General features: G+C 50.7%; 9 protein-coding genes, 1 long non-coding RNA gene and 1 other non-coding gene across 40 annotated transcripts; 6 read left to right on the top strand and 5 right to left on the bottom strand.

Moving 5' to 3' along the window:
* Positions 1-12919: 12919 nt before the first annotated feature.
* CDC42 (cell division cycle 42) lies at positions 12920-65051 on the bottom strand. 3 transcript variants are annotated; one of them, XM_088843405.1, is made up of 6 exons: positions 64949-65051; positions 35395-35549; positions 32838-32910; positions 19549-19658; positions 19220-19417; positions 12920-14448 (listed from the first exon to the last, which is right to left on the bottom strand). In XM_088843405.1, the coding sequence occupies exons 2-6, from the start codon at positions 35497-35499 to the stop codon at positions 14359-14361; spliced, it is 576 nt and encodes a 191-aa protein (XP_088699531.1). In that variant the 5' UTR covers positions 35500-35549; positions 64949-65051; the 3' UTR covers positions 12920-14358. The 3 variants fall into 3 exon arrangements, with proteins under 3 accessions (XP_088699531.1, XP_088699534.1, XP_088699537.1); XM_088843408.1 differs by lacking the exon at positions 64949-65051 and adding an exon at positions 63985-64377; XM_088843411.1 differs by lacking the exon at positions 12920-14448 and adding an exon at positions 15750-15942.
* Positions 65052-78440: 13389 nt separating this feature from the next.
* Positions 78441-82526, bottom strand: LOC129538201 (SCAN domain-containing protein 1-like). 2 transcript variants are annotated; one of them, XM_088843398.1, is made up of 3 exons: positions 82379-82512; positions 79794-79896; positions 78441-79356 (listed from the first exon to the last, which is right to left on the bottom strand). In XM_088843398.1, exon 3 carries the CDS (start codon positions 79322-79324, stop codon positions 78893-78895), a length of 432 nt encoding a protein of 143 aa, XP_088699524.1. In that variant the 5' UTR covers positions 79325-79356; positions 79794-79896; positions 82379-82512; the 3' UTR covers positions 78441-78892. The 2 variants fall into 2 exon arrangements, with proteins under 2 accessions (XP_088699524.1, XP_055254231.2); XM_055398256.2 differs by lacking the exon at positions 79794-79896 and having other exon boundaries at positions 82379-82526.
* Positions 82527-91241: 8715 nt separating this feature from the next.
* LOC129538609 (proproteinase E) lies at positions 91242-98471 on the bottom strand. Its single transcript, XM_088843401.1, has 8 exons — positions 98295-98471; positions 97246-97331; positions 95034-95131; positions 94780-94914; positions 93549-93685; positions 93028-93170; positions 92007-92159; positions 91242-91326 (listed from the first exon to the last, which is right to left on the bottom strand). Exons 1-8 carry the CDS (start codon positions 98365-98367, stop codon positions 91309-91311), a joined length of 843 nt encoding a protein of 280 aa, XP_088699527.1. The 5' UTR covers positions 98368-98471; the 3' UTR covers positions 91242-91308.
* A 3514-nt stretch (positions 98472-101985) lies between these two features.
* Positions 101986-103756, top strand: LOC148778452 (uncharacterized). Its single transcript, XR_016038657.1, has 3 exons — positions 101986-102338; positions 103139-103188; positions 103625-103756. It is a non-coding gene; the product is annotated as an uncharacterized LOC148778452 (long non-coding RNA).
* A 22219-nt stretch (positions 103757-125975) lies between these two features.
* Positions 125976-126791, top strand: LOC129538085 (uncharacterized). The gene has a single exon (XM_055398054.2). It carries the CDS (start codon positions 125976-125978, stop codon positions 126789-126791), a length of 816 nt encoding a protein of 271 aa, XP_055254029.1.
* An 11635-nt stretch (positions 126792-138426) lies between these two features.
* Positions 138427-247237, top strand: HSPG2 (heparan sulfate proteoglycan 2). Of its 8 annotated transcripts, none has more exons than XM_088843383.1 (102): positions 138427-138590; positions 174305-174440; positions 176121-176165; positions 181128-181237; positions 181342-181400; positions 181698-181858; positions 182956-183003; positions 183428-183556; positions 183757-184011; positions 184111-184230; positions 186203-186334; positions 186478-186622; positions 186723-186874; positions 186973-187119; positions 188536-188699; positions 189174-189353; positions 189459-189655; positions 189763-189910; positions 190633-190760; positions 191263-191349; positions 191439-191497; positions 191674-191741; positions 192889-193029; positions 193147-193323; positions 193431-193610; positions 193717-193835; positions 194712-194823; positions 194983-195096; positions 195182-195309; positions 195720-195806; positions 196306-196355; positions 196676-196773; positions 197089-197229; positions 197585-197776; positions 199159-199197; positions 199757-199858; positions 200491-200694; positions 201233-201316; positions 203767-203859; positions 204164-204244; positions 204446-204676; positions 206960-207073; positions 211746-211873; positions 211998-212084; positions 213149-213207; positions 213402-213566; positions 213724-213834; positions 215801-215901; positions 215992-216172; positions 217026-217151; positions 217316-217468; positions 217548-217690; positions 217968-218103; positions 218198-218346; positions 218556-218706; positions 219428-219597; positions 219698-219839; positions 220271-220422; positions 220575-220710; positions 220809-220960; positions 221969-222104; positions 222248-222399; positions 223113-223251; positions 223346-223497; positions 224080-224215; positions 224334-224485; positions 224682-224820; positions 225421-225572; positions 225795-225942; positions 226950-227101; positions 227670-227811; positions 228131-228282; positions 228654-228795; positions 228883-229023; positions 229337-229471; positions 229725-229906; positions 230394-230589; positions 230829-231008; positions 231323-231583; positions 233266-233470; positions 233978-234075; positions 234825-235091; positions 236152-236261; positions 236462-236609; positions 236702-236818; positions 237407-237518; positions 238187-238331; positions 238416-238515; positions 238646-238755; positions 238892-239000; positions 239597-239695; positions 240033-240254; positions 240556-240800; positions 241454-241625; positions 241716-241838; positions 241927-241983; positions 244675-244750; positions 244824-244902; positions 245028-245098; positions 245231-245314; positions 245699-245802; positions 245961-247237. In XM_088843383.1, the coding sequence occupies exons 1-102, from the start codon at positions 138525-138527 to the stop codon at positions 246131-246133; spliced, it is 13680 nt and encodes a 4559-aa protein (XP_088699509.1). In that variant the 5' UTR covers positions 138427-138524; the 3' UTR covers positions 246134-247237. The 8 variants fall into 8 exon arrangements, with proteins under 8 accessions (XP_088699509.1, XP_088699510.1, XP_088699508.1 ...); XM_088843384.1 differs by having other exon boundaries at positions 213399-213566; positions 245031-245098; XM_088843382.1 differs by having other exon boundaries at positions 213399-213566.
* Positions 247238-247508: 271 nt separating this feature from the next.
* On the bottom strand, positions 247509-255868 carry LDLRAD2 (low density lipoprotein receptor class A domain containing 2). The gene is made up of 6 exons (XM_088831317.1): positions 255787-255868; positions 253228-253653; positions 249993-250124; positions 247974-248123; positions 247657-247848; positions 247509-247537 (listed from the first exon to the last, which is right to left on the bottom strand). Exons 1-6 carry the CDS (start codon positions 255866-255868, stop codon positions 247509-247511), a joined length of 1011 nt encoding a protein of 336 aa, XP_088687443.1.
* A 31015-nt stretch (positions 255869-286883) lies between these two features.
* Positions 286884-361830, top strand: USP48 (ubiquitin specific peptidase 48). 4 transcript variants are annotated; one of them, XM_088843377.1, is made up of 27 exons: positions 286884-287266; positions 308273-308393; positions 309539-309695; positions 312966-313093; positions 313434-313558; positions 314048-314156; positions 316300-316433; positions 317063-317145; positions 321641-321820; positions 324198-324323; positions 325017-325166; positions 328666-328863; positions 329643-329757; positions 330488-330618; positions 335341-335412; positions 341990-342114; positions 342285-342407; positions 342708-342769; positions 343041-343151; positions 344041-344171; positions 344521-344627; positions 348428-348532; positions 352611-352766; positions 356559-356684; positions 358120-358168; positions 360209-360235; positions 361278-361830. In XM_088843377.1, the coding sequence occupies exons 1-27, from the start codon at positions 287133-287135 to the stop codon at positions 361298-361300; spliced, it is 3108 nt and encodes a 1035-aa protein (XP_088699503.1). In that variant the 5' UTR covers positions 286884-287132; the 3' UTR covers positions 361301-361830. The 4 variants fall into 4 exon arrangements, with proteins under 4 accessions (XP_088699503.1, XP_088699502.1, XP_088699505.1 ...); XM_088843376.1 differs by having other exon boundaries at positions 324195-324323; positions 361278-361829; XM_088843379.1 differs by lacking the exon at positions 348428-348532 and having other exon boundaries at positions 324195-324323.
* On the top strand, positions 322008-322112 carry LOC129538776 (small nucleolar RNA U13). The gene has a single exon (XR_008682316.1). It is a non-coding gene; the product is annotated as a small nucleolar RNA U13 (small nucleolar RNA).
* A 9562-nt stretch (positions 361831-371392) lies between the features above and the next one.
* Positions 371393-442265, top strand: RAP1GAP (RAP1 GTPase activating protein). 14 transcript variants are annotated; one of them, XR_016039026.1, is made up of 26 exons: positions 371393-371502; positions 391844-391879; positions 410143-410236; positions 417561-417596; positions 418536-418583; positions 419836-419874; positions 420419-420604; positions 424600-424703; positions 424988-425066; positions 425440-425493; positions 427124-427207; positions 427404-427504; positions 427644-427773; positions 428800-428955; positions 429411-429482; positions 430075-430161; positions 430573-430710; positions 433141-433272; positions 435072-435149; positions 436108-436217; positions 437313-437426; positions 439501-439624; positions 440879-440981; positions 441307-441441; positions 441726-441767; positions 442159-442255. XR_016039026.1 is itself a non-coding variant. In XM_088843363.1 (26 exons), exons 4-25 carry the CDS (start codon positions 417579-417581, stop codon positions 441732-441734), a joined length of 2070 nt encoding a protein of 689 aa, XP_088699489.1. In that variant the 5' UTR covers positions 371394-371502; positions 391844-391879; positions 410143-410236; positions 417561-417578; the 3' UTR covers positions 441735-441767; positions 442159-442265. The 14 variants fall into 14 exon arrangements, 7 of the variants coding, with proteins under 7 accessions (XP_088699489.1, XP_088699494.1, XP_088699499.1 ...); XM_088843363.1 differs by having other exon boundaries at positions 371394-371502; positions 441338-441441; positions 442159-442265; XM_088843368.1 differs by lacking the exon at positions 435072-435149 and having other exon boundaries at positions 371394-371502; positions 441338-441441; positions 442159-442265.
* A 15611-nt stretch (positions 442266-457876) lies between these two features.
* On the bottom strand, positions 457877-547675 carry ALPL (alkaline phosphatase, biomineralization associated). Of its 4 annotated transcripts, none has more exons than XM_055397705.2 (12): positions 547050-547675; positions 479338-479501; positions 473462-473581; positions 473074-473189; positions 471483-471657; positions 470349-470524; positions 466797-466940; positions 465090-465159; positions 462938-463072; positions 460334-460525; positions 459740-459859; positions 457877-458877 (listed from the first exon to the last, which is right to left on the bottom strand). In XM_055397705.2, exons 2-12 carry the CDS (start codon positions 479396-479398, stop codon positions 458612-458614), a joined length of 1575 nt encoding a protein of 524 aa, XP_055253680.1. In that variant the 5' UTR covers positions 479399-479501; positions 547050-547675; the 3' UTR covers positions 457877-458611. The 4 variants fall into 4 exon arrangements, with proteins under 4 accessions (XP_055253680.1, XP_055253677.1, XP_055253679.1 ...); XM_055397702.2 differs by lacking the exon at positions 547050-547675 and adding an exon at positions 523546-523721; XM_055397704.2 differs by lacking the exon at positions 547050-547675 and adding an exon at positions 507143-507289.
* Positions 547676-553130: the final 5455 nt, after the last annotated feature.

Raw genomic sequence — 553130 nt, 5'->3', positions numbered from 1 at the left:
GGTCCCCAAAGACACACAAAGGCTCGGTTCATGATCCAATTTTAAGAAAGAAAAAAAAAGGGGCGGGGGGGACAGAAGCTTGGCTGAAGGTTAACTGAAAGATACTCAGTTATTCTGAGATGTGAGAAGCAAGATCACTGGCTCTGGAGGGCCATAAGGGGTCTGAGAATTGAAGCACAAGCTGCAGGTACAGGTGACAAGACACTGTGGGCAGCGGGCTCTGTTCTCAGCAGCTCGAGACTTTGTACTCTCTTCCCACTCAAGACACCTTGCTAAGTCTCAGCTGCGTCACCAACCAAACTTTTCTTGCTGTTTCTCTGCCATCTAGTGGATGCTCTGGAGCACTACAGGTCCACCTTGTGGCCATTTTCCTCAGCCCCTCCAGTATCTTCCTAAATAATGGTACCACTTAAGATACCCAGGAATTATGCTGATACTATATCTATACTGCTGTTCTTAACACAGCAAGGTGGGAATTTATTCTACTTTTCAAACAGGAAAACGCAGGCTTACAGAAGTCAAGTCACTTGTCCAGAGTTACACTGAGGGTCAGTGGAAGGAACAGAAGGCCCTAAAACTAAACATAATCTCAATTTCTCCATAAATCCCTATATGCTCCAAGTTCCTCACAATTAATTACCAACCTAGTCACGTGGATGGTACTGCAGCCCCCTCCAGCCACAGAACACATTGGGCAAAGCACTGGGAATTGAGCTAATCACCCCACTCAATCTCTGTCTGAAAACTGAGAGGCCACACAAAACACCTACACAAACACTCACAAAATCATTATATATAATAGCCAAAAGGTGGAAACAAGAGTCCATTAGGTGACGGATGAATTATACAAAATGTTGTCCATACAGCAGAATATTAGCCATAAAAAGGAATGAACTTCTGATATATGCTAAAATATGGATGAACCTTGAAAACACTACGTTAAATTGATGAAACCAATCAAATAAGAGCAGACAAAACTGTACAATTCCATTTATATGACATGTCCAGAATAGGCAAATCTACAGGAAGAGAAAGTAGTCTCAGTGGCTGCTTAGAAATGGAGGCACTGGGGGCAGAAGGAGGGCTCAGGTGGTGGTTCAGGGTTTCTTTCTGAGGCAAAGAAAACGTTCTAGGAGCCTCCCTGGTAGTCCAGTGGTCAAGACTCCACTCTTCCACTGAAGGGGATGTGGGTTCGATTCCTGATAAGGGAACTAAGATCCCACAAGCCGTGCAGCACAACCAAATAAAAAGGTCACAGTAGCACAACTGAACAAATATATAAAAATCACTGAAATTTTCAGTTATAAGTACTGGGGTTGTGATGTTCAGCATGACAAATAAAACTAACACCATATGTTATATATGAAAGTCAAGAGAGTACATCCTGAGTTCTCATCACAAAGGAGAAAATTTTTTCTATCTGTATGAGATGATGTTCACTAAACTTATTGCAATCATTTCATGTTTCATGTAAGTCAGTCAATACACTGCACACCTAAATTTATACAGTGCCATGTCAATTATATCTCAAAATAAGGGGGAAAAACCCCCACTGAATTTGTACACCTTAAATAAACTGTATAGTATGTGAATTATCTCTCAACTGTCGCATTTACACACACACAAAATGAGAGGGTTGGTCTAAATAATCTCTAAAGGTCCTTCCAGTTGTCATTTAGAGGACAGGGTCATCTATCACTATCAGCCTGGCACTGATCACCTGACCTGAACAGATGCAATCTGGTTTTAAGACAGGTCCCATCAAAAGCCACCTGAAGAACTTTGCTCCACCCTCTGGAGCAGCCTCTGCCTCCAAATGGTAGATGCACTCTCTTTCTACCTTGAGGAACCCACACGGTGGACATCTACACACCCACTCACTCTAGGGGGAAAAAACAGGGCAATACAGCCCGCCTCAGGCTCTAGAACTTTCTCTTTATACAGAGGTCCTCCAAAGGTATGGCTCCAACTGGAGCTCAACCCTTCTGAGAATGTTCATTCTCACCTGAAGGGTGCAAGCATGTCTTGTAGGAAATACATTGGCTTTTGGAATCAGACAGCTCTGGAGCTGAAACATGGTTTCATTATTTTGAAGCTGCAGAATCTTGGGCATCTGACCTTAGCTACGCTGAGCCTAAATTTCTGGTCAGATGAGTAAATTCCCACTTCTGGTAAGGGAGTAGCACGTGTATCATTTGAGGATACCATTCCATAAGCCACACACATTGCACATCAGAAACCCCCTCCCCTATGAGCCTGGCTCAAAATCTCTGCCCACTTGAGTCCTGTGTGACAGCTCCGCCTCACTGATGTGCTCTCTCACTTTCAGTCTTCTAAGCACCTAAGAGAATCTGATGGCCCACAACCTCGGGGAAAACCCCATGTCCTCAGACTTCCTGTTTCCCTGTAATTTATTAAATACCATGTTTTGTTACTTTTCATTAATAACTATTTATCTGATCTTTCTAAAAAGTGAGTTCTCTGCTGTGTAACAAAGTCCTGAACAATGGTTCTGCCACCACATACGCTGTGGCTTGTTAGTGAAGCTTATACCCTCCGCTGCTCCATATATAAAGTGACGGACTAAAGATAATTCCTATTTCTCCTAGGTATATGGGACTCTCCCCCAAACCTGTGCTTGCTAACATTTATTTGAAAAACACTGAACAAACGGCACGTCTGAATGAGGCAGAAAAGGTGTCTACAACCAGAGTGCAGAGATGCGCTACTGGGGCAGACAGGCCCCTGCTAGATTCCCAGTTGTCACTGGCTACACTACCAGGCTCCCCTCCAACCTGTGCTCTAACTTTTCTCTTTCCACAGAACTCGGCAGGAGTTTGTCACCCTAGTTTAAAAACAACACCAAACTCCTGAGGAGGAAGGCATTATTATCCCCACAAGAAAATATCAAATAACTTGCCCAAGATTATACAGCAGGTAAACAGTAAAGGCAAGCTTCAAACCCAGGCAGGCTGGCTCTAGAGTCTCTATAATGGCCTCCTGCAAAATGAACAATATATAAACAAGTGTTTCCTGAAGTGAATAAATGCCTAAGCTCAAGAATAAATCACACTAGGTGACTTACCATTTGAACCCACGAATAATATAAAATTGGATGCTCTTCTACGAGAGTAATTCTGCAACAGACCAATCTTTGTCCTTCGGACAGAACATTCATTGGCGGATGAAGATACATTATTCCTAATCTTTATGACAATTCTGCTAAATAGTCAGCAGGTGGCTCAACTTACAAATGTGCAAATCAATATTGAAAAACTGAAGTAATTAGTTTGCTCTAACACTGCTAGTTACTGACACAGTCGAACTCATACTTAGGTTCCCTCTACTCCAAAGTACATGTATTCTTCTTTTTATTCCATACTGTTTCTCTTTAAAATTACTTGCTTAAATCACAGCAGCTCTGTTCCCCATGATACATTTTTGGCCTCTATTAACAGGGCTCTATGCAAGATTTTACTTGGAATAAAAGAGGCCTACTGCTAAAAAGATACAAACCAAAAAGGAACTGAACACCATTTTATCTACACATGGAGAAACTGAGGCTCAAAAACGGTACAGCAACTTGTCCAAGGAAATTCTGATGCCCCAACTAGAACCTGCACCTCCAACTCCCAATCCAGAGCTTTTTCCAGTAGAGATATCACCTACCATGGGAGAAATGAAGAGCTAAGATCAAACACCATAATGCAAACTAGAAGCAAAACATTACATTTATCAGGATTCAAGAATCTTACAGGTTAAGGAAAGATTGGTCTTAAAAGAATTTGGCATTTAAGACAGAGGAATTTTACAGTAGCAGATGACAGAACTACCAATGGCACCCTAGGGTGAAGTCATTCTCACATGAGGCAAGTGAGCTCACAGGGGCCTGCCCACCCCTCACAAGCTGCCAAGGGATACAGCGAACTCCCTGACACCAATATAGCTGTGAAATACTAAAGCGATAGAGAAGAGATGGCAGTTCTTAAACGAGTAAGAGATTCAGAATCAAGCCAAACATCCCTCCCCAACCTGACCAGTGCAGATCTTACAAAGCTTTGACAAAGGAGGTCCAGGAAGCAGGCACTAAGGCTCCATTGCGGGTCTGGCACTGTGGACAAGTAGCCAGCCCTATCCCAGAGTAGGTTACATGTGAGATGGGTGGGATAATATGATATATGCTCAAGCTCCCTGCAAGTATTTCCTATTCCTGGCAATGGGGCTGCAGCCCCCTCATTCACAGCAGCCCGAGACCCAGAAGCCAAGAGGGTTCCCTGGCCCTGGTTCAAAGTGAGCCAATGGTGATGATAGCGTCAATTCACCCCATTTACTCCTGAGTATCTGCTGCCTGCCCAGGACCGTGCTAAGTGCTTCACATAGCACGGGTTTATTTAACCCTCGCATCTCAGGTAACAGAACACTTTTATTTCACAGAGGAGCACGCAAAGCTCAGAAGGCTTACGTTACTTGTCTTAAGGCCAAAGGTCAAGTCAGTGACAGAGCCGAAGCTGTGTAACCTCAGTCCTGCCATCTGGCAAGTGATGTCATCTATCTTCCCTCCCTTCGGGGGTCCTATTAAAGACCAAATGAAAGCACTAATACAAACATAAACCCAAGTTTATGAGTTTACTATGTAAACTCAAGACAGAGTGAAGAACCCTGACCTCTGGAGAGATGCAGCCCCAGAATTCCAATCACTTTTCCTTTATTTTGGTCAAGCTAATGAGAATTTTGTTATCTAGTAATGCAGTTCCTTTCTCCCGATCAGGCCCATGCTAGATATATGGAAAACAATGGTGTGATTCTAAAGGTCAATCTGTGAGATGGTTAAAAAAAAAAAGACCATGGGCTTCCCAGGTGGCACTAATGGTAAGAACCTGCCTGTCACTGCAGGAGATGTAAGAGATGTGGGTTTGATTCCTGAGTCAGGAAGAAGGGCTTGACAACCCACTCCAGTATTCTTGCCTGGAGAATCCCATGGACAGAGGAGCCTGGGAGGTTATAGCCCATATGGTTGCAAAGTTGAACACGACTGAAGTGACTTAGCACAGCATAGCACCAGGTTTACGGTACTCCCATCATCTCCCCGGCCTTGGTTACTCTCTAAGGTCCAGCATTCTCATCAACAAACCCTGCTCTGCCAACCCACAGGGCTGCTATGATGAAGAAAAAAAATCTCTACAGTTGAGCAGGCACTATAGGCAGACTATCCAAAATCAAAGGCACCTCGAGATCCTCTAAATCTATGCAAAGGAAAAGGGAATCATTCTCTTAGGCCAGAACTGTTCCTAAAGTCACCTTCCCCAGAAGGTCTTACCCAATAACCTGCCATTACAGATAAAGCCTTTTATACTGCCATGCTTGCCCTCCGTATTATACAATGCTTGAACTACAGTTCTTCAGCTTTGTAACTGGTCACATACATTTTATTTTCACAATATATGTATGGTTAAGCACACAGGTTCCAGAATCAGATAGACCCAAGTTCTAATTCTGGTTGGAGATGTTAAGCAATTATGTAGTCTCAGAGTCCTTATCTGAAAAACGCGGTTGTGTGTGTGCTCAGCCAGACTGTAGTCCATCAGGTTTTTCTGTCCATTAAGTCTTCCAGGCAAGAATACTAGAATGGGTTGCCATTTCTTACTCCAAGGGTTCTTCCTGACCCAGGGATTGAACCTACATGCCCTGTGTCTCCTGCTTGGCAGGTGGATTCTTTACCACTGAGCCACCTGGGAAGCCCCATAGAGCTTGCAGCATAAATCTCACTGGTCTGTTCTGAGTATTAAATATGATAATACTGTGGGTTCAACACGGGACAAGCACACAGTTTGTAGTCAGTAAACATCGCTATTCTTTTACCGAAGAGCATGTTCCATTTCTTTATGAACCTCAATAATTAGAGCAGAGCCCTCTTGGAGAGCTCCCTCTTTAACACTCAGATGTTTGTGGGGCCCCTAAGAGCTACCTCTCTTCATACTACACGCACCCCTAACCTGGGTTTCTGTCTACTCCAACATGCCAGGTGCCGCTCTTCTTTGTTTCCCTCCTTCCACCCAGAAATCTATACTCATCCACCTGACCCCTCCAGCCCTGTGTATTTCTGCATGTCCAAATCAGACCCATCTTTCACCTTTTCAAGAAGCCTTTCCTGATTTACTTGTACCTCCTCCCTTTCCTCTCCCCAGCAACACACCCACACAGCTCAACGTGATTCCTCTTCTTCTTGGTGTGTCCCGTTCCCCTCCCTCACTTTCATTCTTATTAGAACCATCTTCATCCACCCTTCTATCTAACAGAGCCTCTTAGGACTAAATGAACACGTAAAACTGACATTACACAAAACAAAAGCATGAGGAAGATTTGAGTTCTTCATAATGTTTTCTGAATAGTTCTTATCCCTTGATATTCACAAACTGGCTTGGACCAGGAAGTTCTTCACACTTAGCTTCAAGGATTTGGCCAACCTGGGACAACAGTCCTGGTAATTCTGGGGCACCGGGGAAACTGCATGGCTGACCTGATCTTCAGAGGGGTTTTTTTGTGTGTTCCTGCCTCCTGAGTGTCCTAGAAGGAAAGCAACTTCAGAGATGAAGCATCTCCAGCTCCTGGGATACATGCCCTATGAACGTGAAGTATTTCCATGAAATTGAGAAGCTTGGGTCCTAGATTCTTCTTAAAGAAAGCTCTGAACTACCTGGAACTCTACCACCTTAGCTCTATAAACAGTGAATCTGTACTCCTATAATTACTCAAACACAGACTCTCCAATATTCACCCAGTAGCAATATCAAAATGGTGTTAGTAAGTACTCCCTCACATAAACCTCACATAAATTTCTCCCCACTGCAAAGCCAATCTGGTAGCTGTTAATATTTGCATTGCACTTATGTGTTTACAGAACACAGTCACATATATGATATCATTTAGTTCTCACACTCACTACCTGAGACATAGAATTTATCATTATTCCTATTTACAGATGAAGCAAATGGAGCTTACGGACATTCACTGACAAAATCACACAGCTAATACAGTCTTATAACTCGGGGCAATTATTTCCCGACAGCACACACCACCTCAGATTTTTACATTCTGACTGGCTACAAATTCTGACTCCTAACTTCTCCTAGATAGTTCAGAAATTTCCCTAGTCCACCAGGGAACTGGCTCAGTCACTATTCTTTTCTGCCTCACCACCTTCTCCCTACCTTCTGCCATCAAGACCCTACACTGGGAGGTCCCTGGCAGTCCAGAGGAGCCTGGGAGGGTTACAGTCCCTGGGCCGCGAAGAACTGGACACAACTTAGCGACTAAACAACAACAAAACCAGTGGTGAGGGCCCCACACTTCCACTGCAGGGGACATGGGTACAATCCCTGGTTGAGAAACAAAGATCCCACACGCCCAGCAGCCAGGAAAAAAAACAAAACACCCACATACAAGGACGTTGTTAGGCAGAGTCCACCTGGAGTCACTGTCAGTTTTAACTTAAATTCACCACTAGGCGGAGTTAATCTCAACAATCCAAGAAATCCATGGGCTACAGAACAGAAAGACAGCTGGATACTGGCACAGGTTTTCCCACTTACATGAGGCTATACCCCAAATAGCCAATGGCCCATTATCAGGGAGTTAAGAAAAAATTTTCAGTTCAGACAAGGCTCAAAATCAATGAACATCTGCAAACCCACCCAGGTACTCTGCTCCAGTTGCTGCCTCTGACAGGACTGGTCACATGGGCTTTACATCAACCTACACCTAATACCTTGGCCACCTCATGAGAAGAGCTGACTCATCGGAAAAGACCCTGATGCTGGCAAGGATTGGGGGCAGGAGGAGAAGGGGACGACAGAGAATGAGATGACTGGATGGCATCACCGACTTGATGGACATGAGTTTGGGTGAACTCCGGGAGTTGGTGAAGGACAGGAAGGCCTTGCGTGCTGCGATTCATGGGGTCACAAAGAGTCGGACACAACTGAGCCACTGAACTGAACTGAACACCTAAACCACAAACCAAGAAACTAAGACCCTATACAATCAAACATTAATGTATCAAAATAAGGCTAATACAAAGGAAACCATTACCCACTTTAACCACTCAAAAAAAAAAAATCAATCCGATTACTCGTAACTATACTCACTGACAAAAGAGGAAATAAAGCCAAGTGACACTGTCCAAAGGTCTGACAAATAACCAGGGTGGGTGGGGGGTGGGGGGTGGAGGGTGGGTGGGGTTGCAGCAGAGGAAACAAGTGACCATGAGTTAACAAGAGATCTCATCTCCTAGAAGTCCAATGTACTCTGCTGGAATAACTGCAATTTATACTCATTTCTAGCACTACCTTATACTTTTGAGTCTAGACCTGTGCACTCTCTGCAGGTGAATTAGAATATTCCTGGAAGAGTGAAAAAGATCTCCATCTCCAGTGAAATCTGTACAGTACACTTGTCTTGAAGTTATCAGGGAAATACAGCTTTCCTCCACATTCTAGCTTTAACTTAGAAAACCTTAGCTGAACTCTACAACTCAGATACCTGCCCCCTTCTCAAACTGCTGCCTAAGTCGCCTAACCGTGGAGACGACTGCCTCAGTTATCTCAGTGCCGGCCCACCAGCAGACTATGTATGACTATGGACTCCGCAGCCCTTCTTTCCAACTGAGGCTCACGAGGAACTGAATGCTGGTTTGGGACCGCCAATATGGAGAACCTCTTCCTCAAAGGAGAAAAAAGCTGTAAAGACTGTAGTCCAAAATTACTCTAAGACTCACATCAGATATAAATGAAACCTTAGAGAGACCATCTACCTAGTGCCACAGTTCTGAAACCTGGGGCATATTAAAACAGCAAATGAGCTTTAAAGCCATGATATTCCTACAAAAAATAATTTGAAAAAAAATGTGATGCCCAGACCCTATTTCCAGGGATTGTCTAAAATTGCTGCAAGCATTATTTTCCTTTTTTTAAATTAGCTCCAAAGGTGCCATTCACACAGTCAGAGTTAAGAACCACTGAGGTGCACACTGGTCCCCAAACATATCAAAGTTCTATCCTGGGAATATCTGAAAACTAGATTGATTCCCAGGTCCCACCCCATACCTATGTAGACTTGCACTTGAAACCTCAATGAGAGTTAAGTACAGAGTTATTTTATATACAAAGGGGCCAGGAGAGTGAACCTGCCTGCACGCAGATTTAGGGCTGTCATTCTCCAATGGCTCCAGAACCTACTATAGAACAAGCACTCTGACGAATGTATGTCATGGGCATGCACATGCAGAGAAAAGTTTTACTCTCTCACATGGTTATTCAAAAAAAAGGCAGGTATCAAAACTGTAAAGGAGAGGAAATTCCAAGCAGAAGTCAGGAACTCACATCTGTTTTATTCTCTGCTAATTTCCTCAAGAGCCTTATTAAGAAGGAAAGAAAGAAAACTGTACTTTTTAATTACTAGATCTGAGGGAAATGAAAGTCTGAGTGGCAGGCTTTGGGCTTGGCTATGTGGAATCCTCTGGACAATGGAACATGAGGGATTTTCAATGTGCTTGCTCCTGCACCCACTCTGGCTCACCACCTGATGTCCTCTCCAGAAGGCTCCAGAACAAGAAACATGAAGCCAACCTGAGCCCAATCTGAAGCTTGGAGGCAAAATCCAACTGACCCACAATCTAGAAAAATAAACGCTGTTGGATAAAGCCAGCTGAGAGTTAGGGTGGTTTGTAATGCACCATTACTGTAGGAATAGATAATGAAATTTTTTTTTTTAAAGGAAGAAGGACTCTTCAGAAAAAAATAAAAGTAATATATAAACAAGGTATTGTAACAGCCCTGGAAAGAAGAAAATATTAAGGTGAGGTCTTCTGTTGAGTTTTGTAAGTTAAATCACCATGCTCTGAAGTTAGGGCAAACTGGGTAAGTCTTATAGAAAACAATGAGAGCTAAATCAGGAATGTGATTCAAAGACACTCCCCTCACATAGTATTCAGATATCCTAACCATGAAAAGCTCAGTCTTTCCTGAAAAATAACAGAGTTGCTACTTTGGTGAAAAACCATCCAAATTTTCAATGTATGTTAGCTGTACCCAGAGGAGACTAAGTTTCAAACTTCAAGAAGCAGGGTCCCTGTACACCAGTTCCTTAGCATTCAGCACCCTCCAATAACCACTAACATCAAAATGAGAGGAAGAAAACAAGAGAACAGTCCAAATCTAACAATGAAGAAAAAGTAGTATTTTATCCATTCTATGAAGATACTGTGAAGATAATTAGAAGACACCAATGAACTAATAATGACAGCTTTTCAGAGAAAAAGCACCACTACACGAAATGTATAACACAAAACTTTAAGAGGTATTCTGATTATATTCAATACTATGAAAATAAGCCCTGCCTCAAAAAAAGGAAAAATAACATTTTAGAATAAAGGAATTATTGTAATCATTCCTTTGATTCCACGATCAACTTTCTATTCCCTTAAAATATATTAATATAGTCCTTCTATTGGCATAAAATCCAACTCAAAGGGAATTCCCTGGGGGTCCAGTAGTCAAAACTAGGTGCTTTCACTGCTGGTGACCTGGGTTTGATCCCTGGTCAGGAACTAAGCGGAGAAGGCAATGGCACCCCATCCATTGCTTTCCTTGCCTGGAAAATCCCATGGACAGAGGAACCTGGAAGGCTGCAGTCCGTGGGGTCGCTGAGGGTCAGACATGACTGAGCAGCTTCACTTTCACTTTTCACTTTCACGCACTGGAGAAGGAAATGGCAACCGACTCCAGTATTCTTGCCTGGAGAATCCCAGGGATGGGGGAGCCTGGTGGGCTGCTGTCTATGGGGTCACACAGAGTCGGACACGACTGAAGTGACTTAGCAGCAGCAGTAGCAGCAGCAGCAGGAACTAAGATCCTGCAAGCTATGTGGTGCAGTCAAAAATAAAATCCAGCTCAAAAGATGCCAAGTTTAACAAACTATAGAACCTATTGCTAAGACCTTCAGTAAAACATTGGTATTTTAGAAATACAGTGATATATTTATTGGGTATTGTATTAGGCTAAATGTTGCAAATTTGCCATAAGCTAAGTCTGCTAAGGACTTTTTTAAATAGCCCTTTTCCAATCTCTATTATCACACACGCTGGGCAGTATCACTAAGCCAAAGATAACAGACAAGTCTGTTAAGTCAAATAGAAAAACAATATTTAAACAGAAAACTACGTCAGTTTCATCCATTTGCTTCCGATATGTGGAAATCAAATTGAAAATGCTTAACTAGAAAACAAGGTTAGCTTCAAGCACCACTGTTCTTATGTGTGGGAAATGCAACAATACCACCATGTAACCTGCTCTATTTCATTTATTCATTCTTGAAACCATGTACCCATCCAATGACTATTTTCAGAGCTATCTCTTGTGTGTCAAACACTGCTCTAGACCAGGGATCCAGTGAGAATCAGGATGGACCCGTATGCCACTATATCAAGAACAAGGGATACGGAGTTCTTGCTCTGCAGAGTCTCATAACATGATCCATGTGTCTCTCCCAGGTAAGGCCAACATGCAAGAAGTAAGACACATTGGTAAAAAGAGTAAAGCCTACATTTGCTTCTTCCTAACCTCTTCCCACGGAGAAGGCAATGGCAAGCCACTCCAGTACTCTTGCCTAGAAAATCCCATGGACGGAGGAGCCTGGTAGGCTGCACTCCATGGGGTCGCTACGAGTCAGACATGACTGAGCAACTTCACTTTCACTTTTCACTTTCACACACTGGAGAAGGAAATGGCAACCCACTCCACTGTTCTTGCCTGGAGAATCCCAGGGACGGGGGAGCCTGGTGGGCTTCCGTCTATGGGGACACACAGAGTCGGACACGACTGAAGTGACTTAGCAGCAGAAGCAACCTCTTCCCAACCAGCCAAGTTCTAATACAGAATAGAATCAAATCAAACATGACTCCACATAGAAAGCTATGAAAATGAGGCTACACACTGTATCAGCCTTATTAACGGAATTAACAGTCCCTAGTTTCTAAGATGGAGAAGGCAATGGCAAGCCACTCCAGTACTCTTGCCTGGAAAATCCCATGGATGGAGGAGCCTGGTAGGCTGCAGTCCGTGGGGTCACTAAGGGTCAGACACGACTGAGCGACTTCACTTTCACTTTTCACTTTCACACATTGGAGAAGGAAATGGCAACCCACTCCAGTGTTCTTGCCTGGAGAATCCCAGGGACGGGGGACCCTGGTGGGCTTCTGTCTATGGGGTCACACAGAGTCGGACACGACTGAAGTGACGCAGCAGCAGCAGCAGCAGTTTCTAAGATTCTCATACAGATCAGTATAATGCTCTTAAAAATAAATGAATCGTTCTTGGTACCTGCTGAAAATGTCTCCTATATTCAGATACAAGGCACAGAATCTGTAATTTGATAGAAGCAGTTTGTGGTTAACACCTTAGGAGCAGTGGTTCTCAAACTTGGCTGTGTAATGCAAGTACCTGGAAAGCTTCTAAATAATCCCCTGCTCAAGTTGCACTCTATAAAGCAGCAAAGTTTGAAAACCACTGATACAGAAAACTTGGGAGAAAAAATGGCTGCTTTCCCACTAATCCATGGATTGGAGGTATGCTGTCATTTCAACATGAGCAGCGAGCTGTCAGAGCTCCTCTCTATGGAACCCACTTGATATTAAAGAAAAGAAGTTTGTAAGCTACCTGTCAAACTTAAGGGAGAAGGCAGAAACCTTAATATGAGGAGAGGAAAAAATATCTCAAACTGAATTCCAGAAAACAAAGTACACTAAATCTTTATGCTCTAAATTTTTATCCTGAAATCTGTTAGAAATTGATGTCAATGAGAGTTAAGTTCCCACTCCTAAATGTCTAAAGATTAAGAGGCGGAGGGAAAATAACAACCCCCAGGCTGACTTGTGAAGGGTTTTTTTTGTTTGTTTGTTTAATACATCTGAAAAGAATGCATATACAAAGAATTGAGACATGAGAAAGCACTGGTTCAACACTAATGAAATCTACAAGAATTAGGATTTGGGGAAGGTGGGGAAGATATCCTAACATTTTTAAAACTTGAAAACTGCAACCAAAATAAGCTGATAAAATCCCTATTAACACTTATGAAGAGTCTTCAGAAGACTCTCCCTAGGATTTTTACTGAACTAGAGAGCCTCACCTGGCTGCTCTAGGGTTCCTCGTATGTGAAACAGAAATAAGGGGATTCCCCTGACTGGTCCCCATGTTGTTAAAAGGTTCTCCCCAACCCCACCCCACCCTCAGCTTCTTAATGAAGCAGGCCTCCATCCTCACGACTTGGAAGAGGATGTGAATCATCGCACAGGCATCTGTCTTCTAGCACCACCCCTTGGATTTCCTCTATATACCAGGTGTGCTGTGTTCTAGGAACACCATATAATACACTATTAAGCTGCATGTCTATCCTAAGCATATTAAGACAATGACTGACAGGGGAAAAAAAAAAATGTTTTTTAATTACGTACTCAATCCATTTGGTGTATTTCAAAAGGTGCAATACTTTTCTTCATTTATCAGTGAAAGAAGTTAGAAATTAACTTCAAAAAAAATAATCAGCAAATGGCAAACAAATTTCCTTAAGAGTCACAGTCACATATATAGTGCATCCTAGAAAAGAGGAGGGGCGAGATGGGCTCCACCCACTTTCATGAGTTTCATCAAATACTGGACCTACTCCAGGGTGGAGAGAAAAGGCAACTTTCAAAAAGGAGTATATTATTAAATGAGGCGTTTACTATACTCCTTCCTAAGAGCACCAGGTGGGGAACATGTTCTCTAAACTAGATCTAGGAAGTGGAACATGGAATCAATCCGTCCTCCTCCCCTAAGGGCTGTCCAATGGTTAATGGATTAAAAAAAAAAAAGACTAAATATAAACAAATCCCACACACACTCCCCCGCCCAAAAAAAAAAAGAAAGAAAGAAAAAAAAAACACTAGATATCCCAGATTACTCGCCAGACTGGAACCCGGGAACAGCTTCAACAGCCCAAATTAGTCTGTTACAGAGTCATCACAAGCATGCCTTGCTTTTAAACAAACAAAAAAAATAATAATAATTGTTTTGAAACGACAAAACAAAAACTAGTACTGATCACTTTTCTGACAATACACAATTACTCAAAATTAACTAGTATTGAGAGGGGGAAGGGGGCCATACCTATGGGCCTTGTCTCACACAAGTGCATGTGGGTAGGTGCAGGGCATTTGTCATTATTGCAAAAACGAATTTTAATTTTTAATCTTTAGTTTGATTTAAACATTGCTTTTAGTATGATGCCGACACCAGCTGTGCAGAAAGGGCTCTGGAGAGACGTTCATAGCAGCACACACCTGCGGCTCTTCTTCGGTTCTGGAGGCTCCAGGGCAGCCAATATTGCTTCATCAAATACATTCTTTAGGCCTTTCTGAAAAGGGGTAGAAAGAAAAAAATTTGCAGTCTGATATTCAGTATAATAAAGTTGAAGATCAAATTTAAAACATTCAAACCCCCAAGAGCTGGCAAAGAACGAGTCATTGAAAAACCCTGAATCTCAACACAATTATCTCACTTCACCAAGTTCTGTCCAGGCAGGGCACTGGAAGGATCCAGCAATTCAGGAGCAGAGGAGCAGATATTCATGAGTGAGACAGTGGTTCTTTGAGAAAGCTTTTTGCAGACCAATGTATGTCACAAGAAGCAAACAAGCACACGTGTCATTTGCTCATTCAATATGAGTTTTGTACAATGTGCTGCTGAAACATTTCCCATAAAAACAACTAAGCAGCTCTGCATTCAAATGAAACAGCTGAATATGGAACAGGAGTGAGAGGCTGGGCACTGGGCAGTGGCATCCTTAATTACATGGAAGGCGCAGGCAAAGATGGAGAGAGCGATTACAGTGGCTGCATCAAAGGTATTCACTCTGAACTCCCTCTTCCCACCAATTAAGAGCCAGGGGGATTCAAAGAAGCAGAAATGTGGGTACCTTATACACATGTGAAACTAGAGCCAGTCAGTGCAACAGGAATAAAAAGCTTCATCAGGCATTTATACAAACAATTGTATATTTTTAATTTCAAAATTTGAAGGTAACCACAATTGTATGTTTCCCCTCACAACAATAAAATCAGAAGCAGGAAAATATAAAGGTGGCAGCTTTACATCTCAACATTAACAAACCTTCAGTCAACTGTTAAAATGGATGCTATTCTTAAAAGAGTGTGTAACAAATGATCTCATAAAGCAGTAGCAGGTACATCAATTTATCTTTCCCACCCAGACTGACAAACACTCCACTACAGCACAGACAGCCAAAGCAATAGCAACACAAACTTTCACTGCACAAAAGAAAACCAGAAAAGAATCCTCCCTTCCCCATTATACTCTACTAGCAGGTCACCCTTTTCCCATAAATTTTGTCATGCAATTACAATTAACAATGGATCACAAGAGTAAAACGATGTTTGTGTTATTTTCTCCATCAAGAACTAAGATCTAGAAGTGTTAACAACTCTTAATTTTCTCCAAGAGGACATTCTTAATGCCAGACCAAGTTCCCTTTTGCAATAGTAATCCAAACCAAAAAGCTCTCAGCATCAGGCAACTCAAGCAGCAGAAAGTTAAACAAGTCCAACTTGACTACTGATCACAAAAAATATTCTATAAGATATTGCATTCTTGATCAAAAACTAATACAGAGGTTGCTCTAAGGTAGTGAGTAAAAAGACGCAGAGGCTTTCAAACAGGATGGTTTTATTCCTTTGTTTTAACGATCTTTCTACAGTAGTGGGACAGGAAGCAGCAGCAAAGAGGGGAAGGAGAAAACAGTTTAGAATATACAGCACTTCCTTTTGGGTTGAGTTTCCGGAGGCTCGAGGGCAGCTAGGATAGCCTCATCAAACACATTCTTCAGACCTCTCTACAAGACAGAGGGGAGGAGAGAGAATAGCAGCCAGGTTAGAGGATTAGAAAGACTAGCAGATACAACAGCAGTCCGGATTAAATGGGTTGAATTCACAGAAGCAATGCACCTTTAAAAAGGTAACTGCCAGAAAGCTAGATCTTTAGTCCATTATCAAGAGAGTAAATAACTGAACAAACGTCTTACCTCAAAAAAGGTTAACTGAGCAAGAAAACAATTTTTGTGACAATGTCATATGTTGATTTCTAGAACAATCACACTTTGAAATCTAACATTACAACACATTAATGAAAATGGTGCCAGAGGAATAAAATTGATATGTAAACACAAGATACATGCATTAAATAATTAGGATTAGTACCTGTAGAATCCCCAAGTACTTCTAAAGACAAGAATGGCACACACATTTTGGAACTAAACCTATTACAATTTCAGGCTTCTGTGAATTCATCCCCTGAATAACTGAAGGACACAAATAGCAGACTAACAAGCATGCTGCATGTTTCTAGATTCAATGACACATCAAGGTGGGATTAATTAGGATTTCAGATTAAACAAGTTTCCCAGAACAACAGGTTCAGGCATTTAGGAAAAGTGTTAATTGTTCATCAGTACCAACTGGGAGAAGTTTAAAGAAAAGACTCTAGAAACAGCATACATTTCAGTTATTCAGTAATGTGTCAGAGCAAATCACCACCACCCAACAGGAAAACAAAGAATGGGGTCCTAGAATGAGTTTTAGCAAGCAGATCAATGCTTTTAATGTCCGCGTGGGATATCAGAGCATAAAGCATGGAGTGAAAACAAAGAATATTCTCAGCTCTATAAGGAGTAAGATGCAGAAATACACTTACACCTCAGCCAGAACTCCAGCGTGATAGTATGACTCAGTAGTACTGGTACCAGGTCTATAGACTCAACCTAAACTCAACCTAAATCTGAAGCCACAGATTTACCACCCGAAGAAGTTTTACAGGTCCTTTAGGTCAGATGGATCCCAAACAAACATGCCCCCCAAAGGCCCAGAGCACAGCGCTGGCAGCAAGTGTGCGAGCCCCAGATGCCCCCACTGCGCTCACCGCCCCCACACAGTATCTTAGAGGATTAGCATCACATATTCCATTAGGTACGAAATAGATGAGAAATAACAATAAGTGCTTGAAAAGAAACAAAGGTTAAAAAGTTTTCTTCCTTCTGTGTCTTTCACACACTAGAAATGCTAAACAAGTCAAAGGTTCCTCTGAAATTCTTTCTACATATCTAGGAGCAAATTCTGGTTGTCAAACATAAAAGAAAGAAGGGAAGCTATGAAGGAAAAATAAATTTTATAAGGGAAAAAAAGAGGAGGACAATTAGAAACTAGGGCATTCCTTAGTAAGAAGCAAATATGTTCCTGCTTATTGACAAAGATCAACTAATCCCCTACAAGACAAACCTAATCTTTGCTTTAATCACACTATCTGATTATATAAAGAGTTCAGTTTTAGAGGAACCAACAAATTCTGGAGTCCTAAAAACTTCCAGCTTCCAAACTGTACCAGGGACCCCATTTTCTGTCTTCTCTTTTGATTTCTCCAAATTTCAAAATCTGGTAAGAAAAATATATTTGCTAAGACTTTTTCAAATTTCTGTTCTCTGAAAAGGGATTTCCTAAATGAATCTGTTCACAATGTAGAACACCTTCTATGGAAGGATCCAATTCTCTAAAATAAGCTTCTCTAGTGACCTAAAATTGGGTCCACAAGGCCTACTTGCCTCCATTTCCCCCAAAAGCAACCCATATTCAGAGAATGGGGATATGCAACAGTTATCTGACTCAAATGTTCCACACACATCCTTCTTCAGTACACACACACAACATTTCTCTGGGGATGCTAGCAAAACACAGAAGCATTAGGCATTTTTTAAAATCTCAGTCAGCTGTACAATTAAGCATTTTTTAAAATCTCAGCTGTACATGTAAGAAAATGTAAAATCATCTCAACTTTTAATATCTGCAATATCAATACAACAGAACTGAACTGCCGAGAAAAACTGGGCTTGGAAGAATAAAATTAGGCCTTGAAGCTATCCTGTGAAATATCCAGCTTCGAACAAAAATTTTGTCTTTACATATCCAGCCCAGGGCTAAATTGGAGATTACTAAATTATGTCTACACCCTACATACTAAATACCTAGTACATGTATCATATGTAACTATATATGCCATTTACTTTCATATACATATAATCAAGTATCTGTTTTTTTAACTTAATTAAAAAAAAAACCTATCTGAAGAAGCAATGTGAGAAATATAAGTGAATTTCACATAACTGTAAGAAATCTCTACCCTTCAGTCCTGCCTTATTTTAATTAGGCATGTCTGCTCACTGTTCAAACGTCAAAAAACAGAATAAAAAAGTTCTGGGCTAATTATTTCCATAATCCTTCCTTCCACGCCCCCCAAGAGAACAATTCTCAAATGGGAGAACAGGTTGGCAATACCATGAAGGTAGAGAAGGTGAAACCACACAAGTCAGTTCTAACTCTCACCCAAAATACCCTCAACACTGCTCGCTGTCCTCAGAATCTGAAGTTTCCCATCAAACTATGATGAGAGTTCCAATTAAATCATTCAGAAAGAAAAGTGAACAGTGTAAGGAAGGAATGCCTCCCAAAATCTAGGAACAGAGACACTACATAAAGGCAAACTTGAGAAATGGCCAAGGTAGCTTTCTCTGGAAGTCTCGATGATTACAACCAATTCCCGATTTCAGATGAATCATCCCAGAAGACTATAGCATCAATGTCAGTACTGATAAAAGATGAGATTTACTCAGATGAAATTTTAAGCTGGGGGCAGGGGGAACGTGTTCTTGCCTGGAGAATCCCAGGGACAGCGGAGCCTGGTCGGCTGCCGTCTATGGGGTCGCACAGAGTCAGACACGACTGAAGCGACTTAGCAGAAGCAGCAGCAGGGGGGAAAGGGGAATCATTCACATACTCATAAATTTGTGCTAATCTGGACCTTACCATTAATTAAAAAAAAAAAACATAAACACAATCCCTGACCACTACAAATGACACATAAAACAGGGAGCTCATCAACACAAGCACTTTATTTAGAAACGAATAATTTTCTTCATAAAAACGGAGACCTCTAACAAGACTTCTAACAGTATTCCTGGGCAGCTTTCTTGAGCGCTGCAGATCACTGTCAGAAATAACCCGTGTACTAAATGCTACTCAAACCGCTCCACTGTTAATAGACATGGGGCTCCCCACAGTCCTCACCTGTGTGAGTGCAGAGCACTCCACATACTTGACAGCCTTCAGGTCACGGGCCAATTTTTCAGCAGTCTCTGGAGTGATAGGTTTCTGCTTATTCTTGGCAAGTTTCTCAATAGTAGAGGGGTCATCTCTGAGATCAATTTGGGTCCCAACAAGCAAGAAAGGAGTCTTTGGACAGTGGTGAGTTATCTCAGGTACCCACTAGAGAAAAGATATTTTAAAAAAAGAAAAAATACACCTGCATTAATCCACAAGCCTCCAAAGCTATTTACAAGTCAACAGAAGTTCTATGATAACCTTTTTTTCAGGGACAGAGTGTCTGACTAACTCACCTTTTCTTTCACATTTTCGAATGAGGATGGAGAGACCACTGAAAAGCAGACTAGAAATACATCTGTTTGTGGATAACTCAGCGGTCGTAATCTGTCATAATCCTCTTGCCCTAAGGGGAAGAATATCAGAGAAATCAACAAGTGAATCTTGATGCCTAATAGCATTAAAATCAGAAGCAGTCAACAAATTAAGCATGTAGTTATCAGCACACTTACTAATGAGAACACAATTTAGCGAATAAAATGTACGGCTTTGTCTAACAATATTTGAGCAATACTCTCAACTCAGCTAATTCTAGTTAAGGACACGCTATCTGGTATAAAATAAGTAAGTCACACGAGTGTAATGATCAGTACAGGGAATATTGTCAGTAATAGTTTAGTAACTTTCAATGATGTGTATAAAAATATCAAATTACTATGCTGTACACCTAAAACTAATATAATATTGTGAATCAACTATACATCAATAAAGAAAAAAATTGGAGAAACTGTTTTCATTGCTTTGGAATAGCAATGAGTTCGTGATGTATTATTTGCCTTGTCATCAATTTACATTTTTCAACAAACTGCTGCCAGAAATGATTAAAAATCAAATCTACTCAGATCTAAGAAACAATGACAGTGAAACTGTGTAAGGCAGGGGTCCCCAACCTCCAAGCCATGAACCAGAACCTCCTGTCAGATCAGCGGCAGCATTAGATTAGAAATGAAGTGCACAATAAATGTAAGGCACTTGAATTATCCTGAAACCACCCCCCCCACCCCCAATCCAAGGAAAAATCTTCCCTGGTGCCAAAAAGGCTAGGGACCGCTGACCTAAGCAAACAAAAACCTCTAAAACCCAACTGACAAAATCCACTGCTCATGACTACCAAATCAGGTTCACATGTTTAGTTAATGGGTACGTGTAAGACACCAGTACTTGAAACTGAAAACACATAGAAAAAAAAAAACTCAACAAGAATCAATGCGATGCTGAATTAATATGGAGGAAACTCTGGTGAAAAGGAGAATATTTGTACAGTCTTAAAGATTATTTATAAATCACAGGGGGAAAAAAAACGTGACTACACTGTGAAGAAATGACATCACCTTGACTGAGTGATCAAGATTACCATCACCGATGAGGGGCAGATGAGTATCACATGCCTCTACATTTATATCCTGAGGAAGACATCACTACGGTAATATTCCAACCAAAGTAGCATCAGTTCAGTTCAGTTCAGTTGCTCAGTCGTGTCCGACTCTTTGCGACCCCATGAGTCACAGCACGCCAGGCCTCCCTGTCCATCACCAACTCCCGGAGTTCACTCACACTCATGTCCACAGAGTCGGTGATGCCATCCAGCCATCTCATTCTCTGACGTCCCCTTCTCCTCCCGCCCCCAACCTTTCCCAACATCAGTCTTTTCCAGTCAGTCAACTCGTCGCATGAGGTGGCCAAAGTATTGGAGTTTCAGCTTTAGCATCAGTCCTTCCAGTGAACACCCAGGATTGAGCTCCTTTACAATGGACTGGTTGGATCTCCTTGCAGTCCAAGGGACTCTAAAGAGTCTTCTCCAGCACACAGTTCAAAAGCATCAATTCTTCGGCGATCAGCTTTCTTCACAGTCCAACTCTCACATCCATACATGACCATGGGAAAAACCATAGCCTTGACTAGACGGACCTTTGTTGGCAAAGTAATGTCTCTGCTTTTTAATATACTATCAAGGTTGGTCATAACTTTCCTTCCAAGGAGTAAGCGTCTTTTAATTTCATGGCTGCAATCAGCATCTGCAGTGATTTTGGAGCCCAAAAAATAAAGTCTGACACTGTTTCCACTGTTTTTCCATCTATTTCCCATGAAGTGATGGGACCAGATGCCATGATCTTTGTTTTCTGAATGTTGAGCTTCAAGCCAACCATTTCACTCTCCTCTTTCACTTTCATCAAGAGGCTTTTGAGTTCCTCTTCACTTTCTGCCATAAGGGTGGTGTCATCTGCATATCTGAGGTTATTGATATTTCTCTCAGCAATCTTGATTCCAGCTTGTGCTTCTTCCAGCCCAGCATTCCTCATGATGTACTCTGCATAGAAGTTAAATAAGCAAGATGACAATATACAGCCTTGACGTACTCCTTTTCCTATTTGGAACCAGTCTGTTGTTCCATGTACAGTTCTGACTGTTGCTTCCTGACCTGCATACGGGTTTCTCAAGAGGCAGGTCAGGTGGTCTGGGATTCCCATCTCTTTCAGAATGTTCCACAGTTTATTGTGATCCACACAGTCAAAGGCCTTGGCATAGTCAATGAAGCAGAAATAGATGTTTTTCTGGAACTCTCTTGCTTTCTCCATGATCCAGCGGATGTTGGCAATTTGATCTCTGGTGCCTCTGCCTTTTCTAAAACCTGCTTGAACATCTGGGATTTCACGGTTCACACATTGCTGAAGCCTGGCTTGGAGAATTTTAAACATGACTTTACTAGCATGTGAGATGAGTGCAATTGTGCGGTAGTTTGAGCATTCTTTGGCATTGCCTTTCTTTGGGATTGGAATGAAGACTGACCTTTTTCAGTCCTGTGGCCACTGCTCAGTTTTCCAAATTTGCTGGCATATTGAGTGCAGCACTTTCACAGCATCATCTTTCAAGATTTGAAATAGCTCAACTGGAATTCCATCACCTCCACTAGGCTTTGTTCGTAGTGATGCTTTCTAAGGCCCACTTGACTTCACATTCCAAGATGTCTGGCTCTAGGTCAGTGATCACATTATCGTGACTATCTTGGTCGTGAAGATCTTTTTTGTACAGTTCTTCTGTGCATTCTTGCCACCTCTTAATATCTTCTGCTTCTGTTAGGTCCAGACCATTTCTGTCCTTTACCGAGCCCATCCTTGCATGAAATGTTCCCTTGGAATCTCTAATTTTCTTGAAGAGATCTCTTATTTTTCCTATTCTGTTGTTTTCCTCTATTTCTTTGCACTGATCGCTGAGAAAGGCTTTCTTATCTCTCCTTGCTACTCTTTTGGAACTCTGCATTCAGATGCTTATCTTTCCTTTTCTCCTTTGCTTTTCGCTTCTCTTCTTTTCACAGCTATTTGTAAGGCCTCCTCAGACAGCCATTTTGCTTTTTTGCATTTCTTTTCCATGGGGATGGTCTTGGTCCCTGTCTCCTGTACAATGTCACGAACCTCCGTCCAGAGTTCATCAGGCACTCTATCTATCAGATCTAGTCCCTTAAATCTATTTCTCACTTCCACCGTATAATCATAAGGGATTTGATTTAGGTCATATCTGAATGGTCTAGTGGTTTTCCCTACTTTCTTCAATTTAAGTCTGAATTTGGCAATGAGGAGTTCATGATCTGAGCCACAGTCAGCTCCTGGTCTTGTTTTTGCTAACTATATACAGCTTCTCCATCTTTGGCTGCAAAGAATATAATCAATCTGATTTCAGTGTTGACCATCAGGTGATGTCCATGTGTAGAGTCTTCTCTTGTGTTGTTGCAAGAGGGTGTTTGCAATGACCAGTGCGTTCTCTTGACAAAATTCTATTAGCCTTTGCCCTGCTTCATTCCGTGCTCCAAGGCCAAATCTGACTGTTACTTCAGGTGTTTCTTGACTTCCTACTTTTGCATTCCAGTCCCCTATAATGAAAAGGACATCTTTTTGGGGTGTTAGTTCTAAAAGGAAAGCCCTAATTCAAGGCTAATGACGACTTACTCTCAAACAGCTCAGGGGGGAAAAAAAAGTATGTACAAATATGCTGAAAGAGGAAAAAAGCAGATAAAACATTAACAACTGTTAAATTTTGTTAAGGATATATGTGGGTTCCTGGCACTATTTCTGCAACTGTTCTTTAAGCTTGAAATTATTTCCAGATAAAAAGTGTCTTAAAATATCCATACATATTTCCAAAACTGTGAAGGAAAAGGAAGAGTCACAGAGGAAGGATTTAATAATCCAATTTCAAAGCTGAACTACAACAATCCCATGTAGTAACAAGAACAGTTCACAAACAAAAAACAAAACGGAATCCCTGGCAGTCCAGGTTGGGTCTCTGCACTTTCATTGTGGAGGGCAAGGGTTCAATCCCAGGGGAGGGGAGACTAGGATCCCACATATCATGCAGCCACAAACAAAAGAAACAAACGAAACAAAAACCAAACAAACAAAGAATAGCAAAGTACTTAATGACCCTGAACTGGATGCTAAAAACGGTTAAAATGGTAAATTTTACGTTATATGCATTTTACCACAATAAAAAATATCTTAAGGGAAAAAAAGGAAAGTTAAATATTTTGCTGTTGTTGTTCGGCTGCTCAGTCATGTCCTACCACCTGGGAAACCCTAAATATTTTCTATGCCAGTGAATTTTTTTTTTTTTGGCCAACAATGAGAAAGAATATAAGAATTTAGGGTAGCTATCAAAACATGGTAATTAAAGATGTCAGGGAAGCCTGAGGTGCTGCAGTCCGTGGGGTCGCAAAGTTGGACACAACTGATCGACTGAACTGAACTGAAATAATACGTAAGTAGACAATAAAGGTATTGTCAGGAGAATACAGCAAGCAAGTGAATAAGGTTTAAAGAAGTCAAAATAAAGATTACAAAACAGCAATTACAAAACAATGACATCACTTTCAGTACCTCTAGCAATTACTGATGGTTAGAATCAAAGGAAGTCAAAGGTATGCACTAAAGTGTGTAACTTAATGCTTAAATACTATAGCAAGTTACTATGTAACTTAAATACTTACTACAGCAATCTGCTAGGATTAGAATCAAAACAATTCAAAGGTATGCACGAAGGTGTGTAACTATAATGTACAACTGTAGACACAGAGGAATTAAAAAGAAAGAAAGGGAGGGGTGGGAATCAGCCAAACTCTTTAATTCTCCCAATCTAAATTGCCTGAGCTCTAACACTAGCTGGAGCTCTGAGGCATCACAACCAAAGCTCCAAAAGAATAAAACACTAAATTTAGAAAATAAGAGGATGATACAGTTAACCAAACAGTATAAAAAGTACAGATGTTCACATACCTTTTCTTAGCCCTAAGTGAGTGAAGAAGCTCAGTCGTGTCCGACTCTTTACGACCCCATGGACCATAGCCCACCAGGATCCTCGGTCCATGGGATTTTCCAGGCACGAATACTGGAGTGGGTTGCCATTTCCTTCTCCAGGGGATCTTCCCGACCCAGGGATCGAACCCGGGTCTCCCGCACTACAGGCAGACGCTTTACCGTCTGAGCTACTAGGGAAGCCCTTTCTCAGCCCTGAAAGTGAAGTCGCTCAGTCGTGTCCGACTCTTTGTGACCCTGTGGACTGTAGCCCCCTAGGCTCCTCCATCCATGGGATTCTCCAGGCAAGAATACTGGAGTGGGTTGCCATTTCCTTCTCCAGGGGAACTTCCCGACCCAGGGATCAAACCCAGGTCTCCCACATTGCAGGCAGAAGCTTTAACCGCTGAGCCTCAAATGGAATATATTTCATGAAAATTAAGGCTGACGTAGACTAGAAAAGGCTACATTTTTAGTCACCCAGCCCCTGCATCAAAAACAGACTCCGAAGCACCACCAGGAACATCTAAATAAATGCCCAATGCTTCACACTCAACCAACCTTCAGTTCAGATGGACTGCAGGCAGAAAACAAGTAACAGTCATTTTTAACACAAAACCCAAAGAGGTATTGGTACGTCCATTTACTTGTAATAAACAAGCCCTCAAAGCTATCTTTCTTTTCCTTTGCTAAGGAGAAAAAAAATTTAAAAGTAAAACTGTTCAATAAACACAAAGTAGGCTACCTTACATCTACATTTGCTACAAGTGCTACATTTAAGGAAACAGAGTACATATGATCCCTCAGATGAGCAAGTCTCTTCAATATCCAAGCATAATTTATCCAGCTAAAATTAAAATCTATCTTCTGAGTTTGTCACAAGCAGCCATTATTTACTCAAGGTAGAATTAGCAGTATCATTTAACATCCTTTAAGGTACACAACATAATCAAAATTTCCCTCTACTGTGTAAGACAGGTTTTGACTACAAGTCTTAAATTATATTGAGCAGCACACTAGCTCACTACTTAATTTTTAACACTTGACAAAAGGCAAGGGTACATCTCATAGGTTGCTGGTTTTGTTCCTTGCTCACAATCTCATATTCAAAATTTGAATTCAAGAGGAATTAAGTCAGCTTGAACTGAGGACTCTGGCCCATATGCAAAATCTGAAATGTTCTCATGGTATGAAAAATAAGAATATGGCTAAAAAACAACAATTTTCAGAGAAATTCCAGGACATTACAAACAGGACAAATTAAACATTTCATAGAATAAGCAACTACAAATTAAAACTTAAACATTTTTTCTACACACAATTTCTCAAAATTCAACAGCATTTATTGATCCCTGCTCCATATATGCTGTGGAGCTTGTGTGTGTGTGTACGTGCAGTCACTCAATCATGTCCGACTCTCTGCAACCCTAAGGACTGGAGCCCACTAGGCTCCTCTGTTCATGGAATTGTCCAGGCAAGAATACTGAAGCAGGCTGCCATTTCCTCCTCGAGGGGATCTTCCCAACCCAGGGATCAAACCCACATCTCCTGCATTACAGGCAGATTCTTTACCACTGCGCCACCTGGGAAGCCTGTTACGGAGATTATTCCTAAATAACGTCGTAACTTTGACATCATGAGAAAAAAAAATCCAAAACTAAATGGGACACTGGAACCTGAGATTCCTACCAGTTCATATATAACATCTGTAAAAATCTATACCACTGCATGTTAATGCAGAACTTACTGAAGACTCAAAGAAAGATTCTACAGTAACACTAGAGACCAAAGTGGCTATAAATATCTCTGTGGACAGCACTGCCATTCCTGACAAAGTAATTGATCCATAACTACAGAAGACAGCCAGATACTAGAAAACCTCAATGAAAGTTTTTTAATTGGAATATAATTGCTTCATCATGTTGTGTTAGCCTTCTGCTGTACAACAACATGAATCAAAAACAGCAACAGCTAAACCAGGTCAAAGTACATCACTATGGCTTGTTCTGAATATTATTCTTTTGCTAAGGAAGAGAACAATATTAGCTGTGCACCAAATACATTCCAGTCACTGTGCTGGGTTTTAATAGTAAAGTGAGTCATGTAGGGATGTGACAGTTAAATCGTGAAGGAGGCCGAGTGCAGAAGAACTGATGCTTTTGAATTGTGGTGCTAGAGAAGACTCTATAAAGTCCCTTGGACTACAAGGAGATCAAATCAGTCAATCCTAACGGAAATCAACCCTGAATATTCACTGGAAGTACTAATGTTGAAGCTGAAGCTCCAATACTTTGGCCACCTGATGTGAAGAGCCAATTCACTGGAAAAGACCCTGATGCTGGGAAAGACTGAAGGCAGGAGGAGAAAGGGGCAACAGAGGCTGAGATGGCTGAACCACCAAATTTGAGCAAATTCCAGGAGACAGTGAAGTTACAGGAAAGCCTGGCAAGCTGCAGTACATAGGGTCACAAAGAGTCGTACAGGACTTAGTGATAAACAACAATGAACCATAAATACACAGCTCCTCAGTTTTTACATATGTATTCACTTCATTTAACTATCACTGAATCTTCACAACACCTCTGAAGAAAATATTTTAAACATTTTACACATCAAGGTTAATTAAGCTCCACACAGTTAAGTAACTTGCTAACGATCCAGTTAACTGGTCTATCTAGCATCAAAGTCCAACCTTTCTCTTATTTATTGCTATGGTAATGCCTGAAATGACTGATTACAATTATCAGAATTCAAAAATGCAGCTATCTTCTGAAAATTGAACCCAAGAGAATACATACATAAAATAAACGAGAATGGAGGGAAACAAATTTAAAGTGAACATAAACGAACTGAACTGTCTTCCAAATAACATAGCTACACGGGGATGGGGGGGACAAAATCCAAGGAACTTTGTATGCTATTAGACCAAAGGAAGGAAGGTTATGACCAACCTAGATATTATATTAAAAAGCAGAGACATTACTTTGCCAACAAAGGTCCGTCTAGTCAAGGCTACAGTTTTTCCAGTGGTCATGTATGGATGTGAGAGTTGGACTGTGAAGAAAGCTGATCACCGAAGAATTGATGCTTTTGAACTGTGGTGCTGGAGAAGACTCTTGAGAGTCCCTTGGACTGCAAGGAGATCCAACCAGTCCATTGTAAAGGAGCTCAATCCTGGGTGTTCACTGGAAGGACTGATGCTAAAGCTGAAACTCCAGTACTTTGGCCACCTCATGCAACGAGTTGACTCACTGGAAAAGACTCTGATGCTGGGAAGGATTGGGGGTGGGAGGAGAAGGGGACGACAGAGAATGAGATGGCTGGATGGCATCACCGACTCAATGGACATGAGTTTGAGTGAACTCTGGGAGTTGGTGATGGACAGGGAGGCCTGGCGTGCTGTGATTCATGGGGTCGCAAAGAGTCGGACACGACTGAGCGACTGAACTGAACTGAAACCAAAGGAAAAAGGTACTGCAAACCAATCTTGAACTCTTATTACATATTTGCTTTTCACAGTGGTATGGTATAAAATTCTGAAATTGTTTTATGTGTGTTGCAGAAGTGAAAATGAGAACATTTTACTCATCTTTTGGGGACTTAGCATCTACCTACACAAGACAAGGAGATGAAAATATGGAATTGGTGAAGGCAAAGATGACAGCTCGAATTGGACTGAATTTGGAGTTATCAACAAAAACTCGCTATCCAGATTAAACATGCTAATGTTATTTTCCTCCCTAGCTGGAAGAATGACATTCAAGACAAGTCTTTGTGGTTAAGGACAAGTCATTGTGGTGCAGAACAAGTTGCTACCATGTTACAGCTGTTCTGCTGTCTTATCTATGTCCAGAGCTCTGTAACAATAAGCACTTCTAGGACTTAAGATTCCCATTTTGAAACACAGTAGGAACAATTGATTTAGGCAAAAACTGTCAGTGATTATTAAATCAAGAGGGAGTGCTAAAGACAAGAGAATGTTTACACCATTTTAAAGTATCTCCTCACAAAGTGACTATTAACTATAAAAGGAAATATTCTAAATATATAGTAGGGAAACTGGACAACACCATAATCCAGTGATCAAAATTAATTTTACCAAAAGGTGATACCCTGAGATGGACATACTTACCAACCCGGTATACTAACCAAATACACATATCTTGAATCTACTCATGAGGAAATGGACAAACCCAAACTAAAAAACATTCCATAAAATAAATGGCCAGTTTTCTTTTAAAAAAAAAAAAAAGGCAATGGCATAAAAGGCTGAGACTCTATACTAAAAGATATTAACCAAAGAGAGTGACAACCACATGCAATGTGTGACCCTAGGTCAGAACTTGTAGAAGAAAAATTGCTATAAGGAACAATATTAAGACAACTGACAAAATAAGAAAATTGACAACAGGTCAAAGTTTAAAATATTATACACACACACACACACACACACTGCTAAATTTCCTAAATTTGGTAAGTGCATGTAACAGAATATCCTTGCTCTTCAGAATTGCATACTGAAACATTAAGAAACAAAAGGGCAAGAGGTATGCAACCAACTCTACTAATGGCTTAGAAATAAAAGCAATATGCATACAGAGCTGGAGAATGTCACAAAAGGTTAAGAACTGGTGAATCTGGTCAGGAGATCTTTGTACTAGTAACCTATCTATAAACCTGAAGTTAAATCAGGATTAAAAAACGATAAAAGACAATGTGCATCCAAATACTAAAGTGTTTCCATAAACTATAGACAGACCCCTCTGTTAACAAAAGAAGTTAAGCTGGGGTGTGATCTGCCATTCCACAGACTCCTGTGTAACCGTGAAGACTGTGACACACGAGTGCAACCCTGAGAGAGGTCCTCACACTTTCCTACAAAGAGACAAAGGCAGGCACAGAGAACGGGGGGTGGGGGAGAGGATCCTTTTCTTTTCCCTATGTATAAATACAGTGAATGCACAGGAAGAGCTCTGTTTTGGACATGCACTAAAAGTGATTGTTTCCGGATACAGATAGTTTTTCATCTTCTCCTTTTGCTTATCTATATTCTGTTTTTCCTGTAATAAGGAAAAACCTGTATCTCTATAATAAAGAATAACATTTTAAATTCTGACAGAGAAAGGAACTGGTGGTGGAATTGGAATTATTCAATATGGAAAACAGACTATGATAAAATATGTTAAGTGAAAAAAGCTAAATATAGAACTATAAACACAACAGTAAAAAGCATAAAAAAAAAAAGAACAAAATAACTGGAAACTCATTAAACAAGAATTTGGTGTTGTGACCACTGAAGCAGAAATAAAGCTATGAGACAGAGGAAAAGCCCTATCTCTGGTCTTAAACAGTATTATTTTGAAACAGCTGTAAGAGTTGTAGCCAAAGATAGGAACAGTATAAAAAGGATTCAAAACGACTATATTCAATACCTTGTCATAACTTAAAATGGTAAAGAATATGAAAAAGGAAATACATATATATATACACACACACATAAAACTGAATCACTTTGTAGTACACCTGACACTAACAAAACATTAAAAATTAATTACACTTCAATTCTAAAATGTTTTTTTTTTTAAAGAATAAATGAATTAAAGAATTCAAAACAAAATAACACAGTCAACAGGTTAAAAATAACCAAACAAATAAAGGAAATCAGAGGCTATCTGAGCATGGATGAAAGCTTTAGCAGAAACAATACTGAGTTAATGAATGACTCCAACCAGGATTCTGAGATTAAGGCCTCTGGAGAAGGATACAGAGTCTCCTCTTAAGTCTATCAAAGACAGGAGACTCAATCTGGATGCCTAATATCCCAGGTCTCCAGCACCTGTCAAACAGACCTTAGACTCACAGTGACCTTAACCAGCTGAGGTGAAAACTCTGCAACTTGCTCAGTACAGTAAAATAATTTCCTTAGTAAATGTCTTTCAACCCCTATAAAGATTCAGAATCTAATATAGAAATGAAATAAGTCAAACATTATTGTTGTTAATTTTCAATTACATTTGGGAATAACCTATTTTTACTTAACACTCAGTGTCTACAATATTTAAAATAATCACCATGTTAAAGAACATGATAGATTAGCTTTCTGATTCCAATTTAAAATGTGTTACGGGGTAAGTGATCTTGAGTTTTCGTTGCAAATGTTAAGAATTTTATGAAAGTTGTAAATAATACTGTTTAAAAGATAAATTGAAACAAATACAGAAAATCTTAAGTTATCAGGTTTATTCAAGTTATACACGTAAACACTTGGGAATGTTTCACTTGTCATGTCAAGCAAACTGAATCACTTAAAATAAAATCTGAGTATTTTAAGTTTATAAATACAATCTAAAGTGCTAGAAGAAATTTAACAGTTGTAAATGAGGCTGACTAGGATTAAAGTCTGACCAACCCAAGTTAAATAAACCAATATTAATCAAAGGACCCTGGGCAACTGTGAGAATGATTTGTTAAAATAGATGTTTTAATAAAAAGAAGTAATAAGTTGTGCAACTATTAATAAATGTAAAGGCTTACTCACTTCCAAACTGTGACCATACAAAGACATATATATATAAATGTTCACAGAATCATTACCCATCATAGCTTAAAAACGGAACCCAACCCATCAACTTGTTAATGGTGGATAAATGGATAAAACAAACTGAGCTATATTCATAAACTGAATACAAAAGAAACAAACTATTGATACACATAACAGACGAATCTCAAAAAAATTATGCTACGTGAAAGAAGTAAAACACAAAAGGCTACAGATCATATGGTTCCAATGATACGAAATTCTAGAAAAGCGAAACCATACTGACAGAAAGCAGATCCGCAGTTGCCTGGGGCCAGGTCAAGGGAAGGGACTGACTGTAAAGGGCACAGGAAACCCTCAGAATGACCTATCTTGATTACTGCGGCAGTTACACAGCTCTATGGGCTTCCCAGGTGGTAAAGGATCGGCCTGCCAATGCAGCAGTCGTGGGCAGGTTCAATCCTTGGGTCAGGAAAATCCTCTGGAGAAGGAAATGGCAACCCACTTCAGTATTCTTGCCTGGAAAAATCTCATGGGCAGAGGAACCTGGCGGGTTACAGTCCACAGGGTTGCAAAAGAGTCAGGCAAAACTGAACGAAAACAACATCACGACTATATAGTCAGCAAAAATAATCAAACTGAACACTTAAAATGAGTGAATTATATTGTACTATACTTCAAAAAAGATTTTAAAAAATGATTAAGACATAAAGGTTTATAAAAAAATAAGTTTTGAAAATAAAGTTTAAAATTAATTTTCAACCTCAGATAGCCATAAATTGTCTTTTCTCTGTATACAGATTGCCTCTGAAGGCACACAAAAACAAAAAAATCCTTCACCAACCATGAAATGTAGGTCAGTATCTTACTCTGTCCATCTTCCAAAGTTTCCTCTAATACACCATTATTCTTAGAATTTTTAATTCATAAAAAATTTTAAGGTCTAACACACCATTAGAAAGTCTCTAAACTGTTTACTACTGTCTCTCTATTTCACCCTCCCAATTAAGTCTAGACATTTCCTCAAATTGGGCAGTATGATATACTCCATAAGAGCAATGTGTCATCTGGCAGACAGTGAGAGGATAAACTATAAAAAGCAAAGAGGTTAGAATTCCTACATACCAAAACAAATTTCTGAATGTTTCCTTTGCCTAACTGAACTGATAACAGAAATAATAGAAGTCAGAGATTAAGATGTGCAGTTACTGTTAAAATAAGGAAAAAACACTGAGAAACTGTAAATAAAGAAGAAATTTATTCCTTAAATTTGAAAAGCTGACTGCAAATATCAATACTGTGAGCTAGACACTGGTTTGCCCTAAAAAGTTTTTCAAATGTAACATAAAATAACAAGCTGTAATATGATAATAGAGAAGCTACCTGCATATATAATATACAGACACATACACCAAACACTAAACGCGTCTTCAAATATGAGACTGACAGCAGAGCCTGTCTAATGCCCTCTGCTCTCATCCCGCTTGGTCTCCTTCCACACCACCCAGTCAGGGTTCTCCAGACACCTATTTGCCATTCCGGGTCTGGGACTGCTTCTTGGTCAAGCATCGACCATCACAATATTCAATCCTGCTATTAACAAAAGGAAATGGTTTGCTAATACTCTAGTTTCCCAAAATGTCCCAAAAAAGACAATCAGCAAGTGTTACAGACGAAAACATTATAAAAGACATCAAGTTTTCACCTGCAGTATCAAAAAGTCCAAGAGTATATGGCTCTCCACCAATCATAACTGTGACAGCATAGTTGTCAAAAACCTAAAACAGAAAAATATGATATTGTTAGTGTGCAAGGGGATAGTCAAAACAAGACAGGACAACTCTTAAGCTAAAACAAAGTTTCCTTCCCAAGACTCAATCCTCTCTCAGTCCATATTTCTTCTATGACCAATCGTGCCAACTAAGCCCTTGCATGACCTAACAGTTCTTCCCAAAAAAAAAAGTGACAGAAGATGCATTCTGGTATGTCTGCTCTACCCCAGTCGCCCAGATAAAAAGCCACAGAAGGGTTAGCGGTATCACGGGAGTGGAGTCCCCTAGCTATTTGAAACAATATGATTCAAGTTTGAAACTTTCCAGACAGTAATTTAAAGTTTACCTAAATTTTCAATCTAATTTCTAAGAAATTATTCTTCACAGGCCATTTCCTTTTAAAATAGAATTAAAATCTCCTAGATCCATGATAACTTTTTTCCTTTCAGGGTTCAAGACAAGAGCAGTCTTGTTGCAAATATGCCTCATTAGAGAAAAATATAGGTTCCCTCAAGTTACTCAAGGAAAGTATCCAAAAAGGCTGGCAAATTTTTTGTTGGGACTTCATGAATAAAACTCACGTTACTGGGTACAAACCACATAACCTGAGATACCTTCTTTGAACTGAGTATACTTAAGGATAGTATATAGGGGGGTGTGTGTGTGTGTACACTTAAGGATACTGAACAGGGTATACTACTTGTAAATAGACTGCAAAACCCGTAACAAACAAACTCAGTATATACTAATATATATATATAGGATGTACTAAGTAATTTGTAAAAATGGGAGGTAACTAAATGAAATGAAAGTTCCAACAAATGAAAAATGAAAAACATGAATGAAATGAAAAAAGACCCAACACTAATTCATGGACTCCTCTTAATTATTAATAATTTATAATTCAAAGGCAAGGCTTTCCAGCCAAGAGAAGGATGGTACATTTTACTATCAGCTTTGCTTAACACTAATTCTCTGATTCATGTTTCAATGGACTGGATTGTTGGGAGCTTGTTTAAATGTTTTTTAAAAAAAAAAAAAAGTAGACTGGAAAAAAGGGCTTGGGAGAGGTGGCAGTTAAAAGGAAACTCAGTTCTTGACAACAAGAAAAAGGAAGTAAAAAGAATATGGTTAAGCTCTCATTTAGGTTATTTTCTTAGGTCATACCTAACCCTTTTTCCAGAGAGTCACACACAAACACATACATAAAACACCCACAAGCTCTCCTTAAACACTTAAGACTCAGAAATCACATTTGTATGAAAATAACTTTAAATGTAAACTGAAACACAAACATTCTGATAGCCTTCACTCAAGATCCACAAAACTGATCTATCTCTAAAGGTCCCCTAAAAGTCCCTTTCAACCTCAGAACTTCTTTCACTTCCAAATATCTCCAAATGGGCCCACTCAAAAATATTCATGTTTATAAATATGATTTCTCCCCCTTCAAGAAACCCTAGTTTTTCTTCCTATAGCCTGGGCCTACCTCAATCACTATCTGCCCTGGAACATTACAGACTGCCAATTACAATCAAACATAATTACCAAACCTTTAACCTGTCACCACCCTCTTAAAAATACTCTCATCTCTGAAGATTAATCTGAAGTAATCATACATTTTCTTCCTTTTCACTTCCAAACAATACTAATCCCATATTAACCATACATAGGTGCTCGATAACCTCTAAAATAGCTCACTTAACAGAGGTGGTTGCTGCCAGGCCAAGCCAACACTAGCTCCTCTCACCACAAAATGGACATCTATCATTAACATAATTATACCACTGGATTGGTCAACCAACCTGGGACAAACACTGGATCCCCAAACACATTCGCAATGAGTGTTACTCTAAATAACTCTCTCTCTCCAACTTCAAGATCTTTGTTATCCTGATTTTCCTTCTACTCTTCTAAGGAGCTGATAAAAAGCATTATGTGCGCGAGAACCTCCACAGGCTACTGTTGATGTTCTCATAAGAAAAACAGGTCTTCTGTACCTCTAAAAGCCAGTCTGGAGCGCCATTACTGCGAGGACAACAGCTCCATAAGCTTTTCTTCTATTCCCTAAGGAGAATACGTAGACACATACTACTTTCCCTGAAGTTACAAGGCCCCCCCAAAATCATCCCAAAGAACTCTAAGCACTGATTAATCATTGGCCAAGATATCAAAAAAAAAAAAGTCACCTCATTCCAAGATGTAGTGCATACTTCTCCAAACTGAGACCACCACTCTTTAGAAGCTTGTCTATTGGAGTTTTGCCTCCCAGCACTTCTTGCAAACCCTTCTGTCACCCCTTCTGACTTTCCACTGATTTTTCAGCTGTTTAATTTTAAAGTGTACATAATTTACCCATGAGAAGTCAAGATCTTTAAAAACAGGAAACAAAGGCAGACAACAGAAAAATTTCAGTACACACAGAGAAAGTTTTCAAAAGGATATCAAATTATAATACATTTCACTAACAGATGGAAGCTTTATACTTACAGTCGGTACATACTCAGATGGAAATTTGTTTGTTGTGTAGGATATCAGGAGACACGTTTTACCAACGGCACCATCACCCACAACAACGCACTTAATTGTCTGCATCGCTGAAACAGTTTTGTATCCACTTTAAATATTTCAAATTTGATGATGACCTACAAAAAGATTAAAAATACTTCTCTCAATTATCTGTACTTACACATATATTGTTTTCTTCAATTAGCAACAGACTCACATTCAGAGCAATAAGAGAATCAGCACCTCAACTACCAGCGCTAGGAAAACCAAAAAAGAGTAACAGTGATTTACAAATAGGAGTCAATTTTAAGTTTCTGATCCTTGGTTGTTTTTGACTTCAGTGTTTTTCTTAAAAAACTCAAATGGAACATAAACAGCAGCACAGTTCTTTTTATAATGAAAGAAAAGAGGATATTTCAGAATGAACCCCACTTAACATGTCAAGTGTTATTTTGTGCAACTTTTCCTTCAGTTGTATGTGCCCCCAAATGCGTGTATACACATATATGTGTACTGGACTGCAAAAAAAGGCCACTGCTTCAAAGAATGGTCCCTTTACCCCATCTAAGATGGTTACTCAGGCCATAACCAATAAGCAGCAGAGCACCACCACCTCCCCCGCATAACAGATGGGCATGAAGGACTGGACAAAGATCAGGGTGATCCCTGGTCTCAGTGGCTGTTTCAGCACCAAGTTGTCAAGCTACTAATTCAATATTTATGGCATGAAGAGATCAAAATCCAGACTTTTAAAATGAAAATGATCACTCTAAATAAAGCATTCTAACTTATAAACAGATACAATTACTTTAGCTTCTTTTACTATTGTCCTCCATTCTAAGACACTATTGATTACAAATACACCAAAGATTTATTAATTTTATCAATTCTGAGATGCTTGTTTTTATACTTAAGCATTTCTAAAATCAGAACATATCTTTACCAAAGGTTCCTTACACTTGTTACCAGCCATTTTACCCCAACATGTTGACACCTATGAAACTGGGATATATGACATCTTAGTGTCAGTGAAAATCTTAAGTTTTTCTGAAAGAATAAAGAACACCACTACCTACATATCTATTTTTAAGATTAAATTCTTTTCCTTATAATTCTGAAGGGATTACAATTCCTTGTTAGCTAGAGATGCCACCTTATTAACATAAAAATGTCAAAAGAATTAGATGCCAGGCCTATATGCTCCTATAGTAACCTCCCCAACTCTTAAGCATGACGTAGGCCTGTTAATATCTCTGTATATATAAGGAATGGGCAACATACAGGAAATGTATCTTCTTCCATTCTTCATCAAAATCATCTTGACTGCATTTCTCTTTATTTAACCTCCTTTTATCTTTCTCTTTTCCCTGTAATGCACTAAAGAACAGTGCACTAGCATACTCATACTAGGTTAAGGATCTTGACCCCTAAAATAAAATTATTTATCAAAATAATCACACTACACCAAGTACTAAATTAATTCTGGAGAATTATTCTAGAAGAATGTCTTCTACTGATTAATAAAAGCAAGAAGAGAAAACAAGAATAGCTGTCTTCTCATGGTTCCTCAATCCACCTCTGAAAAACAGGATGTGCTGTGCTTAGTCGCTCAGTCGTGTCTGACTCTTTTGCAACTTCATGGACTGCAGCCCACCAGGCTCCTCTATCCATGGGGATTCTCCAGGCAAGAACACTGGCGTGAGTTGCCATGTTCTCCGCCAGGGGATCTTCCCAACCAAGGGATCAAACGGGGGTCTACCTGCATGGCAAGCAGATTTTTTACCAGCTGAGCTACCAGGGACTGCTAAAAAACAAGGTCTTCTGTAAAATTTATTTCCAATTCAGAATGAAGGAAAAAAAGGTAAGCAGAGACTTCTGATCATCCTACAATTATCTTCCTAAAAATAAATTATGCCTAAAAATAAATTTCAAGTTCAGTTCTTGCATCTTACATGTCTCATGACCATTATGGGTAATTTCATTTTACACAGAGTTTAATCATAAACACTGGCCAAAAAGTAAGGTTTGAGCAGGGTGGCAGAGACTGCTAGCAACTGCTCCTCTCTTTAGTAAAAGAATTTTACTGGCACATATGGCTCCTAGTAAAGACAATATTTCCTAAGTTCTTGTTAAGTTAGATGTGACCAAGTTCAAGCAAATGTGGATGGAAGCAAAGCTTGTAATTTTCAAGACTAACCTTAAAAACAAAGGAAATAGTTTCTCTGTCCCACCTGGACTGTAGGCTAGAATACATCATAACAGAGGCGAAAGCAGTCACAGTGAACCAGAAGACAGAAATTATAGCTAAGGATGAGTAACACAATAGGAGAGGCCTTCCAGGACTTTTACAGGAGAAAGAAACTTTGCCTTCAGTAAGTCCCTAGTATTTTGTACTTCTCAGTTACAGCAGCAGAACTGAAATCCTAATCTCCGTATTTCACAGACTCTAAGACAATGATTTTTAAAATACATCCTAAATTAGAGATGTTAAGTGTAGAAGATACAGTCTTACAATTAATAAAATTATTGTAATATTTGGATTTATCAAGTAACTTTATAGTAAACTTGACCACTTTTGAAGTTTGTCTTAAAAACACCTAAGATAAACACTATTGTTAATATAAATGCTATTGTTAAATTTTAACTGTGGTTAAAACTGTCATCCTTAAATATGATGATCCTTATCTTCAGTCTACCTATGGTATTCACTTTTAAGACGTAACTCATACAACCTAGCAAATACAAAATCATCAAGCCATTTCTAAACTTGAAACTCCTCGTAAAGGAAGAGCTAACATTTCTTAAAATTTTCACTAAAATTCTCGAGGAAATGAAGTTTAAAACAAAAAGTTCCATGACTAAAGACACAAATACCACTGCCACATGACTAAGTAACAAACTATCACAAGCTATAATGGAGAAGATTAAAGCTGGCCTACAACATTCCAAAGAAAAGAGAAGCTATCATTAATAAATGTATTAAAAGAAACATTTAAATCTAATTCAAGTTGAATTCCTCTTTTTTTATTATAGGTATATTAGGAAATTTATCAAAATGAAGTGTCTTCAGGACAGACATTTCACAAATGACAGAGTTAGGACACTGGTTCTTTATATGCCGCGTGCATGCTAAGTCACTTCAGTCGTGTCTGACTCTTTACAACCCTATGGACTGTAGCCCGCCAGGCTCCTCTGTCCATGGGATTCTCCAGACAAGGATACTGGAGAGGGTTGCCACTTCCTACTCCAGATGATCTTTCCAATCCAGGGATTGAACCGGTGTCTCTTATGTCTCCTGCACTGGCAGGCAGCTTCTTTACCACTAGCACCATCTGGGAAGCCCTCTTTGTATGGTGAAAACCTAAATTGTGGTACCTGTATCTCTGATACCATTAAGTTTAAGAAAATGCTAAAAATGCCCACCAGGAAACATAACTGTTGAGCAAAACATACAACACAAGTTGTATTAGAGTAAGTCTACAATGTAAGTTTAGAAACAAGGTAACAATATTTCAAATTGGCTAATTAGGTTTATCCTCTGAATATAATTTTTTAAAATATCTCTGCATTGTTAAGAACAAAATCATTATCTGAGGAAGATCTTTAAGTTTTTCCACTGAAAGATAATGCAGAGAGGAACTCATGTGAGAGAAATGGGATCATGAACAGTTTGGCCAGATCACTAAACATTACTGCTTTGAGAACTTATAGAAGTCTGGATCTTTTTTGAGCAGGAAAAACAGCCCCAAACCAATCAGGCCCTTCTTTCGTGTCCTGCTTAGTAAGCTGGAAAGAATTTCCAAGCTACATAAACTTAATACATAACATGACAATAATTTTCCTAACTATGAAATCAGGAAAACCTCCGGTTTTAATCTCTGCTCAGCACTTACTAGTGACCTGGGCAAGTTTAAATCTTCTTTTGCCTCAATTTTCTCATTTAAAAACAGAACTAATTATAATTTAAACCAACACCTTGCAAAGTTATAAAGATTAAGTAATATTAAAGAACCTGGCTCCTAGTACATACTCAATATATATGAATTCCTCCACCAAGTATGTCAGTTAAATCAATCCCATCACACCTGTTTTAATCCAAAGGCCCAAAACTAGCACTGCACCTTCTTCTCTTTAGTAGACTGTTACCTAATCAAAACTTTTCACACTTTACCCAAAACAGGCACATAAAAAACAGGCTAAAATAAACTGATTATATTTGCTGTTATTTATTAATAGCGAATGACACACACACAAAAAAAAAAATCCAGAAATCCACCCAAATATTTCTTCTTCTCCTGAAGACTCCCATATTATTTCTTTCTATATTTCCTGCACTTTTCTGTATTTACAGAGCAGTCCTCAAAACCAAGCTACTTAACAGGTGTTAACAATATATTTTAGGGAACTTCCCTGGTGATCCAGTGGCTAACATTCCATACTTGAAATGCAGGGGGCCTGAGTTTGATCCCTGGTTGAGAAACTAGATTCTGCATGCCACAACAAAAGATCAAACAATCCTACATGCCACAGGCAAGGCCTGGCACAGTCAAATAAATAGATATAATTTTTTTTAATGGAGCTTTAAAACAAAACAACATAATTTTGGTATGAGAACAGATCCAGTCAGGTTTCCCTGCAGACCTGGGTTCCACCCCTGGATCAGGAAGATCCCCTGGGATTACAAATCATCACTGCCCACATGCAAACTGATGAAAATCTGACAACTGTTCATCTAAAACAATAAAACAGCCAGTTATTTTACCTTCTCCCTGCTGGAGATACAAAAGTAACTTCCAGGTGGACAATTAAAATCTAGTGATAGGGTGTGAGAGCCCCACCTTCTGGTGACCTGTTGCTGTGCTCAGTTCAGTTGCTCAGTCGTGTCCGACTCTTTGCAACCCCATGGACTGCAGCACGCCAGGCCTCCCTATCCATCACCAACTCCTGGAGTTTATTCAAACTCACGTCGATTGAGTCGGAGATGCCATCCAACCATCTCATCCTCTGTCATCCCCTTCTCCTCCCGCCTTCAATCTTTCCCAGCATCAGTGTTTTTCAAATGAGCTAGTTCTTCCCATCAGTTGGCCAAAGTATTGGAGTTTTAGCTTCAGCATCGGTCCCTCCAATGAATATTCAGGACTGATTTCCTTTAGGATGGACTGGTTGGATCTCCTTGCAGTAAGTGCTGTCGTGTTCAATTCTTTGCAACCCCATGGACTGTAGCCTGAGACCCCATGGACTGTATCCCGCCAGGCTCCTCTGCCCATGGAATTGTCCAGGCAAGAATATTAGAGGAGATTGCCATTTCCTACTCCAGGGAATCTTCCTGACCCAGGGTTCGAACTTGTCTCTTGCATCTCCTGCACTGGAAGGTGGATTCTTTATCACTAGTGCCACCTGGGATTTCCCGGAGAGCTCAGTTGGTAAAGAATCACCCTGCAATATAGGAGAGCTGGGTTTGATCCCTGGGGTGGGAAGATCCCCTAGAGAAAGGAAAGGCTACCCACTCCAGTATTCTGGCCTGGAGAATTCCAGGGACTCTGTAGTCCATGGGGTCACAAAGAGGTGACTTTCACTTCAATTCAGCGCCACCTGGAAAGCCTGACTCCAGCTTAAAATGAGGTTTCTGTTTATCAATGTTCACACTGTTAATACCTTTTATAATCTCTTTTTCCTGTTATACTTGAATTCAGCCTCTAAATCAGCAATTCCAAAACTATTACCTCAAGCAATCACAGTCAGGATTACCCGAAATGAGTTTGTTATCAATTCGGATTCCTGGACCCTCACCCCAAATCTAATAAACCAGATCTCAATCCTCCCTGTGTAATTCTCATGTACAGAGAAGTCTGAGAACCACAACTACACATGATAACCAGACAAAAAATAACAGGAACAAAAGAATGCAAACTAGGATCAACACTACAGGATTTTAAATCTCCAAGAAGTGAGTTTCTTAAAAGTAGAATCCAAATTATCACTGTAAATTATCTATATCAAGCAGGTATTTAGTAACACAAAACTCATGTTGGATACTGAGAGATCATGAACCAAGATACTTCAGAGGTGCTTTAATACTGGTTCAACCTAAGTGTTCTCAAATAACAGTGCCAGTGCCAACATTTATAGAGCACTTACTCTGTGTCACATACTGTTCTAAACATATCTGTGCATGCCATCCTCTCAACAACTATGAGGTATGTACTATACATCCCTGTTTCACAGGTAAGAAAAGGAGGGTTCAGTGAAGTTAAGTAACCAGACCAAAATGACTGAGCCAGTAAATGGCAGAACTGGAATTTAAGCCCAAGCAGTCTGTCAAGGTTCTGCTCTAAAACTCTATACACCATACCACTTTCTCCTGAGAAGTGACATTAATAAAAACAAACATGGTCACTACAAATGAAGTGGCACATATATGACAGTTGCCAGCATTAGGCAGAGGAAGCTAGAGGAGGAGCGAGGAAGAGGGGTTAAGTCCAATTCCGAAACCCTGAAGACAATCACTCAATCTTTACTGGGGAGAAGGGAAGCGAGAATTTCTAAGACAGAGGTTCACTCTTCCCCTTTCTATCTCTATACTCACAAATCTTCCATTTCTTAGGCTTCCTAACCTGACAGTTCAGCAATCTATCAGAAATCGGTTGTGGGACCCCAGCTAAGAGCACTGGTTCAGAAGTCAGGCTGGCTCTACCACTCTAGCCTATGTGACCTTAGGCAAGCTATTTAACTGCTGTTTTCACTTATCTCAAAAATGAAAATAATAATACCATTCTCATAAAGTTGACTGAAGATAATATACGTAAAGAAGTAAAAGTGCCTGGCCTCCAATAAATGCTTAGTAAATGTTTACACCTACTCTTAAATGAGTATAAAGTCTTCACTACAAACGTAGTCAAATTTAGAGTTATCATTACAAAGGTGGTCATTTCAGAGTCAAGTTCCAATTTAATTAAGACTATTCTGCAAAGCATCTGATATGTAATATTAATATTAACAATTTCATGTATTAAAATGTCACCAGATGACCCACAGATGGGAAGGAAGTAGGGGACCAGGGGAGAGACTGTTTTTGCAACATACATAATGGCAGCTTCAACAACATGGAGCAAACTAGGCCAGACATGTTTGTAAATCCTAGGCTAACTCTCTATTTAAACCATGTCAAATCACTGTAACACCAAAGAGGCTATGTAGTACCAATTTACCATTCTGCTATCCAGAGTGACTAGAATAGTCAATTTGCACCAACAACTAAATACTATTTCTTTTTAATAACGAAGGTCATTTGTACCGTAACTTGCAACTGGTTGGTGTTGAGCAAACTTAGGCACAAAAAATGACTGTCAATCATAATGAAGAAAAATTGTGAAATAAGGTGATTTTCTACATTCCTTCACAGGATCTATCACTCTTCCTAACAGCCACAACAAAACCCTTCTCTTAGGTTCTTAAATGCTTTGGCGGTTCAAATTACCCTTCAAGAATCTCTAAAGTCCCTTTAGTTTTCTGGGATTCCTGAGCTCTATCAAGATTTAAAGAGACTATGGGGGACTTCCCTGGTGGTCCACTGGCTAAGACTCTGAGTTCCCAGTGCAGGGATCCTGGGTTTGATCCCTGGTCAGGGAACTAGATCCCACATGCTGCAACTAAGACCCAGCACAGCCAAATAAATAAATATTTAAATAAAGAGACTTTGGAACACTCTCTTTAGCATCATTATTAGCTAGATGCCAACTAAACTCCACCAGACAATGCAATCCCTGAGAAAAAGAATTCACACAGGGCAAGGGAACAAAGCTCCCAGCCACAGATGCCTTGTCTTCCCATGCACCATCGTTCATTCTAGGCATAGGTACAAAGAGCATATGAAAAGATTTGGGGGTTAAGCATTTGCTAATCAGCATGTTTTGCAAAAAAAAATATGTATTCTCAACCAGATTATTATATCCCTTATAAAACGATGTGAAATATTAACAGTAAACAGTGTGAATAAAACCCACGTCTAATTTTTGCTATTCACTGTAAAAATAACTAGTCTCTGTGCAGGATTCCTGTCATACAGAACTCCTAAACCCTTGCTGCTGCTGCTAAGTCACGTCAGTCGTGTCCGACTCTGTGACCCCATAGACGGAAGCCCACCAGGCTCCCCCGTCCCTGGGATTCTCCAGGCAAGAACACTGGAGTGGGTTGCCATTTCCTTCTCCAATGTGTGAAAGTGAAAAGTGAAAGTGAAGTCGCTCAGTCGTGTCCGACCCTTAGCGACCCCACGGACTGCAGCCTACCAGGCTCCTCCATCCATGGGATTTTCTAGGCAAGAGTACTGGAGTGGCTTGCCAGTGCCTTCTCCGCCTAAACCGTTGAAGTTCCCCTAAATGACAGCAGTATCTTTTGTCATTCGTAACAAGCCCCTTCCTAATAGTGACTAGGAAGGGGCCCTTGGATAGCCTTGGGATGGGACTGCTCATCAGAAAGGCCAAGCGATGGGAGGGTTAGAATTTTCAGCCCTACCTGTCAACCTCAGCAATAGGAGACGGGGAGGAGGGCACCGGAAACTGAGATCTGTGAAAACTGTTGAACAAGAAGATTTAAGAGAGCTTCCAAGTTAGTCACCACATTGTGCTGGAGAGTGCCTGCCTGGAGAGGACCTGTATCCCATAACCCAAATTTCCCATCAGCCAGGCAGCAGGGTGGATAGCCTTGGTACCCCATCTGCAGCTGCTGCCTGAAGCTGAGGCAGTCTTGTGGGGCTGAGCCCTTAAGCTGTGGGGCCTATGCTAATTCTGGGAGTTAGTGTTAGAATGAAATCAACAGAAGTGATATCAGAAAAAGATACTACAATCACACTAACACAAAATACACCCAAAGTAATACTCTTTTCATCTGAAATAGTTCCCCCTGAAGCAAACCATTTTCTACTTAAGATAAAGGAAAGAGACATCAAGAGAATAAGAACCCTGAATAACAAGCCTTCCTTACATATCTGATGAAACAGCTGCTCTGGTTACAGGATTAGACAGAATAAATAAAACTGGTACCACTTGTCTCTCCTATCAAATCCAGTCACTTTTAGAGAATATGGTGTATATAACCTTTTACAGATCTACCCAAAAATTCTATTACACCTCCGCCCTAGATGCCTTTTTCCCCCAAAACAAGCAATATACCGTAAAAACCTTGAAAGGAACATTTAGTTTCAAACTAAATTTAAGAGTTCATCCAATATTACTTAAAAGAACCCAAAATAAAGAATATGATTTTTCTTCAAAATTGGAATATTCCTTAATGAACCGAATCTCCCATCATTTTGCAGATATTCTGGCCTAAACGCAAAGGACTTGCCCCAGTGCCAGACAGTTAACACCCATGTATCCTGATAGTCTTTCCCAACTCTTCAGAATTCAGGCAATTACATAACAAGTCACACAAATACAGTTCTTTTTGAACTTGATAATCTGTTTTTAGAGTCCTAAGTAAACAAGGAATCATCTTAGAAAACTTTGGTGCTCATTCAAAAGGTCAAAACGATTCAACTACTGCTCAAACTTATCTGCTCTAATAAAATCCAAAAGAAGCTTAATATGATCACATGGTTTGCCTCAGTTTTCAATAATAAATGTGTGCATTCCAATTTGAACAATAAATTAAAACCAGAATTCTATAAAGTAATTTTCTGTTAGTAAAAAGCAGACAACCCTGTGTTGGGAGAGACAGTCCTCACGGGTCTCCTGTGGTCCTAAGCATCTTTTAGGTATGCTAAGTATGCAAGGCCCTGATCACTCTATCCAGACCATGTCACAGGGTTATGTTTGCAGCAAACAACCTTGAAGGGTACAGTAAAGTCTCCCTCTGGGACAAACAGCAAGGCGGCCTTCTGCATGCTACTAAATAGTAGGTTCCCCAAACTCAGTGTTCCTCAGCTATGACACAAACCCACTGCATTGCCCATCTGTAAGTCTCAGGGGTAAGTGAGATAGCACACAACACTCTCATCTCCTGCTGCTGGCTACGGCTTAATTAAATTCTTTGTCTCTGACCCATGTTTTCTGCCAATGTCCGTAAAACACAAGGCTAACATATTAGCTTTTAAGGGGAGTAAAATAAAATCCCCAACCCTGTTTACTTAATTGACTGAGCTCTATGAGAATGATTTTGTTGTGCACTTAAGTTGTGCAAGTAAATAACACAGCAATTAGATGATTTCTTAGAATAATTAAGAGTAGAGACTAGGTTACCAGGTCTCATATCTTATGCAGTATCCAAAGTTTTCTTTACAGAAAACCCTCCTGAAATAATCAACATGTGTTGACACCTTGATCTCCTCACTCAAGCCAGTACATGTTCCCTAAGAGCTGACTGGTTGTTTCAATTGTTTATGTTCCATCTTCCAGATGTCTGTTCTAACAGGAAGAAATAAGTGAGGGCCAGAATCCTCTATCAAGAAAGGTGGTAAAATAAGAACGTATTTGTTTCGCTTTAAATAAAGCTAATAAATCTGCTATTTTGTGCAAAAACCAAACCTTACTTTGTTCTTCTATCCTTAAATAAGCTGTGAAAGTCAAAGTATTAACCACTCAGTCATGTTGGACTCTGTGTAACCCTATGGACTGTAGTCCACCAGGCTCCTCTGTCTCTGGAATTCTCCAGGCAAGAATACTGGAGTGGGTTGCCATTTCCTTCTCCAGGGGATCTTCCCAACCCAGGGATTGAACCCAGGTATCCTGCATTGCAGGCAGATTCTTTACAGTCTGAACCACCAAGGAAGCCCTTAAATAGCTGTGAGTATGCTTATTTTCCCCACAAATTCTACTTATTCACTTCTAAAATTAAGTCATTATATAAAGTTAAAGGACGAAGTCTCCTGGTACATGTCTGAGAGCCCTGTTGTTGCTTTTTTCCTCTCATTTTTTTAACATGAGATTGGCAGATATATGTAAAATTCGCACCAAAATTAGTCAAAGAAATCAGGGAAATAGACTTAGGCAGAATCTGGTAACACTACAAAAGCCTTTGATTGCTGGAAAAGATAATGGGTTTTTCTCCCCTCTCCTAAATGTATTTTCCAGATGTTACATAAAACAAAAGTATCTTTGGGCAAAAACATCTCAAATTCTTCATGCATCTCTCCCCTACAAAATGGCTGCAAAATTTCTAATATCTCCAGCTGACAATTAGATGTATTAACATATGCAAAGTGTTGAAAGGCATTAGGCATTCATTAAAGCAATTACTCAATTCTTCCATTCTCTGCCACTTGTGAAAGAAATTTATATATATTGTGAAACCACAACTGACATGAGACAGTAGAGAAGCGGGTGCCAAATTAAGGTTTTCTGGTACCTTGAGACAACAAAAAAAATGAAGCAACTGTCAGGGAAAAAGTGCTGACAGTAGCACTCACAAAATGAAAGATTATGATCCTATGCGGTAAAAAGATGTTTTCAGCAAGGCTCCAAGTTTGCTGTGTCAGCTTCATTTCTGAAAGTGACTTCATTCAGAAATGTCTGATCCAGTAAGAACAGGAGTCCTTATTTTTAGAACCTCGCTGAGTTTTCCTTCCTCAAACTAGCAAAGATTAAGGGATGCTAGCCAAAGTAACAGAGAAGGAAATGGCAACCCACTCCAGTGTTCTTGCCTGGAGAATCCCAGGGATGGGGGAGCCTGGTGGGCTTCCGTCTATGGGGTCACACAGAGTCGGACACGACTGAAACGGTTTAGCAGCAGCAGCAGCAGCCAAAGTAATCATTTTTTATTGTTTTTGTGATTCAAAAAAAATTTTTTAGTCCAATTAGTAAGTATCTACTAAGCTATATAATTTCTGAGTGTAATATATTTCAAAACAATTAGGAAAAATTGAAGAGTATGCAAAAATGTATAAGAGTACTAAGAATCTGATTAGAAAAGAAGGGAAATTACAATAAGATTTTCCCTCAAAATATTCAAGACTTGTAGATTTATTCATTCATTCAACAAGCAGTAAGTGCCAAGCATTGTCCTATACACAGCCATTCCCTGCTATGCCTGGAACAAAGTTCATGTCCCCTTGGGGCAATAATCCTAAGTGGTATATACAGACAATAAGAAAATAAGTATCACCCCCACACAGTCTTCCTTCATAATATTACTAATAGGGACACCCTTATACGCAATTTTCCTATTCTGGTCTCTTAATTAAGGGCAACATAATTCTGTTCTCTTAACTAAGAAAGGGCAAGGAGATATTAAAACACACTCAAATCTCCCCTCAGTTTCCTGCAAAAGATCAGATAACAAAAGACAGCATTTCACAGATCCCAAATCTCAAGTCTAAATTTGCTACAGCTCTGAGGTCTGACAACCTAGGCAAAAACAGGACTAAAACTGCTCAACTAAGTTTGAATCTTACTAGGCCCATCTAATCAATTGCCAATTGCCTGATATTATTTAACTTATCTAATACAGTTTGGTGCTTATTTCAATGTCTATGCTTTTATCCATAATATCTCTCCAAATCTTGGATGTCTAGCCTTACAAATCATCCTGTTTCTATCCTAACTTCCCACCCCAAAATCCCACCTTATCTGAAACACATTCCCTGACTATTCCAGCTATCAGAAGCTGCCCAAATCCTCTGAACTTCCATGGCAAGGCCCTTCTTAGCTCTTCAGTTTCTTATTTCATACTCTAGCCCTCTCCCTCTTCATGCTCTAGCTACACATGTCTCACTATATTCCTCAAACGTGCCAAGTCCTGTCCTGCCTACAGGTTTTTATACTTGCCAAATGGCCCTTCCCCTGTTCACAACTCCGTTTGACTTCTCATCCTTCAGATCTCAGCTCAAATCATCTCTTCAGAAAATTCTCCCCTGAACACACTATGTAGAGTACTATCCAGTCCCTCCCTCCTTACTTCTATCGTATTATCCTACTTATCTCCATTATAGTATAGTCATAATCTATAATTATCTTATGTAATAGTGCAGTAAAGGAAGACAGATAAAAAATAAGGAATCTCTGTGAAGGCAGGGACTCTGCTGTATTCCCAGAACATAGATCAGTACTGGACACAGTAGGTACTCACTGAACAAATGTAAAACACAACTGAGCACTTAATTATGTTGTTTTTATTCACATAGGTTTGTGTTTATTCTAAAAGAGTTTAAGCTCTCTGAGAGGAAAAACTAGGCTTATACTTTTTTAATCTCCTTCCCAAGGCACTTAAAACAGTACTGAGCAAGAACTGAAAATTTTAATGTACGTAATCCCAGCACAGAGAAGGCAATGGCAAGCCACTCCAGTACTCTTGCCTAGAAAACCCCATGGATGGAGCAGCCTGGGTCGCTAGGGGTCGGACACGACTGAGCGACTTCACTTTCACTTTTCACTTTCACACATTGGAGAAGGAAATAGCAACCCACTCCGGTGTTCTTGCCTGGAGAATCCCAGGGACGGGGGAGCCTGGTGGGCTTCCGTCTATGGGCTCACACAGAGTCGGACACGACTGAAGTGACTTAGCAGCAGCAGCAGCAATCCCAGCAAGTTACTTCACTTCTAGATCTTTTCTCTACAATAACATCTAACTCACAAAACTGCCACAAAGAGAAACAAAGCAATGTATATAAAACTATTGATTATCCCCTGGTTGAGAGTAAACACCTAATCTGGCACCTCACTTTTATCCCCAATTATAATCTGCAAAAAACCAAAATGGCCCTATGAAAAAGATCGGAACCACTGTTGTGAAATGAAAGCATCTAAATACTGTATATAAGAAAAATCCTTGCTTCTAATTGACAGGCAGCAGCAGCAGCAGGGTTTCCTTTCTGAAATCCCCTCACTCTGATCTCAAAGAACAGCTTAAACTAAATGCCACATTTGTAGCTTAAATTCCAATGTCACATTTGTAGCAAGAGCTTTGGAATGTTACAGAAAGGGCTGCAATCCGCCTTTACCTAAAGAAGAGACAAAGTAACAATTAATCATGCAACAAATATTTAGCAAGACTCTAATATACCCAGGAAAACAATACAGAGGAGTCAGGCACAAAATCTTTCAAGTCAAGTAGCCCATTAGGGATTTGGGGGGCTTCCCTGGTGGTTCAGTTGGTAAAGAAACTGCCTGAGATGCAGGAGACCTGGGTGCCATACCTGGGTCAAGAAAATTCCCCCAGAGAAGAGAATGACAACCCACTTCAGTATTTTTACCTTGGAAACTCCATGGACAGACGAGTCTGATAGGCTACAGTCCACGGGGTCGTGAAGAGTGGACATGACTGAGTGACTAACACTTTCAGCCTGAATTTTACATTTCCATTCCTGCGTGACTTTGGGCAAGCTTAACCTCTTTTCAAGACCTTGTTTCTCCATTAAAAATAGAAATAGTACTAACATCACAGGTTGTAATAATTAACTGAGTTACTCCTCTGTACAGCACTTAACACTCAAATATGAATGCTTTCTATCATTGTGAAGTGACCCAGTGTGCTGTGTGCAAAAGTCGTTTCAGTGGTGTCTAGCTCTTCGTGACCCCATGGGCTGTAGCCCACCTGGCTCCTCTGTCTGTGGGGATTCTCCAGGCAAGAATACTGGAGTGGGTTGCCATGCCCTCCTCCAGGGGATCTTCCCAACCCAGGGATCGACTGCTTCTCTTGAGTCTCCTACATTGGCAGGTGGGTTCTTTACCATTGCACCACCTGGGAAGCCCCTAAATGATTCAGATACGCAGTTAATTAAGAATCTGATTAAGCAGTCTTCTATAGGGTGTTGTGTTTATACCCCATCAAAATGCAAAGTGAAAGTCAATGATATACCCTTGAAAATAAAATGTGGTTTTTACATTAGGACATGATACACAAAGCAAATTTTTGCTTTCAAAAAATATCAGAAACAATAAGGAACAAGGTTCCCATGTCTAGGCCAGTACCTACCAAAACTTAATATACACATTCTTTGATCTGGCAGTTCCATTTCTAAGACATTCTCCAAGTATGCAAGAGGAAGGCACAAACATATTTACCACAGCCCTGCTTACAGGAGCAAAATGCACACCAAGAGGGGAACGGTAAAACAGGTTATACTACGAAGGAATATCATGCAACTGTTTAAAAAGAAGGACCTATAGTGCCTGTTATGGACTAAATTGTGCCCACCGCACAAACTGATATGCTGAAGTCATAAACACCAGTAACTCAGAATATAACTGTCAACAAGATGAAAGACAACCCTCAGAATGGGAGAAAATATCTGCAAATGAAGCAACTGACAAAGGATTAATCTTCAAAATGTGCAAGCAGCTCACACAACTCAACATCAAAAAACAAATGATCCAATCAAAAAATTGGCGGAAGACCTAAACAGACGTTTTTACAAAGAATACCTACAGATGGTCAAAAGGCACATGAAAAGATGCTAAACATCACTCGTTATTAGAAAAATACAAGTCAAAACTACAACGAGGTTATCACCTCACACTGGTCAGAAAGGCCATCATCAAAAAACATACAGACAATAAATGCTGCACCGGACATGGAGACAATGGAACTCTCTTGCACCGTTGGTGGGAATGTAAATCGATACAATCACTCTGGAGAACAGTATGGAGGTTCCTTAAAAAAAATAAAAATAAATAAAAATATGACCCAGCAATCCTACTACTGGGCATACACCCTGAGAAAATCATAATGCAAAAAGACATATGCACACTCCAGTGTTCACTGCAGCACTATTTACAACAGCCAGGATATGGAAGCAACCTAAACATCCATTGACAGATGAATGAATAAAAGATGTGATACATATGTTGGATCATAGAAAAAGGAAGAGTTCCGGAAAAACATCTATTTCTGCTTTACTGACTATGCCAAAGCCTTTGACTGTGTGGGTCACAATAAACTGTGGAAAATTCTGAAAGAGATGGGAATACCAGACCACCTGACGTGCCTCTTGAGAAACCTGTATGAAAGTCAGGAAGCAACAGTTAGAACTGGACATGGAACAACAGACTGTTTCCAAATAAGAAAAGGAGTATGTCAAGGCTGTATACTGTCACCCTGCTTATTTAACTTCTATGCAGAGTACATCATGAGGAGCGCTGGGCTGGAGGAAGCACAAACTGGAAATCAAGATTGCTGGGAGAAATATCAATAACCTCAGATATGCAGATGACACCACCCTTACGGTAGAAAGTGAAGAGGAACTAAAAAGCCTCTTGATGAAAGTGAAAGAGAAGAGTGAAAAAGTTGGCTTAAAGCTTAACATTCAGAAAATTAAGATCATGGCATCCGGTCCCATCACTTTACGGCAAATAGATGGGGAAACAGTTGGTGACTTTATTTTTTTGAACTCCAAAATCACTGCAGATGCTGATTGCAGCCATGAAATTAAAAGACGCTTACTCCTTGGAAGGAAAGTTATGATCAACCTAGACAGCATATTAAAAAGCAGAGACATTACTTTGTCACCAAAGGTCAAGGCTACTAGTCAAGGTTATGTTTTTTCCAGTAGTCATGTATGGATGTGGGAGTTGGACTATAAAGAAAACTGAGCACCGAAGACTTGATTGTTTTGAACTGTGGTGTTGGAGAAGACTCCTGAGTCCCTTGGACTGCAAAGAGATCCAACCAGTTCATCCTAAAGGAGATCAGTCCTGGGTGTTCATTGGAAGGACTGATGTTGAAGTTGAGTACTTTGGCCATCTGACGGGAAGAGCTGACTCATTGGAAAAGACCCTGATGCTGGCAAAGATTGAAGGCAGGAGGAGAAGGGGACGACACAGGATAAGATGGTTGGATGGCATCACCGACTCAATGGGAATGAGTTTGGGTAAACTCTGGGAGTTGGTGATGGACAGGGAGGCCTGGCATGCTGCGGTTCATGGGGCTGCAAAGAGTTGGACACAACCGATTCACTGAACTGAACCAAACTGAACATATGTGGAGTATTACTCAGCCATAAAAAGGAATGCAATCAGGTCATTTGTTGATGTGGATGGACCTAGAGTCTGTCATACAGAGTGAAGTAAGTCAGGAAAAGAAATATTGTATACTAATGCATATGTATGGGATCTAGAAAAATGGTACTGATGAACCTATCCGTAGGGCAGGAATAGAGACAGATGTAGAGAATGGACTTCTGGACACAAGGGGAAGGGGGGGTGCACTGAGAGAGTAGCACTAGAATATATACACACCACCTGTGAAACAGACAGCTGGTGGGAAGTTGCTTCCAGCACAGGGAGCTCTACTCGGTGCTCTGTGATGACCTAGAAGGGTGGGATTGGGGGGTGATGGGAGGGAGGCTCCAGAGGGAGGGGACATATGTACATATATAGCAGGTTCACATGGCTGTACAGCAGAAACTAACGCAACATTGTAAAGCAATTATACCTCAATTAAACATTTAAATAAAAAGAAATTTTAATAATACAACTATATTTAGAGACAGAGCTTTTAAAGAAATAATTAAGGTAAAATGAGATCATATTGGTGGACACCTAATCTAACTTGGTGTCCTTATAACAAGACTGGGACACTCAGAGGGAAGACCAAGTGAAGACACTAGAAGTCGGCCATCTTATAAACTAAGAAGAGAGGTCCTCAGAAGAAACTAACCCTGCCCAAATCCTGATTTTAAACTCCCAGCCTTCAGGACTGTAAGGAAATAAACTTCTGCTGTTTAAATCACCCAGACTATGGTACTTTGTTACAGTAACCCTAGCAAACAGTACCAATACAGTGCAAGTGTGGAAGATCTCCAAAATATACTGTTTTTGAAAAGAAAAGTGCCAAGAGTGTGCGTAATATAGCAATTGATGCATGGGAACTTTTTAACGGAGAGGAGACACACATACACTGACAGGTCCAGAGACTCTACAAAAATACATCTGCTGGACAAGTGGCTGCTTCTGGGCAGAGGATATGGGTGTGTTTGCCATGGGGAGACGTATTTTTCACCATATTCTCTTTTGTACTGAAGCTCTCACCATGTGCACGCAGTATTGTAATTTTAGAAACAAAGCTATCTATTAAAATGAAAAGATCTCCAAAAGACATTCAACAAGGAAAACATTATGAGCAAACCTGGTCCACAAGATATCAAGTACCAATAAACCAAACCCATAAATATCTGTGATCTACTTCATGAGGATAGGCTTTTTTGGATAGGCTTTTTTTTTAACATATTGTATTGTATTCTAAGAGCCATAAAATATTCACTCATTTGCCTCAATAATCCCCTTCATCCTCTTAGTGCTAAAATGTACCAATGTATTTCCACAATTAAAATACTTTTATTCTTGTTTTAAAAAATAAGTCCACTTCAGATAATTTATCCAAAATAAAGAAAAAATATTAAGAAACAATGAAATACCTTAATGTTACAAAAGAAAAAAACAATTAGGTAACAATACACCAGAGAATGACATGCAAAACATATTAAAAATAGTTATGAAGAATACCAACAGAGCAAACAATGAAGAAAATAATAGCTATGCTAGAGTGAGTGTGTGTGTATATCAATTAATGAACAAGAACCAAGTGCCTAACAGATCTTTTTCAATCTTCACTGCATCGGAACACAAGTTAGAATCTAGAACATGTTACACTTCTGTTCTTCCAAGAAACAACTCTGCTGCTGCTGCTAAGTCACTTCAGTCGTGTCCAACTCTGTGTGACCCCGTAGACGGAAGCCCACCAGGCTCCCCCGTCCATGGGATTCTCCAGGCAAGAACACTGGAGTGGGTTGCCATTTCCTTTTCCAGTGTGTGAAAGTGAAAGTGAAGTCGCTCAGTCGTGTCCGACCCTTAACGACCCCACGGACTGCAGCCTACCAGGCTCCTCCATCCATGGGATTTTCTAGGCAAGACTACTGGAGTGGCTTGCCATTGCCTTCTCCAAGAAACAACTCTACATACTGTAAAAGTCAGCAAGATATTTAAGTGCTTATTATAGCACTACACTGGGTAAGGCAGAAACCCTGACTTCAAAACAAATGCAGTAATTTCCTCAATGCCTACTCTGTGTCAAATACTATGCTAGATAGCTTGACGTACATCACCTTGTATACTTTACTGGTTACAAGCAGAAGAGACTAACACAATTGCAATAGTCTGCAACAGCTTCCAAAGATTTTCAAAAGTAATAAAACATGGGAGTGGTCAAGAATGAGAATAGATCTCAGGAGAAAGGGCACAAGAAGTGCTAGCCTATCAAGTGAAAGAAACACACACACACACAGGATGAATTCATGTCACACAGACTCTGAAAGCTAAGGATGGGAACTTTCATTTAACGTGAGTGGGGAATAAGAAAAGGCTACCATTTCTTTCTGATCCATGAACCAGTTTTTTTTTTTTTTTAGGTATATCAATCTTGTATCTGTACGCCAAGGTGAACTGTCAAAGGTAACCAGATAAAATACAGGAACTCAGCTAAGAAACTACTTTAATAATCCAAGGGCCTGAACTAGGGAAGTGGCTGTATACCAGTAAAGAAACAGCTGACCAGTTTGGGGGTGGAGGATGGGTTTATTTAAGGAGGTGGTAAATTATGAGGAAGCTTTTTCAGTCTGGGAAATTACAGGAGAGATGGGTAACAGACAAATGAAGAAGTTGGAAAAGAAATCTTAAGGTCAAGCTACTATGTTCTTTTGTAAGAAAACACGCAAAAGAATAGCCTTTTCAGAATCAGAACACAATAATTTGGTCCTAAGTTCATCAAGGATGAAATCATGTGCCAGTCTGTATCAGAAGTCCCACATACAAGCATACATTTGCAGCAAAAAAAGTCTGAAAAAAAAAAAGTTAATATATAACCTAGAAAACACACACACCGTAAAATGAGCGACAAACTGAGAACCATTCTCTGAACAGGTTACCAGGTGAGAAGCCACCATGTTTACAAAGCTAACCGTGATCATTTAAATTTTGTTATATCTATTCAGGCAGAGGTACCTACATTCAGATACTCAACAATCTATTTTACAAACTACAAGCCTTTTTTTTTTTTAATAAGATTACCAAGGTTCTGAATCAAAGCAGTCTACCAATTTTGATGTAAAATTAACAGGGTGAACGTCTACAGAAGCACTCAGCTATGCACCTGAAATAATTCAACAAAGAATAAAGACGTTGTAACACTTGCACTAAATTCTACGTCAAGGCAGTACAGCTGGCATGACTGCAGATGTTTCAGCCTGGCTGCACAGCCTAACACTATAGTTCTATCCACTTAAAGAGATCAAGAGAAACAAAAACAACAAAGATAAGCGTTGCAAAGACTGAAAAACAACCAGTATGTGCTGGCAACAAATATGCCTTTTAGAGCACACTTTGCAACCAAAGATGACACCTTCAAAGCACAAACTTCTACTTTGATTATGAATTCCTTCTATGGAAATTATATACACATACCATTTTGAGAAGCTAAGCTCCTACAATGGTATTCCAGATGCATTAATAATATTCTTTTAAAGTAATTATCCTTCTACTAAAGAATAAACTTTTAAATAAAGATAAAGTTAATTTGCTTAATGTCTATATAAAATTAGGTGGAACAGCACTGGTCACTGATTTCAGGCTGACTGCAGTAGTTCCCTGTACTTAGAGTGCTCTGACCTGGGAGACTCATTCAGCCACATCCCCTGCAGGTCTTTGCTCAGATGTCATTCTGGAGTGAGGACGCTGATTACCTTATCTTAAACTGCACCCCCCGTTCCACAGACCCTGACACACTCCCCTGCACCCCAGCTCCCCTCCTCCCAGCCACACACTGGTGTGTCAGTGTCACGGGGCCAGAGGTCTGTGCTGGTCTACTGCATTCACTGCTATCACCAACACCTAGAACGCTCATTTCCAGAGAGCACACAAAAGGTTGCTGAAATCACTAATTAATAAAACAGTTAGACATGAAGCAAGTCAAAAAAAAAAAAAAACCAACTTGTTCTTTGAACTCAGAATATACCCATTAGTCGATCCTCTAAGCTCCTAAACCCTCATCTATTACTATCTGAAGAAAAGAAGGGAGGGAGGAAGAAAAAAAAAAAAAGTTTTTTTAACTCCCTCTGAAAGACAAGAATCCTACTCCTAAAGCTTAAGTCGAGGCCACAACCCAAACTAGCTACAACAGCTAACATCAAAGTGTTTAAAAGCCACCCAATATTATTTTGGGGAATAAATACCCTGAATCATCCTGAGCAACTGTAGTCTGGGAATGCACAATTCTACTTCTTTTCATTTTGTGGCATGTGGCATGGGGGATCTTAATTCCCTGGCCAGGGATCCCCCCACCTTGCATTGGAAGCCCAGAGTCTTAACCACTGGACCACCAGGGAAACTCTACTGAGTTTTAAACTAGCAAAAAAAGATACTTTTCTATAAAAAACAAGATCCCTATAAAGAATGTTTACCACATGATGTTTCCAACTGTATCACAGTGAAATAGTTCATGTAGCCAATCTTACACTCAATAGCTTTATAATTAAAATGTGCTTCTAATTTTGGAACAATTCACTCAGATTTAACATCAACTAAAATAGTATACTTAAGGAAACACAGAACTGCCAAAAAATTATTTCCAGAATCTAGGTTTTCACAAAAACCTTGGCTATTGACTAGCTCTATTTTAAAAGCTGTTTCTAAGTCTTACGATTCTTTTAGAGTATTAATATTTGCAAAGAATCACCTCATCTTTGCATTGTTAAAAAAGAGCATGAGAGATCTATGTTTTATCAGAGCAGAAATGACATCAACTTCTCTAACTGAAAGTAGCAGAGGTAAAAAAAAAATCTGATGTCAACAGAAAACAAATTTTTGTATCTTCAACATATATCACATCCAAGACATGAATTGTGATCCTAAAGAAAAATTACCCCACTATCAAAAAATAGTAATTTTTAAAAAAGAACTAAAATAGTCCAACCTAAGTCCTTAACGACTCTGTGGACATGAGTTTGAGTGTACTCCGGGAGTTGGTGAGGGACAGGGAGGCCTGGCGTGCTGTGATTCATGGGGTCGCGGAGAGTCGGACACGACTGAGCGACTGAACTGAACTGAACTGAAGTCCTTAACTCTAATCCTGACCCACAAAATCATTTTTCCCCATTCTCCCACCTCTCTTGGTCAACTATGCAACAGCAAGTAAGATGACTTCTTCTATTCCTGGTTCTGGACTAGAACCAAGGACAATTTTTTAGGAGAACATATCTTCATTTCCATGTAATATATGAAAATGAAACTAGGGGGGAAAAAAATCAACATAAAAGATGGTATCTGGGCCGGGTTTTTGTTTTTGTGAGGAGGGAGAAGTGGACTGGGCAGTACGTATGACAAGAAAAAGCAAAAGAAAGATGTCAAATTATAAAATACAAAGAACTTACAGATTACTGCCACAAACACCTAAAAAACTTGTGTAAGTTAACAATTATCTTTTAAACATAAAACTCCTTTGGATCTCAAATAAAGTAGTTTTAAATATTACATGACTTTCAGAGCTTTTAAAAAATGGCTTTGAAATTACTGCAAGCTTTTCAGAATACTGGAAAATAATAAATACTCAAACTAGGATCACTGATTCAAGAACAAAGAAAACTGGAAACAGAGACTCCATTTCAGAGATTTCCTTTGCAGCCACTAGACAATCACTTTCCCAGTCCCTAATAATGGACTGCAACCCTTCCAATACCTTGCCTGATTTTTAAATTGAGAAGGAACTACACCCTGATGTTGTTACTCTTAAGCTGCTAAGTTGTGTCCAACTTTTTGCAACCCCTGACTGCAACACACCAGGTTCCTCTGTCCTCCAATATCTCCCGGAGTTTGCTCAAACTCATGTCCATTGCGTGGGTGATGCCATCTATCTATCTCATCCTCTGCTGCCCCCTTCTCCTTTTGGCTTCAATCTTTCCCAGCATTAAGGTCTTTTCCAATGAGTCAGCTCTTCACATCAGATGGCTAAAGTATTGGAGCTTCAGTATCAGTCCTTCCAATGAATACTTAACTCCCGCATCGATACCCCAAAGATGTGTTTTATACATAACATGCTAAATTCCATCCTAAGGAAGAAAGAGCATATTAGCAATTTCTGTACAGAGATCTTGAGTGGGGTTTAGGCTACAGCAAGAATAGATAATCTATGGCTTCTGCTGAAGGCTGTACCTTTCACTTGCCTCAGGAACTTAAGAAAGTTTTTCCATTTTTCTACCCATAGCAAAGCCACACCAACAGCCCCTGAACCTAATGGAGATTAACAAGCCACCAAACACCACTATCTCCCAGTCCACTTTCTCAAATGTGGAACTGGGTGTTCCATGGGTTGGGGAGATGGGGCCATCGCCAAACAAGTTTAAAAAACACTGAATTAAACAGATTCTGACAATCTGTGATCAAATGTAAAAAACTTCTATGAATCCTTAACAAACTTACATATCATAAATTCCCAAAATGGGGATATATTAAGTACAGGTTCCAACCCACCCCATGGAAACATCTTCCAACTATTCTGAAACATACCAGAGAATTAACATAGGCGTTACCCTTTAAAAAAATTTTTTTTAATTTATTGGCTACACAGCATGCCATGGGGGATCTTAGCTCCCTAACAAAGGACTGAACCCATACCCTCAGTATTGGAAGGGCAGAGTTCTAACCACTGGACCACCAGAAAAATCCCCACTCTTAAAAATTTAAAGTATCCTTTATCCCATCTCCACTGATTTCTAAATGCTTAGGATGAACTAACATTTCCTTTGGCCCTTTAAACAAATAAATCATAAACCTAAAATAATTCAAACATGTTCACAGCTTATATTTTATACCATGTATACTATTTATACACTTTCTGAAACAAATTAGAGTATTAGATACTGATTTAAAGCCCCAGCACTCATTATTCACAGGAACTATCCATTCATTCCTAGTTATATGAAAAATGAAATTTTCTATTTAAAGTCTGAGTTTACTTTTAAGTCGTACTGTTATTCTTAAACCTCACAATAAAAATACGGTTTTCTGGCAAAGTAATAAACAATATAAATGGTTTAATTCCACTTCAAAAGATTCTAAAATTGAGCTCCTCTCAAATAGCTTTCAGCTGTTTTACAAACACTAGAAGCTACAGTGAAGCTGTATCAGGATGAAAATCCTTGAAACCACATACAACAAAGATACCTTTCTTAAGAAACTTGACTCTTTCACATCCTACTCCTCTTCATCTGCTTTTAGACAGATTTAAAGTAAACCCAAAGAAAACAAAAAAATTACAAATATCCTTAAACTGCTTACCACCAAAGTAAATGGACTGTAGCTGAAATCTCGCTTATGCTTCTTCTACAAAATTTATCATCTCAGTTTGTAACACTGACTACGATATTCTTTAATTCCACCTCCATTTCTCCCCCGGTTTCATCTGCTCCTCACTCGACCTGTCATCTTCAATCTCTTCTGTTTACACAAGGAGCAACAAAAAGTGAGAATCTTTTTAGCTGAAAATGATGGCTGTGGCTTAATATCCAACAGCAGATGGCTGCAAAGTGCCCCTTGGGACACACAGAATGGACACAGGTGTGCCTGAGACTTTGCTTCCCAGCTCTCCTGGGGCTGCAGCACCTCCAGCCAGCCAAGAGTTGTCTTAATCCTTTTACTCCAGGGTGGCATACCATACTTTTTTTATGTCTCCATTGATTTGAAAAAGGTCACGCAACAATGCTCTAGAGCACACACTGCACAGGGATATTACTGGTGAATCTCTTCTACATCAATCAGTATTAAGAAAAATCAGAGAAAATTTAATCAAGTCCTTTAACAATAATTTTTTCAGGATGGTAGCTAAATAAGACTAAATTTTAATTATTAACATTTTCCCTTGAAACTGGAGATACAGCTTATTTTAGTACCAAAAAAGCAGAAAACATTTTTTACATTTGATCAGCTAAATGCCAACTTTGTATTTAACCTGTTTTTATAACCAACAATTATGTGATCCCAATCATATGCTCTTCATAACAGCAATTAGTTTTCCATAAAAAGTCACTGAGTTCAAATGTGTAACTGAACTCTAGTTCAAGCAGTTCTAAAACTAGAATTTAAGATTAGTTATTACTAAGTGGGTAATGACTCTTTAGAAACTAAACACATTAGTTCCTGATGATGAGCACACACATGAGGCGATTCTACACAATAGGCAGGAAACTATAACTCAGAGAGTGCACCAAACTTCAATGTGCATGAAAATCACTTGGAGATCGCATTAAAATGCAGATTCTGATTCAGCAGGACTGGAATGGAGCCTGAGATACCTAAGGAGCTCCCAGGTGAGGCTTATGCTGCTAGTCCACAGGACCATATACTTCACACTTGAGAACTTACACCCTTAGCTCCATGACACTGCTTAAGATAATGAATATAAACTTAAAGCAGACACCAATTCCCACTTCATTTAATTTTTATGGTTTCATGAAATTAATCTGGGAGAGGGATGGTTATTAAACTGTTGATGTTTGAGAGAAATGCATGTAATTTCTCAAAAATGGGGACATTAAGCAAGGCTGTAATAATAGCAAGAGCAAACACCTACAAAGCACTTGCTGTGCCCCAGTTAATTGCTTCAAGTACTTCATTTAGAATACTCCTAACAACACTGTGGGGCTCAGCAGTGAAGAATTCACCAGCAATGCCCGGGACACCAGTTCAATTCCCGGGTCCTGAATAGGGAAGATTCCCTGGAGAAAGAAATGGCAACCCACTCCAGTATTTTTGCCTGGGAAATCCCATGGACAGAGGAGCCTACCATGGGGTCCCAAGAGTCGGACACGACTTGACGACCGACCAACCACCACCACCACCATGAGGTCGAGACTATTGCTAGTCCTTTTCTGTGGAAGGTTAATCCAGTCACAAAGACTGGTCTCTCTCCAAACGCACAGCAAGAGCAAATCAAAATGGCTCACTCTTACAGAAAATGATGCAAGTGTAAAGCGCTAAAGAACAGGATGTGCAACCGAGGTTCTCTTCAGGTGACTGGCCACTGACGCGTGGTGAACACCATAGCTTAATACGTACATTTTTGCTGTTAGAAACTGTTCTGATTTCAGCATAATAGCTAAATATTTTAACGAAAAAATGTTTCTTTTTTTTTTTAATATGACACCATTCTGGTAGCAAAAATGGGGTTTCACTTCATGGAATGAGCAATTTGAGACTAATGTCCCACGGGCAACTAGTAAAGAAGAGTTTTGACATCCAGGACTCATAACAGGAATGAAGGTCAAAACAACAAGTAATGAAAACTGATTTGCTTCAGCAAAAATATTTTGGAATGAAGGGATGAGTAACTAAAAGTAGAAACGTAAGGGACAAAACATAACATGACCAAGAATTTTATACCATTAAATTGAGGAAAATAAGTTGCATAATTAAGCTACTTCAAAAAAGAAACTGGGGAAGGAAACACATTAAAGTCTGAATAACTTTTAGGAGAATAAAAACCAGTCATCAGAAAAGGTTTTCTAAGCAACTGTTAATTGTCCAGATAGTACACCTGCAGAAAATATAGGAGTAAACAGATGGATATGGTCAAGCAAAAGAAGATTAGTAATCATCACTTCAGTGAGCCCAAATATGGATATGGCTGACCAAGCACAAAAGTCCTCTCAGGAAACCAAGTACATACGCCTGTAGAATATGCAGAAAGAGAAAATGTTAACCCTCAGACATCACATTCATTCCTTTGACAAACATTTCTTGAGATACATCATGGTTTGGTACTATTCTAGGTGCCAGGGATCAGGATGACCATACCAGGTCAAAAGTCCTGCCTCCATAGACTTACATTCTAGTGGGTGAAATTAATAGACTTGGAAGAGACTACCGAATATTGAAAACCTAGAATGCAACATTTAATAGAAAATATATAGGTCTATTTATGGGACAGAAGTTAACAAAATATTAACTCCCCCCTTCCACAGAGGAAGCTCTGTGACCTTGTGTTTGTCATTAACTATTCCTTGTCCTCTCAAAAAGACCCTAAAACGATAAATGCATTTAAAATAAAAAGTACAATTTGACTTTTACTTCCAAGAATGGCTATAAATACTACTCCCAGACAGGAACAGTAAACTGCACAAGTTTTCCAAATGGAACACATCTTGAATCAAAACATTTTATTAGTGAACCATTTTTAAAGTAGAAACGCTTCTCTAATAAACCATAAAGTGGAAAAAGTATCCGAATTAAAAAAATTTGGAAGTTACAAAAAAGTCAAGATGTGGGTTTGGTGGGCTTTAAAAGAATCTCACTGATGTTTCATTTCAGCCCCTGACTACCTTAGGAGACAGTGGAGGACAGGGGAGCCTGGCCATGGGGTTACAAACAGTCCGACACGACTTAACAACTGAACCACCACCATCCTAGGCTGTAATACTTGCCTCGGGTGCCCAAAAAATTAAGTTCAACTGAGTACAGATGTTGATTATTATATACAAACATTTTAAGAAGTTGTGATACCTTTTGGGTCTTGAAAAAATTACTGAGAAAGAGCTCATTTTTAATACTCAATCACCAATCTCCTTACCTCAGTATAAAAGCTGTAAATCCAAACAATTCTGCCATACTTTTAAAAGGGAAGAAGACAATTGATACGTGTGTATTTAAAGCTCTTAACTACAGAAGAGTTGAGAAATATGGCAGGTCAATTTTATATTCTTAAACAGATACATTATGGCAAACAAATATATTTCAGAAGATCCAAGCTCCACACCTATATAATCATCTACCAACACCTGCAAACTACCAAAAGCTGCTTTAAATCGACCACTTTTATTAAGTGTTTAACAAGCAATCTATTCTCTCTATAGAAACGAGAAACAATAAGAAAGTACTTGTTCCAACATGAACTATCCTTATAACAGTGCAGTACACAATTGGATCTCATTTGCTTTACAATGCTAATATTCATCTGTGCTACTGTACCCTTCACTGTACCCTGTACCCAGTGAAGGATATACAATTCAAGATGTGCCTAACATTCTGAAGAATGAATACTGTGATCTCCAAAGTCTGAAAATGTTATTCACTTAAGGTTTTTGTGTTTTTTTGGTTAAAAATCCAAAACTCATTTTAACAAAACTAAAGTGACCAGCAAGCAAAGGACAAATGTAAAATGAACTGATTCTCTTTTCACCACACCCTTGCCACAAAAGTGCAAGGGAGTCGACTTAGGTACGTACTCTGAATCAATAAGACACACTTATTAAAGTTAAATAACCTGAGAATGTTATTTTGGACCAAAGAAAGGCTTCCGCAAATAAATTAATTTCATTCCAGTACAGTCACAGAGATCTTTAAAGTTACTGCCCACGCCAAGTGGCTAAAGAAAAGTGTTGTCTTGTTTTATTCCCCTGGCATTAAGATCATCTTGAGATTTTAAACTTTAAACGTCCCTGGCTTTCAGACGCGTATGAGACGGCCAAGATTTCAAAAGATCATCTCTGAATACCAGTAGTTGGGAAACAGGCAGGATATGCCACTGGGTGGACCCAACAGAGGCTACAAAATGCTGTCTTAATTTAGCGAGCCCCTGACTTGCAGGAGTTAAAAAAACTCTCACCCCTTATATTGCAATGACGTAATCTTCCCCACTGCATTTCTCTAGGACTTAAAGGGAAAGGGGGGGGGAAGCAAACGAACAAAGAAAAATTTCCCCCTAAAGAGAGGACTCAGGCAAAAGGCAGAACGACAGTTTTGGGAGGTGGTTAGGTTAACTCCCAGCAAGGGAAGCTTCAGCTGAAGAGGCGGGGAGGGAGAAGAGTTGGGAAAAGCCAAACGGAAATGGTATTGGGAGGAACTCGACCTAAAGCAGGAATCAAGGAGACGGGAGAAGCGGCGACCGAGCCGCCCCCACCGACCCTCCCGGCGCGGGACGAGGCGGCGGGCGGCCGCGCCGCAGAAGGAGGGGGCGCGCCCAGGGCCGAGCCCCCCCGGGCCGCCCGCTTCCCCGACCGCGCTCGCGCTCGCTCCCCTCCCCCGCCGCCGGCCGCAAAATGTCCGCGGAGAAGCAGGAAGTCGAAGCCGGGGCGCGCGCTGGGGACCGGCCGGCCGGCCGGGGAACCCCGGCCCCGCCAGCCCGCTGGCGCGCGAGAGAGGGCCTGTGGCCCGCGCCGCCCCGGCGGGTGGAGGGTGGGCGCCCGCGGGGCCGCGCGGGAGCCGAGCGGGGCGGCCGGGATGGGTGTGACCCCTTCCTTCCGCCGCCGCCCGGTGACAGCCCGGCCGCGCCCTCGCCCCGGCACCTCACGCCCGGCCGCGCGCTCCGGGGCGGGCCCGCGCCCCCCGCCGCCGCCGCCGCCGCCGCCCCGGGCCCTCCGCGCCCCCTCCCCCGAGTCCCCCTGACAGAACCCGGACCCGCGCCGCGCGCGCCCGGGTCCCCCCGCCGCGGCGCCCCGCGCCCGCCCCCGGGGGTCCCAGAGCGGGAGGTCCCCGCGGACGGGGAGACGCCAGGGGCGCCGCGGCGCGGGGACCCGGACGGTGTGAGGGGGGAGCCGCTCCCGCGGGGCAGCCTCGGGCCCCACACTCACCTCAGCTCCTCCGCCGGGGCGTTGGCAGCACTGCGCGGGGTCTCCTCGGCTGCCGGACAGGGGCACGCGCCTGACGTCAGCACGCAGGCGACGCACGGTTGGGTTATCCGCGGAAATGGGAGGGGCCGGGAGGCGAAAAGAGGCCGAGCGGTTCCGGGCGGGGCCTGAACTCCGCCCCACGCCAGGCCCCTGGCTCGGGCCGCCTAATGCGCACGCGCCAGTCACTGCTGTCGCTAGTTGGTGGCTGCACTCTAGACTTCTTTCTGCAGTTCTTCTCCTGGATTTGTAATTTATGCTACAAACGATCGCTTGCTAAGCGCCGCCCCTAACATGTCTTTTGATCCTTGCATCCTTACAAAGTTAGTTAGCATCCCGATTTTGCAGAGAGAAGACAGTGGCTACTCAAATGGGCAGTGACTTGCCTGAGACCACACTACAAGTGGGTCGGCCTCCTGACTCCCCATGGCCTGTATTCTTGGCTTAAGCTGAGCGCCTAAGAATTGATGCTTTTGAACTGTGGTGTTAGAGAAGACTCTTGAGAGTCCCTTGGACTGCAAGGAGATCCAACCAGTCTATCCTAAAGGAAATCAGTCCTGAATATTCATTGGAAGGACTGATGCTGAAGCTGAGACTCCAATACTTTGGCCACCTGATGCGAAGAACTGACTCATTGGAAAAGACCATAGTGCTGGGAAAGATTGAAGGCGGGAGAAGAAGGGGACGACAGAGGATGAGATGGTTGGATGGCATCACTGACTCAATGGACATGAGTTTGAGTGAATTCTGGGAGTTGGTGATGGACAGGGAGGCCTAGCATGCTGCAGTCCACGGGGTCGCAAAGAGTCGGACACAACTGAGCAACTGAACTGAACTGGCTTAAGGGCTGAGGTCGTTTCTCATCTCTGTTTGGACCCTTCTATCCCTCACTCCAACCACATCTTTTAGCTTAGAGACTTCCTTCCCACCACAAGACACCCGTGCTCACTGCCTGCTCTACAGCCCTTCCGCTGGCTCTCAGCCTTTCAGTGTCACCGACTTCCTGATCTTGCTATCCTCACAGCATCTGTTTATCATCTGTCTTCCCAGCTAGTGTGCAAACTTCAGGAGAGTAGGAACCTTCTCTGTCTTGTTCAGATGTTTCCCAGTGTTACGGGAAAACAGCTTATCTTAGTAAAAGCTCCTTTGTTGATGACCACCACAGTTAGTTGGCCAAGAAAAACATTTGTTTCCAATATATTTAATAGTTAAGAGTTTCTTTCGGACTTTTTAATTACACAAGAAAAAAAATACAGTTTTGAATGTTTACTATAGGTGGCAGCAGGAGAAGGGGACGACAGAGGATGAGATGGTTGGATGGCATCACCGACTCAATGGACGTGGGTTTGGGTGGACTCCGGAAGTTGGTGATGGACAGGGAGGCCTGGCGTGCTGCAGTTCATGGGGTCGCAAAGAGTCAGACACGACTCAGCAACTGAACTGAACTGAATGAACAGGTTTGCCTGTAATAGTAGCTAATGTAAAATTCACAACCACCCTAGAAGTTAAGAACTACTACCCCAACTTTTTTTTTTTTTTCAGTCAGCCATAATCACATCTGGGATAAAATTCATAGGCTAGGATACTGCCACTGCACAAAGTTTACCCCCACTTATTGCTGCATGAACAGAGGCTCAGACGTGTTAAGGGACTTACCCAAGGTCACCAAGCCAGGCAGTGGCAGAGCTAGCACTTAAACCCAAGGCCAGTTGACCTACATACTAGTTGTAGGTAGTATGTAGGTAGTTGTAGGTAGTACTACATACTACCTAGCAGGTTTATTAAAATGAAATCAGAAGATAAGCTTTAGCTGTTAGTCCTACCCCTAGTGATACCAACTATTAACATTTTGGTGTACATCTTTCCAGATATTCATAGATATATGTATACACATTTATTCCACAAAAACAGATTATACTCCGCATTTCTCTCTCAAAACTACGATGCAAAAATCTTTCCATGTCAAGTAAAGCATCATATACTAAAAAATATAAAGTTGTGTTTTTTTTAATGTGGACCGTTTTTAAAGTCTTTATTGAGTTTGTTACCGTATTGCTTCTGTTTTATGTTTTGTTTTATTTATTTTTTTCTCCTCAAGGCATGTAGGATCTTAACTCCCCAACCAGGAATCAAATCCACACCCCCTGCACTGGACGGCCGAGGTGAAGTCTAGACAACCAGGGAAGTCCCCACGCATCATTTTTAAAGGCTGCATTTCATTATTCAGGCATTTCTATATTTATCTAATCAATCTCCTACTGTTGGAATTTAGGTTATTTTTGGTTACTGTAAATTTTTGACTGTTGGAAAAATGCATGAGCTTAGTTTCTTAAACTGGAAGGAAAACTGGTTATTTTCTCCCTCTGCAAGACCAGTTGGCAGTGACCTTTCCTCCATCCCGTCTCACAGTTCCCAACAATGTCCCCAGACAATGTCCCCTTTCCATCAGCAGCAAAATCCTGATGGGGTGTCACCCAATCCACTTGGTTTTTCCTGCCTTTATCCTGAGGACAAGGACTCACTTAGCACTTTGTTATGTTGTCGAGGCTTTGTCAGAAGAAACTTCCCCAACATTTACATCCCCCAAAGGCAACAGGGTTACTATTTGACCCAGTCGCATGGACAGAGGAGCCTGATAGGCTGCAGTCCATGGGGCTGAGAAGAGTCCGTCAGGACTGAGTGACTTCACTTTCACTTTTCACTTTCACACATCGGAGAAGGAAATGGCAACCCACTCCAGTGTTCTTGCCTGGAGAATCCCAGGGACGGCGGAGCCTGGTGGGCTGCCGTCTACGGGGTCACACAGAGTCGGACACAACTGAAGCAACTTAGCAGCAGCAGCAGCCCTTCCCTTGCTGTCAGCCCAGACCTCCACCTCCTGGGGGCCCCACCCCACTGCCCCACTGGCGGCAGCTGCTTCACGGTTGCAGGAGGGCCAGCCTGTGGGTTTCCAGTTCTCCTTCCCCTGTGATTACCAGCCCCGTGTCCATTCCTTCTTCCTCTGGTAACAGCTTTCCCATTTCCCCTGGACAGCTCTTCCCCCAGTTCTCAACCCCTGAGGCTCAAGAGGAGATGAGTCTCTCCCCAAGCTGCAGGACTAGACACGTGACCCATGCTTGGCCTATCAGAGCATTTTAGAGGACTCTCTGGCCACAGCATGCCAGCAGTGGGCACATGACACAACGAGAGCCATGAGATCTGATTCTGGGCCTCTGGTCAGAACTGTCCAGTTGAATGAAGCCATCTTCTGAGAGCAGCATGTAATCATGGCACTGCTGGCAGCCCTCTTCCCAAAGTCAGGCGAGTGGCGGCCTGAGAATGAGACCAAGACAGAGGGGAGAACAGAGCGGAGAGACAGGACAGTAAAACCAAGTCTCAGCAGCATGACTGAGCTCTTGGATCCAGTCTTGCTTCAATTTGCAATCACATTAGCCAGTAAATCCCCTCTACTGCCTGGGCCAGGTGGAGTAGGTTTCCGTTACTTGCAACTTCTTTTTTTTTTTTTTTTTCATTACTTGCAACTTCAAGGCTCTTGGTGCATCATCACTCCGCCACTCCTGCCCCCTTGCGATTCTTGCCACCACCCTCTACGTAGATGATTCCCAAATCTCTACCCTCTCTAACCCCTACTCACCCCCTTTTCCAAATTTGCAGCTACTCACAAATCTCATCAGCACCACAGAAATAACCTTCCAGTTCCCACGTGCTTCAGGTTCTGCGGTGCCTAGATCTGCTTCGGATCCCTGAACCTTCATACATCCAAGGATCCCAAACTTGTTTGCATTGTAGATCCTATGCCCACAAATTAATACCCAACTTCTAGAGGTTTCCTTTAAGAATCTCTCTTTTAGGACTTCCCTGATGGTTCAGTGGTTAAGATTCTGTGCTTCCACTGCAAAGGGTGCTGGATCGATCCTTGGTCAGGAAACTAAGATCCCACATGCCATGTGGTACAGCTAAAAAACTTAAAAAATCAAAAAGAAGCTCTGTTTGAATTCATTTTATACAGCACAGCTTTCATCTTCCTAGGTGTCAATTCTTATTAAGACACTGCCCAGTTCAGGAAATCCCAGTGCTTTCTCCTCTGTCTTCAAAATAAAATTCTAAGTCCTTTAGCCAGGTATTCTCTGTCCCCCATGATCAGGCACCAACTTGCCTTTCCAAAGTTATTTCCCCTTCCCTTCTGTATTAGTTCTCCAGAGGAACAGAACCAATAGGAGATTCAATAGATGGATAGATAGATCTATATCTATTTATTAATATATTTCTATTTATCTATATTTCCAATTAGATCTCTATCCACCTAAAGAGATAATTCACATGATTACAGAGGCTGGTAAGCCCTAAGATCTGCAAGGTGAATTGGCAAGCTAGAGACACAGGAACTGGTACAGTTCCCATCCAAGTCTGATGGCCTGAGAACCAGAAGAGCCAGTGTTTCCGTTGCAGTCCAATAGCCAGCCGCTCAAGACCCAAGAAAAGTCAACATTTCAGTTTGAGTCCAAAGCCAGGACTTACTTCTTCTTTACTCAAGGGAGGGTTAATCTTTTTGCTCAGACCTTCAACTGGTTGGACAAGGCCCACCACATCAGGGAGTACAATCTGCTTTATTCAAATGTTAATATCACCCAGAAACCCTCACAGACACATCCAAAATAATATTTGACCAAATATCTCAGCACCGCACGGCCCAGTCAAGTTGGCGTATAAAATTAACCATCACAGCTTCCACCCCACTCCCTCATGCTGCAGTTAGAGTAAGTTACTTAGTCTTGTGATTGCAGGTACCGTGATTTCTGGTCTCTATGTCCTGCTAATGCTGTTCCCCTTGCCAACAACACCCTTCCTGTTCATCTATCCTACCTCTCCAGTCCCACTCTCCTTCCCCTTATGAACTGCTCCTTTGCCAACATTGACCTTGTGTCCCTTCCCACTTCTGTAACTAGGCAGATTCAGTGGTTCCCTTCTTTGTCTGCCTAACTCTTGTTCTTTTCTTCAAGGACTAGCCTAGATCTCAGCTGTGAATGCTTCCCTGACAACTCCACGCAACCAATTATTCCTATTATGCTCTATTTAAAGCATGCCATATTTGTATCTGCTAAAATGCCATTCGGCCATGAGCAGGCAGGGACCTTAACTTCTTCATTTTTGTTTCCTTTTACCTAATTTCCTGGCAATCTGCTGACCTTCAAAAATGTTTGATAAACAATGCATGAGTGAGCATCATCCACCTCTTCCGTAAAGCTCACTCTGCTTCCTGCCACCAGAAGTGGTCCCTGACTCTTCTAAATTCCCACAGCACTTATCTGAGCATTTCCCCAGGCCTCACCCTGTTCTGTCATGTTCATCCACACTTTCCCTGCCTGACTATAAGCTCCCAGGGCCAGGCTCAGTTTGGTGTGCATCTTTATGCCCCTGAGAGTACTTTTCAGGAGCTTTAAACGTAGTGAGCACTCAAACACTGGTTGAATGAGAGAAGCCTCAACACCACTTTCTCTGACAAATACCAAAGCTTCAAATCCACTACCATCTCCCCGGAGCCTGCCAAGATTCACTGGAGAAGGATCTATAATAAAGAGGCTCTCCTTCGCGGCCCTCGGTCTTAGGATTTACGTGAGAAAATCCTAATTTAAGACTCTCGTGTGATTCATAGGTTATAAAACTATTAGGAAAATCAAAGAAGTGATTATTATAAACATCCAGCTACTGGCTGCCTCTAACTGAGATAGTGATCTGGAAAGGAGCAGGGTGTGCCGGGCCTGGGGGGTGATGTTGATGATGCTGTTTCATGGCCTGGGTGATGATTACTTGGCTGTTTGCTTTGTGAGTGTTCGTTGTACTGTATACTTGTTTTCTGTGCTTTTTCTTACGTGTAATAGTTCATAAAAATTAAAATTAGAAATAATTAAATAAAACAAACTCTCACTGTTGTTACTAGAAGGTTGATGTTGTTGTACAAATTCCTATTACTGAAGGATTTCCCCAGTGGTCCAGTGGCTAAGACTCCACACTTCCAATGCAGGAGGCAAAGGTTCGATCCCTGGGCGGGGGACTAGATCCCACATGGCGCAACTAGAGCCCGCACGCTGCAGGGAAGACCTGGTGCAGCCAAATAAATAAATAAATTCCTATCACTGAGACTCAGGCCTTTCCTTCCATTCTGATTTACTGACCGGTCTTGCCCTCCTCAGGCTGGTCACGGCCCCAGGCCCTGCCAGCAGCCCCATTTTCCTGCTAGGACCACCACACCTTAAGGGTCTAGAGCTGCTGCAGTGGCAGGCGCCTCCAAGGGCCGCCAGCCCACCTCCTACCCCCTCTATGCAGTCCCCCAGCTGCTCAGTCTCCCTCCTCCACTTTGGGCCACATCACTACACTCATCCAGGGACCTGGACCCTTCGTGGAGTCAGAGAAAGGAGAAAAACTGGCCGAACCTGTTTCCTGCCTGCCTTTTCTCTAACTGGCCCAGGCTTGCCACCTTCATCTCTGTTGCGCATCTCTGGTGGAGATAATCTGGGTCGCTGAAGAAAAGTGGATGAGATGGGGCAGGGACGAGAAGAGTCTATAAACACCTGAGCAACTCCTTCCCCTTCCCATCGGTTTGGTAAGAGCTCAGAAGCATACGGCACAAAGACGAAATTTTAACTTGAAAATGATCCAAGAATTGCTTGTGTGGCCTAACTGGTCATGGGCACATTGCCACCGGTATTCAGCAAGTCGCCGGTGTCCGCTATGTACTAGGTACCCTGGCGGCAAAGGTGAACAATATCCCGCACTTAGCTTCAGTAGCTTCTCCTGGCCCCCGCCCAGCCTCTGGCCCTCTCCGTGTGCTCACTCACGGGGCTCCAGCTATGTTGCCTTCTTTGTTGTCCCTCAGACACAGCTGAGCTGCCTGTGAATCTCCCTGAAGCTCGCACTTGCTATTCTCGCTGCTGCTCTGCAGGCACCTGCTCCATTCCAATATCACCTCTTCAAGAAGACCACCTCCCTCCCCCCACCCCTGCAGCTTCGGTAGCACCTCGCACGCACTCTCACACCACATGGTTTTACTTCCTTCCGAGAGCTCATCACTAACCAGAATGATCTCACCTCTTTGTTTTTCTTGTAATATGTCTCTTCCCATTAAAAAGTAAATGCAAAGATTTCCTTCACCACTGTACCCTCAGCGCTAGAATATAGGGCATACTCATAAATGACTGTTGCAGAAAATACCATGAATGAAGATACAATTCCCACTTAAAGAATTAAGGTCACATAGCGGAACAAACAATAATCAAGGTTAAGTGTTAAGATGGGCGATGTACAAGAATCTGCAGACATAAGAAGAGTATTCACAATAGTTATATGTAATATTTACTAAGTATTTCCTAAGTTCCAGCTATTGTTCTAAGTATTTAATATGTATTACCTCATTTGAAATTCATAAGAACTCTAGAAACCATGATCTTCAACAGAAGTGGGGAGTGAAGGGGTCGGTAACCCATGGCCAAAATCATACAGCTAGTAGATGGAAGCTCTGGGATTCAAATCCAGAGCTGACCACAGAAGACTTCCCAAAGGAGCGAGATTTGATCTGACTCTAGAGGACTTGCACAGACTGGTCAGGCCAGGATAGGGCGTGTCAACAGAACAGAAGCTTCCTGGTAGAAAGAACAGGCGTGTCCAGGTTCACAGACACATAAAAGCAGGATGCTCAGGGGACACACAAATTATGGAAATATGATGTTGAGTGTAAAACATCAGACACAAGAGAGTATACACTGTCTTTGTCCACTAGCTTCAGCAACACTGCTCTAGGGCGCTGGAAAGCATAACAGTTGCCTTTCAGGGGGTTGGTAACTAGGAAACAGCATGAGGGAGACTTCTGGGGGAGCTGGTTAAATCCTGTATCTTCATCTGGAAGGCGGTTAGAGGAGTATGCCCACTTTGGATAAATTCATTGAGTATGCAAGTAAGATCTGTGTACTTTACAGGATGCCTGTTATATCTAAATCTTAAAAATTAAAAGTCATGACACACTAGCATTGGCCTATAAACTAAAACACTTGTTTTTTTTTTAAGAAATGTAGGCTTTTTTCAATGCTGAGGTTTAATGCCTGGGGATAAGATAAGAAATGAGGAGAGGGATGGGGAGGAGAATATAAAAACAGGATTTTACGTAGAGAAATGAGGAATGAGAAGATGGAGCTATTTGAGAGACGGGCTCAGGAGGAAGGAAAAGATCAAAGAGACAGCTGAGAAGGAATCACTTGATGAACCTTCCCTTTACCAAGCAGATTCAGCTACGATATAGGCTATTTAGCACACAACATAGCATATACAGAATGTCTCTGTGCTGTGCAAGGGTGACCCTGGCCGGGAATATGAAGCAAGACAGGAGTGGGAACTGGAGCTCAGAGAGGTGACAATACTTGTCTGAGATCACACACCTTGAAAGGGCGGTAGTTACCTTTGCTAGAAACATCTCATTTATGCTAAGACAGGGCTCCAAACCAGTTCTGGCCCCAAGTGAAGGCGAAGCTTTGGCCCAGAGGAAGTGAAGGGGAGGCCCTGGCTGCTTTAGTGGTGTTGGTGGCTTCCTGCCCAGAAGACACACCCAGCTACAAAATCACTATTCTGGGCAGTCAGCTTGTTGCTAGGCACCCAGGGGGCCCTGGAGCTTTCAAACAGAGCCAGCCAAGGGCTGTTTTAACTTCACCTCACTGCAACATCAGGTGCAAAACGGAGAGGGAAGCCAGCCACCCCAGTGAAGACTGAATGAAACCTTCCTCCTTTCTTCGGGGGGTTTATTTTCACCATCATCTCCATTTTAAACAGGAACAATAATAATCTCCAATTAAACAATTTAATCTCCAATTAAACAGGAATTAAAGATCTCACTCCCTTGTTTCCCATGAATTCCAGTCATTTGTGTTCACTAAGAAGGAAGCACCTTAAATTGGGCAGCAACCATGTGCCTTCTACAAAATAAACTATTTCTAGAGGATGTCATGTGCAGGTCGTGTGTTGGAGGCCAAGAACAGATTCCCTCTACGTGGGGTTCACAATCTGCTGGGATACAAACTAGACACGGCATGTGATCCTTAGCACGGGCCTTGGCATACTGGGTGCACAATGCACATTTACTGAATGAGCAGGGACGCAGAACTGGAGGGAAGGTGTTACAGGAGCTCACAAGAAGGATTCAAATGCTGATTCAAGGCAGAAATCAAAGAAGGCTTCATGAAGGTGATCATGGCTATCTGTGTCACAAACAATGAATAGGAGTAGGCTGGCAAAGACGGGGGAGGCAGAGGGGTGGGACATTTCAGGCCAAGGGAGAATGGCCAACAAACACACGGTGGTGGGTGGAAAATGCTTAGCCAAATAGTCAACTCACTGTCAAGAGCATTGTAGTGAGCTGCCTTTGGAAACTGAACACAAGTAGTGCTCTTAGGAAGGCCAGATACACTTTAATTCTCACCACCGCCATGAGTGGGGGACTCTGCCCCCCCCCCAAGTCCCTGGAGTTGGCCTCCTTTCCAGCAACCAGGGCCTGGCACCCACTCACTGCTCAGGGTGTAGCTGCCCAACAGATGACACATTTTTCCATGGCTCCAGCCAGTTGCTAGGAATCTCATATTACCTTGTGGTCCGTACACTGATTTTCACCAGCAGCCATCTGGCAGGAGCGCTTTTCAGTGACTAGATGAAACTGTGGACCTGGAGTCAGAATAATCACAGAGCACGAGTCAGACACGAGGCACGTTAGAAATGCTCCCCCCAGCTCCTCTACATCGTCCCTCTCGCCCCATCGCTCGCAGGATTTAAAGCATTCATGGACATCCCTGGTGGCCCAGCGGTTAAGAACCCACCTACCAACATGGGGAACACTGGTTTGACCCCTGATGAAGGAAGATTACACATTCCCTTGGAGCAACTAAGCCGGTGAGCCGTAACTACTGAGCCTGCACACCTAGAGCCTGTGCCCTGCAAAGGGAAGCCATGGCAATGAGAAGCTCGAGCACCTCAACGAAAAGCAAGCCCCTTCTGCTGCAACTAGAGGAAGGCCACAGGCAGCAACGAAGACCCAGTGCAGCCAAAATACAAACATTAGAAGCAAGTAGGGTTCTTTAGAATTGGTATCTAGATTGACTCCAGAAACAACGATGACTGGCAGAGGTGAGAACTACTCAACAGGGTGGAGAAAGCACGGGAACCACCTCTGGAGGAGTGGCGCTAGAGCCAGGGAGGGACTGTCTTCCCAACTCTCCACCGGGCCCGCCCGTGAAACACTTGAAGTTGGTTTATTCTTCAGCACCCAGGCAGCGTGACCTCATGGCAAGGGCATGGGACTAGGGCCAGACGGAGTGGAGATGAACTCGAGCTTCTCCTCTTACTGGGTTTGTTTGGGGTAAGGATTTGCATCTACAAGTTCACTTCCATGAGAAAGTGATGGTACCAACAGGTTGCTGGGAGATAGTGCTGGGCATTTTACCAGTGCCAGTTTGAGCTCTGGCTCTCTAACTTACCTCTCTAATTGTGCTTTGGAGGTTCACCTCCTTACCTAAACCCCTTACCTTGCATTTTTTACTGAAAAGTATAAGGCTAGGTATTAGCCATACAGAATACTATGCAACTGCTAAAAAAAATTTTTTTTAATAAATCTTTGCATGTTGATAGCAAAAGACTGCTAAGGCTTACTGGGCAAGAAAAATATATATACTAAACATTCATAATGTATTTTGTGTAAATAAAAAGGGATCTCCCTGGCGATTCAGCAGTCCAGTGGCTAAGACTGTGTACTTCCACTGAAGGAGCCATGGGTTCAATCCCTGGTCGGGGAACTAAGATCCCATATGCCACATAGCATGGTCAAAAAAAAGGGGTGGGGTGATACATGCGTATGTGGGCACATACATGAGTATCTGCAAAACTGTCAATGTGAAGACAGCCTTTACATTTCCCTTTTATACCCTTGGACTTTTCTATACACATGCAAATCAATTTTTTTTTACATTAACTGTGTACTTAATCTCTATTATTACATCAACTCCACCTCAGATTGTCAGGCATTATATACTGAAGGCTGTGAACCCCTGGGGTAGAGGACAAGGCAGATGCCAACCCTGCTTTTACAGAGCTTACCATCTGCTGGGGAGACAGAAAGAGGAAAGGAGGCTGGCAGGCAGCACAGGACGCAACTGTATCTTATAACATTAAAAAACGTCAACAGGAGTTACCTAGGAAGTGAGATTATGGACCATGCTTGTTTTTTCATACTTTTTGTCAAATGAATCTAAGACATGTTATTTTAGATTGGGCTTCCTGTGTGGCTCAGCTGATAAAGAATCTGCCTGCAATGCAGAAGACCTGAGTTCAATCCCTGGGTTGGGAAGATCCCCTGGAGAAGGGGAAGGCTACCCACTCCAGTATTCTGGCCTGGAGAATTCCATGGACTGTATAGTCCATGGGGTCACACAGATTGGGACACAACTGAGCGACTTTCACTTTCAAGATAAAGATGAAAAAAGACAAAGAAATACCTCACACACAGGAGAGTGCTTTACAGTCATCCTCCGATAGAAAATTTGAAGGGGAAAAAAAAAGGAACCATAAAGCCCAGTTTACACCAGTCTTCCAACAGCTTCTCAATCCAACATTAAGCTTACGAGACCATGGACCAAAGTATAATCTGGGACATGTCTGGATGAAGTCTCCTACCAAAAGTCAGTGGTTCTCAAGCAGGGGCAAAGGAGACATTTTTGGTTGTCACACGTAGCGGGTGTTACTCGAATCTAGTGAGCAGAGGATAAAGATGCTGTTAAATATCCTAGAATTCACAGGACAAGCCCCCACAGAAAGGAATCACGTGGCCCCAAATTGCCAAGGTTGAAAAATCTGTGCCAAGGGAGTCAGGAAACCTCAGCTGTTTTTAAATCCCACTGGTGAAAACATTTAGGCCCACTTGGTAACTCTAGTCTTATTCTAGGCCATGGAAGCATCTGAGAAACTGGAGCAGGTCAGGAAATTCTTTACCACCAGGAGTTCCTAATCCCTGCAGATTAAAGGAAATACCTTCAGAATGGCTGCAACAAGCTGTGACACTATCCCTGTTACCCCACTGCCGATGTTACATTTTACTTGAGAGCGCTTAACCCAGTCAATGAGAGTTATTTCCCAAACACTGTACGCCCTCCCATTTCCATTGTAAGGGCCTTTACAAAAGGTGTGCCTTCTGTCCAGTGATCTCTGACTCCCAATAAAGTTCAATAAAAATGCCACTTCCCTGACTCGGCTATTTCAACTTCAAAAAAAAAAAAAAATCCCACAAAATGTGTTTTCTTAGTGCTGTCTCAAAATCAGATGCCAAAAAAGCCTAGTTTTACTCCAGCATTTCTGACAATGTATTTTGATGGCTTCTTCCTCTCCTTGGATATATATTTAAATCTTTTATTTACGGCTGCCCTGGGTCTCCGTTGCTTTGTGAGGGCCTGGCCTTCTCCAGTTGCAGCAAGTGAGGGCTACTCTGTTGCTGTGCAGATTTGTTTGCAGTGGCTTCTCGTGTTGCAGAGCACAGGCTCCAGAGCATGTTTCAGTAGTTTAAGCACATGGGCTCAGCAGTTATGGCACAGGGGCTTAGCTGCTCTCAGGTATGTGGGATCTTCCCCGATCAGGGATCGAACTCCCATCTCCTGCACTGGCAAGCAGATTCCTATTCACCATGCCACCAGGCAATTCCCTGAAATTGGGTTTTATATTTGTGTGTGCTCAGTCATTTCTGACTCTTTGCAACCCTATGGACTGTAGCCTGCCAGGCTCCTCGGTCCATGGGATTCTCCAGGGGATCTTCCCCACCCAGGGACTGAACCCCTGTCTCCTGCACTGGCAGGCAAATTCTTTACTGCTGTGCCACTTGGAATTCTAGCATCGACAAGAGTCCAAAAGGCACAGGAAGTACTCAGCAAACATCAGCAGAATTGAATTCAAGCTCCAGCATGGAGCTAACCAGCCCCTACCCCAAAAGCCAGGGTGCAAAGGCAGAAAGGTTCCTCAAGACTGGGTCATGCTGGGGAAGGAGCTGCTCAAACAGCAGCCTGTCAAAATCACAGCTACTGCTGTTTCAGCTGCAAACCAAAGTACAGGACTCTACACACAAAGCCAGGATGACCTCTGTTCCAGGAAGAACAGAACCTCAGATGGTTTAGGGCGAGTCCTCTTGCAGGAAGATGAGCTGCGGAAGATAAGGAAACGGACAAAGAGCAAATCAAACAGCCCCGCCAGAGAGTTACTTACCTCTTCTGACCCCCTTCCCCCTTCTCGGTGTTGCCTAATTTAGACCGTGACTTTGAAAACAAAGGCCAGGCCTGTTCCTATTCGCCAGCTCAGCAAATGCCACATAGTTCATATCTCCAGCTCACATCTACTCCTGGTAATTATCCCACCTTTCTCAAATGCTGACAACTAAGAGCCAGACTGGTAAATCACCACAGGACATTTTTATTAAGAATCAAACTTTAATATTTCAAGGACACCCCAACTGGTAGGGTTACAGAAGCTTCCATTCAAGCCACCACAGCGAGAATCAAGAATATTAAAGTTGAAGCAATCATCTCTTTGGATACATAAAAACTATATATTAAAGCGTGTCACAAAGTGCAAAAAGGGAGGCATTCAGCAGAGCAAAAACAAGCAGCAGACTGACTGTCCTTACAAGAGGGCAGGGAGACTCACTTTGGAGTTCACAGTGCCAGGAAACAAGAGTTGCTTCAGGCAAAAAAAAAAAAAATTTTCATTGATTCTTATTACAGCTAGCAAAGGCAAGCTCAAAGAAAATCAAGGTTCAGATTTCTCATGACTGTAGTTGGATTTGCAACAAAGAGAGCCTTTGGTCACTTCTCATATGTAGGCTGAAAAAGAAGCAGTGAGATTTTAGCCAGTGATTCTGACCCCAGGCTGACACCTCAGTGCCCAAGCTCTGAGCTCCTCAGGGAGAACGGCCTGGAATTGCTCCTGCACCAGCATTTCCACAATCTGCTCCTTCGTGTGAATATCAGGTCGCAGCCACTGTCCAGCAAGCTCTTGGAGATGTCTCAGGACATCCCTGGGCCCAGCTGCATCTTCATAGCGGAACTCCCGGAACCTCTGCCTGGAGGCTGCATGGTTGAGAGGACTCCTTCGGGGTACGGTCTCCAGGTCGTCTTCAGAGTCTTCATCCAGGCTCTCTGGTGGAACCTGGACCTGGGGTGGCGCTATCAGGATGCCTTCCGGCTCCTCAGCCATCCTCTCATTTGGCGGTGACCTTATTTCATCATTCTGGACTTCTCCATCTCTTTGCATCTCTGGATACCCTTCAGTCTCCATCCTAGATCTCTGCAAAAGGATTTTTCAGACTCCTAGGCACAAAGAGAAAAGTCAGGCTCAACAAAAACAAACCTTAAGGATGTTAAAACCTCCCTGATCTCAAGGATCTGGTCCATCAACTAGGAGAGACCTAGGTTCCAACAACTTTTCAATCTTAATAAAGTTATGAGAAATTCCGCTTTTGTTTCCTCTTGCTGGATCAATGGACACAGTTGAGAAAGTCTGTCAACAGTTTACCAAAATGTAAGATGTAGCAGATTCTCAAAGCAGAGTCAAGAATGCTGGCCTTGCTAGCTGGAGAATCTTTCATCCATTCCCCCCGCCAATACAAACATATATGCACATGACTTGTAGGGGGGAAAGTCTTTAAAATCATGGTTTGCTTCCTCCAACCACTTTTATGGAATATTTGCTATGCTTAAAAGCAAATTATGAAGAAATGCTAAAACAGAGGGTAAACTCTGCTCACTTTCATATACTCTGTCGTCTTTCCTATCTCCTCCGGTCTTCTATGATAATGAAGGAACAGCAAGTCTTAAAAAGTACTTTAGGAGTTACCATCAGGGTAGAGTCTATGGCAATTAAAAAAAGGGAAAAAAGCATTTATGTAAAGATCAAGATCCTAAGCTACCTCAAAGTATGAGGAATTGAACTTGTAAGAATACTTGCAGCACGGATTTCCAACCCATCAGATGTTTGAGAGCTCCAGGATTAGCAAACCAGTTGTAGTGGGAAGAAGGGAGATGGGGGGGTCTGGTAGGTAAACCAAACACCTGTGAAAGGCTGGGGGAAAAGGTTTTGCTTCATTTAGGTTAGGGCCCAGTCCAAAGAGGGATTATTTACAGGAAAACCACATTCTATGTTAATTTAAAAGAAAGAGATTTAAGATGACAGTATAGAAATGACTATATTGTCACAGCAGGGGTGTCCAATCAAAGATTATAATCCGTATGAAGTCACTTTACAAAGATCACCTTTTTTTCATTACCACCTCCCCCAAGATCAGTCCTTTCCTACTGTATCAACACTGCAGAAGTGTTGAGATTTAAAAACCTTCCTACATCAGAGCCTCAAATCTGTCCCCTGGGCAACAATTTACAGAAGCCGACAATCGTAACACTGACCAGCTGTCCTGAGTTAAATGGTTCTTGGCTCCTAACACCTCGTCTCTAAACGTTCACTGATTCACTTTCTAAGAACTTTTTATTTATTTGGCTGCACCAGGCCTTACTTGAGTCATGTAGGATCTTTAGTTGCAGCATGGGAACTCTTAGTTACGGGAAGTGGAACCCAGCTCCTGCACTGGGAGTGTCTTAGCCACAGGACCACCAGGAAAGTCCCTCTACAAGCTCTGAATTGATTCTAGACCGGGTAGCAGGTATTTTTGGAATATATCACTTCCCTTATTATCTGGGTTTCTGTTCAACCAACAGGGTGTTGCTCATGCCTCAAAATAAGTTAACTATCCCAGGGTGATGAGAAGGACAAAAGCAGAATATCCCCCAAACTCACGGGTGCCTTGAATAAAACGGAAATAGTCAAGGAAAGGGTGGACGAAACACTATGAAAGCAAAATCTTGGGAACAACCTAGGCCATCGACAGGAATGTGGTTAAGATATGTTGTTTAGTGGCGAAGTTGTGTCCGCCTCTTTCAAGACCCCATGGACTGAAGCCCACCAGGCTACTCTGTCCAAGCGATTTCCCAGGCAAGATACTGGAATGGGTTGCCATTTTCTTCTCCATGAGATTTTCCCCACCCAGAGACTGAACCTGTGTCTCTTGTGTCCCCTGCATTGCAGGCAGATTCTTTACCACTGAGCCACAGGGAAGTCCTTATCAACAGGGAAATGATTAAAGTACTGTCAGCCACTCACAGGAATACTATGCAGCCTTGGAAGCAATGAGAGGCCTACGAGAGCCGACTGGTAAAATTTCCCATAATATAGCAGCCCTCCCCCAGGTGCAGATCAATATGTACTGTGTAATCTCACCTGGGGCAATTAAAAACACATACGCATAAGCATATACGACCTGATGTATCTATAAACAGTACTGGGAAGGTTATCAAAGAAATTCTTTTCACCTCTGAGGAGCAGAACAGTAAAAGTGGCAAACATTTTTCTTATGCCTTTCTGTACTGTCTTCTTTTTTACTACATCTATGCTACTTTCATGACAACTCAAGAGGGAGAAAACAGTTCAGGTTTTCCCCTCTGGCTCCAAACTGTTCTGAGAGAAAAACCCCTAATCCACTTAGAAAAACACCCTTTTACTAATTCTTCTCATTCCCAAACCCGACTTCTAGGAACAGTCTCAACTGTCAACAGGCCAGTTTTCAAAGCTGGCTTTGGAAGATGGGGATCAGCTCCACGATTTACCCAGCTTCCGAATAGTTTGGGAAGGCCACCTGCCATACAGACTGCTTATCCTCACCAGTCAATAACTCCAGCTTAGGGAACCCTTATCTCTTATCTGATTCTGTGCGTTTCACATTCTCTACGTGATTCTCTTAGCGACTCAGGTTAAACTCTCGATAAGACTCTCTACCGCCCCAGTTGTCTCCATTTTAACAAGCAGCTTCCACCGCTCCATTTGTTGAATTTTACAGGCCACACGGTCCTCAGTAGCTTTCCGTCATCGAGTGCTGCCCGAGAACCCAGTAGGGCCGTTACTGTCATTTCCATTTCACAGATAAACAAACTGAGGCTCGGGGAAAGGGGACTGGCCCAAGGTCACAAGGCTAGGAAGTGGCGGGACCACCCAGCCCAGTACAAAAATCCCCGGCGTCTCGGCAGGGACCTGGGTCCGACTCCTCCCACTACCTGGGCGCGGTTCAGACAGCCGAGATCCGGCCGGAAAAGGCGCATCTGGGGAATCCAGAACTGCTCCTTTCCGGGACATTTAGCGGGGCCCCAAGGCCAAGCCAGGCCGACCAGCCGGCACACCCCACACGCAAGGGCCTCCCCACTCCCAGGGCCGCCGCCCCGGCCGCCCGCTCCCACCCAGCGGTGCGTGGCGGAGGAGGAGGTGCAGGGGGCGGGGAGGGGCGTTCACCTGCGCAGGTGCCCCTCGGAAGGCCGGGTGAACGGGGAAGGAGAGGAGCCAGACGCCAAGCCCCGCCACCGGCTCCGGGAAAGAGAAATCAGCTGCTCGGCGCCGAGCTTTGTAGCCCACCGCCGGAACCGGAAGTCGCGCCCCGCCCGGAAGCTGGAGGCGGAAGGGGAAGTCGGGCTCCAAGGCGGGGGGAGGCGGGGTCTCTCTAGGCCGCGGCGGTGCCCTGCAGCTCCATGGTCTTAACCCCTGCTGGCCTCTTGGCCTCCCTCGGTCCCCAGTGCTCGCGACTGGGCGAAGAGGTACGTCCGGCATAGGAGCTCTTCCAGTGCAGGAGAGGCCTTTGCCTTTCTGACCAGCAGTTTTTTGCCCAACAGAGTGGAAAGAGGATGCAGCAGGAATTGAGACAGTTCTCGAGCCTGCCCGCAGCTGAGTCAGCGCCCCACCCTGAGGTTACACCCTTGATCCTTTGACCCACCCAGAGCAAAGAAACCAAACTAGACGGCTGGCTGGGTGCTGCTGGGAGACAGTGGTCGGTATGGCTTCCCGTGGAGTCGCTGCAGATGGACAGAGGGCGCAGTCTATTAGGTGTCTCCGTGTACCCACTTAGACCCACCCAGAGAGTGGGGCATGTGCCCGTGGGGCTTTGGCAGTCCCTCCTGGGGGAGACCCCTTGTGCGTAGGAGGCTAAATCTTAGTCCTGTGTGTCTCTTCCTCAAGACCTTCCCAATTGCAGTGGTCCAGTTCAGTCGCTCAGTCGAGTCAGACTCTTTGCCACCCCATGGACTGCTGCACGCCAGACCTCCCTGTCCATCACTAACTCCTGGAGTTTACTCAAACTCATGTCCATTGAGTCGGTGATGCCGTAGGAAATGAAATTTCAAATTTTTACCGAGGCGGTTTTTGAGTCTGGGCACACAGGTTAAAAAGCACAGCCTGTAAGAGCAAGTGCGGAGATGTTAACCAAGGCAGCCTTCCCAGTTCGCTTTTAATCCTGACGGGAAGGAACTTGGCCTTTGCATTCTCCTATCTAGATGGGTTGGGCTAGGAAATTAAGAGGGGCACCTCAGTGCCTCCTGCTCGGTTATCACCCCAAACCCAATGTCCCTGGGGAAGGAAAGATACGCCTTTTCTCTCCCGTAAACTCCTAGATGGCTAGGTACTCAAGTAGGTGGTTGGAGAACCAGGGCTTCTTGCCATGGCCCTACCCCCACTCACTCCCATAGTGCAGTTTCCACATTTACCTCCTCTTTGCCTTGGTTTTCCCATCTGTAAAATGAGGGGGTTGAACTAGATTAGGAACTTCCAATTGTCATTCCCCCCTTCAATTCTTAGGTTCTTTGGGAATGCTTCAGAAAGCTGCTCAGATAAGAGGGACGGGGTGAAGGGGGACAGCCCTTTGGGTCCCAGAGCAGCTCCAGTTCTATAGGTTTATAAGGAAAGTGTGTACACTGTGGTTCTGCATACAGTGATTGTGTCATTGAGAGAAAAGTTTAAACTTTGTATTTTGCCCTATTCCCTCATCTCTCCCCAACTCCCATTCACTCCATCAGCTGACACACTGATGTTCAGTCGCCAAGTCGTGTCCAACTCTTCGTGACCCCACAGACTGCAGCATGCCAGGCTTCCCTGTTCCTCACCATCTCCCAGAGTTTGCCCAAGTTCATGTCCATTAAATCGGTGATGTCATCCAACCATCTCATCCTCTATTGCCCTCTTCTCCTTCTACCTTCAATCATTCCTAGCATCAGGATTGTTTCAAATGAGTCTGCTCTTCACATCAGGTGGCCAGACTATTCAAGCTTCAACTTCAGCATCAGTCTTTCCAATGAGTATTCAGGATTGATTTCCTTTAAGACTGACTGGTTTGATCTCCGTGCTGTCCAAGGGATGCTCAAGAGTTCTCCAGCGCTGCAATTCAAAAGCATCAGTTCTTTGGCACTCTGCCTTCTTTATGGTCCAGCTCTCACATCCATACATGACTACTGGAAAGACCATAGCCTTGACTATATGGACCTTTGTTGGCAAAAGGATGTCTTTGCTTTTTAACACACTGTCTAGGTCTGTCATAGCTTTCCTGCCAAGAAGCAGTCATCTTCTAACTTCATGGCTGCAGTCACCATCTGCAGTGATTTTAGAGCCCAAGAAGAGGAAATCTGTCACCACGTCCTCCTTTTCCCCTTCTGTTTGTCATGAAGTGATGGGACCAGTTGCCATGATCTTAGTTTTTTTTAATATTGAGTTTTAAACCAGCTTTTTTCACTCTTCTCCTTCACCCTCATCAAGAGGCTCTTTAGTTCGTCTTTGCTTTCTGCCATTAGAGTGGTATCGTCTGCATATCTGAGGTTGTTGATATTTCTCCTGGCAGTCTTGATTTCAGCTTGTAATTCGTACAGCCCGGCATTTTGCATGATATGTTCTGCATATAAGTTAAATAAGCAAGGTGCAGTGAACAGCCTTGTATTCCTTTCTCAATCTTGAACCAGTCAGTTGTTCCATACAAGGTTCTAGCTATTGCTTCTTGATCTGCATACAGGTTTCTCAGGAGACAGGTAAGATGGTCCGATATTCCCGTCTCTTTAAGAATTTTTCACAGTTTCTTATGATCCACACAGTCAAAGGCATTAGCCTAGTTAATGAAACAGCGGTAAATGTTTTTCTGGAATTCTCTTGCTTTATGATCCAGTGGATGTTGGCAATTTGATCTCTGGTTCTGCCTTTTCTAAACCCAGATTGAATATCCGGACGTTCTCAGTTTACATAATGCTGAAGCCTAGCATTATGTAGGATTTGGAGCGTAACCTTACTAGCATGGGAGATGAGTGCAATTGTCTGGTGGTTTGAACAATCTTTAGTACTGCCCTTCTTGGGAACTGGGATGAGGATTGACCTTTTCCAGTCTTGTGGCCACTGCTGGGTTTTCTAAATTTGCTGACATATTGAGTCCAGCACTTTAATAGCATCATCTTTTAGAATTTTAAATAGCTCTGCTGGAATTTCAGCACCTCCACTAGTTTTATTGTCAACAGTGCTTCCTGAAGCTCACTTGACTTCACACTCCAGAATGTCTGTCTCTGGTTAAGTGACCACAGCCTCATGGTTATCTGGATCATTAAGATCTTTTTTGTACAATTCTTCTGTATATTCTTGCTCTCTCTTCTTGATCTCCTCTGCTTCTGTTACCCCTTCATGGATCACTGCCTTGTCATGGCGAAGAGGCTTGCATAACTCAGTGAAGCTATGAGCCGTGCCATGCAGGGCCATCGAAGATGGACGGGTGATAGTGGAGGGTTCTAACAAAACGTGATCCACTGGAGGAGGGAATGATCCAGTATACTTGCCATGAGAACCTCCTGACCTGCATAAAAGGATACAGATGTAGGACACACTGACCTTGTTACTCTGTGTACCTGACAGCTCATCTTCACTCAGGCTCCTCTGCACCTCTTTTGCTTGTCTCTGCTTGTAGTGCTTTTTTTGAAGATTTGCTCATCCAGGTTCTAGCTCTAACGTAGCCTCTCTAAAGCAGCCTTCACTGCCCTGCCCTTCTTCTTCCTCTTATTTTTTTTTTTCTCGACATGTGGGGTCTTAGTTCCCCAACCAGAGATCAAACCCATGCCCCATGCCGTGGGAGGGTGGAGCCCTAACCACTGGAATCCCCTGCCCTTCCAAAGGTACCCATCCAGTTCCTTTATAGCCTCATACCCTGATTTTATTGTTGTTGTTGTTTTGGTTTTATTGTTTTTTATTGATTTATAGCTGTGCCAGGTCGTCACTGCTGTTCTCCGGTTACTCTTTAGTTGCCGTGAGCAGGCTTCTCACTGCAGTGCTCCTCTTGTGGAGTTCATGCTCTAGAGTGCAAGCTCAGTAGTTCTGGAACTCTGGCCTTGGTTGCCCTGATGCATATGGAATCTTCCCAGACCAGGGAGCAAACCTATGTCCCCTGCACTGGCGGGTGGATTCTTAACCACTGGGCCACCAGGGAAGTCCTGTTTTTATTACCTGCTCATTTTTCTACCTCCTCCACTAGAAGCAGAGTGCACAAGGCCAAGGGCCTTGACTGCACTCGCACCATGCCCCCAGCACGCACCACTGAACATAGCCTGGGTAAACACGGACTGAATCAGTGGGTAAGCGAATGTACAAAGAAGGCTTAGATTTTACGATCGAGCTAATCTGATAAAGACCAGTGGGAACACTGAACAAAATCAGGTTGGTTTATTAACCTGATGCAGCAGTGGAGACAACACCCAGGGGAGCCAAACAGAGGAAGAACCGGCGTATCATAGGATTAGGGAGAAGAGTGGAATTTCGGTGAAAATGAACTGAAGCCCTATTGACAGACTCAGAGCAAACCTCGTTGTGTGGAGAAGGGTTAACGTTTGACTTGGGCTGAGAAGCAAATCCCTGGTCTTGTTTCCTTGGACAGCACGAAGTTAAGATCAATAGAGACTATTGCATCCAGAAACCCCTTATCTGAAGCTCTTCACTGGGGTTGGTAATCCCAGCTGCTTCTCCATGAAAAATCTGGCTTTAACCCTCCAGACCAGAGAGGGATGCTCTGTTCTCAAAGTGCCTGACCGTCTCTGCTTTTAGAGAATAAGGTTTCTCAGCACCGTTTCTGGTGATAATTGGCAACAGAAGACTTGACAGCTTCGTGTTTGATAGGAATGCCTTGCTGCCTTATCACTTGGATCTGAGGGCCATCAAGCGCTCCAGGCTTCCCCCTTCAATGTGACCCCAGCTCCCCGGGCCCTGCACCCTTCTGGGCCTCCGTTAGAACACCAAGCCAAGTCTCCACCCTGGCTTTCCATCCAGACTGTGGGCTTGAGAGGGCCTGACCCAAGTTAGGTTCATTCTCCTCTGCCCGTGCCTGGCACAGAATACCAGTAGGTGCTCAGTCCATGTCCAAAATCTAACTGTTGGTAGGTTTTCTAAATGGGAAGAAAAAGAAGTGGATGAGGGGGGAAAAAAGTGGAGCATATCAAAATGATGGAAGCAGTTGTGGAAGAGAGATGGGAATGTAGGTGGTTTTTACAAGTCTTTCCCAAAGTGGAAGTTTCTAAACCTGAGCCAATATGAATATTCTGTAAAAGAAAAAGATAATGGAATTGTTGACTCTTAAGATTTAAAAAGTGAATTTTTTAAGCTGTTTTTTTTTTCTTTTCAAATTAACAAAAACATTTTAGTTCGGTGTGGTTGGTCACATACCTGAGAAGGCTTCACATACCCTTGAGGGCCCATTGCCCAGCCACAGGATGGAATTTTACATGTTTGACTGCTTTTTGTCCTAAAACTATTTTTGGAAAATTGTCTGAGGGCCTTCCCTGACCCACTGGGAAGAAGTAGATACTGCAGTGGCCTGGGAACATTTGACAGTTGCATATATCATCCGGCATTGTCTACAGTTGCATATGTTATCCGGCATTGTCTCAGTGTAAATGGTTACCATAGCCTGGTTCCAGAATCTCTCCCATCCTCCCCCCTCCCCGGGATTGCAAAGGTCTTTGAGTCCAAGGAAGGACTCACCTCATTCCCTGCCCTCACTCTGGCCTCGCCAGACCAGTTCCTGAGCTTTTGTAGGAGATGGAGTGGGGATAGCAACTGGAGGAGAGGGCTTCAGGGGGAATGGTTGAGATTCCAGGGGTGGTTTTAGGAGAAAAATGTGGGGCAGTTGTAATATGTGGAGCCAGTGGATGGGAAAAGAAAAGTGAGAATGTTAAGAGATACTGTTGATGCAGTCACTCTGGAGAGCAGTTTGATGGACAGGGAAGCTTGGCGTGCTGCAGTCCATGGGGTCGCAAAGAGTCGGACGCAACTGAGCGACTGCACTGAACTGAACTGAAAAGCTGAAAATGAGCACACTCTCCCACTTAACCATCCCACTTCTTGGAGTATGCCGTAGGACCACTCTCATGTGTGCACCCAGAGATATGTCCAAGGATGTTCACTGAAGCACTGTTTGGAATCAGGAGAAACTGGCCCTGTTCTAAATGTCCTTCAGGAGGGGGGAAGGATAAATACCTGCTGTTGTTGGGCAATAGCATACTCTACAAAACTTGCAGCAACGAACTGGAGAGAGATAAACTAGCATAGATTAGACTTCAAAACCACTGGGTGAAAATATTTGGTGAAGGAAGCAAGTTATGGAAAATCAATATGGCAAGATGCCATGCATCTATTTTTTTAAACTAAGTAAAGTAATATATGGTTTATGGATAGTTATACTTATGATCTAAATATAACAACAAGGAGTAGAAGGGTAAGCACCAAACTCCATTTATCAGTCAGGAGAGGGGGTAGGTTAGGTCCATGTCACTGTAACAAACACCCAAAATCTCAAGCAACTTGTGTACTTATAACAGAGTATATTTCTTTTTTCTTTTTCTTTTTTTTTTGTGAGGGGCCGCACAGCTTGACATGTTGGATCTTAGTTCCCCTACCAGAGATCTAACCCCATGCACCCTGCAGTAGAAACTGGGAGACTTGACCATTGGTCTACCAGGGAAGTCCCAAGACTAAATTTCTTGCATTGGACTTCTCTGGTGGCTTAGGTGGTAAAGAATCTGCCTGCAATGCAGAAGACCCAGGTTCGATCCCTGGGTCCGGAAGATCCCCTGGAGAAGGAAGTGGCAACCCACTCCAGTGTTCTTGCCTGGAGAATTCCATGGAGAGAGGAGCCTGGCGGTCTACAGTGCATGGGGTCGCAGGGGTCCGTCTAGTCAAGGCTATGATTTTTCCCATGGTCAGGTATGGATGTGAGAGTTGGACTGTGAAGAAAGCTGATCGCTGAAGAATTGATGCTTTTGAAGTGTGGTGTTGGAGAAGATTCTTGAGAGTCCCTTGTACTGCAAGAAGATCCCACTAGTCCATTCTAAAGGAGATCAATCCTGGGTGTTCATTGGAAGGACTGATGCTAAAGCTGAAACTCCAATACTTTGGCCACCTCATGCGACGAGTTGACTCACTGGAAAAGACTCTGATGCTGGGAAAGGTTGGGGGCGGGAGAAGGGGCCGACAGAGAAGGAGATGGCTGGATGGCATCACCGACTCTGTGGACATGAGTTTGAGTGAACTCCGGGAGTTGGTGATGGACAGGGAGGCCTGGCATGCTGTGATTCATGGGGTCGCGGAGAGTCGGACACGACTGAGCGACTGAACTGAACTGAACTGAGCGACTAACACTTACTACGTGTCCATCGGGGGCAGCAGAGAGGCTCTGCTCCATAAAGCTCTGCTGCTGCTGCTGCTGCTGCTAAGCCGCTTCAGTCGTGTCCGACTCTGTGTGTCCCCATAGACGGCAGCCCACCAGGCTCCCCTGTCCCTGGGATTCTCCAGGCAAGAACACTGGAGTGGGTCGCCATTTCCTTCTTCAGCGCATGAAAGTGAAAAGGGAAAGTGAAGTCGCTCAGTCGTGTCTGACTCTTCACGACCCCATGGACTGCAGCCCACCAGGCTCCTCCGTCCATGGGATTTTCCAGGCGAGAGTACTGGAGTGGAGTGCCATTGCCTTCTCCTAGCCCCAAGGGAAAAACAGTAATACTGGGTGGACAAGCCCGCAAGCATGAGGATGAAGACCCTTGGATAGAGTACACGAGGGCCTCCGCCTGAACTGTAGTCATTATCTTAGAAAATATGAAGCAAAAACGTGACATTTGTTTATTTTGGAGAGAAGCTATGTGGGTGTTTTATATATTATTCGTCGGGAAGATCCCCTGGAGAAGGAAATGGCAACCCACTCCAGTATTCTTGCGTGGAAAATTCCATGGACTGAGGAGCCTGGTAGGCTCCAGCCCATGGAGTCGCAAAGAGTCGGACACGACTGAGCAACTTCACCTTCGTCGTGTTGTGTCTTTTTAAACACTAGAAGTGTAATTTTTTTTTTGTTTAATTTTTTTATCTTTCGAAGAGTAATTTTTTAAGTGAAGGGGCAATGGCACAGTGTTAACATTGAAAGTTATGTTTGTGTGACCTTGTGGGAACAGTGTTTCAAGGTATTCAGGAGAAATAGGAGTGAAAGGATTCAGTTGTTTTTGTGTCCTTTGGATGTCAGCTGTGGCTCTCTGAGCCCTGACCTCAGCTTCCGCCTTGCACGTACATCTGTGTACATGCAGCCAGAGCTCTCCCTGAGCTTGTCCAGCTCACCTCTGTTCTCGCAAGCCCTGAACTTTCAACAGAGAAACTGCCCAGTCAATGTTTAATGAATGACTGATATGCTGTGCTCATTTCTTTCTAAATACTGAGCCATTCTGGGGCAGGAACCATGTTGTCTTCTCCCTGTGGGCATCCTCAGGTTGAAGGAATGAATGCTCGTTGAATGAATGAATGACTGTGGTCCTTCCCCAGCCCATCAGTGGACGCAGAAAATACACAGCCCATGCCCACTCCACCGTGAGCTTCCGCAGGGGCTGGTGAGGACAGTATTTCTGCAGACTCTACCATGCTTTTCGGCCTGCACTGAAAAGCCAGTCATTGCACGTGTGGCTATGCAAGGTGTCCAACTTCCCGGGACTCACTCCGTTTGTTTTTGCTGGTTTTTCTGCCACACCTCGTGGCATGCGAGATCTCAGTTCCCTGACCAGGGATTGAACCCGTGCTCCCTGCTGTGGAAGCACAAAGTCTTAACCACGGGACCACCGGGGAAGTCCTTCACCTAGTTTTAACCACGAAAAGTCCTGTCCCATCCCCTCACTCCCAGGCAAACTGGGATGCTTGGTCACTTGACAACAGCTCCCTTCCATCTGAGCCTCATTTTTCTCATTCTAATATGAGAGGGTTGAGTCTCATTTCTACATAAAACATCTAAGATTCTAGAAATGGGCTGGAAAGAGAGAGGTGAGTCAAAGAAGAAAGAAAGACTCAAGTTGGAATTTTCTGAGATATCTTTTATTTTTTACAGAGTGTGGATGGGCACTGCCACCTTGGCCTTGGTTCTAGTTGCTTGCAATGGTCTGACAAAAAAAAAGAGGAGGTAAAGCCAGAATAGTCTAGTCAGGAACACAGCTTCTACTGCTGTATGGAACTGAGTTCAACTCCCAGCCATGTCACTCATTAACTGCGTGACCCTGGGAGAGTGACTTGACCTCTCTAGCCTCAGTTTTCTCATCTGTGTAATGGGAGTGATCATAATACTTACTTCATGTGGGTTTTAAATTAAACACATAAGGTGTCATCATGGTGTCTGGCATATGTTTAAGAGTCCATAGATGGTGACTAATACTCTTGTCATGAACAACGTTAATCCTCCCTGATCACTCATTCCCAGGTAAACCTGGCACTGTCACTGGAGCCTGAGCTTCACCTGTCACAGTTTCCATACCATTTTATCAATTTGCTCATTTAGTCATCTGTTTCCCACAAGCCACGCATCACTCTATCCTCCGTGACAAGAAAAGACCTGGACCAGAGGAGGCATTTCCTAAACACTTGCTGAAATAAGGAAGTTCAGTAGTGTTCAGAACTCTACCCAGAAGCCCTTAAGGCTTCAGAAAACATCCTCAAGCTCCTCTGGAAGGTCCCCAACCCCCACCCCCAACTACTGATCTCCTGGGATCAGGATCTGCTGTTCTCACCCATCCCCCCAGCACCTCTCATTCCCCAGAGCCCTCTCTGCTCACCCTGCCCCGCTCACCTCATCAATCCAGTCAATGAAAGCCGAGACTCGCGTGAACACCGTGGGTTTCTTGACGGTGTTGCAGCCAAAGGCAGAAACAAAGCTGGTCACACCATGGACCTGCCAGGAGCCATCTGCTGCTGGGCAGTTGAGGGGTCCTCCAGAGTCACCCTGGAACAGTCAGAGAGCAGTGGGGGACTGAGCCTCGTCGGAGCTCCAAGGAATTGGTTCTGACCTTGGGGAGCTCGAAAAACCCTTATATGACCTGACTTCTCTGGGTCTCAGTTTGCTCCTTTGTGATGGGTGCATTCGTGCATGCTAAGTTGCTTTGTCATGGCCGATTCTTTGTGACGCTACGGACTGTAGCCCATCAGGGTCCTCTGTCCAAGGGATTCTCCAGGCAAGACTACTAGAGTGGGTTGCCATTTCCTTCTCCAGGGGATCTTCCCAACCCAGGGATCCAACTCTTTTTATGTCTCCTGCATTGGTAGGCGGGTTCTTTACCACTAGCGCCACCTGGGAAGACCTTTGTGATGGGGAATGATACCTATTATGCCTATCTTACAAGATATTGTGACAGTTAAATGAGACGATAAGCCTACAGTCTTAGCAAAGTCTCCTGCATTGCAGGCAGATTCTTTACCAGCTGAGCCACAAGGGAAGCCCAAGAATACTGGCGTGGGTAGCCTATCCCTTCTCCAGCAGATCTTCCCGACCCAGGAATTGAACCAGGGTTTCCTGCATTGCAGGTGGATTCTTTACCAACTGAGCTATCGGGGAAGCCCCTTTCCTTGGGGGTACTGAAGGGGACTCCCAAGGACCAGGAAGGCACAGTGATTTGCTCCAGATCAAGTCAGTGTGCCAGCCGGGACCCAAGTCAAGAGACCAGGGCTGTGTGTCTGGGCTGCGCTGACTTCCTCCAAGTCCTGCCTGGCCTGGAGGCTGAATGTGCACGATTCCTCCTCCGGCTCCCAGGCCCTGCACACCGAGCAGAGGGGCTCAGCCCTGCACCACCACGGGCGGGCGAGCGCTGACTCACGTTGCACCCGGAGCGGGTGTCCCCGCCGGCGCACACCATGGTTTTCTTCACGGTGATGCCCCACCAGTCCCACTGGGAGCAGTGCTCATAGTCCACCACGGGCAGCAGCGCCTCCTGCAGCTTGTCCGGCAGCGGCCCGCCAGCTGTGCAGACAGAGAGCAGTGAGCAGGGGCCGTGGGGTGCCGGGCCCGGGCCGGGGTCTGAGGCAGAGCTGGGAGCCCCAGCATGGTGTGGGGACTACGAGGAAAGCCTGCTCCTCCGGCGTGAGGGGAAGTCTCCTCCCACCAGGCCGCGTGGTCCTGCCTGCTTTGTCCATCAGAACATCCCGGCGCCGGGCACAAAGGCAACACTAAAAACTGTCCCCTGCACACATTTGTGTTTGGGAGGATGAGGGGAGAAGGCGGCCGCTGGAGGAGGAATATAAGAAAAGTGCGAGGGTGCTCCGGGCGTCGCCCTCAGCCCTCGCCCTCTGTCTCCCTGCCCCACCGTCCCTACGGCCAGCTGGAGGACTCAGCACGCACTGTAGAGACGGCCCCAGCCGCTGATGTAGCAGGGGGCTTCGTTGGGCAGGATGTCGCCGGCGGGAGGGAGGCTGGCGAGCTGGACCTTGTCTCCCAGCTGGGCGCTGCGTGAGAGCTTGACGAGGGCGATGTCGTTGCTGGGGAGGAGGGAAGAGTCACGGGGAGGAGCCTGGTCCTCCAGCCAGACTAAGCTCCAGCCCCAGCTTTGCTCAGAATATTTCACCTCTGGAATGTCCCCGACGCTCCCCTCTGGATCCCATGCATTCTTACTGCTCAGCAACTTCTGGAAGCCCCCCGGCCCCTTCAGCCCTCAATGACCCTTGGCCTCAGTAACTGTGCTTGGCTTTTACACCAGGGGTTCACACACGTCATCCGTGTCAGAATCAGAGCAGGGCTTGTTAATATAGAGGTTGCCAGAGCCTGTTCCAGAGTTTCAGATGCAGTGGGTCTGGGAGGCCCCGAGGATTTGCCTTCCTAATGAGTTCCCATGGGCTGCTGCTGGCCTGGGGACCACACTTGGAGAACCAGCGCTGTCTCTTCATCTGCCTGTTTGTCACTCAGGTCATTACATCTGGGGCTGACTTTCTCTCTGCTTACCCCCGGAGCCCCGTGGAGATGGGTCCAGGTCTTGATCATCACGTCCCTCCCTCCTGCACTCACAGGGGTTCTGCACCCTCCTTTGATCCTCTCCCCGGAAAAATGCTGAGTTAAGCCTCCCAGACATACAATCCTGCATATGCTTGAGAGGCTTAAGAAGCCTACTCTGTGTTCTCACCCAGTGATGGCCTTCTTGAACTTCATGACAGCCCAGGAAGCCCAGAAGGTCACCCTTGAGACGTGGTCAAACTCAGGCTCAGAGAAAGTCGATGACTTGCCCAAGCCACACAGAGACTCAGTGCTGGAGGCTGACTCAGTCCAGCGCTCCTCCCTTGGCCCACAATGCCGGGAACCCAGGAGGCTCTGGAGGAGCGTCCATTGAATCAAGGATTTGGGGTTCCTAAGGCACTCCTCTTCTGAAGCCAAGGAGCCAAGTGGCCTCGGGGAGTTCCTGCCCTGCCTGGCCCCTGCTGTCCCTTCTGTAGGGAAAGAGGTCTGGGGTGGGTGATCCCCAGAGGCTCTCTGGCTCTGACCTTCGGGCCCATTGCCCCTGGGAGTCTTCTCCGCGTCAGTGTCGGGTCCTAGAGGGGTCTGCAGAGGAGCCCCTGGGTGCCCAGCCTGAGAGGTCACTCACCCGCAGGCCACGCAGTTGGAGTTCCAGAGAGGGTGCACGAAGAGGTCCCCGGCGTTGATGGGGATCACCTGCTCTGAGCCCTCCAGCTCGGAGCGGTCATATTCGCCCAGCACCACCTGGTAGGTCCGGGAGGTCCTGCCGGTGGCAGTGACGTCAGCGCAGGCCTCAGCGGCTCCCCCGTCTCCTCCCACCAGCCTCCACGGCCCCAGCCCGCCCGGGTCTCATGCAGGGCCGGGGCAAGCGAGAGAACTCACGAGATGCAGTGGCCGGCAGTTACGACCCAGTCAGGGGCAATGAGGCTGCCGCCGCAGGTGTGGTGAAAGGCTCCGTCCTTTTCATACTGCAGGGAGACCTGGCGGCAAGGGAGGGGGCTCCTGAGGGGTTTGGGCCCCACAGGGGGGTTGCTACCCATGGCTGTATAGGTTGTGCCCTGCACAACTCTAGAGGGCAGTAGTCACAGAGAATGGCATCCTCTGGAAAGCGGCAGTGCCCATCCCACATGCAACTGTACCTTCCATGGCTGCTTTCGAGCTACAACGGTGCAATCAAGTCACCTTAATGGAAACCACCGGGCAGACAGAGGCTAAAACATTTCCTCTCTCATCCTTTGCAGAACCAGTCAGAGGACGCCTGATATAGGCCAATGACATCCCTCAGAACTTTCTGTGATATGGAAATGTTTGGTAGGATTCAGCGTGGTAGCCACTGGCCACGTGTGGTTATTGAGAATTTAAACTGTGGTTAGCGGGCTTCCCTGCTGGTGCAGTGAATAGGAATCCCCCTGCCAATGCAGGGACACAGGTTTGATCCCTGGTCCGGGAAGATTCCACATGCCTTGGAACAACTAAAGCCATACAACCACTCTGGGGCTCTTGAGTCACGAGTACTGAACCTACGTGCTGCAACAAACCTGGGCACCCTAGACTTTGTGCTCTGCCACAAAAGACGCCACCACGATGAGAAGCCCATGCAGAGCAGTGAAGATGAGCCGTTACTGGCCGCGACTCGAGAAGGCCTATGTGCAGCAACAAGGACCCGGCACAATCACTCAATAAAATGCGCTGAGCACTGAGCAACTGAATTTCTAATATGATTTAATTTTAATGACTTTAAAGTTAGGCCTATACAGGAGAAGATGCTATAAAAAAGAGTGGACATGCTTCTGTGTAACTGATTCACTCTCTGTATACCTGAAACTAGCACCAATTTGTAAATCAACTGCTGCTGCTGCTGCTCAGTCGCTGCAGTTGTGTCCGACTCTGTGCAACCCCATAGACAGCAGCCCACCAGGCTCCCCCATCCCTGGGATTCTCCAGGCAAGAACACTCGAGTGGGTTGCCATTTCCTTCTCCAATGAATGAACGTGAAAAGGGAAAGTGAAGTCGCTCAGTCGTGTCCGACTCTTAGCGACCCCATGGACCGCATACCATCAGGCTCCTCCGCCCATGGGATTTTCCAGGCAAGAGTACTGGAGTGGAGGTGCCATTGCCGTCTCCGTTGTAAATCCACTACACTCCAATAAAAATTAAAATAAATACATAAATTTAAATAGCCACGTGTGACAAGTGGCTACTGTGTTACTGTCATGAGTCTAGTCCTCTCTGCCTCCCTCCACTGACCTCCGTGAAAGCCCTTCACCCCTTTATTGCTCTCAAACTTTCTAGCCCTGTTGTATAATGTGTATCCAGAGAAGGCGATGGCACCCCACTCCAGTGCTCTTGCCTGGAAAATCCCATGGACGGAGGAGCCTGGTGGGCTGCAGTCCATGGGGTTGCAAAGAGTCAAACACGACTGAGCGACCTCACTTTCCCTTTTCACGTTCATGCATTGGAGAAGGAAATGGAAACCCACTCCAGTGTTCTTGCCTGGAGAATCCCAGGGACGGGGGAGCCTGCTGGGCTGCCGTCTATGGGGTCGGACAGAGTTGGACACGACTGAGCGACTCAGCAGCAGCACAGTGTGCATCGGGGGAAAAATGTATCATTAGCTCATCAAATCCGTGATTTCTTGACCAATATTGCTAAAATGAGGCTGACGCAGGCATTTCAGTTTTTAAAAGTGAATCAATTTAAAGAAAATGGTGGCAGGCCTTCCTTGGCAGTCCAGGGGTTAAGACTCTGTGCTTCCAATGCAGGGACTGAGGCTTCGGTCCCTGGCCTGGGAAAGAAGACCTCACATCCCTCCCTAAACACAGCGCTGAACTTCTACCATTAATGTACTGACCCTTGGGTTAAACATTTCTCTTTCCCCGGAGTCTACTGTTAACTTACAAACAGCCCAGTGAGAGTTACAGGTTAAATGGACAAAACTTCTGTGTGAAGGCGATCATCTAAGGGTTTCCTGGCCTTTGGGAAACTGAACTGGATACCAGAAGCAACGCAGTGGGATCCAGACTGGATGTCCTGCAATCAGAGCATGGGGTACAGAGCCCATGATGGGAAATAGTGCAGCTGGTATTACTCTTACCTGCCAGGGCCAGCTGTAGGGGACCGCGTCCTCGCCATTGACAACTCTGGAGGAGGGGTGGGAGAAAGGCTGGCTGAAGCCTGAGGCTAGAGGGGACAGGAGAAGTGTCAATCAGACCCAAGGTTCCCCAAAGCAAAGAGGAGGTCTGGGCCCCAGACAGGCTGTGATATCCCACACAACTCCTTCCCCTTTCTGACCCCAGTAGCCACGTATCAACAGTGAGCATTTGGACAAAAGCAGGGATTTCTGGAGTCCTGGGTATTCTGGGATGGAGATGAACACGTGGCTTCCTTTCATGGCAGAAGTAAACCTGATGCACTTAGAACAGCGCCTGGTACCCAAAGGGGGCTTGAGGAGTGATAATTTTTGTCACGAAGAGGGGCAGCTTTGGTGTAAGTCTGTCTGAATTCAAAGTGCAGCTCTGCCCCTGGTTCTAGGATGGGCCACTTTACTTCTCTGAGGGTCAGTTTCTCTATCTGCAAAATGGGAATAATAATAGTTCAGACCTCATGGGGCTGCTGTGAGGATTACAGAAGATAATATAAGAAAAAAATCCCGAGCATTCTGCCTGGCATATAGTAAGCATTCAGTAAACATGACCTGTTACCATTCATTACTGCTAGTTAGGGGAGGCTGCTTGGAGAAGGTGGCCCTGAGCTGTACTGTAATACGGCAGAGGTACCAGGAAAAGGCCAGATCATAGGATATGGTATGCAGTAAGGGCAGTGTGAGAGGAGAGTTGGAGGGTTAAGCCGAGGAACAGAAATTCCAAACCCAAGCAGTCTAACCACAGATCCCAGACTCTTTACCATTAGACTTTGTTTACCACCGGTTCTGTCAAGGACTCCCACCCAGGGGTTTGGGTCCCCCAGTCCTCCTCCTGAACTGGTCCAACTTCCCCTCGATCCTCCTGCTCCAGCACCGAGCTGAAAACCTCCACCGCCATCCTCAGCTACAAGCTGAGCCCTCTCCTATGGAACCAGGCATTGAGTTCGAGAGACTAGATTTCAACGGATCCTGGCCCAGGGCAGCACAGGCTGGAGTCTTACCGAGGGCCACAAATAGGAGAAAACTCAGCAGCTGGATCATCGTGAGTTTTGAGACGATAAGAAAGGGATCCATAGCCCAAGGCTTTAATATAGGGCAGAAGATGGGTGGGGGGCCCTACTGGGCCCCATTCCCGGAACAGGTGGTGGAACACCAGGTCTCCCATGGTCCAAGGCCGCATCCCCACCAACCACAGATGGGGCGGTGACAGCTGACGACAGGGCCCAGAGTGTGCGCTCCAAAGTGTGGCTGCACAGGTGGCCCCGAATGGCAAGCTGATAACAGCGGAGGGGGAAGGAAAGTTCACGTCAGAGTAAGGCAGCCTCTTCCAGGAGCAAACACGGGCTCTGGGACCGCTCACACCTGGGTTCAAATCCTGGCTCTGCCACTCCCACGCTCCGCATCCTTGGGCACGTGGCTTAGCCTCTCTGAGCTTCAGAATTCTCATTTCTAATATGGGATTAATATTACTCTCCACCTCAATTAAAAATATTTTTTTGTTGAGCACTCTCTCCATATCAGGATGTTCTTGGGGATGCAGCCATGAACAAGAACGGCCCCAGCTTTCTTGGGGCTGCTTTAGTCTACTAGGGGATGTGGAGGATGTTAGTTGCTCAGTCGTGTCCGACTCTGCGACATATAGTCTGCCAGCCTCCTCTATCCATGGAATTCTCCAGGCAAGTCTACTTACTAGGGAAGATAATGACAAATCAGCGAAAATAAAGAAAGGCTATTTCTGTTTGTGCTGGAAGATGCTCTGAAAAGAATAAGATGGGGATGGGAGTGACTCATTTAGTTGGGGGGCCAGAGAAAGTGACATTTGGGCTGAAGAGGTAGTGTTCGATTTGAGTCCTAAAGGGTGGGTAAGCCAGCCGTGGGAAGCCCTGAAGGAAAACCTCTTCAAGGTGGGAAGGACAAGTGCAGAGGTCTGGAGTCTTGTCCAAGGACAGGAGGTCAGTGAGGCTGAAGCATCAGAGCCTAAAGCTGATTTCACAACTGATCCAGCAATTCCACTCCTTTGGCCTCTCACAAAAATCACGCACATGTGCCCCAGGAGGCAAGCCAAGCCCCAAGAATGTTCCTGGCATCCCTGTCGTCTCTCCTCAGTAACGAAAGCCCAGGAACAACAGAAATGTCCCTGAAGGCGAGTGGATGGATATGTGTAGTCTGTGTACACAATGGAATATTGAGCAGCAGTCAAAAAGGACGAATCACCATGGCACGCCTCACTGGAGATAACCCCTAGGAATATAAAGCAAGACGGGAAAGAAGCCCCCAGAAGATGAACTACCATTTAATACTCTTTTTGGAGAGTTAGAAACTACTTCAATGTCAAAATATACCCTTTAAAAAATATAGATAAGTGAATAAAATTGCATAAAAAGGCAAGCAAAGGTGCAATGAACCTAGGGTTGGGGATTATGTTCATTTCAAGTCTGGGGTGAAAGGGAAGAGGATTGGTCAGATGTTTTGAGAGCTTCGAGCAGCAGCTTTGTTTTGGTAGTTTTTGTTTTAGTTTTAGATTTTTACTGAAGATTAATTTACATACAATAAAATTCACCGGTTTTAAATGTAAAATTTGATTTTTGACAAACACACACACAGGCAGGTAACCACCACCACCATCATGACATGGAACATTTTCATTACCCAACTAGAGAGCCCATGCACCCAACGAAAGATCTTGCGTGACACATCGAACGAAGATGGTTTGTTCTGCCACTAAGAAAAGAAAGTGAAGTCACTCAGTTGTGTCTGACTGTTTATGACCCCATGGACCGTAGCCTACCAGACTCCTCTGTCCATGGAATTTTCCAGGCAAGGATACTGGAGTGAGTTGCCATTTCCTTCTCCAGGAGATCTTCCCAACCCAGTGATCGAACCCGGGTCTCCTGCACTGTAGGCAGCCTCTTAACCGTCTAAGCCACCAGGGAAGCCCTAGGCAAAAAAATGAATACACACACACACACAGAAATTTTCCTCCCACCTAGTCACTTTCTATCCCCCGCCCCTACCCTCCCATCTCCACACCTGGCACCCTGGCAACCTGTGATCTGCTTTCTGTCTCTTTGCTAAGTCACTTCAGTCGTGTCCGACTCTGTGCGACCCCATGGACGGCAGCCCACCAGGCTCCGCCATCCCTGGGATTCTCCAGGCAAGAACACTGGAGTGGGTTGCCATTTCCTTTTCCAACGTGTGAAAGTGAAAAGTGAAAGTGAAGTTGCTCAGTCTTGTCCGAGTAGTAGCGACCCCATGGACTGTAGCCCACCAGGCTCCTCTGTCCATGGGATTTTCTAGGCAAGAGTACTGGAGTACTGGAGTGGCTTGCCATTGCCATCTCCGTTCTGCCTCTTTAGTCTGGCCTTTTCTAGAACCTTTACATATAAATGAAAGCCTATAGTATATACCTATGTATCTGGGCATCTTTCAGTTAGCATATGCTTCTGTGAGTCATATGCGTCATTACGTTAGATGTGGTTTTGCAAGCAGCAACTATCTTATTTAAAACTACTATGCGTCTAATAAGTAAAAGTGGCCCATGAGTGGACTAATGCTATTTGATTTACCTAATTCTGCTACCTGAAATCCAGATTTAGAGAGAGAGAAAAAGAGGTGGGTGAAGGCCGGGCCCCATGAGTCTCTTTGCAGGTCAGGCTGATAAGGAGTTGGGTCTTTAATTCCAAGCATAAGGAGAAAGCCATGGGGGCAGGAGTGGTGATTAAGTAGGAGAAGGACCTGGGATCTCACACTTTCAAAAAATCTCTTTCCTGGGTACTGTGTGCAGGGCTGTCAGGGGAGAGCGAAGGGAACCAGCTGGAGCTATTTCAGTTGCCTGGGCGACGTCGGGGTTTGGGAGGTGGGGGCCAGGTGGTAGAGGCAGAGATGGGAGATCTGGGTGGGGTCAGGCGGTGTTTGGGAGACGGAGCGACGTCTGAGGCCGTCTCAACGGAGTATGAGGCACAGAAGTTCAAAGTGTTGGCCGCTTGGTCGTGTCTGACCCTGTGCAACCCCGTGGACTGCAGCCCGCAAGGCTCCTCCGTCCATGGGACTCTCCGGGCAAGAACACTGCAGTGGATAGCCATTCCCTTCTCTAAGGGATCTTCCTGACCCAGGGCTTGAGCCTGGGTCTCCTGCACTGCAGGCAGATTCTTTACCATCCGAGCCACCAGGGAACCTGTGGAGCACAGGGACTGGCACTAAACCTGTGAACTCAATTCACATTATTCTAACTGTAGAGAAGACTTGGCACAGCCTTGTTGGCTGCTGGAAGCAGCCTCCCAGCCCAGGGCCGACATTTTGCAGGGTCTCAGTGAACCCTTGCAGAATAAGGCAGAGGAGCTCTGCAGGCTTGACTGAGCAACACTCGCCTCTCCTCCACACCCAGCGACTCCAAGCATGGCCAGACTCCTTCCTGCTGGTGTCATGGAGCATGTGGAGCCGTTCTTTGGGGGCTGCTACATTTCGGGAGCACGGGAGGAGGGCAACGCTTAGCTGCTTTAAACAGGCCCTTGGGATGGAACGCCAGGCATCACAGGCAGGGTTTCTTTCAAGGGTGCAGCCCCTCCAAGCACCCCCTACAGTGACGTCTGCGACGCCAACAGACTGAGCCTGTGGCGAGTGTGTGGACAACAGGAGCAGCTGTGAAAACCCTTCAAAGCGTGATAAAAATAGCCGTGCCCTCCCTCACCCCTGTTCCCTACGGGCCTGGACATGTTTGTTTGCTCAGCTTTGAAGCTCAGAGCCATTTCCCAGACCTTGAGCGGAGGAAGCGATGGGGAGAGACTGAAGACGCGGCCGGGAGGAGGAGGGGCAGGTTGGAGCTTCCCGGATCCCACTGTGGAGGGTCTGAAACAGACACAGCCTCAAAGACGACCTCAGCCATCTCTCCTGACAGATGCGGAATGAAGGCCCAGGGAACAGCGAGGGCTGGCTCAGGTCCCCCCCAGTTTATCACTGCCTGCTCCCCGCAGGGTCACACGATAAGCCACCCCAGCCTTTATCCGGGTGGCCTTGAGTGGGTCCCAGCCTCTGTGCTGGCTCTGCAGGTGGGTGTGTGGCCACCCTGGCCCTCTGCTTTGTCTCAAGGGAGATGGACCCTCCAGGACCGCCCCATCACTAACCGTCAGGTCACCTTAGCCTCAAGGCCTAGCGGACACACTGCCAGGGTGCTGCTGATTAATCCTCTGGGGTTTTCTGGCCTGGGAGCAGCTGGAGCTTTTCCCCTGGGAAGAGGGAGCTGGCAGGGAGGCTGCAGGGGCCAGGTCCACAGCAGGGCTCAGCCTAAAGCCGAGCAAGTGGCGTCCTGAATGGGAGGCGCAGAGCGAACCGAGAATTTGGAGGTGTGTCTGGAGAGGGTACGAGGGAGCTGGGGAGCCTCTTTTTGGCGGGGAGGGGGGCGTTTTCATTATTTCTAGTTTCCCACCAGCTGGGAAACTTCAGGAGGGCAAAACTTTCTGATTTATCTTTGAATTCCCCGTGCTGGGAGGAGCCTGGAACGTGTGCTCAATGAAATGCACAACACGTTAAAAGAGGGAGCGAAAGAGCGAATGAAGCCGAAGACGCTTCAACGCCTGCTGACTCTCCCTCCCCTGACTCAGGAGGGGCACCGCTGGGGGCTGGCCCCTCTGGGCGTGCTCCCCTGAATGGTGGTTCTGAAGGGCAGTGTTCAGAGGATGCTCATCCGTGTCCTGTGGCAAATAAGCCATAAGAATGGAGCCCCTGCTGTGTTCTCTGCTGGGAGCTCAGCTCCCACCCAGAACCCCGTGGGCATGCAATAAAGAATCAGAGGCTCAGTGGGACTGGGAAATGGGAGATTAAACAAAGTTCACATGGATCTCTCCTGTAGGACTTCTTGGAATCTGGAAGGTGCCAGTGTTCACGGAGAGTCAGACACAGGTGATTCTTAAACCCTGGACTCCGATGCCTCATTACCCAGCTACCAGTCCCTCTCCTCTCGGGTGGAACAGCTCAGCCTCTGAGATCAGGCAGGGGCCACATCAGCCCTGCGACGGCACCAAGAAGCTGCTGAGGGGACCCAGGGCTGGGCCGCCATGCAGACAGCTCTTGCCCCGAGGAAGTCGCTGTCTCAGCTGGGACCCGGGGAGGTTGCTGGACAGCGGCACTGGGGAGGGGTGCGGGCCCGGGCGGGGCCTGTCTTCCTGGGGCCAACCCGGTGGGTGGGAGCGGCACCCGTCCCGCCTGCAGTGCTCTGGGGGACGGTGCTGACCGAGGGGCTGGAGGTAGGCAGCCCCCTCCCTCCCCACTCTCATTCCACTGCCCTCCTGGCATGTACACACCCACAAACATTTGTCAAACACCTACTATATTCCAGGCACTGACCCGTCACCAGGGATGCTCCTGCAAAGAAGACACAGCCTCCTGAGCCCACAGCCAGCAGGCGGAGTGCGGGAGCAAGAACCTGGTGTCAGCCGTTCTTCTGGACTGCCTCTGCTTCTCACCCAGCTCCATCCTGCCCCGCTGGCCAGCCTGCTGGAAGCATCCGTGGGCTCCCTGGTCCTGTGGGTTTGGTTCAGTCAGTGGAAGGTGCCAGCAGGAAACTGGAGGACGGGAAGATGGAGCGGTCGGGGTGTCTATTCCAGGGCCTGCGTTCCTCCATCAAAGGCCTTGGCACCTGTCAGGGAACCGTCTCCTTTCCCCACAGCTCCTTCCTCAGGGCTCCATTAACTGCCTTCTCCCTCTGCCCCTTCAGGCCTGGGGGTGGTCTCGGCTCCCACTGATGCAAGCCTTGAAATGCCCCCACCATTCCTTGCTAGTTTCTCCAGCCGCACCTGCACTTTTATCAAATACCCCTCAGTTACTCCTGGGCTTGACACCTGTTCCCCTCCTGGACCCTGACCTGTGATACACTTTTGTTTGACTATAACAGAGACCCCAAATAATGGTGCATGAATAAGAGAGAAATGTATTTCCCTCTACCCTCAAAGTCTGCGCTTCCCAGGTGGCTCTGTGGTAAAGAGCCTGCCTGCCAAAGCAGAAGACGTGGGTTTGATCCCTGGGTCAAGAGGACCCCGTGGAGGTGGAAATGGCAACACACTCCAATATTCTTACCTGGGAAACGCCAGGGACAGAGGGGCCTGGTGGGCTACAGCCCACGGTGCTGCAAAGAAGCAGACACGACTTTGCAGCTGAGCAGGTGTGCGTGCAGCTTCAGAGTCCAGGCTGGCGGTGCAGTGTTGCTCTGGGAAGTCTTCTGCTCTTTCTCTTTCTCATTCTCAGTCCATCGCTGGGAATGTGTCTCACCCTCAAGGCATGGGTTCTATTGTGTACTCCCCCCTACCCCGCTCCGAATTCCCTGGTAACTCAGAAAGTAACCATATTTGGGCATAGGGTCATTGCAGATGCAATTAGTTAAGATGAGGTCATTTGGGTGGGCCCTAATCTAATATGACTTGGATCTTTATAAAAAGCTGAAATTTGGATACAGAGAGACACACACAGAAGAAAGACAGCCCTCTACAAGCCGGGTTTTTCCAAAACCCTCAGAAGGAACTTACCTTCCTGACCCCTTGATTTTAGACTTCTAGCCTCTAGACCCTTGAGAGAATACATTTCTGGTGTTTAAATGACCCAGTTTGTGGCCCCAGGAGACTAACACAGCCTGCAATGGCCTCTACCCCACACCACATTCCAGATGGTAGAAAAGAAAGGGGCAAGCTGACACGTTATCTTTAAGCACCCAACCTGGAATTTGTGTCCGTCTCCTCTGACCATGATCGGAAACCAGCCTGTGGTTCTCCCCGGCTGCCTGGGAGACTGGGAAACATCCTGGCACAGGGAAAATGCCTCTTACCGGGGAAGAAAGGGAGAAGAGATATGGGGGGGCGGCTGCAGGTTCCTGGCACCGAGTACCACGAATGTTTTCAGGCCACAGCAGCAGGAAACCCTACCAAAGATAAACAGGAACTCTACCATCTCTCAGGACTTGACTTCAAGTCTGCGAGGGGGAGCATGGGGGAGGTCCACCCAGGTTTGGGGTCCATCCTCTGCTGTTCCCAGGGCTCGGCCCCACACAGGCGCTGGTTTCCTCCTCTGGCTGGAAAGTCAGACGGCTGTGGGTGTCAGTTCAGTCCGGGTAAAACCAGAAAACAGGAATCTCAAGTATCTGGAGCAAAGGGAACTGGTTCTGCGGGTAAGGGGAGTGCTAAGAAGACAACAGGGCTTGGAGTGTGGTCACGACTACCTTCCAGGATGGGGGATGGAGGAGTGAGATGAGCTGGGCTTGCTCAGCAGAAGCGGGGCCCAGCCCAGGCCTGTCCAGTGGGAGCCATGGAGCACATGCCGTGGAGAAAGACCCTGGTTTCTCTCTTCTTCCCCGCCTCCCATCTTCACCAGCGCCTCCCACTGGCTGAACCCAGCTGGGTGCCTGGGAAGTCAAGCCTGCAGGAGTCAGTCCTCCCAGTCCCTGACCCAACCATGATACAGGGAGGAATCAACCTGAGTCTGGAGTTTTTGTGGGAGGGCAAGGGAAGGGAGAGATGGGACTGGAGACCTCTGCCAGGCAGGTGCCCCAGAGCCGTGGGGCCCTTTGAAGGGTCTGTAACAGGAGAACAACATGGGGGTCCCCTGCGTCCAGTGGTCAGCACTTGGCACTCTCACTGCAGGGGCCCAGGTTCGATCCCTGGTCGGGGGAATTAAGACCCTGCAAGTCACATGGAGCGACCAAAAAAATTCCCGAGGGAACAACACGATCCAACATGCTTTTAGACTCTATCTGACTGCTGAGTAAAGAGGGGCAAGAATGCCGCCAGGTGGCCTGGGTAACCAGGGCGAGGGCAGAGGGACGCAGGTGGGCAGAGGACAAAGGTGAGCACTCAAGAGAGACGAAGCCTGGAGCTGACAGGGGGCCGCAGGGATGGGCACAGACGTGCCAGGCCGACCCAGCTCCGAGTCCCAGGTACGCAGCCGCTCCACAGGGCCTGCACACAGCAGGCGCTCACTCTGCGCCCCTCATGGGCACACACACAGGCACACACACACACACACACTCAGCTGTGCTGGACCCACTGCGGCTCGTCCTCAACTGGCTGCCAACCTGCCCTCTCCATGGAAGAGTGCATCTTCCTGGAAGGCTTTCGGCTACCAGGAACAGACGATGCCATTAAAAGAGGCTGAAATGATGATGGTTTTCTTGCCTAACCAGGTGGAGAAGGCAATGGCACCCCACTCCAGTACTCTTGCCTGGAGAATCCCGTGGACGGAGGGGCCTGGTAGGCTGCAGTCCATGGGGTCGCGAAGAGTCGGACACGACTGAGCGACTTCACTTTCACTTTTCACTTTCACGCATTGGAGAAGGAAATGGCAACCCGCTCCAGTGTTCTTGCCTGGAGAATCCCAGGGACGGGGAGCCTGGTGGGCTGCCATCTATGGTGTCGCACAGAGTCGGACACGACTGCAGCAACTTAGCAGCAGCAGCAGCACCTAACCAGGAGGCAGGGGTAGGGGTGGAGAGGCAGGCCAGTTGCCAGTCGGTAAACTCAAAAGCGCTGTGAGGCCACTGGGGGACCCAGGCTCTTGCCATCTTCGTGCTCTGACCGCCTCTGCGAGGTGCTCTCTCCTCTGGGCTGCCTCCTTCATTGTCGCAGGAGCAAGACAAGGGTTTGAATACAGGCGGTTTATTCTGGAGGTGATCCCAAGAAGCCCGTGTAGGGGAGCAGAGACGCGAGCCCGAGAAGGTAAGGAAGTTAGCATGGCATGTGTTAGCGGGCAGCTGGGGCCCAAGCCACCAGGAACCCTGGTGGCTGAGGCCTCGGAGTCATTCCACCTACGTGTGAGGGGTCTGCGAGCGTGTCTTCCCACACCCGTTCCCTGAGGACCATGATGTGTGTGTGCACAGGGTGGGATCACTCACACGCACACCTCCATCATGCCCGGGGCATGGTGTGCAAGCACGTGCTTGGAACGGGCACCTGGGCTCCCCGATGTCCGCACCCCTGAGTAGACACACAGCAGGGCACACACGTGCTTGGTTCACATACACACTGGGAGCACACACTTCTCCTACTTGTCTTAGGCTGCTTGGGCTGTTGTGACATAATGCCATAGACTCAGTAGCTTAGACAACAGACATTTATATCTGACAGTTCTGGAGGCCGGGAAGTCCAAGATCGAGCTGCCGGCAGATCCCGTATCCTGGTTTGCCGATGGCCATCTGCTCACAAAGATTGGACACAACTTAGCGATTGAACAACAATAGTCTCTCATGTTAGAGGGCAGAGAGCAAGAAAGCCAGCTCTCATGTCTCTTCTTACAGGGGCATCGATACCTTTCATGAGAGCCCTATTCTCTCTTGGCCTGTTACCTCTCAAAGACCCCAGCTTCTCTATCATCACACTGGGGGTTAGACTTCAACATAAGAATTTAGGGAGATACAAACATTCAATCCGTAGCAACCTCTCTAACTGCTTCATCCTCTGGTCTTTGGCTTGGGCCTTTCAATGGCTGTGGAATTAAACATGTTGGAAAAGAACCCCACCCTGAGGAGCCCCTAAAGCGGGATCACTGGCAGAAGCTGCCGGCCAGGTGGAGTGACGTCGGAGAGACCAACCAGCCCTACCCCGAGTCATGAAGGAACTCTCTAGCCCGGGAGGTCATCTCTCAAGTTACCAGCAGGGGGTGCACGAGAGCCATGACAGTCTCTCCAGGTTTTTTTTCACCTAGTTGGTTGCCTGGTTTGTGTAACAATGTGTTTGTCTCTGGTTGTTTGAGGGAGAGGATGGGTCTCAGTATCTTCGTGGAAGTTTAGCTGAGGGACATGAATATGCTCATCGGCAGTTCTAGGGCCAGCATCACACAGGTTCCAAGGCCCAGACACAGCATCAGTACGCAGTTCATGTCAGATGAATGGATAGGTGGATGGATGGATGGATGGATAGATTATGAGGGGAATGAGAGATGACCCAAGAGGGAAAGATTTTTTAAAAGAGAAGAATAAAAGGTAAAAAGAGAAGAGTTGGACAGAAGATAGACTGGAAAAGAAAGGGAAGAACAAGAGAAACGCGAGGAGGCCGTGTGGCAGGGGAGGTGAGGGGAGACGGAGGAGCTGAATCCGCCAGTGTTGGTGCCTGAAGCGCCACTTTCCCACATGCTGCCCCTCGCTGCCAATGCCATGCTGCCCATTGTCCTAGGCCAGCTGGGACTGGCACCTTCCTTGGGAAGGGCTGCCTGAGCCGTGCTTGGGATCGGTCCCGCTTGCCTTTTGCTGCAGCATCTGGGACCCCTGGTCTGCTGGGCGACATACGGGCAGTGGAGTCAGACAGACACGGAGCTGGTTTGAATTCAAACCGTCCACTGAACCACTAACTAAAATACCTGCCCTCTCTGCGCCTCGGTTCCCTCAGCTGCGGTTATACCAGTAGCTCCCTCGTAGAGGTTTATTTTTGATCACCTGGGTAGGTAGGGCATTTAGCATAGGTGCATTTAGCATGAGTTTTTTTTGATCACCTGGGTAGGTAGGGCATTTAGCATAGGGGCATTTAGCATGAGTTTTTTTTTATCACATGGGTAGGTAGGGCATTTAGCATGGGGCATTTAGCATGAGTTTTTTTTTATCACATGGGTAGGTAGGGCATTTAGCATGAGGCATTTAGCATAGGAACATTTAGCATGAGTTTTTTTGATCACCTGGGTAGGTAGGGCATTTAGCATGGGGCATTTAGCATGGCATTTGGCCCTGAGGGAGGCGCACTGCAGAGAAGGTGACAGTCACTGCCCTTGCATTCCAGAAAGTCCCAACCTCAAACGGTCTATTTCATGGTTAAGTTGTTTGCCTCGATTTGAGGTTCAGGAGAGTGTGTCATTTAAATGACAGTCAAACACTCCTGGAATCCATGTAAGCGCCTCAAAAACATTTGTCTTTGCATAAATCATTTTAAAAATAATTTTACGTATTTGCTTTTGGCTGCGCTGGGTCTTCGCTGCTGCGTGAGGGCTTTCTCTAGTTGCAGCGGGTTGGGGCTACTCTGCGTTGCAGCACACGGACTTTTTGCAGGGCTTTCTCCTGTTGAGCCAGGCCCGAGGCGCACTTGCTTCAGGAGCTGCAGCTTGCAGCCTCGAGAGCATGGGCTCAGCGGTTGTGTGCATGGCCTAGTTGCTGTGCAGCATGTGGAATCTTCCTGGACCAGGGGTTGAACCTGTGTCCCCTGCATTGGAAGGAGGACTCTTATGCACTGTGTCACCAAGGAAGTCCCATAAACCATTTTTTACACATGAAAGAATACCTATTTCAGTGTTGCTTGAAAGAGCCAAACATAATTGGAAACAAATGTATATCAACAGGAGCATGGATCAGTCATGGTATATTTGTAGAAAGCAGCACCAGAGAATGAAAATTAACTCAATCTCCATGAATCAACATGGCTAGTTCTTAAAAGCATTGCATACAGTAAGAAGGCAAATTATGGAGTAATGTATTCAATATACCGTAATATATATAGCATCTGGATACAGGCAAATCAGTCATGTGTGGGATAGGATGTGTGTGGACAGAATAAACATGGCAGTGAAGACCAACAGCGATCAGACTGCCGACACCCTCCCAGCAGGGAGGGAGTAGGATTGACCAGGGCTTCAGGTGGCTTCGATGGTATTTATAAACTGGACTTGCTTTTTATTTTATTTATTTTTTGGTCACTCCATGCGGCATTGGGGATCTCAGTTCCCCAACCAGGGTCTCCGCGGTGGACGCGCAGAGTCTTAACCACTGGACCACCAGGGAAGTCCCGAGCTGGACTTGTTTTTGAGTTCCTTGAATATGATACAAGACTGAGATAATCTCTGCTTTGATCTCCACAACAAATACGATGAAGAAACTGAGGCTCAGGGAGGCAGGTAAATTGCCCACACTCACCCAGCCTGAGAAGCAGAGCTGGGAACTGAACCCAGGTCTGCTGACCCCAGCTGTCTTCCCTGCACACATAGGTCGCTTCGTGTTTACCGAGTGGCTGGCAGTGGTCTCAGGGACACAGGAGGTGCTGAGGAGCTCGCAATCAGAGCAGCTGAGCTCTGCGGGTTGGGCTAGGAGGTGGGCTCTGGCCCACTCGACTCAGGGCTCAGCCCCAGGCCAGGTAGCAGCTTGGGCCCAGACCAGGCCCAGGGGAAGTTTCCTGCCTTCCGGCCTGTTTCCTGGTGCTTTCCCGGTAGGGTCAGAGGTTCGGGCTGGAGCCAATCTTGGGCAGGGTCTGCTGGAGGAAGTGGAGGCCTCCAAGCCTCCAAGCTGGTTCATCTCCTGTTCCCGTGGCCACACTCAACTCCCACCCCAGGGCAGGCACCCAGGGGTACATGCATGTGGATGGACACCCAGTGAGCTCTGCCCCAACTACAGACTCCAAACACTTGAGGGGTGGAGGTGTTCTAGAACTTGGCCTGGGGGTCATTCAGTATGTTCTTCCTTCCCTCAAATAACTTACTAGGTACTGGGGGCCGTGCTGGGCCCTGAGGAGACAGGGGTGAGGAGACAGCCCCTACCCTCCTGGGGCTCAGCGTCTGCTCAGGAGGTCAGACATGTAAATAGACAAGCACCCAACAGACCTTCAGTACATGTTTGGACTAAGGTAGGAGACATGGGTTTGATCGCTAGTCTGGGAAGAAACCTTGGAGAAGGAAATGGCAACCCACTCTAGTATTCTTGCCTGGGAAATTCCATGGACAGAAGAGCCTGGCAGGCTACAGCCCATGGGGCTGCAAAGAGTCGGACACTACTTGGTGACTGAACAGCAACAACAAATTGAAAACATCTAATAAAATATCAGCACTGGCAGGGCTGCTGGAGACCGGCTCTTGTGGCCCAGAGGGGGGCCTTGACTTGCTCATGTCAGAGAGTGGTCCGAGGGCCTAACTGAAGCCAGCACCCAGGACCCCGCATTCCATCCTCTTTCTGTTGCATCCATCCCTGCTTTTTTTTTTTTAAACTTGATAGTTGTGAAATATTTCAAGCATACAAAAAAGTTTGAAGACGAGTACTTTTCCCCTTGGGGACACACCACCAAGCTTTGTCACCTCTTCCCAGTGGTCTCTGGTGCCTCCCTTCCCAGCCTGAATCAATCAGAGCCTCTCCTTGTCTCCTGGGACATGTCTCTTTTATGGGCTCCACGTAAGAGCTTTTTAAAAAAGGAGCTATGGGTTGTTTTCTGACACCCACCGACTCTGCAATTCTCTGACACCCACTGGGCACCCAACAGTTCATTTCTAGCACTATCTCCCGGGTATCTCCCATAAGTGATAGAGCTCAGTTTCATAAGACTGTCCCCACTTCAGACACCAGTGGCTGGGGCTACCCTTGTACAATTGTTTTGTTTGTTTTTTGGCTGCTAGGCTTTCAGGATCTTAATTCTCACCAGGGATCAAACTCAGGCCTCTGGCAGTGGGAGCACAGAGTCAGCCACTGAACAGAACCACCAGGGAATTTCCTACCCCTGTATCTCTGACCTGCTGCTGCTGCTGCTACTAAGTCGCTTCAGTCGTGGCCGACTCTGTGCGACCCCATAGACGGCAGCCTACCAGGCTCTGCTGTCCCTGGGATTCTCCAGGCAAGAACACTGGAGTGGGTTGCCATTTCCTTCTCCAATGAGTGAAAGGGAAAAGTGAAAGTGAAGTCGCTCAGTCGTGTCCGACTCTTCGTGACCCCATGGACTGCAGCCTACCAGGCTCCTCCATCCATGGGATTTTCCAGGCAAGAGTACTAGAGTGGGTTGCCATTACCTTCTCCTATTTCTGACCTAATTGGCCATAACTTAGGAGTTCCCACCACTCCCTTCTTAGGTTTGATAATTTGCTAGAATAGTTTGTAGAACTCAGGAAAACAGCTTACTTGTTAATGGAGTCCAAATAGAGTTTTAGACGTAGAGAACAAATTTATGGTCACGGGGCGTTAAGGGGATGTCAGGGGGCAATTGGGAGATTGACATATTCATACTACTACATAACAGATAACTAATAAGGACCTCCTGCACAGCACAGGGAATTCTACTCAGTGTTCTGTAATGGCCTATATGGGAAAAGGATATGTTTTAGAAAGAGTGGATATGAGTGTATATGTAACTGATTCACTGTGCTGTACGCCTGAAAGCAGCAGCAGCTGCTGCTGTTGCTGCTAAGTCACTTCAGTCGTGTCCGACTCTCTGTAACCCCATAGACAGAAGCCCACCAGGCACCCCCGTCCCTGGGATTCTCCAGGCAACCACACTGGAGTGGGTTGCCATTTCCTTCTCCAATGCATGAAAGTGAAAAGTGAAAGTGAAGTTGCTCAGTTGTGTCCGACCCTTAGCGACCCCACGGACTGCAGCCTACCAGGCTCCTCCATCCATGGGATTTTCTAGGCAAGAGTACTGGAGTGGCTTGCCATTGCCTTCTCCGCCAATAAAAGTTAATTTAAAACATTGGAAAGGAGCTCAATGAGCTTAGAGGTGAAGACACACACAGGGAGAGGTCCAGAAGGGTCTAAGTGCGCGGGGTAAGGACTCGTGGATGTCATTGTTCAGAAGGACAGGCCTGGGGCGGTCTTCAGAGACAATTCAGTCCCACTATCTCCTCTCCAGTTGGGCAAACTGAGGCCCAGGTCGTTCAGCACGTGAAGAACACAGCTGGGGGAATTTCCTGGCAATCTGGTAGTTAAGATTTGATGCTTTTACTGCCGTGGCCCCTGGTTCAATTCCTGGTTGGGGAACTAAGACCCCATAAGCTCTGCAGCCAAAAAAAATAAAAATAAAATGAAAGAACACAGCTGGGCCTAATTTCCTCATCTGTCAAATACTGAACAGCCAGGATTTATGGCTTCCCTGGTGGCTCTGTGGTAAAGAATCCAGCCGTCAATGCAGGAGACTCAAGTTTGATCCTTGGGTTAGGAAGACCCCCTGGAGAAGGAAACGGAAGCCCACTCCAGTATTCTTGCCTGGGAAATCCTGTGGACAGAGAGCCTGGCGGGTTACAGTCCCTGGGGTCGCAAAAGAGTCAGACACGACTTGGTGACTAAACAACACTGATAGTTTACAACACGCCAAGGGATCAAGCTTTTGGGGCAAGTATTCTTATTATCCCAGTTTCCAGATGAGGCAGTTGAGACTCAGATAAGGGAAGTAAACTTGCCCAAAGGTCTGATGTCTGGTAAAAAAAAAAAAAGCACAAAGCAGAATCTCAGGGCCAAGTTCCTCTCTGGGAAGACAAAGGACCTACCTCACAATGTTATTGAAAGGATCTGGTCACCTAAAGCATATTCACAGGAAGGGAAACGTTGTCAGAGGCTGCTCCACACCCTAGTGGGGGTGGCGGGAGGAAGTGAAGTGAGGCAAAGTCGCTCAGTCGTGTCTGACTCTTTGCGACCCCATGGACTGTAAGCTACCTCGCTCCTCAGTCCATGGGATTTTCCCGGCAAGAGTACTCGAGTGGGTTGCCATTTCCTTTCTCCAGAGGATCTTTCCCACCCAGGGATCAAACCCAGGTCTCCGGCATTGTAGGCAGACGCTTTACCTCCTGAGCCACCAGGGAAGTCAAAGCAGCGTCATGTGGAAGGTGACATCCCCCACCCTCCCCAGGGAAGAATCATGGGAGCCACTTTGAAGGGTCAACCAGGAACCAGAAACATCGACCTGGGCCTCAGCAGCCCCCAAGGGGGAGGCCTGGGTGGAGGTGGGGTGCCCCAGAGCAAGGCAGGGGGAGCTAAGATGGAAAAGGACCTCCTGAGAGCTTCTTGGCGGGAGTGGGCGGCCTGGGCCTGAGGAGGAAGGAGACCAGGAGATGTGAAAGACGGGCTGAGGGCCGTCTATGACACATCAGGCTTTTCTGTCCTGTGCTGGGAGTTGTCACCTGCTGTCACCCAGCGCCTCGGGCCAAGTCTGTCTCAGGCGACTTGGGGCACGGATGAGGAGGCAGCAGTGGTCACTGGGGTGGGAGACGGGCACAGATTTGCTGAGGGAAGATGACAGTCGTGGACGGACTTCCTTGGTGGCCCAGTGGTCACGACTCTGCGCTTCCACTGCAGGGGGAGTGGGTTTGAGCCCTGGTAGAGGAGCTGAGATCCCGCAAGCTGCACAGTGTGGCCAAAGACAAAGCAAGATGGCGGTCATGGAAGAGGGGCTGAGAACCGGCCCAGAATCAGAGAGTGAGTGGGGAGGGACAAGAGACCGCAACAGCCCCGGGGCTTCCTCAGGAATAGTGGGGGTGGGGCGCTCGGATGTCACATGGCAGGTCAATGGAGGGCTGAGCTTTTGATTTGATTATTAAAGGAAAAGCTAATCGCAGAAGACTGGAGGGCTTCAGGTCCACCTGTTTTGTGGAAAACCCTTCGCCAAGCGCCAAGCGGCTCCACTCAGGAAATGCTAAACCTGTGAGGATAGCCCTGGAGGCAGTAGGTCAGAGGGCAGCGGGCAGGCCTGAGCCCTGCTGCTCGGCTTCATATCTTGGCCACGCTTTTTTAGGTGAGTTCACTCACCTCTGCCTTTCAAGTTCTTATCTAAAAAAATGGAGATGCTATTAACATCTCCTTTGTAAGGTTGTTCAGTTCAGTTCAGTCGCTCAGTCGTGTCCGACTCTCCACGACCCCATGAACCACAGCACGCCAGGCCTCCCTGTCCATCACCAACTCCCAGAGTTCACTCAAACGCATGTCCACAGAGTCAGGTGGGGAGTAAATGAGTGAGTATATGTAAAGCACTCAGTACGGAGTAGAGTCAGGGCTCCCCAGAGAAACGGGATCAATAGGAAATTGTATATATATATTTCTGAGTCTTCTATACATCTTCATGTTGGAGCTACTATCACAAAAATACCATAGACTGATAGTCTGAGAGACTTAAAAATACACTTCTTTCTCACAGTTACGAAGGCCGGGAAGTCTGAGGTCACGGCATCTGCAGACTCAGATCTGTGAAGGCTCACGCCCTGGGTCAGAGATGGCTGTCTTTTCACTGCACTCCCGAAGAATGCAAGGGCCAAGGGTGCTCTCTGGGGTCTCCTTTATAAGGGCACTAATCCCGTTCATGTGGTCTTCACCCTCAGTGGCCTAACACTTCAGTTCAGTTCAGTTCAGTCACTCAGTCGTGTCCGACTCTTTCCACCCCATGGACTGCAGCACACCAGGCCTCCCTGTCCATCGCCAACTCCCGGAGTTCACTCAAACGCAAGTCCATCGCGTCAGTGATGCCATCCAGCCATCTCATCCTCTGTCGTCCCCTTCTCCTCCCGCCTTCAATCTTTCCCAGCATCAGGTGGCTGAAGTATTAAGTTTCAGCTTCAGCATCAGTCCTCCCAATGAACATTCAGGACTGATTTCCTTTAGGATGGACTGGTTGGATCTCCTTGCAGTCCAAGGGACTCTCAAGAGTCTTCTCCAACACCACACTTCAAAAGCATCAATTCTTTGGGGTTTAGCCTAATCACTTTCCACCTTTAAATCCCATCTGGGGATTAGGTTTCAATTTAAACATTTTTGGGGGGCACAAACTTCTATACACACACATACATACACACATATAGCAATATATATAATACTGTATGCTATAATATATAACATATATTGTGTACATATATGTATATATACTGTATTATTTTCATATTTATATATACACACATGTTTATTTACTATTGATTATTAGCTATTGTCTCATGCTGTGACAAAGGCTGAGAAGACACATGATCTCCTGTCTGCAAGTTGGAGCTCCAGACAAGCTGGCGGTTCAAAGGTCGAAGGACCAGGTGGCTGATGGCATAGATTCCAACCTAGGTCTGATGCTCTGAGGACCAGGAGCATCGAGGGCAGAAGATGAAGTCCCAGCTCAACTGGTCAGGCAGAGAGTGAATTCAACCTTCTTCTGCCTTTTTCATCTACTCAGGCCCTCAACAGCTTAGAGGATGCCCAGCCACAAGGGGAGGCCAGTGTGCATTACTCAGTCCACCAATTCACGTGCTCCTCTCATCCAGACGCAGCCACATAGACACACCCAGCGGGAATGTTTAACCAGATACCTGGGCATTTCATGGACCAGTCTAGCGGATGCACAAAATTACACACACAGTAGCTGGAACCCAGGAAAATTTCAATTTATCCAGATCATCATTATTATGGTTTTACAGACAAGGAAACAGAGGTTTGAAACAGAGGTTCAAAACAGACTCAACAGAGGCGAAGTTCGGATAAAGAACAAGGTAGTGTCACGGGGGTGGAGTAAAAGGACTTGTGCTCATCTTCTCCTGTGAGAACTCCAAAATTACGACTCGCTGCTGAACAATCATCAACAGGAGAATGTTGGATCCCACCAGAAACAGATACCCCATGTCCAAGGGCAAAGGAGAAATTCCAGAAATATGGTAAGAAGGGTGAAATTGCGTTTAGAATCAAACCCCATACTGACCAGAAATGCTTGCAGGGCTCAAACAAAACCTTGTGCACACCAGGAGACCCCACAGAGACTGAGCCAGACCTGCCTTTGAGTGTTTGAGTGTCTCCTGCAGAAGTACGGGTCGGCAGTGGCCTGCCTCAGGGGCAGGGGCTCTGGGTGCAGCAGACCTGGGTGTGGCATAAGCCCTCTTGGAGGTGGTCACCATTAACCCACCATAGAGCTGCCAGAACTTACACAGGCCTGGGGAAACAGACTCTTGGAGGGCACAAATAAAACCTCATGCATACCAGGACCCAGGAGAAAGGAGCAATGACCCCTTAAGAGACTGACCTAGGCTTTCCTGGGAGTGTCCAGGAGTCTCTGGCAGAGGTGTGGGTCGGCGGTGGTCTGCTGCAGGGTCAGGGGCACTAGGTAGGGCAGCGCGTGCATGGGACCTTTTGAAGGAGGTCACCATAATCTTCATCACCTCCACCATGGTTTGGTCTCAGGTCAAACAACAGGGAAGGAAAACAGTCCAGCCCATCAACAGAAAACTGGATTAAAGATTTACTGAGCACGACCCCGCCCATCAGAACAAGACCCAGTTTCCCCCTCAGTCAGTCTCTCCCATCAGGAAGCTTCCATGAGCCTGTTATCCTCATCCCTCAGAGGGCAGATGGAATGAAAACGACAATCACAGAAAACTAACCAAACTGATCATATGGACCACAGCCTTGTCTGACTCAATGAAACTATGAGCCATGTCATGAAGGGCCACCCAAGACAGACGGGTCATGGTGGAGAGTTCTGACAAAACGTGGTTCATTGGAGAAGGGAGTGGCAAACCACTTCAGTACTCTTGCCTTGAGAACCCCGTGAACAGTATGAAAAGGCAAAAAGACAGGACACTGAAAGATAAACTCCCCAGGTCGGTAGGTGGCCAATATGCTACTAGAGATCAGTGGAGAAATAACTCCAGAAAGAATGAAGGGACAGAGCCGAAGCAAAAACAATACCCTGTTCTTAAAGTGACTGGTGATGGAAGTAAAGTCCGATGCTGTAAAGAGCAATATTGCATAGGAATCTGGAATGTTAGGTCCATGAATCAAGGTAAACTGGAAGTGGTCAAACAAGAGATGGCAAGAGTGAACATCAACATTTTAGGAATCAGTGAACTCATATGGACTGGAATGGGTGAATTCAACTCAAATGACAATTATACCTACTACCATGGGCAAGAATCCCTTAGAAGAAATGGAGTAGCCTTCATAGTCAACAAAATGCAGTACTTAGGTGAAATCTCAAAAATGACAGAATGATCTCCGTTCGTTTCCAAGGCAAACCATTCAATATCATAGTAATTCAAGTCTATGCCCCAACCAGTAATGCTGAAGAAGCTGAAGTTGAATCATTCTATGAAGACTTACAAGACCTTCTAGAACTAACACCCAAAAAAGATGTCTTTTTCATCATAGGGGACTGGAATGCAGAGGTAGGAAGTCAAGAAATACAAGGAGTAACAGGCAAATTTGGCCTTGGGGTACAGAATGAAGCAGAGCAAAAGCTAACAGAGTTTTGCCAAGAGAACGCACTGGTCATAGCAAACACCCTCTTCCAACAACACAAGAGATGACTCTACACGTGGACATCACCAGATGGTCAATACTGAAATCAGATTGACTATATTCTTTGCAGACAAAGATGGAGAAGCTCTATACAGTCAGCAAAAACAAGACTGGGAGCTGACCATGTCTCAGATCAGGAACTCCTTATTGCAAAATTCAGACTTAAACTGAAGAAAGTAGGGAAAACCACTGGACCACTCAGGTATGACCTAAATCCAATCCCTTATGATTATACAGTAGAAGTGACAAATAAATTCAAGGGATTAGATCTGATAGAGTGCCTGATGAACTATGGATGGAGGTTGGTGACATTGTACAGGAGGCAGATATCAAGACCATCCGCAAGAAAAAGAAATGTGAAAAGGCAAAATGGCTGTCTGAGGAGGCCTTACAAATAGCTATGAAAAGAAGAGAAACTAAAGGCAAAGAAGAAAAGGAAAGATATACCACTTGAATGCAGAGTTCCAAAGACTAGCAAGGAGAGACAAGAAAGCCTTCCTCAGTGATCAGTGCAAAGAAATAGAGGAAAACAATAGAATGGGAAAGACTAGAGATCTTTTCAAGAAAATTAGAGATACCAAGGGAACATTTCATGCAAAGATGGGCACAATAAAGGACAGAAATGGTAGGGACCTAACAGAAGCAGAAGATATTAAGAAGAGGTGGCAAGAATACACAGAAGAACTGTATAAAAAAGATCTTCACAACCCAAATAATCATGATGGTGTGATCACTCACCTAGAGCCAGACATCCTGGAATGTGAAGTCAAGTGGGCCTTAGAAAGCATCACTACGAACAAAGCTAGTGGAGGTGATGGAATTCCAGCTGAGCTATTTCATATCCTAAAAAAATGATGCAGTGAAAGCGCTACACTCAACATGTCAGCAAATTTGGAAAACTCATCAGTGGCCACAAGACTGGAAAAGGTCAAATTTCATTCCAATCCCAAAGAACGGCAATGCCAAAGAATGTTCAAACTACTGCACAATTGCACTCATCTCACACACTAGTAAACTAATGCTCAAAATTATCCAAGCCAGCCTTCAACAGTACGTGAACCATGAACTTCCAGATGTTCAAGCTGGTTTTAGAAAAGGCAGAGGAACCAGAGATCAAATTGCCAACATCTGCTGGCTCATTGAAAAAGCAAGAGAGTTCTGGAAAAACATGTACTTCTGCTTTATTGACTACACCAAAGCCTTTGACTGTGTGGATCACAACAAGCTGTGGAAAATTCTTAGAGATGGGAATGCCAGACCACCTGACCTGCCTCCTGAGAAATGTGTATGCAGGTCAGGAAGCAACAGTTAGAACTGGACATGGAACAACAGACTGGTTCCAAATAGGAAAAGGAGTCTGTCAAGGCTATATATTGTCACCCTGCTTATTTAACTTATATGCAGAGTACATCATTAGACTGATGCTGTGAAAGTGTTGCACTCAATCCGCCAGCAAATTTGGAAAAAGTTCAGTTCAGTTCAGTTGCTCAGTCGTGTCTGACTCTTTGCGACCCCATGGACTGCAGCCCACCAGGCCTCCCTGTCCATCACCAACTCCCAGAGTTTACCCAAACTCATGTCCATTGAGTCGGTGATGGCATCCAACCATCTCATCCTCTGTCGTCCCCTTCTCCTCCTGCCTTCAATCTTTCCCAGCATCAGGGTCTTTTCCAATGAGTCAGCTCTTCTCATCGGGTGGCCAAAGTGTTGCAATTTCAGCTTCAGCATTAGTCCCTCCAATGAATATTTAGGACTGATTTCCTTTAGGATGGACTGGTTGGATCTCCTTGCAGTCCAAGGGACTCTCAAGAGTCCTCTCCAACACCACAGTTCAAAAGCATCAATTCTTTGCTGCTCAGCTTTCTTTATAGTCCAACTCTCACATCCATACATGACTACTGGAAAAACCATAGCCTTGACTAGACGGACCTTGGTTGGCAAAGGAATGTCTCTGCTTTTTAATATGCTGTCTAGGTTGGTCATAACTTTTCTTCCAAGGAGTAAGCATCTTTTAATTTCATGACTGCAGTCACCATCTGCTGTGATTTTGGAGCCCCCCAAAATAAAGTCTGTCACTGTTTCCACTGTTTCCCATCTATTTGCCATGAAGTGATGGGACCAGATGCCATGATCTTAGTTTTCTGAATGTTGAGTTTTAAGCCAACTTTTTCACTCTCCTCTTTTACTTTCATCAAGAGGCCTTTGAGTTCCTCTTCACTTTCTGCCATAAGGGTGGTGTCATCTGCATAGCTGAAGTTAATGATATTTCTCCTGGCAGTCTTGATTCCAGCTTGTGCTTCTTCCAGCCCAGTGTTCTTCATGATGTACTCTGCATATAAGTTAAATAAGCAGGGTGACAATATGCAGCCTTGACTGACTCCTTTTCCTATTTGGAACCAGTCTGTTGTTCCCTGTCCAGTTCTAACTGTTGCTTCTTGACCTGCATACAGATTTCTCAGGAGGCAGGTCAGGTGGTCTGGTATTCCCATCCCTTTAAGAATTTTCCACAGCTTGTTGTGATCCACACAGTCAAAGGCTTTGGCGTAGTCAATAAAGCAGAAGTACGTGTTTTCTGGAACTCTCTTGCTTTTTCTATGATCCAACAGATGTTGACAATTTGATCTCTGGTTCCTCTGCCTTTTCTAAATCCAGCTTGAACATCTGGAATTTCACAGTTCACATATTGTTGAAGCCTGGCTGGGAAAATTTTGAGCATTACTTTACTAGAGTGTGAGATGAGCACAATTGTGTGGTAGTTTGAACATTCTTTGGCATTGCCTTTCTTTGGGATTGGAATGAAATTTGACCTTTTCCAGTCTTGTGGCCACTGATGAGTTTTCCAAATTTGCTGGCATGTTGAGCGCAGCACTTTTGGAAAAAGACAACTTAGCAGCTGAACAACAACAACAGCACCAGTGTAAGCTTATACATGACCGTCACCCCCGTCCCCTCTTAGAGGGAATCTCCCAGGGCTCATAAAGATGAGATTCCTGTCCACTCCCAGGGTGGCTGCTTCACCTTGAAAACCCTGAGGTGGCTTGTCAAGAGGGCAGTTCTTGCAGTCTGGGGCTCCTGCCAAGCCACACCTGCCCCAGCGCTCCTGAGCTCAGATCTGTCCTGGCTTGCACCTGCCACACGTGGGCCTGGGGAAATGCTGTTCTGGCGGTTGGTGAGCAGAGCGCTGGTATCTTTGAGGGCGTTAGGGGATGAGGCAGGGTTGTGACTCATCATGCTTGGGTGGATGGAAGACTAAAGCTGGGAGAGGGCCAGCGCCCAGCCCAGGAGAGATTTTCAGCCCTGTGGGTGTGTTGGCTGGAAGCCAGATAAAGGCTCAGGTGAGTCACTGTGTTCAGGGTTGCCAGAAACTGGGAGATATGTCCTTCAGGCAGGGTGGGACAGTGGCAATAGAGCCCTGGCTCTTGCTTCTAGCTGCTCCCCTGGACTGAGGTGGACTCACACGTATGTATGGCCTCCTCCGGGTCTGTGGTGCCTCCTCCTTGCCAAGTGCCCGAAATAACAAGCAGACACTCCTCCCACCATCTGAGGGGAGGGGGCAGAGGGGGAACTCTCGGTGACAGGTGAGGGGTTAATAAGCCACCTATGCAGTGACGGGGCAGGGTCCTATGGTCTCTGTAGAAGGGGGCTGTTCCTTCCACTCTTGGGGAGTCCAGGGAAAGGGGATGCCTTTGAACTCTTTGAACGTGCGGTGGGAGAAGGACCTCCGATGGTCTTGGTGGGATCCAGAGGAGAGAGGGTCGGGATGCAGGGAGGGGCAGTCAGGTGAGAGAGGACGGAGTGGGAGGGGCAGGGGCTTGTGAAAAGTTCATGATTTGCGGTCATTTTGCCAATGCAGCTAAGGAGCCAAGGCTGGAGATGGCCCAGATGGGGCAAAGGAAGGGGCCACTGTGGCTAGAGACGGTGCAGGGAGGGGCAGGATATTCTGAGACCCTGGCATCCATCCTGTAGTGCTAGGGAGGGAGAGGCAGCTGGTCTTGGCTGGGGGGTGGACGTTGGAGGCTCACTGAGAGACAGGGCCAAGCTTCCCTCCAGCCTGGGTCTTCGGGCTGGACCCCTCCCAACACCTCTCAGTTCTCAGGGTCACTTACCGAGTCCTCACTGAGTGAGTGGGTAGCCCACCCTCTTCCTAGTTTAGTGCTCAAAACTGTCAGCTTTGGGATTCAAACATTGGGTCTTGATTCTGGCTGCTGGGTGAGCTTGGGTAAGTCTATTGCTCTCTCTGAGCCTCAAGGACATCATCTGGAAAGCAAAACACCTAACTCCCAGGGGTTCTACGAGGATTAAACAAGAGGGCAGATGCAATGACCGGGGATCCGACAATATCAGGTTCGTTGGAACACACTGAGTGCTCTACCACGTCAATTTCTCAGGGGTGGATCTGGGCAGGAGGTGGGGTGGGCAGCTCCCGTCCCCTCGCTTCTTGTGTCCCTGGGCTTGGAGTCAGCTGGACCCCTGCCGGCCAAGCCTGACTCCAGGCTGGACCCTGAGAGCCCAGGATCTGAGGACAGAACCACCCCTCCCCTCATGGGGAAGGGGGCTTTTCGTCTGCTCAGCCCCATCCTGGCCTACCAGCCTCCCCAGCTCTCCACTGTGGCCCCCAGGGGACCTCAGGATCCCCTGGAGTTCAGGGAGGCCAGAGGCGGACATTCCTGATCTTATGGGACCCAGCCTGGCTTTCTGAGAAGATGGGGGAATGGCACATTCCTCCTGAAATAATTGTCCTGGAGCTATTTCCAGAGGCTCTTAGTGCCCAGGCCAGAAATGGCCAGTGATCTCGGCGCCTGGGTACCTTCAGGACAAATACGCAGAGGCCCAGCCCGTTTGCTGGCCGTCTGCTCGCCTGCCCGGCCCCCGGCTCAGGACAGGACCAGATCTGGCTGAGGCCCCACAAGGAAACGGTTGCCATTGCTTCTCTGGCCCACTGAGTTTCCCTACACCCCTCTTCCTCCTACTTGGGGGCCCCTCTGAGCCCTGCTCCCAGCTCCCTGTTGCAGTGGCTATAACCACTCCACCCCAGAGCAAAAGGCCCTTCACTCTCAGAGGTTATGAGACAGTGCCTGTCCCAGGGAGTCTTCTGTGTGTATGTGCTTTGCGATCTTGCAGCTAAACACAAATGGGAGAACGTTCTCCAGAACAATTTGCCTGCGCTCTTCAAACCTATTCATGTCATAAAAGACCAAGACTGAGGGACTTCCAGGCTGAAGGAAACCAAAGAGATCTGAAAACTAAAGTCAATGTCTGATCACATACTGGCTTCTGGACTGGGGACATAGCTGCCCTAGAGACCATTGGAGAAAATAATTGGTAAATTGTGGACTGTGTATTAGCTAATAGCTCTGTATCAATGTTAATTATCCTGGATATGTTGTATAACTGGATACATTTTGATAACTGGATACATAAGAAGGTGTCCTTGTTCTCCCAGGAGATACAGGCTGAAGTCTTCAAGAGTAAAGGCTGCTGTTGTCTGCAACTGACTCTCAAAATAATAATAATCCGTGTGTGTGTGTGTGTGTGTGGTGCTAAATGTGACAAAAATTAATAATTAGTAGATTGGAATGAAGAGTCTATGGGACTTCGTTATCTTGTAAGTTTTCATTAAGTGAATATTTTGAATGTTTTTCAAAATAGAAAGTAAAAGCGAATTTTCATTACTTGCAGGAAGGAAACGATGGGGAAACACCAGGAGCTCTCAAAGGGGGATCTTGTTGATGCATCCAACAGATATGTATAAGATGCCCCTTATGGACCAGGGAGGGCAAGTCACAGGCGCTCTGAAAGGAGTCCTTAGGCTGTAGCCCACTGCATAGTAGGGACTCAACTCAGAATGGCTGACTGTGTGAAGACCAGGCTAGAAGGGAGAAAAGCAAGTGCTGCCACGCCCTGGGTCACTCAGAGGGACAGCTCTTTAGGGAGACTCAGCACATGTTTGCTGACCCAACGAGAAAGGAAAATTGATGCTGACCACAGCCAACCAGAGTTATATCAGGCCCGGCAAAGAACTCCCTGACTCTCAGCATAATTAAGCGCTAGAAAAACAACAGGGGACACTGGAAAATGTCCACCCCAGCCTCACTTTAAAAATAGGGCCCATCTGTCCTGGTGAGCTTGACACAGCGCTAGCTCTAGGGCAGGAGCCTGAGCAGGTTGACCCCGGAGGCCCTCCTTGTTCCAGGGTTCTGTGATTCTATGACATGGCCAGGAGTCCGGAATGGCGGCATCAGGGTATTCCCCGGTGAAGAGCAGGAGGAGGGCTAAGTCATCTACCTTCTGAAGGTAGAGGCAGCCGGGGAGAGGGCCCAGTCTGCCCAGGAGGGAGGGCCCATGGGGGCAGCCCGCTGGCATCTCCCCTATATATCTGGAGGACGAGCTGGGGTGGGGCTCGACCAGGGATGGAAGGAGCGAGAGTCTGGGCATTCCACACGATTCAGACCCAAAGGACAAGGGCAGCTGAGGGGCCATGGGCTGGGAGAGGAGCAGGCAGCTGTTTCCTGGGTGGGACAGGCTCAAATACTGCTCCGTTCTCACCAGGCAGAAGTGAAAAATTAGCATCAAGCTGGAAGTAGTGGGGGACAGAAATTAGAGCCTTCCTTCTGGTAAGGGGGGAGTACTGGGGGCCTGGGGGACAAAGGGAATGGGGTTGGGGCTCCCGCCACCTGGTCAGGCACTGGTCCCTGTGACGTGTCCACTTTCAGACCGGGAGGAACCCCAAGAACCCTTCTTTTGTGGGGTGGATGAGACCATCTCCCTTCATCAGAGGAGACCAGGACCAAATACTGTGCTCTGGAAACTTCCGTCTCACAAGCCCCACGGTAGACTTACAGCGTCTCCTTGCCCCTCCCCTTGGGGTTCGTGAAGTCAAGATCAACTTAGTCACAGGGTTAGCAAGCACCCCTCCCCATCCGGCTTTCCCCACCGGTGCCCCTACCCAACAGGCGAGATGAGAGCTCCTCCTCAACAGGCTGCTGGTGAGGATAGTCACCCCACAACACGGCACTGTCCTTCAGCCGTCATCAGATGCACTCACGATAGTACCTTGGCCCCACCACTCACAAGCTACGTGATCTGAGGCAAGTCACATCAGCCCTCTGAGCCTCAGTTTCCCCCATCTGTCAGATAAGAATAGAATAATAACTGCCTCCTGGATTTGTAGTTAAGACTTATAAGTAAGGTACGAGCAAAGGACTGGCAAAGAAAAAGCGCAAGTATCGCATCGCTTCTAAGACATACTGTTCAGTTTCAGGGTGTGTGGTGTAGTGGGTGATTAACTGTCTGTTGTTCCTCCAAAGAACGTGTGTCCCGGTGCCTCAAATTTCACCATCAGAGATTTAGTCCTTTGACTCTGTGGTCTTCTGGAGGCCCTGCTTAAAAGGTGACTGGGAATTTCAGAATGTGCGCTACAGGGAAAGGAAAAAGGAGGCTGCCCCACTTTTTCCAGGGGGTCCTCTGGCTTCCGTTGTTCTCAGGGTCTTGCCTTCCTCCGCATCTCTTGCCGTCTGTGCTTTCTGAAGAACACGGGGCCTGCTTTCCCATTTGAAAAATCCCTGGGCCTGGGAGGAAGATGGGGAGAGGAACACCTGGAAAGCCCAGGGGGAGGTGACCGGGAGCCGAGGAGAGCTGACCCAGCTCTCTCCCCACCAGGCCCAGGGAACCAGCCTCTAGGTGGGATTTCAGCAGTGCTGTACTACGAAGCTTCGTCCGCCTGACCAGGACAATGTCTGGACACCAAGTGAGCCGTCCCAGCACTGGCAGCCGCAATGTGTCCTTCATGACCCAGACTCCAGGCTGGCCCCACGGCCCCAGCACGACCGGGGCGAGCAACCTCAAGCACTCTCGGACCCCGAGCGGCTCCGAGGACAGCAGCAACCCTTCGGAGCCCACCAACAGCCCGGGCTCCCCCAAAGTGCCATTGAGGAGAATCTGCACGGGCCGGCCCTACAACTCCAAGTGCGTGGAGACAAGCCACCTGGTGAAGGGCCCCAAGGTGGCCAGAAAGCCCACGTGTCGCGACAACCCCCACTGCCTGCTCTGTACAGATCGTCCCTCCGGTCCCTCTAACCCCACCTTCCTGGATCAGCTCATCAAAGGCATCAGCTACCTCGACAGATCCACCAATGCCTTCTACAGCAACTACCCTAAGTCCCTGAGCCTGCCGAGGCTTGCAGCCAACTACCTGGAATGCATCCAGCGGGACCACCTGGACCACGCCTCCCCCCGCAGTAACTGCAACCACAGCAGCAGAGCAGCCGCCTTCGACTACCCCTGCGGCAGCACCTGCGTGGTGCCGTCCAGCAGGGCTGTCAACGCTGTGCAGTATGTGGGTAACTCTGCCAACACGAGCTGCTTTCGCGGGTTTCAGAGCCGGAACCTCACTCCCATCCTGCCCCAGAGGCCGGGGATAAAGCTGCCTGAGCTCCCTCTGTTTGGCAATGGGATATTTTCCTTAGGTCGCCTGCCCAAGTTCTGGGAAGCAATCCGCTCAGGCTGCAGAGCCCCCGAGCCCATCTCTAAGCCCTCCAGCTGGTGGTGACATCGACACCAACCACGAAGATGGCACATGTCTATCCGGTTGCGGTTGCGGAAAATAAATTATGGCACAATGCTCCTTCCAAGCCTCCATTGGGGTGGGGGAAGCCATTTAGATGGAGGGGGGATATACACTTGAGGACCTACAAGGTTGGGAAGGTCAAGGTGAATGGGTGAAGGTGGCAGGTGGTAGGGCAGTGGTGGAAACCACCTACGCTAGGTGGAGAGGGGGATACCTCATCTAAACCGAGCTCTCAAACAGGTGGTTGCCTTTTCAAGAGAACCCAGGAATCTGGTTTTCTATATGTTAGCAACAGATTTGAAAATATCATGGTGCTGGAATTTACCTGGTGGTCCAGTGGTTAAGGGGCTTCCCTGATAGCTCCGTTGGTAAAGAATTCATTCACCTGCAATGCACGAGACCCCAGTTCAATTCCTGGGTCGGGAAGATCCCCTGGAGAAGGGATAGGCTACCCACTCCAGTATTCTTGGGCTTCCCTGGTAGCTCAGCTGGTAAAGAATCTGCCTGCAATATAGGAGATCTGGGTTCAATCCCTGGGTTGGGAAGATCCCCTGGAGAAGGGAACACCTACACACTCCATTATTCTGACCTGGAGAATCCCATCGACTCTATAGTCCATGGGGTCATAAAGAGTTGGACACGACTGAGTGACTTTCACCAGTGGTTAAGATTCCGCGCTTCCATTGCAGAGGACACAGATTCGATCCCTAACTGGGGAACTAAGATCCTATATGCCGTGTGGCACGGCCGAAACAAAACAAAACAAAAACAAAAATATAGTGTTCTGAGGGCTGAACAAGAGCGTTCGCAGGCTGAATGTGTGAGGCCCACAGATCCGAGTTTGGGATCTCTAATTCATATCTTGAATAAATCACTTGAAGTGAGACTAGGAAGCTTCCTAGCCTTGGCTGAGGCTGTTCATTCCCAACCACTATTCACCTTTTTTTTTTTTCTTTAAAGGATTGTTGCTACTGCTGCTGCTGCTGCTGCTAAGTCACTTCAGTCGTGTCCGACTCTGTGTGACCCCATAGACGGCAGCCAACCAGGCTCCCCCGTCCCTGGGATTCTCCAGGCAAGAACACTGGAGTGGGTTGCCATTTCCTTCTCCAATGTGTGAAAGTGAAAAGCGAAAGTGAAGTCACTCAGTCGTGTCCGACTAGTAGCGACCCCATGGACTGCAGCCTACCAGACTCCTCTGTCCATGCGATTTTCTAGGCAAGAGTACTGGAGTGATTCCCTATTCATATTCTTTTTCTTTCAGGATTGTTATTGGTTTTAGCACAGCTCCATGTGAGCAGGAAGGTAGAAGTAGTGATGATAAGACAAGACGATGATAGCAAGCCCTCGTAGGATACTCACAATGTGGCAGGTGCTATTCTAAGTGCTTTTTGTATTTTTGTTCTTTTATGCCTTTTTTTTTAACTGAGGCATGTGGATGAGAAACCTTAGTTCCCTGACCCGAGCTAACATCTGTGCCCCTTGCCGTGGAAGCATGGAGTCTTGACCACTGGACAGCCAGAGAAGCCTCTATTTTTGTTCTTTTAAAGATGAGGTTTTAACGACCAGAGTCCAGAGTGAGTGTAGAGAAACCCTTGATGGTGAATGTGAGATGCACTGGAACAGGCAACCAGGGACGGTTGCAGGTGAATGGATGGACCTTCCTCGGATACTCTGCAGAGAGCGGTCTGTCCTGGCCAGTAAGGGCTGGAAGGGTCAGAATGAGGTAGTCCCAAATTTCTTGGTGGCACTGTCTGGGAAAACATTCTCTGGGCCACTGAGGGCTCCAAACCTTCAGAGACTCAACTGATTTGGGTGCTGAAGAATCAGGCACCACAAGGCACCCAGTTATTCACCATCTTCCTGTGTAAAGAACTCTAGAGACTGGATTCCACACTTTTTGCCACCCCCCTGCCCTGAGACCTTGGAGACATCACCAGGCTTCTGTTTCCCTTCTGTAACATGAGTGGGGTTGTTCTGATGGTCTCTAAGGGACATTAGACTTAGGTATTTCTGAGTCTTTCCTCCTAGTCCCAAGCCAGGCCTGGAGCTTCCCGAGCTGAGAATTGAGGGTGCCTCCACCCGAGAATTCAGGCTTCCTCAGTCTTGACCATCTTTCCAGGCTGCCCAGGGGCTGTTCAGGCCCCATTTCTTTGTGGTTTTGAATTTCAGGCCCAGTCCCTTCTTGCAGGAATTGAGGGCCAATAAAAGCAACTCAGAATATGGAGTGGGCTAACCTTGAAATAATGCAGAACCCAGAGATCGACCAGATTCCATGGCTCTTAGAGGAGGTGCTGGCTGTGGCCGAGGCCTGTGGCCAGGCAGAGAAGGCGGCAAGTGTGAATCTCCATGAGGTTGACACAGTGGTCCCAGGGCAGAGGAAGCAAGGAGGCACCGAACCCCTAGCCCATTGACTTCACCTCCACTTTTGCTCCATCTCTGGAGGACCGGGAAGATCCTCCTGGGCTCCAAAGCTCAGCAGGGCAGCCCCTTTCCTCTGCTCTTGTACCCCTTTTCTCCCCAGGAAAAAGACTTTGGCCTTTGTCTGGTGGGTTCACAGGCCTCCAGTGACCCACTCCCCAGGTTTACATTCACAGGAATACAGCTCATTGGGTTCCATTTTGTTCCAGCTCAAGAGATAGTTCTAATGTTCTCAAACCATTTCTCTGGCCACTCAAAGGCATCCCCTTCTTGCTCTAAGCCCATATTTGCCTAAGAGTCACTTCTGATTCTCCCAGAGATGCCCACCTTCAACACTGTCCAATTTCACCTTATCAGATTATAACGCCTTTGCCCAGGACACTGCTCTTGGGGTCTCCAGTATCTAGCCGAGTTCTGGCTTACAAGTGGGCCTCAGTTGTTTTATTGATGTGGATTACAAGGCCTCGTAATTGAAAAGGCATTGGAAAAGACCCTAATGCTGGGAAAGACTGAGGGCGGGAGGAGAAGGGGCGACAGAGGATGAGGTGGTTGGGCGGCATCACCGACTCACTGGACATGAGTTTGAGTAAGCTCCAGGAGTTGGTGATGGACAGGGAGACCTGGCGTGCTGCAGTCCATGGGGTCGCAAAGAGTCGGACACGACTGAGCGACTGACCTGAAACTGAAAACCTTAACTAGTATTACTTTCAGAATAACGACAGTGTCCCTCATATAATTAATGTTCAATGACTGATCATATTAATCGTGACCGCCAACATTTATTAAGCTCTTCATATATTCCAGGCATCCTTTTAAGTGCTCTGTGTGTATTAACTCAATCAGCTCATGGGTCCTTCAAGGAAGAGTTGTCCCTATTGTATAGATAAGGAAGCCGAGGCACAGGGTGGTCAGGTACAAATGGCTATGACGAAGGTGGTTACAGTCACAGAACACAGGGGCTCTTCAAAAGATGATCAACGCTTGCAGTATGGAGTACTGTGTGCCAAGCAGGCACTCAATAATAATGTTAGGTTGGCCACAAAATTCATTCAGGTTTTTTCCCGTTAACATCTGACAGAAAAAACCAGACTAACTTTGTGTCCAATCCAGTAATTATCTTCAGGATTACAACATCTTGCAAGAACGAGGTGCTCTGCAAATGTATACGGTGGGAGATCAATGAACGAGATGTCAGTGCAGAGCATGGCACACAGCAGGTGCTCAAGTTTGGAGGGTCAGGGTTGGATGGCACCCAAAAGGGACAGGGTCTCTGTGCTGGCCTTACTGTTACTCCGGGTAGAAACTCAGTACGCAGGATTCCATCCCAGCAGTCGCTCAGCCCAAGTCCGGAGAAAACAAGGCTGTTAGTTAGAGAAGGCCCTCTGCTCTGTGCGGTCAAGCAGAGGCCACAGAGAGTCCCCCAGGTCCACTGTTCAAGCCGTGCCTCTGTAGGAGCCATGTAAACAGGAAGCCGCATACCAGCTACAGAACAGCACAGGAGCCTGCTGTGCTGTCCGGTTTGTGTACAGAGCAGCGCAAGTGTCCCCGAGGCTGAGGGTGGCCCAGGGAAGCTCTTCACACCTACGGATGTATGTCGCTATCATTGAGCAGCCACACTGTGTGTCAGACACACTGCCAAGGCCTAAAACAGACTCACAGAACTCTTCCTTGAGAGCCTAGGTTAGTACCCATTTGACAGAGGGGGAAAGTAAGGCTCAGAGAAAGTGACATGCCCAAACCCCAGCAACTGGTAAGTGGTAGAGCTGGGATTCCACCCCAGGGCTCAGCCCCTCAACATAATGCCCTTTCCAACCAAAGTACAGTTTCTTTCTTAGTATTTATTGAACACATTCCAGGAGAAAGAGGGGGAAATCATAGCCTTCAGAGTATGTAGAAATTTAGACAAAGCAACGATGGTATTTAACCCCGGAGGTTTGGGCTGCTCCCAGCACCAGTGTTCTGAACAGGGGAGCATTCACCTGAAACTTGCTCTTCCCAGGAAATAGTAAAGGGAGAAATTTCCTGAAAGCCCACCTGTGGTCTCAATTGCCTAATCCACTGGTCCCTGCATCCTTTGGTAACACCGAGTATAGTTGCATGATATTAGAGTTCCTTTTGTTTATTTAAAACAATCCAATGTGGCCCTTTTCAAGCAGATCATTTGATAGAACGATGAGATGCTTCTAGAAAATAAATGCATTGTGTTACCACGATGCGTGTTGGAGAGACACACTCATCCTACTCCTAACCCTCACCCCACCCTTATCTTTCCTCATCTCTGAAGCTAACCCTCTAAGCCTTGGCCCACCCCACCCCTCATTCCTGAGGCCTGCTTTATCCCTCCCTATCTCTTCTGTCTGAGCACGACTGCCACTTGCTCTACAGAGGAAATAGGAGGGGGCCACACCTTCCCCACCAGTTGCATCCACATGGCCCTTTTTTAAGTTGAAATATGGGGAGAGGCAGAGACTCCGATGTATGTTCTGCCCGAGTTGGTACCACCATTTTTGGCAAACTCTTTTAACAGCCTCCTGGGCCCCTCCCAACAAGGCAGGAATTTCTCATGAACAATTGAACAAAGCCGGGAACTCAGGGAGAAGGCACAGGACATTCCAAAAGGATTTCTCTCAAGCTCCAAAAGACAACATGTGGGAACACTGCAGAAGGCGCAGAGCCCAGCAAAGAGAAGCATGAAAGGGACGGAAAATCTGCCCAGTAGGAAGGGCAGTGCGGGCTGGAGGAAGGAACAAGGGGCCGGGGGTCAGAGGCCTGAGTGGGAGGCCGGCCTCTGCCGCTCGTGACCCTGCGGAGGTTACCCCACCTCTCTGGCCTCAGATCTGGGGTCCGTAAGCTCCTGAAGGAACTGCAAAAAGTAAACCCACGAACGTGTACGTATCTGCTCACAGCAGCGCTCTATGAATCACAGAGACCTGGTGTTGCTGTGTGTGTCAGTCGCTCAGTCGTGTCCGACTCTTGGTGACCCCATGGACTGCAGCCCACCAGGCTCCTCTGGTCATAAAATTCTCCAGGCAAGAATACTGGAGTGGGTTGCCATTTCCTTCTCCAGGGGATCTTCCTGATCCAGGAATCAAACCCGGGTCTTCTGCTTTGCAGGCAGATTCTTTACCATCTGAGCTACCAGGGGAGCCCTACAGAGACCTAGAGACAGCCCAAATATCCCATGATAGGATAGGGTTAACGAATGATGGTGTGGTGAAGAGACAAGATGTCAAATAATTATTAGAAATATTATGTGCAAAGTCAGTTCAGAGTCGCTGGCCCACAAATTACTAACAATTACCATCTGCGATGAAGAGTTTGTACCAGATTGTAAATCTGTGTGCCGCTTCCAAAACGGACCAAGTATTCCAAGAAAAAAATAGCGTCAGCTGAGCTAAACAAAGTGCTTAACTGACAGAGTCTATTTACACTCTGATCAAGCTTCTTATCTTGTCTCAGACTGGTGATACTCAGTTTGGGGACTGGCACCGGTCCACAGAGCCATTTTTAAGTAGCCCTGGTCTTGACTGACACATTGAACTGTGTTTAATGAAAATGTTAAGTGAGAAAAGCAAGACCGGAAGTCTTCAGCATATGCCGATCACAGGGGGTGAAAATGCCCATATGTGAAGTGACAAAGGGAGAAAAATGAACATTTATGGAGTTCCAACTTCCAGCCCCCGCAGAGACATCTAGAGCCGAAGCAGGGGCGCGTGGGCAGGAATGTGAGGGGGTGTATGGAGGCCATAGGAATTCCAGCCTGGCTGGAGGGGTGTGGGGGCTCCAGGGACAAATTCAAATTAAAGAGACCATTTATGGTCATATCAGGAGCCAGACTCTGGGGCAGTATCTGCAAGACGTGTTCTGAGAAACACCCGTCTTGCAAGATGTTGAAAGGTTTTTCCAAAAAGCACGCGGGTTCCATTCTCAAATATGTTGAGGAATGCTGAGTTAAGCAGAGTTGGACCGGAGATTTTCTGGAGGCCTGCTCAGAAACTTTCCTGTGTTGGGGTCCCTGGGGTGGCCACGGTGCAGGAAAGAGAACAGCGTTCCCAAACTTCTTGACCAGGGAACCCCCTTTCCAAAGAGCATCTCAGAGGGCCAGTGATCCATGTGGTACAGCGTGGGAACCCTCCTCTGGGCCTGGGCCCCAGGGTGGAAGCTTAGCAAACAAAGCAACTGACAGTGATGAAGGGTGGTGGGGAAATACAAGGAGGGAGAAAGACAGGGTCAAACCCAAAGTCATTTTTCAGAAGCCTCACACTTCTGCCTGGGCAGAGCTGAGAACAACCCAGGGGGAAGCAGAAATGGGAACAGTTCAGAATGCAGGTTCTAGAGTCAGCTAGACACAGACGCGAATCCTGGCTCCATCCTGTACTGTGAGACTCAGGCAAGCTGCTCCATCCCTGGGGCCTCAGTTTCCTTGACTGAAAAGAGCGGTAATAAAATACACTCACTTGCCTACTGCCTGGGACTGTGATTCAGTCAGATTCAAGGCTGGTCAGACTGTGAAGGGAGTTGATCTTTGCCCTGAGCACAACCAGAAAGGGGACGTTTACTCCTTGTGCCGTGCTTGAACCAACTTGTTCTTTCATTCAGGTGAACGTTTTCAAGGGCCAACTCAGCCAGGCACTGTTCCCTTCACAGGGGACACAGTTGGGAACAAGGTGGAGACCAGATAGCCACGCTCTCTGCCTTCCTTATGTCTGTCTCTTCCCTCTTCAAATTAGACGGTCTTCCAAGTGATCGCAGTTGTCAAAAATGTTAAGAAGAAGAAGCGTAGGGGAGGGAGGTTGTGGGAAACCAGAGCGATCTAGTCTGGGAGGTTGGGGAGGCTTCTATGGTGGCATGAGGTGTGAGCTGAACCCTAAAAGAAAGTTAAAAGACAAGGAGAGAGCGAGCAGCAGGGTGAAAGGGGGCGGGCTTTGGGTGAGAGTCGCACTCAAGGAGGAGAAGGAAGGACACGTGCAAAGACCACAGTGGGGAGGCAAGTGGCTGGACGGCGGGCCTGGAATGCGTCTTCCCGCCTTGCAAGCGCCCCCCGTCTCCACGATCTCTCACCGCCTGCTCAGAACCGTGTCCTCCCCGTCGTCTTCTCCTCGCCACACCGCCTCCTTGTCCCCTCCTCCATCCTCACCCCCTTTCACACCCATTTCCAGTCCCACATTCGCACCCAAGTGCGCATCCTTACCCTGCCGGCCTCTGCTTTCTGACGCGGGCTTGGAACACTTGTGCGTAGTAGATGCTTACTTTCACTGCTGAATGAAAGGCGCCACCACTAGACCATACGGTGCCTTTGGTCATGCTCTCAAAAGGTACCCCCTCTGGGCAGATCTAGCACCGCAACAGGCCTCCCTTGGCTGCATACGCTTGGTCAGTGAACAACCCACCCCACGGTCCATGGCAGCCCTGAATGAATACAGGAATACAGGAGGAGTGAGAAGCTCTGAGGCAGAGAAAAGATTTGGAGTGGAAGAAGCCAGGGGAAGCTGAGTCCTATTGGTTTTGTAGTGGCAGTCGGATGACCCATGAAGTCTGTACTCCCCCATCAGACTCGAGATCCTAGATCAGACTCCTGTTTTTCAGAAGCTCAAATTGTTTGGCTGCTCTTGCCTCTCCAGATTCTGGTAGTCTATCCTTATCTAAGGAACTTTCTGTGAGACTTGAGTCGTTTCCGTCCCAGAGAGTGTGGCCAGTGCCCAGAGTTATGAGTACATACACAGGGCGATTATAGGTGCCTCCCTGGCTCAACTAGCGTCTGCAAGGCCTTGCCTTTGCTCTTCTTCTAAGCCATATGAGGAGATAGCCAGACTGTAGACAAAGCAACTTGAGAACATTTACTAAAGATACCAAGGACAGCAAAAATAAAACAGAGCCAGCCAAATCCTTTAGTGGGAAGGAGAGGATGCAGAATAAATAGGGGGATGACCAATCCTCCGGTAGGCGGAGTTAGCCTGGAACTTTCTCGACAGGCCATGTTTCCTGCCCTCCACGTCAGCCCCCTTCCTGCCAGTCTAGTCAGCTTTACCATCTCTTTCCCCGGACTCTTTTAGGAAGCAAGACTTATAGCTGAGATTTAGTCCTGACTGCACATCTACAAAGAGTTACTTGTTCTCCTTTTCCTTTGCTTATGAGCAAATCACCCAAGAAGCCAAGGCTCTGGGACTTAAAGGGCCCGAGGTAGGGAACGGAGACTGAGGCAGCTCACAAAACGGGATTTGTCACGGATGCTGACCCTCCACGGACCAGGGAAGGCCTTGGAAAAATCCTGACACTGAGACTGGCCACCTGCCAGCTCTGAAGTCATTGGAGTTTTGTAGCCTTCCTCATCAGACAGGGAGTTCCCAACTGCAAGGCTGGACTCCCCCATCAGACTTCAGAAGTCCTTGGGGGCAGAGGTACATCTGACCTTCAGACTGAGAGCAACGCTGGGTGCAGAGACTGCGCCTCCATCAGATTGGAGCACCCTGAGGGCAGAGTCATGTCTCCCTCTTCAGATTGGGAGTTCCCCCAGAAACAGCAGTACGAGAAATGGTTACTGCTTATTTAGGGCTTACCATGTGCCACAAACTGGTTTTTTAAAAATATTTAATTTTATTATTTATTTGGCTGCCCTGGGTCTTAGACGTGGCACGTGGGGTCTTACTGATGTCACGTGGAGCCATCTTTTCGTTGCAGTGCACTGACTCTCTAGTGGTGATGCACAGGTTTGGTTGCCCTGCAGCATGGGGGATCCTTGTTCCTCGACCAGGGATGGAACCCACATCCCCTGCACTGGAAGGCAAATTCTTAGCCACTGGACCACCAGGCAAGTCCCAGGAAACAGTTCTTTTTAAAAAACAAATATATTAATTCATTGGAATCCTCATAACGGCACTGTGACTGAGGTCTTAACATTATTCGCCTTGTCCAAATGATGGATTGGAGTCATGGAAAGGTTGAAAAATTTGTTCAAAGCAGCACAGCAAGGCGGTAAAGATAGGATTCTCCATCAGACTGAGAACAACCCGAGGACAGGAACGTATCTCCCCTTTTCCCTTCAGCAGATTAGCGGTTCACCAAGCGCCAAGATCTGGAGAAGGAAATGGCAACCCACTCCAGTAACCTTGCCTGGAGAATTCCATGGACAGAGGAGCCTGGCAGGCTACAGTCTATGGGGTGGCAAAGAGTCAGACACGACTGAGCGACTCACACACACACACGCACACAAGCAGCAAGATCAGGGATCCCTCCTCTACCTTCCTATCTGGAGCAGAAACACTTTTTTCAGAGCTGTGTCTGGCATCTGGGTTAGGGCCAGGGAGTTGGCCAGGCCACTGTGGATGTCCTGTCTGCTCCTTTCAGCTCCGAGCTGGTCTCCTGGATACACCCCGCAGGGTGGAGCAGAACTTCGTCTTTTGGAGATGGGCATTTATCTATGTTGGCAGGGAGAATGCCAATATTTTCTCAATTCCCCAGGTGCCAATCAGGATGTCAGTGTTTTTTCATCTCCTGGATGGAAGGCTGGAAGCCTGCAGGCCCCTATCACAGGGAACACGCCTTCCGGAGCCAGGCCTGGTGCCACCCAGTGAGCTGGACATTTCCTTCTGTCCACGACTCACCTCGATCCTGGCTGCAAACCCAGCCACGAGTCTCTGGAACCTAGCAACTCATAGGAAACAATGGAAACTTCAGGTTTATTCTCCTCCCTCTATCATTACTCAAAATGTTTTCCTCTGTGTGACACACACACACACACTCACACATCCCAGTTTTCTCTCCACCCATCAGCCTGGGCTGCCCTGGAAATTTTCAGGCAGAGGAGCCCACGGCCTTGGGAGGCCTGGTGTCAGGGCCATGTGTGCTGTCTGTGGGTCTGTGGCATCAGGGACTGCTGTCAGTCCCAAGCATCTGTGATTGGGGCTTAGGCAGTGTCTGTTTGTGTCTGGGCCTGGGTTGGTGTGTGTCTGGCACCAGGGCTATGATTTATGTGAATCAAAGTTGATCTGTGAGTGACAGGAAAATGGTGTGTCAGGGGAAACTCAGTTTCATATAGAGTCCTGTGTAAGGCACTGTGGCTAGTGTGTGAGAAAGTGTAAAAAATGCCGGTGCTGTGCACCTGATGCGCAGAACTGACTCACTGGAAAGACCCCGATGCTGGGCAAGACTGAAGGCGGGAGGAGACAGGGACGACAGAGGGTGAGATGGCTGGATGGCATCGCCGACTCGATGGACATGAGTTTGAGCAAGCTCCGGGAGTTGGTGATGAACAGGGAGGCCTGGCGTGCTGCAGTCCATGGGGTCGCAAAGAGTCGGACACGACTGAGTGACTGAACTGAACTGAGCATGTGAGAAATGTTGGTCTGTAGGTGAACTGTAAGACCTTGAGGGGACCCTGAGCGTGAAGACGGCATCTATCTTCCTATACTGGGATTCACGCGTGTGCGTGTGTGAAAATGTGACTGTGAACGCGAGCGACTGAGTGTGACTTGTGTCCAGTGCATCACCTGGAGAGGTGCGGCTTTCCAGGGGAGAAGAGGGTCTTTTGAGTCGGTGAGGACTGTTAGTGCCTGAAAGTTGGGTGACGCAGGTGAGCGTGAGCAAGCGTTCACGGACGAGCGCGTTAGTGTGTGAAGCTGTGAGTGTGCAGGTGACCTCGGGAGGCCACGTTAGCTCGAGCGTGTGTGACCCGTGTAGGAAGGGCACTGGGGTGAGCGCGTGCCTTTCTGGAAGGTCCTGGAGAGGTCCTGGAGAGTCACATCTGCGGAGTACGAAAGACCATGAGAGCAGATGGATGTGGGGGTCCCAGGGTCGGTGGGGGCGTGCGCGAGAGGTGTGCGCGTGGAGGGAGGGCGATCCCGCGCGCAGGGCGCCGGCCCCGGTCCGATCCCTGACTCCAGGCCGGGTTTGGCGGGGAGCCGGGCTAGGCTGCAGCCCGCGCCGAGTAGTGGGGGGGGCCTGGGGGCCCAGACAAAGGCCGGGTTTGGCTGCGCGGCGGGCAGGGGAGAGAGGAGCCCTGAACCCGGGGGCGGTCAGGGGCGGGGCCTCGTCCCGGGGCGGGGCCTCCGGGGCGGGGCCTCGTCTCGGGGGCGGGGCCTGGTCCGGGGCGAGGGCCCTGGCCCCGAGGGCGGAGCTTCGTTCAGGGGGCGTGGCCTAGCCCCGGGGGCGGGGCGGGGCGGCCGCAGGGGCGGGGCTGCCGCGGGAGGGGTCGGGGAGGCTGGAGCTGGCCGCGCTGTCCCGGAGTCTCGGCAGGCTGGCGAGCAGGCGGCTGCGGGCGGGCGCCGAACGAGTGATCGAGCTAGTGGAGCGGGCCGGGCCATGGGGCGGCGGGCGGCGGGCGCGCTGCTGCTGGCGCTGCTGCTGCTGCACGGGCTGCTGCTCGCGGTGAGTGTGCGGGGCGGAGAGGCGGGAGGCGCCCCGGGCCCGGCTTGCCGCGCCCGCCAACTTGGCGGGGGCGCCGAGGCTGCGCGGCTAGGGACTCTGGCCCAGGACGGCGGCGCCCGCCCGGGACCCCGGGCTGGCACAGACCACCGCCACCCTCCTCCGTGGCGCTCTCCCGAAGGGCCACCCTAGGCACCCGGCAAGGGTCCGGGGGCGGGACCGACCTTCGTGGGAGTCCAGTGGGTCGCCCGGCCACGTTGCCGAGTCTCGGAGTCGCTCTAGGCATGGCCCGGCCTTGCTATTCCTGGGCGGGGGGGTGGGGGGGGCTGCCGGGGAGGTGGGCAGGCTGAGGAACTTGGAGCAGGTTGGGAACTTGGCTGGGCGAGGACACACCTTTCTGTGCCAACTTGGAACAGGGGCACTCAGTGGTGATGGGGACTGTCCATCCTCACAGGAACTTTTTTTTTCTCTTACCACGACGTCTGTCCCCTTGGGGAGCTGGTCACCAGGCAGGCTCAAGTAAAGAACCAGTCTGGACAAAACTGAGTCTTCAGTGGAACACCCACAGGCCCAGGAGTACCACAGTTCAGGGATTTGAATCAATCTCTGCTCTTCACTGAGCAACAACTGTGAGACCTCCGGGCAAGCTGCTAACCTCTCTGAGATCAGCCCACATGCCTAAGGGGAACTCAATACAGGGCCCCAGAGTGCAGGACTGGGTGGAGTAGGTGCAGAAATGCTTGTTGCTGGGCCAGTTTGTGGTGGACAGTCAGTGGATCTGTCTCCCCAGCTTTCTTCCCAGATCTTTGAGGTGCAGGGGAGGCCTGCTCCTATAGCCCCTTCCCCTGTTCTGAACTCGGATGGGCCCAGGCCGAGGGAGAGAGGACACTTGGCCTGGAGCGGCTCTCAGGACCCAGTGACCCTGAGAAGGGCAGGGCGGGGTCATTGGGCGGGGAGCTGGTGGCCGAGGTGGTTGAGGACACATGTGGGGAGCTGGGCCTGAGTGGGGAACCCATAGAGCCCACCCAGCCTTTTTCAGGTGGTCCCTGAGCCAAGCCTGTTCCCTGTTCTCAGAGCCAAGAGAGGGACTTTTCTAAGCTGGCCCATGTTCATCCAGCGACTGACTCCCTGTCCCCACCTTGCTGGCTTCCTCTCACCTCTGCCCTCCTGAGTCACTCATTAACCCCCACCCCAAACCTGACCCCTCACCTCTCCAGTCCCACCCCACCCCCAGCACCTCTCCTCCCCTATCCCCATCCCGGCATCTTCCTTAATTTTCTGTCTCAGCCTCTCACCCCCAAACATCCATCAGGGCCCATCCAGTGGCTCCCCAGTCCTGACCTGAGGTTGCACCTCCCAACACTGACCTTTACTTTTCCAAAAAAGTAGGCACCAGCCTAGCACAAGGAATGTTCCTTTTCTGACCCTTGCCTAACTCTGCCCCCTGATCAGCGGTGTTCTGCTGTGACAGGAGTGGGGCTGGCGGGGGTGGGGGCGGGGAGGAGCTGTTTGCTGTGAGGGGCAGGGATTCCCACAGAAATTCACGGATTGCAGCCGGTCCTCATTCACTTGTTCATTCACCGTGTCTTCTTTAAGCATTTAAACATTGGAACATCTTCTTTAAACATTCCGTGACAGGGAGCGGGAGCTCAGGGTTCATTCATTCTGAGATTCTTGCTCAGCACCTCCTGTGCACCAGTGCCTCGTAAACTGGGAGTTTATGGGTGAGCAAAACAGGCGCTCTCTGCACGTCCCCAGAACTGAGACCGGTGAACAGGCAGCTCTCTGATCCTGTGAGATTACAGGCTCCTCCGCAGCCACACAGAAATCTTCACGGTCCCACCCAAGGTTGGGGGTCGAAGGACTTCAAAGAGCTTGGCCTCTGGAGTCTTATGATGGACTCAAGTTTGAATCTCACCTCTGCCACTTCCTAGTTGTGTGATCTGGGACAAGTTCTCTCTGAGCCTCAGTGTCCATATCTGTTAAATGGGGACAAGAAGTCTGTTGTAAGTTTAAAGCAACGGCAGGTTCCTAGCCCTGTTCTCTAGGCAGCCTTGGGCTTCTCCTTGTCTCCTGCCCTTTATCTCTCCCGGCGCCTTTCAGCTCTTGTCTGCAAGCCCATAGTGAGTGGGTGAGGGTAGGACACAGGGGGAGGGGGAGGTGGTCCTTAAGGAGCTCAGGACCTCACTGCGGGCAGGAGACAGAGGAAGCAGTGGTCTGTGATTAAGCATGGGAGTAATTTCAGTTCAGAGCAGTAGGGGAGTCTTGCTGGGGGAGGGGGCCAGGCCCCGGTGACTCAGGGCCTGCCTTGGCCTGCTGACCCCCTTCCTTCCTCCCGGGGCCTTAGCCTTTCCTTTCTTGGGGCCAGCCGTGCCAAGAGACTGGATTCTTGAGGGTGATTGTGGTGTTTTCCAGCGCTCAGGAGGGAAGTCTCTGAGATACCTGTTTCCTGCCTCTGCTGGGTTGGAGGAGCCTCCCCCGCCCTCAGGGCCCAAGTTACCTCAACCCTCCCCTTGACAAAACCGGCTGCCCTGTCCTCCCCCACTTGCTCCAGATCTGCCACCAGGAGGGGCTTGTGAGTGTGCCCTGGAGATTTCCAGAGCACGTCTGTCTGCAGAGGGAGACGGAGGCTGGTGTGGGAGGCAGAGATGGACGCCCCCCTACCTCACACGTCCCAGGCTGAGCTCCTGGTGTCTGGGGCATCCTGGCCCCCGACTGGCTCAGCCCGGGCCTGTTTGCACGCTGAGCGCAGGCAAGTTGGGATCTGCGGGCCTGAGGCCGGCCTGGGAGACAGATGGAAGGAAGGTGGCAGGAGGTGACTGGGTTTAGGGTTTGTGGCGGTGGGGAAGGTGGTCTGGGGGTTATTACCAGGCCAGACGAAATCACACGGATATTGCTCGTATCTGTCCACACCCGCTGCCATCCGCCAGGCACGAAGTTTCTCAACAGACCATCGCACGCTGTCCCCTCGGTCAGGACCTCCCTGCACTCCCCACATTGCTCACATCAGAACCCAGCTCCTGACTTAATCTGGCCCCCACAGCCCTACAGATCTGGCCCCCACCTGCACCCCTCGCCACTGCCGCTCGACTCTCTCCTCCTGCCCGCTTTGCCCTGGCTCGCTCCCTCCAACCGCACCAGTCTCTGTTTCTGGACCATGCCAGACACACTCCCACCTTAGGGCCTTTGCATCTGCTGTTCCTTCTGCCTAGAATGCTTGTCCTGCAGGTATCTCTGTGGCCCTGTGCCTCGCATCTCTCCAGTCCCTGATGACCCTGCCCTCTTCCTCTGCTCTGTTTCTGCTTGTCACCATCTGATGTGTATTTATTTACCTGTTTACCTTCCCCGCTCCTCCCGGGTTAATCTTCAAAGGAGCAGAGCCTTCTGTGCTTTTGTTCACTGCTGCTGTATCCTTAACGCCTGGCCGGTAGTAAATACACAGTAAATACATCTGTTGAATGAATTAAGCTGGAGCTACTAGTACAGCCTCCATTTTCTAAACAGAGAAGATTGAGGCAGAGAGAGAGATTGTGTAACTTGCTCCGCCACGGACACACTACTCTACTCGGTGGCCCCACAAGCCAGGCTTTGAAACCACATGCCCTGCCTGCGTCCTTGCTTGATAAAACTGTCATCGCTGATGTTGATAAAAGGACTCAGATCCCAGGTGGTGTGGGGGCTTCCTCGGGCAAGGAAGAACGGGGTCTGGCTTGGGGATAGAGGCACTCAGGATGGATGTGCCGGAGTGTCCCCGGGGCCTCCTGGGGACATCTGTCCTGGTGGGATTGAGAAAGACTTCACTCTAGGACAGTCATTTGTGAGCTTACCTGTGTATTCGTAGGTTTGTTAATTAATTTCCCCACCAGTAGTCCCTGAGACCCTACAGTTGAATTAAGCCCGAGGCCTTAAGGCCTCGAGTGGGTCAGGCTGGGCCCTTCCCTGTGTGGAAAGTGAGGGGGAGAATGGCTCAGCACCCTGCGTGGAGCTCTCACTGGATTCCCCTGGCTGTTCCCTGGGGGGCCTGCAGAGGCCTCAGGGCTGCCTGGCCTTGGGAGGGGAGGGAGGGTGAGGGGCCGCCCAAGATGTGGAAAGATCTGGAGCGATGATTCAGAAGCCACTTGGAGGCCAAGCATGTGGGTTCTGGACCCTCAGACCACTGTGGGGAGGGAAGAACTGATTGCCTGCGCTGGCCGGTTGCCCCCGACCCCAGCCCACTCGCAGCCATGAGGGCTCAGGCTGGAGGTGGAGGGGGCAAACGTGTCCCCGTCCCCAACAGCCTCCCAGGGATCTATGGAGCCCACTGCCTTTGCTCCCGGGGCCCGCCCTGGCCTTCCCTTCATCTCCCTCCCGCCAGGAAGCAGGAGGTTGGGATGAGGGTCCTGGCCCTGTGGGAATGTTGCCCAAAGCCTGGTCTTGGCCCCTGCAGCCCCCTCCTGCTCCTAGGGCCTGGCTGGGGCTAGCGCCCAGAGCTGGCTGACTGAAACCCAGAAGAATGTGTGGAACTCGCTTCGCGGGGAGCCGCCAGCTTCGCTGCCCAGCCTGGTGGCGTCAGGTCCATGTCAATAGCGGCCTTGAGCAGGGAGTGGCTCGTGGCTGCTAGGGGTGGCCGAGCCAGGGGCACCGTCATGAAAGTCCTGGGAACAAGGCGGCTCTTTGAGGCCAGGCCGTGTGGGCCTTCGAGTCGCAACCGCCCCTAGAACCCAGCCTCCCTCCTTTCCCTGATGCCCACCTGTGCCAGAGCTGCAGGGATCCCCAGATCACCCCGGGCTGGGGGGACCCGTGACATCATGAGAGGTCCTGAGGACCAGCTCCCGGCCACCTTCTGGAGCCCTGTCCCTGAGCCACGGGGGAGGGCACCCCGTTTCTCTGTGGCGCTGGATTTCCGGGGGTGTCTGGCAGTCTATGTTGATCAATGAATGGACACTGACGTATGCAATTCAGTATTCTGTAACCTGACACCCCTAAGTGTCAGACTCAAAATTCACTGAACAGATATCTATGGAGCATCTTCTAAGTACCTGACCCTGCACCTGCCGAGGTTGCGGCAAAGAGTGAGTCCAGGTCTCTCCCCTCGAGTAACTTGCGTTGTAGCGAGTGCAGGGAGACAGACAGTAACTATGCGGCAGGTGGCGAGGTGTTTGGCAGAGAAAATACAGCAGGGGAGAGGACAGACAGTGGTCTGCAGCTGAGGCTGTGATTCTGAAGGTATCTAGGGAAAGGGGGGTGGTGATCACAAAGGCCCGGAGGTGTGCTGGGCATGTCTGCACAAAACACTGAGGGGCTTCCCAGGTGGCGCCTGCCAGTTCAGGAGACAGGAAACACAGGTTCGATCCCTGGGTCAGGAAGATTCCTTGGAGGCAGGCATGGCAACCCACTGCAGTATTCTTGCCTGGAGAATCCCGTGGACAGAGGAGCCTGGAGGGCCACAGTCCATAGGGTTGCAAAGAGTCGGACAGGACTGATCGACTGTGCACACATGCACGTGGCTGAAGCAGCATGAGTGATGGTTGGTGGGCAGGTCGGCCACCGGGAGGGCTCTGGAGCTGCTTCTGGGAGAGATGAGGCGTCCCTCTGGCTGCTGTGTAAAGACAGCGTGGGCATCAAGGTCAAAAGCAGGGAGGCCATGACCCAGCCCTTCAATGATGCCTTTCGGCGATGGGAGCTTGTACCAGGGAGGTGGGAAGAAGGGGTTGAATCCTGAGTGTATTTTGACATAGGATCGACAGGATTTGCTGATGGACTGGGCTTGGGGCGGGGGGAACAGAAAGAGAGGCCTTGGATGTCTCCGTAAGTTTTGGCTTGAGCATCGGAAAGATGGAGCTGCCACTAACCGAGCTGAGAGGACTCCAGCAGGAGCAGGCTCGGGAGGAGGGCGGAGACCAGCAGGAGATGGAGGGGACCGTGGGGGTGGGGACAGTGTTGGACTCGCAGCTAGGGCATCTCCCTGCCCCCGCTCCCGGTTGGAGCCTTTGCATTGGCCTGTAGGGGCAGGAGTGGGGTTCTTGCTGAAGGAAGCTACAGACACTGATCCTTGGGAACCCCCCAGCCTAAGTTCAGAGCTTGTATATTTACGAGTTTAATTAGATTTCCCGGTCTTCCCCACCTGGAATGGAGGCGCCATGAGGGCAGGCACTGTTTTGCTCACTGCAGTTTGCTGGTGTTGGGCTGCGGGGCGATAGTCGGTGGACAGTTATCAAGTGAGTAAATGAACGGCCTTGAAGAAGCCAGCAGGCCAAGAAGACCTAAGCTCCTCGCTAGGCTTGGGAAGGGGCTGCTTCTGGTCCCTGGATGCAGGAGGGCTCTTCTTCCCAGCTGCTGCTCTCAGCTGAGACTTGAAAACATGTAGGACAAGCCAGAGTGCCCACCTGGCCATCCTCCCTCGTCTGTGCCCTTGCTGGACTCAGAGCCCCTTTCTCTGGGCGACGTGGTCAAGGGAAATGTGTGGGCTCAGGGCGTCCCGCCTTCGAGTCTTGGCTCACCCCCACCTGGCTGTGTGACCTTGGGCAGGTTCCTTCATCTCTCTGAGCCTCAGGTCAGAAATAAGGATCACAGTGTCTGTTTCCCAGGTGCACATGAGACCAAACGGATGCCTACCTGGAACGCGCGGGTGTTTGACAGTTGGTGGCTGTTTTATTAGCCCAGTTCCTGCTGAGAGCACAGCCGGAGTGCTATTTGACTCGGAGTTGCCAGTGCCCAGCCTGACACACCCCCTCCTGATCACAGCTACTGCCATCTCCTGACCCAGGGCCTGCTCTGGGCTTGTTGAATGAATGACCAGGCTAAGGGGTCAACCCTGCTCCCTCTGTCGTTCTCAGTCTGTGAGCCCCGGATGTAGCTGCATCTCATCGGTCACCAGCCCCCTCTTCCCCCACTGAGGCCCCAGCTGCAGGACAGAGTTCACCCTGATTGCTCCTTCCTGGAGGGGAGAAGGGTGGGGGCACGCCCCAGGGAGTGGCCTGGGAAAGGCTGGAGCCTGTGGACGCCTTGTCCCCTTCACAGATGTGTGCAGTTGGTGGGCTCTGAGCGTCAGGAGGTGGGGCCAAGTGGCTCCCATGGGTGCAGAAAGGATATTCCTGAATCTTAATGGGAATGGTGGAGGGGGGGCTCCATCTCCCACGCCCCACCCCCACCCCCACCCAGACCCACCGGAGGGGGTAGGACCTTGCCCAGGGAGCCCTGGGGAATCCTGTAGCAGATCCGTTGCCAGGGTGGTTGGGGTTGCACAACTTTAAATCTGGCTCCACTGGCCTCTCGGAAATGGTAGGACTAAAGGAAAGCTCTCCCCGCCTCCCTGAGCCTTTAGCCTTGGGCTGCTGGGTAGAGACCTGCCCCTTCTATGCTGGAGGGGGTCGGGGGGGCACGTCCAGGTGTTTCATTTTTTACCATTGGCATCTTTTCCCCATTCCAGGCTGTGGGGGTGGGGAGACAGGCTGGGGCTGGGCAGGGGCCGGGGGGCACTTGAGAGGCAGCCTAATATGACCCCGCAGATGCTCTCCTGGGGTGGGGCTGGGAATTCCCAGCTGCCTCTGGCCCCTTCCCAGCCCACCTCCGAGTGCCTGCCCCTACCTCTCTGTCCCCCGCCTCCCCAAACTCGCCCCCGAAGAGCCGGCCTTGTCTTCCCGCCCCCGCTCCACCACCCCAGTTGACTCATCCATCTCCTTGTTTGGCATTTCCAGTTTTCAAATAGTTGGGAACTGGGATCATATCTCTTCTTGGATCCCTCGCTGGGCTGGATGCTCTCAAATTCTGGCCCCATAAATCACAGCCCCAGTGGCCTCTGTCACTTAACAGCTCTTCTTCCCCTGCTGCCGTTTGCCATCCTATAACCCTTCGGTCAGAGGAACAGAGATCAGTGATTTCCTGAAGACAGACCAGTCTCTGTGCCCTGGGACTTCCAGGGTGCCCTCCCCAGGGACTTCAGTCACCCAGGTCATCAGCCAGCGCACCTTCTAATTAAAGTCACCACCCTCTCTTAGCCAAGCCCGGGCTGTCTCCGACATTATCCTATATAATCCAATCCTCACAGCAGTTTTTAATCTTTTTCTAAAGTTTATCTGGCTGTGCTGTGTCTTACTTGCAGCGTGCAGGATCTAGTTCCCCAACCAGGGATCAAACCGCGGCCTCCTAAATTGGGAGTATGGAGTCTTACCCACTGGACTGCCAGGGTAGTCCCCTCGCAGTGATGTTAGCATTATTATCTCCATTTTGCAGAAGGGAAGGTTGAGGCACCAAGAGGGGGCAGGGCTGGCCCAAGTCATTCCTTCAGTACATGGCCCAGCTGGGAACAGAGCCCATGTGGTGTGACTCCAGACTTGTTGCCCCTTCCCGAGTGGGTCTGGCCTGTTCTGGGGAGAGAGAGGACGATCTGGGAGGGCTGGCTGCCCTGGAGGAGGAGGACCAGACCGGCCTTGGCAGAGGGTACAGCAAGCAGCATATCTGCCATGTGGGCTTATCCAGCTCCTTCCCATTCTCAGACTTGGGTGCCTTTTGCCCCTGGGCCTCCAGCTCAGTTTAGTGACAACATTCCCCAAGGAGGTGGGTTTGACTTTCCTGGGGACTGAGAGCTTTTGGAACCTGGATCCTTCCCGATTGGGTCCCAAGCTCCTTTTGGGGTCTGTAGGTTTCCCTCTGTTTGGAGTTCGGTGGATTTTTGCTGAGTGGGGTCTGCTCTGAGCCAACCCTGTGCGCACGTCTCGGGATGCAGCTGGGAGCAGAATCTATAGACAAATCCCAAACTGTCGTCTGACCATCTTTGCGCAGCAGAGGAATCAAGAATTCATCCATGCTTCACTGATTCACCCGTTCATTGCCTGAAGACCGACTGTGCGCCAGACGTCGCGCTAGTGTTCTGTGTGCGTTATCAGCTTTCCTGCGTAGCTGGGATTATGCCTCCATTTCCCAGATGAGAAAAAGCTCAGAGGAGAGCAGTGACTTGCCCACGATCACACAGCCAGGCACAGAGAAAGATGGGCATTGAAGCCAGCTCGGTCGGTCCTCCTGGAAGAGGGTAGCATCGTCCCTACTCTCCAGCCGCTCCAGGTCCTGTTGGAGAGGTAGGGCTCACGAGTCATAATTACCCAGCACAACTCCAGTCTAGACAATAGCGGATTGTCAAGGAAGAAATCATTTTGGCGTGAGTTCTCTGGAAAGACTCTGGAGGAAGTGGGGCTTTAAGAGCAAGGAGGATTTGGCCAGTAGAGGAGGAAAGCATTCAGGGCAGGGGGCCAGAAGTTGTCCCCATCGTCCCTGGGTTCGCATTGTTGTCCAACGTGTGAGCAGGAAGACCCCGGCTTACTGTTGGAATCATTAACGCTGGGAAAGAATGCGAGGAAGTCACCAAGATAGCTGAGGTGACATGCCTTCCAGTCCACTGCCTGTGACTGGTTAGATCAGGAGGCAAGAGGTCAAGGCCTGGTCTTCTACTTGGTTACCAGCCAACTACTGACCCTCTTCCCTTGATCTCACTCTTCCTACCTATGAAATGGGCTCCTTTCTTGCTTTTGGCCACTTGCCAACTCAGAGGAAGGGGCAGTTGAGTTCTTGGAGAAAACGGTTAGCTCGTCCTCAAGACTTGGTGGTAAAGCTGCCATCTTACCAATCTCGTGTCTCCCTTCACTGACTCCCTGCCCACACGTGCCGGGCTCTGGGCTGGGAGATGGAGAAGCCTCCCTGCTCCCTTAGACTTTCCTGATGCCTCTCTTCTTCTCCCCTGTGGACCTGGGGTCCCTCCTGCAGGGGTGAGCCCACGTCAGCTCAGCTGCGGCGGAGCTGAGATCCGGGGACCCTGTCAATGACTGTTTAGCCAGTGAGCACTCCACTAGGAGTCACAGGATCCCTGTACTCCTGGCCCTGTCAGTGTGATCCAGGGTGAGTCGTGTAACTTCTCTGAGCCTGACTTCCCCAGATGCAACATGGGACTTTTCATTCATTCATTCAGCAAACATTTATCGTGTGCCAGCTCTATGCCCTGCCTTGTGTTAGGTGTGAACAGCAAGCGTGATTGGAAGGAGGTTCTAGTTTGATCAGGGAGATTAGTCAATAAAGGGAGGGTCAGCCAATAAAGAGGGCTGCTTTCGAGGCAGGGTCTTCTAAGAGCTCAGGAGCAGCTGTTTAGGGCCACACGACCTCTAGGCGACCTCGGGGGTCTTTGTGACTTTGTGTCTGTCCCCATTTGTTATTCTAGTTATTGTCTGTTTCCCTCCAGGTAGCTTGTGGGAAGAGGGGTCTTGGGGAGACACCCCCCACCCACCCCCACCTCCAGGCTAGGGCAGGGGAGAAAATGCAGGGAGGAGAGCAGGCCACTTTTGCTATGAGTCTCGGCTGAGCTCTTGGATGTGGGGAACAGCCAGGCTTGTTTATACTGAGTCTGGTTATATTGTTTCATTTATTTTTGTCTATTCATCTGGCTGTGCCAGATCTTGGTTACAGTGCACAGGATCTTTTCCTCGCAGTGTACAAACCGTTATTTGCAGCATGTGGGATCTAGTTTCCTGACCAGGGATCGAACCCAGGCCCCCTGCACCAGGAGCATGGCCCTGAACCACCGGGGAAGTGCCTGGTTATTTTGCTTTAGGAGAGATGGAAGCTGCCACTGGAGTTCAGCTTTGCGGTCCTGCGGGGGCTGAGTGAGAGGAGTAGGGTGAACCTCCTGCTTTCCACTTTCCGTCCTCTTTTCTCTCCCCCAACTCTTCTGGGGAACCAGAAGGAGGCAGAGATCAGCTCAAGCCTGGATTTGATTTGAAGCAGTGAGAGGAAAAGGGCTTTCCTGGTGGCTCAGACGGTAAAGAATCCGCCTGCAATGCAGGAGACCTGGGTTCGATCCCTGGGTCGGGAAGATCCCCTGGAGGAGGGCATGGCAATCCACTCCAGTATTCTTGCCTGGAGAATCCCCATGCACAGAGGAGCCTGGCGAACTACACAGTCCATGGGGTGGCAAAGAGTCGGACACGACTGGACGACTAAGCACAGCACTCAGTGGGAGGAAAGGGTTAAGCCGGCCTGGTTTCTCATCGGGTGGGTGGGAGGGGGTGGGGAGGGGACAAGGACTGGGATGGCTGGGGCAGGAATGTGTGATAAGATCAAAGCGTCCAGCCTGCCGGGCCTCACCCAGGGGCCTCACCTGGGTTTCACCTGAGTAGTCGAAGGGAATTCTCTGAGTGACCTCCTGGGGAAGGGGGAGTGCAGGTCCCACCCCCAACCCTGCAATACTGCAGGAGGCCCCCCACCTCACACAGGCCTCCGGTTGGTGCTGGAAGCCCCAGGGGCCACCTTTACTTGGCACCTCCAGATATGGAGGACACCCTGCCTACCACCCCCACCTGCTCTCTCACCCCTGGGGTTTCTGCGCAGGACTCAGAGTCTCCTTTATGTGGCCTGTTGTGCTGTGAGTGCTTAGTTGCTCAGTCGTGTCTGACTCTTTGCAACCCCATGGACTGTAGGCTCCTCTGTCCAGTCAAGAATACTACTGTGGGTTGCCATATCCTCCTCCAGGGGAATCTTCCCAACCCAGGGATTGAACCCAGATCTCCTGCATTGCGGGTGGATTCTTTACCGTCTGAGCCACCAAGGGAAGCCCATGAATACTGGAGTGGGTAGCCTATCCCTTCTCCAAGGGATCATCCCAACTCAGGAATAGAACCAGGAAGCCCTATATGGCCCCCAGAACTTCCCTGGAGGTCCAGTGGTTAAGACTTCTAGCCTCCGCTGCAGGGGGCCTGAGTTTGGTCTGGGAACTAAGATCCCACATGCCGTGCTAAGAGCACCCCCACCCCACCCCTGCCCCGTCCAAAAAAGTGACTCTGGAGGTTATGCTTTGAGGCGCTGTCGTGAGCAGGAGGCACAGCCCTGAGTCCTGTCCTGGTTCCTTTCTTGTTGCTCTGTGGCCCTGGGCTGCTGACTTAACCTCTCTAGCCTTCGGCTATCAGCTGGGCTTTGGTGAAGACTAGACGTCCCAGGGACGGGGAGCCTGGCGGGCTGCCGTCTCTGGGGTCGCACAGAGTCGGACACGACTGGAGCGACTTCGCAGCGGCGGCAGGCCTCATGTGAGTCGTCTCCAGCGAGGACAGGCAGCCGCTGCGCGGCAAGAACTAGGGCTCTGTGAGCTTTCTTCTTCTGCCTTCATGACTGCCCCTGGCGCTTTGTCCTGGGCACACCTTGGGGCTTGGTTTTGTTCAGCCTCTCCTGCCCTTTGAGGGGCCCCCAGCCCCAGGTCCATCCTCTTGTCCAATGCTTTCCACTGATGGATCTTTGTGACTTGGGGTGAGGAGCAGGACAAGAGGGGCTGGGAGTGAAGAGGCCCCAGATGCTCCTAAGTGCCCCCCAGGCACCTGCTGGGCCCCCTGCCCTAGTGCCATCAGATTAGGTCTTTCTCATCCCAGTCACCCCTGCCCTGTACCAGGAGCCTTAGTACCCCGGTACTGTGGCTGGGAAAGTGGCCCCGGAATTCCTCAGGTGGGAAGGGGCCTGGAGCTTCTGGCCGTGGCGGGCTGCGACGCTCTGCCCTGGTTAATGGTTACTCTGTGTGTTAAGAGTGCGGGGGGGCAGTGGGGGAAGGCCCGCCCTCCCAGCTCCTTAACCGCTGGCTGCACCTGAGGTATGTCAACCCTTGGGAGTCCCCTGCATGAAGGTGGCAGCCTTGCTCTGAGGCACGTGGGGTGAAGGGAGCAAGCAGTAGGGACTCGGAATCCCAGCTCGACAGGCAGCCTCTGCCCCTGGAGTTCTAGGGACAGACTTAGGGCTCACACAGGCTGGGTGGAACGTGAGCCAGTGTATAACCGGCCCCCGGGGTTTGGCATCAGCCATGTGAGTAGGCCCCGGCCAGCACCTAAAACCCCCTTCGCTCTTCTCCCGGGCACTGACCCTGCAGAGGTGTCCAGCTAGAGGGTGGCAGGTGGTTAGGGCTCTGGGGCAGCGAGGCTGGGTTCCAGTCCCTCCTCTGCCACCTCCGGGCTCTGTGACCAGGGGGCGTCTCTGCACCTTTCTGAGCACCCATTTCCTCATCTGAAATGAGAGAAGACGAAATCCCCACTTTGCAGGTGTCAGCGAGCCAAGGTGTGGGAAGTATTGAGCTCATGAGTACCTGGGGAATGATCGCAATCCTTCCGACTGTAGTTTCTATTATTAGGAAAAGTGAAAGTTGAATCCCCGTCTTGGTTAACCAGGACACCATTTGGAGGCTTTGGGCCAGGGAAAGGAAGGGGGAGCTCCCGTGAACACGCCTGAGAGAGTGTCCCAACAACACGTACGAGAGAGTGTCGGAGGAACATCTGTGAGCGGGCTGGAAGGATGCAGAGAAGGGGGCGTCCGTCTACCCCAGGCCCACCTTGGTCCTCCCAGCCCTCCCTCCTCCCTGGGCTGGGTCCCGAGGCTGGCGCCAGCCCAGAGTCGGAGAGGAGGGAGAATTGTTTATTTTGATAACATTAGGGCATTTTCCCCCACTGGCAGCTGCTATTTTGAGCCGTCCAGAGAGCAGGGACTATGGTTAAATTAGGTAATGTTGCTCCAGAAGGAATGTGTGAAGCAGTCAGGCCGCGGCTGCAGGGAGAATGCAGTTGGTTCACTCCATATAAAATGAAACTGCAGCTTGGAAAAGAGCAGCGCGGGGCCGCTTTATAAGGCGATGGAGGGGGAGGCTGCTGAGGCTTCCGCCAGGGAAGTAGAAGTGATGGCCCAAGGCCTCTCTGGGGGGAGCCTGGGCTTATGTCCAGAGGCCTGGCTGGCCCAGCAGGGGTCGGTCAAGGGGCGGAGGGGCAGGGCTGGTGTGTTGTCACCCTAGGTCTCTCGCGGGCCCCGAGGTGGGGGTTGGGGGGGCTTGGGGTGGTGTGATGCATGGGAAGGATGCATCTTGAATCCTGATTCTGCCTGGAGCCCAGGTCTTCTGTGCTTGGCCAAGTCTCTCAACCTTGTTGGACCTCAGCGTCCCCACGGTGAAAAAAACAGCCCCAATCCCCTAGGGAATACATCCTTAGAAGAAAAAGTACAGCTAGCTTTCATCGAGGACTCCTGTGTGCAAAGTGCTGTTCTAGTCCCTTTGTGGTCCACATAACCCAGAAGGTGGCCCACGTGCCGGTGGCTTGGGCCTCACCTGGGAGCTTGTTGGGAATGCAGAGTCTCTGGCCATGCCCACGTCTACTGAACCTGAGATCACTAACAAGATCCCCTGGTGAGTCCCCTGCATGTTAAAGATGGAAAAAGTTCCACTTGACATGCATTGTTTCATTTTATCTTGAAAACCACCCCCATGATATAGGAGTTATCATTTGAGAGCTGTGGAAACTGGGAGAGATGGCCAACGTAGAAACTCTGTCAGTGTGGATTCTCTTTCTATTCTCCTCCCCCTGCCCCTCTTTTGGTCTGGACTGGACCTGGGGAGAGGAATGGGGTGTCCAAGCTCTTAGAAGGACTGTAGAAGGTCAGGAGTATCCCTTGCCTTTGAGACTCAACCCATTCACCCATGGGGTCAGTTCTGCTGGCCCTGAGTCATCTCTCCAGAGTCACTCTACATTTCCCGTCCTTGGAGGAAGGTGAGAGTAGGAAGGGGTTCTCTGCTGTGTCTGTGGCCACCACCTGGCAGATTGGGGAGCCGGGGGTTAGAGTAGGAGCTTCCCTGGGCTCGGTTAGGGTCACCCCTTCTATTACCGGTACTTTTGAGACTGAGTCAATCTAGCAGCAAATATTTGGAGGAACATCTATGCACCCAGTTCAGTTCAGTTCCGTCGCTCCGTCGTATCCAACTCTTTGCGACCCCATTGACTGCAGCACGCCAGACCTCCCTGTCCATCACCAGCTCCTGGAGTTTGTCCATCACCAACTTCCCAGCCTTGGGAAAATATCTTAAATTTCTCCCAGTTCTTTGGAGTCTTCATTATACGGGGTGGGGGGGGGAGCATTGCTAAAGTTTCCTTTTCTTTTTAAATTAGTTAACTTATCATTGGCTGTGCTGGGTCTTCACTGCTGTGCAGTCATCCTCTAGTTGTGGCAAGTGCAGTCACTCTCTAGTTGTGTACACGGGCTTCTCATTGCCGTGGCTTCTCTTATTGTGGAGCATGGCTCGGTAGTTGTGGCACATGGGTTTAGTTGCTTCATGGCATGTGGGATCTTCCCGGACCAGGGATGGAACCCGCGGTTGGCAGGCAGATTCTTAACCACTGGACCACCAGGAAGTATGATTTAGCAGTTACCATGTACCACATGCTGTGCTGAGCATCTGACTTGCATCACTCTGTTATCTGTTTAATTTCGCTTTCAGTTTCCTCTATAAAATAGGGAGAGTGATATTGATAGTATTACCTATATCATGGATTGTTAAGAAGAAAATATTTGTCAAGTGTCTGGCGCATGGTATTTGTCAAATAAGTGTAATACTCTCCCAAAGGTGAGCACTATCGCTGCCCCCATTTTACAGTTGTACAAACTGAGATCCAGAGCAAGGAAGGGACTTGCCTGTCAGGATCACAGATTAGGGCAGAGCTGTAAGAAACTGAATCCCCAAACTTCTAAACCACTATATTGTTGTTGCTGTTTAGTTGCTAAGTCGTGTCCAACACTTTGTGGCCCCATGGACTGTAGCCCCCCAGGCTCCTCTGTCCGTGGGACTTCCCAGGCAAGAATACTGAAGTGGGTAGTCATTTCCATCTCCAGGGGATCTTCCTGACCCAGGGATCGAACCCGGGTCTTCTGCATTGGCAGGTAGATTCTTTACCGTCTGAGCCACTAGGGAAGCCTAAGCCACTTATTCAATTTAGTAAATATTGTTTATTATCCACTAGCTTCTGCTTGGTATTGGGAAGTGTCTAAGGGTTATATATATATATATATACATATACATATATAGTTTATCATATATAAATATGGTGGAAAAAACTCAACCTGGTGTTTATCCCCAAAGAACTTTGGTTCTAACAAGAGAGTAGAACCATTTACTGAAGTGGCTATAATTAAGCCCAAATCTCTAGCCCTCTAAGAGGTAGAAATTAAGTCCTACCGATGTGTGGGGGAGAAAGATGTCTTTGTGGGGGTCCAGGAAGACTTCAGAGTGGAGGTGGTAGTTAGGCCGGGCCTTGAAAGATGGATGAGCAGCTTAGATTGGGAGACAGAGTAACAGCATTCTGAGAGGAGGGAACAGCATACGTAGAGGCTCAGAGGCAGGAAGACGTGCTGTGTGAGAGTGTCGTCCAGGTCTCAGGAGCCTTGGGGACTGCGTGGGGTCTGGGGCGATGAAGTGGGAAGGCCAAGCCCAGCTGTATGTCACTGAAGATTCCCAGCATTCTCAAAGACTTGGCTCCTCAACAACCGAGATTATTCCATCGTCATTCTGCCTTTTCTTTATGTCGAGAAATCAAAGACTTTTATAAATGGCCCATCTGGTCAGCGTGTGATAACCGGTGTAGCTGACAGAATTCGGGCCAAAAGCAAGAGATTGATGTCTTGATTAACTGGACAGCCTTATCGCCCACGCACATATGATTTCCGTAAGTCTGTGCCAGGGTTGACAATGGACTCCGGGTGGGAGCACACTGGAGGGGCCAGGCCTGGGTTCTGATTTCTTCTGTGCAGCTTACTTGCTCTGTGGTTTTAGGCAAGCCTCAGCCTCCTCCTGTGTCAAATGAAAACCACCCTCCCTCTAGGCTTGGTTTAAGGATTGGTGATGTTGTAAATCTCTACTGCCCGATTTGGTGATCTCCAGCCACTTGTAACTGTTTACATTTAAGATTTTTAAAAATATGTTTATGTATTTGGCTGTGTCGAATCTTAGTTGCACTGCACGAGATCTCCATTGGGTCACGCGCGATCTCTCATTGCAGCACATGGTCTCTCTAGTTGTGGCGTGTGGGCCTAGCTGCTCCGCGGCAGGTGTGACCTTAGTTCCCTGACTAGGGATCGAACCTGCGTCCCCTGCATTGCAAGGCAGACTCTTAACCACTGGACCACCAGGGAAGTCCCTAAATTTCAGTTCAGTTCAGTCACTCAGTCGTGTCCGACTCTTTGTGACCCCATGGACTGCATCACACCAGGCTTCCTGATCGATCACCCACTCCCGGAGCTCACTCAAACTCAGGTCCATCGAGTCGGTGATGCCATCCAACCATCTCATCCTCTGTCATCCCCTTCTCCTCCCCCCTTCAATCTTTCCCAGCATCAGGGTCTTTTCCAATGAGTCAGTTCTTCTCATCAGGTGGCCAAATTTAGGTGGCCCTAAATTTAAGACTTAATTAGAGCAAATCAAAGTTTTTCAGTGACAGCAGTTTCTCGTACACCAGTACATTCCGGGTACTCAGTAGCCACCAGGTGGCTCGTGGCAGGAAGGAATCACTGTTGCCACTTGGGAAGGCCCAGACAGTGGAGGCCTGGGAGACCCCGGGGGCCCCTGATGGAGGCAGACAGGATTGCGCCTCCTGCCACGCTGCCATCTCCACCTTCTCCTCGGCGCCGGGGAGGTCTCACTCTCCCTTGCCCGACTTCGCATGTCATGCTGGAAAGTTCGTGACTTGGCTCCATCCAGCCCACCCTTCCCCACTCAATTTCCCACCCACTCCCCTCTGCTTAGCTCCCTGTTGAGCTGCTGGCCTCTGGCCCCGCCGCGTCCCACCTCGGAGATTCCCACTGCCCGTTGCCGGGGTCGGTCGGGGGAGGAGGCCTCCCCTGGCAGTCCCCAGCTCCCAGCGGAGGTGCCGGCTGCCTGGGCCCCTCGAGCAGGGCGGAGATGCTAGTTTGTTGTGACGGGGGCAGTGGGCAGCCTGCCTGCTCTAACGCGCCTGTATCTGGGCGCCAAGCATGCTGTTTGCACTTGGCCAGGCCTCAGGGTCTGGCCTGGTGCCCGCGAGGGCTGGCCTGCTTTGGCACCCCCGGTTACCAAGGCCCATCCTGGGCCTCCGCCTGGTCCGGGACACCGGGAGCTCTTCATGGGCTGGGTCCTGGGGCCTGAGTGGGGACAAGGCTGGGCGGGCTTAGGCAGGGGGCACACTCTGGAGGAGGGCCTCTCTGGGCGGTCCAGGTCTGTGCGCAGCATTCACACCTGTGGGGAGGAGATTTGGATCAGAGGTGCCCAGAAAAGCGCAGTCACCTCCCAGCATCGTCCTCTCCCCCTTGCCCTTCTTTTGCCCCTCCCTTATCAGCTGTGAGGTGGACAAACAGGCATCGCTGGCCCATGAGTGCTGCGGACAGGGGGGCCCCCGGCAGGAGATGAAACCTCTCTGAGATCCACGACCAGTCTGGAGGGATCTGGTCTTTGATTGAACAGCGTGCATTCTTTTCTCCTGCTCTGTCCCTCCCCATGGAGCTGTGAGGGCAGTAACCCCTGGTCCCTTTGCTGAGAAGGAGGCTTGGAATTCTAGTTCTGCCGCTTATTGCCCCTGTGATCTTGGCCTGCCTCTCTGAGCCTCCTGTTCCTCCTCTGGGGAATGGGGCCAATCATACCTCACTCTCAGGGCAATCATCAGGATTGGATAACTGGCCTCCTGAATGTTTCCAGAACATTCGAAGGGGACTTGGCAGCTGCTGTTCCCTGTGCTCAGAGAGCTCTTCTTCCATGCACGCAGGCACCAGCTCCCTTCACACATCCGTGCCGCCTTCCCCGATGACCTGTGCAAAACAGCAGCCTCCACCCAGCCACTCCCCGGCCCCCTCACCCTGCTATATTTTCCCTTCCAGTACTTTCACTGTTTAACGAGTGCTGGTTTATGATCCAGCTCCTCCGTAAGGGCAGAGAACATGCTTGGCTTATAGTACCTGCTCTCATGACAGTTTTTGGTTATCTTCCCTTCTCCTTCCTTCCTGACACCTGATGGCCCCTCTTTGTTGGGCCTTTGCTGTGTGCCAGGCCCTCCTTGTGCTGAGTGTCGCAGCTGAGCTCTGAGAAAGTCACAGGGTTCCCGCCACGGCCTTGTCACTTCCCCATCAGCAATGAGGGGCGAGAAGTGCTGCCGTCCGTTACCCAAAGCCTCCGAGCTGGCACGCGGCAGAGCCGGGCCTCTGACCAGGTTAACCCTAACCCAGAGCTCACGTTGTGCCACCTCCTACGTTGGGTTAACAAGATCGGCGCCTTCATCTAAGCTTGGGGCTCGGAATCCATGTTTGACAGGATTGAATGGATTAGGTTTAGAGATGGTTCTCAATGTTTTGGGGGTCCCCCGTCTAGCCCTCTCTTCTCCTGTGATTGGTCAGTTAAAACTATCCCAGAATGACAGGTGCCCTTTGTCTGGGGAGCCCCAGAGCCCAAGTGGAGGCCCCAGGGGTGGGGCTGGGAGCAGAGTGGGCCAGGTCCTGGCAGTCTCTGGCCGTCCGAGGGCTGGTGGACAGGATGTTCCTCCCGCCCCAGGCAGCCGACATTCCTGGTCGGAGGTGGCAGGCAGCGGGAGATTTATCATTTCCGGTAACCCAGTAACCCAAGTCCCTGGGAGGTGAATTCTCCCCGCCAAGGACATGTACCCCCTGGCTTGCCAGCCTGTCTTGCATTTCCTCTGCTGGGCCTGTCTGCCTGGGGCTTGGGATGGGCCAGAGGGGCCAGTTCTCAGTCCCAGGGATTGAGATGGGGGTCTCAGGCCTTGATCAGCCCACTACAAAGACCTCGCCTGTCACCACCTTCCCAGAATCCTCATCTGTGTGACCTGGACCCCAGCCTCTGGGAGGGGACATCATGGGTAATGAAGGACCCCCATGTTAGGAGCCAGGACACCTGGGTCCTGAGTCTGCCTCAGCCATCAACTTGCAGGGAGAGTTCTTCCTCTCTTGTTCAAGCTGCCACATCCTCTCTGAGTTACCCGGCACCGCTCTCAGAACTCTGCATACGTAGAGTCCAGCTACTCCTTGTAATGCCGCTGCTGAGGTGACGTCACCCAGTGGCGGTCCGGCACAGGTGGTGTGAGCTCCAGCCTCTCCAGAACCTCCTTGATGTTCTTACTTTCCCTCTCTGGGCCTCAGTTTCCGCTTCTGATCAGTAAGCCTGTTGGGCTCGGTGATCCCTGACAGCCCAGGACCCAGGGCTCCCCTGGAGCCTGTTGTAGGTAGGTTTCCTGGAGCCTTTCGCTGGTGGCTCAGATGGGAAAGAGTCTGCCTGCAGTGCGGTGGACCGGGTTCGATCCCCGGGTCGAGAAGATGCCCTGGAGAAGGAGATGGCAACCCACCCCAGTATTCTTGCCTAGAGAATCCCATAGACAGAGGAGCCTGGCGCACTACAGTCCATGGGGTTGCAGAGCGTCAGACGTGACTGAGCAACTTCTCTTTCTCCTTTCTTCTTCCTTGAGCCCTACTTGCCTGTGAGGGAGCAGAACAGAAGTTGTTCTCTCTGGGGTTCTCGGTGTGTAAGATCTCGGATGGGTGGGAGCACGGAGGGGCAGAAGGCAAGCAGTGACACTGAGTCCCTGGTCACATGCCTGACTCTGGGCCACGCTCTAGGCTTGTCCCGTGGATCTCACAGCAGGCTTGTGAGGCGGCCCCTTTTATTCCTGGTTTACAGATGAGGCATCAGGAGCTCAGAGAGGCCGAGTGACTCGCTCAGGGCGGCACAAGTCGGAAGTCGCCAGGCCGGGGGTCTCCAGTCATCTCCAAGTGGTGTGAGGTGGCCTGTGGCCAGCACACGTTTCCTAGGATAGCTTCGATTTATGAATCAAATGATACAAAGAAAGTCTTGCCAGGGACTTCCCTGGCAGTCTAGTGGTTGAGACTCCGAGCTTCCACCACAGGAGGAGTGGGTTCAATCCATGTCTGGGGAACTAAGATCCTACTTGACATGCAGTGGGGCCAAAAAAATTACTCTTTCTGAAACACTGAACATGTCCTGGAATTTGAAATCCAAACTACATCTCCCAGGCTGCCTCTGACTCCCAGAAGTGGCCAAAGAATCCTTTGCTAAAATGTGCTCCCTGTTTGCTTCGGAAAATATGGTCAGTGGTAATTATGGGTGTGCAGAAGTTCAGAGGAACAAGAGCCACGTGGGCTGCAGCGGACTGGAAGGGCTTGGCACTGAGCTGGGAGGGGAGCTGAGGGGGCCGAGAGGGGCCTGGGGTGCGGCCGGGCAAGGCTGAGCTCACAGGCTCCAAGAAGGCTCCCTGAAGGGCCTGCAACCCCGGCCAATCGCCAAGAAAACCACGAGACCTCTCCTTGGACCCCCCTTCCTAGCCAGCCCCTCCCATTCCCGTCCCATCAGGGTCTCTGGGGCAGCCCTGGCTCCAGGCAAGAATTGTTCAACCCACAGACCTTTGCTCCAGCCCCTCCACCCTCAGCCGAGAACTTCCCCTGGCATCTGGGGAAAGGGCTACGGGGTGGGGCGGCCAGGCCTGGGTCCTGGCCAGTGGGGCCAGTGGGAGCCAGGCACCCTGGGATTCGAGCCTTTGGCCACAGGAGAACTGAAATGACCCCAGCCAGCCGGCTCCCACCCCTCCTTGGCCTCGAGGCCCCAGCAGCTGTCAGCGGGGAAGGGTGACAGAGGAGGGCCAGAGGTGACCTCTCAGCCTGTCCATCTCTCCCTGCTGGGCCAGGCCCAGAGCTCCTACCAGCTGTTGTCGGCAGCTGCTGAGCTTTGTTCCAGAGCCAGTACTGGGCACCCCCACCCTCTCCAGGACATCTTCCCACCGTCCTCCATGGCTGATGATCCTGGGGAGGGGCTGACCTGGGGGATGCGGTCACTTCCCTGAATTTCTTTGATTTCACCAACGACACAAAGGAGTAAAAAAAAATGCTCCTATTTTCATGGAAAAGAAAACAATCCCAGAGAGGCCAAGAGACTTGCTCAAAGCCACACAGCTACTGAAGAGCTGCACTCAGCCTCCTGGCTCCCAGCTCAGTGCTCACTTCGCTGGAAGTGGGGGGGAGTGTTTTTGTTCAAGATGATCGAGACCTCGGGGTTCCTGGGCTTGATTCCCAGCTTGGCTGCTTCATAGTTTTAGGACCCCAGGCCAGCTCATGAACCACTCGGAGTGAAACTTGCATTTTCTTGCTTGTAAAACAATAATAGTACCTACTGCTTGGGAGTGTTTGGCAGATTAAATGAGCTAATCAATGTAAAGTACTTAGCATAAGGCCTGGCATGGGCCAAGTGCCCAAAATGAGATCTGGCAGTATTATCACCAGAGAGTATTAGCCACCTGTGTGCTCAGCACTGTGGGTGGTTCTCCAGGGGTTCCAGACACATTCCACAAATATTTATATCAGCCAATAAATATTTATTTGGCACCTACTGTGTGCCAGGTGCTAGGGAAAAAGGAGCAGTGACAAAGCAGAAAATAGTCCCACTCTGCTTACCTTCTCCCCGACATGGTAGCTGGGGAGACGCAACTTCCTTTTAACCACAGAAGCCTCCAGGTACTATTACACATACTGGTGGTATTATCCACATTTTGCAGATGAGAAAACTGCAAAAATGCAGGAAGGGCAGACTGAGAAGATCGGTAGCTGACCAGAGGCCAGGACCCAGCTCTTCCAAGGGGCTTAGGCAGTGACCTCCTGAAGGCTTCCTGGAGGAGGAGGCACTTGTAGGGCATCCCTCAGGGCCGTAAGGCCTGGCCGAAGAGGTTGGGACCCAGCCACCACAGTCTGAGCAGCAACAATTTCAGGAAGGTCTTGCGGAGGTCATGGCCTCTCGTTCCCCAGGAATGAGGCCCAGCCAGAGCTGTAAAAATACCCCCATGCAGCCTAGAATAGCCCCTATTGTCTTGGCTTGCACCTGGGGGAGCCCAGGAGACTCCTGAAGGGAGGCTGATCTTGGAGGTGGGGGAGCAAAAGGAGGTCTTCGAGCACTTCCCTATATGGTGCGGGTGGTGTTTCTGCAAAGACTTTTCCACTTGGCTCCTGCAGGAAGGCCTGCCTTGTGGAAAGGGTGGAGCAGCTGCCTGGACTCTTGCGTGAGCAACGTGCAGCCAAGGGGCGAGCCTGGCCGGTGGGGGACTCCCAGAGAGGGCCGGGTGCCCAAGTGAAGGTGCTCCTTTGTGCCCCAGGGATGTGTGTGCTTTGGCCCACGGGGGCCCTCCACCGTGGGCGGGCCTAGCCGGGTCCCCTGTCCCGGGCCTCCTGGCACCCTCCCCTGCTCTGGCTATTTTGGGCACTGGCTGTGTTCAGGGTTGGGGAGGGATGGGTAATCCTGTCCAGACCGAGGATGCTGGGGGCACTCCCTGGACCTCCGTTCCAGCCTCTCGCATCTTTGATCACTATAGCCTCTGCCCCTGGCTGTCTCAGCCTCAAAGGGTCGTGGTCAGTGGACTCGGGTGGGATGCCAGTCCCACCGTCAAGGGCAAAGCAGGGTGCCAGATAACAAATAAACCTTTACCCTCGGAACATTCATGGTCTCAGTATCTGGAATAGTCGTGCTTCTTCTAAGCAACAGGTTTGTTTTCACCTCCTGGGATGCAGAATCCAAGGACTGGTCAGATTTCCTTATCCCCACTGGCCGCTGGAAAGCTTAGAACCAAATCCGTTGTCACTTTCCCAGACGTCCAGAAATGAACACATGCTTTCTCCCTCTTCACCCACTCCCGTCCAGGCCCTGTCTGCTGCACCCAGGTTTTCTTATACACGTTGGGTTGATTTTTCTCTTGCTGTCTCGTTTACATCTTTGTAAACTGCGTTCGAGTCTTTCTGGAACAGGGTGATGGGGGAGGCATAAACAGATAAACAATGAAAATGAAGATGGTAACCCTTTGCTGGTCAGTTCCCTGAAGTCCGTGCCTTCTGACTGGTTCTGACTTTGTAATTCCCTGTGCGAGCCCCGCCCTCAGTGCTGTGGGGAGTCACAGTCCAGAATTTTAGAAATCCTAACATTTCAGGATCTTGATGTCATAAAATGACAAAGCCAGAAGGAACGTTTGGGATCATCTAAGCTGAAAACTTTTAAACTTATTATGAAGCAGTGAAACCCTTGTTTCAATCAAAATAATAGTGGTGTGCTGCAGGCCAAGTTGCTTCTGTCGTGTCCGACTCTTTGCAACACGATAGACAGTAGCCTGCCAGGCTCCTCTGTCTATGGGGAGTCTCCAGGCAAGAATACTAGAGTGGGTTGCCATGATATGGGTTAGATCCCTGGGTTGGGAAGGAAATGGCAACCCATTCCAGTATTCTTGCCTGGGAAATCCCATGGACAGAGGAGCCTGGCAGGCTACAGTCCACGGGGTCGCAAAGAGTTGGACACGACTGAGTGACTAAGCACCTAGCACCTCCTTGGCAAAATAATAGTATTTTGACTAAATACTATTCTATTTTTATAAATTTTATAAAATTTGTTGTTATTTTATAAATAACAGCAAACACAGAGCCTTTACCATGTGCTAGTACCATATGTAGCATTTTGCATTTTTATTTAATTTTTGCAACAACCCTATGGAGGTAGATACTCAATATAGATGATCATACCCATTTTACAGAGGAGGAAACAGAGGCCCAGAGAGGTGAAGTGACTTGTGTACAGCTAATCAGGGACTGCCCCAGACGTATTATGCAGGAGGTCAGAATATAAAAATGGGAAAAGGTGGATTTGTTATTTATTGAGGTGAGTATTGTCCCTGTCCCCCACCACAGCCGCACCCAGTCTCCAAAGCGGCCCCGAGTCTGCTGAGGACAGACCGGAAAACGAGATCTAGGCCTTGCTGCATCGTTTGAGAAGGGAGCCTGGAGCCCAGAGAGGGCAGGGGCTTGCCCGAGACAGTGGGGTGAGCTGGAAATCCATTCTGCATCCCTCTCGGCCTGCCTGCCGCCTGGAGGACCCCAACCCCTCCCAACTCCCCTTGCCCCCAGCGATCCCCCAGCCCCATCTCTGCACCCAGCGGCTGGGCCCTCCCTTGAACGCTCAGCTTCCTTTATCTCCAGGCGTAGGAACCTGGGACCTTCTCCTTGGTCCTAGGCCGCTGGCCATGATCAGGTGCTGGGACACCCTCCTTGTCCCCTCTGAGGGACTCGTCCCCTGAGAGGGCAGCTGATGGCCAGGGCGGGAAAGGGCAGCTCCTGTTTGGGTTTTCGTGTATCTTCCAGCCACCAGCCAGCGGTCACCTCTGTGTTTCCTTTGTCGGCACATCTCATGGGGCCTTGGGGCTTCTCTGTCTTCAGGAACCCCCTTCTTGAAACCCCTCTGGTGGCTTATAGCTTACATCTGAAGCCTCCCTTGGGCAGAGCTAGTTGGCAGCTAAGCTGAGGGAAAGGTGAATGTTTGGGGTGGGTATTCCCAAAGTGTGTTCTGTGGTAGACCCTTCACATCTGCATGAGAAAGGGTTCCAAATTAAGCAAGTCTGAGAAACACTCAATAGTTGTCTCCCACCCCGGCTTTTCTCACTGTGGTGTTTGGGAACAGTTCTGACTTTAAGAAGCAGCTGAGCTTTGTGTAGCCAGCCTTTCCCAGAGGTCTTTGCACGATCTTCCCCATATCTATTCCTGTCCAGAGTTACTGTGAGCTGGAATGGACTTTAGTCATAAGGAGAGGGGCTGGGGTCCTTCAGAAGAAAGGGTCCCTTCCTCTTATTTCCAGCTCTGTTGCCCACAGGCCTGTCTTCAACCCTGGGCTCAGCCCTGCCTGCCCGCCCCCCACCCTCCAACACGTTCCCCCTTCCAGGAAACAGATGAGGAAAACTCTAGGGGTGGGGGGAGCCGGCCTTTCTGGGCGCAGCTGTTGGGCTCCCGTTCCAGCCTGTTTTTTCCTGTTGCCGATGCCCACGGGAACAAGCAGGAATGGAGTCACCGAGGCCTGGCTCCCTGGCTGCCTTGCGCAAGGCCCTGGAGCCGGAGCTGTGGGCCTGCTTCCCTCTGAGACCCCCTGCCTATTCCCTGGGATGCTGGTCTGGGCAGCGGGCAGGTCTCTCCCCAGTGACCATGGGCAGCTTCTTGTCCCCCCAGAGATGGGCCTACTGGCTGGAAAGCTCCAGGCGTCAGAGAGGGCAGGAAGAGGGCTCAGGTAGAATGGAGCTCCCACTCTGGAACCAGAGGCCTGCCTTCAAAGTCTTGGCTCTTCCAACTCTATGGCCATGGGCAAGTCACCTTTCTGAGCCTGTCTCTTGATTTGTAAATCCCACTCATTCATTAATTTAACAGAATTATTGAGCATCTATTGTATGCCGGGCATTTTTAGGGTCTGGGGATTCAGCAGTGAGCAAAATGGACAGAATCCCTGCCTTCATGGAGCTGATTGATGTTCCGTTGGGGGAGGCAGATGGTAAACATGTAAATGTACATACAGTTGAGGTGGTGAGGTGCTCTGAAGCAGGGCAAAGGAAGTGACGGCCAACTGTGATGGATTCTGGACCTGGGGTATTGTCAGGGTGGGTCTCTCTCAAGGTGACATTTGAGCAAAACCAGAGGACGAGGAGAGTGCACACCTGAGGATGGTGTCCCAGGCAGGGGATGTAGCAGCTGCAAAGGCCCTGAGATAGGAGGGTGCTTGGTGTGTCTGAGATCTGTTGAGACAGATGTGGCAGAGAGTGGGGAAGGCCCAGTGAGAGGTGAGATCAGAGATGTGTGTAAGTATATGTGTGTGGATCACACAGGACCTGGTTGGCCCTTATCAGGGCTTCCCCCTACCCCTCCCCCGCCAATTCTTGGGTTTCCCTGGTGGCTTAGATGGTAAAGGATCTGCCTGGAGTGCAGGAGACCCAGGTTTGATCCTTGGGTCGAGAACATCCCTTGGAGAAGGAAATGGCAACCCTCTCCGGTATTCTTGCCTGGGAAATCCCAAGGACAGAGGAATCTGGTGGGCTACACAGTCTATGGAGTTGCAAAGAGTCAAACACAACTGAGTGGCTAACACTTTCACTTTCTTTCACTTTTGTTGAGTCGAGAGCAGTGGAAAGGCCCAACCTAGTCGGTTCAGGTTCATCGTTTATTAGTGGCATCTCATTTCATCAAAAATGCATGCAGCACTTCCCCCATGCTTCCATAGGTCTGGAACTGTGCTATGAACTTCATTCATGAAGTCTGTGGGTCGTGACCCCGGAAGGCATGGGTGCGCCCGCCCCGCTTGGTGTGGCTTTGGAGGCCCACAGAAGCCTCAGTGTTCCATGGCAGCAGGGCCACCCAGGAGCCAGGGAATCTGAGGACCGAGCCGGGCCGTGGGCAGCAGGCAGGCACGTGGACACCACAGTCGCTGTTGGCAGCAACAGAAGCTTGGTGGATGACCTTCTTGCTGGGCCACCCAGCCCGGAAACTGCTCCCGCTTGGCCACTCCCACTGCTCTGGCCCCACCTGGCTCTCAGTGAGGCAGGGACATTTCCCGGTAGCTTCCGGGGCCTCCTTGTAAGTGACAGGGAGTGCACTCAGCACCGGGGGGAACCTGGACTCAGGGTGCAGGAGCAGGAGGAGAGAGTGGGGACTCCGGGGGGCACCGGGAGAATTGGGCTCCGTGACCTGCCCCATGCCAGCAGCACACAGAGTGGCGTTGTTGTGTGAGTGGGAAGCCCGTTCTCAGGCTGGTCTCGGACCCTCTGCCACCTGGCCCAGCGCGTCCCGCTGCACCAGGCTTCTTGCAGGCCCTAAGCCTACCTTCCTTCCTCCTGGCGCTCGCTCTGTCCCGTCTCCATCCTGCTCAGGCGCGATCACCTTCAAACCCAGCTGAACTGTCGCTTCCCCTGGGAAACCCTCCCCAGTCTCCCCCGCCCTGCCCCAACTTCCGCCCCACCCCGCCAGCCTCGCTAAGTGGGGGGACCCACTCTGGGCTCTCCCCAGCCCCCTTCCTTCCTCTGCAGAGGTCTCCTCTCACTGTGTTGCCATCACTCGGTTTGATGGTCTGTGTTTCCCCAGGAACACAGAGCTCCGTGACCATCTGCTTCCTCCTGTTCTCCTCAGGGCCAGCACCTAGTCAGCGCTCAGCAGGTAGAGGTCAGAGTGACTTGAACTGAAACTTAGGAGGCAGGTCTGATGGATGATTCTTTTTTTTTTTTTTTTTAGTGGAGGAGGAAGCTGAGGCTACCCGGCTAGAAAGTGACCGAGGTGGCCTGGAGTCGGAGGTGCCCACCCTCCGCCCCACTGGTCCCTCTCTCTGAGACTCAGGGATAGAACGTCCTCGCTCAGCTATGGCAGTCTCAGGCCCTTTTGGGCACCCGCCCCAGCTACTCTACAGGTGCCTTCAAGGCAGAGCCCAGGTCAGGTCCACGTGGAAAAGGGCCAGACAGATACAGGGACTTCGGCCACACTTCCCAAAGCAGGTCACCCCTCCTTCTGCTTGTGCCCCCCACCCAGCAGTCCTGGAAGGAGAGAAGCAAAGCAGGTTCTTTGCTCCCGTTTTTATCACACAGAGAACTGAGACCTGGAGGGATCGTGTCACCTGGAGGCAAGGTGTCCTAGGATGGGTTCAGGGCGCAAAGCTCAGTCCCCTGCTTCCCTCAGGGTGAGGTGTTAGGGCCTCAGTTTTTCCAAGGGGGAAACATGAAGCCCAGGGATCATCCTGGTAGGTGCTAGCTGTGTCTTCTTGGGCAAGTCCTTGCTTTCCCTTTTTCACTTACTATTTGGATGTGGACCATTTTTAAAGTCTTTATTGAATTTTTACAATATTACTTCTGTTTTGTGTTTTGGTCTTTATGGCCACCAGGCTTTGGGATCTTAGCTTCCTGGCCAGGGATCAAACCCTCACCCCCAGCACTGGAAGGTGGATTCTTTACCGTTGGACCACCAGGGAAGTCCCCTCACGCTCTCTTTCTGAACTTTGCTTTCTGTTGTCAGATGGGCTAATTCCTACCTTAGGCTTGTTGGGCAAGGTTGCTTCATTCGTTCCCTCCCCCAGTAGATGTTAAGTGACCACCTCCTCTGTGTTGTCTGTTTTGAAGATGCACCAGTGATCGAGACATTTGTTCACATTGACTGAGATAGTTGTGGTTTACTAAATGGGAAGGGTGTCAAAGGGCTTGTGCAAGGCCACATGGCGAGTTCAGGGCAGGGCTGGAATGAGAAGCCCCAGGCACCAGCTTCCCCCTCCCCTGGCCTCTGTTGAAGGCCCTGACCGGGCCCCAGTGCTCCTTTGGGGCCCTGGCTGGAATGCTGCCTTTCTAGGTTCCAGGCCGCTGCGGTGCAGAGGGCAGGGGTCAGAGGGACGGGCCTGCTGGCAGCTGTGCCTCTGAGCTAGCACAGGGGCCCTACTTTCAAGCTGGATTTCTGTTGCCTGAGCTGTGTGACTTTGGGCAAGTGACTTCACCTCTCCGAGTCTCTTTCCTTATTGAAGTGGGGGAGCCGCCCACATCTTGCTTATGAGGCTGTGGGTTTGTGTGCAGTAAGCCTTGTGTAGACCGTCCCTCAGCTCCTGCACAGGAAAGCAGTTGATGAGCGGAGGCCACTCTCCTCACTTGGTGCCTCTGTGTTCTTCCTGGCCACCTGGCTGGCGAACGTCCTGCTGCCTTGGGAGTCCGAGTGTGGGAAGCTGGCAGGGCTCCCGCATGGCACGGGCAGTGCAGGCATGCCCGAGGAGCCCGCGGCCACCTCCTTTCCGGCCCGGCGCCCCTCTCAGCCTGCCAGGGGATTAAAGGCCTTTTGGCCTTTGTGTCGGGCCCTCCCGCCCCTGGCAGTTTGCACAACAAACTGCTGCCCTGACAGATTCCTTCCCTTTTGCCGTCTGCTGCTGGGGGACAGGGTACCCAGTGGCCTGGGGGTGGGGCATGGCACCTTGGCCCCTGTGTCCGGGGCCGGGGTTGTAGCAGTGTGTGTGGAGGGTGGGGGTTGCTTGTGTGGTGGGGTTCCCGGGGAGCCCGCATCATAGCAGAGTGGGAGGGGGAACGTGTCTGAGTTCGGGGCCCTCGCTGGAGATTCGGGGGTGCTTGGGAGACAGCATCTCCTGGTCCCTCCGCCGTAGATGGGGAGGGGGCAGAATCTGCGCTGGCAGAAGGCAGGTGGGCAGGCGGTGGCTCGTTTGTCCCCCACCCCTCCTCTGTCTCTGGATTTTGATGGAGTGAGCTCACTCCGGCCCAGATGCCTGGAGCCTTGCCCTGGGCGGCTGCAGGCTCCCTGGGGACTGCAGGGCTCAGACCTTCCTGCCCAGCTGGGGTTGGGGGGAGTGGAGTGGAGGGCTCAGCCTCAGGCCTGGACCACGGAGAGAGGGGGTGGGAGGTGGGCTGGCTGCCCAAGACCTGTGAAGAATGTCGCTGGAGAAGCCTGAAGTTCCCCCCACCAGTCCTCCCAGAATCAACCTCAGAACAGGCAGGCAATTTGAACCCTCAAAGCAAGCTTCGTGCTCAGCCAGGCTCTGCTCAGCCAGCCAGCCCAGGGCCTGGGCAGAGGAACCAGACTTCTCCCTTCATCCCAGACCGAAAGGTGACCCGACGCCTGAGCCCACGTCCCACACTCCCGTGCATCCCCGATCACCTCTCAGCTCTTCACCTCTACCCTATACCTGCTGCATGATGTGAATTCTACTGCTTATTGAGCACTTACTGTATACAAGGTACCAAGCAGATGGCCTTACCTGCTTGATCCCATTTACACAGATGACCCTCTCTGAGCCTCAGTTTCCTCATCTGCAAAATGGAAATAACAGTTGTAAGTCTCCTGATCAAGACCCGTGAGGTCAGCCATGTTATGGAATTCAGAAGTCTCTGAACTGGAGAAAGGTAACGGAGTGATTCAGCTGTGGTGTGGCGTCCTCAGGAGAGTTTGGAGCAATACCCCGTACTCAGGCACGCGACTGCGGTTGCAGCAAGACCTGTGCCTGTTCACCCTGCGCGGGGTGAATAAGCTATTCACAGCTTCATGTCGACTTAGGTCAGGACTCAACACCAAAAGAGCTTGCTACAAACTTATTAAAAAGAAAAATAACCCCTTGGGTTTCAGAGCTCCTTGGATTTCTCTTCTCGCAGATGAGAGATAGGAGCCCTGTAATGCCAGCCACAGCTCCCCACCCCCCCACCCACAACAGCCTAACCCTGGGTTGCTGTGAAGATTAACTGAGGTGGTACAGGCAGCGTTTAGGACAAGGCCTGACATCAAGAAAGCCCTCAGTGGACACTGACCATTCTCACTGTCATCTCTTCACCATCCCACCGGCTTCCTTCTGCTTTGATTGTAGCAGCACCAGAAACTCTTCTATACACGTGACCTCTGCGAGACCCCGTAATCCTCACTTAAAAACTCCTTTTTAAAACCCCACACCTTATATCCTCTGTCTGTATCAGGACCTCGCCTGGTGCCGCAAATCTCTGCCTTCGGTACCCCTTTGCATGGTTTGACCTTTCACTCCCACACTCTTCCCAGACGTCCTTGGCTCCCTCCCTTGGTTGGCATCCTCACCCAGGCCAGGAGAGGAAGGCCCAGCCTTTGTCCCCTGTCCCCCAGGGCCTTTGTGGGACTTGGACCTGAAGCTCCACATGTGACCGCATCCTCACGGGAGGGCCTGCCTTGGGGTGGTTGTCTCCCAGAAGTCCACTGCCTGTTTGATGCCCCACCTGTCTGGTCTCACCCTGCCTGTGTTCAAGGAGTGCCTGGCCACTGGGAGTGCAGCTTGCCCACACCTCCACCCCGTGAAATTGTTCCCAGCCCTCCAGAATAGTCCTTGGCCCTATGAGTCAGCTGCCCCCCTTCCCCTCGCCTGCAGAGTCTGGAAAATCCCCCTCTCTGCTTGACTCCTTCCTCTCGGTCCCAGGCCTGCCCTCTGGACCCCTCCTCTCGGGCCCCGCCATCCGGCTGCAATGCCCGCCTGAAGTGCTGGGTTCCTCTGGGAGGAAGCAGGGCTCCCTCCAGCCGGAGACAGGCTTGGGCGCAGGAAACCTGGGCTCTATTTCTGCCTGTGACCTTGCAGCCACTGGCGGTCCTCGCTGGGGCCTTACGCACTCACTGTATGCGTCCAGGCTGCTGCGGGCTCAGGCATCCCTGGGAGCTGGTCCTGTTGTGGATGGAGGCTAGCCAACCTCTTGGCTCTGCCCACTGCTTTTGCCCTCACAGCCGGCCTGGAGGCCTAGCTCCAGCCCCACCTCCTTTCTTGGGGAGCAAGGGCTGGGGGTAGGGTGTTCCGAGGTCCTGGGTCTAAGCCTGCCAGCCAGCAGGGGCCATTCACACCAGTTTATCCCTCTCAGGGGGTCACTGTCAGGGTCAAGTGACTCCGCGGCCAAGGAAATGCTCTGTGAACTGTGAATTGAAGTGTGGTTTTTGGCTTGTGGGAGTGACTCTCAGTGACTTTGGTGGGTTCGTTCCCTCCCCGGCCTTGGCTACAGAGGTGGTGTGGCACAGTGGTGAAGGCTTAGGTGTTGAAGCCAGACCACCAGGGTTCAAATCCCAGCTCTGCCCACATTCCTGACTCTGCTCACATGTCCGCGTCTTTACAGCAGGGTTACCTGACCCCTCACCTGGGTTCACACCTGCAGAATCCTTAGAGTGCCTGTTGAGTAGGAAGTGCTCATTGAATGTTGGTTCTTTTTATTCCTCACATAGACTCCCGACTTTCCAGGTCTGAATCCAAATTTCCTTCAACGATCAAGTCTCAGACTGGGTCTCGTTCTGGAAGCTTCTTTCCGGTCTGGCGGCATCTCCTTTTCCAGATGTGAAATACAGCTGCTAAAACCTTTTGATCTTCGGCTTTTCCCAAGTGAAGTCTCTGCTCTTGCTGGCTTGTCCCTCACTGCAGGCCCTTATCTGACCCCAAAACCTTAGACTGTGGGGTAGGGGCCGCAAGCTGGGGCAAGCTGGCATGCGATGAGCCCATTCCCCAGGTTCCCTGGGGTGGAGGGGGCTCCAGTCCAGGCCCTGACATGCTCTGGATTCTCCCCTCTCACTGCAGATGTGTGTTCCCTACATTTTTTCCAAGATGAATCTCGTGTTGCTATTTCCTGTCCAGTCCCAAGCCCCAGTGGCCTGTCCCTCCCTGCAAAAAAGCCCCGGACCTTGCTCACCACCAGGGTTTTCCTTTCCAGACAGTGGTCTGGTACCTACAAGGTGCCAGGGATCTCTGTGCCCCAGGGATGCCACCCACAACCTTGCTTCCATAGGGAGGGGAAGGGCTGGCAGTGACACAAAGAGAGCCCTCCCCAGCTGGGGAGGATCCTGCCCCATTAGCCTCCTCTGCCCAGAGTCAGTGCCCCTGCTCCAGCCCTAGCCTCACACTCCCCTTAGGCCAATCAGGGCCTGCATAGGACCCACCCAAGGGGTAGGGAACATTGCTCTTTACCCCTAGCCAGGAGAGGAGGGAGAACCCCTGATGTTGGGCCAGTCTTGTGGTTCTTAACCAGTGAGTGTCAGAATGCCTGAGCAGGCATGACATTAACCCTCCCACCTGGGGTGGGGAGGTGACTCAGTGTCTCTGAGGAAGAGCTCAGGAATCTTTTTCTCACCAGCTCCTGGAGGTTCTAAAGCTTATTCTTGGATGCAGATCTCATGGGCAAAGCCCAGAAGTCCACTGGCCACCCAGTGCAGGAATGGGCGTTTGACCAAAGGGAGAGGGAGGGAAGAGAAGGAACAGGAGGAGAAATTTGCCCATGGATTGTGAGGGGAAGGGGCTTAAGACTATAGCAGGGGATAGACGTGCGCAGTGCAGACCTTCCACAAGGCTTGGTAGCACTGCCAAAACAAAGATGACCCGAGGAGGGAGATACATACAGACTGCCTGGGGCTGAGTGGCACCTTCAGAGCAAAGTCATGCTCAGGAAGCAGCTGAAAGTGTCCATTCGTTTAAGCACTTATTGAACATGCAGTGCTGAGAAGGCAGAGATGAGCTCATCACAGTCCCTACTTTCAAGGCTCAGCCATTCCACGGTGAGCCCCAGATGGTCCAGAACCCAGCCTGGGGGCAGAGGTGACTGGAAAGGGTAAGGAGTCATAACTACTCTTCCCAGAGGAGAGTTTCTTTTGAGTCATCTTTATTGAGGTAAAAATTACATGCAATAAAACATAACCCATTTTAAGTGTACTGTTCAGTAATGGAAATGAGATGTACTGATTATATACCCAGGGGACCGTTACTCCAAAAGGTTTCCTGTGTCCCTTCCAGGCTGGTCCCACCCCAACCCATCCCACCCCTGGTCCCAGGCAACCACCCATCCTTCTGTCATCATAGGTTAGACTTATCCCCTGCCCCCGAAGTTTTGTAGAAGTGGAATCATATAGTATGGAGTTTTCTCTGTTTGCCTTCTTTGGCTCAGCAAAAAGTGTTTGAGATTCATCCCTGTTTCCAGGCCTATCGGAATGTGTTCGGTTTTGCGACTGAGTAGTTCGAGGAGGTGGTAGGGTTTAGTTGAGTTTTGGAGGATGGATGGGAGTTAGCCAGATAAACAAAAGAAGGAAGGGCATTCCAACAGAGGGACCAGTCTGAGAAAGGGCCAGAGGCTCTAGGGACATGGTCGGTGTGAAGGAGAGGGACTGACTGTCTGGTTTTTTCCTTCTCCTTGGGTGTCTCTCCTTGTCTAGCCATTAAGGGCTGGGTTTGGTTTTTACAAGGGAACCTATTTCCTTCTGGCTGGGCTGGGCTCCCCAGATAGGGCTGAGGCCAAGACACTCGTGCCAGGCCATCTGGAACTGGACGTCTGGACCCGTGCACTCTTGTGCTTGGAGACACTGCGATTCTCTTAGGCTCCACTCGGTTTGTTTTCCTCTCCGTTATCTTGTAAAACTCCTTTGGAAACACCTCAGTCTGGTCTAGGGGTTTCCCAGATGGCACAGTGGTAAAGAATCCACCTGCCAACGCAGGAAATGCGGGTTCGATCCCTGGGTCAGGAAAATCCGCTGGAGAAGGGAATGGCTCACCACTCCAGTATTCTTGCCTGGAAATTTCCATGCACAGAGGAGCCTGGCGGGCTATATAGTCCATGGGGTTGCAAAGGGTCGGACACAACTGAGAACTGAGCACGCGCACACACACACATATACACAATATTGTCTAAGGGGAAAGAGGCCTTCACTGCCCATACCCACCCCTGAGAAAGGCAGGGGTCACAACCCCTGGGGCCCTTCTGTGCTGGCCTGCAGGGTGCGGGGTCCGAGCTGCCCCTGTGTTGAACCGAGCTGCAGCTCGTGCTGGGCTCAGCGCCACCCGAGGTCCCATGGAGTTGACAGTGTGGTGACCTGCCCCCTTTCAGCCCAGCTGCTGGGCTCCACCCCCGCCCCGGGGCGCACAGATGAGCCGGTCAATGTGGCCTTAGTGCCAGAGCTGATCTCCAACGTGACTGGAATGTGTCCCCTGTGGCCTGGAGACTCGGAGGCCAGGCTGAGGCAGAAAAAAGTGGCCAAGATGGCTGGGTCGGGGGTGGGGGGTGAGGTGCTCTTGGAGACCGCAGCTGCGGTTGACTCCCCCTCCATTTCTGCTTCTGTCTCCCGTTCGTGCTGAACCCTGGCCGCCCTGTCACTTGCCCACACCCCTCATCTGCACTGGCCCCGGTCACCCTCTACCTGCCTGTGTCTCCCTGCCCACTAACTCGTGTCCTGGATAGCACTTGCCTTCTTCTGAGGGAAGAAGAGTCGTCACTCACCAAAGTGGTTTTAAGTGTACTGTCGGGACTTCCCTGGCGGTCCAGTGGTTAGGACTCTGTGCGTCCACTGCAGGGGCTCAGGCTTGATCCCTGGTTGAGGAACTAGGATCCCACAAGCCACGCAGTGTGGCCACAAAGAAAGAAAAAAAAAGTATAAGTTTACTATTTGTTTATTTGAGGATTTATTCAGTAGCTAATGAGACTTGGGGAAACGGAGTCAAAAACAGTGCTGTAGCCTCATCCTGACTGTCTTTACCAAACCACATCTGACTTGACCACTGGAGGACCTTGGGGTGGGACACTAGGTGCCCCTTTGAGAAGAGGGGCCCCGGGCTTGGCAGGAATTGGAGAGTTTGACACAGTTGTTTGCGTGGTGTCCCACAGGTGACCCATGGGCTGAGGGCATACGATGGCTTGTCCCTGCCGGAGGATGCAGAAACGGTTACGGCCGGCCGGGCTGGCTGGAGCTACTCAGACCTTTCTGATGACGAGGACTTCCTGGCTGATGAGGCCTCTGGAGGTGAGCAGGGTGTTCTGGTGGCCGGGAGTGGAGGGGGTCAGGGTGGAGTTTGGGCACTTCCCAGTGGTCCTGAAAGAGGTGCCAAGATACTTGCCCAAGGTGGCCCCTCTAGAGATGAAATAAGAAAGAGAGGAAACCAACCTAAGTGTCCATCAGCAGATGACTGGATGAAGAAGATATGGTACATATAGGCAACGGAATACTATTTAGCCATTAAAAAAGAATGAAATTTTGCCCTTTGTGGCAACATGGATGGAGTTGGAGGGCATTGTGCCAAGTGGAATAAGTCAGTTGGAGAAAGGCAGATACTGTATGATATCACCTGTATGTGGAGTCTAAAAAATACAACTAGTGAATATAGCAGAAAAGAAACAGACTCCCAGATCTGGAGAAGGAACTAGTGGCTGCCAGTGGGTGTGGGGACAGGGGAGGGGCAGTGTAAGGGCAGGAGAAGAAAAGCTGCGAACCATTAGATACAAAGTAAGCCACAGGGATATATTGCACCGTGTGAGATAGGAGATCTTACAAGAACTGTAAACGGAGTAAACCTTTCAAACTCGTGAATTACAGGATTCCCCAGCGGTTCAGTGGTTAGGCACTTTCACTGCCAGGGCCTGGGTTCAATCCCTGGTCAGGGAACTGAGATCTTGCAGCACACACGCACCACCCCCCCAAAAAAAATTGTGAATCACTATACTGTATACCTGTAAACTGTATAATATTGTACAGCAACTATACTTAAATTTTTTTAAACATTTAGGAAAAAAAGAAATGGGCTAAGAGCTGTGTGCATCCTGAGCCCTGGTCCCAGTGAGCCCAGGACCCTTCACAGACGCCTGTGCGACCCCAGGCTGGTGGCTGCTTCTCCTCACAGGATCCCAACCCAGGGATCAAAGCCAGGATAAGCTAGACTTAAGGGGAAGGTGGTGGGCAGTGCACAGTAGAGGGTGATTACGGCCCCTTAGACCCCCGTACTCCACTTCCTCCCATCCTCACCTAGAGGCAGGTCTGACTTGGCCCCGCCCACTCCATCCAGCCTGGACCACACCGTCCCTAACGGAGCTTCCTACAGGCAGCCCTCCCTAGGTGTGGAGAGACTACTGCTAAGTCGCTTCAGTCGCGTCCAACTCTGTGTGACCCCATAGATGGAAGCCCACCAGGCTCCCCCGTCCCCGGGATTCTCCAGGCAAGAACACTGGAGTGGGTTGCCATTTCCTTTTCCACGGAGAGACTACAGCTGTGTTTTATTTCATGTCGGGCTTCCCTGATGACTCAGCTGGTAAAGAATCCGCCTGCAATGCGAGAGACCTGGCTTTGATCCCTGGGTTGGGAAGACCCCTGGAGAAGGGAAACGCTCCCCACTCCACTATTCTGGCCTGGAGAATTCCATGGACTGTATAGTCCATGGGGTCACAAAGACTCGGACATGACTGAGCAACTTTCGCTTTTTATGCTGAGCCGCATGGCCTGTGGGATCTCAGTTCCCCGCCCAGGGATCGAACCTGAGTTCCCTGCATTAGAAGCACCCAGTCTTAACCCCTGGACCACCAGGGAAGTCCCAACAGCTGTGTTTTCATGATCTTCCCCACCGTGTGCTGGGCGCCCAGAGCCACGCCTGACACCCAATAGGTACTCAACGAAGATTAGTTGTTGCTGAAAAAGTCTTTCTTCTCCTTGTAGACGGTGTGGGCAGCGGCGACCTGGGCAGCGGGGACTTCCAGATGGGTAAGTATCTGGGGACAGCCCACAGGCCCCCAGCCTGTCCCCTGGGGAATCCCCACCCCAAAGGCTCCATCTCCTGGGCTGAGGGCCTTGAGGCCTCCGTGCACCTGGCATGGGGGTGGCCTCATCCCCACCGAGTGACAGCTGTGTGCCTTGATTGGCCGGTCCCTATGAGGTTGGGGGTGTCCGGGTTCTCTTCCTGCCTGTTGGGAAATGCCCAGTTCCGATGGGACTGAGTGTCAGCCACTCAGCATCCAAAGCCCAAATGTCACCTCCCAGGGCGGCTCAGCTGAGGAGTCCTTCCCCAGAGGGGACGGGACCCAGGCACACAAGGCACCCCTTGAGTGACCTGTGCTGACCTCGAGCTGCCTCCTGCCAAGCCTGCCTGCTGGGACCCTGGTCCTGTCCACCCTGTCCCTTCAGAAACATCCAGAACCTCCTCCCACCAGGCTGCTCTAAGTGGGCCTTGCTAGGCCTCCTGCTCCCCAGAGAAGCTCCGGGGGTGAGAGGAGGCAGCGGGGGCGGCCCAAGGGCAGGGCAGCAGCCTGTACTGGCGAGGGGGCTCATCTACGGGAAGGTGTGGGGACTTAGGCCCTCCAGGCCCCAACGTTGGCTCCAGCCTGCTGCCCTTGAGTCAGGTCCAGGCAGCTAGGCTGAATCAGCCCCAGAGGCCGCAGATAAGTCTCCCTGACTCCCAGGGTCCGTGGGCCTGCTTCGGCCTTGCCCAAGGGCAGTTCCCTCCTTCCTCTGGTAAGCGAGGGCTGTCCTGACCATCAGCTGACCCAGGCCCAGAGCATCTGAGATGCCTCATCCCTCTCCTCTTCCCTCGGGCAGGGTTGTGGCTCTCCTCAGCTCTGTCCCAGCCCCATACCCCCAACCCCTGAATGCCAGTGCCCGCCCCAGGCAGCCCCTGGCTCTGCCGCCCCGCCGTGGGAGCCTGGCCCGGCTCCCCTCACCCTGCCACTCTCCGCCCTCCGACGGCCTCTGTGTCTCCCCAGCGCTCACCCATCCTGCCACAGCCTGTCCGCGTGTCTCTCCCGCGCCCTGCCCGCCGTGCCTTGAGCTGTGTCCTTCCTGCTGTCTGTGTGTCCGTCTCATCCGCACCTGGTCCCCTCTCTCCGACCTTCCCTCCCTGTCTGTTGGACAGCCCACCTCCGCGCCCACGTCTCCATCTTTCCCTCCCTCCCTCCCGCCTCCTGCGCGCGCTGCGCATCGGTCGCGTCTCCGACTCCATCTCTCCATGTCTGTTTCATCCCTGCTTTCATCTCCGCCTCTGTCTCTCCCCATCCCTGTGTCTCTGCTCCCGCCTCACCTCCTTCTCTGCTGCTCCGCTCTGCAGGCCCCGGGGACCCACCCCACCCCCGCCCGGGGACGCCCTGCCACGGCCGGTGTGATGACCGGGAGTCTCCTCTGGCCTCAGAGACTCGCTTCCCTTCTCTGCCCGCCCGCCTCTCTCCCATCTCACCCGCGCCCTCCTTTCTCCTGGGTCCTCTTTTCCTCCCCAGCCTGCCCTTTGTCCCACTCGAGACCCCGCGCTCCCTGCAGAGTCTGGGGCCAGGCTCGCCTGCCGCCCCTGCCCCAGCGGGCCCCACCTGCTCCCCTGCCCCTTCCCTATCCGGGCTCACAATCTACGCTCACAGCTTAGCAGGCTGGGCCCCTGGTGTTCTCCCCTGGGGTGCTGGTTAGGCAGAGTGGGTACAGTGACCCCTCGGGGCAAAGGCCCTAGAGTCTGGAGATGACTTGGATCCACTTCAGGCCTGGCCGATTCCGGGCCCACCCAGGGGACCCCGAAGGACTAGCCTGGCAATCTGGAGCCCCAGTGTGCGGGGAGGAAATTCTGTTGAGCAGGGACTGGGTATTAAGAGTAAGTGGGGTGGGCGGCTCCAGGCCCTGGGGGTGGTCCCCACCCCCACCCGGGGTGCCAGGCCACTCTGGGCCTCCTGCCCCTCCAGGCTTGAGCTGAGCTGTCCAGATGGGGTCAGATGAGGGCCAGCAAGGAGAGAGCTGGCCAGGGCAGGCCACCCCCCCGCCCCAGAGAGCACTCCCACCCGGGCCACCTCCCAGCAGCCCCCTCGGCCCTGGTGGTCGGTTCCTGAAGCAGACATGGCCTCACCTTGTGCCCAGGCCCTACGCTACCTGCACCAGGGAGGGCGCTCACCCTGACCTTGCCTCTGGTCTGGGAGGAGGCAGGGGCGGGGGCAGGCTGGAGGGTCCGTGCCCTTCCCAGGCCCTGGGAGAAAGGGGCTTTTGTGGAACCTGGCCCCCTCCCAACCCACCCCCCCCCGACAGTGGGCACATTCCTGGGCAGAGGCCTGGCCTACTCAGCCCGCACTGGGCCGTGGGGCGGAGGCCAGAGGCCGGGGTGGGGACTCTCAATGGGCCTCTGTGCCAGCTCACAAGAGGCCTCTGTGGCCGAGCTCATGGCCCTCACACTCCAGCCCATGGGGCCCCGCCCGCCCGGCCCCCGGCAGCCCCGCCCGGCCCATCCCTGTGGTCCAGTGCGCCGTCACGGGCACCCTCCCTTGAGGGCACCCCGGCCGTGCTTGCTGTCGCGTGGCTGCCGTGCTCGTTCCCCGGGGGCTTGCTCAGGGAGCCGCTGGGGTGGGGGGTCCTGGTGCAGAGCTGGGGTGCGCACCCGGGGGCCTGAGAGACAGAGTGAGGGGCAGGAGGGCGGGCCCGGCTCTGCCGCCCGCGTGCGGGTCACCTGTCACTTCTCTGCACCCCCTTCTGCCCCAGCGGCTCCGCAGCTGCGGTTCCTCCCGCCTGGAATCCTCTTCTCCCAGCCGCCCCCTGGCACCTCGCTCTCTGCCTCTGAGCATGCCCCTGGGAGGGGAGGCCTTGCTGACCAGTCTCGGAGAGGAGCAGCCCTACCCTACCCCAGCACGCCCACTCCCCCTACCGTTTTTTTCTTCCTCCCATAGTCCAGATTTTCCCTGCCCATGTGCTTTATTTCCTTTCTTCTCCCCCTCCAACGTGATCTTCTTGGGGACAGAAATCATCTCTTATAAAGTTCACTGCTATATCCCCTACCCCTAGAACATGCCTAGCTTATTCAGTTCAATTTGCTCGCTTAGTCGTGTCCAGCTTTTTGTGATCCCATGGACTGCAGCACGCCAGGCCTCCTTGTCCATCACCAACTCCCGGAGTTCACTCAAACTCATGTCCATTGAGTCGGTGATGCCATCCAACCATCTCATCCTCTGTCGCCCCCTTCTCCTCACGCCTTCAATCTTTCCCAGCATCAGGGTCTTTTTAAAGGAGTCAGCTCTTCATATCAGGTGGCCAAAGTATTGGCCTAGCTTATTAAAGACCTTCAATATAGATCTGATAAAGCCATGAACGCCTCTCTCAGATGGGAAGAAATCAAACCAAGTCCATTCCTTTGGTTTGTTTTAAAGACCAGAGATAATCCAGCTAACCTTTGCTACCCCTAGTGTGTGCCAGATGCTGTTATAAGCATTTTCTATTCCTCATCTTATTTTATCCTCACAACAGCCCTCTGGCTGTTGGACACTACTCTTGTCCCTGTTTTACAGATGAGGAAACCGAGGCTCAGAGACATTAAATAACTTTCTTAAGGCCACAGGGCAATTTTCAGTTATTTCCATTAGAAGTGGCAATTTTACTCAGAGGCTGAGCTTTTAAGCACTAAGCTCTGCCGCCTCTCCGTTAGTAATAGTTCAGGTTATATTGCCCCTCCTGTGTGCACACATGTATGCTCCATTTGCAGCTCGTATTTGCAGCTCATAGCAGCTCAGGCTTCTGCTGTGAACTCGAACATGTTGAGACTCAGTGCGCATCAAATGTATATGCAGGTGCTCAGTGAGCCGTAGCTTGAAGTGTCTGTTCACACCGATCCGCTGTGACTTTATTCAGCCTTCACATGTTAGGCACCTACAGTGTGCCAGGCGCTGTGCAGGCCCGGGGGCACCGGGTCAATGAGATCTGAGGTCCCCCGCCCCCATCGCGTTTATCGTCTGGCAGTAGAGAGAAAGATGACAGCGTCTTCTGATTCCCTAGAACTTGCTCCTTGCCCGGGGCTGCGTCTTCCTACGCAGGGAGGCGGCCTTGCAGGCATGCTCTCATTTGTTCCCTGCTGCCACCCGGTGCAGTAAATGTAATTAATATCTACACGTGACCAAAAAGGAAACAGAAGCTCGGAGAGGCGAGGTCCGTGCCTGAGAGCCGGCTGACCTCAGAAGCCACAATCTGCATGACAGTGCTCTGTAGGCCCTTGTGACCGTGTAGGAGCTCCGCCACTTTGGGGGGCAGAAGGTTCGCTGATGGGAAAAACCAAGTGGCTGGAGGACCCCGGAGGAGGGGTCTCTACCAGCCAGGGTTGGGAAAGGAAGGCAGTTCAGGCAGTCTTCTTGGAGGTGGTGATGGCTGAACTAAGCCCTGAAGGATGAGTAGGCACTGGCGTGAGTTGGGGGTGGGAGGAGGAGAAACATGTCACGGTCACTTTCGAGTAGTTTCTGTACCAGTAAAAAGCAGGGGGTGGAGGTGGCGGGAATTCCCTGGCGGCCCAGTGGTTAGGACTCAGCACTTTCACTAATGAGGCCCTGGTTTGATCCCTAGTTTGGGAACTAATATCCCACAAGGAGTGTGGTGCAACCAAAGAAAAAAATATTTCTCTGCTAGGCCGCCTCCTCTGGAGCATCCCCCTTGTCACCCAGCCTACCTCTGAGCCAGGGGAGGCCTCCTCTTCTGCACCATCACTTGGGATCTGGATTGGGCCATTTTCCCTGTTAGTTAAGCCCTTCACTCAAGTGCGAGGCCTGGGTTTTGAGCCCTGGGCAGTGCTGGGCACAGCTGTGGGGACACAGGTCTTGGCCTCAGCTGGAGGCCTCCAGGGGCCATCTTCCCATCTCCACCCACTGGCCCAGCTGCCTGAGGCCCCCGTTCTGCCGGTCTGGGCCCCTCATAGTGATGCCCTCCACCCCCACCCCCAACTCCTTTTTGCAGTTTATTTCCGAGCACTGGTAAATTTCACTCGCTCCATCGACTATAGCCCTCAGCTGGAGGATGCAGGCTCTGAGGAGTTCCGAGAGGTGTCGGAGGCTGTGGTAGACACGGTGAGGTGAAGGGGCTTTGGGGGGGGGCTCCACAAGTGTGGTGGGGCAGGACTGAAGGTGGGGTGAAGGGATCCAGAGGCTGATGGTGCTGTGTCCCTCTCCAGCTGGAGTCAGAGTACCTGAAGATTCCTGGAGACCAGGTTGTCAGTGTGGTGTTCATCAAGTGAGAAGGGGCCCCTGGTGGCAGGGGGAGCTGGTGTGGGGCAGACCAGGATTGGGAGGAGCCCCGCTGGCAGGTGGGGAGCAGGAGGGGCCCAAGGGGCGGCCCCACTCTTGGTGGAAATTTGAAGACTGGTGGAGGGGCAGTTTGGACCTTCACTTGCCCCGTGTTGGGTGCAGGCTGTCCAGGAGCCAGGGGGAGAGTTGAGATCAGGCCTGAGCGTCGGGCTGGGGCCCCGGGGCAGGAGCTGAGACCACAGGCATCTTCCTCCCCCTTCCGCCCTGCCACACCCACCCCCAGAGAGCTGGACGGCTGGGTCTTCGTGGAGCTGGATGTGGGCTCAGAAGGGAATGCCGACGGGGCTCAGATTCAGGAGGTGCTGCACGGCGTCATCTCCAGCGGCTCCATCGCCTCCTACATCACTTCTCCCCAGGGATTCCAGTTCCGACGCCTGGGCACAGGTGAGCCCATCCTGGAGCCAGGGGCGACCCCCTCCGGTTTCTCAGACTCATATGCGCCCCCTCCCTCCCTCAATGTCCCCACTGACGGTCCTCCTAGTTTGGCCTTTCATACTGGTAGTGACGGGGAGCTCACCACCTCATGAGTCTTCCCCATCAGTCGTTGTACGATCTTATCTTGGGTTGAGCAGCATCCGTCTCCTCTAGCGGGCACCCATGAGACCTGGTTTCTGCTTTGCTCTCTATTAACCTCTCTACATTGACTATAGGTAGTAAATTCCTTTCTTCACACAGTGCTTTCGGGTCCAAAATACTTTTCTGTTTAATCACCAACAGTTACTCACTGAGCCCTGACTGTATGCACGCCACTCCCATTCAGACTTCAAAGTAATTCCTATGATGTAGATATTATTTCTCCTGTTTTAGAGACAAGGACCCTGAGGCCCAGTGCAGGGAAAATGGTTGCTCCAAACCCACACACACAGAGACTGCAAAAGCCAGGGTGCAAACCAGACTCCGTGTCTGTGCTGGTCTTGCCAGGACCTGAGAAGCGCAGCTCAGAGAAGACAGGAAAGTGGCCACAGGCACATGGCTGTTAGACGCACAGCTTTGTACCTTTGAACCTCTGTGGGGCCCAGCTTTCTTTTCATTGCACCCTCTGACTCACGTTCCAACTCCCAGAGTGTTTTCTTCTCTGAGCCAAACAGTCCCAGTTCATTCCTCACAGGCTGGGAGTTCCCATCCCAGTCTGCATCTCAGTCCCCTCTCTGGGACATGTCACCCTCCTCCCTGACTAAGTGGAACCCAAAACTGAACAAACTCCAGCCCTACCATGGTGTGACCCCATCAGAAAAAAACATGGTGAAATTTGAAACCGTCACCTCCCTTGTTCTGCACAGCACACCTCAATTAATGTGTCCAAAGATCAAGTCTGTTCCTTGGCATCCCCAGGCCCAGATCAAGATGCCTGGGGACCAGGCCCTCTTCCCCCCACTTTTTAATGAGTCCTTCTGGCTAGGGAGAGTAGGATGGGGCTGGCTCATCCCTGCAAGCCCCCAGCTCCCAGGTGGGATGGCTACTGATCACACCTTCCTTTCCAGCACAGACACCCCCGCCCCCCCCGGCCGCTGTGGCGGCAGTGACACCAGGTGAGCGTGTAAAGCCAGACCCAGGCCAAGCCGGGGCACTAAGGAGGCTAATGGATGGAGGGGAAGGCAGGATGAGGGCAGGGAGGCCGGACACAGTGCCGGCCCCCCCGCCTCCCCTCCTCTTCATCCTCGCTAGGCCTGCCTGCGGCCTGCCCACGTGTGCTCCCGTGGTTGCATGGTGTGGCATGCCAGCTGCGTGTGGGGTCCGCACGGGGGATGGGTGAGGCCGCTGCCACGAAGCCCATGCCCCATGTGTGCTGTGATGCGTCCACTGTGCGTGCTCGGGGCCCTTGCTGAGCCAGAAACCATCGGGCCCGACACGCAGCCCCAGAACCCCGTCCCGGCTCTGCAGTGCCTGTGTCCCCCCGATACCGTCCGCCAATGTCCCACCTGCCTCTCTGACGGCCCTCCCCACCCCCCTCAGTGCCCCAGGTCCCCAGAGCCTGCACCGAGGCGGAGTTTGCCTGCCACCGCTATAATGAGTGTGTGGCCCTGGAGTACCGCTGTGACCGGAGGCCTGACTGCAGGGACATGTCTGATGAGCTCGATTGTGGTGAGGGGCCATCTGGGCACTTGGTGGCCTCCATGTCAGCCTGGGAAGGGGGTGCCAGGAGGGTTTGCTGCAGGCAAGAGGGGAGGTGGGCAGGGAGCTGGGAGGGGTGGTAACAGGGTCAGGGGCCTGGGGACGGGGGGGGGGGACAAGGGGCGAGGAGCCGCCCCCACGTACCAATGCCGAGCGGGCTCTGTCCACAGAGGAGCCGGTGCCCACGCTCAGTTCCCAGCCGCCCCCTCTGGCAGCCACTCCACCTCCGCCAGCCCAGCCGGAGGCACTCCCCGCCCAGCAGCGCCCAGCCACCCCGGTCCCCCAGGCCGCGCTTCCCAGCCCAGGCAGGCCCGTGCCCTGCGGGCCGCATGAGGCCGCGTGTCACAGCGGGCACTGCATCCCCAAGGACTATGTGTGCGACGGGCAAGAGGACTGCGCGGATGGCAGCGACGAAGCGGACTGCGGTGCGGGCCGGGCGGGCGCGCGGGGCAGGGGTCCGGGTGCCGGGGCGGGGGAGAGGCCCCGCAGGCCTCTGGCTGAACCCTGGCCCGGTGGTCCCCCAGGCCCCACCCCACCCTGTGAGCCCAACGAGTTCCCCTGTGGAAACGGGCACTGTGCCCTCAAACTCTGGCGCTGCGACGGCGACTTTGACTGTGAGGACCACACCGACGAGGCCGACTGCCGTGAGTGTCCGCCCCGCAGGCCTAGCTGGCCGCGCTCCCCCAGCCCCGACCCTTCTCCGGCGGGTCTGTGCGCCGTCCCCTGGCTGGGTGGTGGAGGCCCTGGGGACAGACTTGCAAGGTCTCTCTCTCTCTCTGATGCTGAGCTGACCTTTGCAGCAAGCAGCGTGGCTAGACAGCGGGTGGTTAGTGTGTCTTCATTTATTTGTTACTGTTTGTCATGTATGCTTGTGTGGGGGTCAGATGAGTGGCTGAGCAGGCTTGATAAACCAGGGTGCCTTGATGATGGACTTGTGAGGCAGAGCCTTCCCTTTAAGGCCCTGGAGGTTTTTCATCTAGAGCTGGTTCCGCGTTATTTGTTCCTCCGTCTGCAGCTTTTCATCCGTGTAACCGTTCAGCCACCCACGATCTGTCCGTCGGTCCAATGTCCTTTCTTCCTCCCATCCATCTATCTACCCACCACCCACCTGTCTGTCCATCTGTTGTTGAGCTGCAAAGTCCCGCATCTACCTGTCCACGCAGCGTCCTTCCTCCTGTCCACCTCACCATAAGTTCCATCATAAATCCATCTGTGCATCTATCCTCCTGTCCACCTCACCATAAGTTCCATCATAAATCCATCTGTGCATCTACCCATCTGTCCAGCATCATTCTTCCCGCCCAGCTCTTCTCCACCCATCATCCATCCACGCATTGTCCATCTTGCCAGCACCCCATTCCGCTAGCCATTCATGGACCCAACATCTTTCCCGCCTCCCGTTCATCTGTCCAGCCACCCTTTTCTCCACTGCCCACCCACCCGTCTAGTCAGTGTGATAGACACCGTGACAGTTAAGTGGGTGAGCCTGGAGAGTCAGAGACCGCTTCAGGTAGCATCTTGCGTGTCCGATCCTATGAGGTGAACAGACTGAGGATAACGGAAGCCTTGCTCTGTGACCCCGGATCACGGCCTGAGCGTGCTGACGTTCCGAATGTCCGCGGGTCTAGCCTCCCCTCCTTGCCGCCTCTGCCATCCCTGCTCCGCAGCAAACCCTGGAGAGAGAGGGGCAGTGTCACGCTGCAGACTGGCAGAGTTTTATGCCACCCCTCTGCGACTCCAAGCTTGCCTGACAAGCCGGCCCCTTGAGGGGGAGAAGTAATTGAGGGTTTTAGTTGAAAAGCCCTTCTTGGAGCCTCTGCAGGGCAACAGTCCAGGGAGAGCCAAGTCCTTGCTGGCCGAGTGCAGGGCAGAGGGAGAAAGGGGAGGGCTCTGCGGGCTGGCGGGGGTTGGGAGCAGCAGCAGGTGGGCCCTCCCAGCCTCCTCTGCACTCCCTCTGTGGCCGGGTGGCCTTTGCTCCTGCACCCCTCTGCCCGTCTGTCCCCGCCTGTGTGTCTGTCTCGAGCTCTGTCTCCCTGAAGAAGAATGTCAGTTAGCATCTACTGGAGATGCCTAGATGGGGCCCAGCCCTGGGGCTGGGTCAGCTCCAGGCCTCTGACCAGTCCATGGACGGCTGTCTCGGGTCAGGTGCCACCCCTGGGCCCCTTAGAGGGGTACAGAGCAGCGAGATCTGGGCTGCAGCAGGCCCTTGCTAAAGGCCTTTCCAGTAGACAGAAGTGCCCAGGTAGCACCCAGCGTCCCAGGGTACTGGCTTCTGGGGCCGTGCCTTTGATCTAGTGCGTCTCTGGTGGCTGGGTGTGGGAGGAGCCGCGTGACTGCTGTGCCAGGTATGACTGTTTCAAGGGATACAGGTGGAGTGTGTTGGACGGATAACTGGGGACCACGACATTGTGGGCAGTATCGTGGTGGCAGAGTCTGGGCCTGGTCAGGGGGCCCTGTGTTGTCATGCAGGCAAGATGAGAACGTGATCCTAGGAACACCCAGGGAAGGTGGGCAGCCTGGGCTGCTGGCCATAAGTAGACAAGGGCTTGGTGGGGTGGGGGTGGGTCCTCCCTGAGGGCAGTGCCTGCTGCCCACACCACCTGGCTCTGTTCCCAGCTGTCAAGCGCCCCGAGGATGTCTGTGGGCCCACCAAGTTCCGCTGCGTGTCCACAAACACCTGCATCCCGGCCAGCTTCCACTGCGACGAGGAGAGCGACTGTCCGGACCGCAGCGACGAGTTCGGCTGCAGTGAGCGGGGAGCTGGGGGGCGAGCTCTGGGCCCCGCAGTCTCCTGCCCCGGCCCCGCCCCTCCCCGCAGTCTCCTGCCCCGGCCCCGCCCCCCTCCCCGCTCTGTGCCCCCCACCCCTCACTCCTGCTCGCTTCTTCCCCAGTGCCTCCCCAGGTGGTGACCCCTCCCCAGGAGTTGATCCAGGCTTCCCGGGGCCAGACGGTGACCTTCACCTGCGTGGCCATCGGCGTCCCCACCCCTATCATCAACTGGAGACTCAACTGGGGCCACATCCCCTCGCATCCCAGGTGCGGCTCTGGGTCCCCGCAGGGGGCTGGGGCTGGAGGGGCGGTGCGGCCAGCGGTCCCGGCCCGACCCCTGCCTCTTGTCTCGGGGGGGACCCACCAGGGTGACAGTGACCAGTGAGGGCGGCCGCGGCACACTGACCATCCACGACGTGAAGGAGGCAGACCAGGGTGCCTACACCTGTGAGGCCATGAACGCCCGCGGCATGGTGTTCGGCATTCCCGATGGCGTCCTGGAGCTCATCCCGCAGCGGGGTACAGCCCATGGGGGCGGGCGGGCACCAGGCGCGGGGCGGGAGCCGGGCTTGTCCGCCGGGGACAGGCTTGTAGCCCGCTCCCGTGCCGCCCCGCAGGTCCCTGCCCTGACGGGCACTTCTACCTGGAACACAGCGCCTCCTGCCTGCCCTGCTTCTGCTTCGGCGTCACCAACGTGTGCCAGAGCAGCCGCCGCTTCCGGGACCAGATCCGGCTGCGCTTTGACCAGCCCAACGACTTCAAGGGTGCGCTGGTGGGCGGGAGGAGGGCACCGGGCTCCCATGGGCTCAGAGGGCAGACGGTCGGGAAAGCAGCATATGCTCTGGACAGATGGAGCCAGTCCAGGGAGGCACACGGGGTTGCTGAAGAAATGCCGAGCCCTGTGGGAAAAGCATTTCAGGGTGAAAACAAGCTCTCTTAGGAGAAGTGAAATCTACAGTTGATACCCGCCTGCATTAGGTGACGAAGAGGGCAAGCCGTGGAGTCACAGTCCAGGTTCAGACTCTGACTCTGATCCTCACTGCCATGGGCCCTTGGCCAAGTTAACTACCTAGTTTTCTCATCTGCAAAATAAGGATAAAATATTACCCACCCAAGGTGTTTTAAGGACCCAGTAGATTAACATGCATAAGCCACTCAGAATAGTGCTTTGTCCGTGGGAAGTGCCCAGCTCCCTGTTGTTGCCCCCAGCATCCTCGTCCTGCAGAACTGAGAGGCAGCAGTGACCCAGAGCATAAGAGCCCAGGCTTTGGCATATTCTTAGCCCGGAGCTGACTTCTTGATGCACCACTTACTACTGCTTGTGTGACTTTGAGACTCTTGGCTTCTTTGAGCCTGTTTTCCCAAACGTGAAGTCAGGCAGCTGGACTCAGTTCTCTAGGACTCTGAGAGGCAGGATGGCATGAGCCTAGACATCAGACGGACCTGGGTTCAGGCACATTTCCATTATTGCAGAAAGTTCTTTTGGATGATTGGTGCTGCCCTGGAGATCTGGAAGGATGCTGTAGAGAGATTTCCCACGTGTGTGGGGGGTGGTGTGGAGGACACAGCTGGCCCCAAGGACCCATCACAGTAACAGCAACATAACAGCTCTCTCGCTTTGGAGCACATCCTTTGTGTTCCACTCTGGTTTAAGCATTTTATATGGATTTGCTCACTTTAGCTTCTTGATAACCCTGTGATGCAAGCCACTGTTGGCCCCATTTTACAGACAGAGAAACAGGCCTTTGCTCAGACTCACACACCTGGAGGGGGGTGGAACCAGGACTTGGGCACCCATTCTTTAGTCCTGTGTAGCTTTCTACTACCCACTGAGGGTTCTTCCAGCCTTGACAGTCCACGGATCTGTTGGCAGGCAAAGACTCTGAGAAGTCCTGCAGCAGAGATTCCCCTTGCCCTTTCCTTGACCCTGGGGTTCCCAAATGGTTCCCCACCATCGTTCGGCAGCATTGGCCTTGCCTGGAGAGTGCTTTGGGAAATACTGCTCCAGTAACACAGGAAGGGAGAAAAAAAACTTGGCTTTTATTTGACTTTGGGAGAGAGACTGACGTTCCCTCTAAATCACACTTCTCCCAGAATTTTCCGTCTCTCTGGACTGCCACCCAGGTGGCTGTCTTGGGCAGGCACGTGCGTGGTGCTCATCCCTCCCCTGTGCCCCCCAGGCGTGAACGTGACGATGCCCGCACAGCCCGGCATGCCACCCGTCTCCTCCACCCAGCTGCAGATTGACACAGCTCTGCAGGAGTTCCAGCTGGTCGACCTGTCCCGACGCTTCCTGGTCCATGACTCCTTCTGGGCTCTGCCTGAGCAGTTCCTGGGCAACAAGGTGACGGGACTGCCCTGGGTGGGGAGGGGCCCAGTACCCCGCGTCCGTGCTCAGAGCCTGCCTGGGCTCTGCTCCCTCTGAAGCTGGGAGGGGGCATCAAGGCAGCATCTCTCTGGGAGAGGTGTCCAAATGCCCTCGTTCTTTCAGGGCAGAGTCTCTGCCCGCTGTGGTCACGGTGGGAGAAAAGCTGATGCAGCCTTTGGAGAGCCCTCCTGGACCACTTTCCATGTCTAAGCTGGGCTCAGTGCCCCTCCTCTGGTCTCCTTGGGCACCTTTTACACAGTATCATCAGACTCTTCCCCCAAACTGGGCTAAACACCCCAAACACAGAGCCCAAGTCCCATCATTTTTGCTTCCCTGTGCCCACCTCCGTGCCTGCCACACAGCACGGGTGACAGAGTGACCGAGCGGGCACCCAGTGAACATCGCATGTGCCCACGGCTGCCCAGCCCTGATCCGCCCTGTCCCGGCCAGGTGGACTCCTACGGTGGCTCCCTGAGCTACAGGGTGCGCTATGAGCTGGCGCGTGGCACGCTGGAGCCAGTGCAGCGGCCGGACGTGGTCCTTGTGGGCGCCGGCCACCGCCTGCTCTCCCGGGGCCACACGCCCACCCAGCCGGGGGTTCCAAACCAGCGCCAGGTCCAGTTCTCTGAGGTACGTGGGGCCTGCTCCTCCGGGGCTGGCAGTGATGGGGGTACAGGCTGGGCAGGTGCTGACGCACGACCTCCTGCCACACCCCGACCTTTGTTTCCCACCCAGGAGCACTGGGTGCATGAGTCCGGCCGGCCGGTGCAGCGGGCAGAGATGCTGCAGGTGCTGCAGAGCCTGGAGGCGGTGCTCATCCAGACGGTGTACGACCACAAGATGGCCAGCGTGGGGCTGAGCGACGTCGCCATGGACACCACCGTCACCTACGCCACCCCCCACGGCCGCGCCCACAGCGTCGAGGAGTGCAGGTGCCTGACCCAGCCGGACCGGGGACCACAGAGGCCCTGGCAGAGGTCGGGGAGACACCGCCAGGCTTCACAGTGCCTGCAGCCACCGTCTTGGTTCTGTCCCGCAGATGCCCCATTGGCTATTCTGGCTTGTCTTGTGAGAGCTGTGACGCCCACTTCACCCGGGTGCCTGGGGGGCCCTACCTGGGCACCTGCTCTGGCTGCAACTGCAATGGCCATGCCAGCTCTTGTGACCCTGTGTATGGCCACTGCCTGGTGAGTCATGCCATCTGGCACTTGGATACTGGCTAGAGGCAAGAGCAGGGTGGGAGGTTCCAGCTGAGACTTCCTTGTGCCCGCATGCTTAGCACAAGCCTCCAGAATGACTGTTGTGGCTGCCACACAAGTTCTCGTGACCTCTGGATGCATTAACAAAGATATTATGTCCAGATAAGGGAGGTGAAAGTCCTACTCTTCACATAAGTCAGACCAATCACTCCTGGAGAATACGGCATAAAGCATGGCCCTCAACAGGCCGTTCCTAAGAGGAAGGAGCCTATAAATCTTACATAATTTCTTAGGAATGGTGGAGGGAGCTGGAATTGGGAGCTGAGAGAAGGTTTAAGCAGGGAAAACAATTATCTCCAAGTCCCTGAACAGCTATCAGGGGTAGAAGGAACCGCCTACAGAGGGCAGAACTGGCCAATAGGTACGGATTGGAAGGAGAATGTGGGTTTAGGTCAATACAGAGCAGGTATTTGGAACCGTCTGTGGGACAGGCTGCCATGTGGGGTGATGGACTCCCTGTCAGGATGGAGCTGGTGGTCCCCTGTCTGCAAAGCTGTGGGGTAATTCCTGCATGACCGGGGACAGTGATCCAGACAGTCTCAAATGCCCACCCTCACGGAGCCCCGTCTGGTCCAGTGTGGCCCCACGTTGCGGGGTGGGGCACAAGGCTGCTCCGCCCAACCTGAGCGCCTCCCTCCCCTTCCCTCCAGAACTGCCAGCACAACACAGAGGGACCGCAGTGCAACAAATGCAAGGCGGGCTTCTTCGGGGATGCCACCAAGGCCACAGCCACTGCCTGCCGGCCCTGCCCTTGCCCATACATCGATGCCTCCCGCAGGTCAGACCCGGCTCGGGAGGGGCAGGCAGGGTGGGGGGCACAGACGGGGGAGTGAGCCTGGGGCATTGTCTGGGCAGGGAGGTGGGAGACCTGGTTTCGGAGGTTCGCCTGGTCAATAAATTACCCTCGGCCCCTCGACCTCTCTGGGCCTGCCTCCTTTTCCATACAGTGGGCCCCTCTGTCTTTCTAGCGCTGTGGTGAGGCTGCAGATCTAAAGGAGGTGGGTCTGGGACTTCCCTGGCTGGTGGTCCAGCGGTCCAGATCATGTGCTTCCTCTGCAGGAGGCCTGAGTTCAAACCCTGATTGGGAAGCTGAGATCCCGCATGCCTCACAGAGCGGCCAAAATAAATAAAATATCTAAAGAATTTTTTAAAAAGGGCAGATGGGCCTCGTGGCCTGCTGCATCCCTGTGGACAGCATCAGTCCCAGAGCGGGTCTGTGAGCCCTGGCCCGACCCCTCACTGCAGCCCTGCCCCACGTGCTGTCTGCCCCATCCCCACAGGTTCTCGGACACCTGCTTCCTGGACACAGATGGCCAAGCCACATGTGACGCGTGTGCCCCAGGCTACACAGGCCGCCGCTGTGAGAGGTGAGCGAGAGCCGGTAGGGGCCAGGAGAAGCAGGCCATAGTGGGTGGGGCACCGGGGAGCGCCTCTGACCACCCTCTGTCTCCCCAAGCTGTGCCGCCGGCTACGAGGGCAACCCCATCCAGCCCAACGGGAAGTGCCGGCCCACCAGTGAGTATATCGCACATGCCATCCCCAGCGCCTTCCCAGGCCTCCCGCCCCCAGGCCCGAGGCCCTGGTCCAGCACAAACCTGGTCCTTGGGGAACGCCCCACCCCACCCCATTCTGTGCAGATTATGTCCATCTTATTCCCACCTTCCCTGACAACACCAACTTTGCATCTCCAGACCAGCAGATCGTGCGCTGTGATGAGCGAGGCAGCACGGGGTCCTCTGGGGAGGCCTGCCTCTGCAAGGTACATGTGAGCTCCCGCCCCCCACCTGGGGGCCCTGGGTTCTGGCCCGCAGCTGGGAGGAGGAGGAGGAGGAGGAGGAAGAGGCTGCATCCTCTCCCTGGCTCCTTGGCCAGTGGGTGGTGGCCTCCGCTGCAGGCCGATGGGTCTGGCTAGCTAGACTTCCCCTCGTGAGAAGTGGCCCAGCGTCAGGAAGGAGCAACTGGTTTGAGAGGCAGGTGACCTGGGTTCCAGGCTCAGGTCCATCCTTTGTGTGACCATTGGACCTTTGATTCTGACCACGCTTTCATTCCACATTGACACGATGGTGTAGCTGTTAGCATCACTGATTCAGAGATGAGGAGATGGGAGCTCAGAGGAGGGAAATGGTTTGCCTGAGAGCGGGAGCCTCAGGTGTCTGCAGAACAAAGAAGCGGACAGATTTGGAAATCAGGCACTTTACTCCCATCTTCCCTCCCAGAGTGGATCAGCAAGCTGGTCACCCCGTGTCAATCAGTTCCCATCCCTGAGCCTTGGTTTCCTCACGTGAAGCATGGAAATAGCCCATCCCTCTCAAGGGACTTCAAGAAATTAAATGAGGTGCTGGTTGAACAGAAACTAGCGCAGTGCAGTAAACAGTCCATTAATAGTAGCAGGAGTTATTTTAACCCGGACTTCCCAGGTGGCACAATTGGTAAGAATTCACCTGCCAGTCAGGAGACCCGGGTTCAATCCCTGGGTTGGGAAGATCCCCTGGGGAAGGAAATGGCAACCCGCTCTAGTGTTCTTGCCTGGGAAATCCCATGGACACAAGAGCCTGGTCGGCTACTTACTGTCCATAGGGGTCACAAAAATGTCAGACACGACTTTGGTGACTGAACAACAATTATTTTCACCACGTTGCTATATTTCATGTCTAAAATTTATTCGTGAGCTCCCTAGCAACTATAGAGAAAACAGGAAAACGATTGGTTATATAACTCCATCAGTCAGGAATTATTGTTCACATGGTGGCCAGCCCTCATAAGCGTGCTCTTTCCAGGGCTCCCCCTGGCCTTGGGTTCTGGTCTGGAATGTGGGTAGATTAGACCGGAAGCTGCAGGGAGCAATCCCCCTGCCCCGCCCCCGCCTCCCGTGGGCCACCCTGCAGCTCCCAGCTCTGTCCCTGCAGAACAACGTGGTGGGGCGCCTGTGCAACGAGTGTGTGGCCGGCTCTTTCCACCTGAGTGCCCGCAACCCTGACGGCTGCCTCAAGTGCTTCTGCATGGGCGTCAGTCGCCAGTGCACCAGCTCCTCCTGGCGCCGTGCCCAGGTACGGAGGAGGGGTGCTGGCCAGATGGGCGGGACTGCCAAGCCCAGGGATGGGTGGACCCAGGGCCAAGTGGCAGGCCACGGCCCCCATCCCGGCCTCTTCTCCCACCTCTACCAGGTGCTGGGGGCCTCCGAGGAGCCTACTCGGTTCAGCCTGACCAACCCCACGGGCACCCACAACGCCAGCGAGGGCATCTCGTCGCCCTCGCCCGGGGAACTGGTCTTCTCCTCCTTCCACAGCCTGCCGCCTGGGCCCTACTTCTGGAGCCTCCCTCCACGCTTCCTGGGGGACAAGGTGGGCAGGGGCTGCCTGGGGTCTTTGAGGAAGAGGCTGCGGCCCGAGCAGCAGCAAGACCCCGGGGTGGAGGCCCCAGCTGAGTGCCTGTTCCCCCTGGGTCCCAGGTGACCTCCTATGGCGGAGAGCTGCGCTTTACGGTGACCCAGCGGCCCCAGCCTGGCTCCACGCCCCTGCATGGGCAGCCGCTGGTGGTCCTGCAGGGCAATAACATCGTCTTGGAGCATCACACCTCCCAGGAGCCCAGCTCCGGCCAGCCCAGCACCTTCACCGTGCCCTTCTGGGAGGTGAGCAGCACTGGTCCCAGGAGACCTTCAGGGCGGCTCCCTGCGCCCCTCACTCAGGGGCGTCTGGACGTCAGGGACTGCAGCCCATAAGCTCTTTCTTTGGCAGCAAGCATGGCAGAGGCCTGACGGGCAGCCGGCCACGCGGGAGCACCTGCTGATGGCCCTGGCGGACATCGACACCTTCCTGATCCAGGCATCCTACACCCAGCGGCCAGCTGAGAGCAGGTGTCCGGGGCCAGGGCGGGAGGACAGGAAAGGACTGGGGGGTGAGTCCAGGCTCAGCAACGTGGGGCAGGCGGCTGCCAGCTCTGCCTCCTTCCGGCTCTGCAGGCTTTGTGTGCCTCATTTTCTCATCTGTGGAATGTAGATGGGAGGGCTTCCCAGGCGGCTCAGTGGTAAAGAGCCCGCCTGCCCATGCAGGAGACGCAGGTTCGATCCCTGCGTCGGGAAGATCCCCTGGAGAAGGGAATGACAACCTGCTCCAGTCCTCTGGCCTGGGAAATCCCGTGGACAGAGGAGCCCTGGCGGCTACAGTCCACGGGGTCGCAAAAGAGTGGGACACGACTGAGCGACTGAACAACAGCAACGCAACGGAGATTGCAGTAGTTCCTCTGCCACAGGGCTTGTCTTAGGCGGGGCTCCCGAGGAGCCAAGCTGGAGGTGGGGATTTGAGTCACTGGCAAGGAGAACCTAGGAGGGGAAGGAGACAGGAGGAGGCAGTGCCAGGCAAGGGAGCGGTTTCAGGTAGAGACCAGCCTGGGTCTCATCGCTGCAGAGCCCTCCAGAGTCATCCTGCCTGAGTCAGAGGGGCCTTTGTACCCTGGGCCGGTCTGTCATTGGGCCCCCTAAGGGAGTAGGTTGGTGGGACTGCTCCTGAGGAGGAAGGCTCATTCCCTGGAGAAAGTTGCGGGTATAAGCCCTTTGCCCCAGTCCTTGCAGCTGCTGAGGGATGGACGCCCAGGTAGAGAGTTGGGCGGGGCCCCGGTAGCATCACGGCAGGGCTGCTGGGAGGATTGACGAGGCGATCGCGTGTAGGACTCCAGGGATTGCGCATAGGTACAGCGCGAGTGCTCATTCACACCAGGGTCTTGTCGCCCCCAGGGTCTCTGGCATCAGCATGGACGTGGCCGTGCCTGAGGACACCGGCCAGGACCCTGCGCTGGAGGTGGAACAGTGTACCTGCCCGCCTGGGTACCGCGGTCCGTCCTGCCAGGTGAGCCTGGGCCCCACCCACCTATCCAGCCAGCCCCCTCCACCGTGGTGTTCCCTGGCTCCTCCTCCTTTAGCTCTCCCACCTCCCCAAGCGCACCCCAACCATCCGGTGGTCCCGACCCTGAGCGGGCCCTGAGGAAGTCCCTCTGGCTGCACCCAGGACTGTGACGCAGGCTACACGCGCATGCCCAGCGGCCTCTACCTGGGCACCTGCGAACGCTGCAGCTGCCACGGCCACACCGAGGTCTGCGAGCCCGAGACAGGCACCTGCCAGGTAAGCCATGCCCTCTCTGCCTCCTGCCCCAGGGGTCTGTGGCCTCCAGGGGCCCAGCCTCAGCCCCATGCTCTGCCCACCCCAGGAATGCCAGCACCACACAGAGGGCGCCCGGTGTGAGCAGTGCCAGCCCGGGTACTACGGGGACGCCCAGCGTGGGACACCACACGACTGCCAGCCGTGCCCCTGCCATGGAGCACCCGCTGCCGGCCAGTGCGTCCAGCCCCTGCCCGCGCCTGCCCTTTCCCGAAATGTCCAGGGCTCTGTCCCAGATTCCCTTCCTCCCAGGCCCTCCTGAGAGGCAGTGTTAAACCCTGGCCTTATCGCTTCCTCACTGTGTCACTTTGTATGAGATATACTTCCCTCTCTAGGCCTCAACTTCCTCATCTGTGAAATGGGGATAATGAAGTACCCCCCCCAACACCCCCCAACACACACACAAACACCTTGGCCCCTACTATGAGCCTGAGATGAAGCCATGGAACTCTTACCACAGACCCTGGCACGTAGCTGGCTCTCAGGACGTGTTAATTCACGTGGCCCCTCCTCCTCACCCTCCTGTGCTGAGCCTGAAGGAAGAGCCACTGACCTTCTAACTGGAAATTCTCCCCCTACCTCCACAGAGCCACCCACACTTGCTTTCTGGACACAGACGGCCAACCCACCTGCGATGCGTGTTCCCCAGGCCACAGCGGGCGTCACTGTGAGAGGTGAGGTGGGCATGGGCAAGGTGGGGAGTTTGCAGGAAGGGCTGCCCCGGGAAGTGGGCTGGGCCCAGCTCTCCTGAGCAAGAGGGAGCAGAAGCCCCCCACTCTGCCTAAGACCGGCCCCCAGGGGACAGTCAGTGCCCCCCCCACCCCTCAAGAGCCTGAATGTTTCACCTGGCATTTGAGACCCTCAGAGATCTAGACCTGCAGTTCACCCCTAACTCCCAACACTCCCATCCCCGGTGAGGCCAAAGTCTTCCCAGAAACCCCTCATTCTTGCTGAAAGTCCTGGGTTCGAGGCCTGACCCTACTGATCTCACTGGTTCCATGGCCTGGGGCCTGTCCCTTCCACTCTTCTCCCCCCTACTTCTCCATCTGTGCAATGGGTGAGTTAAGCTAATTGGTTCTTCTGGCACTCGGAGGTCACCGAGTCCAGTAACAGGGCCCCCGCACAGCCCAGGGGTTCTTCCCTCCATTCACCCAGCGCCTTCCCTCACCACAGGTGTGCACCAGGTTACTATGGCAACCCCAGCCAGGGCCAGCCATGTCAAAGTGAGTAGGCCTGGGGAGGCTTTGGGGATCTGGCCACCCTGGGGATGGAGCGAGGGCAGAGCCTTTGCTCTCCTTCAACATAGGGAATGTGACTTTACCTCTCTGAACCTCGGCTTCTTTCCCTGTAAAATGAGGGTGGTTTAAGGCCCACCCGCCCCAGAGGGCCTCTGTGAATGTGTCCGATGCCTGCACGTGGCGGATGTTCAGAAGCAAATACTCGTTCGCTTGGGTGGCTTGTCAGATGCCCAGAGGGTGGTGGAAATGGGGATGCTTCGTGGTGGGTTTGGGGTTCCAGCTGTGGCGGCTTCCCTCCACCTTAGGAGGCGATGGCCAGTTGCCGGAGCAGATCGGCTGTGGCTGTGACCCCCAGGGCAGCGTCAGCAGCCAGTGTGACGCTGCTGGACAGTGCCAGTGCAAGGTTAGTCCCGACCCCTGCCCTCCACAAGTCCCCGAACCATGGCCAAGACGGTCGCCGGGCCTTCCCTGCCACCCAGCCTTCAGGGCTGTCCCTGTGCCCCTGCCCCCTGTCCTCGCAGGGCCCGTCCCTGCCCCACTGCTCGGGGCCTCGAGGTAAGTCAGGCAGCATCCGATGGGAGCTGGGGCCTAGGCCTGAGGGCAGCAGGGGCCCCTCGGAACCCCCGGAAACGGCTGGGAAGACTGGCCTCAAAGGCTGCCAGCTGTGCAAGAGACGCATCCAGGCTCCCTGCCCCCCGCCTTTCCGTCTGTCCTGCAGGCCCAGGTAGAAGGCCTCACCTGCGGCCAGTGCCGGCCCCACCACTTCCACCTGAGCGCCAGCAACCCGGACGGCTGCCTGCCCTGCTTCTGCATGGGCGTCACCCAGCAGTGCACCAGCTCCTCCTACACTCGCCAGCTGGTGAGAGCCCCGTGCGCGCCCCTAGCCTGGGTCAGCCTCCTGCCTGCCTCTCTGGCTCATCACTGGTGCCAGTCGCTGTTCCCATGCCCCATCACTGCCCACGCAAGCACAGGGCCTAACCACACCCGCTGCTCCCCCTCAGGCCATGCCCACCGCCCCATTATTGCTCAGATCAGCCCCAATCCCAGCCTTCCCTCCTCCCCCAAGACATGGTCTCCGTTCCCCCGTGACTTCTGTCCCAGCCCCGATTTTACCAGCTCCCCCATTCCCCACTCCAGGGCCCTCCCGTGCCCCTCCCCCACCCAGGGGCCTCCCCGGGGCCCAGACTGACCCCCCATCCTTTTTCTGCCGTCAGATCTCCACCCGCTTTGCCCTCGGGGACTTCCAAGGCTTTGCCCTGGTGAACCCGCAGCGCAACAGCCGCCTGACTGGAGGCTTCACCGTAGAACCTGTGCCCCAGGGCACCCAGCTCTCTTTCGGCAACTTTGCCCACCTTGGCCACGAGTCCTTCTACTGGCAGCTCCCGGAGACGTACCAGGGAGACAAGGTGGGACGCGCCACAGGGCCTGGCAGACCACTCTCCCCGATCGCCAGCTCTGAACAGGGACGCAGACAGGAGCTGGCCTCAGAGCAGTGTGGGCTAGCGGGCAGGCAACGGCTGCTGCCTCTAGGGGTCAGACAGGCCTCCGTCTCAACCCAGCCCTGCCGCTTCCCAGCGGGCTGCCTGGTGATAAAGCTTGGCTCCAGGGCAGTTCGGAGGATGAGAGCTTGTGCCTGGCGCATAGGAAGTGCCCGCCTGTTAATGATGATTACCTTTCGCACCATTAGTCAGCCAGCAGGTCCTGGGCGAGGCCCTGGGAAACACAGGACAAACGAGACGCAGCTTCAGTTTCATTCATCCACTCCTGTGGAATTCGCTCTGTGCTCTCGGCCCTGTGCTTGGTGTTGGGTGTTCTTATCACCGGTCATGTTTTTTGAGCTCTTCTTCTGTGCTGGGTGCGATTGTGAGCCCTTGTATCGGGCTGGCCAGAAAACTCATTTGGTTTTTCTGTAAAATGTTATGGAAAAACATTTTGGCTGACCCAATACAGGTCGTAAGTCGCAGCTTATGAGCTAAGGACAACTGCTGCCCTTTTGCATTAATGAGGAAACTGCGGTGAGAGGTCAGGGAACTTGCCTGGGCTCCCACAGCCTGAAGATGGCGATGCTGGGATGCAGACCAGCTCAGAAAAAGTGAAAGGGAAAGTCGCTCAGTCGTTTCCGAGTCTTTTTGACCCCATGGACTGTGCAGTCCGTGGAATCCTCCAGGCCAGAAAACTGAAGTGGGTAGCCTTTCCCTTCTCCAGGGGATCTTCCCAACCCAGGGATCAAAGCCAGGTCTCCTCATTGCAGGCGGATTCTTTACCAGCTGAGCCACCAGGGAAGCCCAACCAGCTCAGAGGCCACCCTTAAATACCGCAGTAGTCACAGGTGCTCACAGGCTTTGCTCCTCCGGAGTCATGGTCTAGCGCAGGGGTGAGGGAGGTGCTGTGGGGCTCAGGGTCTTGGGGTGGACTCCAGGGTGGCCATCTAAATGGGTTCCGTGAGCAGTCAAGGCCACCTGGCCGCACCCAGGGAAAGCGGGTCTTGGTTCAGGCGTCACCTGCTGGCTGAAGCTGGTGTTCAAGCAGATGTGTCCCCAAGCCCAGGGTCCTAGGAGAGTCAGGGACACTTAGGACTGGGGGTTCTGAGGCTGCTCTGCCTCTCCTCCTTGGACAGACTCACGGATGCCAGGCTCCTCCCAGGACTGGCTTCCTTCTCGTCTCTTCACCCTTCTCTTCCTTTCCTGGCCCTGGTGTCTGCCTCCCTGCAGCTCCCAGGCCTTGCTCTCTCTCTCTCTCCCCCCGCCCTCTCTAACGCCTTCTCCTGGCATTTCCCTGTGCCCCACAGAGGGAGGCATATTTTGCTCGGATGCGACGGGCTCACCAGGTAGGCCTGTGATCTGAGTGGTGTGACCATGATGTGACGTGGGCATGGTGTGTTCTTGGATGCCCTCCGCCCCGCATGGGGAAACGCCTGGCACCCCAGGCAATGTGGGCACGCATGGGCCCAGGTGGTGCCTGGTGGCCCACGGCCAGGGCAGGGCTGCACCCAGCCCCGCGATGTCAGGAGTTAGAGCTGGGAGGGTGCTTCACCTACCACGTGCTCGGGTCCCAGTGCCAACCGTCTGTGGCCAGAGTGCTGGCTGGTAGGCAGGGGCACCAGCTGGAGGCTAAACCTCGTGACGGTCTCTGGCCCACCAGGTCACCCCAGCACTGCCTCCCAAGCAGCCTCCATGAGCCCTCTGTGTGTGTAGTCCTCCTGCGGCCTGGAGTGAACCTCTGTGTGCCAGCCTGCAGAGGGGCGCGGGCGTCTTGCTCCCCAGCCCTGGTGGGCCTTCCTGGCCGCTATGTCCATGGGGAGAAGACGCTCCCCAGGGCTCCAGCCCTGAGGCTCTGGGTTGGGGCGGGGGGTGGTCCTGAGCGGGCCTGTGCCCTCTGCCCATCAGAACCGCACGTCCCTCTCAGAGGAGCAGTTGCGGGCAGCCATGACCACTGGGAGGATCCCAGGGCCCCCACAGGGCAAGGGCCGGGCACAGCAGCTCTCACAGGTAACTCAAGGCCCACCTGCCTGGGGACAGGCTACGTCTAGGACCCCAGGGAGGAACCCAGAGAGCAGAGTCCCAAGTAGGAGCCTGGGGCCGAGCCCCTGGCCTTCCCAAGTCACTTTACCCCAGGCCAGGCCCCAGCCTGATGCCTGGACCACTGCAGTGTTCCTTGAGGGGCATTGCTGGGCTGCAAGTGGCTTGGGCAGGTACCGTGGGCCTGCTTGATCTGCAAGTGGCTTGGGTGGGTACCGTGGGCCTGCTTGATCTGCGAGTGGCTTGGGTGGGTACCGTGGGCCTGCCTGGAGCCTGAGACCTGGGGAGCCATCTCCCTGATGCGCGTGGCCCTGGGGCTGCCTCTGGCCCCTCTAACCTGGCCTTGGGCAGCCCTGCCTGCCCCCTCTCTTGCCGGGTCACCCACTGTCTGAGCTTCTTCCCACAGCCTGGGCCCCTCCCAGGTGGCCCCACCCTGCTCACGAGGAGCAAGAGGGCAGCAGAGACGGGAGGCGGAGCGTCAGGTGTCCACGTGTGGGAACAGAAGCCACTGCAGTGGGTGGCGGGTGGGTGTCGGCAGGGCCTCACGGGTCCTTTCTGCCCGCCCTGCTCCTCTCCTCTGTCCCCCTATCCTGGTCCCCCAGGTGGATGAGGCCCAAAGGCGGATGGATGCTGAAATCTGGCAGCTCCTCTCCAGCTTTGCTGCCCACCCCCCAGCCCCTCCCCAGAAACTCTCGCCCCATGCCCAGCCTGCAGCTGCTCTGCAAGCAGCTCCAGCCTCCTTCCCTTCCTCTTCCTCCTCCTCCTCCGCCTTCTCTGCTTCTCTGTCTTCTGCAGTGGGCGCTCAGGTACGTGCCAAGTCATCCCCAAGGGACCCCTCCCCCAAGCACCATGTTTTACTAGACTTCAGTTGTCGCTGAACCAGCGTCACAAATTCTGCCCGTTTCTGCACCTTACTTGGACAGATATTTATTCCAATTTTTCTTTTTCTTTACACCAATCCTGTCCCAGCTCATTTACGCTAGTTTTGCATTTTTAAATCGACACCAAGACAGCCACTAAATTTTAAAACACTTTCTGGGGTGCCCCGTCAATCATTCTGGGGTCCACAGGGGACGCAGTGCCAGATATGAGCAGATACTGACCCAAGCCGTGGCCAGCGAGGGCCGCAGGGTGTCCGGACCCAGACCGGGGGGAGCAAGTTGTCCAGAGAGCAGGGCCAGGGCCTGCACTGTGGGGGTGGGGGTGGGGTCTCCCCCCGGGTCTCCCCCCCGGGTCTCCCCCCCAGGTCTCCCCTGGGTCTGTGCCCGCCCCTGTTGGGCCTGCCTCTGCCCTCTTGGCCCCCAGCCGGCTGCATCCACTCTCACCACCTGCCCTCTGTCCTAGCTCTCGCTCTCCTACAAGGGCTTCCCTCTGCTTCCTGAAAGCCTCTACTACTGGCAGCTGCCCAGAACCTTCTTGGGGAACAAGGTAACAAGGATTTGCCGGGGGGTGGATAGGGGTGTCATCAGATCGTGAAGTATCAGAGAGCCTCTTGTCAAGACCTTTTGTGACACAGTTGGGTAGACCAAATCCCAGAGCAGAGATCCACGCTCAGGTCCAAGTAGTGCTGAGGTTGAACCCAGCGCAGCCCTTACCCTTCAACGAGCCACAGGCGCCTCTCTGAACTGGGAGGTAAGACACATCTTTCTTGGTCTGCCTTTACCCTATATCCAGATCACTGACCTAGCTCTTGGGGCTGTATTTATTCATTCAGGGAGCATTAAATACTTACCATGTGCTGCATTGTTGTTGTTTAGTCGCTAAGTCGTGTCCAACCCTTGCGACCTCATGGACCACAGCAAACCAGGCTTCCCTGTCCTTCGCCACCTCCCAGAGTTTACTCAAACTCACGTCCGTCGAGTCGATGATGCCATTCAACCATCCCATCCTCTGTCATCCCCTTCTCCTCCTGCCCTCAATCTTTCCCTGCATCAGGGTCTTTTCTAATGAGTCATCTCTTCGCATCAGGTGGCCAAAGTTTTGGAGCTTCAGTTTCAGCATCAGTCCTTCCAATGAACATTCAGGACTGATTTCCTTTAGGGCTGACTGGTTGGATCTCCTTGCTCTCCAAGGGTCTCTGTGTTGTATATGGGCGTCTCCTGTTGCAGAGGACGGGCTCTAGAGCACAGGCTCAGTAGGTGTGGTATGCTGGCTCAGTTGCCCCATGGCATGTGGAACCTTTCCAGACCAGGGATCAAACCCATGTCCCCTGCATTGTCAGGCAGATACTTAACCTCTGGACCACCAGGGAAGTTCTAGCATGACATCTGTATTTGTATTGTTCCAAAAATGATTTAGAGTGCCTTTTAAGAATACAGAAAGTAAGCAATAAAATAACATTCAGAGAAGAGGAGAAGACAGTTTGGTCCAGGGGGAAATAAAGATAGGAAAAATCTGTTGGAATCAGAGTAGAGCTAGTTCAGAGAGGAGTCAGTAAGCATTGAAGCTGTGGGCTCAGCAGGCTCTGTGCTGAGTGCAGGGTTTTACATGGCATTTATTACTTAATCCTCATTCTACCTTTTAACGTAGGTATTAATATTATTTTTATTCTCATTTCCACGGGAGGCAAGTTGTGCTCAGAGAAATTAAGTGATGTGTCCAAGGCTATTCAAACAGGACAGCTGGACTTGAACCCCCATATTAGACCACAGAGTCTACTCCCTTAACTACCCTGCTCTACAGCCTGTAGCTTGATCTTAGATGTGGCAGTGAACTTGCTGGCATCCAAAGAAAACGGGAAACCAGCTGTTTCATGGTTATCTGGTTATGCCCATAAATTCCTTCCCTCACCCTGAACTTGTGGAGAACGTCCTCGGGGCCTGTGTAGCCCAGGGCCTGGCATATCGTCAGTAGGTGTTTATTAAATGCTCGCCAACTGAATGAACACAAATGAACAAATGGACTAGGCCTGACGCAGTGTGGTATTGATCCGAACATCTGCCCTGGAGGCAGAGGGAGAAAGGGAAGTCATGTGGGGCAGAGCTGGGGTCTTGGCTGCTCACGTGGGAAGCCCCCAGCAGCAAACAGAAGGACTCTTCCAGTTGTGAGCAGTGGGAAGGCCAAGTCTAGTGGGCTTCTCTGCAACAAAGAATCTATCAGCTCATGCGACTACAGAACCCAAGTGTATCTGGTATCAGGCATGGCTGGATCCAGGACTCATTAGGACTTTATCTCACTTGGCACCATCCTCTAGCTTCCCATCTGACTAGTCGAGGGAGTTTTTCTGCTCCAGTAGAGCGGACATGCCAGGTTCACGTGTTCATTGGTGATGGAGCAGAGAAGGGAAGTGGTGGAATATGCAGACTGGCCAGGCCTGGCTCAGGTCGCCCCTGTGGAGGAGGGGGCAGGCCCCTCAAACCACACAGCCTCCCTGTAGGACGTAGCTTCCTCTGGAGGAAACCAGGACTGCAGTTTGCAAAAATGGGGGACATGGATTCTGAGCAAACAGAAGCCTCCTACCCAGATGGCAGGAGTTCTAAGGGGCTGTCAGCCTCCCCTGCCGCCTCTGCATGGCTGAGAACTTTGAGCCTTCTGCAACCTCCCCGTGGCGCTCACGGTCATTACCCCTGTCTGCTTTATGAGAAATTCCGTTATTAGAAGGGACTTAGAGCTTGCTTACTGGGATCAAGGGACTGTGGGAAAGGGGGAACCCTACAAAACAGAATAGAGGCTTCTCAGGGGCACGCTGCTCCCAGGTCTGAGACTGTGAGGGAACTGCTGGGTGCCCAGTCAGCTAGGGACCATGGGCCTCTGGTCGGCTGGGGGGACAGCACAGGTGCAGAAAGACCTTCTGAGGCTCTGCCCCCTCACCTGTCGGGTCACGCAGACCCCAGAGGAGGGCAGAGTCAGGGTGCGACTGCAGGGCTTGCCTCTTGCAGGTGGCGGCTTATGGCGGGAAGCTGCGATACACCCTGTCCTACACGGCGGGGACCCAGGGCAGCCCGCTCTCTGACCCCGACGTCCAGATCATGGTGAGCATGGGGCTTCCACGCCAGGTGGGAAGAAGGGGGACAGTGGAGGCCAGGGGGCATCCTTGATGTTTCTATCCTTTCAGTCCAGCGCTCAGATGGCCCGGCACGCACCCACTGGTTAGGGCCCCACCGCACCATGTGTCTGGACACTACAGAGGCCAAGGCCCGTCTCCAGGGCCTGTACCTGACTCCTTAGGGCACAGGAGCTTGGGAGATTGGGGAGATGGGAGGCTGGGACTGGGGGAGGTCCTACTGTCCCCAAGAGCCCCTCGGTTCCCCTCCAATCCTGCTGTTGTCTCCCCAGGGCAACAACATCATGCTGGTAGCCTCCCAGCCAGTGCTGCAGGGCCCGGAGAGGAAGAGCTACGAGGTTGTTTTCCGAGAGGTGAGAGGCGCTCAGCCACGCCGTGTCTGACCCTCCCCACCCTGCTTTGGAGCCGGCTTTGACGCCAGCGTCCCCTGCCTCTTACTGCAGCCCGGTCCTGAGCTCACTGCCCTCAGCCAGCGCCTGGGAAGGTGGGGGTGGGGGCAGGAGTGCTGCAGGGCCAACCTCTCACCTTCATCTGCGGTCGTCGCCCCAACCCAGGAATTCTGGCGCCGGCCTGATGGGCAGCCAGCCACCCGCGAGCACCTCCTGATGGCGCTGGCTGACCTGGATGAGCTCCTGGTCCGGGCCACGTTCTCCTCCATGCCACTGGCGGCCAGCATCAGTGGGGTCAGCCTGGAGGTCGCCCAGCCCGGCCCCTCCGAGGGACCCCCGGCCCTGGAGGTGGAGGAATGCCGCTGCCCCCCGGGCTACGTTGGCTCGTCCTGCCAGGTGAGCGTGGCCCACCCAGATGCCTCTGCACCAGCACAGCTGGGTCTGCAAGAGGTCAGCTGGGATTTCCACGGCCTGTGATCACCATGGGGCTTCCCAGGTGGCACTAGTGGTAAAGAACCCGCCTGCCAAAGCAGGAGAAACATGAGAGATCCAGGTTCGATCCCTGGGTCAGGAAGATCCCCTGGAGGAGGACGTGGCAACCCACTCCAGTATTCTTGCCTGGAAAACCCCACGGACAGAGGAGCCTGGCAGGCTATGGTCCATAGGGTCTCAAAGAGTCAACCACGACTGAAGTGACTCAGCACGCGTGCACATGATCACCACCGTAACTTTAATATGCTCGGCCACATGGCATATGTTCTTCCCAGCAGCGCTGAGAGAGGTGTAATTATCCCCTTTTAACAGAATATTTTAAAAAAATGAGGCTCTGAAAGGTGTGAGACTTACCCAAGGGCACGCAGCTACACCCTGTGGAGTTAAGACCCAGCTTGCCCTCTCAGGGTGCTCGCCAGAGACATGAAGACAAATGGAGACACCCAAAGTTAGCCCAAAGCAGAGCCTGGGGATGCCTCTGAGTGGTGAACAGCGTAGATGGGAGTAGGCTTCTAGGCAGGAGGACAGAATACACAGAAGTGACAGAAGGAGGAGTGTGTGGGGACAGAGCCTGAGATGCAGAAGGGTCACCCCTGGAAAGCTGGGTGGGGTGGGGTGGCGCTTCTTCAGACCTGAAAGTCTCCCCCAGCAGGGACTACTGCCAAGCCTCAGAGGGAACGCTGGGGTTGGAACTGGGCCCCAGGAAAATTCCTCTGCCCACAGTGAGTGAGATGACTGGGGCCAGGGGAGAGATGGGGAGCTCGACTGGGAGGGAAGGGCAGTAGGGAGTGGGAGAGAGGACAGGCGGTTGGAGGGACTCCAAGAACATCTACATGGCTCGGCTGGAGACTGAACACGAGGGCAGGGCCTGCGCTGACTGTTCACCCCTGAATCCCCAGGCACAGAGCAGGCAACCGCTTAACACTGGATGGGTGGGTGTGGAAGGGGGGAAGGGGGATCGCGGGAGGGGAGTGGGTAAGGCTACGATACCAGGTGGGCACCAGGGAGGTCAAACAGCCAGCTCCCCCTACCCAACTCAGGAAGTCCTGGTGAGAAGCCCCTGTCTCTACAGCTTTGTATCTGTGCACGTTTGCTGTGGCCACAAGAGCGTTCACATCCAAGGAGATTAACTTCACGTCCCTTGAAGTTATGAAACAACACTTTTGTGTGTGTGTGTGTGTGTGTGTGAAGCAACACATTTTGAAGGAGAACTCCCAGAGAAGGCAGAATCCTTGGTGCACATTTTCTGCAGTGAAACAAAACAGATTTATAAACATCCCTTTGAAATGGTCGGGGAGGGAGGGCCTGGAGAGATTTCAAAGAAGCGGCAGCGAATAGAAATTCATTGTTCTCAGAACCCCTGATTACTCACTTAGGATGTGTAAAAACCTCCTTGGTTACATGGGTGCTGCCTCCTTCACTTTATGGGGCAGATGTAAACATAGTCATAGAAATCTTCAAGGAATCACCCCAACTCTACGTCTCCTGAGCCCTCCTTTTTCCACGTAGGGGTTGTTTTTCAATAAAGACTCTGCTAGAAGAATTTTTAGGAACGAAGCCCTGGGGCTGGAGAAGGGTTCTGCAGTGTTGTTGTTCAGTCACTAAGTCGTGTCCGACTCTGCGACCCCATGGACTGCAGCACTCCAGGCTTCCCTGTCCTTCACCATCTCCCGGAGCTTGCTCAGACTCATGTGCATTGAGTTGATGATGCCATCCAACCGTCTCATCCTCTGTCATCCCCTTCTGCTCCTTTCTTCAGTCTTTCCCAGCATCAGGGTCTTTTCCAATGAGTCAGTTTTTCGCATCAGGTGGCCAAAGTATTGTAGCTTCAGCTTCAGTCCTTCCGATGAACAGTTAGGATTGATTTCCTTCAGGATTAACTGGTTTGATCTCTTGGCTGTCCAAGGGACTCTCAAGAGTCTTCTCCACTAAGGATGAACTATTATTTCAGTATACCCATGGCTGGAGATGCCAGACAGGATGGGGGCGGACACTCCCAGCTCTGCAGTGCTGGGAAAAGGAGAGGAGGGCTCCTGAGAGGGGGTGCTGGGATGGGGAGCTGGGCCTGGAGTCTGCCCTCCAAGAGTCAGTGGAAGCCATGATGGCGGAGGAGAGGAGTTCTGGGCCTACTGGCTCCAGGTGGGACCACCTTGGAGATGGAGACCAACGCTGCCCTCTGCCCCCTAGGACTGTGCTCCGGGCTACACGCGCACCGGGAGTGGACTCTACCTCGGCCACTGTGAGCTGTGTGAATGCAATGGCCACTCAGACCTGTGCCACCCAGAAACCGGGGCCTGCTCGGTAAGATGCATGCAGGGCCAGGGCAGGGGGCCACTTGGCTGGGGCTGGGTGGGGTATCAGGGCTGGCTGTGGGGTGGGAGGGCTTTAGTGTGTTTAGACGGAGGTCCAGGAGCAAAGTCACAGGGCGTATCCTATGGGGCAAAGTGCCTGGGCCAGCAGGTCTAAGGCATTGAGGGGTTGCAGACATGGTGGGGTGAACAGAGCTGTGGATTAGCATCCTTCTTTATAAAGAAAGCTTTAGAGGAATTCCCTGGTGGTCCAGTGGTTAGGACTCCGAACTTCCACTGCAGTGGGCATGGGCTCAGTCACTGACCGGGGAGCAGAGACCCTACAAGCCACGTGGTACAGCCCCCAAAATCAAGAAAACAGGAGAACACTGGTTCCTGTTATTTCCTATCACCAGTGTGACACATGTTTTCTGTAGAAGAATCAGACTGTAGAGATAACTTAAAAACCAAGTTAAAATTCCCTGAAATCTACCATCTGGAGGTAATCACTGTCAACATTAGACTGTGGAGTTCTTTTTTCTGGGCAAATATTTACATAGATTAATATACCTTTCATTTTACAAGTAAGCCCAGGATCACTGTGTTTCATGATCAACTTTTTTTCACTTCTTGACATCTTACAGTATTTCAATATTTTTTATACCTGAACTTTTCAGAGTGGTATATGTCTTTGGAACTCTGCATTCAGATGTTTATATCTTTCCTTTCCTCCTTTGCTTTTCACTTCTCTTCTTTTCACAGCTATTTGTAAGGCCTCCTCAGACAGCCATTTTGCTTTTTTGCATTTCTTTTCCATGGGGATGGTCTTGGTCCCTGTCTCCTGTACAATGTCACGAACCTCCGTCCAGAGTTCATCAGGCACTCTATCTATCAGATCTAGTCCCTTAAATCTATTTCTCACTTCCACTGTATAATCATAAGGGATTTGATTTAGGACATATCTGAAAGGTCTAGTGGTTTTCCCTACTTTCTTCAATTTAAGTCTGAATTTGGCAATGAGGAGTTCATGATCTGAGCCACAGTCAGCTCCTGGTCTTGTTTTTGCTAACTGTATACAGCTTCTCCATCTTTGGCTGCAAAGAATATAATCAATCTGATTTCGGTGTTGACCATCAGGTGATGTCCATGTGTAGAGTCTTCTCTTGTGTTGTTGGAAGAGGGTGTTTGCTATGACCAGTGCGTTCTCTTGACAAAACTCTATTAGCCTTTGCCCTGCTTCATTCCGTGCTCCAAGGCCAAATTTGCCTGTTACTCCAGGTGTTTCTTGACTTCCTACTTTTGCATTGCAGTCCCCTATAATGAAAAGGACATCTTTTTTGGGTGTTAGTTCTAGAAGGTCTTGTAGGTCTTCATAGAACCGTTCAACTTCGGCTTCTTCAGCGTTACTGGTTGGGGTATAGGCCTGGATTACTGTAATATTGAATGGTTTGCCTTGGAAACTAACAGAAATCATTCTGTCGTTTTTAAGATTGCATCCAAGTACTGCATTTCAGATTCTTTTGTTGACCATGATGGCTACTCCATTTCTTCTAAGGGATTCCTGCCCACAGTAGTAGATATAATGGTCATCTGAGTTAAATTCACCCATTCCAGTCCATTTTAATTCACTGATTCCTAGAATGTTGACGTTCATTCTTGCCATGTCCTGTTTGACCATTTCCAATTTGCCTTGATTCATGGACCTAACATTCCTGGTTCCTATGCAGTATTGCTCTTTACAGCACCGGACCTTGCTTCTATCACCGGTCACATCCACAGCTGGGTTTTGGTTTTGCTTTTGCTCCATCCCTTCATTCCTTCTAGAGTTACTTCTCCACTGATCTCCAGTAGCATACTGGGCACCTACTGACCTGGGGAATTCCTCATTCAGTATCCTGTCATTGTGCCCTTTGATACTGTTCATGGGGTTCTCAAGGCAAGTATACTGAAGTGGTTTGCCATTCCCTTCTCCAGTGGACCATATTCGGCTGTGGTCCATGTGATCAGATCGACTAGTTTCCTGTGATTATGATTTCAGTGTGTCTGCCCTCTGATGCCCCCTCGCAATACCTACCGTCTTATTTGGGTTTCTCTTACCTTGGGCGTGGGGTATCTCTTCACAGCTGCTCCAAGAAAGCGCAGCCGCTGCACCTTACTTTGGATGAGGGGTATCTCCTCAAGGCCACCCCTCCTGACCTTGAATGTGGAGTAGCTCCTCTCGGCCCTCCTGCACCCCTGCAGCCACCGTCTATTGGACGTGGGTCAGCTCCTCTCGGCCGCCGGCCCTGGCCTCAGGCGTGGGGTAGCTCCTCACGGCCGCGCCCCTTTGCGTGGTCGGTTGCGCCGGGGCTGGCATCTCTCGCGTCTGCGCCACCCCAAAGAATAGCAAGGAGAGATAAGAAAGCCTTCCTCAGTGATCAATGCAAAGAAATAGAGGAAAACAACAGAATAGGAAAAACAAGAGATCTCTTCAAGAAAATTAGAGATTCCAAGGAAACATTTCATGCAAAGATGGGCTCGATAAAGACAGAAATGGTATGGACCTAACAGAAGCAGAAGATATTAAGAAGGGGTGGCAAGAATACACAGAAGAACTGTACAAAAAAGATCTTCCCGACCAAGATAGTCACGATAACATGATCACTGACCCAGAGCCAGACATCTTGGAATGTGAACCCAAGTGGGCCTTAGAAAGCATCACTACGAACAAAGCTAGTGGAGGTGATGGAATTCCAGCTGAGCTATTTCAATCTTGAAAGATGATGCTGTGAAAGTGCTGCACTCAATATGCCAGCAAATTTGGAAAACTCAGCAGTGGCCACAGGACTGGAAAAGGTCAGTCTTCATTCCAATCCCAAAGAAAGGCAATGCCAAAGAATGCTCAAACTACCACACAATTGCACTCATCTCACGCGCTAGTAAAGTCATGCGCAAAATTCTCCAAGCCAAGCTTCAGCAATATGTGAACTGTGAACTCCCAGATGTTCAAGTAGGTTTTAGAAAAGGCAGAGGCACCAGAGATCAAATTGCCAGCATCCGCTGGATCATAGAGAAAGCAAGAGAGTTCCAGAAAAACATCTATTTCTGCTTCATTGACTATGCCAAAGCCTTTGACTGTGTGGATCACAATAAACTGTGGAAAATTCTGAAAGAGATGGGAATACCAGACCACCTGACCTGCCTCTTGAGAAACCTGTATGCAGGTCAGGAAGCAACAGTCAGAACTGTACGTGGAACAACAGACTGGTTCCAAACAGGGAAAGGAGTACGTAAAGGCTGTATATTGTCACCTTGCTTATTTAACTTCTATGCAGAGTACATCATGAGGAACGCTGGGCTGGAAGAAGCACAAGCTGGAATCAAGATTGCTGGGAGAAATATCAATAACCTCAGATATGCAGATGACACCACCCTTAAGGCAGAAAGTGAAGAGGAACTCAAAAGCCTCTTGATGAAAGTGAAAGAGGAGAGTGAAAAGGTTGGCTTGAAGCTCAACATTCAGAAAACGAAGATCATGGCATCTGGTCCCATCACTTCATGGGAAATAGATGGGAAAACAGTGGAAACAGTGTCAGACTTTATTTTTTGGGGCTCCAAAATCAGTGCAGATGCTGATTGCAGCCATGAAATTAAAAGACGTTTACTCCTTGGAAGGAAAGTTATGACCAACCTAGATAGCATATTAAAAAGCAGAGACATTACTTTGCCAACCAAGGTCTGTCTAGTCAAGGCTATGGTTTTTCCCGTGGTCATGTATGGATGTGAGAGTTGGACTGTGAAGAAAGCTGATCGCCGAAGAATTGATGCTTTTGAACTGTGGTGTTGGAGAAGACTCTTGAGAGTCCCTTGTACTACAAGGGATCCAACCAGTCCATTCTAAAGGAGATCAATCCTGGGTGTTCATTGGAAGGACTGATGCTGAAGCTGAAACTGCAATACTTTGGCCACCTTATGCGACGAGTTGACTCACTGGAAAAGACTCTGATGCTGGGAAAGGTTGGGGGCGGGAGGAGAAGGGGACGACGGAGAATGAGATGGCTGGATGGCATCACCGACTCTGTGGACATGAGTTTGAGTGAACTCCGGGAGTTGGTGATGGACAGGGAGGCCTGGCGCGTTGTGATTCATGGGGTCGCGGAGAGTCGGACACGACTGAGCGACTGAACTGATATGTCTAGCCCTCCAGGATAACGTGGTCAAGGACGAGGTGGTCGACAGAACCACCAACTAAATATCAAATGAAGATTATGCTACATTAATTTAAAAAAAAATAGATCTCTTTGGAGGAAAACACAAAACGCACACACATTTTTTACAATTAAGTGCTTATTTCCAAAACTCTGCTCCCATACACCCAAGTGGGTACTTTCCTGTGATATTGCAGGTATTTAGATAGGAAAATGTAAGGAATGCAATCAATACCTGTTTTGATAGCTTTTTGGATGGAATTTCCTTTTTCAATTTTCTCAGTTCTTCTTTTCTTGGTCTGTTTCCAGCATTGTGCTTTTAAAAACACCGCTGAGATGAATGGAACATCCTGTAGTGAATTCATTGAGCCCCTCCCTGACTATTTCTTTAAGATAAGCTCAGGAATGTGGAATTTCCAGATTAAGGGATTACCAAGTCATATGATTTGGGGTAAATTTTGCCAAATAGCAAGTGGCTGACATCCTTGCACCTTGCAGCAATGCCAACACAATGCCGCCGGGGAGTTCTGTGAGCAGTGTGCCCCTGGCTACTTCGGAGATGCCACGGCCGGAACACCCGAGGACTGCCAGCCCTGTGCCTGCCCGCTGACCAACCCGGAGAACATGTGGGTACCCTTGCTCAAGGCCCAAGGGAGTGGAGGGCATTGCACTGACTTTTGGGGGCAAAAATGGAGGGAACAGAGGACGGGGGTGGGTGTTCCAGAGCCTGAGCTTTGCCTCCTACCCCAGGTTCTCCCGCACCTGTGAAAGCCTGGGAGCTGGAGGGTACCGCTGCACAGCCTGTGAACCTGGCTACACTGGCCAGTACTGTGAGCAGTAAGTTTGCTATAGGAGGGATGCAGGGAGCGGGGCATGAGGTAACCTCCTAGGTGAGAGTCCTGGATGATGTTGCTCAGAAAGGTCCCTACCAGGGTCACGTCCCTCCCCTGCCCAAAACCCTGCCAAGATTCCCCAGTGCCCATGGAACCAGCCCAAGCTCCTTAGGTAGTAGCTTTATCATTCACCTGGCTCATCCCACTTCTGACACCTAACTCTATATTCCAGCTGGGCTTCCCTTCTTGACTTCTTCGTGTTCAGTTCTTTAGATGTGCTGTTTTTGCTCTTCATGGATCATTCTCCATCCACATACCAACCCCCCACCCCGCCCCCATCCTGGCTAACTCCTGTTTGGCCTTAAAGGTGCAGCTTTATTCCATTGTTCAGCACATTTTTATTGAGACTCTACTGTGTGCCATGCAGTGTAGAAACGTGTTGGAAACGAAGTGATGAGCAAAACAGATTCAGTCCCAACCCTTACAGAGTCTACTGCCTGTAATGGGAGACAAGACAGTGGGTAATCCTACAAATAAATAGTTACAAATGGGGATAAGTTCTCTGCTGAGTAGAGCCTGCTCCAAGGGAGTAGAACAGCTCAGGAGTCTCGTCCTCTGGGAAGCATCCTGATTCTTAGGGCTGGACGAGTGCCCCTGTCCCACCATGCCCCACCAGCTGCCACACATGCCCCTCACTCTCATTTCTGTGGTTCCTTAAGAGCAAGGATCCTACCATGTTTGCTGTTGTGCATCCATAACCTTGCTTAGTGTGTGTGTGTGTGTGTCAGTCGCTTAGTCGTGTCCGACTCTTTGTGACCCCGTGGACGGAAATGTTTGATGAATGAATATTTCCCTGAATCCAACCTGCTGACCTCCCCCGCCAACCGCCCCACTCCGCTTTCTCAGCTCACAGAGGCTCTGCGCTGGGGCCTTTTTGGTCTCTGAAAATCCTTCCTGAGGTCTGAGCCTCCTCACCCTGTAGTGGGCAGAGAGCTGGCTCCCCAAGTCCGCCAGGAGGAACTGGGTCCCCTGGGGCCTGACTCAGATTGTCCTTGTCCCTCCTTACAGGTGTGCCCCGGGATACGTGGGTAATCCCAATGTGCCAGGGGGGCGGTGCCTGCCGCAGGGTAAGTGGGACTGAGGTCTTAGGTCAAAGGTGATGGACAAGGCCGGGGACCCGGGGAGTCTGAGAGATACTAGGTCTGGGGAGCAGGGTGGAGGGCTGGACGTGCCAGTCTTTGGGAGGGCAGGGAGATTTGAGACAGTGGTGCCTGCCGGGGGCCTCCTGCCTGAGTGGCCTCCCCTGTCCCTCTCCCAGCAGACCAAGCCCCGCTGGTGGTGCAGGTCCATCCAACTCGGAGCATAGTGCCCCAAGGTGGCCCCCACTCCCTGCGGTGCCAGGTCAGTGGGAGCCCACCCCACTACTTCTACTGGTCTCGTGAAGATGGGCGGCCCTTGCCCAGCAGCACCCAGCAGCGACATCAAGGTACGCGTGGCCCCAGGCCCCTTGGCCACCCTGGTGGAAGGGGAGACACAGGCCTGCCCCTACCCTACTGAGAGCCTGTAGGGACCCGCACGCAAGACTGGGTCGGTAAAGGGTTGCAACTTCGCTGATGAGCCCCCGCCCCGCTCCTTGCCACCAGGCTCGGAGCTGCACTTCCCCAGCGTCCAGCCCTCGGATGCTGGAGTCTACATCTGCACCTGTCGGAATCACCATCATGCCAACACCAGCCGGGCAGAGCTGCTGGTCACTGGTGAGTTCCTCATCCCCTGTCCCCAGCACTACCTGTCCTGGGCCGGGCTGCACACTGCAGACCCAGGCCGCTGGTACATTCCTCTGCCAGAGGGGGACAGTGGTTTCCTGGATGAGTACACTGGCCAGAAAGATGGGAAGAGATGATGGCGTCAAGATGGTAGAACTGATATAGGCAGAACTGGCAGGACTTGATTCCCAGAGAGAGAAAGGTCCAGGAAGATGCCCAGAGGCCTGGATCCCAGCAGCTGGGCACACAGGGTTCCACTTACCAAGATGAGAGAGCCTCCAACGACAGAGTGTCTTCATTCGGGCTGCCCCAAAAGCAGAGACTGAGACAAAGATTTGTGCGCATGTAGTCTGTTTGGGAAATGAAACCGAGAAGAGAAGGCACCCAGTAGAGCGCGTGTCATCGCTGAGCACGTTACCCCTGAGAGCAGGTGTTGCTGAACACAGCTGGAGCAGCACCGGGGAACTCCAGAGCAAAGCAAGCTCCTTGGAGTCCCCCACCGTGCCCCAGCACCCACCCGCTGCCCCAGGGCCAAGGGAGCTGGGGTGTGTGTGCACCAGCTCCCATCAGGCACTGGCTGGGGCCTCTTCCAGGAGCAGAGGCTGCTGCATTCTGTCCCACCCTGCGGGCAGGCACAATGGCCTAAGAAAACCCTCCTGCAGAGAAACACAGCTGCTGCAGAATTCAGGCAGACGGGTGCAGAAGTGGCCGGGCCAGGGCGTGTGCATGGGACCCCGGCAACCCCTGCCACCAGCAGGATCCAGGGAACCACAAGTTTGGTTTTAGCCCTGCTAAAAGTTTGAGATGTTTGGGGAAACACTGAAGTGTCTACATGAGGTGGGCATTTTGAAGCTGTGAATCTGGAGCTCAGGAAAGAGACGCTGGCCAGAGAAATGAATTTGGGAACTGTGGGTACAGGAGTGGGGCAGGATGAAGTCACCCAGGACAGAGCCCCAGGGAGCCCCAAATTGAGCTTGTCAGATAGAGGAGACAGCAAGTGGGCACAGCCCACAGACAGGAGGCTGGGGGAGGGAGTGGCTGGAAGTCAGGGGGGAAAAGGCTTCCTAGAGAGAGTGGCCCCCTTGCCAGAAGCTCCCAGGAGGTCAGTGCCAGGCAGAGAAATAACCCTCAGAGTTGATGCTTTGACAGGAGCGGTTTACAGTGGAGAGAAGGGGGAGAAACCGGATTGGAGTCGGGTGAAGAATGGATGGGGGGACAGTCAGTGCAGACGACTGTCAAGTCTTGCTTTTGAACTGAGGGCAAGAAGTAGGGTGGGAGCTGGGGTGGGGGGTGCGTGCGGGGTCGGGGTCATTTTCAGATATGGGAAATTCTAGAACACATTTGTCTGTGGAGTGGGATGATCCCATGGGGAAGGAGCCAGAGAGGGCACGGCTGGGGGAGGGGGTCCTCAGGAGGGGCTCCAGCACTCAGGAAGGGGAGTGGAGGGTGGGCTGGAGGTGGGGAGAAGCCTCGCCCTTCAGGGACCAGGGAGGACAGAGGTGGGGAGATTGGAGATCGTGGGAAATTCCTGACTAGGCATTTCAGTTCTCTCCAGAAGTTTAGTTGAAGCCACAGAAGTGGAAGGAGGACTCTGGAGGGTGGCGAAGTCGGGAGGAGGTGTGAAATGGTTGTTTAGGAGGATAGAAACCCACACCAGACAGAGGAGCCACGCTGGGGTGAAGTGCGAATTGTTAAGAGCTCGTCTGTGGTCTGTGATGGTGAACCGGAGCCAAGGGGATCACGGTGTGATGTTCTCTGGCCACAGCCTGATGGGTGCTCGGTGCCCGCGGGGGAGAAAGAAGATGATGGGTTTGAGCCAGGAGGAGGGAGGGAGGTGTCAGGGAGTGGAATGGAAGCTAAGCCAGACTGGGGTGATGGAGAGAGAGAGAGGCAAAGTGGACCCAGGACAGGGGCCTGGCCAGCACCCAGCTCCCCGGGGAAACTCCCGCCCCCACAGAGGCTCCCGGCAAGCCCATCACGGTCACAGTGGAGGAGCAGCGCAGCCAGAGCGTGCGCCCCGGAGCCGACGTCACCTTCATCTGCACGGCCAAGAGCAAGGTGGGCAGGGCGGGGAGGGGCATTGGCGAGGGTCTGTCTCCTGGGGTCTCTGAGCCCCACGCCCATCTCCCCGGCCTCCCCCACCTGCAGTCTCCGGCTTATACCCTGGTGTGGACCCGCCTGCATAATGGGAAGCTGCCAGGCCGAGCCATGGATTTCAACGGTATCCTGACCATTCGCAACGTGCAGCCCAGTGATGCGGGCACCTACGTGTGCACCGGCTCCAACATGTTTGCCATGGACCAGGGCACAGCCACGCTGCACGTGCAAGGTACACTGCTCACGTCCATGCCTGACCCACCCGGCCCTGCCCCTTCCTCCACACTCTCCAGGGCCAGCGAGTGTTCTCTCCATTCAGCTGACAGCTTCTGACCTGGAATACGGCAGGTCCTAGACTCGGAAGAAATGGGGGTGGGGGGTTAGACAAGCAGTGTCTCTGCCCTCCCGCCCTCCGTGTTCTGTGGGGAGACGCTGAGCCTGGAAACAGAGGACAAACAGCAAACTCACACCGGTGCTGGGACGGGAGTGGAGTGAAAGGAGAGTGAGGCTTGAGGTGGGCTGAGGTGAGAGCTCTTCTACATGGGGTGGTCAGGGAGGGCCCCCTGGAGGAAGTGACATCTCAGCTGAGGCCTGAAGGGAAGAGAAGGTGTTCAGCCCTGCAAGAGCTGGCAGCGGAAGCAGCGTGTGCAAGGGCCCTGAGGTAGGAGCGTGCTGTCTGAGGGAAGATGAGGCCAGCGTGGGAGGGCGGGGGAGGAACTTGATGATGTGGGCACAGCAGGGAATTCAGATGTTTTTGTTCTGAAAGCCACGAACACACCATCAGTGGGCAAGTAACAAGATCCCATTGACATCTTTTATTTTTGGTGGCGTGTGCAGCTTGTGGGATCTTAGCTCCCTGACCGGGGATCAAACCCACAGCCTCAGCAGTGAAAGTGCAGAGTCCTAACCTCTGGACCGCCAGGGAAATCCCGCCCACTGACTGACAATTTAGAGACTCCCTCTGCCTGCTGTGTGGACAAATGGCCACGAAGGGCTGGAGTGGAAGCAAAGGGAGCAGCAAGGAGGCTGTTGGTGGGGGTCCCTCCCCTCCCTGGCCACACAGGCTGTTTCTCCTCGCTCCTCAGCCTCGGCCACCCCGTCCGCCCCCGTGGTCTCCATCCACCCACCGCAGCTCACAGTGCAGCCGGGCCAGATGGCTGAGTTCCGCTGCAGTGCCACTGGGCATCCTGTGCCCACTCTCGAGTGGACAGGTGAGGCTGTGGTGGGAACAGCTGTCAGAGCCTGGCTCTCCTGGATGTGGGGGGGTGCTGGGGGGCGGGACTCTAGGAGGTGGACCTCAAGCTCTCGGTGCATGGCAGGGGGGGCCCGGCAATGCCCATCCCAGTGGGTACTGACCCTGCCTCCCCGCCGTCAGGGGGCCCTGGTGGTCAGCTCCCTCAGAAAGCCCAGGTGCATCGTGGCACCCTGCGCCTGCCGGCCGTCGAGGCCTCAGATCAAGGCCAGTACCTGTGCCGTGCCCACAGCAGCACCGGGCAGCACGTGGCCAGGGCCGTGCTCCATGTGCATGGTGAGAGGACCGGGCTGAGTGGGGAGGGCGGGGGGCCTGGCAGCCCGGGGGAGGTGTTCTCACAGGGCTCCGTCTGCAGGGGGCAGCGGGCCCAGGGTCCAGGTGAGCCCAGAGAGGACCCAGGTACACGAGGGCCGCACTGTCAGGCTGTACTGCAGGGCCGCGGGGGTGCCCAGTGCCACCATCAGCTGGAGGAAGGAAGGCGGCAGCCTCCCGCCACAGGTGAGGGCACTTGCCCGGCCGGCTCGGCCGAGCCCCAGCACCTGCCCTTGGCCCCTCTCCTCTCCTCCTCCACTTCCCTCCACTTCCAAGAGGGCGCCCTGCTCAAACTTTCCACTCTGGGCGTCCTGGCAGAGGGCAGCTGTCAGCCTCCTGCTTTGCTGCCTGGATGACCACCCGGGGCGACGATCCCGGCTCTGAGCTGGCCTATACCCCTCTGCCTGCCCTCCCTGGCCAGCCCTTGCCAGGCTGCCTTTGACCCCTTCTCCCTGTGTGGCAGGCCCGCGCAGAGCGCACAGATATTGCCACGCTGCTCATCCCTGCCATCACGGCCGCCGACGCCGGCTTCTACCTCTGTGTGGCCACCAGCCCCGCGGGCACCGCCCAGGCCCGGATTCAAGTGGTCGTCCTTCCAGGTGCGGGGCCTGCACGGGCTTGGAGGAGTCGGAGGGCCAGCCGGGGCTCCCTCGAGGTCGCCTCACTCCCCCACCACCCCGCCTCCCATCTTAGGTGCCACCACCCCACCGGTCAGGATTGAGTCCTCCTCACCTTCTGTGACCGAAGGCCAGACCCTGGACCTCAACTGCGTGGTGGCAGGGCTGGCCCACAGCCAGATCACGTGGTACAAGCGAGGAGGCAGCCTGCCTCCCCACGCCCAGGTACGAGGGTCCCTGGGCCCCGTGGCAGGAGACCCCTGGGGGGTGGTCCTTCACGCCCCCGGAGGCACTCTGCACGAGCAGGGTCCACCCGTGTTTCCCTCTTTCTGCAGCCCCCTTTGTGGGGCAGTCCTGGGTGGAGCCAGGTGCAGCGGGCGTGGTGACCAGAGCCCCCTCCCATCCTCGCAAACCTCTGTCCTTACCTGGTTCAGGTGCTTGGCTCCCGGCTGCGTCTGCCCCAGGTATCACCAACCGATTCTGGAGAATACGTGTGCCGAGTGGAGAACGATTCGGGCCCCAAGGAGGCCTCCATCATCATCTCTGTCCTCCACAGCCGCCATCCGGGCCCCGGCTATACCCCAGGTGAGGGTTGCAGCCCTCCGACCTCCCCTGTGTTCCCGAGGATGGTGCCCCGGGGTCTCTTCAGTGCCATCCAGACAGGAAGAGGCACTCCCGGCAGGCTCCGATCCCCTCCTTCCCCGCAGGAGAGATGAGGGGTCTGAGGGTGGGCACAGGTTGACCTGACTTACAGAGACCCCCAAGGGGAGGGTACTGTTTCCGGAATTCGTCAGGAAGCAGCAGAGTCAGGGTTGAGCTCTGAGCTGGGAGTCAGGCTGACCTGGGTTCAAGCCCCAGCAGTCCTGGTTCAACCAGCCTCGGACTGGTTATTGTACCTCTGGGGGCCTCAGTGTCCTCACATGTGAAATGAGGACGTCATCCCCTAGCGTACTGCGAGTGTGCAGCACACATCTGAAGAAAAGGGCTGTGGAGTGACTGTCGGCATCCTTTGGCCCGCCCCACCCCAGGGTGCTAAAGGACTCTGGTTCCCTGCGAGCCAGAGCAGCTCTTCACGGGTCAAGGTCTAGGTGGGCAGGCAGATGGGCCTGGAACGGTAGGTTGAAGGTCAGAGAGGGGAAAGAAGGGTCTAGCTGCCCCTGCTGAGGCAGAAAAATGTGGTCCCAGCCCCCAGGCCTCCCATCCATCCTCCCGAGCTCAGGCCTGGTCAGACCCCAGGGCTGCAGGGTGGCGGGCGGGGGGGGTAGCTCAGGAGCCCTGGCTGCTGACCAGCTCCTCTGCGCCCCAGCTCCCGGTGGAGCCCCAGCTCCAGGCAGCACCCAGCCCATCCGCATCGAGCCCTCCTCCTCTCGCGTGGCTGAAGGACAGACGCTGGATCTGAACTGCGTGGTCCCCGGGCAGGCCCACGCCCAGGTCACGTGGTACAAGCGCGGGGGCAGCCTGCCGACCCGGCACCAGGTGAAGCAGCCCACCACCTCCCACTGCCCAGGGCCAGCCTGCAGGAGGGGCTGGGCAGAGTGGCTCCAGCCCCCTGCTGACCCTCCCTGGTTGCGTTCAGATCCACGGCTCGCTGCTACGGCTGCACCAGGTGTCCCCAGCCGACTCCGGAGAGTACGTGTGCCGCGTGGTCCTGGGCTCTGGGCCCCTCGAGACTTCCGTCCTGGTCTCCATCGAGGCCTCCGACGCCGGCACCATCCCCGGTGAGTGGACAGTCAGCGACAGGCTGGTGGGGGCCCGAGGGCCTTCCCGAGGGCTCGTGACTCCTGTTGCTGACGTGGAGATCGGGGCTGGGAGGCCCACGCCGGGACTGGCTACAGGGCCCAGCCCAGGCGGCCTCCGCGTTCCCGAGTAACCTGCCATCTTTGCATCACTGTCCCATCTGGCCCACTCACGCGCACTCCTGCCACTACCTCTCTTCCTCTCTCCCAGCCTCATCCCCCCCTCCCTCTTCCTCACGCCCCTCAGCAAGCCTGGGCTCCTGCCCCAGCCCCCTCCCCAAGGCTGCTCCGCTGAGGACCTCAAGCCCAGGAGGTCTCTAACTCGAAACCCACCAGGCCAAGCCGGCTCCAGCGTGGACGGTTCTGGCCGTCTCTCCTGGGAGGCATCTATGACCCGCCCCCTCTCCCCGCAGCCCCGGGACCCGTCCTGCCCGTCAGGATCGAGTCCTCGTCCCCCACGGTGGCCGAGGGGCAGACCCTGGACCTGAACTGCGTGGTGGCGGGCCAGCCCCATGCCCCGGTCACGTGGTACAAACGTGGGGGCACCCTCCCAGCCCGGCACCAGGTACCCGGGAGCAGAAAGGTGGGAGGGGGCCGGCCAGGGCTACGCGGCAGACCACAGGGCGCAGAGGGAGCTGAGCTCAGAAGAACAGGGTGCGGGGTGCCTGCTGGGCTCCGGGAAGCCCACTGCTCACACCCCTGCCCGTGCCTGTCCAGGTGCGTGGCTCCCGCTTGTACGTCTTCCAGGCCTCCCCAGCGGATGCAGGCGAGTATGTCTGCAGGGCCAACAACGGCGTGGAGGCCTCCATCACAGTCACGGTCACCAAGACCCAGGGTGCCAACTTCGCCTACCGTGAGTGGGGCCGGCTGGCCTGGGCTTGGAGGGAAAGGGGGAAAGGCCGGGGCCACCACAGAGGACTGGGCTGACCGAGTGACCGTCTCCTCCCCCAGCTCCTGGTGGCACCCAGCCTGTCCGCATTGAGCCCTCCTCCTCCCATGTGGCCGAGGGGCAGACCCTGGATCTGAACTGTGTGGTCCCCGGGCAGGCCCACGCCCAGGTCACGTGGCACAAGCGTGGGGGCAGCCTGCCCGCCCGGCACCAGGTACGGGACTGGAGGATGGACAGGCCGAGAAGGGGATGGGAGGGAGGCCCCTGGCGAGTGGAGGTCGGGGTGGGAGAGCGGGAGGCTCCTCTGAGATGGAGAGGCCCTGGAGCCCTCTGCACAGGTGTGTGATGCGATGGTCAGAACCCAGACGCTCTGACCGGTCAGCCCAGGTGTGAGTGTGACTGCCGCTTCCACTACCTACTCGTTTGGGAGAATCACTTAATCTCTCTGTAGCGTATTTTCAGCATCTGTAAAACGGTAACGATCGTACCAACCTGACAGAATTATCTTAATGATGAAGTGAAGTAATTTACATGCAAAGTGCTCAGAGTTCTGGCTCACTGAAAGTGCTATGAGCTGTTCCTAGTGTGATGTCATTAGCTATTAGTATTGACATATTTTATAGAATTTAGGATGCCACTGATTGCAAGATACACTGTTATTTTATGTATCTCTGAGGCAAAAAAAAAACAAACCCTGCCGTTTGTAATTATAATTCGCTATAAGATGCATATTGATTTCAGAGGCATTTAAAAGTGTGTCTAGGGAATTCCCTGGCTGTCCAGGTTAAGACTCTGTGTTTTCACTGCCAAGGGCCTGGTTTTGGTCCTTGGTCGGAGAGCTGGGATTCCATAGGCCACATGGTGCCCAAAATAATGATAAAGCAGAAGTAATATGCATGTTACCAGCTCCATCCTTTTTTTTTTTTAAATGTGTCCAAAAGTTGATAGAGTGTGGTGTTAGTGTTTGTTCAGTTCCCGTGGCTTCTCCTGACCATGGTCAGGGGTGAGACAGCCACTGCTCGGTCCTGGGATGAGACAGCCACTTCTCGGTCCTGGGATGAGACAGCCACTGCTCGGTCCTGGGATGAGACAGCCACTTCTCCACCTCTGAGCAGGGTGGAGTTAACAGTCAGTTCTCAGGCTCAGAGTGAGGCAGGGCTGCAGGTGATCAGTGCGAGGGTCCTGAGAGGGCCCCCTCTGACCCCACCTCCATTCTGGCCAGACCCACGGCTCCTTGCTGAGACTCTACCAGGTGTCTCCGGCCGATTCGGGCGAGTACGTGTGCCGAGTGGTGGGCGGTTCAGTGCCCCTGGAGTCCACTGTCCTGGTCAGCATTGAGCCTGCAGATTCTGTGCCTGGTGAGTGGTGTGGGGTTCGGCAGGGAGGCTTCCCACTCCAGCAAAGGCGGGACCCCAGAGACCAGCAGACCCTACCTCCACTCACACACTCCCCTACCCGCCTCCTCCCAGCTGGGGATTCACTCTCTGCCCTCTGTCCCCAGCGCTGGGGGTCACCCCCCCGGTCCGGATTGAGTCATCCTCCTCACATGTGGCTGAAGGACAGACCCTGGATCTGAACTGCCTGGTTTCTGGGCAGCCCCACGCCCAGGTCACATGGCACAAGCGTGGGGGCAGCCTTCCTGCCCGGCACCAGGTAGGAAGTGGGGAGCTAAGGGGGAAGGGAGGCCTGAAGAACCCTCGAGACTGCGGAGTGAGGAGCTTTGAGTTCAGATATTGCTCTGCCATCTTGCCTGGCCAGTCCTTTGACTTCCCCGAGCCTCAGTGTCCTCATCTGTTAAATGGGCTCACACTGCCTAGCTTACCTGCTCCATAGTGAAAGTGAAAGTGAAAGTTGCTCTGTCGTGTCCAACTCTTTGCAACCCTATGGACTTTACAGTCCATATAATTCTCCAGGCCAGAATACTGGAGTGGGTAGCCTTTCCCTTCTCCAGGGGATCTTCTCAACCCAGGGATCAAACCCAGGTCTCGTGCATTGCAGGCAGGTTCTTTACCAGCTGAGCCACAAGGGAAGCCCAAGAATACTGCAGTGGGTAGCCTATCCCTTCTCCAGCAGATCTTCCCGACCCAGGAATCGAACTGGAGTCTCCTGCATTGCAGGCAGATTCTTTACCAACTGAACTATTAGGGAATCCACCTGCTCCATCGGACATCCACAAATGCTGGTCCTCTACTTCCTCCCACTAGACCCAGTCCCAAAACCCCGTCAAAGGAGCTGAAGTGTCCTGAATGCTGGTTCTCCCCGGAAGAGCTTCCCTCAGGCTCTATCAGGCTGGGAGAGGGGTGGCCAGGGAAGGGAGCCTGAACGGTGAGCCCCAAGCGCAGCTCTGAACCCACCCGGCCTCCTAGGTGCACGGCTCCAGGCTGCGGCTGCCCCAGATGACACCAGCGGACTCCGGGGAGTACGTGTGCCGCGTGGTCAGTGGCTCAGGCACCCAGGAAGCCTCAGTCCTCGTCACCATCCAGCAGCGCCGCAGCCCCACCCGCTGTGAGTGTCTCAGGGTCACCGCAAACGGGCTGGGAGGGGCCGCTCCACCCTCGCTGGCTCCCACACCCTGACTCCCCTCTCTCCCTACTCCCAGACCAGAACGTGGTGTACCCTGTCCGCATCGAGTCCTCTTCTGACTCCCTGGCCAACGGGCGCACCCTGGACCTCAACTGCCTGGTGGCCAGCCAAGCCCCCCATACCATCACCTGGTACAAGCGCGGAGGCAGCCTCCCCAGCCGGCACCAGGTATGGAACCAGCGAGCTAGGGGGGCGTGGCCGCCCCCACGGGAATCAGGAGGAGCTCCACAGAGCCCCCTCTGTGCTCGTTCAGTCGTTCAGCACACACCGAGCGTTCTTGCCGGAGGGGCCCTGGGCCAGTGCTGGGGACACGGAGAGAAGTCCCACTGACCTCCGTGGGTCCAGCACAGAACATGTGATTCGCTCAGTCCAGGCCCTTCCCTGAGAACCTGCTCCAGGCCACGTCCCACTCCTGCCACCAAGAATCCTAAGGGAATGAGACCAGGCATGCCCCTGGTAGCTCAAAGACTAACAGACACGGCAGGTGTGCCGTGTGACAGCCCTGTAGTAGAAGTCCCCACGGAGGGCCTCGGCGGGCTTGTTGGAGGGGTGACGGCTGAGAAACAGTGCGAAGGCTGGAGGCACCGTGCTCCCAGCCCAGAAGCTCAGGAAGGCCGCTGACAGAGTTCGGAAGGAGACCAGGGTTGGGGCAGGCCCCCACCTCCCCACCCATCAAGGCAGCAAGGCTGCCGGAGTCTGGGAGAGATGGAGGGGCTGCCCCACAGCTCACTGACACCTGCTCCGCCTTAGATCGTGGGCTCCAGGCTTCGGATCCCCGAGGTGACACCCGCGGACTCGGGGGAGTACGTGTGTCACGTCAGTAACGGTGCCGGCTCCCAGGAGACCTCACTCATCGTCACCATCCAGGGCAGTGACTCCTCCCACGGTGAGCACTCCTGAGGGCAGGGGGTCAGGCGAGTGGGTGCTGGGGGAGGCAGTGAGGTCCTGGCACTGGTCACTGCCGTCTGACTCCGGCTGCGTGGTCCGTTCCCCTCGGTCCCCAGTGCCCAGCGTCTCCCCGCCGATCAGGATTGAGTCCTCGTCCCCCACGGTGGTCGAAGGGCAGACCCTGGACCTGACCTGCGTGGTTGCTGGGCAGCCCCAGGCCACCATCACGTGGTACAAGCGTGGGGGCAGCCTTCCCGCTCGACACCAGGTACGGAGCAGAGCCCGGCCGTGGGGTGGGCAGCTCGGGGGTCAGCCCCCAGGGCAAACGGCCCGAAGCATTAGCTGGTGGCCCTTCCTCCTGCCTGAGGCAAGACAGAGGGTGACCTCAGCCGGTCTGATGGAGGAGGCCTGAGCCAGCTGGTGACCCCGCAGCCCCTCAACCCCCTCTGTCTCTGCACCCCCAGGCCCACGGCTCCCACCTAAGGCTGCACCAGATGTCCGTGGCGGATTCAGGCGAGTATGTGTGCCGGGCCAACAACAACATTGATGCCCTGGAGGCCTCCATCGTGCTCTCGGTCTCCCCTGGGTCTGCTGGCCCCTCTGGTGAGTCCAGTGAATGACCCAGGAAGGGATTGGGAGATGCTGGGACCCGTGTTTCCTGGGGAGGAAGGGCTCTGTAGTCGGGGCACTCAGACGAGGTGGTGGGCCGGGACGAGGGCTCGCCAGATAGAGGCCTGGGTTCACGTCCTGCCAGTGCCACTGAGGACCTTGAGGGAGAGACTCCCTGCTCGGCTTCAGCACCCTCGTCAGTGAAGCGGGGATGTGGGTCATTCCAGCCTCAGAGAGCTGTCCCCTACAGTACCGTAGCCATGCTTGGTCATTTAAACTAGTTAAAATTCTGAATACACACCTTCATGTTTCAATAACCAAGTGCGCAAGAGCTGTGCTAGCTGGTAGCCGCTACCACCATCAGACAGTGTGGATGATAAACATTCCCATCACTGCAGGAAGTGGGTGGATTTTGTAAGGCTGACATGAGTTAATCACGCACAGAAAGCACTTAGAAGAGCGCCCGGCCTCCTGCAAGTGCGCAATAAGCGTTCGCTAGCATTCCTGTCTAGGGGGCAGTGGGAGTTTCTACAATCGAGGCTCCCAAACATGACTTAGGAACAAAGCCCCGGCTCTCTGTCTCTGTGACCCCAGGCCCTGGCGGGACCATGCCCATCAGGATCGAGTCATCGTCTTCGCACGTGGCCGAAGGGCAGACCCTGGATCTGAACTGCGTGGTCCCTGGCCAGACCCACGCACAGGTCACGTGGCATAGGCGTGGAGGCAGCCTCCCGGCTCAGCACCAGGTGGGGGAGCAAGAGGGGGGCAGGACCTAGCAGGAGGGCTGCTGGGTGTGGGGCCCCCGGCTTGGGGCCTGTCCCTCAGGCCCTGCCCGGGAAGGAGACCTGGGAGCCCCCGTGGGACTCAGGGCCTGCCTGGGTCAGAGGCTGAACCCCGGGCCCCAGCCTCCAAGGGCTGATTCTCTGCACCGCCTCACTTCTGCTTCTCTCCCGCGCCATCCCCCTCAGACCCACGGCTCACGGCTGCGGCTGCACCGGGTGTCCCCGGCCGACTCGGGCGAGTACGTGTGCCGTGTGGCTCTCGGCTCTGGGCCCCTGGAGGCCTCCGTCCTGGTCACCATTGAAGCTTCTGGCTCTGGCACCATTGTCATCCCTGGTGAGGATCCCTACAGAGGGGCTGGGAGCCTAGAGGAGGGACCGAGGTTGGGGGCCAGGCTGAATGGGTTTCGCCCCCAGGGGCCCGAGAACGCGGAGCCGAGAGTCTGGCTTGTGTCCCTTTCCGCATCTGTAAATGGGGCTGGGAGAGCCCTTGCAACAATGGCGCAAGTTCCTTAAAAGGCTGCAGCCTGAGCCTCCGGGGTCAGAAAGGGTGATTTTAAGCGGTGCCCTGATAAACATCTTTTATATCGATGGTGGCATACTAGGCAAAAACAGCAACACATCAGACCTTTCATAAGTGTGCGGAAATCATTGCCTCTAATGGGGCTGTGCATTTAAGGCTCATCTTCACTGACTCACTTAAAAAGGAAAATGGAAAGGAATTAACAGCACAGGCAGCACGTGGCTGTTAGAAGGTTCGTGATAACAGCACCCGAGCTGCTAAGTAGTGAACGAGGCACACGCTTACTTGGTGGTGGGCCCTGGTGTATTTACACAGAGGAACTCATCTCACCCTCACAGCAGACTTCTGAGGTTGGTATGATGGCTCTCTGTTTTACACATGGGGAAACTGACGCATGGAAAGGTTTTTTGTTTGTTTGTTCGTTTTGTTTAGTTTAGCTTTTCTTTTTAAATAGCTTTTCAAAGGTTCCACAACTGATAAATGGCAGGGCTGGGTTTTGAACTCAGGCAGTGTGGCCCCAGAGTCTGGGTTCTTAGCCACATACTGTGCAAGTCCGGGAAACATTAGTGATCCGTGTGGAGGGCCCCGGCCCTGAGCGCCGGCCGCCAGCGACACTGCGAGCTCAGGAGATGGTGGGCCGTCATCTAGAGAATGAGGCGCCTCTGTGCCTCTGGCTAACCCAGCTGCTCCAGGCCTCAGGGGAACGGGAGGGGAGGTCAGGACTGTCGTCCCATAGCCTCTGGTCTGAACACCTGGGCACCCAGGGGCAGGGGCTGAGGGTGTACGGAGCCGCAGCTCTCTGACTTCTTCCTGTGGGCCAGCCCCGGGCGGAGCCCCACCCATCCGCATCGAGACCTCCTCCTCCCACGTGGCCGAAGGGCAGACCCTGGATCTGAAATGCGTGGTGCCCGGCCAGGCCCACGCCCAGGTCACCTGGCACAGGCGTGGAGGCAGCCTTCCTGCTCGGCACCAGGTATGGAGTCTGGAGAAAGCAGGGTACGGGCACTCCCTCCCCACTCTGTCCCCTGCCCAGGAGGGAAAGTGGCCCCAGCACATTCAAGGCTTCAGGAAAAATGGCAGAAGATCACTGAGAGTCAGGGGGTCAAGGGCAAGCTGGACATGGTTGGGTTAAACCCGTCATACTGAGGGCTGCCCAGCACCTTGGAATGAATTAGGGAAGGACACCTCTTGGACTTCCCCAGTGGTTAAGACTCCAGTGCAGGGGGAATGGGTTCAATCCCTGGCTGGGGAACTAAGATCCAACATGCTGCAGAGTACAGCCAACAATTTAAAAAACAAACAAACAAAAACAGAAACAGCAAAGGCCATTCTTACTCACGACACTGCTTTCCCCTGCCAGGAAAAATGTAATAGTAAACATCCCCTGCAGTGTCTAATGTCAGAAGGGGGCGCCTTTGGCAGGAGACCGCCTCCAAAGTGGCCCGTGACGGTTCTGGGGTACGCGTGTCAGAGGGCTGGGGCAACTGAAAGCCTTGGCCACCAGCGCCCCCCAGTGAGTTCATTCTCCCCAACCTGGCCAGGTCCACGGCCCCCTGCTGAGACTGAACCACGTGTCCCCCGCCGACTCTGGTGAATACTCCTGCCAAGTGTCCAGCAGCTCAGGCACCCTGGAGGCTTCCATCCTGGTCACGATCGAGGCTTCCAGCCCAAGTCCCATTCCTGGTGAGCGACAGGGGCCGCGGGTGGTGCTGGGGCGCAGGCTTGGGGCCCCTTCCTGGCCTTGTTCCTCCTGCTCTCCCACAGGGCTCTGGCCCTTGGCTCCAGGAAGGTCCCCAACCACTGGGGACCAAGGTCTCATCTGGCATCCCGGCCCCCAGGGGACCGAGACTCTTCTTAAGTGAATGGCACTCAGCCATGTCGGCTGCTCTCAGGCCAGCGCACCTCCAAGGAGCACCAGCTGGCCCTCGGTGCCCTCGCCTTCGGTGTCTGTCTGCACCCCCGGAGCCTCGCCTTTCTCACCCACCGCCCATTGTGTCCACAGCCCCAGGACTCGCCCAGCCCATCCACATCGAGGCCTCCTCCTCCCACGTGACTGAAGGGCAGACCCTCGATCTGAACTGTGTGGTCCCTGGGCAGGCCCATGCCCAGGTCACGTGGTACAAGCGCGGGGACAGCCTGCCCGCCCGGCACCAGGTACGGGGGCCCTGGATGGGGAGGAATCCAGAGCGGGCCAGGTCTGACCTTCTCCGTACAAACCCCGGCCTGCCTGGGGACCCCAGGGGATCAAATACTTTGGTGCAAGAAGTTGTCACCAGCCGGAGAGTCAAGAGACCTGGGTTCTTCTCCTGGCTCTGCTGCTGAATCATCTCCTGAGCCAGTTTCTCCCTCTACAAAGAGGATATGTTGGGCTTGTAGGAGTCTCTGAACCACCCTCTCCGCCCAGCTGGAGCTCTGAGCTCCTGAGACCCAAGGGAGAACTCCTTACACGCTGGCATGGCTGGGCTTGGGGGTTTGCCCTGCCCCAAGTGCTTTGGCATGACGGCCACCCCTCCTTATTCCGACAGACCCACGGCTCCCGGCTACGGCTCCACCACGTCTCCCAGTCTGACTCCGGAGAATACGTGTGCCGCGTGGTTGGCGGCTCAGGGTCCGAGCAGGAAGCCTCCTTCACTGTCACTGTCCCACCCAGCGCGGGGTCCTCCTACCGTGAGTGAGGCAGACGCCACGGGCCAGGGGAGGCGGGGAGACCCTGGAACCCACACAGCCTGCCCAGCCCAGCCCTCTGCCCCCCAGGTCTTAGGAGCCCTGTGATCTCCATCGACCCGCCCAGCAGCACCGTGCAGCAGGGCCAAGATGCCAGCTTCAAGTGCCTCGTCCATGATGGGGCGGCCCCCATCAGCCTTGAGTGGAAGACTCGGAACCAGGAGCTGGAGGGTGAGCCGAACCGGGTGCAGGGCGACTGGAGATGGGTACGAATGCACAATCACCACTGGAGGCTGGGCGGAGGTGACCCTGGCACCAAACTCACCGTGTGACCCTGGGTAAAGCCCTTCTCCCTGGGGTCTGGGCGTCCCGATGTGGATGGGGACAGGGCCGGACCCAGAAGCGTCTCCATCTTCATTGGCCATCTGTGACCTCGTGAGCTGGATACACCCAGACCGGAAGGGTCGGGGCACGGGGCACTGGTGCACCTCCTGGCAGCTCCCAGGCAGGACACCCTCACTGACCGTACCCTCCCTGATGCCAGACAACGTCCGCATCAGTCCCAACGGCTCCATCATCACCATCGTGGGCGCCCGGCCCAGCAACCACGGTGCCTACCGCTGCGTGGCCTCCAATGCCTACGGCGTGGCCCAGAGTGTCGTGAACCTCAGCGTGCACGGTGAGGGCCTTCGACCCCACGGGCTCTGCCGTCCTGTTTCCAGCCCTGATTCCGAGCTCTGAACCTCCAGGCTTAACTCCCGCCTCTGCCCCTCGCCTCTCTCTCGGGCGTTCTCCCTCTCTGAGCCTTGCTCTGTGTGTGGGTTCAGTGGGGAGACCAGGACCCACTGGCAGTTGCTGACAAGGGGGCTGTGACAGCGCACGTGACCAGCAGGGCCCCGCGTGTGCATCGGCGGTGTCATTCCTTTGGACAGGGCCCCCTACGGTGTCCGTGCTCCCTGAGGGCCCTGTGCGGGTGAAGCTGGGGAAGGACGTCACCCTGGAGTGTGTCAGTGCCGGGGAGCCCCGCTCTTCTGCTCGCTGGACCCGGATCGGTGCCCCCACCCACTTGGAGCAGCGGGCGCATGGGCTCCTGGACAGCCACACGGTGCTGCAGGTGAGGCCAGGGAGGTCTTATCTCTGGATCTAAGGCCCAGTCGGAGCCCATCCTTGAGCAGACACTTGGAGGAGAGAGTGGTGGGTCACCAGACGGGTGATGAATTGATGGAGAAGGGGAGGGTTAGGTGGATGATGGGTAGACTGGAAGACGGTCAGGAAGAAAGAAGGAAAGTGGGGCAAAGGGAAGGAGGAAGGAAGAGATTGACGGATGGGTGGTGGGGTGAGTCGATGGATGGATGGGTGGGTGGGTAGATGGGTGGATGGTATATGGATGGATGAACAGAGGCGTGGGGTGACTGGACGGACAAGTAAATGCATGGACTGGTGGGATGCCTTGAGTGTGAGCTCTCAAGCAGCCAGTCAGATAGGAAAGCTAAAAACAGACGAACAAGTAGAGGCAAGAGTTTAAAACCAAGCCAACGCTAGGGGCTGCCACCAAGGTCCCCTCTCAGGGCCCCCCTAACCAAGACCCTTGCTTCTTCCAGATTTCATCAGCTAAACCATCGGATGCGGGCACCTACGTCTGCCTAGCTCAGAATGCACTGGGCACGGCACAGAAGCGAGTGGAAGTGATTGTAGACACAGGTGCCGTGGCCCCAGGGGCCCCCCAAGTCCAGGTGGAAGAAGTCGAACTGACTGTGGAAGCCGGACACACGGCCACCCTGCGCTGTTCAGCCACAGGTGTGGACGGGTGTGGGCCCATGAGGCGGGTGGAGCCACGGGCCCGGAATTTAGACATCTTTGGAGACCCGAAGACAGTGTCATGCCCAGGGAGGGGGCAGTCACCCGGTGATGGCTGAGGGGCCTGCTTAGTGGCCCCGATGAAGGAGCAAGCTCACCCAGGTCCTTTCCTGACCACGCCGCCCCCCAGCCAGTCCTGGGGGAGAGCCTATACCAACCTCTGCCACTCCACTCTGCAGGCAGCCCCAAGCCCACCATCCACTGGTCCAAGCTGCGCTCCCCGCTGCCCTGGCAGCACCGGCTGGAAGGCAACACGCTCATCATCCCGCGGGTGGCCCAGCAGGACTCGGGCCAGTACATCTGCAACGCCACCAGCCCGGCCGGGCACGCAGAGGCCACCGTCGTCCTGCACGTAGAGAGTAAGGCTCTGGCCCGCCCTCCCCAGGCAACCTTCTCTGCACCACATGGAGGTCTGAGCGCCCCCCACCGCCCCCCAGCCAGGCTCCACCCCGGATGGAACCCCGCAAGCCCCATCTGGAGGGTCGCAGGCCCCTCAGGGCCTGGGAGCCTGCCTTCCCCTGACACGCACATCCCCGCCTGGGACTTGGCCCTCCCTCACCCCCAGTCTTCGGGGCTCAGCATCCTTCGGCTTCGCCGGTCCCTTTGGCCAGTTGCCAGGGCCCAGCGCCAGCTGCCGCCCTGACCTCTGCGTCTCCCCCACCCCCGACCCCAGGCCCGCCCTACGCCACCACCGTCCCGGAGCACACCTCGGTGCGAGCCGGGGAGGCCGTGCAGCTGCAGTGCCTGGCTCACGGGACGCCCCCGCTGACCTTCCAGTGGAGCCGTGTGGGTGGCCACCTCCCGGCGGGGGCCACCACCAGGAATGAGCTGCTGCTGTTCGAGGCCGCGGCCCCCGAGGACTCGGGCCGCTACCGCTGCCAGGTCACCAACAAGGTGGGCTTGGCTGAGGCCTTTGCCCAGCTGCTCGTCCGAGGTGAGCTGCCATGGCTCAGGCTGGGCAAGACGGGGGTCCGTGTTTCCTCCAGGCACTCGTCTGAGCCCTTCACTTACCCCACAGCTGGCGCCTCACTTGGGGCACAAAGACCCCCCCTTGACTACTCTAGCGGGAACTCCTGCCTTTCCCCTGTTCCCCAAGGCCCAAGGCAGGCCTGCCTCCCCCAGAAAGACCCGCCTCACTGTTCCCAGCGCCAGTAGCTCTCACCGCTGTGTCCCCCGCCCCGCTCCTGGACATTGAGCTCACACTGCCGGAGGCTACGTTTACATAAGTACCCCAGCCTGCCTCACCTGCCAGACTGGACAATCAGGGCAGGGCCCAAATCCGGACCTAGCGGCTCTGGGCTTGTCCAACCACAGCACCCAGAACGGGCCGGGTAAATGCCAGACGGTGAGCACAAAGAGTGTGCGATGGGGCCGCACCCAGCCCCGGCTGCCTGGGGTCTCAGCAGGTTTCCAGGGAATCCAGCATCTCCGTGGTCTCCTCGGGAGCCCCGGGCCAGAGTGAGCCCGGGTCCTGGGTTCAATGCCGCAGCCCCTTCGCTTGATGGTTGTGCGACCATGGCCAAGTCAGTGGACCTCAAGCTTCATTGTTCTCATCCTGTCGAGTGGAGGGGACAAGGCTAGCACACAGGCTGACTTGGAAAGACACATGTGTAGAGCCCCAGCAGGCAGTGGGCGCTTGGTAAACGGTGGTAATGCGCATTCGACCCACTCACCTGCCCGAACAGGTCGGTGCCTTCACCTGGGATCTTCCTATTTTCTGTAAATTTTTATTCACTTATTGATTGATTGATTTTTGGCTGTGACGGGCCTTCACCGCTTTGCGAGGGCCTTCTCAAGTTGCAGCGAGTGGGGGCTTCTTTCTCGTGGTGCGGTGACTTCTCTGTTGTGGAACACGGGCTCTGGGGCACAGGGGCTTCCGTAGCTGTGGCCTGCGGGCTGAGCAGTCGCAGCTCCTGGGCTCCAGAGCACAGGCTTCGGCAGTGGTGGTGCACGGGCTTAGTTGCTTAGTGGCAAGTAGCGTCTTTTTAGATCAGGGATCAAACCTGTTTTCCCCTGCACTGGCAGTCAGATTCCAATCCCCTGTGCCACCAGGGAAGCCCCGTCCTGTTTCAGACTAGGGTCAGAATAGCCTTTGCTGTCCTTCCTTCAGATGTCTGAATCTTTCCAAGACCGACCCCTCCCGAAGGCCAGGAGCGTGTGACAGCGCAGGCCAGCGCCTCACAGACTCTTTTTCTTTCACGTGACTTTGTTTGGCTGCGTTGGGCCTTGACTGCAGCACCCAGGGCCTTCCGCTGCAGCTGCGGTCATCTCTGTAGTCATCACGCTTAGCTGTCCCACGGCCCGTGGAACCTTGGTTCCCTGACCAGGGGTTGAACCTGCATCCCTTGCCTTGGGCGGTGGATTCTTCATTACTGGACCATCAGGGAAGTCCCTACAGACCCTTATATGTGTTGATTAAATGACTAAACAAGTGAGCAGGTGAATGAATCTGCCAGTGAAAGGTCTTTTTACCCTGGTCAGAGAGGCAAATGGGAGAAGAAGGTCCTTTGAATGTTAGGTTGGGGGTTCCTGGGTCCTGGCGCAGCATCGGGGATATCACTCTCTCTCACACACACACACACACACACACTCACAACCTCGTACCTGTCTCCGCAGGCCCCTCCGGCTCTCTCCCCGCCACGCCCGCACCAGAGGGATCCACACCCACAGTCCGGGTCACACCTCAGCTGGAGACCAAGAGCATAGGGGCCAGCGTGGAGTTCCACTGTGTCGTGCCCAGCGACCCAGGCACTCAGCTGCGCTGGGTCAAGGAAGGGGGTCCGCTGCCCCCCGGCCACAGTGTGCATGATGGGGTGCTCCGGTGAGTGGGGTGAGCGCCCCAGGCCAAGGCACACGGTGGGGCTGTTAGAATCCCTGCCCAGGGAGGGCTGAGCGTGAAACGATGGCCTTGAGAAGTCACTTCACCTCCCTGAGCCTCAGGGCTGTCAGTCGTGCAGTGGGTTATGCGAGACCCCAGAGCACTTAACACAGCGCTCAGCACAGGGAAGGCCTGCAGTCCTCAGTGGCCCACGTTTGTATTGTTGTTCAAGGCGAGTTGAACAGGCTCTGGGGCCAGATATATACACGTGGCCCAGACTGCAGCTCTGCGGCCTGATAACTCTGTGACCTTGAGCTCTAGACCAGAAGGTCTCAGTGTGAAATGGGTGTGGTGACACTCACCCTGCCTGCCTGCCTACCTCCCAGGGTTCTAGAGAGACTAGAAATTTACATCGTGTGCTGATCTCTGACAGCTTTTAACTCCTACACAGTTGCCATATATTCTCAACAAGTGTTTTTATTCACTGATGTCTTATTTGTTTCTTCACAGAATCCAGAACTTGGACCAGAATTGCCAAGGAACCTATGTGTGCCAGGCCCAGGGACCATGGGGACAGGCCCAGGCCAGTGCCCAGTTGGTTGTCCAAGGTAGGAGGGTGGCTTCAGGCTTCCGCTAAGAGCAGGGGACAGAGATGAAAGGCGTAGGGGCTGTATTCCCCAAGAAACCCCTTGAGTGAGTGACAGTCACTCTTTGATGTCCGACTCTTTGCAATCGCATGGACTGTAGCCACCAGGCTCCTTTGTCCATGGAATGTTCCAAGCAAGATTACTGGAGTGGGTTGCCATTTCCTTCTCCAAAGAAACCCCTTGAATGTGTACAAATAAAGAGAATTATTTGATTGTATCTTGCTTGCATCTGGGCTCCCCTGGTGGCTCAGCTGGTAAAGAATCCGCCTGCAATGTGGGAGACCTGGGTTCAATCCCTGGGTTGGGAAGACCCCCTGGAGAAGGGAAAGGCAACCCACTCCAGTATTCTGGCCTGGAGAATCCCATGGACTGTATAGTCCAGGGGGTCGCAAAGAGTCGGACACAACAGAGCGACTTTCGCTAGCAGAGAGTAAGGGGGCTTATGAGTCTTGCAAAGGAGTGGGGGAGAAGGAAGATGCGCGGAGTGTGTGGGTGCTTAGACAAACCAGTGAAAGTGACGGCGGATGCGCCCTGAGGAAGTGAAGGAGCGAAAGGTCTACAGTGAGTGTGCCAATCCGCGGGCGCAGGAAAGGCAGACGAAGTGACGGTGGCCTCGGCTGCAGTGCCCACCTGTCCCGGGGGCGTCTGCGGCCTCCCCGAGCCCCGCCTCAGCCAGCCGGCCTCACCCCACCTGGCGCCATCCTCCCCAGCTCTGCCGTCCGTACTCATCAACATCCGGACCTCCGTGCAGTCCGTGGTGGTCGGCCACGCCGTGGAGTTCGAGTGCCTGGCCCTGGGGGACCCCAAGCCCCAGGTGACGTGGAGCAAAGTGGGCGGGCGCCTGCGGCCGGGCATCGTGCAGAGCGGAGGCGTTGTCAGGATCGCCCACGTGGAGCTGGCCGACGCAGGCCAGTACCGCTGCACCGCCACCAACGCCGCGGGCACCACCCAGTCCCACGTGCTGCTGCTCGTGCAAGGTGAGGGCCGGCGGGGGCTGGGGGCGCCCGGGGTGCTCGGCCGTCCCTGCCCGCCCTGCCCTCCTCCTTCCTCCCACTCTTGCGGGGAGTTTCTGCTCAGAGTGTTTAGGGAGTGGGTTTCCTAACAAGCAGGGCTTCCCTGATAGCTCAGTTGGTAAAGAATCCACCTGCAATGCAGGAGACCCCGGTTCGATTCCTGGGTCGGGAAGATCCCCTGGAGAAGGGGTAGGCTACCCGCTCCAGGATTCTGGCCTGGAGAATTCCAGGGACTATATAGTCCATGGGGTCGCAAAGAGTCAGACATGACTGAACGACTTTGACTTTCACTTTTCCTAACGAGCAGGTGCAGCAGGGGATAGACGTGAGTGGCCCTCTGGGGCAGCTGGAACTTGCAGGGAAACCTGTGCCGTGGGGCATCAGGAGAAAATCAGACGCGCAGTCCTCACCTGCAGGAGTGCCTGCTCTATGAGGGGGACCTGCAGCCCGGACTGATGGCAGAGACAACACACAGGCAAAGCAGACCTGTGAGACAGCAAACTTGAGACGTCCCCGGCGGCTCAGTGGTTAAGGCTTCATGCTTCTACCACCAGGCGTGAGGGTTCAGTCCACTGGTCAGGGAACTGAGATCTCACATGCCACGTGGCATGGCACAAAAGCTTAGAGAAGGGAAACATGGGCTTAGATGATGCCAGGCAGATATAATCTGTGTGTTCTTCAAAAGCTATTCCTTTTCACCACAGGCCCTCTGACTCACCCCCAAACTTACCCCCGCTGCCCTAGTACCCCCTTTTCAGGTCCCCCGAGGGCTGCGCAATGTTCCAGCCTGGTGGGTTTTTGAGGCTCAGTCTGTGGAATCAGCTGGACATGTCCCCGAGCCCTGGCTCTGCTGGGTTCCATCGTTGCAACCAGGAGGGAACGGCTGCTTTCCCTCCCAGCCACAGCTTCCCCATCTGTGAAACAGGGAGACAGCGCCTCCCTCTCAGGGAGGGTGTGAGGATTAAACGAGTCAGGCAGTGGCCGTCATCAGGCTGACGGCCTGCGTCTCCCTCCTTCCTCTCAGCCTTGCCCCAGGTCTCAACGCCCCCTGAGGTCCGCGTGCCCGCGGGTTCTACAGCGGTCTTCCCTTGCATGGTCTCTGGCTACCCTGCTCCTGAAATCACCTGGAGCAAGGTAACCGCTGGGCAGGGGCCGTCGGGTGTGTCTGAGTGGCCGGGACCAGGTCTTCCCTGTGTCACTGTCCCCAGGACCCCCAGGCTTGGCACGGAGTCCGCCCTCCGGGTCTTCGGGTGGGGGCCCCAGGCGCGGGGTGGGAGGCAGGCCCGCGGAGGTGCGGGCCGCGGCCAGGGGTCACTGTGCCGGTGTGTCTGCAGCTGGACGGGAACCTGCCGCCCGACAGCCGCCTGGAAAACCACGTGCTGCTGCTGCCCTCGGTCCAGCCCCAGGATGCGGGCACGTACATCTGCACCGCCACCAACCGCCAGGGCAGGGTCAAGGCTTTCGCCCAGCTGCAGGTGCCAGGTGAGCCCACACCTCCCCACCCCCGCCGGGGGGTGGCCGCACCCTGCCCACCGCCTGCGGGGAGTGTTGTGAACGGTGCTCTCTGCCCGCAGAGCGCGTGGTGCCCTACTTCACGCAGACCCCCCACTCCTTCCTGCCACTGCCCACCATCAAGGACGCCTACAGGAAGTTTGAGATCAAGATCACCTTCCGGCCGGACTCCGCGGATGGTGAGCCGCGGGGAGCGAAGCTGATGCTGGGGATCTCCGCAGTCCCTGCCAGCGTGGCACCAGCCCTGGCAGCCGCTGGTCCTCAGAGCCCCCTGTCCCAAGGCCCCCAGACCTGCCAGGCCCCCCGTCTCTGGCTGTCTCCTCCGCTTTGCTTCTCCATCCACTCCTCTGAGATGCCTGCACCCAAGCCTCCTGCCTCCAAGTCTGCCAGGGATGCAGCTGCCCCCGCCCTCCTGCCCCACCTCCCTCCTCCCTCCTGCCCCCTCACCCTTTCCTCCACCCTCTCTCTCTCTCGTCTCCTCCCTCCTCTTACGGGTCTCTGACTTGCACTGTCCAGGCCTTCTTCTCTACTCCGGTGAGTCTCTCTGCCTCCCTCTCCTTCTTCAGGTCGACCCTCCCTCGTAAGTGGAAAAGTTCAGCTTCTTTCTAGGGACTCTCAGCAAGGTCCTTCTATCTCAGGCCCCGTCCTGAGACTGAGACGCCCTAGCTGCGTGGGGTGTGCCCGAGGGAGGGGCGGGCTCCCCAGCTAGGGGTGGGGGCGGTGGGGGGGCGTGAACGGGGAGGCCCTCACATGGCCGTGCCTGCCAGGGATGCTGCTGTACAACGGGCAGAAGCGGATCCCAGGGAGCCCCACCAACCTGGCCAACAGGCAGCCTGACTTCATCTCCTTCGGCCTCGTGGGTGGGAGGCCCGAGTTCCGGTGAGAACCCTAACCCTCCCCGTTTACAGGGGAGGGGGCACTGGGGGACTAGCCTGCAGGACTTCCGATCAGGGGCATGCCACCCCCGGGTTCTGGAAGAAGGAGATGTGGCGTTATCCTCGATGACCTCCGTTCTGCTGGGGTCAGCACGGCCCACCGGCCAGTGGTGGAGGAAGCAGCCTCTGACTTGCACAAAACTGCAGCAGGAACACTCAGCGATGCTGAGCACGGCCTTCCGGGCACGGCCGCTCAGGCCAGAACTCCTTCACTCGTCCGTTCAGTCAGCAGCCATTTGCTGAGTGTGTGCCGGGCACCGACAGACAGATAAGCACAGCGGATCAAACTCTGGCTCTTGTGGGAATGTAATGTCTTAGTGCGGGGAGACCAGCCGCAAACTGAGAAGGAAAGAAACATGATCGCAGAGAGTGTCCTCGGACGAGCAGGGAGGCCACATGCTAGGCTGCAGGGGCCTGGGGCCAGGCACACTTGGAGCCCCAGGGGCGGCTCTGGACAGGCTCCCAGGGAAAGGGTGTAAGGGGGAGAAGGCTTGGGGCGGGGCGGGCGGGGAGGCGTGGACCCCTTTGCCGGCCTGGGGCCCTCCCTACAGACCCTACATCCTCTCTCTCCTGCCTGCTCTGCCCCGCCCCGACCCCTGCCCCGCGGAGCAGGTTTGACGCAGGCTCTGGCATGGCTACCATCCGCCACCCCACGCCGCTGGCCCTGGGCCAGTTCCACACCGTGACCCTGCTGCGGAGCCTCACCCAGGGCTCCCTGATCGTGGGCAGCCTGGCGCCGGTCAATGGCACCTCGCAGGTGAGACCCAGCCCCGGTCCCCAGGCCCGGCCCCTCCCCCTCCAGCCGAGCCCGGCTGCCACTCCTGATGTCCCCTCTGCCCAGGGCAAGTTCCAGGGCTTGGACCTGAATGAGGAGCTCTACCTGGGCGGCTACCCCGACTATGGCGCCATCCCCAAGGCGGGGCTGAGCAGCGGCTTCATCGGTGAGCCCTCTGCCCCACCACCTGCAGCCCTGGCCAGACCTCCCCCCGGGCTGGCCGCGCCCGTGATCACCCGGGAGGATGGGCCTCCAGGCACCCCCACCTCGGCTCATCCCGCCCGCCCCCCCCCCAGGCTGTGTCCGAGAGCTGCGCATCCAAGGCGAGGAGATCGTCTTCCACGACCTCAACCTCACGGCGCATGGCATCTCCCACTGCCCCACCTGTCGGGACCGGCCGTGCCAGGTGACCCTCCAGGCCGCACCCTCCTCCCGGCTGCCCCCAGCCACTGCCCTCGGCCGTGACGGAACCCCCCCTACCGCGCGGGAAGCAGGGGAGGGCCAGGGTGTCCTTGGCCTGACTTTTGGGGGTTGCCTCGCAGAACGGGGGCCAGTGCCAGGACTCGGAGAGCAGCAGCTATGTGTGCGTGTGCCCAGCTGGCTTCACTGGGAGCCGCTGTGAGCACTCGCAGGCCCTGCACTGCCACCCAGGTGGGTATCCACCCACCCCGTCCGTGGCTGCCACCCCAGCCTCTTCCCTCTGCCCATCGCTGCGTCTGCATACCCACCCCCAACCACCCGCTGCCCCCCAAGCAACCGAGTACTCACCACGCTTGTGGGTCCTCCCCGAGTACTTAGCACCTTCCTGGCTTCTGACTTCCATCACTGCTTACACCAATTCCCCTCTGCCTCGCATCGCTGCCACCCAAGGCCTCAGCCCACCCGCTGCACCTAGGCACGGCCCCTGGCTCCCATCACCCCTGGTACCCACCGCCTGTTACCAGGGCACTCACCCCACCCCCCGCCTCCCAGGGACTCCTCACCCCCACACCGTAGTGCGGCGGGAGCAGTCTTCCAGGAACAACACCCGGAGTCACGGGCTCACTCCCCCCCTTGCTGTCCCCCTGGCTTAAGTCCCTTCCCCCTCCCCCGTCTCCCCACGCAGCCCTCCCCAGGCTGGCTGGACCCTAACCAGCCGAGGCCCCGGCTGCAGTAGGTAGGACCCTGGCATCAGGACCCCTCTCTCTCTCCCGGGACACCTCCATGTCCCCTCTGCCTCACCGCCCCCTGTATCCGCTCCCCCCCAGAGGCCTGTGGCCCCGACGCCACGTGTGTGAACCGGCCCGATGGCCGCGGCTACACCTGTCGCTGCCACCTGGGCCGCTCAGGGATGAGGTGTGAGGAAGGTAAGCAAAGCAGGTGCCCGAGACCCCGGGAATCCCAGGAAGGACGGGGGGGAGCTGGGCAGGGCACCCTGAGGCCCTAACGGGTCCTGTGGATGAGACAATTATTCCGGAGCCTGAATTCCTTAAGCAAGGGCCCCAGAGAAGAATCCGATCTGATTGGAGCACCAGGGGGCAGGGAATCTCAAGGCCGCTGCTGCAGCCACTGCCCAGCAGGTCCCCAGCCTCTGGGACTGGACAGTGGGGGTGAGCAGGGGTCCCAGAGGAAGGCTGCCTGCTCGGAGCCCTCCCAGGGGTTCCCAGGGTTCCCACTGCCCCAGCTGAGCTGTGGCTGCCGCAGGTGTGACCGTGACTACCCCCTCCCTGGCGGGCACGGACTCCTACCTGGCACTGCCCGCTCTTACCAACACACACCACGAGCTGCGCCTGGATGTGGAGTTCAAGCCACTGGCGCCCGACGGGGTGCTGCTGTTCAGCGGAGGGAAGAGTGGACCGGTGGAGGACTTCGTGTCCCTGGCGATGGTCGGCGGCCACCTGGAGTTCCGCTACGAGCTGGGCTCGGGTGAGTGCCGACTGCAAACGCAGACAGGCCGTGGGCACCAGGCTCTGTGCCCCCCTCCCCGGGCACTCCGGGGCCCCAAGAGGCAGGAGGAATAAATTCTGAAGTCAGACCAACAGGAGGCCCCTGATCTTTGCATTCCTTCTCTCCATCTGACCCGATTCGAGTCCCTAGACCTCTTTGGGGGTTCCTCAGGAGGCACAGAGAGGCTGAAGGATTCTGTGTCTGCTCAAATTCCCATAGGGGTGTGGGCCAGGGCAGGGGGGCCCATCCATGTACCAACCCCACCCGGCATCTTCCCCAGGCCTGGCTGTCCTGCGGAGCGCCGAGCCGCTGGCCCTGGGCCGCTGGCACCACGTGTCCGCGGAGCGTCTCAACAAGGACGGCAGCCTGCGGGTGAACGGCGGGCGGCCCGTGCTGCGCTCCTCACCCGGCAAGAGCCAGGGCCTCAACCTGCACACCCTGCTCTACCTGGGCGGCGTGGAGCCGGCCGTGCAGCTGCCCCCGGCCACCAACGTGAGCGCCCACTTCCACGGCTGTGTGGGTGAGGTGAGCAGACTTCCTGACCACCAACAGGAGGGCAGGGCAGTCTCGCTTCGTCTGCCGTCAGCCCCGGGTGCTGGGGATTGGACGCTTCCCCCTCCGAGTCTGTTTCCTCCTCTGTGAAATGGGATGATTGCACCTGCCTTCAAAGCTCGTCCCGAGGCAGGACCGCTGTGATGGGTGTTTCCCCGGCACACAGCAGGCCCTGGACTCTGTTCCTCCTTCCCTGGTGGCTCGGCTGGTAAAGAATCCACCTGCAATGTAGGAGAGCAGGTTTGATCCCTGGGTTGGGAAGATCCCCTGGAGAAGGGAAAGGCTACCCACTCTAGTATTCTTGGGCTTCCTTTGTGGCTCAGCTGGTAGAGAATCCGCCTGCAATGCGGAGACCTGGATTCGATCCCTGCGTTGGATCGATCCCCTGGAGAAGGAAAAGGCGACCCATTCCAGTATTCTGGCCTGGAGAGTTCCACGGACTGTATAGTCCATGGGGTCGCAGAGAGTCGGACATGACTGAGCGCCTTTCACACTTTCCCTGGCCTAGTCTCCCACCTCATTGCTCAAGTCGGAGCCTGGGGGCCCCTGCTCCCCTCCGTCTGCTGGAACACCCATGCCTCTGCCCGCTGCGTTCTTCAGGTCCCTCCGTGCCCCTGTGCCCACAGGTGTCAGTGAACGGAAAGCGGCTGGACCTCACCTACAGCTTCCTGGGCAGCCGGGGCGTCGGGCAGTGCTACGACAGCTCGCCGTGCGAGCGCCAGCCCTGTCTCCACGGTGCCACGTGCATGCCCGCGGGCGAGTACGAGTTCCAGTGTCTGTGTCGAGACGGCTTCAAAGGTGGGGGAGCCCCCGGGCTGGGAGGGAGGGGCATGGGGCAGGCAGCGCCCCCTCCAGCCCCTGCCCACTCACCTCTGCCCCGACCCGCAGGAGATCTCTGTGAGCACGAGGAGAACCCCTGCCAGCTCCGTGAACCCTGTCTACACGGGGGCACCTGCCAGGGCACCCGCTGCCTCTGTCCCCCCGGCTTTTCAGGCTCACGCTGCCAACACAGTAAGCGCTCCAACTTCTCTCCGCCTTCCCCCTCAAGGCTCCAGGGGCTGGACACAGCCCGCCGACCGGAGCCTGCCTCTCCCCACAGGCTCTGGACACAGCATGGTGGAGTCCGACTGGCATCTTGAAGGCAGCGGGGGCAACGGTATGTACTGGGCGGGAACAGCCAGAGGAGCTGAGCAGAATTGTCCTTCCCAGAGTCTGGGTCTCTCAGCCCCTCTTCCAGTGACCCCCACCCCCTCACCGCTCCATCCTGGCCTCTAAATAAAAGCGGTCCAGGCGAGAGGCTCCCTGGGCAGAGCCAGGGTAAGGAGAGACAAGAGCGGGGTCCCGCCCTGTGCCTGCAGGCTGGGTGGCCGCGCACCACTCTCACGACCGTTCCCTGCTCCGTGTTCATGCATAAAGCAACAAAGGTGGATGTGTGGCATCCTCGCCCTGGGAGCAGTAAATGTACGATGAATAAGGCAGGACCCTCGTCCTCAAGGGTTCCACAATGTGTTTAAAGGCAATGATAGATTTCACTACCACATGTGACATAAATGGCTGGCAGGAGCCTGCTGCATAGCGCAGGGGGCTCAGCTCAGTGCCCTGTGAAGACCTAGATGGGATGGTGGGGGAGGGGCGGTCCAAAAGGGAAGGGGTGCCAGTATGCACATAGCTGATCCACTCCGTTGTACAGCAGAAACTAACGTAACACTGTAACGCAGTCACACTCCGATTCAAAAATGTATTTATTGAGCATCATTCACAGGGCTTGTGCTACCTGATTTCTGGATACACATCTTATTTATCGCTAATACATGAGGAGAGGTAGTGGTCTAGTGGGTAAGGGCCTGGATTCAAATCCTAGCCCTGCCACTTCCTGCCTGTGTGACGTGGATGAGTCCCTTAACCTCTCTGTACCTCAGTTTCCTCATGTATTAAACAGAAAGAAGTAACATCCTTCCACTAAACTTTGGGGGAAGTTTAGTGTGAGAATAAAATTATTTACTGTACTTAAAATGCTTCAAACAATGTCTGGTCCACAGCGGACACAGAATATTGTTATTGTTGTTCAGTCCCGAAGTCTGACTCCTTGTGACCCCATGAACTGCAGCATGCGGGGCTTCCCTGCCCTTTACCGTCTCCTGGAGCTTGCTCAAACTCATGTCCATTGAGTTGGTGATGCCATCCAACCATCTCATCCTCTGCTGCTCGCTTCTCCTACTACCCTCAATATTTCCCAGCATTAGGGTTATTTCCAATGAGTCAGCTCTTCGCATCAGGTGGCCCAAGTATTGGAGCTTCAGCTTCAGCATCAGTTCCTCCAATGAATATTCAGAGTTGATTTCCTTTAAGATTGATTAGTTTGATCTCCTTGCCATCCACGGGACTCTCAAGAGTATGAAAAAACGCAGAACATTAGCTTTTGTGAATTGTAGCAAAGACGTAGGGTTGTGACAAGGATCCAGTTAAAAATCATGTTTGTAGCTGGATGATATGAAACTTCCTGCCCCGTAACTGGCACATAGTAGGTGCTTGGTAACTGTTAGCTGCTCACTTCATCAGCTGGTGGAGGCTGCTGACGTGTCCCCCACACTGGTAGCTGCCAGGCCTCAGGGGCCAGCGCTGGTACAGAATGGCTTTGAGCAGGTAGGGTTGGGAATGTTATAGGCACACACACAGGGTGGGTGATGCAGATTTAAGGTCTGGGCTGCCATCCAGCTTCCCACTCCCTGGGCAAGTCCCTCACCCCTGGGCCTGTCTTCCCGTCTGTCAGATGGAGGGAACTGAAGGGTTCAGAACCGTTTATGTGCTACTGACCTGGGTGACCAGCTGTCCCAGTCTGCTCAGGACCGAGAGGCTTCTGGGAATAAGGGACTTGCAGAGCTTAAACAGGACAGGGGACTTCCCTGGCAGTCCAGCTGGTTAAGAATCCTCCTTGCAATTCAGGGAATGTGGGTTCGATCCCTAGACGGGGAACTATGATCCCACATGCCTTGGAGCAGCTAAGCCCACACGCTGCAACTACCGAGCCTGTGCACTCTAGAGCCTGAGGGCCACAGGGAAGACCCATCACAGTCAAAAAAAAGAACTAGAACAGGAACTGGCAAATAGGGATGGGTGATCACCCTACCTGTTGACTGCACAGAATGAATGAAGCACATAGGCTTTCAAGGAAACCAATTATCCTGAAACAAGGTTATCAAAGGGCTTCCTGGTGGCTCAAGTGGTAAAGAAGCCACCCACAGTGCAGAAGACCCGGGTTCAATCCCTGGGTCAGGAAGATCCCCTGGAGAAGGGCATGGCAACCCACTCCAGTATTTGCCTGGAGAATCCCATGGACAGAGGCACCTGGTGGGCTACAGTCTGTGAGATTGCAAAGAGTTGGATATGACTGAGTGACTCACCCTTTCACTTTCATCAAAACATTTAAGTTTTTTGCTTCTTTATTAACCATTAAATACAAGGTTTAGGGTTGTTAGTCCCAACAGCTACCACAGTTGCAATAAGCATAAACAATGTTTTTAAGTACTTGTAACTACCGCAAGGGGGAAAGGAAATCTTCTGCTCATGACCAAGTCACCTTCAGTGTGTCTCCTACCTGTGTAATTGAAGCAGTGGCTAACCTTCAGGGAGAAGTGAGCAAGGCCAGAACTGTAATGTTTTCCCAGCCAAGTTCGGAGCCCCCTGAATTCTGCCCACAGCCCCCCAGGTTTTCAGGGGCCGCAGGTTCAGCGCCCCTTAGGAGCAGTACAGGTCGGGGTGGAGACGGAGGTCAGGGGTACCCATGCGGGATGGATGCTCCATGGGGGTGTGCGGGGCTCCCAGCATCGCCCCCACTGCCCCTCCACAGATGCGCCCGGGCAGTACGGAGCCTACTTCTATGACAACGGCTTCCTCGTTCTCCCGGGCCACGTCTTCTCCAGGAGGTAAGGCCAGTGTTGGGAGGGTCTGTGGGCCCGGGGTGGGACTTCTGCCCCTCACCCTCTTTCCCCACTGCAGCCTCCCCGAGGTGCCTGAGACCATCGAGCTGGAGGTTCGGACCAGCACAGCCAGCGGCCTCCTGGTCTGGCAGGGCGAGGTGAGTGCGGGGCGTCCGGCCCAGGGTCTCAGGCTCCCCAGCCTCTTGGTGGCCGGGGAAGTAGGGGAGAGAAAGGGGACGGCCACAGCCGCTGAGGCCACAGAGACGCTGTGTTTCCCGGGCAGGAGACGGGACAGTCTGGCCGCGGCAAGGACTTCATCAGTCTTGGGCTTCAGGACGGGCACCTCGTCTTCAGGTGGGTCCTGGCCCCTCCTCTCCCTTCCCTCATCCCCCTTATCCTTCAGCTGCTTTCCCTCCGGTCCCCTCCCCAGCCGCACAGCCCCCCACCATCCCTTGCTCACGCCGTCTTGGGCCTGTGTCCCTGCAGCTACCAGCTGGGCAGCGGGGAGGCCCGCCTGGTCTCCGAAGACCCCATTAACGACGGCGAGTGGCATCGTGTGACGGCGCTGCGGTAGGGAGCCCCCCGGGCACCGGGGCCAGGGGCCAGAGCTCCCCCATTCCGCGGAGGGGGCAGGCATTGAGCTCGGGGAGACAGAATTTGAGGGTGGGGTCAGCGAGGAGATCACCACCCGGAGAACAGACTTCCAGGACGAGACAGGACTCCTGGGGGGCCGGGGATGGGCACACAAGCACCCCAAGGGATGGGGGAAACCCGGGTGGGGTGCTCGGAAGCTGTGTGTGTCGGGCCAGATCTCTCACCCAGCCGGGGTCGGGGCACAGAAAAGAACTTGGGGAGCAGGGGGGCGGACCTCTCTGTTGTAAAGGAAGGGGACCCTCGTGGGCCTGGGGAGGATGGGGAATCGGGGGTGAAGGCCTGACCCCCGTTCTGATGCAGAGAGGGCCAGAGAGGCTCCATCCAGGTGGACGGAGAGGAGCTGGTGAGCGGCCAGTCCCCAGGCCCGAACGTGGCGGTCAACACCAAGGGCAGCATCTACATTGGTGAGTCTTGAAGGCGGGCCTCAGGGCAGGCTGGGGCCCTACTCCTCCGGGCGGCGAGGGAGGGACTGGGGGCCTCCTCCTGCACCCCTGCCGAGCTGGAGCTCCCTCTCCTGGGCTTCCCGATCTGATGGGCCTGCCCTCTCCCCTTGTCCCCGCAGGTGGAGCCCCCGACGTGGCTGTGCTGACCGGGGGCAGGTTCTCCTCGGGCATCACGGGCTGCATCAAGAACCTGGTGCTGCACTCCGCCCGGCCCGGCAGCGCCCCCCCGCAGCCAGTGGACCTGCAGCACCGTGCCCAGGCGGGAGCCAACACACGCCCCTGCCCCTCGTAGGTGCTGCCCGCCCACACGGACTCCCGGGCCGCGCCCCAGCCCCGCAACAGCGACTATATTATTATTAATATTATTATGATGATGATGAATATTTTGTAAGAAACCGGGGCGATGCCACGCTTTGCTGCTACTGCCCTGGGCTGGACTGGAGGGTGGGCACGTCACCCCCCGCCCCCACCTACAAACATGCCTGGGCAGAGCCACAGGCTGCGGGCACAGCAGGTTGCACCAGAGCTGGTGCCTCGGGGGGCCACCAGGACTCGGGGTTAGGCGCGGTGGCTCAGTGGGGTCACAACTGCCCCCACCAACGGAGCCCCGCCCAAGGCAGTGCTGGGTCGCCCATTTGTTCAGCCCCCGGGTGGCGGCCCTCATTTCTACGGAGCCGACCTCGGCTTCCAGCCCGGCACCTTGCCAGCCACCTTGGAGCCTCACCAGCTACCCAGAGCGGAGGGCATCAACTGGCCTTGGCCACCCTCCTCTGGGCTGGGAAGGCTCTTAAGTGCCAACTGTGGAGCAAAAGGCAGCTCATCCCTGGGCAGACAGCCCCCACCTGCCCCCCACCAGCCCACGTCCCAGCCCCGTTCCACCCCCACCAGACCAGCCGGGCCCCCAGCCCCTGGCAGCCTCCCCCTCCCACCAAACCCTCCTGGCCTGCATTGCCCCCTCCCCACCAACCCCATACCTAGGCCAGGGCTCCCTGCCCTCAAGGGGCTGCAAGGGAAACTCCACCCAACTTGTATCAGGAGCTGCTACAGGCAGAGCCCCGCACTGAGAGGGGCTCCCTGCCCGCGCCAGGCCACGTCCCCCCCCGCGACGGATCTGGAAGTGAAGGCCCAGGGGACGTGGGGGAGGAGGCCTTGGTGGTCAGAAAGAGTAAGTGCCTTGGGTGGGGGAAGCTGGGACTCACGACTAGGAGGGACAGGGAGGGGACGTGACTGTCCTGCCCCATCTGTGGGCGCCCGAGGCCCCGCCTGGAGGCACGCGCCTGGCCCGCCAGCAGCCCCCAGACGTGGGGCTGGGACGCCCAGCCTCTGTGTCCCAGAAGGGACCCTCCTGTGGTCGTTGTCTTGATCTTTCTTAATAAACGGTGCTATCCCCGCCAGAGCTGTCGTCTCCTACGTCTTTGATTCAAGCGGGACTCGTGGTCCCTGAGGGTGGGCCAGGGTGGGGCCAAGCAGGATGAACCAGTGAGGTCCAAGGCTGAAGTGAGACAGCTTCAGGCGTGTGAGGTCCCTGCTCCCTGCCCTCCATGGACCCAGCAGAGTGCCAGCTGCCAAAACAAGCTGCAGGGTCAGCTGTCCCGGTGGCCTTCACCATGACTCTCTGAGGCAGGAATCATCCCATTTTCCAGAGGGGCAGACTGAGTCTCGGAGGGTTATGTGATGGGCCCAAAGGTAGACAGCCCTGTGTAGGGGGGCGGGGGCAAAACCCGGGGGTCGTCTGACCCCAGAGCCCACTCTCTTCCCTCCGATGCCTGAAGCCTCTCTAGGAATGCACCCCCTGATGCTGGAAGGCTGGCTCACTCAGCTGCAGCCCCCCAGGGGCCACTTGGCCAGGACACGTGTAACAGACAGTGCAGCAGAGGCAGAGGCCACGGGCCCTGGCCCGGCAGGCCAGTTGGCCGGAGAAGCAACAGCACCAGAGGAGGCCCAGGAGGAGGCCAGCAGAGGCTAGGGACAGCGAGGAGGCCAGCACTGCCCCCTGCAGCCAGGGCCCTGCAGAAAGAAAGCGTCCACTCAGGCCTCGTCCCGGGCCTGCTGCCCCCTGCCCATCCCTGGAGCGGGACAAGGATGATTTCAGTGGGTGCAGCGACGGTGGGTGGTAACCAAGAGCCACCTACCTTCCAGAGCTACAGCCTGTGGGGCAGGGTCCCAGTGGGCTGGTGGGCTCATCTCAGTGGCCGTCCCCAGGGGGCCTGACACCCGGAGAGCTGGGGAGGGAGTCAGGGTCTGGGAGGTACCGTCATCCATATTCACCGCCTGGCTGGGCTCTGGAGAGGGAACTGCAGGGGGAAATAACCACCAACACACTGAGATTTGATGATTAAATGATTATGTCTCATTTAATCCTCCTTAAACCTCTTAGCAAGTGTTAGTATTTTTATTTTACAGATAAGGAATGGATGGGGAAACAGTGGAAACAGTGACAGACTTTATTTTGGGGGGCTCCAAAATCACTGCAGGTGGTGACTGCAGCCATGAAATTAAAAGACACTTGCTCCTTGGAAGAAAAGTTATGACCAACCTAGACAGCATATTAAAAAGCAGAGACATTACTTTGCCACAAATGTCCATCTAGTCAAAGCTATGGCTTTTCCAGTAGTCATGTATGGATGTGAGAGTTGGACTATAAAGAAAGCTGAGCACCGAAGAATTGATGCTTTTGAACTGTGGTGTTGGAGAAGACTCTCTAGAGTCCCTTGGACTGCAAGGAAATCCAACCAGTCCATCCTAAAGGAGATCAGTCCGGGTGTTCATTGGAAGGACTGATGCTGAAGCTGAAACTCCAATACCTTGGCCACCTGATGGGAAGAGCGGACTCATTTGAAAAGACCCTGAAGCTGAGAAAGATTGAAGGTGGGAGGAGAAGGGGACGACAGAGAATGAGATGGCTGGATGGCATCACCGACTCAATGGACATGGGTTTGGGTAAACTCCAGGAGTTGGTGATGGACAGGGAGGCCTGGCGTGCTGCAGTTCATGGGGTCGCAAAGAGTTGGACACGACTGAGCGACTGAACTGAGGCACAGACGGAGGTTAAGTCACTTGCCCAGGTCACACAGCTGGAAGTGGCAGGGGTGGACTTGAACTCACAGTCTAGCCCCAGGGCTGCAGTGGATGAATGGAGCTACTTCTCAAGAAGGAAGTGCGCGCATTGAGCACTGTCAGTGCACTCAACACCGTGCTCTGCACCGGACTCTTCACCCACAGGAGTTCACTTAAAGTTCATGACAGATCTAAAAGGCTAGGCTGGTCATCGTCAGTTTACAGGTAAAGAAATGGAGGCACAGGGAGCTTCATTCTTCCACTTATTCAACGAGTATTTTTTGATCATCTACTATACCCCAGGGGGACTAAGGGAAATGACAGTGAGAAAAACAGAAATATCTTCAGGGAGGGCTTCCCTGGTGTCTTAGTGGTAAAGAATCTGCTGCCAATGCAAGAGACACAGGTTCCAACTCTGATCCAGGTAGTGCTAGTGGTAAAAAAAAAACAAAAACAAACCCATCTGCCAGTGCAGGAGACATAAGAGATGCAGGTTCAATCCCTGGGTCTGGAAGGTGCCCTGGAGGAGGGCATAGCAACCCACTCCAGTATTCTTGCCTGGAGAATCCCATGGACAGAGGAGCCTGGTAGACTATAGTCCATGGGGTCACAGAGAGTCGGACATGACGGAAATCAGTTCAGTTCAGTTCAGTTGCTCAGTCATGTCCGACTCTTTGCGATCCCAAGCACTGCAGCATGCAAGGCCTCCTTGTCCATCACCAACTCCCAGAACTTACTCAGAGTCATGTCCATTGTGTCAGGGATGCCATCCAACCATCTCATCCTCTGTCGTCCCCTTCTCCCGCCTTCAATCTTTCCCAGCATCAGAGTCTTTTCCAATGAGTCAGTTCTTCTTGGAAATGACTTAGCACGCACCCTCACCACCACCGAAATGCCATTTGGAAGCAGCTGGACCCAATCACCTCTGGCATCTTCGAGCTCTAATATCCTCTGATCCTCAAGCTAGAGGTCCTCACCTGGTCTGGACAGAGTCCCTGCTGCTTCCCCTTATCCTCTCCCACCACACCCCTGCCTCCAGCCTCCGGCTCCCATCCCATCTGCTCAGTGGGGCCGAGGCCACACCCCACACTGACCTCCGCAGTTGGCTGGTGCCCAGGAAGCCTGGTCACTGCCGTCGCCGCAGTTGTCCACGCCCCAGCGATCGCACACCAGGCTCGGGGGGATGCACCTGCCGTTCCGACATGGGAAGTAGGCACCACAGGATCCTGTGGCTGAGAGGGGAGGCACGCGATGAGGACCCTGGGCACGGGGGCAGGCGTGGCCCTGAGGGGAGGGAACGTGGGACGTGTGAGCGGGAGAGGCTGTTTCCAGGCAGATGAGAGTGTGGATGAGACAGGGGTGTGATCATAATATGATGAGGGTGGCGGTGGCTAAGATTTACGGAGTTCCTATGCCAGACCCGGTGCGGTTCGCATCCCAGCTCACTGAGTTCTCACAGCAACCCCGTGGGGTCAATACTCTTATCAACCCCATTTTAGAGATGAGAATACTGAGGCACAGGGAGGCTAGGTCGCTAGACCAAGGCCACATAGCTTGTATCTAAGCAGCAGGGTAGGAATTCTGCCCCATGCTCATGTGAGCACGTGTGTGCCCAGCGACCTGAACACTCCAAGCACCTCCCCACCCGCGGCACTGTACCTGCCGTCAGCCCCGCAGCTGTATGGCTCGTTCCTCTGAGGTCTCCACTCAGATGTCATCTTGTCCGAAGGCCTGCCCTCACCCCCACACAAGAACAGCACACCACCCCTCCCCCCCAACCCTTTATCCTGACTCTGGCTCGCCTGCAACACTTACCGCCTCTGCAGAACACAGATTTGCTTGATTCTTTGTGGTCTGTCTCACCCACTAGAATGTCAACTCAAATGAGGCAGGGACTTCTCTTTCACTCATGGCTGCGTGAATCCCTGGAGCCTAGAAGAGCACCTGGTACCTGGCAGCTACTCAATACTTGTTAAATGAATGAATACACGTACAGATGAGAAAAGGGGATGACTTGGTGCCCAAGTGCGGCAGACAGGTTGGCTTACGCAGCACCCCATTCTGCAGAAAAAAGCTGGGTCAGGTGGATCTGACCAATACCATGGCTCAGAGCTGAGCATGGGAATCAGAGCATTCCATTCCTGGTTCTGGGGATGGACACATGGCCCATGTGACTAATCAGATTTGACCCTGAGGACTTTTGCTAGAACCTTAAGATCCCCGCAGTTCCCTGGCAGTCCAGTGGGTAGGACTTGGCACTTTCACTGGTGGGGGGGGCTCGGGTTCAGTCCCTGGTCAGGAACTGAGATCCTGCCAGCCACATGATGGCGCGGCCAATAGAGAACAGATCCTCACTCTTTTTTTCATTGAGGTGAGAGTTATAAGAGAGATTGTGTTCTTGGAGCTGCAGGGTCACCTTGCTGCCAAGTAGAAAGAGGGAGCTAGAGTTGTCTGAGATGAAAGCTAAACAGATCCAAAGCAAAGGGAGAAAATAAAGAGAGAGAGCCTAGGAGGCATCACTTGAGCTCCTGGATCCATCTATACCTGAACCAACACCTTCAGTTCAGTTCAGTTCAGTTGCTCAGTCGTGTCTGACTCTTTCCAACCCCATGAATCACAGCATGCCAGGCCTCCTTGTCCATCACCAATTCCCAGAGTTCACTCAAACTCATGTCCATAGAGTCGGTGATGCCATCCAGCCATCTCATTCTCTGTCGTCCCCTTCTCCTCCTGCCCCTAATCCCTCCCAGCATCAGAGTCTTTTCCAGTGAGTCAGCTCATCTCATGAGGTGGCCAAAGTATTGGAGTTTCAGCTTTAGCATCAGTCCTGCCAGTGAACACCCAGGACTGATCTCCTTTAGGATGGACTGGTTGGATCTCCTTGCAGTCCAAGGGACTCTCAAGAGTCTTCTCCAGCACCACAGTTCAAAAGCATCAATCCCAGTTATAGGAGCCCCCCACATTCTCCTTTGGCTTAAGCCAAGTCAGACTGGGTTTCTTACATGTGCAAATGAAAATGAATGCTCTCACATGCACAAGATGTGTGGGTGTCAGGACGAATATCTACGAGCGGAAACACAAACAGTGATACGATAAAAAGAGATCCAAGGGAGCCAGAGTTGCAACAGAGCTTCACCACTGCCACCTGCTCTTCAGAGTCCAATCCTACTAAATACGGAGCAGCTGCGACATGCATGGCCTTCGCCTCACAGGAGGGCAAGCAAGGTCATGGGGGGAAAGGGAGAGAGAGCAAATAAAGGAGGGAGGGAGGGAAGGAGTTGGTTTCCCACTAGCCAGTAAGATCTTCTTGCAAAACATTGGGACCCTTGGCGCAGGAGCCAGAAAGGGGACCCCAGGCCCCATCAGTCCTGGCCCCAAAGAGACACATGAGACAGCAAGGCGTGCTCTCTGACCAGCTCAGGTTGAAGGGCTGTCTGTCGAGGGCCTGGCATGTTGAGGTCCAGCTCCTGGTGAACCTGGGTTGGCTCTCAGAGTCCCGCCTCCATGTTCTTGCCTCGAAGTTCTCACGACCCCATATTCAATGCGCCAGTCTGGATATTTTGGCAGAGAGGGCGATGGAGCTTCTCTGTGGTTTTGGAAACTGCTGGGCTTTGGCAGCTCGTCTGGGGTAGCATCAGTGAGTGTCTCCAGTCCTGGGGAACCTGCCGAGACTAAAGCCTTGACTCAGTGTGAGCAGAGGACCAGCTCTAGCAGTTACAGCCCCGCTGCTCCGCCTGTGATCTGGGGCCTGCAGCACTTTGATTAACCTCCCTGAGCCTGTTTCCCATCCATCAATAGGAGAGCATGACCCAGCAGAGCTGCTGTGAGAACAGAGATCTGGCTTGCCAAGGGCGGGAGACAGTGCTCAGTACGGGGTTACTGTTAATACCACAATCAGTTCCCTTTCCTTGCCTAAGTAGGTTCCCCCACTTAGAATCACCAAGAGTCCGACCTCTCCGCCCCTCTGCAATCGTCTGAGAGGCAGACGCAGGACAGAGAAGCCGGTGAGTGAACACGCGTGGACGTGAGCTTCCTGGAAGTGTGCAAAGTGGCACTGTGTGTGAGGTGTGTGTGATGCGAACTGTGTGTGCAAGTGAGGGTGCCGTATGTGAGCCAGGTGGGTCGTGCGTTGGCAGTCTGCGTGTGCCGGGTGTGTGGAGCCGTGTGTACGAGGTGTGTGCTTGCGCCGTGTGTATCAGGGAGTGGATGCTGGAGTCTGAGGTACGGGAGGTCAAGTCCCCGCGGTTGGCTCCGGGTCTGGACCGCCCCACCCGCTTCTCTCCCGCAGGCCCCGGCCCTTCCGGCTCCAGGCCGACCGCCCCAACCCACCCAGCCGGAAAGAGGTGACTTCGCCCACGAAGTCCACGCGGGGCTGGCGGCCTCTGGTGACCAGGCGCAGGCCCAGGAGGTCCCCGGAGGTCGCCACCGGCACCGGGATGGTCAGGCCGCAGAGCGGGGCTCCCAGCGGCCGGGGCGTCGCCGGCGGCCCGTCGTACAGCTGCAGGTAGGACCCGGGGGCGCAGGGGTCGGCCGGCGGCGGGGCGGAGGCGTTGGGCGCGGGGGCCGGCGGGCTCAGGCTGTAGACCAGGAAGAAGCGGAACTGGAGGCGGATCCTGTCGCCGGGGGCGGCCGCGCGCACCCAGAGCCCGCAGTCGGTGTCCGGCGCCACGAAGTAGAAGCGGCGCGACGCGGAGTGCGAGCGCAGCAGCAGCCCGGCCCCCTGCCAGGTCCGGCCGCACAGGTCCACCAGGTCAGCTGCAACGGAGAGCACGGCCCTGGAGCCGAGGTGCCCAGCCTGGCCCCTGCCATCTACCCGCTGGGTGGCCCGGAGCCAGTCGCACACCCTCTCTAAGCCTCAGTTTTCTTGTTTGGGAAATGGCAGATGATTGATCCATCTCAGAATATGTGTGAGGGCTACAAAATTTAATTCAGGTCCTCAATCTCTTATTCAGAAACCCGAGGAGAGGGACTTCCCTGGGGCCAAGTGGTAAAGACTTCCCCCTCCAATGGAGGGGTGGGGGCGGGTTCCAGGGTTCCACCCCAGGCAAGTGAGCTGAGATCCCACCTGCCAGGTGACCCAAAAAACAAAACATAAAACAGAAATAATATTGTAACAAACTCAATGAGGACAGTCTACATTAAAAAAAAAAAAAAAAAAAAAAAACCTTTGGATGTGGTTTCAGAATTTCCCAGATTTTAGAAGGATAATATGATACAGCCCCAAATGGAGTCTGCCGCAGATCTGTGATCAAACACATTTTCTAGAGCAGTTGTACAGAACATTACCCTAAGTAGGACAAATAAAGACAATACACAGATTCCTGTCAGTTCAGGTCAAGGTGTTGCCAGTTAGTTAAAAAAACAAATATTGGTTGTCAGACCTTTCCATATTTTGGAGTGGAAACTAAAGGATTGTGGACATGCATGGGTATGGGTGCAGTGCTTCTGAGAGCACCTAATGAACACCGCAGAAGTATTAGTTTTATCTTATGTAAGGAAGGATGGGAGAGACACAATTGGGCACCTGCCCAGACAGCAGCCATTCCCTGTTTCTCCTTGCTAAAGAAACTCAGTTTCCCTCAGCTGTCAGGGAGCAACATGCTAGCCCCCTGGTCATTAGCCTAATCCAAGTCTTGTAATCCTAATTCTATTTGCCAGGTTTAGGGGTTGGCATGTGACCTGATTCTGGCCAATGAGATTTAAGGAAAGGCTTGCTGAGGGTTCCTGAGAAAGATTTTCCTCCTTAATTTAACAAAAAAAAAAAAAAAGGAGGGAGAGCTGTGGGATGAGGAGCCCCCTTTTCTTCCTGCTTTTGAAAGTCATTGACTGAGGATGTGATGCCTGGAGCTGCAGCAGCCATCTTGCAAGGATGAGGTCATGAGAATTATGGAGGAGCCTTGGCACAGTTGAGCTGCTGAAAACCATTCTGGTCTCACCTAAGGCCTCTCTTCTTAAGTGAAATAATAAATGTCCTTATGTTAAACCTTCCCTTTAGTTTGGTATCTGTTCCAGCCCCAAAGTTCCTCATTGGTACAGAATTGTTATGAAGATTAATGAGATAATGTGTAAGTATTCAAACCATCTCTGATTTTTGTAAGGAGAGACAGAGAACAGGAGGTGGCTTTTCTGGTGCATGGTAAGGGCCCTAGTGGTGCTTGAGGACAAGCCAGGATCTGGGTCTTTGGGGGAGAAATTCTCCTTTAGGGCTAAGGATGTAGGAGCATCTTCTCATATCTGTGCAGCTCTACTAAAGCCAGAACCTGTCTTGGAGGCACATGGGACAGGGGGAGTTTCAGAGAGTGAGTGGACGAGCACCTCCTATGTGCAGGATGCTGTCTGTATGTCTTGCATGGTTGATCTCACATGGATGATATTAACAGTCCCTTAAGGAGCAAGGCTCTATCGTTTTTCCCATTTTACTGCTGAGGAGACGAAGACGTCGAAACAGTGAAGTCAGGACTCCACTGGCGACCCTGTGGCTAAGACTCTGCACCTCCAATGCAGGGGCCACAGGGTTGACCCGTGGTTGGGGAATTAAGATCCCACATGCCATGTGGCGAGGTCAAAAAAAAAAGTGATGTCAAGGGTAGAGTGCGTGTGTGAATGCAGGGTCATCTGACTCCAAAGTCCACAGCGTTTCCCAGTGCCAGACCTGAGAGCTGCCCTACCTGCCCCCAGGCCCTTGCTTCTGGGTGACTTGGAGCTCCAGCCACCCAGAGGGATTGGGGTGGATTTGAGGGTGCCAGGCAAGAGCAGACTCAGAGTTTCCCAGTGTCCCCCAACCCAAGGGAGCCCAGCCCACCAGGGTGAATGCTGATTGGGGAAACATACTCTAAGGGTGGTGGGCCTGAGTTTCCTGCCTGCCCAGCCAAGTGCCCTCGGACTCACCTGTGTGCAGAGCCGATGCAGTCAGCATGGCTGCCCCCAGCAGGAGCAGCCTCTGGGGCAGCTGCAGAGGACAGACTTCCATCCTGGCCGTCCTGTGCCCAGGAGTGGGGCAGACTGGCAGAATCTGTAGTTTGGGGTCTTTGGGGAGACTGCGGTGGAGGGGTTGGCAGGATGCAGGGAGAAAGAGGAGGCAAGTACACCAGCTCCTCTGGTCTCTCCAGAGATGTTTGCACTCCCGGTTCCAGACTCTTCTTCAGATCAGGGTTGTGTCTAGGGTTGCCATGGAGATTTGGGGCTGGGGCAGGAGCCTGGGGAGAGAAGACGGGGAGGATGCCTGCTCATCCCCTGCCAGACAGGAACCAGGAAATTCAGATCCGGTTCAGCCACAGGGCTTCTGGGAGGGGGGTCCCACAGCCTCAGAGAGCTGCCACCTTCCTGGAGAAGTTGGCATCTTAGGGCTGAGCTTAAGGGAGAGGCTCAGGATACCAAGCGGGCCTCTCGGAGGGACTCAGAGAGGCAGCAAGTGGTGACGGAGCACTGGCCCAGGGCTCGGCTCTGTGACAAAGGGCTCCTGCCTCAGGGCCTTTGCCCTCGTTGCTCCTGCCCTGGACTGCCCCTCCTCCGCATGGTGGTCCGTGGCGGACTTCTCTGGGTCATTCAGCTTTCAGGCTCACGTGTCACCTGCTCAGATGCCACTCCCCTGACCATTTCTCAGCCTAAATTAGCGCTTCCCCTCCTTGTCACTCAGTCACATGTCCCTGAATTTATCTCAGTGCTCACTGAGATTACTTTGGTGGTGGTTGAGTCGCTAAGTCATGTCCGACTCTGGCAACCCAATGGACTGTAGCCCACCAGGCTCCTCTGTCCGTGGGATTCTCCAAGCAGAATACCGGAGTGGGCTGCCATCTCCTTCTCCAGGGGATCTTCCTGACCCAGGAATCGAACCCAGGTCTCCTGCATTGCAGGCAGATTCTTTACCAACTGAGCTACAAAGGGAATTACTTTGCTTATTTATATCTATCTTGTTGTATGTATTGTCCATTGATCCCCCCCAACTAAAATTCCATGTCTTATTGTTCTCTGAAGCCCTAGGTCATAGCACAGTGCCTGGCACAGAGCAAAAATCCAGGAAAAAAGAACTAATACGTGGCATTGAGCAAATGACCTTCCTTTTTTCTGGATTTTACTTCTTCATGTATAAAAGGAAGGGCTTGGACCATTTCAGGCTTTTTCAAAAATTATAATTAGTGAAAAATTTTTTTCAAAAGGCATCGTACAAAGAACCTTAATATATAAAACTGAGACTTTTCAGGTCTAAGTTTCCTGATCTGCGAAATGGAATAATGGTAGATCTAACTTTGTAGATGTATTGTAAAGGATAAGTAACTTGATACAAGTTGGGGACTTAGAATAGTGTCTGTCTCTATAGTAAAGTGCCCAACGCTTGTCAGGCTGGATGATGACTCCCATCATTATTATTTAAACAGATCTTCTGTGTTTCAAGACGTCCCCACCTGAGACTGTCCCCACCTCAGACTTTGAGACACCACCTCAGAGTCTAAGGACTCTATGGGAAGGTTAAAACTGCTGGCCCTGCTGCTCTCTAAAGCTCTCCATTCGATGTCACCTTTATACCCTGCTGTGTGTGCTGTCCAAGGCTAGGCCGTGGGAACTCCTTTGGCAGGAGTGGATCTATCATTAAACACGTGAGGCTTGTTTGGGATTATTTTATAATTTCATAAAATTTGCAAACGTGAGCTATTTTAACCACAATCAGTTCAGATCACTGTCTCTTTCCACCCCAGTCTCCTCCATCACACCTCTCTTCAGATGGCCATGGGCATTTCTGAAATCTGGCTAAAGGAGGTGGCTTTAACTTGGGTTTGCAGAGGGTATACTTAGGGGTCCTGGCTCCTTCCAGGTGTCGTTTTATTATTTCTGAATGTCCCAGAATGCCTTGCAGGAATCTTCCTCATGCCCTGTATGCCGTCTGTCCCAGTGTAGTGATATGAAGGTGCAGAACCAGAGGTCATGATTGTGCCTGGCCTCGTGGTATGAGGGGATTGAAGGAGAAATAACGTTTGAACTGTATGAGGCCAATCTTAAAGCTCACATGTGTAAGAAATCTGATAGAGGTTATCTCAAGTTTGACAACAATCCTTAAGAGAATAAATAATCTTACTAATAATAATGAACTGCAAAGTTGAGGAGAAAACAGTCTAAATCATCCCTAATTAAAAATAAAAAAACTAATTTTAATCAGTCATGCTAAAGAAAAGACTAAATTATCTTTCTAATCCTGTCGTGGAAAATCTCATACAGTGTTGTCATAGAAGGGATAAAAGGATGTGCCACCAAAAAAGTAAGGGAAAGGGTATTATAGAAGGATGTTAGGCAGCTGATTGATAAAAAATGTACTATTCTGTTGACTTTACATTGTTCACAGTATTTGTCAGTTTTTAAACTTTGAAAGAAGTTGGACATGGAAGCAACCCAGATAGATGTCCATCAACAGAAGAATAGATAAAGAAGCTGTGGTGTATATATATACCATAGAAAACTGCTGCTGCTGCTGCTAGGTCACTTCAGTCGTGTCTGACTCTGTGTGACCCCACAGACGGCAGCCCACCAGGCTCCCCCGTCCCTGGAATTTACCAGGCAAGAACACTGGAGTGGGTTGCCATTTCCTTCTCCAAAGCATGAAAGTGAAAAGTGAAAGTGAAGTCACTTAGTCGTGTCCGACTCTTAGTGACCCCATGGACCACAGCCCACCAGGCTCCTCCATCCATGGGATTCTCCAGGCAAGAGTACTGGAGTGGGGTGCCATTGCCTTTTCCGTTTGAATTTATTACACACCAAAAATTCTGTCTTCTCTTTAGAAACTGGCTCATCTGCTTGCTACTCAGCCATAAAAAAAAAGAATGAAACTGAATCAGTTGTACTGATGTGGATGAACCTAGAGCCTATTATACAGCGTGAAGTAAGTCAGAAAGAGAAAGACAAATATCATATATTAATGCATCAATATGGAATCTAGAAAAATGGTACAGATGAAAGTATTTGCAGGACAGAAATAGAGGCACAGATGTAGAGAATGGACGTGCAGACAGAGTGCGGGGGAAGGAGAGGTGGGATGAACTGCGAGAATAGCACTGACATAAACACACGACCACGTGTAAAATGGACAACAGGAGGGAAGTGCTGCTTACAGCGCAGGGAGCTCAGCTGGGTGCCCTGTGACGACCTAGAAGGGTGGGATGGGACGGTGGGAGGGAGGCTCAGGAGGGAGGCGTATATGTATATTTACGGCTGACCCACACTGTTGCACAGCAGAGACTAACACAGCGTTGACTAGATGGGGAAACGGTGGACACAGTGTCAGACTTTATCTTTCTGGCTCCAGAATCACTGCAGATGGTGACTGCAGCCAGGAAATTAAAAGACGCTTGCTCCTTGGAAGGAAAGTTATGACCAACCTAGACAGCATATTAAAAAGCAGAGACATTACTTTGTCAACAAAAGTCCGTCTAGTCAAGGCTATGGTTTTTCCCGTGGTCATGTATGGATGTGAGAGTTGGACTGTGAAGAAAGCTGATTGCCGAAGAATTGATGCTTTTGAACTGTGGTGCTGGAGAAGACTCTTGAGAGTCCCTTGGACAGAAAGGAGATTCAACCAGTCCATTCTAAAGGAGATCAGTCCTGGATGTTCATTGGAGGGACTGATGTTGAAGCTGAAACTCCAATACTTTGGCCACCTGATGCGGAGAGCTGACTCATTTGAAAAGACCCTGATGCTGGGAAAGATTGAAGGCAGGAGGAGAAGGGGACGACAGAGAATGAGATGGCTGGATGGCATCACCGACTCGATGGACGTGAGTTTGAGTGAACTCCGGGAGTTGGTGATGGACAGGGAGGCCTGGTGTGCTGCGGTTCATGGGGTCGCAAAGAGTCGGACACGACTGAGTGATTGAACTGAACTGAAAAAAAGCTGTAAAGAAAAAAGAAAGATGTGATGTCTACACACAGACACACACACACACACACACACACGGACTATTATTCAGCCATAAAAAGAATGAAATAATATAATCTGCAACAACATGAATGGGCCTAGAGATTATCATACTAAGTGAAGTAAACCAGACAAAGAAAGACAAATATTAGTGACTTCCCTGGTGGTCCAGTGGCTAAGACTCTGCGCTCCCAATGCAAAGGGCCCAGGTTCAATCCCTGGTCAGGGAACTAGATCCCACATGCCACAGCTAAGACCTGGCCCAGGCAAATAAATAAATAATTCTTTTAAAAAAAAAGACAAATATTATATGATATCACTTATACATGGAAAGACGATACAAACGAACTTATTTACAAAGCAGAAATACTCTCACAGACATAGAAAGCAAACTTGTGGTTATTAAAGGAGAGGGAGAAAAGGGATAAACTAGGAGTTTGGGGTTGAAATATACACACTACCATATATACAAATTAAAGAACCAACAAGGACCTACTGTAGAGCACAGGGAACTATACTCAATATCTTTCAATAACCTGTAACAGAAGAGATTGTAAAAAAAAAAAAAGAATATATTTATATAGATATGTATAACTGAACTGAACCATTTTGCTGTACACCCCGAACTAACACAACATTGTAAGTCAACTACGTTTCAATAAACACATATGCTGGGTGGCATGCAGGACCTTAGTTCCTAGACCGGGGATCAAATCTGTGTCCCCTGGGTTGGAAGCATCAGTATTAACTGCTGGACCGATGGGGAAGTCCTTCAATAAAAGTTCCTTTTTACACGGTCAGATTTCGTTGGCTGTGAGTAGAGCGGCAAATAACATTTCATCTTCACTGACCGAGAGCCAGGTTCAAGGAAGCAAAGTATCCAGGTTTAGCCAAGCAGGACCCTGTGGGGCTTTCCAAGGACAGAACCCCCTCACGTCCTCCACCTGCCTCTTGTCTGCAGAAAACGTTAACCTCCTGAAACAGAACTGGACCCCGTGGTCCTTGCTCCCCATGTCCTCAGCCTGCCTTTTGTCGTGGAAAAACTTTAGCCAAAGAGTAAGTTTAGGAAAACAGTCTGACGAGACCAAATAATAGTAATAATGTAGTCATTAAAAAAATAATGATGTAGTCATTAAGCAAAGTCAAGGATCTTTAGTTCCTCCTCAAGGGCTGTAGATAACATTCTGACCATATCCTGTGAGCTGTTTTATAAATACTGAAATTAACTACATGATGAAGTTAACTGTATGATGACTAGACTATACATACGACATCAGTTCAGTTCAGTCGCTCAGTCGTGTCCGACTCTCCGCGACCCCATGAACCACAGCACGCCAGGCCTCCCTGTCCATCACCAACTCCCGGAGTTCACTCAAACTCATGTCCACAGAGTCGGTGATGCCATCTCATTCTCCGTCGTCCCCTTCTCCTCCCGCCCCCAACCTTTCCCAGCATCAGAGTCTTTTCCAGTGAGTCAACTCGTCACATGAGGAATCGCTGCCACAATTCCGAGAACTGGCCTCGTGGAAACAAACCAGCCCTGGAACTGAAGATTTGTTGTTTTTAAGTCGCTCAGTCGTGTCCAACTCTTTTGCAACCCTGTGCACTGCAGCACACCAGGCTTCCCTGTCCTTCACCATCTCCCGGAGTTTGCTCAAACTCGTGTCCATTGAATCAGTGATGCCATCCAACAATCTCTGTTACCCTATTCCCCTCCTGCCTTCAATCTTCCCCTGCATCAGGGTCTTTACCAAAGAATCGGCTCTTCACGTCATGTGGCAAAGTACTGGAGGTTCAGTTTCAGCATTAGACCTTCCAATGAATAGTGCTGATTTCCTTAGGACTGCCTGGTTTGATCTCCTTGCAGTCCAAGGGACTCTCAAGAGTCTTCTCCAACACCACAGTTCAAAAGCATCAATTCTTCGGTGCTCAGCCTTCTTCATGGTCCAACTTTCACATTTGTACATTACTACTGGGAACCAGAGATCAAATTGCCAATATCCACTGGATCATAGAAAAAGCAGCAGAATTCCAGAAAAACATCTACTTCTGCTTCATTGACTACTCTAAAGCCTTTGACTGTGTGGATCACAACTGAAGATTAACTGTACCTAAAACAATCAAGATGACCCTGGTCAGACCACCGATGACCAATTTCAAGATGACCGTCACAGCTGAGTGTACTAGCTCTGCATGTAGCCCTTTCTTTCTGGCTATAAAGGCTCTTACCCTCGACTGTCAGGGGTGGGGGCAGTCGCCTTTGGATAGATGTCCGCCGCATCCAAAATACAGTGAATTTTCCTTTTCACCACCCTGGCCTGTTTATTGGCTTTTGAGTGGCAAGCATCTGGACCCTGCTTTCAGCAACACTCCCAGGCCTTCCCTAAGTTCCAAAGAATAAGTTTAATCAGAGAACTGAGAAAATGCCAAAAGAAAGGAGAACAGTCATGCAAGACAAAACAAGTTTAGTCGTTAAACAAAGTCAAGAAACTTACTTTCCGCTCAGGGGGTATATATAATAGTCTGAGCCATGTCCTTTGAGCTGTTTTTCAGACACTGAACCCTCCACCAGGGGGAAGAAGTTAACTCTATGCTTCCCACAACCTCATAGACCCCAGACCGTGGAACCAGAAGGCTGATGAAGTTGACTCCTGATTACCTCACCACCAACCAATCAGAAGAATGCCCATGAGCTGATTACCTCACCACCAACCAATCAGAAGAATGTCCATGAGCTGATTACTCACCCCACAACACATCCCCTGCCCCCACATCTTTAAAAGTCGTTAGGGAATTCAGGCCTTTTGAGTACTGGCCACCTGGACTCCTTGCTTGGCACCCTACAATAAGCGATGTACTGAGACTTCCTCCAGTGGTTAAAATTCTGCTCTTCCACTGCAGGAGGCACAGGTTCAAGCCCTGGTTGGGGAACTAAAATCCTGCAGGCCATGTGGAGCAGCCAACAGTAAATAAACAAATCAGCAATACACTTTCCTTCACTACCACCTAGGGTCAGTAGATTAGCTTTACTGCTCGAGGGCAAGCAGATGGCAAGCTTGATTCAGCAATGCTGGGTTCAGTTCAGTTCAGTTCAGTTCAGTCGCTCAGTCGTGTCCGACTCTCCGCGACCCCATGAATCATAGCACGCCAGGCCTCCCTGTCCATCACCAACTCCCGGAGTACACTCAAACTCATGTCCACAGAGTCGGTGATGCCATCCAGCCATCTCATTCTCCGTCGTCCCCTTCTCCTCCCGCCCCCAACCTTTCCCAGCATCAGAGTCTTTTCCAGTGAGTCAACTCGTCGCATGAGGTGGCCAAAGTATTGGAGTTTCAGCTTTAGCATCAGTCCCTCCAATGAACATCCAGGATTGATCTCCTTTAGAATGGACTGGTTGGATCTCCTTGTAGTATAAGGGACTCTCAAGAGTCTTCTCCAACACCACAGTTCAAAAGCATCGATTCTTCGGCGATCAGCCTTCTTCACAGTCCAACTCTCACATCCATACATGACCACGGGAAAAACCATTGCCTTGACTAGACGGACCTTGGTTGGCAAAGTAATGTCTCTGCTTTTTAATATACTGTCAAGGTTGGTCATAACTTTCCTTCCAAGGAGCAAGCGTCTTTTAATTTCATGGCTGCAATCAGCATCTGCAGTGATTTTGGAGCCCAAAAAAACAAAGTCTGACACTGTTTCCACTGTTTTTCCATCTATTTCCCATGAAGTGATGGGACCAGATGCCATGATCTTCGTTTTCTGAATGTTGAGCTTCAAACCAACCTTTTCACTCTCCTCTTTCACTTTCATCAAGAGGCTTTTGAGTTCCTCTTCACTTTCTGCCATAAGGGTAGTGTCATCTGCATATCTGAGGTTATTGATATTTCTCCCAGCAATCTTGATTCCAGCTTGTGCTTCTTCCAGCCCAGCGTTCCTCATGATGTACTCTGCATATAAGTTAAATAAGCAAGGTGACAATATACAACCTTGACGTACACCTTTTCCTATTTGGAACCAGTCTGTTATTCCATGTCCAGTTCTAACTGTTGCTTCCTGACCTGCATACAGGTTTCTCAAGAGGCAGGTCAGGTGGTCTGGGATTCCCATCTCTTTCAGAATGTTCCACAGTTTATTGTGATCCACACAGTCAAAGGCTTTGGCATAGTCAATGAAGCAGAAATAGATGTTTTTCTGAAACTCTCTTGCTTTCTCCATGATCCAGCGGATGTTGGCAATTTGATCTCTGGTGCCTCTGCCTTTTCTAAAACCTGCTTGAACATCTGGGAGTTCACGGTTTACATATTGCTGAAGCCTGGCTTGGAGAATTTTGAGCATGACTTTGCTAGCGTGTGAGATGAGGGCAATTGTCCGGTAGTTTGAGCATTCTTTGGCATTGCCTTTCTTTGGGATTGGAATGAAGACTGACCTCTTCCAGGTCTGTGGCCACTGCTGAGTTTTCCAAATCTGCTGGCATATTGAGTGCAGGACTTTCACAGCATCATCTTTCAAGACTTGAAATAGCTCAACTGGAATTCCATCACCTCCACTAGCTTTGTTAGTAGTGATGCTTTCTAAGGCCCACTTGACTTCACATTCCAAGATGTCTGGCTCTAGGTCAGTGATCACGTTATCGTGACTATCTTGGTCGGGAAGATCTTTTTTGTACAGTTCTTCTGTGTATTCTTGCCACCTCTTCTTAATATCTTCTGCTTCTGTCAGGTCCATACCATTTCTGTCCTTTATCGAGCCCATCTTTGCATGAAATGTTCCCTTGGAATCTCTAATTTTCTTGAAGAGGTCTCTTGTTTTTCCTTTTCTGTTGTTTTCCTCTATTTCTTTGCATTGATCACTGAGGAAGTCTTTCTTATCTCTCCTTGCTATTCTTTGGAACTCTGCATTCAGATGCTTATATCTTTCCTTTTCTCCTTTGCTGAAGTTAATCGGTTCTATGAAGACCTACAAGACCTTTTAGAACTAACACCCAAAAAAGATGTCCTTTTCATTATCGGGGACTGGAATGCAAAAGTAGGAAGTCAAGAAACACCTGGAGTAACTGGCAAATTTGGCCTTGGAGCACAGAATGAAGCAGGGCAAAGGCTAATAGAGTTTTGTCAAGAGAATGCACTGGTCATAGCAAACACCCTCTTCCAACAACACAAGAGAAGACTCTACACATGGACATCACCAGATGGTCAACACCGAAATCACACTGATTATATTCTTTGCAGCCAAAGATGGAGAAGCTGTATACAGTTAGCAAAAACAAGACCAGGAGCTGACTGTGGCTCAGATCATGAACTCCTTATTGCGAAGTTCAGACTTAAATTGAAGAAAGTAGGGAAAACCACTAGACCATTCAGATATGACCTAAATCAAATCCCTTATGATTATACGGTGGAAGTGAGAAATAGATTTAAGGGACTAGATCTGATAGATAGAGTGCCTGATGAACTCTGGACGGAGGTTTGTGACATTGTACAGGAGACAGGGACCAAGACCATCCCCATGGAAAAGAAATGCAAAAGAGCGAAATGGCTGTCTGAGGAGGCCTTACAAATAGCTGTGAAAAGAAGAGAAGCGAAAAGCAAAGGAGAAAAGGAAAGATATAAGCAATGCTGGGACTTGCCCATAAATACTATTCAACAGGATAGCTGCAAACTTCCATGAAAACCTGGCTCTGTGGATGTTATCGTAACAGACATGCCATTTGGGAAAAGGATGGGCTTCAAGAAGAGAAACTGGCACCTTTTTGGAACTTGCCTATGGGCTGTGTCTACAGACTAGGGACAGGCTGAGCTGTATGCTTGCACAGGACAAGAGTTGCTTTGCCACTAGCGCCACCTGGGAAGCCCAAAGAGATGCTTCACCCAGACATCACCCAGAACGGGACATGTATGGCAGAAGGTGCCTAGTGTCTGGAGAACGTAGTGGGTCTTCTTGCTGTGGTTTAGCCTCTGAAAAATGCTCCTCAAACTTTCATCCTTCAGAACAAGATGGAGAAAGACCTCATTGGTAATGAGAAGAATGAACATGACTCAGAGTATTTATGCTTCTTCTACTCACAGCAGCCATGCCATGGAAACCACCTAAATGTCCATGAACAGATGGATGGATGAAGAAGATGTGGTGTGTGTGTACAACGGAATATTATTCGGCCATAAAAAAGAATGAAATCATGCCATTTGCAGCAACACAGGTGGACCTTGGGATTATCAGACGAAGTGAAGTCAGGAAGAAAAAGATAAATACCGTATGATATTCCTTAACATGTAGAATCCAAAATATGACACAAATGAACTCATCTTGGAAACAGAAGACTCACAGACACGGAGAACAAACTTGTGGTTGCCGACGGGGATGGGGAGAGGAGAAGGATGGACTGGGAGTTTGGCATTAGCAGATGCAAACTATTACATGTAGAATGGACAGACAAGATCCTCCTGTATAGTACAGGGAACTACATCCAATGTCCTGTGATAAGTCCCAGTGAAAAAGAATGGGTGTGTATATATATGTCTGAACCACTGTGCTGTATAGCAGAAACTAACGCAACACTGTAAATCAGCCACACTTCAACGAAGCAAAGTTGAGAAAAATCAAAGCCTATGAATATAGAGTATTTGTGCTTCCTGACACTGGAAATGTCAGCATGAAGAACTTCCTTTGGGAGAAATGGTATTAATAAAAGTGAGGTTTGGTCTAAAGCTCTTTCACCCTAGTTAGCAAAAGGTGTGAATGGAACAAGCCTTACGAAAAAGCAAAACTTTTCCTTGGAAGGGTTTTGAGTAGTTGGGGAGTTAGTACCTTTCTCAAAAATGCTAAGCCCACTAACATGCTCTGGGATTTGGGTTTAGAACATTTTATTTTCAGGCTTTAGGGCAGTTCCTATTTCCCACTGTAGTGGGTAGGAAGGCAGAAAGCATAATCAGAGCGTGAAGTCACATTTCACTGCGCACGCAGCTTTGCTATGTAGTTACTCAAGTTTGTAACCTCCGCTTTAAAAAATGAAGCAAGTAAAATAGCATTTGTAAAACAGTGTCTGTCCCACAACAAGATGAAACCTCACAAGACATACAGGAAGGTTTACCATCTGCCTTAAAAATTATAACACACATCCATTATTCAACACATTAATTTTTCTCATCCTAAATAAATACTTATCTTCAAAACTGGTTTTATAATTTTATATTTTTAAAGAGGGCCCTCAAACTGTCCATGCTTCAAGACTAAAAAAACCTGGCCCTTAGGCAGCTCATAGCCTTCCGGGGGCTTCAGATCAAGCAAACAAAGAAAAGTAAGGAAATTCCAACCTTCGCAGGAAAATGAAGCACCGTGGGCAGTCAGGAAAGGCTCCCCAGAGAAGGGTGTTTATTTTCTAACTCGGCTCTCTGACCAGGGATCGAACCCAGGGCCCCTGCATTGGCAGCATGGAGTATTAACCACTGGACCACCAGGGAAGTCCCTGAGAAGGGCATTTCTGAGTTGGGCCCTAAAGGATGCATAGGCGTTTCCATACAGAAACTGTATTAAATGTAATAATAGTACTTCCTGGTTCCTTGACTGGGCTCTGCGCCTGAAGCATCCCTACCTTTCATGAACTAATGTAGACGTTTTCATATTTCTAGCAATCACTTCTTAAGTGCTTGCCACATGCCAGTCACTGGCTGTAAGCTTGTTTCATGCTTTATCACACATAATTGTCACAGTGAACCTATACAGAGGGCAGTCTTATGAGCCTCATTAAATGATGAGAAATCTGGGTACAGATAACGTTTGCAGGTAAGGGGGGTGAAATATTCCCCGGGGCCCCGTTTCCTAGCTGTGTGACCCTTCAGCCAGTGACTTAACCTCCCTGTGCCTCGGTTTTCTCATCTACAAAATGGACACAATACTGCAGTATTCTACTGGATGGTCGGGAAGCTTAAATTAAAAGAAGAATGTAAATTCATTTTTCAAATGTCTCTGACTTCTCTGTTAGGCATTGGAGATACTTTAGGGAGCAAAATAAACAAAAACTTTACCCTTAGAGAAGGACAGAGGAGTAAAATGTATGATGTTTTGAATAGTGATAAATATTAAGAAGCAAAACCCTAAAGCAAGGCTGGGTGATGTGAAATGTCAGAGAGATGTTGAAATTTTGATAAGATAATGCGGGAAGTCCTCACAGAGAAGCGTTTGCTAGGTAAAGATCTGAAGGCAGTACAGCCATGCACGTCTTTGAAGGATATACTAGGTAGAGGAAATAGCAAGTGCAAAGGCCCTGAGGTAGGAGCATACCAGGCACAAGCAACAGTGTGGAGTGAATGCATCATTGGGAGTGACAGGAAATAAGTCAGGTACGTAGGGCCCAAGAGGTCGTTGTAAGGCCTTTGGCCTTTTCTCTGAGATGAGAGCCACTGGTCAAGGCCAGATGCTGCAGGACCAGATAGGAGACTATTTTAAAAAGTCTAGAAATGATGGTGCCCTGGACTAGGATAACGGTAGCAAGAAGTAGTCAGATTTTGGACATATTTTGAAGGCACAGCCAGTAGCATTTGTGGAAAGATTGGACTTGGGGTGTGAAGGAAAGAAAGAAGTCAAGGAGGGCACCCTGGGATTTAACTTGAGCATCTGGAAGGAGGGAGTTGGCCGTAAGTGGGGTGAGGGCCGGGGGTGGGGAGGAGCTCAGTTTTGGACACACTGAAATTGAGATGCTCATTATACATTCCAGGGTAGAGAGAAAGTGGAGGACAGATGTAATTTGGGGAGGAGTCGGCACTTGGATAATGGTAAAGCCTCAAGACAGGGCATGAGAGCCACAGGGTTACTTCTGGTACCCAATTCAGCTGGTACCCAAGATGCTGGAGAAAATGCCCACTAGAGGGCAGTCAACACCAGGACGAGGATGAAGAAACTTGTATTCCCTAGGAGCTGCCCCGGAAGCCTGCGGGTCACCATTCAGCTTGCTGTCTGGGGATGGTGGCAACTCACCAAGAACCCAGATGTTCTTAAACCTGAGGCTGTGGCCTCTTCACTACACGTTCAGGTATCTCCTGTGTGTGCATGGGTGTGTGCTCTGTTGTGTCCGACTCATTGTGACCCCATGGACTGTAGCCCGCCAGGCTCCTCCAACCATGGAATTTTCCAGGCAAAGAACACTGGAGCAGGTATCTCTTGAAAAGGGCCATTGGCCCACCCAATCACCTTACCTTTATTATGTACAGTGAGTCAGTCAGACTGGATCATCTCCAAGGACTCTCTCCCCTCAGACTTTCTTTGAATCCTGGATATAGGCTATTATTTCTACATCAAGGCAGTCACATCTCATCTGTCAAATTTTTATGCAACTTACAGTTTGATAAGCTACTAGTTCCTTGATGCCAACTCCAAGCCTGGTGCTTTTAATATCTTTACTCCAGAAAAGCCCTGAAGCAGGGATAATCATCTTTTATAGATGAGGAAGCCAAATCCAGCAAGATGAGAGGCCTTGTTCAAAGTAGCCCCAGAATTTTCCTGGTGGTCCAGTGGTTAAGACTTCTAGCTTCCACTGCAAGGGGCACGGGTCTGATCCATGGTTGGGGAACCACCTGGGGAAAAGAAAAAATAGGAAGAAAAATGTAGCCCCAGAAATGAGAGGCAAAGTTACATGCTCATTTTCCAGGGGCCCCAGACCCCATTCTCTTCCTAACATATCATTCCACTTTGACCTTGAGTCCCAAAGTACTTGGGCTTGCACTAGTTGCTGAGTTAAAGAGGTAAAGGACATACGTCTGCCTTAAGCAGCTCAGAGCCAGAGCCAAGTAGACACGCAAAACAAAACTACACTTGAGCATTATTAGAGAACGGGCCATGGAAACAAGCAGGGCCACAGCCTTCTCTGACAGAGAGAAGCCAGAGAACACAAAAATTAACAAGTATTAATAAAATGAATAAGTAATAGTAACTATTAACAACACTATTATTGGGACTTCCCTGGCAGTCCAGGGGTTAAGATTCCATACTTCCAATGTGGGAGGCATGGGTTCGATCTCTGGTGGGGGAACTAAGATTTCGCCAGTTGCACTGTGGAGCAAAATATATACATAGATCTGTTCTGTTCTGTTCTGTTCTGTCACTCAGTCGTGTCCGACTCTATGCGACCCCGTGGACTGTAGCCTACCAGGCTTCTCCATCCATGGGATTCTCCAGGCAAGAATACTGGAGTGGGTTACCGTTTCCTTCTCCAGGGGATCTTCCCGACCCAGGGATCAAACCCAGGTCTCCCGCATTGAAGGCAGAAGCTTTAACCTCTGAGCCACCAGGGAAGCCCATATACATAGATATACATATAAAATTAATGATAAACCAATCAAGAGTTTATTGAATGCTTTCTGTTTGCACGGACTGTTTTCATATATTGGAACATTTTCTCTTCAAAATACTGCCATGAAGTAGGTAGTATTATCATCCCTATTTTACAGATGGAAAAGTTGAGGCACAGGGGTGTTAAATATAACCAGGAAGTGGGGAAGCAGTCTGGCTTCTCAGAGGAGAAATTGTCTGAGCTGAAAGATTAAACGTGGATGGACCTCGCTGGATGAGGAGAGGGTCAGCAGAGTTCCAGGCAGAAGTGTGCACAAAGGCGAGCAGGCTCGGGGAGCCCGCTTTTGTAGTTTTACCCGACAGTGCCCCCTTCTGGTCACAGTGGACCCGGTTCCCACACAGGCCAAACATGGTGTTAATACTCATTTCACAGCCAAAATGGGCAGAGCCAGAGTGTGAACTCCAGGTCTTTCTGACTTCCGCATCCATACTCTCTCTATGGTAACAATCTTTTTTTTTTTTTCCTTTTTGCCACACACTTTGAGGCATGTGCAACTTCCCTGACCAGGGATCAAATCTGTGCCGCCTGCATTGGAAACAAGGAGTCTTAACTACTAGACCACCAGGGAAGTTCTCCATGGTAACCATCTTAAGGAAGGTTTGTCAACACTGAGGCGCTTGGGGAAACAGTTCTTCCCTTTGCACTATCCATATATTGGCAAAGGTTGTTAATATCCCATGATACGAAAGTCAATAAATGAAGTGAATGAGATCACATGAAATAATGAGATGAAGTAATGAGATCACAGTCATTTTCACTGAACTAGAGAAAGAAGGCATCGTTGGATGAACTGAAGCTCTCGCAAGTCATTAGACTAGCCAGATGGAAAATGAAGACTGACAAGATAAATGAAGACAAAAGTGAAATATAATGTGAAAATAAAATGTACACAAAGTGTAGTGAGTTCTTATCTGACACACTGGAAATCCCAGGAAAGACCTCTGTATATCCAAGAACATTATGTCTATCATGCTGCTGCTAAGTCACTTCAGTCGTTTCCGACTCTGTGTGAACCAGTAATATCTTCCTTTTGTAATACTAATATCTACATATCACCAGATCACTAAGCCCAATTTGCACTAACTGGACAAGGAAAACAACAGACATTTCAGAAACTATCCCAGGCATGTACACATTGACTAGTATATGCAAGGATTCAAGAATGTTAAGAAACAGAAAACATAATTTGTTCATAATAACTTGAACAGATAAAAATCATAAAATGTATAGAATTAACAGGATGAAGAGTTGTCCACCATAAAATTATAAAAGGGAGTATCTTGACTGTATTAAAAAGCAGAGACTGTATCGACTAAGTTTATCACTTTATTGACAAAGTTTCTTATAGTCAAAGCTATGGCTTTTCCAGTAGTCACGTACAGATATGAGAGTTGGACCATAAATAAGGCTGAGCACCAAGAAATTGATGTTTTCCAATTGTGGTGCTGGAGAAGACAGTTGAGAGTCCTTTGGACAGAAAGGAGAACAAACAAGTCAGTCCTAAAGGAAATCAACCCTGAATATTCACTGGTAGGACTGATGCTGAAGCTGCAAAACTTTGGCCACCTGATGCAAAGAGCCGACTCACTGGAAAAGACCCTGATGCTGGGAAAGATTGAAGGCAGGAGGAGAAGGGGACGACAGAGGATGAGATGGCTGGATGGCATCATCACTGACTTGATGGATATGAGTTTGAGTGAACTCCGCGAGTTGGGGATGGACAGGGAGGCCTGGTGTGCTGCAGTCCATGGGGTCACAAAGAGTTGGACAGGACTGAGCAACTGAACTGAACTGATGCTTCACTTTGTAGGATCTTAATTTCCCAACCAGGAGTTGAACCTTCCCCCCAGCAGTGAAAGCACCAAGTCGTAACTGCTGGGCCACCAGGGGATTCTCTTCAATTCCATTTCTGGCTTGGGTTTTTGCCTTTCTTCCCCTCTGAGTCTTGGAAGAATAACCAATGACGTTAGAATTTTTCTTGCGCTTTATATATAATTTTTGAGTCTGTACAGGTTTCAAGCCCCCTCCATGTAGTAAAAAGAATCTACTTCTAACCACAACTCTGGAATTAGAACCTGAATCCTTAGTCAGACTGATATACATTCATTCTTCAAGCATTTCCTAAGCACCTGCTGTATGCCAGGCACTGTCTTGAGCTGGTAACAAGCAGCTGCAGAGGAGTGATAAGGTCATAGGCCAGATTGCAATCGGTTGAAGAGGGAATAGTGTTACCAGAAAACTGGGTTCCCCTTTTGATGTGTGGAGTCAAAAGACACAGCCAAGGCAAAGAGAGGGAGAAGGAAGGATTCATCACTTGCAACAAGTAAGAACACTGGGGATATTCCCAAAGCAGTGTCTCCCCAAACAGCAAAATTGGGGAATTTTTAAGTGAAGTTCAGTTCAGTTGCTTAGTCGTGTCCAACTCTTTGCAACCCCATGGACTGCAGCACATCAGGCTTTCCTGTCCATCACCAACTACCGGAGCTCACTCAAACTCACGTCCATAGAGTTGGTGATGTCATCCAACCATCTCATCCTCTGTTGTCCCCTTCTCCCCCCACCTTCAATCTTGCCCAGCATCAGAGTCTTTTCCAATGAGTCAGTTCTTTGCATCAGGTGGCCAAAGTATTGGAGTTTCAGCTTCAACATCAGTCTTTCCAATGAATATTCATTCAGGAATGATTTCCTTTAGGATGGACTGGTTGGATCTCCTTGCAGTCCAAGGGACTCTCAAGAGTCTTCTCCAACACCACAGTTCAAAAGCATCAATTCTTCGGCGTTCAGCTTTCTTTATAGTCCAACTCTCACATCCATACATGACCACTGGAACAACCATAGGTTTGATTAGACGGACCTTTGCTGACAAAGTAATGTCTCTGCTTTTTAATATGCTGTCTAGGTTGGTCACAGCTTTTCTTCCAAGGAGCAAGCATCTTTAAATTTTATGGCCACAGTCACCATCTGCAGTGATTTTGGAGCCCCCCAAATAAAGTCTGTCACTGTTTCCACTGTTTCCCCATCAATTTGCCATGAAGTGATGGACTGGATGTCATGATCTTCGGTTTCCTGAATGTTGAGTTTTAAGCCAACTTTTTCACTCTCCTCTTTCAGTTTCATCAAGAGGCTCTTTAGCTCTTCTTTGCCTTCTGCCATAAGGGTGGTGTCATCTGCATATCTGAGGTTATTGATATTTCTCCTGGCCATCTTGATTCCAGTTTGTGCTTCATCCAGCCCGGCATTTTGCATGATGTACTCTGCATATAAGTTAAATAAGCAGGGTGACAGTATACAGCCTTGACATATTCCTTTCCAGGTTTGGAACCAGTCTGTTATTCCATGTCCATTTCTAACTATTTCTTCTTGACCTGAATACAGATTTCTTAGGAAGCAGGTCAGGTGGTCTGGTATTTCCATTTCTTTCAGAATTTTCCACAGTTTGTTGTGACCCACAAAGTCAAAGACTGGCGTAGTCAGTAAACCAAATGTTTTTCTGGAACTCTCTCGTTTTTTCAATGATCCAGTGGATGTTGGCAATTTGATCTCCGGTTCCTCTGCCTTTTCTAAATCCAGATTGAACATCTGGAAGTTCACAGTTCATGTACTGTTGAAGCCTGGCTTGGAGAATTTTGAGCATTACTTTGCTAGCATGTGAGATGAGTGCAATTATGTAGTAGTGTGAGCATTCTTTGGCATTGCCTTTCTTTGGGATTGGAATGAAAACTGACTTTTTCCAGTCCTATGGCCACTTTTGAGTTTTCCAAATTTGCTGGCATATTGAGTGCAGCACTTTCACAGCATCATCTTTTAGGATTTGAAATAACTCAACTGGAATTCCATCATCTCCACTAGCTTTGTTCGTAGTGATGCTTCTTAATGCCCACTTGACTTCCCATTCCAGGGTGTCTGGCTCTAGGTGAGTTATATATCACACTCTAGGTGTGATAATCACACCATCATGGTTATATGGGTCATGAAGATCTTTTTGTACAGTTCTTCTGTGTGTTCTTGCCATCTCTTCTTAATATCTTCTGCTTCTGTTAGGTCCATACCATTTCTGTCCTTTATTGCACCCATCTTTGCATGAAATGTTCCCTTGGTATCTCTCATTTTTGAAGAGGTCTGTCTTTCCCATTCTATTGTTTTCCTCTATTTCTTTGCATTGATCGCTGAGGAAGGCTTTCTTATCTCTCCTTGCTATTCTTTGGAGCTCTGCATTCAGATGAGCATATCTTTCCTTTTCTCCTCTGCCTTTAGCTTTCTTCTCTTCTCAGCTAAGGGTACACGCATATTCATGAAGGGGCTTGAGCAGAGGAGAATTCAGCATAGAACTGGGGCACGGGTTGACAGAATCCAGCTTCCGTTGATTCAAGTCACGAGGGTCAGCAAAGGTCAGCGTCATCATTCCTTAGGTTCTGGGATCTCAGCATGCAGCTCCTGTCCTCCACCTGGGTGGCGGCCTGCTGCTGCTAAGTCACTTCAGTCGTGTCCGACTCTGTGCAACCCCATAGATGGAAGCCCACCAGGCTCCCCCGTCCCTGGGATTCTCCGGGCAAGAACACCGGAGTGGGTTGCCATTTCCTTCTCCAATGTGTGAAAGTGAAAAGTGAAAGTAAAGTTGCTCAGTCGTGTCCAACTCTTAGCGACCCCACAGACTGCAGCCTACCAGGCTCCTCCATCCATTGGATTTTCTAGGCAAGAGTACTGGAGTGGCTTGCCATTGCCTTCTCCGGCCTGAGTTCCAGCAAAACCCGGTTATACATATCCTTTGAGGAAGAACTAGGACTCTGCTTCACTGCTAGACTATTGATCTTTCTTGACTGCTTTTCCTGTGCTCCTGCATTCCCTCACTTTCCTTACGATTATTAATTAGTGGGCTGGATGAAGCACAAACTGGAATCAGGATTGCTGGGAGAAATATCAATAACCTCAGATATGCAGATGACACCATGCTTATGGCAGAAATTGAGGAAGAACTAAAGAGCCTCTTGATGAAAGTGAAAGAGGAGAGTGAAAAAGTTGGCTTGAAGCTCAACATTCAGAAAACAAAGATCATGGCATCCGGTCCCATCACTTCATGGGAAATAGATGGGGAAACAGTGTCAGACTTTATATTTTTGGGCTCCAAAATCACTGCAGATACTGATTGCAGCCATGAAATAAAAAGACACTTACTCCTTGGAAGGAAAGTGATGACCAACCTAGACAGCATATTAAAAAGCAGAGATATTACTTTGCCAACCAAGGTCCATCTAGTCAAGGCAATGGTTTTTCCAGTGGTCATGTATGGATGTGTGAGTTGGACTGTGAAGAAAGCTGAGTGCTGAAGAATTGATGCTTTTGAACTGTGGTGTTGGAGAAGACTCTTTGAGAGTCCCTTGGACTGCAGGGAGATCCAACCATTCCATTCTAAAGGAGATCAGCCCTGGATGTTCATGTGAAGGACTGATGCTAAAGCTGAAACTCCAATACTTTGGATGATGATGAAGTCATCAGCTCTTCTGATGCAAAGAGCTGACTCATTTGAAAAGACCCTGATGCTGGGGAAAATTGAAGGCAGGAGAAGGGGACGACAGAGGATGAGATGGTTGGATGGCATCACTGACTCCATGGACATGAGTTTGAGTGAACTCTGGGAGTTTGTGATGGACAGGGAGGCCTTGCGTGCTGCAGTCCATGGGGTTGCAAAGAGTCGGACACGACTGAGCAACTGAACTGACTGACTAATTACTGAGACCCATTCAAGGGCAAGCATTGTGGTCAGGTTTGGATCACAAAATGGCTTAGCCTAAAATGGCTTTACTTATATCAAGGAAGCCACGCTGGTTCTCTTTCTCTGGGAACCCCCTACCCTTTCTGCTGTACAAAAGGAGATGAAGTAAAGAGAATATAGATCTGTGCTGTCTGCTATGGTAGCCACTCACCTCATGTGGCTTTTGAGAACGTAAATGTGGCAAGTTTCAGATGAGATGAGAAGTAAGTGTAAAATGCATACCAAATTTCCAAAATGTAGTGTGGAAAGAATATCACGTTAAAGTTTTTAAAAGATTGACTCATGTGGAAATGTAAACATTTTGGCTGTATTGGGTTAAATATATTATTAAAATTAATTTCACTCGTTTCTTTTTACTTTTTTAGATGTGGCTACTAGAAAATTTGGAGAAGGCAATGGCACCCCACTCCAGTACTCTTGCCTGGAAAATCCCATGGATGGAGGAGCCTGGTAGGCTGCAGTCCATGAGGTTGCTAAGAGTCAGACACGACTGAGTGACTTCACTTTCACTTTTCACTTTCATGCATTGGAGAAGGAAATGGCAATCCACTCTACTATTTTTGCCTGGAGAATCCCAGGGACAGAGGAGCCTAGGAGGCTGTCTATGGGGTCGCACAGAGTCAGACACGACTGAAGCGACTGAGCAGCAGCAGCAGCAACTAGGAAATTTAAAACTGCATGTATGACTCATATTTATATTTGACAGTGTTGGGGTAGATGATTATTATAATAATTTTATTGTGAAGAGAGCCAAGAAATTAGAAGGAAAATTAAGAGGAATTTAACATAGCTGACCATTCGCATCTTCTTGAAACTCTCCTCCCTAAGCTTCTGAGGTATTCAGTTCCTCTGATTCTCCTTATATCTAAAAATTGTTCTTCTGGCCCTTATTCCCAGGGTCCTCCCCATTCCTAAAACATCACGTGAAAGAGAAGCCCTGTGGCTGTGCATGGGAAGAAAGCTCCAGAGAAAAGCAGCAGGAGTCCACTTGTGTAGTTCTGGGACTGGGAGGGAGCTGTGGGAGCAGAGCTGCAGGAAGGGGCAGTGGCAGGAAAGGAGCTCCGGGCGATCTGGGACGGGAGGCCCTCTGTTGCTGACACTGAATGAAGTGTAAGCTTTGGAGGCTTTTGAACAGAGGAATGCTCGTCTGGTTCCCACGCGAAGCCAAGGTCAGACTATAAAGAGGTGTTGAGGAGGCGAAAATTCCCCCCCACCCATCTTGAGTTCTTGTGGCTGGACTGCTAATAAAATTCATACAAGACAGTTTAAACAGAGAAAAAGAAACCAATTTTAATTTATGCGCGTGGGAGTACCGTAGAAATGGGACCTAAGAAATGGCCAAAGCAGGCAGGTTTTAGTGTTTAGACAAAGAAGTAATACATTTGTAAGAGACGGACAGGATGAAGAAACTAAGGGTTTGGATGTCCAATCAGTGAAGAATCGAAACCGAGTGTGAGGACTTCCCTGGTGGCCCAGTGGTTAAACAGCTTGCCGTGCAACACAGGGGCACAGGCTTGCTCCCTGGTCTGGGAAGACCTAACATGCCACAGGGCAACCAAGTTCGAGCACCACAATGACTGAGCCCACGTGCCCGAGAGCCAGTGCTCTGAAAGAAGAGAAGCCACCACAAGACGCCCACTTGAAGCAACTAGAGAAAGCCCATGCACAGCGAGGAAGCCCCAGGACAGCTAACAATAAAAAATAATAAATAAACAAACAGTTTGGGCTGGGGCAGTTAAGTCAAAGAAGTGAAAAGCAGAGATATCACTTTGCTGACAAAGATCTATATAGTAAAAGCTATGTTTTTTTCCCAGTAGTCATGTACGGATGTGAGAGTTGGACCATAAAGAAGGCTGAGCACCGAAGCATTGATGCTTTTGAATTGTGCTGGAGAAGACTTTTGAGAGTCCCTTGGACGGTAAGGAGATCAAACCAGTCCATCCTAAAGGAAATCAACTCTGTATATTCATTGGAAGCACTGATGCTGAAGCTCCAATACTTTGGCCACCTGATGCGAAGAGCTGACTCGCTGGAAAAGACCCTGATGCTGGGAAAGACTGAGGGCAGGAGAAGGGGACGACAAAGGAGGAGATGGCTGGATGGCATCACAGATTCGATGGACATGAGTTTGAGTGAACTCCGAGAGTTGGTGATGGACAGGGAGGCCTGGCGTGCTGCAGTCCATGGGGTCGCAGAGAGTCGGACATGACTGAGCGACTGAACAACAGCTGGTATTTAAAGCCATGAGATCAGATCGCCCAGGGAATAACTGTATTTCGAGAAGAGGTCCAAACACAACCCTAGGCCACTCAGGATTACAGGTTAGAGAGAATGAGCAAAGAAAGAATGAGCAAAGGGCCCTGAAAAAGAATGGCCAGTGTGTGATGGAAAAGCCAGAAGAGTGTGGTGTCCTACTGAAACTGAGGAGGACCCTGTGGGGCTCTCTGGTATAAATCCTTTCTCTGTCTCTTGTTTCCTGTTGGTAGAAAACAGGCTTCCTTCAGCCTCCATGACTTTTCCCTGTGTTCCAAAGGGCAGGTTCAGTTCAGTTCAGTTCAGTTCAGTCACTCAGTGGTGTCCGACTCTTTGCGACCCCATGGACTGCAGCACACCAGGCCTCCCTGTCCATCACCAACTCCCGGAGTTCACTCAAACTCATGTCCGTTGAGTTGGTGATGCTATCCAACCGTCTCATTCTCTGTCGTCCCCTTTTCCTCCTGCCCTCAATCTTTCCCAGCATCAGAGTCTTTTCCAATGAGTCAGCTCTTCACATCAGGTGGCCAACGTATTGGAGTTTCAGCTTCAGTATCAGTCCTTCCAGTGAATATTCATGACTGATCTCCTTTAGGATGGACTGGTTGGATCTCCCTGCAGTCCAAGGGACTCTCAAGAGTCTTCTCCAACACCACAGTCCAAAAGCATCAATTCTTCGGCGATCAGCTTTCTTTATAGTCCAACTCTCACATCCATACATGACCACTGGAAAAACCAAAGCTTTGACTAGATGGACCTGTGTTGACAAAGTAATGTCTCTGCATTTTAATATGCTGTCTAGGTTGGTCATAACTTTCCTTCCAAGGAGCATGCATCTTTTAATTTCATGGCTGGTTCAAACAGTTACTAATCGCAGAGGGCAGGGACTGCAGAAACAGGGGAGGTACAGTCAGGAAACTATAGTACAGCCTTGGGCAGGGTCCTGGATCCTCCTCAAGGAATATACATAAAAATATCTGAGTTCTTCTGCTGGAACTAAGGCCCCTACCCGGATGGGGGATGATAACTTCAAGCTGAACAGGAGATTCCTGGAACTCTCTTATCTCACCACCGAATAGTCAAAAGAAAGTCACACACTCTGCAACTCTCACACCAAATTTTACCTATAAAAACATCTCCCCTAAGCCATGAGGGAGTTCAGGTTTTTTGAACAAGAGCCATAGGTCTCCTCAGTTGGCCGTGCAATAAACTGCTCTCTGCTCCAAACACCAGCATTGCAGGTTGTTTGTACTCACTGTGCATCAGGCACGTGAACTTGTGTTCAGGAACACTGCAAGTTAAGAAAGCGTTGGGGCTTCCCTGGTGGTCCAGTGGTTGAGAATCCACCTGCCAATGCAGGGCACATGGGTTTGATCCCTGGGCCAGGAAGACCCCACAGACGGCAGGGCAACCAGGCCCATGCACCACCCCTACCTAAGCCAGTGCTCTAGAGCCCACGTGCCTCAACTACCGAGCCCATGTGCTGCCAGTCCCGAAGCCTGAGTGCCTGGAGCCCGTGCTCTGCAGCAAGAGAAGCCATTGCGATAAGAAGCCCACACACTGCAATCAGAGAGTAGCCTCTGCTTGCAGCCACTAGACAGCCCAAGACACAGTGCAGCCAAAAAAAATTTAAAAAATTGAAGAGAACAGAGTGAAAGACTAGGTCAAATGCTGCAGACAGGCCGAGTGAAACAGTGTGAGCCAGCCACTGCATTTCACAAGGCGGGGACTTGGATGACTTAATGTGATTGGTTTGGAGGGGAAGAGCCTGATTTAGAACAGATTTAAGGAGGATGGGGAATTATGGAACTGGAGAATAATCTAGACCACTATTTCCAGAAGTTTTGCTGTAAAGAAAAACAAAGAAGTGGGATGGTAACTGGCAGGGGATGTGAAACCTGGGAGAAATTACAGCATGTTTGAATGCTGATGACACTCATCCAGTGGAGACTGAAAAACCCCAGGAGCAATACGTCCTGAAAGATTCAGACTCGTGTCTGCTATCTCTACATGGGTGTCCCTGATGAACTTAGAATGCAGTGTATTAAAAACGGAAATCATCATCTCCCTTCTTAACTTTCTTTCTCTGGACTTTTTAATCTCACTTGGTAGAAACTCTATTTGTTTAACTACCCAATTAGAAAACTGGCATACAGCAGTGACAGCATAGTGAACAGTCTTCACAGTTTCATCTTGTGCTAAGTGAGGCAATGGAAAGGGCTATGGCCTAGACCTGAAGGTCAAATAACAGAAAGCTAAACAGGCTTTGTTTAGACCAACCCACCATGTTTAGCGATTCCATGTCCTAAATATCTTTCAAGTTTGTCTCTTCATTTCGCACACATTACCCTGCCCCATTCATTCGTTATCTCTGGTTTCTTTAGTCTATAGTTTTACAAGTAGTTTCTCAGCCTCTGTCCTTGACTTAGACTGAGGAAGTTACAAAAAATGCAAATCCCCTTTGTATCAGGCACCAGCTTTAAATGCTTCAATGAGTCCCTCAGGTGAAGGCAAGGTCTTGGTTAGTCTCTCAAAGGCTCACCTCTCCTGCTCAGACTTGTGGCCTCATACTAAGACCTTTCTCTGTTCTGTCCTTGACTTCTTGTAGTCCCCTTTGTCTAGAATGGTACGTTTCTTCTAACCTGGATAAGTTCTATTCATCTATGAAGAGTAGGTTTAGGAGTTATCCCTCCTGGGAAGACATTGCCCAAGTACTCCAAACCTTCCAAGGAAGGGGACCTTACTTTGAGTTTCTACTGTTCTTCCCTCACCCACGCCCAAGTGCAAAAGGACCAGGTCTTATTTTCATCATTCTTTCAGTGAACATTTGTCTATAAAGAATTGCACACATTAAGTTTGGAGAATTCCTTGGCAGTCCAATGGGCCATTCTTACCTTAAGAACGTCATGAACAGTATGAAAAGGCAACAATATATGACACTGAAAGATGAACTCCCCAAGTCAGTAGGTGCCAATATGCTACAGGAAAAGAGCGGAGAAATAGCCCCAGAGGAATGAGGAGCCTGAGCCAAAGTGGGAACAACGCCCAGCTGTGGATGTGTTTGGTGGTGAAAGAAAATTCCGATGCTGTAAAAAAAAATATTGCATAAGAAAATGGAATGTTAGGTCCATGAATCAAGGTAAATTGGAAGTGGTCAAACAGGAGATGACAAGAGTGAACGTTGACATTTTAGGAATCAGTCAACCAAAATAGACCAGAATGGGCGAATTTAATTCAGATGACCGTTATATCTACTACTGTGGGCAGGAATCCCTTAGAAGAAATGGAGTAGCCATCATGGTCAACAAAAGAGTCCAAAATGCAATACTTGGGTGCAGTTTCAAAAACAGAATGATCTCTGCTCATTTCCAAGGCAAACCATTCAATATCACAGTAATCTAAGTATTTGCCCCAACGAATAATGATGAAGAAGCTGAAGTTGAACAGTTCAAAGAAGACCTACAAGACCTTCTAGAACTAACACCAAAAACAAAGGATGTCCTTTTCATCATAGGGGACTGGAATGCAAAAGTAGGAAGTCAAGAGATACCTGAAGTAACAGGCAAGTTTGGTCTTGGAGTATAAAGTGAAGCAGGGCAATGGCCAACAGAGTTTTGCCAAGAGAATGCACTGATCATAGCAAACACCCTATTCCAACAACACAAGAGACTCTACACGTGGACATCACCAGACGGTCAATACCAAAATCAGATTGATCATATTTTTTGCAGCCGAAGATGGAGAAGCTCTATACAATCAGCAAAAACAAGACCATGAGCTGACTTTGGCTCAGATCATGAACTCCTTATTGCAAAATTTAGACTTAAACTGAAGAACGTAGGGAAAATCATTAGGCCACTCAGGTATGACCTAAATGAAATCCCTTACAATCATAAAGTGGAAGTGACAGATTGAAGGGATTAGATCAGATAGCAGAGTGCCTCAAGAACTATGGACAGAGGTTCCAGACACTGTACAGGAGGCAGTGATCAAAACCATCCCCAAGAAAAAGGCAAAATGGCTGTCTAAGGAGGCCTTACAAATAGCAAGAAAAGAAGACAAGTGAAAAGCAAAGTAGAAAAGGAAGATACACCCATCCGAATGCAGAGTTCCAAAGAATAGCAAGGAGACATAAGAAAGTCTTCCTAGGTAATCAATGCAAAGAAACAGAGGAAAACAATAGAATGGGAAAGACTAGAGATCTCTTCAAGAAAATTAGAGATACCAAGGAAACATTTCATGCAAAGATGGGCTCGATAAAGGCCAGAAATGGTATGGACCTAGCAGAAGCAGAAGATATTAAGAAGTGGCAAGAATACACAGAAGAACTATACAAAAAAGATCATGACCCAGATAATCATGATGGTGTGATCACTCACCTAGAGCCAGACATCCTGGAATGTGATGTCAAGTGGGCCTTAGGAAGCATCACTATGAACAAAGCTAGTGGAGGTGATTGAATTCTAGTTGAGCTATTTTAAATCCTAAAAGATGATGCTGTGAAGGTGTTGCACTCAATATGCCAGTAAATTTGGGAAGTTCAGCAGTGGCCACAGGACTGGAAAGAGTCTGTTTTCATTCCAATCCCAAAGAAAGGCAATGCCAAAGAATGTTCAAACTACATTTCATACGCTAGCAAAGTAATGCTCAAAATTATCCAAGATAGGCCTGAAGAGTACGTGAACTAAGAACTTCCAGAGGTTCAAGCTGGATTTCGAAAAGGCAGAGGAACCATCGATCAAATTGCCGACATCTGTTGGATCATAGATAAAGCAAGAGAATTTGGAAAAGCATCTAACGTCTGCTTCACTGACTACACTAAAGCCTTTGACTGTGTGGATCACAACAAACTGGGAAATTTCTTAAAGAGATGGGAATACAAGAGCACATTAATTGCTTCCTGAAAAACCTGTATGCAGGTTGCTGCTGCTGCTGCTGCTAAGTCACTTCAGTCGTGTCCGACTCTGTGTGACCCCATAGACAGAAGCCCACCAGGCTCCCCCTTCCCTGGGATTCTCCAGGCAAGAACACTGGAGTGGGTTGCCATTTCCTTCTCCAGTGTGTGAAAGTGAAAAGTGAAAGTGAAGTCGCTCAGTCGTGTCCGACCCTTAGCGACCCCATGGACTGCAGCCTACCAGGCTCCTCCATCCATGGGATTTTCTAGGCAAGAGTACTGGAGTGGCTTGCCATTGCCTTCTCCGGTATGAAGGTTAAGAAGCAATAAATAGAACCAGACATGAAACAACGGACTGGTACAATTGGGAAAGGATTACATCAAGGCTGTATATCATCACCCTGCTTATTTAATGTATATGCAGAGTTCAGTTCAGTTCAGTTCAGCCGCTCAGTCGTGTCCGACTCTTTGCAACCCCATGGAATGCAGCATGCCAGGCTTCCTTGTCCATCACCAACTCCCGGAGCTTACTCAAACTCATGTCCAAAGAGTCGGGGATGCCATCCAACCATCTCATCCTCTGTCGTCCCCTTCTCCTCCCACCTTCAATCTTTCCCAGCATCAGGGTGTTTTCAAATGAGTCAGTTCTTTGCATCCGGTGGCCAAAGTATTGAAGTTTCAGCTTTAGCATCAGTCCTTCCAATGAACACCCAGGACTGATCTTTAGGATGGACTGGTTGGATCTCCTTGCAGTCCAAGGGACTCTCAAGAGTCTTCTCCAACACCACAGTTCAAAAGCATCAATTCTTTGTCGCTCAGGTTTCTTTACAGACCAACTCCCACATCCATACATGACTACTGGAAAAACCAAAGCTTTGACTAGATGGACCTTTGTTGGCAAAGTAATGTCTCTGCTTTTTAATACGCTCTCTAGGTTTGTCATAGGTTTTCGTCCAAGGACCAAGCATCTTTTAATTTCATGGTTGCAGTCACCATCTGCAGTGATTGTGGAGCCCCAAAAATAAAGTCTGTCACTGTTTCCACCGTTTCCCCGTCTATTTCCCATGAAGTGATGGGACCAGATGCCCTGATCTTAGTTTTCTGAATGTTGAGCTTTAAGTCAGCTTTTCCACTCTCCTCTTTCACTTTCATCAGGACGCTCTTTGATTCTTCTTCCCTTTCTGCCACAGGGTGAAGTGCATCATGCAGAGCACATCGTGTGAGGTGCTGGGCTGGATGAAGCACAGGGTAAAGTGCTAAACGAGAAAGAGCAGGAGAAGCCCACAAAGGGAACAGAGGAGCTACCCAGGGACTGGAGTGAGAGCCTCAGGTGAAACAGAGGCGCCCCCTTTCTGGCTAGCCCTAATTTGCATAGGAGAAGCTGGGGGGAGGGGATGGGGGAGGAGACAGAAACGTATAAAAAGACGGAGCCAAGATGGGTTGAGGCCTCTCTATCAGGCTCCGCCCACCCTCACACCTCCACAGGGTACTGTCCTTTGTTTGCCAAATAGAACTCTGAGCTGTAACTGCTGTAACACTGGTCTGCTGTTACAAATCTTTGTTTCAGTAAGACAGAACCAAGGAAATTACATTCTCCCGACACAAGATTGCTAGAAGAAATATCAATAACCTCAGATATGCAGATGATACCATCCTTATGGCAGAGAGCATAAGCACTGTCTTGATGAAACTGAAAGAGGGGAGTGAAAAAGTTGGCTTAAAACTCAACATTCAAAAAATGAAGATCATGGCATCTGGTCTCATCACTTTATGGCAAATAGATGGGGATACAATGGAAACTGACAGACTTTATTTTGGGGGGTTCCAAAATCACTGCAGATGGTAACTGCAGCCATGAAATTAAAAGACGCTTGATCCTTGGGAGAAAAGCTATGACCAACCTAGACAGCATATTAAAAAGCAGAGACATTAGCTTGCTGACAAAGGTCCATACAGTCAAAGGTCTGGTTTTTCCAGTAGTCATGTATAGATATGACAGCTGGACCATAAAGGAGAGCACTTAAGAATTGATGCTTTTGAACTGTGGTGTTGGAGAAGACTCTTGAGAGTCCCTTGGACTGCAAGGAGATCCAACCAGTCCATCCTAAAGGATCAGTCCTGAATATTCATTGGCAGGACTGATGCTGAAACTAAACTTCAGTACTTTAGCCACCTGATGGGAAGAGCCGACTCACTGGAAAGACCCTGATGCTGGTAAAGAATGAAGGCAGGAGGAGAAGGGGATGACACAAAAACGAGATGGTTGGATGGCGTCACCGACTCAACGGACATGAGTTTGAGTAAACTCCGGGAGTTGGTGATGGACAGGAAGGCCTGATGTGCTACAGTCCGTGGGGTTGGAAAGAGTCGGACACAACTGAGTAACCGAACTGAACTGAACTGAACCTGCCCTTTGGAACACAGGGAAAAGTCATGGAGGCTGAAGGAAGCCTGTTTTCTACCAACAGGAAACAAGAGACAGAGAAAGGATTTATACCAGAGAGCCCCACAGGGTCCTCTTCAGTTTCAGTAGGACACCACACTCTCCTGGTTTTTCCATCACACACTGGCCATTCTTTTTCAGGGCCCTTTGCTCATTCTTTCTTGTCTCTCTAACCTGTAATCCTGAGTGGCCTAGGGTTGTGCTTGGACCTCTTCTCAAAATACAGTTATTCCCTGGGCGATCTGATCTCATGGCTTTAAATACCAGCTGTTGTTCAGTCGCACAGTCGTGTCCAACTCTTGGCCACCCCATGGAGTCGACAGGACTGAGCTACTGAACCACCACCACCACCACCACCACAGGTTGGGACTCAGCACTCTCACTACAGGGTGGACCCCTGGTCCACCAAAATCCCAGCAGCAGCAAAGTGCGGCAAAGAAAAAAAAAAAAGCATCCAGTTCAAGGTTAACCACCTGGCTAGCTATTGCGTCAGAAATTAGCGTTTAGCCTGCCCCAGGGCTCCAAATCAAATGTAAAGTCCTCAGAATCCTTGCTCAGGCAGTAGTATCCTGTACAGTTTGCAAAACACTCTGATAAGGTTCCTCTTTATATCCAGAGGCAGAGATGGAATAAAGGGAAGTTTAAAAAGGAATAAAGAGGAATGTTCCTAAAGAAGGGCGAAATCAGCATATGGAGATAACAACAGGGAGGAGGGTTGGCCACCTGCAAGGCTGACCTTGCAGGGTAGAGAAACCCCGCCCCCCGTAGCCCAGGGCCCCGCGTGCACTGCAGCACAGTCCAAGGCACAGGAAACCCATGCCTCCGAAGACTACGAATCCCAGCATGCCTCGCACCCAAGGGCAGCACGCAATGAATGCCGGGACACGTAGTCCAGTTCTCGCTGAGAAGGCCAGAACGTGCCATGACGTCAGGAGGGCTCGGGAAAGGGTAGTCAGAAACCGGTCCAGGACCAAGTTTTAAATCTTCCAGAGAGCTGACCCTGGTTTTCTTTGGTGACCCAAGTTTCAGGTCGCACCCCATAATCCAGCGGGCCTATGGTGTGCCTTGAGTGGCCTCTCGCCTAACTCCTTCACGGTTAAAGGAGAAGTACGAGAGGGCAAGAACAGGCAGCCTTCAAGCCTGCAGGCGCCGGCTTGTGAGACTAGTCCTGTGCAGGACCATGTCCTGGAGAGTGGCTGAGACGTCGCTTCCGTCGCGGCGCCGGTGAGGACCTGGCCAGACAGAGCCTCGAATAGCAGCTTCCCCTTCTCCGCCCGTCAGGCGAAAAAGAGAAGGGCGAGAGGCGCGGGCGGCGCAAAGGCTGCTGGGAGCGCGCGCATGCGCACGCCGCAGCGGGGAGTACACCCTCAACGTCTGCGGACGCTGGGGGCGTCGGGTGGCGGCGGCGGCCGCGGCGGCGCTTTGCGGCTGGTCGTGCGGGTCGGGCGCGGGCGGGCAGGCACGGCGGCTGAGGCGCGCACAGGTGATTGACTGGCCAGCTGGCCGAGGCGGGACCCATTGCTGGTCCTCATTGCTGGCAGGTGGCGGGACCCATTTGGGCGGCGGTGGAGGCGGCGGCGGCGGCGGCGGCAGCGGTGGCCGGGCTCAGGAGGCGCTCCCCGGGCCAAGGCCATGGCACCGCGGCTGCAGCTGGAGAAGGCGGCCTGGCGCTGGGCGGAGACGGTGCGGCCCGAGGAGGTGTCGCAGGAGCACATCGAGACCGCCTACCGCATCTGGCTGGAGCCCTGCATCCGCGGCGTGTGCAGGTGAGGCCCGCGCAAAGGGCCTCGCGCCCCTCGCGCCGGACCTTGGAAAAGCAGACCGTGGGGCGGGGGTGGGGGCTCCGGTTGGGGTGGGGAAGGAAGACGGCGGCCCGTTGCGTGCCTCTCTCAGGCTTGGAAGAACCCGGTGGAGGGCTTCCTCCCCTCCGCCTTCTGGGCGACCCGGGAAAGGCACAGTCTTGCAGGGCTGTGCACGGAGGTGATGATGCTGGAAGCCCTTCAGAAAAGGTTCTGAGTTCTTACCTCGAAGATGGCGGTGGGGATGGTTGAAAGCAGGAACTGGAGAGCTTCGCAAACGTTGGTGGTCGTTCCATCCTGGCCGCGGCTTGGCGTTTGGTTTTAGAAAACTGGGAACTTGGAAGTGCGTTTCATCATTGTCTTGTGTTAGTGTCGACGCTGAAGGCTGGGTCGTATTTTTGGGGTAGGGCGGCTTTAGGAAAACGTATATAGTTAGCCTGCGTCAGCGGCACCCTTCATCTCTAGTTGACATCCCCTCCTCACTGATTTAGTTTTTTTTTTTTACCGCCCCCCCGGGGGGAGGGGTCGTCTCTGACCCAGTATCGTTTTGCTAAGTACACAATGTGACCTGTGTTGGTGCTATTCTTCACTTCTGCCTAGCCTTCGAACCTTCTTTGCCTTTCCTTTTAGATCGAATCCTTAGCTGTTTTTTCCACGTTTTAACGCGGGAACTATAGTTTGTGTTCCGGAGTGTTGTCGAATTGACTTAGCCTAGACGGGTATGCTCAGTAGCCTTTTAGCAGGTATTTAGTAAAGGCTTTCTGGAGTTGTTACGTTTCGAGGCAGGACCCCGGAGGACTGGAAGTCAAGGTCTCAGTCTAGTGTGGGAAGTGAAACGAGTGAGGGAGCTTCCATAAGGCAAACGAAGAATTCCAAGTTCTGGGCGTCTGGCTCACGAGGAGGGCAACAGGCAGTACTGGATTATAGGCTGTAGAATAAGCTTCAGTCGGCTTCTCCACCTAGTTTCCAGAGTAACCAAAAAATGGAAACTCTTTCACTATGATGGTTCTGATTTTAATAGAAAGGAGTAGAAATTGCCTGAGATTACTATAAGGGGAATGTCACAGAGGTGAGTTTTAAGCTGCAACAGTAGCAAGGTTTATATCCAAGCGTTTTTTTTTTCTTAAACAACGTCACTCATTTAAAATGTACAATTCAGTGGTTTTTACTTTGTGTATTTACAAAGTTGTTCCCAACGCAACTCAATCTGACCTCACCCCCCAAAAAAGCCCTATATCCGTTAGCTTGGCACTTGTAAACCACCTCCCCACCCCAAGTATGCAAGTAATCACTATCTACTTTCTGCCTCTAGATTGGCCTTTTCTGAGCATTTCAGGTAAATGGAATCATACAGTGTGTCGACTTTAGTGACTTGTTTGACATATTTTCGAGAATTATCCAGGTTGTAGCATATGTCAGGTTTTCATTTCAAAAAATTGTAAAAGTTATGTAAAACGCACAATGAAATTTACCGTTTTTAAAGTATACAATTCCACTGCATTAAGTTTCCTTACAATATTGTACAAACATCACCATTGTCTTCTTCCAGACTTCTTCCATCACCCTAAAAGGAATCTCCATATCCGTTAACGTAGTCACATCCCATTTTCCCTTCCTCCATCCCCTGGCAAGCACTCATCTTTTTGTCTCTATAGATTTCTTTATTCTGGATATTTTATATTAAGTGGAATCATAAAATATGTGGCCTTGTTTTGCCTGGCGTTCACTTAGCATGTTTTCAAAGGTCATCCGTGTTACAACACGTGTCAATACTTTATTCCTTTTTGTGGTTGAATAGTATTCCATTGTTGGGTGTAACACATTTTGTCTGTTCATCAGTTGATGGATTTAAAAGTTTCCCACAACTTCATGAGGGATAAATCAGTTCAGTTCAGTTCAGTCGCTCAGTCGTGTCCGACTCTCCGCGACCCCATGAATTACAGCACGCCAGGCCTCCCTGTTGTACATATTTAAAGTGTACAACACGAGGGACTTTCCTGGTGGTCCAGTGGCTAAGGTTCCATGCTTCCAGTGCAGAGAGCGCAAGTTTGATCCGTGTTTGAACCCACATGCCCCAACTACAGATCCCATGGGCCTCAACTAAGACCGCGTGCAGCCAGATCAATGTTTAAGAAGCAAAGTGGACAGCATGGTAATTTGATAGCCATTGTGGAGTGATTACCAGAATCAGGGCAACTAACACCTCACAACATAGCTAAATTGATGGGTATTTTGGTTGTTTCCACCATTTGGCTGTGGTGAATAGCTTTGGTGTGAATATTCGTGTGTAGGTTTTTGTTGGAACACCTCTTTTTTTTGTTCCTTTGAGTATTTACCTAGGAGAGGGGTTGCTGGGTCATCTGTTTGAAGTTTTTAGGAACTAGTTGTTTTCCAGAGCGGCCGCAGTAGCTTGCGTGTAACGAGGCGATTTCCACTTCTCCTCATCCTCACCCTGTTTTCTTACGTCCATCCTAGTGCGTGTGAATCGGTATCTCATTATGGTTTTCATTTGCATGTTCCTGATGACTAACAGGGTTCGCATCTTTTCATGTGCTCATCGACCACTTGCAGATCTTTGGAGAGGTCTTTTCACATCCCTTGCCCAGTTTGAAAGTTAGATTGTCTTTACTTTTGAGTTAGAGTTCTTCATATATTCTCAATAGAAGTCCCACGTATTTGCATATATTTTCTCATTCGGTAGGTTCTCTATTTCCCTTTCTAGTTAGTACTCTTTGCGACAAAAAAAAAAAGCTTTTACTTTAATGTACCATTAATTCTGGGGCTTCTCTGGTGGTTCGGTGCTAAAGAATCCGCCTGCCAGGCAGGAGATGGGTTCAGTCCTTGGGTTGGGAAGGTCCGCTGGAGAAAGAAGTGGCAACCCATTCCAGTATTCTTGTCTGGAGAATCCCATGGACAGAGGAGCCTGGTGGGCTACAGTCCATGGGCTTGCAAACAGTTGGACACAAGTTAGCTCCTAAACAGCAATAACAACACAGTAGTTTTATTTATCTTTTGTTTTGGTCACTTGTACTTTTGAAACCAGGCCTGATCTGAAATCCAAGCAGTTTTTATTTAAATATCAGAAAGATTTCTCCTACTCTTTTGTTTAAGCATTTCTTCTGACTCTTTAAGATGAGATTAAATAATTAAGGTATTATCAATATCTTTTAAATACTTTACAGAAAATTTTTTAATGAGATGCCAGAGCTGAAGAAGTGTGTAGCCACAGGCAAAGACAAGATGACTCAGGACTATTTACCTTCTGAAACTGCCTAGTACAATCACAGCCTGAAAGCAATCTATACTAACTCTTACGCACAAATAATTTTCCAAATATTTTGTCTTATTCTTAAAACCAGTGAGGATTGTAGTCAAATCAGTCCCTTTCCCATGGTTTCCCCGGTGGCTCAGATGGTGAATCTGCCTGCAATGCAGGAAACCTGGGTTCGATCCCTGGATCAGGAAGATCCCTTGGAGTAGGAAATGGCAACCCACTCCAGTAATCTCGCCTGGAGAATCCCATGGACAGAGGAGCCTGGTGGGCTACGGTCCATGGGATCTCAGAGTCGGACACGATTGAGTGACTAACACTTTCACTTTCAAGTTCCCTTGCAGTAAAATTTTTCAGTAAGGGATATGCAGTTTTCTTTTTGACCCATTTTGCTAGATTTCCCATTAGCGTGATGGTTTCACTTTACATTCCTGCTACCAGTGTGTAAGAATGTCTTATTTCCATAAGTCATACTTTTTCATCTGATAGGTGGGTATGGTGTCATGTTAATTTCTTTTTGTGACAGTTAAGATCCTGATTTGAATTTTTAAAATCTGAACTTACACTTCTAGTTGTTTATAGGAGTGTAATGTCTGTTTTGTTTTCATCAGAGAAACCAAAACGTTTCAGAGATGTAATGCATTCAAGAAAGTCAGTGTTATGCCGCTTATTTAACTGTGCCTCATGGCTAATGGGATCTTAGTTCCCCAAGCAGGGATGGAACCTGGGTCCCTGCATTGAAAGCACTGAGTGCGAACCACTTACCGCCAGGGAATCCCTTGCTAGGCCAGTTTAAAAAGCACTTAGTGACTTCCCCTGTCTCTGTCTAAACCCCTTAATGAGGGCTGTTGGGTCTGATGCGTAGGCTTCCCTTGAGCCGTTCCTCATTGATGTTCGGTGATGCCTTTCCTCTGTTGGTGCACTTTCTGTCTACCACGTTTGCCTTGCTAACCTGTCCCTGATCTTCAGAAGACGTCAGGGAACAGATTTTCTTTAATTTAAAAAAATCTTAATTGTGGCAAAGTTTAAACATACACTGAAGTAGGATTTCCCTGGTGTTCCAGTGGTTAAGACTCCATTTTTGCACTGCATAGGGTGTGGATTCAATCCCTGGTCAGAGAACCAAGATCACTATGCCATGTGATGTGGGGAAAAAAAGAGAGATGGTATAATGACACCCCACGATCCCATACAGCTCTATCAGTTATTGACCCAAGATAATCAGTTGTTTCATTGCTGAAAGCTCAGCTCTTTGTACAGCAGTGCCAAATTGAGTTTCGGAGGCCATTTTGGGCAAAGTAGAAGAGAATAGCTTTATTACTTTGTCAGGCAAAGGGGGCCACAGCGGGCTAATGCCCTCAGAACCTCGTGTCCCAGCTTGGGGAAGATCAGTTCAGTTCAGTCACTCAGTGGTGTCCGACTCTTTGTCACCCCACGGACTGTAGCAGGCTTCCCTGTCTGTCACCAGCTCCCAGAACTTGCTCAACTCAAGTTCATCTAGTCAGTGATGCTGGATCTTAGTTGTGGCTCTCAGGATCTTAAAGCGTTGTGTCTTGAGGATCTCATCCTCTGTCGTCCCCTTCTCCTCCTGCCTTCAGTCTTTTCCAACATCAAGGTCTTTTCCAGTGAGTCAGTTCTTCGCATGAGGTGGCCAAAGTATTGGAGTTTCAGCTTCAGCATCAGTCCTTCCAATGAATACCTAGGACTGATCTCTTTTAGAATGGACTGGTTGGATCTCTTTGCAGTCCAAGGGACTCTCAAGAGTCTTCTCCAACACCACAGTTCAAAAGCATCAATTCTTCGGCACTCAATTTTCTTTATAGTCTGACTCTCACATAGTCAACTCATATAGTCAAGTCTTTTTAGTCCAATTCTTAGGGAAGGTAGTGAGAAGTTTTATTGTAATTATTCAAAAAGGGTGTGCTCACCTAGTGGACAGTCTTCTGAGGGGACAGTGGTGAGGTAAGGAGGAGTCACCTTCAGGTCCAGCTGATCTGGGGTCTGCATGCTTGTGGGCAACATTCATGTCTGCTCAGTTGTGTCTGACTCTGCGACCCCATGGACTGTAGCCCACCAGGCTCCTCTGTCCATGGAATTTTCCAGGCAAGAGTACTAGAGTGGGTTGCAATTTCCTACTCCAAGGGGATCTTCCCCACCCAAGGATGGAATCCTCATCTCTCTGATTCCAGCGTTGGCAGGTGAATTGTTTACCACTATGCCACCTGGGAAGCCTGGTGGGCAGTATACCAAAGTTAATTGGTAGCTTCTCCCACCTGGAGGGGCTTTCAGGCTCTGCAAGATAACTCAAAGATATTGTTGTGTGTTTCCACTGAGGGGAAAACAGGACTTTGCCCCAAGGCTGCTCTTGACTGTTTCTCTCACAGCCCCGCCCTTCCCTAATTAACAACTGCTCCAATCTGCCCTTCAGAACTCAGGGAAGGTCAGGGAGTCTGAAGGAAGGCTGTTTCCTGGAATCAAAGAAATGGGGGGCACAGAAAGACCTTGTCCCCAGGAGCCCAGCAGGGCCCTGCACTGTGTCAGTTTTATTCTCGTTGCATGATGTACTTTCATTACTTAACACAACGTTAGAGATTTCCAATGTAATGCAGGTTACTGGTTTAGTAAGTATTTTGTGTTCTATGAAGCCTGTGTCTTTGTGGGGTTTTGTTCTTTCTGTGTCTTTCTACTGTTCTGCACTAACACTTGCAGGATTACTTAGTATAACCAAGCTTTGAATGAAAGTGAGAAACCTCTCCTTAATCTCAGGCTCAATTGTTATTTGAATTTTTTCATTTTCTTTCTGTGTATCTGTTAAATTCAACAAATATTTATTATATGCCATGCAGAGTAGTCATTCTTTATTTAAAAAAAATTTTTTTGTGGCATCTACTGTGGTCTAGGATGGCTCCAAAATAGAGCCAACCGAGGTTAAAGTTCCTTCGTTTGCCATTTATTTTAGAGATAAGAAAGATATAAACAACATAATAGTTACTTTAATCAAAAAAGGAAGCAGGTGTCACATAGTACACTTTTGCAGGTTGTTTTTATTTGATGGGTTGTCTTTTCTGCCTTTATCGGTCTGTGTAGATGTGCGTTGTTGTTTTCAATAGCAGTGTGCTGTTTCACTGTGGAGATAGGTGTGTTATAATCTAACCAGCTCTCTTGTTTTCCGAAAACTTTAATTGATGAATTTACTTTTGGCTGTGCTGGGTCTCTGTTGTAAGGGTTTTCTCTAGTTGCCACTGCAGGTCTCTAGAACCTCTTCTAAAGCTTTTAATTTCCTCGTCCTCCATTTGAAGATGGACCTCAGCAACGTCCTTTAGAGTCCTGGGTCAGTTTTTTTTTTCCCCTCCAGTTATGGCTAATGCCACAACTAGAAAATGGCTAATGCCACAACTAGAAATTGTTTTAAATTTTATTAATTTATCTTTGCTGTACTGAGTCTTTGTTGCTGTGTGGGCTTTTCTGTAGCTGGCGGTTAGCAGGGGCTATGTGGGGCTTCTCATCGCCATGGCTTCTTGTGGAGCTCTAGGGCTTGCAGGCTTAAGTACTTGTGGCACATGGGTTTAGTTGCCCCATGGCATGTGGGATCTTCCTGGGCCAGGGGTCGAGCCCCTGCCTCTGGCATTAGCAGATGGATTCTTAGCCACTGGACCACCAGGCGAGTCCTCCCAATTAACAAAAAGGTGCCTTGGATCTTCGTTGTGGCTCTCAGGATCTTAAAGCATTGTGTTTTGAGGACCTTTTCGTTGTAGCTGATGGACTCTCTGTGGTTATGGCTTGGGATCTCCAGAGTGCTTGACTCAGTAGTTGTGGCGTGTGGCTTAGTTGCTCCGCTGCACATGGGATCTTACATCCCTATCTGGGATCAAACCCGTGTCTTCTGCACAGCAAGATGGACCCTTAACCACCAGAAGACCCAGTGTTTTTTTTTTTTTTTACTTTGTGGGTGTTTTCCCTTTTGATTCAGAGAATGAGGTACGGATCCATCTTTATTTTTGCTTTTTACTAAATGGGCACTCAGTTTTCTTAAACCGTTTATTAAATAATCTTCACTACCACTAGTTGAGAGGCCATCTTTATTTATTTACTTAGTGGTCCTGCCACAGGGCGTGTGGGATCTTGTTTCCCCAGCCAGTGCTTCAGTGGAAGCACTGAGTTAACCAGTGGACCACCAGGGAAGACTAAAAGGCCCCTTTTATCATATGACAAATTACTATACGTATTTGGGTTTATTTCCTGGCCCTATTCCCTTCCACTGATTCTACTTAATATCCCTGTTCTAGGATAACAGTTCCAGTTACTTGCCGGTATTTTTTAAATATCTGATAAGGCAGGATCCTTCTTAAATTTCTCTGTGAAGGACTTCCCCAGTGGTCTAGTGTTTTAAGACTGAGCTCCCCATTCAGGGGGCCCAGAGGGCCCAGGTGGCAGCCCGATGGGCGCAGCTTAAAACAATGCTCAAAATTTTTCTAGGGGTTCTTATTCAACTAAAATTTATATTTTATGTACAGAAAAGCGTACAAAGTCATGAGATTTACACTGGGTGAATTATCACACAGGGAACATATATATCATGTATCTAACAGCAAGCTGAAATAAAACTTTGCGGGAGGGACTTCTCTAGTGGTCCAGTGGTTAAGATGCTGCACTTGCACTGCAGGGAGTATTGGTGGTCCAGTGGTTAAGAATCCTCTTACCAATGCAGGGGATCATACCTGATCCCGGAAGATCCCACGTGCCTGTACAGAAAGGAAGACCCGGCACAGCCAAAATTAAAATAAATCAAAAACTTAAAAAAAAACAAAACAATACACTCCCCTTACTTTGAACACCACAGATTCTCTATCTTGTTTTGAACTTTGTATACAATTAATTTTATATTGTATTTCCTCTCTGTCTGGCCTCTTTTGCTCAGCACTGTGAGATTCATACAGGTGAGATTCATTCACATGGTGAGTAGCAGCAGGATGTTCATTCTTAGTCATTTGCAGAGTTCCATTGTGTTATTTCATACACACGCATGAGGGATCTTCGTTCCTTGACCAGGGATCTAACCAAAGCCCCGTGCATTGCAAGATGGATTCTTAACCCCTGGAACACCAGGGAAGTCCCTACATTCAATGTTTCTGTTCACAATTCATTGGCCAGAACTTATTTCATTGGTTCTGCCAATCCAGAAAGTATCTAGAAGAGGGTCACTTAGCAAACTGCACTATAGGTTACCACTCAAGGTGTCTGTCTAGCTGCGTTTTGCATTCCTTGTATGACAACTTTTCATGCTTAGGGGCCATTTGTATGCCTCTTTCAACAGCTTCTTGTGTCCTTTGCCCATTTTTATTTTGGGTTATTAGTCCTCATCAGTTTGTAGGAATTCTTTTTTAAAATACTTACATTTTTTAACTTTATTCTTTCCTGCGCTGAGTCTTCTCAGTATGCTGTGCACGGACTTTCTCTACTCGTGACAAGTGGGGACTGCTCTCTAGTTGGGCGTGTGCAGGCTTCTGCTGGCGGCAGCTTCTCTTGCTGCCAAGCAGACTCTAGAGTGCACAGGCTCAGCAGCTGTGGCTCTTAGGATTCATTGCTCCTTGTCCTGTGGAATCTCCCTGGACCAGGGATGGAACCCATGTTGCCTGCATTGGCGGGAGGATTCTTACCCACTGGAACGCCAGGGAAGTCCAGTAGGAGTTCTTCATGTATTAGGAGGTTATTTCTGTGACATGAGTTGTAAACTTTTTAACTGTATTATTGTCTCTTTCTGTTTCCTCTTGTGGCTGTGGCACGTGGAACTTCCCTGACCAGGGGTTGAACCCATGCCTCCTGCAGTGGGAGCACAGAGTCTTAACCACTGGACCACCAGACAAGTGCCTATACCATTGTCTTTTGACTTATGGATTGGTTTGCCATGCAAAAAGTTTTTATGAGATTAAATTAATGGGTCTTCTGTGACTTCTAGGGAGGCCTGGCGTGCTGTGATTCGTGGGGTCGTGGAGAGTCGGACACAACTGAGTGACTGAACTGAACTGAAATGTTGAGTCATTGACTCAATCCTTTTTCATACCAGTGTTTAAAAGAAATTTGCTGATTTTTAAAATGTCATTGTGGTTTTAATTAATGTTTAAATCTTTGGTCCACTTGGAATTTGTACTGAAGTGATACTGTGAATGAATCCAACTGTATCTTTTTGCAGGCAGCTGCCTGGTTGCCCCATCCCTGTTTATTGAAGGTTATGTCTCTAATCCAGTGATGTGGATACCTTTGTTGCGTGCTAAGTTACCGTGTGTTTGGGGCTTACATTGTTTATTACATTGTTTTAGTTGGGGTTCTTCCTGACTCAGTATCTTGTATAGGACTTAATCTTTCCTGATTGTTCTTTTTAGGAGTTGTTTTGGCTTTTAAATTTGTGTTCTGTTCTATAATTTGTCTGCTTGATTTAATTAAAAAAAACTTCTAATTTTTTTTTTTTTGGACAATTTATAATCTATGAAGATGTACATGAAGATGTTTACTCCATGGCTGAGTTTGAGAAGTATATCATAAAATGCTTTAAAAAAAAAAAAGAAAACCAAGCAGGAGTGAGTAGATTAAGTTTGGGGTTTTTTTTTTTTTTTTTCAGTTTGAAATTGGGCTGGTGAAAGGAGGAGGGACTCCCTAGGGGTCTGGTGGGGTGCCCTCTGGTGACCTTTGAAAGGCTGCTTGGGCACTGAGCTGTGTTCTCTTTGTTTTCTTTTCTAGTAGAGGACTTACTAATACTGTTCTAATAGTTACTTTGCTTTGGGGAGTTTTTTAAACTTGCCTTCCGTGTTTGCGCAGTCTTGTCCGACTCTTTGCGTCCCTATGGATTGTGGCCCCCCAGGCTCCTCTGTCTGTGGGATTCCCAGGCAAGAATACTGGAGTGGGTTGCCATGCCTTTCTCCAGGGGCTCTTCCTGACCCAGGGATTGAACCTGTATCTCTTATGTCTCCTACATTGGCCGGTAGGTTCTTTACCACTAGCGCCACCTGGGAAGCCAGCACCAGCCTTGAAAAATTGTAAACGTTTAGATGAAGGATAAGAGAAGCCTTTTTGGTGTCAAATGATCTAACCTTGGGACTCTTTCTCATGAAAAAGAGCAACCACAGGCCTGGGAAACCTGCTTCGGGACAGCGGCTGACTGTGTGAACGAGGCTTCGCTAGGATCCTCGTCTGTCCTCTTTGCCTCGTGTTTACTTTCTCTTGTGGCCTTTTGGTTAGCACTCAGAATTTCATATAAAATCCGGTTGTTAGGTGAATGTAGACTTAATGCATTTCCAGATGTGAATGTTCTGAAAGCACTCGTTGCCCCTGGTTCCCATCCTTCCTTTAATGAGTATTTCCCCTCTCCACAAGAATACTCAGTGACGACTGCTGCTGACTTGAACTCGGCGTCAGCCGTTACCTTACGAGTCAGGCCTTCGTTTCCCATCTCTCAGTTACAGCATCTATGTTTCTCTGTTTCACTGCCGCTCCCCGCCAAGAGCCAAGATTTAGACTTTGAAAATTTCCCATTTAAAAAAAAATTTAGAAGCTTAAAATTTAGTAAAAATAGGAGGAGCTTGGTGAGATTGGCAGTGATTGGAAAAGCAAAACTTGTGAAATCCTCAGATGATTCTGATAAGCCACTTTGCTTGAGAAGCGTAACTGGAGAACCTTTTTTATTTTTTTGTCAAATGGCTGGTAATGCCTTGGTCTTCTTCTTTTCATTTTTTTTCCTGTTGAGCTTTTTATTTTGGGGCATGACTGATTTACAGTTCTCTGATAGTTCCAGGTGAACAGCAAAGGGACTTAATCATACTTACACACGTATCCATTTAGAGGATCTTTCTAAAGTTCCAGTCCCGTTCATTTTCCTCGTCAAATTGTGTGTATTGGCTCCTTGTTGCTTCTGGAATAAAGTCCGAGCTCTTGCCATGCATAGTGTTTGAGGGCTTCTGTGATCTGCTCCAGCCGCTACTTCTCTGCAGCCTCACGGGCTTTCCCAGCCCCCTCTCCCCAAAGCCTCCAGCTGTGATGACCGGCATCTGCAGGAAGATTAACTTGGAAGCCTCCGTGGGGTTTGCCTCTAGCCTCTCTCCGTAGGCTCTCCTCGGCCTGGAAGGCTCTTTGGTTCTCCTCTCACATGTAGTGGGTTCCTGTGTGCCCTTGGAGACCCCCAGCTTGGCAGCAGCCGCCTCCTGTGAGGTTCCTGCTGAGCGTCCTGTGCTTAATGCCAGCACAGCGCTTACTATGAAGCTGTGTTTCTACCTTTCTGTCACATCGTGAGTTGCGAGCGCTTCTTTGCTGCCTGGGACTTTGTCTTTTATTTTGGTGTATCCTCAGGTCCTGTAATTCTTACCCGAGCATATCGACTTGACAGCGTGTGTGAACCTGTAGAGTCTAGTTTCTTTTAGGAGATGATAGAGTGCCATTGTTGACTTTCCCTTAGTGCACTGTGACATATTTTGTGGAAAACTGATGCTGGTAATATTGACTGATAGCAACTTGAAACGGTCCCTGCAGCAGCACCCTGAGCACAGATCGCCCAGACTGATCACAACCACTCCCTCTTATCCAGCACCACTTCTGCCCTTGTTTTTCATCATCTTCTCCTTCTGGCTAAAGGCAGAAAGGGCAGAAGAGTCTTACTGTCTCATGTACTTAAGTGTGGGCTTCTAAGGGGATCCAAATTAAAAAAAAGATTAGAAAATTTTAGTGTTCACCTAATCCCATCCCCCTTGTTTTATAAATGAGGAAATGGGGACTTTTTTCTCTGAGCAGAATCATGGCAGGGGGTTGGTTTTGTCTTCTTTCGACTAGCACATAGGACAAGAGGAGCCAGGGAATGTTGAGTCAGCCCCCAAAGTTCTGGAAAGGGCTTGAAGTTAGGCAGTGACCTGCTGTAGCCTCTCCCCTTGCCCACCTGTCAAAAGATGGGGAGGCGTCTGAATTCCTCCTTCCTTGTTGACATCTGGAGAGAGACTGGTTTGTGATTATGAAGCAAAATGATAGAGGGATAAGACTGTTCTTGGTTAGAGGGGACTGGTTTGGAAGGGAGTTCCTGGACCTAACTAATCCTAAGCAACCACCATTCTGGTAAGAGTGGCGACATTCACAGTTAGAGACGATTTGAAATTTTCCAGGACAATTCAGTTAGTGGTTATTATTGGAACCATTTCAGTAATATCCGTCTGACCTGTTCTCTGCATGTGTGTGTATGTACACACAGACGCAAATCACTTTCCAGACTCTGGTGCTGCATTAGGAAAAGCTTTAGTGTGTTTAGGGGTCTTCCCCAGAAGCAGGAGAGTTGGCTTGTTGCCGTTCTTCATTGATTTCTCCCTGGGCTGGGTGTGAAACGCAGCCAAAGAGCCAAGAAACTAAAAGGTGTTGAGGGAGACAAACACAGCGATAATAACTAAGTGATCACGCAGAGAGGAAGATCCCCATCCTCCACTCCCATCCAGATAATAAATTTTCTTTGAACTGCACAGCAACTGTGTGTTCATTGACTATTGATTTCTGTCCACTGTGCTGGAAGGTGTACTTCTAAATGACAGACTGTTGGAGATCTGTGAAAACAGAACCAAAACTACCAGTCTTAACCTGTGGTGAGTGTAGAAGGAGGTTAAATCATTTGTACCCCTAGATTCTTAGCCTACTGTTTTTTTTTGTTTTCTACCACTTTTGTTTTTTAATTATATAGCTCAACTTTTCTTACTTTTTAAACTTTTTATTTTGTATTGGGATATAGCCGATTAAAAATATTGTGATAGTTTCAGGTAGACAGCAAAGGGATACATATACATGTGAACATTCAACCATATATAAGCAATGTGTCCATTCTTCTCCAAACTCCCCTCCCGTCTAGGCTTGCCACATAACATTGAGGAGAGTTCCCTGTGCTGAACAGTAGATCCTTGGTTATCCGTTTTGACTCTCGCAGTCTGTGCACGTCTATCCCAGACTCCCTAACTATCCCTCACAGACAGTTCAACTTGTGAGAAATTGTTTCCTTTTTTTACAGTTTTGGACATCACTACAGATGTCTCCTTTTCCTTCTTGCTTGCACCTTCTAATCTGTGCCCAAGTCCTGTTGATTTCTTAGCATTCAGTTCAGTTCAGTCGCTCAGTCGTGTCCGACTCTCCGCGACCCCATGCTTCAATTCAGCTTTCTTCCCTTGCTTGCATTGCCACCAAATAGGTTTAGGACTTCATTTCTCACCAGGAAAATCGTTGTGTCTCTCTGTTCAGCTTCAGTCCATCATTTACGTTGCTGCCAAAGTGTTTATTGGCCTAAAACCACAGCAGGTGATGTCCCAGTTGCTTAGGGTATCAGACCAAACATTTGGGGAACCTGCCCTCTGCCTACTCCCGCAACCACTTGGTGTTCTTGTATCCATAACCCCAGGAAGAAAGTAGCTGTTAGAATTCTTCATTTTGTTTCATTGCCACAGTGTCAGACATTCTGTGGACATGTGCCTAAAAGTATTGAAACAAAATGTTGGTGTCATTTAACATTTTGAGATACTTTCTCATGTTTTCCCAAAAGTGACTCTCAACTTTACCCTGATTCATCACCAGTTTTTTTTTTCTAATTCTGTAAGTGAAAACATTTTTCATGGCTGTTTTAAGTTTGCATTTTTCCAGAACTGAGATGTTTCTGTGTTTGTTAACTGGTCTTATAGGAAAGCTTAGCTCTTTTTAAGATTTGGGAGTTCCCTGGTGGTCCAGTGGTTAGGACTCATTTGTACTGCTGTGCCCTAGATTCAATCCCTGGTGGAGGAACTAAGATCCTGCAAGCTGCGTGATGTGCTTACTTAAAAAAAAGAACTAGAGGGTCTGTCAGACTGAAATGGATCATTGGCTCTTGAAGTTAATAACAGAAAAAGCTTTATTTAGTTAGTCTGTATTTGTTAGCGCTTCTAGATACAGGTGATGGAAACTTGAAACTAACCTCGTGTAAGGGAAGTGCCTCAGTTAAATCTAAGGAGGTGTTTGTTTTAATTCAGGCAAGATTTGAACAAATAAATCAATGCTATGGCAGAACAAAGCTGGTGGAGGTAATGGAATTCCAGCTGAGTTAATATCCTAAAAGATGATGTTAAATGCTGCACTCAATATGCCAGCAAATTTGGAAAACTCAGCAGTGGCCACAGGACTGGAAAAGGTCAGCTTTCATTCCAATCCCAAAGAAAGGCAATGCCAAAGAACTACTGTACAATTGCGCTCCTTTCACTTGCTGGCAAGGTAGTGCTCAAAATCCTTCAAGTTAGGCTTCAACAGTTTGTAAACCGAGTACTTCCGGATGTACAAGCTGGATTTAGAAAAGGCAGAGGAACCAGAGCTTAGATTGCTAGCATCTGCTGGATCATAGAAAAAGCAAGAAAAACGTCTACTTCTGCTTCATTGACTGTGCTAAAGCCTTTGACTGTGTGGATCACAATAAACTGTGGAAAATTCTGAAAGAGATGGGAATACCAAACCACCTTACCTGCCGCCTGAGAAATCTGTATGCAGGTCAAGAAGCAACACTTAGAACCGGACATGGAACAACAGACTGGTTCCAGATTGGGAAAGAAGTACGTCAAGGTTGCGTATTGTCACCCTGCTTATTTAACTTATATGCAGAGTACATCATGAGGAACGCTGGGCTGGATGAAGCACAAGCTGGAATCCAGGTTGCCAGGAGAAATATCAGTAACCTCAGATATGCAGATGACACCACCTTTATGGCAGAAAGTAAAGAAGAACTAAAGAGCCTCGTGATGAAAGTGAAAGAGGAGAGTGAAAAAGCTAGCTTAAAACTCAACATTCAAAAAACTAAGATGATGCCAGGTCCATCACTTCATGGCAGATAGGTGGGGGGAAAAGGGAAACAGTGACAGACTTTTATTTTCTTGTGTTCCGAAATCACTGCAGACGGTGACTGTAACCGTGAAATTTATTTTATTTTATTTTTTTCAACTGAAAAACAACATTTTTAATCAATTCAGTATGAGTCTGGAAGTTAGGGTTAGGACTATAATGTTTCTATACTCCAAGAATTACAATATGCTTTTTCTCTTTAACAAAAAGCAATAAATAAATTAATTTATTAAATAAATAAATATAAATAAATAAATTTCATGTAACCATGAAATTTAAAGACACTTGGCCCTTGGAGAAAAAGCTATGACCAACCTAGACAGCATATTAAAAAGCAGACCTATTACTTTCCTGACAAAGGTCTGTCTAGTCAAAGCTGTGGTTTTTCCAGTAATCATGTATGGATGTGAGAGTTGGACCATAGAGAAGGCTGAACACTGAAGAACTGATGCTTTCAAACTCTGGAGCTAGAGGAAACATCTTGAGAATCCCTTGGACTGCAAGGAGATCAAACCATTCAATCCTGAAGGAAATCAACCCTGAATATTCATTGGAAGGGCTGATGCTGAAGCTGAAGCTCCAATACTTTGGCCACCTGATGTGAAGAGCTGACTCATTGGAAAAGACCCTGATGCTGGGAAAGGCCAAAGGCAAGAGGAGAAGGGGACGACAAGATGAGATGGTTGGATGGTATCACTGACTCAGTGTTCGTGAGTTTGAGCAAACTCTAGGAGATGGTAAAGGACAGGGAAGCCTGACTTGCTGCTGTCGATGGGGTTGCCAAGAGTCTGGCATAACTTAGAACAGCAGTAAAGGGCAGGGAAACACTTGGCTAAAGAGCTAAGGAGCGATTTGGGAACCTCTTTTACCTATTTCTCATGTAAATCAGCATGTTGATTTCCTTCTTAATGTTGGGACAGCTAAGCTTCCAAAGTCCCAGGCATCCTATAAGGCCTGCCACTGAAGAGGGATTGTTTTGTTTTCTTCCCTTCTCTCAGCTCTTCTTTTAAATATTATGTGAGGTTGTTTTTCGGTTCTGAATGGGAGCTGCGTCTCAGCAGCTCTTGTTAGAACCAGAGGAATGGAGGAACAGTTAGCTCCAAATTTAAAAAACAAAAAGGAAGGTGGGGGAAGTGAAGAAACTAGGTACATAGAGTAATAGGCACACACCACACGAAACAAAACCTAGTCTTGAAGCCAGCTGCTGCTGTATCACTTCAGTCGTGACCGACTCTGTGTGACCCCATAGACAGAAGCCCACCAGGGTCCCCCGTCCCTGGGATTCTCCAGGCAAGAACACTGGAGTGGGTTGCCATTGCCTTCTCCGTGAAGCCAGCTACGGGTAAGGAAATGAGATAGTAGAGTGGGAAAGAGCCAGGGGAGAAGCAGAGAGACTGCTCTTCATGCTTCGTTTCTGTGATTCTGTCCTCCCTGATGCCCCTGTAGGCTTAAAAAGAAGGATTTCTGGGAAGAAGAATGACTGTATAGTTATAAGACGAGTGGCATTACTCCACCTAGGTTAAATCAGACCTGCTTGTGACCTTGGAAATTTTTATGTTTAAGCCAGCATTAGCAAATCCAGATGCTTTCTAGGATCCTCGTAAGTTAGAAAATCTGAGTCAACTGGCTTGGGTATTTACACATCCAACATGTAAACCTGTGTGCCTCTGTCACACATGTGTCTCAGGCTCCTTAATCTGTCTCCTATACTCCAATAAAAAGAAGAGTGAGCTATTTTTCTCCTGTAAGAAAATTATACAGACAGGATGATAGATGATGCTTGATACCCGTGCTGCTTCTGCGCAGGCTTCGTGTGTCCGACTCTTGCGACCCCGTGAACAGTAGCCTGCCACACTTCTCTGTCCATGGGATGTTTCAGGCAAGAATACTGGAGTGGGTTGCAATTTCCTCCTCCGGGGGATCTTCCCAACCCAGGGATCGAACCAGCATTTGCCTGCTTATCTTTCTGTCCTTTTGTACAGTTCATGAGGTTCTCGTGGCAAGTACACTGGGGTGGTGTGCCATTCCCTCCTCCAGTGGATCACATTTTGTCAGAACTCTCTGCTGTTACCCGCCCGTCTTAGGTGACCCTACATGGCGTGGCTCATACCGTCATGGAGTTACACAAGCCCCTGCACCACAACAAGGCCGTTATCCATGAAGGGGATGTGCTAACCATCAGACAGTTGAACTCATCTCCCATGCTAGTAAGATCACGCTTAAAATGTTGCGTGCTAGGCTTCAGCATTATGCAAACCAAGAACTTCCAGATGTCCAAGCTGGCTTTAGAAAACAAAGAGGAACCAGAGGTCAAATCTCCAACATTCACCGGATCACAGAGAAAGCTAGGGAATTTCAGGAAAGCATATACCTCTGTTTCATTGACTACTCCAAAGCCTTTGACTATGTGGATCATAATAAACTGTGTAAAGCTCTTGGAAATGGGAATACCAGACCACTTACCCATCTCCTAAGAAATCTGTTTGCGTGGAGGTCAAGAAGGAACAGTCAGAACCCTGTATGGAACAGCTGGTTGGTTCAAGGTTGAAAAAGGAGTATGACAGGGCTGACTGCTGTCACCCTGTTTGTTTAACCTGTACGCTGGGCACATCATGAGAAATGCCTGGGTGGATGAGTTACAAGCTGGAATCAAGATAGGCGGGAGAAACATCAACAACATCAGATACGTGGATGATACCACTCTAATGGCAGAAAGTGAAGAGGAACTAAAGAGCCTCTTGATGGGGGTGAAGGAGGAGTGTGAAAGAGCCGGCTTAAAACTAAACACTAAACTAAGATCGTGGCATCCAGGCCTTGTTACTTCATGGCAAATAGAGGGGGAAATGTGTAAGTAGTGACAGATTTCCTTTTCTTGGGCTCTACAATCACTGTGGATGGTGACCACAGCCATGAACTCAGAAGACGTTTGCTTCTTGGCAGGAAAGCTATGACAGACTTAGTGTGTTGAAAATCTGAGATGTTACTCTGCCAACAAAGATCCATATACTCAAGGCTGTGGTCTTCCCAGTGGTCACGTTCGGTTGTGAGAGCTCCACCGTAAAGAAGGTGGAGCACCAAAGATTTGATACTTTTGAACTGTGGTGTTGGAGAAGACTCCTGAGAGTCCCTTGAAGAGCAAGGAGATCACACCAGTCCATCTTGGGAAATCAACCTGAATACTCATTGGAAGGACTGATGCTGAAGCTGAAACTCCAGTGTTTTGGTCATCCGATGGGAACAGCTGACTCATTGGAAAAGTCCCTGATGCTGGGGAAGACTGAGGGCAGGAGGAAAAGAGGACATCAGAGGATGAGACGGCTGGACGGCATCACCGATGTGATAGACCTGAACTTGGGCAAACTTCTGAAGATGGTGAGGGACAGAGAGACCTGGTGTGCTGCAGTGCATGGGGTCGGAAAAAGGCAGACACAACTGCGTGAAGAGCAGCAACTGCCTGCATACCTGCAGTCTGCAGCTGATGGGGATAGAAGGAGCCTGGGGGCACTGGAGACTGACGGGGAGAGGTTTTCTTCCACAGGGGGTTTCATCTCGCCGTCTGTACTTGGCATCTGCTGTGCTGCTTGTTTCAGCTCAGTCGCTCAGTCGTGTCCGACTCTCTGCGACCCCATGGACTGCAGCACGCCAGGCTTCCTTGTCCATCACCAACGCCCGGAGTATACTTCAAACTCATGTCCGTTGAGTTGGTGATGCCATCCAACCAACTCATCCTCTGTCGTCCCTTTCTGCTCCCACCTTCAATCTTTCCCAGCATCAGGGTCTTTTCCAATGAGTCAGCTCTTCGCATCAGGTGGCCAAAGTATTGGAGCTTCAGCTTCAGCATCAGTCCTTCCAATGAATATTCAGGACTGATTTCCTTTAGGATGGACTGGTCGGATCTCCTTGCAGTCCAAGGGACTCTCAAGAGTCTTCTCCAACACCACAGTTCAAAAGCATCAATTCTTCGTCGCTCAGCTTTCTTTATAGTCCAACTCTCACATCCGTACATGAATACTGGAAAAACCATAGCTTTGACTAGATGGATCTTTGTTGGCAAAGTAATGTCTCTGCTTTTTAATATGCTGTCTAGATTGGTCATAGGCCTTCTTCCAAGGAGCAAGCATCTTTTAATTTCATGGTTGCAGTCACCATCTGCAGTGAGATGCAGTGAATTCCTGTATTACGGAACAGATTGTAATCCAGTCATTTGGTTGCTCAAGTTGTTCCAGATTTGGGCACTGGGAGCCCCATCCAAGCTCTTCCTTTTAGCATGTCCCCCTCACTCTTTGAGTACATCCTTACTTAGGGGGCACTGCAATATGTCCATGTATATCTTGTGCTTTCCCTGCCCAGCCTTCAAATTGAGCATTTCTCCCAGGAGCCCTGGGTTCTTCCATTGGGGAATATTCAGAAGTTAAGATCTGGTTGCTGGCTGTGTTCATGTTATTGCTCTTAGTTCTTCAGCTGACAAAAAAGCTGTCTAGTTTAGGCTGCCCAATTAAATCCAAATTACCGATAAACAACAAATACTTTTAAAAATATCGATATATAATTTATCTGAATTCAAATAACTACTGTCTTGTATTTTTGTATCTTGCATCACTAATCTGCCTGTTCTTACGTATTAGGACCCATAAGGATTTAGATTTAAACCTATTATTCCTAATAAAAACTGTAGGGTTTATTTTATTCTTCCTCTCATTTGTAACTTTTCTCTCTGAAACTTGATTCCCTTCATCCTCAGTGTATATTTACTTGTTTGTTCAATTGCAGAGTGCATAGGAAGTTTCAGGTTTGTTAAGCGGTGTGTCTTTAAAAAGGGCTGTTCATTGTTTCTTCCCTTGGTCCTGATCCTGACACTGCTAAGTGAACTTGCTGATGACTCGGGTTCAGGGTGGTGGGTTAGGGCCCCATCTTCTTCCTCTCAGTGTGTGTTACTCAGCGGAAATACGTTACTGTTTGTGCTGACCTTAGAGTTCCTGCCACCCTTACTGATTTGTGTGTAACATTCACATGGCCCCCAAGATTCAGCAATGTATGGAGCGATGCGTTCAGGAAAGGGTCACACACCTCTTTTTTTTTTTTTTTTTTCATCTTAATTCCCCTCATGCTCTTTAGGTAACCACTTTCACTAGTGTCTGATTTATCCTTTTTGTGTTTTTTTAAATACTATTATTTTTTAAATTGAGGTATAGTTGATATAAAATGTTGTGTTGATTATTGCTGTACAACAGAGTGATTCAGTTATGCATTTGTGTTTACTTTTGTGTTCCAGTGAGCAGATACATGCATGTTTTATTTCTAAAACACTAAAGAATAGCACGCTGTAGGTAACTCTTTTGCAGTTCGCTCTTTGCTCACTGTGGGACCCTAGAAACCCTGAGTTGTTTCATGGAGACTGTCATGTGTTTTTGCTGTCACAGTTGTGTGGCGCTCTGCCGTGTGGATGTACCATATGGCCTGTGTTTTGGTCGGTTAAAAACAATGTTGTGATGAATAACCTGGTGCACGTGTTTCTGCACTGTTGGAGATGCATCTTCACGGTGAATTCGTAGAAATGAAATGGATAGGACAGTAAGTGGGTATGTATTTAGCGCATTTGTTAGCAATTGTGAAATTCCCCTCTCATTCTCAGAGTAAATGGATTCTCTTTCCTCAGAGCCTCACAAACCAGATGTGATACTATGCTTTTTCCATTTTGCTAATCTAATAGATGAGAAATAGAATTTTTTTTAAATAGTATCATTATAGTTTTTTTTCTTTTTCAAATTATATAGTTTTAATTTGCATGTTTCTTACCATGAAACTGTGGTATTTTTTAATTATACAATTTTTTTTCATAGACGAAACTGCAAAGGAAATCCAAATTGCTTGGTTGGGATTGGTGAACACATTTGGTTAGGAGAAATAGATGAAAATAGTTTTCATAACATTGATGACCCCAACTGTGAGAGGAGAAAAAAGGTAAGTCATCACTTTTTAAGAGATTTCCATATGGTATTCCTGTGTGCTTTGTTCTGTGCCCATGGTTAGAAACCATTACTGATTTCAGGTAACCTGCGCGGCTTTAAGATCAGTAGTGGAATTTCAGACTCTGAATCACTTGAGTTGGAGCAGTTCTTAATGATGTGCAGGTAGCTATGCAATACAGTATACTTTTAAGCATAGTTTTAGTTTAGTGCTGATTCTGTGTTTGCTTTAATGTAGCATGCTTTACTTAGAACAGAGCTCTTTTTAGTCTCTTTAAAGGAGGTGGTGAGTCCAGAGAACAAGCTCCCATAGTGATATGATTTGGCCTCCTTGGGCTTATATTTTTACATGTTATACAACAGATAATTTTACTCTTTTTGTAATATACATGAATCGTAAAGCCTGGCATTTACAATACAGTCACCCGTATAGGTATTTTCTCTCTTAAAAAGAATGATTCTTTGTGAGTTTTGGAATTCTCAGCCTTATCTTTGAAAAAATTTGTAACTACCTTCTTCTAGAGGCTTCCCAGGTGGCTCAGTGGTAAAGAATCCGCCTGCAATGCAGAAGTCATGGTTTGATCGCTGGGTTGGGAAGATTCCCTGGAGAAAGAAATGGCAATTCACTCCAGTATTCTTCCCTGGAAAAATCCAATGGACAGAGGAGCCTGGCAGGCTACAGTCCTTGGGGTCACAAAAGAGTCAGATACAACTCAGCGACTAAACAACAAACTTCCTCTTACCGCTCCCCCCACCCCCAATCTCTCAGATCTGTAGGATACAAAATAATTTATCTGAAAGTTTCACTTTGTCCTTCCCTTGAATGCTGACCTCTTAGGAAAAACCTATGTAACACATCTTCACACTGATGTTTCCTAGAGCTCACTGTTCTCCGAGTTAACAGGTTTAAGTGGCTGGAGAAGACTAGTGATGAGCTGTGGTGCTGTCCTGAGTCTTTTCCCACTCCTGTAGTCAGCCCACATGGGGCTTTCAAGACAACTATCCCTTAACCTTTCCCAAGAGAGGCTTATGGGATTGAGACAGTTTAACACATTTTAGATTAAATTTTAAAAGCATTTGGCATAATTTTTTTATTTTAAGAGACAGTTCATTTTATAACTAAATTTTTCGTATCTGTAGAACTCGTTTGTGGGCCTCACTAACCTTGGAGCCACTTGTTATGTCAACACTTTTCTCCAAGTGTGGTTTCTTAACCTGGAGCTTCGGCAGGCGCTCTACTTATGTCCAAGCACCTGTAGTGACTACATGATGGGAGATGGCATCCAAGAAGAAAAAGGTGAGTGGGGATGGGTGTGGGGAGGGCTCACTCCTGAGCTTATTGCCAGCCAGACTGCTTTGAGCCAACCATAGAGAGGAACCCTGAGCTACTGGTTTTCGCTGGAATACACTGTGATTGCAGTCCATTACATTCTAGTGCTTGATAGAGATCAGTCAATAAAACAGACAAGGTTACTCTTCTGCCTGGTCTGAGAGGCTTAATAAATACTTCAGTGTAACCACAGCCTTTTGTTTTGATTCTCAAATGGGCTGATTTACAAAATACCCTCTAAAATTAAGATTAAATTAACCAACCTTGGCAAAGCAAGCCACTAATAATGTGAGTACACTCGTTGCAAATTTAGAAACCAGTTTCAAACTGTTTCTAGTGGAATTATTTAGTTTTTTTCCTGCATAATATGTGGATTGTTATTCCTAATTAATATGTCTATTTAGAGGTATTTCTCTGAGATGATACAGTGTAAGACCTCCAAGTTGGGAACTTTTTTGACTCTCTGTAAATCCAGTACTATCATTTATGTGATCTGATTTGGGCTTGTGGCCCTCGCCTTTGACTCTGAAAGAGAAAAAATAGGATTCCTAAGCCCCACATCTTCCTTCTTGCTGCTCTTTAGACAACGGTAATAGTTTTGGTCCTTGTTAATAGTAATCTTTGCTTCAAAACAGTGCTTAAAAATTCTTAAGTTTGTTTCCCTAAAGCTATAGTTCTGAATATGTAAATCTAGATTAATGGTACAGAAGGTAAAGGATGAGTAGTGGAAAATGGATCCTTTTTAATTTTTAGCGTTGTTTTTGCTGAAATATAAATTTACCAATGAGAAATTTATATTGGTAAATATAAATTTGCCAATAACAAGTGGACACTAAATTTCTGTTTTGTAAAATAATGTACCACAGACTCCTTTGGGAATTGTGGTTTTAATATGAATTCGAAAGATGTGATTTTTTTTTTTATTTTCTAAGCACTTGTTATTGTTTAGTGCTTCAGTCATGTCCGACTCTTTACAACCCCATGGACTGCAGCACACCAGGCTCCCCGGTCCTTCACCATCTCTGAGTTTGCTCAGACTCATGTCCATCGAGTCAGTGATGCCATCCAACCGGCTCATCCTCTCTTGTCCCCTTGTTTTCTTGCCTTCGGTCTTTCCCAGCATCAGGGTCTTTTCCGGTGAGTTGACTCTCCTCATCAGATGGCCGGATGACCAGAGTGTTAGAGCTTCAGCATCAGTCCTTCCAATAAATATTCAGAATTGATTTCTTTTAGGACTGTCGGGTTTTTTTATTTTTAATTTCCTAACACTTTAATATTCCATAAACGTTCTTAGCCTTGTTCTCTGATAAGAGTGTGCATTTCCGGGTACTGTAAACAGATTAAGTGCTGTAGCGAGAAAGCTTTGGGTTGGAAATGATGGGACCTGAGTTCTAGTCCCAGCCCCACTCTTGTCTTATTTTGCAGATAGGAAAGCCAGGACAGGATAAGTATTTAAGATCTCAGGTAGGATATAACCTGTAAAATAAGACATTTGGCGTTGATATAGACTTACTTGAATAGCTTTTAATATCCTGTAAAGTCCCTGCACCGCCAGGAAGTAAGATTTTTATCTTTATTTTACAAATGAAATGTTGGCTTCCTTTTCACAATGGATGAGTCACAGTCAGTGGCAACAGGCCATTCAGACCAATCAGGAGACAGAAACTACACAAAGGCTTGAACAGAGAATTATTAACAGGAGATTAGAGTAATAGGGGAATTGGTTAGCAAGACACAGACATAGCAGATAGGGGAGCAACCAGCAACCCTAGGGCTGAAGAAGAACACAGAGGGAGGAGCGGCTGAGCCCCGCTGGCCAGCTTTGAGGTCCAGACCTCACTGGAGAAAGCGCTGCCCAGGCTCGCTTTTGTTGCTCAGTCGCTGAGGCGTGTCTGACTCTTCGCATCCCCATGGACTGCAGCACGCCGGGCTTCCTTGTCCTTCACTGTTTTCCAGAGTTTGCTCAAATTCATGTCCGTCGAGTCGGTGATGCCATCCAACATCTCGTCCTCCGTCGTCCCCTTCTCCTCCAGCCTTCAATTTTTCCCAGCATCAGGGTCTTTTCCAATCCAATGAGTCGGCTCTCGCATCACTGGATGGTCAAAAAGAAAGATACCTCAGTGGGTTTCTTTGCCCGAAACGGTCCTCAGGGAGTTACTGGGCCTTGGAATACCCTGCACAGAGTGTCCGGGTCATTCACAGGGCAGTCATTCAAGAGGAAGTACCCCACCAGAGGTATCCCACTGAAACTACTAGAGGAGTTGCTGTTTAATGAGTTAAGAGAGGGAGTTTGCTGGCCACTGCTGGCTAAGAGTGGGCAGAGCCTGACAAGATGCACAGCGGAGCCCTCCAGCGCCCTCTACTGACAAGAGTCAACCTTGCACTAGCTGGCAAAGGAGGAATCTTTGCAGAGCTCATCTTTGTTGGCACAGAGCAGGCAAAGAAGGGTAGATTTGGAGCTGAAAGTCAATTAATTGATAACGGCAGCACAGAAGGGAAAGCTCATATCTTTTAGGGCTCTTGATCCATGCTTCCTATTTGCACACCTTCCCCCAACTGATGACTTACCTGGTGGTTCAGATGGTAAAAGCATCTGGCTGCCATGCAGGAGACCTGGGTTCTAGACCTGGTTCGAGAAGATCCCCTGGAGAAGGAAATGGCAACCCACTCTAGCACTGTTGCCTAGAAAATCCCATGGACGGAGAAGCCTGGTAGGATACAATCCATGAGGTCACAAAGAGTCGGACACGACGGAGAGACTTCACTTTCTTTCCCCAACTCATTAAAATGCAAAACTAAATTTTAGGATTCTTAACAGTAAATTGTTCTGTTGTTCATTCAGATTCGAATCAATGTGCTTGAAGATATGTCATTTGCTCTGTGGCAAATTCCCATGAATGGGGGTTATATTAAAGTGTTTGGCAAACAGTAAATATGGTATACGGCTTTTATTGGATTGGAAGTTCTGGTGGGATTTGATGCTCTAGAAACTGTAGTCATGATCATTGTTGTTGTTGTGACGTGGGTAGGCCCTTGCCTTTAGGGGATATATATGGGCAGTTAAGGTTGCCTCATTACTTCCAAAAGATGTGGTTACTAATTTCTTTAAAGTTTAAAAAATGTAATAAAACACTAATTTAGTTTGGACATAAGGTTTTTTAATTATGTTCTCATGTGACAAGGTGTACATATGTTTTTTAAATAGCAGTTTTTAAAAAACAAACATTTCTTTAATAGATTATGAGCCTCAAACGATTTGTGAGCATCTCCAGTACTTATTTGCCTTGTTACAAAACAGTAACAGGCGATACATCGATCCGTCGGGATTTGTGAAAGCCTTGGGCTTAGACACAGGGCAGCAGCAGGTAAGAACCTTTCTTGTAATTATTTATCTTTTAATATAAAAAGCATTCTTTTTAATCATTATAGAAAGAAGTGAAGGAATTTTTTTAAATTAATTTTCCTCTGTTTTGAATTAGAGCATTTATTTACTGCTTAGCATATTACACATTATCCTTGATTCCATTTCTGAAAATTCATATGTGGGCACAAAACGGATTCAACATTGCTGTAGTCCTTTTTCAGAAATTTTAAGTTCTAAGTACAGACAGGTTCTGGGTTATTTTACTTACTACTGTTTGTAACAGAAATTGAAAAGCAAGGTATGGTTTGTTTTTTTTTAATTAACTCAAACCTGTATTATAGGATGCCCAAGAATTTTCAAAGCTCTTTATGTCTCTTTTGGAAGATACTTTGTCTAAACAAAAGAATCCCGATGTGAGGAACATTGTCCAACAACAGTTCTGTGGGGAATATGCTTATGTAACTGTGTAAGTGTGTTTCCACTTTTTCATGATACATTTTATTCTGAGGCGGTTGCTTATGTGTTTTCTAAGTTTGAATTCAGGTCCACGTTATGGCTTTAGTGGCTTATCATGGGACCCGAGATATTTATAGTGATATGTTTCTATGGGAACATGTAAACAACTGACTTGATAATTGCAGTTGATCCTATCCAGGTGTTGGAAACTGTGTGGTTGAGCTCTTGCTGTTTATTTTATGGCTGTGGTGTGAACGGACAAGAGTAAAATTGGAGCCTACTCAATACCAAAAGTAAAATAACTCTTGAACGTTTTCCTAATCATAAAATGCATGGCCTCATCCATCACTTTGTTTCCTTTTTTGAGTATACATAGTGTAGAAAATGTCAGTGAAAGAATTAAGGTAATGTTTTTTTCTGTGTCTTCAGGTTGTAGTACAGTAAAACCTTATTGCTTTCCCCACTCTGATCATAATGTTCTCACTCTGTTTTATTATAGCTGCAACCAGTGTGGCAGAGAATCTAAGCTTTTATCAAAATTTTATGAACTGGAGTTAAATATCCAAGGCCACAAGCAGTTAACAGATTGTATCTCAGAATTTTTGAAGGTATTCAGATTTTGGCATATATGTCATTTCTGCTCCTTAACAGTTAAATACTGTTCTGAATGTCTTTTTGATAAATTCATTATTTTAACTTTTTCTCCATATGAACTGTTTATGTAATGATTTAGAAGAAACTTTGTAAATTAAAAAGTACAGAAGCACCTTAACATAATTTTTAGCTGTTTCAGGTTATCTTTTATGTAGAATTATGTATGTATAAAAGCTTGTGTGATTGGGGTATAGTAGAATAAGAAAGTGTAAGCTGTGTTAACGTAAGGTTAATTCAGTTTTTCACTTAATGAGGAGCAGAAAGCGTTGAATGTAATTTTCACATCAAAATATAGCCCTCTTCAGCCCCTCCACTGCATGTTTCTCTCCGTGCACGTGTAGATCTACACAGAGACGAGGAAATGGTTCTCTGGTTCAGAGTGGGAAAGTTGCTAATCAGAAACCTTTGTAATCACATAGGAACAGACATATGGCACAGTAGATAAGCTTATTATATAGCTTCCTTTCTTAAAATATTTTTGTATTTTTCTTCCTTTTTTTTTTGGCACAACCATCAGCATGCTTGAAGTACTCATCTGTTGGATTCATTCAGCTAAATATTGACTGTTTACAGTCTTCAGGCAGTGTTTCAGCTGCTGGGAATAACCATCGCGAGGGAGGCAGACAAACATTTTTGCCTTTAAGAAAGCTTATAACATAGTGGTATGGGGAGCAACAAGGAACAATAATATAGAAGAAAAATATCTCATGTGCCAACTGTAATAAGTGCAGTGAAGAGAACTAAAGCAGGGCGTGGAGAATGTGGAAGGGTGACCAAAAGTGGAGCAGTGAGTTGTCCAAGAATTGGGGAGATGAAATACCAGGTTCAGAGCATAAGACAAGAACGTGTCTGCAGGTTTGAGGAGCAGCAAGGGGATTTCAAGTGTGGTTGAAATAAATAGACAAGGGGGAGATGATAGAAGGTGTCATAGTGGAGAGAACTAAGGGCCATATCCGAGAGGGCCTGGGTGACCTTTGTCAGAAGTCTGCGTGAAATACAGTGCCCGCAAGGGCTGTAAGCAGTGTAATCTGTTTCAACAGGAAAACCGAGTACTGTCTTGAGAAAAGGCTAACAGTGAGGCAAGGGCAGACAGAAGGAGTTGATGGTGACTTGGACCAAAGGTTAACTGAAGAGATGATAAGAAGTGTTCGGATTTTTCAAGTAGAGCTGAATAAATTTGCCGACTGGATATGGAGAAAAGCGGAGTTAAGGATTACTAAGGTTTTGTCCTCAAGAACTAGAAGAATGGAGTTGGCATGACTGAGATGTGAAGGAGGGTGGGAGGAGTAAGTTTGGGAGAGGAAATAGGAGTCTGCACTGGGCTTGTTAGATTTGATGGGGTTCAGGGTCAAAACATCAGGGCGTAGTAAAATCTCCAGGGGCATGAGAGCGGTGAAGCCCAGGACTGAACCCTGGGACACTGAAACATTAAGAGATGGGGACAGGGGAGCAGCTAGTCAGAGACGCTGAGGGGGATGCGTGAAGAAACAGGTGAGTGTCATCCTGTGCCAAGGAATGAAGTGGCAGTGCTAGTGTTGTGTCGCTGTATGGAAGTGTCATCCGTAGCAGAAGCTGACAAAGAGGCACCAAACACTTAAAAATAAACCACCATTCGCTCTAGCATTGAGGTTTTCGGCACTCTCAGTTTTGTGTCATGAATGCGGTTTAGTCATTTTAACTGTGTATGCATGTGAAATTTGTATATACAATTTCATATTTGGTACCCATAGGTATTTTCCACCCATTCTCACTGTTTTAAAATTAATTTTGCTGCATTAAAGTACATACGATTTCTTTTTTAAACCTATTTCCTTCAATTCCCAGAAATGGGATTATCAGGGAAAAAAGACCTAAAACCCAAGCATTTTTCAAATCATACGTTTCAGAAAGAAACATCAGTTTTAAATCATGGTATATCAAGTTAATAATATCATTGCTAATCTAACTTAATCTTATGTGTCCTTCAGTATTTATAATAACTTGATCTTGAGTAAAAACTGTTAGCTGAAGTGAAATTGTAATTTGCGTCAGAGTTTTGATCATTTAAAAAATCTTTTTTTTTTTTAATTTTAACTAATGTGCCTTATTCCTGGTCAGGAAGAAAAATTAGAAGGAGACAATCGATACTTTTGTGAAAACTGTCAAAGCAAACAGAATGCAACAAGGAAGATCCGACTCCTCAGTCTTCCTTGTACTCTGAACTTACAGCTAATGCGTTTCGTCTTTGACAGGTAAATACGTGCAGGTCGCAGTGTTTGGCTGCTCACTGTGGACTCATATGTACAGAGTTTACCATAGACAGATATGATAGTAAAATGCTTTTAATTTGAAACTTTTAGATTTTGGGATGAAAGTTATAGATGGAGCCTGTCACAATTAAGAACTAGAGAAGTAGAGAATCCTTATTTTTCTGTAAAATTACTTAAAACTGCAAAGGGAAAGCAGACATTTATGTATCAATTACCTTAATATTTTATATTATTGTATAAGAAGTTGAGTAAATTTTCTGTTCGCAACAGCGTAACCCCCATTCCCATGGAAGTAGATCTTTTATAATTAAAATCAGGCAAATTTTTTTTAACATGTGCATTTCTTCAGTATAGCTGGAACATGTGTGTTTTCTTTTGTATTAAAATTAAAATGTCTGGAAATGTGCTGTTTGGAATTAGCTCTTTAAATTCATACTTTTTAGCTTGTTGATTATTTATTGTCCAGTTGAAAGACATGTTTTAAGCGAGATTGTAAAAAGAAACCTACCTGGCTACTCCTCAGTTTATTTTATTTAAAGAAGCCAGTAGAACTTACACATTGTTTTATGATTGTTTTAAATATAATTATAATTAGCTTTCTTCTTGGTTAGGCAAACTGGACATAAGAAAAAGCTGAATACCTACATTGGCTTCTCAGAAATTTTGGATATGGAGCCATACGTGGAACACAAAGGTAATATTTTTACCAAGCAGTGATAATTATAATGCTCAGAGACTGTAACTTGTGATCCACTTGTGTTGAGTACAGAATAGGAGTTTACCACTAAATTTTATTTGCCAGTCTCTGAGAACAAAGGCGTTTTAGGTGAGTCGAGAGATTATTTTTATTTTCTGTGAGTAAGTACATAACAAGGATTAGATGGTTCATCGATATCTGTATAATTAAGGATGTAAAAGAATAAAGAATAAGCTGCTTTGCTATTCCTGAACTCACTCTTGTTGCCTTAGCCTCATTTCAGTTCAGTTCAGTCACTCGGTTGTGTCCGACTCTTTGCGACCCCATGGACTGCAGCATGCCAGGCCTCCCTGTTCATCACCAACTCCCGGAGCTTACTCAGACTCGTGTCCATTGAGTCAGTGATGCCATCCAACTGTCTCATCCCCTGTTGTCCCCTTCTCCTCCCACCTTCAGTCTTTCCCAGCATCAGTGTCTTTTCAGATGAGTCAGCTCTTCACATCAGGTGGCCAAAGTATTGGAGTTTCAGCTTCAACATCAGTCCTTCCAATGAATACCCAGGACTGATTTCCTTTAGGATGGACTTGTTGGATCTCCTTGCAGCCCAAGGGACTCTCAAGAGTCTTCTCCAACACCACAGTTCAAAAGCATCAATTCTTTGTCGCTCAGCTTTCTTTATAGTCCAACTCTCAGATCCATACATGACCACTGGAGAAGCCATATTCTTGACTAGATGGACCTTTGTTGGCAAAGTAAGCCTTTGTTAGCCGCATTTCTATATCTGTAATTCCTCATAAAATTAAGGGTCTCCACATTGCCTCCATTCATGGTTTTAAAAAACATTTTATCAGAAACATTAGATGGCCTAGTTGCAATATTTATGCTGTAATGCAATTACTTTCTTCTTTGGGTAATCGTCATCTTATTAAACAGGATGATCCTTGTTAGAGAAAAGAAGCATCTTGCCCTTTGTTCCTCTCCTGCCCTTACTGGATGGACCGTTTTACTTCTCTTTTAAGATTGACGTTAATGTTCATGAAATTTTTAATATAGGAATTATATCATAACCTGTCCCCATAAAAAGGTTCTGGTGGCAAGCCATAATCTAAGACTTTCAAAAGAAATGATTGGGGGGGGGGAGTGAAATTTAAGCCTTAAAATGCATGATACTCTCTAATCAGTATACTAGAGTTTAAAATTTATACCTGTGGGGTTTCCCTGGTGGTCCAGTGGTTAAGAGTCCACCTTGCAAAACAGGGGGCATCAGTTCGATCCCTGGTCTGGGAAGATCCCACATGCTGTGGAGCAGCTAAGCTCGTGCACCACAACTCCTGAAGCTCGTGCGCCCAGAGCTCACACTCCACAACAGGAGCGCCACTGCTATGAGAAGCCGGCACACCAAGAATAGCCCCCGCTCGCCACAGCCAGAGAAGGCCCGAGTGCCGCGACGGAGGCCCAGCCCCGCGCTACCCCCAGACCACATTCACAGCTGTGGAAGCAGGAGGCTGCCACACGCGGCGCTTCGTCACTGTTGTATTTGCCTGATTGAATACACTTAGCAGCAGGTCACTGTCTGTAGTAGTTTGCTGCCTGCCTCCTTTACATAGTCAGTTATTTGCAATTAGAGAAGCCTGGTTACTTAGTGGTTTCTTGGGGGGTAGGAATGTAGGAAATGTACAGATTATTCCTTTCCGTGTTTTTGTTTTTTTCCTTGCTCCTTGCAGGACCTTAGTTCCCTCACAGTGGATTCAGGAATTGAACTCTGGGCTACTGCAGTGAAAGCTCCGAATCCTAACCACTGGACTGCCAGGGAATTCCCAAATTATTCCTTTCCTTGACTCCAGTGTATGATTTTGAATAGTTCTTATCGTGATTAAATTTATTATATATTTGTCTAACTCATACTGTAAACAATGACGCTTCCACTTTCATATTCTTTTTATTTTTCCCGTATTCTTATTCCTATGTGTCTGCACACGTATATCCACACAAAGCAGAAAAGATAGATCTAAAAAGGTGATCTGTTTTTAAAAGGAGAATTTATTTTTTTAAAACAGTGAACCTGCAGATACATAGATGTGTAGACTGAAGGATTCTCATACCTTGCATATTTAGCAGCTTAGTGTCTTAACTCCTGCCATATTACTTGGGGATTTTAATATCCCTATAGACAACATTAAGTCTGAATAAAATTCACAGACTTTTGGAAGAAACCACTTAAATGTTGTTATCAAAATACTGAGACAGATTTGTAATACAGTAATAGAAGTGAAGTCAAAGTCGCTCAGTCAAGTCTGACTTTGCAACCCCATGGGCTGTATAGTCCATGGAACTCTCAAGGCCAGAATACTGGAGTGGGTAGCTTTTCCCTTTTTCAGGAGATTGTCCCAACCCTGGGATTGAATCCAGGTCTCCCACATTGCAGGCGGATTCTCTTGTGGCAGCTGAGCCACACGGGAAGCCCAAGAATATTGGAGTGGGTAGCCTTATCCCTTCTCCAGCGCATCTTCCTGACCCAGAAGTCAAACCAGGGTCTCCTGCATTGCAGGTGGATTCTTTACCAGCTGAGCTGCCAGGGAAGCCCTTTAAATGGGAATAGAGACACCAGACAAACATCAGTTCCTTTTCTGTTCTCATACCACACAAAAAAACTCAGAAGAAATAAATGATATTTTAAATTGTTTGCCTGAGAAACCCACAGCTTAAGAATTTTCATAAAGTTGGAATTTTAATTCTGTACTCTTTCTTTTTTTTAATGAATTGATAACTAAAATCTGGTTATCGCAAGTGATAATATGACAATAAAAACGTGTGTCTGTTGGTGACAGTCATAGTTACTGCTAATACTTCTGTGAGTCGTTGTCGTCATTAGTAATTTGAGAATACTGCTAAGCGCTGCTGTTGCAGACAGTCTTCAGCGCACCTGATGGTGACTTCTCTCCTGCAGTGATTTTGTCTTCCACCCTCCCTCAGCCCTTGTGAAGGTCATAACCCATCTTGTCTTTCTATAGTTTAAATATCGTATATCTCGTTCCACTCTATTTTCCTCCTCTTTTAAAAACGATAAAATAGAAGACATCCATAAAAAGTAAAATACAGAAATAAACGGTTCAGAGAATTACCACGAAGTGAATATCTTCCTGAGTGCCACCCACTCCAAAGCTTCCTGTGTGACCCGCCTCGTTGCAGTCTCCTTCCTGCTGAAATAGACAACTCATTAGTCTGAGTTGTCTGGCAGTCACTACTTTTTTTATGTTTTGGCTTTAGCATTTTGCTATATAAACTTGTACCCCTAAACATTATAGTGTAGTTTATCCTTCTGCCTCCTGGGATCTTGCCAGGTGAAGCCTAACCCATTGTTTAATCTCAATTTGCCGCCTCTGCTTATTCATCTGGGCCTTTGGTGGCTGGAGGAAAACATTATTGATGTGTCTGTCTGTATTTTGAAGAATTTCAAATTTTTATGAACAAAATCTAATTAAGCAATTTTGTTTTTTTAACTGGATCAGTTCATCTGTTTACACTCTTGTTAATTTGCACTTAGTTTCTCTAATTTGCATCACTTTTATTAACGTTTCCTGTCACTTGCCTATATTTTCAAGTTTCTCATTTCTCTAAACATAGAAGCCTAATTTTATAATCCATGACTGACATTGTTGGAGTATTGTGTAAGTTTCTTTTTGCTGTCCCATTTGGTTAATGTTCTGTACCTGGTTATCTCTGGAAAATTTTTTATGGTATTTTTATTTTTTGCTTTTTGTTGCACTGTGTGACATGTGGGATCTTTGTTCCCCCACTAGGGGTTGAATCTGAGTGCACCCACCCCCGCACTGCCCCCTGCAGTGGAAGCACAGAGTCTTAACCATTGGACAAACAGGGAAGTCCGTGTAAAATTTTTTATGGAGATTCACTTAGGGCTGAAATGAAGCCCCCTCCTCCAGAGAGACCTTAAGTTTCTTTCTTGCAGGCTCCTGGGGTCCCTACGGGTTAGGTTTCATTGCAGATCAGGTCAGTACTTAAGGTTCCCTTGCGCCCTGATGCTGTAAGCACCTGGCCAGGTTTTACTTGTTTATTTTTAGTGAGGCATCCACAGCTAGAGTCACTGGTTGTTTCAGGACTTTGGGGGGGGCATTGCTCTGGATCTCTGTTGTGGGGCACGGGTCTGTGGTTGTGGCACACGTGGGCCCAGCTGCTCCGTGGCTTGTGGACCTCCGTCCGTGACCAGCGATCCAGACCTCACGAATGCTGTAGCCCTGCCTCTGTACTTACTGCAGAGGGAATAGAGAGTTGACACAGAGAGGTGGTAAAAACAGTGACTACCACGGTATTTTATGAGACTAAGTTTTTAAAATCTAAGCTGGCATGTTTTGGATTCTGCTGGGTGCATAAAGAATTGTAATCGTTACAGGGCAGGCTCAGGATAGCTTCTTATATCAAGAAGAAATAATGTCATCTAAAATTTCTTTCACTTTTTCCCCTTCTCCTCCCTTAGGTGGGTCCTATGTGTATGAACTCAGTGCGGTCCTTATACACAGAGGAGTGAGTGCTTATTCTGGCCACTACATTGCCCACGTGAAAGATCCACAGTCTGGCGAATGGTATAAGTTTAATGACGAAGACATAGAAAAGATGGAGGGGAAGAAATTACAACTAGGGATTGAGGAAGATCTAGGTAAAACCTTTAAGTTGTGAGTGCCCTTTTAAAATATAATTTTATTTTTTTATAACAAAAATGTTTGTGAGAAATTATTATGGCCCAAGATTGTTATGGACTATCAATGCTGTTTGCATTTCTTAAACACGTGAAATCTCTGGACTTTTATAGCAATGCTTGGATTTTTTTCAAAAAGTGGTTTTGGATCCTTTTGTAGTTCACGAGCATGATGATTGGGTGTTCACGCTATTGCGTGATTTGTGCCTCCCTCCAGACCTTGTTACAACACCGGCACATTACCCATCTGGTGTGATGAAAAAGTAAAAGTGATTTTGCTCCAGGGATGGTTCCATAATGTCCTGTTTTTTGTACAATCTGAAGGTGTATGTTTCATTTTCAATTAACAGGTTAATTGTGGGCAGCTAGGAAAGAGGGTGGTAAGTATTAAGCTAAAAAGTATGAGTAGTAGATTTAATATAGTAGGATCAGGACTATATATTTCTCTGGGTCAGGACATATATTTTTGAGAAGTAAGTATAGTAGGGGAACTTTGTTCTCTGAACAGCATCTCCCCTTCACTGTTAAGTATCTTACCCCAACCCTAGAGTGTGGAGCCATGCCTCTGTGGGGAGTAAGCCGCTTATTGTTCCGTGGTAATGAGGTGTGCCATAAAGGGTGCTTCCTGAAATAGTTTCTAGTGTATAGTTCTCATCAGCTTGGTTTTCGCGGGCTAAATACCTGTTTATTGTCTAGCGGAGTGGACAGTTCTTCCGGTAGGAGCCATCTTGGCTAAAGTTTTCATCACTTTCTTACTGTTTGTCACTTGAACTGTGAGATGCGGAAAGGGAAAAGGAATGGGAACAGGTGGGTGTCTCCCACCACTGTCCTTTCTCAAGGATCAATACCACTTGCCCAAGTGGAGGACCACGGCAGTTGACACTGGCTTTCAAGGAAGGCATAGGGAATCTTTCTGCAGGTAGTCATATAGTGGCTATATTGTAATTTGAAGGAATATTTTCTTTTTTTTTTTAATGTACACCATTTTTGTTCATCAGCTGTACCTCTGTAGAGCTTGAAAAGTGAAAGTGGGAGGTGTGCTGGGCTTACCAGTTGTGAGTAGTGCTCCAGCCAGGTGTGATGCTACAAGTATTTTCTAATTTTAAGTCACATTTTAGATATATAACAATCTTGCTCCCACTTTACCTAAGTAATACTCAGGCTCTTAATTAACATTTGCTTATATTTTTTCTTATTGTGATATTCTTAGTAGGAACAAAATTGACATTTAGCTTTAAATTGTAAATAATTAAACTTTAGTTTTATTTAACTGTTCTCTACTGAGTTTTTTTGATCTGTTTCATTTTTAGTAAGAAAATCGTAGGATTAAAAGCATTGTTAAGGCTCTCCATAATTGGTAGTCTTAAATTTTAGAATATTTCAAGAGGAAGAGACTCTAGATGTTAGGATCCCATTCCAGTATTTTAAGGCCTCGTTATAGGCAGCTTACATTGCTACTTTTATCTGTTTGTTCAAAAATAGAAAATCCTTATTAAATTCCATTAGTCGTTCATTATTATATTCTCTCGTGAACATTTATGAATCATTTTATATTCCATCTTACACAAATTAATGAACATCTTAAATGTTAATAGTTTTTAGTTAGAAATGCCCAACAGCTTTTCCTTTTACATGCTGAGATTTTTAATTCCCTGCTGCTGTAGTCTTTAAGCTTTTTTACTCCTGATTCTCTGAGAAATATTGAACAACTTTTGTGTTTCACTTCACACTTTAAAATCCAGGATTTTTCATTGTAGATATAAGTAGCTCCCAATAATGAAACTTCTGACAAATTATAAATATTGAAACAAACTGCAGCATTATTACTCTTGTATCCAAATGAAATTTTGTAACATAGAGATTCCATGCATCCGCATCATTCTTCTCAAAGTTACATGAACTGACATTTTTTTAATGACAGTACTTTTTTTAATACTTCCTCTTTGTCCTGTACTAGTGTTTCCATCACACAGGCCCAAGAGAATTTTATTCTGATGGAATATAATAAGTATTCTGTAACTGTAAAGCTCAGAAAGTTAGAAAGTGTTCTGAGGGTTTGGTTTTGTTTTGTTTCATTTTAAATAAATATTCCTATATATTTAATAAAACCAATACAGGTTTTAAAAGGATTGAACACAACAAAATTTTACTGTGAATAAATCTTTTGATGAGATAAGACTTGTCACGGGATAGGAGGTTATATCTTTGTTTTGTAAAGTGGGAGACAGATGATATCTAGGACCACCACCACCCCCACCACTTGCCCTCCCCTACAAAAGAATGAAGAAATGATAGGAATTCTAATTTAATCATCTTTTGATTTCTCTTACCTCAGCAGAACCTTCCAAGTCCCAGACACGTAAACCTAAGTGTGGCAAAGGAACTCACTGCTCTCGAAATGCATACATGTTGGTGTATAGACTACAGACTCAGGAAAGGCCCAGCACGACTATTCAGGTACCAGGTACGTGGTTTTCCAGGGTTACTTAAGGCAAGATCTTTGAATACCTTGCTTCAAGATCAATGATTAGAACAGGTGACTTTTTCTGTTATGATAGGTTGACTGTGTATATGGTAAGTGGTAAAAGTGCACATAATCATAAATTTGATTTAAAGTGATGAATTTTTTAAAATAAAGGAGACTTTCACAGAGCTATTCCACTGACCTCCCTAAAAAAAAGCAAAGGCAATGAAAAAAAGAAATTCCTTTGGAAAATAAAGACAAATTTAAAGAGCAGTTCAATTCTGTTTTGTTCAGCTTGTAAAGCAGTTGTGGGTTTAGCCACTTATAAATCTTCTAGGTTTAATTTTTTTTTTTTTTTTTAAGGAAGAGCTACTGCTTGCCTGAAGGCAGTCTTTAGTTGTCATTTTACCGAGTAGAACTGTACTGTGCTCTGTGGCACCATTTGTTTTGAGTGGTGTTTCTGATTCATTGGATGTTTCCAGTTGGCTGATACTATGAAGACCAGGTCGAGGAACTCCCTGGTATTATTAGGCGCTGTCTTCAGCTTTACTTCTGCCCACAGGTGGGAGGGCAACTGCAGTCTGAAGTTGCTGCCAAAATCTCAGCCTGTATTTGATGTAATTTAGAGTTCAGCACGGTTCTTGGTCTTTGGAAAACAGGATAAAGGTTTTTTGTCTTTTCTGTTCTGTATAGCCTTTCTTCAGGAGCTGGTGGATCGAGATAATTCCAAATTTGAGGAGTGGTGTGTGGAAATGGCCGAGATGCGTAAGCAGAGTGTGGATAAAGGAAAAGCAAAGCACGAAGAAGTTAAGGAGCTGTACCAAAGGTTACCTGCTGGAGCTGGTCTGTAAGATATTCTGGGACAGCACTGTTCCCATTAAGTGCCTTGTTTCTTTCATGTCCACAAGTGTATATGAACAATGTTCCCCTGCCCTTCCTTACTCATAATCCATTAATGCCAACTTATGCCCTCTACACTTACTGTGTAAACCAGCGTTAACCCAGTGTGTAGCATTCCGTATAATTCTTATCATGTGTTTTTAAAAATGGGAAGCTCTTAATAAATGATGAGGTTTAGGTCAGCACTCTGCATATATAACTCTTACAGATATTTCTAATTTGTGAGACATTAGCTTATTTTTGGAGAAGGAAATGGCAACCCACTCCAGTGTTCTTGCCTGGAGAATCCCAGGGATGGAGGAGCCTGGTGGGCTTCTGTCTATGGGGTCACACAGAGTCAGACACGACTGAAGTGACTTAGCAGCAGCAGCTTACTTTTAAAAGAAAAAATCTGATCAGGCTGCAATGGAAGCAACTTGCCTAGTCTGTTTCCTTGCATACTTTGTGCACTATCAGAATTAACAGGCATTCTTTTATATGAGTGCTCTTTTTATGATACTGTTATTCTGAAATTGAATATCAAGTAGTGTAAGAATAGGAAAGCTTTTTGCTGACACCTAATTTCTTAAGAATTACCCCACACAGTCCAGCTCGTTCTTTTACTATGTATGTTTATTCAAGTTTATCTAGTACCTCATAAAGGAAACCTCAACTTTTTAAGGCTGGTATGCCTTTTGTATAATATATTTTCTGTCATTTCATAGGCAATTCCCCATACCCAGCTCCTACTTAAAAAAGAGACAGTTTTACTAATTTTAGAGAGTAAATACTCAAGCATAATTGTACTTGTGGTTTTGTTGTTTTGATATCTCAGTTTTCCATTACTGGTATAACTTTAAGCAAAAAATGAGTATCAGCTGCTACATCTGTAAGAATATCTCTCAAAAGTTCTGTCTAAACTGTACCTTAATTTGATTCTCAGCTTTCTTTGTAACTAGTTATTCTCACTCTGTTTCAAGAGTTGGGATTATCTTAAAGAATTAGATTGACCTTAATTTTACTGGAAACAGTATGGAAGTGAACATGTAATTCAAATCTCTAAATTTATTCAAAGGGATTGGTACCTCGAAATCTATTTTCTGGACTTTTTTCCTAGCTTCCTGGGTTCACAGGACAAGAGAAAGGAGTTACTGGGTCTATAAACTAAAATGCTATTTTTGAGTCACGCTTTAAAACCTCATGGTCCAAAGATGTTATGTTTCAAATTTACACCGTACTCCTCTTGGCTATTTTCATTCCACCTGTAAGAAGCTGTACTTAAGTTCTTCGAATATGTATATATGTTATCAATACTCTTGCCAGTTATGAATTTTATTATTTTTTGTATTTTCAATAAGCATACATGGTAGAAAGTCCATGTTTTCCTAAAATATTGTTGATCTCAAAATTAATGACCATGGTTTTGTGCTGCCAATCAAATCTTGTTACATTGTTTCCTAAATCTTTGTGAACATATTGAAAGAAGGGTCATTTACTATAAAATATGAACCTCACCAGGAACCATAACGCTTTTGGCCCTTTTTATTTAAATTGAAATAAATTATTTTTTAATAATCCTAAATTATCTCTAGGTAAGTTCTTTCAGAAATTTTTGATGCCATGGTCTTTCTAGACTTCATCCCTTTTCAAAAGAAAAATTCCTGTTTAAAATCCAGGCATTTAAAACTGTATATAAATAACTTTGAACCATAGTATACATTTTCCTTTGGTAAATAGTTTAATAGTTTTCTCACTTCATCAGATGCTGAGATTTTTACATAGTTTGTTATCCCAACTTGACAGAGTTCTTTCTCCTGTTTGTTAGTTGATTATCCATTGGCTTTGGAAACACAATAATGAAGAACATCTTTGAGAAACTGCCAGGAGTCTTTGTTTAGTGTAGACCCCAGTCGTTAGGGAGACTCTTGGTAGAAATTGATATAGCTCTTTCAAGGTTTTTCTCATCTTCATATCTTGTATTGATAACCTTGAGATTGCTGAAAGTTTAACCAATGGGAACTCTCCTTGGGAAAAGATTAACTATGCTAAGACTTCTTTTTTGCTCTTTTGGATAGAGACCATTCCATACCGTTATGTATTGTAAAATGCCCCAGTCATGTTACCTGTGCTGAGTCTTAAGGTCTCCACTTTTATATATTGTGCAAATATACGATTAACTTTTCTGTATCTCTTTTCCTTCAACAAAGCTCAAAATGCTTCACATATCTTATCTTTTACATTCAGCAGCATCCCTGTGAGGTAGGTGGAAGGCAGGTATTATTACCTTCATTTTACAAGTAAAAGATCTGAAGCATAGAGAGTTCAAGTGACTTGCTCAAGTTCAGTTTCTTGGTGGCAGAACTTGGACTCAACTTATGGTCCTGGGCTCTTCCTCTGCAGCTGTGTCAGAGCTGACCAATCAGTTGCGAGGCTCTCAGTTTACGATATACAGTTTTAGCACAAATGAAGGATCCAACAGTTCTGAATTTTGTTTTTGTAAAAATTGAAATGTTTTACACTGAACTTAGTTTTCAGACTTGTAAATTTCAGGGAAGTATGAAATTGGTCAAAATGGGCTTTTGAGTTGAATTGTCTATCCCTCAGATCTCATCAGAAATAGTATCATAATACAAATATATAAATTCAACCTCTGTATGTTTTCTTCTATGTTTTATGCTGGGACTCACTGGAGATCTTTGTAAGTAATCAAAGCTGGCCCTTTATCTTTAATTTTGGCTTTTACGGAACTCTGGGGCTCTGTTTTCCCAAATTAAAACTCATTTTCAGGTGTCTGGCTGTATCTTAATTTTTCCAACTTTGGAATTGACACAGTTGACTCTGACGCACTTCACCCAAGAAGTTGCTTAACATAGCTTAATTTCTTGAGATACATAATATGGATTTGTGTGGGGAATCAACTACCTTTTAACCAATGTCAGTGTCATCTTGGATGAAGAAAAGTTCCGGTGTTTAAATGGACTTGTGCGGTTGTAGCTGAGTGAGGTTAATTTTTTAACTTAAGACCTAGTCAGACTTCTCATTTTAACTTTCAGTTGTGTATCACACATGGATGATAGGTTTATGAAAATCACTATGGGAGTGAGACTATGTTTTTTGCGAGCTAGCTTTGAGTGTGGCTTGTCACCAAGCTTGGGTGTCCTGATCAGAGCTCTGCTGTGCTATCAAGCAAGACACTTCTCTCTGTGGAAGCCTCCTTTGTAGAATGTGGTTAATAATACCAGCCGATCTTACAGGGCACCGTGCACAGCTCCTGGAACTCAGTTGAGTGGTAGTTAAATGGTGCTTTGTGCTGTACTCATCAGACATCTTCCCTGAACAATGAGTCGTCTTGATTCTGCTAACTTTGGAAAGAGTTTGCATTGTCTTTTGAGGAAAATGAATGTGTCATTCAGTCAAAAGGCTGTAAAAATACATAGGCTCTTTCCCTTGCTTTCTTCCTCAGAGCCCTATGAATTTGTCTCTCTTGAGTGGCTGCAGAAGTGGTTGGACGAGTCAACACCTACCAAGCCTATTGATAATCATGCTTGCCTGTGTTCCCACGACAAGCTTCATCCCGATAAAATATCGATTATGAAGAGAATATCTGAATATGCGGCTGACATTTTCTACAGTAGATACGGAGGAGGGCCAAGACTAACTGGTAATTTGAGCTGTCTTCTCTGCTTAAAAAGGAGTGCTGCATTAGGTCGTCATCATATAATCTTTTTTTCAGTGTTTGTTTATTCTCGGTGCTGGGTCTGTGTGGCATGTTGGGGCATCACTGCTCCTCATACGGTCTTCGTGATCATTTGACTAAAATTGTGCTTAGAGTTCATCTTCTGTGTACTTTGCAGAAAGGATCTGCTACCTAAAGTAGAAGTTAAGAAGCATTATACATGGTGTATTTACGACGTTAGAAAAGAAACTGATACTGCTTATTCAGTTTTGTTTTGTTTTCTGACAAAGCAGACAAAATAGGATACATTTGAGAAAGCCATCTAGTACTGTTTTGTTATTTTATTCAGTCCCCTTCACGGTATTGGTCTGGTTGATATCCACATGACGGTCTTAAACAATTAACGTGACATTTAGAATTGTCAGATATATCAGTCACTCTCCCCTCTTACAGCCTCCTTTATTTGATGGTGGTCTGGCAAAACTTGGATCGGAATCTTGTAAAGGTTTTCCTTTGTGACACAGACAGTCAAAGCACATTACTACCGTTTTATAACCGATGGTTCCTTATGCAGGATTGCCCTATTGCTGCCTTGATGTTCATGTCACCAACATAACTTAGGTCATATACCAGTTTGCTGAATTGTCAGAATTGGTGACTTTGGGTTAAAAGTCTTCATTGCTTCACGAAGTGCTGAAAACATTTTCATCACAGAAAATCTGTCTGTGAATACACTGTCTTTTCTTTCGTTTTCTCTGTCTCAGTGAAAGCCCTGTGTAAGGAATGTGTAGTAGAACGTTGTCGTGTGTTGCGTCTGAAGAACCAACTAAATGAAGATTATAAAACTGTAAATAATCTGCTTAAAGCAACAGTAAAGAGGTATGTTAACATGGTGTATATGTTTCATAGGCTAAAAACCAAGTAGCTTATCATTTATGGATAATAGAGACGTGGGATCTTCGGAAGAAAGAAGGTAATGAGTGATTAGCCACACCAGATTAAATTTTGCAGTGATCACCACTGAGGCAAAAATAGAACTGAGTGGCAGCCCCCCTGGCTGTATTCTGTCCATTACAAAGGTCGAAGCAGGCTGGGTGCTCACCTGTGTTGAGGAATCGGGAAATGCTGATGTTGGAATACCATTCTGGCAGACCTTGGGGTGTCCCCTTGAGAGAGGCTGAAGTAAAAAAGTTAACAAAGTGCACGTCTGACTACTTGGAGTTTAGTGAGTGAGTGAGTGAAGTCGCTCGGTCGTGTCCGACTCTTTGCGACCCCGTGGACTGTAGCCCACCAGGCTCCTCCCTTCATGGGATTCTCCAGGCAAGAATACTGGAGTGGGTTGCCATTTCCTTCTCCAGGGGATCTTCCTGACCCAGGGATCGAACCCAGGTCTCCTGCATTGCAGGCAGATGCTTTAACCTCTGAGCCACCAGGGAAGCCCAGTTTAGCAGTGAGGAGTAGAAATGGCCACAATGGGTTAAAAAAGTGTAAACGCACAGAAGCAAAGATTGAGCTTCGGGTTCAGTTTCGCTGTGATCTTCATAAGGAGGGGGAGAAGGGCATCAGGAGTGCTGCTTGCCTAACTTTGTGCCCTCACTTTCCTCCGCAGCAGTGGCGGGTTTTGGGTGGGGAAGTCCTCCCTACGCAGCTGGCGCCAGCTGGCTCTTGAGCAGCTTGATGAGCAAGATGGCGACGCAGACCAAAGCAATGGGAAAATGAATGGCAGCACCTTGAGTAAAGGTAATATTTATCAATAAAACCTGTTCGTAGGTGGCTGTGATTTATACCACCATTGTAAGCCCTTGTTTGTGGTAAAATTGTTTTGGGGCTTCCTTGATGACAGTGAAGAATATGCCTGCAATACAGGAGACCTGGGTTCAATCCCTGGGTCGGAAAGATCCCCTGGAGAAGGAAATGGCTACCTCCACCAGTATTCTTGCCTGGAGAATCGCATGGACAGAGGAGCCTGGCGGACTGTACAGTCCATGGGGTCACAAAGAGTCAGACACGACTGAGCGACTAACACTGACACCTTCAAAATCTTTTCAATTCCTTCCATGTAATGCCTTAAGCGCTCAAAAATGTCTCAGAACAAATAAAAGATTTGTAAGCTATTGAAAGTGAGCAAGGGGCATTCCTCATAACCTCTGACCTGCTTTGGGCTCTGGGTCCCTCTAATTAGTCCCAAGAAAAATTATTTTAAATTTTGCTCCAGCTAAAGTTTTTAAGAAAAGTCTGTTGCAAATTGACCAATGTATAGTTTACTAGCCATACTGAAAGACTGAGTTTGTTAAGTGAATGACCTTGGGATCTTCCCAACCCAGGGATCGAACCCAGGTCTCCCACATTGCAAGCGGATTCTTTACCAGCTGAGCTATCAGGGAAGCCCAAAGCCACTATTAAAATTAAACTGATTTTTTTTTTTTTAATATTTAAAAATTTGAAGAGTGTTTTTCTTTTTGTTAATGTATTTTGTTGTGCTGTATACTTCATGAAGTTAACATTAGTTTCAATTTTATCTTGTATTGTTTTTGAAAAGATAGTTTTAAATACAGTTGATGTATTGTAACAATTATATATGGTATATGACTTTTACATTGTGTATCACTATGCTGTATACTTGAAACTTCCATAATGTTGTACATCAACTACTTCAGTAAAAACAAAGATTGAAAGCCTTACTTTTAATGTGTCGTGTGACCCCGGGTATTCAATATCTTGTATTCTTTTGAGCCTTTTTATATATATCAGTGATCTTTTTTTTCTTTTTTTACAGTAAAGTGTAGTTGATTTACTGTCTGTGTTAGTCTCCTGGGCACAGCAAAGTGGTTCAGCTATGCACACACGCAGCATTCTTCTTCATATTATTTTCCATTGTGGTTTATCACGGGATGTGGAATACCGTTCCCTGTACTAAACAGCGGACCTGGTTGTTCATCCACTTCATATGTATAAGCTTGGTCTGATCATCCCAAACTCCTTGTCCCATCCCTCCCCACCTTTCTTCCCTTTGGCACCACCATCTGTTCTCTGGGTCCCTGACTCCCTTTCTGTCTCATACACTGGTGTCCCCTTTTGGGTTCCAGCGAACCTTCATTTTAAGTAAAACTTGATGCCATGATATAAAATGCCTTGGTGTCCTAGATTAAAAACAGGTTCATGTTGCTTCCAGAGTAATAAAATACTTCCTATCTCCCTCTTCCTCCATTCAAAGATTTTAAAAGCTTGAAGTTAGGTAGAGTGGGGCTTCCCTGGTGGCTCAGAGGTTAACGCGTCTGCCTCCAATGCGGGAGACCCGGGTTCGATCCCTGGGTCAGGAAGACCCCCTGGAGAAGGAAATGGTAACCCACTCCAGTATTCTTGCCTGGAGAATCCCATGGACGGAGAAGCCTGGTAGGCTACAGTCTACGGGGTCGCAAGGAGTCGGACACGACTGAGTGACTGAACAGAACAGAACAGAACAAAGTCTTTCTACCAGATATCCCTGTAAATAGTGGGTTTTCAGAATGATGCTTCCATTGGCACAGTTGTGGATCTTCCTTTACCAAGGCATTCAGTGTTTTAAAATCTAGTGACTAAATTTCATTGAATGCATATATTTATACATTGAATATATATGTGTGTATATATAAAATATACATTGCATGTGTATATATAATATAAATTGAATGTATATAAAGCGGAGAAGAAAAGGAAAGATATAAACATCTGAATGCAGAGTTCCAAAGAATAGCGAGGAGAGATAAGAAAGCCTTCCTCAGTGATCAATGCAAAGAAATAGAGGGAAACAACAGAATGGGAAAGACTAGAGATCTCTTCAAGAAAATTAAGAGATACCAAGAGAACATTTCATGCAAAGATGGGCTCAATAAAGGACAGAAATGGTACAGACCTAACAGAAGCAGAAGAAATTAAGAAGAGGTGGCAAGAATACACAGGAGAATAATACAAAAAAGATCTTCATGACCCAGATAATCACCATGGTGTGATCACTCACCTAGAGCAGACATCCTGGAATGTGAAGTCAAGTGGGCCTTAGAAAGCATCACTACAAACAAAGCTAGTAGAGGTGATGGAATTCCAGTTGAGCTATTTCAAATCCTGAAAGATGATGCTGTGAAAGTGCTGCACTCAATATGCCAGCAAATTTGGAAAACTCAGCAGTGGCCACAGGACTGGAAAAGTTCAGTTTTCATTTGAATCCCAAAGAAAGGCAACACCAAAGAATGCTCAAACTACCGCATAATTACACTCATCTCACACGCTAGTAAAGTCATGCTCAAAATTCTCCAAGCCAGGCTTCAGCAATAAGTGAACGGTGAACTTCCAGATGTTCAAGCTGGTTTTAGAAAAGGAAAAGGAACCAGATAGCAAATTGCCAACATCTGCTGGATCATGGAGAAAGCAAGAGAGTTCCAGAAAAACATCTATTTCTGCTTTATTGACTATGCCAAAACCTTTGACTGTGTGGATCACAATAAACTGTGAAAAATTCTGAAAGAGATGGGAATCCCAGACCGCCTGACCTGCCTCTTGAGATACCTGTATGCAAGTCAAGAAGCAACACTTAGAACTAGACATGGAACAACAGACTGATTCCAAATAGGAAAAGGGGTACGTTAAGGCTGTATATTGTCAGCCTGCTTATTTAACTTATATGCAGAGTACATCATGAGGAACGCTGGGCTGGAAGAAGCACAAGGTGGAATCAAGATCGCTGGGAGAAATATCAATAACCTCAGATAGGCAGATGACACCACCCTTATGGCAGAAAGTGAAGAGGAACTCAAAAGCCTCTTGATGAAAGTGAAAGAGAGTGAAAAGGTTGGCTTAAAGCTCAACATTCAGAAAACTAAGATCGTGGCATCTGGTCCCATCAGTTCATGGGAAACAGTGTAAACAGTGTCAGACTTTATTTTTCTGGGCTCCAAAATCACTGTGGATGCTGATTGCAGCCATGAAATTAAAAGACACTTACTCCTTGGAAGGAAAGTTATAACCAACCTAGATAACATTTTAAAAAGCGGAGACATTATTTTGCCAACCAAGGTCCATCTAGTGAAGGCTATGGTTTTTCCAGTGGTCATGTATGGCTGTTAGAGTTGAACTGTGAAGAAAGCTGATAACCGAAGAATTGATGCTTTTGAACTGTGGTGTTGGAGAAGACTCTTGAGAGTCCCTTGGACTGCAAGGAGATCCAACCAGTCCATCCTAAAGGAGATCAGTCCTCGGTGTTCATTGGAAGGACTGATGTTAAAGCTGAAACTCCAATACTTTGGCCACCTCATACGAAGAGTTGACTCATTGGAAAAGACCCTGATGCTGGGAGGAATTGGGGGCAGGAGGAGAAAGGGACGATAGAGGATGAGGTTCCTGGATGGCATCACCAACTTGATGCACATGAGTTTGAGTGAATTCCGGAGTTGGTGATGGACAGGGAGGCCTGGGGTGCTGTGATTCATGGGGTCGCAAAGAGTCAGACACGACTGAGCAACTGAACTGAACTGATTATATATAATATACATTGAATATATTATATATTCAATGTTTGTATATAATATACATTGTGTATATATAGAGAGAATGTATATATTTGTTTAACTTATTTCAGCTTTTTACAGTTAGTTTGTAAACACAGATGCAGTACCTGCCTTTTGCCTAATTTTCACGTTGTGTGACCCAGCTTGAGAAACAGACAGGAGACAGAGTTACCTGGTCATGTGTTTCTGCCCATTTTTCCACTTGAACTTTTTTTTTTCCTACTTGAGCTTTTAATGACTAATAAATTTTAATTTAAATTTATTAATATAATTTTCAGTAAATATTCTTTATATATGTTAAGTATATCAAAAGTGTGTTATGTGCTTAATGTGGAAAATCCATGAATCACTATTCTAATCTGTTGGCGCTTAGGACTTGTTTTACCTGATCCTATTCCCTGGTATACACAACCACAGATTGACAATTGTCACAGTGTAGACAAGTAGGAAAAGCAGCCATTGTAAGAGAACTGGTGATAGGAAAAGGAGTGTTTTAATTATGTATATTTAACATTAAAAGTTGAATCTTTATTTCGTTAGCCTTCTGAAGCTTTCTCTTGTTGCCTAAAGAATCGATGGATGAAAGTAACATGACATGTATATGATTATCCTGGTTTGTGACACAGTATTCTAAGTACCTAGGTGGAAAAATAGGTGAATTGTTTTTCAGTTTGAAAAAAATGCATATTTTGTTACATAACCCAAATCTTTAGAAAGTAAAACTACAATTCAGAAATTGTTCTTTCCTTTTAAGGGAAAGATGAAACACTTCTTAGCTCAACTGTGTCAGAATAACCTGGGCCAAATTTTTAGAATGTTTTAAAGTTTTCTGTGTTTGAAGCTATATAGAGGAGTGTCTTTGCTCCTTTGAACTTTAAATGTATCAGCTGGAGAAGTTATTATGTGTATATCTTTTGATTAGATGAATCAAAGGAAGAACGAAAGGAGGAGGAGGAGGAATTGAATTTTAATGAAGACATTCTGTGCCCACATGGTAAGCCAAAAGTGTAAGATTTCCTTTGTTAGTGTTTAGCATATCATAAATATTTTGTTAAAAATATTTTATACTCAGAGATTAGGCCCTAATATGGAAGACATGGTAGAGCAAGTGGTTTTCTAAACCGTCGTGATCTAATGGTTCTGTTCTCTTACTCTCCTCAGCGGTTGGCATCTGCTGCCTGCCTTCATGCCAGTGCCCCTCACTCCTTGTCCCTTCTCCTCACAAGAAAAATTGTAAATAAAGCAAGATAGAATTTCCCCATGTTTTAGAGGAGGAAATTTGTCACTTGTCACATTGAAGGACTTCCTGAGCTTGAAGGAGAATTTCAGTTATTTCCCATTTCTGTGTCTATGTCATTGTCCAATTTTGAACACTTTGAAGACAGCATTTTTATATTCCCCTTAGGACTGTTTCTGGTTTGGTTTCTTAGACACTGATTGACTGGCTACTGTGTAGTATGTAACCTCTGAGTAACAGTTTCCAAATCTTTATTAATCCTATGTATTTGTTTATGTATGTATTTGGTTTTAATGAGAGCTCACTTGTAATAGATGAGTTTTGTTTTTTTTTTCCTTTGGAGAGTTACTCCTTATATATACCGTATGGTTTCCCATTGTCAGCACTCTGAAAGCCAGAAAGTTATCTCCTTCTCAAAGCCTTCTACTGAATCAGTTCCCCACTGACTCTTCCTTCCTTCTTTCCCTTCCCGCTCCCTACCTCCCCTGGGAAAAACTGGCCGCAGAGACAGTGGTGAATCTCTTAACCCCTGTTTGCATTTCTGGTTGTATGTTAACATATTGAAAATACTCAGAATTTTTGTTTTTAATTGAAATATAGTTAATGTCTTGCTTTGTGTTACTTTTATGTGTACAGCAAACTGATTCTGCATATGTGAATATGTTCGTATGTATTCTTTTTCATTATAGGTTACTGTAAGCTATTGAGCATAGTTCCCTGCACTTGCTGTTTATCCAGTTTATATGTTGGAGCATGTATCTGCTGGTTTCAAGCTCCTTATTTATCCTCCCTCTGCCCTCCCCTTTGGTAACCATATTTTTGTCTGTGGGTCTATTTGTTAAGTAAGTTCATGTGTGTAATATTTTTTATATTCCACATAAGAGTGGTATCATATAATATTTGTCTGTCTGACTTCCCTTAATACGATAATCTCTGGGTCCGTCCGCGTCGCTGCCAGTGGCCTTATTTCACTCTCCATGCTTGGCTGTGCTGGGTCTTCATTGCATTGCTTGGGTTCCCGTTGCAGTGGCTCGTCTCCTTGGGAGCACAGGCTGTGGGCACACGGGCTTCAGCAGTTGTGTCTCTCAGGCTCTAGATCGCAGACCCAGTAGTTTTGGCAAACGGGCTTCATTGCTCCAAGGTGTATGGAATCTTCACTGACCAGGGATCGAACCCACGTCTCCTGCATTGGCAGTGGATTCTGACCCACTGCGCTATCAGAGAAGTCCTGTTTCATTCTTTTTTTATGACTGGGACTAGTGCTCTGAATTCTTGTCAGTCCTAATCAGCTCCTTATGTTAGTTCTTCCTTGCCTCCTTAGGGACCATACTTGATGCCTAACCCTTGCCCTCATCCACACCTTGTTTTCTTTTTTGATTGCACTGTGCACAGTCTTAGTTCCCCAACCAAGGATCAGAATCCTTGCCCCCTGCGTTGGACTCAGAGAGTCCTAACCAGTGGACCGCCAGGGAAGTCCCGAAATCAGTGATTTTTTTATAGAGTCCTTGGTGATAGTAGTTGTCACATGAGTGATACTTCCACGCCCGTCTTTCTGGACACAAACTCACTGCCTGCCCTTGCAGGAGATGCAGGTTTGTTCCCTGGATCTGGACGATCCCCTGGAGGAAGAAATGGCAGCCCACTGCAGTATTCTTGCCTGGGGAATTCCGTGAACAGAGAAGCCTGGCAGGTTACACTGCGTGGGGTGGCAAAGAGTCAGACAGAATTGATGCATTACTAGCACACAGTAGGAACACAAGTTTGAAGGCAGATGTGTAACCCTGAATGGTAGATTAAGTAAGCCCTTGAGGAAGGTGATGTGAACAGCCAGAAGTAAATTAGCTTTTTTTTTTTAACCTTTTGCTGTAGATTTGCACACAGCATAAGTGCTTCCATTTTGAGTGTTGAGAATCTGTAGTTAAATACTAAGCTTCCGTGCTTGATGCTGCTTAGCAGGGTGATATGGTGCCAGAACACCAATTGTCTTCCTCCCTCGCGCACTGACATTTGCTCTCAGCCCACCTCTCATCTTGTCATTTCAATTTTACAGCTTTGACTAGAAAGCATGGCAGAGCTGAATGTGATTTCAGGACTTGTGCCATGCCCCTCAGCTTGTCAGAAATGGTACATGAGCTTTTTTTTTTAGCTCTTCTAGCTTGATCTGCAACCCAGTGCCGTTTTGTTGCTGCATCTTGTTATTTTGAATTTAAAAAGCATCATCTCAATTCTTGCTTTTGTGGCTGTCGCCTCTCAGTGTACCATGGCCATGGCAGCAGGTTTTTCAGGTGCAGGATATGGAACCTTCCTGAAAACCGACCCCTCACTGGAGTTGTGTTAAAACTTGTTTCTGAGCTGTGGTCATGATCCTCATAGTGCTGCAAGCAGTATGATGGTTGGGCATCTGTTGAACGTTGTGGCCGGTAGTTTTCTAAGTGTGTGGCTATTGCCTCACTGCTGTATTATTACCCTGGTTCTCCTGATGAATACGTAGACTTGGTCATAGAGAGGTGACTCGTTTGCTAAAGCTCACCACGCTTGATGGTCAGTTTCCTCCTAGTTGTGTAATCGTCAGAAATTCTTTTTCTTTGAAAATTTGAAGGACTTAACGGATCTTTCAACGTACTGTTTGTCCAAAGCCCTTCATAGACAGTTTTTCGTCCCTTCCACTTTTGGCAGCTAATAAGATCTCTCCACAGCCCTGGGACACTTCCTGCTGCGCAGGTCCCAACTCCTGTATCCTCTGAGGTGCTCTGTGGACGCCTCACACATGTGCAGTGTGAGGGACCGCAGGTTTCCTCTTTGGGTGTCCCCATAGGGCTGTTCCGCTGCAAAATTCTCAATTTCATTATTTCCTCTTGGGCTGCTCAGATTTCTCCATAAGCATCTTTCCTTCAGCCTGGAAACTGCAGAGCTGACTGTCACTTCAGGGTCATAGAGGAGAGGGCTTGGAACCTCCCTCTTCTGTACGAAACCGTCACTTGGCTGCATGCATCTCAGCACGCTGCCTCACATCTCTGCGTCCCCAGTCAGAGGCCCGAGGTTGTGTGTCATCAGAGCAGCTTGTGTCTTCTTTTGTGGGTAGAGGGGGCAGGTATCTGCAGAATGCATAGAAGAGGGAGCCAGAATTTTGACCGTCTCTTAGACAGACGTCTCTTTAACCGTCTCTTAGACGTCTCTTAAACAGACGTCTCTTTAACCGTCTCTTAAACGTCTCTTAGACAGACGTCTCTTTAACCGTCTCTTAGACAGACGTCTCTTTAACCGTCTCTTAAACGTCTCTTAGACAGACGTCTCTTTAACCGTCTCTTAGACGTCTCTTTAACCGTCTCTTAGACGTCTCTTAGACAGACGTCTCTTTAACCGTCTCTTAGACGTCTCTTAGACAGACGTCTCTTTAACCGTCTCTTAGACGTCTCTTAGACAGACGTCTCTTAGACGTCTCTTAGACAGACGTCTCTTTAACCGTCTCTTAGACAGACTAATCCGTTGCCTTCCAGGTACCCCAGTTTCCCGGGTGTGTGGGGGCAGTTCTGTCGTGTAGTAAATCTATTTGCTGCTTTTGTTGATTTAGAGTTCATTTTTCTTGCATCTCATCCATCCACATTCTAACCTCCTATAATATCTGTTGCTGTTGCCTCTGTTCTTTTTGATCCTTCATTATGATTTTATGTCTTTCAGTAAAGATCCCTGTTACTGTGGTTTTAATGCCATTTAAAACATCATTTTTATCTAGAAATCCTTGTTTGAATTTTCATATTCTAAAGCTTGTGTGTATTTATCACAGATTTTATGTGAACTAATCACGGATTACATTCTGTTAGGTGGTTTACTGCTCTCACAGAGTTTAGCATTTACTGCGGATATTCCAAATCCATCAGGCTGTCTTATCCATTGCATTTTACGTTTATTTAACAGTTAACTTTCCTTGTTAACTTACATTGTTTATTACACTTGTTTACTAAGGAGCTGAGCAGTTTTTTTAATTTATCTTTTTTTTTTTTTTTTTACAAATTCTTTGGATGTTCTGTGACCCAAAATATTAGGGTTTGAACTACATTTGGTCAGGGAGGAGATTTATCCAGAATCGAAACTCATTGTTAACTAGATTTCTATTTTTACCAGAAGAATCTTTGGGGATTACATTATCCTGATATGTTTGGTGAATTAAATCTCTCATGACTTGTTTGATCCTTGTATTCATAGATGTTGCTTACAAAATGAATTTAATTTATTGGCTTTTTCTTAAGATTTAAGAGAGTGTTCCATATTGCAGGATACAAGTCTGATTTCTAAAAATTCATATGTCTTGAGTAAAAGTTCATTGTTAGGTTAAACAATATCCAGATATATTAAATCATGATATGTTTATGTGAACCTAACTTTAGAAGCGTAGCTAGGGGTAGATCAAAGCACTCTATTAACCAGTTTCTAACTGTAGTATATATATATATATATTTAATTACCTGAGAAAGGCATATCCAACATTATCCGTTCCGTTCAGTCGCTCAGTCGTGTCCGACTCTTTGCGACCCCGTGGACTGTAGCCTACCAGGCTTCTCCGTCCATGGGATTCTCCAGGCAAGAATACTGGAGTGGGTTACCATTTCCTTCTCCAGGGGATCTTCCTGACCCAGGGATTGAACCCGGGTCTCCCGCATTGGAGGCAGACGCTTTAACCTCTGAGCCACCAGGGAAGCCCATATAGCCAGTCATAAAATAAAAGCACCCTTACCCAAAAGAGAGGCAGTGTAGACTCCAGAGCCTGTGGAATCCTATTTAAAATATGTGTTTGTTTTATTGTTTCCTTCATTCTCTCTCCCTTTCTGAACCTGATTTGTTTATACCACATATATGCAGAGGAAGGGTCCTTTTAAGAAAAAAGAAACCACTTAAAGTGTAATTGCCCTGGAATTATTTTTAAGTCAGATATAGAAGTCTGCTCTAATCTTTTTTATAGCTGAATTATATTTCACCATAAAGGTGTACTAAATTGAAGCCTGATTATCCAGTTAGTGTTTCAAATAATAATAATAAATTCCATAAAAGAAAAAAATAATAATTAAAAGGAAATAATAAATTCCATAATAATTGTGTTCGAAGGTAAGCATTTTAAAGTTAAGTTTTTATAACCTCAGAGGAAATTTGTTAACCTCCTTTTCAGAAATAAAGTTAATTTTTACATTGTAATCTATTTTCTCTAGTAGTAAATATATTAAGCAGTGTAATCTTAGGATTAGTCAAAGCTCACTAAGAGGAAGTGATGGATGGAAGTTAAGAAGATGCATTTTGAGGCATTAGAAACTATGGAATTTAGATGAGACAGATCTGGTTTTATATCCCAGCTTCATTATTCACCAATTGTGGTGACCCTTAGTGTATTAATTTTTCTGATTCTTGATTTATTTATTATGTAAAATACATAAAACAAAGAATTAAGATAGGCATTTAGAAAGCCCCTGGCTTTCTAACTCTTATTAAACATGTAGGTATCTTGCCAATGGCAGTAGAAATACAGTTTCCTTTGGAAACTTAAAGATTTTTTATGGGTAATGAACCATATAGGTCCATGTGTGCACTTCGCTATCTGTTGGGAACAGCTGAAGCAGTAGAACCAGACCCACAAACAGAATGAGCGATAGAGTAGGGAGAATGGCCCTGGAACGCTGGAAGTATCCATGTAAACAGTAAATCAAGGCGGGGCTTATGAGGTTCAGGGGCACTGCCATGTGGACGTTTCTGTGATCTTCTGAGGAAAAGAAGGGTGGTGGTGCCTAGTACTCTGCTTATTTCTTCTCTTCTCTGGTTTCTAAAGATCCGCAGGGTTCAGGTGTTTGAAGTAGTAACAGAAAACCAATTGGGTATTGCCTGGAGATGGTCTTCCAACTTAACAGTAGATTGCTTTACTATTTAACTGTGAGGGTCATGAAACATTGAAAATAGCATTTTGGTTCAGGGTGAATTTAGTAAAGTAATAAGACAAAACGGGAGAAAATGCATTCTGCAGGAAATTGTGCTGTTTGAATGTAGGCGGAGATGAAATGCTGTTGGACAACCTCCACAGTGGCACCCCAGAACCTCTGGAAGCCCTTTTATTGCTTCCTTCACTGGCAGGAAGAAAGACCTAGATAAAGGACAGAGGAATGGCTAGCTCCTTTAGAATCCGATGAAATTAAAAATTTAGAGATTTTGAAATTGGAGAGAGAGAGAAAATTACAGCACTTTGGAACAGAAGGATAAGAAGTGCTACAAATTTGTATTAAGTAGATTTTTGGAGGGTATATATTAACTTTTTTTTCAAACTCCCCCCCCACCCTTTTTTTTCTTTTTGACCTAGGCGAGTTATGCATATCAGAAAATGAAAGAAGGCTTGTTTCTAAAGAGGCTTGGAGCAAACTGCAGCAGTACTTTCCAAAGGCTCCCGAATTTCCAAGTTACAAAGAGTGCTGTTCGCAGTGCAAGGTGCATGTTGCCCGTGGTCCTGACAGCTGGGAAGTCACATGTCTCCTCTCTGGATTGATTTTCCAGGAGAACTGACATTGCACTTTGAGTGGAGGGAGGTGTAGGGAGGCGGCAGGTCCTGTGCTGTCAGCTGGAGATGGTTGATTGCTTCCTGCTTGATTCTCTTTCAGATTTTAGAAAGAGAAGGGGAAGAAAATGAAGCCTTACATAAGATGATTGCAAACGAGCAGAAAACTTCTCTTCCAAATTTGTTCCAGGACAAAAACAGACCATGTCTCAGTAACTGGCCAGAGGTATAATGATTCCCACAAAGGGGTAGAATCCATCTCACCTTTGTAAGGCCCTTGCCAAGTTCCTGAGTGAACAGTGCTTTCAGGATAGTGAGATTGTCTCTATTTCTTACTTTTGTATAGTTTTCTAATCTGGAGGATTCAACTCCTCCTTGTGGTTGCTTGGTAGAGGGCTCTGTTTCCATTTTATTTATGAAACTTGAAAAGGAAAACCCACAGTATATGGAGACATTTTCTCTATAGGATTTAGGTTAAGAATGCAGTAAATTAAGAGATACTTTTGTCTGATTTTTTCTGTTCCAGGAAACAGATGTCCTCTACATTGTGTCACAGTTCTTTGTAGAAGAGTGGCGAAAATTTGTCAGGTAGATACCAAAGGTTACCTAGTTCCCTTTTTTTTAATTGTTGATTACAGTATTTTTAATTCATGAATTGTAATCATGATACCTTCCCTTTTACTATAATAGCCTATACTGAAAGCCTTTTTCCTGAGAATTTAAATGAATAATCCTGAGATGTACATTTAATTATTAATATGCATGAAAAATGTCTCTAATTTAAAAATAATCATAAAAAATCTTCTCTTCAGTCATGCCATAGTGAAGTATATTGATCGTCCTTTTCTCATTTGAGTAGGAAACCTACCAGGTGCAGTCCTGTATCATCGGTTGGAAACAGCGCTCTCCTGTGTCCCCACGGGGGCCTCATGTTTACATTTGCTTCCATGACCAAAGAAGATTCTAAACTGTGAGATTCTTCTCTTCATGCGATGTTTGTTTCTGATGATTAATAGAATGTGTTTAGGAAATGTCTCCCCTGACATCGGAGAAGGCAATGGCAAGCCACTCCAGTACTCTTGCCTAGAAAATCCCATGGACGGAGGAGCCTGGTAGCCTGCAGTCCATGGGGTCGCTACGAGTCAGACATGACTGAGCGACTTCACTTTCACTTTTCCCTTTCACACATTGGAGAAGGAAATGGCAACCCACTCCAGTGTTCTTGCCTGGAGAATCCCAGGGACAGCGGAGCCTGGTGGGAGCCTGGTGGGGTCGCACAGAGTTGGGCACGACTGAAGTGACTTAGCAGCAGCAGCTCCTCTGACATAGTCTGTTTTAAGAACTAATCTTCTCTTCAATTGTGGGGTTATTTCCTCTGGTGTAACCAGAGGTTGACTTGTCTTTTTTTTTTTTTAAAAAAGACTGCTTCTTGTGCTCACTTTGGCAGCACATATACTGAAAAAACAGACTGCTTCTCCATGAAGTCAGGAGGCTGCCTGAGGCTGCTTGCTCTTATTGCTCCCCTCTCCTCCCTGGCGCCCTGCTCTCTCCTTAGAAATTGCTAGTACCCAGGACAGTGTCTCTAGGTTACGTCATTATCCTCTGTAGCTAATTTCTTTGCTCAACTTTGGTTTTTGAGGTTTAGCCATGTTGATTCATGTGACTCCAGTACATTTAGTTTCACTGCTTTTTTTCATACAAAAGAAAGTTATAGCATTCTTTTATTTGAGAAACTACCATTCCTGTTGGTGTATCTTTTCCTTCTTAGTTTCTTTGTATTAAATAGTGGTTTTGATAGTTTGGGTTTGCAGATGGATTGTGACCTTGTGTCTTAAAGCTTGTTGCGTTTTTTTGCACAGTATAGCTCTCATATGGCCCAGTGAGTGGCAAACGATGCAAAAGCTCTTTGTCGTGGATCATATAATTAAAATCACGAGAACTGAAGGAGGAGATGCAAACTCTTCAGAAGCACAGTATATTTCTGAGCCTAGTAAGTATTCATATCACTCTTGGTTTATGTAGTTAAAAGTTGCCATTTTAATGGGGAGGGAAAGTATGTCAGTATTGTATTCTCTACTTAAAGATCTCGTGGTGGTCCATTCTATATTCCTTAGCTGGAAAGTATCATATAACGACCATATTTGTATGTTTTTTGACAGTAAATGAACTTACTTATTTGCGTATAATAAAATACAGCCATAAAAATAGGAGGAGTAGTCGGATAAATCCTCTCTGGCACCTGTGAAACGTTCCTTCAGGTCTTTCATTCTTTGGTAGTAATGCCTCAGCCACTGCTATTTTACCTTTTTTTATATTTTTTAAACCTTTTTTCTTCTTAGAACTCTGTCCAGAATGTCGAGAAGGTTTATTGTGTCAACAGCAGAGGGACCTGCGTGAATACACTCAAGCCACCATCTATGTCCATAAAGTTGTGGATAATAAGAAGGTACAGTCAGTCCCTCTTGTGGCCATGACTAGTAATGATCAAGCTTGCTTTTTGACTTGTTTGGTTTTCACTGAATACTGCCTGGAGTTGCCTTTGAAGGGTGGAGCTGTTGGACTGGATTGGAAAAGGAATAGTTACATAAATTTATGTGGATCCGTTGTTCGGTCACTAAGTCACGTTCAACTCTTCGTGGCCCCATGGACTGCAGCATGCCAGGCTTCCCTGTCCTTCACTATCTCCCAGAGTTTGCTCAAACCCATATCCATTGAGTCAGTGATGCCATCCAACCATCTTATCTTCTGTCGTCCCCTTCTCCTCCTGCCCTTAATCTTTCCCAGCATCAGGTGGACAAAGTATTGCAGCTTTAGCATCAGTCCTTCCAGTGAATATTCAGGATTGATTTCCTTTCGGGTTGACTGGTTTGATCTCTTTGCAGTCCAAGGGACTTTCAAGAGTCTTCTCCAGCACCACAGTTCAAAAACATCAATTCTTCTTTATGGTCCAACTCTCAAATCCATACATGACTGCTGAAAAACCATAGCTTTGACTATATGGATCTTTGTTGGCAAAGTGATGTCTCTGCTTTTTAATACAGTATCTAGGTTTGCCATAGCTTTTCTTCCAAGGACCCAGCGTCTTTTAATTTCATGGTTGCAGTCGCCATCTGCAGTGATTCTGGAGCCCAAGAAAATAAATTCTGTCACTATTTCCACACTTTCCCCATCTGTTTGCCATGAAGTGATTGGACCAGATGCCATGATCTTAGTTTTCTGAATGTTGAGTTTTAAGCCAGCCTTTTCACTCTCCTCTTTCATTCTCATCAAGAGGTTCTTTAGTTCCTCTTTGCTTTCTGCCTTTAGCGTGGTATCATCTGCATATCTGAGGTTGTGGTGGTTTCTCCTGGCAATCTTGATTCCAGCTTTTGATTCTTCCAGCCCAGCATTTCCATGATGTACTCTGCATATAAGTTAAATAAGCAGGGTGACAGTATACAGCTTTGATGTACTCCTTTTCCCAATTCTGAACCGTTCTGTTGTTCCATATCCTATTCTAACTGCTGCCTATTATCCTGCATTTTAAGTTTGTCAAGAGGTAGGTAAGGTGATCTGGTATTCCCATCTCCTGAAGAATTGTCCACAGTTTGTTGTGATCCATAAGGTCACAGGTGTAGTCAATAAAACAGTGTGGTGTAGTCAATATAACAGAAGTGGATGTTTTTCTGGAAGTCTCGCTTTTTATTTGATCCAGCGGATGTTAGCCATTTGATCTCTGGTTCCTCTGCCTTTTCTAAATACAGCTTGTACATCTGGAAGTTCTCGGTACTTTGAAGCCTAGCTTAAAGGGTTTTGAACATTACCTTGCTAGTATGTGAAATGAGTGCAATGTACATTAATTTGGACATTCTTTGTCATTACTTTTCTTGGAATGAAATGAATACTGACCTACAGGACTACTGAATGTCCTGTGGCCACTGCTGAAGTGAAATGAAGTGAAGTCGCTCAGTCGTGTTTGACTCTGCGGTCCTGTGGACTGTTGCCTACCAGGTTCCTCCATCCATGGGATTTTCCAGGCAAGAATACTGGAGTGGGTTGCCATTTCCTTCTCCAGGGGATCTTCCCGACCCAGGGATCGAACCCGGGTGCCCCTCATTATAGGCAGACGCTTTACCGTCTAAGCCACCAGGGAAGTTTACTGGTGTATTGAGTGCAGCACTTTAACAGCATCATCTTTTAGAATTTGAAATAGCTCGGCTGGAGTTCCATCACCTTCTCTGAATTTGAAATAGCTCGGCTGGAGTTCCATCACCTTCTCTAGCTTTGTTCATAGTAATGCTTCCTAAGGTCCACTTGACTTCACACTCCAGGGTAATCTGGCTCTAGGTGAGTGACCACACCATCATGGTTATCCAGGACATTAGGAATTTTTGTAAAGTTTTTCTGTGTATTCTTGCCATCTCTTCTTAATCTCTTCTGCTTCTGTTAAGTGCTTGGCCTTTTGTGTCCCTTATTGTGCCCATCTTTGCTTGAAATGTTCCCTTGGTATCTCTAGTCTTTCCCATTCTATTGTTTTCTTCTATTTGTTCACTTAAGAAGACTTTTCTTATGTAGGTCTGAAATGAAGTGAAGTGAAAGTCACTCGGTCGTGTCCAACTCTTTGCGACCCCATGGGCACAGTCCATGGAATTCTCCAGGCCAGAATACTGGAGTGGGTAGCCGTTCCCTTCTCCACGGGATTTTCCCGACCCAGGGATCGAACCCAGGTCTCCCACATTGTGGGCAGATTCTTTACCAGCTGAGCCACAAGGGAAGCCTTATGTGGGTCTAGTCAGTTGTTGATTTCGATACACAATATTGACTGAATGTCAGCTGTGTGCTGGGAATTGTCTTGGGATACAGTTGGTGCAGAAGACCACTATACCTACCTTTGAGAGTATTTGTACCTAGTGAGGTAGATCAAGAATAAGCCATAGATGCATAAGATGATTTCATACAAGAACAAGCATTTTGACGGAAATATAGCAGAGTGTTTGACTGACAGAGGTGGCGGTGCCCTGTTAAATAGGGAGGGGCTGGGAAAGACGCCTTGGAGGAGGAGGAGTTTTACCTGAGCAATAGCTTCAGAGACCCTGCCTGTGACATGTAGGCCAGGCGGGAGCGTAAGCCTGGCGCCCTCGAGCAGTAGAGTTGGTCTTCGTGTCTAGAGCAGCACTGCCCAGCGGACGCTTCTGTGGTGACGGAGGTGTTCTTTATCTGCATTGCAGCCACCGGCTACCCTTGACTGTGGAACATCTGAAATGCTGCTGGGCTGACTTGAGGAACCGGGTTTTTATGTTTGTATGTAGTTTTAACTTCAGCAGACCTGTGTCCCCTCTCACTCCCATAGTGGGCAGCACTGATCTAGAGAAGCGTCTCCCAAGGAGGGAAGGTGATGTGTGATGAAGAATCAAAGTTTAATTGGATTTCGTACGTCATGTCAGGGATTTGGGATCTTTGTTCGATGTCTAGATGTTAGCCACTGAAGTTTCAAGGGAGGTCATGGTGTGATCTCATTTATGCTTTCAAAACGTCACCCTGGCCATTGTATATTTGGAGTTGGTATGGACAGAACAGAAATAAGAAAGACCACTTAGAGGGTCTTGCGTTGGTTGACCTAAAGGGTAGGTGAAACACAGATTTGGGTATATTTTGGGAGCAGGGTGTTACTATGGACTGTTCTTGGAGCATTTTCACTATATTAAGTATGGCTCTTAGGTAGATCCTGACCCAGTTCTCTGGACACCTCATTAATTTGATTCCAAGGTTTCTGGATTTAGAGACAAAATAGATGCATTTTATTTGATGATATTTGCCAAACGACATTAATTTTAGAAGGGTACCTTACAGATTATTCCCTGATGATCTAGGGTTGTGCCTCAGAAGTTGAATTAAGGAGGCCTCATGACCTTGTTTGCTGGGAAAATGGATGAGTAAAAAATGTCTGTTTTTCCCCTAGTATTTTCTTGTATTTTTTGTACCGTTTAGTACGTGTGTATATTGATATCTAGTGTAAAATATCCAATTTAGGAAAAGATTTATGATTTTTTAAGTTTGGTAGCGGTGTTTCATCCGTTCTCTTTATCCTGTGTTAGGATAAAACTAGCATGTTCAAAGAGCACAGAAATCAAGAGAGCCGTCGTGTCTTGACCCTCTGTCTGATCTGTCACCCCGCCATTGATAAAGTTGTGCCGTCAAAGCTCCACCGTCTCCATAGCTCGCCTCCCTAGGGTCTGACCTACTTCTCTCTTTTCCTGGCGCATTCAGGTGATGAAGGATTCCGCTCCAGAGCTAAATGTGAGTAGTTCTGAAACAGAGGATGATAAGGAAGAAGCTAAACTGGATGGAGAAAAAGATCCAGACTTTAATCAAGTATGTGTTGAAGCTGCTCTTCTTTGTTACTCCTTCCGCTGCTCTGAAAGCAGTCACTCCAAGCTCTTGGACATCTCTCTGTAGCCTGTATGCGATGCTGGTCCTCAGGACCCCTTTCCCTTCTTTTCTTTGTTGGGTACCATGCTATAGGTGTCCCGATTGCTCATGAAAAGTCATGGACTACCATACTCCAGAATTAATTGCTTTTAAAGAAGAAGTGCTAAAATATACTGTAATGATTAAATTTTTACCTGGAAAAAAGACTTAAACTAACCATTATCCTGGTTTGCTGCTTAATCATGGAATATTTATGTATGAAAAAATTACTAAACTCAACTTCTCTCATTACAAACAAAAGCACATAATAGCATTTATAATACTGGAGTTTTTAGAAGAGACTTTCAGGTCTCTAAAGTTGTTAGGTGAGTAGAAGCAACATTAGTCTTTGATTTTTCACTGTGATAACATTAAATTCTTCTATTAAAATTACCTATTTGCAGATTTTGTTATGGTATTTCTACCCCTCTTGTTTGGGAGTATGGTTTAATAATCAGTTTGGAATCTGTTCTTCCAGTGAACTTTGTAAATCAGTTTGTAAAGTTTTATATATATATAATATATTGTTCTTATTTATGTCATTTCAGGCTTTCCTTTTCAGCCCAAGGGTTGCTTAGGAAACTTTTAAAAACATTTTCAAGTGAGCGACTTCACTTTCACTTTTCATTTTCACACATTGGAGAAGGAAACGGCAACCCACTCCAGTGTTCTTGCCTGGAGAATCCCAGGGACGGGAGAGCCTGGTGGGCTTCCGTCTGTGGGGTCACACAGAGTCGGACACGACTGAAGTGACTTAGCAGCAGCAGCAGCAGCAGCAACATTTTTGAATGGCTAGCTTTATCCATTGTTGTCCTAACCACAGCAGTTTTTAAATTGCTTTCTTTTTTTTCTGTTATTATTACTTTATTGTCTTACATTGTCTGTTTCTGCATTCAGGCTCTTATGATATACATCATGTAGTCTCTGGAAAATTCCATTACACATTAATGAAAGGATACAAATAAAAGGATAATTAACATGTTAGGATTATTGTGAAAATACTTTTGACCTTGCAAATACCCTGTGAAAGGATCTCAGGGACCTCCAGGGTCTCTGAACCACACTTTGGGAACCTCACTTATAATATCACAGTAATTCAGTGATAGAAGATTGTTCAAATTACAGTAAATACAGTGAAATACTGTGCAACCTTTAAAAATTATTTTTCTAATAAAGCTGAGCTTATTATAAGGAAGGATGTCCAAAAATAAGATATGATCCCATTTTTGTTGCAACCAAAATATATAGCTCATACACAGAAAAATGTCTGGAATGATGAACCAAATTTTTCGTTATAGTTATTTCTGATTAGTGGGATTACAAAGAATGATTTCCCTTGCTCTTCTATATTTTGTAAGTCTTTTATTTATGCTTAGAAAAAAAGTACTCTACTGGGGGCCTTCCCTGGTGGTCCAGTGGTTGAGAATGCTCCTTGCAGTGCAGGGGACACTGGTTCAATCCCTGGTCAGGGAGCTGGGAGCCTGCATGCCACAGGGCGGCTGAGTCCATCTGCCACAACTACAGAGCCCGCGTGCTCTGCAGCCTGCATGCTGCAACTGAGGTCTAACACGGCCATAAATAAATAAATATTTTTTTAAAAAAGACTTTTTTTTGACTTACATCAGTAATTCTCAATCAGCAGTTTTGCCCTTCAGGGGACATTTGGCAATATTTGCAGACATTTTTGATTATTATCTACTACTGTTATCTAGTAAACACCAGGGTGGTGGTGGTTTAGTCACTAAGTCATGTCTGACTCGTGTGACCCCATGGATTGTAGCTAGGCTCCTCTGTCCATGGCATTTGCCAGGCAAGAATATTGGAGTGAGTTGCCATTTTCTTCTCCATTTAAATTGCTTTCTATACCTCAATTGCAGATGGCAACAGATCTCCCCTTTACAAATATGATAGAGAATGTTTGTTGGAGAGCATTGTTTTTTATTGTTTTTTGAATTTTCTTCCTTCCTCTCATTCTTTGGATGTTGTAATACTCTTGACTAATGTTGTAAATATTTCATCTTGCAAAAGAAAGTGTAACCTTCCTTTTTGAAAAGAGTAGGTGGTCCCAGAAGAATGTCAAGTGTTTTCAGAATTTCAGACTCCTCAAACCTTTTCTTTGTAATACGTTGCAGTATCTCAGTACAAAGCTTCTGTAATTGCTGTTTTAAATCCTGTAATATAAAATGGTATATTTGTGTTTGTCCTTAATGGACATAAACAAATCCCCTTTCCTCTTTTCTCTAAGCTAGATCAGCCCAGTTCCTTTGACTTTGACCTTATCTACCATTTAGGTTAATGATGCACTCAGTATTGGATATTACTTAGGTAATTGAAAGCCTTCTAAAACCAGTGGACTGGTTTTTGTCAGATAAGGTGGATTTAAATTCTATGGATTTTTTAAAAATACAGTTCTGGGAAAGGCTTTTAGACTCATTTAAAAATATATCTTGCTTAATGCTCAGGGCTCTGTTATTTGGTTGTGTTCTATATTTCCAAAGTAAAATTTCAGGTTGTTATAGATATTTTCCCTCATATTCCTAACTGTGAAATTTAGGTCCTATTTCACAATTGAAAAATACTTGAGTTTTTTTTTAATAGTGAGATTGAGGAAAATGTTACCAGCCCCCATATTTTTTCGTTGTTTTGAATTGTGGGGATTGAGAAACCTGCGTCAAAGCCCACAGCTAGTGTTGTTCTGTTAGAACCACCTGTGCCCCTTAGACGCACGGCAAGAGCCAAGTCTAGCCTTGTGCAGCGCAGAGCCAGTGGACTGTCACCCTCAGCACACGCTGTTCTGTTTACTCCCTGACCCGCCCTGCTTTGTAAATCTCTGGCGCTCCACTGGTGATGAATATGTGGCGTCTGCATCCATAATGATCCCTAAACCGCTCTGATTATGCACAGCTGACCCTCCGTGACAACTGTGGAAACCAGAGCCAGAGCCTGGGGTTTACCTCATCCAGATTTAATTAAACCCGGAGAAGAGAGTATTTTAAAAATCTTGTTTCATTCCGTGGCTTGGTTAGCCCAAGAATCTTGTCTGGTTGTTAACCTATTGATGAGGCATTTATTAGAGTGTTTTAGAGAAATATTTGGCTTTCATCTATTATATTTTTCTTAACACTAGCACAGTATATATTACATATGCCTGTACTTTTTGCTGATACACATCATGGCATTTCACCTCTAAGTTCTTAAACCATTTCTTCTAAAAAAAAGGCAATATCCTGTTTACCTGTAATCAGATTTCTTCAGCAGTCACAAATGTGCTGTAAACAATTTTTTCTCTTCAAACCAGCATGCAAGCAAGACACACATTGTTTTGTTTCACTTTAGGCTTTTTTCCAGAACAGTTACCTGGCCTCTGCCCCCGTTTCTTCCCTTTTTGACATTGACTGGAGACCAGTTCCTTTTCTTGTATTGAGTAGATTGTCTCACATTCTGGATTCAGCTGATTGCCGCCTTATGTTACTCGCTTTAACTTCTCTCCCCTGTATTTTCTGTGATTTGCAAGCTGGGTCTAAATATTTGATTAGTTTCAAGTTTTGCCATTTCAAAGGCAAACCTATATAAGTTTTTTAGAGTTCTCAGTAGTTTATAGCCTCTGTGTCATTCACTTAAAGAAGAAAATGTTTAATACACAGATTAGGGTTCAGTGTACCATAACTGTGTTTTTCCGACTTAAGGTCAAACCTTCCCTTCTGCTTTTTTTTCTTTATCTGGCCCGCTCCCTCCGCCCCACTGCTTTTAAATGTCCTTTTTATAATACATACATTTTTAAATCCTGGAGCTTGTGTGCAGTTCAAGCAGTTTAATTTTTTCAGTTTTGGTCTGAGCCTTCTAAGAACCTTCAGTGAGTTCCTACTCACTGTTGAAACTGAATTTCGGTTAACATTCTGATAAACTGCTTTTCCTTGTGTTGTGAAGTTTGAGCAGGGTCATGGTGTGGGTAATTTCATTGCTTTTTTCTGGATCTTTTTAGAGCAATGGAGGAACAAAGCGGCAAAAGATATCCCATCAAAATTATATAGCCTATCAGAAACAAGTTATTCGGCGGAGTATGCGACACAGAAAAGTTCGTGGTGAAAAAGCTCTTCTCGTTTCTGCTAATCAAACATTGAAAGAATTGAAAATTCAGGTGAGGAAAGTATAACATGTTTAATCATGCTCTGAACTTACAGGACCTTCACGAGTCTGCTTTGCACCTAAGTATTGAGCTGTTGGGAGAGGGCATTTTTGAGTTTAGAATAATACTTGTCGGGTCCCCAGATTCAAATAACTCTTCCTTTAGAAAGAGCTTCAAAGTTTTCAAAATTAGCCAAGAATCTGTGAAGAGGGGAAGTGTTTTGGGAATTCTGAAATCTTGAACCAGTTCTGAGTAGCTTTCCAATAATGAGGAGAAATATTGACAGCCATTTAATGGTTCATTTTAGATCGTTCCCAGTCTCCTCCCACTCCACCTCTTCACCCCCATTGCTTTTGCACAGCTATGCAGTGGATGAGTGATGAGAATGCCTCATGGCGTTGTTTCCTGGTAGGAGCACGAAAGTACTGTGAGTGAGGATGCCAATGGCACATCCCAAAACCCAGGAAAGGGAAGCTGATATATTCAAAATGTCTGTGAAAAGAAAAAATCTGGCCCCATATCTGTTTCAGTCACTGATACAGATCCCAAAAGTTGACCCCGTTTCCCTCTTTGCTACTTTCATGTGGCACAGTTTACTGGTTATGCATTTTTCCTTGTGCTGATATTTATCATTGTAATTGAGGCAAAAGTATAGGCTTCCTTTGAGGGTGTTCTCTGTTCCAGATTGTCCCGGGAACATTATTTCCCTTGGTTGAACCCGTGGCTCTGAAAATAAATGTGTTGGCGTAATATCTTTATTCTGTTATTGTAGCTTTTACATCTGAGAAAGCTTGTTTTCTGTCACCGGCTTTCTGCTTGCCAGTGGTAAACCTCGAAACATTCAAAACCTTTAAATTACAGAAACAGCCCCTGTGGATCCAGACATTGTCAGAGCCTGGGCTGCTTTTATTGTGGACTCACCCTTTTAAAAGGGTAAATCAAAAGTCAGCAGAAAGAGCCTCCATCTTAGAGCATGTTACCTGCACAGACGGGTTGTTAGAAGGCAGCAGCTCTGGACAGGAAGCCCCCCTGCCATGCACACCTCAGATGGCTCCTGTGCCGTGCGTGTCCTTGCTCTCCTCTCCCTTCCTTATGTGGAGGACCACTGTGATCCAAACAGTTGAAAGAAAGGGCCGTGGAACGTAATTCCCCCTCAGTGCTCCATGGTGGTGCTTTCAAACCTCCCAGTAGACGGGGCCTTTTTGTCCAGCCGCCTGAGTGCCGTTCCAGCTGTGGTGGGCTTGCTTGTGACCCTCAGCTGGTGGTGGTGGGTGAGTTTTCAAGCATGGTGCCTGTTTTTATGCTTCACGGCGCGTCTTCCCTAGGGTATACCACATTTCCAGGTAATAGGATGGCAACCATACCTATTTATAGTTGCTTAATTCATCCACCTAAAAAAAAAAAAAAAAAAATTCATCCACCTATGAGTTCATAATGTAAATGAAGTGCAAGTTGATCCCTTTGCTCAAAACGTGCAGTTTTTAATTGTCTTTTTCCATTTTCCCAAAGATGGATTTTGAGTGGGTGGTATTGCCTGCCTTAGGAAGGAGGAAATTTTCCTAATTTGCTTATTGCATTTCCTCATTTCAGCCAATAAATACACCTGCACACTTGCACGTCATGGCAGACAGCATGAAGCTGTAGGAACAGAGCTTTCATTGTTCCTGTTAGGCTTCCAAGAGTGACCGTGCTGCACTTGCTCATCACACAGACCTGTAGAATGTTAATTCTCCTGAAGCATTCTCCTTGCACTTAAAAGATTTATGAATTATCATACTCTCGGCCATAGACTTCCATGCCCTTGGCCTGTTCTCTCACTCTGAAATATCATTTTCTCCTCACTAGGAAGCACTGTTCATCTTTCACAACATCTCTTCTAAACCTGTCTTGGCCTTCATACAGCTTACTTCTCCCTTCTGTGTGCTCTGCCAGCTCCTGTGTGTGCTTTCTGCCACCATCTTCACTGCTTGGTTTTGTTTCCTCTGGACCTCTCTGAGGTGGGATTACTACTCACCTTTATAGTTCCAATGCCAGAACTATATTCAACACATGGTATAATAAATCTTCATTCTGTTCAGTTCAGTCGCTTAGTCGTATCCAACTCTCTGTGACCCCATGGACTGCAGCACGTCTGACCTCCCTGTCCATCACCAACTCCCGGAATTTACTCAAACTCATGTCCATTGAGTTGGTGATGCCATCCAACGATCTCATCCTCTGTCAGCCCCTTCTCCTCCTGCCCCCAATCCCTCCCAGCATCAGGGTCTTTTGATTAGTTGTTGAATAAATTGAAATATCCTTGTCTGTGGGCTCAAAATACAAAGTATGAGCCTCCACCCCTCAGTGATGGCACTCATGTCTAGAGGGATTTATTGTTCATCCGTTCTCTGCGATGGTGCAGAGACCCTGTGCATCCCATTTAGGCCCTGTGAACTAGCAGTCAGGCAGCTGTGACATTGCCTGCGTTAAAGTCGATACCAGAACACCTTCTCCGTCACTGTGCTTTCTTCTTCGTGGGTCTTGTTTATGAACCCGGAGCTGTTGCCTCTGCCTGATGCCCATGTGCTAGGCTGGCTTCGATAGAACTGTCCTTTCTCACCAGAAATAGGCTCAGTTGTTCCATAGAAGGATCGGTGATGATCCCTGTTTAATCATCTGCTCGCCACTCAGGGCCTGAGGTCCTTTGGAGAAGTCCCGTTATGAATCTGGCCTAACAGGGAGGAGGCCAGTGTTGTTATCCCTCTTCTTATTTACTTGTGCACTGTTACTCTGGTCAGGGTCTTCCCAGCTTATAAAGCTCTTGGGCCCAATTCTATGCAGACATGGTTCAGGGCTGGCTGTCTGGTTTTTATGGATTTTTTCAAAGAATCAAGTGTGTGAAAGGGTGGAATGATTTCCTCGTAGCACCCACCCTGGATGTTGGTATAACCAAAGATATGTGTAGTGGAGTGCATGCAGTTGACTGTGCAACTCTGGTGTGCAGCGTAATAAATGAATACTCTGGAACACAGCCAAGTGAAGAATGAGAACACACCGCTGAAGCTATCTGTGTGCCTCCCTGAGCCCAGCTCCTCCTTATTTCTCTGGTATTTACTACCTGGATGTGATTTAAAAAAAAAAAATTTTTTTTTTTTTTTTTTTTTTCATTTTTCTGAATTTGAAAATAATGTTTAGTATGTACAGTAGTCTTTCTGAATGTATTTAACACTTGGCTAAAACTGGGGTAGAGTACATGGTCCCTACCCTTAAGAAATTCATATTTGGCTCCTAGAGACAAGACTCAGCCTAAGAATATGTGGCAGTCCTAACAGCTAAAGTTTGTATTCCAGGCTGCTCACAGAAGGGAATCAGAGTCCAGATAACCTGCTGGTTAATTTAGAGATGGCCTTATGAAAGAATTTAGAATTTATTTGATTATTCAAAGGATGTGGGACCTGGGCACAGTGGGAGCGACCGTCACAGCCCTGCCCACGCCTTGTAACCGTAGTGACTGTCAGCCCAGCCCCACCTTGCACTTCTTTGATTTCTCCGCACCCCCACCTGCTAAGGGGTTGTAAGATGCAGAACCAAAGGACCTGGGGGCACAGCTGTCTCCTGATTCTCTCAGAGGCCTCCTAAGGGTGTTCCCAGGTATGTTGGGATTACACTTTGAACAGGAATGAAGCAAGTGGGCTGGTTGCACACCGTAGTATCTTTTGTATTTTGAAGTCTTTTATTTCTTCCTTAGAATTATTTATTCACACAGGGTGTTAAGTCTCAGTATTTTGTTTTATGCGAACATTTGTTTCTTTTACATTGGCACAGATCATGCATGCGTTTTCAGTGGCTCCTTTTGACCAGAACCTGTCCATCGATGGAAAGGTTTTAAGTGATGACTGTGCCACCCTCGGAACCCTAGGCGTCATTCCTGAATCTGTGATTTTGTTAAAGGTAAGTAACGGCTCTGTACTTGAGGGGTTCAGGGCATTCTCATGTGTAAACTGGGTGCAGTGGTGGTTAAGGTTCCCAGGTCCTCGCCAGGATGTGGTAACAAACTACTGCTGTGAGTCTGCTGCATGTCTGGATGAGCCACGAGAGACTTAGAGGAAGTCACGACAGTCACTGGGTCTGTGGGCTTTTCATAATTCTTGTTTACAATAATCTAGATTTAACCTCCTCCCTAAATTCTGGATTGATGAATTAATTAACCGTACTTCTGTCTATTAAAACATCCCCCCCTTCTCAGAAGCACCAGCCAGTTAAGCTCGGAAAGAAACATAAGACTCAAGGCTTGGCCACAGTAGTCAAAATACTTTTGGTTGGCTTAGTGAGATTCTTGTCCAGGATATGAAAATTGACCTTGGGGAGAAAAGGTTTAAAAGAGGTAGGTGTGTTTTAGAAAGCCGGGGCTTCTGAGACTGTCACGGATGAAGATTCGTTGAACCAGCCTCGTTAGCCCAGTCCTACTTTCCCTCAGGCAGGGCCTGATTTTGTCACTTTCCTCTGCCTCTTTTGTTTCTGGGTGGCTAGAAGCATGCCCCCTGCATGATGTGTTAGAATATCCTGCAGGTTTTTGAACTGGGGAGTGTGTTGTTCATAGGCAGAGCCCCCGTTCTGGCCAGATAAAGTTAGGCCCTGGAAGTGGTGACGCGGGTCCATATCTGGCCCTTCACACGCACGCACGCCCCTCATCCTGCTCCCCGCCCCCTCCCTCTGCTTGGTTTTCTTGGAACTGTAGGTTCTGTGGAATTAACTCTGAAAACCTGTCTGGTTTGCTGGATCAGAAGAGCCTGGTCTACAATGCTAGAAGCAGCCGCGTCGCTAACGGGTCTGTACTTCAGGCGGGCAGCGGAGTCCGCCTGGGCCCTTGTCCTCTTGGCCCTCGCAGCTGACCGTACCATACGCTCAGACTCAGCACTCACTTCCTGCCTCTAGGAGGACATGGCTGTTTCATTCTTGATGCTGGGGAAAGATGGAAATGTATTTTCAACCTAATTGGCAGTTTTTGAGGGCCGTCCTGATTTTACTTCTCCCAACTCACGCTGTCATCATTGGCACCTGAAATCATATCCATTAAATGAGGATATCTGAACCTTTCTGCATCTAAAAAGTATTTGAGGAACAGGAGAAGCAATGCCACATCCAGTGTGCAGTCTGTGCAGTTATGGGGGTGATGAGTCTTGACCCACTTGACAGGATGTCGTTTGTTCATCCTGGACGTCGCCAGCCCTGGCTTGAACCCTGTTTTCCACTGGACAGTGTTTATGTCCGGGAGCAACATACTGGTCAGCTCCATGGCCAGCCTTTTGTGTTAGGAGGTTGGGCGTTCTCCTCATCCTGGCTTCCATTCCCGTACGGTTTTGAATTGTCTTCATTTGTTTTCTAGGCTGATGAACCAATTGCAGATTATGCTGCAATGGACGATGTCATGCAAGGTAAAAGACCAGTTTGTTTGGGGAATTGTTGAGGAACTTGTTCATCGATGGTGGGGTTTTGGTTATTGAATGTTTAGTCTACAGTGATTTTACTTTTAAGCTTGAATAAAGCTTCTACATGCTAAGGTAGAATCTCTCTTTAAAGAACAATATCTATGAAGATTGAGAAGACGGAGGAAAGTGTAATAGTATTTAGTTTACTGTAGGAAACTGAAACCAATGCAAGCCTGCAGGCAGACGAGGTCAGCAAAAGCAGAGCCTCTGGCAGGCACACAGGAATTAGATGCCCCGGGTGCCTTTGCACATAGGAGTGAGGTCCAAACCTAAAGGCAGGTGGGAGGCTCCCCACCTCACAGACCCTCTCAGCCTCCCCTTCACACCCATTCAGTGCCGCTTCTGACCTGTGGAGTTTGTGTTTCTCTGAAGAGATTAAACTGGAAAGGTGAGAATGAGACGCATACCTGCCAAATAGGGAGACCAGCCGTTTGTTCAAACACTGGCAGCCCATCTCTTACCTCCCACAGTGGAGGGAAGAGATTTTCCTCTAGGGAAACCAGAGCAATTCAAGAAAATAGCCTACAGATATTTTTTTAAAAGTAGTTCATCTCCCAGGTACCTTGGGGTGAAGCCAAACCAGACAGTTTTCAGACATCTTTTCAGTCCCTCATGCTTCTGTAGGTGGGAGCGGATGGCCAGAGAACTCCGGACAGTGGGGCAGAGAGCAGCATGGAACCAAAAGACATCAGTCAACAGGCTGAACAGGAAGTAGATGATGCAGGAAGCACAAGAAAGCTTTAAAAGTAACTGTAAACAATACGAGAGAAAGAGCAAACAGAGTCTGTGTGTAAGGAACGTTCAGAGAACAGAAGACCATTCATGAAAATAAAAACGGGTGCACCAAGGCCCGGGTACAATTAAGTGCAAATCTAGAGATTAAGATCCTAAAAACATCTAGAGGTACGGAAGGAAAAACCAGTCATATTCCTGAGATGAAGAGTCAAGGACGAACCAATGGGCCAGTGCCCACAGGAGAATGAGGAAGTGTGAGCTTCAGTCGAGAATTCTTTGACTAGACTATTCTGTTACACGTGTTTGGTGGCTCTGTGAATATAAGGCCTCAAAAAATTTCTTTCTCACCTACCGTTTACTCTGGGAGGGTGTACTCTGTTAAACAAGAGTAAGAAGAAAGACGTCAACAGTGGAACCTAAAACAGGGATCCAGCACAGGAGTAGATGCCCTCGAAGATGGCGAGGGGGCAGTTCCAGACGCAGCGCTGCAGGAGGCGTTGGCGCACACCCACTCCGGGTTGGAGCACATCCCCTGGGAAAGGTGGAAGTGATAGATGACCATCCTGAGGAGTTTACCCTTGAATCGGAGATGGTACGGAGAAAGTGAGACACGTAAATAACGCAGCAGTTACCAGCCCCAGAGAGACAGGGTCGTACCAGACAAGAACAACCACCAATGTGCCCCAGGGGTTCAACTGTGGACACTCTTAAGAAGTAAAAATAGTGTAAACACGGGAGGTTGGCTTAACAACAAAACACATCAGTGCGTCAGGAGGATCATTAGGGGCCATGTGTTATGTTAGAGGCGGTTCTATCTTTGACTGAGGAAACTATTAGGTATTACCAAAAATTATGAATTAGCAACATAAGCATCTGGAAATGCAGAGGTTAAACACCAGAAGACACGGCCACAAGGCCCAAAAGCTGTTCCCTGTAGAGTGTGGGCATGGGAGGAGGGGGACGGGAGGCGGGGGCCCCCACCCCTCCCCAGTCGTTCAGCACGTTGGCTCCAGTCACAACCCTTGTTCTTCCAGTATTTGTCTTTTTCAATGATGCATGTGTATTGCTTTGATAAAAATGAAAACAAAGATTGTCATTTGATATTATCCGTAACTTCAAAGGTAACCTTTATAGGTGAGTAGGGTTATTAAAAGCTATTCTAAACTTTCCATCCTTAGGGATTGAAGTGCACTTACTGCTGTCTGTAGCAACAGTCTTTTCAATTTGGAATTCTTTTTCTTTCCCTTCCAGTGTGTATGCCAGAAGAAGGGTTTAAAGGTAAGTTGCATTTGTCATGTTTTGTTCATGAGTGTCACAGTCATACTGTAATTTTCTATTAATGTGAAGCCTATAATTTGATTTTAAATTTTAATTCAATCTGAGTCTCATGACTGAAATTAATTTTAGTTAAATGCATTTTTTATTCAAGCTTCTTCATTATCTGTATCAGCACTCACGCCTCAGATCAGGCCTGTGTGTTAGATGTATCTACTGCCAGATGTCCACTGTGCTTTTTCTGTCTGGTTTGTGAGGAAGTGGGGCACTCAGCTAGTGGCATTTTCATTTTTATACTTAACCTTTTTCCAGTTCCTCTTATCAGTCCCATCTTAGAGCAAAACAGTTCATAACTGACAAGAATTAGAGGAGAAGAATCTGCTGAACTACATTAGGTTCAGTGAAAAGGGTTCATTTCTCTATGTAAGATTAAGGCATCTCTTGGATTGTTGCTTTAAATGGATAAACAGCAATGCCTTCTCCTGCATCCTGGCCACTAGGGTTATGCACACAGTTGAATTCAGACCTTTGACTTTCACAAATTTACCTGTTGCCATTTTGATTCTTTGTGGCCTAGTCCAGAGGTCCATGACAGGTTGTGACTTTTGCCAAAGAAGTTTGGCATCAAATGCCAGGCATTCCTTGCGAACAAGTGAGCCAAGCTACCTGCCTCAGTAAAGCCTCCCTCTCCGTGCTGCTTTTTGTGGACACGTTCCCACTGCAGAGAGACTCCCAAAGTGCTTAAAACAAAACAAACAAAGCAGAACTTTTTTTTTTTTTTTTAATGAAAAAACGGCCACCAAATGAAAGCTTCAATAAAATTTGATTACCTTGTGTGAAGATAATGCATACGAGCCACATGGCTTTCAACAGAAATGTGCTTTAGCTGAAAGCCTGGAGTCTGCTGATATATTTTCTTACTCTCAATGTCAAAGGGCTTCTGTGCTTACTCACTAAGCTGAATATTCCTTGTTGGTGATGCAAATGGGATACGTGAATACCTTGCAGTTCACAACTGTGCCTCCACATGTGTTTCTTTCCCCAGGTACTGGTCTACTTGGACATTAATCTTTTTGAACACTTGCTGACTGCTCAGAAATGACCGGAAGGGAAGAGGAGTTTGACATGTTAGGGCATTAAAGAAAAAGTGGATTTAAGAATTAAACCATTACATGACTCTTCCAAAAGGCAGAAAACCATTCAAAAAAGTGACTGTCCCAAAATGCCTTATGTCAAATAAAGCAGATTGCACTGAAGGCCATCAGACTTGAAGGAAATGTTTCAAATTTTATATTTAAGGGGGGTGGTGGGAGGGAAAGGGCAAGTAAAAGGCTGAACAAGTTTAGTAGCAGTATCAGTAAATCATGTTTACATATGAGATTTATAGTCACGGGAGGGAATAAAGTTCGTTCTATTTCCTTGCTCGAGTTTCATACCAGATGCATTGGTCCATGAAGAATTTGTATCACAGTAGATGGGAAAACATTCTGCTCTGAACTAAAGTGATTCTTTAGAGACATAACCTGCTTACCAGTACCTGTCTTTGATTCATATTTTACTTTCAATAAAGCATGAAAGTGAAGAACTTGCTGTAATTGTGGGAAAGTATCTTCAGATCAGACTCCTGTGTCGGCCCCAGGGCCACCCCGCTCACACGCTGCCTGGGTCAGTCTCGCTGAGTGTTGGGAAGAGGAGGGAGCACCTGTGTGTCTCCTGCAATGAGCCCCAGGGGGTTGTGTGTCATTTTTGTCTCCCAAGACTGTTCACTTTCATGCATTGCAGAAGGGGCGGCGAATGTATTGCACGTGATAGCATCCTCCAGTGCTGCTGTTATTCAGAGGAAAGTGAAAGTCAATCATGTCCGACTCTTTGCGACCCCATGGACTATACAGTTCATGGAATTCTCCAGGCCAGTATACTGGTGTGGGTAGCCTCTCCCTTCTCCAGGGGATCTTCCCGACCCAGGGAAGATCGAACCCAGGTCTCCCGCATTGCAGGTGGATTCTTTATCATCTCCGCCAGCAGGGAAACCCAAGACTACTGGAGTGGGTAGCCTGTCTCTTCTCCAGGGGATCTTCCTGACCCAGGAATCGAACCCGGGTGTGTTGCAGGTGGATTCTTTACCCACTGAGCTATGAAAAAAGCCCATTATTCACAAGTGGGAAATCAAATAACACTTGCCCTTTGGAGAAATCTGACCACCTTATCAGAAGAGTAAAATGGCCTGAAGTGCATCTGGATGCTAACACAGATTTTTATATAAGGTCTCATCTTCCCAGCCTCCAGATCCCATCTCTTGGGTCTCACTGCCCTCTCCTCTCTCTTGCCGCGTTGCACAGCATGTGGGATCTTTATTCCCTGACCAAGCATGGAACCCACCACGCCCTCTGCATTGGAAGTGCGGAGTCTTAACTACTGGACAGCCAGGGAATTCCCTCACTTCCTCTCTTTTCCAAAGCATTCTTCTGAAATGCCCAGAAAAGATCTTCTACATCACATTATTTAACAAAGGAAAAATGTGCCCTGTTATCCAATTCAGGATTATTGTTGATTAGCAACATAGAGGCAAAACAGTATTCTTGAGAAAACTTGAGGTTTTCAAATGGAATTGAAGACTGGAGCTTGTTTCTCTGTTTTCTCTGAGTGTGTGTGTACGCTGGAGTTTGGGGCCAAGATGCTGACTCGGACATCTCCCTTGATAACACTCTATTCAGCCTGGGGTTTTGCTCGGCCTTTTTTTTTTTTTTAAACCCCGGCCTTTTTTTTTTTTTTTTTTTAAACCCCTCCCTTTTCTGAAAATTTAAACTGAAATCCTGGATGGGGCAAGCAGGTTTCAGTTTGAGAACCAGTAACCTTGGCAGCATCCCTTTTGAACAGCTCTTTTTTGTCAGAGTCATTATGGCTGTTTGGTAAAATTACAGCTCCTTGCCTATGTTTTTCCTCTGTGTTTGCGGTGTCTTTAGTCTGTCCCCCTGAGGAGGCAGGGGGTGTTTTAATGAGTCTGTGTGAGAGCGTGCACTGCACACAGGACCCTCAGAAGCCATCCATCCTTGGAACCTGTGGGTCCCACCCTGAGGTCAACACAGGGAAAAGAAGGACTCCTGGTTTAGATCGTGAACTACTCTTCTGATATTTAGATTCCCCCGCCCCACCCCCACCCCATGAAGCTGAACATAAAATAACACGCCGAGCACCGCTCCTTGCCCAGGGTAAAGACCTGTGTGTGGTTCACTTAGTGCTTGAGGCCGCTGCTTCCTTCTGCTTACTAAGACGCTGTTTGGCCAGAGAAGATTCTTCCTGAGGATTGACATAAACATGTCAGTAGTCCCCAGAAATCTAATACCCTTTCCCAGTTTGCTGTTAATCGCAGTTTCAAATGTGTTACTTGAGTCTTTTTCCCTCCTGCATTGGTACAAAATAACAGCCTGTGATAAAAGTCTTTCAGGCTGATAAGCCAGTACTGGCTCCTTTGTTAACTTTGCAGAATGGGTGGGAGTGGGGTGGGCCCCCACAACCCAACCGTGTTCTACGTGCCCAACCTGGAGTGACATCTGTGGCCCCCGTAGGACCAGCAGCGCTGTGAGGCTTTATTAATAATGCTTAGGCCCCAGAGCATGCCCAGGCCACCCCTGCTGAGAAGGCTTGGGCTGGACTCTTCCAGCCCCGGTCCCCGGAGTTACGCGGTATTGTGTACACGTATTTTGTGGCCCTCATCACCACCTCACCGCTTAGTACAGGGAAAACAGGTACAGCGTGGAACCTAAAATCCATTCTTGCCTTGTCTGAATGGATAGAGCTCAATTATCAACTTGGCTGATGAGCACTGTAAGTTGCAAAGACTTTTTCCATCAGGTTTCACTTGTCATGCATGTATTCGTTTCTGTCTCTTTTTATTATTACTATTTTAAATATGAGTCTTCTGTGAAAGGTAAAAGGAAGCTTGAAGTCACTGCCACCCCCCACCCCGTTCTGTTTCTTCCCTTTCCTCAATCCGAATCAAATGGGCGTCACATGCCGTTCTGGTAAAAAGTTGTGACCTACCTGGCGTGTAGGTCACCATTTGGATGTCTTCATTCCAAGGGGAGTATCTGCGTATTAGTTCCGGGCATTAATGAACTTTATTGGTTAGAATTACAGTTAACCTTTCTGCCCAATTAGAAAAAAGTGAACGTCCCTTTGTTTCTGTGACGTCAGAATCCAGAGCCAATTTTTTATTCCATTTTTAATTCCTTTTTTCGGGGGTGAGGGAGCTTGCTGCAAAGCTTCTGAGACCTTAGTTCTTGGACCAGAGATTGAATTCCAGGCCCACAGCAGTGTGAGTGGACCACCGGGGAATTCCTCAGAATCTGTTAATACCCTAAATGTCCAGTTGGTTGGTCTGTGTAGTCATGGGCTTGTTGACCAGACCCTGGTTAATATTTGAAGTGAATGCTAGGATTGAATAACCCATTTTAAATACCCAAGAGGTGATTTATGTCTGTCTAAACAAACTGCTGAGGTGAAATAGGCATTGGAGCCTGCCTTTCCTGTTTCAGAATCACGAAGGAGTGTCACGTCTTTTCTCTCTGGCATTTGAATGTTCTGCTTATTCAGTGTTGCAGGGGACTGTGACCAGAGTTCAAGCTCAGGAACTACCAGCATTTTCATTTTAAGAAGATTCTCACCCCTTTGCCGATGGCCTGTGTGCCCACCACCCTACAGTGACCCCAGGCGCAGGGTTTTGTCACTGACTGTTTCTGGTGAAGGCTGGCAGTTTGCCACCCCCAAAACCCAGGCAGTGTGTAGATACCGGTTTTGGCTGGGGATTTGATTATTAACATGAGTCCTTTATTCATTAAAATACAAGTCACAGACCTTTGTGAAAAGGTCACACTTTGTCTGGCATTTCACGGAGCAACAGCTTCATGTCGAGTCCTGAGGGCCAAAGAACCGAGTAGGAAGACAGAAAACCCCTCCATCCCAAACATTTGTGGGTTTTTTCCAAGTCTGACTTTTGAGCTAATTGGGCTGAGGAGGCTGCTAGCTGTTCAGATCGCACCTGCATGTGTAGGCGAGCATTGGAAGGGCACGTTTGGGAATTTGGGTCACCATGCTGCTGATGATCTCAGCATTTACCTCGTAATTAAGAAAACGTACTTGGCTTTGCTTTGTCTTCCTTTCCCTATTATCTCTCAGAGCAGTATTTGCCGTGTGTTTACCCTTCCGCACTGAGAACCACACAGTAATACATTTTTGTTGGAATAGATACTTTGTATCATTTTTTGTAAGGGAATGCTGTGGAACCTTCCGCAAGTCTTCAAAAAGAGGTCTTCTAACCACAGAGCCAAGCTGCCTGAGAACTTGAGGACATTCCTTATGCTGGAAGCCGTTGGAATTTAAATAATGGCTGGACAGGTGTGTTTGGTCATTCTGTTACATAAATATTTTCTCTTGGCCCATAAGGAAAACGAAGCGAATGGGCAAACAGTAAGGCACCTTGACTGTTTATCTGCAGAGTCAGATTGAAAAGAATTCAAAACACGTTTAGAATGAGTGTTGACGATTTATGCCTTTGTGATAGGCAGGTTCTGCCCCAGAGCAGCAGCTTCCGGTGTCTTGATTGTCATTGCCAAGAACATCAGTAACAGGTGCCATGAGCTTCGGAGGCAGCTGTGCAGGCGCGAAGCAAAGCAGAAGGCTGTGGCCAGTGCTTCAGGCTCCTTTCTGACCTGAGGATCATGTTTGTCATTCTTTGTTTAACCTCTTGAGACTTCTGGAATAATACTTGTTGAGAGTAGAGTCCAGGGAACAGGTATTTCTTGTGCTTCTGGGGGAACTTTCCCAACAGGTAAGCCCCAGGACCCGTTTTATCAAATGATTGCAGTGTTACTTGCTTACCGTATTACATTCAGCACTCTTAAAAAATGCATATGTTTCAGACAAGTTGGTGACATTTGTTCATATGGTAAGAGTTGAGTATTTTTTCTGAGGCTCGTTAGATTTTGGGAAGAGGCTGTAGAATGGATCTTGTGAGTCAAGTCACTGTTGTAGCTTGCCAGGAGTTGCCTGGCCTTTTCTAGGGGACACTGTCCTGCCTCCAGCGTTGAGAGCTGCACCAGCTCATGACTGGATTAAGCCACGGCCGTGTTCCCCGCCTCCCCACCCGGACCCCAGCAGAGATAAGACCACGTTCCCTGAAGAAGCGGATCCTGCTAGCAGATGGGCTCCATCCACAGGCACCAGAAGTGCGGTGGCTCTTCTCGTGCTGCCTTTTCACACCTTGCCATCCCCCGAAGCTGTCTCAGTTCCCCTGAAGTTAGTTCTGAGAGCTCGTCCAACGTGAATACTGTATTGATCTCAAATAGAGGGCATCATCTGTTCTCCCCTCGCATGCTTTAAGAAAATTTTAAAAAACCCTGCTTTCAAGGATTTGGCTGAGATTGCACAGACCAGGGCTTTTGACATGAGTGCTCTTGGTCAGGGAGGGCCGCAGCCTAGTAACAGCAGCTGGAATGGCAGCTTTATTTCCAGACCGGCATTAGCGCTGCCAGGCAAGGCAGGCCCTGGGCCACAGGAAGTGGGGGGACACACCCCGAGGAAGCCAGAAGGCCTCGGCAGCGGCCGCCTGGGCTGAAACGCTGCCGGCTGGCACTCGGGCCTCTGCAGGCTCGGATCTTGGTCTCCCCTTCCCCCATTCTCTGGCGTGTTTGTTTGTAACCGAGGGAACAGTGGAGTGCTACCGGCCCTTTTTATGATCCTGGATAAGTATGTTCCCCTTTGTGCCTCAGTGTTGGTTGTAAAAGGAAGCTGGGTGTAGAAATTATGAAGATAGTGGGGCCTCACCTCTTCACCTCCACCACCAGCCCCACCCACTGCCTCCAAGTCCTGGGAGTGTGTTTGAGAAATTGCCCCAGTGGACCACCTCTAAGGGACTTGTCTTTTGTATGTGAGTCATTCTTTGCTTTATGTTTGGAGTTTTTGCTGCATCTCCCATCTGTAGCATGCACTGGCTCTGGGTGAAGGAGGCTTCAAGCCGTGATAGACTGTCTGGAACTAGAGTTGAGTTATTTATTTTTGTCTTAACTGGGAGCCAGAGTTAGGGCTCTGCTGGATCCTACGTCTGCACTGAAAACCAACTCCAAATCCCAGGAAATGGCTCAACCTAGTTAGCGCTGGGCTGTTGAGCTCCCTGAGGGCAGCTGTCCAGTCATTTTCCTCATCTTGTACCCTACAGTGTGGCACATAGGTTCCCAGCAAGGAAGAACTGACCCCTGGGAAGCTCTTGTCTAGCCACAGCAGGGTCCCTGGGGGGGAGTTTTCCATTACTTGGGTGTGACCAGTGCCGTCCCCACCTTTAGGCTTGCCTCTTTTGCCCTCAAAATGGGGACTTCGTAGCTATGATCACGACTGTCATCCAAGAGTGGATCCTCCCGGGTGGTGTCCTCTCTGCCGTGTGTCCGGCATTAGCAGGGCAGCCCCCCGAGAAACCCAGGCCTCAGAACATTGCTCAACTGACATGGGCCGGAGCTGACTCCCAGTCCTCATCCAGTCTTGCTCTCACTGGAGCAGGACTTTCTTCCAGCCACCCCTGCAGCCCACCCTCTTCACCAGCCCCTCCTCAGCCTGACTCGCTGCTCCGCGGACAGCACACTTCAGGGAGCCAACCCTCCGGAATTTTCTCCGTCTGCCCCCGTCCTCATCTTTCTGGTCTGGCCAGGGAGGGGTGGGGGTCCGAGAGGAGAGTTATTTCCCTTTTTTTACTCCCTTGCGTATTATTCCAAGTGTACTGTTGGGCTGCCCACGTTTTCACTCTCCAGCCTTCTTAGACATCAGATTTCTTTTTTCTTTTCTTGAAGCCAGCTCTCATTTTTCAGCAGTTGGGAGGGAGGGCAGGCTTGGTGGCTGGTCGCAATGTATTAAGTGTTTGGAAAAGAGAAGGCTTGTGCCCAGAGGCAGCCATGCGTGAGTGGTCAGTCTTGAGTGGTTTGGACTGAAATAGGGCAGAGAAAGCAGAGCGCTGGGGCCTTCATCCAGTCTTCAGTACCCAGCCCCCTCCTGCACGTGCCTGCTGCCTGCTCCCCAGGGCCCCGACGGTCTCTGCATGCGGCCCCCAGGACACAGGAGAGATCACAGGCCTCTTGCACGGAGGTTTTTCTGTAAAGAGAAAAGTGCTGTAATTGAAGAGCTCCTTGGTTATAAAAAAGAAAGAGCCTTCATTTTAGGAGCCACTCAGCCAGGGTTGGGTACTGTTCAGCCCCTCGGGGTCCCGGGAACCGTGGGCCCTTGGAGAGTCTGGAGTTTGCTGGTCCAGATCACAGCTGCAGCTCCCCACTGTTTCCAGACCTCCTCTGCTTCCATGGGGCCCCTGGCTGCTCTCACATGAGGCACTGTGGCTCCGTCCTGGAGCCCGACCTGCAGCGGTTCCCTCAGCAGCCCTTTCCAGCTGGGAGCCCGTGGTCTGTGCCTCACCACACGGAGGGGAGAGGGGGAGCAGCTGGAGAAGCTGAACAGGCACCGGAATCTTGATGGGAGTGGAATTCAAGGGTCCTTCCGGCACCATGTACAAAAAAAGAGGATGGAAAGAGGTGTGCTGCTTTGGAGAACCCTGGAGTTGGTGTGCTCTCCCTGAGAAGCCCAGCTTTGCTCTAGGCAGGTCAGCCCAGTGCATGCTGCCGGGAAGGGCTTTAGGCTCTCAACCATCATTTCCCAAATATGACTCAGTTTGATTTCACCCAGCATCTCCCAGGACCAGTGTCCTGCACAGCACGCCCATCTGGGGCAATCACTGCGCTACAGAATCCCTCCTGCACTATCCCCAGAAGCGCCTTGACCAGTCTCATTCGACTCCTTCCCCCTTATTGGAGCTTTGAACCACACTGTAAAGCCTTGGCGCATCCTGAGAAGGATCCAGGCTCAGGCCTGCAGCTTCGACAGGAAATCAGATGCCCCCCAGGGGTTGGGGTGGGCACAGAGTGGGGAGGCGCTGCTCTCAGAGCCCCAGCAGTTTCCTCTCCTCGACGGCCCTCTTCTGCCAGCACTATGGGGCCCTCCCTGGTGGTCCAGTAGTTAGGACTCCGCATGCTGGTGCAGGTCACGCAGGTTGGATCCCTGGTCCGGGAAGATCCCTCAGCCACGGGGCAGCTAAGTCGGTACCACAGCTGCGGAGTCCACGTGTGCTAGAGCCCAGGCTCCCCATCTAGAGAAGCCACCACAATGAGAGCCCACGCTGACAACCAGAGAAGGCCCACGCGCAGCGACAAAGACCCAGCACAGCCGAAACTAAATACTGACAAAAATTAAAACAACGTCTGTGGCCCTGTAACACAGCAGTGCCGCGACGCTTTATTAGAAGTGCAGACCCAGTGAATCTGGATCCGGCCACGCCTGTGCTCTTAGAAGTTCAAGGCAGCCTGATCTGGGAACTCTTTCCCACCCGTGGCTGGGGTGAGCCTGCAGATGAGACCCCAAAGGACTGGAAAGCACATGGACCCCATTCCTACTTCCCCTCTGCCTTTTCAGTTTTCTGGGGGGGCGGGGAGGTGGGGATGAGGGTGAAGCATGGCCTGCAGTTCCTCCTAATTCTGATCTCTTGACTGAGGTGAGCGTCTTGGCGGGGAAACGGGTCCCAGCACAGTTGGTTCTCAAGACTCAGGCCTGCACATCTCAGATCGTCCAGCAGCGGATGTAAGCATGGCTGAAGGCCCCGCGTGTCTTTAATGAAATAAATCCCCATAGCTGGGAAAATGGAGGTGGAAGTCATTTATTAAGCACACAGCAGGTGCTCAATAAATACACTGAGTAAGTGAATACAAGACCTGGAGGCTTCCCGCACGGTTCAGTGGTACCAAGTCCATCTGCCAATCCAGGAGACACAGGTTCGATCCTTGACCCGGGAAGATCCCACATGCCTCGGAGCAACTAAGCCCCTGTGCTACGACTGAGCCTGTGCTCCGTAGCCTGGGAGCCTGCCACACAGCTACTGAAGCCCGCCGCCCCAGAGCCTGTTTCCACCAGAGAAGCCAGGGCAGCAGGACCCAGCAGAGCCAAAAATAAAAATGTTAACAACAGCAGCAAAATGAGTGCAAGACTTGAATCCTCACTGAATCTTTTCTTTGAGACGGGCCTCCCACGCTGATCTTGGAGGGCAGAGGCGTTGGAGGTTTGTCTCTACCCCTTCGGCAACTTACTAGAGCAGCATGTGAGGTCCAGAGGTCTCAACGATCCCCTCTGAAGTTCACGCTCTGCGTGACCCCGGCCTGCCAAGCATGCCCCCAGCCATAGTCCCCCCATGGCTCCAGCCTGTAGACACAGGGCCTCAGTTCACCTAGAAGGGTTGTCCCTTGGAAGCGAGGCCAGTGCGTTGTGGGCCCTGGCGCTGCTCAGGTGTCCTCGGCGTTGCTGCTGCTGCTGCTCCAGCGCTTGTGACCTTGGGCCCGTCTCTTCCCCTCTCTGCGCCCCGGGGGTCAGGTTCAGGTCATCTCGGGGCGCCCCTTCCTGCCCGGGTTTGCACTCCAGCCCTGAGGCCACCTGTCTCCTGCTGCCTTCCTTCTACTTCTCCTTTAGAGCGTGCCCTGAGGGTCGTCATCACCGCCCCCCCCCCCCAGCTCCGTTTCCCGGTGAGGTTGAGAGTGGGAAGCAAGTTGCCGGGGCCAGGAAGGATGTCGCGGGGATGGGGCTAGCCGGCTGGAGGGTGGGGGGACCAGTGCGCGGCCGCGGGCCGGACGCAGGCCAGGCGCCGGGGTGCGGAGGATGCGCGCGCGGGCACGGCTTCCTCACCCCGCTAAACCCGGGCCGCCTTCTCCTTCCTCCCCGCCCCTGCAGACGCGGGCCTAAGGCGTGGGCTCCGCGTCCGCGCCGATCCCACTTGCCCCAGAAGTTGCCCCCTCTTCCCTGGGGCTGGGGGGGACAGGGACCACCGTCTGGACCGCGGGGTCCCCGCCCGGCCCTGCCAGTCGAGCCGGGGAACCTTGAGCCGGTCCCACGGCTAGGCCTCCCCGTCTCGGGTTCTCAGTTTCCCGACCTGTAAAGTGGGGCGCAGAGCGCCCGCCTCCGGGACCTGTTGTCGGCGGGGGTGGGAGGGAGGCCGGGTGGGGGCCTCCGCCGCGCCCGCGGCCCCGGCTCCGCAGTGGGGGGAGCGCGCCGGGAGGCGGCTCCGCGGTCACGTGACGGCCCCCCGCCAACTGCGGCGGCGGCGGCGGCGGCGATCGCCGAGCCGCGTCCGAGCAGAGCTGCAGCTGCAGCCGCCGGCACCGGAGCGCCGAGCCCAGAACGCCCCCGGCCCAGGCCCGCGGGTGAGTTCGCCGCGCCCGGCGGACGCGGCCCTGCAAAGGGGAAGGGACGGCCGTGGCCCGGGCTCCCGGCGCGGGCGGGCTGGGCAGGGGGATGGGGGCCACCGGCGAGGCCCCGGGGGGTGGGGGGAGCGGCCAGCGGGGAGGGCGCGCAGGCAGGGGACGGAGAGGCAGGCCTGGGGTGAGCCGGCTCTGCCCCCTGCCTGCCGGGATGCGTCCAGGCCGCGGCTCGTGCGGGGGCTCGGGTCCCACCCCGCTGCGTAGGTGGGGGGTCCGTGTTGCGCTCACCCTGAGGAGGGGGCGCGGAGAAGTGGGTGCGTTCTCTTGATCCCTAAGGAGGGGCCCGCCCAGCCCCGACACCCCCAGGAGGAAGCGCTCCGATCCTCAGAGGAGGGCAGTGGGGGTCCAACGACCCCAAACTGAGGGGGCAGTGATGTCCTTGCTTCCCACCCCCGAACCCATCCCCGTCCCCAAGCCGCCGCGGAGCAGGACCCCCGCGACACGCAGTCGGGCGCTCCCTCGTCGCCTCTTCTGGCTCCGCAGGATCTGAGGACTCGGTGGGAATCCACAGGGTGGGAATCCACAGGGCGGTCCCCGCGCCCCGCAGACGCTTTGGTGCCAGCCGTGGTGCGCCAGGGCTTAGGGAAGATCTGTGTTCACACACGCACGCGCCCATCCAGACACCAGTTCAGGGGGTGCGCGCCCGCCCTCTGGGCTAGTGAGACCCAGACCTGTGCCTGACCCCGAGTTTTTGTCGGGAGTCCTTCCGCGAGCCAGGGGGTGGGACAGAGAAGGACACTCCATCCTTCTTGCCTTGGCGTCTGATCCGTCCTGTATCCTCCCTCCTTCTCCAAAGTCAAAGGCCAGAAGGAGGGAGCCCTGGGAGAAGCCAGGTCTGAACGGAGCACGGAAGTGAAGGAAGGGGTAGCATTTCCTCCCCAGGCTCCTAGTCCACCCTCCGGGGCTGTGGTCCCTCCTTGCCCAGGGGGCGGGGAAGAAGCAGCCAGAGAAGGTGGGTGGCCCTGAGTTTCCCAAGCTACTGAGACAGAAACCCGCCACAGGGTCCCCTGAACAGCAGCTGAGGGGGAAGTCGGTGTTCATGCCCAGCGTGCCTGAAAATGCCCCCGATTCCTCCATCTGGGACCTCAGTCCGAGGCCCCCCTCCCATGGCAGTTGGAGGGTCTGGGGGAAGCAGAGGGGGAATCTTAACGGCCTTGGGAAGGATTTCAGGGTCACGATTAATTCTTAAGTAGCAGAGTGTCTTCCACACCCACAGCAATATTGTTAAGGCGGGGAACTGGGGTCTCCATTGCACAGATGAGGAAACTGAGGCTCAGAGAGGCTAACTGAACCGCCCAAGGTCACAGAGCCATCTCTGGCTGTCCTAGCATCAGCTGTCTGACTCCCGGTCCAGGCAGAGCGCCACAGTGGTGGGGTCGAGGCAGGGTGGCAGGGTGGGGTGGCGATCCACTCTCCAGTGCTGCCTGGGGGAGGGGGTAGGTGCATCTGGATGGAGGAGGCAAAGCTGGGTCAGGTCCAGGAGGACCTCACCTTTCTTTAGGGTCCAGAACTTCCCTGCTTCCCAGAGCTCTCCGCCACCCCTGGCTGCAGCCATGATGGTGAGCATCCCCTTCCCGGGACCTTCCCAGTTCCCAGCCTTCTCCTGTGCTGGGTGCCTGCCTGGCAGGGGTCTCCAGAGACCTCCCTCTATCCACCCTCTACCTGCTGTGAGACATGATCCTTCCTTTGGCCTCTGGTCTTGGCTGGGCAGTCTCTGCTGTTCAGATCTCGCCACTGCCCCCCAGCAGGGTCAGTACAAGCCTGGGGTACTGGAACCCCAAGATCCCGCTCCACCTCTCTCTCCCCTGGCCCCAGCCCTGCCCGCTGTCCTGTTGCGGATCCAGAGACCCTGTGTGGACCCCCCAGGGCAGGTCTGCCTCCCACACCACCTGTCTGTCTGCGGAGGCCTTTGTCCTGGCTGTCAGACACAGCCGGGCAGCTTCCCAGCTGCACACACCAGACACAGGTGCCAACATGCTCTGATCCACGAATACCCGAGAGCCAGACGCAGGCGGGCCCCGCACATGCGGGCCAAGATCCCCACCTCTCAGTCCGACCCGCGCCGCAGACAGAGAGCCAGGCCATCCAGACGCGCAGAGGAGGGTGTTGTCGGCCAGGAGAGCCTCCTCTGGAGGCCTCGTCATCAGGCAGATAACGACCCCGTTATCTCCTCCAGGGCACACGCATGGTGCACACGCAAGAGCGAGCACACCCTTAGGAGGGAACCTGGCAGATAGGCCCGGGAACACACCCGCACGCCGGCCTCTGTAGGGGCTCACATGCGTGCATGCCATCAGCTTCCGGCGTGGGGGCGTGAACTGGGTACCACCCGGGCGGGCAGATGCCCCCGCCTGGCCTCAGCCCTTCTCCTTCCCTCTTTTCTGGGTCATGTGAAGCCAGGTCTGCCATCCTGAGAATCGAGAAACCAGCTGGTGTGCCCACTTGGTGGCCTTCCCCTCAAACCCACGTCCTGCGGGGCCAGAGGAGCCTCTCCCTGGGCTGTCCCTGGACGTGCTATTCCCTAGGGCCCCCTGAGACAGGATACCCCGCAGCCCTGGGGTCCCTTTTCCTTTGCCAGTTTTCCAGGAGACCTGGCCAAGTCCTGCCTTCTGCTTTGCCCTCCCCGCAAGGCTGGGGGCCAGCTGCAGTGAAGGGAGGGGAGTCCTCCGGCTTGCCTCTACTCACCTCTGCCTGCCTGGGCCCTGGCACCCTGGCTGGGCCTCTGGGAGCCTGGCATCCCTGGGCGGCAGCTGCCGAGAGGTGCTTCTAGGACTCGGATGTCTGCAGGGCAGGCTGATGTAGGCAGAGGGCAGCAAGGGACTCCGGGCTTTGCCCTGCTCACTCGGGCACTCACCCTGGGGCTAGCCAGGAGCTGGCTCTGAGTCCAGGCCTGGTCCTGACTCTGGCTGGCCGTGTGGCTCTGGGAAGTCACTTCCCCTCTCTGGGCCCATCTCCAGCTCCAAGAGGCAGCTCCGCCTGGCGAGGGAGTGTGAGGTGTGAGATGGCAGCCCTGTGCCAGTAAGGAAAGAAAGTTTGACTCTGCTGGGTAGAGTGGGGGACAGGTGGGAACCCCTGGCTAAGGACCTCCGGCAGATGGAAAACTCTGGGTCCACTGTGCGTCAGGCGGGGGTGGCAGTCCAAGAAGTTCCCGGGGCGGCCACCCTGGGGTCAGCGGGGGGACCGGGGGCAGGGGCCGCTGTGGTCTCCATCTGTGCATGTTTTTCTCATTGCTCTGTTTTTAGGGCTGCAGGCTCGTACAGGCGGTGACTCAGAGAGGAAGGGAGAGGAGGCAGAGGGGTGTCGGCGAGGAGACACCCCAGAACAGAGGGGGTCTGCCAGGGCACCAGCCTTCCCCATGGACACAGAGGAGTCCAACCTGTGATGCCTTCGCTGTGTGCTGGCTGGCACAAGGGCTGGGCCCTCCTTTGCACACTCACAAAGCGTGTATTGAGTGTGCTGAGTGTGTAATGTGTCCTGGGGTCGGTAACAGACGTGCGCTGGGTGTGGCATCCTTCGGTCCCTGACACAGCCCAGGGTGGAGCTTCTGCGGCTGCAGCTCAGATGAGGTGAAATGACCGGCCCGCTCCTCTAGTAAATACCCCTGCCAGCCTGGGGCCACCCGTCCTGGGGTCCCCTTTGGGAAGAAGACCTGAGTTAAAAATCTGACTTTGCCGCCAGCTAACCACCCAACTGGGGGCCCTTTACTCCATCTCTTTGAGCCTGTTTCCTTTTTTTTTTTAATGTTTATTTTTGCCTGGGCTGGGTCTCTGGCTTTCCTCGAGTTGCAGCGAGCAGGGGCTACGCTCTCTGGTTGTGGTGGGTGGGCTGCTCACTGTGGGGCTTCTCTTGCTGCAGAGCACAGGCTCTCGGCGCGCGGGCTTTGGTCGTCGTGGTTCAAAGGCTCTAGAGCACAGGCTCATCAACTGTGGCTTACGGTCGTAGCGGCTCCGCAGCACGTGGGATCTTCCCGGACCAGGGGTTGAACCCGTGTCCCCTGCTTTGGCAGGCAGGGAGTTCTGTACCACCGAGACACCAGGGAAGCCCTCTTCTTTTTTCTTAATTTAACTTTTGATTTTATATTAGAGTATAGCCAATTAACAATGTTGTGGTAGTTTCAGGTAAACAGCAAAGGGACTCAGTCATACATATACTAGAGAAGGAAATGACAACCCACTCCAATATCCTTGCTTGAAGGATCCCATGGACAGGGGAGCCTGCTGGGCTATGGTCCACAGGGCTGCAGAGAGTCGGACACAACAGAAGCAACTTAGCACGTATGCATACATACACATGTAAACATTCTCCCCGAAACTCCCCTTCCATCCATTCTGTAACCTAACACTGAGCAGAATACCGTGGGCTATACAGGCGGTCCCTGTTGATTATCCACTGAAATATCATCCATACAGCAGTGTGTACATGAGACTCTGTTTCTTTATAAAGTGGGGATCACCCATTTTGTGTATCTGATGGGGTTGTTTCGAGGGTTGAGATTAATGTAGGCAAACACCCAGGGCAGTGCCCAGCTTGTGGCAGATATTTGTTGAGGACTCGGGGGAAATGCGCTGGGAGTTGCCAGGCGTTCAAGTCCACTCTCTGCTGTGTGACTCTGCACAAGTCACTGACTCTCTTGGCTCCTCATTTCCATCTTCACAGGACAGGAGTGATAAGGCCTGGTTTGCCTGCCTACCTGGGGGTGCTGTTTATGCAGATCAGATATGATGGCTGGGAGCTGCTCTGAAAAGCAGAGAGCTGCACTCAGGAGATATGAATGCACAGAAGGAAAAACAAACCCTAGAAACATATGGAAAAAAATATTTCAGAAAAGAAACTTTAAATATTTTATTGCAGCAAGAAAAAATAAGCCTTTTATTTAATGCTTGGGGGGGAGGGGGGTGGGCAGTGGGAATTGTTTCCATAATCTCACATCTCCAAGGCAGTTGGCCTTAGCCTTGTCATGTGAGATGAGTAGGTCTCCCCTGGGGAGAGACCTACCGGCACCTAGTAGGTAGTCGATGAATGTTCATGGTGGCTGTGAGTGGAGTTACTAACCGCTACAGCATGAAAGTGGCGATCAGGACACCGGTTTGGCTTCACTGTGAGCCGTGTGTAGGGGTGAGTTGGAATCAGTTTCTCAAGGGCCTTGAATACCAAGCTGAGGAATTTTCTCTGCAAGCCAATGGGAAAACCACTGGCGGGACTGACTGAGCCTTCTGGGGGCAGGCCTTGGCTAGGAGCTAGTCCGGCCCGGTTCTCTGCCCTGCCCCTGCTGGGTGAGTATGGCTCCGTTGCCTATTTCTCTGGGTCCCCTTTCCCTCCTGTATGCAAAGGAGAGAGCTCCAGCCTCTTCCATCCCAGCGACACGAGAGAGGACCAAGGCACCAACCAGTCAGTCAACTGGCGGCCATCGTCTGTGCCGAAGTCAGGAGGCCCGTGTCCCCTCTGACCTCACCCCACCAGCGGTGCGACCCCGGGCAGTGCCGGCCTCTGTGAGCCTTCATTTCCGTCGCTGCAACGGGTGGGAGCAGTTTCTGCCTTTGTACCATGGCTCGAGTGATGCGGAGAAGGAAATAGCAACCCAGTATTCTTGCCCGGAGAATCCCGTGGAGAGAGGAGCCTGGTGGGCTGCTGTCCATGGGGTCGCACAGAGTCAGACACGACTGAAGTGACTTAGCAGCAGCAGCAGCTCGTGAGCTGGAGCTGGTGACCGTGCTGTGTGAGCCTCAGGTGTGCCGTGTCGCTGAATCGTGCTCTTTCTTGCCTCTACGCGTTTCCCAGGCTCTCCTGAGAATCTGGGGGTTCTGGGATCTGCGGGGGACAGTGGGTGAGAACAGACTCCTGTGTGGCGAGGGAGGCCGTGACCCTCGCGTGGCCACATGCCTGCCGCAGCCAGGCTGCTGGGGGGGTGGGCAGGTGAAGCAGGTGGTCTTCAGGGAGAGACACCCCATCCCCACTCAGAGGCGAGCCCTTCCCAAGACCGCGCTCCTCTGAGCTGGGATTTTGGGGAGTGGGCGGAGGGTGACCTTGGGGACTTCTCTCTGCTTGCTCCAGAACTGTTGGGGCAGCCGCAGCTCCTCCGTTTGGGAGGGGCTGCAGGTCGGGGCCCAGGCTGATGGTAGGCCCACCTCCCACGCTGCTGCCTCATCCCTACCTGGGGGTCCAGAGAGAGGCCACCCACCCCAGCAGCCTCATGATAGCCCAGGCAGCGGGCTACAGATGCTGGGGGGCTGAAGCTCTGGGTCAGTAGCTGCAGCCTGGCCCAGTTTACCACCTGTCTCCACCTAAGATGTGGGAGCTTTTCCAGGTGCATAGGGGTGCCCTTACGGCCCCTTTCCCAGGGCTTCAAACACCCCCGAAACAAGACTGCAGAGCCCCAGGGGACAAAGCACTCCCCTGTCTCAATCGCGGCCAGGGCCCCAGACCTCCTTGGCTGGAGAGGTGTGACCCTCCATGGTTCTCTGAGGGGCAGAGAAACCTGGCATTCTTGCCCCCAACCCCTGTCCCCAGCTGCACCATTGGGGTCTGCCCTGTGTTAGCCGGGGTGGGGGGGAGCTGGCTGGTGGAGGGATTCCGGGAGCGTTCCTGGCAGAGAAGCAGAAGGGGGGGTGATGGCGGACAGTGGGGGGCCTTCACTGGGTGCTTACGGTCTGCTGGGCCCTGTGCCGAGCACTTTCCACGAATCTGTCTCATTCATCCCTCAGAGCCACCCTCATTAGGCCCACTGAAGCTCAGAGAGGTTAAACAGCCTGTCCAAGGTCACCCAGCTGGCATGTGGCTGGAGCTGAGACTTGAATTAATGGCTGTTGGATTGCGTTTTTAGCCCCTTTGGGGTACTGCATGCAGAATTCGATGGGGAGGGGCTTGAGACCTAGTTCTAGGCAGGGGGTGGGGTGGGGCTCAAACCCTGGGGCTGCCCCACCTTCAGGACCTAGCCCTGAACCTCCCGGCTCCCTCCCACGCCCTGCCCTTTCCCTTCTGTGGGGCTCAGCATCCCGGGCTAGGTTGGAGAAGAGGACGACTGGGGAGATTTGTTTGCAGAGGTTCCCAAGGACATCCAATCCCACAGACCCTGAATTCTCCTGCACACCGCACCCCCCAACCCCACCCCGCACTAGTCTGCATCAACTCCCAGCTCAGAAACTGAGAAATCCTCAGCATCGGAGCTGGAGAGGAGCCCATGGAGATCCGCTGGTCCAGCCCCCTCATTCTGCAGATAATAATTACGATGATTGCAGCCGATGGCGGCAATTCACAAAGGACTTTCACATCTGGGCTGCCTCCCATGTGTGTGCGCCGGAGCCCTGGGGGCTGGCGGGGCGCTTGCGGCCTTTGTTAGCTTCTCACCATGTGGCCGAGGAAACTGGGGTTCAGGGAGAGGAATAGGTGGACTCCACCCCCAGATCTGGCTTCCCCGGAGCCCACTGCACCGCCCCACGTCCCCTGAGACCCACAGCCCATGCGGTGTGGCCCCGCAACTGCATCCTGCTTTAGGGACAGTGTGTAGGGGGTGGATTTTCTGGGGGGGGGTCTGCTTCTGCGAGGTCAGCGTGGGCACAAGGCAGGTATCAGGTGTGGCTCGGGGACTCTCAGTGCTGCCCACCTTCCTCCCTGTTCAGGGGAACACACACCCTCTGTCCAGGCAGAGTGTACATTAAGGGCAGAGCTGTTTTCTAGGGGCCTCTCCAGACTACCCCCCCTTAATCAGACAGAGCAGGCAGCTTGGAGAGCCCTCCTTTCACGCAGAAGGGAGCTGGGGGCTGAAGGGGTGAGGAACTGCCCACAGTCCCACTGGGGCAGTGGCAGAGCTGGACCCGGGTCCTTCTGACGGTCCCCCATGTGGCTATGCTGACACAAGTCCCAGGAACAGGACAGCCCGCACTTACTGGGCGCCTACTGTGTGCCAGGGTTAAGCGCTTTACACTGAACTGTCAGAACAACCCTCTGGGGTAAGTACTGACAATGTCATTCTTTTTTTATTTAAAGAGTATGATCTCCCAAGTGTTCATTCAATAGACTGTATTTTTCACATTGGTTTTTTTAAAAATTTAATTAATTTATTTATTTTAATTGGAGGCTAATTACTTTACAATATTGTAGTGGTTTTTGCTGAAAATTGACATGAATGACACTATCATTCTCATTGTTGTTGTTGATTGGTCGCTGAGTCGTGTCTGACTCTTTGCAAACCCCCCGTTCTTCTCATCACCATCCCCTTTTATAGATGAAGAAGCAGAGGCTTTGAGAGGTTATGAAAATGGCCCAAAGTCACAAACTAGGAAGTGTCAGAGGCAAGAATTCAAAGGCAGGCCCACCTGACTCCCAGCCCACACTGATGTCAAGCCCTGTATGTATTACGATAGAAATAAAACTTATTTTGTCCTTCCTTTTGTTCATCGCCAACCTAGGACCCTATTCATTCCCTGAACACTGATGGGGCGCCTACTGTGCCGAGGAGACCAGAGAGCTCATCTGGGCTCAGAGGCTGGGGGTTGAGGGTCAGAGGTTAGGCAGTAAAGTAGGAGGGTCTCCAGACCCTTCTAAACCAAGGATGGCCACCCTCCCTCTCCATCTGTCCCCATGCCAGCACAGACCGCACGTTGGTAACCTCTTTCTCTGCCCATCACTTTGCCCATGGTGTATGCTGTAGCCTGATTTTCCCGTGTGAGAAATGGAGGTGTGACTCAGCAGGGGCTTCTGCATCTCGTACACCTCCGGAAGACTCTGTGGGCAACAGCAAGGGCACCCGCCACCATGCTAGCTCTTCGTGGGCACAAGGCACCATGGCGACTCCTCGTCTCTGTATGCGCCACCTTGTCTGATGCTCGCCATCACCTGGTGAGCCAGATGTGGGAGCTGAGGCTTACTCAGGCCTGGGCTGCAACCCCACTCTGTCCGGCTCGCAGGCCTGTGTCCTTATCCCTGGCTCACACTGCCCCGCTCTGGGTCCAGGCTCTGTGCCCAGGCTGTGTGGTTGTCCATTTAGAAGCCTGGTTCCTAGAAGGCAAGCTTCAGCCAAATACATATTGAGTGATCCTTGGGAAGCGCTTTGTGGGGCTAATCTTGTGAGGATGGAGAGACTGGGTTTTTTTCTTTGAGGGATGTGGGACCTCATGCAACCACCCCCACCTGCCCCCCTGAAGCAGAAGAGGCTTTCAGGCGTCCAGGGTGTCAGGGCCAGGCGGCGTGTGCTGTCTGAAGGGCTTTCTTCTTGGCTGAAATGACCCTGAGACTGACTCACAGCTGAGTCACCTTGGGGATGGGGGAAGTACGGGGGAGAGGTCTTTTTTTTTCTATTTGACTTGGGTCTTAATTGGGGCTTCCCTGGTAGCTCAGACGGTAAAGTGTCTGCCTGCAATGTGCAAGACCCGGCTTCGATCCCTGGGTCGGGAAGATCCCCTGGAGAAGGAAATAGCAACCCACTCCAGTACTCTTGCCTGGAGAATCCCATGGACAGAGGAGCCTGGTGGGCTACAGTCCTTTGTTTCCCAAAGAAAGTCATGTGGGTGTGGGATCTAGCTCCCTGACCAGAGATCAAACCTGGGCCCCTTGCACTGGGATCTTGCAGTCTTAGCTGCTGGACCACCAGCGAAGTCCCAGCCTTAGGGGATCTTCACAGCCACTTCTACTTCCCTGGCCCTTGGGCAGGCAAGCCACTTAGCCTCTCAAAAGATTTTTCCCTGGTCTGTGACCTGGGGATAATGTACAGGGTGGTCATGTGGACTGAACTAATCAGAGTGCCCGGCACACGGCCTCAGGGACTAGCACTGGCTCTTACTGAGCTGGGATGCACCGTGTGGTGGGGGCCGAAGTCTCCAGGGGGTGGCAGGAGAGAGCTGGATCTGCTCTTTGGGCCGGCCTCAGTTTCCCCATCAGCCATGGCTGACATAAAACTCTTGCATAACCAGCCTCGGGGGGGCTCTTGTGATCACAGAGGTCCTGGGGCGCGTAGGTGTGTCTCCATGATCTTCACACCCAGGGGTCGGCTCCCGGGGGGCGAGGGGGCGGCGGGAACACGGTGGGCGGCGGCACAGGTGCCACCATTGTGGCTCGCAGGTGTGTTATTGTGGGCCGGGAAAAGGCGCTGGCAGTTCAAGCGGAGATTAGCGGGGAAAGCGGGTTCGGGGGCCGCCTCCGCTCACGGGGAGCAGAGGAGGGCGCGGGTAAGCGGCGCGCGGAGTTGGGTGCAGGGCGCATCCTCCAGGCCCCCTGGAGTCCCCGCCCTCCCCGGAAGAGATGCCCGGGGCGCTGTCCCTGGTCCTGGAGTTTGCCCGTTTCCTTGCTGGCCAGTGGAGGGCGCCCGGGACCGCAGCGGACACGTGTTTTATTTTCCTGGAATGGTATTCCCAGATAATAAGCCTACCCACACACACAGTTTAAAGAAAGCAAAGGACAAACTGCCCTCAGAGAAGTAAAAGCCCTCGCCTCCATAGATAAAGACTGGCGTGATCACACCAGAGGACCTAATGAATTAACCAAATGCTTGCTTCTGCTTGTATATTTTTTAAAAAACCTTTAGATTTAACGGTAGAAAATCTTATCGTGGTGCCTGACTTTTAGTTCAAAATGGCTCCAGTTGTTACATTTCTGGGAGACTCAGTATGTATTCAGTTCAGTTCAGTTGCTCAGTCGTGTCCGACTCTCCGCGACCCCATGAATCGCAGCACGCCAGGCCTCCCTGTCCATCACCAACTCCCGGAGTTCACTCAAACTCATGTCTACAGAGTCGGTGATGCCATCCAGCCATCTCATTCTCTGTCATCCCCTTCTCCTCCCGCCCCCAACCTTTCCTAGCATCAGACTCTTTTCCAGTGAGTCAACTCGTCGCATGAGGTGGCCAAAGTATTACAGTTTCAGCTTTAGCATCAGTCCTTCCAATGAACACCCAGGATTGATCTCCTTTAGAATGGACTGGTTGGATCTCCTTGCAGTACAAGGGACTCTCAAGAGTCTTCTCCAACACCACAGTTCAAAAGCATCAATTCTTCAGCGATCAGCTTTCTTCACAGTCCAACTCTCACATCCATACATGACCACGGGAAAAACCATAGCCTTGACTAGACGGACCTTGGTTGGCAAAGTAATGTCTCTGCTTTTCAATATACTATCAAGGTTGGTCATAACTTTCCTTCCAAGGAGTAAGCGTCTTTTAATTGCATGGCTGCAATCAGCATCCGCAGTGATTTTGGAGCCCCAAAAAATAAAGTCTGACACTGTTTCCACTGTTTTTCCATCTATTTCCCATAAAGTGATGGGACGAGATGCCATGATCTTTGTTTTCTGAATGTTGAGCTCAAAGCCAACCTTTTCACTCTCCTCTTTCACTTTCATCAAGAGGCTTTTGAGTTCCTCTTCACTTTCTGCCATAAGGGTAGTGTCATCTGCATATCTGAGGTTATTGATATTTCTCCCAGCAATCTTGATTCCAGCTTGTGCTTCTTACAGCCCAGCATTCCTCATGATGTACTCTGCATATAAGTTAAATAAGCAGGGTGACAATATACAGCCTTGACGTACACCTTTTCCTATTTGGAACCAGTCTGTTGTTCCATGTCCAGTTCTAACAGTTGCTTCCTGACCTGCATACAGGTTTCTCAAGAGGCAGGTCAGGTGATCTGGTATTCCCATCTCTTTCAGAATGTTCCAGTTTATTGTGATCCACACAGTCAAAGGCTTTGGCATAATCAATGAAGCAGAAATAGATGTTTTTCTGGAACTCTCTTGCTTTCTCCATGATCCAGCGGATGTTGGCAATTTGATCTCTGGTGCCTCTGCCTTTTCTAAAACCTGCTTGAACATCTGGGAGTTCACGGTTCACATATTGCTGAAGCCTGGCTTGGAGAATTTTGAGCATGACTTTACTAGTGTGTGAGATGAGTGCAATTGTGCGGTAGTTTGAGCATTCTTTGGCATTGCCTTTGGGATTGGACTGAAGACTGACTTTCCAGTCCTGTGGCCACTGCTGAGTTTTCCAAATTTGCTGGCATATAGAGTGCAGCACTTTCACAGCATCATCTTTCAAGATTTGAAATAGCTCAACTGGAATTCCATCACCTCCACTAGCTTTGTTCGTAGTGATGCTTTCTAAGGCCCAGTATGTATTAAAGCCACACTAAACTATTCATATGTAAACCAAAGTTGTAGGATAGGATAAATGGGTCTTTCCCCAGGTGAATGTCTGGGGGAATCTTTGATTCAGGACAGACATAACTTTGGGTGGGACTCTCCCCGACATAACTTTGCTGGCCCTCACACACTGAGTGACAGAGATGATCCTAGTAATCGCTGAGGGCCGTGGTGGTTCAGTGGTAAAAAGTCTACTTGCCAATGCAGGAGAACCCAATTGAGTGGGTTCAATACCTGGGGTGGGAAGATCCCCTGGGGAAGGACATGGCAACCCAATCCAATATCTTTGCCTGGGAAATCCCACGGACAGAGGAGCCTGGAGGGCTACAGTCCATGGTGTCACAGAAGAGTTGGACACAACTTAGCAACTAAACAACAACAACAAAAACCACCCTCACATATTTCCTTACTGCTCTCTGGGGGCAGAACCACCCCCACTGAGAACCATTGCCAAGGTGGGGGCTTTGGCAGGATGAAGAGGGGTTCACAGAATCCCTGACTAGCAGAGTGGGAGCATGGAACCTTAAGGAATTTCAGGGCGTCCCATCCCACATCATACAGATGGACCAATGGAGGCCCAACATGGGAAGAGACTGTGCTAGAAAACACGGGTGACCAGCAGAGCCAGGGGCCCCAACCCAGGCCTCCTGCCCCTGGTGCAGGGCTCAGTCTGCCCAGCTGCACTGGGGGAGCTCTGAACATAAGCTGTCTCCCTTCCAGTCCAACTTACCTGCTTCTGAACATGGGTGGGAGGGCCATGCTCTTAACAGGGAGCGGGACAGACAGGCTGGCTGGATAGTTCACGCCACGCGATCTCTACTTTTATTTCTCCCCAGTAGTTGGCTGAGCCCTGGGTGTGTGTGTGTGCGCGCATGTATGCCTGTGTGTATTTTGTGTGATCCGAGTGTGTGGGCCTTAGTGATTTCTGTGCGTGAATCTGCTGTCATGGGTGTGTATTCATGTGTGTGGACAGACCCAGCCCTATCCAGCAGGTGAGCACTCACCCATTTGGGACCTCTGGGTGTGAGCTTGATTTGACCTTTGCACATCTGTGTGTGTGTGGGTTTGGACTGTGGGGCCTGATGGTCTGTGTGCCTTTGACCTTGACATGACCCCTGCAGGCACGAGTCAGCTGTCTCTGTGCCCGGTGCAAGGACAGGCGGCGCGTGTGGCCTGGTGAGGTGTCTGTGCAGGTGTGCACAGCGGCCCACACAGACTATGTGTTGCTCATCCTCTGCCCCTAGTTCCTGAACAGCATCAGACACACAGTGGGTATTTGAGTAGCCAAAGTTCTCAGGAACTCACTCAATGGGACGGGAGGCTCGGAGTCAGGATGGTTGGTTCAGTACCCTCACTGGGCAGCCGCCTGGGGACAGGGTGTGAGCCAAGGCACACCCACTCCTCCGACCGTCCATTCCCCGGGCCTAGGGACCCTCCAGGAGACTGCCTTTCCAGGAGCTCAGGGTTTGCAGCATCTTGGGATTGGGTGGGTGCGGCTTGGCTAGAAAGGCCATGAGCGAAGGATGCTTTGAACCTATGAAATTCTCTCAAGGCAAATGTATTTTTCCATGATTATGTCTCTGGTCCAGCAAAGTGAGAGTGATGAGTCAACGGAGACCCAGAGAGGAAAACTGGTTAACGCAGGAGGCTGCCTGGTCAGGCAGGAAGCCCAGCACTGCCCTGCGCCTGCTCAGATACACCCCCGCCCCCGGCAGAGAACCTGGATGGGAATGACAGGGGCAGGGAAAGCATGGAAGGTCACGGGGGATCCCCGGGGGCTTAGATGGTAAGGAATCTGCCTGCAATGCAGGAGACTCGAGTTTGATCCCTGGGATAGGAAGATGCCCTGGAGGATGGCATGGCAGCCCCCTCCAGTATTCTTGCCTGGAGAATCCCAGGGACAGAGGAGCCTGGCAGGCTATGGTCCACAGGGTTGCATAGGATCAGATGTGACTGAGCAACTAACGCTAAGCCTAGCTGGCAAGAATCGGCCCCTCCAGCCCCATCTGGAGCGCAGGCCCTTCTCTTCCCAGGAGGCTGCCCCTCCCTGGGCCCTCACGTGTCCCCGTGGAGTGTTGGGAAGGCAGCGCTGGAGGCAGGGGAGTGGGACTTTCAGGGTTCAGCCCAGGGTGAACTTGGAGAGGGAACTCTGAGTCCCGCCACCCCTGCCTGCTTTCCTCCTCCTTCACACTGTCTGGCACCTGTTTAAGCAACTTGGGTGCAAAATCAGGGTGGCCCAGAAGAGGAGGCTTCTTCTGAGAAGGAGGTTCTGGTCCCTGGAGGGCAGCCTGGCTCTGGTTTTTAGGAGAGAGGCTGGAGGAAAAGGAGGAAGGCGCTCCGTCCCCTTCCCTCCCCCAAAGATGATAGTGGCTTCCCCGAGCCAGTCAGCAAGCCCCGGCTCTGTGCTGCCTGCAGAGGGCTGAGTGCCCTGTCACAGGCGAGTGTTAGACACGATACAGGGAGGCAACGCCAGAGCCTGGCCTGTCACCCCCCGCCCTGACTGCCCCATGTCTGTGTGTCTGTCTTAGACGTTGTTCCACGTGCCCACACATAGATCCCCCCACCCACCTTCTTTCCAATAGCTGCGTATACTGCATGGTGCCAGTGGACCTTACTTTACTTATCTGGTTCTCTCTGGATGGCCATTCGTTCATTTTGGAACTCTTACGAATACATCTTTCAGTTCAGTTCAGTCGCTCAGTCGTGTCTGACTCTGCGACCCCATGAATCACAGCACGCCAGGCCTCCCTGTCCATCACCAACTCCCGGACTTCACTCAAACTCATGTCCATCGAGTCGGTGATGCCATCCAGCCATCTCATTCTCTGTCGTCCCCTTCTCCTCCTGCCTTTAGTCTTGCCCAGCATCAGGGTCTTTTCAAATGAGTCAGCTCTTCGCATTAGGTAGCCAAAGTATTGGAGTTTCAGCTTTAGCATCTGTCCTTCCAATGAATATTCAGGACAGATTTCCTTTAGGATGGACTAGTTGGATCTCCTTGTAGTCCAAGGGACTCTCGAGAGTCTTCTCCAACACCACAGTTCAAAAACAACAAGTCTTCGGCACTTAGCTTTCTTTATAGTCCAACTCTCACATCCATTCATGACTACTGGGAAAACCATAGCCTTGACTAGATGGACCTTTGTTGGCAGAGTAATGTCTCTGCTTTATAATATGCATCTTTGCTAACTCAAAAAAGAAAATAGTGATTTCATGTAGTCCAGCCTAATACAGACGATGCTGGAGAGTTTTATTTAACAAATGCATTTGACACACATACTATTCTCAATGCTTTTAAAGTATTAACTTAGTTAATCCTTGGCGAAAACCCTTTGAAGTAGGTACTCTTATGTTCATCATCAACCCTATTTTGCAGATGAAGAAACTGAGGCACAGAAAGATCAAGTGACTTGCCAAAGGTCACACAGCTGACAAGGGGGAGAGCTGGGATTTGAACCCTGAGGAGGGTCATAAGAATGAGGATATAAGCCCTTCTTTCCGGTCCCTTGTCCTTAGCCGTCCGTCTTGGGAATCACCTGTGCTGATGTGTGGGTCAGTTCTAGGAGGTTGCTTTGCAGGTTCAGAAGATGCGTCAGGTTCTGCTGTGGCCAGAGGAACCGGGGCTGGCCTGGGGGTGGCCTGTGCGTCGTCGGCCGAGGGCCGTGACACCCACCCCACCCCATCCCAGCTCTTGCCAGTGAGCCAGCTGCAGCTGGTCAGTGCCCAAGAGTCCGGGCCCACACTGGGCTCTTTGTCTTCAGTGGGAACCCTGCAGCCCCCCCGGCCCCTCTCAAGGGCCCACTGTCCCAGCACCAGCAGGGCCTCCCGGGGACCTGCCCGGCTGGGAAACTTGGCACATCGCAGGCCTCCTGGCTACCCTGCCAAGTGGACATGCAGGGCCCACTGAGGACGCCTTCCCACTGAAAAGAGACTGCCGAGGCTGAGGGCTGTGTCCAGGCGGGCACCACACCCGGGATGGGGCTGGGGTCCCGGGTCCCAGTCCTGAGGTTGTGCGTGCCCCTGTGACCCAGGCCCAGTGCCCAATGCTTCCTCCTCCAACCCCCACAGCTCTGGGGGTGCCCCGCCGCTCCCACCACTGAAGAAGGAGAGACTTCCTCCCTCTTCGGGGCAATCTCAGCGTGCCTAGGATTGCCCCTCCGGAGCCCGACCAGGCTGCCCCGTGAGGAGTGGGCTTCTCACTCTGCCCAGGAACCTGCAGCCCTGCCTAGAGCAGGAGGGGCCTGGCCCCGGCTCCAGAGTGCCCCGCCAAGGGGACCCTCCTCTGAGAACCCAACCAAGGGAGTGGTTCCCAGATCAGGAAAATCACACGGGCCCTGCCCAGCCTCCAAACTCTCAGAGGGCTCTGGAGGGTTCTCCCACCCACCAGTGTGGGGAGGAGAGGGGGTCTGGGGGCAGGGGCAGAGAGGAGGGCTAGGGCAGGGGGAGTTCTCCAAGAGAGGGGCATTTGCTCTGAGCCAAGGTCTCCGTTTCTTCGTGTCTGAAAGGAGGAGATGGCTATACCCCCAGCCCTGCCAGGGCGAGGCAAGCCATGGAGTCTTTTCCCCAGAGCCACCATTTCCCAGTGGAAAATGGAGCTCACTAAGCCGGGACTCAGGGCCCAGGAGGAATGGTTCGTGAAAGGCCTCTGGAGACTCCCGCCACCCTGTGACTGTGCCCTGGGTGTCTGTTCTCTCGTCTCCCCCCACTGCAGGCCCTTTGAACAGAAAGCCCCATGGAAAGCGTCAAGGTTCTGGGGGCCTCCCTGGGTGTGGGGTGTGGGGGGGGAGGCAGACTGGGTGTTCTGGGAGGGGGGGCGAGTCCTGGGGCAGGGGCAGGCCCCCTGCCTCCTGATGCATCTTTTCTTAGGGCAGGAGAGACAGCTTCCTGTGGGGTGGGGCCGGGACCGTGGGCTCTGGGGGAGCTGCGTGCAGAGGAGGGCCCGGCGTGTCTGCTGACGGAATGCACAGCCGGCTCGCGGTCTCGGGGCCCAGTTTCTCTCTGAAGGCTGCTGAGAGGGAACCCAGGCTGGACGCCTTTTCGAGAAGAGGGTGGGTCCTCGCCCTTCCTGCTCTGTTCCTCTTCACCTGGGCACAGGGGCAATCCTGGAAGCGGGGGATGAGAGTGGGTAATAGCAGGGCCACTGGGACTCCGTTCCTTCCTCCACTCATTTGAGAGCAGACTGGCCCACAGGGCAGGACTCTCCCAGCTGGCATTTACTGAGCATTTACTGCAGCAGGCCGGGCCCTACAGCTCCACACGCGTGGAGTCCTGCTCGTGACAAGGGCCCTAGGGGATTAGCCCTGTTTTGCTGTTACTGCGGTTCAGTCGCCCCATTGCGTCCAACCCTTTGCGACCCCATAGACTGCAGCACGCAAGGCCTCCCTGTCCCTTACCATCTCCCGGAGTTCGCCCAAGTTCATGTTCATTATCCAGCCATCTCATCCTCTCAGTTCAGTTCAGTCGCTCAGTCGTGTCCAACCCTTTGCGACCCCATGGACTGCAGCACGCAAGGCCTCCCTGTCCCTTACCATCTCCCGGAGTTCACCCAAGTTCATGTTCGTTATCCAGCCATCTCATCCTCTCAGTTCAGTTCAGTCGCTCAGTCGTGTCCAACTCTTTGCGACCCCATGGTCTGCAGCAAGCAAGGCCTCCCCGTCCATCACCAATTCCTGGAGCTTGCTCAAACTCCTGTCCATTGAGTCGGTGAGGCCATCCAACCATCTCATCCTCTGTCAGCCCCTTCTCCTGCTTTCAGTCTTTCCCAGCATCGGGGTCTTTTCCAGTGAGTCAGCTCTTCCCATCAGGTGGCCAAAGTATTGGAGTTTCAGCATCAGCATCAGTCCTTCCAATGAATATTCAGGACTGATCTCCTTTAGGATGGACTGGTTGGATCTCATCCTCTGATGTCCTCTTTTTCTGCCCTCGATCTTTCCCTGCATCAGGGACTTTTCCAATGAGTCTTATTTTAAACAGGTGAGAAATTCGAGGTAGAGTACAAACCATTTTGACTCTGGATTCCAGATTCTGGACCCAGCCCGCTCTGGGCTCCACCCCCCCACCCCCACCTCCTGATGAGCGGAGAGGGGACAGCTCCGCTCCTGGTGGAAGAGGGTGGTGGACGAGGGTGTTGCCTGCAGAAGAGGGTGTGCAACCCGGTTCGCCCTTGGTCTGGGGATGGCGGGGGAACGGGCCTTGTCTCCCCGCTCCCCGCCCCTCCGCCAGCGCCGAGGCTCCGCCCGGCCCTCCCGCCTCCCCGCCCCGAGGTCCCCGCTCGGAAAGTCCAGCGAATCCCCCGCGCCGTCCCCCCACCCGGCCCGAGGGCGGCGCGAACAAGCGGCCCTTTCTGCGCGCGGCTGCCCGGGACAGCTGGCCCGCAGCCCGCGGGGGCGCGGACAATCCCGGGGCTTGTGGCCGGGGGTGGGGCGCCGGAGGTTGCCAAGGTGACCCGGCGCGGGCAGCGGCTTGGGCTCGGCGCGGGCGGCACCATGAGCGGCCGGAAGCGCAGCTTCACCTTCGGGGCCTACGGGGGGTAGGTGCGCTGGGGGGAGCGCGCGCGGCCGCCGGCGTCCGCCTCGGGTCTGGGGGCGCCTGGAGCTGTGAACCTGTGTGGATGTGTGAGGTGAGCGGGTTGATGTCAGGGCCGTACCTGGCGGTGTTGGTAAGTCTGCGAGTGTGTGTGTGTGCTCCGATTGGATACCCCTATTCACGTGCGCGGACGCAAGTGGCCGTGGGCATTTCTGTGTTTGTGTCTAAGGCGTGGCGGTGGTAGGTGTCTGACTGTGTGTGTGGACCGGCAGGCAGGGCCTGTGTGTGTGCATGCCGGCGTGTGCATATAGGTAGTGGGGCGTGGGAAAAGGCAGGTCCAGGAGAGGCCCTGCAGGGGCCCCCGACTTGGCTCCTGAGGCTGCCCAGCCCCTGCAGTGAGGCTTTGGGAGGAGGGAACCTAGAAGCCATTAGCCCCCCGACCCCTGGGCACCCCGGCTGGCTGCCCCATCTCAGCCTGCCTGGCTTTCAGGAATCCCCTCCTCCGGGACTGCTGGCTGGAGACCTGTGGGTGGGGGGCGGGGGGCTGGAGAGTCAGAGTGGTGCCTGGTCCATCTTGGGGTCACTGTCCCTCTGGACCCCAAGTGCCCACCCCAGAGGAGTGTGGAGGTGGGCCAGGAGGATCCGTGTCTTAGGCGGAGGTTCGGGTCCTTGGAAGGGAAACTGGGGAGACAGACCGGCCAGAACCCCTCTCCTGGCTGGCCAGGAAGTTGTATAACCTTCAACAGGGCCTGCCTCCCTGTGGTCAGAGGGACACGGGGGACCCACTTTCCGGGTGCAGAGCCCTAGGGGCTGCTCACACGTGTCACACTGCAGACCATGGGCTCTTTGAGCTGTAGGGATGGTGTCCCCTCTCTGGGCGCCCATCCCCCCCCCCCCGGGACCCTGCGGAGGGGCTGGGTGCGGTCGGAGAACCGAGAGCTGCCTTCCAGGCTCGGGGGCTCTACAGGCCATCAGGCCAGCCCCCTGCGATCGGCCCAGAGCCTCCTGGTCCAGCTGACGCTGGGAGGCAGCGGGGCGCGGGGCTGCGCTTTGTCGCGTGACATTGGGCAAGTCCTGGCTTCCCTGGCCTCCTGGGCCCCACTCGCATGAGGTGGTCTCTGGGAGACCCCAGCCCTGCGTCCCCAGTTCGTGTCTCCTGAGATGGCAGGTCCTATCTGGGGCCCTTTTCCCCTTCTCCTTTGGCCTCTGGCCAGGAAGCAGGGCTTGTTTGTTGTCCCAGCAGCTGCTGAGCCCCTCAGCCCCAGCGGGGCGGGAAGGTTGAGCCGTCCTCTACCCCAGGACGCCCTCAGAGGGAGGTGGGGGGCCCCAGGGAGGGGCGCTGCCTCTATACTCTCCCTGATGTGGGGCCTGGAGGGACTGAGGGGAGACAGGCTGAGGGTGGCCCCTGAACCCCAGGGGCTTGTCTCTCCCTGGCTCTGCCTCGCTTCCTCCTCACCCCACACCCCACATACCTAATGTGACATTAGGGTCCCTGCAGCCTATGGCGGGTGATCTCAGAGCATCAGTGCCTCCGACAGGCCCCTGTGAGGTCCTGGGACCACGTGGGTAGGGGTTGGCCTGATGTGCTGAGTAAGACGGGGCTGCCCCCTTACCTGCCGCCGCTCTTGTTGTATTTCAGGGTGGACAAGTCCTTCACCCCTCGCCGGAGTGCGTGGTGAGTACTGAGGGCCCTCAGTACTGGGCTGCTTGGCTGAGATTTAGGGACACTCCCAAGCCATTTGTTGTTGTTTAGTCACTAAATCATGTCCGACTCTTTGCGACCCCAGGGACTGGAGCCCGGCAGGCTTCTCTGTCCATGGGATTTCCCAGGCAATGATACTGGAGCAGGTTGCCATTTCCTTCTCCTAGGGGTCTTCCTGACCCAGGGATTGAACCTCTGTCTCCTGCATTGGCAACTGGATTTCCTTGAGCCATGTACCTGGATTTACCCCTGAGACACCTGGGAAGCCCTCCCAAGCCATCACCCCCGCTCTGATGTCAGACCAGGCCCCATCAGCCCCTTGTCCTCTGCCGGCCTTGGACGGGCAGACCCTCTCACAAGTTCTGCCCCGTGTATTTTCCCCCACAGTTCTTTCTAGAGCTCAGCCTTGAAGACCAATCAGGTTGAATCTCAGCCTGCCGCTGCCTGTGCAGCTGTCAGCAAGTCACTCATCTCTCTGAACCTCAGTGTTCTCATCTGTGAAATGGAGATTAACATGCTTATTTAATAGAGTCCCTGGTGGCTCAGAGGTTAAAGCATCTGCCCCCAGTGCGGGAGACCCGGGTTCGATCCCTGGGTCGGGAAGATCCCCTGGAGAAGGAAACGGTAACCCTCTCCAGTATTCTTGCCTGGAGAATCCCATGGACGGAGAAGCCTGGTAGGCTATAGTCCACGGGGTCGCAAAGAGTCGGACACGACTGAGCGACAGAACGGAACGGAATGGAAAGTTGTACCAAAAAAAGAAAAAAAAAATTCAAACCAGGGCCTGGTGTAGTGTAGGCCCTCAGTGAAAGGGTTTCCTTCCTTTTCTCTATGCCTCCCGTCTCATGGTGGCTCCTGGCTGGGCTGGGGGTGCCTTTAACCTCCCCAGTGACCCTCAAACCCTCTCCCCTCTCCCACTCCATACAGAGCCTTCGGGACCCCCTTCTCCACCCCATTTCCTGTGTCTGAGGCTGCCTGTCTCTGGAGGAGGGCGCGTCTGCAGCTTCCCCTACACTGTGAGCAGTGGGTGGGAGTGTAGCCGCACCTCGGGATTCACAGCCCCCCGCCGGTGGGTGCTTCCTGGCTCCCCAGGACGCCGCTTCAGCTCCAGCAGGAGAGCCCCCAGCTTCTCGGGCTCCTGCTTTCCTCCCCTGCTGAGGGCTTCCAGGGGTCCCCCGGCCCTGCAGTGCCCCCCAGCTGCTGGATCTCTCCCATCAAGCACCATCACCTTACCTGCTGCCAGAGACCCCCTAGGAAGCCACACCTGGGGTGGGAGGCACAGGGGGCACCCAGGCTGAGCATCAGGGACTGCCCTTTCATTTTCTTTTGACATTCTCTGTGCCACCTGGAGTCAGTTACTTTCCCTCTCTGGGTTTTCTCTCCTGTTGCTGGGCATCTCCTATGTGCAAAGTCAGTTGGAGCCTTCACCATGTGCAAGGCCGTATGCCAAGCCCAGAGCAGGGACAGGGTGGGGAGAGAGACGGGTGGGGATGAGGAAAATGCCTGTCCCTTCAAGGAGCTCAATAACAGTGTCCCGACAACTGCTGCTTGTCAAGCCCTTGCTGCACTCCAGGTTCGGTGCTTGACCTGCTTCTGATCACACGGCCTTTCCGGTGTCTCTGAGTCAGGGACTACCGGCCTTAACTACAGATGAGGACAGTGGTGCACAGGGGGACAAGGGACTGCCCTGAGCTCACGCAGCTGGTCGGTGGCAGAGCTGGGATTTGAATCTCCATCCTCTAGGCTCTGTGCAGAACCCAGAGTTTCACTCACTCTGCCCCTAGGACCTCCAGGCCAAAGAGCAGATCTGATAGATGCACTTGAGGGAAGATTTGGAGATGGAGGAGTGACTCAGAAAGCTCATTGCAGAGAGGCCTGAATGAAGAGTCAGAGATGAAGGTCTAGGAGTGAGAGTATCTAACCATTGTGTGCCCTTGGGCAAGTCCCTTCCGCTCTCTGGACCTCAGTTGACACATTTACAAAGTAGGATTCTGGGAGGACCAGGACTTACCCATCATCCACGATGTCTTGCTCCACCCCCGCCTTGCCGGAGCTGCTGTCCATGGTGCTAGCCCCTAGGCCCTCCCTTCCCCCATCACCAAGCCAGATGCTTCACCTCCAGCCTGTGCCTGGGCATAGAGTTTGTGCTCTGTAAAGGGGCAGTCATTTTGACTATTAATTATGATTTTTTGGCATTCAAGGCCTGTCTCCACCTCACCTTCCAGCCTGGGACTCATTTCTCTAATGCCTTGTGTTTCTTATTAATGAGAATATGGCCCCCATGAGCACCACCTCCAGGCTTTCAGTCACATTGCACCCTCCTCTTGACCTGCCTTCCTCTCGCATTTCCACAAGGCCTCCTTTAAAATATATATTTATTTGGCTGCCTCCCTAGTGGCTCAGACGGTAAAGTGTCTGCCTGCAATGTGGGAGACCCGAGTTCGATCCTGGGTCGGGAAGATCCCCTGGAGAAGGCAATGGCAACCCACTCCAGTACTCTTGCCTGGAAAATTCCATGGACGGAGGAGCCTGGTAGCCTACAGTCCATGGGGTCACAAAGAGTCGGAAACGACTGAGCGACTTCATTTTTAGTTGCAGCGTGCGAACTCCTAGTTGTGGCATGTGGATCCAGTGATTGAACCTTCACCCCCTGCATTGGGAGTGCAGAGTTTTAGCCACTGGACCACCAGAGAAGTCCCCACTCACCTTTATCACTGTTTGTTGAGTGTTTCCTTCCTGATCCCCACACCCCTTCTCTCTCTGCTTGAATGCCTTTCTGCTGCTTATCATGCTTAGAGAGCAGATGCTATTGCTCCCTCCTGGGGCAGTGGGAAAAGCACGGCCTTCGGAGTCTCACAGACATGGGTTTGAATCTGCCTCCGCCACATACTGGTGGTGAGACTGTGCAGGTCACTTCCCCTCTCTGAGCCCCACTTGCTGCTCAGCAGTTTCGCTGACTTGGGTCTTTCAGTGAGTTGACCTCAGTTGTGTTGAAAGTACGCATGTAACACTGTGCCACAAGGCAGGCTCGGAGGTCCTTGAAAACAGACGTTGCTTGAGTTACTTTTGACTGAGGCCCAGTTTTTAGCACGAATCCCATAAAAGCTGGGCTGTACTCGTCTCATCTCTCTGTCCTCCACAGTCTTGCCCAGCTACCTGAACGCAGTAAACACCTAATGAATGTTTGTGGGATTGAAATGAATGTGTCCAGAGAGTGGAACAGGTGAAAACTTGTCAAGTAGGCTAGGAGGGCTTCCTGGAGGAGGCAAGGTTTTCACCACCTTTTTTATTTTAAAGGTTAAGAGTTAGGAACTTGGATCAAGTGAGCAGTGAAGCCTGGTAGAGGCCAGGTGTGATCATGGCTGGATTTCCCTCCCCTCTGCCCCTCATTAGCAATCTGCAGTGGAGGAACTCACAAGTGTGCAAATGTTGAAGGAATGAGGCCCAGTGGGAGGACTGGGAGCCAGTGTAGTAGCTCTGACATCCAGCCAGAGTAGTGGCTTAATCTGGCTCTGCAGCTGTAATGGGCATTAAATATGGAGGCTTCTCTGATAGCTCAGTTGGTAAAGAATCTCCCTGCAATGCAGGAGACCCCGGTTCGATTCTTGGGTCAGGAAGATCCGCTGGAGAAGGGATAGACTACCCACTCCAGTATTCTTGGGCTTCCCTGGTGGCTCAGCTGGTAAAGAATCCGCCTGCAATGCGGGAGACCTGGGTTCTATCTCTGGGTTGGAAAGATTCCCCTGGAGAAGGGAAAGGCTACCCACTCCAATATTCTGGCCTGAAGAATTCCATGGACTGTATGGTCCATGGGGTTGCAAAGAGTCAGACATGACTGAACAACTTGCACTTTTTCACTTTGCACTTTCAGATGGTGGGGGAGGGGGTATGGCTAAGCAGGGCTGAACAGAAATACCCTGGGAAGAGGGGAGTCAGCTTTAACCTTAAAACTGGACCCTGGGAGGAGGAGGCAGGGCCCGGTGAGGACTAAGTGCCCGTGTGTGCTGGGCATTTTGCTCCGGTGGTCTCATTAAGTCATGATGGCAGTCCTGAAGGTTGGCCTTAGTGTCCCCGTTTTGAAGGTCAAAGCCAAGACTGAGACTCGCCCAAAGTCACACATCTGGCAAACTCTGGATTTGAGTCCACCTTTTCCTCCTGCCAAGGAAGCACATTGGCCAGAGACGTGGAAACCACAGAAATGAGAGAAATCCTGGTTATGGGGTGAGGAGGGGAGACGGAGCGTGAGATGTTCCCGAGGACTTCCAAAACAGGGGTCACTGCCCGGCCTCGTGTGTCCCCACAGGAAGGCCCATCTGGTTACTGAGATTCCATGGCAGTAACGGTACCATCTGCTCCCATATATGAAGCATTTTCTGGGTCCCAGGCCCTGGGCTGAGAGATCACACCAGCTTTACAATGTAGAGACTGTTACTGTCCACGTCCCACTTTTCAGATGAGGAAGCAGACCTCCCAGAGGGGGCCTGGCTGGCTCCGGGGCACAGTCAGTGCGTGTGAGCCGAGGCTGGCAGCGCAGTCAGTCCAAGCCCGCACGTTTAGCCCCAGCTCTCCCGGCGGCTGCGGGGTGGGGGACTTGAATGGGCAGCCCCCGTCCTCAGGGGGCTCCTTTCTGTCATCTCTGAGCCAGAGGCTCCCGGAGGCCTGTGTGCTGCTGCAGGAAGCACAAGGCTGGCCTCATTAGTGGCTCTGAAATGCCAGGGGGGCCCAGCCTGCTGGGCCTCCTCATCTATTATGTATCTGGTGGGCAGGCCCCTGGTGGGCAGCTCGCAGAGCCCAGGACGGGGGCGCTAGTTGCTGCTTCCTGTGCCCACAGCTGCCACCATGGCTCTGGGCAGAGATCCCCCAGCCAAAGTTCCCAGTCTGGCTGGCCCTGCTTGCCGTCACATCCCAGCGAAGCTTGGGCTCAGTCCTTTTGTTCAGGAGGTGCATGGAAAGATAGGGCTTCCGTTTTCAGGCAGATCTGAGTTGAGATACCAACTTCAGCTTTTCTTCCGTGCTGTGTGGCCTTGCCCAGGCTACTCTGCTTCTCTGAACCTCGGATTGTCCATGACAGTGAGAACCGGCTGCTTACCCGGCGCAGGACTCAGAATGAAATAAGGTCACTGTGTGGACTCAGTGGATGTTTTTCCTCTCTGTGAGCATTTGCATTTTGAGAGAGAAGACTCATTAAACCAAAGAGAGACTCATTAAAATCTTTAATGCTCGAATTTTCGGCACTGTGGAGGTGGCTCATTTGAGAAGTGATTAAGGAGGAGACCTTTTTCATGTCTCCAAATCTCACAAAGGCTTTCCTCTGCTCAGGGTCTCTCCCAAGACAGTCACTCATTCATTTAGCAAACTAATCCAACACATATTTAATGTGGGAATACCTTCTAAGGGCCAACCCAGCCCTGTGCTGGAGCCTGAGGACATGGTGATGGAAGTGACAGACAAGGCCACCGTCCTCGTGGAATTCAAGGGCAGGGCAGAGAATAAGGAAAGAGACAGTTCTGAAGGTGGGGAGGAGTGACACATGTTGACAGGGCAGATGTGGGGACTTTTGATAGCTCAGATAAGCACTCCTCCCCCTCACCTGGGAATCAGGGAAGGCTTCCTGGAGGCGGTGACCCAGAAGTGGGTCAAGTGGCAGTGTGTCGTGTGCGTGGTAGGGGAGGAAGGGCCACTGCCAAGAGGATGTTCCAGTAAGAGGCAGGACAGCAACATGAAGGATAAAAGTGTTTGGTGGCATGTGCTGGGTGCAGGACTGAACTGGAGCTGGTGGCAGAAGGTGGGAGAGGCCGCCACGGGGTTGTGTCCCTGCCAGCCCTGTTGGGACTTCCTGTGGGTGCCCCAGTGCGTCTGAACCCCCAAGCCAGCATGGGGCGGAGGCCTGCCAGGGTTGCCCATCATCCACTGCCCTCCCCATGGCAGAAACCACCTGTGCTCTGCTATGAGTCCCGGGCTGTGTACAGCAGAGGATAACTTCTCCATGTCTCGTTAAATAAAGACAATAAAAGCACCTACCCTGAAGATCATCATGGGGGTTGAGTGAGATACAGCGTGCCAAGGTCAAAAACCAGAGTGATGCCAGCAGTCATGGTCACTGCCGTGTTGTCCCCACAAGCTAGCTGGTCCTGGCAGTGGGGGCAGAATCGCTCAGGGTGTGGACTCTGCTCTTTGGAAGTTCACCACCTGCTGGGAAGCGAGACCTGCCCACACGTGAGCACACGTTCAGCCCCGGGCTCTGACCTTGACACTGACCCTGAGAATGCTGGCTTTGCAGCCAGCCAGGTCTGCCCTGAGTCCTGGCTGGGGTGACCTTGGGCAGTGCCTCCCTGGCTGAGCCATGGTTTCTTCCTGTGTGCAGAGGGGTTGTTCGTGTCCCCGCCTCGGGGTGAGGGAGAGGAGGGAAGAGGTGCTTTAAAGCCCAGCCCAGCCTAAGAGTGCAGCTCTGTCAGACCACAGAAAGCCCTGGTGACCTGGAGAATCAGTTATCTCGCTCTCTGAGGCTCACTTTCCTGTCTGTACAATGGGAAGGTTAGCTACAAAACCCTCTGATGTGCTGGGTTTCTCGTGGAGCCAGATAGTTCCTAATCCGGGCCCAGTCTGCTGTGTGACCTTGGGCTAGAGACTTAACCTCTCTGAGCCTCAATTTCCACACCTGTAAACAGGAACAGTATTCACCTCACCTTTCAAGGTGTCCACTAGCCACTTGTTCATTGAGCAGATACTTATCAAGTCCCTAGCATGTGTCAGGTAACATCTCAGAACTGGGGGTACCACAGTGAACCTGATAGACCTCAGTCTGGCCTCACGCAGGTCACCTTCCAGGGCAGGAGATGAGCTAATAGACAGATGATTTCAGATGGGCAGTGGGTAGTGAGGGGCAGGGTGGGGAGGCACCCACCTCTGCTCAGGATATCAGGGAGGGCCTCGCAAGGCCTGAATGGGAAGGAACTGACTATGGGAAGGGCGGTCCAGGAAGAGGGCAGAGTATGTGTCCAGGCCCTGAGGCAGGAACAAGATTCCTTCCTCTCCCCAAATTTGGAACATTCCAGATCATTTCCTGGCAGCCAGGGGTAAGGTGGCTGAGCAGGCAGTGGGGGTGGGAGGCCCATCTCCTCTCAGATCAAGAACTGCTGCTCACGAGGCAGGCGGGGAGGGGGTCACCGCGGGCACTGTGGGCAGCCATGCAAGGCCAGGCTGGGACAGGGCCTCGGGGGAGGTGAGGGGTGTGGGCAGAGGGCACAGGCAGGGGGCCAGCCTGGCCACCACCCAGAAGTGTTGAGGATCAGGTCCAGAGACCCTGCCTGACTGTTTCAGGAGGGGTTTGCGGAGGAACTTGGGCAGGCTTTCTCTCTCACTGCAGCCCATGTGGGCCTGAGCACCAGACGGGATGCCACCGCCCCGCCCGCCCCCCACATGCATATTCCCTATGCACACTCCTAGACTCGACTTCAGTCCTAGCAACTTCATCGCGAGCACACAGTTATGTACACATGCATTCACGTGGCAGACCATTGTCCGGCATCGACGGCGCACCTGGCCCCCAGACAGATCCGCTCCGAGCTCGGTTTCCGGTGGGAGAGGCTGGGAGTATCTGATAATCACGCTGTGACAAGTGCAAACCAGACTGACAGATCTGGACAGCCAGGGACAGGCTTCTGAAAAAGCTGGTCAGGGTGCGGGGGGCAGGCTGACCCAGCCTGGGGAGGGGGCTCCAGGAAGACTGGATAAGAGTATAGCATGTAGGTGTGGGGTAAAGGGGCCAGGCAGGGTGGAATAGGTGGAGGGTATATGGTGTGTGCACGGGGGCTTCCCAGGCGGCCCTGGTGGTAAGAGCCCGCCTGCCAGTGCAGGAGACATAAGAGATGTGGGCTCCATCCCTGGGTCAGGAAGGTCCCCCTGGAGGAGGGCACGGCAACCCACTGCAGTGTTCTTGTCTGGAGAATCCCATGGACAGGGGAGGCTGGTGGGCTATGGTCCATGGGGTTGCAAAGAGCTGGACACAACTGAAGCGACTTAGCACGCACGCAGGGTATGTGCAGAGGCTGGGAGCGGGGACAGATGCTCAGGGCCTCGTGGGCCGCGTGAGGCAATCGAATCTCCACCCTGCACGTGGTGGGAAGCCACGAGGGGCCTTTCGGCAGGTGGATGGCGTGATCGGTACAAACACACGCGCCTGCAGCCCACGCACGCCCCAGACACGAGCGCTTTCTCTCCCACCCACGTTTCACGCTCCTGCCAGGCCTCCCACCCACGTCCTCACCGCACACACCCTGTCGCCCCACCAGGCAGCGCTGCAGGGAGGCCTGTGCCAGCTCCCAGCAAAGGTGGCAGCCGCGCGCCCCACCTGCTTGCCGACGGGCCGGGGCTGGGCCCTTTGCACGCTCCGCATGTTCACAGACGTGCACATGGCCCCCTCCCCCACCACACGCAGTGTCGTAACCCCTCGTCCCGGCACGTGGGAGGCGGCTTCTAGTTTAGGGAGTGCTTTCACAGGCGTTATCTCACTGAATTCTCCTGGCAGCCAGCCCTGCGTGGCGGATTTATCAACACCATTTTACAGCTGAGGCTCAGAGAGGTAAAGCAACTCGCCCCAGGCCACACAGAGCTTGACCTAGTCAGGACTTAAACTCAAGTCCGTCTGACTTCTAGGTCTATCCACTGTCTATGTAGACTCAGGAGCACGCACCTGCCTTCTCCTCTCCTCTCTAGGCGCTCGCCAAGAAGGCGGCAAGGGACCTTTGACCCCAGATTCTTTCACAAACATCCTGATCGACTCAGAAAGTTATTTAGAGCCCCAGTGCGTGCCCACCGGCCTGGTCTTGCTGAGGCCTTGGGGAGTGGTTCCAGGGGTGGGTTAGGGCACCTGCCAGCCTGCTAGCCTGGGGCAGCTCAGGGCAGGGACCTGACTCCTGCAGCAGAGCCTTCATTTATTTGCATTTGCAAATGAGGCAGCCTGGTCCCCACACAGGCTGACCCCAGCTGGCCACGCTCCCCTGACCTGACAACTCAGTCCCAGGGAACATCCTGGGCAGCTTCTCTCCTGCCTTCTCTCCTCCCTGCCTGGTGGAGGGGAAAGAGCGTGAGCTTCAGAGTCAGCCAAAACGAGGTCTACAGCCCAACTCTGTCACTCCTGCCAGGGGTGACCTTGGCCATCGTGGTATTTAACCTCCCTCGGGGTTAGCCTCTCCTTGGAGTGAGGAACATTTCCTTCTCAGGGTGACTGTGGAAAAAGAGTCAGTTTCTCAGTGAGCTGACATGTAGGGCTCAGTGTTTTTAATCTGGTTTTTTTTTTTTCTGATGTCAAAAATAATACGTGCTCACTGTAGAAATTCAAAGAGAGCAGAGAAATGTATCCTGTAGAAGACAGAAAGCCCCTGGTCGCCCTGTTCCCTAGAGATAACTCGCGTGAGCGTTTACCTGCAACTGAACATTTTCAACAAGGAAGACTTCTCTTGTGCTACTTGCTTTTTTCACTTGACGATAGGCCTCAAATCCCCTTTTCCGTCAGGACTCGAGACCTCCTTTGTCATCACTGCAGGGTCTCCCGTGGTTCGCACGTGCCGTGTGCATTTAACCAGCTTCCGGGTTTCAGCCATGGCAAACCCCGCGGCAGTGAATGGTCTCTGTCCGTGCCATTTTGTGTCCTTTTTTTGGTAAGCGTTTCTGGAGGATAAATGCCTCGAAGTGGAGTGACTGGGCCAGAGTGTGCACATGTTCATCTTTAATGGGAGTGGCAGGCAATCCCCATGCCCTGGGAGACCCAGGGAAGTCCATTTCCTTGAAAGAATGTGTCCACCGCCTCTGCCCTTGACCACAGGCTGGAGAGTGAAGAGGACTCGATTCCACACGTGGCAGCGCCTGGCAGGCCCTCCAGTGAAGCCCTGCGCCCCTCTTACTCCTCTGGTTCCCGTTGGAGTCTTCCCCTCATCCCTGCCTGCCTTTGCTCGACAGGCGCTCACTGCCTTACGTGGTAGTTCACTGCTTAATGCGGTGAACTAATTCACTACACTGGTTCTTGCGCTAGACCCTAGTCTCCCATCTCCCAGCTTTCACCCGGGAACCCTGTCTCTGCCCTGCGCAGCCTCCAGAGGAAGGGAAAGAAGGAAGAGAGAAGGGAAGGCCAGAAGGCGCTTGTGGTGAATGGTTACGTACTCCACGTGGATGAACTCACGTAACCCTCATGTCAATGCTTGGAGGCAGACACCACTGTTATCCCCATACTATAGACGAGGAAACTGAGGCTCAGAGAGGCTCGATAACTTGCCCAAGCCCCATAGCTGTTGCTGTTTTATTTACTTATTTGGCTGCACCGGGTCTTAGTTGCGGCATGTGGGATCCAGTTCCCCGACCAGGAACCTGGGCCACCCTGCCTTGGGAGCATGGAGTCCTGGCTCCTGGACCACCAGGGAAGCCCGTTCCCCCCACAAGCTATTATGTGGCAGAACTAGGATACAAATCCAGGCAATCTGACTCTAGAGCCCACACCTCTGAGGTTATGCTCTCTCTCTGCCAGGAGCTTATTTATAATGTATTGACACCTACTGTATACTCAACCTCCACCCACCAGCAGCCTGGAGCCCATGAGGTGGCAAAACCCATTGGCGAGGAGGGAGAGGGTTGGATTTAATGGGGCCTCCCCTCTGCAGGGTGCATCATCTGAGCAGGGAGGCCACAGAGCAGAGAAGAGCTCTGGGCAGTGTCGCCGGGCTTTGCTTTGAGGTGGGGGAGGCCCGGCCCACCCTCGCTCTGATACCCACGCCCGGCACCATTGTCTGGCCCGGAGCAGGCGTCAGGACGGGAGTCCCAAGGAAGTGACTAAGCACCGGAATGCAGAACACACGAGGGGGTTGGGGGGTGACGGAACGAGCAGGCGAAGGGATGCCTGGAGATGTGGGCAACCTCCTGGGCAGCAGAGGCTGGGCAAGGGCACGGAGAGGGGTGGGCGTGGGCACTGGGAAGGGCTCTGCGCGCCCTTCCCTGGGAGCTAAGGGGGACCCACCGCTCAGCTGTCCCGTGCCCACTTGGGCAAGGAGGCGAGCAGCTGGGTTGGGGCTTCGGGGTGACACCTCGGGCAAGTCACCGCCTCTGCCCCGCTTGGGTGTAGAATTGAGGTAGTGTTCCCTGCCTCCGGTTCCTTGCGAGGCTGTCAAGAGGGTTGGGAGCAAAGGAAGTCTGTAAACTGTAAAGCGCTGGGCAGGTCGCGCAGATGTTATTCTGGAGCAGGAGGAGGCCCCGTGGCTCGAGGGAGGAGCCAGTCCTGGGCAGGCCGAGGGTCAGGCTTTGGGCCGCCGAGGGTCAGGCTTTGGGCCGCCGAGGGTCAGGCTTTGGTCCACTGAGGGCCTCGAGCCACCTGGGCCGGGAAGGCGCTGGCAGGCAGCTGGCGGCTGGGAGGCCCGGCTCCCGGGTGCTGTGCCCCCGTGTGGGGCCCGTCCCGTGACCTCCTCTTGGGGCTGCCAACCTGTTGTTTGCTCGGGAGGACACCGCCTGGCGCAGCTCCGGGATCCGGGTGTCTTGGCGCTCAACCAGCTCGGAGCCGGGGTGGGGGCCCCCGTGCCACCTTCCTGCTCTCCCAGGGCCCTGCCTGGAGCCTCAGGTCCTCTCCTCCCGCCCCCGGGTGGCTGTGAGACCCCAGCCCATCTGTCAACCTCCCGAGCCTATACTTCCTTGTCTCTGACACGGTGTGACAATACCAGCCTCCATCCGGGGTTGTTGTCAGGATTACCAGGCATCAAAGCGCTTGGCTCCCCACCTCGCGCCATTCCCCCTGCCCTCGACGCGTTGTCCTGAGTCCTGGCTGAGGTCAGAGGTGCCTGGGGAAAGGTGATCCAGGAGCAGCCACATCTGTGTCCTCCCTCTGCCCCCCCAGGGGCTTCTGGAGGAGTGGGCCAGCCTCTCAGAAACTGGCCGACAGCTGCCCCTGGCCACCTTCCCTGGCACCTTTGGCAGGGGCAGGGGCAAGCAGTGCCCAATGGTTGAGCTCTGCAGACAATGGGCCTCTGTGGCCCCCGGGGGCGGGAGCAATTCCAAGGTGGCCTCTAATCTCTGGTTTCAGGAGATTAGAGTCCCTCAGACCTGATTCTGTGACTGGGGGACAGGCCTCCTGTCGAGGGGCAGGCCCCCTCCTGAGGGCCGTGTCTCAGAGGTCTGAGGGTCTACAGGAGGAGCCCTCTGCACCTCTTCTCACTTTGAGGTCTGTACCTTTCCCTCCCCCCTCGCCTCCCACGTGTGTCACCAGGTTGGTAGAACCAGCCGGTCTCATGGACACCAGGGCGACCCAGGGAACCCTGACCTCTGGTCACCAGCGATGGGCTGTCCTGGGCTCCTTAGGCCCCAGCCCTTAGCTCCCCCAACAAATCCATCTTGGCCGTATGCTCTTGGCTGGCTGAGCCCCTCTTCCGCCCCTGCCAAGCCGCCCCAAGTCCAGTTTCCCAGCTTCTGTGCGTGCTGTCCAGCCCCTGCTTGGCTCCCTGTCACAGGCCTCCTATCTGGGTGGTGATGTGTTACCTGTTCTGACCATCAAATTTTCCCTTGACCTGTTTTTTCCCATTTATTATTTTTATTTTGTAGTGGAGTATAATTGCTTTGCAATGTTGTTGGTTTCTGCTGTACAGCAGCCTCAATCAGGTATGTGTATCCCTCTTGAACCTCCTCCCACCCTGCACAAGCCACACCCCCAGCCCCGGGTTATCGCAGCCGCTGAGCTCCCTGTTTCCCGCTGCAGCTGTGCACTAGCTGTCCATTTCACACATGGTGTATGTGCGTGTGAACGCCCCTCTCCCAGCCTGCCCACCCATGTGGGACACGTGTGTCCCCTGTGTCCGGCCTCTGCATCTGTGTCTCTACTCTTGCCCTGAACCTACAGATGGGCTCACCTGCATCACCAACTGAGTGTTAAAGCACGGAGGGTCTATCAGGCGGAAAAGACGGAGAAAGGAGCTCCCGGCAAAGGGCGAAGCCTGTGCAGAGGCTCGGCGGTGGGAAGCAGCACGGCTTGTCTTTAAAAGCTGCCTGCAGCCCAGCCAGGTGAAGGCAGGGAGTGGGGGCGTGTGGGGATGAGGTTAGGCAAGTCCGCAGGGGCCAGGCCCCCCATGGGGGGTGCGGGGGGCTCCATTTGGGGCAGTTCTTGCTGGACGGCCGAAGGGCCAAGTCCTCTTCAGGGGATGCCCCAGCCCCCTCTCTGATGCCCTGAAGGGCGGGGCTGTCTGGGACAGTGTCTAATAATAATAATAATACCACCGCTTCTGCTGGGCTTACTCTAATACGTGGCTTAGGAGGTGGCTACATCCTCTCTCATTTTATAGGTCAAAGAAAAAGACAGGACCCTCTGCCCACCCCCCCACCCCCCTCCCTGTTAACAAATAGGAAGCGACCAGGGCAGCATCTAGTCCCCCGTCCTCTGCCTTCCCCGTCTCCCCAGTCTCTCTGGGTCTCACCTGAGTTTTTGCACTGTGTGGATTCCCCCCTAAAACGCACCCCACCCACCCAGTGCAGCATCTGGGGCTCTGGACTGGGGGCGGCCTGGTTCTAGCTCCCAGCTGCTCCCACCTTGCTAGGTGACTTCCAGACGGTTGTTTAACCTCTCTGAGCCTCAGTTTACCCTTCTGGGAGTGGAGGATCCTAGTGACTGCCTTATCTCCCACTCCAGTTCCGCTGAGACTCCCAGGCGTGAGCAGATAAAGAGGGCTTTTGAAAAGTACAGAGAATTGCACTCACGACACCGCAATTATTATTGTTACCTCGACGTGGAGATAAGGGAGGGGGAGGCAGTGCAGTGACAGTTGCCAAGAAACCCGGGAGCTGTCAGCAGGCTTCCGGCCTGGCCCATCCCGCCTGGGAGCCCGCCGCACCCTTTTGCAGGGGAGACAGGCACTCCAAGGGGGAGGGGAGCTGGAGCCAGCTGGCTGCAGGCCACACACCTGTAGGGCCTGAAGGTGACCCCGGAATGTACCTGGCCTGGACTCCAGGCTGGCTCCGGCTCTCCATGTGACCTTGGGCAAGTCACCTCCTTTCTGGCTGCCTCCTACTACTGTGTCCGGGAATGTCCTCTACTTGCAGGCAGGTGTCCAGGCTAGACAGGGCAGGATTGGAGCGGGACCTCGGGAAGATGCTTGGTGGTGGCCGGAACCAGGGTCTGCTATGGGGAGGCCGCTGGGGGCTGGGTGACACTGGGGTCAGTCTGCCTTGAGAGCAGCAGTGGTGGGTACAGTGGGAGAGCTCTGAACTAGAGGGAAACCTTGGCACTGCCCTTTCCCTGGTGTGACCTTGGGCTTGTCCCTTAACCTCTCCGAGCCTCAGTTTTCTCATCTGGAAGAAGGCTGATAATAATCCAACCTCACAAAGCTGCCGTGGTGATTGAGACAGTGCCTGTGCAAACTGTAGAACGTTGGGCAGATAAGACTGCCTTCCTGGCTGGGGGAAAGGAGAAATGTTCCCCGTGTCCCCCGTCAGCCCCAGGCACCTCCCAGCTGCTGTGTGTGTGGGAAGAAGGTAAAGCATTTTTAAGCTGAGCCAGGGGGACTTCCCTGGTGATTCAGTGGTTAAGACACTGTGCTCCCACTGCAGCGGGGCACAAGTTCAGTCCCTGGCTGGAAATTAAAGAATAAATAAAAAATAAACTGAGCCAGGCCATAGGGTCAGGAAGGTTCCCAGAGAAGTAGGGAGGGGCAGAGACTGGGGGCTGCGCGTGAACAAAATGATGGAGACCAGGAGGAGACGAGGGTGAGATGGGAGGGAACGGGGAGGGACAGAGAGATTCAGGTTCGTGAGAGGGAGGGGAATGACCAAATAGGAGGGACGCAGAGGAGAAGGCGGGGTGGGCTGGGACGGTGGGGAAGGAGTGCGTACGAGGCAAGGGTGGACGAGGCATCGGGCCGGCAGAGGGGAGGCGAGCGGCTGGGCGCGTTCATTTCTCCAGAGGTACTTACTGAGCACCGGCTGTTTACTGTGAGCGAGTGTGCTAGCCGCTCAGTCGTGTCTGACTCTTTGCAACCCTGTGGACTGCACCCCACCGGGCTCCTCTGTCCCTGGAATTCTCCAGGCAAGAGCGCTGGAGTGGGTTGATAGTACAGTGGAGCATGAGGGCAGCATCTGATCCAATGTTCAGGGCTTCGGATCCTCTGTATTTCATTTACCCTCAGCCTGACCGTGGACCTGCTGCTCAACCTCCGTGTCTTAGTTGCCGCCTCTGAGAGATGAGGATTAATGAGGGGATGCGAGTGAAGCCGTTCCAGCAGGGTCTGCACATGGTTGGTCCTGTTTCAGCAGTGGCTGCCCTTGCTGCTGTTACTGTTCCCTCACTGACCCGACCTGCTGGGTCCACAGGACTGGCCGCCCATGATCCAAAGTCCAGATCCTTGGCTCCGGAGCGACAAGCCTGGGTTCAGATGCCTGTTCTGCCTCATTAACTGTGTGACCTTGGGCGAATTAGTGTCCCTTTCTGAACCTCAGTTTCCTTGTGGTGTGAAGAAGCAGGTGATTTGGGGGACTTTCCTGGTGATCCAGTGGTTACGACTCCACAATCCCAGTGCAGGGGGCCGGGGTTCGATTTCTGGGCCAGGGGACTAGATCCCACGGGCCGAAACTAAAGGTCCTGAGTGCTGCAGCTGAGACCTGGAGTTATGTTAAATATTTAATATTTTAAATAGTTATTTTAAATAAATGTTAAAAATCATAAAGCACGTGGTTTTTGAGCACCTGTCTCTTCGGGGAGCCATGAGGATTAAGAAAAATCACGGAAGGCACAGGGAGGCTGTGGCTTTTGTTTTTGAGGTCTTTGAATCCCTGCTGGGCTGGGATGGGTGGGGGCAAGCAGGGCCGAGAGCCTCAGACCTCCTGCTCCATCCTCATCCCAGAGGCCCTCCCGGGCCTGGCGTCTTCGGGTCCCGGCAGTGACCTTGTAGGTGGAGGAGTTGCTTGTGAGGGGGAGACTCAGGCCCCCCAGGAAGCAGAGAGCTGAGGGGCTCCGGCAGAAGCCAGAGCCCGCCTGCCTTGAGAGCCCTACCGAGGACTGGGCCAGCGTGAGCAGTCTTGAGTGGGAGAGGCAGCGGGACATGGGGAAACTGAGGCCGGCGCTAGAAGAGGAGCGTGTTAGGGCGCTGCTACCAGGCTGACCTGCAGTGGCCACAGCCAGAGCCTTGGGGCGTGGGAAGCATCGACAGAAGCAGAGCATCGGAATAGCTTGGTCATGGGCACACACCTCCCCTTGGCAGCCAGAGCTCCCAGCACAGCGGTCCTCACGGTCAAGGGGAGCCGGCATCCCCTGGCTTCAACTCTCGAACTTCCAGGTTCTGCTGTCCATCCTGCTGGCACTGACCCTGATCAGTCTAGGGCATGGGTTTTAAATTCTGGCTCTGTCATACGCTTGCTCGGCAGTATGGCTTCATCTCTCTGAGCTTTAGTTTTTCCATCTGTAAAAAAGGTTGTTTTTTTTTTTTAACAAACCCCTTTTGGTTTACAAACCCCTGGTGGTTTAGTGGCTAAGGCTTCATGCTCCTAATGCAGAGGGGGGTTCCATTCCTGGTCAGGGAGCTAGATCTCACACGCCGCAACTAAGAGTTGGCATGACACACTAAAGATCCTGCATGCTGTGAGGACGATCAAAGATCCTATGTGCCGACCTACCTGCAGAGTAGTGAGGGTGTCACGTGCCTGGCACAGTCCCAGGCACTCGGTCCGTCTGCAGGGTACCCGTGGCAGCCTCAGTGGACTGTGTCTGGACCATCTCTGTGGGCCTCTCCCAACCCACCCTCGCTTCCCAGTCTCTCCCCACGCCACCGGGCCTTGTGAGCTACAGAAACCCGTGCGGAGGCCATTCTTTCTCACAAACCTTTAATGCCTTCCTACTGCCAACATTCACTCATTCACCCACTCATCCGTTTAACAAATACTTAATGAGGCCCTGATGTGGGAAGGCAGAGCTTACCGCGAATGATGAATCAAAGAAAGAATTCATTGAGGGAACACCTTCTAGCTGCCCAGGCTCCAGGATGCAATCTTTTTTTTCTGGAAACCAAGGCTGAGAGGAGTGCGTCATTGGTTTAAGGTCACGCAGCAGGTGAGTGCCTGGGAATATCTCCCCTACAATGATGTCACGGGCCTCGGACGTCACTGCCACCATGCCTTGTCCTCTCCATCAAGACTGCCCAGTGCAGGGTCCCCTGGTAAGATGCCAGCCCACCAGGGCTATGGACAGCCCCTCTGAGCCTTTCTGCCTGAGTAGCTGGGCCCAGGTGAGCCAGGAGGGGACTCAGAGCTTTCTCAGGGTCTCCTTCCTGGGCCAGGTTTCCACAGTCCCTTCCCCTCTTGGGGTGTGGCGGTCTCAGCCCTGACTCAAGCGGGCCGTGGGCTGAATGACTCACCCTCTCAGGAACCGGCCTTGGTTGAGGGACTGGGGTGGGGCTGCAGCCACGTCAGGGTGGCCCTCGGCGGTGGGTGGAAGCCAGGCCTGCTTGCCCGGCCCTGGGCCACCTGGGTCCCGGGAACCACTGGGCACTTCCTCCCCTTGACCCCAGAAGCGGCCTCCTCGGCAGTCTTCCTAGGGTACCAGGAGCTGACTTCACCCTCACCAGACCTGCCTCCTTTCCTCGGGAGCGTGTGGGTGTGGGCAGAGAGTCTGGGCTTGGAGTCAGTCAAGCATCACACAGATGCTGGTTCGGCCACTGACCAGCTGTTCGACCTCTGCATACCTCTGGGGCCTCACCTGTAAACTGGGAATACCAGTGTGATGACTTCTTGTGCCCTCGGGCCTGAAAGAGGGGCTTGGCAGGGGGCCTGGCATGTTGTTGGCCCAGTGAGTATCTGTTGTTGTTATTGTCATTAATAATACCAATGGCCCAGGTGGCCTTTCAGCCTGAAGGCTACTGTCTCCCTAAAGGCTCAGGGACGGGTGTACCTTGCTTAGTCCAGAGGTCAGGGCTCAGCCCTATACAGCAACCCCCAACCCCTGCCTCAGTCTGCCCATCTTTAGAATGGGTGTGGACATCCTCTTGGCTGGCGTATGGGTTAGGGGGCCCTAATGGAGAGTTTACGGGGACAGTTTGTCCACATCTCTGGTCTCTGGGAAAGGTTGGAAGCCCTGCTCGCCTCCTGCCTCCTGGGGAATCCAGGTTCCCCTCCTTTTTGAAATCTGTCCCTCTAACATCCCCCAATTCTGAGAATGACTCTTCCTCCCAAAGTTCACAGATCTCTCAACTTGGGGCCCTCCCTGACCTCAGACTCTTTTTCTCTTCCAGGAGGAGTGATGGGCAGAACCAACGCTTCCCTCAGGCACTAGACCTGCCAAGAGTGGACTCAGTTCCCTCTCAGACTGCTTCATTCCACCCTAAGGTAAGTGCTCGCCTCCCCATGGCCCCCAGTATGGAGGACCGCCCCCAACCAGGGCCAGGAGATATCTAAGAGTGACTGCTGTGCAGAGGTAAAATGTTCAGGTAGATGGCGCTTGGGGTTTAGCCCCCCAAGGGGATGCCACTCCTCACCCCTGGTGGACCTGACAGTCTCAGAGGTTGAACCAGGGCCTGTAGCAAGGTTGGGGGGCAAAACAGCTGGGAATAAACTGGCCAAACAGTTCTTCTTCCTTATCTTCATTATCAACATCACTATCCATTTCCTCATCTGTAAATCGGGCGTAATGAGAATATCCCACTTCACAGGGCTGCTTCTCAGAGTAGCCCTGTGAAGTGGGGTAAAGTGTGAAACAGTGATGATAAAACACTGCATAATATCTGGCACAGAGTAGAAGCCCTGTAAATGAGGCTATTCTTGTTATCATCGAAATCAAATGTTTGCCCGGCTCATGCCCTGTGTCAACTTTCTGCTGGGTGCTGAGGTGCCAGAAATCAATCTGACACAGACCCTGCTCTCAAGGAGCCATGGTCCGGTTAGGAGATAGATAAAACAACTTCTGCAGGGTGTCCAATACCAGTAATAACCACAAGCATTTATTGAGATTTACTATGAGCTAGGTGGGTTCTTCAGAGAAGGCAATGGCAACCCACTCCAGTACTCTTGCCTGGAAAATCCCATGGACGGAGGAGCCTGGTAGGCTGCAGTCCATGGGGTCGCTAAGGGTCTGACACGACTGAGCGACTTCACTTTCAGTTTTCACTTTCATGCATTGGAGAAGGAAATGGCAACACACTCCAGTGTTCTTGCCTGGAGAATCCCAGGGACGGGGGAGCCTGGTGGGCTGCCGTCTATGTGGTCGCACAGAGTCGGACACGACTGAAGCGACTTAGCAGCAGCAGCAGCAGCAGCAGCAGCAGCAGGTGGGTGCTTAATGTTTTGCATGCAGGATCTCATTTCATCCTCAAATTGTAATTCCTGTGGACTTGTATTAGTACTCTTCTTAGTCCCATTTTGCAGATGAGAAAATCGAAGCTCAGAGAGGTTAAGTTACTTGCTCAAAGACACACAGGTAGGATGTGACGGGTCCAGGACTGGAACTCATGTAATCTGACCAGAGTGCCTGATCTGGTGGGATTTCTAATGCCGAGGGTAATAAGCACTCACTTGTGTAGTACACTTTAGTAGATCCTAAAGTGTGTCCACAGGTATCATGCTTCTCAGTCCTTTCATCAAACCATGGGTGGTAGGCATTCTCGAGATAAGGATGCAGATGCCCAGAGAGGTAAAGTGGTTTTCCCAAGGTCACACAGCCAATAAATAGCAGACACAGGATATGCCAAGCTTCTCACCCAGAACTCTGACCTGGAACAAGGGCCATGTACCCCTCCTAGGGCAAGAGGGGTATATGGCCAAGGAATAGTGTACTTTCGGGGGATCACCACCTCCAAGGGGGTCCAAGTGTGGGTCCTAAGGACTATATCAGGGGGTCCTTGAGATCCTCTGCTGTTGTCTGTGCCTGGGCCACAGCCCAAGCCTGGGCCATGTGGATCCTGGGACTTGGAAGGGAGCGACTCCAGGGCAGCTGGGTTCAGAGTGAGGTTCCCAGTGCTTGTCCCCCTAAGCATCTGGCAGGAGGCCTGGGTTCACTTCCCCTCCCGGCGCCTCAGTGTTTCCATCAGAAACATGAGGGTTAGGAGAGCCCATCTCCCTGCGTCCTGCCTGCTCAGGTTAGCTCTGGGCTGCCTCCCCCAGGGTTCCTGGCCTCTTGCCCAGTTCGGCTGGAAGCCTCCATTTGTGCCAACACAGGCTCAGACGGCTGTGGGCTCCAGACCACCCCGTCCCACAGCCCACACCCACCCCAGGATCAAGATACAGTCGATGGATTGTTCTCCTTTGACAGGAAAGGAGACCGAGGCCCAGAGAGACAGAGTGATGCATCTGGGTCCCCAGCAAACCAGGGAGCGGTGAGGGGGGTCCCAGGTCTGTAACACGTTCTCCGTCCCCCTGTCCCAGCTCTGCTCACGTTAATAATGTTGATGGCGGAGCCAGTCTGAGGAGCAGGTGGCCTCCGTGCGCCAATGGGCAAAGCCCCGCCCTCCCTGGGCCTCAGGTTCTCGTCTGTAAAATAGAGGGGGCAGTTTCTTCTCTACCCACCAGGCCCGCTTGCAAAAGGGTGACGACTGTGAAAGTAATCTTGGAAAGTTGCAATCAGGAAGCTGAGCGATGATTGGCCACATTATGTTCCCAGGGCAGGAGAGAACACCCAAAAGGAACATGTCTCTCTCTCACTGGGAAGACGCGTTGGTATAGACACAGAGCTACCCAAGGCACTCCTAACCTGTTCCCTTGTAGGGGTTTTTCTACTCGAGGATTTAGAAATCTGCACCTGTTTACATATACAGCCTACCCACACCTACATACATGGGCACAATTCACATGTCTGCAGATGTATTCAGACTTGCACGTGTACACACGCAGGTATATACAGACACATGTGTACAGAAACACTCAGGATGCCCACGAGCACACAGTCACATCTGCTCTCAGAGTCACACACACACACAGTTGCAGGCACAAATGTGTGCACTCTCCACTCCTGGCACACACACGTCTCCACTGATGCAAGCAGCTCTTGCCTCCTCTGCGTGTGGGAATGAATGTTTCTCGGGCTGCATTTTGATGGGTGCCCGGAAGCGCTCAGGCCTGAAAGTGCCTGCGTAAATCAATATTTGCTGCTGTTAATTATTAAAAACAAAGCTACGCCGTGTCTGGAACACACATCTCCAGGGTTCCCACCGGCTTCCTGGGCTCCAGCCTGACCCATGGCCAGGTCTAGGGGAAAGGAAGGTGCAGTGCCTTCCTTCCAGGAGCCCTTGGCCCTGAGATGGAGAGTGGTGGGTAGCTGCCAACAACTCCTTCAGGAAGCTGAAGAGAGGTGGGGTACTGAGCTGTGGGCAGCCCTGCCCTGTAGGGTCCAAAGCAGCTGGTGTTCACTTGGCCACAACTCAGGAAGCAATTACTGCTTTCCCAGCATCTGTCTGGGGAGGGGGTGCTGCGGCCCTGCCCCCACTCACAGTGGCAGACACAATGCAGGGTCAGCTGGAAGGGCCTGCAGAGGCCTTGTATTTTGTAGATGGGGAAGCTGAGGCCTACAGAGGTGGCAGGGACTCACTCAAGGCAACCCAGCAAGTTGTAGCAAGGTCAGAGCTAGAACCCACATATCCTGAAGGCCTCTCCATGCATGGGGCCTTGACAACCCCTGTTCCTGCCCTCTCCCAGGGTCAGGGGCAGTAAGGGACAGGTATGGGCCTGGGGCCTGGGGCAGCCAGGGTACCGGTTTGCCTCTGTCAGGCATTGGTGGGGATGGAGGTGGATTCCTAGTTCTGCTTTTTCCTAGCTCTGTGATCTTGAGCATATGTTATCTCTTGGAATCAGTTTTCTCTTCTGTAAAATGGGGATGACACTCCTACCTCTTGAGTTGTGGGGAGAGGATCAGACTTGCAAAGGGTCCAATATTAAGCAGATGCTCAGGAAAACACCTCTGTCTCCAAGCTAAGCCTCCCATCCCTGCAGCTTCCTTCCTGACTTCAAAGCCCAGCCCAAGAAGCCCATCTCTGAGGTCCTGAGGCACAGTACCCAGAGGAGGTTCAGTTCAGTTCAGTTCAGTCCAGTTGCTCAGTCGTGTCTGACTCTTTGCAACTCCATGGACTGCAGCACGCCAGGCCTCCCTGTCCATCACCAAGTCGCAGAGTTTACTCAAACTCGTGTCCATAGAGTCGATGATGCCATCCAATCAACTCATCCTCTGTCAGCCCCTTCTCCCGCCTTCAATCTTTCCCAGTATCAGGGTCTTTTCTAGTGAATCAGTTCTTTGTATCAGGTGGCCAAAGTATTGGAGTTTCAGCTTCAGCATCAGTCCTTCCAATGAACACTCAGGACTGATTTCCTTTAGGATGGCCTGGGTTAAGAGGGGTTAGAAGACGGACGTTGTAAGAGGCCAGGTAGGGACGCACCGGACAGACCGAGTGCTCCGGAGTCCGCTCGGGCGCGGGCAAGAGCGCGCAGGCGCAGTGTCCCGGGCCCTGCGGGGCGGGGCCTCCCGTGTCCCCGCCCCGGATGCACGAAGCCCCGCCCCATCCCCGCGCCGCCCGTACCTGGCGCCCCGCCCCCTCAGGGCCCGGCCGCCGGGCGAGCCCAGCACAGGCAGCGCGCAGCCGGAGCCGGGCGCCGCGAGCGCGGAGCTCGGCGTTGCGGGGACCCAGGCGCGGCTCTCGCGGGCCGGAGCCGGCCGGGCCAGTGGGAGCGACGCCGGGGTCGGGGGGCCGGGGCCGGGCCGGTCTCGGGATGGCGCAGCCGCGGCCCCTGGCGCCCCCCGGCCGTCCCCGGAGAGGATCGTTGCCTGCAGGGGCCGGCTGGCAGGTGAGGGCCGGGGCGAAGGCCGAGGGGCGTCCCCCAGAGACGGGTCGGCCCAACTTCTTCGGAGCCCGGCGGGCTCTGTCCCGGGCAGGGCGGGTGTGCGAGGCTCCGCCATGGAGGGTGTGTTCGCTTCTGGGCTGACACCCGGCCACCGCGGCCACAGGGCACACCCCTACCCTGGGGTCCCAGGCCCTGGGCTTTTTCTGCAGCTGCCTAAGCAGCAGAGTGCCCGTGGTGGTGCTGTGGCTCTGGGTTAGAGGGTCACTCCGTGTGTGTGTGTGTGCGCGCGCGCTAGCCTTGGGACCACTTCATCCATCCCCTCCCCGCCTTAACGAGGGGTCTGCATGTCACCCTGTAGCTCTGCTTGGAGCCCCTGGGCAACTTGGCTCCCAGCCTGCCCTGTGTCAGGGCGTCTGGTGCACGAGTGAGGCTGTATCTGCGGTGTCACTTGTTGCTGTGTGTGCTCTGATGTGTCAATGTTAGGTGGCTGAAACTCCCGGCGCCTGCTCTTGGCTGTGTGAGGTCACCCCAAGTGGGGTGTCCTGGAGGACACGGTTGCCCCGGGATGGCCGGCGCTGGACCTGTGCTGGATCAAGGTTGTGTGACTCATTCGGGCACACAGCTGCTGTTGTTGTACAAGGTACAACAGATGCTGCTTGTTGTACAAGGTGTTGGTTGACAGGTGTGTTTGCCTGCCTGGACTGTGTCTGTGGTCTCCGCCATCGCTGCTGTGGAATTGTTTCTTCCAAGCTCCCAAGTGTCGGCTGTGGCCATAAGGGCCGCAGGTCACCCATCTTCTAGGGACACCTGTCGTGCATTTTCCAGGGTGGGTTTTGCCTCTGTGGGCAGGCCTCACAGTGGGGTGCACATGGGATGTCCGTGTCTCGTGATCTTTCACAGAGCTCTGTCTGTGTGTGGGTGGGGGGAGTTCAGAGCCAAGCCCCTCATCCTTGGCAATTAAGCACTCCCTTAGGGGCTTCCGTGGTGGCTCAGCTGGCAGAGAATCTGCCTGTAATGCGGGAAACCTGGGTTCAATCCCTGGATTGGGAAGATCCCCTGGAGAAGGGAAAGGCTACCCACTCCAGTATTCTGGCCTGGAGAATTCCATGGACTGTATAGTCCATGGGGTCACAAAGAGTCGGACACGACTGAGTGACTTTCACTTCACTTCACTAGTTATTGCATGCTTTTTTTCTTTTTCTGCGAATGCTATGGGATCAAGTCTGGCGTGCCTGTTACATGGTGTGTGTGACTCTGATGGGGAGGGTGACCTTGTGGGTGGGGGTGGGGCTCCGTGGCTCCGCTTCCATGAACATACCTGCCTGTGTCTGCAAGCGCGTGTTATTGTGTCTCTCAACACACAGTCTTGAGAACGGTCGTGTGGTGTCTGTGTTTGTGTGCAGTTACTGGTGCAACTGTGTAGTTTTATGTGCAATTACTGGTGCAGTTGCACAGATTTTCATATGGGTGGGGCTTCCCAGGGGGCTCAGTGGTAAAGAACCCACCTGCCACTGCAGGAGGCACTCGCGTTCGATTCCTGGGTTGGGAAGATCCCCTGGAGAAGGAAGTGGCAACCCAACCTGCTCCGGTATTCTTGCCTGAGAAATCCCATGGATAGAGGAGCCTGGCAGGCTGTAGTCCTTGCGGTCTGAAAAGAGTTGGACAGGACTAAGCGACTAAAAGCAAACAGAGCAAAACACGAGGGGTGGGCTTGCGTCTGAGTGTGTGGCTCCTGGGGGACATGGACCTGTGTGTGTGTGAGTGACTGTGCTCTTGTGTAGCATAGGACACTGGTATGTGTATGTTCGTGTGTAGCTCTGAGTCTAAGAAGTGTTGTACACAGACCTGGTGGGTTTGTGTGTCTGGGATTCTGTGTGTTTGCTTTCTTTGGTACAGTGAGACTGTGTTTAAATATTGGTGTGCAGGCCTGTGTGTGTTTGATCCAGAGAGAGAGAGAGAGAGAGGGCGTATGTGCTTCCTGGTGCACAACCCCATGGCATATGTGTCTGAGCTGCAGAGGTGCCCCCGCTGGACAGCAGGAGCCGACTGAATTGAGGCCTTGAAGGTGCTGAGGGTGGGGCGCCCTCCTAGAGACTCCGGGGCCTTCCCAGGCCCAGCCCCCAGCCCCGCCAGCCAGCAAGGATGCCGCCTTCCAGGAAGGCTCGTAGGGAGTTGGCGCTGGAGAGGCCGAAGCTGCCAAGCACAGCTGGCAGATGGCTGGATTAACCCCGTGTGTGCCCAGGCTGGCCTCGGGAGAGCCCAGCGGCCATGTGAGGAGGAGGAGGGTGTGTGTGTGAATGCACACGCAGGTAGGGGAGGGTGTGTGTGCACGCACATTCAGGTATCAGGCCAGCGGGACATCTCAGTATCCTCTCTCCGCCTGCCGCCCCCCGACAGCCCCCAAGCCCACACTGCTTGGTGGGGAGAGTGGGGTCCTCCTTCCAGAGGTGGGTGGCACCTCCGACCCTCCCCAGGATCCCAGCTCGGTTCATCTCTGGAGCTGCGACCTGGGGCTTCTCTGAGGGGCTCGTGGGCCGATCCTGGCACTGCCACTCTTGCGGTGACAGGATGGAGGTGTGTCTCTCCCTGAAGGTCATGGCCTTCTCGTCTGAGGCCCTCCTTTGGGGCAGAATATCAGTTGGGATGGGCTGCCTGGGAAGGGTCCTGGACTTTGGGTGGACAACCCTGGGCAGCTGGTCAGACTTCACCAGTCCGTGGCGCAGAACCCCAGCCTAAAGAGTGTCCCTTTTGGTCCCTCTTGCTGCTCGGACAGGTCCCCAGGGATTGGTCAGAGGTGGAGGACTAGGAGGGCTCAGGTGGGTGGAGACGCCTGGGGCCTTGTGTCTGCGGGGCCACCCCAGCGCTGACCCGCCCCCCATCTCTGTTGCAGAGCTCAGATCTGTTTGAGATGATTGAGAAGATGCAGGTGAGGTGGGCTCTGGAGCCTGTTCTGGGGGCCACTGAGGGGCTGCGCTGGGCCTGGGCTGGGCGGCCCTTGCTGAATCTTCCGCCCGACGTCTCTCTGAGGACCGGCCCGGGAGCTCTTGCAGACCGTGCCAGGAGGAGACGGTGACAGTGCGGCGTCCAGAGCTCCCCGTCGGGGTCAGAAGAGAGAACAGGCGCTGATAACGCTCGGCTGCCTGGCTGACCCCTGGGGCCTAGGCCCCACTTGGGTCTCCCCAGCTCCCATTCCTGTGGAGGCGGCGGGCTCAGCACCTCAACCCACCCCGCCTACACAGACCATCCCCCGTCTCCCAAGAGCATTGCAGGCTCTGTAGGACCCCGTGTGGGGCGGGAGGAGGGCACCGGGCAACCAGAGGCTGGGCTGCAGGGGGAGGGCAGCCCCCATCTGCTCTGCCTGACCCCTCGGCTCCTCCTCTCTGGTCTCCCAGGCCCCTTGCCTGCCGTTTGGCTGGGGTAGGTGTTGGGAGGTGAGGGCAGGGCGCTTGAACAGAGCTCGGGAGCTTGCCTGAGCTTTGGTTCACCCTTCAGGCCCCGTCCCCCGCCATCTTTCTGTTTCTCTGCCTCCCTGAGTTTTCGCGTCTTTCCGTTCCCACCTCTCCCCCTCCTTCCTCTGTTTCTCCCTCTCAGCGCGCATCTGTGTAGATGCGGAGGCCTCCCTCCCCAGCTCCTGCATCAGCCCTGCCCCCACTCCCAGCAGCGGCCAGCGCCCCCAGCTGCTGCCCGCCTCCCTCAGCCCCAGGGCCTTCCCTCAGGGCCCGCCCTCCTGAGGCCGGAGGCCTGGGTACCCCCACCCCGCCCCAAACTTCACCGTCTACCTGGAGGGGATGCTGCCTGCAGTGGGGAGTGGCCCTGCGCTGGGCACGGCAGGGCCGTGATGGGCTGTGCTGCCTTCTCTTTGCAGGGAAGCAGGATGGATGAACAGCGATGCTCCTTCCCACCACCCCTCAAAGTAGGTCTGGACGCTGGTCCCACTCCACCCTTCTGGGGGCGGTCGGCTTCCCTAGCAGTGCACTCCCAAGGGCTTGGGGATGGAAGGGCATGGGGATGGGGGAGGCAGGCCCCCTTTCTAGGGGTGGGAGAAGTGATGGCCCAGTGGAGCAGCCAGCCCAGGAGAACCCAGCATCCTTTCCTGGAGCGGTCTCACTGCCGGCCAGGTGCTAAGGCCGAGGGGGAAGCCGGGCACACCTAGTCCCTGCGCTCTGGGAGGCCAAGTTGTGGAGAACCCCTTGCTTGCTATAGGCCTGGGGCCCTGATTCCACTCCTCCTCACCCATCTACTCCACTGTAAACTCACCCTGCCTCTCCAGGCTTCCCCCTTGCCAGAACTGAAGCCCCGTCCCTCACGGCAGCCTGCTGTAAGAGGTTTTCCCTGAAGCCAGCTGCGATGAGCAGTTGCAGGCAGACTCACGCCCAGGACCCAGGAGGCGTGTGCTCCTCCCGCGCCTTGTATCTCCTGCCTGGGAAGGCTGAGGGGGGTGGGGGGCAAGTGATGGGGAGGGGGTGGCCCAGTGGCCCCTCCAGCCTCCGGAGGAGACTGCCAGGAAACTCAGGACTGAAAGACACATATGGAGTTTCTTTAGACTCAGAATTTTCTTGGCAGGGGCGCTGCAGGGCCCCTCCTGATAGGTATCGAGCTCTGTGGTGGGTGACTGGGGACCCCTGCCCTCCAAGAAGACCAGTTTTCTTGCAGGAGTGGGCCCAGAACTGCAGGGATGAGGGCTTTCATGGCTACAAAGCTCATGCTTTGTCCAGAGCCAGGCTGCTCAAAGTGTGGTCCTCAGACCAGCAGCATCAGTGTCACCTGGAGGGAGGCTGGCGTGTAACTTCTTGGGCTCCACCCAGACCCACAGCCTGGGAAACTGCGGGGGTAGGGCACAGCAGTCTGTGTGACCAGCCTCCCAAGCCATTCCTATGCAGTGAGGACCACTGGTCCAGAGGTGTGTCTTCTGGAGGCAATGTGCCTCCTTTTCCCCAGGCAGAGGGAGGCCCAGAAGAGGCTGCCAGCACTCAGTGAGCTCAGCCTGCCCCAGCCCCTGCCTCGTGGGGTCACCCCCCAACCCCCCACCATGGGACGGGGAGGTGAAGATAGAGCCCCATCCACTCCTCCAGCCTGGGGGCGGGGGTGGGTGATGCTGGTGGAACCACAGGCATCCTGGGGAGGCTGGAGGAAAAGGGTGACCTCTGCCCTGCCCTGTTTTGCAGACGGAGGAGGACTATATTCCGTACCCGAGTGTCCACGAGGTAAGCAGCCAGAGACCCCACAGGGCCATCTCCACCCTGAGCCTGGGAGGCGCTCATGCAGGGAGTCCGGACACGAGCCTGACTGCAGGCCTTGCTGTGGGTGCCGGAGACTCCTTTTACAGGCCCAAGACTTCAGAGCCCACTCGAACCCTTAGGCGTCTGAACCCACACGCCAGCCTCTCGGCCAATGTCATGCCCCACCCCCTGCCCCCAGCTCTACCTGTCCCCACACCCCCATCCTCCGAGGCTGCGTGTGTCTGGGTCTGGGCCTGCAGGGGGAGGAGAAGGGTTGGCGCTAGTATTGGTTTGGCCAAAAAGTTCCTTTGGGTTTTTTCCATCCCATCGTCTGTAAAAACCCAAACAAACTTTCTGGCCAACCAAATAGGTGGGAGGGGGCTTGGGTTTGAGGCCTGGGACCCTCAGAGGCTCCGGACTGTCCCCTGGTACCCCTCAGCCACGGCAGAAGTGGCTCCGGGTCCGAGTTGGGGGGGTGTCCCAAGGGCCCCCACTGAGGTGAGTGGCCCTCAGCTGAGTGCTCCTTCAGGTCCTGGGCCGAGAAGGGCCCTTCCCCCTGATCCTGCTGCCCCAGTTTGGGGGCTACTGGATTGAAGGCACGAATCATGAAATCACCAGCATCGCAGAGACAGAGCCGCTGCAGTCACCCACGACCAAGGTGAAGCTGGAGTGCAACCACACTGCCCGCCTCTACCGGAAGCACTTTCTCGGCAAGGTGGGGTGGCCCGCTGAGCTGGGGGTGCTGGGCTGGGTGGGGAGGGGGTCACTGCCCAGCCCTGGGCGTGGAGGCTGGGTTGGCCAGCCATCCCGGGAGTCCAGGGAGCATGCATCGTAGAGTCACTCGTTCAGTCAGCAAACACGGATGGCACCAAGGCAGTGTGATGGCGTCGCGGTTGGCAGAGTCTGCCTCTAACTACGTGGAACCCCGGGCAAGTCGCTTTCCCCTCTCTGTGCCTTAGTTTCTTCATCTGTACAGACGGAGAGGGTGGCGATTCCCTCCTCATGCATTCAGCGCGATGATATTTGTGAGGCATACAGAAAGGCCTCTGGCGCCAAGCAAGTGCTCAGTCAGGGTGAACGAGTGATGAGCACCCGCTGGGTGCCCGGCCCGGTTCTGAGCACCAGCGATACAGCAGCAAACCAAGCAGACCGAGGCCGTGCGCTCAGGCAGCTTGAGGTGGGGAGGTGGTCGTGCTGTGGGCTGAGCCAGTCGGGGGCAGCCCCTCCGCCACCACCTGCCCCAGATCCGGGGCCCTGCCGCGTACAGCGTGTTCTAGTATTGCCCAGCTCCTTGGCGGGAGCTGCTGGACGAGGTAGCGGGAGCTGGGGAGGAGGCCGCACGCCAGGACCACATTCCAGGGACCGTCGGTTACAACAAGTGAGGTGGCGGAGTGTTGCGCCGGCTCTGGGGTCTCGTGACCTGGGGGCGCTTCTCGACTCCTCTGTTAATTCATGGCATGACCTCGGACGGGTTGTTTGACCTTCCCGAGCCTGTCTCCTCATCTGTAAAAATGAGGATGATAAAAGTATATGTGAAGCACTGAGAACCGTGCTTGGCCCGTACTAGGTACGCGATAAAATGGTAACTGTTACCACACCGTCACAGTTAACTCTGTGACGTCAGGACCATCCTGATTTTTCCAGAAGAGGAAACAAGAGGCTCAGAGTTAAAGTGAATCGGTTCAGGTCACACAATTACTGAGCTCGGAGCTGGACCTAGCTCTGGCTGACCTTCCATTAAGACCTGCTGTGGGAAGGGTCTGGCTTCTCAGGTGGTGCTAGTGATGAAGAACCTGCCTGCTGATGCAGGAGACATAAGAGACGCAGGTTCGATCCCTGTGTCGGGAAGATCCCCTGGAGGAGGGCATGGCAACCCACTCTAGTGTTCTTGCCTGGAGAATCCCATGGACAGAGGAGCCTGGCAGGCTACAGTCTATAGCATGGCAAAGAGTCAGACACGACTGAAGCGACTTAGCACGCATGCACACACGGTCACGTTTCTGGCATGCACTTCCGTGCATGTATGTGTGTGTTTGTGTGTGTGGTGTGTGTTTGTGCACATGTGGGAAGGACGCACAACTCTGAGGTGTTGAGGAGCTGTGTGTACTCAGTCTGGGTCCAGGGCGTTGGCCTGACGCTGGTGGGTGTGGATGCTAAAGTTGGGGGAAAGGCTGACGGGAACCAAACCAGCAGGCCTGGGGACAAACCCAGAACCGGGCAGGGGATTCCACCCGTGAGTGGAGGGTGACCTGCATCCCAGGAGCCCACTGTCTGGAGGCTCTTAGTCAGTGGGACCTGGGGGACTGTGTGGACCAAGCATGCTGTTGGCGCTCAGAGGAGTTTGCTGACAGAGTGACGAGCGACAGCGGTGCGTGACGGAATGAAGGTGGGGCTGTGAGCACCAGAGGGCTGGCAGGGGTACAGGCTGGGGCTTCCTGGAGGAGACATAATGACCAGGGTCCGGGTAGCAGCGTAGAGAGGAGGGCCGGGGGCCTGCGGAGAGGGGCAGGGCTGTTCGCCCCTCTAGGCAGGGTGACTGGGGAAGCGGTGGGCCCTGACCTGGCAGAGGTTAGGGTGACTTTGGCCCTGACCCCCTGGGACCCTGAGCCCACTCTCCTTGGGCTTCCTGGGCCCTGGCCGGGGGAGGAGGGTCTGGGGGATCTCCCCACCCTGAGGACTTGGGTGCAGCCCTCCTTGCCAGGTGCCTGCCCCTCCCTTTCTGCAGATGGTGCCAAGCACTGGGGGGTTTCCATTACTCTGTGCCCAAGCAGGACTGGGAGGTCTCTGCCCCAGGTCCCCGCAGACTGCCCCTGAACTGTGGATGTGTAGGGCCGGTCCCCTGGCTCCTACATTTTTTTCTCCTGCCCTTTGAGCACAGCTGTTTATACTTAAATAGGACTTCCTGCCTCGATGATGACTCCTTGTGCGGGCGTGGCTGAGGAGCCGAGCTGGCAGGAGAGCCCAGGGTCACGTGGGGTAAAATCTGGCACTCCCGTTCTTGGCCTTGGGGCCTCCCCACCTGGAGGTGCCAGTCCAGCCCTGCCCTGCTCCCCAGGGGTGCCAGCCCTGCCGCAGTTTCCCCTGGGCCCTGGGGAGTATTTCTTCCCAACCCCGCAGCTTCCCAGGTACGGCGACGGGAGGGTAGGAGCCAGCCAGGTCAGCCGCCCAGTGTGTTCATGGCGTTTCATTTCCTGATTTCCTGATCCTCACGGGTCCTGGCTTTGGGGGCCACAGAGCTATGGGTTGAACAGTCAGTCAGTCAACATATTTTTATTGAGCACCTACTGTGGGCTTCCCGGATGGTGCCGTGGTAAAGAACCCGCCCTGCTAGTGCAGGAGACTAAAGAGACGCAGGTTTGATGCTGGGTCGGGAAGATCCCATGGGGTAGGAAATGGCAACCCACGCCAGTATTCTTGCCTGGGAACGAGTTGGACACAACTGAGCGCATGTGTGTGCACACACAGAGACACACACACACACAGACACACACACAGACACACAGAGACACACAGACACACACGCACACACACACAGACACACATGCACACAGACACACACACACACACACAGACACACACACAGACACACACGCACACACACAGACACACACACGCACACACACACAGACACACACAGACACACACACAGACACACACGCACACACACAGACACACACGCACACACATACGCACACACACAGACGCACACACACACACGCACACACAGACACACACACGCGCACACACACAGACACACACGCACACACACAGACACACACACGCACACACACACACGCACACAGACACACGCACACAGACACACACGCACACACACAGACACACACACACAGACACACACGCACACACACAGACACACACAGACACACACACACACACAGACACACACACACAGACACACACATGCACACAGACACACACGCACACAGACACACACGCACACAGAACACACACGCACACACAGACACACACACGCACACAGACACACACGCACACACACAGACACACACACGCACACACACACGCACGCACGCACGCACACACGCACACAAACAGACACACACGCACACACACACAGACACACACGCACACACAGACACACGCACACAGACACGCACGCACACACACGCACACAGACACACACACGCACACACACACAGACACACACACGCACGCACACACACAGACACTGTGTGCCCAGCTCGGAGAAGGGCAGGGGCTGGGAGATGCCATGTATGTGCAGACGCGGTCCTGACTTTGCTGAGGACTCAGAGACCCAAGGTTACTATAGACATTCAGGAACCCCTTCTCTGCTTCAGGCAATGTCTCTTCCAGTCCCTGCCGCCTTCCCACGAGGTAGTTGGCCTCACGCCCATTTTATAGACTAGGAAATGGAGGCCCAGAAAGCTAAGGTGACCTTCTCAGGTTGCCCAGTTGGCCAGCGGCAAAGCTGAGATTTAAATGCATGTCTCTTTGAAAGCTTCTCTGCTGGCTCAGAAGGTAAAGGATCTGTCTGCAGTGCAGGAGACCCAGGTTTGATCCCTGGGTTGGGAAGGCAGAATGTGCTCTTAGCCCGGACACCTGCTGCTTGGGGAGGGACCCCCACCCAGGGGTGAGCTGGCCTTCTGGCCGAGTTTCTGGAAGCCTCAGGCTCAGCCTGGCTCGCTCCCTTGGCCCCCCTCCCCCCACCAGGAGCACTTCAACTACTACTCGCTGGACACCGCCCTGGGCCACCTTGTCTTCTCGCTCAAGTATGACGTCATCGGGGACCAGGAGCACTTGCGGCTGCTGCTCAGGTGAGCGCTGGGCAGGGGGTCTGCGAGGGGGTCTGCGACAGCGGGAGGGCCACGGGCGGGGGTCTGCGAGCCCAGTGCCATTTACCCACTCTGCTGATGGAGGCCCAGAGAGGGCAGGCAATCCTCCTGAGGCTGCACGGCGAGCCAGCGCCTGAGCCAGGCCTGGCCCCTCCTCCCCTCTGGGCCTCCTGGAGGCCTGCCCCTCCTGGTCTTCCTGGCTGGGGCGGGGCTCCCATCTCCCTTTCCCGCTTCCTCGCCCCTCAGCATGGGTTTTCTTCTCCCAGGACCAAGTGCCGGACATACCACGATGTCATCCCCATCTCCTGCCTCACTGAGTTCCCCAACGTGGTCCAGATGGCAAAGGTGAGGTGTCTGCTCAGTCGGGCGGAGCCGTGCGGGCCGCCCCGGTGGGCCCAGAGCTGGGCTGCGGCCTGGCCCCTGCAGACCCTTGGCTTTAGCCCCAGATCCTGGCCTGGGTGCTGTGACCTGTCTCTGGGGTCCTGCATCCTTCCCCTGATGCCTGCACGGGGCTGTGTGTTTGGGGCACTCTTTAGGGCACCTTTTGGAGACAGAGGCCCCAGTTCTCCCTTCCTTATTCTGAGTGACAGCGAGCCCCCAGGCCTGCTTCAGCCTTGACTGCACGCCTCTCTGCTGTCCTGCTGTCCCCCGCCACCAGACTTTGGCCCGGGAGGCCCAGAGGGCCCACCCTCAGGCCTTCCCTTTTCTCCTCCTGCAGTTGGTGTGTGAAGACGTGAATGTGGATCGATTCTATCCTGTGCTCTACCCCAAGGTACGGCTGGACCTGAGGAGGATGGGTAACTAGGAGATCAAGCATGTATTGGGCACCTGTGCTGTGCAGGATACTTTTCCTAAGTTCTCTCATTTAATCTTCACAACAACCTTGCAAAGTCCACAGTTTGTAGAAGAGGAACTAGAGGCCCAGAAAGGTTTGGTGCCTTACCTAGGGATGCCTACCAGATAAGGAAGTCCACATTTGAACCCAGTGCTGTCTGCCTTGGAGGCAAGTCTTTCTTACCTCTGGAAACTCTCAAGAGCCATCTGGGGACCCATCTAAGGGTCATCTGTGCTCCCTAGCCAAGGCTCCACTGGCCTTGCTTTCTGACTCCGGAGGGGACCTGGGGAGAGAGAAACACAGGCGCCCCTTTAGGTGCCACCCAGCAGGTGGCAGCTGCGCTTGCAGCTCTGTGGCTGGGTGCTGGCGTCACTGTGATACTGTGGGATGAAGGAGAGGGGCTTCCGTCTTCAGTAAGCCAGCTGCTGCTGCTGCTGCTGCTGCTGCGTCACTTCAGTCGTGTCCGACTCTGTGTGACCCCACAGACGGAAGCCCACTGGGCTCCCCCTTCCCTGGGATTCTCCAGGCAAGAACACTGGAGTGGGTTGCCATTTCCTTCTCCAATGTGTGAAAGTGAAAAGTGAAAGTGAAGTTACTCAGTCGTGTCCGACCCTTAGCGACCCCACGGACTGCAGCCTACCAGGCTGCTCCATCCATGGGATTTTCTAGGCAAGAGTACTGGAGTGGCTTGCCATTGCCTTCTCTGTCAGTAAGCCAGAGGGTGTCTCAAAAGAGCTGGACCCTGAAAGTCAGGTACAGCCTGTGGCTCTGACTGAATTCCCCAGCAAGGTGAGGTCCCTGAGAAGTGAGTGGTCCAGGAAAGGTCCCCTGAAGGAACGGGTCTCAGTGATCAGGTCCCACCTCCCAGGTACAAAGAGGACAAGGTGAGGGGGGGAACTTGCTTAAGGCTCCACAGCACAGTGGCGGGACTTGGTCTGTTCTAGAACGATGAGATGGCTTCACAGGAGAGCCGGACATCAGGCCGGTGTTAGAGCAGGGGGTGGGAGCTCGTGGGCAAAACTCTGGAGCAATGAGCTTAGGCTTTGGAATCCAACAGACCTGAGTTCAAGCCCCAGCTCTGCCATTTGGCAGCTGTTGACCTTAGCAAGTCAGTTCCTTCAGCCTCAGAACCTCGGCATCTTCATCTGTGAAATGAGGGCAGCAGGAGTCCCTCACGGACCCTTTCCAAGGAGGAGATGAGATGATGCGTGTGGAGTGCCTGGCACAGTGCTTGGCACATAGAGCCATAAACAGCAACTTGAAAAATCGGTGTGTCAGACTGTAAGAGAGTGAACTTACGGTTCCCAGTGGGGAAGGATGGAGGGAAGGACAGGTACACGCTGCTATGTCTAAAATGGATAACTGACAGGGACCTACTGTACGGCGGCCTGGATGGGAGGGGAATTTGGGGGAGAACGGATACATGGGTGTGTATGGCCGAGGCGCTTTGCTCTGCACCTGAAACCATCACGACATTGTTAACCGGCTATACACCCCTATAAGATACAAAGTAAAAAAAGGAAGAAAAATAAAAGCAGTGTGTTTCCCCATCACCCTTTCCCTTCAGGCCTCCCGCCTCATCGTCACCTTCGACGAGCATGTTATCAGCAATAACTTCAAGTTCGGAGTCATTTATCAGAAGCTCGGGCAGGTGTGCTGGTTTCCTCCTCCCATCTGCCATGTGCCTGGGGCCTCAGACCTTTGCCATGGAGAGCCCTTACCTGGGGACTCGAGCATAGGAACCCCAGGGCTGCCAGAGGTCCCCCTTCCAGCCTTCCTGGGTGTGAGTGGGGGATTGCACCCCTGCTCCATGACCTCTGCCCTCTGTATGCCTGCCCCCTCCCCAGACCTCCGAGGAAGAACTCTTCAGCACCAACGAGGAGAGCCCTGCCTTCGTGGAGTTCCTTGAGTTTCTTGGCCAGAAGGTCAAACTGCAGGACTTTAAGGGGTGAGCCCCAGGTTGGGATAAGCAGACGATAATCCAACACATGCTTTTGGGCAGGGAAGGAGCCCCCGTCCTGGCCCCACCGAGGCCTGGCTGGGGCTGGAGACTGAGCTGTGGCCTGGGGTGGGGGGCCCTGGGGCAGGTTCCGAGGAGGCCTGGATGTGACCCACGGGCAGACGGGGACCGAGTCCGTGTACTGCAACTTCCGCAACAAGGAGATCATGTTTCACGTGTCCACCAAGCTGCCCTACACAGAAGGGGACGCCCAGCAGGTAGCCTCCCACCTGTCCTCCTGTTCCCCATCTACCTGCCCCTTCAGCGTGCACCACGCCAGACTCAGTGGACCCTGGGATAGAGAGAGGGAAATGATCCAGTCCCCCGACTTGTGGCCTCCTCTGGTTGGGGCAGGGTGAAAAGTGGCTGTGATGCCGTGGAAGCCTCAGTTTCCACATCTGTGAAATGGGGATAATAATGGCACCTATCTCACAGGTAAGCCCAAGTGAGAAGATGCACATAGAGTGGCTAGAACAGTATCTGGTAGCGATGGAGCAGGAGCTCAGTAAGTGTGAGGATTTTCACAGGGAGTGAAGGGTTTTGTCAGGTCACGTGGGGGCACTTAGACTTGGCAGAGGTGGGAGTCAGGCAAAGCGTTCAACATCAAGTGACTTTTAGGCTGCAGAGGAGGTAGGAGCGGGAGGCGGAGTGTTCCTGGGGAGAAGAGTGGCTCCCACCTTCTGCAGAGGCCTGGTGAGGAGGAAGCAGAAGGCACGTTCCCCAAGCTGAACTCAGAGATCTGTCACCTTGTCCTAAGCTTCCTGGGGGCTGCCTGCCTTCTCCTTGTGACCCCCATGCCTCCACCCCAGGCGGATGAGGGCGTCATGGGAGAAAAATGGAAGCGTTTCTTCCTTACCCTTAACGTCTTTTCATTTTCTTTGAATAAGATTCTCTGTTCATTTTAGCAACTCATATATACCGAGCGGAACTTGTTTAGGAGGGGCCGTGTGTGGGGTGTTTAGACAGGAGGAGGGCAGAGAGGTGGGGCCTGGGGACCGGGGGGCCTGGATCACTGGAAGACCTTACAGGCCCCTGATCTCTCAGCCTCAGTGTTCTCTGTCACAGAATTTCAAGAAAACAAAAACAATTTTAAGACCAGTTTCTTGCCACATTTTTCTGGGGGGAAGCAACTCCCTAGATGTGCCCCTCTGCCCACCCCCAGCTCCCCTCCACCCCAGTGGGCACCCTCCCCGCGCTCCCTGGGCCCCCCGCCAGGCGCTGAAAGGCTGTGGCCCTGTGTTCAGTTGCAGCGGAAGCGACACATTGGCAACGACATCGTGGCTGTGGTCTTCCAGGACGAGAACACGCCGTTTGTGCCGGACATGATTGCGTCCAACTTCCTGCACGCCTACGTGGTGGTGCAGGCCGAGGGCGGGGGCCCCGATGGCCCCCTCTACAAGGTGGGTGATCTCGGAGCCTCCCGAGGGTACCCTCCTAGCCCCGTCCTCACTGCTGCAAGGTCTCTCCGAGCCTCGGTTTCCCCAGGTTTAAATAGGGGTGCTGTCCGGAGGGCGCTGAGCCCCCCTGTTGCACGGATGATGGCGGAGGATTCCCATCCTGTCCTCTCTGCTGCCTGAAGTCCCTCCTCTAAAAGAGGCTGCTTACCCTCCTCTGCCCTTTAGTCTCCTCCTCCTCTTGGCCCTCATGAGCCCGGAGACCCTCCACCCCTCCTCACCACCCAAATTCAGGACCAAGGATGGAGCTGCTGAAAACCTGGGGTCCGCCCACCCCTTCTGTAGTCACCGAATGTCCTCCGCTAAGGGGCAGCCCTGTGCCCAGCATCGGGCTAGGGAGGCGAATCAGGGGTCTCTGGCTGGTGTGGGGGCCCCCCAGGGACACCTGCCCTCCCTTCCAGGTGTCTGTCACCGCGAGAGATGACGTCCCTTTCTTCGGGCCACCCCTCCCGGACCCCGCTGTGTTTCGGAAGGTGAGGGGCAGCCCCCAGCCCCGCCGTGGGCAGAGCAGGACTAGATGGGTGGGGGCCTTGGGGTGCACAGCGCGCTGTGCTAGGTCGTGGAGCCCCCCGGGCGCCAGGGCAGCCAGGCTCCCGTAACCGATTGTCTGGGGCCCAGCTTCTCTGTCCATCTTGATAAGAACTGTGACAGTTTCACTAAGTCGCAGAGCAGACTGGGTTTACATTCCGCACAGCAGACTCTGGCCTTCCCTGCACTCTGCTGTCTTTTTGACAGTTTCAGTCTTCTACAACGATTGCGGGTGGGGGCACACGCCTCTCACCTCTCAGGAGCCTTGGCTCCAGTCCCGCAACAGATCCCTCAGATCGAGGCGGTGGGAGACCCCCAACCCAGCTCTCCTGAGGGGTGGGCAGCCATGAAGGGCATGGGGGGGGGGCTTTCACAGGCGCCTGGGCTGGGGCACTGAGCCCAGGGAGGTGCCCTTCCGGGAGTGAAGAGGACAGAACCCAGAAGAGCCCCAGCCGCTGACTTGTCGGGTCCCAGCCCCTGGTCTCTTGTGTTCCCCTGACCTTCCTGCTTTCTCTTCTCCACGCTGGGGGCTCCCAGGGGCCTGAGTTCCAGGAATTTCTGCTGACAAAGCTGATCAATGCCGAGTATGCTTGCTACAAGGCAGAGAAGTTTGCCAAACTGGAGGTGAGCATGGGCTCTTGGAACTGGGTCCCACCACCCCCTAGAATTTCAGCCGAGCCTCCTGGGAAGAGAAAAGCCATGTTCAGACCTTGGCCTTAGGGAGGGCTGCCTGGGGGAAGGACCGATAGACAGGTGAGCAGGGCCAGAATCCAGGGAGAGGAAGCAGGGGTTCCTACGGATGCCAAGGAGGGGCTCAGAGGTGGGCTGACGGCACACATGACGCAGTGGAGGGACGGCGTGGGGAAGCAAGATCCTTGAGGAGCCGTGGTGAGCCCCCCGGGCGCTGCTTGAGCTGCGCAGGGGCCCGAGGGAAACCGGCAGAAGCCCGCTTCCCACTCAGAGAAGGCGGCCGGGATTCCCAGTGCAGGAAGAAGGGCTGATCTCTGGGGTCTCTCCTGACGGTCGGGCCCACAGGAGCGGACACGGGCCGCCCTCCTGGAGACGCTCTATGAGGAGCTGCACATCCACAGCCAGTCCATGATGGGCCTGGGCGGCGACGAGGACAAGATGGAGAACGGCGGCGGGGGCGGCGGCTTCTTCGAGTCTTTCAAGGTGAAGGGCGGGGGTCCACCCGCCGCGCGGAGGGACGGGCAGGGATGGGGTGCGGTGGGGATGGGACGGGGTGGGGATGGGACGGGATGCGGCAGGGTTGCGGCTGGGATGGGGCGCGGGGATGCGATGGGAATGGGGCGCGGGGGATGGGACGGGGATGGGATGCGGTGGGGATGGGATGGGGATGCGGCAGGGTTGCGGCGGGGATGGGGCGCGGGGGATGCGGTGGGGATGGGGTGCGGGGATGCGATGGGGATGGGGCGCGGGGATGCGGCGGGGATGGGGCGCCGGGTTGCGGCGGGGATGGGGCGCGGGGATGCGATGGGGATGGGGCGCGGGGCTGCGGCGGGGATGGGGCGCGGGGATGGGGCGCCGGGTTGCGGCGGGGATGGGGCGCGGGGATGCGGCGGGGATGGGGCGCCGGGTTGCGGCGGGGATGGGGCGCGGGGATGCGGCGGGGATGGGGCGCGGGGATGCGGGGCCGGACCAGGTGGGGGTGTGGCTAGAGGCGGGCTCGCCTGGGAGGTGGGGTCGCGTGGGGGCGTGGCTCGGAGGTGGAGCTAATAGGTGGGCCGGTGGGCGCACACCTGGGGTAGAGTCCGGAGGATGGTGAGCCTCCGGGTGGACCCAGGTTTTAGCGTGGGCCTGCAGACTCGTGGCCGTGCGCGCGCTCTCTGCCCGGGGCAGAGCCAGGGTTGGGAGCTGTAAGGTGCTCTCTGACTGGAGCTGATGATTGGAGGCGGGGCCTAAGCTTGGGGGCGGAGTCTTCCTGGAGGGTAGAAGGTTGGAGCGCTCTGGTGCCAATGGTGGTGGCTGCCAGGTCAGGGCAGAGAAGAGAAGACCCCCGTGTCCTGACCCAGGGAAAGAAACCAGAAGTCCAGGAAGGAGCGTGAACAAGGAGCTGGTCTGCGTGGCATTAGGCCCGTGTGACCCACTTTGGCTGTCTCTGGCCCATCAGTTCAGTTCAGTTTGCGTCCGCCTCTTTGTGACCCCATGGACTGCAGCACGCCAGGCCTCCCTGTCCATCACCAACTCCAGAGCCTACTCAAACTCATGTCCATCGAGTCAGTGATGCCATCCAACCATCTCATCCTCTGTCGTCCCCTTCTCCTCCTGCCTTCAATCTTTCCCAGCATCAGGGTCTTTTCCAGTGAGTCAGTTCTTTGCATCAGGTGGTCACAGTATTGGAGTTTCAGCTTCAGCATCAGTCCTTCCAATGAATATTTAGCTTAGTGATAAAAGCATAGACACCCTGGGTTCAGGTTCCAGCCCTTCCACTTATCCACTTGAGCATTCTCTGAGCCTCATTTTTTTTTTTTATCTGTTGTTTAGGCTTCTTACCTCGTACAGCTGTTGACAATTATTTGTAAAGCAATTTGATCAGTGTAATGTGAGTTAAGAAACAAAATGCAAAGCTGTGCCTATTTACCTTGGCGAATACCGTCCGGAGTGAAAGGCAGAGGAGAGCGCAAGTTCCCTTCCCCTCCCCCCCGCCCCGCCCCCGCGGGGCCTGGACACTGCCCCCCAGGCTGCAGGTCCCCAGGCAGTGACCCCTTTGCCACTGTGCCCTCCACCCACTGCCCATCCTCCAGGTGCCCAGCCAGGCTGGCGGGACCTCACCTTTACCCCAGGGTAGGCTGCAGAGCTGGAGACGTGGGTTTGCATAAGAGGATTAGCCCAAGCCACCCAGGTTCTGCCCTGGGCCGAGGCGAACAGACCGCCTTTGAGAAAGAGGCTTGAGAAGAACCCTGCCTTTGCGAGGAGCACACAGCGAGTGGGTGGGGTGGACGTGGGCCTGGGCTGTCTTCTCTGAGGGAGGGCTCCAGGGGCCCCACATCTGGCGGGCACTGGATTAAGTCACAGCCTTTCTCAGACAGCAGAGCCCATGGCCTAGGCTTTGGGTTTGACATCTGGGTCGCAGACCCACCTCTGCTGTGGTTTCATCACGTGGAGAATGGGCCTGGTAGCAGTGTCTGCTTCCTGGGGCGGATTGAGTGAGAGCAAAGGTAGAGAACCCAGCCCGACGTGAGCTGTCTGTGCAGGTTGTCTGAAAAAGGCAAGGAGGGGAGGGAGAAAGGAAAGAAAAACAAGCAGGCTGTAAGAGACCCTTAAAAGGAGGAAACTGGCGTTTCTGGGGCGTTCTCTGCACACGCTTTGGGTCACAACTCTGTGTCTCCTGTGGTCCTTACAACAACCGCACGACAGGTCGTGAGGCTCCAAGATTCAGCCGCGGAGTGGTTTGCCTAAGGTCACCCAGCAAGCTAGCGGCAGAGCCGGCACCTACACAGCCCTCTGCACGGGTGGAGCTGACTCCTGTGTGGACTCGTGGGAAGGGACTTACTGGGGTCACCTAGGGTGGCATCGGTGGGTGGCTCCTGGGTTTCCCCAAGGGAGGGGGGCCCTTATGAAACCCCTGCCCCCCCTTCACAGCGGGTCATCCGGAGCCGCAGCCAGTCCATGGACGCCATGGGGCTGAGCAACAAGAAGCCCCACACCGTGTCCACCAGCCACAGCGGGAGCTTCACGCCCAACAACCCCGACCTGGCCAAGGCAGCTGGAATAGTGAGTGCCCTCCCCTGCCCGCCCCCGCCCCCCAGTCCTGCTGCCCCAGGGCCCATCCCGGACTCTAGACTAGGTCTCGCCACTGCTGTCTAGGGGGTCAGGCGCCCGGGCTGTGACCCTGAGATCCTGCAGCCCCCCTCCAGCCCCTGGGCGCCCCCTGCTCCTCCTCCAGGCCCCTTATTCAGCCCAGACTTTCTGCAGCGTGTCAGCCCTCTATCACGTTCCTTAGGGAACACCTCCTGTCTTGTCGTACGCTGGGAGTGGGGCTGCTGTGTGGATACCTCTTACCAAGCCTTGAGTTTCTGGGAACACCTACTGTGTGGCAGGCTGTGGGCGCGCACTGTGTGTCAGGATCCGGGTCTCTACGTGAGCATCTGCTGTGTGTCTGGCTCTGAGATGCTGATGGGCACCACTGTGTGTCCAGACCTGGGCTGCCATGTGAGCTGTGTATTGGGACCCAGTTGCTGTGTGGACGTGTACCTTGTGAGCATCTCCCGTGGGCCCGGCCCTGCGTGTCTGCGAGCCCCTGTTGTGTGTCAGACCCTGGGCTCCTACCTCTGTAAGTGTCTGCCGTGTGCCCAGGCCCTGAGCTGCTGTATGAGAGCCTACTGTGTGTCAGGAAATGGCCTGCTGTGATAAGCCCTGGATGTCAGTGAATCCCTGTTACATATCGGGGAAGCGAGCTGTGTGAGCACCTGCTGTGTGCTCATAGAGCCTTTGTGGTTGTGGCTGCCTGCTGTGTGTCAGGAACTGGGCTTCTCTGTGAACCTCTCCTGAGCGATTCCTTCCTGTCTGCCAGGCTCTGTGGGACTCTGCCACTCACACACAGAGGGTGTGCTGGGCACAGGATGAAAAAGGCCTTCAGCGGTGGGCCTGTCTGCTTTCCACTGCCCAGCGGCCAGCCCCGAGCTCTGCACCTGCTCCTTTGCTGTCCCTTCCCCATCTGTCTTTCCTTCTGTCACCCATCCATCCATCCTTCCATCCATCCATCCATCATTTATTGACTGTCAGCTGCATGCCAAGCAAGCCCTGTGCTCAGTGCTGTGCGGCTGTGTCCTGTGGCAGAAGGGGCCCCCCGTCCACCCCCACCCCGGCCCCGGGGTCTGGCCAGGCCGGGGGAGCAAGGCCAGTCTTCTGTTTCCCAGCCGTCACCAAGCCCACCACCACGGGAGCTGCAGCCCGCCCTCCTCCAAGCCCGCTGCCCCGGCCACTCTCTTCCTCCCCGCAGCAGGGCCCAGCCTCCTGCGGGTGGCTGCAGAGGGGGCCCCGGGGACAGGGCCAGACCAGCGGCGCCCGCCATGGCAGTAACCAGACCCGTTTCTGTTTTTGTTTTTGCACAACTCTGCCCTCTCTTCACGTGGCCCCCTTTTCCTTCCCTCCTCCCCTCTCCCCTTCTCCCCGCCACCCCAACCTCCTTGCTCTTGTGTGTTCTCCGCTCTCGCGCCCTCTCCTCTCCGTCTCCTGCGCGTCACGCCGTCTCCTCCCTTGCTTTTCCCTCTGTGCCTCCCCGCTCCGTCTCTTCTCGTCCCTCTGACCCCCGGGTCCGTCTATCTGTCTGTCTGTCTGTCTGTCTCACCCTGTGCCCCTTCTCGTGTGGCCTCTCCTCTGCGTCTCCTTCCACCTCTTCTCTGCTTCCTTCCCGGGCCTTGTCTCTCTTAACCCCCGGCCCTACTCTTCTCTGTCCTTGTCTGTCTGTCTGTCCCTCCTCTCCCTGTCTCACTTCTCTGTCTCCCTGTCCTGCCATCCCTGTCTCTCTGACTCTCTGTCTCTCTCTGCCCCTGCCCTCTGCCGCTTGCCAGTCATTGCTTATTCCCGGGAAAAGCACCAGTAGATTCGGACGCCGAGGCAGTGCCATAGGCATAGGAACCGTGGAGGAGGTTGTCGCCCGCGGGGCCGCCGGCTCTGGAGGCTGTCTGCACGCGCTGTTCTCTGCTCGCTCTCAGGACGGAGGCCATATTGGGGACGCTGCCCCCCGACCCCCAACCCCCCAACCCCGGGACAGGCCTGAGGGCCAGGCGGGACAGAGCGCCCGCAGCTCTGATGGCTCTCAGTAACCGGCTTTGGGGCCTGGTACCAATGCCAGAGCCAGGCCTCCCCCCACCCCCACCAGGGGCTCTGGCCCTGCCCTGCCCCCGGGACTCCAGCCCAGACCCTGCCGGGATCTGGTACCTGAAGACCCCACACCCAGCTGCACGTCCCCCAATATCGCCGGGCCTGCATGGAGCGCCTTATCCTCCTCTGCCCCCTTTCCCGGTCCCGACTGTGAACTGGCCTGGGGGCTCCTGCCGCTCAGTCCCTCCCTGGGGCCCCCCATCCTGCCTGCCTGCCCCAGAGAAGCTGGCGGGGGGCTGCTTCTGGCGCCTGGGGTGACCCACAGTAGCGTGCATGGAAATTTAAGCGGGGGTCTTTCACCTGCCAAGCTAGAGCCTCCCCCGGCAGGGCTGGAGTGGGGCAAGGCCTGGGTGGCTGCGCCTGCTTTCTCCCCGCTGCCCTCCAGCTGCAGGTCCTGTAACGCCCGGGGGGCTGCCGCTCTGAGGACCTGGCCTCCCCCCGACCCCAGCCTGGAGCAGCTGTCCAGCCCGCCACTCAGGCCTCTGCCCCCTTTCCCTAAGATCCCGGGCCCAGGCCTGCTGTGTGACCTCAGGGGACCGCTTTGCTGTCTCTGGGCCTGTTTTCCTTTACCTGTAAACTAGGTTGGCTCTCTTGGGAAGTGGACAGTCGTCTGCTTCGGGGCCTGGAGAGCAGGGGCCCCAGGGTGGCCTGTGGGGTGGGTGGGTGGAGGGTCCCTGGAGCTCTGGGAGCAGGCGGGCACTGAGTTGGGGCCTCTCCCCACAGTCACTGATTGTCCCTGGCAAGAGCCCCACGAGGAAGAAGTCGGGTCCGTTCGGCTCTCGCCGCAGCAGCGCCATTGGCATCGAGAACATCCAGGAGGTGCAGGAGAAGAGGTGGGTGGAGCAGCGGGGCGGGATGGCGTCCTGCGCCTCCTCTGTGTCCTCTCCCCACCCCACACCCCTGCACCGACCCCCTTTCAGCGGCGAAGGAAAGCAGACAACTGGGCGCTCCCAGCCTTCTCCCTTCTGTCCCCACTGGTGACACCCGCACCCCCAAGGATCTGCTGTGCACCAGCTCGTCGTCTCCCGTGAGCCAGCGTCACCCCGTCCCAGCTCTGCTGGTCCCGGGAGCCGTAGGTCAGGGGAGGGCCTGGCCCGGGTCACGCAGCTGGTGAGGGGCAGAGCTGGGATCTGCGGAGCTCTGTAAGTGCATCAGTGTGGGCCGGGTGTGGACCGCACCCGCCGCGGGAGAAGCACGGAGCCCTCGCGGAAGCAGAGGGTTGTGAATCCAGTCTTCAGCATGCTGCAGCTGTGTGATCTTGGGAAAGTCACTGTACCTCTCTGAGCCTCATTGTCCTAATCTGGAAAAAAAAACAGGGATAAGGACACAACCAGCGGAACGGGGCTGGCTGTAGGGGTGTGCGCCGTGTGTGCAAAGCCGGGCGCCAGGTGCACTGAGGTCTCAGGAGTGAGCTGGCCTTCCCTTCACAGGCAGGAGAGCCCAGAAGCCCACGAATCCAGGGTTCGAGTCTTGGCTTTGCCAAGTCCTGGCTGCGCATCCCTGGGCAGGTCTCTTCCCATCTCTGGGCTCCGGTCTCCTTATCCATAATGGGGGACACTTAGACCCCCAACCGTGGGGCATGTCCTGTCTCTTATTCTTTTTTGTTGGCCTCTCTGTGCAGCTTGTGGGATCTTAGTTCTGAAATCAGGGATTGAACCTGAGTCCGTGGCACTGAAAGTGCCAAGGCCTAACCCCGGGACTGCCGGGGAATTCCCAGGGGTGTTCTTATGTAGGTGTTCCCACAGTGCCTGCTCCTTCCTGGTCAGCCCAGGGGCCGCGGGGACTGCTCCGGGGCTGGCCCCTGAGGATGCAGCATGTGGGTACGAGGCAAGAGCGCCCAGGACCTCCTCTCCCCACGTGGGGCTCCTTCTACCCTTGAGGCCAGGCCTGGTGCTGAATCCCCCCCGCTGCCCCCCTGTGCCTCGCAGGGAGAGCCCCCCGGCTGGCCAGAAGACCCCAGACAGCGGGCACGTCTCCCAGGAGCCCAAGTCGGAGAACTCATCCACTCAGAGCTCCCCAGAGATGCCCACGACCAAAAACAGGTTGGGGCTCGGGGCATGCTGAGCCGGGGGGCTTGGGTGTGGTGGGCCCATTCTTTCTCCCTCCCGTCTGGGCCTGGGGCTGCCCAGGAACGTGGACATGGCCACCCCAGGGCAGCAGCGGGGCCTGGGCACTCTCCTGGGTCCTCCTCTGACACACACCCGCTGAGCGCTTTGTGCATGCCACGCTCTGCAAGACCGCAGTCAGCTGGACATACGTCCCCTGCCTCGCGGAGCTGACAGTCCAGAGTAACAGAGTCTAGTTAGCTACTTCCAGGTAGTGATGACGGAAGGAAAATAAAGCAGAGGTTGTGATGAAGCGTGGCTGGGTGGGGGCAGGGGGTTAGCTGGGGGCTCAGGGAAGACATCTCCCGGGGGGTGAGGTTGGAATTGAGAGCTGAGTGAGGAGTTGGCCCTGTTAGGACGGACTGATGGTGGCAGGGAAGAGGGAGGAGGGTTCCAGGTAAGAAGCACAGCAAGTGCAAAGGCCCTGAGGCGTGCTTGAAGGCTTGGCGGAAGGGTGGTGTCGTTGGAGCTGAGTGGGTGAGGCTGGGCCCGCGTGGTCGTTGGAGGGGAGGAAGCTGAAGAGTTGGGCAGGGAGTGGGTCATGGCTTTGAAGGCTGTGTGAGGACTTTGAATTTTTTTTTTAATTTTGACTTATTTTTGGCCATGCTGGGTCTTCACTGCTGCGTGGGCTTTTCTCTCGTTGTAGAGAGTGGGGGCCACTCTCCAGCTGTGGGGCGCAGGCTTCTCGTCGTGGTGGAGCCTGGGCCCTAGGGGCTCCAGTACTTCCGGCCCGCAGGCTCAGAGTTTAGGGCGCTCAGGCTCAGTGGTTGCAGCTCCCGGGCTCTTGAGCACAGGGTCAGCACTTGTGGTACTTGGGCTTAGTTTTCCAACAGCGCATGGAATCTTCCCGAATCAGGGATCAAACCTGTATCTTCTCTGCATTGGCAGGGTTCTTTCCCACAGAGCCCCTAGGGAAGCCTGAGAACTTTGGATTTTATCCTAAGTGTAGCAAGGAGGCTTTGGAGGATTTTAAGAGGAGTGATGCTTTCACAAGCTGACATGGTCACCATGTGAGGGTAGGCCCAGGAGTGGGAGCAGAGAGGCCAGCCCAGAGGCCGCCCTCCATTCACTGCTTGTCAGCTGAGCCTCGCGGGTGAGAGGGCTGGGGAGTGGACTCGTCCTGGGCTGAAGAGTCAGGCAGGTGAACAGGGAAGCAGGAAAAGGTGACAGGGACAGGAAGAGGCTGAGCCAAGTAGAGAGGGTCGTTCCCCCCACCGTGGGGAGGAATCAGGGAGGGCCTCCTTGAGGAGGTGTCTCACCAACCCCCCCCCACCGCTGGTGTTTGAAAAGTGAATTTACTTTTTAGGACTTGAGGGAAGGCATGGGACTCCAGGCAGGAGACACAGATTGGCCTGCAGTGGATTTTCCTCCAGAAAGCAGGGAGGAAGGAACAAGTGGGTAGATGTTTCTGAGCAGAAGCGAGAAGGCAGGAAATCCTGTGCAGCGTTTCATGAGCTCCTCCAGCTGTACTGGTGACATTGGTATAGTCAATGTGATACGGTGGTGATCGTGGGGAGAAAAGACCTTGGACGTGGAATGAAACCGGGAGAGTGTTCCACTGTGGCGGTGGAAGTCCGGGGCCTACCTGCTCTCCCACCTCTCTGTGCCCGGGCGTCTGCTCATCTGTGAGATGGTCTAATAATGACGGCAATGGGATAACTGGGGCAACACCCTTAGACCAGCGCCCGGCACAGAGTAAACCTGCATTCGGCGATGGCGCCGACAGTGTATGAACAAATAGTTCCCATTGAACATGCAGCCAAGAGAACTGGGCTTCGTCAGGGACAGTGGGGAGCCAGGAGAGGAGCAGGACTGGGGCTTCACAGGATCTCTGTGTTAGGAAGGATGGTGGCATCGGGGAGGCTCAGGGGCCCCAGGAGCTATAAGGTGCCACGGAGGAGCTTGGCAGGCTGCAGGCTGGGCCTGCCTGGCGGGGAGGGCAGAGACCCGGGGTCTCAGCTCAGGAGGTGCCCAGCGCGGATGCTGGCTGACGGGACGTGTTCCATGGCAGAGCGGAGACAGTGGTCCAGAGAACAGAAGTGCTGAAGGACTTCTCCCGCTCCTCGTCCAGTGCCAGCAGCTTCGCCAGCGTTGTGGAGGAAGCAGAGGGCGTGGATGCGGACGACACAGGCCTGGTGAGAGGCCCAGGAAGGAGAGGTGCCCCACGGTGGCGTGAAAGGGGTGCTCTGTGATCCCTGGAGAGGATGCTCCAGGGTGAAGCGTGAGCCCGGCTGTGGCTGAGTTGTGATCAGGAGACCCAGCCCAGAGGAGTAGTGCAGACTGACCTTCCCTACTCTGAAGCCTCCCTTGGCTCCCCAGTTCCACACACAGCCCAGTCTGTGAGGCCACTGAAGGTCTAGCCCCTCCCTCCCCAGCCCTGTCTCTTACCCTTTCGGCCAGTCCCCCGAACCAACGAGGCTTTACTCCTCTGCCCCTGGGCCTTTGCACACGCCATCTCCACTGTCTGGAACACCACCTGCGCCCTCCTTCCCCCTCTGTTCGACTGGCTCTATTGCTCCTTCTCAGATCAGCCTCACAGCACCTCCTCCGGAAAGCCTGACTTTCCGGCCCCAGGGTAGGTTAGGAGCCCCCTGTAGACTCTCACTGAAGAAGGCAAAGGCACCCCACTCCGGTACTCTTCTGCCGGGAAAAACCCATGGACGGAGGGGCCTGGTGGGCTGCAGTCCATGGGGTCGCTAAGAGTCAGACATGACAGCGACTTCACTTTCACTTTTCACTTTCATGCGTTGGAGAAGGAAATGGCAACCCACTCCAGTGTTCTTGCCTGGAGAATCCCAGGGACGGGGGAGCCTGGTGGGCTGCCGTCTGTGGGGTCGCACAGAGTCAGACACGACTGAGGTGACTTAGCAGCAGCAGCAGCACACTCTCATGGACCCTTAGCAGCAGCAGCAGCCGTGCACTCTCATGGACCCCGGGCTCTGTCCTTGGCACGCTCCATCACGCTTCTTTCTACAACCCTTCAGTTCCCTGCCAGGCTCTGTGTCAGATGCTGAACGTGCAGACCACCGAGCCCCCACCCTGTGGCGCTTGGGATCTGGAACTGTGCTAGTCTCTTCCCAGCCTGTCTCTCCTCTTGACCTGGCGCTCTTGGAGGGCCAGGACCCTATTTGCATTATCTGGGTGGCTTGGCTTACGAGAACCTCAGGGTTTGAACGCACAGATGAGTGGAAGTGTGTGTGTGTGTGTGTCTGCGTCCGCTTCTGTTCCCACTCTGCCCTCCTGGGGTCCCCTGGGGCAGGCATGGCTGGACCCTCACCCTCTTTGCAGAGGGGCCAGGGTCGGGCAGGGGGTGAGGAGAGGAGGCGGGAGCCAGCCAGTGCCATGGGCAGGGACTTAGCCTCCCTCCTGCTCTCCTTCCCCGTCCCCAGGAGAGTGTTTCCTCCTCGGGGACGCCCCACAAGCGGGACTCCTTCATCTACAGCACGTGGCTGGAAGACAGCGTCAGTACCACGAGTGGAGGCAGCTCCCCAGGTACCAGCAGGCCAGCCCCACCACGGGCACGGCCACCCCTGCGATGGGCAGGGCCAGGGCTGGGCACGGAGGGCCAGGACCCGTTTTCAGGCCCCAGGTGGTGGGTGTCTGTTGGGCTGCTGCTGACGTGGGCTCCGTGGGCTGGTCCTTATCCTACCTGACTGGTGGCTTCTGGAAGGGCCTTGGAGGTTGATGGGGCTTTAAAGGGGGTAAAGATGGGAGTTAAGGGTGGGGGTCCCCGAGGGAGGGGCTTGCTGGGGTTGGGGGATGCTGGTGCCGACTGCCCATCCATGCCCCCATCTCCCTGGTGCCTCCCCGCGGCCAGTGAGGTGGCTCCCTCCTGCCTCCCTCCCCAGGCCCCTCTCGGTCACCCCACCCCGACACTGGCAAGTTGGGGGACCCTGCGTGTCCCGAGATCAAGATCCAGCTGGAAGCATCTGAACAGCACACGCCCCAGCTGGTACGCGCAGCTACCAGGGGCCTGGGTGGTGGTGGGACGGAGGGCCTGGAGGCTGGCCCTGTGGGGAGCACCCCTGCCCCCGGGAGGGGATCAGCTGTTGGGCAGCGGCCTCAGGTGGCCAGGGGGCCGCAGGGATGGCGCTGGACCAAGACGCGCCCCCCGCCCCCCACCCAAGGCTGGAGGGTTTGGGCTTGTCCAGCCTGGGCGCAACCGCTGACTTCTGCTCGCCCGTGTCTCCCACGTTCCCCGTCCCGGCGCCTGTATTGCCGCTCTTCTGAACACAGGGCTGTTAGCCACGCTGCCGCTCTGAAGGTGACCCTGAGCAGGTCAGTCCCAGCCCTCAGCTCTTGTTTGGTCGGGAGCGGGGAAAGGGCAGAGGAAGGCAGGGCCGGGCCGACTTCTCCGTTTCTCTGTCACCTCTGCGGGTGAGAGTTACGTATCTAGGTTTGAATCCTCTGCCACTCAGTTTGCTAGGTGACCCTGGGCCTCAGTTTCCTTATCTGTACAGTGGGGCCAATAAATTCTGCCTCACCTCTGCCTGTGAGTTGCTGGGAGAATTTGATGAGAGCCTGAAAGGGATTTGGGAATCGTTGGGAAGGAGCGGTCTCGGGGGTCCCCCATGGGGTAGAAAGACCCAGAGCCTGCCGTCCCAAGGGTGGGACTCCTCCACATCTGGCTCCCTGTTTCATGGCGTGTCCTTCTCCCTTTACCCTGCAGACGAGGCCGCAGAAGTATGAGGCGAGGATGCTCCGGCAGATCCGGGCAGATGGGACCTTTGCCCCCAAGGCCAGCACCAGCCTGGGGGCCGCCCCTCGCCTTCCCAGCCCTCCTCCTGGCCCACGTCTGGGCTGTCTCTGCAGGGCGGAGCCAGCCAGCCCTGGGAGCGGGGAAGCTGCTGGCACCGTCCCCACCCCCTGGGCTGGGGGGCTGGCTGGGGCAGGGAGAGGTCAGTTGGAACAGGACTCCAGGCCTGGCTCATCCATCACGCCTGGGTGCCCCTCTGGATTCGAGGGAGTGAGCTGGAAAGAAGAACTGAGACATTTCAGTGCACACAGAGCCTGCCATGGAGGTGGTGGGCAGGAGGAGCCCTGGGGTGGGGGTCCTGAGTCCTAGCTTGTGATCCGGGATCCGCTCTGTGACTCTAGGCTCGTCGTGCTCCCTCTCTGAGTGCCTCTGCTCTAAATGGACGAGATCATTTCAGAGGTCACCAAAGACTGGGATTCCACGCAACCTGCCCCAGAATGGAGGGTTGGCCTCCCGGGGGCCTTCTGTCACACTCTCCTGCTTCTTGCGTTTCCTGGGGCCCCAGGTCAGCTGAGGAGCAGGGGGCTGGCTGTGGGCCATGGCACCTCCTAGACCCTCAGGCCATGTGCCGCAGACCTGTGGAGGCCCTGCCCACCACCTCGAGTGGCCCCCTTGTGGGCGTCGGGGGACCCACCTGGCTCTTCTGCCAGCCCCCGGTTCAACCCCCCGGCATCTCCTGCTCCTGGCACTCCGGGCCGAGGGGTCTCAGCTGGCTCACCTTTGCACCACCCACCCCGCACGGAGCGGGCAGTCAGGCACAGCTGCTGTGAGTCCACATCCCCGTGTGTCTGTTCACACTTTTTAGGCACCATGCCAAGGGGCAGCTTTCCGGCCCCAACACCTGTTTCGGAAGCCCCTGTGGCCGTGTGTGTGTGTCGGTAACAGTTGTACAAAATAAATTCTATTTATCGCTATTGTACCCAGAGTTGGACCTGGCTTCATGTGACCCTCTCCCCCTGCCTCGGATCAACCCCAGACAGATCTTAGTGGTGCTGTGGTCAAGACCAGGAGCCTGTTCACACACCCCCACCCCCCCCAACCTCCCCACCCCGCCATCCCCGCCAAATCAGCCAAGTGATGGGCTCTTTGACCACCAGCTGTGGCTTTCCTCCCGTAGCTCTGCCCTTTTCCCACCTTGTTCCCTCTCCCCAGCAGGGAGAACATGGCTTTGAAGTCAGTTCAGTTCAGTTCAGCAGCTCAGTCGTTTCCGACTCTTTGCGACCCCGTGGATTGCAGCACGCCATGCCTCCCTGTCCATTACCAACTCCCGGAGCTTACTCAAACTCATGTCCTCCAACTGGAGTCCTGCTACTAGCTGGTGGTGCTGAGAAACTTAGAAGCTTCTCTGAGCCTGTTTCCACTTCCATAACACGGGAGTGGTAGTACTTCTCCCAGGGGTCCGTCCTGAGGATTCCTCGAGCGGGTGCAGGTGGAACACCCAGCCCGGCGTCCGGCACCCTGTGGGTGAAGTTCACATGTGTTCCCCGTGTGGCCACCAGGGGGCGCCAAGGGATCGCTCACCTGCTGATGGGGGCGGGCAGACCGCGCTGAACCTGTCCCGCTGCCCGAAGGAGCTCACCGGGCGATCAAGGGGGAAGAGGGCCTCGGGGGAGGGTGGGGGAGACGTGCGAGGAGCCCGGGGTCCAGCCTGGCTGAGGGGGGAATGGGGAAGAGCACCCCGGAAAGGCTTAGCATAGCGTCCCTGGGGAGGGAGCCGCAGATGCCAAGGGAGGAGGCCGGAGAGTGCTGCTTGCAGCTGAGAAGGGGAGGTGATGGTGGAGTGGGCAGGGAGAGGGCAGGGGCCAGGCCAGAGGCCGCGCGGCCTTGGGTGCATAAGGCGTTGTGCCAGGGTCAGTGGGGAAGCCGTGCAGGATGGGACACCGGGAGCAGGCGCTGGCTGGCGGGAGGCCAGCCGGGCAGCGTCGGTCCAGGAGCCCTTTGCCCAGCTGCCCGGGACAGTGGGCAGGTCTGGAAGGTGCTGGGAGACTTGAGCATCTGGAGGAAGGGGCTGAGGGAGGAGCTGGGAGGCGCTCAGGGGTCCGGCCCAAGTATTGGTGAATGGGGTGTGTGGGGGGGTTCTCTCTGAGATAGGAGCGCAGGGAGAAGGGCAGGTTGGGGGATTTGGGACTTGGAGGTGAGTCCCTGGAGGGCTCACGATGCCTTGGCCTCACGCCCTCACCACCACCAGCCCCCATGCCCTCCCCAGGATGATGCTGGAGGCACCCTAGGGCCTTCCTGACTGGGCCCTGCTGTGACCCTCAGATGTCTGGGAACCCTCCCAGGGGTGGTGACTCACTCCCCAGCTCTGTCGTCCACCCGGGTTTGGCCCTGGGCCACCATAGACTCAACAGGTCCCCTGCCAACCCCCCACTCCCCCCACTGCCTAACCCCTCTTCTCTAACCAACTCCCGACCCCGGCCCCCAGGCCCTGCCTCCTCCCATTCCACCAAGCCCAGCAGCCACAGTCCAGCCCCAAGATCAAGAGCTTAGCTCTGGGTTTATTTCCCTCCTATAAGCTCAGTAACTTTGAGCACATGGACCTCAGGGTCTTCATCTGCTCGTTGGGGATGCTAATAGCCCTGCCTTTAGCACCCGGGTGGGAGGATTCAGTGAGGTGATGCTTCACAAAGCTCTTGGTGCGGCCCCAGCATGTGGTGGGCTCAAAAGAATAGTGTGTGCGTTGTGTGGGGGTTTGCACTTAGCCACGAGTGAGGACATCTCCGTAACCCACATCGCAGGCCATGGGGCCAGCTCTCTGCATGGGTGATGAGGTGGCCGGCCCGGGACGGGTGTCAGGAATGTACGATGATCAATTGCATCCCTGAACCCCAGCCTCCAGGGCTTCCCTGGGCTTGCTGGTCCTTTTAGAACAGAACTGGGTGTGTCCCACTGGGTCCCTTTACTGGGTGCCCACCCCCCGCTCTGGTCCGCTGCCGACCTAGCGCAGAAGCTGGGGCCAAGCTGGGCGAGCAGCACCCACTTTGGCCCCCTCAGCCTGCCTGGTTGTGCCCGCACCCCCGTCAGTGGAAAGGACCGGCTCCTGGGCTGGGTTTCAGCCGGGGCCCCCACCCCACCCCACCCCACCCCACCCTTCCAGGCTCCAGGGTGGGGCTGGGGGAGGCCAAGGACCAAACCGGCCTCTGTGATCAAAGCACCCAGTGCTGTTTCTCTTGTGCCCACGCCAGCTCTGTGCTCGCCCTGGGTTCGGAGGTGGGCAGGGTGAACCGGGACACGGACCTGAAGCTGGAATTAGGGCCTGGGCGGGGGGCGCCAGGCCCTGGGAAGCCCTGGACTTGGCTTAGACACAACTCTGGTGCTGCAAACGCCTGGCAGGGGTTGCTCCAGACACAGGAAGCAAGAGGCCCCTGCGGAGGGACTTGGGTGCTGGCTGACCCGGCAGCCCCATCTCCCCAGCCTCAGAGTGGGGACCTGTCTCCCCAGGAGTCAGTCTCCCCACCTGTAAAATGGCGCAGAGCCCTACCTGTCGCTGTGAAGAGGCTCTCGCAGCCTAAGGGAACTGGCCTGGACCCCGTGCCCAATAGGAGGGGTCCCCCCACACCGTCTCCCAGCCGCTGGGGTGTCCTTGGATGCCCATGGATCACCCTGGGGCAGCTTTGCCAAAGAACCGGCCACAGGCCCAGGCCCGCCCAGCGCCAGGGGACTGCGACCTGGATGTTCTTTGCTGTTCAGGCCACAGGGGGTACTTAACCAGGGACCCTGGAATGTGGAGGTCCCGCCCTGCCGAGGGGACAGCCAGGGACGGAGCCTCCTGAAATAACCAGATCTGGTTAGCGAGGCTAATTTTAAACGCCACTCTGGCTGCCCAATAGGCCCTTCTGGGAAGCCATGAATGTCCCTGTGTTTGGCCCCTGGGAGGCAGGGCGAGGGGAGAGAGGGCAGAGGGGCCTGGAGGACCCCCACCCCTGACAGGGGTGCCTGAGACCCCAGGCTGCGTCCCAAAGCCAGCCCATCCAGGGCCTAGAGCCCTGGCCCCAAACTGGGGCTCGGGGGCCCATCCTCTGCCCTGAGCCACTCTGAGGGAACCCTGGTGGGCTCTCCGGACCCTCCACCCTCTGCACTGGGCTCCCTGGACCGGAAGCTCTCTGTCGGTCTGTCTTAGCCGTCTTCCAGGGTCTCTTTTTGCTCCCTTGCCCTGCCCCTTCCTCTCTGGGTCTCTGCCTCTCTGTCCCTGACACTGGAGTCTCTGCAGCGATGCCTCTGTTCCCCTCTCTCTGGGTCCCTCATGCAAGAGGCCCCAGCCGCCTTCCTGACAGCCTGTTGGGCGGACTGCGCTTGCCAGGTAGGGGGCAGGTGTCCACCTGGGATCTGGGGCTGCAGGTGGGGCCCGCCAAGGGAAGGACAGGCATCCCGGGAGCCAGCAGGAGCTGTCACCGGGCAGGCAGGGGCCATGTCCAGGCATGACCTGGGTCATCCGGCCCGAGAAGGAATGAGCTCCGGGGGTAAGGTTGCCAGATTTAGCAAGTAGAAACCCACGGAGCCCAGGTAAAGTTACATTTCAGATAAATAAGGGAGGATTTTTTAGTTTAAGTATACCTCATGCAATGTTTGGGACACAGAGTAAAAATCCTCCCTTGTTTATCTGAAATTCGAGTTTGACTGGGCATCCTATATTTTATCTGGCAGCCCTGTCCTGGGAGGCTTTAAGAGTGAGAGGGAAATTTTTTTAGCAACAGCAGGTTTTAGAGACTGAGGGAGCCCCCGCCTGGCGAGGATGCGGTAGCTGTACCCTGGGGAAATCCCGGTCTGATGCGGGAGGCAAGGCTCCTGCCTGCAGGCAGCTTTCAGTCTTCCTGGCGAAGGGGCGGGGGCAGTCCTCCGGAGCTTGGTGGGTGGAGCTCATGTGACACACAGATGCCAGCTACCTCTTCCGAGGAACCATAGACATCAGAAGGGAGGGGCTCTCCTGAGCCCCTGAGCCTCACCCAGGGCCTGGCATATAGTAGGGACTTCATAAATATTTGTCAAATGAGTGAAGAATTCTCCCAGCCCATGCCCACGGGAGTGGGAGGGTGCCTGGCCAGTGGAGGCTCCAACACTGACCTCCCAAGCTGCTTGGATCCAAGGAGGGTGTCCTGCCCCCACACCAGGGGACCCCCAAAGTGAGCTGCAGAGGAGGAGGAGGAAGAGGGGAGAAGGCATGGAGAGGTGACGCCAGCTTTTTGCCTACACCGCTGTCACCGCAGACCCCAACCCCAACTCAGAGTCCAGCCTGGGCAAGAGTACAGGTCAGGCGTGGGAACTGGGGGAGGGTGACCTCTGGCCCCAGGGACTGGTTGGGACTAAGGTAGAGGGCAGGTCAAAAAGGTGCCTGGCTGCTCAGGGCTCCTTAGGAGGGCATTTAAACAAGTCGGGGGATTCCTGGGACCCAGAAACTTGAGGACACTTGTTTCTGGGGAGGTAGGATTTGGACCTTTTCCTTTAGCCCACTAATCTCAGGGGTCTTCCTGGAGGGGGCAACTGAGAAGAGGCCTGTGGCTCTCTCGCACCTCCCCCACGGCAGAGTCCCTTAAACGGCCCTTTTGCTCATTCATTCATCTTTCCACTTGTTAATTCCCCCCTCACTGTTACCACTCACTAGGACGGCCTGGCTCTGTGCCCGGGCAGAAAGGACTGTGGCATCTCACCCAGCCTGTTGGAACATACTTGTCCCAGTGCTGGCCCTGCCGCTGGCTCCCCGTGTGAGCGTGGGCCAGTCACTGACCAGCTGGAACCTCAGTTTCCCCATCTCTACAATGGGGATAAGGCTAACAGTGAAGGTGTGAGATGAGGCCAGCCTTCAGTGAGAGCCTTAACCGGGGAGCTGTCATGATTACTGTTGCTATTATCAGTAGCATGTGGAGGTCCCTGTGGGCTGGGCCAGGAGTGGATGGCCCCAAAGTCCAGGGCCTCACTGAGCCATCACAACAGGCCCCATCTCCTCTCGGGGCTTCAGCCCTCTTGGCCCCCATCCCTCCTTTTCAAGGAAGGTCCGCTCCTGCAAGGTGCCTCTGGCTTCTAGATCAGCAAGACATCCATCCTTCAGAGAGAATTGAGAGTTGGGGATGGAGCTTGGATCAGCCATTGGCTGACAGAGAGGCCTGGCTGCCCCCGCCAGCCTGCGGTGTGACCTGGAGCTGGTCCCACCTGCTCGGGCCTCGGTTTCCCCAGTTGTACAGCGAGGGGGAGGGGCTGGACACCCCACCTTGGCCTGGACGGGCCCCTCTGCGTGTCACCCCGTCAGTAACAGGTTAGCGCTGAGCCTGTAATCACTTCGGGCCTGGGAAGAACTAACAGCGTCCCTGTAAACTGAGCTCTAATTGCGGCTTTCAGTGGAGTCAGCTGCTCCCCCGGTGCCCCCCGCTCCCCGCAGCTCTGAATCAGTGAGGTTGTCCCGGCCTGCCCTGCCAGGCCCAGGAATCCCCCAGGATTGTTCTGGCTGCTGGTGAACCAGATGGTTCAGGGACTGAAGTCCTTCCAGGCCTACCGTGCCTGAGGCGCTGAGCCTGGGCGCTTTGCACGGAGCCAACTCCATCCAGGTCACGTCACCATGGCTCCAGGAGGCCAGGGCGACCGCGGCCGTTGTTACAGAAGGGGAAACTGAGGCACAGAGCAGCGAATTCACCGGCCGAGCCCAGATACGAACCTAGATCAGTCTGATTCCTAGGCTTGGTTCCCTGCCTGAGGCCCAGGAGACGCCCCATCCCAGCTCAGCCAAGCAACACCCCGCAACCCGACCCACTCCCAGGGGCTTCGAGCCCCATCCCCTGGCCTTCCCTGTCTGCAAGCTCCTTCCCACTGGCGTTTGCAGATGAGGCCAGAGGCAGCTCCCCTCCTCGGGTGGGGCGCGGGCCTGCGGTTTCCCTGTTTGTTCTGGAGATCCCAGCTGCTTCCCCAAGGAGACAGCTAGTGGTTCCCAGGCTGCAGTCCCCCTCGGGCGGAGCCAGACCGCGACGGGCCAGCCTGGGAAGACTGCCCACCGGCCCCACTGGGCTCCGCCAGGCCCTGGCGCTGGGTGGTCTGAGCAGGGGCCAGGGGGGCCCTTGATCCTGGCAGTGGGGCAGGAGCCATGCCCCACGAGACTTGAGGCTGCCCTGCCAGGGACTGGAGGGATCCTGAAGGCTGGAGGTGGCTAGACTGCGTAGACGCAGGCCTGAGTAGGGCAGGGTAGAGACACGGCCTTGCAGGGAGCCCAGGACGGAAGGCTTCAGGCCCCAGGTCCCCCGAGGGCTCAAGAGAAACATCCACCCCCTTCAGGATTATCATTTTTGGGTGGTTCCAACTCAACCATTGAGTTGATTCAGACAGGAACCCTCCTTAGTGGTGGGTGGAGACACCAGGGTTGGCAGGCAGAAGACCTAGCATTCAGTCCTGTTTTCCTCTGGGCCTCACTTTCCCCATCTGTACAATGGGCAGAGATCAGGACTCCATGTTCAGCAAGAGTTCCACCAGGCTGTGGTGGTTGGGTGGACAGCCCAGGCTGGAAGGATCTCAGTTGTACCCAAATTCATTTCCAGGGGCTTCTTCTTGCCCCCACTGAATCTTATAACCCACCACCCTATTCCCCTACGCCTCTGTTCCCAGTGGTGACTGCCTGATGGAGCGGAAAGGGCTCCCACGGGTTTTGGAGTCCGACAGAGCCCAGCTCCAGTCCTGGCTCCCATGCCCTTGCGCGTGTCCATCTCCCTGCCATGCCACTTTAAGCACCACAGTGATCCTGGTCCTTCTGTCTGCAGCTCCTGGGCCCCTTGCCTGAACTCCAGAATTTTTCCTACCAGTGTGTCTAAAGTCCAGCGGGCATCTCCAAGCTAACATGATCCAAACCAACTATTTCCTCCCCAAATCTGCTCCACCACATCCACAGATGACATTTCACCTAGGTGTTCAGATGCTAAACTCCAGGCGCATCCCTGATTGCTCTGTTTCCTCTGCTCCCCAGGGTTCCGTCCATAAGCAAGCCTGGCTGGCTTCAATTCCCAAAGTGTCTGGGATCCAGCTCCTTCCCGCCACCACCATCCTTAGCTGGTCCAAGCCACTACCACCTCCACCCGCAGCAACGTAAAGGCCTCCAGACTGTCCCCCAGCATCAGCTCCTGGCATTCCCGGTCACTGCCTGGCAGCCAGAGCGATCTTTCCAAAGCATAAGCTGGATCGTGTCACTCGCTGCGTCTGACCTTCCCCCGAGACAGAAGATGTTGTTCCCCGAGGGACACAGGTCCATCCGCCCGTCCCACCTGAACCCACCTACTGTCTCTCCCTTCTCTGGGCTCCAGCCACTTTGATTATGTCTGTCACTCAGGCCTATTAAGTTTATTCCTGTTCCTGGGTTTTTGCACTTGCTTTACCCCACTTGGAATAATCTTTCCTGCAGCTCCTTGCAAAGCTATCACCTTACTGACTTGGTCGCAACTAAACCTCCTCTGGTCTTTGCTGACCACCAGCCACAGCAGGGATCCCAGTCACTCTCTGGACCTTCATTTAAGAGCTGACTTATTAGAAAAGACCCTGATGCTGGGAAAGATTGAGGGCAGGAGGAGAAGGGGACGACAGAGGATGAGATGGTTGGATGGCATCACCAACTCGATGGACATGAGTCTGGGTAAACTCTGGGAGTTCGTGATGGACAGGGAGGCCTGGCATGCTGTGATTCATGGGGTCGCAGAGAGTCGGATACGACTGAGCGACTGGACTGAACTGAAGAGGAGAGTCGATGCCAGTGCCCTGCCTAAGAGAGCGGGCAGAGACGGTCAGGGAGGAGCGGGCACTGAAACGCCAGGCTGAGGCAGGCACTGGGCCCCTGTGAGTCCTCCGCTCTTCCTGGCACCCGCAGTGCCCGGGGGTCAGGGGGCGGTGAGGACCTTTGCTGGGGGTTTGCCCTTGGCTGGGGTCCTCTGCCCGTTTTACTCTGTGATTTCAACCTGGTGCCTGACCCTCTCTTGGTTACCTTCCCCTCTGGGGCAGAAGCCGACTCCAGCCCTGAGTTTGTCTGGGGATGGAAGAAAGAGGTCTGTTCCCAGGAGGTCCCTCAGGAGTGGTGGGCTCAGGGCCAAAGACCCCTCCAGCGCTGACTCTTGCCCCGAGGGTGGGCACAGTACCCTCATGCCTTGAGAACAGGCAGCAGCTACTCAGGCCTTGACCCTGCAAGGACTCTGGGAGAAGAGGGAATGTTCACACCTCCGACCTGTCCAGGGACTTCCTTGGTGGTCCAGCGGCTAAGACTCCATGCTACCAAGTGCAAGGGGCCTCCGTTTGATTTCTGGTTGGGGAGCTAGATTCCGCGTGCCGCTGCTAAAGATTCTGTATGCAGCAGGTAAGGCCCAGGGCAGCCAAATAAACAGAAAAAAACGAAACCAAAAACTGTCCACACCCTGCCCCAGAGCCCTCTTTCTCATTCCAGCCCAGTCCCATGCCATCAGGACACGGCCTCTTAGCTGCCACTGTTCCCCAATCAGGTCACCTGAGTGGCAGGACATCTGATGACAAGACCCTTCAGCCAGTGGTCAAGCCCAGGCTGACCTCAGAGAGCCTGGGGCCACCAGCCCTTGCACGGGCAGGGGGAGACCCAGGTTCTGCCAAAGCTTCTGGGCGCTTCCCACCAGGACAAGGGGACAGGCCCAGGGGGTCAGGATCTCCTGACTGACGCGGGCAACCCACTGCCTTGAATCTTTGCAGGGTTATAATCCTGATCCTCGTTTTTGCCCCTCACCCTGCCTGGTGCATGGTCAAATCTCACACCCTGCAGCCGCACTGTTTGCCTTTATAGTGAAGTCGCTCAGTTGTGTCCGACTGTTTGCGACCCCATGGACTGTAGCCTACCAGGCTCATCTGTCCATGGGGTTTTTCAGGCAAGGGTACTGGAGTGGGTGGCTGTTTCCTTCTCCAGGGGACCTTCTCAACTCAGGGATGGAACCCAGGTCTGCTGCATTGCAGGCAGACGCTTTACCGTCTGAGCCTCCGAGGAGCCCAGTTTTGCCTTTATATCCTCCTCTGTATCCTGTTAGTTGTAGGACTTCACATAAGTTATCAGATTTCTCTGCGCATCCGTCTCCTCATCCGTAAACCAGAGACAGCAGTGGTCCCTGCCCTCTGAGAGTGGTTGGGAGGGTGAATGGGTTAAGCACCCTGTGAGGCACTTGGAAGGGTCCTGGGCACTCAGGGAGCCCCGTGGAAAGGTCTGGACTCTGCTGGCAGCGCTGTATCCACAGCCTCAGCGACTCTAAGCCTTGGTTCTCGTGGGCAGGGAGGGAGACATGGTACTGGCTGGTTGGCCCGGCCTGCCTTTGCTGGGCTGGTAGGTCACATGTGTGCCCACCATCCTGAGGTTGGGGGCAGATGACTGAGGAGTCAGAAAGGAGCCTGGCACCATGATCAAGGCAACATCACAAGGAGGCCCTGGGAAGCCACACAAGAGCCCAAATCCTCTTCTGAGAACTTAATCCCCCGCCCCACCCCCAGATCGGCTGGGGCTACATCTTGGTGGGAGGTCTTGGGGGTGAGCCACCAGGGCTAATTATGAACGCCGCTGGTTTGGGGTTCTCACTGCCCCATCGAAGGGCTTCTGCGGCCAATGGGGTCTGGGTTGTTTTCCTCGGAGAGGTGAGTGCCTCGGAGCGGGTTGGGGGAGGTTGCCTGGGGTCAAAGGTTCAACTTGCAGCTGTCACTTAAGAAACATGGAAGAGGTCATGTCGCCCTGCCTAGCCTCAGCTTTCTCATCTGTAAAATGGGGATGACAGTGCCCAGGTCACGGGATGGTGGTGGGGTATGTGGATGTGTCCACCACCCTCCCCACGCCCTGCCCCAAGGACAGCGACTGCACTGCACGTCTTGGGTGCTTAGTAGGGTGTGTGGCGCATTGTAGGTCTCCTGCTCCCTCCTGCCTTCCCTCTCAGCACAGTCTGCGGACCACCCACGCACTCACACGCTGCTCCAGTTTCCTTCTTCATTAGCAGGACTGAGCCCCACAGGCGCGTTTGGGGCCTGTTTCTTCCTGCCTGTCTCCATGGCCCCAGCGTCCCCTGCCTGACCTCCTGTAGCAGACTTCTTGCTGACCTCTCAGCCTCTAGCTTTTCTCAAAGCTGCCCTCAAAGCTGGCAGCCAAGATGGTCTTTTGAAAGCGATGTGCACGTCCAGTTCCAGAACCTTCTGTGGCTCCCCAGGGTCTCCAAGGTCACCCCTAGCTTCTTGGAATGGTGTTGTAGGTTCCCCCACTCATGTCTCCCTGCAGGGTTTCCTCTAACTTCCGCTCTGTGGCCTCACGCCCTGCCTCCATCCTCTCCCAGTCAAGCCCCAGCTCCTTCACTGCCCATCCCACCTGTGCCCCCAGCTGGTGAGGTGCCCTCTCTGTGCCACCAGTGGAGAAGTCCCAGAGAAGACTCTTGAGAGCCCCTTGGACAGTGAGGAGATCAAAACAGTCCATCCTAAAGGAAATCAACCCTGAATATTCATTGGAAGGACTGATGTTGAAGCTGAAGCTCCAATACTTTGGCCACCTGATGCAAAGAGCTATATCATTAGAAAAGACCCTGATGCTGGGAAAGATTGAAGGCAGGAGAAGAAGGGGACGACAGAGGATGAGATGGCTGGATGGCATCACTGACTCAATGGACATGAGTTTGAGTGAACTCCGGGAGGTGCTGATGGACAGGGAGGCCTGGCGTGCTGCAGCTCATGGGGTCGCAGAGAGTCGGACACGACGGAGCGACTGAACAGCAACAACACCTGTGCCCTCACGGCGCCTTGCCTCCCCATCGCGCTGGGATTCCCTCTGGCAGTCTCTTCCATGAGACGTGAGCTTCCTGGGGACAGGAAGCCCGTTCACAGTCGTCTCCCAGGTGTGGCCCAGAATAAGGCAGAGGCCACAAGCCCGGTTTCCACCATGGCCAGATAGGGAACATCAGTCCAAAGGGGCTTCCTGTAGGAGGACAGGAATGCTGGGGACTGTGGCGAGCAGGAGAGGTACACCCATGACAGGCAGCCGTCTCTCAGCTCTGACTGACCACTGCCCTGCATAAATGTGGGGCAAGGCGAGCAGACCTTCCAATTTTTCAACCAAGCCAGAACTCCAAATCTTCTGTGCAAGTTCCCAGTGTTTTAAAACACTATGAGGATAATCAGTGACATCTGGGGAGCACATGAGTGGAAGGTGCCCTGAGCACACACGAAGCTAAGACAAAACAACCCAGACTCCCCACACCCCTTCCTGACTGTGGAGGAAAGGGCTCAATCGTGGGGGGAGGGGCAGCGATAGACATCTCGGGAGGCGGGGATGGGGATGCTGCTAACCCTCCTGCAACAGAGAGACATCTGGCCCCAAGTGCCAAGAGTGCCCAGGCTGAGAACCAGAAAACTAAGACCGTGGCATCCTGTCCCATCACTTCATGGCTTATGGTGAAACAATGCAAACAGTGTCAGACTTTATTTTGGGAGGCTCCAAAATCACTGCAGATGGTGATTGCAGCCATGAAATTAAAAGACACTTACTCCTTGGAAGAAAAGTTGTGACCAACTTAGATAGCAGATTAAAAAGCAGAGACATTGCTTTGCCAACAAAGGTCCATCTAGTCAAGGCTATGGTTTTTCCAGTGGTCATGTATGGATGTAAGAGTTGGACTGTGAAGAAAGCTGATTGCCGAAGAATTGATGCTTTTGAACTGTGGTGCTGGAGAAGACTCTTGAAAGTCCCTTAGACAGCAAGGAGATCCAACCGGTCCATTCTAAAGGAGATCAGTCCTGGGTGTTCATTGGAAGGACTGATGCTAAAGCTGAAACTCCAATACTTTGGCCACCTCATGCGATGAGTTGACTCACTGGAAAAGACTCTGATGCTGGGAGGGATTGGGGGCGGGAGGAGAAGGGGACGACGGAGAATGAGATGGTTGAATGGCATCATCACTGATTTGATGGATGTAAGTTTGAGTAAGCTCCAGGAGTTGGTGATGGACAGGGAGGCCTGGTGTGCTGCAGTCCATGGCGTCGCAAAGAGTCGGACACGACTGAGCCACTGAACTGAAATGAAGAGTTGTTGGTGGGAAGCGTCTGCTCAACCAAAGACTACATTTCTCAGCCTCCTTTGCATCCAGGTAGAATCATGAGACTAGATCTCACCAATGGACTGTGAGTAGGAGTGATGAGTGTCGCTTCCAGGAAGAAGTGGTTAAAAACGTGAGCCATGAGTCCCCCTCCCCCTTCACCCCATCCCTCATCAGTATGCTGGCCAGATGGAATTTAGATAGACATTCTGGTTAAGATAGAACCTCTGGAATTTAGAGGAGAGCAGAGCCACATGGTGGAAAGAGCCTGGGTCCCAGGCACCTGACCAGAGGCACCCCCAGATGTTTGAGATAGAAATGAACTCATTGTGTTAAATTCTGGATTTCTCTTTAACAGAAGACAGGGTTATCTGGATGACTAGAAGAGAATTTGTCAGCTTAGATTTGTTTTTCCTCGCTGAGAAAATGTCTTACCATCACCCTTAGCCTCTAGTTCCACGGGGGGATGGGTGGAGCTGGGACTTCTGCCTGGACCCCAGGCGTGGATTAGGACTCAGAGCCACCAACAGTTAGAATAAAGGGGTGATGAGTGACCTGACGGTGTGTGCGGGGTCCAGCCTGGGTAAGGGAGGCCCTGGAGCAGTCTGAGCACCCTTGCTTCTTCTTGAAGCACACATGCATGAGCCACAGCCTGGACTGTACAGGAGCTCCTAGTTCCTCGCGGGATCCTGAGAGCTCAGTGTGTTCAGCTCAGTGCCAGGATAGTACATTCAGATGTTAGGAATGGAACTTCAGCAAAGTTAAAGAATTCTCCTGAATTCATGGAAACGAGAAAGCGATGGAACAGAGATGGGAACCCCTATCTCTCTGGCCGGCGGCAGTCCAGGCTTTTGAACCCCATCCCAAAGAAATGATGTTGGTGCTTTGCTTGTATTCTGTGAGCATTTACTGTTCCCACCCAGGCTTTGGGACTTGCTCTCAGGCCTTCCAGGGGTTAGCTGGAAGGGCCAGGGTGTTCATTTTTTCAGGAACAGCTCTTAGCCAGTGAGAAAGGAGAGTTGGAGGATAAATACCCCAGCTCCCTCACTGCACAGTGAGATAACCCTGAGGTGCATCTCCCTTGCCTCCTGGAGGCCCACGGTGGGCCTGAGCCCGGGTCGCCCACGACGGTCACCTGCTAACACACACGCTTTCCTTCCCTGGCTCACTTTGCCACTCTGCCTGGTGCTTCCTGGGTTCCTTTTCCTACCCCAGGGATTGAACCCATGTCTCTCGAATCTCCTGAATTGGAAGGTGGTTTCTTTACCACTTAACCACTTGGGAAGCCCCTTCACAAACTGTACTGAAATCCTTGTCACAGGGTCTGCCTCTGGAGAACCCAACCTAAGATACAAAGTGTGGTTTGCACACCCAGTGTAGTTTGCACATTGACTTTGGGTGGTACTGGTGAACTTTTAAAGACAGACTGCTTAAATGTGAATTTAAAGAAGTGTTCAGGAAATGGCAAAAATTATGAAGATGGTACGAGAACAACAAATGAAAACGCTGCACTGTACAGTTAAAGGTGACGTGTCTGTCCTGGCAAGAATGTAGGCGTGTAGTTTACTGTCCCAGCATCCGCTTGGCTGTGTCCTTTTTGCCAGGACTGCTGGGAAACTTAAAGAAATCTTCTCAGCTGCATTTTCATTTTCTTTTTTTTTTGGTATTTTCATTCTTGAAGGATGCCTTGCTTCTAACATACAATTTCTTCCCGAGTTCATTTTTAACTAGTGTGTGTTATGAGTCATTAGTACCGGCTGCCTCAGAGCCTGGTTGGCAGGAGGTTGGAAATGCATTATAAATAAAGGATGTCATTAAGTGTGGGAACTTTGGAATCAAACCCCAGCTCCACAGCTTGGGGGACCTTGGGCACTCATTTCACTTCCTGCACCCTTGGTTTCATCATCTATAAACGTGGATGGATGAAGCGGGCCTGCTTCTTAGGATTAAATGAAATGAATCCACATAAGCATCAAGCTCAGAGACTAGCAGACAGTAAATAAGTAGTGTTAACTGTTAGGACTGTCGTTATCATGATCGAGCCTTTCATTCCAGTAAGCCAAGAGGAGCAAACTTGGGGGACTCTACCCCCAATATCAGGTGTAACCCTGAGTCTGTACCCAGTCTTGACAATCAGGAAGGGAAAGATCACCATCACTATCTAGGCTGAGTCTCTGTGAGGGCAACCACTAAACTCTCAGGTACGGTGCCTGGCGCACGCTCAATACTTGCTGAGTGAACGGATGAGGGAGCGGGTATGATGGGCCACGGAGGGCAGCTGTTGGAGGGCACCACGTAGCAAGGTGTCCTGGGGCCCTTGAAAGCCTTCCTGCTGTGGGCTTCAGGGGCCCAGAGGCCTCTCTAAACCTCATGGCAGTCCCGCAGTGGGCTGCCTCCCATTTTACAGATAAGAAAACGGAGAGGCAGAGACACAAAGGACTTTGTCCACAGTCACCCGGGTACTGCGTGGTGAAGCCCCCAGGTCAGCGGGAGACCCCCTTCCCCTCCCCACCAGCGTGCGCCCCCGGGCCCTGAGTCCAGCTCTCCCCGAGAAATGAGCTTATTTCAGTCTCTTCCTCACTGACCACAAAGACTCAGTCCTGTCCTCAGAAATATTTGGAAAGTTTTATTTAAATGTTTTGTGTTCCCTTTTAACCAACACCAAAAAGAGAAAATTTTTTGGCTGTTTCAAACAGGAGTGTCCCTTCAGAGAGGAGCTGGCGTGTGTGTTTAGAGCCGGGAAGCGTCCACTTTGCCAGGCTCCTCTTCCCAGCCTGGGTCACCCGGGGCTGGACGGCCAGTCCTCGGAGCCGACTTCCTGGGAGCCCCGGGGCGACCTTGGAATGAGTGAGTGAGCAAACCTCCCTCCTGAGGAGGACCTGGTCTCCCCTGCAGTTAGGAACGGACTTGGGGAACGGGCCATGAGCCTGGTGGGTTCCAGAGGGACGGGAAAGGGGCTGGGGGAGGGTCAGATCCGGAATGTTCCATAGAAGCTCCAGGGCCTCTAGGTCTGGAGAAATAGAGTTGCTAGAAAAATAAGAGGCTTTGAGAAGTTCTGCAGTCTATGCTCTCTGCCTGCCCAAGAGAAACCTACCCTATCGGCCAAAAGGGGGCACCAGGTGGCGGGGAGTCTGGAGGCCAGCAACTGATCTGGCCGCAGTGGAGGATTCCAGAGGGGAGCCAGGCGGGCGGCAGGCAGACTTTGGTTTCCTGGGTCCCCTTGCCGGCAGCGGCAGAAGCGGTGGGGGTCTCTGCCTCTGCCTCTTTGAGGTGTGGGCTGCCAAGCCATGGGCAGCACCGGCCATCGGTCACGGGCTGGTGGGTGCCCGGGCCCCGGGCCCTCAGAACAGGCTGCCCAGGGGCAGCAGGGCCAGCAGGAGCAGCAGGGGGCCTGGGGAGGGGCTGCTGGACGAGCTGGCTGAGGCACAGTGGTCGCGGTTGGCACCAATGCAGGCTGCGTAGGCCATCACGTGGGGGATGTAATTCTGCTCGTGGACGCCGTGTAGCAGGTGCGCCATGGGGCCCTTGGCAAAGACGGCTACGTCCTCCCCGCCATGGGTCTCATGGCGCAGGGGCACAGCAGACTGTGCCTGATAGTTGTTGTGAGCTGTGGGCCAGAAGAAACGCCTGTGAGCGCCTGCCAGGGGGGCCTGGCATGACGCAGCAGCTTTTCGTGCCCACTTCCGGACTGGCTCAAATGCCCTCCTCCCCCATTTTTTTTTCGAAGGGGGGGGCCACTCTGTGCAGCACATGGGATCCTAGTTCCCCAACCAGGGATCGAACCCATGCCTCGTGCATCGGGAGCATGGAGTCTTTAACCCCTGGTCCACTCGGGAAGTCCCAAATGCTCCCGTTTTATAGAAGAGGAAGCTGAGGCTCAGTGCAGGAAAGTCACTTCTTACACCAGGCCACAGGACTCAAGCCTGAGTCTGCTGACACAGAAGTCTGCTCTCTCAACCCACAGCTCTCATCTGGGCGGTCTGGATTAGAAGGGAAGAGCCGACCCAGGAAAGCTTCTGATCCTTGGTTGTGCCATTAGACCCCCAGGGGGGTGCTGGGGACATCATGAACAAATATTCAACAACATGGAATCAGATAAGCAAACTGGGAAGGCTCACACACACAGTGGAATACTATACAGCCAGGAAAAGTGACAGTGCAACACAGCAAGCAGCTGCACGTGCTAGGTACCACGCTAAGCTCATCAGATCCATCTAGCCCTTCAGACAACCTTGGGAGGCAGACCGTTCTTCTGAAGGAAACCGAAAATGAGGAAGGTGAAGCTGTGTGCCCACGGCCACAGAGTTGCTAGATGTTAGCAGGGGATTCAAACTGACATTGTTCTGACTCAAGTCCTGTCTATTCTGCGATGCCTTGCTCCCAGCCTTAACCAGAGGACTACACTGTTTCCGAGCTTATCCCTGAGGGGGTGCCCTGTCCCCTCCCAACCCTGGGCCTTGCGTTCTCACCATAGTCCACCATGGAAACATTCTCTCGCTCACCACCCACCACCTTGTAGCCAGGCCCGTTGCCGTACAGGATGGCGGTGAAAGGCTTCTTGTCTGTGTCACTCACCATGGGGGCCAGACCTGCACAAGAAGGCATTTGTCCAGGGGTCGTGTTGGAGCTCCAGGAGTACAGTCCCTAACCCCCAGCTAGGATCCCTGGGTCCCCTCCCAAGGAAGCCACCTTCCAAGCCCAATTTATTTCCAACCAGCCATCCCTCAGTTTTGATCGTGCCCATGTCCTCCCATGTGCTGGTCCATCCATCCCTCATCCCTCCATCCATCCCTCCAGCCTCTCCTCTCCCCTGTCCATTCATCCGTCCTGCCTCGCAGTTCTTCTAACTATCTATCATCCCGGTGGCCACCCATGCACCCAGGCATCACTTCCCTCCATGTCCCCCACCCTCTATTCCCCCACCTGCCAGTAACTTCTCTTCCCTCCCCAATCCCGAGTCCCACATGCGCCAGGCCCTGGGCTTGCCAGCTCTACCCTACCCCCCCTTCCAGATGGCAGACCCTGGGAGTGCCCAGTGCCAAACCCAACAGAGGCCTACCCACCAAAGATAGAGTTGCCACGGGGAGTGTACCCGCCAAAGGTAAAGACGTGGGAGTGGTCAGCGGTGACAACGGTCAGCGTGTCTTCTACGGAGGTCATAGCGCCCGCCTGCCCGATGGCCTGGTCCATCTCCACCGCCTCATGCAGTGCCTGCTTGGCTTTGCCCTCGTGGTGCCCGTGGTCAATCCTGCCCCCTTGGGATGCCAAGGCAAAGGCCTCTGGTCAGGGGGTGGGGAAGGAGGTATAACCCCCGATTCCCATCCCCCTGGGTTAACCGCCAGGTTAACCTCTTTGATGGGAGCTCCCCTGGGCCAGGCACCATGCCGGGCATTTAATACAGCTATTCAACCTTCCCAGCAGCTCAGACGGTGAGTCGCTGGACCACAGGCCCACGTGTGGACAGTGCAAAGTCAGGTTTAAAGCAGATCCATCACCCCACGCTGCTTCCTGAGCTGTTTCTTTAGCTGCTCAGAGTCCCTGAAGACCTCAGAGAGTTAGGGAAAGGACCCAACATGCCTGAATACCTACTAGATGTGACAGAACAAGCTGACGTCTTGTTCCCCATTCCTGACAACTGCGGGCAGAGATGAGTACAATCAGCCCAGTTTACAGATGGAGAAGCTGAGGCCAAGAGTGGGGAAGTGACATGTCCAAGGTGAGATCTGCTGGGCTTTGAATTCAGATGATGCACTCTAAAGCCCTGTTTTTCCATCTTTGAATACATCCCTTCTGAGTGTAAAGTGAAAGTGAAAGTCGCTCAGTTGTATCCAACTCTTTGCGACTGCATGGACTATACAGTCCATGGAATTCTCCAGGACAGAATACTGGCGTGGGTAGCCTTGCCTTTCTCCAGGGGATCTTCTGAACCCAGGCCTCCCGCATTGTAGGCAAATTCTTTACCAGCTGAGCCACAAGGGAAGCCCAAGAATACTGGAGTGAGTAGCCTATCCCTTCTCCAGGGGATCTTCCCGACCCAGGAATCAAACCGTGGTCTCCTGCATTGCAGGCATATTCTCTACCAACTGAACTCTCAGGGAATTACTCCAAATTACCAAATGTGAAGCACACTCTTAGAGGGGAAAAGCCCTCGGTGCCTGGGCAGTACCCATAGCAGGCTTCCATGCAAGTCTGGAGAAGCCGGCACCCCATGCCACCTCCCCCAAGGTGAGCAGAGAAGGCCTGGCTTGGTTAAGCCTGGCTTGAAGATCACAGCTGAGACTGTGACTGCAGGGGGCACCTCCCATCCCTAAGAGGAAGACGATGCTTGGGTGGACACTCCCAACTCTGAGGGTCCAGAGCCTGGGCGCCTGGCCACCCTGCCTTCCTGCTGGCCTGGGCCTCACTACGCAGGCCTGGCCGGCTGGCAGGGTGGGTCCCTCCTTTGTTGTGGCTCTGGGAGCAGCTGGCCTGGCCGGCCCGGTCCTGGCCCTGTTCACAAAGAGGACCGCTCCCGGGGGAGCTCGTGCTCGCCACCACTGGTTCCTGGCTGCTTCCTCAGTGTCAGAGGCCCATTCAGGGCCAGGCCGAGACCGCCGTGCTTAAGTGGGAACCCCAGGGTTTGGCAAGAAGGCAGCCAAGCTGGGTTGGCGGCCGCTGGCCTCTGGAGGGGGGAAGGGCCCGAGCATGTGTGTATGCATGGTGGGAGGACATGTGCAAGTATGTCCGTGTGTGTGTGTGTCCAGGCAGAACATGAATAGTTGTTAGAACTTTGGAAGATTCCAGAGACTTTATCATTTCCTCTTACTTTCTATTGTGATCGCCTTAGCTATTGGGCAATCATAATAATGATAATAATAGAAGCATTGAGGATTTATTCTCTGCTGGGCCCCTTTCCAAGTACATTATGTCTCTGGACGCAATGGATGCTAATAGTCCTTCTTGGAGAAGGGGACTATTTTGAGCCTCATTTTTACAGCAATGCACAGGTTAAAGTCACAAAACCCAGTGGGTGGCAGCACTCAGACAATGAGTCCAGGGCCTTATGACAGCGCTGGGAAACCCCAGAAGTACCACAGACAGCACTGCTGCCTCCTGAAGGATCTGGCTCTCCCAACCCTGGGGCCCCCAGGATACACCCGGGGGCTGCTCTGGGCCTTCTCCTCTCTGACCTTGGCCCCACATGGGCCTAGTAACAGCAGAAGTCCACTGTTCAGCTCTAAGGGCAGCTACAGACCAACGGGCATCTGGTCAACCCTGGGCCGGTGTCCTTGGGCCCAGCTAGGCAGCTGCTCAGGACACTTCTGACTACAGAGGCTTACAGACTTGTCTTTGGGGAAGAGTGAAGCTGAGGGGGCTGCACACCCTTCCAGAAACAGGCTTTGAGGAGGAATTTCCAAAAGGAAGAAACCTGCCTCCTCTCTCAGGAAGCCTTCCTGGACTGGTAAGCCGGATGTGCCATCTCCACGCCCAAAGAAGAGCTTGTTGGGCTGGAAGCTTCAGCACCACCCCTTCTCTCCACCTCTCTCGTTCATGACCCATCCTCCCCAAAGGAATCTCCCTGCTCATCCCCACATGGGACCGTGCTCTCTGAGAGCTGACCACCCGACCCTTGAACCCGCCTAGACGCTCCCAGGGAAGCAGCCCTGCAGCCAGGCCTGGGCCCCTACCTTCCACCAGCAGGAAGAAGCCTCTGGGGTTCTTGTTCAGGATCTTGATGGCCGTCTCTACCATCTCGGAGAGTGAAGGGTCAGTCACGTTGTTCCTGTTGAGCTCGTACTGCATGTCCCCCGGCTCAAAGAGACCTGAGGAGGAGCCAGGAGGGTGTGGGTGTCTCGGGGAGCAGAGGCTTCTCACACACGACTTGGGGGTAAAGGGAGGTGGGGGTGGAAGCAGCTCTGGGTGACTCTTGCAGCCTGACTTGTGCCACATGCTTTGGGAGGGCTGCCTCCGTTCGTCTTCTCAGCCTTGCCATGGTGAGGGGGGCACTGTGTCCATTTCACAGAGGAGACTGAGGCTCAGGTGTTCTGTAACTCAAAACTTTCAGCTGCTAATGGGAGACCTGGCATTCCACTCCATCAGCCCACTCTGAGCCCTGGAGGGCCCTGGACATGGCAGAGGACTGTGTCCTGGCCTCAACAAGACAGCCTGGGTGTGTGTTTACATGTCAGGTTTGAAGGGCTCAGTGCTTATACAGTGAAACAGTAGAAGGTTTGGGATCACTGTCTCTGCTGTTGCCTGAGTGTGGTTTCTTTCCCCTTGTGAAACAAGGAGAGAGATCCATTCCTTGCTCATATCACAAGATTCCACGTGTACTGGATTGCTGTTTCCCAGTCCTGGATGTGCTTCCAGAACACCTTGCCCTCCGTGAGTGGGTGCGGCCTAACAGGAGCTCCAGTGAACAGAGTGCCTACTTTGGGCCACATGTCGTCCTGCGTGCTTTGGAAGCACCTGGCCACCAGCCTCCGAGATGTTGCCCAATAACCCTTCCTCCTGGAATTCATGCTCACGTGCCCTCCCTTCCTGACTCGGGCTGGCATGTGTATCCAACAGAATACTGGACAGACGACGGCGTGTGACTTCCAGGCCCGAGCACAAGACACTGTGGCTTCTGCCTGGCAAACTCCTACTTTCTGGGGAAAGCCAGTCGCCATGCCGTGAGGACACTCAAGCAGCTCAGTGGAGAGATTCACGTGGTGCAAAAATGAGGCCTCCTGCCAACAGCCCGCACTGACTTATTAGCCACGTGAGTGAGCCACCATGGAAGCCCCAGCCCCGGTCAAGCCTTCAGAGGACCACAGCCTCCTGAGACCACGCCCAGATTCCTGACCCAGAGAAACTGTGAAGGAGTAAATGTTTGCCCTCATTTTAAACTGTAAAGTTTTGGGATAATCTGTTATGCAGCCACAGAGGTAGCTCATACATTAGCTCATTTAATCCTCATGACAACACTGAGGCAGGCCCGATCACTGTACCCACTGTATAGAGGAGTCATTATCCTCATTTTATAGAAAACGGAGGCACAGTGAGGAGAAATCACTTGCCCAGGGTTGCACAGCTCATGAGTGGTAGGTGCTGGATTTGAAACCAGAAACGTGGCTCTAGACCCATAAATGGAATTTTCATGCTCCACGGGTACACGCATAATTCTCTACAGGCAGTGTGGTGTTTGGGGTGTGTGCTGTGTGACCTGGGCAAGCAGAGAGCTGTGTGTGTCTGAGTGATCCTCCAGGTGCCCTGCTCTAAGCCCAGAATCTCCGAGGACACGCCCAGGACCCTTGAGAAAGGCTTGCAGGAGGCTTTGCCACCACCTGCTTGGCCCAACAGCCAGGACGGAAAGGGGACCCAGACGTCTGCGTGGTGGTACTCAGGGTCTCGTTCCACCTCACCTGGAGCCGCTCCGGGTCCCACACCTGTTACCCAGTCCCTGGGGAGGTGGGGGCAAACCCCCCAGTCAAGGTCAGTGGAGACGATCTAGCTGGCAGCTCCACAGCCAAGGATTTGTTTAAGTCCCAGCACCAGCTCGGGTTCAGACTCACCTGGGCCAGGCAGCCTGCCAGAGGTCATCTCCCTTCTCTGAGCTTTGTTTCCCTTTGTGCTTAATGGAGCTGTTCGCCCTGCACAGCCAGCAAATTTCAGGTCTAATTCTATGAACCAGAACCCCTCCCTCACCCCGCCCAGGTCCTGGAGCCTGTGGACAAAGGTCCCTAAGTGGGGGGGGGGGGCGGCGGCGGCAGCTGGGCCCTCGTCCCCCAGCACTGGCTCACACAGCCCTGGCCCCAGGGCGCCCAGCTGGATGTCCACTCCACCCCCTCCACTTACCCAAGAGGTAGTCCACGGTGTGGGGGTCAAGGGCCAGGAGGTCAGTGCGGTTCCAGACATAGTGAGAGTGCTAGAAGGAAGGGCCAGGGTCAGTCATGCTGGGGCTGGGGGAGTCAGCTGGTCTCAGAGTCTGGGGCACGTATGTGTGTCCTTCAGTCATTTAACAGTCCCTCTCTGAGGACCTACCATCCCTGCCTTCAAGAAATGGCAAATAAACAGGTAATTTTAATGGAAGGTGATGAGAATTCTGAGACCAGGGGCACTGTGACCCTAGAGATGAGATCAGGGAGGGCTCCTTGGTGGAGGTGAGGTCCTAATGGGGACTTGGAGGACAAGTAAGAACTGAACAACCTGGAGTCAGGGAATAGAATTCCAAGCAGGGGGAAGGACTGTGGAGCAAAGAAGAGGAAGGCACAGGTCACCAGGGGCCTTGAGTACTCACTGAGAGGCATGTGCTGTGTGTGTTCTCAGAGCCAGGAAGGAAGCAAGGCCCTAGCTCTGCCCTGGGGATCCCAGCTAAGGGGGGGAATAAAGGAAGTACAGCTTCCCCAGGGCACAGAGGCCACGGGAAGGGACTGGCCAGCTTGCCTGGAGAGGGTGTCATTCAGGCCTGGACGGGGCTAGGGGTGGGGTCCTGAATGACCAGGAGTCAGCTGTGTGTCCTTAGGCGAGCTCCTCGCCGTCTCTGGGTGACGGCATTGAGATCAGAGGTTTTTCAAACCTCCGGGGCTGCTCTTGGAAGGAAGGTGGGAAGGCTAAGAAAGTGGGGCTCCCCCGCTGTCCCTCACTTCGTGCCTGGGGGGCCAAACTCTGGTCCCATGTTCCAGGTAGAGAAACCGAGGCTGGGAGTGGTGGTGTCTCTCAGTCTTGGGCCGGGGAGGGGCTCTGGTCTAGCCAGAGCTGACTCAGAAGGCACGGGAAGAGTTCAAAGCAGCTGGGTCCTGCCCCCCACCCACCCCGGGGGGCCATTCCCCCATCCCTACCCCCACTTCAGTCCTGGCCCAGCCCCATCCCACAAGGCCTCCCCAGGGGCCAGGCCTGGAAGCCTCCGAAACCCAACCCCAGAGTGACATCAAAGCAGCTGCCAGGCTGCTCCCCACTGTCTTCAGCTCCGACCACAGTCATTTCCAGACCCCAGCTGCCCCAGGCCCCGCGGCCAGCAGATGCATTTCACGGGCCGGAGCTGCTCCCGGGAGCCAGTGCCCAGGTCTTCCCACGCTTCGGCCCCCCTTCCCCGGCCAGCGCGTGCCCTGGCCCTGGCCCCTCCCTGCCACTGCGGCCTGCAAGATTCCCCCACTGTGGCCTCCGCCCCCTCGCCCCGTTTCGGGGCTTCTCAGCCACTCCCTTGTGGTCTGTCCCCTCTGGGTTCCCGTAGGGCCTGGGCATCTCGCCATCCAAGCACAGAGTGTTCCACGTTTCCTTGACCATCTGATTCATCCTTTGGACCTCAGGCCAAGCCAGGGGCCCCACGCTCAGTAGGGGTGCAGGTGGGCTGCATGTCCATGCTGGTCATTCCTTGACACACCCTCTTCCTCACTGCCTGAAGGAAGGAATCAGTGGGCACCTACTATGTGCCATTCCGATACCTGTAAGGTCCTTTGGGCCTGAGCTAAGAATTACAAACCCATTCTACAGAAATGAAGAGATGCAGAGAAAGACGCCCCCGAGCACCTCCCCACCCAGTCATCAGGCCCCTGGACAGGCTACCTTGTGTTTCGGTTTGAAGCTCTTCCAGATGTCGATGAGGTTCAGGCCATCCAGCCTCGTGCCTCTGGCCTTCTCGTCCAGCTCATACTCCACATCAGTTCTGTTCTTGGGGAACATGTACTTCCGGCCGCCCCCCATGATCACCTAAAGGGGACACAGCCATCAGTACCCTGGGTGTGGGTACTGGCGCCATGCGGGGCGCCATGCCGTCTGGAGGTTCCCAGAGGCCTGCCTGGAGAGCCGGGCTCCCTGGGGGATGGACAGAGTGGGCGCTTCTCCGGCGTGGTGGATCCTGGCTCCAGTGTGAGCCACCCTTCCTGAGCCTCTGCTCCTCCGCTGGGCCAGGAATGAAATCACGAGTCTACTGGGATTGTGGTTTGGGCTTCGGAGTGTAATACTGGCACTAGCCTCCCTTACCTGGCTTTCCAGAAGCCCAGTACCAACTTCGGCTGGTGTGAGAGCACTAGCATCTTACAGCGTGTGTGTCGGGCACTAAGGACTCGAGATTGCTGCTGTTGTTTAGTCGCTAAGTCATGTCCCACATGTGTGACCCCGTGGACTGAAGCCTGCCAGGCTCCTCTGTCCAGGGGATTCTCCAAGCAAGAATACTGGAGTGGGTTGCCCATTTCCTTCTCCAGGGGATCTTCCCGACCCAGGGATCGAACCCAATTCTGCTACATTGGCAGGTGGATTCTTTACCCCTGAGCCACCTGGGAAGCCTCTAAAAGACTCGAGATACCTGATCTTGTTCAATGTCATACAAGGCTGCAAGGCTACCCATGTCACCTCTTTTCCAAACAAATGGGTGCAGAAATATGATTTCTTTCCCCTAAGGCCACACAGCCAGCAAGGGGACAAAGCCAGGATGTGAACCCAAGGCCCCTCCAGCTCCTGCTGTATCCATGGAGCAGAGGATGGGGATTCCGACCAAGAGCTGCCTCCTTGCCACCCCCCTCCCCCCGGAGGAGAGAGGCCTCTGCCAGGGAGGTCTTGGGGCAGCCCAGCTGGGAGCCTGGCAAACAGTGGGCCAGCGCCCATGTCTGTGTAGTCACCGCCAGGCTAATTTTACCCACCGCGCTGACCCTTGCGGGCAGACGGACGCGGGGCTGTTTGTTTTCCTTGGGAGTCCATGTTTGAAGTCCTGACTATTTTTAAAACGGGGGCCAAGGGCATAGCAGCCGCCGCCAGCAGTGACCACCGCACCGGTGTCCTCCCGTTACCGCGGGCGTCAGCCCAGGCCGCTGCCCCTGGCTGACACCTCGGGAGCACAGAGTCCAGTGACGCCCGGCTTTAGACCCACTGTCCCAGGGGCTGGCATCTCACAGGCGCCCTCCTCAGAACCCAGGTTCCGCCGGGTGGACAGGGAGCCAGGAGTCCAGGCTGGTGGTACAGGTGGTGGATACAGGGCCATCCCGGATTCCGGGCAACCAGAAAGGCCTTTGAAGTCAGACTGGAACTGGAATCCTGACTCTGCTGTATCTTGACCAAGGTCCGGGCGCTTGAGCGCTCTGGCTCCATGTGTCCATCTATTAAATGGAACGGACAGCCCATGCACAGGACTGTCCCAGGAGGAAACGCAGTGACGAGCAGTCCAGTCCCGGCCGCCCCCCGGGGGCTGGCCTCCCCTGCAGGGCATTCTCACGGCCAGGAGTAGGAGAGCTCAGGGTGGCTCCGTGAAGGCAAGCTCCTCACGGCCAGCTCCAGCCGGGTGCTCTGCGGGGCGGGGCGGGCTTCTGAGAGAAAGGAGAAGGGGACCCCGGGTCACTGGCTCCCTGCCCCCCCCAACCATTCCCACAGAACCTGACCCCTTGGCATTTTCAGAATGGAAAATGAAGCCCCCAATCTTCTTGCCGGGAGCCTCGTCATTTCCAGCCCCAGCAGGGACTTCACACACTCATTAAACTCCCAAATAACAGACTTGCTGTTTGGCTTTGGGGTTTGGGTTTGTGTCTTTCATTTTTCTTTTTCTTTCTTTTTCTTTTTTTTTTAGTAAAAGATATTTATTTTCAGGGCGGACACCAGCATTTTTGTTTCATGTGCAGCCTGGGGGGCTGGGTGGGGGGCTCTGTGGTGGGGTGGCGATGGAGGAGCAGAGAAGGACAGGGGGCTGAGATGGTGCGGGGCGGGCCTTCCAGCGGCCGCACCCCTCGCTCAGGCCGGGGCGCAACCCCCACACCCCCCCCACCCCCACCGCCTCTGCCAGCAAAGCCTTCCTTCAAGCTCCTGTCCCTTCTCAGGCGCTTGCCGCCAAATCCCTCTCAAGAGCAGTCCCGTAATTACACCCTGCGCTTGTACAACAAATGTTCTCACATCCATGACCTCATCTCGGCCTCCAGCAGCCCCGGGAGGCGGGGAGGGTCGGGGGGCACTCTGCTCTTGCTACACAGGTGGGGACACTGAGGCTCAGGGGAGGGAAGCGACCCATCGGGTACCCGCAAAGTCAGAAGGCGCTCTGCCTGAGATACTCGCTCGCTAGGAGCTGGTCACCAGGACTACACGTCCCGAGAAGGGCAGCTCAATCCACAGCTCGGAAAAGAGAAACGAGAGGTTGGAAGAGGGGCAGGTGGCACTTAGAAATTTGGGGGATGGCATGGGGGAGTCTGGGAGCCAGGGAGTTAGTCTGGTGGGGGTAGAAACAGACGGAGTGGGAGGGACCTGGGAACTCCCTCTCTGAGCCTCCTAGACCCCATTCTAAGCTCGGGGGCTGAGGTCCCCTCTCCTCCTCACCAGCCACCCCACCCCCCGCAAGGTAGGTAACAAGACCTTGAAAAGGGAACAAACTAGAGGGTCTCATTTAAGAAACAGAGGGTGGGGACCCATCTGAGCGTCAGATGGGTCACGCGCGTGCTAAGCGTGTTCCGTACGTCAGAGCTCGTGTTTTAGGACAGGGACACATGGCCACTCCTGTGTAAATGCTACCACCTTCTGAACACTCAGCATCAGGCCTGGGGCTAAACTCTTACAGGGATTATTTTATCTAGATCTTGCAATGGGCTTATAAGGTAGGTAAACGTCACAAAAGGGCTGTAGAAGGGAAGGCTCAGAGAGGTTAAGTAACCAACCCAAGGTCACACAGCTAGCAAATAGCAGGCCAAGGACGTGACCCCAAGTTTTAAAGTAAGAGCCTGTGCCAACCACGGCTTGCACGTCACCTTTTCTCTGAGCACGTTGCCTGAGTGCACGGGACTCACGCCTGTCCGTGCATGTGGGAACGTACGGGGCGGGTACTCTGCTCATATGGCACCATGTCACCCCACGCTCCAGGGCAGCACCAGTTCCCAATGGACAGAATAATCCCTGGGCGCCTGACTCTTGGGGCGCGGTGGTGGCCACCTCAGGGTTCTTCCCTCAGTCCCACCGCGGTGAAATCCCACAGTGCCTCCCTGCCCCAACCGCAAATCCCCTAATGGGCCGGGAGCCCTCCAGTGAAGAGAGAGAGCGTGGAGCCCGGCCAAGCCGCTTCTCCTGGGCCAGTCTGGGCCTGAGGCCTCAGGCCCACCGGGGGCCCCGCCTCACCCGCCCTGCCCCGGCTACACCCCGCCCCGCACTTGCCTCGATGTCCTTGACGTTGTGCATGAGCTGGTAGGCAATGTCCTTGCAGCCTTGGCTCAGGGCCTCCGGGGGCATCTCATTGTCTGAGTACCAGTCCCGGTCAGCGGAGTGGGCATAGGAGGCGCTGGGGGTGGCGTGGTTCACGCGCGTGGTGGTCACGATGCCCACGGATTTCCCTGAGGAGTAGGGGAGGAGGGGTCGGGTTCATCTGGACATGGCGCTGTCTAAGCCAGCTCTCTTCTCTTTCCCTCTCTTAGCTAAAGACAGGCCAGTTCCGCTGCCGGCCTGGGCCCCAGGCTCCCCATCAGTACTAAAGTCAGGCTTATGCGTGTGCTCTGTCACTTGACTCTTTTTGACCACCTGGTGGGCCCCTCTGTCCATGGGATTTCCCAGGGAAGAGCACTGGAGTGGGGTGCCATGTCCTCCTCCAAGGGATCTTCCCGACCCAGGGATCGAACCCAAGTCTCCTGCATGTTCTGCGCTGAGCCACCTGGGAAGGCAGGGTGGGTGGCTTCCAAATAGCCAGACAGCTCAGACCCTCTGTCTCTGTGACCCTCCCCACTCCCGAGGGCCCTTGAAACGTGAGCACCTAGGCGGGAGCCCTCCTCTCCACTGAGGACCCCACCGAGCCCCACCCCTGCAGGAAGCCCCACGGCTGCCCTGCAAGAACTCAGAGGTCCCTCCAAAGGGCTCTCAGGTGGAGTGTGGCTCTATCACCTATGTCACCTGGACTCACACCATGACTCCAGAGGTGTTGGGGCAACACCCGGTGCCTCCCAGTTCCAAGGAGGAAAGGAACAGGGGTAGAAAGCCACTGGACTCCCATGAGGCCAGCGCTGAGCTAGATCCCTCACCTTTCTCACACTGACCCTATGAGGGGCTATGTTTTCAAGCACATTTTATAGTCAAACAAATAGACTCAGGGAAATGAGCTGGGAGCAAACCCACACTGAGTAGCCCCCTAAACAGCGAGACTTCACTGTCACAGAAGACAGTCCCTGAAAAGTTGCGGAGTCCCAGAACATCGGAGCTGGAAGGGCCCTTTTTCTGCTCTCTCCCCATTGTAGTTGGAAGGACTGAGGCCCAGACAGGTCATAGAGCTGGGCCCCATTCCACACAGCTCGCCCCACTCACCTGCGTCCTTGGCCCAGCGCAGGATGGAGGTGACCTCGTTGCCCTGAGTGGTGTTGCACTGGGAGCGCTGGGTCGCTGCGCTCACCCCCACCGTGCCCTCATTGGCCTTCACCCCACACAAGTAGGCGGTGGCAGTGCCTGCGCTATCGGGGACCTGGGCGTTGGTGTTGTACGTCTGCAGGTGGAAAAGGAGGGTCAGGAGATGGTCCAGCCTCGGTCCACCCTGCTGCCCCCACCCCACTCACAGCACGGGGCCTGGACACGAGGGAGACAGAGGCCTCCTGCGGTCTTGGCTGAGCCCTGCTGCCCACTGAGGTGCCCCCACCCCTAGAGCTACCGGATCCCCTAGCTGCCTGCCTCCTGCTCACCCCCATGCCCTGGCAGCCAGGGTAACAGGAAGCGGCAGGAATGCAGAGTTCTAGCACATGGAGACTCGTTGGGCAGAGGGTGAGACCTGGGTCAGCTCTCCCTGGGTCTGGGGTTCTGGGAGCCAGCAAGGCGTGGAGGAGGCTGGTGAGTGTGGAGAAGGGAGAGGGTTCTTGAAGGAGGGAGGGAGGCTGGGGAAGGGGAGGGAGAGGAGGGCGAGGCAGGATCGCGGAGGAGGAAATGGGGCCCCCTCATTCAGACTTCCCTGGTGGCTCAGACGGTAAGGCCTCTGCCTGCAGTGCGGGTTCAGTCCCCGGGGTGGGAAGAGCTCCGGGAGAAGGCAATGACAACCCACCCCAGTATTCTTGTCTGGAAAATCCCACGGATGGAGGAGCCTGGTAGGCTACAGTCCATGGGGCCACAAAGAGTCGGAGACAACTGAGTGACTTCACTTTCCTTTCCTTTTATTCAGAACACTGGTGGGGACCCTGAAACTATCTGCCCACCAGCGCCTAGAGGACCACTGACAACCCCCAGGACAGAGCAACCAGCTTCCATCTGAGCCGCCTTGGGAGAAATGAACGTCACAGAGCCCCGTGCAAAGAGTACATCCTGCGTGATTCCATGCTAATCAAGTACAAAAGCAGGAACGGCTAATCTATGGCATCAAAAGTCAGGGAACAAGAACTGGAGGGGACTGCGGGGCGGGAGCCCCCGCTGCCATCACGTTCAGCTTCTCAACCCCAACGCTAGTCACAGACATGTGGAAAGTTGGCGGAAAATTCACCCCGTGCACGCTTGCCCTTCTCCCTACGCTTGTGTGTCAATAGATCTTAAAACCAGGGAGCTGAAATCCTCAAAGTCTCAGGAAGCAGCTACCACTGTCCTTTCTTCACAGCGGGGTCATGGAATCCCCAGGAGGGCTGACTGCCTTGTCAGTGGGCTTGAGGGGTCCAGCAGGAGGCACGCCCCTGCCCTTTCCTCCCTGGTGGCTCAGAGGGTGAAGTATCTGCCTGCAATGCGGGAGACCTGGGTTTGATCCCTGGGTGGGGAAGATCCCCTAGAGAAGGCAATGGCACCCCACTCCAGTACTCTTGCCTGGAGAATCCCATGGACGGAGGAGCCTGGTGGGCTACAGTTCATGGGGTCGTAAAGAGTCGGACACGACTGAACAACTTCCCTTCACTTCCTCCTGGAAGGTGGGAGGCTTGGGGCTGGAGCTCACCTTGGAGAGGGCCACGTAGGGAAACTTGTCCATCTCCAGCTTGGTCTCCTCTCCGGGGTTGTGGTGGAGCTGACCCTTGAGGATGCGGGCAGCTGTCACGGTGGAGACGCCCATGCCTGTGGTGGAGGTCGGGAGGTAGGGGGAACTCAGGTTTTCGGGTTCCCAGCCTCTTCAATCAGGCTTCTAGGGCCCCCACAGCTCCCCAGCCTGGGGCCAAGGCAGGTTGGGCAGTGGGCACCAGAACCTGACCTTCCTCCTTCCCTCCCTAGACCCTCAGGGCCCATAGCCTGGCCTCACCCCCATCCTCTGCAACATGCCCCCCGAGCCTCTACCACACAGCCCCCTTCACCTCTGCCTGGCCCCCAGCGTCTCCCATCCCAGGCCTCACCATCTCCCAGGAACATAATGACGTTCTTAGCCACGTTGGTGTTGAGAGTCTGAAGCCTCAGGGCATTTTTCAGGGTCTGCTGAGCTTGGTCTCGCCAGTACTTGGGATCTTTCTCTTTCTCTGCAGAGACAGAGAAGCAGAGATATTCAGCAGGAGGCGGGCAGCTCCCCCAGCCATTACAGACCCCAGCTTCTCATGGCGATGGTAGGGGCTGCCTGCAGTCAGCAGAGGAAGCAGTAGTTGCCACATCCCAGACGGCCATCCTGAGGTCTGCCAGTCTCCGCCAGGCCAAACAAGCCTGAAGACTCTGGGTCTCCTCCCCACACCCGAGAGCGGAGGAACCAAGGCTCAGAGATGCCAAGCGACTCGCCCAAGGCCACTCAGCTCTGGCAGACACTGGCAGAGCTGGGCTTCACTCCAAAGCCCACGCTCTTTCCTTCCACCCAGTGGAGAGACATTGTGCTCAGGCAGCAAATGAACAGTGTGAGCACAATCAGGAGGGTAATGTTTAACCTATTCAAGAGAACAAGCTACTTCCAACGGCAGGAACCCCCTAGATGGATCCCAGCCATCAATTATAAACTCTGCTTGGCTTATTCATTAAAGTAGGCTCAGCAGGAACCTGACTCAGCAACAGCTATTTAGCAGGGCTGGAAAGCAAGGCTTGCCTTTTTGTTTACCGTATCAAACTTAAAGGAGCCAGGTACAACCTCACTCTTGTTAGCGTAAATTGGCCAAGAAGATGCCCTGTGTCCCTAATTCCTGGGAAAACCAGGAATGCCTTCTTCTCTCTCTGTCTCTCCCCACCCCCCGCACCCCCACCACGTCCATGGGTTGAGTCATCAGTTTTCCAGTGGAAAGAACACTCTAGTGCCTGACAGTCCTTGCAGAACAGTCGCTGTGTGGAAAACCTGAGCTCCCGGGTCCTCGGTCTCCTCCCCGTCAGGTGCAGGTGTTTGCACCTTCAGGGGCTCATGAGGACAAGATTAGATAAGGCAACACACGGACCTACAGGAGAGGATCAACACCCCACTCCCAACAATTCCATGCCAGACCCGGACTCCCCTTGTCTTCCACGCAGAGGCCCCAGATCCCTGTCCACGGGGGTCGGGCCCTCCCACCACCTGTTGGTTTCTCCTCTGTGCTTGGGCCCCAACAAACCTGCCCAACAAGGCACAGAAGCCTCGAGAAGGGGGCTCCTCAGGGATTCTCTCTTTCAGTGGCCTCCATTGCCCGGAAGGAAGGCGGAGGTCATGCGAGGTGGGAGGGTCGTGTCCAAGGTCATGTCACACATTCACGGCTGAAGCTCAGGCCCAGGCTCGCAGTGCGGGTGAAGAGCACAGCTTGCCTTTTTTTATGTGCTGGGCCTTTGTTGCTGCACGTGGGCTTTCTCTAGTTGCAGAGTGCTTCTCGTTGGAAGAAACCCGCATGTGGAATCCTCCTGCATGGGCCTGAACCCACGACCCCCGCACTGGCAGGGTTCTCAACCACTGGACCACCAGGGACGTCCCCACAGCACTCCCTTCTTACGCCCGGTGCCCAGGCTTGTGCCAAGTGCCCTCCCCTCCCCAGCAGCCTGATGGAGTGGCTACCATTAATTCCTCCACATCACTGAACATCCTGAGGTGTGAGCTGCAGAGGAGTCGGAAACCCCCACTCCACGGCGGTGCTCTTGCATGGGGCAGGCAATGCGGGCAGCGACACGAAAGGAAGCCGCTCTCACCTCAAGCCTGGGAGCCGTCCGTGCCCCACTCCCCCCGCAGCAGCCCCATCCTCACCCTGATCCCTTAGCCCACCACCTTCATGCCGGCAGACCCCAGCAACACCCATTTCTTCCGAAGGTCCCCAAGTTTAGACCTCCCGGCCGGAGGCTCCTGTTGAGCGGCTCCTCCAGCTGAGCGCCCTTATGCAAGTTCCTGCCACTTGAATTTCTGTTCCAGGAAAATGAGAGGATGGAGCAACTCACAGGCAGTTCTAGGACTGAAAGACATAAAGCCTGGGCAAGTGCCCTTGGCCAGTGGTTTGTTTTTTATAAACTTGGGTTTTCAAATAGAAGTTGTTGTTTTTTAATTGAAGTATAGCTGATTTGCCACATTGTGTTCATCTCTGCTGCACAGCAAAGTGACTCGGTTCAGTCCAGTTCAGTCGCTCAGTGGTGTCTGACTCTTTGCGACGCCACGGACTGCAGCACGCCAGGCCTCCCTGTCCATCACCAACTCCTAGAGTTCACTCAAACTCATGTTCATTGAGTTGGTGATCCCATCCAACCATCTTGTCCTCTGTTGTCCCCGTCTCCTCCTGCCTTCAATCTTTCCCAACATCAGGGTCTTTTCTAATGAGTCCGTTCTTCACATCAGGTGGCCAAACTATTGGAACTTCAGCTTTAGCATCAGTCCTTCCAATGAATATTCAGGACTGATCTTCTTTAGGATGGACTGGTTGGATCTCCTTGCAGTCCAAGGGACTCTCAAGAGCCTTCTCCAACACCACAGTTCAAAAGCATCAATTCTTCGGTGCTCAGCTTTCTTTATAGTTCATCTCTCACAACCATACATGACCACTGGAAAAACCACAGCTTTGACTAGATGAACCTCGGTTATTCACATATCTTTTTTTTCCATATTCTTCTCCATTACAGTTTATTCCAGGATATTGAATATAGTTCCCTGTGCTATACGGTAGGACCTTGCTGTTTATCCATTTTATATGTAAGAGTCTGCATCTACTGACTCCCAACTCCGTGGGCTAATGGCTTTGATCAGGGATCTACTAGCTGTGGGCGGGTTTCAGTCTCCCTCCTGCCTTCCTCCCACATATGACTACAGTGCCGAGGCTTTGGTCAAGGAGCTTCTTTGGCCATTTGGGTGCCATCTGGGTGGTGATGAACTTCTGCCTCTCCTGCCCTCCCCCCGGCACCTGGCACACGCCCTGGAGCAAGGCTGCCATCAGCCTCCCTGTTCCCGTTGATTCTTCTCCAGGTGAGACCTGTACCTGTTTGCCAGTTCCCTGCTCTGCCTGCTCCCCGGGCACTGGGAGTCTGGTGAAGGCACAGCCCTTGTCTTTCTCACCAGCGCTATGCCAGGGTTCAAGAAGGGTTTGGTGGATGTTAAACTGACTTCACGGTCTGAGGACTGGTTTAAGAAATGGTGGCTTTGGACAACTGAGCATCAGGAGGCTATTGTTTTCGGAGACCATTAAAGGACACTCAGAAATCCTCATGCTGTAACGAATGCTACATGAAGTGTATTTATCAGTATGTACTATGCTGCTAAGTCACTTCAGTCGTGTCCGACTCTGTGTGACCCCATAGACGGAAGCCCACCAGGCTCCCCTGTCCCTGGGATTCTCCAGGCAAGAACACTGGAGTGGGTTGCCATTTCCTTCTCCAATGTGTGAAAGTGAAAAGTGAAAGTGAGGTCAGTCAGTCGTGTCTGACCCTTAGCGACCCCACGGACTGCAGCCTACCAGGCTCCTCCATCCATGGGATTTTCTAGGCAAGAGTACTGGAGTGGCTTGCCGTACTATAGGAGTCCATTTATACAAAACCCCCAAACAGGCAAAACTCGTCTAAGGTAGCGAGAGGAAGCCCAGTCACTTCCTCTGCCCTGCCTGGGGCGGGGCAGGGGGTGGCACAGGAAAGCCCTTGGCGTCCCATGACTGGAAATGTCCTTTCTTGATCTGGGTGATGGCTACACGGGGACCAAAATATGTCAAAACTCATCAAGCTGTATATTTAAGATTTGTGCACTTTGCCGCTGCTGCTGCTAAGTCACTTCAGTAGTGTCCGACTCTGTGCGACCCCACAGACGGCAGCCCACCAGGCTCCCCCATCCCTGGGATTCTCCAGGCAAGAACACTGGAGTGGGTTTCCATTTCCTTCTCCAATGCATGAAAGCGAAAAGGGAAAGTGAAGTCGCTCAGTCGTGTCTGATTCTTACCGACCCCATGGACTGCAGCCTACCAGGCTTCTCCGTCCATGGGATTTTCCAGGCAAGAGTACTGGAGTAGGTTGCCATTGCCTTCTCTGGCACTTTGCTGTAAATTACACCTAATTACTTTTTTAAAGATTTTTTTGATGTGGACCATTTTTAAAGTCCTTATTGAATTTGTTACAATTTATCACTTGTTTTACAGCCTTGGAGCTTTTGGCCATCTTAGCTGGTCAAGCTTAACTAAGCTAAGCTTAGCTTGCTCCCTGACCAGGGGTCAAACTCACACCCCTTGCATTGGAAGGTGAAGTTTTCACCACTGGCCTGCCAGGAAAGTCCCCTAATTTTTTTAAAAGAGGAAAAGGCCACGATGTAACACTACCACATACCCATCACAATGGCTAAAATGAAGCAGACATGAAAAATTAAAGAGTTGAATGTTTGAAGATTTTTAATTTTGTCGCTTTTTCATCTTCTCATGTTTCATCCACTTGCTCGTCTTTCACCCAAGAGGGCTGTGAGTGCTGAGAAAGCAAAAACTCAGTCCCAGAGCGACCTTGGGCCCCCAGGAGTCACACTGAAAGGCATCATGTGATCACAGAGGGAGCAATGGCCTGGGAGTCTGGCAGCTCTGGTTCAGTCCCCAGGCCTGCAGCGGATGTGCTGTGTGACCTGGGGGGCCAGACCCTTCTCTGCACCCCAATTCCCTCATCTGTTGAAGTATATCCTGCCCATGAGCCTCTGCTCCCTGCCTGACACTGTGACTGTCCCCTATAATTCCCACAGCAGCCCTAAGGAGGAGAGATCAGTATCTCCACTGAGCAGATGGAAAAATTAAGGCTCAGGGAAAGCAAGTTGGGGGACCCCCAGTCACGTGATGGACTGAGCCAAGGAAGACTCCCCTCCTACCACAGACAATGAAATGCTGAGGGAAAAACGATTGAGAACAGTGTATAGCTTGAAAAAGGAAGGCAGAAGAGGGAAAAGGCAGAAGGCAGAAAAAGGGGCAGAAGGGAAATTCCCAGGAGGCAGAAATTAAGATGGAATTCAACACCATGAAGGTAAACAGGAGCTGATATTGAGGGACCCTTGGAGTCCCCGAGCAGATACAGAACAGTTGAGACTGTTTTCAGGTACATGTTTTGCCTGGGATATATGGAAGGGTTGGAGAGAGAAAGCCAGTCATGAAATGTGAGCTCAATTCCAAATCCAAAGGACTTTCCTGGTGCCACAGTGGATAAGAATCCATCTGCCAGTACAGGGGACATGGGTTCGATCCCTGGTCCGGGAAGACTCCACATGCTGTGAGGCAACTAAGGCGTGTGTCACGACTCCGAGCCCGCACTCTACAGCTAGAGAACTCTTGTGCAAAGCAGCAAAGACCCAGCACAGTCAAAAATAAATCAAATTATAAAAACTCCAAATCTGAGCCTGAATTTAAAGTGTATGAGCCCCAAACCGAGAATTAACATAAACACTCTTACAGAATTGATTGAAGAATCAAACAGAATACCATACTGTAGAAACACTTTCATGCGAGTTTCCAAAAGGAAACATAAACTACAAAAACAAAACCAAAATAAATAAAACTCCTTGAAGGTGAGTTTTAAAGAAAGAATTACGAAATATAAAGAAATGTTCTATCAGGGGTTTATAGAAGAATTTATAGAGTAAACTTCGGAACATAGAAGAGTTTATAGGGTAAGTTCTATTTCAGATTCCTAGAGCTAAAAGAGACTAGAAACTGCAATTAAAGAAGAATATAAAAGGAAAAAGACTGACTTTTCCAACACAAGCACATGTAGTAGCTGGGATTCCCTGCTCTGAACATTTGTTTCCAGCTCTTAAATACTGTGGGTGATTCTATGACCCTGACCATAAACACTGCCTCATCCTATCCCCCCTATACCAGGTCTCACCCTCATCCACCCTTGCCCCCGATCCTACCTGGCACTAAGGAGCTGCTAAGACAGGCACCAATAGCCAGCACTAAGAATGGTGAAATCATGGCGTTCTCCAAGACCTGCTTTCTCTCTGGAGCCCAGGGGTGCGGTGGGTGTGGGTTGGAAAGGTGGGCTGCCAGTGGTCAGCAGTTAATCGATGTTCCAATCCTGGAAATGGAAAAAGAAAAAAAGACGTGAAAGTCACAGCTCCAGAGCTCATTTGTTCATTCACTTATTTGTTTGCTGATTCGTTCCTTTCCCACTTATTACAGGAGGCTATCCGCCAAATCTAAGTGGTCCCTCCCTCAGGAGGCTTAATCGCACAAAGAGCTGTAGAAGCATAAATGAGTTCTATGCTGCCAACTGGTTCCTTCTCATTCCTCAAGTGAAGGCCCACTTTCAACCCATCTGAAGCCCAGAACCCATCAGAGTTTAGCTTTTCCGTGTAGTGCTTCTCAAACTGCAGGATGCATCCGAATTTTCCAGAGGGCTTGTTGAAACAGATTCCAGTACCCCCAACCCTGGCCCAGAGACCCCAATTGCATTTCTAACAAGCTCCCAGATGCTGCTGCGGCTGCTGGCTCACGGACCCTACTGTGAGAAGCTCTGTTCTGGAACATCCGTCTTCAGTCTTGAATTACCCATGTCCCAAGTACATCAGAGACAAAACAAAGAATCCACCTTTTCTCACAGGGACACCGACATCTGCTCTTACAGGACAACGATATTTGCTATGATCTCTTCTACAGCTTGTCATTTATGGCAAGAGATACAAAAACTACATAAGCGACATGCAGGACAAGATTGTCTTATAGTGCGATCATTTCTGGATAGTGACATTTTAGATGACTATCTTTTCATTGTTGTTTTTCCAAATTTTCTTTCTGTGTTGAGATGTTACCTTTATAATTTTTTTTTTTAGTGTTATGTAAAAAAAAAGGACTGAAGAGAGACACACCAGAACGTTCACTGTGGTTTTCTATGGGTAGGACTGTGAATGACTATTTCTGAGCGGTGTGCTAACTCTGTTGAGAAATATACTAACCCTGTTGCGTATAAATGTTACTGGAAGATGAGGCATTTTAATCGGAAAGAGTTTCACTGGAAAATAATGTTACCATTTTCACCAAAACCAAGATTAAAATGATTATTTCATTTGTTATGGGAAATGGCACAACATTCTACCACGACAGTGGCATGTGAGATAAGAAACCACTCTACTCCTGGAAAAAGGATCTTGATCCAACCCTAAAAAGCTGCATGGGGGTAATTCCCTGGCAGTCCAGTGGTCAGGACTCTGCACTGCCACTACAGGGGGCATGGGTTTGATCTCGGTCCCACATGCCCCTCAGGGTAGCCAAATTAAATAAATCAATAAAAGGTGCCTGGGGCATTCTGGTACCCATAGACAGGGCTCACCAGCACTCCATCCCACAGAACACCCAGCGTGCATCAGACATGTCGTCCAGCCGGATAGCCCTGTGCTGGGGCGGAGCAGGGGGTGGCCAGTGCAGGAAGGGAAGCTGAGGAATTGAAAGGAAATGTCCTCCATCTAACAGCACTTAACTTGGAGTGGTGGGATTTCAGATGACGTTTAATGCTTTACGTCTACTTTAGTTTCCAAACATTACTAGAGTCTATTCTAACATCAGAGAAAAAAGTTATTAAATTGATACACAATATCCAGACAATCATTGCATGTGCTTCTCTGCTTTTTTCTGTTCTGTTTTTAATTTTTATAGGAATATAGCTGTTTTACAATGCTGTGTTACTTGTACTTTCTGTTTCGAAAGTAATTCCTTCCTGGCCCATGTCACCCACCACACGAAGAGTTTCTAAGAATGGGGACCTTGCCTTATTTGTTTGTACTCCGGTGCTTGGTACAGTATACATTTACATCAGTTGAAAGTCAGTGGTCTAAGAGCCGGAGGTAGGGAGGAATCACCCTCAAATCCTCCCTTTTTGTGTGCGGAAAAGTCCAAGTGTTGGCAAGGGATTGGGATTGCCAGGGTATCTGCTCACTGCTGGTAGACGTGGATTGGTGCAACTGCCATGGTAAACCAATGGCCTCTATCAGGGGCACCATACAGATGCCCTCTGACACAGTTAGCTCCCACAGAAATGCACATGTGTTCACCAAAAAACGCATGCAAGAATATTCACATCAGCCCTGTTCATAATGGCCTCAAAACTCTGTCCATCTTTGGTGAGATGGATGAATGCATTGTGTGGGTTCATGAGGAGGAGATCTACGCAAGAATGAGAATGAAGAGTTGAGGAGAATATACATCAACAGGGGCGCCTCCTGGACAGGTGAGGTCGCGAGAAGGGAGCCAACCGGGAGTATATATCGTGACTCTTATGATGGTTGTTGCTGCTTAGTCGATAAGTCATGTCCAACTCTAACGTTTAAAGCATACTAGCCTGAAGACATTTGGAGAACGGTTGGGACTGGTACTGGGGAGCAGGGATGAAGGGGGAAATGAACAAGTAAAACAAAAACTGAGCTCATGATAGTAGCCCATACATTGAGGAACAGGACTTACTCAACTGTCTGCACCACAGGTCCAAAACAGACACATCAATAAGGAAAAAGGAAGGTGAAGGAGGCCCCAGGAGCTCTCCAAGGCTCACCCGGCCCTGCCTGGCTATTCTTGCCTCTGCTAGCCTGACGCTCCGTGAGAGTGAAGACCCACCTCTTCCCCATCGCTGACTGCCAACCCCGTGTGCACAGAATTGGCTCTGTAAATGCTAACAGGGAAAAGTCCCACGATTCAGGATGGAATGCTCTGAATTTTGGCCCCAGGGCTGTGGCTTTGAGAAAGGTCTGTTCTGAAGACAAACAGGTGCCTTTTCCCCATTGCCTCTGCCTGGGAAGGAGAGGAGGCAAGAATCTAGGAAACCAGGGTCTCCTAGGAAACTCCAGGCCCAGTTGCCCTCGTTGGCTCCTCCTCTCAGCCCCCACCCGGACTCAGAGGCTCCAAGTCCGCTTCCGGGTGGGTGGCCCTGGGCGATGGGCTCCGTGGGGCTCCGTCTGGGGCTGCAGGGCCCCGGACTGCCCACCACCCTCTGCCAGTGCTCTACCAGTTCAGAATGGAGCCTCGGGGTGTGTGCCAGCCCCACCACCACCTCCCAGCCAGACCGTCTCTGCCAGGCTCCCAGCTACATGCCCTGATTATGCACAGCAAGCGTGCATGGGCTCGGCCCTGCAGGAGCAGCAGCTACTTGGTAGGTTAGGGGAGGAAGCGGAGGCTGGGCTTTGGCCCTGAGGACTGACTCAGCATCCTGGGACAGAGGGCCCTGGAGCCCCTTGAAGCTGGGCGGAAAGCCAGCCTTGGATCGGGCCTCAGAAGGTCCAGGGCAAACGACAGAGTAACAGGACTGATACAAATCACCACCACTCCTTGGGCGCTCGGATCCAGCCGTGTATATCTGTGATCCCCTTAACAAGTGCCAGTAGATCCTGTTTTACGGTTTAGGAAACTGAGCAAAGGCTCTCAGCTAGTCCGTGGCCAAGCGAGATTCAATCTCCAGCTGACTCAACCTCTTGGGGCCTCGGTTTCCCCACCACAGAGAGGGAGAGAGACCAGTGCCCACCCTTCCCCTCCCACAAGAGCAAACAGAAGTCACACGAATCTAGGGCAGGATCTCTGGCAGGGCGGGAGTCAGCCTGGGGCGACCCTACCTGAGTGGCCGGGCCAGACGGGTGAAGAAGCAGACCAAGGCCAAGGTCAGCACCAGGAGGAGGAGGCTGAGGACCGCTGTGAGGACCAGGTCCAGGGTGGGAGACAGCAGGGCCATCTTGAGCCAAGAGGGCCCCACGGAGCAGCTACCACAACCCGGAACACTCAGTCACACGAGCCCTGGAAGCCTGCTCCAAAGCCCTGGGTCAGTGGCCCTGACCTGGCTTTGTTCCTTGGGGTTAATCTTTGGGGATTAGCCCAAGAGGGGTGAAATGGGAGGAGGGACAATCCCCGAGGCTCTCCTCCCCCAGGCTAGTCCATCCCCACTTGAGGCTTGGCCATTCCTCCTTCATGCCCTAACATTTACTGAGCACCTGCTGTATACCTGGCTCTATTCAAGGTACTAAAGACTCAGTGGGGAACAGGACAGACACTTTGTTTTCCTGAAGATTCTTGACCAGCCAGGATAGGAAAAAGCACCTACTATGTGTCAGTCATTGTGCTGGGCACCTTGAGGGATAAAAGCACAGAAGGAAAGGAACCCCTACCTGGGGTCATGATCTTTTATCTTTTTTTTTTTTTAAACATTAATGTATTGGATGATTCTGCTTTGCCAAAAGAGAATTCCTAAAAACTTAAAAAAAAATGTATAGCCAAGACATGGAAGCAACCCAAATGTCCATCAACAGATGAATGGATAAAGAAAATGTGGGACACACACACACGCAGGAATATTACCCAGCCATAAAAAATGAAACCATGCCATTTGCAGCAACACAGATGGACCCAGAGACCATCATACCAGGTAAAGCAAGTCAGATAAAGACAAATACCATACAACACTGCCTACACGTGGAATCCAGAACGATGGTACAAACAAACCCGCCCACAAAACAGACACAGACTCATAGACCCAGAAAGCAAACCCGTTGATGCCAAAGGGGAAAAGGCCATGGGGGAGGGACAAATTGCACAATCATTTTTTCCCAGCTCCAGGAGCTGCTCCAACCCATTTCCACGCCCAGGAACCTGTGTGTGCACTGAATCAGCCAGAGAGGTGAACCCACGTCCAGAATAAGAGCAACTGTTCTTACTGAGCACTTCCAGATGAAGGAAAAACAGATGCTCAGAGGTGCAATGATGGAGTTGGAATCTGAACTCAGATCTGCCGGCCATCAAAGCTGTAACTCCAACCCCAGCACTGCTTCAGGTGTGGGATTGTACCAGCCCTGCAGGGCTGCAAGGAGGCTTCAGTCAAGCCTTAGCCAGGTGTGCAAACCCAGCCATCACCAGAGAGGCAGCACGCACAGGCTGGAGGCAGCTGAACCTGCCTAGAGGGACCTTTCCTGCTTCCGAAGTGTCCCCCATCCCCTTTTCAATTTTCTTTGGTCGTGGTGGTTTGGTCGCTAAGTCGTGTCTGACTCTTGCGATCCCATGGACAGAGGAGGTTGGCAGGCTACAGTTCATGGGATTCTCCAGGCAGAAATACTGGAGTGGGTTGCCATTTCCTTCTCCAGGAGATCTTCTCAACCCAGGAATCAAACCCGGGTCTCCTGCATTGTAGGCAGATTCTTTACCAATGAAGCTACAAGGGAAGCCCTTCATTTTTCTTTGGCTTCCGACAACCTCTCAAGTCAGGATGGTGATTATAGTTCCCGGCTTATAGATTCCGAAGCTGAGGTTCAGAGAGGTGATGTCACTGGACACCCTCGGGGCCTGGGTGCCTAAGAGACCAGGCCTTTTCCGATTATACGTCCAGCCTCCTGGGACAACTCGGATCCCATGGAACAGAGCACCCAAGGTTGTTGGGGGGAGATGCTTTTATCCTCCCGGTGCCAAGGGAGGGACCTGTCTCCTGGAGCCAGAAAGCTCACTGAGCGCACTACGAAAACAGGAAGCCCGTCGCTTTACTCCCTTAAACCTTTTTCTTTCTCACTTTGCATCAGATCCTCACCACACCCTAATGATATAGGCAAGGGAGATGGGAAATGAGGCTTATCAGGAAAGCCGTTCAGAGCTGTCACAGGGCCAGCAAGTCGGTTCAAGTCCCAGATCCACCACTTCCCAGCTGTGTGATGCTGATCAGTTCCTGCATCAGAGAGCCTGCTGCCTTCTCCTCCGAACATCTCTCTCCCATTTAGGGACCCCAGAAGCAGGCCAGGCACTGAAATATGATGCACCTCATCTTGCGTGTATGCACTCAGCCACGTCCGACTCGTGCGACCCCAGGGACTGCAGCCCGCCAGGCTCCCCTGTTCATGGGGTTCTCCAGGCAAGAATACTGGAGTGGGTTGCCATGCCCTTCTCCAGGGCATCTTTCCAGCCCAGGAATGGAACCTGGGTCTCTCGAATGGCGGCAGATCCTTCACCATCTGAGCCACCAGGGAAGCCAATGATACTGGAGTAGGTTGCCATTTCCTAGTCCAGGTTAGCGTCCCAACCCAGGGAATGAACCTGCATCTCTTGTGTCTCCTGCATTGGCAGGAGGGTTCTTTACCCCTGCACCACCTGGGAAGCCCATACCCGATCTTACTTCAATCCTTATTAACTGAGAGCGAGATACAATTGTCCCCCTTTCCAGGTGAGGGGAAAAAGGCCCAGGGGGCCATGGTGAAGATGAACCAGGGTTACACCTATGGGAGGTGCAGAGCCAGGCCTTCACAGGGCTCCACGTGGGACCTACCCAGGGGTCACCCCTGTTCCAGACTCTTCCCACCACAGCTCATCCAGGAGCCCTCCCCATCCCCACTGAGCTCCCAAGCCAGAGATACCCTTTATAGCTCCCCTACTCACCAGCCTAATAAATCGATATGAGACCGCAGGAGTGTCACCTTGTGCTTCCTAGCAGTGCTTGGTGGGGGCAGTTATTTGTCCTCAGAAGCCCCCAGTCTAGAGGTCACATTTCAACAATGTCTGGGCTGGGAAGGGTTCTTTGACCAGATCTTCCCAAATGTCCCAGACCACAAAAATCACTTTGGGTGATTGCAGGAAAAGTCCTATTTCCAAATGGTACCCAGGGAGGTGTATAGCCTGGCAAGTGTATGAGGGAACTTTATGGGGTAATGGAAGTATTCTTTACAGTGATCTGGGAGGTAAAGTGTATAAACACGTAAAAATTCATCCAGGGGCCAATAACCCCCTGAATTGTATGGCAAGCCACTCCAGTACTCTTGCCTAGGAAATCCCATGGATGGAGGAGCCTGGTGGGCTGCAGTCCATGGGGTCGCTGGGGGTCGGACACGGTCGGACACCACTGAGTGACTTCACTTTCACTTTCACACATTGGAGAAGGAAATGGCAACCCACTCCAGTGTTCTTGCTTGGAGAATCCCAGGGACAGGGGACCCTGGTGGGCTTCCGTCTATGGGGTCACACAGAGTCGGACACGACTGAAGTGACTTAGCAACAGCAGCAGCAGCAGCAGCAACTTGCCTGAATTGTGGGCTTCCCTTGTGGCTCAGCTGGTAAAGAATCTGCCTGCAGTGTGGGGGACCTGGGTTCAATCCCGGGGTTGGGAAGATCCCCTGGAGAAGGGAAAGGCTACCCACTCCAGTATTCTAGACTGGAGAATTCCATGGGCTGTATAGTCCATGGGGTCGCAAAGAATCGGACACGACTGAGCGACCTTCACTTTCACTTTGCCTGAATTGTGAATTGTTAGGTGAGAAAGGTCTGCCAATATTTGAGTTTAGGAAACATTGGGAAAGAAAAGGTGTCCTGGGGGTGGCTGCATTCAAATTTTAAAAGAAAGTAAAGAGACATAACAACCCCCCCATCTAATTAATTCTTAGCCCCCACCCCCACCTCAAACCTCCTCAGAATTTCCCAGGGCAGGGCCTGGCAAGTCATCCCACGAGCAGATTAGTGTGAGAAACATTGCCTTAGAGATGATCCCATTTCCCAGATGGGAAGATTAAGGCCTACAGAAGAGAAAAGACTTACCCTGGGTCTCCCAGCTCCTACTCCCCATAGACATGCACCAAGATCAGTCAGAACCAGCCCGGAGCCAGTGCCCCTGGGCTGTCAGCTGGGCCTTCTTGGCTTTTTCAAGGAACTGTGACTGAAGAGAAGGGCTAAATGCTCCCAGTGCTTCCGGCAGGGCGGTGTGCGGAATGGGATGGGAGCTGGAGGGGGTCCGGCACCACCAGACGGGGCTGCAGCAGCTGCCTGGGGAGAGGGAGCCACCGAAGATGAGCCCAGGAACATTTCAGCTGCAGGGTCAGAGAGAGGGGACACGGAACCGCTCTCGCAGCCAAGCCCAGCGTCCCTGGCAAGCCTTGCTGGCTGGGAGTTTATTCATTCAGGACGGAAGTTACTTACGGTTGCTGCCATAAAGCAGCCTCTGGGTGAAGGGCTCTGGAAGGAATGTGTGGTAGTCAGAGTGGGCTGCAGGTCAGACCCAAGGACAGACTTCCTTGGGAGGGTGGCGGGCCAGGTGCTGGGATAAAGTGAGACCTCTAGCTGCCCCATCTTGGCAGAAAACAGACACGGGAGTGCCTGGGGAGGCGTGGTGTCAGCCCTGCCTGATGCCAAGCTGTGGCATCTTCAGAGCTGTAGTAAGATGCCAGCTTTCTCTCCACCTACCACCTCCACCCCCCCAACCCAGACACCTCCAGCCTCAGCCCCTGTGCACACTGCGTTCCCTGGTCTGGAACAGGTCTGGAATGTTCCCTGCTGTCTACCCGAAAAAATCCTCCCATCACCCTTCCCCCCTCGACCTCAGCTCTGCAGGGCTGCCCAGCACGCCCGCCCAGGACCTGGCGGGAGTTACAGCTCCTCCCCTAGAAGCTGGGTGCTCAACACCTGGAGCATGTTTATCAGAGTCTTCGAGACCCACGGGTGGTTGCTCCTCACCACGGGGTGAGCTCCTAGCGAGCAGGGATCTTGCTCTACGGATGGCGGCCACCCCGCGGCTGGCAGAGCCCAGCGCACAGCTGGCCGGCCGGGCAGGAATGTGGGTAGGTGGGTGGAAGGGTGGCAGGTCAATGCTGAGGGACTGAGGAGGTGGCTCGGCAGCAGGAAGCAAGCCCTGGAGCCAGGGCTCCAGGTTCAGATCCCCGCTCTCAAGCCGGGGCGGGGGGCACTCAGGGCCAGTAAGCCCACCCCTGGAGCCTGGGCATCTCATCAGCAAAGTGGGAGACAACAGAAGCCACAGGGTCGTTGTGAGGACTGTATGAGTTAATACACGGGAAGGCTTAAAACAGAGCCCGGGACGTGGCAAGCGGGCAGTGAGTGTCACCCGGCAGCCACAGCCACTGGGCAGTGCGGAGACGGCCTCGGAGGTGAGTGGGCCAGCGAGAGGCTGGCGCTAAGAAAGGACAGACCCTTCCCTGCCCACTCAGCTGGCGGTCACTCCCGCCGGGCGCACCACAGACCTGCCCACCCGGGAGGCCCAGGAGGTCTTTCTCGCTCCAAGACTCCAAAACCCGAAAAGCCTGCCTGGCTACTGGGCACCTCCAGCCAGGGGAGGGGTTAGCTAAGCGATGGAGGTTCCAGTTCTAGAGTCAAGGGGCGCCGCGTGTCCTGAGGACCAGATCCATCTGTCCGTCTCCCTCTCACAGACAAACCACCCAGCTGGCGGCCTGTCGCTTTCTTTTCCTCTTGAAGAAGAAAGAAAGAGACCGACCACCTTGGGCCAGCGGGGAAGCTTCCACGGAGCGGGGAGGAGGAGAGCCAGGCTGGAAGGATGAGCAGAGGGAAGCCGAAAACGCAAAGGCAAGGAGGTAGCAATGTGGCACACAAAGGTCGGAGGAAAGGCAGGGAATGCTGGTGACAGAGGGCAAAGTCAGCCAGGACCCCGAGTCAGCGGGGTGGAGAGCAGGCGCTCGGCAGGCCCCACCTGACTTACATGTCTCTTGTTGACCCATTTCACAGATGAGGACTCTGAAGTCAGATGGTCTGCCACTCGCCCAAGGCCACCCAGCAGAGCTGGAACCAAAAGCCTCAAGGCTCTGAGTTCTAGAGCTGGAGGTTTTTCTGCGGCTCTCTGGGGCGCCTGGCCCAGTCTGCGTGCCACACGCTGGCTCCGCGGGCAAAGGACTGAAGCCAGTCAAGGTTCAACTGGAGGGAGGACAGCTGGCAGCAGGGAGGTGGGGGAGGGACAGGGGAGGACCCAGAGATGCCGCGCCCGGGTGCCTGGGCAGAGGAGGGTCCGGGATGCGCCCACACAGGCTCCCACCCTCCCACGGGAAGGACATGTTCCCAGGCCAGCTTGGTCGGGGCCAAGCCTGGGAGCTGAGTGGTGTGGGGATGGGGGATGGGTTTTACATCCGAGGTGATCAGCGCCTCTTGCCCTCGGGCACCTCACTCAGCACTCGTGCAGCAGGAGCCCCTCTGGTACCAGGAGATGAGCTGTCCCATGCGTACTCTCACAGCGGACAAGAAACGAAAGGCACAGAGAAGGTGTGCAACCTCCCCAGGGTCACACAGCGGTCAACAGAAGGAACAGGTCTCCCCACCAACCAGCTAAGACTTCCGGGGCTATTATGGGAAGCACAGGGCAGTCTGTGAGGAACAGCATGGATGCCAGTGTCTTGGAATTCCAAACATCAGTGGTTCCTGTCAGCTGAAAAGAACATTTCAAATTGAGCCTATTCTAGAAAAATCCTTATTTTACATACTTGGTCATTACATTTGTGATAAAAATAGCATATCTTTTCATAGCTCTTACTGTGTGCCAGACATTGTTCTAAACACTTCACCTAAATTAATTCATTCCGTCTCCACAACAGCTTACTAGGTAGGCACTGTGGTTACACCCAACTTCAGTTCAGTTTAGTTGCTCAGCCCAACTCTTTGCGACCCCGTGGACTGCAGCACACCAGGCCTCCCTGTCCATCACCAACTCCCGGAGCCTACTCAGACTCATGTGTATTGAGTCGGGGATGCCGCCCACCCAACTTCCAGGTAACAAAACATTGGCACAGAGAGGTTAGGCACCTTATCCAAGATCACACAGCCCGAAAGCGATCAAGTCAAGAATTCAGCATCGCTTCTGGATGTGCCTGTCTCCCGGGGCCAAGTGTAAACTCCGGAAGCAATTAGTAAGGTTAGAAACAAACCACATCTTTTCTATCTGCAATGTGTGTGGATGAATGGAATACACACAGCTACCATATGACTCACACTCACGATACGCTCTTCCTGAAATGGGCACCGCAGCCCCTGCGGGAGGGCTTCTTACTTCAGCAAAGACAGGTGAGATGACTTGCCCCAGGTCACATCGAGAGTGGCCGAGTCCAAGCCTTTGATCACAGGAGGCCTGTCCAGCAGAGGGGACCACCCAGGGTGTGCGGACCTCAGTTGGAGGCCTGGCTCCACCCCTGGACACACCCCTCCTCCCCCACCATCCCCCACCTTGACTGGCCCTCCTGCAGGACCCTGGACCGCCGAGGCTGCTCTCCCCGCCTGCCCCCACCGCGCCAAGTGCCCTGGCAGCCTTCCCCGAGGAGAAGAAACCTTCATTCCACAGATGGCCCCACACAGGCCCTGAAAGTGGGGGGCTGAGGCGGCTCTGGACTTCAGAGAAATGGGCCATGAACTTGTAACCTTCTGGATGGCAGCCAACACAAGCACTATCCCTGGGTGGCGTGTGTCTGGTTTCTCAAATGCCCGGCTCCCGTCGGAACAGGAAGGGCACGGATGTTCCCAGAGACAGGTCTCACTGCCCCGGGCCCACGATAACAGCACTCCTCACATCCCCAGGGAGCCTTCCAGCGGATGGGGGCTCCTGGCACTCCTGCATTTGATGTCTCTGCTGACTCTGGGAGGGCAGGAATGCACCCTGCACCTCGGGCAGAAAATACGGGCTGCAGAGGTGAGGTCCCAACCGAGGGGTGCACGGCTGAGCAGAGCCCCCATCGTTTGCTGGCTTTGTGACCTTGGGCACGTCACTTGCCGTTTCTGGGCCACAGTTTTCTCACGGGTCCCACGGCAACCATCACAGTGCGGACCTGTATCACTGGGCTGTCATCAGAGCGAGTTTCACAACAAACAGGGAGACAAAGATCCAGGGCGTGGCCCACGTTAACACCCAGAGTGAATGTTAGCTAGCAGGAGAAGAGCATGCCAGGCACCAAGAGCTCTCCAGGCCTTCCCTCGTCTAATCCTCACAACACCACTCAGGACGGGTGATCGCTGCTCCCACTGCACAGAGAAGTCAAACAGCTCGGCCAGGGTCACACGGCTGTCAACAGGAAGACTGCTATCAAGAGGGAAGGGGAGAAGCTCAATGAATGAAGCACCTACTACACGCCGGGAGCTTTCGGTTCAGCCTTCCAAGAACCCGGCCAGGGGGGAATTACCAGCTCGGGTCAGAAGAGGAAACTGAAGCTCGGAGAGGGGGCGGGGGGTGCAGGGTCACACCGTAACCACACGGGAGAGCTGGGGTGCAGCCAGGCCATGTCTGGCTCCGTTTCCAGGGAACTGGCTCCCCCAGCCCAGTCACAGGCAGGGCAACTCCCATCAGAGTCACCATCACGGCCAGCAGACCCCGATGCCTCAGCCACCCCCAGCACAGGGAGCCCTGCCAGTGTGCCATGAGATGTGCGTGTGTGTGTGAGTGTGTGTGCAGCAGAGTCCCGGCAGTGAGCAAAGCAGGGCTCCCATTGTGTGAGCGTCCAGCCCCGTGACCGCTCCTCACGTCAGGCTGTTGCCTCTGTCCCCAGACCAGCTCCTCCTGGACCTCCACGTGACTGTAGCCTCCTTGAGACCTCTCCTATCTGGGACAGGCACTTAAGGGAGGGGTTTCAGTCACACTGGCCCCCTCCATCCCGGGTCAGCCCCTTTGGGTTTATAAGTTTACACAAAGGGGCTGAGATGCGTGGTGACAGCTCAGAGTTACAAGTCAGAGTCCTGGGTGGTCACTCAAGGGTTGTTCTCTCATCTGTAAAGCAGGGACAATAAAATGCCACTCCACTTCCAGAAATAGCTTCTTAAGAGGGAAGGAACTTTTCAAACTGTCAAGTGCTATGCAGATGTTTCTGTTTCTATGACTTTCTGGTGTTTCCCCTTCTGAGGAGTGTGGTGGACATTTGCTGTAATTTTTGGCCACCCAGACAGAATCCATTCTCCCTTCCTAACAATATCACAGAGTTCTCTTGGGAAGTGACTCTCCCTTTTTCAGCCACACGGTTTGAGTCAATCCTGCCTCCAGCAGCTGCAGGTGGGTCCTGATGGCTTAAGTTGGAAGACCCTCCCCACCTGGATGGTGTGATGTGAGGGTGTGGGGCGATGGGAAGGTACACTGTGTGGAGCCTGAAGATAAAGCAAGCTCTAAGAAGTTGGAATAGAGAGATGCAGAGAATCTGAATCTTTGATGACACTGCTTGAGCCCCTGGATACAGCCACGCCTGAAGCCTACCTCTGAACATCCAAGTTACATGAGCTAATTACCTCCCCATATTGCTTACCTTGGGTTTTCTGTTATTTGGAACATAGAGCCTGAGCTCAGAACTCCAGTTTAGCCCATTTTTCTCCCTACTTACATTGTAAACAACCACATCATGTCACTCAGCGAGTTGTCTCTATCAAAGGAGAATATCTTGCAAATGAGTTAAAGATGGATCGGTAAGTTTCAAGTGGATGATAAAATGAGGCCAACCAATACAAGTTAGGTCTTCGTGGAATCTATTAACTAGTAGAATTGTAGAAAGTCCATGGAGAGGATTTGCCTAAAAGCTCTTCTACATGCAAGACTCAGACCCTCCGCTCCCAACAGGTTGTTGTCAGTTGAATTTAACAACTCTTTGACTACCTGATTCCAAGTGTCTACTATGTGCCTGGTCCTGTGCTGAGGACCACAGGTACAATCAGCCTTCTAGGCCCTTTGGTCTAATGATGCTAGGTCACCAAACACATTTTCACTATATTTTACACAAAACCCTAGGAGGCTGGCCTACAAGGGGGAAACTGCTGCACCCATTTCACAGAGAAGGAAATAGAGACTCAGAGGGATGTAGTGACTCTCCCAACTGCTAAAGAGGGGCAGGGCCAAGCCATGCCCCTGGATCTGTCTGACTCAGAACCCCGTGCCTTTTCTCCTAGCCTTTTGGAGGGTAAGGATGGTGCTTGGACTGGTGTTTCTTTGAGGTAGTTTTTTCCACTTAGGGGCAATCAGAGGGCTTTGCAGATGGCCCAGAGGTAAAGATGCAGGAGATGCAGGCTTGATCCCTGAGTTGGGAGGACCCCCTGGAGGAGGCAAGGGCAACCCACTCCAGTATTGTTGCCTAGAAAATTCCGTGGACAGAGTGACTGGCAAGCTGTAGTCCACGGGGCCACAAAGAGGAGGCCGTGACTGAGCAAGTGAGGGCGCCTGCACAGGGCAGTCAGGGTGGTTTAAAAGCCAAGGAGAGCAGGGAAGCCTAGCATCACAGGCTTCCTGTTTGCCCTGAGGGTCTTGGCTCCATGAGAAGCCCCAGTACTCAGGCCCATCCGGCTTTACAGGGCTCTCCTACAGGGCTCACTTCCTGCAGGCTGTGGCCAGAGAGGGTCCAGCCACCACCCTAAAATCCAGGCTCCAAATGCTTTCATGGGCAGCCCGTGGCATCAAATGAGCTGTCCTGTTGCCTCTGCCCAGCATCTTTAAGATCCAACTGACACGGCCTCAACATCCCCTATATACCCTAGGGCCTTCCCTACACGTTATTCAACCAGCAGTCATTTGACCACTGCTTACTATTATTTACCAGGGGCAAATCCTCGCTGGTGGGGTGAGCAGACCACAAGAAAATAAGTAAAGTCAGTAGGATAAAGCAGGAAGATAAGCAAAATCAGCAGGTAATGGTAAGTGAGATGGAGAAATAGAAGGCAGGGAGAAGACGTGGTATTTGCGGCGGCGGGGGGGGGTGGTTGTTGTTGTTTGGGTTTTGTTTTTTTTTTTTGCAGTTTTAAATAGAGAGATCAGAGAAGGTCTCACCAGGAAATCATCTCACTGGAGCCTTGCGATAATCCCACACAGCTGAGAACTGCAAATAAGGAAACCGAGACTTCAGGACTAAATAAAGTCCACACATGCCAATCTAACCAGCCATGGAGCTGAGATTCTGGTGCACTGATACTTCCCCCTTACCAAAGGTTACTAGCAGCCCTTTTGCAGCCTCTGAGAGGTAAAGCCACATGTTCAAACCTGCCAGAGTAAACGACAGGGCTGGGGTCAGCCCCGGTGCCACAGTCTGGAACCACCTCTTAGCAAGAGCTACAGCTGTTTCCGCAGGCCTCGCTTTCCAGCATCAGCGCCGGGCTCGTTGAATCTCAGGTCTCCTCTTTGCCGATTCCGAGTCCTCCAAGACTATTGCTCTGCTTCCCAGAGCCCCTCTGGCTCCCTGTCTCAGGTCACTTGAGCCGCTAACTGTCCAACCCACCCTCTTGCTATCTCCTCAATTAACTTCTGGCCCATCATGAAACCTGTATTTGTAGGAAACCTACAAAAGACATCTTGTGGAAGGCCCAGGGCAGGCAGACAGCTGGCGTACGTGTGGAAGGGGGAGGGGGCGTTCTCACCAAGCTTTCCCATCTGGATTTGTTCAATAAGCTCCCAGACCCCAGACTAATCTTTCTGAATATGAGGCAGAGTGGAAAGGCCTTGGCCTTGGAGAAGCTGGATATAAGGTTAAGTCCTGGCGGTATGGCTTTGAAAGTGATTTTATGTCTGAGACTGCAGTTTCCTTATCTGTAAGACAGGGTTACAGATTCTAATTTTGCAAGGTTGTTGTTTTAAAACTTCCTGATTTTGCAAGGCTGTTTTAAAGATGAAATGCAACGGGGAGTATCTGTTAGGCAATAATATTGGGTAGAATTTTTAAAAATTTAGATAGAGCCTGGCAGGCAAACATCAAGATTTTATGGACTGGAAAGAAGAAAGGTCTGTGTGATGGAGAGCCAGCACCATCAGCACAGCGACAGCTGCCTTCATTCGGCTCTGACACCCTGAGGCAGGCACCCTTCGATCAACCTTATCAGACAGAAGTAACTTGCCTATGGTCACACAGCAGACAAGTGGCAGAGTTGGGATTATGAACCCAAATTGTCCAAGCCCGAAGTGTAAGCTCTTAACCATTATGCTAGGTTAGTAAATGAGGTTTCACGAGCTGAACTAGCTGCTCATTGAAACACAGAGGTTAAGGAAGCCCAGAACCTTCGTTCTTAACCACTGTATTAGACGAAACAATGAGTGAAACCACTCACCCCAGTCAGGCACCACAGTAACCACTTTTGTGAGTTACTTGGGTCCTCACCAACACGTCCTAGTAAGGAACACAGAACTAACAAGTCACCACCAACCAAAGGAATTCGGGAAAGGTCAAAAGGAGACGCCATGTGTCTTACCAACCTCTCAGAATCCTCCTCGTTGGAATCCATCTTGGCTGAGCAATGCATGGGCCACCAGTCACGTTCAGCTCACTATTGAGATTACTGGGTAGAATCCCCTCACCTGGTCAGTTCATAATGCCTACTCTGACTCTGGCCATAAATATGAGTTTTCTTCTGTGACTCAACTCAATGAGACCAACAAGCAATGTTTCAGCCAAGCAATAAAATCTCCCAAAATTATGGGATGGATTTACGTAGAAAACACCAGGCTATGGTAATTTACGTTCAAAGTTTCCTCTACGTTGGGAACAATTAAGTCATACTAAGGATAATCAGTCTAGTAACACTAGGAACTGGACTGTGTGCATTGTGGACAATGCATGCTCAGTTGCTTCAGTCGTGTCCAATTCTTTGCGGCCCAATGGGCTATAGCCCACCAGGCTCCTCTGTCCATGGGGCTTCTCCAGGCAAGAATACTAGGGTGGGTTGCTATGCCTTCCTCCAGGGGATCTTCCTTATGGACAATGCCAATACATAATTTCCTTGAAAGATAAGGATTGGTACAGAATAGACTAAATCAGATGACCTGGAATATATTGGGCTACATCTAATGGAAGTTTTGGCTTTGTTCTTACTTATGACTTTACTAATACTGCTGGCTATGTTATTTGTATTTTATCTGTTTTATAAAATTGCTATCTCCTACATAACCAAATGTTTGACTGAGCCTCTGATAAAATGATGACTTGCAGATCCGTATGAGATCAGTAATTCTAACAGTGTCTAACTCTAGATATGGGAAGAAGCAACAGGAGGGAATATTTCCCTGTATCATAGAGGCTAGTAAAGACAGGTGGTCTGGAGCTTTGTGGCACTGTTAATGAGGCAAGTCCAACAGCACACTGAGTGGCCTGTCAACGAAACCTTTGCCAGACCCGGGAATAAGCATTCCCAGCACCTGGGACAGAACGGTCACGAAACGCTCCCTCCCCAAACCGTGGTCAAGGGTATGGCCATGAAGGGACTCTGCTGACCGGGAACTGGCACTAGTCATCCACCCCTACAAGGATTAAATGACTGCAACTGCTGACCTTCAACACCCTCTTGAAAGTAGTTCAGGGTGGAGATCAGGAATGAGCACTTGGTGCTCCGGGAAAACCGGAAGAAGAGGCCTTCAAATAGTTAGGTATTTCCAGGAGAAGACTTTGAGTCCCAATTCCAGCGTCTGCTCATACCTAGAGAGATACTAACATCGCTAATGGTGACATCTGCTTTGGCTATTAAGGAGAATATTACAGTTAAAAGTAAAAATGAAGTAACTATGATTGCTGGGAGAAATATCAATAACCTCAGATATGCAGTTGACACCACCCTTATGGCAGAAAGTGAAGAGGAACTCAAAAGCCTCTTGATGAAAGTGAAAGAGGAGAGTGAAAAGCTTGGCTTGAAGCTCAACATTCAGAAAACAAAGATCATGGCATCTGGTCCCATCACTTCATGAGAAATAGATGGAAAAACAGTGGAAACAGTGTCAGACTTTATTTTTTGGGGCTCCAAAATCACTGCAGATGCTGATTGCAGCCATGAAATTAAAAGACGCTTACTCCTTGGAAGGAAAGTTATGACCAACCTTGATAGTATATTGAAGAGCAGAGACATTACTTTGCCAACCAAGGTCCGTCTAGTCAAGGCTATGGTTTTTCCCGTGGTCATGTATGAATGTGAGAGTTGGACTGTGAAGAAAGCTGATCGCCGAAGAATTGATGCCTTTGAACTGTGGTGTTGGAGAAGACTCTTGAGAGTGCCTTGGACTGCAAGGAGATCCAACCAGTCCATTCTAAAGGAGATCAATCCTGGGTGTTCATTGGAAGGACTGATGCTGAAGCTGAAACTGCAATACTTTGGCCACCTCATGCGACGAGTTGACTCACTGGAAAAGACTCTGATGCTGGGAAAGGTTGGGGGCGGGAGGAGAAGGGGACGACCGAGAATGAGATGGCTGGATGGCATCACCAACTCTGTGGACATGAGTTTGAGTGAACTCCGGGAGTTGGTGATGGACAGGGAGGCCTGGCATGCTGTGATTCATGGGGTCGCAGAGAGTCGAACACAACTGAGCGACTGAACTGAACTGAACTGAACTGATGATTCAGACATCCAAAGAAATGACTAGATGACACTATCGTTGTAATTTAAGGCTCGTCCTTGTATTGCTAAGAGATTGTTTTCTGAGCTGTGTCAGACTTGGATGCCACCAGATGTTCTCAAAACAATGTCTGCTGACAGCTAGTAACTGCAACCTTACTTTTTAAAGCTCTCCTCTTGTAACTATTACATTTTTCGACAAGGAAATTGCTTTAGATCATACACTAACAAAAAGAAGAGACATATATGATGACCACCTTTTACCTATATGTTAATATTACATTTAAAGTTAAAACCTACTTAGATGAGTTTCCCCAAAATACCAGGTCCAGACTGGGTTTCAGGCTTACTCTCCTGAAAAGAAATGAGATTTACTCTATTAAAATTCCACTTATCACTCCTCCAACTACCTTTAATTGGGTTGGTTATACCAACATGGCAGACCAAGGGATTGAGGTTTTAATCACATAAGACTCAGACCCAGGACTTGCAACTCAGAAAAACGTACAGTTCAGAGTCTATTCTTCAAATTGAGGCAGCATCATGCCACATTTTGACAGGAAGCTGCCAGAGCCCTAGTGACCCAGTTCCCTGAATTAAACTGAGCAGGGCTCTGTGGGCCTTTGGAGTACAGATCCCTTCTGGGTCCTCTGTTTCTCGCTTGTAGGATACAGGCTTCATTCGGCCTCCTTGGCCTTTCCGGAGTTCTCTGGAACTTAGATGCAAACAGCTGCTGCTACGGGAAGGGAGGAGGTACAGAAACAGGGGAAGAGCAGTCAAGTGGTGGGAGAGTCTTGGGGCAGGATCCGGGCGCCCACTCACAAACATGCATTACAATATCTTTGAGGACTGGGGCCCCCACCCCGGTGGAGGGTGGTAACTTCAGGCTGAATGTTAGACCCCTGGAGCACTGCCCTATTACCTCACCATCAACGAACCAGAAGAAAATCCCACCCTGAAGCCCCCAACCCAAATTTTGCCTTCCTCTTCTAGGGCCTGGTGATGACCATCCTGTTAGGCCTCCTGTTTTGGTCTCTGTTTCATCTCCGACAGGGTCAAATAGTTTCAGGCTAAATTGTTACCATGAGGGTGAGTGTCGGTTTTGGGCACAGAATACCTATATGTAGATTATGTGGACAGAGACTTCTACCTACGAGGCAGGACTACAGCCATCTCAGCTGGAAGCAGCGACAGAAGAAAGAGATCGCTGCTCCAGGTCCCAGGAAGTATCCTGAGTATGAACTGAAGTCTCTCAGCAGGGAGTTGTTAGGGGAAACACAGAAACTGCCCACCCTGGCCAGGCACCATAGGAACCATTTGCGTGAGTTACTTTACGACGGGAGGTCCCGGTAAGGAACATGGGCCTAACAAGCCACCACCAACTGGAAGAATTTGGGAAAGGTCAAAAGGAGATGTCGTGTGTCCTACTAACCCTCCAGAGTCGTCCCTGTTGGAATCCATCGTGGCTTGAGCAATTCGAGTACCATCTGGAAGGACTCTGAGTCAAATGGTTGGCCAGAGGCAACCTGGAAACGAATCCCATCACCACAAAACCCGAGACTGCAAGCCGTGTAGCGGAGCAGTCCTCCCGGGTTCCCAATAAAGTCTCTCTACTTGTCAGCACGTGTGTCTCCTCAGACAATTCATTTCCGAGTGTTAGACAAGAGCCCACTTTCAGACCCTGAATGGGGTCCCCCACTTCCTGAAACAACTGTACCAGCTTGTCAGAGCTAAAAGGGGCTCTAAAATAATCTAACTCAATACTCTCATTTTTTCCCAGCAGGGGCCTAAAGGTCCAGAGAGATAGTGAGACTTTCCCAAAGTCACACAGTCAGTTAGTTGAAGAATAGGACGGACACCTGGTTTCCTAACTCTAGAACCCCATGCTATCAATGAGTATCACATTGCCCACAAGAGGCCTTCAGGGAAAGAATCTTGAGGATGTACCAGAATTTTTCCAGCAGAAGTGCAGGGACGACAGACTAATTAGAGTGAACAGAAGCACACGTGACGGTCTGGAGGCGAAAGTCCATTTTTTAGGGAACAGTGAGCTGCTAGTTGCATGCAGAGGTTGGTGCAGGAACAGATGATAAAGCTGACTTATCATATTAAACCAAATTTCATATTTCCACATGGTCCTTCTATTGTGTAATGCTTTTCTAATACAGTTTCTTACACTGTTTTATGTTACCAATATCTTTCCTTATCTATTTTGTATGCTTCTAACGGTAATTAAAAATTCTGGGTCTTTCTGTCCCAACGTGGCTGACTCCAGTGCTATCCTGAGTCAGTTCGCTGTTTTTCCTTTGAAGTTTTGTGCTCTGCTGGCGATGCGGCGGGGTTGCTGCACGTACTTTCCCTTGAAACAGTGAGGGAAGACATATGGCTCTGGGCCCCTTTCCCACAAATCAACACCAGAGCAACAATAGAGCAAAAACGTCACTAAGCCTAGGAACTTGTGGAGGGAAGCGGAATCTCCTGGGGAGATGGAAGGGGGTGGTTAAATCGGTGTGTGCAGGGGTGGGGGGTGGGGATGCAGCAGCCAGGAGAAGGGGTAGGGCCTGGAGCAGGCGTGGAGAACACCATAGAACAGAAAACAGAGCTCTGCTCTTGCCTCTGCATCACGACTTCCCCAGCACAACCCCTCCATCCCCACTCCCGGCCCCCACCCCCAAAACATGCCCACTTGCCCTTGAGAAATGAAGGCCAGCATTCTCACTGGAACAGGCAGGGCCCAGGCAGATGGCCCAGGTGTCTGCGGGAGTAAAATCAGGGCCACGGAATAGGCACTGAGAAACTGCGGAAACCAAAAGCAGGCCAACAGGCTGACAGTCACTCCACCAGTCCTTCTCTTCCAGCCCTGGAGGCTGGAGGGTTCTGACCTAGGCGACAGCCCCTCCCCTGGCCGCTTCTTCCTAGCACTCAGAAAGTGAGTCTCAGGACTTCCCTGGGAATCCAGTGGGTAAAAGTCCGCCTGCCAATGCAAGCGACGTGGGTTCGGTCCCTGGTCTGGGAAGATTCCACACACCACAGGGCAACTAAACCCATGTGCCACAACTACTGAGCCCCCACATGCGGCAACTGGCCCCCGCCTGCCACAACTAGAAAACACCTGTGCACAGCAATGAAGACTCAGCACAGCCAAAACTAACAAAGTTAAAGAAGAGAAAGTGTGGCTCAGTCCCGGACAGTTAGTTACTTGGTGGGGGTGGGGGGAGTTGTGACGCTAACCCCGGGGAGGAGCTATGCAAGTCTGGTACCTGGGGGTCTCCACTCTGGGACTGGCCGCTTCTTGGGCTCAACAATGCTGACAGAGAACAGGGTCAGGCTTGGATTTTTACCCCAATATGCAGCACCGCACAGGCTAGGTGAACGTTCCCTTCCCCTGAGGAATGAGATCACGGGCCAAAGAAAAGCAAACTGATTAGAGATACCACTGGAACTGGCCAGGTTCAACAGATGGATTTTAAAACAAGAATTAGAAACATGTGAAAGAAATACAATATTAGTGCAATAAAAGAGAATAAGAAATTGTTAAAGGACCCAGGTGGAAATATTCTATATGAAAAACCAGTTGAAACAACAAATATAATAGGTAGAATGAATTATATAGAACAGATACAGCATCTGAGTAATGAAATAGGGAACTGGGATATCAGATGGAGGAATATCTCTAGGAAGAAGCCAGGAAGGATGAAGAAATAGAAAATATGAAAGAAATGGTAAAAGATTGGTTAAAAGTTAAACGCCAACCCCAATCTTACTCTATCAATTTGAAATGGATCATAAACCTAATTATAAAAGTCAGAACTATAAAACAATTATCCTTCAATTAAAAATAAATAAAAAGCCAGAACCATAAAGCTTCTAGAAGATAACATAAGCAGATATCTTTGTGACTCTGGGTAAGACAAGGAGTCTTAACTTCATTTTAAAAATTGATAAGTTGGACTTTATACAACATTTAAAATTTCTGCTCATCATAAGATAGCATTGGGCTTCTCTGGTAGTCCAGTGGTTAAGAAGCCACCTTGCAATGCAAGGGTCAACAGTTTCATCCCTGGTTCAGGAAGATCCCACATGCCACAGAGCAATTAAGCCCACAAGCCATAACTATTGAAGCCTCCATGCCTAGACCCTGTGCTCCATAACAAAGAATGGCCCCAGGGTGCACCAACAAAGACTCACCATGGCCAAAAAATAAATAAATCTTAAAAAAAAAAAAAGACAGCATTAAGAAACTGGATAAGACATATTCTAGAAAAGAATATGCACAATACACATAGCTTACAGAAGACTTGCATCCAGGAAATAAAGAACTGAATTTGACAATGCTTCCCAGGTGGCTCAGTGGTAGAGATCCACTTCCCAATGCAGGAGACGCAGGTTCGATCCCTGGGTCGGGAAGACTCTCTGGAGGAGGAACTGGCAGCCCACACCAGTATTCTTGCCTGGAGAATCCCATGGACAAAGGAGCCTGGCAGGCTACAGTCCATGCAGTGGCAAAGAGTCGGACATGAATGAGCACATGCACACGAAGTTCACAGTAAAATGATTAACTCTTCCTCCCCACCCCACACAAAGGGCAAGAGACAACCATTTCAAAAAAAAGAAAACATAGAAATGACCAATAGCTCTAGGTACTCCACACCGTTATCAGTCAAACAAAAATTAAGACACCTTTCACATCCACCAGAATGACTAAAACCAAGTCAACATGACAAAAATGTAGAAAAACTCATGATTGTGTAATAACCTTTTGAAAAAGAGTTTGTCAAGCAAATATATACTTATGACTGTTGCTGCTGCTGCTGCTAAGTCACTTCAGTCATGTCCGACTCTGTGTGACCCCATAGACGGCAGCCCACCAGGCTCCCCCGTCCCTGAGATTCTCCAGGCAAGAACACTGGAGTGGGTTGCCATTTCCTTCTCCAATGTGTGAAAGTGAAAAGTGAAGGTGAAGTCGCGCACGATCCAGCAATTTCACTCCTAAGTATTTACACTCAAAGATTACGAAGTATTCAAAGGAACTTTCTTCATAATAGCCCCAAACTGGAAATAGTTCAAATACTCAGTAACTGAAGAATGAATAAACAGTGGTGGTACGGTATATCACTACAGTGGAAAATCACTTGGCAAAAAAAGAGAGGTACTGGGGCAACAAACACAGATAAATATCAAAAGCATTATGCTAAGTCAAAGAAGCTAGACATGGAAGAGTACCTGCTGTATGATTTCATTTATGTGAAATTCTAGAAGAGGACCAATCTAATCCATGGTAAAAGGAATGGGAATAATGATTGCAATTTGGGAGGAAAAACAGACTGGAAAGAGGTGTGAGGGAATTCGATAGAGAGAAAATTTTTTTTAATCTTATTTTGGGGTTCTGTTTATAAGGTAATGGGATTGGTCAAAATACTACATTGACTGGGGAGGAAAGGTCGGTTTTCATTCCAATCCCAAAGAAGGGCAATGCCAAAGAATGTTCAAACTACCACACTACTGCACTCATTTCACATGCTAGCAAAGTAACGCTCAAAATCCTTCAAGCTAGGCTTCAACAGTATTGGAACCAAGAACTTCCAGATGTACAAGCTGGATTTAGAAAAAGGCAGAGGAACCAGAGACCAACATCCACTGATCATAGAAAAAGCTAGAGAATTCTGGAAAAACATCTACTTCCACTTCATTGACTATGCTACAGCCTTTGACTGTATAGACCACAACAAATTGTGGAAAATTCTTAAAGAGAAGGGAATACCAGACCTCCTTACCTGCCTTCTGTGAAATCTGCATGCAGGTCAAGAAGCAACAGTTAGAACTGGACATGGAACAATGGATTGATTTTAAATTGGGAAAGGAGTTTGTCAAGGCTACATATTGTCACCCTGCTTATTTAACTTATATGCAGAGTACACCACGCAAAATGTCAGGCTGGATAAAGCACAAACTGGAATCAAAATTTCGGGGAGAATTATCAGTAACCTCAGATATGCAGATGACATCACCCTTACGGCAGAAAGTGAAGAAGAACTAAAGAGCCTCTTGATGAAGGTGAAAGAGAGTGAAAAAGCTGGCTTAAAACTCAACATTCAGAAAATGAAGATCATGGCATCCTGTCTCATCACTTCATGGCAAATAGATGGGGAAACAATGGAAACAGTGGCTGATTTTATTTTTCTGGGCTCCAAAATCACTGCAGATGGTGACTGCAGCCATGAAATTAAGACGCTTACTCCTTGGAAGGAAAGTTATGACCAACCTAGACAGCATATTAAAAAGCAGAGACATTACTTTGTCAACAAAGGTCCATCTAGTCAAGGCCATGGTTTTTCCAGTGGTCATGTATGGATGTGAGAGTTGGACCATAAAGAAAGCTGAGTGCCAAAGAATTGATCTTTCGAGCTGTGGTGCTAGAGAAGACTCTTGAGAGTTCCTTGGTTTGTGAGATCAAATCAGTCCATCCTAAAGGAAATCAACTCTGAATATTCATTAGAAGGACTGATGCATGAGCTCACTTTGGCAGCACATATACTAAAATTCGGAGAAGGCAATGGCACCCCACTCCAGTACTCTTGCCTGGATAATCCCACGGATGGAGGAGCCTGGTAGGCTGCAGTCCCTGGGGTCGCGAAGAGTCGGACATGACTGAGTGACTGACACCAAGGGATACACGCATATGTGTGGCTGAGTCCCTTTTTGCTCACCTGAAATGACCACAACATTGTTATTTGGCTATCAGTTCAGTTCAGTCACTCAGTCATGTCCAGTTCTCTGAGTTTCACAGTTATTATGCTATACTGCAATATGAAATGTAACGTTTAAAAAACCCACTATACTGAACACTTAAGATCTGTACGTTTTATTCAATGAAATTGTATATCAATGACAAAAAAAGAGAGATGAAATATAATTGCCAACATCTAGCGTTCCAGGAGAGGGAAATAAATCAAAGGAGGAGACACTGGAGGAAATAATGAAGACAACCTTGGAAATGAAGAAAGATGATAGATCTCCATTTGAAAGGGCCCCAAATACACCAAACAGGATGAATAATGAAAAATGCACACTGAGAAATATTAGAGTGAATATCAGAATAAAGAAAAACATTCTCAAAGTCCAGAGAAAAACAGATCACTTCCAAAGGAGTAAGTGTCAAATTGAATCGACCAAGGTACCAAAGGAAAAGATTCTGAACTGAGAATTTTATATCCAGCTAAACTGCCATTTAAATGTGAAAGGTTTATACACCCCCCCCGAAGTAATTATTAATACTTCAGTAATAGAAACAAATTCCTCAGATGATACTAAAGATATATGAAAGCTGAGCAAATAACTTAGTAAAGTTTGGTGTTTAAAAATAAATTCCCAGATCAAAGAAAAGAGTAAGACAAATATATATATATATATATAGCTACAACCCTTAGGGTCAGAGTCAGACATGACGGAAGGGACTGAGTGCCTGCACAGACACACACACCCCTCAGAAATGAACAGTCTAGACGACTGTGAGTCGCTGCCATGGGGCTCAAAGGCCGGCTGGTGAAGAGTTCCAGGGCTGAAAGGGAAGAGAGAGACCAAGGGATATGAGAAAATGCTCATCTTGCCTTTGTAGGCAAAGCTACAGCTGATAATTTTTTAAAGTAATAAACTATTAAAAGAAAAACAAGGTAAGTTATAATGAAAAAGTAGGGTAGGAGAAACAAAGTACACACACATTCTTTTCAGGAACACGCAAACAAAAAGTTCGCCACAAAAGAAGTCTCACATTTTAATAGCAGGTCTTCACACATAATCATTAACTTAGAAGTCAGTTTTTAAAAGAACAAACAATTCCCCCATATACTTGGAGATTAAAAAAAAATTCCTAAATAACTCATACATCAGAGAAATGCCGCAGTAGAAATTAAACACTGCTAAGCAGTTGGAGAAGACTCTTGAGAGTCCCTTATACTGCAAGGAGATCCAACCAGTCCATTCTAAAGGAGATCAATCCTGGATGTTCATTGGAGGGACTGATGCTAAAGCTGAAACTGCAATACTTTGGCCACCTCATGCGACGAGTTGACTCACTGGAAAAGACTCTGATGCTGGGAAAGGTTGGGGGTGGGAGGAGAAGGGGACGACGGAGAATGAGATGGCTGGATGGCATCACCGACTCTGTGGGCATGAGTTTGAGTGTACTCCGGGAGTTGGTGATGGACAGGGAGGCCTGGCGTGCTGTGATTCATGGGGTCGCGGAGAGTTGGACACGACTGAGCGACTGAACTGAACTGAACTGAAGACACCAAAGAAGTCCATATATTTATAACATACCAAAACTGACTCAACAAGAAATAAGATTACATTTAAAAATGGAAACAGCATGGCTTCCCTGGTGGCAAAGTGACACACATCACCACACAATGGAGCAGAAAGATAAAAGCTAAGACTTCAAAGCAGAGAGGTGAGTAACTATAGCAGCTACAAGCTCTTACACACCCTTTCCTGTTTGCCCAACGACTTCCGACCTTTTTGTCCAAGTATCGCTATGAGAGACACTCAGCTCCGTGGAGAACAGAACCCAGCTCAGCAGAATGAAGGCCCTTAGTGGCCAGGACTTTCATTGTGGAGTTCTCTCAACTGCTGTGTATGTTTGAAAATTTTTAGCATGAAGTATTGGAAAAATAAATAAGTAAATATGCATTAGTTTGATTTACAAAAAAATAAAAGGGAATGCGCCTTGCAGTGCAACAGACATTGGTTTGATACCTGGCCCTGGAAGATCCCACACATCACGAAGCAACTACAGAGCCCCGGCTCTGGAGCCCTCAAGCCGCAAATGCTGAGCCCAAGGGCTGCAGTGGCTGAAGCGCCTGCGCATAGAGCCCGTGGTCCACAACAAGAGAACTCAGTGCGGAGCAACGGAGACCCCGCCTGTAATAAACACATAAAAAGAAAGCAGGTATACGAAGACTCATAGGTGCCTTTTCTACACTAGCAGAAACTGAAAACGACCCAAATGTGATCAACAAGAAATTGATTTTAAAAAATTGTGGCAGGAATTCCCAGCCAATCCAGTGGTTAGGACTTGGCACTTTTACTGCCAAGGCCCTGGGTTCAATTCCTAGTCGAGAAACTAAATCTGCAAGCAGTGAGGTGGAGCCAACAATAAAATAAAAACTTTTTAAAAGTTGTGGAATAGTTACCCAGCAGAATGCTACACAGTAGTTAAAAAAAAAAAAAAGAAATATAGCTATATGCAACATTGGATCAACCTTGGTAATAAGATTGAGTGAGTAAAGCAAGTCTCAGGAGATTATGTAAAGCATGATACACTTTCATAAAGTAAAAAATATATATTTTTATATGATATATATAACATACACACATATGATTTTAAATATTAATCAAAAAAGACAAAGAGAATGAGAAACTTTATATATGATGCATGTATCTAAATGTGACAATACTAATAAAATTACTAATGAAGTATTAATCAAGATTTTAAAATAATACTCTTAAAAAGCAAAAGAAGGAGAAAGCCCAGGCTCAGGAGAGTGGTTATCCCACCTGAAGACAGGTGGCTTGGAGAAGGATGGAGGAGCCCAGAGGAAGATGTAGGTATTGGATGATGGCTGAAAGACATTTTAAATTTATTTTTAATAATAAAATAGACAAGAGGGGACTTACCTGGTAGTTCAGTAGTTGATAATCTGCCTGCCAGGGCAGGGGGAACGGGTTTGAGTCCTGGTCCGGGAAGATTCCACATGCCACTAGGCAACTGAGCCTGTGTGTGTGTGTGTCCCACGCATGCACTTATTCATGTCCGACTGTAGCCCTCCAGGCTCCTCTGTCCATGGGACTTTCCAGGCAAGAATACTGGAGTGGGTGGCCATTTCCTTCTCCAAGGGACCTTCCCCACCCAGGGGTCAAACCCCAAGTCTCCTGTGTCTCCTGCACTCACTGGCAGGCAGATCTTTACCACGGAACCACCTCGGGAGCCCAAATGAACCCATAAATCACAGCCATTGAGCCTGCATACCCTAGAGTCCGTGCTTTGCAGCAAGAGAAGCCACCGAAATGAGACGGCCGCATACGGCAACAAAGAGCAGCCCCCGCTTGCTACAGCCAAATAAAGACCATGGGCAGCAACAAAGACCCGGCACAGCCAAAAATAAATTGATTAATTTTAAAAAACAGACAAGAGAGCCATTATGAGCCAGTGACACATGTGCTTGAACAAGGGTCATGAGGACTCCACTGAAAGATCCCAGTCTGTAAAATAAGTTAAAATAAAAATGCTAGGTAAATATCCACATTTTGACAAGCACTACAGAAAGAACTAAAGAGCCTCTTGAGGAAAGTTAAAGAGGAGAGTGAAAAATTGGCTTAAAGCTCAACATTCAGGAAAACGAAGATCATGGCATCCGGTCCCATCACTTCATGGCAAATAGATGGGGAAACAGGAGAAACAGTGGGGGACTTTATTTTTCTGGGCTCCAAAATCACTGCAGATGGTGATTGCTGCCATGAAATGAAGATGCTTACTCCTTAGACGGAAAGTTATGACCAACCCAGACAGCATATTAAAAAGCAGGGACATTACTTTGTCAACAAAGGTCTGTCTAGTCAAAGCTATGGTTTTTCCAGTAGCCATGTATGGATGTGAGAGTTGGACTATGAAGAAAGCTGAGCGCTAAATTGATGCTTTTGAACTGTGGTGTTGGAGAAGACTCTTGAGAGTCCCTTGGACTACAAGGAGATCCAACCAGTCCATCCTAAAAGAAATCAGTCCTGAATATTCATTGGAAGGACTGATGTTGAAGCTGAAGCTCCAATACTTTTGGCCACCTGATGCGAAGCACTGACTCATTGGAAAAGACCCTGATGCTGGGAAAGATTGAAGGCAGGAGGAGAAGGGACGACAGAGGATGAGATGGTTGGATGGCATCACTGACTCAACGGACATGGGTTTGGGTGGACTCCGGGAGTTGGTAATGGACAGGGAGGCCTGGAGTGCTGCAGTCCATGGGGTCGCAAAGAGTCGGACACTACTGAGCGACTGAACTGAACAGAAAGAGCTCAACGCCTGTCGCATCTCACTGACTGCTCAACAGCTTTGTGAGTGGGAGATCATTACTGTCCCCATCTTATGAGTAAACTGAGGTTCCATCACTTGCCCAGGGTCAATCGCACGGAACCCTGGTCACCTCTGTGAGCCTCACCTTCCTCCTGTCAAAGAGGCAAGATCGATAACTTCCTTGGCAAAGAGGAAGTGTTTAATAAGTGTTTGCCTTAATTTAGAGGGGTTGCATGGGCATGTTGGAGAGAAACTGGTGGGAGGCTAGGGGACCCAGATTAGAGTCCCACCATCTCCCTCTGAGATTTGGAAGGGTCCCCTTCCCTCTCCCTCTGGGCCTCAACTGCCGCCTCTGTGCCTTGAGAGGACTGGTACGGTGAACACCAAGGTTCCTGCTTTAAAAGTTTTCAAGGGGCCACCCAACGAACAGGTCACCCACCACCTGCGTGCCCCGGCAGCTGCTGCTGGTTGTCCCAGCGTAGGGTCAGAGGTCTGCCAGTTCGTCTAAGCCCAGCTTCTGAGGTCATCTCCCTGCCCGCTCCCCTCACCACTCCCACCTTCTGCGCTGTTTCTTCCCCCAGGGATTTTGCGCCTCCTGTTCCCCCAGTCTGGAACATTCATCCCCCCCGCCCCCCAGGTCTTTGCCTGGCTCACACCTCCTTCTTCAGGTCAAAGGTCACCACCTCTGAACCCAGTCCCTCACTATTTCACAATCCCGTTTCTTCTCTTCACAGTGCTTGTCGTTGGCTGAAATTAACCTAATTCTTATTTATTATTTATTTTTGAATTTTTATTTCATTTAAATTTTTATTGGAGTACAGAGTCCCAGGTGGTTAAGTGCTAAAGAATCTGCCTGCCAATGCAGGAGACGTGGGTTTAATCCCTGGCTCGGGAAGATCCCCTGGAGGAGGAAATGGCAATCCATTCCAGTATTCTTACCTAGAAAATCCCCTGGACAGAGGACCCTGGCGGGCTACATACAGTCCATGGCACAGTCACAGAGTTGGACAAGACCTAGCGATTGAGCACACACATGCATAGTTGATTTACGATGCTGTTTTAGTTTCAGGTGTAGAGCAACACAACACTGTAAATCAACTGTGTGTGTGTGTGTGCTCAATCGCTAAGTCATGTCCGACTCTGATTAGTTTCTCATACACATGTCAGTTATACAGACACGTGTATCTACTCTTGTTTAGACTTCTTTCCCACATAGGTCATTACAGAATATTGAACAGAGTTTCCTGTACTATATAGTAGGTCCTTATTAGTCATCTATTTTATATATGGCAGTGTGTACACGGATGGACCTAGAGATTGTCATACTGAGTGAAGTCAAAGAAAGATAAATATCATATATCATTCATTTATATGTGGAGTCTAAAAAAAGGGCACAGATGAACTTCTTTATAAAACAGACATGAAGTCACAGATGTAGAACAAACTTATGATTACCAGGGGGTAAGGGGGGTGAGGGATAAATTGGAAGGCTGGGATTGACATATACACACGGCTGTACATAAAACCTAGTTTCACTTTATGGTTTGTCTTTGGCATTACAGAGGAGCTCCAGGAGGCAGGAGAGTGTGCTTCACTCCTGTATCTCTGCCTAGAACTCTGCATGCCTACAGAAGATGCTTAAAAAAAAAAAGAATGATGCTGTCTCCTGCGGAATTTATGGTCATTCCGCCGAGGGACTGGTTAGGTGGACTCCCCTGGTCCCACAGCTCTTAAACTTTCCTTCATCCTGTGCCACTGGGACTCTGTTTACATGACCATCTCCTCACATACTGGATGTTCTTTGAAGGAAATGCTAGACCAGGTTCATCTGTGAATTCCAGCCCCCTCTTGGGCCGAGCAGGCAGCTGGGCTGAGGAAAGGTTCATTGCATGAATGAACGAATGTTCTGCACCCACCTTCCCGCTCCCTGGCTCTGCTTCCTCCTTTCTACAGACCGACAGGCGCCAAGAGGTCACACCCAGCTGACAAGAAAGGCCACTCCAGCGTGAATTTCCTGAAGGAGGACAGTCCCCCCTTCCTCCAAAAGGAGCCACTCCAGACAGCAAGGTGACAAAGCGCGAGACCAGCCCTGCCTGTCACAGGAACCCTCTGGGGCCTGCCCAGCAAAGCCAACGGGATGGGGGTTTTCTGTCCATCTCAGCCTCGCAAAGGAGAGCAAGCCATGGCACCAGGAGGCTGGCAGGCCTGCTCCGGAGCCTGAACGGGAGGCCTTGCACACTAAGCTCTGTCTGGCCATGGGCCAGTGGGGAAATACTTGATTATTCAAATCATGTAGCCACTCAAGAGGAAACGATCTGCTTCCTCCAAAAGCACAAAGTGGGGCAGGCAGGCCAGCCCAGGGACTTGGGTGCCGAAGGGGGAAACTGCAAAGTTCTTGCACAAACCAGCACGCTGAGATTTCCCACCCCAGGCAGACTCTGGAAACCTGAGATGGGCACTCAGGAGGGTCAGGCCTAAGCCCTGGACAGAGGCTGGGGCCAATCTCCCATTGAGGATTCGCAGTTAGCAGTAGCTTCAGCCAGGCTGATTGCCTGCCCTTCTCCTGACCCCGGTTCTGGAGACAGCAGGACCGCCCCGCGGTGTCCCCCCACCCCTGTTTGTTCCTGCCTTCACCCAGGAATCACACAAGGGTAGATAAACTCCACATCCTCAGCTCAGGCGGCCGGGGAGCACCCCATGGTCTATTCCTGCTTTTTGCTCATTTCTTGCCTTGCACCCCCTTCCCTGAATTGGACTCCGGAAGAACCATCAGGTTCAAGAAGAGTTTATGCATCTGGCCTGCAGAGTTTTATCTAATATTTATTAAGTGATTAGGCGCCCACACTCCGGAGCCAAGCTGCCCAGGTTCAAATTCTGGCTTAACTATGTCTGAGTTGCATGACCGTGGGCAAGTCTCTTTCCTTACCTACTCTGTGGGAAGTTTAAGAGGATCAAGTGAGAGACTTCTCTGGCAATCCAGAGGCTAAGACTCCACGCTCCGATGTTCAGTCACTGGTCAGGGAACTAGATCCCACATGCCACAACTAAGAGTCCACATGCCACATAACAAAGATCCCATGAGCCGCAACCAAATAAAGAATTTCTTTCTTTTTTTTTTTTTTTAAAGAGGACCAAATGAAAAATACTTAGCAGGCTATACGTGGGGGATTCGGCAAATGACAGCTTTTAGTATTACTAAACAAATTAAGATTGTTCCAAGGCTGGCCTGAATCTCTGCAGCAGACATCCTCAAGACAGACCCTTTTTCCCTCACCAGAGCCAAAACCAGTCAGCTCAGAGCAGACTGAGAGGCAGAGGGGAAAGGCCCCAGGGTCTGGCTTGAAACCCCAGCCCCACCACTCATCAGTTCTGCAACCCTGGGCAAGTTACTTAACCACACTGAACCTGGTTTCTGCCCCTATGTACTATAAACCAGAGCAGCACCTCCCTCAGAACTGTCACGAATCTCCCCCATCAGGAGGATGCTAGGCCCTGCTGCTGTCCACTGTGAGCAGTGCCCGGGGAATTATGGAGCTGACACGTGCTGGGACTGCCCCAGGCAGGGGTGAGGTGATAGCCTGGCTTCCTTTTCCAGAAACTTCTGTCCGGGCTCACCCTTCGGATGTGATGTGGGGAAGGCTCCCCAGGAAATAGTCCACTCCGGGGACCATGTAATACTTGTGCGGACCCTGACACAGGCCTGCCAACCAACAGTCAGCCCTGAACACAGGCGAAAGCGAACTGACCATCTGGAAACTTCGATGAGCCCTTCCTTACGAAAGGAGGGGGCCAGGCGCCGTAGCTGGAAGGCCAGGATTCACACACCAGGCTGCCATCACTCGGACAAATGAGCTCATTTCTCTGTTTCCTCTTCCGTGGGGTGGGGGTCATCACAATACTCACCTGCCAGGAGGATTAAAGAGTTCCTACATCTAACGCACTTGGGGCAGAGTCTGCCCCTCACGAGGCGCAAGCTGACGCTGTTACAGTCATTCATGACCGCTTTCCCTTCTTCCACGAAGGCTTTCTTGCCTTTCTGAGCAGACTCAGTCTCCTCCTGGGGGCGTCAACACAGGGCAGGATCCGCTCCTGTTAGGCGGATGATGATCACAAGACTGCCATGTGCTCGGCACTCTGGTAAGCATTTTATTTTTTTTTAAATTTATTTTGACTGCGCTGAGCCTCCATTGCTATGCACGGGCTTTCTCGAGCTGCAGTGAGCGAAGGCTACTATTTGTTGCAGTGCGTGGGTTTCTCATTGCCGAGGCTTCTCTTGTTGTGGAACACAGGACTCTAGGAACATGGGCTTCAGTAGCTGTGGTGCATGGGCTTCGCTGTTCTGCCACAAGTAGAATCTTCCCGGACCAGGGATCGAACCTGTGTCCCTGCATTGGCAGGCGGATTCTTATCCACTGCGCCACCAGGGAAGTCCTGTGTTAAGCATTTTATATTCACAGAGATGTTTCTTAGTCAGGGGGCAGAACGACCCCTGGACTCACCTACTACTTATGACCAAAGGCTCCGGGGCAGGGCATTCTGTACTATGGAAAGAGTTTTGGGGAAAGTGGTCACCATGTTCCATAGATTGGAATACATGTGTCCTGGAAGGTATGAAAATATTTGCACTTGGTACCAACTATGTGACCTAGGAGACATTACTTACATTTTTTGGAGCTCAGCTGTGAGGATAAGTGAATATATATAAGCAAAGCACTTAAAACAGAGCCTGATACATGACTTATTTAAAGCTAACATTTATTGATTGTGTCAATCACTCCTCCAAGTACCTCTCGTGGACATGTGGGGAAAAGGAGGCACAGAGGCATTATAAGGTCTTTGTTCCTAAGGGATGTTATTCTCTGCAAGAGCTCACCATTCGGTCACCACATATGTATTAAGTGCATACAGGATGCTTGGTACATATATTATAGTACATATGGTACATATAATAGATTCAGCAAATGATGGCTGTTCCTGGCTTGAGGTTATTTGGCACTGAGGGTACATCTGTGAACACGTTGGACAAGAGGATTGGTCAGAGGTATGACGCTGGGGAAATTCATACCTGACTAAGGTCTGAGCCACCAATAGGGAAACTGGCTCGTCCTGCTGCCAATCATTGACCAATCACTGATGATTATGAGCTGATGTCAGTGGTAAAAAAAGAAGATGCAGACATGGGAAGGGCAGCCAGGCTCAGCCTGGAGTATCTCAGATGTCAAACCCATCAGGAAAGCGTTTCTAGCTTTCCCCATGCAAACCAAGCCCGCCTGGGCTGTGGAAGCCCCTGCCAGGTGGGGCAGCCTTTCAATACATGAACATCACTGGACACTTGCTGGAGGCAGGTACCTTGTTAGACAGTGGGATTCACGAGTGACTCAGATGGGGTTCCTGCCCTCCAGAAACTCATGCAGAGCCAGACACTAGGAGGATGATCAGATTACAAAGGGCTGAAGATTTCCACGCAAGATCTAGAAAAGCAGTGATGATGCCAACTGGCTATGCAGGCAGGGAAGACGCTGCAGAGGTGGGGACAGCAGGTGCAAAGGCAAAGGTGTGATAGGGCGGGGGACACACCTGGGGAAAGATCACGAGCCTGGGATCCTGACCTGAGACTGAGGACTGGCTCTGCCATCCGTTTGACCTGAGCCTGTTTCCCTTCTGCAGGTGAAGATAATACTGTATCGGGCTGTTTCCAGGATTCACTGGGTTCATGAATAAGAAAGAGCTTTAAACAATGAAAATGTCTAAGAGCCATACTGAGGTTGGGGAGAATCAAAGTGACTCATCTATGGTCCAAAGGCTGATTAAAACAGGAACTCATTTTGGTTCATCCGGGATACAGAGTGGATAACTCAGCCCCACCTCAGCTGCAACATGCCCATGTTCCCATTCCCCACCCCAGGCTCCCCTGCACCATCCCAGGACCCAGGGATTACCAGTTCCACACCGTGTGACCCCAGACCCAGTTTTCCAACCCCAAACATGGAGATGCCACTTGCTGCGCTCCTCCCGCGTGTACATGGATGGCTCTGCAGGTAGAAGAGCACTTTCCAGAGGTGAAGGGACTTCACAGTCACAAAGGACGGACGGCGATGGTGAGTAAGGAGTCAGTACGGGGGCTGAGCAGGAGGGGAGACCGCCTGAGGGCTGCATGGATGGGCAAACCCCAATCTCAGCAACTCCACTGGTTCACCAGCTGAGGAAACGTGGGCACTTTGTTTCACCTTTGAGTCATTTCCCTCACTTGAAAAGTGGGCTGTTAGAAGGATTAAAAGCACGAATGCATAGAAAGCATTTAGCTGAGTGGCTTGGTGCCTAACAGATATTCAGTAAATGGTGATAACTCATCATTACTATTCTACTACTATGGATATTATTATGGAGGGTGGGGGAAGGGGTGAGTGGAACTCTTTCCAAGAGGGATCTGAAACCAGCCTCTTTCTTCTCAGTCTTAACAAGCCTGGGTTGTGACCACCCCAGAAGCCCACCGCCCCCCGCTTCTCTGAGGAGTGGACAGGGACACAGCTGGGTGCTCCTTGGCAGGTCTCTACCCCACATAGGAGGAGAGTTCTGGGGCAGTCTAGCTCAGGGTTCCTCCAGCTTTCCCAGACCAGGAAAGAAAGATTAAAGAGCATAGCAATCAGGGCACCACCCTGGGCCTGTCCCTTCTCATCGCTGTTCACACAATGCCTAAGTTGAATTTGGTTTAGGATGTCTTTCCATTTGGTGTGTGCCAACTCTATTGAGTAAATAATGGCTGCCTGGAGGACTGCGTTTAGAAGGGACCTGAGGTTTAGAAGGAAAGAGAACAGTGGTTGATTAGTAATGTCTGACATGTATAGGCCCAGAGAGGCAAGAGAACAGTGGTTGATTAGTGATGTCTGACATGTATAACACAGGAGAGGGGGCGGTATGCATGCCGACTATTGGCCACACATGAACTAGAAAAGTCCTAACACTGACTCCTTGGAACAAGCCACAGTTGTCAGGCAGGGTAACCAAAAGTCAAGGAGGGGAACGGACTTGCCCAAGGTCACATAGCTTGCAATGGCAGGGCTGGGATTCGAACACAGGGCTGTTTGGTTTTTTGAGGATGCTGCCTGCTAGGATAATCGTTTCCTTCCTCTTGACTACAAGAGGGGATGCCCAGGCCAAAGCCCATTGTTTGGGAGAACAGAAGCCACTGTCCAACAAGGAGTGTGCCTATGCTTGGTCCCCTCCCTCTGACACAGCCCACCCCCAATGACTTTCCAAACCCCAGAGACAGATGGTTCTACTGAAAATGGATATATACAGCAAGGGCTTGTATCCAGACAAAAATTTGAATCCAGACGCTAATCTGATGGAAAGCATGAGATCTAAATTTGAGTCTCATTGCCACTTTCTAGCTGTATGACCTTGAGAAAGTTACTCAGCTTCTCTGAGCTCAAGTTTTCGCCTCTATAAAACAGACAGGATGACAAGTTAAATAAGGTCATTAAAAGTGTTCTGCTCAGTTCCTGACAGAGTTAAGACCTTAAATCGGGGGTCCTCAACCTCCAGGATCTAATGCCTGATGATCTGAGAGGCAGCTGATGTAACAATCATAGAAATAAAATGCACAATAAATGTAACACACATGAATCATCTGGAAACCATCACCACCGCCCCTCCCACCCTGCCATCCGTGGAAAAATCGTCTTCCACGAAACCAGTCCCTGGTGCCAAAAATATTGGGAACCACTGCCTTAAATGTTAGTTGGAAGGATGAGGTCAAGGGGAAAAATTAAAACACACAGCATTTTCACAAAAGTGAACTCAAGTGATGAAGGCGAGAGCTCAGATAAGCTGTTGAGAGGAATCTGTTTATCTCTGATTATCTTGATAGGCTAACTAAAGCTGAAATATGAATTACTAGATTTGATGATTTCAAAATAAGGAACCAAACTCTTCTAGGAAGATAGATTGTGTCATTCATACCACAAAGAAGGAAGCAGCCTTGAGTGGGTGAATTGGCAATGGTAGGAGATGAATGTGTGTATTTCCCACTTCCCAGCGGGGTGATTCTGCGCCTCAGCTTCCTCATCTGCAAAGTGGGAATAATTGCACCTGCCACACAAGGCTGCTGTTTAGACTAAATGAGCGGTTCCAGGAAAGGCGCTAAGCACCACCTGGCCTGGCAACGTTAGCGGGTGGCAGAGGGGAGCTCACTTAATTAGGCAGAAAAGACAGGGCAGCTGTCAAGGTGCTAAGAAGGAGTGAAGGGAGCGGGGTCTCAGAGTCAGCTGACACACTTTCTAGCCACAACGGTGGCAGGGAGAAAGTGATTAACTCCTGTATGTTAAGAGGCCGGTGGAGGAGGAAAGAGATGCGTGACACTCAGAGAGGCCATGCCTGCCGCAGCTGAGTGTCAGTCCAGAGCACTACCCGACAGTGACCTGACCATCTCAACCTGAGACCTGCCAGTGTCCACGCTGTTGCTCTGTAGACAAAGTGAAAGGTCACTCAGAGAAGGCAGGAACTTAACAGAAAGTCATATGGCAGATCCTTCTAAAGGTGGGACTTACTTTTTCTCAGATAAAAGCCACCTAAACACTTTTTTTTAGAGACCATCAAACGTTTCCTGGGCTTTGCCTGGCAGCTTGCAGACCTGGATGGGTGAAATTCATCCACTTGAATCACAGACTGAGATCTGAGAGGATGAGAATGCTTCTCTAGAACGAGCCTGGGGTCAGCACCTCACCACAGAGTCGCTAAGGAAACAGCCTCAGTTGCCCCTCCCCTCTCTCCCTTCCCAGGTCAGGGCAGGGTGACCGAGGCACCAAGGGGAGGGATTTGGACCCAAGATATCCTTTTGGAGCCTCAACTGCAAAACAGCAGGGTGTGAGGGACAGGGGAGGTTCAAGGATGATGTGGAAATTGCATGGTACCCTGCGGGTGCTCACAAAAATGCTACTTCCCACACAAGTCATTCCTGAACTCCTCTGCGGGTGCAAGGACCCGGGGCCCTGAGGCTGCTCTCAGGAATCAGGGCTCTCCCAGTTCACCTTGTAACCCCTAGAGCAGTTTGCTTGTGGAGACCTTCTAGAATCTCATGCTAGGCAGCTGCCTCCAGAGTTTTTCATGCTCATTCGCTAAGTTGTGTCCAACTCCTTGCAACCCCAGGCTCCTCTGTCCATGGGATTTTCCAGGCAAGAATACTGGCATGGATTGCCATTTCCTTCTCCAGGGGATCTTCCTGACCCAGGGATCGAAACCACATCTCCTGCATTGGCAGGCAGGTTCTTCATCACTGAGCCACCAGGGAAGCCCTCCAGAGGGTTTACCAGGAGTTTTAACCATGAGGCCTCACGGCTTTCCTCACTGTCCTCAAGCTCAGACATGGCGATCTGGAGATTTGTGCTGCAGCTGTTATGCTGCCTGTTACCTGTGGGCCTAGGCCCCTGGAGAAGGGAATGGCAACCCACTGCAGTATTCTTGCCTAGAAAATCCCATGGACAGAGGAGCCTGGTAGGCTACGATCCATGGGGTTGCAAGGAGTCAGACACAACTGAGCAACTTCACTTCACTTTAGGCCCCCAGAAAAGGGGGAAAAACAGACCACTGTGGCTTCAGAGTGCAGGATGGTACTTCCTGTCTGTGAAGTATCACCAGTGCACGGGGCTGTTGGGAGCACTAGATGTCAAGGGAGTCCCTTCCCTGAGGGGGCTGTGGAATCTCTAGTCTGAAGCACCCAGGGTTGCCTGTCCCCAAGGGGGTGGACCCCAGGCCCAGCTCCCTTAGGACGGACAGGCTGATGATCAGTCAGCTCCTGAACTCTCGAGCCCTTAGCCCCTTCCTGGGACCAGCAAAGCAGGAAGAGAGCGCCCTCGTCCTGGCTGATATGTTCCAGAGATGCTGCCAGGCCCCAGAAGAGGGGCTGGGGTCCGTGATGCCCCACATTCCGCCCCTGAGCCTTGTGCACCTAGCTCAGAAACTGCAAACTCAGAAGGCAGGCTGGGAACGGCAACGAGACAAATGGGCTGGGTGTGAGGGCAGGGCGCAGAGGGGACTGTGGTCAAGAGGATGGACAGGCTGCTGATCGGCTCCGGCCACGGTGGCCGGGCTGGGATGCAGCCCAGCGTGGCCACATCTTTTGATCTTCCCAGAGAAACCAGAACCCTTATTTTTATGTAAAACGCAATCGCCTGTTTTCACAACACCAACAACTAAATCCAAGTTTTAAATCACTACAGGAGTCAACAATTCCCCTACCCCCACCCCCTGCTGCCCCAAGAGGGCAGTTTGCGACTGACCTACCATAACTTCAGCCACAGATGTTTGAGGACCAACTCAAATTAAATCAGACCCAAGCCCAGTCTTAGGGATGTCCCAAATCCCCAGCTCATGCCCTTCAGGCATCCTGGGATACAGACACGGACCCTGAGGCTCAGAGAGGCCAAGTGACTTGCCCAAGGTCACACGTGCAGGGTAGCACCAGTTCAAGGGCTTAACCTCTGTCCTGAGTTGGAGATTTTTCTCACCAACTCACACCATCTGTATCCTTCCTCAACAATTCTTTTTTTATATATTTTAATAATTTTATATTCCAAATATCTGTCATTATTTTTTGAAGAATCTTTATGTTGAAATTCCACATATTTAATCCATTATTAAAATGTAAAGCTGTATTAATTTGTTTAAAAATTTTATATACTTGAAGACTCTAAGATCTCCTTATTTTTTGTCCCCCAGATCAGAGACATTTTTAGTGGTAATATTTTTTAGTATCTTTTCTGTATCACCTACTATCTACCCATCAGTCATGTTCGTTGCTTTCCTCTAAACTGTCTCCCTGCTCCTCATTTTACCAGCAATTCTTTCTTTAAAAAAATAGATATATATATTGAAGATATGCCATGGAAATGATATACACCAAAATCAAGACAGTGGATACTTTTCAGAAAGGTCATGGGAGACCCTGGGCAAGCCCTTATTCTCTCTGGACATCATTCTCCTGTTCTGCAAAGTAGCCAGTTGACAGAAGCAGCCTTTAAATGCCTTCCAACTCTGAAATTCTAGGTATCTATGAGGTCTCTTCTGCAGCCAGTACTTTGTGGCTTCAGATGAACATAAAATAGTAATAATAATAATAATGGGGAGGACAAGTCCACAGTAGCCAGGAAGGAACACTACAATTTTTAGTGAAACTTGACTCTTAGTTACTGGAATTCAGAAAGAACGATGTAAATACCCAGGCAGTTTAACCACCATCCGACAGTTAAACAAAAACACATCTGGTTTAACTTCATTTTCCTCAACTCCTCCCCCACTCCTGCACCCCCTACCCTCATCTCAAATTTTACCCCTTAATTTGAGAAGTCAAATTAAATGCAAACAATTGATTTCATGCCACAGTGAGGTTGAGAATTTCAGCATGGAAAACTTTAAGCATGATGTTTTTCTGGGAGCAATTAGGAAATGTTGGGGGATGGCATGAGGGGGTGGAAAAATAGGAAGACTATTCTTGAATGTTCTTTGGACACGGAGCATCAGAGAAGAGTTGCTGGATACCTACTAGGAACCCAGCACTTAGAGAGGTCAAGTGAGTTGCCTCAGGTCACACAGCTAGGATTGGAACCCAAGGTGCTGATCCTAAAGCCATTCTTTTCCCTCCTGTCTAGGCCTTTGTAACCTACAAAGGGCCTTCCCTCTGGCCTTCATGGATCACCTGGTAGTGCCCAAAAAATGTCTCACAGAGAATATTAACTTCTCAACAACAATCCCCAACAGTGGTCATTTCCAACTGAGCCATTCAATGGTGAAAAACCATTATAATCTTGCCAACCCTTCACAACTATGCAAACTATATATTATTAACCCATATGACGGATGATTTCCTCACCTGAGACTCAAAGAGGGAAGGAAACTTGTCTAGAGTCATACAGCAGTGCTGGGAATGAACCTCCAATCTCCTGCCCACTGCTGCCCTTTAAAAGCAATCCTGTGGACTGTGGCCTGCCAGGGTCCTCTGTCCATGGGATTCTCCAGGCAAGAATACTGGAGTGGGTTGCCATGCCCTCCTCCAGGGGATCTTCCTGGCCCAGGGATGGAGCCCACGTCTCTGATGTCTCCTGCATTGGCAGGCGGGTTCTTTACCACTAGTGCCACCTGGGAAGCCCTCAAAAAAGTAAGGACATCTCTTAAAAAAAACAAACCAAAAATACACACTGCACAGCCTCGCTCCAGCCTGCGGAGGACGGGGACCACGGCGGAGCACTGGAAAGCTGAGTTTGCATTCCTGTGGCCACGCGGAGATTTTGAGTGCTGGTCCTCAGCCCAGCTTGCTCACTATCCCCGTAATGTTCTCTTCAAGCCCTGAGTTTTGTATTACTAACTCCAACTGGACCTATTCAAAGTGAGCACTCTGAGCTGTGCCACTGGATTCTACCCCTGGATGAGGAGGCCTCATCCCCAAAGATGTGTACAATACCAGCACTGGAGCTGGTCCCAGGGCTCCAGCCCCAGCTCCCCAGGTAGCATCTCTTGTTCTTGAGCAAGTCGCCTCCCTTCTCCAGGATGGGCTTCTTCACCTGTAGGACTGCATACAGTTTGCAGGGCTGGTCAGGTATGTAAGGACAGGTAGGGCTTGAGTATGGTTTCACCTCATTTCAAAGCTGGGACACATCCAGGCAGAAGGGACTGTGGCGGTTAACAGTCCCAGGCCTGTTCCCAGCACCGAGCTCCAGGCTCCTGGCCAAGGCTGAGTCTAGGATGACAGGAGGTGGCACTTGACTGTGAGCAAGGCGGACACCGTGCCACTCGACAACACAACCCATCGGGGAATGGGCAGGGCCTAGGCGGGGGGTGACAGGTTTCCAGGGTTTGGGGCTGAGACAAAACCTTACACCCCATCTCAAGTTGCATTTTCCACTGAGGTTAGTGCTGATGAGAGCCAAAATTTTCTTAAGCACAGCCACCAGCTCAACACTTTGCATCCGTTAATCATACTATTTACTAATCTCAGCTTAAAGGAGGAGACTGGGGCATGACAGGCAACAGAATTTGTCCCAGGTCACACAGCTCGGTTGCCTTTTTCTAGTAGTGAAAAATGAAGGTTGGCTGATATGTTCAGTTCAGTTCAGTTCAGTCGCTCAGTCGTGTCCGACTCTTTGCGACCCCATGAATCACAGCACGCCAGGCCTCCCTGTCCATCACCAACTCCCGGAGTTCACTCAAACTCATGTCCATTGAGTCGGTGATGCCATCCAGCCAGCTCATTCTCTGTCGTCCCCTTCTCCTCCTGCCCATGCATTGCTTGATTCCTTTTCTAACGTGTCAGTTTCAGAACCTGAAAAAGTTGTTATACAAGTGTGCAGATGTCTGTGTAACTTACCGGTGCCTTCCCAGCACCTAGAACAGGGTTTGGGGCATTAATAGATGTTTGTTGAATGGAGACGGCGTTTTGTTTCTGCCCTCAGTTCAGTTTTATTGCTCACAACAGTCTTATGAGAGAGGTACACTCCCTTATCTTACAGGTGGGGTCACGCATACAGACGGGGGCCATCACTGAAGCCTATATCTCACTCCAGGGGCTGGGAAGTGGGGAAGCCTCGTCCAAGAACCCTTTCTGCTTATGGAGTTCAGATGTATGAAGTTCAGGAAGAGAAAAGGAGACAGAGAGAACCAAGAGTGGAGGGGAGGGGAGCATAGGGTGGGGAAGACACCCTGGGGAGGTCTAAAGATTTGAAGAGGACAGGTCAAGGGCGTGGGGGAGGCAAGACTGAACACCAGAAGAGCCAGAAGGAGGAACCAAGATCAGCCCCTCATCTCTTGGGTTTGTGTAGAGTAGCAGGGGATAAGGCTGTAGGTTTGGAGTCTGGCTTCAAATCCTGGCCTCAGACTTGCTTAACTTCTTCAGGCCTCAGTTTCCCTGTTTGTAAAGGAGATGATGCATGTCAAGTGTTGGAGCCTGGCACGCAGTAGGTGTTCAACAAACGGTTGCTGTCAACTTTGCTGGTGTGGGAGCCCACCCCCTGCCTACCAGGGAAGCCGGGCCCACCTGGAAGTGTTTTTTTCTGAGGGCCCAGAGGTCCTTTCAGGCCAGAGAAGTGCCCCCTCTTGAGATCTCTTCCTCCACCCACAGGCCGCTGTAAAGACCCCTCCCCCAGCCCCATTTTGCATTGAAAAAGGGTCTGAAGAGACAATGCGGGGGAAGGCTGGAACTCCGCTCAGCTACCCGCCCCACGATTGTGACCAGGCTTTTAACCCTTTCTTATCAAGACCAGTTGCAGGAACCCACCCCGGGCCAGCCGCTCACCTGCCTACGCCCAGAGACGGATCGCAGCAAACTCCCCGAGCTTCGGGGGGCCCCAGAGCTCGGCCCCAAGGCCGCTGCGCCCCTCCCCCAACTTCCAAACAGACTCCAACACGCCGGATGTCCGTCCCCCCGCCCCCTCCCCGCCCCCCTGCGGATCCGGGACTCAAGTGTCTCCCTCTATGTACCGTTCCCAGCTCCGGCCCAAACTACTTTTGGAGCCCACCCAGGCAGACCAGCCCCCTCCCTTGGCGGCAGTGCCAAGATCTCGTGACGGCTAGATGGCTGGCAGTTCTGGGGTGGGCAACCCGAGTCTCTGGATCGCGGACCAAGGGGGCGCCGTAGAAGCCGCTCAGCCACGGGGCACCGGGAGGCGGTGCCGAGACCGAAGATGGGGGTCTCAGGCAGCGGCGGGGAGACCCCAGGGCTGCAGCGGCCGACTCGGGCGCAATCAGCCCGCCTCGCCGGCTCCGCTGGGGCCACGTTCACTTTCTGGCCCGGCCCAGCGCGCCCGCCCGGAGCCGCGGATGCGCGCGAGCGCGGGAGCGGGACAGGTGGCTGGAGGTTCCGAATGGGCTGCCTTGGGCGGTGTGGGGGCACGCGGAGGTCCCGGCCCGGCCCCTGATGTCCAACCTCGCCGCCCTCCCCCGGCGAGGGGAGGATGTGGAAAGGGGGCCTGGGACGCTCCACATCCCGGGGGTCCCGGAGAGCCAGGAACCAGGGTCGAGTCTTTACCTGCGCAGAGTTCGTGGGCGAAGGTCTGTCCCGGCGCAAGGGACGCGGGGTCGGTGCCCTGGGAGCGCGGACGCGGAGGGGCGGGAGCGCGACGCTGCCCCGGCCAAGTCCCCCGCGGGCTTATAAAGGCGATCGCGGGGCTCGCGCGCGGCCGGGGCAGCCCTCCCCGGCCCCGCCCCCGCCCCCGGCCCCGGCCCGGGCCCCGGCCCTCCCCGCCCCGGCCCGCCCCCGGCCCGGGCCCTGCCGGCCGGTCCCGCCGCGCGGCCAGCGCGCCGCCTGCCGGGCAGCGGGGCGCCCTCCGTCTTCCTGAGCCCCGGCTCGGCTCCCGCCCTCGCGCGGGGTTGGGGCGGGCGCTTCCCGGCGAGGCCACGCTCTGTCCTCTCTGAGCGCGAGCTGCGGCTCTGGTTCCGTCTCTTTGGGTGTCCTTACCCTTGGCCCCAGCTCCCTGCTGTGTCTCTTCGTGGCCGTGCCTCTCGCGCCCCTGGCGCGTCCGCCGCTCTGTCTGGCAGCTCACTGGCTCTGTTTGGGACCCCTGTCTCTCATCTCTGTGCACGCGTCTCCCCGCCGCTGTCCTCCCGTGTGTCTGACTCTACTCCCTGTCCCCTCCCGCCTTCCCACTCTAGCCAGACCACTGGCCTGGCCCGCTCTCCGCTGGCCTTGGGCTTTCTCCTCTGCTCCAGCTGAGGAAGCCAGGGATACCTTGGAGGGGGTGGCTTGGGGTGAGCCTCCTCTCCTGGACGGGGACTGTTCCCTCTTTGTCCTTAGAGCCAGCCAGGGTTCCTGCTGACCGCATCCCATCCAGAGGTGAGGACCTGCCTCCCCGGTAACCAGAGGAGGAAGCCCACACTTTCCACCAGGTGGAATCAGACAGCCCAGGTTCCAGACTCCACCCTGGTGACCTTGGGCACATCACTTGAGCCCTGTGGCCTGGCTGGACCCTTAACCCGCGGAGGTCAGCACCCCCGGCTGCCCTTATCACAAGCTGCTGTTGTTGTTGCTGTTCAGTTGCTAAGTTGTGTCCGACTCTTTGGGACTCCGTGGACTGCAGGACACCAGGCTCCTCTGTCCTCCACTGTCATATGCTGAGAGGCAGACTAGTATGATACAGTGGTTGGAAAGTGCACAGGAGACTCTAAAAGCTCTAAAAGATAAAGGGAGGCGGGGCAGGGCTGGAGGAGACTGAGGCCGGAGCAGAGGAGTTAGTACCAGCAGAACCAGTTGTTCAGTCATAAGTCGTCTCAGAATCACTAAGACCCGTGGTCTGCAGCACACCAGGCTCCTCTGTCAATGGGACTTTCCAGGCAGGAATACTGGAGTGAATTGCCATTTCTTCTCTAGGAGATCTTCTTGACCCAGGAATCGAACCCGTGTCTCCTGCATTGGCAGGCGGGTTCTTCACCATCTGAGGCACCAGGAAAGCCCCGGCCCAGAATTCTCTATCCTACCTAGCACATGCCGACTTTGGGCCAGTCATCTTGCATAGATTTTCTCCCAACAACCCCATTTTAGAGAGGAGAAAACAGAGGCCCAGACAGAGCATGAGGACAGCTTGTCAGTGTGACTGGAGCCAGAACTGGGGACTAGCACAAAAAACCAAGAGTGTCTTTGTAGTTTTCTTTTTTCTTGTATTTTTAGCAACTGATATTGCTTCTTTATTTATAGGAGTGATATGAAGTCTCCTTCCTGACATAAGTTTGTTTTTAGAAAGTGAATCAAAGTATTGATTAAATATTATTTATGTATTCAATGAATTAGATTATTATGGCAAAAATCATGGAGGTGGTCAATGAATCAAGTTTGGGAAACAACACTTTTGCGTGAGAAATGGTGAGTGAAGGCATCCAGAACGGAGTCTCAAACCTTGGGGGGGTTCTGTAATTGCTCACAAACTCCAAGGGAGGGGTTAGGGATACAAAGAGGCTTGAGATGATGTCATTGTCTGTGAGTCAGGGGCGTATTCTCAGGTATGAGAAGTCTGCCCCACCCAGCCTGGACAGAGGCTGGGGGGCTGAGGCAACAGCGACTTGGATGGACCCCGTTTCACCAATTATGTGCCCCCATGTGGAAAATTCTGAAAGAGATGGGAATACCAGACCACCTGACCTGGCTCTTGAGAAACCTGTATGCAGGTCAGTAAGCAACAGTCAGAACTGGACATGGAACAATAGACTGGTTCCAAATAGGAAAAGGAGTATGTCAAGGTTGTATATTGTCACCTTGCTTATTTAACTTATATGCAGAGTACATCATGAGGAACGCTGGGCTGGAAGAAGCACAAGCTGGAATCAAGATTGCCGGGAGAAATATCAATAACCTCAGATATGCAGATGACACCACCCTTATGGCAGAAAGTGAAGAGGAACTAAAAAGCCTCTGATGAAAGTGAAAGAGGAGACTGAAAAGGTTGGCTTGAAGCTCAACATTCAGAAAACAAAGATCATGGCATCTGGTCCCATCGCTTCATGGGAAATAGATGGGGAAACAGTGGAAACAGTGTCAGACTTTATTTTTCTGGGCTCCAAAATCACTGTGGATGCTGACTGCAGCCATGAAATTAAAAGACGCTTACTCCTTGGAAGAAAAGTTATGACCAACCTAGATAGTATATTAAAAAGCAGAGACATTACTTTGCCAACAAAGGTCCGTCTAGTCAAGGCTATGGTTTTTCCAGTGGTCATGTATGGATGTGAGAGTTGGACTGTGAAGAAAACTGATTGCCAAAGAATTGATGCTTTTGAGCTGTGGTGCTGGAGAAGACTCTTGAGAGTCCCTTATACTGCAAGGAGATCCAACCAGTCCATTCTAAAGGAGATCGATCCTGGGTGTTGATTGGAAGGACTGATGCTAAAGCTGAAACTCCAATACTTTGGCCACCCCATGCGAAGAGCTGACTCACTGGAAAAGACTCTGATGCTGGGACGGATTGGGGGCGAGAGGAGAAGGGGACAACTGAGAGTGAGATGGCTGGATGGCATCACTGACTCGATGGACATGAGTTTGAGTGAACTCCGGGAGTTGGTGATGGACAGGGAGGCCTGGCGTGCTGTGATTCATGGGGTCGCAAAGAGTCAGACACGACTGAGCGACTGAACTGAACTGAACTGATGCCTACCCTTGACTTCTGATCTCCCCAAAGCTGTAGGGAATGGACACTTCTAGTTGCACCACATGGCCAGCATTGGGCCCCCTGTGTCTGGGTGATTTTTCCCCAGGTACCACTGGCTGAGTGGCTAACAATTGATACTTTCCGATTGTGGTACTGGGCGAAGACTCTGGAGAGTCTTGGACTGCAAGGAAATCAAACCAGTCAATCCTAAAGGAAATCAACCCTGAATATTCATTGGAAGGGCTAACACTGAAGCTCCAATACTTTGGCCACCTAATGGAAATAGCCGACTCATCGGAAAAGACCCCGATGCTGGAAAGATTGAAGGCAAAAGGAGAAGGGGATGGCAGAGAATGAGATGGTTAGATAGCATCACCAACTCAATGGACATGAATTTGAGCAAACTCTGGAAGATAGGAGAGGACAGAGGAGCCTGGCGTGCTGAGAGGGAAGGAACTAAGAAAACTGAAACAGGAGCTTGCCTGGTGGTTCAGTGGTTAAGAATCCACCTGCCAATGCCAGGACACAGGTTCAGTCCCTGAGCCAGGAAGGTCCCACGTGCCTCAGAGCAGCTAAAGCTGTGCACTGCAACTCCTGAGCCTGTGCTCGAGAGCCCGCAGGCTGCAGCTACCGAAGCCTGCACACCCTAGAGCCTGTGCCCCACGACAAGAGAAGTCACCGAAATGAGAAGTCCTTGCACCGCAACTAGAGAGGAACCCCGGCTCATCGCAGCTAGAGAAAGCCTGCTCGGCAACGAAGACCCAGCACGGCCAAAATAAATAGAAACTGAGGCAGCATCACTAAACCAAGGGTGGTACCGCCAGCATTACTGAGTGCTGACTTCGTGTGAGGCTCTGGTCCGATATGAGTCTTTGTACATATTAACCCAGCTAATGCTCACAACAGCCCTACCAAGTAGGGACTTTTATTCCCACTTTACAGATGAGAAAGCAGGCATATACAAGCTGTCATTTGCAGAAGTGCCCAGCAGCCTGGCGTAAAGCTCTTTACAGGTGAAATTTCGTTGACTTCTCTCTGTAAGACCGAGGCAGGGTCATTAATGTCACCCTCGCTTTTCGCATGAGGAAGCTCTTGGCTCAGAGAGACTTAACTAATTATTCTTTCAAGAATATTTATGGGGTGCCTGCTCAGTGCAGGCACTGTGCTAGGATCTGGCGACACAAGTGAATAAGACAGAGATTTCTGGCCTCCTGGAACTGACATTCCAGTTAAGGAAGACAGATAATAAACAATCAACATTATAATTAAGTTATATGTAAATTAGATGATAAGGGAATGAGTACAGAACTAGAGCAGACATTAGGGAGAGGAGGCGAGCTGGGAGGGGGCAGATCGTGGCATAAGAGTGTTCAGGGGAGAGAAGACAAGGGAATTCCCAAGCACTCTTTGACAAGGAGACCCAGCTCCTCTCTGGGATGCGTCTGCTGGGAAGTGAACTGTGGACAAGAGGCCAACTAGCAATATCTGTGTCTGCTGGGCTTCCCAGGTGGTGCTAGTGGTTAAAAAAAAATAAAAACCCGCCTGCCGATGCAGGAGACATAAGAGATGAAGGTTCCATTCCTGGGTTGGGAAGATCCCCTGAAGAAGAGCATGGCGACCCACTGCACTATTCTTGCCCGGAGAATCCCCATGGACAGAGGAGCCTGGCGGGCTACAGTCCATGCAGCCGCAAAGAGTCAGAGACGACTTGAAGCGACTTAGCACGCACACATGCTCTGTCCCTGCTGTGACAAGTCAAGGAAGAAGCTAACCATTAAACCAAGGGCAGGGGTGTGCTCTGAGCCCAAGGCCACTTGATAGAGAAGACGGACGCCAAGAGAAAGCCTTCCTGAGATCACCCAGACTGTCAGGGAGAAGTCAGGCTGCCTGTGGCGAGTAGCAGTGTTAGTCGCTTAGTCGTGCCTGACTCTTTGCGACCCTATGGACGGTAGCCCGCCAGGCTCCTCTGTCCATGGAATTCTCCAGGCAAGAACACTGGAGTGGATTGCCATGCCCTTCTTCAGAGGATCTTCCTGACCCAGGGATCGAACCCGGGTCTCCTGCGTTGCAGGCAGATTCTTTACCATTTCAGCTATAGGGAACGCCTGAGCTTTTTGGGGTTTTTGGGTTTTTTAAATCATTTGCTGCTGCAGTTGCTGATTTTTTAAAAAAATAATTTTATGTAAGTATTTATTCTTGGCTTGCTGGGTCTCTCGTTGCTGAGCAAACCTCTCTAGTTGCGGCAAGTGGGGCCTTCTCTTAGTTGCCGTGTGTGATCTTCCCTCTGCGCTGGCTTCTCCTGTTGTGGTTCCCGTGTTCCAGAGCCCCGGCTCGAAAGCTGTGGCTCCTGAGCTAGTTGCTCCACAGCGTGTGGGATCTTGCCGGTTCGGGATCGACCCTGAATCTCCAGTATTGGCAGGCAGGCAGATTCTTTACAACTGAGCCACCAAGGAAGCCCCTCAGCTGAGCTTTTGAGCAGCGCTCGACAGCCCTTCCCAGGACCAGCTCTAACCCCCAAGCGTCTTCCCAGCTCTAGCTTCAGCCCTGGTCCCAGACTTGCCCCCTCCCCAGTTCCGCCCGCCGCCTGCGCCATCCCACCTGGAGGCTCATCCTGGCTCAGCCCTCTTCTCCGTCTCAGGCTGGTCTCCCAGGCAGTGCTAACCCAAGCTTCCAGCTCATCTGCCGTCCCAGCCCCCTCGCCCACCCCCCGCAGTCAGCCCTGTGCTCAGTACCCTAAGAAATGACCAGAGAGTGTCCGCCAGCCCCCGCTGTACTTAAAGGAAGCCTTCCTCACAAAGGCCTGGGGCGCCCGCCCTGTGAGAAAACCCCATTGTCTGAGGAACAATGTCTCTATTTTGTCTTTTATTTCTAAAGGGACTTGTGAGCAGGCTCCAGACTCCAAGAGGGAGAGTGTTGCTTCCTATTCTCAGCCCTGGAGAAGGCTGCAGGCCAAAAGGCAGGGTCAAGGCTGTCTGCTGGGGGCTGGATTCCAGAGATCAGAGCGGATTCAGGCAGGCCCAGCCATAGCAGTCCCGTGGCATTTCCAGAATGGAGACAGGAAGGAAGGCATCCCAAATAAGTAGGAAAAGAGTTTGTACCCAGGGTGGCGGAGAGATCTCCTCCCGTCCCCCCTCCCCCCTCCCCCTACCACATACTTACAGGACTTGGATCATCTCTGATAAAGTCTTCCAGAAAGTTCATCCATGCTCCTGGCTGTCCATCCCTCTCCCTGTCTTCAATGGACACGTCTGAGATGGACCTTGGAGATGCTTCCCTGGGGGCTATATCACTTTTGCCTCCCACTTCCTGTCAGATGCAAACTTGAGGGCCCAAGAATACTTTAGGGCTTGGATGATGGCAGGCTGATATTTGGCAGCATGGGGATTTCTTTAGCAATGTTCTGAAAGGCTTACGGCTCTTATAGCAAATAGATCAAACGCCTACTAAGCCTACAAAACCATCCCCAAGAAAAAGAAATGCAAAAAGGCAAAATGGCTGTCTCAGGAGGCCTTCCAAATAGCTGAGAAAAGAAGAGAAGCTAAAGGCAAAGGAGAAAAGGAAAGATATACTCATCTGAATGCACAGTTCCAAAGAATAGCAAGGAGAGATAAGAAAGCCTTCCTAAGTGAACAATGCAAATAAATAGAGGAAAACAATAGAATGGAAAAGACTAGAGATCTCTTCAAAAAAATTGGAGATACCAAGGGAACATTTCATGCGAAGATGGGCACAATAAAGGACAGAAATGGTATGGACCTAACAGAAGCAGAAGATATTAAGAAGAGGTAGCTAGAATACACAGAAGAATTATGCAAAAAAGATCTTCAGTTCAGTTCAGTTCAGTCGCTCAGTCGTGTCCGACTCTCCGCGACCCCATGAATCACAGCACGCCAGGCCTCCCTGTCCATCACCAACTCCCGGAGTTCACTCAAACTCATGTCCACAGAGTCGGTGATGCCATCCAGCCATCTCATTCTCCGTCGTCCCCTTCTCCTCCCGCCCCCAACCTTTCCCAGCATCAGAGTCTTTTCCAGTGAGTCAACTCGTCTCATGAGGTGGCCAAAGTATTGGAGTTTCAGCTTTAGCATCAGTCCCTCCAATGAACATCCAGGATTGATCTCCTTTAGAATGGACTGGTTGGATCTCCTTGCAGTATAAGGGACTCTCAAGAGTCTTCTCCAACACCACAGTTCAAAAGCATCGATTCTTCGGCGATCAGCTTTCTTCACAGTCCAACTCTCACATCCATACATGACCACGGGAAAAACCATTGCCTTGACTAGACGGACCTTGGTCGGCAAAGTAATGTCTCTGCTTTTTAATATACTATCAAGGTTGGTCATAACTTTCCTTCCAAGGAGCAAGCGTCTTTTAATTTCATGGCTGCAATCAGCATCTGCAGTGATTTTGGAGCCCAAAAAAACAAAGTCTGACACTGTTTCCACTGTTTTTCCATCTATTTCCCATGAAGTGATGCGACCAGATGCCATGATCTTTGTTTTCTGAATGTTGAGCTTCAAGCCAACCTTTTCACTCTCCTCTTTCACTTTCATCAAGAGGCTTTTGAGTTCCTCTTCACTTTCTGCCATAAGGGTAGTGTCATCTGCATATCTGAGGTTATTGATATTTCTCCCAGCAATCTTGATTCCAGCTTGTGCTTCTTCCAGCCCAGCGTTCCTCATGATGTACTCTGCATATAAGTTAAATAAGCAAGGTGACAATATACAACCTTGACATACTCCTTTTCCTATTTGGAACCAGTCTGTTGTTCCATGACTGGTTCTAACTGTTGCTTCCTGACCTGCATACAGGTTTCTCAAGAGGCAGGTCAGGTAATGACCCAGATAACCACGATGGTGTGATCACTCACCTAGAGCCAGACATCCTGGAGTGCAAAGTCAAGTGGGCCTTAGGAAACATCAAAGTTAGATGTTTTTTATAAACAAAGTTAGTGGAGGTGATGGAATTCCAGCTGAGCTATTTCAAATCCTAAAAGATGATGCTGTTAAAGTGCTGCAGTCAATATGCCAGCAAATTTGGAAAACACAGCAGTGGCCACAAAACTGGAAAAGATCAGTTTTCATTCCAATCCCAAAGAAGGGCAATGCCAAAGAATGTTCAGACTACCACACAATTGCACTCATCTCATATGCTAGCGAAGTCATGCTCAAAAATCCTTCAAGCTAGGCTTCAGCAGTATGTGAACCGAGAACTTCCAGATGTACAAGCTGGATTTAGAAAAGGCAGAGGAACCAGAGACCAAATTGCCAACATCCGCTGAACCGTAGAAAAAGCTAGAGAATTCCAGAAAAACGTCTACTTCTGCTTCATTGACTATGCCAAAGTCTTTGACTATGTAGACCACAGCAAACTGTTGAAAATTCTTCAAGAGTTGGGAATACCAGATCATCTCACCCGCCTCCTCTGACACCTGTATGCAGGTCAAGAAGCAACAGTTAGAACTGGACATGGAACAATGGGCTGGTTCCAAACTAGGAAAGGAGTACTCAAGGCTGTATATTGTCACTCTGCTTGTTTAACTTATATGCAGAGTACATCATGCAAAGTGCCAAGCTGAGTGGAGCTCAGCTGAAATCAAGATTGCCGGGAGAAATATCAATAACCTCAGATGTGCAGATGACACCACCCTTATGGCAAAAGCGAAGAGGAACTAAAGAGCCTCTTGTTGAAAGTGAAAGAAAAGAGTGAAAAAGCTGGCTTAAAATTCAACATTCAAAAAATGAAGAGCATGGCATCTGGTCCCGTCACTTCATGGCAAATAGATGGGGAAACAATGGAAACAGTGACAGACTTTATTTTCTTGGGTTCCAAAATCACTGCAGATGAAATCACTGCAGCCATGAAATTAAAAGACACTTGCTCCTTGGAAGGAAAACTATGACAACCCTCTCTCTCTTTAGTCGCTAAGTCGTGTCTGACTCTTGTGACCCCATGGACTGTAGACCGCCAGGCTTCTCTGTCCATGGGATTCTCTATGCAGGAATATTGGAGTGGGTTGCCATTTCCTTCTCCAGGGGATCTTCCCGACCCGGGAATCAAACCCGGGTCATTGCATGCAGATTCTTTGCCAGCTGAGCTGTGGGGGAAGCCCGTGATAAACCTAGACAGTGTATTAAAATAGCAAAGACAATACTTTTCCAACAAAGGTCCATCTAGTCGAAGCTATGATTTTTTCCAGCAGTCATGTATGGATGTGAGAGTTGGACTATAAAGAAAGCTGAGTGCTGAAGAATTAATGCTTTTGGACTGTGGTGTTAGAGAAGACTCTTGAGAGTCCTTTGGACTGCAAGGAGATCCAACCAGTCCATTCTAAAGGAGATCAATCCTGGGTGTTCATTGGAAGGACTGATGCTAAAGCTGAAACTCCAGTACTTTGGCCACCTGACACGCAGAACTGACTCATTGGAAAAGACCCTGATGCTGGGAAAGATTGAAGGTGGGAGGAGAAGGGGACGACAGAGGATGAAAAGTTTGGATGGCATCACCGACTTGATGGACTTGAGTTTGAGCAAGCTCCGGGAGATGGTGAAGGACAGGGAGGCCTGGTGCGCTGCAGTCCATGGGGTCACAGAGAGTCGGACATGACTGAGCAACAACAAGTCCATGAGGACTTTGCCCCATTTTTGTGTTTCCAAGTGTCCTGTGGCTATTCGCCTCCTGACAGCCGGCCTCGGGCTCAGTGTAGCCTCCTGTCCTCCCTTTAATGGACGGCTTCTTCCTTTTCATGTCTTAGCCAGTTTGGAGAGATGTTTCTAGTTGGCCTCATGTCTACAGTGTGCGGGGGCTTCCCTGATAGCACAGTTGGTAAAGAATCTGCCAGCAATGCAGGAAACCTGTGTTCGATTCCTGGTTTGGGAAGATCCCCTGGAGAAGGAAATGGCAACCCGCTCCAGTATTCTTGCCTGGGAGAATCCCATGGGCAGAGGAGCCTGGCGGGCTATAGTCCACAGAGTTGCAAGAGTCGGACACGCCTGAGCGGCTAAACCACCACCACCACAGTTTGCAGAAGCATAAGAGGAGGATCTGGGTCTCATTGTCAGACAAAGAATGCTCAGGAATTCCCTGGTTAGGACTTAGTGCTTTCAACCAGGGCCTGGGTTCAATGTCCGCTCAGGGAACTAAGACTCTGCAAGTCATGTGGCATAGTCCCCCAAAAATCATCTCAGACAAAGACTGCTTCATGGAGTGTGCTTAGGAGGGACCTGAGGAGTCTTCAGGTTCATCTCCTGCTAAGCCCCCACCTGCTGGCCTCTGCTTACCCTAAATATAGCGGAGCGTGGAGAATTCCACTTTTTGGCTGGAATCCTGGGCTTACTGTCAACTTGGACCACAGGCCTCAGGTCTAAATTGCCTACTTTTTCTTCCTCTCCTTTCAACCTGTCCAATTTCAAAGGAGTCACACACGTCTCTTTCTTGTAGGAATTTATTAATGACTGGAAGAAATGAGCAGCCTCCAAAATCTTGAGATTTTCCCACGAGTTTCATAAAAGAGCAGCCTTGGAGGCCCCTGGTTTGAATTCCAAGATTCAACAAACTGCGACCACACTGACTCCTTTGCCTCCAGCTATTTTAGAATAGCCAACCTCCCAGCCAAAAATCCCTGTTCCACCTGTGCTGTATTGCCCTCCTCTGCCCCACAAGTTCTGCACTGGAGGATCTGTGATTTGCAGCATCCTACTTCACGTCCCCGTTTGCTCATCAGTTAAGAAGTTGTAAATTTCAAACTCTTGGCTTCCAAGTGGTGCTGGTAGTAAAGAACCTGCCTGCCAGTTCAGGAGACATAAGAAACATGGGTTCAATCCCTGGGTCAGGAAGAGTCCCCTGGAGGAGGGCATGGCAACTCACTCCAGTATTCTTGCCTGGAGAATCGCCATGGACAGAGGAGCCCAGTGGGCTACAGGCCATAAGGTTGCACAGAGTCACACATGACTGCAGTGACTTAGCACACGCACACACACAAAGTCTAATTTGTCAAACTAAAATTTTTTAAAAATTTATTTGTTACTTAGTTTTGAGTGCACCGGGTCTTCCTTGCTGCTCGCAGGCTTCTCTTCCAGTTGTGTTGAGCAGGGGCTGCTCTCGAGTTGCGATGCACGGTTGCGATACTCTGTAGTTGCGATGTATCTAGTTGGGGTACTTCTCCTTATAGTGGCTTCTTTTGTTGAAGAGCACAGACTCTAGAGCGTGTGGGCTTCAGTAGTTGTGGCACACTGGCTTAGTTGCCCTGCGGCACGTGGAATCTTTCTATACCAGGGATCAAACCCCTGTCCTCTGCACTGGCAGGCAGATTCTTAACCACTGGACTGCCAGGGAAGTCCTCAAACCAGTTTTGAAACTAAAGGAAATTTATTGGCTCATGAAACAGGCAAGTCTACACGTGGGAGAGGCTTTTATCCTTGGTGGCTCAGTGATGTACTAGGACCCGATTTCTCTCTCTTTTCACTTCTCAGCTCCTTTTGGCCCCGTTTGCATCCAGGTGGAGGTTCCCAGATGACATATCACCTGCAATATATCAAAAACGTGGAAATCTGTTTCCCCAAACAAACACCAGTCTTGGAATTGTCTCATGGACCAAACCTCCATTGTTGTCGTTCAATCCCTAAGTCGTGTCTGACTCTTTTGCAACCCCATGGACAGAGCTCACCAGGCTCCTCTGTCCTTCACTATCTCCCAGAGTTTGCCCAATTTCATGTCCCTTGAGCTGGTGATGTATCCAACCATCTCATCCTCTGCCACCCCCTTCTCCTTGTCATGTCAAAGGGACTTGCGTAACTCAATGCAGCAATGAGCCATACGGTGCTGGGCCACCCAAGATGGACAGGTCACAGTGAAGAGTTCTGACAAGATGAGGTCCACTGGACAAGGAAATGGCAATGCACTACTGTATTTTTGCATGGAGGACCCCTTGTATAGTATGAAAAGCCAAGCCTCCTTCACAGACTCCCTAAACCAACCACCACAGTGGTTGACATAAGCCAATCCAGGCCCACCCGTAGAGACAGGATAAAGTCCCAGCCTACCCACCCTGCTTGGAAAGGTCAGAAGGGGGGTGGGTGACGGGGAGGTAAGTCACAAATATCTCCCCCACGTGGCTCTAGGACTTAGGCGAGTACTCACACGCTTGCATTTATAGGCTCTATATTTGCCAAAGCACTTTGAAATTAATAATAAATGTTTTATATGGATACAGTAAGGTATGTTGTTAAAGATATAAATCATCTCAGTTCACGTTAGAAAGTCTGAATCCAAAAAAGAAAAAGTAAATTAAAATACGCTGTAGTCTCATCACACAGCGAATCCATTTAACACCTTGGCATTTCTCTTTCACGATTTACTCATTTTTTAAAAAATCATCTGTTTTAGTTGACTTCTCCAGGTCTTAGTGCTGACACATAGGATCTTTAGTTGAGGCACGTGGGGGTCTCAGCTCCCTGACCAGGGGTCGAACCTGGGCCAAATTTGCACCAAATAAGAAATGTACTGGGCCTTGGCAGTGAAAGTCCAGAATCCTAACCGCTAGGCCACCAGGAAACTATCTTTCCCAACTTAAAAGCAAAACAGGGCTTCCCTGGTGGTGCAATGGTTAAGAATCCACCTGCCAAGGCAGGGGTCACGGTTTGATCCCTGGTCTGGGAAGACCCCACCTGCCGCAGAGCAGCCAAACCCGTACTCCACAACAAGAGAAGCCACCACGTGAGAAAGCCGTGAGCCACAGAAGAGCAGCCTCCACTCTCTGCAGCTAGAGAAAGCCCGCGGGCAGCAACAGAGACCCCGTGCAACCAAAATTAAATAGAATCGATAAACCATTTGTTTTTAAAGCAAGACAAAATAAAACAAAAACTCAAAGAAGGGGATCACAGGAGATGTATGAAACCGCCTACATTCAGGTAAGATTTTTCCCAGTGGCTCAAAGCGTCTGCCTCCAATGCGGAAGACCTGGGTTCGATCCCTGGGTCGGGAAGATCCCTTGGAGAAGGAAATGGCAACCCACTCCAGTATACTCGCCTGGAGAATCCCATGGATGGAGGAGGCTGGTAGGCTACAGTCCGCGGGGTCGCAAAGAGTTGGACACAACTGAGCAACTTCACTTTCAGTGAAGTATTCAGGACGTGGTTTCTCTCCCTTATGGAGAAAAACACAAAGACCCTGCTCTTCTGGCTTAATACATCCACATTTTCAGAATCCCGTCCAGGTTTTGCAGCCCTCTGGATATATTATCCTATTTTCTCCTCTGGGTGGGGTTATTATGAGCCCCATTTTACAGACAGAAAATCAGAGGCTTGGCAGTCAAGTCAGGAGCAGGTGGCCAGCATGCAGGAGACAGGATGCACTGCTGGTCATTAAGGAAGCGCCCCCAAAGTGATTCTGGAAGGGGAGGGACCACATGTTGCACCTTCCCAATAGTCTCGTCCCCTTTCCAGCCTCTTCTGAGGTTCCAGAGGTCTCTGAGCACTCAGAGGAAGGAAGGAGTTTAATGTTTACCCGCCCTGAAGTGCAGTGTCATGGAAACCCAGGGACTCTGGACTTTCCCTCTACTTCTGGGGGTGTGGGTGGGCAGGGCAAGGGGTCAGAGGGCAATCCCTCCACCTCAGATGCCAGCTCCTCCCGCTTGAGCTTTCTGTGTGGATGCAGGGCTGGAGCGAGCATGCGATGGAGAGGGGTGTGGTCAGAAGGCCCCCAGACATGCCCCCACCTGCCGGCGGTCTCAACTGAAAACTCTGTCTTAATGGACAGCGGCCCAGACTCTAAAGCCCGCTCCACAGGCTTCCCTGGCGGCTCCGTGGTAAAGAATCCGCCTGCCAAGGCAGGAGACATGGGCTTGATCCCTGATCTGGGCGCAATGAAACCCCTGCCTCACAACTGTTGAGCCTGTGCTCTAAAGCCCGGGAGCCAGGGTCCTAGAGCCCCTGCTGCACGCTAAGACGAGCCACCGCAGTGAGTAGCCTGGGACCGCAAGAGAGCAGCCCACACTCACTGAGCTAGAGAAAACCCATGAAGCCTTGAAGACCAGCAACAGCCAAAACAAAATCTTGCTCCAGGCTGATTCACATCAGTGTATGGCAAAAACCACTACAATATTAAAGTAATTCGCCTCCAATTAAAATAAATTGGTTAATTTAAAAAAATAAAAGAAAACAGACTTATGATTACAAGGAGGTAAGGTGGGGGGAGGGATAAATTGGGAGATTGGGATTGACATATATACAGTACTTTGTATTGGCTTGGCCAAGACATTCATTTGGGGTTTTCCATTAGATGTTATGGAGAAATCCAAACGAACCTTCTTTCCAACCCAATATATAACATACATAACTAATAATGACCTACTGTATAGAATAGGGAACTCTACTGAACACACTATAATGACCTATATGGGGAAATAATCTAAAGAAAAGAGTGGATATATGTATGACTGACTCACTTTGCTGTATTGAAACTAACACAACATTGTAAATCAACTGTCCTCCAATAAAAAAAGTGTTAAGTGTTCCCAGGTATAGATTCTCAAAATAATGTAAAAATAAATATCAACTGATTAAAAAAAATCTTTCTCCGCTAGCTGTGTTCAACCTTGAGCAAGCGAACCTGTCTGTGCCTCAGTTTCTTTGACTGTGAAATGGGAATAATAATACATACCCACCCACACATAGAGCTGTTGAGGGGTTTAAAATCCGTACAAACCCCTGGGGAGAGTGACACACAGTAAACATTCAATAAGTATAATTATTATCTTATTATACATGTATTAATGAGTGTCTACTTGCTGGTAACAGAAAACCACTCCTGCTGGATGAACAGAAAAGAGGCATTTATTAAAGGGAAGTTTGTCCATGACAGCCAAGGGCAGGGAGGCAGTCGGTATTCCAGAAGTGACTGGAAGCAAAGATTTTTTTTTCCTCAGGGAAGATGTTCAAAAGCCTTTATGTTCCATTCTTTTTCCTACTGACATAGAGCTGCTGCACAATACAAGTCTCTGACATACAATAAAGCGAGTTGCCATGTTTAAGGGTTTTGCCACATTTACAGTTATTGTAAAGTATTGGTTACGGCCTTTGTGCTGCACAATATATCCTTGTGTTCTGTATATAGTTGTTTGCACCTTGTAATTCACTCCCCCTGTCTTGCTCCTTCCTGCTTCCCTCTCCCCTCTGGGAACCGCTAGTTTCTTCTCTCTATCTGTGAGTCAGTTTCTCTTTTGTTATATTCACTGATTTGTTTTATTTTTTAGATTCTACATATAAGGGATATCAAACGGTATTTTTCTTTCTCTGTCTGACTTGTGTCACTAAGCTTCAGTTCAGTTCAGTTCAGTTCAGTCGCTCAGCCGTGTCCGACTCTTTGCGACCCCATGAATCGCAGCACGCCTGGCCTCCCTGTCCATCACCAACTCCCGGAGTACACTCAAACTCACGTCCATCGAGTCGGTGATGCCAGCCAGCCATCTCATTCTCTGTCGTCCCTTTCTCCTCCTGCCCCCAATCCCTCCCAGTATCAGAGTCTTTTCCAGTGAGTCAACTCTTCGCATGAGGTGGCCAAAGTATTGGAGTTTCAGCTTTAGCATCAGTCCCTCCAATGAACACCCAGGATTGATCTCCTTTAGAATGGACTGGCTGGATCTCCTTGCAGTCCAAGGGACTCTCAAGAGTCTTCTCCAGCATCAATTCTTCTGCAATCAACTTTCTTCACAGTCCAACTCTCACATCCATACATGACCACACGAAAAACCATAGCCTTGACTAGATGGACCTTTGTTGGCAAAGTAATGTCTCTGCTTTGTAATATGCTATCTAGGTTGGGACCCTCCAAGTCCATCCATGTTGCTGCAAGTGGTAAAATATCATTATTTTTTGTGGCCGAGTGATATTCCATTGTATATACACCCACATCTTTATCCAGTCATCTGTTGATGGACATTTAGGTTGCTTCTGTGTCTTGGCTATTGTAAACAATGCTGCTAGAAACATTAGGGTGATTGTTTTGCTGAAAGTTTCACTTTCATTTCAGGTTCGAAGGATTTGTATACAAAAGAAACCACTCGTTACACACAGATAAACAACTTTAATATTTAATGAAGGATTATTTAACTTAATTTCAATATACAGTCATTAAAAGAAAAGGGAAATAGAAACAATAGAGAAGAGGAACAGCACATACATCACCAAAGTGGGTCGACCAACGTCCAGAACTAAACAGTGATGGAAGTCCCGAGTCACAGCAATTTGGACTCCCAATTGGGAAAAGGTCCCAGGCAGTGCGTCCACTCCACTGGTAAGACTTCAAATTGCAGTTTGGGGGGTTACCACTTAAAACCCTAGGCTGCAAACTGATATCATCATCAGTTTGTGTGCAAAAATGCACCTCTGGTTTTACTTTAACACTTTTACAAGGCTGTTTGTTTTATCTTATGAGATTTGTTGTTGTTCAGTCGTGAAGTTGTGTCGGATTCTTTGCGACTCTTTGAACTGCAGTACACCAGGCTTCCCTGTCCTTCACTATTTCCATGTCCATTGAGTCAATGATGCCATCCAACTATCTCATCCTCTGTCGTCCCCTTCTCCTCCTGCCTTCAATCTTTCCCAGCATCAGAGTCTTTTCCAGTAAGTCAACTCTTCCCTTCAGGTGGCCAAAGTATTGGAGCTTCAGGACCAGTCCTCCAATGAATATTCAGGACTGATTTCCTTTAGGATTGACTGGCTGGATCTCCTTGCAGTCCAAGGGACTCTCAAGAGGCTTCTCCAGCGCCGCAGTTCAAAAACATCAATTCTTCAGCGCTCAGTTTTCTTTATGGTCCAACTCTCACACCCATTTATGACTACTGGAAAAATCGTAATTTTGACTAGATGGACCTTTATCAGCAAAATAATGTCTCTGCTTTTTAATACGCTGTCTAGGTTTGTCATAGCTTTTCTTCCAGGGAGCAAGCGTCTTTAAATTCTATGGCTGCAGTCACCGTTTGCAGTGATTTTGGAGCCCAAGAAAATGAAATCCAACCCTGTTTCTGCTTTTTCCCCATTTATTTGCCACGAAGTGATGGGACTGGATGCCATGATCTTCGTTTTTTGAATGTTGATTTTTAAGCCAGCTTTTTCTTATTTAAATTAATTTATTTTAATTGGAGGATAATTGCTTTACAATACTGTGCTGGCTTTCGCCACCACATCGATGAGAATCAGCCACAGGTGCGCACGTGTCCCCCATCCTGAACCCCCCTCCCACCTCCCTCCCCACCCCGTCCCTCTGGGTTGTCCCAGAGCACCGACTTCGAGTGCCCTGCTTCATGCATCGAACTTGCACTCATCATCTATTTTACATATGGCAACTTGCACATGTCATCTACGTTGAAAAAATACAGGTGTCAGTGCTATTCTCTCATATCACCCCACCCTCGCCTTCTCCCGCAGAGTCCAAAAGTCTGTTCTTTACATATGTGTCTCTTTTGCTGTCTTGCATAGAGGGTCATCATTACCATCTTTCTAAATTCCATATATGTGTGTTATTATACTGTATTGGTGTTTTTCTTTCTGGCTTACTTTGCTCTGTATGATAGGCTCCAGTTTCATCACCTCATTAGAACTGATTCAAATGTGTTCTTTTTCTGTAGCTGAGTGATATTCCATTGTGTATGTGTACCACAACTTCCTTATCCATCGATGGACATCTAGGTTGCTTCCATGTCCTGGCTATTATAAACAGTGCTGTGATGAACATTGGGGTACATGTGTCTCTTTCAATTCTGGTTTCCTTGGTGTGTATGCCCAGCAGTGGGATTGCAGTTCTATTCCCAGTTTTTTAAGGAATCTCCACACTGTTCTCGAATCTCCACACTGTTCTCCATAATGACTGGACCAGTTTGCATTCCCACCAACAGCATGAGAGGGTTCCCTTTTCTCCACACCCTCTCCAGCATTTTTTGTTTGTAGACTTTTGATGGCAGCCATTCTGACCGCTGTGAGAAGGTAGCTCACTGTGGTTTTGATTTGCGTTTCTCTGGTAATGAGCGATGCTGAGCATCTCTTCATGTGTTTGTTGGCCATCCGTATGTCTCCTCTGGAGAAATGTCTGCTTAGTTCTTTGGCCCACGTTTGGACTGGCTTGTCCGCTTTTCTGGCATTGAGCTGCGTGAGCTGCTTGTGTATTTTGGAGATTAGTTCTTTCTCGGTTGCTTCGTTTGCTGTTGTTTTCCCCCATTCTGAAGGCCGCCTTTCACCTGGTTAAGCCAGTGTTTTCACTCTCCTCTTTCGCCTTCATCAAGAGGGTGTTTCACGTTCTGCCATTAAAGTGGTATCATCTGTGAGTCACAGGATTTCCTTAAACCCTGGTTGGCCAGGCCTCCAGGGGCTCAAGAATTCGGAGACCCACTCCCTTTCTTATCTGAAGTGCTGCATGACTGGCTGTGTTTGGGGGCAGGCATGGAATCTGGGCAGTGTCCAGACAGTTCAGAAGCGAGGGCAAAGGTCTACTCTCCTGTTTCTGAAGTCTGAACTGGACTATCTCCATTTCAATTTCCCTTCTTCTAAGTCTCTTCAGCCGTATCCTACTCTTTGTGACCCCATGGCGTATAGCCCTCCAGGCTCTTCTATCTGTGGAATGCACCATGTAAGAATACTGGGGTGGGTTTCCACTCCCTTCTTCAGGGGACCTTCCTGACAAGGGGATCAAACCTTCATCTCTTGTGTCTCCTGCACTGCGAGCAGATTCTTTACTTCTGAGCCACTAGAACATTATCTTTTTGAATTAGTGTTTTCTTTTCTTTCTTTCTTTTTATTTTTCCCAGATATATACCAAGGAGTGGAATTTCTGAGTCATGTTGTATTTGCTGTTTAGTCGCTAAGTTGTGTTTGACTCTTTACGACCTCATGGACTGTAGAACACCAGGCTCCTCTGTCCTCCACTACCTCCCAGAGTTGCTCAGATTCATGTCCATTGAGTCAGTGATGCTATCTAACCATCCATCCTCTGCCACTCCCTTCTGCTGTGGCCTTTAACCTTTCCCAGCATTCTGGTCTTTCCTAATGAGTTGACTCTTCCCATCAGGTGGCCAAAGTACTGGAGCTTCAGCTTCAGCATCAGTCCTTCCAATGATTATTCAGGGTTGATTTCCTTTAGGATTGGCTGGTTTGATCTCTTTGGAGTCCAAACGACTCTCAAGAATCTCCAGCACCACAATTTGAAAGCTTTAGTTCTTTGGTGCTCAGTCTTCTTGATGGTCCACCTCTCACACCTATACATGACTACTGGAAAAACCAGAGTTTTGACTATATGGACCTTTGCCTGCAAAGTGATGTCTCCGCTTTTTAATATGCTGTCTAGGTTTGTCACAGCTTTCCTTCAAAGGAGCAAGTGTCTTTTATCTCATGGCTGCAGTCACCATCTGTAGTGATTTTGGAGCCCAAGAAAATAAAATCTGCCATTGCTTTCACTTCTGAGCCATAGAGCATTAGGTTGGTGCAAAAATAATTGCGGTTTTGCATTGTTGAAATTTGCTATTTTATATAGGAATACATTCTGAAATAAATGTGGTTATGTTCTACATCATTTTAATGTGTGTTTCTTACTTTAAGGACTTAATACTTACTGTGCATTTTATGTTTATTTTAGGCTAGGGAAATAATGTTAGACAAAAAGCAAATTGAGCAATTTTCTCATTTGAATACAAAATGGGCTGTAAAGCAGCAGAGATAAATTGTAACATCAACAACACATATGACCCAGGAACTGCTAAGGAACGTACAGTGCAGTGGTGGTTCAAGAAGTTTTCTTAAGGAGGTGAGAGCCTTGAAGATGAGGAGTGAAATGACCAGCCATCAGGAGTTGACAATGACCAGTTGAGAAGATCATCAAAGCTGATCCTCTTACAACTACACGAGAAGTTGCCAAAGAACTCAACATCGACCATTCTACAGTCATTCAGCATTTGAAGCAAACTGGAAAAGTGAAATAGCTTGATAAATGGGTATCTCATGAGCTGACTGTCAAAAAAATCATTTTGAAGTGTTGTCTTCTTTTATTCTATGCAACAAAAACCATTTCTGGATCGGATTGTGACATGCAATGAACAGTGCATTTTATATGACAACCAGCAATGACCAGCTCAGTGGTGGACCAAGAAGAAGCTCCAAAACACTTCCCAAAGCCAAAAAAAGTCATGGTCACTGTTCGATGGCCTGCTGCCCATCTGAACCACTACAGCTTTCTGAATCCTGGCAAAACTATTACATTTGAGAAGTATGTTCAGCAAATCAATGAGATGCACCGAAAATGGCAACACTCGCAGCCAGCATTCTGCAGTCAACAGAATGGGCCCAATTCTTCTCCACGACAATGCCTGACTGCACATAGCACAACCAAAGCTTCAAAAGTTGAACAAATCAGGCTACGAAGTTTGCTTCATCCACCATATTCACCTGACTTCTTGTCAACCAAGTACCACTGCTTCATGCATCTTGACAACTTTTTGCAGGGAAAATGCTTCCATCACCAGCAGGAGGCAGAATATGGTGTGCAAGAGTCCCTCAAATCCCAAAGCACAGATTTTTATGCTATAGGAATAAACAAACTTATTTCTCATTGACAAAAATGTGTTAATTGTAAAGGTTCCTACTTTGATTAATAAAGATGTGTTTGAGCCTAGTTATAATGATTTAAAATTCACAGTCCAAAACTGCAATTACTTTTTCACCAACCTAATAGTTCTATTTTGAGTTTTTTGAGACACCTCCATACTGTTTTCCAAAGTGGCTGGCTGGAAGCAGGGATTTGATCAGTCACCAGTTTTAGGCTTTCAGACCAATTTTAGACTTTGTTTCTTCTCTCTGAACTTGCTTCACTCTCCTCTCCCTGTAAACCCACTCTCCATTCTTGCCAGTCTTTGCAGCAGGACCTGACCCCATCCCCTAGGGCTTCTAGCAACCACATTGAGGTGTGGCAGTGCCAGTGCCCAGGAGAGAACGGGATTGGTCCCCCAGTGCCCAGGAGAGAACGGGATTGGTCCCCCTGGGCCACATGTCCACTCCTGGGCCAATCAGCCATGGATGCATTGGCCGTGCAGGGCCAGCATGACGGCTCATCAAGAACTGAGGACTGGCTTATGAGGGCGTCTGGACATGCAGCTGATGAAAGGCTGTCATTCCACTTTCTTCTGTTACAAAACGCCTTCACTCCTTGGTTCTGACTGAGAGGACAGCCCCTCACCCTCACTGCTCTCCACGGAGAGAAGACACACGGACTGAGAGGACCTGCCTGCAGCGCCCTCATCCCAGGGGAAGCCCTGCCCCAGCGCCTGTTACCCCAGGGAGCTGTCCAACACAGCCCTTCACACACTCTCACAACACAGCCCTTCACACACACACACGCACAGCACAGCCCTTCACACACACACATGCACAGCACAGCCCTTCACACACACACACACACAATCACACACAGCCCTTCACTCACACACAGCCCTTCACACACACACACACACAATCACACACATCCCTTCACACACACACACACACACACAATCACACACATCCCTTCACACACACACAATCACACACATCCCTTCACACACACACACAATCACACACATCCCTTCACACACACACAATCACACACATCCCTTCACAATCACACACACACAATCACAACACACCCCATCACAATCACACACACAATCACAACACATCCCTTCACACACACACACATACATAATCACAACACATCCCTTCACAAACAATCACACACACACACTATCACAACACATCCTATCACAAACAATCACACACAATCACACACATCCCATCACAAACAATCACACACACACACAATCACACACATCCCTTCACAAACAATCGCACACACACACACACACAATCACACACAGCCCTTCATACACACACACACTACCACACACATCTCTTCACACACACACTATCACAACACATCCATTCACAATCACACACACACATACAATCACACACATCCCTTTACACACACACATCCCTTCACACACACAATCACACACATCTCTTCACACACACACTATCACAACACATCCATTCACAAACAATCACACACACACACATACAATCACACACATCCCTTCACACACACATGCACAATCACAACACAGCCTTTCACACACACACACACTATCCCAACACACCCCTTCTCACACACATGTGCTGTCACAACACATCCCTTCATACACACAGTATCACACACATCTCTTCACACACACTATCACAACACATCCTTTCACAATCACACACACATGCACAATCACACACAGCCCTTCACACACACACTCACTATCCCAACACAGCCCTTCACACACACATGGGCTATCACAACACATCCCTTCACACACACACTATCCCAACACACGCTTTCACACACACACACACACACACACACACACACTCACACTCGCATATCCCTCTGGACACAGCTGATCAACTCAGATTTGGCCAGTGCCTAGACTTGGCCCCCGAGTCCACAATCGGTCAGAACCACTAGTGGAAGGGCAACTGCTGGCCATGAGAGAGGAAAGCTCAGGCTCTCCCGGGATCTCCGTGGGACCTGAGGAGCCACTGCATGAGCGGAGAAGGGAGCAGATGGTGAGCGATCGGAGAGGAACCGAGACGAGAGGCCTGGAGCCCAAGGCACCGGGCAGGTAACTTCAGTCTCAGTCTTCCAGTTCCCAGGTCTACCACCAGAGCGGCCTGGCTGTGGTTAGGTTTCCTTGTCTCCTGGGCCCATGGAGATCCCTGAAAATTCCAGTTACAGCCTCACAATTCCCTCCATCCAAATTTTTATTTCAGGTCACCAAAAATGCCTTACTCAGAAAAATTAACTTCCTTATTTCTCCCTAAAATGAACCACAAATAATCCAACTTCCTTATTTCTCCAAGGAGAGAAGATGCAACCAACCCACCCCCTTATTCCTCCTGCTTAAACCTCCATGGACCTGTGTGCCCGGAGAGTATACCAGAAACATCCATTTAAGGACACTTAGAACAATGGCTGGCATCACAGTACTCTCCTTGTCCCAATGCCACCTGACCTCCCCCCAAGAGGGAGGGGACAGAAAGCAGCTTTCCTAAAATGGCCTGTAGAAACCATCGATACGACCGCAACCCCAGAGGGTGAGCGTGGCATCCCTGGGGACAGTGAGCGAAGGTCCCCAGAGTGCATGGCCCTTCTCCAGTCCCCAGAGCAGGGCTGGCCACGGCATGTCAAAGAGGAGCCAGGGGAGGACTTGGAGAAAAACAATTCCTCCAAAGCACCAGTGTTGGTGCCCCTGCACGTTCATAGACTAGGCAACCATTCACTGGGAGGAAGGCGGGTCAGAATCGGTCACAGAGCTCCCTTTCTTCCCACCACGCCTTACCTTGTGAAGTAGCTCACCCAAGTGTGTGCTCAGTCGCTCAGTTTTGTCTGACTCTTTGCAACCTCATGGACTGTAATGCACAAAGCTCCTCTGTCCATAGAATTATCAGGCAAAAATACTGGGGTGAGTTGCCATCTCCTCCTCCAGAGGATCTTCCAGACTCAGGGATCGAGCCTGCAGCTCTTGTATTGGCAGGTAGATTCTTTACTACTGCGCCACCTGGGAAGTCCTGCTCAACCAAGACCTGATTCCAACTTCCTTTCTCCTCCAGCAAATCTGAAGATTTATTCAAATTCAGTAAAGCTTCTTTCTTTTTTTGGTAAAATTTATTTACTTATGTATTTCCAGCTGCCCCGGGTCTTTGTTGCTGCGCAGGCTTTCCTCTAGTTGTGCAAGCAGGGGCCGCCCTAGCTGCAGTGAGCAGGTTCTAGCTGCAGTGCGTAGTTTCTCATACTGCGGAGCATGGGCTCTCGGGCGCACAGGCTTCATTATTTGCTGTTTCCAGGCTCTAGAGCACAGCCAATAGTTGTGACACGCGGGTAGAGTCGCCCTGTGGCACGCGGGATCTTCTCAGATCAGGGATCCAACCCATGACTCCTGCACTGGCGAGAGGATTCTTTACAACTGAGCCACTGGGGAAGCTCTCAGTGAATATTTTTGTTCTGAGCCCACTGTGTGCTAGGACCCGCCCATAATTAAAGTACACACACTAATCCCTCCTTGGCAGGAGCCACTGTTAACACCAAAACCTTATTTCCTTATTTGTGAAATGACAAGTTTGGACAAGGCACGGTCTCTGGCCCCGCCTTGCTCTGATGGTCTAGAAATGGCACGTCTCATCGCTACCGTGTATCGTGATAATGGATGGTACACCAGTTTATTCCTTATTCTTGGGCCATTTTTTACATCTGTTTCCTGATCTCTCTGTGTCCCCAGCGCAGGAGGGTCTTTGTGGACTAAACTGATAATTGCTTGCTGAGAATCTGGTTAATGCCAGGGAGACAAGACAGGTCCCTGTCCCGCTGGCAGAAAGGCTGATGTCAGACTGACAGCACAGAGTGAACCCGACAGGTGCCGTGTCAACAGTCGGAGCCGAGGTGCAGCGGCAGTCCCTGGGCCGGGCAGGGCCATGCTCCCGCCCCGCCCTCTCTCACCCACCCCCTCCCTTCGCAACTAGTGGTTAGGCTAAAAAGATGTGCCCAGGGTGCCAGAAAAGTAGAGGAAATCCCCCCCAGTCCAAACAAAACTCAAGAACAAAAGTTCATTTCAGGGACTTCCCACGTGGTCCAGTGGTTAAAACTCTGCACTTCCAAGGCAGGGGGCACTGGTCTGATTCCCTGATTAGGGAACTAAGATCCCATATGCCACTCGGTGTGGCCTAAATAAATAAATAAGTGATTTTTAAAAGTTCATTTGGACAATCTCATTCAAAATTCTGCAATCAATAAATTTCAAATATGGAAGTATAAACTAGTTTTAACTTTGGCATACATGTTAGGTGTTTGTGGTTTAATGTTATTTATATTTCAAATTGTGGTGCTGGAAAAAACTCTTGAGAGTCCCTTGCTCTGCAAGGAGATCAAACCTGTCAATCCCAAAGGAAATCAACCCTGAATATTCATTGGAAGGACTGATGATGAAGCTGAAGTTCCGGTATTTTGGTCACCTGATGCAAAGAACTGACTCATAGGAAAAGACCCTGATGCTGGGAAAGATTGAGGGCAATAGGAGAAGGGGACAACAGAGGATGAGATGGTTAGACAGCATCACTGGCTCGACAGACATGAATTTGAGCAAACTCTGGGAGACACTGGAGGACAGAAGAGGCTGGTGTGCTGCTGTCTATGGGGTTGCAAGGAGTCAGACACAACTTAGTGACTGAACAACGGCGACAAATATTTCTAACTACTTGGGAAGAGAGTAGTAAGGGCTGCTGCAGTGTTCAGCCAGCTAAGGTCTAAAATGGCCCTGGTGCTGGGAGTTAGGACTGCAGCCATGGAACTGGCGGCCCTGGGTCATCTCTTTCCTCTCTCTGGGTACCCGGCTCTTTTTCCTCATCCCTCGATGCTGTCGCTCAGTCACACAGTCGTGTCTGACTCTCTGCAACCCTGTAGCACATCGTCTTCCCTGTCCTTCACCATCTCCCAGAGTTTGCTCAGACTCTTGGCCTTCGAGTCAGTGATGCCATCCAACCATCTCATCCTTCCCTTCTCCTCCTGCCCTCCATCTTTCCCAGCATCAGGGCCTTTTCCAATGAGTCAGCTCTTCACATCAGGTGGCCAAAGTATCGGAGCTTCAGGTTCAGCATCAGTCCTTCCAATGAATATTCAGGGTTGATGTCCTTTACGTTTGGTTTGATCTCCTTGCTGTCCAAGGGACTCAAGAGTCTTCTCCAACACAATTTGAAAGAATCAGTTCTTCAGTACTCAGCCTTCTTTATGATCCAACTCTCACACCCGTACATGACTACTGGAAAAACCATAGCTTTGACTAGATGGACCTTTGCTGGTAAAGTGACGTCTCTGCTTTTTTAATACACTGACTAGATTTTTCATAGGTTTTCTTCTAAGAAACAAGCATCTTTTAATTTCATGGCTGCAGTCACCATCCACAGTGATTTTGGAGCCTAAGAAAATAAAATTTTTCACTGTTGCCATTGTTTCCCCATCGATTTGCCATGAAGTAATGGGACCAGATGCCATGATCTTAGTTTTTTGAATGTTGAGTTTTAAGCCATCTTTTTCACTCTCCTCTTTCACCTTCATCCAGAAGCTCTTTAGTTCCTCTTCACTTTCTGCCATTAGGGTGGTGTCATCTGCATATCTGAGGTTATTGATATTTCTCCTGGCAATCTTGATTCCAGGTGAGCTTCATCCAGTCTGGCACTTCACATGATGTACTCTGCATATAGGTTAAATAATCAGGGTGACAATATATAGCCCTGACATACTTCTTATCCCTTAAAATATCTTAAGACCTTAGTTGCAAAACAAGGCTCAACTCACCCAAACAACGCTTAACTGAGTCCAAATGGTTTTGTTTGTATTAACATGTTTCCCAAGAGGAGGGGTTGGAGGGAGGAAAACAGTCCCTGCAGAAAACAATACCAAGGTTGTTTAATCGCTTTTTATCCCTAGCAGGTTGAGTTGATCCCAGGCCAAAAGGAAAATGCTCTGTCCTCTGGGGTGTTTTGGAAATAGGTGGGACAAGGATTCCATAGGACAGTTGTGAGTTCGTGGCGCTGGGTGGGGGCTGTTAGCTTCCTCTTGCTTCCAGGTGGCTGTTGGCATTCTGTGGGTCAGCACCTGTAGAGTGACTGGTTGATACACTTCTTCAAGTGGATTGACTCTTTCTTTTTTTATTCCAACAAATTCATTTTAGAATTAATTCACTACTGAAAACGGGAAGCCAATTTCATTTGCCATGAATAGAAGGTAACACGACCATAGATTCAGTGAGCTCTAGCTTGAATCCGTTGCCTGCCAAGGGCTTTAACAAGTGGTAGGGAGGCGTTGATGATATATTTGGCCCAGAGAGAGTGAAATAAAATTGAAAAAAGAACGCCTTCTCAATATGTGATCTGAGGTTATTTAAGATCACATCTGGGTAAATCGTTTCCTACTTGGGTCATTCTATGAGGCAATGAGCTCCCTGGTAGAAAGAGATATGTCAATGTCCTTTGCTGCCAGCAGAGTGCATGGCAGAATGTCTTACATATATCGAGTGTGCACTAAGCATTTCTACGTGTTGGGTGCCCTGAGTACAAGGCAGCTCGCCGGGGCTGATAACCCAGGAGTCAGCTCCTCCCTCAGACCTCCAGCTTGATTAGGGATGGGAAAACCTGTGAATAAAAGTGGTGGGAAGAGTTGGCGCCTCCCTGTCTTGAACTGCTTCTGAGACCTGGGGTCTTACAAGCAGGGTTGGTCTGGGGGAAGGTGCCCCAAGCGCTTCACTCTGGTCTGACCCAGAAGGTTCTGGGGAGCCCAGTGAAGTTGTCCGCTTTTCTGGGAGAACAACAACCCAGAACGTTCCATAAAGTGGTCTGTTAATACTTGCAATTCTTAAAAGAACAATAATTTGTTGCCGCTTCTCCCGTGGCCCCCAGCCAATGTTTGCTTTCTCCCTATTTTCAGCATTCAGTGCTAACTGGGGGCAAATTGCCAAGTGTCTGAATGGGATGTAATTATATTCCCAGCTTGGGAATTTTATCTCTTTTCCCGCCACCCAGGAGGGGAGGGGAAAGTGTTTTGGAAATCAAAATTCAACTTCGCAATTCTATTAGCATCAGTTTCATCATCTTCAAATTCCCTAGCCCGGGGAGGCTTCAGAACCAAACTTAACCTCTTTGTTCTGCCACCTAGTTCCTGCCCTGAGTAGACTGTTACCTCTGTGGCCCCCAACCTGGAGGTGCTGGGCCCCCAAAGCAGACGGTCACAGGTTGTAGAGTACCAGCCATGCACCGGGCACTGTGTGCTGTCAGCTGGGACACCAGCTGCTACCAGGATACTTTTGCACGATCAGGAAACAGTTTCTTGGCCTTGTTCTCGCTGGCTCCATCTTCCAGAAGAGGTGCGAAGTTGCTTCCAGAATACTCAGACAAGAATACTCCCAGATCTTAAGCAGTGGAGCATTTCTAACCACCACCTCCCTACCCCCAGACACCAGCTGGAAGCTTCCTCAGGAGCAGCAGGTGTTTATAAGAGTGCTACCGCTCATCCCCATCGCACCCCACCATCTGGCCACAGCCAGTCCCTTTCCCTTGCAGAACCCCAGCTTCTTCAGCTCAGCATGGGCCCCCAATCAGTCCCTCAGCCCTGGTCCCCTCTGGGGGCGCCTCTCTCAGCGGCACCGCCCTTTCATGCATGCCCCACACCACAGTCGCCTTGTCTCTCCCTCCTTATGTCCAGACCATCTCCAAGCCCTGTGGGGTTTACCGGATAGTTCAGTTCAGTTCAGTCGCTCAGTCCTGTCCGACTCTCTGCGACCCTATGGACGGCAGCACGCCAGGCCTCCGTGTCCATCACCAACTCCCGGAGCTTGCTCAAACTCATGTCCATCGAGTCAGTGATGCCATTCAACCGTCTCGTCCTCTGTCATCCCCTTCTCCTCCTGCCCTCAATCTTTCCCAACATCAGGGTCTTGTCTTTTCAAATGAGTCAGCTCTTGCATCAAGTGGCCAAAGTATTGGAGTTTCAGCTTCAGCATCAGTCCTTCCAATGAATATCCAATGAACCGGATAAATGCCTAAATGTCTCTCAGTTCTGACTACTCCCCTCCACGTCCACCACCACCACTCCCCTGCTCCAGCTCCTCACCGAGATGCGTGCAGGTCCTGCCCTGGTGACTCCGCTCTCTCTTCTCGGGGCAGATCTGATCGTATCAAGCGCCTGCCTCACCTCTGCTGAAAAGTCGCCATGCCTGTCCTTGCTCCTGCGCTGAAGACCTGATTTCTAACTATGGCTGTGGGGGAGGCCTGGTCGTCACCACCTTCAGCCACAGCTGCCTGGGCCTTTCTGCGGCTCCTCACATGCACCGCGCTCTTGCCTGCCACGGTGCGTTGCCTGCCGCGCTCACCCTGCTTCTTCTTCCTGCAAAGGCGTCCTCTACTTCCCCCAAAGCCCTGCCTCATTCTGCCCTGCTTGCTCAGTTCTTGGCACAGGTTCACCTCTTCCTGGAGGCCTCTCTGAGCAGCAGCGCTGCGAGGGTGCGGACCCGCGTCTTGCCCTTTCAGCGCACCGGGCACTCCTTCACCTTACTCTAAGGCAGCTATTCCACTAACCACCTTCCTGACTGTAACCCTCAGGAAGACGGGGACAGTGGCTATTTTTTTAATATTTATGTATTTGGCTGTGTCGGGTCTTAGCTGTGGCACCTGGGCCTTTCTGCACAGCACGCAGACTCTCTAGTTTCGGCACGTGGGCCCAGTGGCCCTGTAGCACGTGGGATCTTCGTTCCCCGACCAGCAATCAAGCCTGCATCCTCTGCGCTGGGAGGCAGGTTCTTAGCTACTAAACCCCCAGGGCAGTTCCAGCAGTGGCTGTTTTAATTCACATTGTTGCCCCAGAGATGAGCGCCCAACAC

This window comes from Moschus berezovskii, chromosome 2, assembly GCF_049115385.1.
Source record: "Moschus berezovskii isolate FMDL1 chromosome 2, NW_MosBer_1.0, whole genome shotgun sequence".
Lineage (NCBI taxonomy): Eukaryota > Metazoa > Chordata > Mammalia > Artiodactyla > Moschidae > Moschus > Moschus berezovskii.
This window is presented reverse-complemented; position numbering and strand designations above follow the sequence as displayed.

Bases quoted from the DNA above. Each gene is read 5' to 3' on its own strand.
- CDC42 (XM_088843405.1), bottom strand. From the start codon at position 35,499: ATGCAGACAATTAAGTGCGTTGTTGTGGGTGATGGTGCCGTTGGTAAA. The intron at 19,659-32,837 runs GTGAAAACTTGA...TCTTCCCCTTAG, and splicing joins TGGACTTTTTGATACTGCAG to GGCAAGAGGATTATGACAGA. The intron at 14,449-19,219 runs GTGAGGACTGTG...ACCCCTTTTCAG, and splicing joins AGTGCTCTGCACTCACACAG to AAAGGCCTAAAGAATGTATT.
- LOC129538201 (XM_055398256.2), bottom strand. From the start codon at position 79,324: ATGGAGACTGAAGGGTATCCAGAGATGCAAAGAGATGGAGAAGTCCAG.
- LOC129538609 (XM_088843401.1), bottom strand. From the start codon at position 98,367: ATGGATCCCTTTCTTATCGTCTCAAAACTCACGATGATCCAGCTGCTG. The intron at 94,915-95,033 runs GTGAGTTCTCTC...TGCCACCGGCAG, and splicing joins ACTGCCGGCCACTGCATCTC to GACCTCCCGGACCTACCAGG. The intron at 93,171-93,548 runs GTGCGTGCTGAG...CTGTCTGCACAG, and splicing joins CGGCTGGGGCCGTCTCTACA to CTGGCGGGCCGCTGCCGGAC.
- HSPG2 (XM_088843382.1), top strand. From the start codon at position 138,525: ATGGGGCGGCGGGCGGCGGGCGCGCTGCTGCTGGCGCTGCTGCTGCTG. The intron at 196,356-196,675 runs GTGAGTAGGCCT...CCTCCACCTTAG, and splicing joins CCAGGGCCAGCCATGTCAAA to GAGGCGATGGCCAGTTGCCG. The intron at 204,677-206,959 runs GTGAGCGTGGCC...TCTGCCCCCTAG, and splicing joins ACGTTGGCTCGTCCTGCCAG to GACTGTGCTCCGGGCTACAC.
- RAP1GAP (XM_055398947.2), top strand. From the start codon at position 414,371: ATGCACGAAGCCCCGCCCCATCCCCGCGCCGCCCGTACCTGGCGCCCC. The intron at 425,494-427,123 runs GTACGGCTGGAC...CTTTCCCTTCAG, and splicing joins ATCCTGTGCTCTACCCCAAG to GCCTCCCGCCTCATCGTCAC. The intron at 435,150-436,107 runs GTTGTCGCCCGC...CTCTCCCCACAG, and splicing joins GCATAGGAACCGTGGAGGAG to TCACTGATTGTCCCTGGCAA.
- LDLRAD2 (XM_088831317.1), bottom strand. From the start codon at position 255,868: ATGGAAGTCTGTCCTCTGCAGCTGCCCCAGAGGCTGCTCCTGCTGGGG. The intron at 250,125-253,227 runs GTGGGTTGGGGC...TCTCAGCCACAG, and splicing joins AGTCACCTCTTTCCGGCTGG to GATCCTGTGGTGCCTACTTC. The intron at 247,538-247,656 runs GTGAGCCAGCCT...CCCCCTACACAG, and splicing joins CCCTGGGGGGCTGCAGCTGA to GGCTGTCTACCTTTGGGCCC.
- ALPL (XM_055397705.2), bottom strand. From the start codon at position 479,398: ATGATTTCACCATTCTTAGTGCTGGCTATTGGTGCCTGTCTTAGCAGC. The intron at 473,190-473,461 runs GTGAGGCCTGGG...CCTCCACCACAG, and splicing joins CATTATGTTCCTGGGAGATG to GCATGGGCGTCTCCACCGTG. The intron at 465,160-466,796 runs GTAGCCTGTCCA...CCTTCCTTCTAG, and splicing joins GCTTCAAACCGAAACACAAG to CACTCTCACTATGTCTGGAA.
- USP48 (XM_088843376.1), top strand. From the start codon at position 287,133: ATGGCACCGCGGCTGCAGCTGGAGAAGGCGGCCTGGCGCTGGGCGGAG. The intron at 287,267-308,272 runs GTGAGGCCCGCG...TTTTTTTCATAG, and splicing joins TGCATCCGCGGCGTGTGCAG to ACGAAACTGCAAAGGAAATC. The intron at 330,619-335,340 runs GTAATATTTATC...TCTTTTGATTAG, and splicing joins TGGCAGCACCTTGAGTAAAG to ATGAATCAAAGGAAGAACGA.
- LOC129538085 (XM_055398054.2), top strand. From the start codon at position 125,976: ATGTCTGGACACCAAGTGAGCCGTCCCAGCACTGGCAGCCGCAATGTG.